Here is a 576,716-nt window from a genome sequence, read left to right as displayed (position 1 = left end):
TGCTTATTGTGTACAGAGCACTGTACTAAGTGCTTGGGAAGTACAAATCGGCAACATATAGATTGTCTCCCTACCCAACAATGGGAGACAATCTTTGGATGCAGTAAAATCAGCAAGAAACACATGTGGGGAAACAGAGGGAATATTTATGCAAACTCAAAATCAGTATCCTTCCCTGTCCCCAGCTCTGTTTTTTTTAATAGTATTTGTTAAGTACTTACTCTGTTCCAGGTACTGTAATAATAATAATAATGATGATGATGATGATGATGATGGCATTTATTAAGTGCTTACTATGTGCAAAGCACTGTTCTAAGCGCTGAAGAGGTTACAAGGTGATCAGGTTGTCCCACGGGGGGCTCACAGCCTTCATCCCCATTTTCCAGATTAGGGAACTGAGGCACAGAGGAGTGAAGTGATTTGCCCAAAGTCAAACAGCTGACAGTTGGGGGCGCCAGGATTTGAACCCATGATTTCTGACTCCAAAGCCCGTGCCCTTTCCACTGAGCCACGCTGCTTCTCTAAGCACTGGGTTGGTATAAGACAATCATGTCGGACACTATCCCTGTCCTACAGAGTGTTCACAGTCTTTATTCCCATTAAACAGATGGGGTAACTGAGACATGGAGAAGTGAAGTGACTTGCCCAAGGTCAGGCAGCGGACTAGTGGCAGAGGCAGGATTAGAACCCAGGACCTCTGACTCCTAGGTTCAAGTTCTTCCACGAGGCCAGGCTGCCTCTCCAACTGTTGCCCACCTCTTTCATCTCCTCCTGACTGGGCATGGAAAGCGCTGCTGCTGCCCTCACTGCCACCCACATGACCTTCACACAATGTCATATATCAATCAGTCGTATTTATTGAGCGCTTACTGTGTGCAGAGCACTATACTAAGCGCTTGGGAAGTACAAGTTGGCAACATATAGAGACAATCCTTACCCAACAGTGGGCTCACAGTCTAAAAGATGAGCTACTCTCGATTGGCTCACAACACAGAGGCCTTGTAAGGTTTCCATTGTCTCTCTTAAAGACAGAATACTGGGTGTTAAACCATGATTTGATGCCAGGATGACACTCTAAGCACTTAGCACGGTGCTCTGTGTGCAGTAAGTGTTCAATGAATACCACTTGTCAATTCTGCATTTTTCTGTTCTGTAACTCCGCAAGTTGGTCAGCGTCTTATCTGAGGCAACTTGGGTTTTTTGGCATTTTAGGAAGGAAAATATGTTCCTTTCGTTCCAGGCCAAAGCTATCATTTTCCTTGCCACAGGCCATTTCAAAAGGACAGTTCTATTTTTCTTGGTTAGGTACTCTAGAGGCAAGCCATCTGCTTCTCATTAATTCCAATGGAGCATGTCAAGCGGGTGCAGACACCGACTTCAGGTGGGCAGAACTCAATGCGATGACCAAGCCTGATTGTCTGTGGCTTGTCATGTAGCTGGGAGAAACCCCCACCCCCCAAAAAAAACCCCAGAAGAATGAAGGAGGAAAATGAAATGTGAAGTTGTGAGCATCCTATATACATCCAAAACAAGTCAACAGGAGGGTTTCATCATCTAGGCTTTGTTGTACTTCCCAAGCGCTTTGTACAGTGCTCTGCACACAGTAAGCACTCAATAAATACGATTGATTGATTGATTGAGGAACGAGGGAAAGGGAACGGAATAGAACATTCTTTCAGAGGCTGTCAGGCCTTGGGCAAATCACTGAACTTCTCTGTGCTTTGGCTTAATTCACCTGTAAAGTGGAGAGTAAGACCTTGAGCCCCATGTGGAACAGGGACTGAGTCCAACCTGATTATCTTGCACCTACCCTAGTGCTTAGTATGGTGCCTGGAACATAGTAAGCACATAACAATTTGATTATTATTAGCATAACGATGGCTTTTTTATCATTGTTTGCTATGAAAAAATTGTGCAGACTATTTTACGTGAATTTTATGCCTCAGAAAACGTAGTCTTAATGACGGTGTGCAACAGTATCATTAATGAAATATCCTTTGAGAAACCAAGTCGTTGTGAATCAGTTTATTGAATATATTATTTAAGGAGTGGGTAGTTTTATGATTTACAGTAGTTCCAACCTTCCAACCTTCATCTGTAAAATGGGGATGAAGACTGTGAGCCCCCTGTGGGACAAACTGTTCACCTTCTAACCTCCCCAGCGCTTAGAACAGTGCTCGGCACATAGTAAGCGCTTAATAAATGCCATTATTACTATTGTTATTATTTTATTAATTCGTTCATTCCTTCAATCATATTTATTGAGCATTTACTGTGTGCAGAGCACTGTACTAAGCGCTTGGGAAGTACAAGTCGGCAACATATGGAGACGGTCTCTACCCAACAACAGGCTCACAGTCTAGAAGGGGGAGACATACTAACAACTGTTAGCAGTTCATTAAATTATTAATGCTAGCTATACCATATAAAATTGATTCTTCAGTACATGCGGAACATATGCGTGCATCTCCTAAACTCAGTTAATAGTACATATTGGCCTAAACTCGAGAAGCAACGTGGCTCAGTGGAAAGAGCATGGGCTTGAGAGTCAGAGGTCATGGGTTCTAATTCCTTTATATCTTTATAAATTGGGGTACCAGCATGACATGCCAGGTTCCTTAAACTTCAAGGCTGATGGGCAGTGTACTAAGTGCTTGCAAGAGTGTAATACAACAATGTCACATTCACATTCCCTGACCATAATGGCTTGCAGTCTAGAGGGGGAATAATACATTAATACAAGTGAATAAATTACATATATATACATAAGTGCTGTGAGGCTGGGATGGAGGAAGAATAAAGGGAGCAAGTCAGGGCAAAGTAGAAGGGAGTTGAAGAAACGAAGAAGAGGGCTTAGTTAGGGGTGGCGTCTTGGAGGAGATGTGCCTTCCATAAGACTTTGAAGGGAGGGAGAGTAATTAAGTTATTTTCCACCAATTAAGTCTAAAGCTTGCTGCGTAGTTGGAATAATTTATCTAATTCCTGACTTGTCTGATAGAAAAGTAATCTAGGTGAGGGAATTCTTGCGTCATCTTCCTCAGTAAAGGATTAAGTCTGCCTTAACATCCAAAAAGTATCTTTTACTTCATAAAGTGGTCTCATCAAGCACCTATTTGGCCTGCTGCGTTTATGAGAGAACATATTTATAATGAGCTGGGACATCTCTGGTAAGGTGATTTACAAACACCTAATTTTCTGTTTGCACCTAGCCTGTTACTCCCGTTCTCTCTCAAGTAAGCGTCCCATAGCTCAGGGAGTTCTTTCATTCTACCTCCACTACATGGATACAATTTCACTGTCAAAGGCATTACCTTCTAACCCAAAGGACGGCTATACAAGACACTTGGAAAACATATAATAGAAGTAATGGACAAGTTCCTGCCTTCTAGGCTCTCTAGCCCTAGGCCTTTTCTTCAAGCTTCAAAATCAGGCTGTGTCTTGCCTTTAGACTTTTCCCATCCAGGTTTGAGGGCTAATTGCTGGCTGACAGTTCTCATCAAGAAATAAAGCCTTAAGCGGACACGATGCCCAGGCAGACGAGGTGAAGTGTGTTAAATTCATTTTAGGCTCTCTGTCTGAATTCCGTTAGGCCTGATCTAATTTCATTTAAGCAATGGGTCCAAGCTAATTTGCATGGCTGCATTATGAGCCCTTTGAAATGTTCCTAGTTAAATTTGCAGTGGACAAAACCAATAGCACAAAGAAGCTGCAGGGATTATATCTGCCCGTAATAAAAATATCCATGTGGCATTCCATCTGTGCATCGCTTTTAAAAGCTTTCAATCCAGGATTCGCTATTCTTCTTTGAACCACGTACATACCAAAGGCACCGTAGCTTAAAATGTAGTTATGCTCACGAAACAGCAGCTTTGAAAAATCACTTCTCAGAGTTACATAGTGATGTGTTATCAACGGTGCCAGTGTTCTCAGAAGCAAAGCTTAAAAAAGGAGCTCCAGTTTTCCTTCTTTCTTCCTTTCTTTTTCTTTCTTTCTTTCTTTCTTTCTTTCTTTCTTTCTCTCTTTCTTTCTCTCTCTCTTTCTTTCTTTCATTTTCTTTCTTTCTTTCTTTCTTTCTTTCTTTCTCTCTCTCTCGCTCTCTTTCTCTCTCTCTCTTTCTCTCTTTCTTTCTTTCTTTCTTTCTTCCTTTCTTTCTTTCTTTCTTTCTTTTTCTTTTTCTTTCTTTCTTTCTTTCTCTCTTTCTCTCTCTCTCTCTCTCTCTCTCTTTCTTTCTTTCTTTCTTTCTTTCTTTTTCTTTATTTCTTCCTCCAGAATTCAGAAGGACTTGGGTTCTAATCCCAGCTCTGCCACATGTGTGCTGTGTGACCTTAGCCAACTCACCTAACTTCTCTGTGCCTCAGTTTCCCCACATAAGTGGCAGATTACCCCAAGATAAGTGCTTGGATTAATAGTGGTAATTGAGATTATGAGCCCCATGTGGGACACGGACCATGTCCAATCTGAGTAACTTGTATCTACTGTAGGGCTTAGTACAGTGCCTGGCCCATAGTAAGCACTTAATGAATACCGTAAAAAGTAAGTGCTCAATAAATACCATGGAATGAATGATTTTGAATGAATATTTCATTGGAATGGAATCTGCTGAAAGAGTTCGTCTGATTCATCTGTTCATCTTCAGTTTCCTGGAGCAGTTACTTTTATCTACATGTTCAGTGGGAGGGCTGTTAGATTCATTCGAAGTCAAGAGAGAAAGTAATTCTAGGTCCTGAAGGATGACTCCAATATCACACTTTGGGTTGGGTGAACAGCTTGGCAACGTATTTTACAGTTCAAAAGTGGACTTTCCCTGATCCGGAACACAGAATAGTATTCATTGCTTCAGGAAATGATTTTGGAGTAATTTTTTGTTTCTCCATTCTGCTGGGTGGACCATCTAGGTTAGTTCGTATGTGGAGGGGGCGAGCTATTGTGATTTTGGAGAATGTATCAGTAAATTCTAACCCCAGAAAAGAGAACACTTCTACTAGTTTCATAGCAAGCTCCCATATCAGTGTGCTGCTAACAGGGTATTTCAGAATGATTGACCAATGTCAACACTTTCTGATTTAATTTTTTTTTAACTTGTAGCCTTGCGGGTTAATTTTGACATACTGGTTCATTTTAAAAACATCCCTGGACAAGGATCAAGGCTTCTGTGCTCCCGGCACTGATTGTGAAAAGACAAAAACTAAACTTACCCTCATAAATCTCTGAACCTATAAGAATTATGATTAATAGTAATCTGAAAAAATGTGTTTTTCAGTTAATTATTTCTGGTGTCAAATACAAATAAACAACTGAGGCTTTCTTTCCAAAATCCACTCTGAAGTTTTAGATTGCATTTTTTTTCCATGATGTCTTTTCATTACAACTCGGTATGGTAGTTAGAGAACTTCGTTCTGACAACATGAGCCTATCTTCATATTCATTCATTCATTCAATCATATTTATTGAGCGCTTGCTGTGTGCAGAGCACTGTACTAAGCGCTTGGGAAGTACAAGTTGGCAACATATAGAGACGGTCCCTACCCAACAGCTGGCTCACAATCTAGAAGGGGAAGACAGACAACAACACAAAACATATTAACAAAATAAAATAAATAGAATAGTAAATATGTACAAGCAAAATAAAGAGTAACAAATCTGTACAAATATATTTGTATAATGTATAATATAATCTATATATGATATAATATAATATAATCTGTATAAATCTGTATTTTTTCATAGAAAACAATGTAATGTCAGAAAAATATCTGTGTGCCTGGGTCCCTCAGTAGTCAGTTTCTTTATCACCAGCTGCAGCAAGAATGTATAATTTCAATATAGGAGAACCAAACATTGCTTTTTAAACTGTTTGGGTGCAGTGTTCAAAATAATTGATAACCCCAGTGCCTAGAATCAAATGTGTCATCTTAGATGGGGTGAATTTAAATTCTTCCCACACCAATAGGAACTACCCTCCTTCTGCCTTTTCTTCAGAAAAAAAACAGAAAGAAGCTGCTCTTCACCACTAATGCTGACCCTACTTCCAAAACTAACTCTAACCTCATTTCTAACCCCAACACTATTCCTAACCTAGTGAGGTAGGGAGGGCAGGAGAAAAATAACCATAGGCCTGGTTTGAAGTTAATCAGAGCTTTACAGTGACCCTGCTATGGGTCTGTATGTAATGTCTCATTACACGTGAGACATTTACATGCATTTACATTCTGTACATCCTTATCAGCGTGGCTCAGTGGAAGGAGCACGGGCTTTGGAGTCAGAGGTCATGGGTTCAAATCCCGGCTCCGCCACTTGTTAGCTGTGCGACTTTGGGCAAGTCGCTTCACTTCTCTGGGCCTCAGTTACCTCATCTGTAAAATGGGGATTAAGACTGTGAGCCCCATGTGGGACAACCTGATCACCTTGTAACCTCCCCAGCGCTTAGAACAGTGCTTTGCACATAGTAAGCGCTTAATAAATGCCATCATTATTATTATTATTATTATCAAACAAAAACTCCTTACCATCAGCTTTAAAGAGCTCACTCCCCTCGACTCCTCCTACCTCACCTCACTGTTCTATTACAACCCAAACCAGAGAGAAGCAGCGGGGCTCAGTGGAAAGAGCCCGGGCTTGGGAGTCGGAGGTCATGGGTTCAAATCCCGGCTCTGCCAATTGTCCGCTGTGTGACTTTGGGCAAGTCACTTACCTTCTCTGTGCCTCAGTTCCCTCATCTGTAAAATGGGGATGAAGACTGTGAGCCCCCCGTGGGACACCCTGATCACCTTGTAACCTCCCCAGTGCTTAGAACAGGGCTTTGCACATAGTAAGCGCTTAATAAATGCCATCATCATCATCAAACCACAAACCTCGCTCCTCTAATGCCAACCTACTCTCTCTATCTCGACCTCATCTATCTTGCCACTGACCTTTCACCCAAGCAGGGCTTAGGTCTGGGATGCCTTCTTTCTTCATATCTGACAGATATTTACTCTCTCCACTTTCAAAGCCTCATATTGATGGCACCTCTCCTCAGGAAACCTTCCCTACCCTTCATTTCCTCTTTTCCAATTTTCCTTCTGCATTACCCTGATTTGATCCCTTTATTCACCCCTCTCTCAGCCCCACAGCACTTCTGTACATACCCATAATTATTAATGTCTGTCTCCCTCTCTGGCTGTGAGCTCATTATGGGCAGGGAATAATAATAATAATAATTAATAATAATAATCATCATCATCATCATCATCATCATGGTATCTATTAAGCGCTTAATATGTGCAAAGCACTGTTCTAAGCGCTGGGCAGGTTACAAGGTAGTTAGCCGTTACTTTATCCGGCTTCATTGAAATATTTATTTCAAAAAGATTGTACTGAAATGTATTGTCTGTTAACCCAAGAAACTATTAAAAATATCTATGTTTTCCTTTTAATTTACAATTGACTGTTTTAGTAGACAAGAGGTCTTTGTCACACTAGAACGCACTTGAATAAGTCCGTCTGGACTAGCTGGAGAAGCAGCGTGGCTCAGTGGAAAGAGCCCAGGCTTTGGAGTCAGAGGTCATGGGTTCAAATCCCGGCTCTGCCAACTGTCAGCTGTGTGACTTTGGGCAAGTCACTTCACTTCTCTGTGCCTCAGTGACCTCATCTGGAAAATGGGGATTAAGACTGTGAGCCTCCCGTGGGACAACCTGGTCGCCTTGTACTTCCCCAGCGCTTAGAACAGTGCTTTGCACATAGTAAGCGCTTAATAAATGCCATCATTATTATTATTATTATTAGTGCCATGCACAAACATATTAGCAGTTCATCCAGAGAACACATTTTTGTCAGAGGAACATTTTCAAATTCTCGCAACCGTTCTTCCCAAAGATATGAGAGATCGGAGAACTGACAGAACTGGAGTTTCCTTTCCAGTTTTACTGAGCCAGTAATGTATCAGCAGTGCATCTTCTCAATTTATGTTTTCCTCAGTCTTTCTATCCATCCTCAGGGCATTTGGCTACCAACCGCCAGTTCTGTTTCTCAAACGCTACCTTCATTTTATTTGCCTTAACATTTTGAGGCAAACCTACTTTTTAAAAATTTAAGTAGATTCTGGCAATTTCTTTGGGTAAACGTTCCATTAATTTTGCAAGAAATTCTGACATCAACACAGAAGGAGGGGTTTTCGTCACGTAAATATTACTGGTTTGTCCTTGCCGCATTGTTGCATTTTACTGACATTTTATTTCTTCCTTGTAAAACATCATTAATATCAACTTTCAAAAATCCCAGCCTATAGTTCTTTTCCTTCTGCAAAACTAAGTCTTATTTCATACTTGCAGTATTTATTTAGGTCTTATTCTATGCTCAGCCCATTTCATAGGTGAAGGAACTAAAGCACGGAGAGGTTAAATGACTTGCCCAAGGTCAACCAGCTGGCCAGTAAGTCACTCACTGAATTCTCATTTTCTACAGTGCATCTCAATTGCTTTCAGAGATATTCCCTACTATGTCATTTTGTCATCCTTTTATTTTTGCAGCTCTGATGTTGCTTCCATTTCTCCGGTTATCATTCAATGGGTCAGTCAAACAATGGTGTTAATTGAGTGTTTCCTGTATGCAGAGCATGGTACTAAGCACTTGGGAGAGTACAAAACAAAAGAGTCCATAGAAACCTTCCCTGCCCTCAGTGAGCTCACAGTCTAGAGGGCAAGCCTTCTCTGCACATATTCCAAATTGAGAGAATTCCAAAATAATTCACATTGGGAGCACCTTCCCGGGACCAGAATATTTTCTTTAAGCAATATTTGTGTTTGGGGAGGGGGTGGAAGGATCTATTTGGAACCTAAATCTGCAAAGTGGCCCACCTAGGACTTATCAGTCTTTCCCTGCACATCCCACTAGACTTAAATAATACATAAGAACAATTCTCCAGGGCTCCAGTTAAAGGGAAAGAACATCTGTAGGATTACATAGTTCTTTTTCACAGGTTTAAAGGAGCAGAGAGACATTGGTAATGAAAAAAATGAGAAGAAAAATGGTTTTTAGGCTGAGGGAAGGAAATGGAGCGATGCAATCAGAGGCAGAGGGAAAGTAAAAGCATTTTGAATAGTTACAGAAATGGGAAATGGTATCGTTTTAACGAAAATTTAGGCAGTTGCAAGTTAATCATAGAAATGACAGCTCCCAAACCTAAACTGAGATCTGTCTGCTCTCCTCCTGTCCGATTCCAAGAAAAATTTCCAGTAGTTATGCTGAATGGCCTATTTGAAATCTTTTTTGTCACGGGGCGTAGCACTGTGCTTGGCATAGAGTAAGCACTTAACAAATGTCATTATTCTTATTAAGGATTGTCTTAGAGCCAATAATTCTCCATCACATCAAAATAACCATATACATCTTGCTTCTTGTCATCAAGATAGTCCCGACATGGACTTACAAGCAGTCTTTATCATACGAATGTTCTTCCAGATGGCGATGTCTGAAAAGACAATTCTCCCTGAAAGGGCGACCAGATTGTGGGGAGGGATAGAATAGATGGATGATAGATAAGCAGCAGAAGCCAGAGCCAGAGTTCAAAACAAAGCTGGTGGAAGTCAATCAATAGCATTGCTTTTCACTTCCAGGACTCTGGCCAACACTGCTGTAGAAAACGAGCAAAGACATCAGAAAACAAGAGGAAGCACAAAGTCAGCCGAGCATTATATTCAGGAGTATATTAATTTTTAAAAAATAATAATGAGAGAGAAGAGTAGAAGAATTAAGCAGTGGAGTTTTCCCTAAGATAGATAGTTTTAATAAAGGCAGCAAAGACGGAGGGCACACCATAAAGGAGAAAGTCTGTTGTGTAAGAGCCTAAGGCCACAAGCAATACTACTATGAGGTCAAACTAATGGTCCATCCATGTCGGTATTTTGTCTCCACGTGGCTGGAGAGTTGTGGAGATTCAGAATTGATTCTATAAAGAATTAGATTGCTTAACGCTTTCTCCTTCCTTTGTTGGTTGTCACGGAAAGCAACAGTTTACATTGTTCCTCTACACATCTGATTACCACTGAATCTCATTCTTGCAATTACCCAGAATATCCAACTTCACTCTTTTGCTCTAACGTGTCACTTAGTTCACCCAAGCTTTTGTTAAAATTTATTTTTTTCTAAAAGTTTCAAAGATCTTGACCCAAAATATTCCTAAATCTTATTACATTCTGTAACATGTGTCAGATGATAGGATAGAATATGATCTCCATGTAGGACAACGGACTGTTTCTGATTTGAAAATCTTATATCAACCCCAGGACTAAGCATAAAGCTTGGCGTTCAGGATGGGCTTATAACAAATAGGTATCTAGGTTTTGAATTGTAAATATAATTATAGTAGATAGCATTTAACAGATAGTTAAATAGCTAAATAGTAGCCAGAAAATAATTGTTTTAACTTAAAAATGTTTAATTTCTTTTAAGTAATTTATATCACTGTTTTGGAATTTGCACATAAGCTACGTTTGCGTGGTGGATTATAGCATAAATCTTTCTTTTACCTGTTCTCATGTAAATGGAATACAAATATCAACTATCAACTTTCAGAATCAGTGTCGATTGGCCCAATTTGTATGATCTAAAAACCTCCTCACTAGGTCATCATTTTGTATATAACTTCGGCCATCTCAATCAGGGTAAAGGATTTCCCAGCCGCCATAAATAATACATTCCAGTGTTTCGATCCTAATGCTCAGGAAACCTACCTGAATCTCTAACTTATGTCTCTCTTGATGCATCATTCTTTTCAGGTGATTTCCTAAGTTATACAGTCCTACATTCTAGCTGAAAACAGGGAGTCATTTTCCATGGGTAGACAAACAGGGTAAACCACTATCAAAAAAAGAGTGACTCCTTTAAACAAAGCTTCATAAGGACTGAGGGACTAGGAGACAAAAGAGAAAACAGCACCAGGTACTATGTAATAATAATAATAATAATTATAATAATGGCATTTGTTAAGCATTTACTATGTGCCAAGCACTGTTCTAAGTGCTGGTGGGGATACAAGGTAATGAGGTTGTCCCACATGGGGCTCACAGTCTTAATCCTCATTTTACAGATGAGGTAACTGAGGCCCAGAGAAGTTAAGTGACTTGCCCAGAGTCACGCAACAGACAAGTGGCGGAGCTGGGATTAGAACCCACAACCTCTGACTCTCAAGCCCGTGCTCTTTAGGGATAGTTTTTGTGTGTGTACAATATGGCAAGGACTGTGGGTCCCAAATTGATCTATTCAGTCACTCTTGAATGGATTTCACCATCAGTGGCATCGTCTTCCAATACAGAGGACAACGGTATAGATGTATTAACTCATGTGCTTGTAGATAATTAAGCCCTTTTCCAGGGAAAAGCATGGAAATTTCTTTGATCAGTTCTTTAAGATTCCATTCATACTGCACTCTAGCTTTCTCCCAGCTCTGCATATCTTTTGATATAGATTAACAGCATGGGTGCTGTTCAATAGCTGCCTGCTCAAAGTGAGAAAAGTGCTTCATGGTTCTATGTCATATTTCATTGTAAATACAAGTATCTTCCGGATCCAAACTCCTCACCTTAATTCTTCCAGAATTTAAAGCGAAGAGATTATCTTTTTATTCTCCAGTCCGGGAGTTTATGAAGGGTGCTTTCAAATTCAAATGGCTCCGCTTCTACCTCCCTGAATTCATATGCTTTTTTGTTCTCCATAAAGGAAAATTCCGAGGCAAAGAACAAAAGCATTAATAATTACAAAGTTGACACCAAAAAGAGCAAAGAAAATATGTGGTATGACTAAAATTGAATTAAAAAATCCATTACATAAGGGAATGCGTCCAGTTGTGTAAAAATATGCAAACATAATATAATGGTGAAACCACAAAATGGAGATTCAAAAACAATGGTAAGTAATTTATCAAAAATGACATGTTAAATTAAGTAAAGGGCAAGTACAAGTGCAGTAAAATATAGTTTTCTTCCCTGCCTTTTACTGAAATTCTATTCAAATGCTTTTTAAATGAACTATTTTCTTTCCCAAATGTGTTTCCATTACCTCATCTGTCTTCCATTTCTTCACTTTTATACTTCCAGGAGCATCGGTTAATGTTTGGGCTCCTTCCCACCCCAGAAACTGCGATGCATAACCCTTCTTTCACGAGCCTTCAATGAGTGATGGGCTTCTTTCTCTCCTGACCTTTGTCATTTGCTTTCCCCATTCTCATCGATTCTCTTCCTTTGTTCCTGGTTCATCCAATAGATCATTCAAAATTCAGAACCGGAGAGTCAAGCACCTCCTGGGTTGAGTCGTGGATGGTGCTGTGTCAATAGGGAAATCCTTCACATGAAGCAAAGGTGGCAGAGGGGGCAACAACATACCACTTGGATAACAGGGTTTCTGCCAACTGCTGGCTCAGATTCATTGGGTCTGGGGAGGGATGATGCCATCCAAAAATCGAATGGGTTAGCCCTCTCTCCCACAGTTAGAATATTCCAGAAATGTCCATTCTGATGAAATCATTAGGGATGCATGAAGTGTTCCATTGATGAGGATGATGTCAAGGAGAAGGAGGAGGTGGTGGACGAGAGGAAGACGAGGGAAAGAAGGGGAAGGAGAATGAGGAGGAGGGAGTCCCCTGTCATAAAAAATGCATTAACGTCAATCCAGTCAAAAGATTTAGGATTAAAGCATCGGAGGCCAGAGAAAAGAGCATCACCCTGGGTTGACTGAAGTGGACCCTAGTCTGTTGACCTGCTGTATGACCTTAAATTTTAAAAAGGGATGACCTACCGTTTACTTAAACCTCCTTGATCTTGACTTCCTCATCTGTTAACTACCTGCTCCCTCATCCCCTTTGATTGTCAGGCAGGGTTTGTGAATGATTGGATTATCATCTTGCACCCTACCCCTAACACAGGGTTTGACATGTAGGTACCAATAAAATAACCTTGCAAGAAAAAACTGATTATTTTTCTAGTAATTTGTGCAGCCCACTCATGCTTCATTCTGGGAGCTCTAACCCAGCCTCAACTTGAAGTTAGATTTTTTTTTAATGGTATCTGTTAAGCGTTTGCTATTTAATAATAATAATAATGGTATTTGTTAAGCACATGCTATGTGCAAAACACTGTACTAAATACTGGGATGGGTTCAGGTTAATCAGGTTAGACCCAGTCTATGTGGCATGTGGGGCTCACAGTCTCAATCCCCATCTTCCAGATAAGGGAAATGAGGCACAGAGAAGTAAAGTGACTTATCATTATTGCTAATTCTGATGAAAATTGTACTAAGCACTAAGAAAGAGCAATAGAGTTAGTAGAAATGATTCCTACACTCAAGGCTTTTTATTCTGGAGACACAAAAATAAATTACAGGTAGTAGGGAGCAATAAAGTGCGTAGATAAGTGCAGCAATATTCCTATCAATCAAGGCAATTATATAGCGTACCAAGTAGCAAGTACATAGTGTACTGAATAGTGTACTAAGGCCTTGGGAGACCACAGCAGAAGCAAGATCTCCCCTCAAGAAGCTGAAAATCTAATGGGAATGACATACAAACTACAATTATTTACAAATATTGGGAATAGGAGGAAGAGTAAGCACATATAATATGAATAGTTACAAATATGAAAGGATTAAAGAGCTGAATAAAGAAATTTATTGAACAAATATATATACACATGAAAAAAATATTCAATTGTACATAAGGGTTGAGGAGAGGAATAAAATACACGAATGCTAAAGAAAAGCCTTGAGTCGACATGACCTGGGGTATTGTGAAATAATCAGGGAAGGCTCCAATTCAGTTTATTTCTTCAGGCTATAGACAGTTGAGAAGATTATAAATTCAAAATATGACTTCTTTCAACTTCATGGAGGGAAATCAGAGGCAAAGCAAATATTCAATGCTCAACAATTATATATATATATATATATATATATATATATATATTTATACCATTAATACAAGACTGCAGAACCAGGATCCATTTACTTGACATACGGCATACATGACAGAAGCATAGGAATCATGGAGAAATATCTAGTTCAGAAAATAACTGAGGAAACTGGAATGATTGGTGTGCCAGGGTCATGAAGGATTAATTGGGAAAAACTTCAAGGAACAAGTGTATTTTATTGTTTTAACTGATTTCGCATATTCCATTTTTCTTGCCTTCAAATGTCTTCATTTCCGCTATAGATTCATTTCTTTTCAACTTTTAGATCAAGCTTGAAAATACAGTGCTCATTCACCTCCTCACCCAAAGCAAATCCATTTTGCTCAGTGAGTGGAAACTTCTGCTTTCATGCCTTTTATGGCTTGTATGTGATCTTGGGGAATTTTTGTTCTTATTTACAAGACCGCTTTATCTCTTCATGAAATTCTTCATTAAGCAAGATTGCATAATGCCTCCTCCTAGTATATTCTCTTTCATTTTTATAACCTAATCTTATTCAATTGTAATGCTTTCAGGGGTAGAGATATTGCCTCCCTATTCCACACTTAAGTCTTCTACTATTATGGCCCTGTACTATCCATTGTGATTAGAACTCGTTATTAATCTCCTAAAATGTGCCTTCCAAAGCTCAGTAGGTACAGTGTGAGGCCCTTCTTTCTGTGACAAGCTTAGGTATAAGACGCCAGAGCAAATTTTGCTAATTCCACTCATTTTATTTTTTTATTTTTATTCACTGGGTTTTAGCCCAGAATCTTGCATGATCACACTTTCTGTTTCACTTGCAATAACTGGAAACCCTTTCACACATACAGCCTCTTCACAAAAATGCTTCCGTTTCTATGTTGCCCACAAATGCTGTAGCTAACTAGATTCCCATTTCTCTTGTGACAATTTTTGAATTTCATTTGTAGAACTAGGTCACGACCTTTCTTTCCCTGAAATGGTTTCTGTGTTGCTTATTTAATTTCCACTTGCCTTTCGTTTGTGAGTTAAAAAAGCTAGGAATGAAAGCATTATGTCTAGAGAACTGAATTTATGCCCTGTATTATTGGCACGCTGGAAATGCATTTTGGATTGGGGAAGTTAAACGTGTTCACCTCCTCCATCTCCTTCCTGTCTAGTTCAAAATCAGCGTAACAAATTCCGTCCATTTTGAACCCAAGGGATGGCTGATCTATCTGCATAAATGTAGAGTATTTAATCCAGACAGAAGTCTCTCATCACAGGGTGCATGACCATCATTTTCCAGGAATCTTAAATCTTTCACTCGAAGCTACCGGCACAGTCATGGGTCAGTTTCCAGTCTATCCCTGGAGAGGACACAGATGTTTAAACATGTTCAAATGTAACTTCAACAAGAGGAGTTAAGACCTCCAAAGTAGAATACATTTGTCCTTGTGAATACATTTCCTGGGTAATAACATCATTAGACAGACATACTGTAGTCGTCTCGTTCTTTTAAAAGGATGGCTGTCCTCCCTCTGTACATTCCTTACAGTCTTCTAGACTGTGTTTGTTCTCTAGACTGCAGGCTCATTGTGGGCAGGAAAAAGTGCCTGCTAATTCTACCAATGCTCTGCATGTAGTAAGTGCTCAATAAATATATCTAGCTTTAATTCTATTTGTTCTGATGTCTTGACACCTGTCCACATGTTTAGTTTTGTTGTCTATCTCCCCCTTCTAGACTGTGAGCCCGTTGTTGGGTAGGGGCCGTCTCTATATGTTGCCAACTTGTACTTCCCAAGCGCTAAGTACAGTGCTCTGCACACAGTAAGCGCTCAAAAAATATGATTGAATGAATGGATTGATTTGTGTCAGTGAAATTGATTCCAATTGGCTAATTGTGGGCTAAACTGATGATTCGTAATAGCATTTTTGTGTGGAATTGTTCCCATGTTTAATTATGGGAAAAACAGAAATGAGGTCTGGTGGAATTCCTTTTAAAGTAATTACAGCTACCTGCTGGGTATGTCTACGTGGGTTAGAGTGTTATGTTCTAAAACAGTGTATATTTTGTGCCGTACAGAAACACTCATGATGATGTCTGTTTTCTGTAAAAGTGTATAGGATATCGTAGTTTCTCATCTATGGCACTGACCTAGGAGCAGTAAAACCCAGTGGAAAGAGCATAGGCCTGGGACTCAGGGGACCTGGGCTATAATCCCAATTCTGCCACTCGTCTACTGTGTGACCTTGGGAAAGTCACTTAGCTTCTCTGTGCCTCAGTTACCTAATCTGTAAAATGGGAATTGAGACTCATGTCCACAGCATCAACCTAATTATCTTGCACCTACCCCAATCAATCAATCAATCAATCGTATTTATTGAGTGCTTACTATGTGCAGAGCACTGTACCCCACTGCTTAGTACAGTGCTTGGCACATAGTAAGCCCTTAACAAATACCGTTAAAAAAGACACTAGGAAATATTTTGTGCCACTTTGATTTTATTTTCAGTTCTAATTTGATTTGTTGTGTATAGACTAGATTGTGAGATGTGTTCAGGGCTTGCTCACTATTGTCATTCATTCATTCATTCAATTGTATCTATTGAGCGCTTATTGTGTGCAGAGCACTGTACTAAGCGCTTGGGAAGTACAAGTTGGCGACATATAGAGACGGTCCCTACCCAACAACGGGCTCACAGTCTAGAAACAACAGGCTCACAGTCTAGAATTGAATAGACTGTCATAAGATTGAAGATTGTAAGCTCCTTGAGAGGAGGGATCATGTCTACCAACTCTATCATATAGTACTCTCCCAAGCATTTAGTACAGAGCTCTGCATAAAGTAAATGCTCAATAAATACCTTTGACTGATTGAATACAATGAAACACTTGGAAAATTCAATGTTTGATTGACTCTCTGTGTAAGTAGCAATATTCACCGGGCATGTAGCTTGAATGAACAGCCTTCTGCTGTCAGAGCACTGAATTTCATCCTTTTGAAAGGTTCCAACCATTGGCATAAGTTTATACTCTGGGCTCCTAACCAACTAGCTCGGAGGCCGTGTGTTCAAAGTAAGGGTGAAAATTAAAAGAAATCATTTAGGCATTGCCCACAAAACCCTCTTGTTTCTAGTTTTGCACAGGTTGCCCACAAAACCCTCTTGTTTCTAGTTTTGCACAGGTTGCTGTTCAGGTGGGTATGTTAAAAAAAGAATTCTGGGCAGGAGCAGTGTGGAGGGAAAGCCTGGTGGCGATTATTCTGGTGATGAAGATGATGATGGTAGAAGTGCTTATTTTGTGCCAAACACAGTGCTAATTCAGCCTTGGGATAGATACGAGGTAATCTGATCGAACATAATCCTAAATCCTAAATGAGTATCGCAGACTGAGAGTAAGCGAGAACAGGCATTTTATACTCATTTTACCAGTGAGGAAAAGAGGAACAGAGAAGTCAGGTAACTTGGTAAGTGACTTGGGCAAGTCACTTAACTTCTCTGTGCCTCAGTGACCTCATCTGTAAAATGGGGATTAAGACTGTGAGCCCCACCGTGGGACAACCTGATCACCCTATAACCTCCCCAGTGCTTAGAACAGTGCTTTGCACGTAGTAAGCGCTTAACAAATGCCATCATTATTATTATTGGTAATGGTCACAGTGTGGACAAAAGGCAAACTGGGCCGAGAACCTGGGTCTTCTGACTCCCATTCCCATACTCAATCCCAAGTGGAAGGCAGGGAAAAGGTAGGAAAGGGATAAAAGTGAAACGAGACCCCCTCATTCAGTATGATGGACTCTCATTTTGAATGCTTTTGGGTCCCAGTTTCTGACTGGGCTTGATTTCCCCTGCTAATTTGGGGTGGGTCTGTGTCGCTGACAGTGTAAGGAGTGTGTTGTAAGCACTTCCAGCCGCAGAAGATTTGAAACTACTGCCTGTGAGATAGGATCATCTTGAACCCTTACATATTTAAACACCAGTCCTATTTGCATTCTGCCGAGTGCCTCAGAATATCATGTTACAGATGTGAAATTAGACGGCCAAGCTTGGAGAAAATGAAAAATGACTACTTAAATAGAAAATGCATTTGAGAAGACCAAATCACCCCCTTTCCAAAGGACCAAATGAATGGATGCACACAAAAAGCAGTTGTCGGAATTGAGGTATTTAGATGACAAATGATGTGATTGATATGCTATTCATAGGTTTCCTAATCTGACATAAACTATAGAAGAAGCATTATCGAGAGGTTTGATAACATGACATTAAGTGTAGATTAACAGCAAAGGCTGTGAAAGAGGCTCCCCCTCTTAAATTTGCGGAGCAGTAGAACCGCTGTTCGCAGTGTGAAGCAACTACCACAGGTTGTCACCGAAGAAAACCGTTATCCTGATTTCCCCTCATTGACTGGAGCCTCTCAAATTTTGGAGAGTGTGCAAATTCTGCTACAAGTTGGTAAATAGGCTGAAGATATATCACTAGATTGATTATCTTAGTGTATGCTTGTTCTAGACCCTGAATGCACCCTTTGAACCCCTACATTTTGAGAAGGTATCAATCAATCAATCAATCAATCAATCGTATTTACTGAGCGCTTACTGTGTGCAGAGCACTGTACTAAGCGCTTGGGAAGTACAAGTTGGCAACATATAGAGACAGTCCCTACCCAACAGTGGGTATTTGATAAGATATTTTGATAAGCTCCTTCCTTCCTCTTCCCCCTCCCCATCCCCCCACCTTACCTCCTTCCCCTCCCCACAGCACATGTATATATGTTTGTACATATTTATTACTCTATTTATTTATTTTGCTTGTACATATTTATTCTATTTATTTTATTTTGTTAGTATGTTTTGTTTTGTTGTCTGTCTGTCTGTTGTCTGTCTCCCCCTTCTAGACTGTGAGCCTGCTGTTGGGTAGGGACCGTCTCTATATGTTGACGACTTGGACTTCCCAAGCGCTTAGTCCAGTGCTCTGCACACAGTAAGCGCTCAATAAATATGATTGAATGAATGAATGAAAGGTACAGACTGAGCACTGTCCCAAAAGCTAGGGAGAGTGCAATAGAATTGATTAGAAGACATGCTCTGTCCCCTCAAGAAACTTACAATCTAGAAAATGCATTATAAAATCAATAAGTATAGCTTCCATTATCGCCCTTTTGGGAAAGATCCTTCTTGATAGACTGGTATGCACCGAAGGGAGTAAAGAACATTTTGGTCAATTCCCCAGATCAGGAGGGTGGGCAGGTGAGAATGCTACTTCAGTTGGTAAATGTACCCTATTAATCCTGCCATTCGTTGCTGCCGTTCCTTCTTTCAAAATTGGTATTTGTTAAACACCTACTGTGTGCCAGACACTGTACTAAACACTGTCGTAGATACAAGCTAATCAAGTTGGACCCACCCAATGTCCAATATGGGGCTTACAGTCTTAATCCCCGTTTTACGGCTGAGGTAATGGAGGCCCAAAGAAGTGAAGTGAATTGCCCAAGGTCACACAACAGACAAGTGGCCGAGCTGGAATTAGAACCCAGGCCCATGCGCTATCCATTAGGCCGTGCCGCTTCTCCCTGCTAAGCAGTGTTTCTCTGCTTGACTGAGGGGAAGGCCTTCAGAAACCTAAGATGGGGAAGTCAGACTCAACTCTAATTGCATGTTTTCTCAATTATCCAGTCTTCTCTTTTCCCTCTTGTATGTGCTTGACATTGCAAAATATTTCCTTCAATGCTTTTCCCTTTCAATGTCCAAGCCTCTTCAAATGTTTGATCCTTCCAGTAAGCCACTACAGGAAGAAAGGTTGCAAATAGCCTTTGTGCCGTCTCAGTACTTTCTGGAGAAAACAGAAGATTTTTTTCTTCAACTTTCGATTCCAACACTTCTCAAAAGGTAGTGATAAGAGCTAAAATTTCCCAAGATACCAACCTTGTGCAAGGATGGTAAAGATGTCACCTCAACCTTGCCTGACCTTGATAAATCTTGCTTAAAGTTTGTGCACTGCAGAAACGGACAAAAGGACCAAATGCAGTTATTTATGCTTCACCTCATTTTCTACCCTGAAACCATTATGGGAACTAAAGAGTTATATACTGTGTGTGGAAGTGATGCATTTACATTCTTTCATTGCTAAAATGGGTTTCTCTCTTTGAAATGGAAACTGTTTCCTAACTTAAAGTAGGTAATTACACACACCATTAAACAAGTAATTAACAGATTACAATTTGGAAAAAAAAAAAACCCGAGAAAATGAGCAATTCAGATGCTGAACGTGAAGTGTACTGTTATAATTAGCATAATACTTTCTGAAATAGATTAACAATACACAATAAAAATGAAAAAAAAAGTATTTTTGCCATACAGATCATATGCAACAAACACTATTATACAAGGCATTCACTAACATCATTTTCAGAAGCTTTGTGTTTGGAATCACTGTTGAAATTACTCTCCTAAACAAAGAGATCAAACTTTACAAAGGGGCTTACAAGTGTTACTGGGTGTGAGGGAAAGTGAATTGAGAGATCTGAGGCAGAAACACCAAATAACTTTCAGCGCTGGTCTCCAGGATTGCTGCAGTGCTGATTAGGATGATTTCAATTGGCAATTTTCATTTGTAAAATGTGTACGCAGGGCTCCCTTCAAGCTGCACCACAGGATCCAGAGTGTGTCTATGTTCTTGCAGAACTCTAGAGATGTGGACAGGTGGGAGGTGTAGTGAATTTATTACTGTAGGAATTTATACCGGATGAAAATACCAGTATTTTCAAGAGGGACTTCTAGACTGTGAGCCCGTTGTTGGGTAGGGACCGTCTCTATATGTTGCCGACTTGTACTTCCCAAGTGCCTAGTACAGTGTTCTGCACACAGTAAGTGCTCAATAAATATGATTGAATGATTGAACTAGTTTCTGGTGGGTCATTTGAGGGAGAGTTCGCTTATGTAAAATGGAAATTAAAATCCACTGCCACTGTTCTGAAGTTCTCAACCTCAGTAATTTATTCGTCCCTCTTTCTCTACCTTTGTGTGTCACAGGTCCTGTTGGTTTTTCCTTCATAACCTTTCCAGGATCTGCTTCTTCCTCTCCATCTAAATGTCCTTCTCGCTGGTCTAGGCATATTCATTTGCCAACCTGAATCCTGATCCTCCCATCTCCAAACACTCCCTTAACTCCCTTCAGTCTGCTCCCCAAATCATTTTCCTTTCACACTCCACTCTTCAAAAACATTTGATGTTTACTGATTTCTCTTCCACGTCCGTTTCCCCCCGTAAATTGTAACCTCCTTGTGGGTGGGGATTGCATCAGTTGTACTGTACTTTTCCAAGCGCTTAGTGCCATGCTGTGCCTATAGTAGACTGACTGATTGATTCTTCGATCCAGTATAAGAAAAAGGCCAAGAATGGCTATTCTGGGGCCCCTCTTTCCTCTCCCTCCCCCACCCCCCTGGCCCTACCTCCTTCCCCTCCCCATAGCACCTTTATATATGTTTATACAGATTTTTGACTGCAATTATTTTACTTGTACATATTTACTATGCTATTTATTTTGTTAATGATGTGCATCTAGCTTTACTTCTATTTGTTCTGATGACTTGACGCCTGTCCACATGTTTTATTTTGTTGTCTATCATCTCCCCCTTCTGGATTGTGAGCCCGTTGTTGGGTAGGGACCGTCTGTATATATTGCCGACTTGGACTTCCCAAGCTCTTAGTACAGTGCTCTGCACACAGTAAGTGCTCAATAAATACGATTGAATGAATGAATGAATGGGGCATTGGCCGGGCTTGGGCTTGGGAGTCGGTGGTCATGGGTTCTAATCCCGGCTCCGCCACTTGTCAGCTGTGTGACTTCGGGCAAGTCACTTCACTTCTTTGTGCCTCAGTTATCTTATCTGTAAAATGGGGATTTAAACCATGAGCCCCGCGTGGGACAACGTGATTACCCTGTATCTACCCCGGCGCTTAGATCAGTGCTTGGCACATAGTAAGCGCTTCACAAATACCATCATCATTACTGGCTTCAAAGCCCCTTGCCCCCTCCTACCTGAGCTCGCTACTCTCCTACTGCAACCCAGCCCGCACACTTGGCTGCTCCAATGCCAACCTTCTCCCCGTATCTCGATCTCCTCTATCTCACCGCCAACCTCTCACCCACATCCTGGCTCTGGCCTAGAACACTCTCCCTTCTCATATCTGACAGACAATTCCTCTCCCCCTGTTCAGAGCCTTATTGAAGGCACAATTCCTCCAAGAGGCTTTCCCCAACTAAGTTCTCCTTTCCTCTTCTCCCACTCCTTTCTGCATCACCCTGATTTGCTTCCTTTATTCATCCCCCATCCTAGCCCCACAGCTCTTATGCACATATCCATAATAATGACTGTCTCCCCCTCTAGACTGTAAGCTCGTTGTGGGTAGAGAATATGTCTGTTTATTGCTGTATGGTCCTCTCCCAAGAGCTCAGTACAGTGCTCTGCACACAGTAAGTGCTCAATAAATATGGCTGACTGGCTGGCTGACTGACCCAGACTGAGCTCTCTTTTTCCTCTCCTCTTCCCCATCCCCCCCGCCTCCTTCCCCTCCCCACAGCACCTGTTTATATGTTTGTACAGATTTATTGCTCTGTTCATTTTACTTGTACATATTTACTATTCTATTTAGTCTGTTAATGATGTGCATTTAGCTTTAATTCTATTTGTTCTGATGACTTGACACCTGTCCACATGTTCTGTTTTGTTGTCTATCTCCCCCTTCTAGACTGTGAGCCCGTTGTTGGGTAGGGACCGTCCCCACATGTTGCCAACTTGTACTTCCCAAGCGCTTAGTACAGTGCCTTGCACACAGTAAGCACTCAATAAATACGATTGAATGAATGAGTGACACTGGGGAGCAGAGACATGTGTGTTATTCAAACCCCACTCACTGCTCCTGCAACCTGTCATCTTTTTCGTCACCAGCAACTGTAGCCCCTCCCCATCCATTTTACTCTTCCTCTAGCCCTGTCCTAAATGCCCTGAATCTTTTGTGGCTGACCACCCCATGCTCAACAGAAAGCAACTGTCCTAAATGTCCTGCATCTTCTTTAGTGGCTGGCCACCCATCCCCAACAGAAAGCATTCCCACCGTGGCAGCTGCAACAAAGAGGGTGGCAGTCATGACCCAATAGACTAGTACTCCAGTTCAGTTTTTATTATTATTATTTTTTTTACCTTCTGTACCACCTGCATCTCTTACCTAAACAACTGTTAATACAATGGAATAGAACTGTTAATAGTGTTCTGTTGGAGGATTTCAACCTGTCAGGACTGTACGGTTTTGGGCCAAATGCAAAGTGTTCTACCACAAATATTCATTCATCATCATCATCATCATCATCGTCATCGTCATTGTCTTGCTCATGTAATCTGGGGAAGCCAGTACTACAACTGGTAGGTATTCCTGTATGTGTGATCTGTTCAGAAAACAAAATTCTTGTTATGTCCTGTATCTCAGAAGACAACACTGATTCTGCCGTGTTCAGAAAGGAAAATGAAAACAAAATAGAAAGCACAGTTTAACCATTTTAGAAAACAATGATCCAACCCGTTGAATTACTGGCAAATAGGAAAAAAAAAAGTTGCTTCCATGAGTCCCTTTCTAAATGAATGTAAAAATTACAAATCTTCTGATATGAAAAACAGATGCTTCCAGATTTGGGGCTATTTGGAGGTCTGAGCTACACATAAATGATACAGTTTCCTTTATGTTCCTTCTGAATGACTTGGAAAATTGTATGTTGCGGGCACCGTTCCCAGAAGTATGTATTCTCCTTCAAAAATGAACAGATGTACTTCTGGGAATGAGGTGGCAGCACTAACTTAGTTAATATGTTGACAGTGTGCTATAATTCCTGGAAGCACTGCCTTCTGGAGATGTTACTTCCAAGAATCAAGGAAGTCAAATTGTCATCAGGGGTCCCGGGATGTAGGTCAATAACGGCAGATTCCAAAGCCGTGGTGTTAAGGAGGCTCCCAGCCACCTGAGATTCAGTCATTGCCTACCTTCCGGCACGAAGGGAATGGGATCTGGACACATTCTTCTTATTATTAGATGATTTAAAACCCCTTAAATGAATACGGTGGTGTGAGAGAAAACTAATAGGGGACTGCTCTAAGGAGTGTCCACTTAAACTATTTCAAATGAATGATGCCTCAGTGCTTTGAACGTGTTCAATTTTCTTACTTAGAGCTCAGAGAAGCAAGAAAGAAAACAAGGCCTTAATAGTTTTTTATCGGAATGATTCATTCTGTGTGGGTATGCTTCTCTCTGTGTTTGTGTGTGTGTGCGTGCATGTGTGTCCTTTAGCGCAAAGATGACACAGCCGATTGTTAGATTTGTATCAGTGCGGTTGTGTAGGCCTGCGAAGAGGAATACTTGAAGAAAATCCCTTCTGTATTGTATGCATATTCATTCATTCATTCAATCGTATTTATTGAGCGTTTACTGGGTGCAGAGCACTGGACTAAGTACTTGGGAGAGTACGGTACAACAATAAATACAGACACATTAGCTGCCCACAATGAGACTGTCTTCTTGTAGTTTGCATTTGGTACCCACCAGGGTCTTACTCCATTTTCCATCCCCTGGCTTGTGTCTTAATTTTCCCAAAGCCAGTTTCAAAGAGTCAGTCCATTTCTAATTGCTTTTCTGAATGATGTTTATGGATTTTTCACATCCCCCGACTCGCTAATGATAATAATAATAATAATAATAATGATAATAATGGTATTTGTTAAGCTTTACTGCACACCAGGCACTGTTCCTCTATTACTGTTACCTCCTTGTTTCCAGGTTTGCTTCCTAATGTCTTCAATGCATTTCCCCTATCCACCCTGTTTATTCATTCATTCAATCATATTTATTGATCGCTTACTGTGTGCAGAGAACTGTACTAAGCGCTTGGGAAGTACAAGTTGGCAACGTATAGAGACGGTCCCTACCCAACAACGGGCTCACAATCGAGAGAGGGGAATAATAATGATGGCATTTGTTAAGCTCTTACTATGTGCAAAGCACTGCTCTGAGTGCTGGGGAGGATACAGCATGATCAAAGTGATCATGTTGTCCCACGTGGGGCTCACAGTCTTAATCCCCATTTTACAGATGAGGTAACTGAGGCACAGAGAAGTTAAGCAACTTGCCCAAAGTCACACAGCTGACAAGCGGCAGAGCTGGGATTTGAACCCATGACTTCCGACTCCCAAGCCTGGGCTCTTTCCACTGAGCCATGTTGCTTCTCTATGTTTTATGGTCTCTTCAAGTCTGTTCTGACCCTTTAAAAGTGGGATGACCCAAGAATTGCTGTATGACCTTGGGCAAGTCACTTCACTTTTCTGTGCCTCAGTTCCCTCACCTGTAAAATGGGGATTAAGACTGGAGCTCCGTACGGGTCAGGGACGGTGTCCAGCCCCATTTGCTTGGATCTACCCCTGCGCTTAGTACAGTGCCCGGCACATAGTAAGCACTTAACAAATACTACGATTAACAGAGTGCGTAGACATGATCCCTGCCCTTGAGGAGCTTACCATGTTAGTCAGTACCAAGTGCTCTGATTGGCTTGGAAAGCAGATTTTCCAAGATGGTGATATTGGCCAGGATGACTGGACCTTTGCAGCAGGATCCAGAGTAGAAACTGGTGTAAGGTAATTGGGAAAAGGAGGTGAAAGGACACTGTGGAAATGGAGGAGGGAGCTGGAAAGTTAGGAGAACTAGGGGCCGAGACCCTAGAACCATCAACACTGCTGGATAGAAAAAAGTGGTAGAGCTAATCCCATGGGGAGAGATTAAATGGGCAAGTCACTTCACTTCTCTGTACCTCGGTTACCTCATCTGTAAAATGGGGATTTAAGTTGTGAGCCCTGTGTGGGACCGGGACTGTGTCCAATCCAATTACCTTGTATCTACCCCAGTGCTTAGTGTACAGTGCCTGGCACATAGTAAGCACTTTAATGAATACCACCGTTATAATAATAACAATAATAATAATAAAAAAGCCAGAGCACTGACAGGAGAGGGGACTGGGCAGCACTGAGGACAGCTGGAACAGAAAGACCATTTTCAGTTAATACAGACATAGATTTCTACTCTCTGCAAGAAAAGAAAGCAATTTTTCTTCATTCAGTACTTGCCCATATGCTGAAGGACTCCATGATGTATTACACTGGGTATGATTTATGGTTTATATTCTAAAGCTTTGTTCTTAAATCTCAACATCCTTAGTCAAAAGGCACGGCAAAAGAATGAGCTAACTTGGCATTGCAGTGACACCTGTGCCTTTCCCCCTCCATAATTGCCTTGTACGCACCCCATCCACCTGGCCACAAATAATTTAGCCCAAGAAATATATTTACAATATCAGTGTCATCATCAGATACAGAAGGTTGTGTCTTCAGTTTTCGTTACTTTAGAGAGAGAAGGCGGATATTTCATCTTTGCCAGGTTCAGTAGAGGTAAATACCCTTAAAATGTTCAGCTTCTCGATGTAAATGTTTTACAAAAAGTGGAAAATGTGTAAAGAATACAATACAATGTGAGAAAGAAAGTTAACCTTTTGGGGCATTAGATACACTCATTAGTAATATTCTGACAGCTTTCATTCCACTTTCCTCTTGCATTTAAAAAAAAAAAAATTCCCATCCAAAGAAATGCATTCAGCTATGTTTAATTAACTTAGCTGCCAAAAGATATTATATATCATCAGATGCTTACTGGCCTAAGGTAGTCGGAAAGTGTCAGTACTATTGTTCGATGTTTAATCAGGTCAAAGCAATGGCAACTTTAATTATAGTTATTGTCGAGACACGGCTTAAAGTCCGTAACAATAAACCTCGTCATGTGTCAACTCCCGGACTTTTCCTTTAGCCTTGCGGGGGAAAAATACTCACTTTGGGTCTCTGAATCGGAAAGCAGGGTCTTATAATAATTAGAGGTAGAACAGCTTGTAGAGTTTCCGCCATTTGGTGGAGAATGGCCAGGGACTGACCCACTGGCTTGTGGGAAAATAAATCAGAAATGAATAAAGAAACTTGGATTTATAGAGTGTGGATTTAATTGGGAATTAAAGGTACTTGGGAATTAAAGGTAATTGGGAAAAGGGTAATTGGGAGTCCCCTCAGTGGCTACAGCACAGTGTAGAGCTGTCCTGGAGGAAGGTTGGAGAGGGTAAGCGGTGGTGATCCTGGCTTTCTATTGCTGCTGAGAATTCCCTGGTGACACCTAGAAACTCTGGTTTATTAATAAAATGGTGGTATTTGTCAACCTCTTACTGTTTACCAGGCACTGTACTAAGCACTGGGGAAGGTTCCAGCTAATCAGGTGGGGCTCACAGTCTTAATCCCCATTTTACAGATGTGGTAACTGAAGCCCAGAGAAGTGAAGTGACTTGCCCAGGGTCACCCAGCAGACAAACGGTGGTGCTGGGATTAGAACTCAGGTCCTTCTGACCCCCATGCCCATGCTCTGTGGGAAATAATACTGTTGGTATTTGTTAACCGCTTAGTACGTGCCCAGCACTGTTCTAAGCGCTGAAAAAAATCATGGTACCTGTTAAGCAGCGTGGCTCAATGGAAAGAGCATTGGCTTAGGAGTCAGAGGGCATGGGTTTGAATCCCGACTCCACCACATGTCTGCTGTGTGACCTTGGGCAAGTCACTTCACTTCTCTGAGCCTCAGTTACCTCATCTGTAAAATGGGGATTAAGACTGTGAGCCCCTCGTGGGACAACTTAATCACCTTGTATCCCCCCCCCAGCGCTTAGAACAGTGCTGTGCACATAGTAAGCGCTTAACAAATGCCATCATTATTATTATCAAGCGCTTACTACGTGCAAAGCACTGCTGTAAGCGCTGGGGTAGATACAAGGTAATCAGGTTGTCCCACTTGGGTCTCATAACCTTAATCCCCATTTTACGGATCAGGGAACTGGGGCACAGAGAAGTTAAGTGGCTTGCCCAAGGTCACCCAGCAGACAAGTGGCAGAGGCGGGATTAGAACCCGTGTCCTCTGACTCTCAAGCCCGGGCTCTTGCCACTAAACCGAGCTGCTTCTCTCACTGCACCGCTGCAGTTTGGGGGAATGGTGAGGAGTCTCACTTAGAGAGTTCTTGCCCTTTCTTCCAGACTAGTGCTGGGAAGAAATGCTTCACAGCTGAGTTCCAGAGACTAAGGTGGTTCAGCGAGCAGGGAGAGGAGGAAAAAACAGGATATAGGTGGCAGGGAGCACAACGGAGACTAGGAGCTTGCATAATAACTTTTATAGCAACACAGTTCACATCCTTAGCTGCTCAGGAAATGTGCTTTCTTTTTCCAGAAAAAGCTCGGCTCTTCTAGATTCTGAATGCCGTATTCTGCTCCTGCACAACCAAGAAGAGCTGAAATTAGCCTTTCCTCGTGGCATTCCACAAGAATAGAAGTACAGCATTAAGATAGAACTCTGGATTGTCCAAAACGTGCAAACGAGGGCTAAAAATCAGTGGCAATTCTATTTTCTAACCATTCCCTTCTGTCAGATCAGTTTCAGAAAGGTAATTTGGAAAACTGACAGCATTTCTCAAAAGACGGTAATTGACTGTAATGATGACTTTGATTTATTCTGGGAAATATATTTGTAGTGGACATCAGTCATTAAACTGGCTCTAATAAACTATTTTCCGCACTTTGTACAGTGCTCTTCACACAGTAAGTGCTTGATAAATATGATTGAATGAGAAGCAGCATGGCTCAGTGGAAAGAGCACGGGCTTTGGAGTCAGAGGTCATGGGTTCGAATCCTGGCTCCGCCACATGTCTGCTGTGTGACCTTGGGCAAGTCACTTAACTTCTCTGAGCCTCAGTTACCTCATCTGTAAAATGGGGATTGACTGTGAGCCCCACGTGGGTCAACCCGATCACGTTGTATCCCCCCAGTGCTTAGAACAGTGCTTTGCACATAGTAAGCGCTTAACAAATGCCACCATTATTATTTATTATTATTGAATGAATGAATGAATGGTTCACTCATTTATTCCTTAAATTGATGAATCAATAGTATTTATTGAGCACTTACTATGTGCAGAGCGCTGTACTAAATGCTTGGGTGAGTACAACAGGGTTGGTAGACATTCCCTTTCAGTCCCTTTCAGTTAAGTATTATAGTGTTCCTTTTCTGATTTATTTCTATTTTGGAATTTAATCCACTTTAATTAGGAAATCACAGATATGTGTTCCTCTCTAGATTACTTCAATCTCATTTGAACACATACATATTGTCTATTTCATATTTTAGGAGTTGGCAGCATGTTTATCTTCAGGAAAATTCCATTAATGAAACCAAATTTGTCTCATTCTCTGTGGACAATTTGTTGTTTAAACTCTAAACAGTATTCATTAGCAGGCTGGGTGTTGATTTACACATAATATTTTTTTAATTTCCAAGAAATTAGAACATTTGTGGGAAAATTTCAGAATTTTAGGGCTACAACACATAAATTTTAGACTATTGTAACAGGAGAAACTCTGGAATTGGTATTTAAACATTGTGTCCCATGCAAGCTGACTGATTGCAGGAAGCCTAGGAAAGCTTGATCATCATCATCAATCGTATTTATTGAGCGCTTACTGTGTGCAGAGCACTGTACTGAGCGTTTATCTTACTGTATCTCTTGGTTAGAATAACATAGATCAGGATCCAATCCACCAAGTCCCCATGGCCCGTTGTTGGGTAGGGATTGTTTCTATCCGTCGCCGAATTGTACTTTCCAAGCACTTAGTACAGTGCTCTGCACACAGTAAGCACTCAATAAATATGACTGAACGAATGAATGCATAGTGCTCACATCACCTGGTAATGAGAGCTTAACAACTATCACAGTTCTTACTAAATAGAAACTGTTCTACTTAAATAAGAACACTAGCTAACCTCCTTCTCGAGTAGGTTTGAACAAAAATGTGCTATCCCGAAGAGACGGTTCTGTTTGGATCTTTTGTCGTTTCTTCGGCAAAAAGAGTTGGCCGTGGAGAACTCTCCGAGAGGTTGAATTCCCTTTTTTTTTTTCCATTGGAGATATGAGTGAAAGTGGGTTACGAGTGGTCTTTCAGTGTTGGCTAAATGTGCCAGGAAGCTGTAACATCAGGTATGGTAGTTTAAAGACACTAGACAACATTTTGCAGTCCACTGGGCAAGCCCTTTAAACTTTTCCGGGCCCCCGTCTATTCATCCGTAAAATGAGGATAAAATAGATTGTAATTTCCCCATGAGATAAGTACTGTGACACCTACCCCAGAACTTGGAATAGTGTTCGACATACAGTAAGCACTTAACAAAAACAATAATAATGATATATAAGAACTGTGTGTATGTGCTAAGGGAAGTTGTGCGCACACCAGTGCTTAGGTGGTGTGGAAGTGGTGAAATGGTGGGGGTACAAAATGCTGATCCTCAGCATCTGCAAATTATTTCTTCCTCCTACTTGTCAATTATTTTATGGCTGTCTCCCCCACTAGAATGTAAATGCCTTTTACATAGGGATAGCCTTCTTCTTCCGTTTGACTCTCCCAAGCCCTTAATGCAATGCTCTGCAGACAGTAGGGCTCGATAATTGCTATTAAGTGCTGACCCTTGTGTAGTGGAGTATTCATAGTGGCACACACAAATTGTCGAGTCCTTCACTAAAATCATTGTACTTAGAAATTGGAAGGTGAGATGTGGGTTAATTAAAGTTGTGGATAACACAAGTGTAGGGAGGAAGGGCAAAAGAAAGAAAGAAAGAAAAAAGGAAGGAAGGAAGGAAGGAAGAAAGAGAAAGAAAGAAAAGGAAAGTAATGAAAATTAGCAAAAGAAAAATCTGAGATCCCACACAAACTTTCCACGTTCTTAACTGTGAGGGGAAAAATACCCAGCGGCTACTTCCAAAAGTGTCTTATATCCCAAAAAACATCCTCTTCTTTGGCCAGTCTGTAGAAGAACATGGCTTCCTTGCTGTCTTCCCTCTGTCTGCCTGGGTCACTGTCCCCATTTCCATCCCTGACCCTTTCTTCACAATAACGTTCCCAAACAGCTGTTGGCAGTTAGCAGGCCTCCTCTTCGCATTATTTGAGATTTTACTTCAGCAGGTCCTTATAAGGTTTCTTCTCTTCACTTTGCTTGGAAGAAATAAACACTCACATAGTCCCAAAGGGAAGATGATTTTGTACTGAGCTCTCAGTTTAAGAACCACAGATTTCCTTTCCATGTACTTCTAAGTCAGAGTGATCAGATTTCCTTTCAAAGAATCAATGGCATTGTTCAAACAGTTATGAGGTTCAGTTTCCCCCCCTGTTTTAAAATACAACAGATATATCAACTCACATATAAAACTTTAGGAGCAAACTGGGGCAGATGGACAAAAAATAACCCTCACAACTCTTAAATACCATAGGAAGGAATCCCGTTAAATTTGAAGGCTCCACTGTAAACATGTGAAGAAAGGAATGGCTGTCTTAGAACAAAAGCTTCGTAAAAATAAGGCAGCAAAACAGCCCCAGGTGCTATAAATATTAGACATAGCATAACAAAGGATAGTTTTTTGTGTGTGTGAAATGGGACTAGGACTGTAACTCCCCCCATTAGCCTTTTCAACTCCCCCTAAACACATGCATGGGTGAATTTCTCCATCCCATCAATGGTGTGGAAGCAGTGTTTCCTATTTGAAGTCAGAAAACCTGGGTTCTAATCCCTGTTCCACCACTTACCTGCTCTGTGACTTTGTCAAGTCACTTAACTTCTATATGATCAGTTTCTTCATCTTCAAACAGAGATTAAATACCTGTCCTCCCTCTTCCTTAGACTGTGATCCCCATGTGGAATGGGGACTATTTCCAATCTGATTATCTTGTATCTACTCCAGTATTTCACACCTAGTAAGTATAAAAGAGAAATCTTACATGTATTAGCAGTCTCTTGCTTGAATACAAAGGACAGACAGACACACACACTATAACAAGAGTGAAAAAATGATAAAAACAAAAATCACCTTCGTAGCTCTCTTTTAAACAGTGATTTTGGCTATAAACTACCAAGTCTTGATGCAAAAATGATCTAGGTGCTGCATATTTGAAGGTCCGTGGTAAAATAGTGAATCAGCTATGCGAATGCACACGTTGGTATCTGCTTCTCAATCTGGTTGTCTGTCTTCCTGTGTCTCTGCTTTCAACTTTACCTATTTGTTGTTTGGACAACTGTTCTTTTAGTATTTGTCTCTTTCTGCATTGATGTCTCTGTTTACATTTGGTCTTTCAATTTGTGTGTTCATTCTCTCACTTTTTCTCCACCTCTGTATGTCTTTCTTTCTGTCTCTTGGTGATTATGACTAGTGTCTCTGCCACTCTCCGTCTGTAAGTGGCCCAGCGGGAAGACCCTGTGGCTGGGAATTAGGAGACCTGGGTTCTCAGTCCCAGATCTGTGATGCGAACACCACCTATATGACCTTAAGCAAGTCACTTAACTTCTCTGGGCCTCAGTTTCCTCATCTACATGACGGGATAAGATAGATAGATAGGTAGGTAGATAGATAGATAGATAGATAGATAGTCCTATGTGGGATAGGGGATGTGTCTGTTGTCAAAACTTTCTGTCTTTCCTTATTCTTAGAATGTTGCAAGCGCTTAAGAAATGCAAACATTGTTTAATTAGTCTCTGGGGAGACCACAGGAGAATGTCTTACAAGATAGAGTGTCTAAAATGACAAAAAGGTCTGCCCAAATCAAAAGAAAGGTCAGTAGTAAACTCTCCAGGTGTGACCCTGAGAGGGGATTAGTAAGGTGGCAGTCAAGTTATCTTAAAACGAGAAGTCAACAAAATGATAAAACTATTTGTTGATACTGCTAATGGAAGGGGCTCAGATTTGTGCAGTGGTAGTTTCTCTGTGCTTGCTAACAATTCCATGACAAACCAAATCAGAAAATTCAGACCTCCGCTTTCTTGTCCAATTATGTGTCACCTTAATAGTGTAAACATCCTGAAAGCATTCAATTGTGCCAACAAGCAGTGCTGTGGGGAGGGAGGGAGACACTGAATTCACCCATACAAGGCTGAAAAACCCCATCAGAATGTACAGGCACTAACTCAGGCTGATGAGTCCCCCGAGTTAGATTTGGTTTCATCGCTATGTTCGGTGGTTCAATACAACATTGATACCAACTAGAATGCTCTTTCTCTATTCCATCATTGGAAGAGGTGGAGAAAGTGGATTGAGGGTGGGGGGAGGACGATGACACCTAACAAGTCAATGGCCCTGTTGCTATGAGACAGCAACTCCGTCCCCGGCCTCTGGACCACCCTTGATAGTGCCCCAAGGGTCAGGGGAGAAATGTTCTCTGAAAAGTGCAGGAGGTGTGATAAACATTACCCCGCTCTGGGATGGGGTGTAGTCCTTGATTTTTTAGCCCTATAATGTAGAAAAGAAATGTCATCATGAAATCTATTCCTTCAATTAAGGCCCTTGATCGTTTCATTTTGCCACCTCAAAAAGTCCGAGCTCACTGGTTTGTAGAAATGTTGACACCATCAGAGAACGTATTCCTGGGTAAGAAGGATTTTCCAGGAATACGTTCCAGTTCCTAAAAAAGATAAATTCTGGGTTTTGGCACCACAGGGCCAGATTTTCCTCCAACACCACTCTTTCTGCTGTTGCTTCTGGGCAACACACACAGAATTCAAAACTTTGCCATCTCAAGTCTACGGTTACCACATGAGGGACAGTATAGTTTGCTGGAAGCAGATTACTCTCCTGTGAGAGTCATAGTTGTCGAGAAATAAGCAGCATTGGGTTGTATTCAAGGTTTTAGAAAATGGGACACTGCAAAGCGTATGGACTAAATTTTCAGGATTGGTTCAAAACTGTGGATATTTTGCTCCTCTGAGCAGAAGTAAACAGGGTTGTCAATAGTTTCGTACGTGTGTATGTTTGGGTTTTATACATCACAGAAACTGCTTAAGGCTACTACCCTTTTTTTTCTTGACAATTAGTACTCTATAGCAATGAGTACAAACCCCGCAAACCTCGAAAGCGTTATTGACAACACACCTTTATTCCTTTTTTTTTGTATATGAAACATTCTGACACTTCCGGGAATATAGAAACAATGGATGTGTTGCTATTCCTGAGGTACAACTAAATGTATTCCAGAGTACGCTAAGCCAATAAATTGTTAACAACTTTTTGGTACATGTTTCTGCGATTGTTTCCACCCTCCGGGATTTGCTTTTGAAGTGAGTTTGGAGAGCTTAACAATGAATGCAAAGCATTTACAATAAACTGCAAGCATTTTCACTTACTGGAACAGGGTTTAATTCTATTTCTCTAAGATTGGAAAGGCTGTTTAATTTTGTTGTTGCTGTTGTTATTGAATAATAAGTGTGGTATTTTGTGAATTCTTTACTATGTGCCAAGCACCATACTCAGTGCTGGGGACAGATGCGCAGGGATTGTTTCCATTTGTTGCTGAATTCTACTTCCCAAGCACTTAGTACAGTGCTCTGCACACAGTAAGCGCTAAATAAGTACGATTGAATGAATGAATGAATGAATGCGGTATAATCAGATCAGATAGAGACTCTCCCGCATGGGGTTCAGAGTTTAGGGGAATCAGTACCCTGTGACCAAAAATGCTTTATGTGGGGAGAATAATAATGATAATAATAACAATAATGATTATAATAATTGTTAAGCAACGCACACTGTACTAAGCACTGGGGTAGATAGAAATTAATTTAATCAAACACAGTTCCTGTCTGCCATGGGATTACAGTCTAAATAAGAGGAAAAACAGTTCATAGGAAAAACCTATGAACTTTTATAGGTTGGAATATGTGGTTTACATTATTTATGCAATCCCCATTTTGTGGATGAGGAAATTGCAGTAGAGAGAAACAAACTAACTTGTCCAGAGCCACACACAACAGGCAAGTGGCACAGCGGGAATTAAAATCCACTTCCTCCGACTCCTGGACCCATGGTCTTTCCTTTAGGCCAGGGCTGCTTCTAACTGGTGATAGCTACAGAGAAATCTTCAAATGACCAGGGCATTGATTACACAAATACCCTGAAAAATCACTCCCCCTAGTTATGTTTTGGCCCTTCACTGATGTGTCTAGCCCTTGGGATGCTATAGCTGGAGAGGTTACGAGAAAATCATAGATTACCAAAGAAGTAAATCCCCATCAGGTCAAGACCTACTGAAATCATTTTGGCAGGTTGGGTGGTTCTTCAACCGACAACCACATGTTAATAGTTCAATGATTCTCCTAATTATTCCACGTCTGCCCTTTAGAGTGACTTATCAACACTCCGTAGGTGAAAATAAACCTTTCCAACATTCAGATATTGTTAAAAAGAGGTAAAGAATGATCAGCAAATACTTAGTCGTCACAGAAAGGGCAAGACACAGGAGAGATACGATCCCTCTAACTCTAATGACAGAGAACAGATTAATTCCTTTCTCCGTCTTTCAAAAAATTTAAGTACTCATCAAATTTTTAAATACTGCTCATCTAATACTATCAACATAACTGTCAATGATATCTCACAGACCCTTTATCACTGATAAACCAAGCAATTTTTCTCAGTTCCTGGCAGAGTTCAGCATACTTCAAACCTCTTTCTTACTACTGAGACTCTGTGTGTCTCTGCTGCCATATTTTCAGCTTGCTTTCTGAAGCAGATGGTAATATAGTCCTTTATTCATTAACAGAGAGTTCATTTTTGAACAGTTCTGTTATTCAAATATTTTATTGCTATTTGCTTTCAGTTTACTATGAACTTTTATAGGTTGGAATATGTGGTTTACATTATTTGTTGGGGCTCTCAAATGGCCCTATCATGCATGCATCGTCAGAGTGATAGAACTAGAAAAGTACCTAACCTTGAGAATGTAGGGCTGTCCCTGAGCATTTTATTAAATGTTCTGTGGCCACGTTCCCGGGCTCCTGTGACACTATTCCCCTGTGAAGAGAAATTCTGTTTTTTTCAGCTCACACTAGTAGAAGTGATACAATTCCCCATCTCCCACTGCTGGATGTAGTGGTTTCAGGAACTAGATTTGTACATCAGAGGTTATTTTTGTTGAATGTCAGACACGAACTGATGTGTCCAGCCACACAGAGAAATCCTGTTACAATGAAGATAGGCCTTATCCCAGTGACATTTCAGGAAATGAAATTCAAATTTTCTAGCAGAGAGCTGTTCTCTTTGGAGATGGCTTCTTCCAAAATTGTCCTGCATCACATAAAAAGGTCAAGTCTTGGATACAACTAGATATAGATCATTTATCAAATTCCTCACTCATATAATCCCCTGATGTTTAACATAGTCAAGAGGTTTTCATTCTGAATCATTGGCCTCAATGTTTCAATGTTAAACATCCTGAAAATCACAAAGATAAATCTCCTCAAAACAGGGCTTATTGATCTTCCTTCCTTTAGTATCCTGTTTCGTGCAGCATGCTCCCTTACCTTACATTATATGTAGAGAAGAAACAAATGAGAAACAATCAATCAACTAGTTTTGTTAATTGAGAGCTTACGTGTGCAGCACTATACTCAGTGCTTGGGAGAACACAATATAACATAGTTACTTGCCCATGATGAGTTTACAGTCTACAGCGGGAGACAGACACTAATATAAATAAATAAAGTACAAATATATACACAAGTGCTGTGGTGTTGAGGGAGGGAGAATGAATAAAGGGAGCAAATCAGGGTGATGCAGAAGGGAGTTGGGAAAAGAGGAAATGAAGACTTAGGAAAGGCCTCTAGGAGAAGATGTACACTCAATGAGGCTTTGAAGGTGGGAAGATTAATAGTCTGTCAGATATGAAGAGAGAGGACATTCCAAGCCAGAGGCAGGATGTGGCTGAGAGGTTGGTGATGAGATAGACAGGATCAAAATCATTCATTCTTTCATTTAATTGTATTTATTGAGCGCTTACTGTGTGCGGAGCACTGTACCAAGCCCTTGGGAGAGTACAATACAGCAATAAGCAATCACATTCCCTGCCCCCAGTGGGCTTAAAATCTAGAGTAGGGGCCTGTTGCTGCACCCTTCCATCATCATTGTCATCATCGTCAGTAGCATCAGAAGCATCATCAGTGTGAGAAGCAGCATGGCTCAGTGGAAAGAGCGTGAGCTTGGGAGTCAGAGGTCATGGGTTCTAATCCCGGCTCTGCCACTTCTTAGCTGCTCCTGACCATTGGCTTTAAACCAGTACACCACTTTGACCTCTCCTACCTCACCTCACTTCTCACCTTACTCCTCTAGCGCTAACCTTCTCGCTGTGCTTCCATCTCTTCTGTCTCGTCGTCAGCCCGTAGCCCATGTCCTGCCTGTGACCTGGAATGCTCTCCCTCCTCAAATCCGACTGACAATTACTCTCCACCGCCTTCAAATCCTTACTGAAGGCCCATCTCCTCCAAGAGGCCTTCCTAGACTTAGCCCCACTTTTCTTCATCTCCCACTCCGTTCTGCGTCGCCCTGACTTGCTCCCTTTGTTCTTCCCCCCTTCCCAGCCGCACGGCACTTATGTTCATATCTGTAATTTTATTTATTGGTATTGATATCTGTCTCCCCCCTTTAGACTATGAGCTCGTCTTGGGCAGGGAATGGGACCATTTGTCGTTGTATATATGTTGAAAGAGTGTATTGCTTTGTACAGTGCTCTGCACACAGTAACCGCTCAATAAATACGACTGAATGAATGAATGAATGAGAATGCCTCAGTGATGAAAGAGACACTTGTAAGTAAGCAAACTAGGCGTCATCAACACCTTGGAGCTCCTAACAGCCCTACTGTACTTCACAAGCGCTTAGTACAGTGCTCTGCACACAGTAAGCGCTCAATAAATATGATTGAATGAATGAATGAATGAATGAAAGGATGCTCATCCTAATTTGCAATTTGCGTACCCTTGGAGGAAGTTGAGGAGCAGGTAGGATGAGTGGTGGGGACTTTATTATGGCTTTGAAAGCTCCCCACTAAACAGATAGAAAGAAAGAACAGAGGAAAGTAGTCTTCTGAACTGATAGCCGGAGATACATTTTATCAAAACTGAATAGAGTGCCTTTAGGTCACTTTAAATAAAAGAGGGGTAAAAACCTACATCGCTTTTCATTGCCGTCAGTTTAGAAAGACCTGAAAAGAAATTAGCATTTTTATTTAAAGCTCGATAGTAATGTGTTTCTAATGGCCACTTAAGAAAAGAGTATTCCAGAGTGATGTGGAAAAATTGCTGTCAATATATTTTAAATGCTCTAAAATACTTTATTCTTCTTGGACTATAATATCCTTACCACTCCCCTTTCAGATGTTCCATGAGGTGTTTCAAATTGGAAAAGGAGAAAACAAATCTCCACTTCCTCTCTCTGGCTGTTTTTTCTCCATCACTTCCTTGGTCTCTTTAGGCAAGCTGTTTTTCAATTTGCCATTACCCACCATTAGGGATCTCAAGATTCTGTTCTCGGTCAATCAATCAATCAATCATATTTATTGAGCGCTTACTGTGTGCAGAGCACTGTACTAAGCGCTTGGGAAGTACAAGTTGGCAACATATAGAGACGGTCCCTACCCAACAGCAGGCTGACAGTCTAGAAGGGGGAGACAGACAACAAAACAAAACGTATTAACAAAATAAAATAAATAGAATAGTAAATATGTACAAGTAAAATAGAGTAAGCACTTAATAAATGCCATCATTATTATTATTATTGTCAACCCACTCCTCAAAAAACCCCAGTAGTTTCCCATACACTGTCGCATCGAGCGCATAGTACAGTACTCTGTACTATGAAGGAGGATGTACTAGGATGTACTATGTACTAGGAGGATGTACTATGTACTAGGAAGCAGCGTGGCTCAGTGGAAGGAGCCCGGGCTTAGGAGTCAAAAGTCATGGGTTCAAATCCCAGCTCCGCCACCTGTCCGCTGTGTGACTTTGGGCAAGTCACTTAACTTCTCTGGGCCTCAGTTCCCGCATCTGGAAAATGGGGATGAAGACTGTGAGCCCCCCGTGGGACAACCTGATCAACTTGTAACCTCTCCAGCGCTTAGAACATTGCTTTGCACATAGTAAGCACTTAATAAATGCCATCATTATTATTATTACTCTGCACCCATTAAGCGCTCAATAAATATGATTGAATGAATGAATCAAACAAAAACTCTTCACCATGCACCTTGTAACTTCCCCAGCGCTTAGAACAGTGCTTTGCCCATAGTAAGCACTTAACCCCCTCCTTCCTCTCCCCCCCTCCTTCCTCTCCCCCTCCTCCCCATCTCCATCTCCTTCCCTTCCCCACAGCACCTGTATATATGTATATATGTTTGTACGAATTTATTACTCTATTTATTTATTTTACTTGTACATATCTATTCTATTTATTTTATTTTGTTAATATGTTTGGTTTTGTTCTCTGTCTCCCCCTTCTAGACTGTGAGCCCGCTGTTGGGTAGGGACCGTCCCTAGATGTTGCCAACTTGTACTTCCCAAGCGCTTAGTACAGTGCTCTGCACACAGTAAGCGCTCAGTAAATATGACTGATTGATTGATTGGTTAATAAATGCCATTATAATTATAATTATTATTATTATTGGCTTTAAAGCACTCCACCACCTTGCCCCATCCTACCTCACTTCACTTCTCTCCTTCTACAGTCCAGCCCACACACTTTGCTCCTCCAGTGCTAACCTTCTCGATATTCCTGCCTCTGGCCTGGAATGTCATCCCTCCTCAAATCGGACAGACAACGACTCTGTCCCCCTTCAAAACCTTATTGAAGGCACATCTCCTCCAAGAGACCTTCCCAGACAAAGCCCCACATTTCCTCATCTCCCATTCCCTTCTCCTTTGGCTCTTCTTCTCTCCCAGCCCCTCAGCAGTCATATACATAACTGTAATTTTATTTATTTCTATCGATGTCTGTCTCCCCCCCTTCTAGACTATAAGCTCGTTTTGGGCAAAGAATGTGACTGTTTCTTATTGTATTGTACACTCCCAAGCACTTAATAGAGTGCTGTCCACACGGTAAGTGCTCAATAAATATGAATGAATAAATGAACATCAAAAGTCATAAAGTTTCCTATTTCACCTCCAGAAACAGTGATCATACTGGCTCAGAACATCACTGGCTTGTGATGGTTTTAATCTCGGGGAATCTCTCTCATTTTCCCCCAGCCGTATATCCAAGCTCCACTTTAGTCAAAAACACACAGGAGTTCAGCTTTCCGAAAGTGAGATAAAAAAAAATTATAAAAGCAGCAGTGAACACCAGCTGAATGTAATGTGTTTTTGACTAAAATATCTGCACTGCAAGGTATGTTACAAACGAAGACCACCCATCATGAGAATGAGATTATTCAAACAAGCCCTCTCAAGGGGAAACATTAAAAATTTGGGTTTATAATGTGGTTTAGCGAGTCTCATGGTATGTATTACTCTTGAGAAAAAGTTAATATAAACCGTTGTGATAAGCAAACTAGAAATATTTAGCTGGAAAGGGATTTGGCAAGCGTAAATCTGTAGTCTTTATTTTCTGCATTAAACCGGGAAAGAAAAGCACTCACTTACCATACTGTGGGGTGTTTACTCGAAGCATCCCTCCAAATCTTGAGTTTGTAGATTTAGGTTTGATTAGGATTTTATATGACCTTTGCAATTAAATAAAAAGTAAAATAAAACACCAGGAAGAACCCTGCTGGTTCTAATGAGTTGATATTCAAGGGCAGCTTATACTCTGGCATTTGTGTGTTAGCTGATTCTTAAGTACCGTTAAGGCAGAGAACGCACCAACACTCTTAACCACTTTCAATTTTCCACTCCTCCGCCCTGACTTTTCACCCTCCATAATGTTCTCTACATGTTTTTTGATTTGCAGGGCTATTTAGAAATTGATCATAGTAGGAAAAAACACTGCCGTGAGAAGTTATTTCTGGCATATTTGGGGTATTTCCGAGAAACTCTCTCTAGATAATTCAGTGAGAATAATCCATAGTTGCTCCTGTCCACTTAATATAAAATAATGTTCACATAAGCTCAGGTAAATAACTTCATTTTCTTTTGTAGATTTATTGGCCAGAAGATCCAGAAGGGTTGGTATAGATCAGTTTCAACAGCATTTAGTGAACATGCCCAATTTGTACTTGGTGCTATTTGGATATTTCATTGCCTATATATGGCCAGTGTCTCTTAGAGCAATGTTGGGAAATATTGCATTATGATCATGACACAACTATTATTCATTCATTCAATCGTATGTATTGAGCGCTTACTGTGTGCAGAGCACTGTACTAAGCGCTTGGGAAGTACAAATTTTTTTAATGGCATTTATTAAGCGCTTACTAAGTGCAAAGCACTGTTCTAAGCGCTGGGGAGTTTACAAGGTGATCAGGTTGTCCCACGTGGGGCTTACAGTCTTAATCCCCATTTTACAGATGAGGGAACTGAGGCATGTAGAAGTGAAGTGACTTGCCCAAAGTCACACAGCTGACAAGTGGCAGAGCTGGGCTTTGAGCCGATGACCTCTGACTCCAAAGCCCGGGCTCTTTTCCACTGAGTCACGCTGCTTCGCAACATATAGAGACGGTCCCTACCCAACAATAGGCTCACAGTCTAGAAGGGATAATAATGGTATTTGTAAAGCACTTACTATGTGCTGGGCACTGTACTATTTGCTGAATTTGCGGAATTGAACTTTCCAAGAGCTTAGTACAGTGCTCTGCACACAGTAAGCGCTCAATGAATGTACTAAGCTGCGGGGTGGATACAAGCAAATTGGGTTGGACACAGTCCCTGTCCCACGTGGGCTCCCAGTTTCAATGCCCATTTTCCAGATAATAATAATAATAATAGCATTTATTAAGTGCTTACTATGTGCAAAGCACTGTTCTAAGCACTGAGGAGGTTACAAGGTGATCAGGTTGTCCCACGGGGGGGCTCACAGTCTTACTCCCCATTTTCCAGATGAGGTAACTGAGGCCCAGAGAAGTTAAGTGACTTGCCCAAAGTCACATAGCTGACAGCCCGCTGTTGGGTAGGGACCATCTCTATATGTTGCCAACTTGTACTTCCCAAGCGCTTAGTACAGTGCTCTGCACATAGTAAGCGCTCAATAAATACGATTGAATGAATGAATTGGCGGAGCAGGATTTGAACCCATGACCTCTGACTCCAAAGCCCAGGCTCTTTCCACTGAGCCATGCACGCTGCTGACATGAGTTCAGATACAGCAGTAGAGGTAGGAAAGCTGACTGCTCACCCGTTCACCTCCCAAGAGGTACGAGTGACGAACAGCCGAGGTAACTGAGGCCCAGAGAAGTGAAGTGACTTGGCTAAGGTCACACGGCAGGCAAATTAGAACCCATGACCTTCGGACTCTGAGGCCCGAGCTCTAGCCACTACACCACGCTGCACATGGAGCATTATTATAGGTAAAATCAGTTGGCATACAGTTCTGTTAATCACTTCATGTAAAATGTGCTGATAGACTCCCAGATGTCTATCCTGAAAATTGAAGATTTACTTCAGGTTTAATGGAGCTTACTTTACAAATTAATTTTCTGATGCTTGAATGCATTCATTATTAATAAATGCACATAGAAAAAATGTATATCCAAGCCCTGAGGTCCCAAAATGATTAAGCTCCCCCAATTTCTCCATGTCTATTTGTGTTTGTTCTAAGATCCTCTTGACATTTCTAGGTTTCCCATCAGGGCCCTCAGTGAAGTAGACAGAACCCTTTTAAAATTCCCAACCGATCCTCTTTAACCCTTACATCCTAAGTTCATTGAAAGTTTTTACCAGATGACTGGAGATGATTAAAAAAACTAGAGAAACATTTTTCACAGAATCTCCCCAGTGACCATTCATTTGTGGTACATTCATTTAACAAGAGCCTGCATTTGTTATTTGGGCTTCATGGCCTGCATTTGTTAACTCTGAAATATCAGCCCAAAATCATTAACATAATTTTTCCCTAATTAAGCCATTCCCCCTCTCCCCCAAAGGCATTAGAAAAGTATTAAGTGTTTGCAGGCATTAATTAGGTGAAATTTATCAGTACTTGAAATGACAGGAAAAAAGTGTCCTAATATTTCATCCCTTGTTATCCCTAGTTAAATTAAATGGGAAATGGTTCCATGATGACCAGTGTTCTTCCAGGCATATCATTATATTCTCTCCTTTAATTGTCTACTGGAAATCTCTCAGAGGTCAAAAAGGTCATATTGAAATGCAGACTTTAGAAATAAACTGCATCATTTGGCTTATTACCCTTCTATCTCTATACTTGCCATTTAGTTTCAGTCCAAACGTGAAAACCCAAATGGATGGGCCTTCTTTCTTTCCACATTATTCCTTGGATTTGATGGTACCACAGTCACCTTAACAATTTACAGAAGAATGAGAAGGAACAAAAGACCAATTCTGTTATCTAGGACCATTAGCAAGTAGATTCATTGTCCTAAAAAGCAGACTATAGCTGACAACAGTTTGGGTAAGGCCAGACTCTTTAGCTGGCTGCTTGAGAAGCAGAGTATTTGTGTGGCAGGGAATGAAAAGATGCCTTTTGGTTTGCTGCTATTACCTGACTTAAAAGACAATTGGTAGGCACATAAATAAAGTCAATTATTTGTTTCAGTGCAGCAAACAGACAGGATATTTTTTAAATGGTCAGAGTCGCCGACTTTTCAAATCTACAGTGGTAAAGGGTATCCTCCAAAAAGTGTTTCAGTAAATCATTTATATTATCTTTCGCTCATTCATTCAATTGTATTTATTAAGCGCTTACTGTGTGCAGAGCATTGCACTAAGTACTTGGGAGAGTAGAATACAATAATAAACAGACACATTGTCTGCCCAAAATGAGCTTACAGTCTAGAGACTGTACATGAGAAGCAGCATGGCTCAGTGTTAAGAGCCCGGACTTTGGAGTCAGAGGTCATGGGTTCAAATCCCAGCTCTGCCAACTGTCAGCTGTGTGACTTTGGGCGAGTCACTTCACTTCTCTGTGCCTCAGTTACCTCATTATAAGTGCTGTGATGCTGGTAGAGGGGGAGGAACAAAGGAAACAAGGCAGGGCAGTGAAGAAGGGAGTGGGAAGAGAGTAAAGAGGTACAAAGTCAAGGAAGGCCTCTTGGAGGAAATGAGCCTTCAATAAGGCTTTGAAGGGGCAGGGAGAGTAATTATCTGCAGAAGTTGAGGAGGGAGAGTGTTCCAGACCAGAGGCAGGACATGGGTGAGGGATTGGCGGTGAGACAGGCGAGTTTGAGACACAGTGAGAAGGTTAGCACTAGAGGAGAGAAGTCTGAGGGCTGGGTTGTAGGGGAGAAGTGAGGTGACATTCATTCATTCAATCGTATTTATTAATAATAACAACAATTTTGGTATTTGTCAAGCGCTTAGTATATGCAAAGTGTTGTTCTAAGTGCTGGGGAGGATACAAGGTGATCAAGTTGCCCCATGTGGGGCTCACAATCTTAATCCCCATTTTACAGATGAGGTCATTGAGGCACAGAGAAGTGAAGTGACTTGCCCAAAGTCACACAGCTGACAAGCGGCGGAGCCGGGATTTGAACCCATGACCTTTTGACTCCCAAGCCCGGGATCTTTCTACTGAGCCAAGATTTATTGAGCGCTTACTGTGTGCAGAGCACTGTACTAAGTGCTTGGGAAGTACAAGTCGGCAACATATAGAGACGGTCCCTACCCAACAATGGGCTTACAGTCTAGAAGGGGGAGACAGACAACAAAACAAAACATGTGGACAGGTGTCAAGTCGTCAGAACAAATAGAATTAAAGCTTAAATGCACATCATTAACAAAATGAATAGAATAGTAATATGTACAAGTAAAATAAATAGAGTAATAAATCTGTACAAGCATATGTATAGGTGTTGTGGGGAGGGGAAGGTGGTAGGGTGGGGAGTGGGGAGGGGGAGAGGAAAAAGGAGGCTCAGTGTGGGAAGGCCTCTTGGAGGAGGTGATCTCTCAGTAGGGCTTTGAAGGGAGGAAGAGAGCTAGTTTGGAGGATGTGTGGAGGGAGGGAGGGAGGACATAGGAGGGGGCAAAGTGATTGAGGATTTTCAAGTCAGTGTTGAGGAGTTTGGGTTTGATGTGGAGGTGGATGGGAAACCACTGGAGTTTTTTGAGGAGTGGGTAACATGTCCTGAATGTTTTTGTAGAAAAAATGTTCCGAGCAGCAGGGTGAAGTGTGGACCAGAGTGCGGAGATATAAGAGGCTGATGCAGTAATCCAGGAGGGGTAGGATGAGTGACTGTATTAACATGGTATCAGTTTGGATGGAGACGAAAGGTCAGATTTTAGCTGTGTCGCGAAGGTGGAACCCACAGGATTTAATGATGGATTGAATATGTGGATTGAATGAGAGAAAGCAGTCAAGGATAACACCAAGATTTTGGATTTGAGAGACAGGTAGGATGGCATTGTCCATTACAGTGATGGGAAAGTGAGAGGGAGGACAGGGGTTTGAGTGGGAAGATAAGAACTTCTGTTTTGGACATGGTTTGGACAAGTAGAGATGTCTTGAAGGCAAGAGGAAATGTGAGCCTGCAGAGAGGGAGAGATCAGGGCTGCAGATGCGTAGCATCTGCACAGAGGTGATAGTTGAAGCCAAGGGAGCAAATAAATTCTCCAAGGGAGTGGTTGAAGATGGACCCAGAATTGAACCTTGAGGGATCCCCAAATAGGGGTTGAGAGGCAGAGGAGGAGCCCATGAAGGAGATTGAGAATGAACTGCCAGAGAGATGAGGAGAATGAGTGGACCACAGAGTCAGTGAAGCCAAGATTGGATAATGCTTCCAGGAGAAGGGGCTAGTCCACAGTGTTGAAGCCAGCTAAAAGGACGAGGAGGATTAGGATGAAGTAGAGGCCATTGAATTTGGCAAGAAGGAGATCATTCCAGACCCCAAACAGTATTGTTTTAAATAACTGCAAGCAATGGCTCGTGGAAAAGTTGGTGATGCTTTATTTTTCTCAACGTCATAGCTGTTTTCTTAAGCAAAGGTGGTCCACTGGGTATTTTGATTTGAATGGGAAATATTTCTATAACTAACCATCACATTATTGGTACGAGGCACAGTTCATAAACTAGAAGTCCCATCATGTAGGCATGTATCATCTTACCTTTTTTTCTAGGCAAGTAATGATATATTGGAGGAAGGGAAATGTAAAGAGAAGTCCTTTTGAACTCTGAGGACATTCAGAACTTCCGCAAGAAATTTGAAATTCTAAATAGACAGTATAGCTTAAAACCTGATTCCTTCAAAGACCTGGCCTCTAATTCTGTCTCTAAAATATTATTCCAACCTCTATAAAATGGGGAAAATTGTGTTTATCTATTGGCAACTGTGGAAGAACTTATAATTTTAATGTGTTTTTCAAGTGAAAAATGATGACCAAATAAATTCAGTTATAAATCCCAAATTGGTAAATGCCACATTAACAAATGAGTGTGTTGGACCTCTTCTGTTCTTCTCAAGGGGTATAATAATAATAATGATGGTATTTGTTAAGTGCTTACTATGTGCAAAGCACTGTTCTAAGCACTGGGGGGATACAAGGTGATCAGGTTGTCCTACGTGGGGCTCACAGTCTTAATTCCCATTTTACAGATGAGGGAACTGAGGCCCAGAGAAATTAAATGACTTGCCCAAAGTCACACAGCTGACAATTGGCGGAGTGGCTTTTGAACCCATGACCTGTGACTCCAAAGCCCAGGCTTTTTCCACTGAGCCACACTGCTTCTCTGACCTAAGCATATCTTTTAACTTGTTCAGAGAAGTTAGTGTATTTTTAACAAATCTGTATTGGGAGGCAAGCAGTAAATTAGCAAAATTAGCAAAATTGAATGTTCTTAGGATTATAGCCAGAGAATGGACACTAACAAGCTAGCTACTCCCTCATAGACTACAGCTGTGGGAATAGCTGGGAAGGTGGCAGGGGCTGAAGCAGCTGATTACAATGAAGAAATCGGGGCAGAGAGCAAAATGGAATTTCCATATCCAACTTCCAGAAAGCCCCATCTAAAGGAAATGAGCCCCTCTACTTTGAAAATACACATTCTGCAAGCGGTAAGGTACAGCAGGTGACCCACACATTGGCTGAACTAGCTGTACTTAGAATGCTCCCCATTATTGGCATTAGATAAGGGGGAAACAACATGATTTTGGGAACGCAGCATGGTGTAGGGGGCAACCGCTGCTCTGAAAGCTGGAAGCTGGAGGACCCTTTTAGACTGTGAGCCCACTGTTGGGTAGGGACTGTCTCTATATGTTGCCAACTTGTACTTCCCAAGCGCTTAGTACAGTGCCTCTGCACACAGTAAGCATTCAATAAATACGATTGATGATGATTGTACTTCCCAAGCGGTTAGTACAGTGCTCTGCACACAGTAAGTGCTCAATAAATATGATTGATTGATTGACCCAATTTGATTTTGAACTCAGTGATACACCCGCCGTTTGACCGTGAAGAGTCAAACTGAGGTAACTGAGGCCCAGAGAAGTGAAGTGACTTGCCCAAAGTCACACAGCTGACAATTGGCAGAGCAGGAGATTTGAGCCCATGACCTCTCACTCCCAAGCCCATGCCCTTTCCACCGAGCCATGTTGCTTCTCTTGCATAGTGAGCACTTAACCAATTAGCACAGTTACATAGTAGGTGCAGTTTAAAGCATTGACAACCCTTTTTAAAGTCAGAAAATAAGAGGAAACTACATTTCCCAGGAAACAAAGGGGCTGGTTCTCATTCTCAGGACACAGGAAGGGATTGTCTTGGGTGGGGCCAAACACCTGAGTTCTCATAGTAGGGGTTGGTTGTTTAGCTCCCTGGTGCTCTCTTCTGCTGCTGGTCATCTGAGGAGGTTTTTCATTTATCTTGGCAGAGCTGGCTCCATGTGGGTAAGCCTACATTTCCTAATTAAGTTGAGGGGAAACTCGACAGGCCAGAAAAGTGGTGGTTCATGCAATTTTGAATTTTTCAGATGTGCAACTCAGTGTGTAGTTTAAATGTGGCTTCATTGCATTCTTTTCAGCTGCACCTCTGGTTAAAAGATCATTTGAAAAGACGTGGGTAATCAGTTTTATAGTTCTTCAGAATACTCCAGTAATGTTTCCTTTTGGATTCTACATTTTTCTTATACCCCTTGAATACCTGGGAAGGGCCTTTTTCATTCTAGGTATCTTAGGTGTCTTTTAACTAACAGATTTGGACCACTTCCATAACCTTACCAGAAACCAAACGTTGCTTCACGGGTCCCAGTCGTCTCCACGCTCTTCATATGTAACTGAATACTTGTGAGAAATAGGGTGTCTGCTGTATTTTCATTTGCAGTTCCATGTTTCTACTATCTTGTTACATGTTACTCTGCCCAATCTGCATTACTTTCAGATATAGAACAGTCCCTATATTAATCTGCCACCTTAGTTGTAAACATAGCACATTTAAAGAGTTTTTAATACTAGAATAATTAATAATCACTAAATCTGAGAGGAAAGTGGCCAAATTCACATTGAGAAGACTATATTCCTCTGGGTTCCTGGTCCATATGATTTTTCTCTTAAATGATGCATTGAAGGTGCTTCTCCTCTCTTTTCGGGGTTACTTTTTATTTTCTTCAAGGTGCTTTCCAAATCACAAAATGCCCAAGAAAGCAGGATTGACCAGAAAGACTGGTTTACGTTACTGTTTTAATTCAAACCTGCTGCTTTTTGTACCTTCCATGTGACTTCTCTCAAAGTTCCTATCTTATCCCTGTCTAGGGAAGACAAAACTCTCACTAACCCTAGTGAGATTAAAATTAACAGTAAAGACCTAACACTTCAAGGACATGGAGAGCTGGCAGGGCTGAAACTCACAGTTGGTTCAGGAGCCTGAGGCTCTCAGCTGGGCCTATCTCTAGGCTCAATCAATCAATTGTATTTATTGAGCGCCTACTGTGTGAAGAGTATTGTGCTAAACGCTTGGGAGAGTACAGCCACCCTTTTCCTGCTCCCGAGTTGACAGTCTGAAGACTCAGCTGTGAAAAATAGTGGAGAGAGTGTTTATGGAGTCAATGCTATATAAAATGCTTTTAGCCAATGTACAGTAGAGAAGCCGTGCGGCTCAGTGGAAAGAGCATGGGTTTGGGAGTCAGAGGTCATGGGTTCTAATCCCCCCTCCACCGCTTGTTAGCTGTTTGGCCAAGTCACTTAACTTCTCTGTGCCTCAGTTACCTCATCTGGAAAATGGGGATGAAGTCTGCGAACCCCTTGTGGGACAACCTGATCACCTTGTATCCCCCCCAGTGCTTAGAACAGTGCTTTGCACATTGTAAGCGCTTAACAAATGCCATCATTATTATTAGAGTCAGGAGGTAGAGGGGGCAGAAATAGAGCTAAACCCTCAATTCCTCCTCCCCACCATCTCCCCCACTCTCAAATATATGCATTCTTCAGTACAAATGTCCCAGGAGGGACAAGGACCATGTTTAATTCCCAGTTGTAGATTTTCTCCAAGCATTTAGTAGAGTGCTGTGCACACAGTAAGCAGTTACACGATTACTACTGCTACTACAAATCAGTCCTTGCTGACCACTGGGCATTCCTCCGTGTGGAGGTTTGGCTAAAGAAAAAGGTAGCAAAAAGTGGAAAATTGGGGGAAAAGCCTGGCAACTCAAATGCTAGCTGTCACATAAATATATTTATATGTGTGGCAGAAACATTTTTATGATTGCATTGACCCTCCAGGTATATAACCTGGAGGTTATAGCCTTCAGGTATAACTGTCTTTTGGATTTAATTGTGGGTTTAGGATTCCTGTAATTCCGGGTCACCATTGCAAGAACAGCTAATGGTTTTAGTTCAGTTATGGGATTTAAGTGCCAAACACAGTGCTAAGTGTTCTGGTCAGTACAAGATAATGAGATCAGACACAGTCTTCCTGTCTCTTACAATCTAATTTTAACGATCGCTCCTTGAGAAGTGCAAAGTTCATTTGTATACTCCTTTTCATTTAATACTCTTTCAAAATAAGACAGAGGATTCAATATTCATGTTACTCTTTGATTTGATATCCCTTTGTGCTTTCAATTACATTTATCAGAACGTTTCTATTAAGTGCTTGACTAGCTGTCAGTTTTCAAATACGATTTTTGTGGGACCTTTTCCGTGAGCGCCAGTATGGCTGAAATGTGTGACCGATACGGGGCTGAGGCTCCGGAATTATATTATTTTCAAGAAAAGATAAATATTCCTGATGGGTTTGGCCATGCAGAATCTGTCCGTTTTCAAGTTTGTGCCTTTGATATGCTGGGGTTCGCAAAAGTTTAAGGAGAACAGTCTCTCTTCAGCAGGCTGGTCTGTGTACTGCTGTGTTCTTCTAAAGGATAGTGCTGTGGGGTATTATTATTAGCGCTTAACAAATACCATTATTATTATTATTAATGTGATGTTCTAAATAAATACACTGACAGAAAAATCTAGTGCTCTAACATCACTTAGGCATCCATAATGGATTTTATATTAATATACATATTTAGTCACGTTAATGTCTGTCTCCCCATCTAGACAGAAAGCTCGTTGTGGGCAGGAAACTCTGTTATACTGTACCCTGCCAAGGGTACTGGGGTTACTCTAAGGGCTGAGGCAGGTTTGGCCCCAAGTCACCAAGGGGCCACTAAATGGGGTTTCCTAGGGGAACGCAAACCTGGCCATGTGGATTTGGAGGGAGTCGCTGAAGAAGAGAAGGGGGCAACTTGCAGCTATTCATTTATTGAGAACAGCTGGGATTTTTTAAATCCGATGGAGGGAGCCTGAATTGGTGCAGCTGCTTTGAATGAACGCATCCTTACCCAAAGTCTGGGACATTGTGGCAGCTCCTGCTACTGCTTCCAAACCGGGCTGTGGCCCTTTCTCTCCTGGGCTGGACCGAGGCTTGTAGTGGAGGCGAGGGGCAGATTGCCAGGTGGTCCTTGAGTGCTTACTTTGTGCAGAGCACTGTACCAAGCCCTTGGCAGGATACAGTATAACAGAGCTTCCTGCCCACACCGAGCTTTCTGTCTAGATAGGGAGACAGACATTAACGTGACTAAATATGTATATTAATATAAAATACATTATGGATGCATAAGTGATGTGAGAGCACTAGATTTTTCTGTCAGTGTATTTTAGAACACCACATTAATAATAATGGTATCTGTTAAGCACTTACTACTACTACTAATAATAATAATGGCATTTATTAAGCACTTACTACATGCAAAGCACTGTTCTAAGTGCTGGGGAGGTTACAAGGTGATCAGGTTTTCCCACATGAGGCTCACAGTCTTAATCCCCATTTTACAGATGAGGTAACTGAGGCACAGAGAAGTTAAGTGACTTGCCCAAAGTCACACAGCTGACAGTTGGTGGAGCTGAGATTCAAACCCATGACCTCTGGCTCCAAAGCCCGTGCTCTTTCCACCGAGCCATGCTGCTTCTCATGTGCAAAGCACTGTTCTAAGCACTGGAGGGATGCAAGATGATCAGGTTGTCCCATGGGGGGCTCACAGTCTTAATCCCCATTTTACAGATGAGGTAACTGAGGCACAGAGAAGTTAAGTGAATTGCCCAAAGTCACACAGCCAATAAGTGGTGGAGCCGGGATTAGAGCCCATGACCTCTGACTCCCAAGCCTGTGGTCTTTCCACTGAGCCACACTGCTTCTCATTTTATATCTGCCTCCCCTGTTCGAATGTGAGTCTTTAGTAAGCAGTGAATTTGTCTTGCTATTGTACTTTCTCAGGCACTTTATACAGTGTTTTGCACATAGTGGGAGCTTAGTAAAAACCTTTATTACTACTTCTGCTTTAGGCAATTCCCATCTTGCCAAACCAAATCCAAGATTTCATTGTGTGCTTTTTTGAGAAGCAAATTTTGTGGTACAAGAGCCATTTTTAAAGCCTAATACATAGTAACAGTAACACTCAGATCAAATATACTTCACGCTTTTTTTAGAAAATAGCATTAGGTATTATTTCAGTAAATTCAATGTTATTTTCCTTAGACCTCTTTGTACTACTCAAATGTTATCTAGCCACAAAACCACCTAAATATCCCACATGACTTTGAAGGTTCAGTGGCACACAGAGACTATAATTGTGTGAAACGATTATTGGGTAATTGTATGATTTTGGGTAATTCACTTCTCTTGCCTCGGTTTCCCCAACTGTAAAATGGGAATTTAATACCTGTCCTCCCTACTATTTCGACTGTTAGGCCCATATGGGGCAGGGGCTTTGCCTGGCCTGATTAATTTGTATCTACCCCAATGCTTAGAACAGTGCTTGCCACCTAGTAAGGGCTTAATAACCATTGCCATGATTATTATCCCATGGCAATATCAAATTTAGGCTAAAATTCTGAGTGCACATTAAATATTACCTCCCGGTTTGGGATGGAAACCCAAATATTTGATCAGCTCAGCATCTAATCTGAGATTTGAGTCTCCTGCCCCATGTCCTAGATGACAGAGTTGTCATTGATTCCTCTGTGGGTGGACTAAGAGTTCTCAGACTTTGTTGTGGAGATTTGTCAAACATGAGTCATTTTTTATTACCCTTTAGTGCTTCATATTATATTGTTCTACAGGTTCTTAGAAGCTTATAAACAGTGAGAAGCTTTAAATCTTAGTAATAAGACAGGACAGTGACCAATCCAAAAAGTGTCTGTTGGGTTTTGTGTTTTTAAAAATATCTCTAACCTTCACTCCTGTGCTCTTTACGCCATGCCACATGGCTTTTCTGGATGCCACTGGGTAGTGGCTACGATACAGAGAGAGTTCTTATAAAAGAAGGTCAAGCACTGCTAAAGGTGAAAGAATCATAGAAAAACATAATGGTTCGAAAAATTTTCTAATTACCCATAGAAGCCATTTATGTGGAGAGGGAGAGAAATAGACTGGTTAAATTCAACCTCCTAAGAAAAGTTATTTAACCTTAGGGCATGTGACTAGGATTTTAGAAATATTAGACTATTCACATGGAGGAGGTAGGTCATGAGACAAGAGCAAAAAGAGGAAGAGAATGAATTGAGGGAAGGAATGTGCAAGCCCCTGATTTCTTAGATATTTTTAATTAAGATACTGGTAAAACATAGGCAAAGGATAATCAGATCAAGAACTATCCCTGTCCTTCACAGGGATTGCAGTATAAGAAGAAGGAAGAGCTGGCATTTTGGCCCCATTGTACAGATGAGAAATCCAAGGCACAGAGAAGTTAAATGATTTACCTAAAGGACGACACAGAGCTAGTAAGCGATGGAGCTAGGACTAGAGCGTGTTTCTCCTCACATTTTCAATCCCAGACACCTATTTATTGACCATTTAACTCTGGGCTGACCACTAAATCAAGTGCATGGGAGAGTCAGAAGGACCTGGGTTCTAATTCTGACTGCCAGCTGTCTGCTGTGTGAACTTGGGCAAGTCACTTAACTTCTTTGTGCCTCAGTTACCTCAGTTGTAAAATGGGGATTAATACTGTGAGCCCATGTGGGACAGGGACTGTGTCCAACCTGATAAGCTTGTATCTACCGCAGCACTAAGTACCTAGTAAGTACTTGAAAAATAGCATTAAAAAAATGATATGGGCAGCAGAGTGAAGTAAAGACTGAAGTGGGGAGAGACAGGAGGCAGGGATGTCAGCAAGGAGGTTAATGTAATAATAATAATAATAATGGCATTTATTAAGCAGTTATGTGCAAAGCACTGTTCTAAGTGCTGGGGAGGTTACAAGGTGATCAGGTTGTCCCACTGGGGGCTCGCAGTCTTAATCCCCATTTTCCAGATGAGGGAACTGAGGCCCAGAGAAGTGAAGTGACTTGCCCAAAGTCACGCAGCTGACAATTGGCGGAGCCGGAATTTGAACCCATGACCTCAGACTCCAAAGCCTGTGTTCATTCTCTAGTCTTGGTGGAATAGGATAAGGACTCCAACTCTAGTATTGCACTCTACCAGGGCTTAGTACAGACCTCTGCACACAGTAAGCCCTCAATACCACTGACTGATTTCCTGTACAAAAATTCAGACCAGGATGTTCTAGCTGAAATAGGAACTGAAATCAAGATAATAGTCTGGGCCAAGTGATGAGAGAGACTATTGACAAAACTTATCATCCTGACTGTGGCTTTTCAAACCTTTTTAAGACTTCATCAGTCTACTCCTGAAGCGTGAGTCGAAACTTTTTCCTGTACGTTTAATGTCCTTGCTAAACTGGTCATTAACCTCCAGCAAGGACAGTGTCATATGCTTTATGCAATTCGTGACTTCACCTAGGTTACCGCCTTTGGTAAATGTCACTTCTTCAAAAGGCACGTTTGCAAGGAAAGGCTAAGTTAATCCTATTTGTTAAGGTAAAACTTCATTGACTGGTGGAAGGGATTGATTTGCTTTGTTTTGTGTAAACCCAAACACTCCCATGAGTAGGTGTAGCCATACTCAATTAGGTCTGTTCCCATTTTCTTCCCAGTAGTTTTAGAGATTGTCAGGAATTACATTTGAGAGATCTGTGGATCCGCTGGGTTAGAAATATTCCACTCAGACCCTTCAACCACCTGGTAGCATCGCCCAATTCACCACAACCTCTGAAGCGCAACTTGAGCTGTTTCTCTAATGGGTTCACTTTCCTTTCTCTATTTTGGGACTCAGTCATTTTAGGACTCTAAGATGCTTCCTTCAGAGCACTTACCTTGCAGGAGAGAGCTAATCAGAAAGGTCTAGACCCCAGCTGCTGTATTTTTTAAATTGCTTTAAAAGAGCAAAGAACTTTTATTTAATAACTTGTTTTTCAGCTCTAGGCCTCCCAGTTTGTACATTAACTCTTCCATTTGTTAACTCCTCTTCCCTTTTATATTTCTGTTCCGTTCTTTTGTCTCTTCATAGTTCCACTGGAGAGCTTGTCAGGAAAAGAAAAGAGGTATTAATAAGTTTGATATTAATTACTGGTTAGGTTCTTTGACAGAAGGCATTATGTGTATTTTTCTTTTATGGTATTTAAGCGCTTACTTTGTGCCAGGCACTATACTAAGTGCTGGGTTAGATACAAGCTAATCAAGTTGGACACTGTCCCTGTCCCACGTGGGGCTCACAGTCTTAATCCCCATTTTATAGATTAGGGTACTGAGACACACAGAAGATAGATGACTTGCCCAAGGTCACACAGCAGACAACTGAAGGAGACAGGATTAGAACCAGGTCCTTCCGACTCCCAGGCCTGTGGGAATTCGTCCGTCTTCTTAAACTGCAAACCTGATTACCCTATATGTACTCCAGCATTTAGAACAGTGCTTGACACATAGTGTTTAACAAATACCATAATCATTATTGGTAGTAGTATTTAAAACTTTCCCTACATTTCTGCAGGTCTCTCTTTCTTCAGCTTTCTTTGGAAGGGGCTGCTTACAACTGTGATGCATTTCGAATGAAAGGTTTTTATCGAAGGTTATTTATGACTGAATACAGTTCACATGACATTAGGGGGAAGCTGGTTACCATTTAGTTCGTGCAATGGAGTACTGTAATGTGATGAAAGAATCATCTTTTTGTGATGTGTTTATCTTGAATTGCTTCAGTATTTCTATTCTTGCCATACAGAATAGATGAAAATTGTGGTAATCTCAGGATGCTTAAAATGTCCATATGCCAGGAGATACTTCTTCAGACACCAAGTTGTGAAGGCATTGGGAAGAAGACTGTGAAGTAGAACTCCAGTTTTTCCCTTGGATAAGTTAAAGCTAGACTGGGACTAGATTGATTTTTAGAATCTCTGAAAGATAACTTGGTCCTCATTGGCTGAATCTCAGTGAATGACTTGAATAGCATGGACATTTACTTGGAAAATTTATATGAATAGAGTTGCTACAATAGAGCTAGCTGGTTCTTGGTGCAAAAAGTATCTTTAAAGAGATTTGGCCTGTCTCTAAAGAGCTATTGGGCTTTATAATATTTTATGATATATTATAAATATAGTTACAACCATAACATAGTAACTGTGGTATTTAACTGTTTACTATGGTTAGATACAAAATAATCATATCGGCCTAGTCCTCATCCTACATGGGGCTCAGTGTCAAAGTGGGAGGGAGAACATACTTAATCCCTATTTTACAGATGGGGAAACTGAGAAATTGAATGACTTTCCCAAACATTTAGTACTGTCCACACAATAAGTGTTCAAAGGATAGGACTGATTGATTGAGTCAGGGTCAGAAATATTGAGTATGTGTGGTCTGTTAAAGGATGTTTCCTGGAGACAGGATTAGGGGCATCTTTGCTCTTCAGAGATATATCTGATGAAGCATGGGGGTTGCTTTTGGAATAAATTGGTTGTTAGAATCAGGCCTTCCAAATCTGCCCAGAAGTAGGAGCAAATGTCTAGTGATGTTTCTCTGGCTTCAGAAATAACTGACTCTCTGCATATTTCCTGCTTTGATGCTCTCACTCTCTTCCAGTTCTAGTTTTATAGAGGATAACCTTGCAGCGTTTCTATTGACGGTGTTATCCTTTGCTTTGTTTTTGGTTATTTCTCTGGTTTTCAATCGGTAATATTTGTCGAGTGCCTACTCTGAGGAAAACATCCTAGTAAGGGCTTGGGAGAGTAATACAGTAGACTATACTACTGTTCTCCATGTCTCACAAGCCTGTAGCCTTGGCACTGTCCTTGACCCATCTCTCTCATTCCATCCACATATTCAGTTTGCCACCAAATCCTGTCAGTTCTACCCTCACAACATTGCTAAAATCCATCCTCTCCTCTCCTTCCAAACTGCTACCACACTAATCCAAGCACTTATCTTATCCCTTCCCTACTGTATCTCCCTCCTTGCTTACCACCCTGCCTCCTGTCTCTCCTCATTCCAGTCCCCACTTCACTCTGCTGTACGGATCAGTTTTTTTTAAAAAAAGTTCAGTCCATATTTCCCCACTCCTCGAGAACCTTCAATGGCTGCCCATCCACCGCCACAACAAACAGAAGCTCCTTACCATCAGCTTTAAAGCACTCAATAAATTCTCCCCATCCTATCTCTTCTCACTGATCTCCTCCTACAGCCCACCCACTTCACTCCTCTAGCACCAGTATTCTCTGTGCCCCAATCTTATATATCTTGCTGCCAACCTCTTTCCCACATCCTCGCCCCAGCCTGGAACTTCCATCCCCTCCGTATATATACCAAACTACCATTCTCCCCACCTTCAAAGTATGTTTAAGATCACAACGCCTGAAAGAGGCCTTCCCCAATTAAGCCCTCTTTTCCTTGCTTTTCTCTCCTTTCTGCATTGTCCATGCACTTGGTTCTGTGAGCTTTGGGTATTTGATAATCACCCCACCCTCAACCCTATAATACCTAAATGCATATCTTTGATTTATTACAAATTATTTATGTTAACCATCGTCTCCCCCTCTAGACTGTAAAGTTGTCGGCAGGGTGCGTGTCTGCTAACTCTGTTGTATTGTGCTCCCCCAGTCACTTAGTACAGTGGTCTGCAAATAAGAAACACTCAAATACCATTGAGTGATCGAACAGACTTAGTTGACATGATCTCTACCTTCAAGGAGTTTGTAGTCTAGTTTACAAGAAAGTGGACGAGTCCCTCATCCCCACCCCATCTCTCCAAAATCTTACTAAGGCACTCTGAGTATCACATTCAATGAAGGCTTTCTGTAACCTCATGTATAGTAAGGGCTCAGTGGTAGATCTCAGAGATTTACTGTCCTGTTATCACGGATTGCACCCATTCTCCCTAATAAGCATCTCTTAATGAATACTGCTGGGCCCAGGGGAACCAGGTAAGAGAGTGTGGATGGCTTATTGCAAACCTTCACCACTATTGTCATGTGATATGGATGGATTAGAGCAGAACGGGGCTATATGCAAGCCAGGAGAGCACAACACTTTAAAAAATAGATTTAGAAGCAGTGTGGCCTAATGGAAAGTGAATGGGCCTGGAAATCAGAGGACCGCTGTCCTTCGCCTGACTTTCCCAGCACTGTAGAGGGCACCACCATCCTTCCTGTCTCACGACCCCTTAACCTTGGTGTTATCGTTGACTCCTCCCTCTGTTTCAACCCACATATTTAATCCATCTCAACCTTCTTAAAATCCACCTTTTCCTCTCCATCCACGTTAACGTGCAACCACGTTAATCCCCAGTTATCCTAACCTGCCTTGCTGACCTCCCTGCATCCTGTCTCTCTCCACTCCAGTCCATACTTCACTCTGTCGCCTGGATCATTTTTCTACCAAAATGTTTATGCCATATTTCCCCACTCCTTAAGAACTTCCCTTGGTTGCTCTTCCAATTCTACGTCAAACAAAAACTCCTTACCATTGGGTTTAAAGCAGTCAGTCACTCTGCCCTCTCCTTCCTCACCTCTCTACTCTCTTGCTACAGCCAGCCTGCACACTTTGCTCCTCTACTGCCAATCTTCTCACTGCACCTCAATCTCTTCTATCTCACTGCTCACCTCTCACCCATGTCCTATCTCTTGACCTGCAACACTTCCCCCTCTTAATATCTGACAGACAATCATCCTCCCCCACCCTTAGACCCCCCCTTCAAAGCCTTATTGAAAACACATCTCTTCCGAGATGCCTTCCCTAAGCCCTCCTTTCCTCTTCTCTCACTACCTTCTTTGCCACCTTGACTTACTCCCCCATCCCAGCCCCACAACGTTCATGTACATATCAGTAATTTATTTCTTTATGTTAATGTTTGCTCCCACTCTAGGCTGTAAGTTTGTTGTGGACAGGGAATGTGTCTGAGCAGCGTGGCTCAGTGGAAAAGAGCATGGGCTTCGGAGTCAGAGGTCATGGGTTCAAATCCCGGCTCCTGCCAATTGTCAGCTGTGTGACTTTGGGCAAGTCACTTAACTTCTCTGTGCCTCAGTTCCCTCATCTGTAAAATGGAGATGAAGACTGTGAGCCCCCTGTGGGACAACCTGATCACCTTGTATCCTCCCCAGCGCTTAGAACAGTGCTTTGCATATAGTAAGCACTTAATAAATGCCATCATTATTATTATTATTATTGTTCTCTCCCCAGTGCTTAATGCAGTGCTCTGTACACAGTAAGCACTTAATAAATACAATTGACTGACCGGATTCTAATTCCAGCTCTGCCGATTAATTGTATGCTGTATGACCTTGGGCAAGTAGCTTCTCTTCTCTGTGCCTCGTTTCCTCCGAGAAGCAGCGTGGCTCAATGGAAAGAGCACGGGCTTGGGAGTCAGAGGTCATGGGTTCTAATCCAGGCTCTGCCAATTGTCAGCTGTGTGACCTTGGGCAAGTCACTTAACTTCTCTGTGCCTCAGTTCCCTCGTCTGTAAAATGGGGATTAAGTCTGTGAGTCCCACGTGGGACAACCTGATCACCTTGTATCCTCCCCAGCGCTTAGAACAGTGCTTTGCACATAGTAAGCGCTTAACAAATGCCATTATTATTATAATTATTATTACAGTGGGTATTCAATTCTTGCTGTCCCTCCTATTTAGACTGTGAGCACCATGTGAGACAGGAAATATGTCCAACCTGATTACCTTCGACCCATCCCGGTCCTTAGAGCAGTGCTTGGCACATAGGAAATGTTCAACAAATATCATTATCGTTATCATTGTTATACATCCTGGAGTACAGAACTGTTAGGAGAATACCTCAGAATAGAGACAGCCTGGAGGCCAGCGATAGAGAGGACTTCTTGTCTTTGAGAGATACACTGAAGAGGTCTTGAAGATAGCTAAATTTCCTGCAAGTGAACAAATAAATCATTACAAGAAACCACCGGTGTGTGTTCAACATGAGGAAAAGGTTGTCGCCACTTGGTCTTTTCAGCTATGCCTACAGGCAAGGATAGCATCTCACTATCAGTAGTGCGGACTTCAAAAACACCAAGTATGTGTGTGGATGTTGGAAGGGACTTCTGTTTTATTGTTAGTTATGGCAAGAGAAGGAAGAATTCCTAGCCAAATAATGTGTGGCATAATTGCCCAGGGAACCCTGGTCTGAACAAAAAGAGATGTAAGCATTCATATAAAACACTTTTCTCTTTGATGCAGGATGATTTTTAATGGGAGATCACCTCTCTCTCCTTCCAGCTCAAGCTCCAGTGATCTCGTTTATTCTTCCCTCTCTCCCTACTCCCTGTCTCCCCATCAGACTTCCCAGATTCAAATTTAGGGTAAAACACTGATTAGCAGTGTGCTTGCTATCCATTCAAGTTCTGTCACCAAAAAAAAAAAATTGTTTTTCAATATTGGCAGAGACAGTGAGCATGGAAGATTTCCACTTCAACCTAAAATGTAAATTTCCATAGCCAGAGGAGGAGGGATCCACAGGGCTTAGTGAATATCTGTTGTTGATGAGATCTGAAAATGTGTTGTTTTACGCAGACTGTTTGTTTCATTGTAAAAATGTGAAAGCATGTGGAAATATGTGCTGTACAAATAAGTGGGATTATCCTTATTATTCCCATCATGATGATCTCTTTCATTTTCTTTAGATTTTTTTTCTTTAACTTTCCCTCGCTCCCAGTCCCTCGGGTTCACAGCCTGCTAAATCTGTTAGACTTCTTAAAGCGAGTGGGCTTTTTGCCTGCAGTGGCAACCCCTTCCTCTAACTATAATTTCATGGTAAGGCAGACCATTTCTTGATGATAGTTTTCTCTTGAAAACTGGCAAAATAAGATAAAAAGTAAGTTTTCTAACAAGGAAAGAAAACCCCCAGTGCAACACTACAATGACAAATTGGTCCCTCAAAAGATAAGCTGGCATAAAGCAATTTGAGAGTGGTTTAGCATTGGGGAAGGATTAGTTTATGCAGAAACGGCCGTCTATTTCCATGGGTCAGTGCGTCACCCAGAGACAATAATGCCCTTTTATGGGAATGCCATCTCTTGGCTCTGGGAAGGAATTAAACAGAAATGTGGGTGGTCAGCTTTAAGAAGGATTTATTTCTGGTTGCTAAGTGATATTTTGGTCCAAGTGATATTGGACAAGAGACAGAAGGCTGATAATCCAAGGATTTGGACCACTGGTATACACTGCCTAAAGCACATGACAACAAGGCCATTAGGAATGCTTGCCTAGTTGTTACTGAGGAGAGGGCGTCTCAGAGAGTGAGAAATCAAGGGCATAGCTATGGGTTTATAGACTCCTCTTCCCTTGGCTAGAATTCCGAAGGAGGCACACTGATGTGTTTAGTAATGAAAAGCTCCTGAAGCAGGAGGGAAAATGGAAGAAGTGACTATTAGAAGTGAACTAGATCTTTTGTTAAAGGGAATTTCTCTGAAACTTGGAGATGTCATATGCCTCCCAGTAATCACCAAGATTCCAAATCTCTGTTGCTGCATAAAATGATCCACCTCATTGAAGCTTACTTTTGGCAATCACAAAAGCCAACCAAGATGTTGGTGTGATACCATATTTCAGAGACAAACCAATCAACGTCTAGGGAAACGAGTAAAGCGGTACACACGAATGAAAAATTCCCTCCGACTGAAGAATTTGGGCATCTGATAGATACGGTTAGAACTTCTTCGGTTTCCAGTTCCAGCTTTCCATGTTCAAACATGGAAATTTGAGTCTTATCTCCCTCAGCGTTCCTCGTCCAGAATCAGAGTTCAGTGGCATTTACTGCAGTTGGAAGAGTTCAACACTTTTGCAAACCTAAGGCATTTGTAAAATAGATGAGGATAACCTCTGAAAACAATCTCTAAATTAAACATTGAGGCAGAACTTCATAATGGGTTCAGTTGCCTTATCAAAATGATGCTGGTTGAATGCTTTTGAAGTAAACCTGTGAAACTGATATGGTCCAAGATAGCTGTTCTGTTTCCAAAGTATTGGCAACTTATATCTTTAGGGAGCTCCTAGAAACCTAGCACCTGAAAGTAACATGAAAAAGGGAGTCAACTCTCAAATTTTAGAAGCAAGTAGCAGAAATCAAATACCCAGAACTAATTTAATTTCCCCCATAGAAGTTTATGTTGCAGAGAGTTTGGGACTGGGATATCTGTATTCGTGCTGGGTGGCTCTATATTACTATACTGAGTTTTGCACAGTGTTTATTTCAAACACTGAATCATTCGTGATGTACGTTTGGTTCATTAGGAAGATTTTGATATTCTTTTTTGTCCACTGGCGTCTATTAATCAGTAGAATTTCTTGAGTGCTTACAGTGTGCAGAGCACTGTATTAACGACTCATGACTACCAACTCTGTTGTATTGTACTCTCTCAAGTGCTTAGTACAGCGTTTTGCACACAGTAAGCATTCAGTAAATGACACTGATAATGCTAGAGTTGTTAGAAACGATCCCTGACCACAGAAAAGCTATAGTCTAGAGGGGGAGACAGACATTAAAATGAATTACAGAAAGGGGAAATGGCAGAGTACAAGTGTATGTATTTTAAGTGTTGTGGGGCCAAGGGTGGGGAGAATATCAAGTGATTTAGGGGTACAGATCTGAGGACACAGAGGGGAGGGTGAGTAGGGGAAGGCCGGTTGTTAGTTTAGAAGGGACTGCTGTGTGACCTTGGGCAAGTCACTTACCTTCTCTTTGCCTCAGTTCTCTCATCTGGAAAATGGGGATTAAGGCTCTGAGCCCCACGTGGGACAACCTGATTACCTTGTATGTACCCCAGTGCTTAGAACAGTGCATGGCACGTAGTAAGCGCTTCATAAATGCCATCATCGTTTGAAGGTGAGGAGAGTGGTGGTCTGTCAGATATGGGGAAAAATTTTCAGGTCACACGGAGAATGGGCTCATGGGTTGGTGAGGTACCTAAGATTGAGGTGCTGTGAGTAGGTTGGCATAGGAGTGGATTCTGTGAGTTAGATTGTAGTAGGAGATCAGCAAGGTAAACTAGAGCCGAATGAGCTGATGGTAAGGAGTTTCTGGTTAATGAGGAGGTGGGCAGACCACCATTGGAGGTTTTTGAGGAGGTGGGAGATATGGATTGAATGATGTTTTAGAAAATTCTCCTTCTCCTTTTCCTTCTCCTCCTTCTCCTTCTCCTTCTCCTTCTCCTTCTCCTCCTTCTCCTCCTCCTCCTTCTTCTCCTTCTCCTTCTTCTCCTTCTCCTTCAGCAGCCTGCTAGAGAAGAACATGGCTCAGTGGAAAGAGCCCGGGCTTTGGAGTCAGAGGTCATGGGTTCAAATCCCGACTCCGCCACTTGTCAGCCGTGTGACTTTGGGCAAGTCACTTCACTTCTCTGGGCCTCAGTTACCTCATCTGTAAAATGGGGATTAAAACTGTGAGCCCCCCGTGGGACAACCTGATCACCTTGTAGCCTCCCCAGTGCTTAGAACAGTGCTTTGCACATAGTATGCACTTAATAAATGCCATTATTATTATTATTATTATTAAAATTAATCCAGGTAGCAGTTTGAAGTGTGGACTGGAGAGGGAAGTGCCTAGTGGCAGCGATGTCAGTGAGGAGGCTGATTGTCTTTAAATCAGCATGGTAGCAGTTTGGATGAAGAGGAAAGGGTAGGTTTTAGACATGTCACGGTAGAATGGCAGGATTTGATGACAGATTGGATATGTGGGTTAAATGAGAAAGATATGAGTCGAGGATAATACCACAGTTACAGGCTTGTGAGGGAGGATTGTGGTGTTGTCTACAGTGATGGAGAAAGTGAAGGAGAAGGACAGGATTTGGTGGAGAAGATATTATGTTTTGGGTATGTTAAGTCATGAGTCATATTCATTGAGCGCTTACTGTGTGCAGAGCACTATATAACAATAAACAGACACATTACCTCCCGACAATGAACTGATACTCTATAGGGGAAGACAGACCTTAATATAAATAAATAAATTACAGATTTGTACGCAGGTGTTGGCAGGAGAACCAGGCAGTGATGTCCTGGAGGTCAAAGGAAATGTGAGACCGCAGAGAACTGAGAGTTCTGGGCTGAGAGGTTCCTAAATTGAATTTAAATGCTTTGCGATGCATGCCATTCATTCATTCATGCAATCGTACTTATTGAGCGCTTACTGTGTGCAGAGCACTGTACTAAGTGCTTCGAGAATCAGCGTGGCTCGGTGGAAAGAGCACGGGCTTTGGAGTCAGAGGCCATGGGTTCAAATCCCGGCTTCACCATTCATTCATTCAATCGTATTTATTGAGCACTGACTGTGTGCAGAGCACTGTACTAAGCGCTTGGGAAGTACAAGTTGGCAACATGTAGAAACGGTCCCTACCCAACAGTGGGCTCACAGTCTAGAAGCAAGTGTCAGCTGTGTGACTTTGGGCAAGCCACTTAACTTCTCTGTGCCTCAGTTCCCTCATCTGCAAAAACGGGATGAAGACTGTGAGCCCCCAGTGGGACAACCTGATCACCTTGTAACTTCCCCAGCGCTTAGAACAGTGCTTTGCATATAGTAAGTGCTTAATAGATGCCATCATTATTATTATTGGGAAGTACAAGTTGGCAACATATAGAGACGGTCCCTACCCAACAACGGGCTCACAGTCTAGAATGGGGAGACAGACAGCAAAACAAAGCATATAGACAGGTGTCAAAGCTATATGCACATCATTAACAAAATAAATAGAATAGTAAATATGTACAAGTAAAAGAGTAATAAATCTGTACAAACATATATACAGGTGCTGTGGGGAGGGGAAGGAGGTAGGGCAGGGGGGATGGGGAGGAGGAGAGGAAAACGGGGGCTCAGTCTGGGAAGGCCTCTTGGAAGAGGTGAGCTCTCAGTAGGGCTTTGAAGGAAGGAAGAGAGCTAGCTTGGTGGTTGCGCGGAGACCAGGGGAAAGACTTAGGCCGGGGGTCGGCGGCAAGACAGGTGAGAAAGAGGCACAGTGAGGAGGTTATTGGCAGAGGAGCGGGGGGTGTGGGCTGGGCTGGAGAAGGAGAGAAGGGAGGTAAGGTAGGAGGGGGCGAGGTGATGTACAGCCTTGAAGCCAAGATTGAGGAGTTTTTGCTTGAATTTTCCAAGCAAATTTGTTTTTATCCCTTAACCATGGTTACCAGTCACCTTCTATCAGTGGGTTTGCCCATAATTCTGTTGTCTTGGCCATTTTTTTTCATAAAAACCCACTGCATGATTGTCCCTTTTTACAATGAAAGCCCCACCTCTCTAACCGGCCTCTAACCAGGGTTCTGTGTTCTCCAACCCCCAATCTGGTCACTCTACATAAAGACCATGCCCAGATAGAAACGGACAGAGCACTGAGTGAGCAATTAAAATGACAAGCTCTAGTCTCTAGATTGTTGTTGACAGTAGTGAAAGCATGGGCAAATATCCGATCTTTCAGTTTTCCTTACTGAATTTCAGTCTGTTCATTTTTTTTCTGGATTTGAGAACTGTTGTTTCAAATGAGGTAAGTAGAGCAGAGTTTTCTTCCCTGCGGGAAGAAAGTTAGCTGACAAACTAAGCCTCTCACCCAACTCTGTCCAGGAGTAATTTAATTTACCATGTTGCACAGCCAGCTCCCCTTTGAATTTTGATGTAGCCCCCATGACAAGCTTCCCTCATACTTTTTCTTTGTCTTAGTCCCCAAACTGTAAGGGAGAGAACCAGACAGATACCGTCTTTGAGGTTTGTGGGTTCCTATAAAAAAAGAAATTATTCTTTTGGTTTGGGCAACAGATGAATCTCGGTGAATGATTCCGTTCTAAGGCATCACGTGATAGATCCTGACAGGAAATTATTCTCTAATAGTCTGAAACAAAAGGAGAGACTTCCTGACTCATTCAATTCACAAGAGTAAAGTTTCCATTTCCTTCATAGGTGATACAGTGTGTGTATTGAAAACTCATTTTCGTCTAAATGTGATGTAAACGAGTCTCACTAGGATGTGAATATTTTTACTCAGACAACGCCGTAATCTTATCTGTCTGCCGAGACTCCCCAATATGATGGTAATCATGTTACTTATCTTTTAATTTTGGATACGGTTGATGTACATCGGAGGTGACATTCCATTGGGACTTTCACACGTAAAATTGATACTTTATCCCTTCACAATGTTTTTGCATCTAGAGCCACAGTTTCCGATGTGCCTTTCTAAATGACCCTGGGGTGAGCTTCAAGAAATGTAAATCACAGGCACCAAGTCAAGCTGTGAAATGACACTAGTGCCTATGAGATAATGCAATCCCATCAGTTAGAGTACAAAATGATTCTGATTTCCATTGTTTCTGTCATGGAGGCTTGGCTTTTTTTTTTTTTTCCACCTCTGGCAGATATCACAAAATATTTCATTGCCCTGCTAGGCAAGTTGGAAAATTCATGTATGCATAGATCCAATCATAATACCCAGGAGTATGCAAAGCGTGCAGTGCATTTAATGTATATACCTAATTTAATGTGTAAACCTCTCATTTCCCCCCTCCCCTCCTTCTAGGGGGAATTGTGCTTTCATTAATCCACAGGGAGACATCCTCCTCAGATTTATACCGGATGGGAGAAAAGGTCTCATTACATACATATCAGGGGAATTCTTTTCTCCACATAGTTATGTTGGCTGGGTCAGTCCCTCTCCACAAATGTATACAAATGCGACCAACCCAGAAAACCATCTAATAATATAAACTTAACAATGCCATTCAAAACACTTGATTTGGGATTTTTCTAATCTGTCCAGACCCTTCCATGGTGGTACCTGCTTGGAACTGAACCAATTCTTGCGATTTTTAGACTGATGCCTCAGCTCTGTTTTCAAACTCTTTCAAACTGTTGCCTTCAGTAGAGGCAACCATTCTTGCAATTATTTAATGCATTTAAGGATACTGGTCTGAAAACTCCTGTCTGTGGGTGTTGAGATTCCTTTTCCTACCTGCCACCATTATTTAAGAGAGGGATCTTACCCTCTCCCAAGTTCTAAGTGTATAGTGCTCTGGTCTTCGTAGAAGCAGCATGGCTCAGTGGAAAGAGCACGAGCTTTGAAGTCAGAGGTCATGGGTTCAAATCACAGCTCCGCCAACTGTCAGCTGTGTGACTTTGGGCAAGTCACTTAACTTCTTTGTGCCTCAGTTACCTCATCTGTGAAATGGGGATTAAGACTGTGAGCCCCCCATGGGACAACCTGATCACCTTGTAACCTCCCCAGCGCTTAGGACAGTGCTTTGCACATAGTAAACACTTAATAAATGCCATCATCATCATCATGCTCAATAAATACCATTCATTAACGGGTCAATTCTTCTACGACACCCAGCTTGCAGTCTTAAGACCTTTCCAGTTGTTCTTTGCACAAGACTTTCCCATCCCTAAACCATTATAGGTATCTCCCCTTCAAGTTCACCCATCCAAGTCCCTCACCATTTTCAAGACTTCCTCACCAGCTAAAGCCTACAGAAGGCAAATCTATAATTTAGCCTCATCATTCTGGCCCTGCCTCAGCAACATCATCCCATGTCTCGTGCACATTTTTTTTTTCTGCAGATTCAAATGAAAGAATACGAGAATCAGGAAATCAGAATTCTAGTCTCTGCAAGGAGGGAATACCTACAGGGTCTTTGTCAACAGAGGAGAAGGTTTCAGTCCACAGACACTTACAGGGCATTCAGTGAGGTAGACAGACCCAACAGGAATTCTGACCATTTGTATGGTATTTGTTAAGCATTTACTATGTGTCAAGCACTATTCTATGCCCTGGGGTAGATACCAGATAATAATAATAATAATAATAATAATGATAATAGCATTTGTTACACACTTACTATGTGCAAAGCACTGTTCTAAGCGCTGGGGGGAATACAAGGTGATCAGGTTGTCCCACGTGGGGCTCACAGTCAATCCCCATTTTACAGATGAGGGAACTGAGGCTCAGAGAAGTGAAGTGACTTGCCCAAGGTCACACAGCAGACATGTAGCGGAGCTGGGATTTGAACCCACGACCTCTGACTCCAAAGCCCGGGCTCGTTCCCACTGAGCCACACTGCTTCTCTACAGGTAACCAGATAACAGATAATCAGTTTGGATAAATTCCCTGTCTCACATGGGAATCATAATCTAAATCAGAAGGAGGAGGATTTAATCCCCATTTTTCCGATGGGTAACTGAGGCACAGAGAAGTTAATGACTTGCTCAAGGTCATTCAGCAACAAAATTTGTGTCAGGGATTAGAACCTGGGTCCTCTGACCTTCAGGCCTGTGTTCTTTCCACGGGGCCATACTGCTAATTGGCTAGTGTTGGCCATGATGACCACAGAGGCTACCAAGGCAACTATCTACTCGGTTAACACACTTATAGCAATGGTACTTTGCTGCAGCCATATGAGTAATAATAATAATAATGATTATGATTATGATAAAGTACCTGTTCTATCTCTTACTTAGACTGTATACCCCTTGTGGGACAGAGACTGGGTCCATCCTGATTATTCTTTATCCACCCCTGATCTTAGTGCTCAGTAAGTACCGTTGATTGAATACAACCATTTGACTGGCCAGCGTGGCTCAGTGGAAAGAGCACAGGCTTGGGAGCCAGAGGTCATGGGTTCTAATCCCAGCTCCGGCACTCGTCAGCTGTGTGACTTTAGAAAAGTCACTTAACTTCTCTGGGCCTCAGTTACCTCATCTGTAAAATGGGGATTAAGACTGTGAGCCCCACGTGGGACAACCTGATCACCTTGTATCCCCCCAACGCTTAGAACAGTGCTTCGCACACAGTAAGCGCTTAACAGATGCCATTATTATTATTATTGGCCAAGACTAGAGAGTGCTGGTGGTTCTGTATAAACCAGCATCATTGAAATTGAAATTATCAAGACACTCTGTCCTGATGTCTCTGCCCTGAGGCTTATCTACCATCCCTGACTGGGGACTCCATCATCATCTATGTAATGAATTACTTTTTTTATTTCCATTGCCTGCCCACTTTGTGCAGTGGCTTCATTTTTTTTTTTTTTTTTTTTTTTTTTTTTTTTTTTTGGTGTGTGAGTTGCTCATTGCTGAGTTGCTTTGGCCACTGGTGAGCAACAGCATCAGGCTGCTGAACCAGAAGCAGACTCAGGTAGGCTGCAGTACCAAGAATGTATTTTCCAAGGTGCCCAGTCCAACTAGAAGGAAACTGGGATTGAACAGTTCAGCGGAAAACATGTGCCGTTCACTTCAGCAACTTTAAAATTGCTTGAACTACTGCCAACTTTGCAAGTAACCCATAGGGTTTGGCGTCCCCCACGCCTCCCCCTACTCACACCCGACACCGTAGTATATATGCACATTATTGTTGGTAGTTGACAGAGAATACAGCTCCTGAGATATTACATGAGCATTCCTTTTGGATTAAAATCCACCAATTGAAATCCTAAACACCAATAAGGATGAATTATCGACTGCATTGTAAAGCTTTTTCAGGCTGAATCTGACCATCCTTTAGGTACCTCTGTTTAGTAACATGATAACGTCAACAGTTTTCACTAGTCTCCCCCTCTCCCCACAGAGATGCAAGCGTGCTTCATCTTTTCTTAAAATAAACCTAGCATCAAAAAAAATCTTCCCATTATAACAGGCTCTGAGGTGTTCTAAATAGCTCTGGAATGCATTGGGGTGTCTGACACCTACACCATATTTCCTTAAAATATCTCTGCACTTAACACATGCTGGTGATAAGGATTATGCCATTTTCAAAGTCACCTCTGTTCAAAATGTAGCGTGACTTTAGAATAAATGATTCGAAGGAGTTAATGTGAGCTCAGTGGCTCATTTTAATTAATAGTAATAATGATAATTATTGTGGTATTTGTTAAGCACTTACTATGTGCCAGAGATTGTACTAAGCACTGGGGCAGATGCAAGCAAATCAAATTGGACACAGTCCCTGTCCCACAGGGAGTTTACAGTCTTAATCCCTATCTCACAGGTGAGGAAACTAAGGCACAGAGAAGTTAAGTGACTTGCCCAAGGTCACACAGCGGACAAGTGGAAGAGCCCAAATTAGAACCCAGGTCTTTCTGACTCCCAGACGGATGCTGTATCCATTAGGCCATGCTCCTTCTCTTTTTAGAGCTGTTCGATCATCTTAGACCTGATTGGTGAATGGAAAACTTAATAACACCAGGAAAATCAGAGCCTTCAGAGCTGATTAAGAGTAGGACTTTGCTTTGAAGCTTAGATAACAGGAGAATGGGGGTGGATTAAACCAGTAACATTTTATTCGCCAATAGCAAATATTTGAACAATTGTATTTGCTGTTTGTTTAGCTGCCAACTCAAAGCCCTGTTCAGTACGGGAGATAAGGCACAGTGCGATTAAAGGTTTTGCTTGCATGTTGCTTCTCTGAAGTTCATCTGTCAGATAATGATATGAATAAACTAAAACATCATGTTCTGAAGCCAGTCATTGCGGGACATTTTGTGTTTGAAATAACATCTGGAAAGAATTGGACGTGGATGGAGATTCGTTTGTGAGCCCACTTTAAACTGGGGAAGGAAACAGGATCTCAGGAAATCAACGCACGAGGAGATTGATTGTCCAGTCTGGGCCGGGTAACAACCTGTACAGAGCACAGACTTAATGCAGCATCTCCCCGCAGGTTCAGCCAGATAACTCATGGCAGATAGTGTAACTGCAGCTATTTGTGCTCTGTTTTCTATCCTGCCTGTGGAGCTGCTGCTGCTAATAATAATAATAATAAAGATTATGGTATTTGTTAAGCGCTTACTCTGTGTCAAGCGGTGTTCTAAGCACTGGGGTAGATACAAGCTATTCAAGTTGGACACAGTTCCTGTCCCACTTGGGGCTCACGGTCTTAATCCCCATTTTCCAGATGAGGTAAGTGAGGCACAGAGAAGTGAAGTGACTTGCCCAAGGTCCCGCAGCAGACAAGTGGCAGAGCTGGGATTAGAAGCCAGGTCTTTCCGACTTCCAAGCCATGCTGCTGCCACGGTGCCTCTTCTTCCATCACAGTAGGAAAGATGCTTTGCAGAAGAGGGTCTGGAGAGGATTGCTGCGTAGATAGTGAATCTCTGCTCTGGGTTCGGCCCCAGTTGAGCCCAAAAATAAGGAGTGCACAGGGGGAGCTTTTGCCGAGCAAAATTTTCCGTCAATCAACAATTGTATTTATTGAGTGCTTATGTGTGCAGTGTATTGTAGGAAGTGCTTGGGAGAGTCCGATACACCACAGTTGGTATATGTGTTCCCTGGCCACAGCAAGTTTACTTGGCCTAGTGCCCCAAATTTCTAAGTTCAGCATCATAATGATAGTATTTGTTAAGTATTTATTAAGCACTTACTGTTTGTCAATCCACCCTGGGGTGGATAGAGAAGCAGTGTGGTTCAGTGGAAAGAGCACGGGCTTTGGTCGTAGGTTCAAATCCCGGCTCTGCCAATTCATTCATTCAGTCGTATTCATTGAACACTTACTGTGTGCAGAGCACTGTACTAAGAGCTTGGGAAGTACAGTTGTCAGCTGTGTGACTCTGGGCAAGTCACTTAACTTCTCAGTTACCTCATCTGTAAAATGGGGATTAAGACTGTGAGCCCCCTGTGGGACAACCTGATCACCTTGTAATCTCCCCAGCACTTAGAACAGTGTGTTGCACATAGTAAGCGCTTAATAAATGCCATCATTATTATTATTATAGATACAAGCTAATTAGGTTGGACACAGTCCCTGTCCCACTTGGGGCTCACAGTCTTAATCCCCATTTTACAAATGAGGTAACGGAGGCATGGAGAAGTGAAGTTACTTGCCCAAGGTCACACAGCAGACAAGTGGCTTAGCCAGTATTAGAACCCAGGTCCTTTTGATTCCCAGACCCATGTTCAATAATAATAATAATAATAGTAATAATAGTAATAGTAATAATAATAATAGTAATAATAATGGCATTTGTTAAGTGCTTACTATGTGCCAAGCACTGTTCTAAGCGCTGGGGCCCACTGTTGGGTAGGGACTGTCTCTATATGTTGCCAACTTGTACTTCCCAAGCACTTAGTACAGTGCTCTGCACACAGTAAGCGCTCAATAAATACAATTGATGATGATGATGATGGGGGGAATACAAGGTAATCAGGTTGTTCCACATGGGGTAACTGGTAACACATGGGGTTTCCAGTTGAGGTAACTGAGGCCCAGAGAAGTTAACTGACTTACCCAAAGTCACACAGCAGACGAGCGGCGGAGTCGGGATTAGAACCCATGACCTCTGACTCCTAAACCCGTACTCTTTCCACTAAGCCACACTGCCTTTCTATCAGGCTGCACTGTTTCTGGAAGGGAAAGTTGGGAAGACCTGATTGCAAAGGGCTTTTAGGTTGGGGAGAAGGTTTAAGAGGAGGGAAAGACATGACTGCCACTTGTGAGGGAGGAGGAGGGTAGAAATATGACCTGCAGGAAATGATTTAATCAGGGAGGAGGAGGAGGAGGAGGAGGGCTGAGGTCTCCGGGGGTTACAGTAGCTGTGGCAATATGACACTGAAACCTGGCACATGATTGGGATAAAGTCTTTCTGTATTTGTGTGCTTCCGTGAGGTGTCCATCTCTTTGTCCCCAGCCACAGGAACCCTCTCTTCTTTACGGACCTTCTGAAAAGTCCAGTATCCCAAGAGGACATATTTTTCAGCTCATGAGAACTATTGGGTTATTGGGTTTGAAATCCTCCACCTAAATGGGCAGTTTTTAAGAAGGACTACAGAGGTTCCTGGCCTAAGCAATAATACTTTTATTCTCACCACAAAGACTGCTTTTGCTCATGGCCACAGTGAAAGCAGCAGGGCTGGTCAAATGACTGAGATAACAGGAAGCTTTTTTAAAAAAATTAATGTCTTTTGTCTGGGATGTGATGTTGAACTGTTTTCACATAGCCTTTGGAAATCAGTGCGGAAAGACCCAGAACATTTTATAGAAGGGGAAAAAATGCATTTATTCTTGGAAAGGAACACACAAAGATAGGGAGTTCTGTTTAATTAATTAAACATTTTAGGTTTAATCATGTCACAACAATGAAGCCAGGTTAAATCACCCCTTTCCTTTCTCCACTGGCTAAATGTTATTCTTCTTCTACTTCAACAGTAACGGCAGCCTTTGGAGCCAGAAGCGTTCCTAAAGGACTTGCTGATGTGCAGTAAAAATATTTTAGTATAAAAAAAACTACTCCCCAGTGTACTTGTTTGCAAACTGCTGAATTTCAAGATAACTCTGACTAGGTTCGGAGGACTATTTCTGAGAGTGTAGATCTGGTGTTGAAATGCTTTGCTAAAAAACCAACACTTTTTTTCTGTCTATTCTCCCCCTGCCCCACAGAACATGTCTAATGCCAGTAGAAATACACTGATACTTGTATGGTGAAATTTCCTGAGAAATAATTTGTTGAATCACACCGTGACCGTCCATTTCATGATTACGAAGCAGTAAAAGCAGTTAAGGGAAATGCAAATTAATATAGTACTCAAATATCCTCCTTTACAGCTTTCAACTTTAGTCAACTCGTTGCCAAAAACAAATGTAAAACAAAGCTTGAATCCTGTAGTTCCTGCTATTTTATTCTATCCAGAAAAGCATGGCCATTGCCTAGAGACCATGAAGAATTCTTTCATTTTATCCAGAAATTTCTGTATAATTAAATCACTGTTCATTTCTGATTTATCATCACCCATTCTGGTTCACGTAAAAAGCAGCAACTAAGCAAATACCTTCCTTAATGGTCCTGTTGAGATCAACTTCTTGGTGAAGTCACTGAAATTACTGAGCTTCGAGCTGAACTTAAATGAAGTTAAAAATTCATTTGCCAATGTTTTCAATTTTTGGAAGTTGAATGAACTTTTCATTTTATGCAATAGGTATTTCACACCTAAGTACATGTTCCCATTTATGTTGAATAACCCTTTAACACCACAATGCTGGGTGATTTACTCTTTGGTCAGTCATTCAGCAGGTAACTGAGCATGGCCAGACAAAACAAAGAATTTGGGCTGATCGTTCAGAGGGCATCTGAGCAATACAGTCATTTTGAGGAAATTTTCCTGATTCCACGTCATTGGGCGGTCTTGGAGGGAAAAGAAATTGGATGGGCTTTGCCAAAATACTCACTCTAGGGCAGGGAAAGAGGTATAGAAAACTAAAAGTTCCATACAGAGTCAAGGGAAACCCCCCCTGAGGAGTAGCCCTAATTCAGAAAAGTAGTTTGGCCTCATGGAAAGCATGGGCTTAGGAGTCAGGGGACCTGATTTAATTATTGATGGTATTTGTTAAGCGCTTACTACATGCTAAGCACTGTTCTAAGTGCTGGGTTTTCTAATTCCAACTCTATTTCTTGCCTTAACTTCTCTGTAAAATGGGGATTAAACATTCATTTTCTCTCCCACTTAGACTGTAAGTTCCATGTTGGGACAGTGATTGTGTCCAATCTGATTATCTCATGTCAACCCCAGCACCAGGTGCAGTGCTTGGTACATAGTAAGCAGGTAACAAACATTGCTAGTATAATAATTATTATCGTTGTTTTTCAGGCAAAATGAAGGTAAGGGAAAGGGGATGTTCAGAATGAATTAGTGAGAAGCCTGAATTGTAGGTTTTATTTTGCACGTAGTGTAGCGACAGTTGTGTGGGGGCCTAGTTCCCTTGATTGGATCTGTCACCTTTAAGCACTTGATAGTCACCCCATCTTCAGCCCCACAGCAGTAGTGTACGTATCCACAATTGATTGTATCGTCTGTCTTACCCTCTAGTCTGTATGCTTCTTATGGTGAAGGAATGTGTCTACACTCTGTTGTTATGTGCTATCCCAAGGGCATAGTACAGTGCTGTGCACACAAGTACTCAAATATCATTTATTAATAATAATAATGATGATCATTGTGGTATTGGTTGTGTTTACTTTGTGCTAGAGTACTGTACTAAGTGCTGGGGTAGATATAAGATAATTGGGTTGGACACTGTCCCCGTCCCACATGGGGATCACAGTCTTAATCCCCATTCTACAGATGAGGAAACTGAGGCCCGGAGAAATTGAGGGGCTTGCCCAAGGTCACCCAGTAGACAAGTAGCAGAGCCAGGATTAGCACCCAAGTCATCTGAGTCCTAGACCCAAGAGAAGCAGCGTGGCTCAGTGGAAAGAGCCTAGGCTTGGGAGTCAAAGGTCATGGGTTCTAATCCCGGCTCCTCCATATGTCTGCTGTGTGACCGTGGACAAGTCACATAACTTCTCTGAGCCTCAGTTACCTCATCTGTAAAATGGGGATGAAGATTGTGAGCCCCACGTGGGACAACCTGATCACCTTGTATTCCCCCTCCAGCACTTAGAACAGCGCTTCACACATATTAAGCGCTTAACTAATGCCATCATTATTATTATTTCCACTAGGCCACACTGCTTCTGGAGTGCCTGCATAAATAACTCTGTGCCCGGATTAACTTCAAATTCAACGAGGAAACAGCAGCACAGAGAAGTGACGTGCCTTGATCCTCCGACTCAGGTCTGTGCTCTTCTCTTTCCTAGTTTATCTTTCCGTCTGCTCTACCAAGCGCTTAGTAGAGTGGCAATTTCTAGGGTGCACACTTTGCCACATTGTATATGTCTTCTGGATCAAGCTTCCACACACCATCAGAAGCTAGCCCAGTGATGACAGTTACGATAACAATGCATTCAGTCTTTTTCCCCTAGAACCGCCTCAGAATTAAGAGGAATTAAAATCTGGAGTTAAAAAAAGTCATTTATCCAGGATGGGCAGTAGTGGAAGTTGGAATTTATAATGATGGTATTTTTACCTTTAGCCCACCCTCATTGAGAAATGGCAGGACATTATGTTTAAAATGAGACCTCAGTGATCACTCGGTGGTATTTATTGAGTTCCAACTGTGTGCAGTGATTTCACCAATTGTTGAGCTGTGAACTAGGTGATGTTTTCTGGACGGTGACATTAATCAGTCAATGGTATCTGAGTGCATACTGTGTGAAAATGACTGCACTTAGCACTTGGGAGAGTAAATAAAGTAAATAGACCTTGAGGAGCATACAGCCTAGTGGGGTAGACAACAAAAATCAGTTACAGGTAGGTGAAGCAACCTAGTATAAAGATATGTATATGTGACGTTCTTGAGGGCAGGACTCATGTCTACCAACTCATATTCTCTGAAGGGGTATTTTTTTATGGACTTTGTTAAGCATTCACTATGTGCCAGGCACTGTACTAAGCATTGGTGTTGGTACAGGATAATCAGGTTGGACCCAGCTCATGTCCAACATGGGGCTCCACAATCTTAATCCCCATTTTATTTTACTTCTATTTATTCTGATGACTTGACACCTGTCCACAGGTTTTGTTTTGTTGTGTGTCTCCCCCTTCTAGACTGTGAGCCCCTTGTTGGGTAGGGACCGTCTCTATATGTTCCCAGCTTGTACTTCCCAAGCGCTTAGTACAGTGCTGTGCACACAGTAAGTGCTCAATAAATACAATTGAATGAATTTTATATGTCAGATAACTGAGACACAGAGAAGCTATTTGACTTGCTTCAAATGGTGGAGCTGAAATTAGAAACTAGGTCTTTCTGACTCCAAAGCCCACACTACTAGGGCATGCTGCGTCTTAGTATGGTGTTGTGCATGTGGTAAGCATTCAATAAATACTCGATTGACTTCCTTTTTGTGTTGGGGAAAGGGTAAGCACCTATGTACTTGGGAGGTATAGACTCAAACATAGCGGCGATACCTTAGGGAGGAAAAATGGGGTGCGGAGATATTAGGGAATGTTTTCTGAAGGAGATGTCATTTTAGTTGGAATGCAGTGGCTTCCCTCTCCCTCAGTCAACCCTTCCCACTCCCCTGGTCTGTGCTTTCTGTTAGTCAGGATCCCAAGCAACTCCTCCTCCTGTTCCCTCCCACCAAAACTGAGGCCAGTCATATTTTGGTACTGGCCTGGAACAGATCTACATTATCTGACAACAAGGGACACTTTGGGGTTGTGTCTACCAACTCTGTCATATTGTAACTTCCCCAAGCGCTTAATAGAGTGCTCTGCACATAGTAAGTGCTCAATAAATACCATTGAATGAATGAATGAATTTTATATGTCAGATAACTGAGACACAGAGAAGCTATTTGACTTATGCTCAATAAGTATCACTGATAATAATGATCCCCTCTAGACTCTTAAGGTTGTACCCTCTAGAATGTAAGCCTACTGTGGGCAGGGAATGTGTCTACTAACTCTGGCTCAATGGAAAGAGCACGGGCTTTGGAGTCAGGGGTCATGGGTTCAAATTCTGGCTCCGCCAATTGTCAGCTGTGTGACTTTGGGAAAGTCATTTCACTTCTCTATGCTTCGGTTACCTCATCTGTAAAATGGGGATGAAGACTGTGAGCCCTCCGTGGGACAACCTGATCACCTTGTAACCTCCCCAGTGCTTCTAACAGTGCTTTGCACATAGTAAGCGCTAAATAAATGCCATTCTTATTATACTTTCCCAAGCAATCAGTACGGTGCTCTGCTCATAGTTAAGTGTTCTGTAAATTTGATTGAACAATTATGATGATTCATCTGATTTGTGAATAGAGCTGTTTGTCTAGATCTCTCAGCTGACCCCTGCCAAAAGAACCCTCTCTGTAGACCTACAGACTGAAAGAACTAAAGACCCCCCGTCCCGTGCCCATGGTTTGGAAGAATACCACCCAGAGGGTGGAGAGATGTTGGTCATTTCCCTTCGCTCCTACAAGTGTACTGCAGAGGCTTAGGGTGCACTTGTAAGTAATGCAATGTTGGTTTGATCATTCAAATTAATCTCTATATAAAAATCATGATCTTTGCCACTGCACATGTTTGGTTACTACGGTGAGGCCTCAGGTCAACAGATAGGTGGCCACCACTATTCATTCATGCATTCAGTCGTATTTATTGAGCGCTTACTGTGTGCAGACCACTGTACTAAGCGCTTGGGAAGTACAAGTTGGTGACATATAGAGACGGTCCCTACCCAACAATGAGCTCACAGTCTAGAACGGGGAGACAGACAACAAAACAAAACACGTGGACGGGTGTCAAGTCATCAGAATAAATAGAATTAAAGCTAAATGCACATCATTAACAAAATAAATAGAATAGTAAATATGTACAAGTACGCATACATTGTGGCGGGGTTTCTCTTCAATTTCCAGTTGATGCCGGTGAGTCCCTGTGGGCATTGTCTTGAGGAATCCTCAGCTCTTATCAATAATGGTGATGCTAATAATGGTATTTCAGAAGTGCTTAGGTGCCAAGCACTGTACTAAGCATTGGGGTACAAATCAGAGCAGCATGTCCTAGTGGATGGGGCCTAAGCATGGGCCTGAGTTCTAATCCTGGCTCTACCACGAGTCTGCTGTGGGACCTTGGGCAAGTCACCTACCTTTTCCGTGCCTCAGTTACCTCCTCCCTAATAAGGGGATTGTGTGTGAGCGCTATGTGGGCCGGAGACTGTCTCCAACCTGATTACCTTGTGTCTACCCCAGTGCTTAGTATAGTACCTGGCACAAAGAAAGTGCTGAACAAATACTGTCAAAAAGCAATAAAATAAAATATAAGAATGAGGTTGGACATGGTCCCCATCCCACAAAGGGCTCACACAGTATAAATGGGAGAGAGAACAAGTATTGAATCCCCATTTTACAGATGTGGAAACTGAAGCTCAGAGAAGTTAAGTGACTTGCCTAAGGGCCTCTGTTTCCCTGACCACTGCACTTTCTGCTAGACTATATTCCTTCTGTGTACACACAATCCACTCTATTGTTGATGTCTTGTGGAACTGGTTCCCCTGAAAATGGGAAACACTTCCCACCCGCCGGCCCCCATCCAGGGGCATCAGTGGCAACCCTTCCCTTCCTTTCAGGCTGCCACATTTGAGGCATGCCACGTGCTCTTGGGAGGCACCTACTCATGAGATATGTAGAGAGGAAGATGCCAGAGAATCTGAATTTTGAGAGAAAAGCCTGCCAGACTACAGGCTGCTATTGTGTAATTATTCCAGAAGGTTTAATTCCGTCTCTTTTTCCACTTTGAGTAGGAGTTTAAGAATTCAGGGCCAGTCGAAGACAGAACACAGCCCCCGCTGCCGGCCTGCCGGACTATAAATTCTATCCCAGCCACTGATCCATATCCCTTTCTCTTTAAAAAGCTCTGGCCAGGAGCCAGGCCTCATGTTGTTCCGTTTGGGGGCTTAGAGCAGCCCTCGTGGCAGCAGACGAGCTGGACCACATCCTGAGGAAGAGGGAAATTCTCCCTCTCCAAAAGTTGAAGCACATAGTCCTCATTCCCCGAGTGCTTTTCCCACCTACCTTGGGGCTCGGAACTCCTGGATTATAGAAAGGAAACACTGTAGATTGAATGTGCAGGGTTGAGGGCTGCAGTGGAGATGTCATACCCCCTGGTCCGCGGGGGAAAAAATAGGATTTTTTTCCTAGAAAACTAAAGGAATCGGAGTCTGAAAGTGGAGATCAAATTAAAAAATCCAGACTACAGAGTGACAAAATTGGGCATGAAAAAGTTTTCAGGCAAAGCAAGTGAAAGGTGTATTAGCTTTAATCTGAGATGGTGTTTGTGGTAGATTTTAAATTGGATGCAGTGCTTCCCGGTATTTACAAACTTACTTCTTAGCAATTTCTAGGGTCTAGAATAAATAGCACTACATTTGCGCTCTTCAACATTTGTGCTCATCTCGCTAATATCTTTGGTGTCCGGATCTTTAGGAAAACAAAATATAGAGCTCCAAAAGAAGCCCGCTTTACAGGCTTGGATATTTGCTTCTTAAATTAAACACCACTTGAAACATTTTATTTCCTATAATATTTGCTCAGAGCGTACTATGTGCCAGGCACTGTACTAAGCACTGGAGTAGATACATGCTGATGGGGCTAAACACAATCCACGTCTCAGATGGGGCTCACCATCTTAAACTGCATTTTACAGATGAGGCAACAAAGCCACAGAAGTGAAATGACTTGTCCAAGATCACACAGCAGACAAGTGGCAGAGCTGGGAATGGAATCCAGGTAGTTCCGACTCCCATGCTCCATCACTAGGCCACGCTACTTGTCATTTTTGCAAGCATAAACCTTGCAGTACTAACCATGTCTATTCTGTTCCTCTCTTTCCTATATTCAGATGCATAAATGAAAATTTATTATATTTTAGCTGCGTGCTTAGTTGTCAGCACTTTTCTTATTCAAACCTTTACTCTCAGGGGTTTGAAAATCAGTTATATAAAGTTACCCCAAAGCAGAAATTTAGCATGGGTAGAGTGCAAGCATTCTAAACCAAATTTAAGGAATACACAAAGGTCCGTCATTTATAAACTCACAGTCTAAAAAAAAAAACAAAAAAACAAAACTGGTCCGAGGGGGAAAAAATAGGATTTTTTCCCTAGAAAACTAAAGGAATCGGGGTCTGGAAGTGGGGATCAAATTAAAAAATCCGGATAGGCAGAGAAGAGAAACACATTTATGTTCCTTAGCCTTCAGGGAATTGTATATGAATCACTCAGTCGTATTTATTGAGTACTTACTGTGTGCAGAGCACTGTATTAAGCACTTGGGAATGTACAGTATAACAATAAATGGGCACTGTTCCCTGCCCACAAAGATTTTACAGTCTAGAGTGAGAAACAGACATCAATAGAAGTAAATTGCAGTAGAGTGTCTTGCAAGTCAAGCAAAGGAAAGGAGTGTCGCATATCGAGAATAGCATTAACAGTGCACTTATTGGAAGATGACAGGAGGTCTGGGCTAAGAGGTGATGGAATTTTACAAATCAGTAAAACTCTGTTCCTTCAAAAGGTATTCCCTAGCTGATTACTGTTCATTTTTCTATTCAAATTGTTCAGTTAATCCACAGGATGGCTGAAGTAAAGTCCAGAGCAGAAACTAGTGAAAAAACTCCCAAGTGACACAAAATAGAAGAGAACTAAAGGGGGAAGGTCACTTTACAGCCTCCAAAAAGACGTCTCAAAGTAGCGTCCACTTCGTCAGAAGTAGTGATGCGTCTTCCCGAGGTGTCTAATAGATGAAGAGCGTATTTTGTGCACCTTTCCGTTCAGCGGGGACCCCAGACTCCAGGGAGGGGAGAGTGGAACCATTTCTCATCTGTGGAGCGTGATCCTTCCAAACAGCTCGAGGGGCAATCCTCGGGGGGCAATCCTCTTGGACACATGGAGTTTTGGGCTGTCAGTTCTTTATCAGCCTGCTCTCTCAACTGTCAGTGGTCCTCTGCAGGAGGCGGGCGATGACGCCGGGGCCAGGCTAGAACACAATTCTCCCCAAAAGTTAAATTTGGAGCAGATAGAGGAATAGTATAATTCATCAACAGGATTCATCAAGCACCTGCTATAGACAGAACTTGGGGAAGATAATCAATCAACCAATAGTGTTTATAGAGTATCGGCACTGAGCTGCGCCCTATTATAATGCTTAGCATAATCCCTGCCTTCAAGGAATTTATAATATGGCAGGGGACATAAACATAAGATAAATTACAGATAGGAGGAAGCAGAAAATGAACATATTCGCTCTGTGGAAAAACACTTGCTTAAATAGTAGGGCATGTAAGTCAATGGCTATGGTATATTGTACTCTCCCAAGTGCTTAGTACTGAGAAGCAGCGTGGCTCAGTGGAAAGACCCCGGGCTTTGGAGTTAGGGGTCATGAGTTCAAATCCTGGCTCCACCAATTGTCAGCTATGTGACTTTGGGCAAGTCACTTAACTTCCCTGGGCTTCATTACCTCATCTGTAAAATGGGGATTAAGCCTGTGAGCCCCCCGTGGGACAGCCCGATCAGCTTGTAACCTCCCCAGGGCTTAGAACAATGCTTTGCACATAGTAAGCGCTTAATAAATGCCATTATTATTATTATCATTACAGTGCTTTGCATGCAACAAGCTCTTGAACATGGTTGAATGAATGATTGTGGTGGTGCCAAAGCTATGAGATGGTGGTTGGGAGGATATGACTTAGAGAAGAAATATAAGAAGTGTAAGTATAGAGAAGAAGCATGGCTCAGTGGAAGGAGATGGGCTTTGGAGTCAGAGGTCACGGGTTCAAATCCCAGCACCACCAATTGTCAGCTGTGTGACTTTGGGTAAGTCACTTAACTTCTCTGTGCCTCAGTTCCCTCATCTGTAAAATGGGGATTAAGACTATGAGCCCCCGTGGGACAACCTGATCACCTTATAACCTCCTCAGCGGTTAGAACAGTGCTTTGCACGTAGTAAGCGCTTAATAAATGTCATTATTTATTATTATTATTATTATTATTATTATTATTATTATTATTATAATAAGATGGGATCTCTGCCTATGATGAGTAACTGGTACAGTCTGATAATAGTAGGATGGTCCATTTCTCACCCCTGTGAGCGTTGTGGTAGCTAGAACACGGACTACAAAAGGCGCCTAGGGAATCAGGAGATCAGCACGATGCAATTACAGACAAAGGTTTTGGATATTTAGGACTCATTTTCAGCCAAAATGACTGCAGCATAATAGAGTAATTGGGATATTCGTGAAGCGCTTACTACGTGCCAGACACTGCACTAAGCACTTGGGTGGATACACGCAAATTAGGTTGGATATAGTCCATATCCCACGTGGGGCTCACAATCTCAATCCCCATTTACAGCTGAGGGAACTGAGGTCAAGAGAAGTTAAGTGACTCGTCCAAGGTCACACAGCAGGCAAATGGCAGGGCTGGGATTAAAATCCATAGTGTCCCAGCAAGATTACCTTCATTGCAGCTATTGTCTTTGCCATCCAAGTTAGCCAGTTATTTTTCATGAGTCCCCCTTAGCCTGTCCACCTCATGGAATGTGCTAGTGAGCCCGTTGTTGGGTAGGGACCGTCTCTATATGTTGCCAAGTTGTACTTCCCAAGCTCTTAATATAGTGCTGTGCACACAGTAAGCGCTCAATAAATACGGTTGAATAAATGAATAAATCTCTTTTCTGGCACAGGCCCAGCAACTGGTCCCATATTTGCACCCGGGACTGCAGCTCATGTCCTGTGATTCCCAGGGTCATCAGTCAATCAGTCAGTCATATTTTGTACATAATTATTACTCTATTTTACTTGTACATATTTACTATTCTATTTATTTTATTTTGTTAGTATGTTTTGTTTTGTTGTCTATCTTCCCCTTCTAGACTGTGAGCCCGCTGTTGAGTAGGGACTGTCTCTGTATGTTGCCAACTTGTACTTCCCAAATGCTTAGTACAGTGCTCTGCACACAGTAAGTGCTGAATAAATACGATTGAATGAATGAATACAATATAATAGAATTCCCTGCCCACAGTGAGCTTACAGTCTACAGGACATTCTTTCTACTGCATCAATTGCAGGTGATGATGATAATAATAACAATAATAATAATAATACTAACGATGGCATTTGTTAAGTGCTTACTATGTGCAAAGCACTGTTCTTAGCGCTGGGGAGGTTACAAGGTGATCAGGTTGTCCCACAAGGGGCTCACAATCTTCATCCCCATTTTACAGTTAAGGTAACTGAGTCCCAGAGAAGTGAAGTGACTTGCCCAGAGTCACACAGCTGACAATTGGCAGAGCTGGGATTCGAACCCATGACCTCTGACTCCAAAGCCCATGCTCTTTCCACTGAGCCACGCTTGATAGTATCTATAGGCCTTGAAAGCAGCGAGATAGAGCATTTCATAATTCTTTGTGATTTGTCTGTTTATGGCTTTTCAGTGCTAAACCATGGCCATCTGCTTCATTGGTGCCAATGGCTCAAGTTCCTAAATCTTAATAGTATAGTTGAAAGAAATGTCTGAACTCTAAGTCCTCAGTGGGTTTACAGAACTCGGTATGGGGAAGGAGTTTATGTCTAGGAGTTGAGGGCCTGAGTCCTAGTCCCTGCTGTGTGGCTTTAGAAAAGCACCTAATTCCTCTGTGCCTCAGTTTCCTCATGTGCAAAATGGAGATAATGGTACCTGTGTTTTTGTCCCTCAACAGAGATGTTGTGAGAACAAGTATGACCTAAATAATGTGAAAGCACTTGGGGAATAAAATTGAGATACTCTATTGCACAAACCTTTTGAAGCAAAATTAAGTAGCCTATATAATTCTTGTGGCCCACTTCCACTATCTACTTCCACTTACAACTTAGCCTTTCACACTTTATGTGTCAATATATGGCCTGATTCTTTTATATTTTGATACATTTAAGGAGTAGTGACTAGCTGATCTACTTAATCACAGCATTTACTTTGTGCTTACTCTGTACAGAGCATTGTCTTAAGTATATGTTTAAGCTTGATTAAAAGCAGACCAGAGGAGGAGAAGATCAGACCAAGGTGGTGTAATAACTGCAGAAAGGGAAAGCAGCAGTCTTTATTTTCCTGACTCCCACAGTTTGTTCTCAATGAAAATTCCAGTAAAGAATCTGAAATGCTTCAGGTCAGCCTGACCTGTGACTTCTAATTTTTTTTTTCCAGTCTATGAACATATGAGTTGACATGGAGAGCAATAGTAGCCTCAGAGCTACTGATGCTAGCAATCTTCCAGCTGGGTTTTATGAAAATGCCTGCAGTAAGGGAAGCTGAGTCTTATAACTGTAGTGTGGGTTTCTTCCCTCATCACTGAGGAGAAATATCAGGATAGAAAACATCATCTCTGAAAATAAGAATATGGATTCTTTGAACATTATTATAACGTTGATCACAACAGTCATAAACATTGAAGCTTGTCTTTTCAGCAAGCTTTATCGGATGTCTTTTTGTGCATATCAATAATTGCACCTATAATTGAACTCTCAGGATAAAAGGCAAGATACTAATAACTCCCACCTGTAATGGTTGCACCTGTAATGCTCTGACCTTTGCAAAGCAGAACCCATAATTTTTTCATTCTGTGTGGTAGCTTGTAGTTAACCGTGTTATTTTTGTCTTGACTGGGTAAGGATGGGGCTTGATATTGGTGTTTGTTCATCCAGTGTGACTACAACAAGAAACCAGGATGTGCAATATTGAATTCACTGAGTCAGTCGTGATGGTATTGGCAGGCATCGAAACCACTTGCTCCAGGAAAAGGTCACTTATGGAATGAGAATAGTGAATTTTGAAACCTTAGGCTAGCTGACTTGCTGACCACCTTGTATCTGTCGAATGGAGTTCTGTTTTCAAAAACAGGCCTCAGAGATCTGTGTCTGGGCCCACTGATTCTTGTCCCAAGCTGGGTGGCCAGGAGAAAGGATTTTAAAACCTAGTGAAGCAAAGTCTCAAACAGTGTGTTATAGCAGTATATTGTTGAGAGATTCCTACGGTAAACAGACCTGCCTCCAATAATCAGTGGTTTGTATTAAGTGCTCACTATGTGCAGATTACTGTACTAAGTGCTTGGGAATACAACAGTACAACAGAGTTGGTTGACGTGAGCCCTGCCCACAAGGAACCTACATTTCAGTGGATCTACTTTTATGTGCATGGAACTTGGAAGAGAGGTTCCATTGTGATGATTATGTGATCAGCAGTATCATCTTTGAGGATGAAAAACACCTACACTGAGTAGGTGAAAAGTTCCTTATGTCATTTTAACGTGCCTCTCAGAAACAGAGAAGTACATCTTGAGTTTTCCCTTTCTATTTATTTTTTGAAAAGTGCCATCTAAGTTCAGATCCTGATGGGATAAAACAGTGTCAAACAGAAGAACCATTTAACCTGAAATGAAAATTAATCGTCAGAGTTGAATTAACTCCCTAAATATTTAATTAGGTAGAGGCATTAAAGGGAGCAGTCAGGATCAGAAAGCTAGCTCTTGATATTGCTCTCTTTGCCAGCTCCTTCTCTGCTTCAAAACTTCCGTTTTAAGGAACTGGGCTTGAGAAGGCTATTAAAAGAAGCTCTGACTCTTCTGGGAACTATTATCTTCCACGGCTCTTCTCAGTCAGGTTTTGGGCCTAGATTTGGGGAGACAGACAAAAAAAAAATAGCAAAAATCCAAACCCAGCACTGCTTTTCGGAGTCAGTAACACTTTATGATCTTAGTAACACCTCCTGATCTTTGGTAGGATAAAGGATTGGAAGAGAGGGCTCAATTCTGACACCCTTTCTGGTGCCTAAGGAAAAGATGTGAAGGAGCGAGAGGTGTTGGGAGAAATTTTTCCCTCAAATGCTGCTGCCAAAATTCATGGTTGAGAGGGGGAATCCTTTCATTCTTGTCACTGGAGTGTGCTACAGAAAGCAGTTGCTCTCATTATGCTAGGCATAGAAGGGGCCCCAGGTTTGGAAGCAGTTACAGAATAACACAGAGGAAAGCAAAGGGGAAAAGTTCATATAACCCATTTGGGCATCATATTTATGGCGGCATCAATATATGTTGTTTCTGTATGGGGTTGCATGAGTGGTAGAAGCATATATTGAATAACCACTTGGTGCCATGCACTGTACTGAGGGTAAAGCTCAGAATGATGAAGTGATGTTCTCCCAGGCCAAAAGGAGATGACGTTCCTGTGGGGAGAGTAAAGGAAGTTTTGAATCATCCCAAATTTTAGACGTTTCAGTGGTTCCTTGCTGGTCTCCTTTTACGTTGGCTCTGTTAGAGTTTAAGCCGTGTCTTTGCTGTTGTTGAGGTTTCACTGTTTTCATCGTTCCTTGTTTGTCTCCAAACTCCTTCCCGACTTATTCTTAGATTGTGAACTCCTTGAGGACCGTTGGTTTCATGTAAAACTATTCAGAAAATGGAACTGAAGGCAACACTAGGAACAAAGAGAATGAGGGAATGTGAGTTAGGAGGCTAAAATGGCCAGACAAAACACTTTACAAATATATCAGTAGGAAAACAAACCTACGATAAATAGAACCGTAAATTGATGATCAGTTTCTGTACCTGTTCTGGTCCTTTTTTTTTATTTTTAAACAAGAAAATGAGACTGCCCAGTGGTCTTTATTTTAGTCTTTTTACACAGTCATTCTTTACTTTCAAGTACGAACTCTTAATGGTTGGTATCAAATTGCAGTATCAATTTATTTAGTAATATTAGAGTACAATTTCTTTTCTTGTTCTATGCCATTTTGCCAAGTGGAGCAGCATTCATCTATGTTCTTACATTTCTACTCCCCAATTAATGCTAATCACAGTGATTATGCTAATATATGGGTTATACAGTAAACATAAAATAACAAGGAGACCCATTCTGGTCCACATAGGCAAAGCAAGGAACACTCTAGAAACATATACCCAAGTAGTAAACAGAATGACCAAGTTGTAGAGTAAATAGGGATTGCATCCTAAGTATTTGCAGAAATTGACTGAATTATATATGTCATATTCTAAGAGGCAGAATGGTGCACTCAGTGTCTGCGATGTCATATGTCGTCTCACTTCTGTGTGTACCACATTCTAAATAGAGGAGTGGAGTAACCTCATTAAACACTTAGTACAGTGCTCTGCACACGGTAAGCACTCGATAAATATGATTGAATGAATTAAAGTCATTGCACAAATAAGAATTTTTCTTGTAACCTTACTTATTTTCAGGTATTATAAAGAAAGACCAGGCTGAAATCCAGTCCCCTTGTCGAGAATACATCTGTTTACTCATGTACTATTTACGTGCCTTTTATTTAGAGTCTCGCAGTCCTAATACAACCGTTTAACCAATCCAATTGATATTGACACAAATCCCGAAGAAGTCAGGTAGTCAGTTCTCCAGGTGGTTGCAATATAGTAATAATTGTAATGTGAAGGTGCTTACCATGTGCCAAGCACTGGAGTAGATAATAAATAATCAGATGATCAGAGTCCTTGGGGCTCAGAGTCTAAGGGGGAAAATAGGTATTTCATCCCCATTTTATAGGTGAGGAAACTGAGGCACAGAGAGGTTTAGTGACTTGCCCAAGGTCATAGAGCAGACAAATACTGGTGCTGGAATTAGACCCCCAAGTGCCTGACTTCCAGTCCATGCTTTTTCCATTAGGCCATGTTGCTTCCCACAGTACAGATACAAATCTGTAACCAAGACATTTACATATATCTGTAAAATATGCGTGTATCGGGTCCATTATCTGTAAGATACACATACAAATCTATAACCAAGTCATTTATGTGTATGCATATAATATGCCTATATTGCATCCATTATCTATCTATTATAGATAAAGGACACAAATCAGTAAAACAGATTTTTCTTAGAAATATTACAGGGGACTAGACATATTAGGAAGAGTCAGAATTAACCTAAAATTAATTTTCTCCTGCTTTTTTGTACACAGCTTTAGACTTGATGATTTTCCGGGCTAAACTTCGTTAGTTTTACAGACAATTAAAAAATGATTTTTCTGGGATAATCTATGATATATAATAGATGAATCTAAAAAGTATCCTAATCTCTTTCAATTGAAGTATTATTCATAAAATATCAACCTTTTCCCTCATAATGGGGAGGAAATACAATCACTTTTTGTTCTTCTAGGAAATAGAAAAGTGCCATGATTGTTCTCAAATAATTTAGGTAGAAGATCTAATTAAAATGCTCATGCAATCTGGCTAATTAAAAATAGAAGATTACTTGGAAGACCAGGCAGCCACTGTATCTATATATACCCACTCCAGACAAAGAGCCTGGAACAGGGAGTGGCATATCATCTAAACTGTGGAGGTGTTAATTTCCTTTTCCCTCCACCCACTGCATTTTCCCAGCAAAACAGCTGATTTGAAGCAAGCTTTGCCCCGATCCGGCTTTTACAGTCTCTTTCGTGGTGCATTGCCTAATTCCAAGATCAAGGCTACCACCTTGAAATCTTTCCTGAGTGTCACAAACACAATTTAAGTCACACAGGTATGGCAAGGAAAGCTCAGTTAACTAGACTCACAGAAAGATGTTATTTGAGTCCTGGAAGAAATTTAAAAAAAAAAAATCAGCATAAGGAATAGAAAGACACATACCCAATAAAGAAAATATTGAAATCTGAACAAAACTTGAATAGCACAAGAGTCCTTGGCAGTTCACTTGAGGGAAAAGAATATTTAGTGGAAATGCGAAAGAACTCAAGTTATAACTGAAGATCCCAGGAGGAATCTCCTTCTCTCTTTAATAAGGAATCTATCGAATAAATCATTAGCAGCGAGCCCTTTCTGCTGTTAATTGTGCTGCTATGTTCATCATTCAGTTCCAGCCTCATGACCGAACTACACAGCCAAGCTCCCTGATCCCCCAGACAGTGATTTTAGAGCTGAGCATTGACTTCATAATAAGTTGTGAGGGAACATGCGAGAAGGCAGAATTAATATTTTAAAGACACTGAAGCACCGACTCCTATAGTGTGGTTTAGTAGTGTAGCATTAGTGCAAATTGCATCCAGACACCAGATGGTCCTCTGCCCTGGAATTAGGGTATCCAGGAGATTGAGATGCCAGTAACAGCTTGGAAACAGCCATTTGGTGCTACAAGAAAAGCACCAATGCTTCGTAGAAAGATTACGGTCCTGGACCTGGGTTCTAATCCTGTCTCTACCACTTACCTTCTGGGTGACCTCACTTTGCCTTCTATGAACCTCAGTTTTCTCGTCAGTAAAATGGGGATTCAATCCCTGTTCTCTCCCTTCCACTTTGACTCTCATCCCTGTGTGGAACAGGGACTAATTAAAGTGCCAGGGATAGATACAGGATTATCTTATATCTATCCCAGGGCTTCTTACAGTGTGTGGCACATAGTAGGCCCTAAACAAACACCAGAATTATTATGGTCATTATTATTACTATAATGTCAATCAATCTCATTTGAGTGCTTACTGGGTGAGAGCACTCTACTAACACTTGGGAGAGTACAGAATAGCAAAGTTGGCAGGCTTGTGCCCTGCTCACAATGAGTTTACAGTTTAGAGGGGGATACACACAATAGTATAAGTAGATTATGGATATGTACATAAGTACTTTGGGGCTGAAGGAGGGAACGAATAAAGAGTGCGAATCAAATGCAAGGGTGACACAGATGGGTGTGGGAGAAGAAGGATGAGGGCTTATTTGGGGAAGGCCTTTTGGAGGAAATGTGTTTTTAATAAGGCTTTGGAGGTGGAGAGGGTAATCCTCTGTCGGATATGAAGAGGAAGGATGTCCCATGCCAGAGGAGGCAGAGATGGGCAAAAGGTCAGCAGGAAACTAGGCGAGATCGATGGATAGTGAGTGAATTGGCATTGGAGGAGAGATGTCTGTGGGCAGGATTGTAGGAGGAAATCATGGAGACAAGGTAGGAGAAGGCAAGGTGATTGAGGGATTTAAAGTCTATGGTAAGGAGTTCCTGTTTGCAGAGGGGGATGGGCAATCACCACTTGGAGGAGTTCTTGAGGAGTGGGAAAAGATGGAATAAACAGTTTTGTAGAAAAATTATTTGGGCAACAGAGTGAAGTATGGACTGGAGTGGGGAGAGACAGGAGCCAGGGAAGTCAGGAAGGAGGCTGATGCAGTAATCGTGGGGGATAGGATAAGTGCTGGGTGGTGGCATTTCGGATGTAAGGAAAGTGCAAGATTGTAGCCATATTTGTGAAGGTTTGAACTAACGGGGTTCGGTGACAGATTGAATACATAGGTTGAATAAGGGAGACGAGTTGAGGATAATGCCAAGGTTATGGGCTTTTTTAAAAAAATGGCATTTATTAAGCGCTTACTATGTGCAAAGCACTGTTCTAAGCACTGGCTTGTGAGATGGAGGATGGTGGTTCCGTCTACAGTGATTGAAAGGTGGAGGACAGGCTTTGGATGGGAAGATAAGGAGGGGTGAGTCCAAGAAGAGACTGGAGATGAGAGTGAAGTCTGTTTGTCCTAACAAACCCCGAAAGGCAAGTTGCCAAGGACATAGCACATTTGAGATACCCCACCTGCTGACTCACTGTCTGCTCAGAATTTTGGCCTGATGAAAGAAGGTTATTCTGGTTCCAGATTTAGCTAGGGGTCAGTCACATAGCATAGCTTTCTACCATCCGGAGTCTCCCAGCCCCTCCAGCATAATCCCACTTTTTCTATTTAAAGCAGCATGTGCATTTTGCCATCCTTCTGCCTCAGGCTTTATGTCATTGCTTAGGGCAGTTTAAAACTTATCCAGGGAGGACTGAATGCCCAAACTGATCCACCCCATACAAGGTAAAATTCACAAAGGACACATGCACAGTAGCATGGGCTTTGAGGAAACCACAATCGTTTCAGTCACCTCTCTGCTATCAGATTTCAGCAAACTGTGAGCCAAGGGAAATAGCCTTAAAATATCACCTGGGTCAGTCAGCTTTGCCCGAACTTTGGAAGTATGGAACCCTGGGGATTGTTTGCTCTCTCAGCCGTTCTCAAGTTTCAGGAGGGAACAGTTCAAAAAGAGCGATCCCCTCTCCAGATTATTAGCGAGTCTTTGAGATGTCACGTTCGGTGTTTGATCTGTACAGTGCCTACTGGGTGTCTTAGATCCGGGAACTCTGATGGATGTACGTGAGGATAAAGGTCTTAGAGATGGAATCGTTGTCGCGGGAAGGGCCGGCTATGTTTGATGTAGCTTGTTTCCTGGTCACGTTTTAAAAAGTAGCCAGCCAAGGGTATCCCTGGACTATACCAAAGGGATAAAAGGGAGAATCTTCTTCTGCGTCCCTGCCCTTCCCTCTCTCCCTGCTCAGCACACTCCTTAGATGTGCTTGTCAGCATGTGGGGGTGGAAACTGACTTCTTACAAGGATGTTTCGCCCTTCTCCATAGAGTGGTCTTACTTTACCTAAACATTTTCTACAAAGGATCCTGCTCTAAAGTCACTTGAACAGCTCAGAGGTTTAGGGTCAAAAAAATCCAAGGTGCACCTTCTCTTTTATTACTGATAGCTTTGAGAACCGTTTTCAGATAGTTGGTTTCTCTCAAAGTTCACATGAAAGAAAGCCGAGTGGTTATGGGAATTGAGATGCCAATGAGGCTGAATGTCTTGGGTTTAATCAGAGGCACTTAAGCTGTCCATACTAGTCAAGTGTGACCTACATTTTCTTTTTGTAATGGGTAAAAGAAAATAAGGAAAATATTACCTATGCCCAGTGAAACTCTCTGTGCCTGAGGAATGTCATTTAAAGTGCAGTATGTTGCAGTGACACTTATAATCTCAATACCAGTATGCAAATGCATATTAAAGTCTGTGAGGTCTTAGGTAAGATACATAGAAAATGTGATCTGAAACTGAATAGACTATTACATTTTATGCAGAGCTACAGCCCTTCTAATCTCTATGTTCTTGCAAGGATGAAAAGTAATTTGTACATTAAAAAACGTAATTTAAATAATGATGTTTCTGAAGAGTCTAGATGTCTTCACTGGTCATATTAGACATGCCTTCACCAAAACAAATATGTGCAAGAAGAAAAGTTGGAAACAGTCTGTTTACCTCAAAATGAGGTTTAAGAGTAGATTCTGTTTAGACTCTAGTCACATGAAGAATGTGGGTCCTACGGTTTTGAGTGATTTCCTACAAATCATCTTTTTTCCACTCCATATTTATCATTTCTCAGGACTAAAATGACGTAGGGTGAGAGAGCAGTAATAATTCAGATCAAATGTCCTCTCCTAATTTATAGGTTAGGCTCACTCAATTAGCAGAGTTGCTTGGTGTCAGTTGCTTTGTCTCTGCTGCCTTCCTCTGTCTCTTTCCCCTCCCTCCTCGCCCCACCCACCACCAATAGTAATAGTAGTATTTACTGAGGCCCTCTGAGTGCAATGCACTGCACTAAAAACTTGGGAGGTACAAAACAAGATGACACCTTCTCTGCCCTCAAGATGCTTACAGTCTAGTGTGTTTGGAGAGGGGAAGGATAGAGACATATGAAAGTGCTTAGAACAGTCATAATTGAATATATATATATATATATATAGAGAGAGAGAGAGAGAGAGAGAGAGAACAGTGCTTTGCACATGGTAAGCGCTTAATAAATGCTTTATTATATACTTATATGATTATATGTATATATACACATATACAGATAGTTATAATCAGCGCTGAGTATAAGAAGTACCTTTGCATCTCTCCATTCATTCAATCGTAGTTATTGAGCACTTTCTGTGTGCAGAGCACTGTACTAAGCACTTAGAAAGTAGAATTCGGCAACAGAGACAATCCCTACCCAACAATGGGCTCACAGTCTAGAATGTCTGTTCATATTTGAGGATAGCACTACTGAAGTGAAATTCCACTAGCAATCGTTTATAGGTGGCTGAAGTGACCATTTCATGACTGACAGTCCCTTCCGTACTTCACATGTATAAGAAAGATGTTGAATGTGAGAGGAGGCAAACAACTCTTGGGGAACAATTTCTCATCTCTCTTCCCGGGGTGTCTGCCAGCAGAACTGCTTTCTCTTCAGCTCCCAAGGGCCTTCCCAGACTGAGCCCCTTCCTTCATCTCCCCCCAAATCCCCCCTGCCCTACATCCTTCCCCTCCCCACAGTGCCTGTATATATGTTTGTACTGATTTATTACTGTATTTGTTTTACTTGTACGTATTTACTATTCTATTTATTTTATTTTGTTAACGTTTTGTTGTCTGTCTCCCCCTTCTAGACTGTGAGCCCACTGTTGGGTAGGGACCGTCTCTAGATGTTGCCAACTTGTACTTCCCAAGCACTTAGTACAGTGCTCTGCCCACAGTAAGTGCTCAATAAATATGATTGAATGAATGAATGAATCCTGTACAGGACTTGTGCTTGTGATCGTTAAGGTGTGGCAAGAAGAATGGAGAAAGGGGTAAGGAAAGAGGGGGATCCTTCTGAGGGTAGAGCATGTATTGGATTTGAGTTTAGAAATGATGGGTAGCCTGAGCTATCCACACTTTCTTGGCTTATCCCCATGTAATTGAATCTTGACTCCTCATAGGCTTCCTGGAAGAGCAAGCATTTTGATCTCAAAGACAGTTTAAAGTATTGTCCTTCGAATTTGTAAAATTCTCAGAGAAGGGATATAATGAAGTACAAGTAACCTAGGTTACCATTTGTGCTGACATTACTTGATCAATCACATTTGAGTGCTTAGTGTGTGCATTCATTCAGTAAGGTGTATTTATTGAGCTCTTACAGTATACAAATGACTGTACTGAACATTGTACTAAGCACTTGGGAAAGTTCAGTGGAACAGAATCTGTAGAGCTGTTCCTTGCCCGCAGAAAACTCTTTCGAACTCAGTGATTTGGTTTAGGAAGTTTTGGCTGTGAAAATGAAAGTGTGGGAATCATCTCTGTTTATTGCTCACTTAATATGAACATCAGTGGTTTAAAGGGTTTTTCATCTATTTTCCTTCTCTTGAACTGTAGGGTTTCTCAATTTATGGAAATGTTTTGAGGCCAACCCCTTCTCTGACCCCCATTTTGAAAAAATGAGTTGGGGAGGGGTTTTCCTCATAGTCCTGTTCCCACCATTTCTTCCCCTAAGTGTCCTCGACCTTAAGAATGTACATCCTCCTACCAGAACGTGGTATTTGTTAACCACTTACTGTGTGCCAGGCACTGTACTAAGCGCTGGGGTGGATAAAGCAAATCAGGTTGGACACAGTCTCAATCCAGGTTGGACACAGTCTCAATCCACGTTTTACAGAAGAGGTAACTGAGGCCCAGTGAAGTGACTTGCCCAAGGTCACGCAGCAGACAAGTGGCAGAGCTGGGATTAGCACCAGTGGCCTTCTGATTCCCAGGCCTGTATATTGTGAATTATTTTAGGTCTCCCTTCCTCTCCGAAGTGATAGTTTATGAACCTCTGACCCTTCCTTGTTCACACAGGATGGTAGGTCTTGAGGACGGAATACAGGCTTGGGAGGCAAAGGACCCAAGTTCAAATTCTGCCTGCTCTGTGGCTTTGGGCAAGTACTTTACTTCTCTGTGCTTCCGTTTCCTCATCTGTAAAATGGGGATTCAATACCTATTCTCCCTCCTTCTTAGAGTGTAAGCCCTGTTGTGCGACAAAGACTGTGTCTGATCTGAAAACCTTCTTACTACCCTAGCATTTAGTACAGTGCTTGGCACATAGTGAGCTCTTAAATACAATTAGTATTGATGTGAACTGCCCATATTGTCAGGAGCAAAACAAGATAAGCCCTTAATAAATACCTATACTACTAGTAATATGAAAAGCCTTTAAATACTGAACTTATTCTACACCGTCAGAGTCTTGAACAGCCTTCTCAAGATAGGGTTGAAGAATGAAGAAAACTAACAGGCATCTTTATGGTTGTGTCACTTTTCGAAATCAATATGTCTGTCCTTCTTAAGCCTCATCCTAGGAACAGGAGTCTAAAGGGGAATTTTGGTCTCTCAGACCATCTCTCTTTTGTGCCGGCAGACTGACTCGCTTAGAAGTGTCCCAGCAGGAGAATGGAGAGTGAGATTTTGCCCCTTGATTCCTCAGCTCAAATGATTTTTAATTGCATAAGAAGAGTGATTAGACTGAAAACGCTTGGGAACAATATCTGGAAAGATGGCATTTTGAACAGAGAGTATTAAAAAGGCCTTAGACTTGGGAAGATTGCTGACTAAAGTTAATGGGAATTACACTTCAAAACTAACTTGTGAGTTTTGATTAAATTTTACAGTTGAAAAGCATATTTTCCATCCTGTCTTCAGGTTGCAAATAAACAGATCATGCCCCCTGGTTGACTAGCCAGATGCTAGGTCTCTTTGAAGAGCTAATGATATAAAAAAGACTCAATTGAAATGCCAGAGGAAAGCATATCTCTCAGTTGAACTCCAAATTTAAGATTTTGCTTCTTACCCCTGACTCTACCATTTTAATTTTCTGACTTAAATTTGTATCCAGTAGAGGACTTTTACAAAGATAGGTACTAAGTGCTACGAATAGGGAGGACTTAACAAATAAACCCACATCAGATTGTCTAATGATCTCTTCATTTTCACTTCATAAAAATGGGGAGCAGATGAAAGATGAGTCAAGAGGATTCTTTGAATTTAAAAATATCACCCAGCAAAAATAGGAATATCCTATCCTACCAATGTAGGTAGCTGAAGTATATACACAGTTTAGGGCCAAACAATTGAAATGATTGAGGCAGTTTTGACACAGCTTCCTTTGATTGATCTCACTTAACTTTTACTTTCTCAACAATAAAGCCACTTCCTTGGAGCAGTATGTTGGATGGTAACTAGCATCTAAATTGACTTGCTCACTTTAGTAATCCCGTGTGGATTGGTCTGAAAAATCTCCTGCAGGGTTTTCACTGTCCCAGATTATTTGCTCGAGTCTTTCAAAATATTTCTTGCCCTCTCCCAGGTTTCAGTAACTGAGGCTTTTGCCTCATACAGTTCCTTTCTCCTTTTAAGTTCCTTACAGTTGTGCTTAAATCTTGTTTTCCTGTATTACTCATATTGAGGACACTCATTTACCATGGTAACCAATCAGGGGCATTCATGGAGCTCTTACTATGTGGCAGACACCTCTTACTATGTGGCAAACACCATACTGTAATTTAGGAGAGTATAATACAATAAAGTTGATAGGCACAAGAAGCATATATCTATAGGGAGAGAAAGATATTAAAATTAATTACAGGCAGGGGAAATAGGAGAGTACAGGAATATATACATAAGTGTTTTAAGGCTGAGGGTGGAGTGAATATCAAGTATTTACCGGGTACAAATTCAAAAATTCTTCTAGACTGTGAGCCCGTTGTTGGGTAGGGACCGTCTCTATATGTTGCCAACTTGTACTTCCCAAGCGCTTAGTACAGTGCTGTGCACACAGTTAGCGCTCAATAAATACGACTGAATAAATGAAAGTCTGAATGATGCAGAAGGGAGAGGTAGTAGGGGAAATGAAGAATTAGTTAGGGAAGGCCTCTTGGAGTGGATGTGACTTTTAATGAGATTTTGGATGGGAGTAGAATGGTGTTACGTAGAATATGAAGTGGAGGGAGTTCCAGGCCAAAAGCAGGGTGTGGTCAAGGGCTCGGAGCAAAAATAGAGTAGATCAAGGTACAGTGGTTTTAGAGGAACCAAGGGAGCATGCTGGATTGTAGGAAATCAGCAAGGGAAATTGCGGGGGGGGGCGGGTGTCAAGGTGACCAAGTGTTTTAATCAATCAATCAATCATATTTATTGAGCGCTTACTGTGTGCAGAGCACTGTACTAAGTGCTTGGGAAGTACAAGTTGGCAACATATAGAGACGGTCCCTACCCAACAGTGGACTCACAGTCTAGAAGGGGGAAACAGAGAACAAAACAAAACATATTAACAAAATAAAGTAAATAGATATGTACAAGTAAAATAAATAAATAAATAGAGTAATAAATACATACAAACATATATACATATATACAGGTGCTCTGGGGAAGGGAAGGTGGTAAGGCCGGCGGGTGGAAAGGGGGAGGAGGGGGAGAGGAAGCAGGGGGCTCAGTCTGGCTCAGTTTTAAAGACAATGATGAGGAGTTTCTGTTTGCTGGACAACCACTGGAGGTTGTGGAGGAGTGGGGAAACAAGCGCCGAAAGTTTCTTTCGAAAAATGAACTGAGCATCAGAGTAAAGTGTAGTCTGGAGTGAGGAGAGACAGAAAGCAAGGAGGTTGTTGCAGTTGTCAACCTGGGATAGGATAAGTGCTTGGAACAGCGTGGTAGCAGTTGGGATTGAGAGGAAAGGGACGATGTTAGTGATGTAGTGAAGGTGTAATCACATCCGCCAAGCTAGCTCTCTTCCTCCCTTCAAAGCCCTACTGAGAGCTCACCTCCTCCAGGAGGCCTTCCCAGACTGAGCCCCCTTTTTCCTCTCCCCCTCCCCATCCCCCTGCCCTACCTCCTTCCCCTTCCCACAGCACCTGTATGTCTTTTTGTACAGATTTATTCCTCTATTTATTTTACTTGTACATATTTACTATTCTATTTATTTTGTTAATGATGTGCATCTAGCTTTATTTCTATTTATTCTGATGACTTGACACCTGACCACATGTTTTTGTTTTGTTGTCTGTCTCCCCCTTCTAGACTGTGAGCCCGTTGTTGGGTAGGGACCGTCTCTATATGTTGCCAACTTGTACTTCCCAAATGCTTAGTACAGTGCTCTGCACACAGTAAGCGCTCAATAAATACAATTGAATGAATGAATAACAGATTGAATATGTGATCAGTCGAGACCCCAGAGGGTCTCACGTAGCTGTTGTTCTCAAAACCACAGCGGGGCCAGCTTGGCTCCAGAGCCTCAGGGGGACTCAACCAGTGGTACTTATTGAACACTTACAGGATGCAGAGCACTGAAGTTAGTACTTGGGAGGGCACAGTACAGTAAAGTTGATAGGCATGATCCTTACCCACAACAATCTTACAAACTAGCGGGAAGCTTACAAACTGTGGAATTTAGGTTATTCTGAAAGCTGCAATTTCTGCAGAAATTCTGAGCTTACCTATCTATGCATTGGAAAAATTATTTATGTGACTTTATCTATCTTCAGTCCTGCTACTTCATTGGCTCTTTGAGACTGTTCAGACCCACACCTAGGCTTGAGTTCAGCTGTAAAGTCAAGACACACTCTGGAGAGCCCCCTCCTCAAGTTGGACTCTGCCACACCTCCTTAAGTGCCCAGAGACCAGTTCTTTTTTTTACCAATCCTTCTTACCTGGTAAGTTGGGTTCCTCCATGGCCTCCATAATCAACACCACGATAGAGTTCTGAGAAAAACGCTATTTTTCCTTTATATTTGGACGTCTGCTGGTAAAACTTGCTAACAATAATACTGAAAGCGAGGGTCCTTAATGGAGCTTTTATAACTTAAATTCCTATTTTGAGAACTTGTTTCTGAATTTTTACTATCCCTTTTTTCCTAATGGCATTAAATTCATCTTGAGATAGTCATGCTTATTCCTGCAGGTGAAATCATTCCTAATCCTGCACCATCAGTGCCCACAGGGACTTGTGTTTAAAAGCGGTAATTGGCAGAACTCGGCCGACTGTGCCCAGCATAGTTTACAGGCCAGCTCAGCACATCCAAAATGATTATTTAAACAGAAATAATCTGAAGTCACATAACTTGTCACAGAACTTTTGTTTTGTATTCTTGGTAGAGGAGTGTTGATTTAGATTATTTCATAAATACACAAACTATTTCCCTGTTTTTTGTTTTTTCCCCTATGGCTTTTTCTGGTAACCTACTATACATGTTTAACAACTTGAATGAGAAATTCTTGTTCTGATTTTGGGATATTCTCCCTCAAACGTCCCTCAGGAAAAGGGTGATTTGTATCCTGGCAAGTTTTACTAGAACTGATAAACTAATAAACCAGATCGAGCATAAAGTGTAATTTTTGTGTGGCTTCATCTGAGAGTCTGGGGGGGCACATTTATGAACTATTAAGCATCTTCAACAGACTCCCACAGGAAGCTCAATAGAGAGGGAAAATTACTTCTGCCTGGGTCACACATATTAAATTCAGTCACTGCATAAGATTTACATTTTCCTGCAAAGTAACACAGAGAAATGAAGTCAGGGTTAAAGGGGAGCATAAATTGTTAGCTTTCTCCATTTTGCATTCTCATCTCTCATCACTCCCTGCAGCTCAGAAAATTTATTTTATCTCGGTTTAATCACCTTCCTGGATGCATTTTATAAACAAATATTGGAGTGGAGTGAAGATAAAGAAAATAAACATAAGGTCATTGCCTGGGTACCATGTTTGGTGGGGTGAAAGTATGAGAATGAGATTGCATTGCTCATTAAAATGAGGTTGATGGAGGGGGTGTCCTGTGGGTTTTGGTTAGCTCGCTAAAGTGGGCACCTGGGAGAAGTCAGTTTTGGCCTTAGCCACACAGGGATGTGTATGCTTTAATCTATCTCCATAGTGCAACATTAAACAGATTTGACAGGATAAACAGTCAGTGCCCCCACTAAGCAGGGTATTTCAGAACGTGGTGGAGTCTTTGGTTTGATTGCAGTCAGTCAGTCAATCAGTGTTTTTTTTTGTTAATTATTGAGCACTAACTATGTGCAGAGCACTACACCGAGTGCTTCGGGAAGTACAACAGAATTAGCAGGTATATTCCCTTCCATAGTTTACAGTCTGGAGGCTGAGACAGAAATTAATATGAATAAAACATTTAGTGGGGTTTTTTGAGTTAAAAGGCCATTCCCCTGATTTCCAGTTCAAGTTGCTTGCAGAGTGAATTATGGAGAGTACATTTTCTTGAGAAGTGATGGGAGAAAGTCTTTGTGGGGCAAGAGGAAGGGGTAAATAAGCATTTTGTTCATTTAGCCTTTGAGGGGCATAGGTAAGCTAAACTTTGAGGAAGCACAGATTATCTAATGGATTTGGGTTGCTTGCAGAGTGAATTATGGAGAGTACATTTTCTTGAGAAGTGAAGGGAGAAAATCTTTGTGCTGCAAGAGGAAGGGGTAAATAAACATTTTGTTCATTTAGCCTTTGAGGTGCATAGGTAAGCTAAACTTTGAGGAAGCACAAATTATCTAATGGATTTGGGCAAGGTAGTTGTTAGTATTGCTTGTGTTCTCTAATCTCTCAATTCTCTTTTCTGATAATAATGGTATTTGTGAAGTACATACTATGCGTCAAATACTCTACTAAGTGCTGGCGTACCGAGAATATTATCAGCTTGGACATAGTCCCTGTCCCATGTGGGACATATTCTAAGTTGGAGGGTAGAGGACTGAATCCCCATTTTACAGATGATGTCCTTGAAGCACAGAGAAGTTGTGACTTGCCCTTGGTCACCCAGCAAACAGGGGGCAGATTAGAACCCAGCTCCTTTGATTCCCAGATCTGCACTCTTTCCACTAGGTCACATTGCTATATCCTGACCACAGTGGAGGGGTTCAATGAAGAAAAACAACTTAGGGTGTTCAGGTCCTTCAAGTCTCTGTGTGACATTCGATGTATCTTCACTATTTGTCAGGCACACACTATTCAGGTCTCCAGAGCAGAGAGCGAAGGGCATACTTTGGCAAATCCCTGTTGAATTTGAGCAATCTAGACAGTCAAACTGGGATAATGTAAGCCATCTTTTCCCTCTTCCAGCCATCCCTTCCTCCACTTCCTGGCCATTTGTTCTTCAATTAGCTGAGTAATCAGATTGGGATTTATCTAGAAAATCACAGCTGCTCATATCTGGCATTAGGGAGCAGCTTAAAACAAACCATTTGTGGAAATAGCTGGTGAAATACTATCTCTAATTTGATTTAGAAAATTGGCATTGAAAATTCAAACCCACACCAAGGAGATGTGTATTTGGTGTTTTGGCCAAAAAATGCTCTCCATAAAGCCAGCTTGCTAAGATTTGAATTAACTGTTTCAGTGACCAATTCTAGGGAGAGTCTTAGAAGATGACAAGGAAAGCTAATGAATATTCCTTGGAAAATTTGTGCTTGCTTTTCTCATCCCTCGGCTGTGACTTTCTTCCTTTCGGATATTCTTTATCATCTATTCCAGTTAGTCAGTGATCTTGTAAGCTGAAGGATGTGTGAATTCAGCCTCTCAGTTCCTGGACACCATAGAACAAATGCCCTCATATCCTGATATTCCCAAATTGTTAATTGTTCTGCAGCCAAGAAAGCCTTAGTAGCCTTTTCCAAAAATGATCCCAGTTTCAAGGTATTGTCCATACTAATCGTCTGCCCTGGAATCTCTTCTCTCCTCCTTCCTGTCTTGAAAACCCTATTGTTTGCCCAATAACATCCTCCATGAATCCATTTAGGCTTTACTGTAATCAATACATTCACCCCATATGTTCTCATGCTACACGTTTTTGATCGAGCCCCTCTGCGTGTTATGTATTTATAGTCTTATTCCCCTCATGTTTTATAATATGTGTGTTTTACTTGATAAATCTGTTCATTCTGCTTTTCTGGTTCAATAGTAAATTCTTCTATGTCAAGAGCTGACTCTTGTTCTCTCCTAAAGAAGTAAATAATTCTGCATAACTGAGTCTTTTGGTTTGTGTAGACAAATCACCAACTAGTAATCACTTTTAGGAATATTTATTACTCCTTTTATTAGTGCAGCACCCCTAATCCCCCAACCCTCTCTCCACCAAATAAATGTACCTGGTCATTAGTCTAAGGGAGAATTGACTCTGTTTTTCAGAATCCAAAAATGCATTACTGGTGAAAAAGTGAGCCATTTAGCAAATTCTGCATATGATGGTAAATTTAGCTCTACAGGGGAATCATAAGTAATATTTCATTTTATGTGCTGTGACATTCATTTGATAAGCTTTCACCATAAAGTTTTCATCACTTAGGATTTTTTATTGCCTGAGTAAAGCAGAAAGGTGGAAAAAAAATCAGTCTTCACTTCATCATCCAAGTTCAATTTGATGCAGGCACCATCTGCTTCCTCTCTGTTCTTTAGTCTGAGTTCTCTGGGGAAGGAAACACCTCTATCTGAAGCCATTTTTATAAACCTTTAATCTCGCATGGAGGACCTGGTGTTCGCACAATCTATGGCTCTGTGAAGCATCATCAAAATGAGTAGATGGTCATAAATACAAAGCAATTGGATCTTCAGGATCTTTTTAGCTGCTTTGATAGTGAAGTCCTATAACTCATCCATGTAACAGTACTGGCTAGGACACAAATTCTATGTATTCTACTTTCTAGAGTCTGACTTGTACTCTCCCAAGTGCTTCTTACAGTGCTCTGCACACAGTAAGCGCTGAATAAATATGATTGAATGTATGAGTGGTATGGCCGTGTCATCTAACCAGGAGAAAATGAGAGATGATGTTGATAGCACTTTCCCAAGCAATTAGTGTAGTGCTTGGCACACAATGATTTCAAATACCACTGATGTACTGGTAGATAAGGGAAAGAGATTTGGAAGTTTAAATTAAAAAAAAACAAAAAACGCATTTTAATTATTCAGTTAGTTCCTGTGAAGAGAAACAGTGGTTTACTAAGCCACCCTCCCTTTATTTCCTTTGTCCTGGATTAAGAATCGCAGATACTTCAAAGCGCTAAGTTTGGGCTTTTTTTTTAACCTTGAAAGATAAGTTTTCTAGATATTTTGGGAAAGGTCACTCTCTACATTGATAAACAAAAGTGATTCCATGTCCAGTACTTAATTTTCCCAGAACCTGCCCTCAGAATGTTTTTCATGAAAATGACTAATCCATGCTTTGTTTAATTAAAAGGTAAAGGATTGTGTCAGTTATGCATAGCAACGTCTTCTCTGCCTGATTTGAAATAGTTACAAATTGAACCACTTGGCATAAAACAGGTTTATAAATTTGTTCCCTTCTTGCCCAATCGTAGTCGAATTGCTTGTCAACAGAGAAGTACACTTACAAAAAGGAAACCATTTGAACATGTTATATTTTAATTTGCGGAGACAAAAATGACAAGCAATTTATTTACATAAAACTGTACAAAAGCAAATTAAATTATGTAAAATATTTCATAAATAGAGGTGGCCTAGCGTTTAATACATTTCGCCATGTTTAGCATAGTTGCGTGCATAGTGACTCTTAATAAACGATGATAAATTGTTCGCTGCTTCACTATCAACATCCAAGTTGCAGAACAATAGTCAATGATTAATTTTACAAACAGATCGTACCACACTGAATGCAAGTGCTTTAAAAGTTAGGAAAAGTTGTCTGAAAGTGTACCCCAGGTAGCTGGAAAACGATGCCTTCCTCCGGTTATTGTGCACCTCAGGAAGAGGCACAACTGAGACTCTTTGCTCTACTATTCTCTTTCTTTTGTGAAGGGCACACTGTATATTTATCACTGATTCAGTATAAGGAAAACAGTTTTGTTCCTCATGAGATTTTTTTTTAGTATGGCTGCGCTGTTTATGGTATTTCTTTGGCCCCACTCTGGTGTTGGCTGGTTTGTTTCCCTCCCTTCCCCCCAAATGACAACTTCCTAGCGTAGCCTTTCAGGCAAACCTTTATAATCCCATTTCTGTTCTTCCCCACATAAAAATACTGCCTCCCTTGTTTTCTGAAACTCAGGCAGCAGGCCAGTCAGAAACCATATTGAATAGATAAAGTGTATCTCGGAGTTCAGAATGAACGTTAATTGTTTTGATCGAAGTTACAGACAACTGTTAATACATATAACGTTATATAGTTATGCCTCAATCTATAAATGTGTCCTAATGTAAACGGCATGCAAAGTTTATCTGAGTTTCCTGTGTCTGGAAAAAAAAAAAATATGAGTCATATACTGTACAACCAAAAGAGACGGTAGTTAAAAGGAAGCAACGTAAAAAAAAGTGAAACAAAATATCCAGTTCCTCAATCTACCTGGTAGAATGGACTGATGATCCATTGGTGTATATTACTATTCCTAGATATGCACTAGCCATTTAGGCAGAGGGTTTCCTTTTGAAAAAACAGCCCAAATCATGCCACAATTGTATTTGAATAATGACAGATATTTAAGACTGGTCCATTATCTGAGTTTGGCAGAAGGCAAATTTTTAAATATAGCATTTATACTTTTTCAGAAAATAAACACGGATAAATATACAGATTCAAAAAAGTTGGGAATAGCCCGTTACCCCTCAGTGTCCGAACCCAACCACCATTTTACCATAACAACAGGTATAAAAGGCACAATTGCATATTTTGCATTCACGCTTTTAATTTTTTCTTTTTTCTTTTTTTTTTAATAAAAAGCACTCTATATATGGAGTGGCACCAGATTTAGCCTATTCAAAAAAAAAATACAAACACAAAATATATTTCTTGTGTCATGCCGGTCATAATAGTAATAAACAGGTTATGATGGCTAGCTCTACTAGAATTACTGTGAATACTTACAGTATACTGAATTTTATTCTTTCACACCCATTTTATTTTTAAGGGGCTTCTCACCAGTTAAATGACTTAATGACAATGCTGTTTTTTTATGTGGTTCAAAAGGTGGTGTGTGATTGCTGATCTGTTTTAGCTGAAGGTCCAATATGACCCATATTAGCCTTGTAGACAAAAGGGTTTAAAGGTAATATTGAAACAAGCTATCTAATGGTCTTCGAGGGTTTCTTCCAAGAAAAGTTTCTAGCAAAGAAAAAAAAACTTTGAAAATCTGTTATGCCATTGTGTATTCTGTTGAAACGTGCAAGAAAAATGTGTATACATTAATTACATAAGTATCTTTAGAAGCGTTTTTCTTAATAGGTACTTACAGATTATACAAGGCAGGACTGCTTTAATGCAGTCACCTAAAGTTCTAGAACTGCATCTCTCCTTAATTTAAATAATAATCCAACAAAAAAGTTCAATTAATATTTTAGTTTTTATATATTTCTCAAGTACATGTCCCCTTTCCTCATAACTACTATTCACAAACAGCAAAATGAAAACTCAATATATGAAGGAACCTAATGTATTAGCCCAGAAGTGCACCCCACAAAACAGAGGATTTTTTCAAAAGATAAATATCGGGATGAAGCCGTCCTGAATTATCAACCTATGCTCCCAGCTGCCTAACATTAGTGTCTAAGTAATTTCACAAGGCAAGGAAACTACCCAAAGCTACATTGTGACTACAGTTTACTAGAGAGCCCTCCGACTAATTCTAGCCTTTTGGGCTCATAAGAATCCAGAGATCTGAAAACTTGCTTTCTCCTCCAACTCCCACCCCCACCTTCCCTCCCACCGAAGTCTTGACCGATTGTCAGTTTCATCCGAATGTCCCCAGCTCAATATTTAACTGTATTGTATCCCCATCAACCGAACTGGCTCCGTGTTTGCACGTTCTGTTACTTTTTATTGCACAAAAGACCTGTAACATCATTCCCTATTTTCTTGAAGACGTGCTCCCTGTGTGAACTGTCACAGCCCAAAGAGCCCACCGCCTCCGCGTCCAGTCTGGATTCCTTTGCGAGTCATCTCGAACTACCGGGTGAGTAGCGTATCAGTGCTGAAGTCAATCAGGCGGGGTTGTCCACTTATTTCAATACTTCGAGCCTCAACATTATTTTGTATTGCACAGAACTTAGCTTTAATGCACTTGTGTTTCAAGACAACCTCCATCGTAATTTTTTGAGACAACAATTGGTAATCTACATCATCGTTGGCAAGGCCAGCAGGTGTTCCCTGGGCGCAGAGGAGATGACACCGGTTGTGACTTGCAATAAACTGGTACCAGCACAGTTTCCCCCTCAACCCTCCCCCCCCCACTACTCCCCCAACTTTTATGACTTTACAAAAATTCACTCTTCCCTGATAATAGAACCAGCACAGGGCTTCACTGTATTGCATCTCTTTATAATATCAGCAAACTTATCTGATCAGTTCCTTGGGGGCTTTCAACTAAAATCCACTTGGAAAACAGAAGCATGTCAGCTGAGCTTACAGACCGTGCGAAAAAGGAATGTTGGGCATATGTAATGGGCGTCCCGTTGCTTTTGAGGGCACGCTGGAGTTCTACATCAAGACCAAAAAGACTGAGCAATTCCCCTGATCCGTAGTATCATCTTTGGCCTTTTAGTCACTACAATCGTCCCAGCTAGGTGATAATGTTGGTCTTGTCCAAAACAAGGGAAAAAAAAAAGAAGAAGCAAGTTTTGACAGTCACTCATTAGTATGATTCAGGTGATACTAATTGCGTTATGTGTAACTGTGATTATGCTTAAACAGAGCTCATTCTATCTATGGATAAAACTGAACTTAGGAGTTCCTGATTTTAGAGAGAGTTATGCCACATTTTGGACTGCAGTCTCTGGCTGAATTTTTGTTTTGTGGCAACCAGCCTCGGGTGAGAATATTAAAGCTGCGATCTTCACAAAGTGCTTATTAATGAATCGCGGTTGATCGTTAATCAACGGTACCGAGTGTTTGTATGCTTTAGAAGGATCATCCCTGCCAGGGATCAGCAATTGTCTGATGTTGGGTTTAGAATACAGTTTTCCTGGCCTGTTATTCTCAACAAGCCAGATGACAATCAAACAAAATCGAAGTGGCTAAAATCATGCTTCAGCATAAGGTAACGACAGTGTGCTCTGTTCTTCTAATCAGGCTTGTTACCATGAAAGAAACTTGCAACCATCAATTTAGGAGGAAAAGAAAATCTCAGTGAGGGTATTAGACATGCAGGTAACAACAACGGTCTCTACATTGTACGTTAGTCAGGCAGACCTTATAGTTATGTGCCTGATAAGGAGGCAGAAGTGGCAGGCAAAGCTTGGTCTCTTTGGTGACCCCCTCTTTTTTGAGTTGAACTGTTTGGATTTCAAGGTTTTGCCCCTTTAATTTTTCCTTTCTCATACATGAGAGAATCTTGCTGTTGCTTCTGATAGCTTACAGGTAAACCTCTCTTCTAGTTAAAGTATTGACAGGAGATGGCTTGTATTCCCCCGTCTGTGTAAGGGGAATATCCTCTGGGTTGGCTTCCTCATTTTTGCTGAAATTAGCTGCGCTGAAGGTCTCATAGGATGAGGTCAACTTTTTGTTCAGGAGATTTCGGTTACGGTCACCCATGATGGAGGGGTCTCCATTCGCCAGCTTATCCTGGCTGCCTCGTTCATTGACAGGCATGAAAGTGGAGAGTTTTGGCTGGCTCTTCGGCTTCCTTTCGGGGGAAGTGCGAACGGGCATCCAGCACGAGTCTGAGTGACCATATTCATCGCACTCTCGTGTGCACTTCCCCGTCAGGGCTACATCTGGCAGAGGCCTTGAATCTAAAATCAAAAGAGAAAAGGCTCTTTAACGATGGGTGACATCCATCTCCCCAGTGTGACTAACTGAAGCCAAAAAAAAAAAAAAAATCTTGAGCCCAAACCCCCAACATGATCACGATGTGATTTCAACAGATATGGAACAGAAGGTTTTGCAATGGTGGTGGGCACATTTTATGATGAGAAGACTAATTTTGGTAAAGCAGTTACATCAAAATTTTAACTCAAATTGAAAGGCCCAAGCAACAATAATGATTCTGGAATTTGTGAAATATTTGCAGTGTGCCAAGCACTGCACAAGTGCTGGGTCGATTTAAGATAATCAAATGAGGCAGAATCCCCCGTCCCACATGGACATCGATAAATGGCCGTTGGTCTTCAGAATCTATTACCTTTAGCTGGGCTCGGCCCTTTGCCATTCGGATCTGAAAAGTGTTCAGTCAGAATAGGCAAAAAAAGCTTCAATTTGTATTATTTATCCCAGAAGTATGACACTTTCGCCTGCTGCCTTCCATCTTCTTTAATGCCCAATTATGAAAGAGGTTTCAGTGCAAAACCTTGTACTGACCATCATTGCAGTCCAACTCACAAGTGAACCATATGTGGTTAGTATCTCATTTTTGGAAAAATGAAAAGTGAAAAGAAGCAATACGAGCATATAAACAACATATTCAATTTCCGTTGATCTAATATGCATTGTAGGAAAGCCTTCTAAATGTGCACAAGGAAGCATGCTTGCTGGGGTGTTTGCTGAGTGAAGAATGTTTGTAAATGTACTGTGTTGTGTGGAATTCAGTCACATTCCTGATCTTTTGATGCTACACAGTGCATGAGTAATTAGTGATTGCACGCCATGAGCAGTGTGCACTGATCCTGCCTAGTTAAATCTTTTCAGAAAGAGATTTGAATATGTAATTATTTCATCTTATAATTGAATATATTTTAAAATTTTAATGTGGTTTGTGTCAGTGTCTTTAGGCTAGAGCTGTATCTTTTTCTTCCGTAATTCTACGTTGTGTAACCTCTTTTTTAAGTGAAACTCTTTGTGCCAAAGTCAGTCTAAACGAGGTCAAATCCCTGGATGTTATTTCATACACTTTAGAGTTTACTGAGTTAGACAAACAAAATTCCCCATATGACTAAACTCTAGTTTCTGTCAGACTGTTTGGTTTGGGAATATAATTGAAGCCAAACCCTCAGAATGTATTAACAGTGTGCTTAACCCAGAAGAGAACAGCTCCCTAGGTAGGGTGGGGAGTTTTTCTAAACTTCCAGAGAACTGTACTCACAGACTAGCTATAGTGTAACATTCCGTAGTCATTACATTAAACTCTTTGATTGGGACTCTTTTAAACTTTATTCCCTTAAGTATCTTGAATTCAGACAGTGCAACTGTTCCTGTCCGTTTTCTTCCTTGCGGAGGACATATTGACGTTTGACAGGATATCTGTTCATAAACATTGACGCTTGGGAATTCTGATGTATGTGGAGAATTCAAGACTGGTATGCCAAAATTCAGTGATGGTAAATCTAGAATTTCTCTTATTCTCTTTCTCTCTGTCAGTCAACCAGTCAATTGTATTTACTGAGCACTTACTGTGTGCAAAGCACACAGTACTAAGCACTTGGGGGAGTACAATAGCAAAGCACTGTACTAAGCACTTGGGGGAGTACAATATAACAATTGTGAGCCCCCCGTGGGACAACCTGATCACCTTGTAACCTCCCCAGTGCTTAGAACAGTGCTTTGCACATAGTAAGCGCTTAATAAATGCCATCATTATTATTATTAATAAACAGACACTTCCCTCCCTCCACCCCTCCCCCAGAGGTAGGAGGTGGAGACTAACTTTATTGCTTCACCATGCATGTGGGGCTGTGCTTTTTGAAGGGGTACATTCTCTTATTTTTGCCTCAAACTATTACCTCATTTTGACTTTAAAGTAGTCCCATGTTTGACTCTGCAGTAATTTTTTTCCCTCTTTCTTCACCTAAAATTATGGCATTGCATGCAGCGATTTTATTAGTTGCTTAGTGTATTGTTATTAGTGATGATTACCTAATTTGAATTCTGCTGAAGTGTTGCTTACATACTGTTTAATTCTTTCCCAAAACACTAATTAGCTGCCGTGCAGACATTGGCTAAGACTACAGCATATTAGTAGGCACTTTTCTGGTTCTTTGGCAACAGTTTTTATTGCCCTGTATATTTTATTAAGTTGGTTTAGACTCAGGACCTGCTTTCCTCTTATCCCTTTTCCTCCATCCCCCTCCGCATAACCAACTCTGTCCCTTTCTTCCCAGTTGAAAGCGTCAGAAAATGAAATGTGATCGAAAAAGAATTCAAAATAACCCTCCTTATCAGTTGCATTAAAATTCACTGTATAAACAGATCACGATGACTTAAATGACCTCCCGTATATGGATGAAGGTCAGTGGTTTGGTAAAAGATATGTATAGAGCAAAATATGACTTTTCACAGATGTTTTGACCAGTTTTCTTGTTTTCATTAATTCATTTAAATTTTAATTCCTAATCCGTTTCCCCTGCCTTTCTTTTATGTTGTACATTTGGAATATCACCTTACATTTTGTTTAACTTAGGCCCTTGAACTCCTTCACATCTCACAGGTAATTAAACCTTGTTACGTCGATTCATTACAGATTGAACCAGCAGTAAGATATACTGATGCTATTTTACTCTGTCTTTTCATAACACAGTACAACATGTTCCCAGGCAGACCAAAGAACACTGTCCTACTGAAGACAACTGCTTTATTCCTGTCCTATTCTTCCCAGCCCTCTCTATTTGGATCTGTCAGGAAGTAGTAGTAATGGTATTTATTAAGTATTTACTGTGTGCAGAATACTGTACTGAGTTCTGAGAAAGAATACATAGGTGGGAGTTACACACAGTCCCTGCCCCTCAGGTGAGTGTGTATGTCCCGAGGGGTGGGGGACACACTCGAGGAAAAGTTTTTAATACAGAGCTCTTTTCATTATTGAAGTTATACCCCTTGTTGGAAACCACTTCCGAAAGTTGACAAGTCCAGTAGGAAAAGATACCGTTGCTTTTGTCATCAAGATGGGCAATCAAGACAGGCTGCAAGAGAATCATCTCAGGCAGTTGTTGATCAGAACAGAGAGGACTCATCTGCAAAGTGACAGCCAATTATTAGGTAAGGAGGTTTGCTTTGCATTACTGATTTTCAAAGCAAGTGACGGGAAGGGACTCCAAGGGTACATAGAGTGTAATTAACTGATTATCCATAGCTGAACTATCTAATCATATCTTCCCATACAGTTTTTAAAAGAACCCAAATTTTCTCAAATTTGAAACTCCCCAGCTTCCTTTGATAACCCATCCCAATGTTTAACAACCAGTACTACCAAATCATGCCTTCATGTATTTTCTTCCCCCAAATATCACGTGACCATTTAAGCCACTTTGCACGTGTCCAATCCACAGAGGAAGATGGATAGCATTGAGGCCTCAACTTTTGTAGTCTTTTTATGTCCTCAAAGACTCCTTATTCTTGTCTTCTTTGGGGTGCATAATTGAAATTCTTTACTCTTGCCTTTGAGGTCTTATTTCCTAAACTATGCTTTGGTTTCACTATGCTGATTTTAACACCTGTGGGCCATGCTTAACATCAAGAAGCAAGACAGGATCACAAACAATGTCATCCTGGAATGCAGTCAGACCACCATCAATTTAGCTAGGCTTGTCTCATCACATATTCGCTGGATGGAATATACAATGAAAATGGACAACAGCAGGCTCCCCAAACCATGTTTTTGTGGGAAGTTGGTATGGGAATTTGGAAAACAGAAGAAATACTTTAATGACAAAAATGAAGCAAAACCTCAAATGCTATGGCGTAGCAGCAGACCCCTGGGAGATGAAAGTAGAAAACATATTAATGCAATCCAAAATGGGTTGACTACATCTTTCTGAAATGGCTACTTTAAAACAGTCTACAGAGAGCGAAATGAAAATGGTAACAGGCACCATGGGCAAAAAAAAAGAATAGTGTGGAGTCAGAGGTCATGGGTTCAAATCCCAGCTCTGCCAACTGTCAGTTGTGTGACTTTGGGCAAGTCACTTAACTTCTCTGTGCCTCAGTTACCCCACCTGTAAAAGGGGGATCAAGACTGTGAGCCTCCAGTGGGATAACCTGATCACCTTGTAACCTCCCCAGCGCTTAGAACAGTGCTTTGCGCATAAGTGCTTAACAAATACCATCAAAAAAAAAATAGTGCTGCCAGGACCAACCTTTTTCCTTGCTTAGGCTGAAGGGGTTATTAGATTGCACATTGAACACATCTGCCACATTTGCACATCCCAAGTAAATATCACTCACTGATGGTAGCACCTTCTTTTAACCTTTAGACTGTAAAGATGGTGTGGGCAGGGAATGGGTCTGCCATCTCGGTTTCACTGTACTCTCTCAAGCACTTAATACAGTAATCTGCACATAGTAAGTGCTCAATAAAACCATTAATTGACTAACCTGAGTGTATATATAAACACACTTTTCTATGTATGACTGTATTACAATATGTACAATGGGAGGATAGACTGACGAGATCTATATACTGTAAAGGTCTACGTACTGAACTATTTATATCAGCCACCTTTTTCCTACATTAAATGTTGGCACTCTGACGCTGACTCACATTTCTTTGATGCTTAGCTCTTTTTCAGCCATACCCACACATTGCCCTGATTTGCATTGTTTAGATTCTTTTATCACCAAAAAGCCCCCTGCACTGCCCCTGTTTATATTCAAATCAAATAGATTAGTTATACTTATTGTTTGCAGAGCACTGTACTAAGCACTTGGGAGATTATAACAATAATGATGGCATTTAAGTGCTTACTATGTACAAAGCACTGGTCTAAGCGCTGGGGAGGTTACAAGGTGATCAGGTTGTCCCACGGGGGGGCTCACAGTCTTAATTCCCATTTTACAGATGAGGTAGCTGAGGCACAGAGAAGTTAAGTGACTTGCCCAAAGTCACACAGCTGACACGTGTTAGACATGATGCCTACACTTGATCTAGGAGGTGAGACAGATACTAAAACCATTTAGAAAACGGAGAAAGAAAATGGTTACTTAGGTGAGTTAGTGCTTAAGTAATAGGATTTGTACAAAATAATTCCAGGTGGGCGTGAGCGCGTAAGATTCTGGTTGGCACAGAGTTTAACTCCCAACTGTTTATGAACTTTTAAACTCAATTATCTGGATTCATGCTGAGATCACTAGCTCCTTTTTTCTGCAAACTCTGGCATTCCAGTCTACACGGGAGAGCGAGTCTACAGTGACAGGTGAAGCATGGGAGGTGAAAACATGTGCTAACAGGTGATTCCCACCATAGTCACGTGTTCTTCAAAGTCTTTCCCCTCCATAAGGACACAGAAGTAGTTTTACAAATGTTTTCCCCAGAGGCCTTAAGTGTCGCCTTGAGAGAGTGTTGGATACCTGAAGCTTTTTGGAGAATAATAGTAAGCATGAGTGGCAGCTGTCTCATGAAAATGCTTGTAAAGAGCTTTTAGTCATTTTCCCTGGACTATGAGAAAATATCCATTTTGCCTCCAGCATTGAAACAAGTGTTCCAGTCAGTCAACAGCTATTTATTGAAGGCCCACGGGGTGCATGCCATTCTATTCTGGGAACCCGAAAATCACTGTTTTAAGACATCTGCTGGAAAAAACAAATGTTGATAAACAGAAGCTTAGGTTGTGAAGAACCTACACTAGCTTCCTCATTTAGGAAAGTATACATTTTTTTTTTGGATTGTAATTACCAAGGTAAATGGAGCCAAAAGATGTGCACCCCCTCCAAATCCTTGACATGATGACATGGTCTTTCTTGAACCAAATAAAGCTAGAATGTACCTCATTTGTATACCAAGGATCAGCGCAATCTTAAATTATTAAGATTAGAGACCTTGAGTACAGACAGGCCAAACAATTTGAAGGCCTGGAATATGGAATACAATGAACTAAAATGTCCCTGGTTTCTTGGACAGGTGACAGTGTGGCTGGAGGTTCCATGGTGATCACTAGGAAGAATGGTTTCAGTCACTAATGGGATTGATTCTCCAGTTTTATGTGCCAGTTTTATGGATGGCTTCTAATCCCGGCTCTGCCACTTGTCAGCTCTCTGACCTTGGGCAAGTCACTTAACTTCTCTGGGCCTCAGCTCCCTCATCTGTAAAATGGGGATGAGGACTGTGAACCTCATGTGGGACAACTTGATTACCTTGTATCTAGTCCAGCGCTTAGAACAGTGCTTGGCACATAGTAAGAGCTTAACAAATACCAATATTATAATTATTATTATTATTATAGACTATGACCCTTCCTAGTGACTCATTTGAATTCATTTTCAAATCAACATTTTTAAAAAATTTATATTTACAATTGTTTTTTTCAGGTCTCCCAATAGATAAGATTAAGACTGACCCCTGAAAAAAGTTGTTGAAAAAACAAGCTCTTGCTGTATTTTTAGGGGAAATGAAAATTCCAGTCAGAGGAGTGATTTTTTTTTTTTTCCCCTCCATCCAAATTTTCCCCTTTGAGCTCCAAGTTCTTCTCAGGAACTAAGCTTAGTGGAGGAAATGAAGGAGCACCAATTTTCTAACACCAGAATTGAGGTCAGTGCACCTGAGGTAGCTGGGTTTTTGCCCCCTGTTTAGAGTTACAGAGAAAACCCTGTATTATAGCATTAACTACCTCTTTCCAGAAACTCTCCATTTGAGGATTATGTCCTAAGAAATATGTTACCTATAAATGTTGAAGGTTGGCCCAGCTCTACTTCTTCCTCCTCCCATCCAGGAGAATCAGCCTTATAAGGTCTACATAATATTATAAAGTTGTGAGTATAACATCTTTTTCATACAACAAAACAAGGTCTTTAAAATTAACTGATGAATTCAAGACTGTCCACCCACCCATAATGGTAATACAAACAACCTAGGCCCCCAAATTCAGTTTGTCATCTGACATTTCACTGGCTGACAGGAGAGGCATAATTCAATGAGTCACAGATGTCACCTGGCCTGTAAAAAAATTGCCATCGCCTGGCTAGAGGTAATTTTACGTTTGGGACCAGGACTGAGGAAAAAGACAAGTTCTCAAAACACACATGTTCCCTGAAGATATACAGCATATTTTGTAGACCACAGACTTCAGAAAAGACTCCACACCCCAGGGAAAAGGGTTGTTTTGCTGCAGCAGAGACATGAAGCAGCATGGTCTAATGGAAAGGGGGCTGGCCTAAGCGTCATAATCAATCAATCAATCAATCGTATTTATTAAGCGCTTACTGTGTGCAGAGCACTGTACTAAGCGCTTGATCTTATCCAGGTCATAAGACCTGGATTCTAATACAACTCTGTGTCTTACCTGCTTTTTGACTTTGGGCAAGTTCTGTAGCATCTCTGCTCCTCAGTTTCCTCATCTGTAAAATAGGGACTCAGTACCTGATCTCCCTCCTAATTAGACTATGAGCCCCGTATAATAGTAAATAATGATGGCATTTGTTAAGCGCTTACTATGTGCCAAGCACTGTTCTAAGCACTGGGGAGATTACAAGGTGATCAGGTTGTCCCACGGGGGGCTCACAGTCTTCATCCCCATTTTACAGATGAGGTAACCGAAGCATAGAGAAGTGAAGTGACTTTCCCAAAGTCACACAGCTGACAAGCGGCGGAGCAGGGATTAGAACCCATGACTTCTGACTCCAAAGCCCGGGCTCTTTCCACTGAACCATGCTGCTTCCCATATGGGACAGGGACTGAGTCTGAGCTGATCATCTTGTATCTACCTCAGTGACACGTAGTAATAGATATGCATTATAAGAAGGCATGACTTAACACATAGTAATAAATATGCATTATAAGAAGGCATGACTTACTGGAAACTGGATAACTCTGAATGCTAATCCCTTTAGTTTCCTTGCTCTTTGTCATCTGCATCATATGACTAATAATAATAATAATAATAATAACAATAATTGTGGTATTGGCGTAGTGCGTAGAGCATGGACATAGGGTATTCTAATCCCAGCTTCTCCACTTGTCTGCTTTGTGGCCTTGGGCAAGTCACTTCACTTCTCTATGTCTGTTGCCTCATCTGTAAAATGGGGATTGAGACTGTGAGCCCCACGTGGGACAGTGACTGTGGCCAATCTGATTTGCTTGTATCCATCCCAGTGCTTAGTACAGTGCCTGGCACATAGCAAGCACTTAAATACCAGAAATCATTATTAATTATTATTATTAATAATCCAAGCTCTTATGACTATTTCATCGGCCTCTTTGGTGACCTTCCTGCCTCCTGCCTCTCCAGTGCATAATTCATTCTGGTATTCAAGTCATTTTGTAAAAAAAATAAATAAAATCACTCAGTGCTTATCTCCTCAAAGCCTCCAGTAACTACTCATCCATCACTGCATCTGACAAAACTCCTTAGCCATGGGCTTTAAGACATTGTCACTTCTCCCCTTCCTAACTTAACTCACTGATCTCTTACAATGACCCAGCCTGCACGTTTCACTCCTCTAATTCACTCCTCTACTTGCTGGACCTCAGCAAGTCCTCTTTCTTGCTACTTCCCTCTCCCTCTAGTCTGGAACTCATTCTCCCCACTGTCAAAACCCTTCTAAAATCACATTTCCTCCAAAAGGCCTTCCTTTACTAAGCCCTATTCTCCATCTTTTCTGCCTCACCTAGGCACTTCATTCACTCAGTTGTATTTATTGAGTACTTACTGTGTGTGGAGCACTGTACTAAGTCTGACCCCTTTAAGCACTTTGATATTCACCCTACTCCTTCAGCACTTACATATCCATTGGTAATTAATTTCAGTGCATGGCTCTTTCTAGAATCTGTAAACTCCTTTGGGGCAGAGAGCTTGCCTTGGAGAAGCAGCATGGCTCAGTGGAAAGAGCCCGGGCTTTGGAGTCAGTGGTCAGGGGTTCAAATCCCTGCTCCACCAATTGTCAGCTGTGTGACTTTGGGCAAGTCACTTCACTTCTCTGTGCTTCAGTTACATCATCTGGAAAATGGGGATTAAGATTGTGAGCCCCTCATGGGACAACCTGATCACCTTGTAACCACCCCAGCGCTTAGAACAGTGCTTTGCACATAGTAAGCGCTTAATAAATGCTATTATTATTATTATTATTACCTACTCTAGTGTATTGTACAGTGCTCTGCACACAGTAAGAACTCAATAGATGAGTTGACTGCCCACTGAATAGCTGCATTTCTGAGACATGCAAGCAGATAGCGGTAATATTGATGCCTCAAGAATTTTTGTCCAGTAATTGCTGGATTTCAGTGTTACACCCAGAAGTACTCCAGCCCAGACTGACATTCCAAGAAACTATTAAATTGCTTTAAACGTGTTTGAAGCCATCAGCACCTTCTTTCTCTGCACCTTAGGCTAAACACAGTTAAACAGCAGTTGAACGCATCTCAAGAAGCATTTACTGTCTTCATGCTTGAACCACTGTCATTGTGAATGTGGCATTACCGCATACTGGAGAGACAGTTGCTGCCATCCCTAATGTGGTCTTGCTGAATAAAGTCAAACACAGAGCTGCTGCTTTGCACATGCTAACCACACTAGTGGGGAAGAGGTATTTTAATGGCTTTAGAAAACTAATCCTTTATATAGAATCCTCACTTGGAAGTGATTCTTTCCTAATGTACACTGAATGCTCCTCTAGTAAAATGTAAATCAGATATTGAATGTTGTTTGATCAAGTGTGGTGTAATTCAGTCAAAAGGAAACTTTATATGCTGGCCAACTGTTAGAAAAATCAAAATTCTCAAAAAATCCCTTTCCCTAGGGCAGTGTTGCCTAGTGGAAAGAGTATAATAATAATAATAATGGTATTTGGTAAGCACTTACTATGTGCAAAGCACTCTTCTAAGGGCTGGGGGGATACAAGGTGATCAGGTTGTCCCACATGGGGCTCTCAGTCTTTTTCCCCATTTTACAGATGAGGTAACTGAGGCACAGAGAAGTTAAGTGGCTTGCCCAAGGTCATACAGCTGACAAGTGGCTGAGCTGGAATTCGAACCCATGTTCTCTGACTCCCAAGCCCGTGCTCTTTCCACTGAGCCACGTAGAGGCTTGGGAATCAGAAGATCTGTGATCTAATCCTGGTTCTGCCACTAGCCTTGTGTGACCTTGGATAAGTTACTTAAATTCTGTGTTGCTCATTTTCCTCACCTTTAAAATAGGAATGAAATATCTTGTTTCCCATAGGAGCCCCATGTGTAACAGGCACTGTTTCTAATCCAGTTATCACTTTAAGTCACTTAACCTATCTGTGCCTGGGTTTCCTCATCTTTAAATGGAAGTTCAATGCCTATTCTCCCTTTTATAATGGCATTTATTACGCGCTTACTATGTGCAAAGCACTGTTCTAAGCGCTGTCCTAGGAGCCCCATGTGGAACAGGGACCGTGTGTTTGACAATTAACTTGAATCTAAATTCAGCACTTAGAATAGTGCTGAACACACATCATCATCATCATCATCATCATCATCAATCATATTGAGCGCTTACTGTGTGCAGAGCACTGTACTAAGCGCTTGGGAAGTACAAGTTGGCAACATATAGAGACAGTCCCTACCCGACAGTGGGCTCACAGTCTAAAAGGGGGAGACAGAGAACAAAACCAAACATACTAACAAAATAAAATAAATAGAATAGCTATGTACAGTAAGCATTTCACAGATGCCAAAATAATCATTATCTTGTAACCATCCAGGCATTAGCACAGTGCTTGGCACTGTGCTTGGAGAAGCAGCGTGGCTCAGTGGAAAGAGCACGGGCTTTGGAGTCAGAGGTCAGGGGTTCAAATCCCGGCTCCACCAGTTGTCAGCTGTGTGACTTTGGGCAAATCACTTAACTTCTCTGGGCCTCAGTTACCTCATCTGTAAAATGGGGATGAAGACTGTGAGCCCCCCGTGGGACAACCTGATCACCTTGCAACCTCCCCAGCGCTTAGAACCGTGCTTTGCACATAGCACTTAATAAATGCCATTATTATTATTATAGAAAGTACTTAATACCACCATTATTATCAGTAACCTATAAAGTATGTTTCACACTTCATTAGAAAATGCTTAAGAAATTATTTAAACCCCCTTATCACTCTTGTACATATGCCTGCTCAATGTATTTCTTTTACCCACTGTAGTTGAAATTGGTGTGTTAATGCTTCAACAGGTGATGCAAAGTCCACGTGGGCAGAGAATATGTCCTTTCATTATTCTGAACTTCCCAAATGCTCAATACAGTAGACGGGACCTTGCGGACAGTCGATAAATCCTACGGCTACTCCTACTTCACTATTATTTTCAACTTCAACTTTTTTATTTACGTATTATTTTGCAGCATAACTGAGGCTTATATATTTCAGTTTTATTAATTCTAAATTAATACCCTCCTCAGTGATTACCTCAGGAAGACCACTGTGCATATTAAAGACATATTGAATTTACAATAATTTCCTAGATTTCAGTAGTCTGGAAAGATGCTGTTATTCCAGTTCTGTTATATCTTTTGGTAGTCTTTTCTTACTTCTGACAGTGAAATAACAACCAAGCATTTAGAATAGTAGGACTTAATGTTAGTTCTTGGAATCCTAGAGACATTAAGATGTGGTTCACATTTAAGCTCTCTAATTGTTCTGCCGGCCTAATGCTTAGGTATTAATCTGTCACAATGTCAAATTACATACGTTGAGAATTTTCAGTAAAACGTGTCTGTGCTTAACAAACTTGGTTTAAACAATCCATGGTGCAATTAGACTGTCATCACTCCTGAAGTTGACTTAAGGAAAGCATGAATCACAACTTAGCCGTCAACATGATGTTACAGATAATCGTGGTAAATTATGGGACTGCCACAGTGCGAAGAGGATACAGTCAGGCTAGGAGATGGTGATGAGTGGCAAATCATCCTGACCTTCTGTCATACCTGCACTTTATTTTTATCTTTCCTGCTTGCACATTTGGTATTGTCTTGCCAGACATGGGCCTTGTAGCGGAAAACCAAATTCCTTTCCCTTGTTCATTAAGGTTTACTTTCCATTCTGAAGTAGACTGTGACTGACTGTGAGCCCACTGTTGGGTAGGCACTGTCTCTATATGTTGCCAACTTGTACTTCCCAAGTGCTTAATACAGTGCTCTGCACACAGTAAGTGCTCAATAAATACGATTGATTGATTGATTGATTGAAGTAAAGGTGTCTCAAGCCATTAATTTCAGGGACCCTTAAGGATCTGCGCATTTTGACCACATCAGGGAGACAGGAGACAGTTTGTATCTGTAAGCTCATTGTGTGTGGTCAGGGGATGCGTCTACCAACTCTGTTGTACTTGTAGTCTGTGAGCGTTTAAGTACAGACTTTTGCACACAGTAAGCACTCAGTAATGATACTAATAATAATAATGATGGCATTTATTAAGCGCTTACTGTGTGCAAAGCACTGTTCTAAGCGCTGGGTAGGTTACAAGGTGATCAGGTTGTCCCACGGGGGGCTCACAGTCTTCATCCATATTTTACAGATAATAATAATAATAATAATAATACTGGCATTTATTAAGCGCTTACTGTGTGCAAAGCACTGTTCTACAGATGAGGTAACTGAGGCCCAGAGAAGTTAAGTGATTTGCCCAAAGTCACACAGCTGACAATTGGCAGAGCAGGGATTTGAACCCATGACCTCTGACTCCAAAGCCCGGGCTCTTTCCACTGAGCCAAGGATACTATGTGGGATCGGTTCTGTTGCTCATAAACCTTCCAGCCACCCCACACACATGGAGAAAATTCACCACTTGGAGTGCCTTTTTTCACTGTTAATGATAGCCGAGTGTGTTGGGGTGAATGTTACCCTATTGGCGTTGCCATTTGATTATTCTCTCCCCCATTAGAGTGTAGGCTGCACCACGTGGGTGCTCAGTAAATGCTGCTACAATTTAGCCAGTCCTAAACAGAGCCAAAAGGCTTTACTAGAAGTAAACCAATGCCAGTCATTCATTCATTCATTCATTCATTCAGTCGTATTTGTTGAGTGCTTACTGTGTGCAGAGCACTGGACTAAGCGCTTGGGAAGTACAAGTTGGTAACATATAGAGACGGTCCCTACCCAATAGCAGGCTCACAGTTGCCATCTATCAATCCACGGCTTCAAAAGCTTCCTGGCTAAAACTTATAATACACAGGGAGAACGTTAAAGTAATCAAAGTGAGTTTACTTGCCAAAGTTATAGGGGGGGTTCTTAATGCCTGCTACCCCAGGAGGTCTTCCTTTAGAGTATTCATTCAATCAATCAATCATATTTATTGAGTGTTTACTGTGTGCAGAGCACTGTACTAAGCGCTTGGGAAGTACAAGTCGGCAACACATATAGAGACAGACCCTACCCAACAGCGGGCTCACAGTCTAGAAAGGGGAGACGAACAACAAAACAAAACATGTGGACAGGTGTCAAGTCATCAGAATAAATAGAAGTAAAGCTAGATGCACATCATTAATAAAATAAATAGAATAGTAAATACGTACAAGTAAAATAAATAGTAACCAGATCTGGTTCTGCTTAGTTTCTGTGGTCAGATGAGATCAGGCACAGGGTGCAAACAGTCCGCCCCACAAGCCAACAAGTACCATAAGTCAGCCATTCTGAGTGTTGTTATAATAATAATAATAATAATAATGATGGCATTTATTAAGCGCTTACTATGTGCAAAGCACTGTTCTAAGCGCTGGGGGAGATACAAGGTAATCAGGTTGTCCCACGTGGGTCTCACAGTCTTCATCCCCATTTTACAGATGAGGGAACTGAGGCCCAGAGAAGTGAAGTGACTTGCCCAAAGTCACACAGTTAACAAGTGGTGGTGCCGGGATTTGAACCCATGACCGCTGACTCCAAAGCCCAGGCTCTTTCCACTAAGCCACTTAGAGAAGCAGCGTGGCTCAGTGGAAAGAGCCCGGGCTTCGGAGTCAGAGGTCATGGGTTCAAACCCCGGCTCTGCCAATTGTTAGCTGTGTGACTTTGGACAAGTCACTCAACTTCTCTGTGCCTCAGTTACTCCATCTGTAAAATGGGGATTAAGACTGTGAGCCTCACGTGGGGAAACCTGATCAACTTGTATCTACCCCAGCGCTTAGAACAGTGCTTTGCAGATAGTAAGCGCTTAACAAATACCAACATTATTATTTTTATTATTATTAAGCCACGCTGCTTCTCATTGTACTCAACAATGGCTTACGTACTGGACGAAGGACTAGGGGCTTGGGAGAGTGCAATGCAACAGAGTAGTGAAATCACTAGCCCTAAATAGGTCTACTGCTGCTGAGCTCTCAGAGATATCATTTCCTGTGACCACAGACGACACCAGTTTTCTTTGCCCAGTGTTTTGCCCCATGTGCTGCAAGACCCACGGGGACCAGAGCAGCTCGTAAACTCATTCAGCAGTGCCCGCTGTTCCTGCTGCCGTTGAAAGCACTGGAACAGCTATGCCCCCTGCCACAGCTTCTACCAGTAGGATGGCATGGTGGCACCAGGGTTGGCAACTGTACCTAAACGTACAGGCAGGCCTTAAAAATGAGGTAAAATCGGCTGATAATAATTTGATCTCCTTTAACTCCAGGCCTTCCGGAGTCAGCAGATACAGATAGAGCCGTGTGAGGGAATGGGTGCTAGTAACCTTCTGCGGGACTGGGTAGTGGTGATGGTGAACCTCCCATAACCGCCCAAACAAGTCAAGAACATGTCTTACTTCTACTAGGTCATAGATTTCCCCTCTTCATCATTCATCTTCATCAAGGCCCTACTGAGAGCTCACCTACTCCAGGAGGCCTTCCCAGACTGAGCCCCTTCCTTCCTCTCCCCCTCTCAATCCCCCCCACCTTACCTCCTTCCCTTCCCCACAGCACCTGTATATATGTATATATGTTTGTACATATTTATTACTCTATTTTACTTGTACATATCTTTTCTATTTATTTTATTTTGTTAATATGCTTGGTTTTGTTCTCTGTCTCCCCCTTTTAGACTGTGAGCCCGCTGTTGGGTAGGAACTGTCTCTATGTGTTGCCAACTTGTACTTCCCAAGCGCTTAGTACAGTGCTCTGCACACAGTAAGCGCTCAATAAATACAATTGATGATGATGATGATTGGGATTTGAGCATTGCCCCTACAGGAAGTTAGTGTCGCTAGAAGAGAACCGCTAAATTTTCATGTGAGAGGTGTGGAGGTAAGAGATTCTTACCAGTGGTGATTGTTGTAATGGCTTACTGATTGCCAAGCATTGTACTAAGCACAGGGATAGATGCAGTATAAGCAGATTGGACAAGTGCTTAGTACAGTGCTGTGCACACAGTAAGCGCTCAATAAATACCACTGAATGAAAATCACTGTCCCACATGAGACTCATAGTCTAAGGAGGGAGAAAAGGCCTCGAATCCCCATCTTACATATGGGGAAGCAGCGTGGCTCAGTGGGAAGAGCCCGGGCTTTAGGAGTCAGAGGTCATGGGTTCAAATCCCAGCTCTGCCACTTGTCAGCTGTGTGACTTTGGGCAAGTCACTTAACTTCTCTGGGCCTCAGTTACCTCATCTGTAAAATGAGGATTAAGACTGTGAGCCCCCCGTGGGACAACCTGATTACCTTGTAACCTCCCCAGCGCTTAGAACAGTACTTTGCACATAGTAAGTGGTTAACTAATACCATCATTATTATTATTATTCCCTTCCCACAGTGACCTCACTATAATATAGAGGGGGAGATTGACACTAGTTACAGGATGGGTAGCTGAAGGGGAAAGGACAGTGAGGAGGAACAATCCTCAAGAACTGAGTTCTGAAACTAAGAAACAGATGAAGCTACAATAGTTGTCCTGTTAGCAGCACTTGTCTACATAGTTCTGAATTATGTTTTTTACTCAGACTAAAATGTATGGGCTTGTTTTGGCAATTTGGGTATAATTTTATTTTTTGGGTATAATAACGGCTGAAATTATTAAGGCCAATAAAATTTTCTGAAATACTGTTTATCTTTTCTTTATCATTTACCTTTTCTTTAGCATGATGTTCTGTTTCACCCCTTTATTTTAATGCCTTAAATTGTATGAAGAAATCTGCCGAAGACAGCCGTACTTGAAAGTAAAATTTTAAAATGGCAAGCTAACTGTTTGATATATTTTCTGTCAGTGAAGTGAAAAAGAATTTGTTGAAAATGGCAATGCAGATTTTGCCAGTAAATTTTCAGGTTCATAAAATTAACAAAGTTTTAAATTTTATATTATGTCTGTCCCTTAGCAAACAGAATACCATGCTAAAAGAATTGAAATTGCCATTGCTTTTTTTCTCATGAAAGTTAAAAATAACAAACAAGTAGCAACACGCTCCCTTTTTCTTCCCAAGGCTATGTTTGTAAAATAATAATTTTGTCAGAATATACTATATTTTGTGATTACTACTTGATCAGAGTTAACCAAAATCAAGTGTATTGTAATTTAGAGACACGCACAATGATTAAAGAACCTATATAAACAATAATCAGTACTGTGCCACCTGTTGAACAAGGCATAATCTTTCATTTCCAGAGACAAAACACATATTCAATAATGACTGTTATGCATTAGATAATCCGTTTTTTGCACTCTCATTTTCTTTTCCCATGGGAGCACAAAAGAATGTAAAATTGGCAAATATTAACCAACAAGCTGTCCCTTCTCCTGAGAAGCCTGTCTCTCTTTTCTCTTGGGCGGACTTTGTAAGTGTATTCAAATTGTCTCCTTACAGCACAAAGCTTAGTCCCAGTGATCTTGAACAAAAACTGTAAAATGTGCTGAATCCTAGTTAATGTGTATTAAATTACCTTCAAATAGAGAGGAAAAAAAGTTAAGAAACTGCTCTCTGCTCTGCATATTAAGTCTCCTTTAAATAATGCAAGGTTCCAGTGTGAAAAGCCAGAGAAAACAAATATCTTGAGACGACTTGTCTTTTAAGTAACTGTCAAGGAAAAGTTACTTCAGTGAATAAAAACTAACCATGACTTATGGGATTCATTTAGCCTTTATGCTGTGTTAAGAAATGCCATTTAACCATTCGAAATATTGTCCACTGAAAAGGAAGCCTAATTATCTGTCCATGATATACGTAGGTGTCTCTCAGCAGTCCTCACAGGGATTTAATATGATTAGGATTACAGTCAGGTTTGGGGCAGAGCAGTTTTATCAGATAAACGGAAAAGTGCAACTTGTTATACATTATTCATAGCCTTATTATAAAACTCAGTAAAATAAAATGCCTTGTGGTAGGGAGAGACAAAGTAAAATAAATTCCAACCCTCAACATAATTTTTTAATTTGAGAAATAACCACTCCAAGAAACAAAGCCCTGGATATAAATAATTATTTTACTAAAAGTTTTTCCACCTCATAACAGAGAGGCTTAGGTTTAGCAAGAAGAAAATCATGAATCCGTACCTACTGGGCAAGATATAACTCAGTCCGTTATCTGGAAGGTACCTAAATGGCAGCATCGCCATTTCCTGCTGAAAAACTGGACTTATTTCAAAATGTGTGGCATCAACCTGAGTTGTCCCAATTTAAAACCCAATCGAGGCAACTTCCCAAAGTGACCAATATAAAATACACAGTTCTGTTCGGGAGATATGCCATGGAAGTATACACTCGTTCTGATTTTTAGTTCAGGAAGGTGCAGACAGTCCTAAAACAATTATAAAATCCTCACTATTGGAAAAATCACTAAAGTATGCCAAATGACTGCAGAATGTCGAATAGTTGGACAAGATAAAATTGAAAGAGGCCTTAAACGTCATGTGGTGTCCTCAAAAGGCCTTCATACAACACTCTACCTGTCTCTTCCTGCTTGTTCTTTGTGTTTCTGTTAGGAAAGTCAGAATAGGCCCCCTGTTTTTACTATTCCTTTATGGGAAAAAGTTGTCATTTCAAGTCCTCCTCTGTATTCAAAGATGGTGTCATCAACGGTAAGTTTTCCAGTTGGTTGCCAGTGTGGCTAAAAAAGCCCACATCGGTCCAACCGACCCTACTATAGTATGCGCTAAAACTGCCCTGCCAGATTTTTAGGTTCTTGAGGATAGAGATTGTGTGTACCAACTCTGTTGTATTCTCCCAAGCACTTAGTACAGTACTCTGCACACAGTAAGCCCTCAATAAATAACACCGATTGATTGGCCATGAGCAGGTATTCAGTGGCTGTTCTTGCTTTAGTCAATAACATTTTCAGGATGCTTGCTATCGTTCTCTCCTCTCGTTACAAATCAAGTCAAACTCTACATCTTTCTTCTCTGTTGGATTGGGGGTAAAAAAAAAATGTATTTCTTTCAATTGGATAATAACCTGCCGCCTCACTTCTAGGGGAAAACAACGCAGAAATGAAAGCCTTATTTGTGAAAAAAAATCCTTAATGTTCAGTACATTTGGTATGGCACATAACAATCTAGTAGTCAAAATAAGCAATCAGTGAGCCTACCATCTTGATTCAAATAATTCAGTGACAGGGAGGTAGAAGACAAGTACAGAGAGGATAAGTGGTCAGAGCAAGGTCATAGAAGTAGAGGTTAAGGTAAACTAATGGAGCTTTCTGAATTCTGCTCACCTCTGCACTAGACTCCACTGCTCACAGTAAACAGGTGGAAATGACTTCATAGATCTTAAAAAAATGGGTAAGTCAAATGGAGAAAGATAATGAATCTCTCAGCTTGATTTATGTCCCATGGAAGTTTTTTTTTTATTGATTTTCAGCTGGGTTGAAAGGATTACATGGTGTGGATTAATTACAAACATCAGCTCTGACTGGTTACAGACTTATGACAGATTCATGTGAGTGAGATCCATTAGTAGCTGAGTATTACACACAATATTCTCATTTGGTTTTACTTGTAGAGGCAGGCTGTGGCATAAAGGCTAATCCATAAAAATGACTCCAAAGGATATTAGCACAGCCGACATGAAAAATAGCAGAGAAAGAATAAGTGTATCAATCACTTCTCATCACGAAGAAAGTAAAAGATAGTCAGCCAAGAGGATGAACCCACAAAAAGAAAATGGCAGGAAAACTGTTGCAAAAATAGGGATAAAACAAAGAAGAAAAAGACTCTTGGCTCATTGTGGGCAGGGAATGTGCCTACCAACTGTATTATATTGTACTCTGCCCTATTATATTGTACTCTATATTGTACTCTATTATATTGTACTCTGAAAAGCAATGAGGCTCAGTGGAAAAGAGCACAGGCTTTGGAGTCAGAGGTCGTGGGTTCAAATCTTGGCTCTGCCAATTGTCAGCTGTGTGACTTTAGGCAAGTCACTTAATAATAATAATAACAATGGCATTTCTTAAGTGCTTACTATGTACAAAGTACTGTTCTAAGCGCTGGGAAAGATACAAGGTGATCAAGTTGTCCTGTGTGGGGCTCACAGTCTTAATCCCCATTTTACAGATGAGGTAACTGAGGCACAGAGAAGTCAAGTGACTTGCGTAAAGTCACACAGCTGACAATTGGCAGAGCTGGGATTTGAACCCATGACCTCCAACTCAGAAGCCCTTGCTCTTTCCACTGAGCCACTAAGCCATGCTGCTTCTCAACTTAACTTCTCTGTGCCTCAGTTACCTCATCTGGAAAATGGGGATTAAGACTGGGAGCCCCCTGTGGGAAAACCTGATCACCTTGTAACCTCCCCAGTGCTTAGAACAGTGCTTTGCACATAGTAAGTGCTTAATAAATGCCATTACTATTATTATTACTCCTCCAAACACTTAGTACAATGTTCTGCAAAGAGTAAGCCATGAATAAATATTGATTGAGGATAAATGGAGAGTAGTGTCAGTGAGATATCCCTAATTATCAATAATTGCAATGAGTGCTTACTGTGTGCAGGGCACTATACAAAGCGTTTGGGAAAGTTCAGTATAACAGAGTTGCTAGACACATGCTTAGCCCACAAGGATCGTACAGTTTTCACTTTAAATTGTAATGCTATTTTTACCATCATATTTTAGAGTGTCGAAAGTAAAAATATTTCCTAGCTTTCTCTACCCCCAGTAAGCGCTTAAAAATACCATTCTTTTTTCTATCAATATGAATAATTGTGAAATATAATCAGGTTAGGCACAGTACATACCCCACATGGGGTTCACAGAGTAAGAGAGAGGGATCCCTGTTTTTCTGATGAGGATACTGAGGCACAGAGAAGTTAAGTGACTTTTCCAAAGTCACGCAAGCCGGCAAGAACCCAAATTAGAACTCAAGTCCTTTGACTCTCAATCCCGGGCTCTTTCCACTAGGCCATGCTGCTTCTCTACTCTTAGGAAAGCAGGGTTATTGAGTACTCGGTTTGGCTCATAGTGTTTTGTATTTACCCCAGCTCTTAGTACATAATAAGTGCTTTAAAATGCAGTTGTTATTAATCAATCAGTCATATTTATTGAGCGCTGTGTGCAGAGCACTGTACTAAGCGCTTGGGAAGTACAAGTTGGCAAAATATAGAGACAGTCCCTGCCCAACAGTGGGCTCACAGTCTAAAAGGGGGAGACAGAGAACAAAACCAAACATACTAACAAAATAAAATAAATAGAATAAATATGTACAAGTAAAATAAATAAATAAAAATATGGGACGCTTCACAAATTTGCATGTCATCCTTGCGCATCCTTACTACTGTTATTATAGACCTTCTGCTTGGGAAGTTGACTTTAACAACATTTTTGATAGAAAACTGGGACATAATGGAGTGGTGGGGAGAACTAAGGGGTGAAGGTGTTCTCCTTATGGGAAAAATATATGTAATTGGTCCAAGATAGGAAAGTCAAGAACAAGGAACTGTTGGAACATAAGTTTGAAAATAGTAATGAGTGTTGGGGCTGCAAGAAAAGGAGGACACATAGATATCAGGCCGACTTGGTCTACTTCAGGTTTATCCTTGCATGCTTTAACTCTGCCCGGGAAAATTATTTCTCCATCCTTATTGACAGCCATGCCCATTGCCCTCACCAGATGTTGTTGAGGTTTAGTTCCTTCCTCAAACCCGTCTCCCTGCCTCCCCCAACCCTTGTCCCTCCCCCAACCCTGGCAAACTACTTTATTGAGAAAATTGACACTATCAGGTGTGATGTCCCTAAAATTTCCCATGCTCTTCCCCAGTCCCTCCCCCTCCTGCCCCTTCTTTAACTCTCCCATCTTTTCCCAGCAGTATCTCTAGAGGGGATCTCCTTTCTTCTCTCAAAATCCACCCCTTCCACCTGCGTATACAATCCCATTCCTTTGCATTTATCAAAACACTTGCCCTCTCTTTTCTTCCTTCCCTAACTGCCATCTTCAACTGTTCCCTCTCCAATGGCCTTTTCTACACTGCTTTCAAAAATGCCCATGTTACCCCGTTCTAAAAAAAATAAAACCCTCCCTCAATCCCATGACTCCTTCCAGTTTTCTCACATCTCCTCCTACCATACCTCTCCAAACTTCTTAAGCAAGTTGTCTATACCTGCTTTCTCAAGTTCCTCTCCTCCAAATCTCTCCTTGACCCCCTCCAATCTGGCTTCCATCCCCTTTTCTCTAAAGAAACCATTCCAGTTACTCTCCTGTAATTTAAAGCGTTATTCAAGGCACATCTCCCCCCAAAACGTTCCCTGACTAAGCTCTCTTTTCCTTTTCTTCAACTCCCTTCTGAATCCCCCTCACTTGCTCCCTTTATTCATCCCCCCTTCCCAGCTCTACAGCACTGATGTCCAGATCTGCCATTTATTCATTTATGTTAATGTCTGTCCCCTCCTCTAGACCGCAAGCTTGTTGTGGGCACAAAATGTCTATTTATTCTTGTATTACACTCTTCCAAGTGCTTAGTACATTGCTCTGCACACAATAAGCACCCAATAAATATGATTGACAGACATAGGTAAGGGGGAGTAAGCTAATGGAGATTTTTGTAGGCAATAGCAGGGAGTGTTTGTTTCATATGAGCATATAGCTAAACCTTTAATTGTGGAAAAGTTCCACAAGTATAAGTTGCCTGAGTATCCAGGATTTGTAGCCTTTTAAATCTTTCCAGATCATTGCCCTGCTTCCTGCTAACTCTGCCTTCAATTTTTTTAGACTTTTAGTCTTGCTTCCACCTGTATTTGAAAACCTAGGCTAGAGTTGTTGTCCCAAAGCAGGTTATTAAAGTATTTTGTCAGATTCACATACTGTTCTGCTACATTTTTAGGTGTTCCAATACCCAACTCAGAACTGAGTTATGTATCAGTAGAACCTAATGGGAGGCATTCTCCATGCACAAAGAAGAACAGCTAGGAACAGCTTTATCTTTTTGGACTGCATTGTCAAAGTGTAATCTATTTCCGTTTTCATACAAGTGTTGGGATAAGAGAGGAGAATGATTAATGAAGGATAATTAGTATTTAGAATGTATAAATTGAGTGACAAAGCTAAAAACTTCCCAATTGCTTCTGAATTTTATGAGTACTTGAGATTGTGAAATGTATTAAATTGTTGATCTTCAACTAATTTAGCAAGCACATGCATGCTTCTAACAATATGCTCGCATCAAATGTGATTAACCTCTCTCAGGATCACACCTGGAGAGTTTCCAGTACTCTACTGGCCTTGGCTATGGGAGGAAGAGTCAAGCAGAGGCCTTCCCATTCCATTCCTAGCTTGGGCAGTGGCTAGCAAATAGAAGGCAATTTGCTACAAGTCAAAACTGACATGTGCTAGACAGCGGTGGCATGGGAGAAAGTCGAGGGCACAGACTTATGTTTATCGTGTGTAAGAAGGCAATGGTAAACCCCTACTGTATTTTTACCAAGAAAACTCTATGGATTCACTACCAGAACAATTGTAGTTGGAGGTGGGGTGTTGTGGGAGAGATGTGTCCATGGATTCGCTATGGGTCGGAAACGACCCGTGTTATTAATCTTCAGAAAATATAACGGATGGCCCTTCGAGAATCAATCGATCAATGGTATTTGAATACTTACTGTGTGCGGAACACCGTACTAACTGCTTGGAGAAGTACAGTACAATAACAAGGAACGAGGAGCTTCCAGCCTACAGGACTGTGTATTTGGTAGGGTGATCCATTTGGGGACTAATTCTACACAGTGTATACCTCTCAGTAAACACTAACGCAACATCTGGCAAATCGTTTCGGAGTCACATCTCCACCTCTTAGAATCTGCCATCAACCAGTTCACCTGCTTTCAAACATGCCAACATTTAAGCATCTACAATCCTAAATGACAGTGGGGATGGGGAGAAGAATGAGGAAAGCAGAGAGATTCAAGGGAGATAAGCGCTTAGAACAGTGCTTTGCATTGTAGTAAGTGCTTAATAAATTCCATTATTATTATAATTATTATTATTAAATAGGCATGAAGACCATCTTCCATCAACAATGGAAGACCGTGTTATCCACTGCCCGGTCCGCACACTCCACCCTTCTTGAGCTTACTCACTGTGCCCTGCTCTCACCTATCTCTCCACTGACCCCTTTCCCACATAATAATAATAATAATAATAATAGTAATAATAATAGTAATAATAATGGTATTTAAGTGCTTATTATGTGCGCTTAGTACAGTGCTCTGCACACAGTAAGTGCTCAATAAATATGATGGAATGAATGAATGTGCAAAGTCCTGCAACTCCCTTCCCCTCCATATACACCAGACCACCAGTGTCTCCATCTTTGAAGCATTGTTAAGGTCACATTTTCTCCAAGAGGCATTCTCCAATTAAGCCCTCTTTTCCCCGACTCCATCTCCCTTCTGAGTCGTCTATTCACTTGGATCTATGACCTTTGACATCTGACATTTCTAGACTGTGAGCCCGTTGTTGGGTAGGGACCGTCTCTACATGTTGGCGACTTGTACTTCCCAAGCACTTAGTACAGTGCTCTGCACACAGTAAGTGCTCAATAAATATGATTGAATGAATGAATGAATATATTTAAATTATATAATAGAAATTATACTTTAGTTATATATTATGAATTACTTATTTAGTCATATTAATCTCTGTCTCCCCCTGTAGACTGTAAGCTCATTATGGGCAGGGAAAGTGTCTGCTAATTCTCTTGTACTGTATTCTAATAAGCATCTAGTACAGTGCTCTGCACATAGTAAGCACTCAAATACGATTGAGTGAGATCAGAAAGAGACAAAATGAAAGTTCTCAACAATGGTACGGTAAAAAGTTTTAGCATTGTCCTGCTTCTACTTCTGTTTTGGGATTTAGGCTGATTTGGAATAATCAGTCAATGGTATTTAGTGAGAGCTTACTATGTGCAGAGCACTGTATTAAGCGCTTTGGGGAGTACAATAGGATGAAGGTAGCAGACATATTCCCTGCCCACAGTGAGCTTACATAAGGGGGACTTTCAAATTAGGTAGATCTGCACAATACTTGAGTCATAATAGAATGTCTTTTAACCCAACTCAGAAGGCCTTCAGGACCGTGTCATACTGAGTTGCAATAAAAAGGACCACTATCAAATTTCCCAGCTATTATACTTACCTCAAAGGCCCATGCAGAGGACACTCATCTCTTCCATAATGCATGTTTTCATTCATGCTTTGAATGCATTTATTTGTATCTTCAATTATTTATTCAGCCATTTCATCCTGACATTTGTTCTACTCCCTGTTAAATCCTGATTCTTCATCCTAACACTCTCAATTTGTAATTTTTTTTTTCCTGTCTGGGTAGATTAGTAATCTCCTTTAAGGCAGGGAAAGTGTGTCTTCTGATGTCTTCAAAGTGTGCAGTACAGAGTTCTGTGCACACGACAGGCTTTCAGTCAATATCACTGTCTGATGGATTGATCGGATATGATTTTACTAGAAAATTAGGGAACGTTCTTCTCACAATGAGTGCCTGTTTGCGTACGTACATAAGCGCTCAATTAATATGATTGAATGAATGAATGAATTATCCACCTCCCCCTCAACAAATCAGTTGTCCCCTTCACCTGCAATTTGTTTTAGTGTCTGTCTTCCTCCCTAGATCGTAATCTTCTTCAGGGGAAAGAGCTCATCTACTAACATTATTGTATTCTCCCATGTGCTTAGTTGAGTGTTCTGTAAAGAATAGGAGCTCAATCAATACTATTGATTGACTACACTGTAATGTCATCAGGCACTGCCCCCTCTTTATTGTTCGATTGCAAACCCCTTGTGGGTCAGGGGCCCCATTTAATTCCTACCCTGTATTCTTTTCTCAGTGCTTAGTACAGTGGTTTGCACACAGACGATGCTTGAGAAATATTTTTTCCACTACTGCTATGGAGAAAGAGAAGCCGACAACTTCACTGAACAATAATTAAGAATATAAGAGGAGGCATACACAACAAACACAAGTGTATATATGTAGCATCAATGCACAAAATGGTTCCCAAAGGGTCTGAAAGGGCTTTTATTCTTCTCTAAGTATCTACTCTGTCTCCCACTCTAGACTGTGAGTCTGTTATGGGCAGGAAACGTATCTGCTAATGCTGTTATATTGTACCATCCCAAGTGCTTAGTACAGTGCTCTGTACATAGTAAGCACTCAATAAATATGATTGACTGATAGTGTATTACCATGGAGCCCAGTTTGGGTTCAGAAAGGATGCAGATTACTGGAAAATGCAAATATTTTCTCAAAAGATATTTTCATACTTAGAGTTTTTTGTTTGTTTCGAGAACACACACATTTAACATTAAAGCCTTTCACAATGGATCATTATTAACAGCACTATTCATAAACTGTGCCAGGATTCATTCATTCAATCATATTTATTGAGTGCTTACTGTGTGCAGACCAGGATCCATATTCAACATACGCAGCCTCTGTTTTCTCTACCACCATGACTTATCAGTCTCGTGTTTATTATTGCTTGTTTTAGGCTGTTACTAAAGTGTGCATGTTGCTTCTTTTTTCTGTTGGTAATTTCTAGTCCCCAAACATGGGGGAGGGAAGGAAAAGGGTCAGAATTGACAGCCTAAACTGAATCAGAGCATCGCGTGCCAATGAAGTAATGAAGAACAGCACTGTTCTTACAGCAGCAATAATGAATATAAATAGACAAAAGACTCTGAAAAGCTACTGGCAGAAAAAAAGAATGAGGCATACATTTCAAGAAAGAACCTTTTTCTGCCATCACTGATAGCTTTTGTGAACTCAATAAATTAGGATGCCTTTTAACAATTTTTAAAAGGCACTTTAAGAAAAGTGCCTGAAAGATAGATCACACATACTTCTCCTTTCAAGATCAGATCTAGTGAGAGGACTTAAGGTTTATTTTCCCCTTGTGCATTTCTTTTGTATGTCAATCATTACCACTCAAATCGGCTGACACACCCCTGAATACTCTGTGAACCTGAATATAGCTACCATGTGAAAAGACCACCAATCAAGTTTCCAGAAATGTAAGCATTTTGGCAGGAAACCTTAAAATCTAGATTTAGGTAGCTTTTAATCCACAATTTCTGTTACCAAAATCGAACCTTGCAGACAAATGCCAACCTCAAAGCGATTATCTCCTAGTCTGGTTTCATGTGTCCAAACTTGAGGAATACTGGTTCTGTCAATCAATCAATCAATCGTATTTATTGAGCGCTTACTGTGTGCAGAGCACTGTACTAAGCGATTGGGAAGTACAAGTTGGCAACATATAGAGACAGTCCCTGGAGATGCTACTAAATAAAACTCATCTGCTTATTAATTGCCTGTCCATCAGTACATTTTTCCTCCTCCTCTTTGCTAGCTTTCCACATACTGAATCCCCCTTACATTGTCAGGTACAGCAAATTGGAAACCATGGCTAAGGAGAGATTAATGAAAGAATAGTACTTGTCGTCGATGATTCTGTTCTAAAAACACTTAAGTTTAAAAGTCACTAAAAAGATAAACAACCAGAAAATGGCAACAGATTAAGAAGATTCTTTTCCTGTCACTAAGAGCTTATTTCATAGAATGAATTTTGTTCACAGCCATCTGTTCTAAATTCAATAGACAAAATACATATTCTATTTTTGAAAATGTTTTGAGGATGAATGCTTGTATCTTGTTAGAATAAAAAACAGCATTCCCTCAGGATTTTAGAACACTTTCTCGATGACTTAAATATCAGTCTCCTCTTTAATGTCTACAGCTTTAACTTTATAAGTGCAGTTTTCAAGCTTCTTTAATAATAATAATGATTATAATAACATTAATGTTATGTTAGATTCCAAGCACTAGGTAGATACAGGTTAATCAGATCAGACACAGTCCCTGTCCTCTAAAGGGGGCAGAGGAAATAACAGGTATGTTAGCCCCACTTTACAGATGGGGATACTGACGCATAGAAGTGTGCCCTGCCTGCAATGGAATTTTAACTCCATTAAAATCCTTTTTCATATTAGAAACAATTAAGTTTAATGTATTTCTACATCTGTTTCTAGACTTTCTTACATCACGCATCTTATTGATTATGAAGTTGGCTTCAGTTTTCTTCAGAAGAATTTCAACTCTTCGGAAAAAAAACCTGTCACTTCATTATGCCCCCTTCCTGAAAGGAGGAATCACTGATCTCCCCTGATTTCTAGGCTATTTGCATTATTCTACCTTAGAGAGTGTTTTTAAGGGACTAGCATATTTTTGGAGATTATTTTCTCCAAGAAAATTTGTCTTGTCTTATGGTGTTGAATCATGTCCAACCTATAGCGATTCCAAGGTGACATCTCTCCTAGAACACCCCTCATCCATTTGCAGTCATTCTGATCGTGTATCCATAGGATTTTCTTGGTAAAAATATGCAAGTGTTTTAACATTGCCTTCTTCCGCACAGTCAATTTGAGTCTCTACTCTCTATTATGCTTCCGCTGCCCAATGCAGGTGAATTTTGACTTGTAGCAGGTTGCTTTCGCCTTACTGGCCATTGCCCAAGCTAGGAATTGGAATGGGTATGCCTCTGCTTGAATCTCCCTCCCATAACCAAGACAGGTAGAGTATTGGAAACTCTCCAGATACAGTCCCGAGGGGAGACCAAGAAAATTTGGTTTTTGCTAAACATCTTGACCTGGCAAACACCTCTCTCACACTGTCTTGTCTGAGCTGGGCAGAAAAAAACAAAAAAATAAGCAATTCATGAATTCAGGAAGCCAGGTGACACCAAGTTCACCTGCTTCACTGAGAAGCAACGTGACCGAGTGGAAAGAGCCCAGGCTTGGGAGTCAGAGGTCATGGGTTCGAATTCCAGTTTCACCACTTGTCTGCAGTGTGACCTTGGGTAAGTCACTTAACTTCTCTGTGCTTCAGTTCCCTCATCTGTAAAATGGGGATTAAGACTGTGAGCCCCATGTGGGACAACCTCATTAGCTTGTATCTATCCCAGCACTTAAAACAGTGCTTGGTACATAATAAGTGTGTAAATACCGTCGTTATTATTAAGTTTCTAGGAAATTACTGAACATAGTTACAGCTGCTGAAAAAACCCAAAATTGTAAAAGCCTTAGAGTCTGAATGCAGGTGAGCTACCATCACAGGACAGCAGGCTACATAGAAAGAATAGCCAATAAAAAATGACAGTATAAGTAAGGAATTAGTAAGTGCTGGGAAGTAAGCATTGTAAAATATTAGTAAGTATAACAAAGTAGCATGGATGAATAAGAAAATAGGACCAGGAATAAGCTGACTGAGAGCAGGGATACTGTCTAGTAGCCATATTCTACTCTCCTGAGTATTTAGTACAGTGCTCTGCACAAATTAAGTACTCAATAAATGGCACTGATTGATTGATCTGGGCTCTAAACCTAGTTCATTCATTCATTCATTCATTGTCATATTTATTGAGCGCTTACTGTGTGCAGAGCACTGTACTAAGTGTTTGGGAAGTACAAGTTGGCAACATATAGAGACGGTCCCTACCCAACAGTGGGCTCACAGTTCTGATTTTCCTGCTGTGTGACCTTGGGGAAGTCATTTAATTTTTCTGTGCCTCAGTTTTTCTATTTGTAAAATGGGGATTTAAACATCTTTAGACTGAGTCCAGTGTGGGATAGGGCCTGTAGTCGGATCTGATAGTCTTGTATGCTTGGTGCTTGGCACAGAGTAAGCACTTAAATAACATAGTCATAATCAATGATTATACTCTTTCCCAAGTATCTATAAAGTACTAAATTTAGTAAGAAAAATTATCTATTCATTTTTCTTCCAGTGTAAACTTTCTGTCCTGCCCATGGATGTCCAATTAACTTTTAATTTCTCTATGTCCTAAAAAATGATGAACAGCAAAGGTCAAAATGAACATTAAAGAGCATTCTTGCTATAAAATTTGAGTTTCTTATTAAAAAAGAACATTACAGGGAATCTTAAAAGTAAATTGTCTTTAGCCTAAACAGGATCCCAGCAACTACAATGAAATTTATGTAGTGTTTGAATTGCAGTAAACCTATCACAAATAGTATAATTATCTTCTTTATATTTAATGTTCTGTTACTTTCAAAAGGCTAGGGAGACAGTCTGATTTTCTGTAGTTATTCAAATCCTAGCTAGAAAGAAAAGTATCAGTAATAACCATAGGTTAGTTTATTTCAAGAAAATATACCAGATGCAAATAATTCTGTTCTAGAAACTGATTTGAATTATGAGGTCATCTCAAGAGATTGAGGTCTACAAATGACTTTGCTGTTCCTTGTCATGCTTGTGACAGTCACAAAATATGCTTTACCGTCATTATTAGTATTATTATCATTATTATATTTGTTAAACACCTACTATGTGTCAAGAACTGTTCTAAATGCATGGGTAATAATAATAATAATAATAATAATAATAATAATAATAATAATAGCATTTGTTAAGCGCTCAGTATGTGCCAAGCACTGTTCTAAGTGCTGGGGGGGATACAAGGTAATCAGGTTGTTCCATGTGGGGCTCAAAGTCTTAATCCCCATTTCTTATAGATGAGGGAACTGAGGCACAGAGCAGTTAAGTGACTTGTCCAAGGTCACACAGCTGACACATGGCAGAGCCGAGATTAGAACCCACGACCTCTGACTCCCAAGCCCGGGCTCTTTCCACTGAGCCACACTGCTTCTCTAGATCAAGTTAATAAGGTTGGGTAGAGCCCCTGTCCCACATGCAGTTCACAGTCTAAGGAGGAGGGAGAGCAGATGCCTAATCCCCATTTTGCACTTGAGGAAACTGAGTCACAGAAAAATTAAATGCCTTGTCCAAAGCCACCCAACAAGTAATTGGTAGAGTCAAGATTCGAACCCAGGTCCTCTGATTCCCAGGCCTGCACTTTTTCCACGTGGCCACACTGCTTCTCTTTATGAAAATACAAATTACTTAATTGGGAAATAAGTTGATTGAACCAGAATTTCAACTCTGATAGAACTTGCTTGAAAGGAAGTGGGAAGCAGATCTAAGTTGGAACTCATGAAAATGCATTTTACATCTAACTCCACCTAGTTAGATAAAAGTCAGCAACAGACAGGAGGGATCTGGAAAAAAGATCACTCACTTTCAAGAGTGCCACTTATGACAAGGAGAATCAGTGATTTCTAATAATGTCTCAAATTTCCATTTAGCTCCCTAATCCAAATATAAGGATTTCTAAAACTGCTACAAAGTGAGATGCATTTGAAATATCTTGTTTACATATTTTCTGCTACTGCATTTTCAGAACATCAGACAAAGCAATGACAGATTGGTACATTATTTTTTTTTGCTGATTAAACTTCAGCCACAGCATTAGCACATTCATTCATTGATTACTTTTTAAGAGACAGGTACTGTCCATGCTGGTCCTATAATAAAACATGAAACTAAAATTCACCAATAATTTTCAATAGATCGTAGCACATTTAAATACTTGGAAATGCCTTTGATCCTTAATTGCTATAAATCAGTCTTTTAGTTTTCCTCTTATAAAAACTAGACCATGAAGTCAAAATTCATCAACTTCTATGTCAGAATAATCAATCAGTTTCATATTATGGCAAATACGAGTTGACAACTGATTTGAAATCTGACAGTGAGATCAGTAAGGCTCAACACTGCATTTCTGGTTGCATTTCAAATCTGCTAGCTTCTAAAACAGAGCAGATGATCGAGCCCTGCATTCTTTCATGATATTGCACTATATTGTGTGTATGAAAGATTGAAGGCAAGAAAGAAGATTGCCTATCGAAGTTGCAGGTGACACTATTGGCAGTAAAATTGTTTCTGTGCGTTTGACTGAATAATGCCACGTTTTGGAGAAACTCTAAATTCCATACCATGTGTACATTAAAAAAAAAAAAACTTTGTCCCATTGATATTCTTATAACATGTGGGTTCTGTTTCTGTTTTCAAATCTGTTTCCTGGTCTCTCAATTTTCTGAAGGTCGCCGCTCACAGAGAATAACCCCTTCCCTGATTTCCACATAGATGGGCTGCTCTTTCTTCAGCTCTTGTCTTTTAACAGTCTGACGCTGCATGTCCTTTGAGACACTACTTTACCATATGTCTAAAATGTTTGTTTTCTTTGAGTACTACTACTACTAATAATGACAGTGATGGTATTTGTTAAGCACTTATGTGCCGAGCACTGTTCAGAGCGCTGGGTCAGACACAAGGTAATCAGGTTGTCCCACATGGGGCTAACAGTCTTCACTCCCATTTAGTAGATGAGGTCACTGAGGCACAGACAAGTGAGGTGACTTGCCCAAAGTCACACACAAAGTCACAATTGGAATTAAAACACACAATTTCTGACCCCCAAGCCTGGGCTCTTTCCACTAAGCCACGCTGCTTCTCCCTTCTCCTTCTCTAGAGTAAACTGCTGCTCTCATTTCCTTCTGTAAGTTTTCTCTCCCATTAAGTTGTAATCAATCAGGGCTATTTATTGAGCATTTATTGTACACAGAACACTGTACTAAGTGCTTGGGAGAGGGCAATACCTAGAGTTGGTAGACACATTTCCTGCCCCTTAACTTGTCAAAGAACAGGCCTGGGGTTCTATTGTACTTCCCAAGTGCTTTAGAGCAGCTCACTGTGTTCAGTAATGGGAAGTAGCCTAGTGGGAAGAGCATGGACTTGGGAGACAGACCATTACCATTAATGTGGTAATGTCTTTGTGGTTTAAATTAGGTTAGTCACCAGCCTAGGGACAAGAGGGACAAACTGGGGAAGAGGGAGGGAGGGATGTTGAATGAGCCCGGCTCCTGTCTCTCCCAGAGAAGCCTCTCTTCCTCCCCTCCATCCCCATGTTGCTCTTGGAGGACATATGGGTTAGGGTGGCTGTGAGGCTTGCTGTGGTATGCTGCTGTGGCAGTAGATCCTGTCTGCAGAATTTTTTTTTAATGGCATTTATTAAGCGCTTACTATCTGTGCAAAGCACTTCAGTCAGAGGTTGCAGCTCATGGATGTGTCTAAAATCTACCCCCTCAACTGGGTAAGGGCACCAAGGGGCTCTCTACTGTGTGACCCTGAGCAAGTCATTTGAGAAGCAGCATGGCTCAGTGGAAAGAGCCCGGGCTTTGGAGTCATAGACCATGGGCTCAAATTCCGACTCCGCCACTTGGCAGCTGTGTGACTTTGGGCAAGTCATTTCACTTCTCTGGGCCTCAGTTACCTGATGCAGACTGTGAGCCCCACATAGGACAACCTGATCACCTTGTAACCTCCCCAGCGCTTAGAACAGTGCTTTGCACATAGTAAGCACTTAATAAGTCATCATCATCATCATTTAACTTCTCTGTGCCTCAGTTTCCTCATCTCTAAAATGGGGAGTCAATACTTGTCCTCTCTCCAATTTAGACTGTGATCCCAGTTAAGGACAGGGACTGTGTCCAACCTGATTTACATGTACCTACCCCATCAGTTAGGACAGTGCATGGCAATGATAACTACTTAGAAAATGCTATTATCATTATTAGATGCTCAACAGTTACTACTACTATTACTATCTTTAACTTTATAACCTTGCACAGAAGTAGCAAGACCAATATAACAATAATAATAATGGCATTTATTAAGCACTTGAGTACAGTGCTCTGCACACAGTAAGTGCTCAATAAATATGATTGAATGAATGTGCAAAGCACTATTCTAAGTGCTGGAGAGGTAACAAGGTGATCAGGTTGTCCAATGGGGGCGCGTACAGTCTTAATCCCCATTTTACAGATGAGGTAACTGAGGTACAGAGAAGTTAAGTGACTTAATATAATAATAATAATAATAATAATAATAATAATAATAATAACATTTATTAAGCACTTACTATGTGCAAAGCACTCTTCTAAGTGCTAGGGAGGTTACAAGGTGATCAGGTTGTCCCACGGTGGGGGCTCACAGTCTTAACCCCGATTTTACAGATGAGGTAACTGAGGCACAGAGAAGTTAAGCGACTTGCCCAAAGTCTCACACAGCTGACAATTGGCAGAGCCGGGATTTGAACCCATGACCTCTGACTCCAAAGCCCGTGTTCTTTCCACCGAGCCAAGCTGCTTCTCTGGCATATCAGGCATCTGACAGTATTTTTGTATTGTTTTAACTTCATTCTATCAGCTGTTCCTTGCTCAGAAGTGTCCTGTTTCTCTCCAACATTTAGCTATTCTTTTCTTGGGCAAATTATGCATTTCTTTTTCTCTGCTGCTCTTCCTCCTGTCCATCACACTATCTGTTCATCACTAGTCTCAAACACTAATCAATGCTTCAGTGACCAGCATCAAGGAAACCATGTTTCAAGGCAATTAGGAACATCCTGATTAATTTAATCTTAAAAGGACATTTCCCGTTAGTTATAAGAAAAAAAATAACTGTGTTTTCCTTTTAAATCTATAGATGCTAGATGTTATGAATAGACAATCAATGCTCACATCGTTAGTTTGCCATGATTTATATAACCACTGCAGTGTTGCCCTTTACCATTTTAATAACAGGTTATTATGTTCTCTAACATTGTTTCCGATAAACTGATGTGTTCACACTCATGTGAGCCTATACTGTGTCTCAGAGAGTTGTAGTAATAATAGGATTTATTAAGTGCTTACTGTGTGAAGAACACTGAACTAAGTACTTGGGAAAGTACCGTAGATTTAGTAGACGTGATCCCTACCCTCAAGTAGCTTTCAATGTAGCAGGGGAGGCAGACACTGAAAATGATTTTCAGTTATGAGAAAGAAGGAAAAAGGGATGTGGACATGGGTTAGTGTGTAAGTAATGAGGGATGTAAGTAGAGGTAATAATAGTATTTATTAAGTGCTTACTTTGTGCAGACCACTGTACTGAACACTGGGAAAAAAATAGGCAGGTAAGAATTAGATACAGTCCTGAAGAGTGGAATATTTGGAAATTATATATTCTTGAATCTGTGGTTTTGTGAAATACAGAGGAGATGGGGTGTTTATAAATCTGTTTAGAAGTTAAGTAGTTCACTGCTCTCATCTGCTTTTGTAATGGATTCTATCACTCTTCAGAGCATTAAAAGCAAAAAGGCAGGAAAAATAAGTCCAACAGGTTACACTTACATGGGTTGCAGGGCATTTTTGAATAATCTAAAATAATGGTAGGCTTCCAGTGTGTGAACTTGATTTAGGCATAAGAGTTCTTCCAATAAAATCCCTAAAATAAAACTTGGTTCTAACATCACCTCCAATTGCATCATCCAGGTTGTGACATGGGACAGCTTGGCCCCAGATGATCAAGACGTGTGTACAGTGTTTCCTTTGCACAAGATTTGACCCTACAATCATTCATGTATTAGTTCTAGAATGTTACTATAACAAGGTCAATCACTCAGTGGTATTTATTGAGCCCTTACTGTGTGCAGAGCACTGTACTAATTGCTTGGGAGAGTCCAGTACAACAGAGTGGTTAGACAGGTTCCCTGCCTATGAGAAGCCCTATTTTAGCTCTCATTTCATTTAAAGATTAACAGAAAAGCAAGATAAACTCTTCAGTCTTGAATAACCCCATAGGCAAGAATCATTTGGTAATTAAGTGAGAAACCTTTTAGAGAAGTCCATACATTGCTTATAATAAACTAGGCTATTAAGTCTGGTATTTCCTACTGTTGTCACACATCGAAACAACCGATTTTCTTGATTCTACTCATGTGCTTCTGCCCTCCCTAAAAAATAACTACGTACTCAGAATGGATTCATTTAAAGATGTTTGTGGTTGATTCAGTATCCCCAAAAGTCACTCCATTGTAACACCAAAGGTAAAACTAAGAAAAATGGAATCACCAACCTCGTGGTCACCTGATGGTATCTGGTTTTGATCAGTCCTATATTGGATTGACATCTCGTATCCCTGGGACTGAGGTTGATTTCAATCCCTGGAGCAAAGAATATCATCCCTCCAATGTCATCTAGTCTCTCTAAAACTTTTGCTTACTTTGTTCCTTCTAATTGTAGGAAAAAGAAAACATTTGCCTATTTTCATTATGCCTTTTGATTCTTCACCCAATTATTGTGTGTGAATGCACTGACCATTCTTTTCTTTCGGTTGTGGAAAAAAATTACAAAATGAAACTCAATTGCCATTTCACCTGCAATGCACATTGTATCATTCTTTTATTCCCCCATTGGATTCTGGCTATATTTACTTAAGAAGATGTGTTGTTCAGATAGTTTTAAGAGATAGGCAAGGATACATTGAAAATTCCGAGTCTAACTCTCTTAATGTCAGACTTCTCATCCTGGTTGGCTGATCAGACACTTTAGTACAGTGCAGCAACGTATGCACCAGTTATGTGTTAATACATTGAAGAGCCCTCTAATAACATGAAAGAGCTAATACTCCTCCTGAAGTGTTCAGCCCACTTCTAGAGAGTTAGCTTAGTAGTTACTTGGGAGTGTTGGGTTCTTCATTACTGAATAATTTCTCTTTGCTCCAAACAACTCGTTTGAATACAGCAATTCATGATATCAAACTGTCCTACTTCACTAATATTATCACCAGTGGTATTGGGTGCTTACTATGTGCAGAGCACTGTACTAAGCACTTGGGAGACTACAGACTTGGCAGAGACGCTCTCTGCCCACAAAAAGCTTGTGAATAAATACCAGCTCAAATGTTTCCCCAGGCTATACAACCTTAGGAAAATGAAATTTAAAATGTCCTCATTAGATGGGCAATTTAGCTTATTCCTTTGGGATGGATAGAATCTATTGAGGTGAAAAGGATGTTAGAAGGTCCAAGTTAGAATAGCAGGGGCATCAATCCCCATAATAATAATAATAATAATTATGGTATTTGTTAAATGCTTACTATGTGCCAAGCACTGTTCTAAGCACTAGGATAGATACAAGGTAATCAGGTCATCCCACATGGGGCTCACAGTCTTAATCCCCATTTTACAGGTGGAGTAACTGAGACACAGTGAAGTGATTTGCCCAAGGTCACACAGCAGGCAAGTGGCAGAGCTGGGATTAGAACCCATATCCTCTGACTGCCAAGCCCATTTTCTTGCCACTAGGCCAAGCTGCTTTAAGCAAATCAACATGATTTTGTTTAGCTATCAAGCCAACGTCTTAGAAATGTAGGCATCACAAGAGTGAAATTCATTTTACTTTGGTCATGTCCATGAAATAGTTTTATTCATTCATTCAGTCGTATTTATTGAGCGCTTACTGTGTGCAGAGCACTGTACTAAGTGCTTGGGAAGTACAAGTCGGTAACATCGAGAGACAGTCCCTACCCAACAACGGGCTCACAGTCTAGAAGTTTTAAGACTCAACTGTCTTTTGAAACTGACTGTACGTTCACTGTGGGCAGGAATTGTGTCTGTTTATTGTTATATTGTATTCTCCCAAGTTCTTAATACAGTTGGTTGCACATAGTAAGCGCTCATTAAATATGATTGATTGAATGAATGAATCATATTGCTATATGGGCAAATGGAAGTCCTGGCTCTCAATAGCTCGAGAGAAAAGGGAAACAATCTATTGTATGTCATTTTGGGAGTACCTATGTAGGTGGAAAGTTCATTCATTCATTCATTCAGTTGTATTTATTGAGCGCTTACTGTGTGAAGAGCACTGTACTAAGCATTTGGGAAATACAAATCGGCAACATATGGACGGTCCCTACCCAACAACAGGCTCACAGTCTAAAAGGGGGAGACAGACAACAAAACAAGTAGATAGGTGTCAGTACCATCAGAATAAATAGAATTATAGCTATATACACATCATTAATAAAACAAATATAGTAAATATGTACAAATAAAATAAAGTAATAATAAAATAATAGAGTAATGTACAAATATATACAAGTGCTGTGGGGAGGGGAAGGGGGTAGGGCAGAGGGAGGAGGGGTGATGGGAAGGGGAGGAAGAAGAGGGGAAAAGGGTGGGCTCAGTCAGGGAAGGCCTCCTGGAGGAGGTGAGCGTATTATATGGAAAATCCAAATGACTAGGAGATGACCATCACATGGATCTTCCAATATCCTTCTGTCTCTGGCAAAGGCTGCCCCATTTAGCTGGAATGAGTCTCTGGCCTGATTGAATAATGGCCTTATTAGTGGTCTTATGATTCTGATGAATTGCCTAATGTTTGGGGTTACTATAACCTAAAATCAAGCCTCTGACCCCAAAGAGTAAATGACGTCTGAGTTCTGTCTTTATATGAATCAGAGCACCTTTCTCTCCTCGTTTCTTCCAGCCCACTTTTGCATGCATCTTTCCTCAGGTTGGCATCCTGGTTGTTTGAGCTGGCACTAATTGATCGATACACATCTACTTCAGCTGTTCAAGCAGCAGCTAACCGGGCAGCCGCAACAAACAGAATTCTGGCAGCAACAGACGTGTGTTCCTGCCCGTTATTCAGTGAATGCCTGCAAATGCTTTATATGTCCACCACGTAGTTCTGCAAAAGTACGGTGTTGGGTTTTTAAACTGAAGGCTTAATAGGCGGAGAAGTCGTACCAGTGAAATCACAATAAATACCCGCTCAAAATAGTTTCAAAGACAGAACACATGGTAATTATATCTTTGTACACACAAACTAAAATATTCTTGGTAAAGAGTCCCGGTCGAGCGGATGGTAGCATTCGGAGGAAGAACTCTGGGCATCAGAGCAGTGGAGTAATGTGTCAAAGACCTAGGATTCTTCTGAGGGATTTTCTTCTTTTAAAAATATATAGGCCGTATGGAAGCAGAACAAAAACAGACAGCATGCAAGAGATAGAACCTAGTCTTTCCTTTCCCTTCCTTTATGGGAACACAATTCCCCAAACTTTACAGAACTAGGGTTTTCCGTACAGCCCCGGGAGAAGATGCTCTGCTCGTACTGCTCTAGCAGATGGTAAGTCTGGCCCATAGGAACTTGGAAGTGGGTCTGCCAAGTAGAGAAGGTTTTGTCTCTTGGCCTCTCTTTGTCTCTGTATTTCTCTCTCCGTGTCTCTGTTTCTCTCTGAGTCAGTCGATGGTTATGGTCCCAGATAACTAACTACAATTGTTAAGATGTTCCTTTTCTTTGTACAAGATTTGGCAGTAGATTTGGCAGATTCATTTACTGGTTTTAGAATGTAACTATAACATGGTCAGTCAATCAGTGGTATTTATTGAGTGCTTATTATGTGCAGATTACTGTACTCAGCACTTGGGAGAGTACAATATAACAGAGTTGATAGACACATTCCCTGCCCACAATGAGCTCTTTGTCTCTGTTTCTCTCTTTTTCTGTCTGTTTCTCTCTGTCTTTATCTTTCTGTCCTTCAGTCTCTGTTTTTTTCTCTCTCTCTTTGCCTCTGTTTCTCTCTTTCTTCATGGGCCCCACACTGCCTGCTCCAAGTGATAAGCTTGAAAGTACAGAGAATTTTCCCATAACACAGGGGTTGTGTTTGTGAAGAACCTCATGTTTTGAGAGGGTCACCTTACTTTAACCATTGATTCAATGAGAATTAATGACATAAGAGGAAGTTAGCTCAAAGATGCCACCTTGAATTATATTTTACAACATAAATTTGTATATTGTCACTATGAATACCGCTAGTACAAGTCTTTGCCACTCAATCTTTTACTGGGATGAAAATACTATAAGGTTGCAAAAACACAAAGCAACAAAAAGTTCTGTGTGGTACTGTAAAGTGAGCCCTAAGCAGAGGCTGGGAAGTGTGGTAGAAACATGGGCTAATGGAAAGATCGCCGGCCTGGGAGCCAGAGGGCCTGGGTTCTAATCCTGGCTCTGCTATTTGTCTGCAGTGTGACCTTGTATCTCAGTTACCACACCTGTAAAGTAGGGATTAAAACTATGAACCCCAAGAGAGACATAGACTATGTCCAACATGATCATCTTATATCTCCCCCAGTGCTTAGTTCAGTGACTGGCACATAGTAAGCGCTTAACAAATATCAAAAAAAAAGGTAGCAGCATTATACTTTGACTGTCACCACACACATGTGTACCATCTTACCAAATCTGTATGTCACAACATAGATCCTGTTCTACCATTTAAAAAAAACTATTCAGTCCACAATTCCAGCGGGTGCCTACCTACCATTGCATCGAACAGAAACATCCTTAATCATCCTTAAACCACCCCATCAGCTCGCCCCTTCCTCCTTACCTCACCAATTTCCTACCATAAATCAGTCCAAACGCTTTGCTCCTCTAACAGCAAGTTACTCACTGTACCCTGATCTCATCTATTTCACAGTCATCCCCTGCCCACTGCCTTCCTCTGAGCTGGAGCTCCTTTGCCCTCTATAATAATAATAATGGTATTTTTTAAGCACTTACTATGTGCAAAGCACCGTTCTAAGCGCTGACGAGGTTACAAGGTAATCAGGTTGTCCCACAGGGGCTCACAGTTTTAATCCCCATTTTACAGATGAGGTCACTGAGGCACAGAGAAGTGAAGTGACTTGCCCAAAGTCACACAGCTGACAGTTGGCGGAGCTGGGATTTGAACCCATGACCTCTGACTCCAAAGCCTGTGCTCTTTCCACTGAGCCACGCTGCTTCTCTTTATGACAGACCAACACTCTCCCTATCATCAAAGCCTTATTAAAATAATATCTTCTTCAAGTGGCCTTCCTCGGTTAAACTCTCCTTTCCATGTGACCTATGCATTTCGATCTGCACTTGATATTCACCCACCCATCATCAATCGTATTTACTGAGCGCTTACTATGTGCAGAGCACTGTACCCAGAGCACTTAGGTACATTCACCCCTTCTAGACTGTAAGCTCCTTGTCGGGGAACACGTCTACTAATTCTATCGTAGTGATACACTCCCAAGCACTTAGTACAGTGCTCTGCACACCATAAATGCTAAATACCTTTAATCAATTCAGAGCAGAATGGATTTGTGTTGTCCTTAATTCTTATGTCACCTGACATCCAAATTGTGTAATGAAAACATGTGTTGCTGCAGGATGAGGTGAACTTAAGTTCAAGTCCACATGCTCAGGCCAAAAACGCTTAACTGCAACAACCGCAGAGAAACTAGGGAGGGGTGAAGAATTAGTAATTTACTGAGCAGCTTGTAATGTGGGTTTTTGGAGACAGCAAATTGCCTCAAGATCAGGGAACTGGGATTCTTATCTCTCACTAAAGAAAACCTAATACTGTGGTTTGAATGTTGGAAACAAATTCACCTTTTCTCTTTCCCTCTTTGTACACTGAAATAGAATCCCATTGTCTGTAACTTCTGGATGTCATTTGAGAAGCAGCATGGCCTAATGGCTATAGCATAGGCCTGGGGCGTCAAAAGGATCTGGGTTCTAATCCCTGCTCCGCCTCATGTCTGCTCTGTGACCTTTGGCAAGTCACTTCCCTTCTCCGGGCCTCAGTGACATCAACTGGAAAATAGGAATTAAGAGTGTGAGCCCCATGTGGGACAGGGAATGTATCCAGCATGATTGACTACCCCAGCACTTAGGACAAAGCTTAGCACATTGTAAGTGCTAACAAGTACAACAATAATAATAATAACAATAATAATAATTTGAAAGTTTGGGGGAATCAATCAATCAATGGTACTAAGCATAACAGAGTTGGTAGACACATTCCCTGCCCACAAGGAGTTAACAGTCTAGAGCGTTGCCCTGCTGTGCATCATTTTAAATGGCTAAACTTCTTTACAAACTCACTTGAATGGTAGCCATATTATCCTACTCTGGGGAACCTTGTTCTAGGTATTCATTTGAAAAAATGCAAATCATAACCACAACTACTCTTTAAATTTACTTTTTATACGCTCAGAAAAAAAAAATCATGACAAATGCACACATTTCTCCTCTTGTCAGTCACAGTGAGTATGTCAGAAAAGAGGCAATTGAAGTCATACAGTTGGCTCAGTTGGGACATCTTGCCCTAACAATCGGTTTATTTTATCTTGGAGAAACTCACTGTGCATTTAGGACTGTGTAAACATTTCCAAATTGTTATTTAGTGCTTGTATTCAGTAATGCCACATGGCATTTCCCCTCAGAATAAAGGCACCTTGGTCCCTTCTTAAGTCAGAGCAAACTCACCTCTTTGTTTACTTGAACTGTTGCCTCCTTCTGCAAAAGACAACACAAGTCAACAGAGAGATGTGATTTAGCTCTGATTTGAGTTCTACACGTGAAACCTTGCTCAACACTTTAGAGGAAAACCCAAGAGTACTTTAATGGCTATTAGAGGCCATCAACTCATGGCCTTTGCTCAGTTCTTAGCACCCCTGATACCTGTCTTCAACCCAGCTGAGATAGGCATTGCTATTATGATCTCTTATCTGTAGAAACTAGAACACCAAGTTACAATAATCCATTTGTAGCTCAGATTCCCTATTCCTGACTGTTATCCTTATGCTTCCTGCCTTCAACTAGTCAAATGAATCTGCATTCTTGTTCTTTTAAGATGTTGTGGCCCCACTGTGTAAATTTCAAAGGGAATCTATGTCACCATAAACCTTGGTGCCTATGATGAAGTGACTGAGCTACTCTCTAATACATCATTCCAGTTGTAAGCATGGAATAGTCCTTGATTGGAGGGGCAGAGTTGTCCTTTTAGTTCAAAGATGGGGCTGCTGAAATGTCATTTATGAGTGTGAATGTCTTTGAGAGAGAACCTCTTACGCACTTTGTCCTTAAAAAATACAGTAGTGTGTCTCTTGGGGCCTTCTGTCATATGCGTAAATGTTGCTTCAGAGACTGGTGTTAAGAAGGGAAAGGTGTAGTCTTCTGTAACTGGGAATAAATTGTTTTTGCAGTAGTGTTGATTCCCAGAGGTACACACTGTAAGATGGAGAGGAGGGAGAATAGGTGCAGTCTCTAGTCACGGAACAGAGTATCTCCAACACCTTAATACCTACACAACCCACTGTTCTAATTCTTATTCAGTCGTATTTATTGAGCACTTACTGTGTGCAGAGCACTGTACTAAGAGTTTGGGAAGTATAAGTTGGCAACATATAGAGACGGTCCCTACCCAACAGCAGGCTTGCAGTCTAGAAGGGGGAGACAGCCAACAAAACAAAATGTGTGGACAGGTGTCGTCATCAGAACAAATAGATTTAAAGCTAAATGCACAGTTGATCATTTGATCGCCTTCTTGCAAAATCTAATGATCTTGACTCCATCCTAATTCTGCTTGACCCCTCAGCTTCCTTTGACACTGTCGACCATCCCCTTCTCCAGGAAACATCATAAGACATTTCTACTTGACTGTCCCGCTGTCACTTCAAAGTTAACCCGTCTAAAACAGAACACATCTTCCCACCCAAACCCTGTCCTTCTCCTGACTTTCCCATCATTGCAAACAACAGCACCGTACTTCCTCACAAGCCCGTAACCTTGGCGTTATCCTTGACTCCCCTCTCTCATTCAACCCACCTATTCAATCCATCACTAAATCCTGTCGGTTCGACCTTCAAAACATCGCTAAAATCCGCCCTTTCCTCTGTGTACAAATAATGATAATAAGTGTGGTATTTGTTAAGCGATTACAGTGTGCAGAACCAGTACTAAGCAGTGGGGTAGATTCAAGGTAATTGGATAGGGCATAGTCCCTGTCCCGTATTCGGCTCACAGTTTTCATCCTCATTTTGCAGATGAGGTAATTTGCCCAAGGTTACACAACAGACAAGTGGTGGAGCCAGGATACTCCTACCACGTTAATCCAAGCGCTTATCCAAGCTCTTCTAGACTGTGAGCCCCACTGTTGGGTAGGGACCGTCTCTATATGTTGCCAACTTGTACTTCCCAAGTGCTTAGTACAGTGCTCTGCACACAGTAAGCGCTCAATAAATACGATTGAATGAATGAATGAATCCTGTCCTCCTTGATTTCTGCATCAGCCTCCTTGCTGACTTCCCAGCCTCCTGTCTCCCCCTACTCCAGGCAATACTTGGTTCTGCTGCCCAGATCATTTTTGTAGAAAAAACATTCAGGCCATGTTTCCTCACTCTTCCAGAACCTCCAGTGATTGTCCACTCACCTCTGCATCAAACAGAAACTCCTTACCATTGGCTTTAAAGCACTCAATCATCTTGCCCCCACACCTCACTCCTCAATTGCTAACCTTCTCACTGTACCTCAATCTCCTCTACCTCACTGCCGACTCCTCTCCCACATCTTGCTTCTGGCCTGGAATGCCATCCCTCCTCAAATTGGACAACTACTCTCCCCTACTTCAAAGCCTTATTGAAGGCAATTCTCCTCTAAGAGGGCTTCCCTCATTAAGCCGTTTTCCTTTTCTTCCTTTCTTGCATCACCCTGAATTACTGCCTTTACTCGTCCCCTCTACCAGCCCCATAGCTTGTGTGTTCATATCTTGTACTTCCCAAGCACTTAGTACAGTGCTCTGCACACAGTAAGCGCTCAATAAATATGATTGAATGAATGAATGAATCCATCATTTTATTTACTTACCTTCGTGTCTGTCTCCCCCTCTAGCCTAAGCTCACTGTGGGCAAGGAATGTGTCCATTATATTTTTATAATGTACTCTCCGAAGCAGTTAGTACAGTGCTCTGAACATGGTAAGTGCTCAATAAATGTGACTGACTGCTCTATGTAGAAGTGCTTAATACCATGATTATTATTGATAGTCAAGAGAAAAAGACCAAAGGAAGAGGGGGTGTTGGCTAATCGGCTTGCTATCCCACCCCGGGTATCTATCTGGAAGGTACCACATGCTATCAACATTTCTGGGGATTGCATGAAATACAGAGATCAGGAGACCATAATAATAATAATAATAATAATAATAATGTTGGTATTTGTTAAGCACTTACTATGTGCTGAGCACTATTCTAAGTGCTGGGATAGATACAAGGTAATCAGGTTGTCCCACGTGGGGCTCACAGTCTTCATCCCCATTTGACGGATGAGGGAACTGAGGCCCAGAGAAGTGAAGTGACTTGCCCAAAGTCACCCAGCTGACAAGTGGCGGAGCCGGGATTTGAACCCATGACCTCTGACTCCAAAGCCCATGCTCTTTCCACTGAGCCACACTGCTTCCCTAGTAAACAGTGCATTAATTAGACCTTTAGAGGTTACCTCTGAGCACCAGTAGACAATCAGAGCACTTTCACCAGAACTCATCTACGTTTGACTATTTTTGCTGGAATTCTCAGACTCTATTCATCTATGAATTATTTTATAGTAAACATTAAGTAGACAAGTTTTAATTCACATTAGTAATGTACCTTATGAGCACCAGCACCATGTGGTATTTTATTCAGGAAAAGCAAGTAATTACAAAAGGACATTTTTCCCATCATCTCCTTCCATTCAAAAAGTAAAATTATATTTCCCCTAATACCGATATGATGATGGGAGAACAAATTAACATGTACAATGAAATATTTCTTTTGGATGAACCTTACTAGCTTCAAAAAAGAAAATAAATCATTGTCTTTAATGCTTAAAGGGTAATTTTCTCATTTGTAATCCCTCTCCCTGGGTTCTGAACACTTGAATGGTATTGTATAGGGACTATACAAAAACCGTGATTAAATACCTAAGTTTTTTAGGAGTCCCTAATTGTGAGACTCCAAATGAAATTCTTCAACCTGCCGATCTCTCTGAGAAGATGGGGGAACTATTACATCTTAAACGCTGCAGAAAACCTCAACTTGTTAACAGATTGCACCTTCTCCAAAGTGATGCTTGTGAACGCTCGCTTTAAAAAATTCCTTTTTACATTGCTTTGGAGATAGCAATTCAAGAGCCAGTACATAATTAAATACATATGATGGATTTTGCTGAGTGGTTAATGTGTGTAAAATTTCCTTTGACAATTCAAATTTAAACTCACTTTAGTCCTTATAAATCTTGCAGGAGTGTAATTGACTTAACTTTTTTTTTAAATACAGCTGATACATTACTTTCGTTTCTATCTGGATTTTCACACAGATGGGAAGTAGGAATGAAAAAAGAAATTGCCACCTGATAGTCAACTGTGAACCATCTTGGGAAACCTATTTTTTGTCTTCCCTCCATGGCAAACTTAATACATTTTGAATGATTTAGAATATCATTCATTATAGCCAACTTAGAAAATAGGTAAAATTAATTTTACTGTGGAAAACATTCTGATCGCGATCAGCCTGAAGAAGAAATTCTGCAGAAATTAACTTATTTTTATCTGGATAATAATAGACCAATTTTCTTTCTTTAAAATTTGTCTCTAGAAATAACTGTGGAAAGCCATTTTTTCTAGGTCTCCAAATAAAATATTCCATTCCATTTCACCCAGTTAATGGTTTTATTTCCTTGCTTTCCTTATTGGGTGACTACTATAGAAACTAAGAAGTTGATTACATCCCAGATTATTTTTGATGTTCTTTGTAGTGACTGAGGTCATCACCACCATTTCCTTTCATGCAATTCACAGGGCAAAGCAAACATTTTAGAGGCCCTTGAGGCAAAGTCTCTCCCAGTGTGTCATAGCTGTGGACAGCTATGGACACAATGCATAGAGCTGCTGTCGGAGGCATCAGCAGAGAACAGATCAGCCTGTAGTGTAGCAGTTAGAAAAAAGAAATCTCTCTTGGATCAGATTCTTTATAAAAATCATTGCAACAAGGGGAAAAATGTTTGGTACTGGGAAGGGTGAGGAGAAATGGGGTACACAGTAGGTAATAATAATAATAATAATCACGGCATTTAAGCGCTTACTATGTGCCAAGCACTGTTCTAAGCACTGGGGGTGGGATACAAGGTAATCAGGTTGTCCCACACGGGGCTCACAATCTTGATCCCTCACAGAGAAGTTGTGACTTGCCCAAAGTCACACAGCTGACAAGTGGCGGAGTCAGGATTGGAACCCATGACCTCTGACTCTCAAGCCCGGGCTCTTTCCACTGAGCCAGGTATGTGCCCCGCTAATCTCGGACTCCCATGATAAATTCCGGGAAAGCTTTGTTGTTCAGATTCCTCCCCCAGGCAGGATCCGATTGGTATATGAATCTTCCCTTCGAGTGTTTACCATGACCTGACTGGCAGGAAAATTATCATCATCATCATCAATCGTATTTATTGAGCGCTTACTATGTGCAGAGCACTGTACTAAGCACTTGGGAAGTACAAATTGGCAACATATAGAGACAGTCCCTACCCAACAGTGGGCTCACAGTCTAAAAGGGGGAGACAGAGAACAAAACCAAACATACTAACAAAATAAAATAAATAAAATAGATATGTACAAGTAAACTAAATAAATAAATAGAGTAATAAATATGTACAAACATATATACATATATACAGGTGCCAGTTGAATCCTTCCATCCTGTGAAGAGGGAGGCAACAAGGGAGTTTGACAGTTTAGAAGGGGCTAGGGAGGTGTGGTCTTTTTAAGACTATTATTTTTTTTTTCCATTGAGAAACAATTCACCTGTATTTTAGCATGCTGAAATGTGGATGTTCAGGTCTATATAGATGATATTCTGTTTCCAAGAAGATTCTATTGTCACGTATACACATTGGCCATGCTTTCTTGTGTGTAGAACCAGGAGGCCAGAAAAATTGGTACCAGGAAGAATCCTTAGAAACAATTCATATATAGGGAAGCAGCATGGCTCTTGGGAGTCAGAGGTCATGGGTTCTAATCCCGGCTCCGCCGCTTGTCAGCTGTGTGACTTTGGGCAAGTCACTTCACTTCTCTGAGCCTCAGTTACCTCATCTGTAAAATGGGGATTAAGACTGTGAGCCCCATGTGGGACAACCTGATCACCTGGCATCCTCCCCAGCGCTTTGAACAGTGATTTGCACGTAGTAGGTGCTTAACAAATGCCATCATATAATCATCTGCGTATTCTCATTTAGGTTTAACTCTAATTCATGCATGATATCAGGTTGACACCAGGTAAGTGAGTGTTTCCTCAGTGTGGTTTTCATGGGATGTTTTGATTTGGCCCTGATGCCACCTGGGGTGATGAACACCCGCTATAGGGTACAAACAATGAACCTGAATTGCATGCAAACGGTTTCATTGATTCTCCCTCTGAGCCTGCCCTGAGGACCCTGGCATCAGTCCAGCAACTTGTTTGTCAGAGAGCTGCTCAGTTTTTCCCATCCCTTTGGTCCTGCCAGGGTAGGCCTTATGTCAGGGTCTCTGAGTGCAGGTGGATAGTCAGGAAGATGGGGATTAAAGTGGGACCACTTATATGTCTTATATGTCAATAAATTATATGCTGTAGCCAATCGAAAGACAGCGCGGGGAAACGACGCTACGGATTTATCTCCACTCTCCTACTCTGGGTGAATCAAGCTCAATGAAACTAACAACCGATCCTACCTCCTTGAATTATTACACTAAATATAAGCCTGGAAACACAACTGCTCTTGAAGAGCAAGAAGGATCACCTTTGATTCTTTTACTTTTTTTTATTTTTGCAAACTACTTGTCCGCTCTCCCACTATAGAAAATATATATAAGAATAAACATGACTAATTATTTAGTCCATTTAGAGATCCTCACTTGTCTGCTTCTACTCCTCATTAAAATCCCTCTCTTCTCTTCCACCTCTTCCTTTATAATAATAATAATGATGGCATTAATTAAGCGCTTACTACTGTTCTAAACACTGGGGAGGTTACAAGGTGATGAGGTTGTCCCACAGGGGGCTCACAGTCTTCATCCCCATTTTCCAGATGAGGGAACTGAGGCCCAGAGAAGTGAAGTGACTTGCCCAAAGTCACACAGCTGACAGTGTGCGGAGCCGGGATTTGAACTCATGACCTCCGACTCCAAAGCCCGTGCTCTTTCAACTGAGCCATGCTGCTTCTCAGCCACGCTGCTTCTCTCATTTGTTTCCCTGTGGTTCTGTCGCACATGGCCATCTTTTGTGCATGTCATTTTTACCTATGGTGCCGGTACTCCCCAAAACATTGTCTAGTGGTGAGGAAGTACTGTGAGATTTTCAGCAGGAAATAAGAAAAAAATGAAAATGACAAGCATCAATGCCTGCCTCCACATGGAAATTAGATCATTATCTCTTTAGCTGTTGGCTTATCTTTATTATAGTATCATATTATATAATGCACTATATCATTCCATATTATTAAATTAATATATGATTATGTGTTTGGTATGCTTTTTAAAGGGTGAGTGAGAGATAGTGAGAGAGATAGTAGGTAGGTAAGTAGAAAAATAGGATGTATCCCACAGTAAGAGTAGTCCCTATATTGCACATGGCAAAAAGACAATGAAGAAGGAAATTCAATATATCTCTCCCAAAGTATGGTACTTTTGTAGACACGTTTGGGATTTACCTATGGGTTAAGGAACATAACAAAATGATCATATGGACTCAGGGGAAATTTTAAACATTCAATAATATCTGCCTTCATTTGAGCAAAGAGACTGGCTTTAAAAATAGCTTTCTATCATTCACAATGACATGTGCGTATTCTAATTTTAAAATCCAAATTGTCTGAAGATAAATATAACTTTTCATTTTTTTCAGACTTCACTTTAGGTGGGGGTTTTTATTAGCATATTCACAATTACACAAGTATTTCTAGCAATGTATGATTTAATCGTTTGGGGAGGAGGACTTGAAAAGAACGTTGTTTTCTTAGAAATGCAATTTTGCAGATTAGTGGAGCACCAGATGAGGAGTGTTTTTTTTACAAGAAATGTTTAGTTTCCAGAGTGGACTTGGGGGAAAACAAGAGATAGATGAAAGTCCCTTCCCCACCATCTCCCCTCTTTCATGCCCAGTATTCATTTCCCTCATCACAGGATGTTATGACATAGCAACAAAGAATTTGGAGCAGCTAATATTGGCATCCTGGATTCATTCTTTTTACGATGACAGTTACCTGGGGCTTTGGGGCAATTTTGCTCTGCTGAAGGGGAAGCCATTCTGAATCCATCTAGCCTCCTTAAGCCCTGAAGCCTGAGATTTGATTACCCCAAACAGCCCTAGAGCCTTTCTAGTTAATAATGCTGTTTGTGGTCATGAAATTATCATTCCTTTAACTTGGGCCATGGTATTTGACTCAGCTTCCTGGGGCACTGAATTCCACAGGTTAATTATGCGCTGTAAAAAGGAGTCCTGATTCCTTCTCATGCAGAATGGACCGCCCTTTCATTGAATTTTGCCCACTTTGAATTGGGAAGGATGAGGGAAGGATGCTTCCTCCTTGCCCTTTTATATATTTCAGTTTCAGTCGAACATAAATATTTCCTCCCCTGCTTCCTCCCTCCGGGTAAATCCAATCACCATTCAAACATCAGTTAAAAAAGAAAGTGTAAAGTTGATTCACTTGTAATTTCAAGTATGCAACAACATCTTCTTAAGGGGCAATCCTAGTGACTAATTCCGACTATTCAAGAAAGAAATTATGTTCCATGAAATTTAAAACTTCTTTTATGAGCATTTTGTGCATTTTACAAGGGTATACCCGAGGCTGATTTTTGTTTGCTTTTTTTTATGACATGAGGCATTTGCATTATCCTTGGAATTAAAATAGATAGCCAGTTATCACTTTTGAAAAATCGGAAACTGACAAGTAAAGCCAAATTCTACAATTAGATGGTAATTTATATTTGCATGCTGGCGCTAATGGATAAGTAATTCACACACCCAAAATATATTTTCAAATAAAATATCCATATTCTTAAGACAAAACTTTTTGGGGGGCTTTTCCCCCTAGGGTATATAGGTAAGTACTTCATTCAGCTCACATAACACAGACTAGGCCTCAGACCCAGAAAAATATCACTGTCCACTCTTAAGGTGAGAGTGGCTTGGAAGTTAAGCTTTCCTTGGAAGATATATCTTAATAATAATAATGATTATTTCTGGTATTTCTTAAGCACTTGCTTTAAATGTAATAAACAATGGAGTACATTCAAGACAATCAGATCGGTCAAAGTTTCTGCCCCACACAAGGCTCACAGTCTAAGGGGGAGGGAGAACTAGTACTGAATCCCCAATTTGCAGATGAAGATACAGAGGCACAGAGAACTTAAGTGTCTTGCCCAAGATCACAGAGCGGGTACGTGCTGAACTGGGATTAGAAACCAGGTCCCCTGATTCCCAGACCCGTGTTCCTTTCACTAGGCCATGCTGTTTCTCATGGTTCTCCTCCTAGTTAGAGGAGGGGCAGGGACTGGTTCCAACCTAATTGATGTATATTTACCCCAGCATGTGCTTGACACATAGTTCGCACTTAAGAATGATCATAATTCATTTCATTTATTTGGTTCTTCAATGTGCCAGCCTGCCATTACAAACCTAACAAAAGTTCCAGAGCCACATAGGCAGAATAAATGTGGAGGAGCCCTGATGTTAACATTGTTGGACAATAATTTCATGAAAATAATTATTTGGGAAGGTGATGGGGATATATTCAACAGCTTCACAAGTCGCATTCCCAGCCTTGTACCCTGACCAGGCTACTTCCAGGTGGGAACTCAAAAAAGAGACTCATTAAAGGGATCAAGGTGGGACACAATTCATTCATTCATTCATTCGTATTTATTGAGAGCTTACTGTGTGCAGAGCACTGTACTAAGCGCTTGGGCAGTACAAGTTGGCAACATATAGAGACGGTTCCTACCCAACAGCGGGCTCACAGTCTAGAAGGGGGACACAGACAACAAGACAAAACATATTAACAAAATAAAATAAATAGAATAGTAACTATGTACAAGTAAAATAGAGTAATAAACCTGTACAAACATATATACAGGTGCTGTGGGGAGGGGAAGGAGGTAGGGCAGGAGGGAAATAATAATGATGGCATTTATTAAGGGCTTACTATGTGCAAATCACTGCTCTAAGCCCTGGGGAGGTAACAAGGTAATCAGGTTTTCCCACGTGGGGCTCACAGTCTTAATCCCCATTTTACAGATGAGGTCACTGGGGCCCAGAGAAGTTAAGTGACTTGCCCAAAGTCACACAGCTGACAATTGGCGGAGCCGGGATTTGAACCCCTGACCTCTGACTCCAAAGCCCAGGCTCTTTCCACTGTACCACGCTGCTTCAATCATCATCAATTGTATTTATTGAGCACTTACTGTGTGCAGAGCACTGTACTAAGCGCTTGGGAAGTACAAGTTGGCAACATATAGAGACAGTCCCTACCCAACAGTGGGCTCACAAAAGGGGGAGACAGAGAACAAAACCAAACATACTAACAAAATAAAAGAAATAGAATAGATATGTACAAGTAAAATAAATCAGATAACACCAACAGAGCAGCACTTATAGCCTGTCTCCACAAACCCAATCCACCATCTACAAATGAGCAAAGGTGAACTATGACCAAAGCATTAGTCACCAAGTCTCCTTACATCAATCAATAGCATTTATTCAGCACTTGCAGTATTCAGAGTACTTTACTAACTGTTCGGGAGAGTACAATAGTACACAAGATCCCTATGCTTTCATTGCGTTGAAAACAAGGGTGGGGACAGTGATGTCCCTAGGATACAGGCAGGCAGTCATGCAGATGCATGAGTTGGCTTATGAAACATTAAAATGAATGTAATCCCTTTCAGGTTTAAGCATAGCCAGTGCCATGAGGCAAATTAAATTCTTGGAGCAAATATCAGGCAACTCTCTGAGTATAATATATTGTTTGATAAAAAAGCAAAGATGCCCACTCAAACCACAACCTTTAGTTCTTTAGTCGAGGGGGTAAATGTACGGTTTAATAACCAGCTTTCACCACTCATTTTGATGACAAATTTACAAATGGAAAAGTGAGGTAAGGAGGGAAGAGAAGTCTTAATTCAGAAACTTGCCAATGTCATTAATTAGGCCAGGGAAAATGGACTCCAGAAATCTGACTACGAATGTGTTAACCCAACAGCATAAATTATATTACTTGCTAATGAGGATGAAGGATAACAAGGGGAAATAAATCCAAGATGCTATATCTCTATTAATTTCCCAAAATGGAAATCCACTGATTATATCTTTTATTTGATATTTCTATTTCATAGAAACCCTTTATTGAACCTACCATCAATCTTTCGATAGCAGCTGATACCTGTGGCGTCTTGTCATTTTGAGACCTCAGTTGGGCACATTCCCAAGGCCAGTTGGCACTTGACACTAACACTGGCATTGCTACATCCTGTGTCGGGTGGTATTGCTCTTCCGACACTTCACCCTTACCCATAGTGTGTTCCCCCATTTAAGCCAGAAGCTGTGATTGCTTATAGGTCATATTCCGGAGTAGCAGTCTTCAGCTACTGAGCTGTGGAATATGTCCCTCCTGCCTCCTTAGTATTCCCTCATCGATGCTAAACCAGAGGCATGATGATTAATTCTTTCTCTGACTAATACATTTTTGCCACTAAAAGAGGCCATGAAACTGCTTCTAGAACTACTTGGGGGCTGTTGTCTACCTCTTGCTCATATCCTCCCTCCTCCCTAGAACTCCCCTGTCCTATCTGATAGACCACCAATCTCCCTATTTTCAGATCCACTGCCAAAATCAGATCTCTTCCAAGAAGGCTTTCCTGATTAACCTCTCATCTCCCTACTCTATTCTCCTCCCTTCTGCATCACCTATACACTTGGATCTGTACCTCTTAAACACTTTAATACTCATTCTATCCCTACAGCACTTACGTACGTGTCCTCGTATTTTGAGTCCCCTACCTGTAACTGATTTTAATGTCTGTCTCTCCCACTAGATTGTAAACTCTTTGAAGGCAGGGATCACATCTACCGATGTCATTGTATTGAACTCTTCCAAGAACTTAGAACATTGCTCTGCACACAGTATATCGTCAATGAGTGCGGGCTTTGGAGTCAGAGGTCACGGGTTCAAATCCCGCCTCTGCCAGTTGTCAGCTGTGTGACTCTGGGCAAGTCACTTCACTTCTCTGTGCCTCAGTTCCCTCATCTGTAAAATGGGGGATGAAGACTGTGAGCCCCACATGGGACAATCTGATCACCTTGTATCCTCCCCAGCGCTTAGAACAGTGCTGTGCACATAGTAAGCACTTAATAAATGCCATTATTATTAGTAGTAGTAGTATTATGGCATTAAGCACATTACTAAGCGCCAATCACTGACGTAAGCGCTGGAATAGGTACAGGATAATCATGTCAGACACAGGGCTCACAATCTAAGGAGGAGGGAGGATAGATACTGAATCCCCATTTTACAGAGGAGGAAATTGAGGCACAAAGAAGGTAAGTGACTTGCCCAAAGTCACACAGCAGACAGACAACAAAATGTTAGGTGTGCATGGCCTGTGCTAGGGAATTGCGGTAGCGTTATTTCTAGAGAAATATCATTCTTAAGTGCCTTTTGGGGGATCTGAGCCTAATTGAGGATTTTGTAATAGTCCTTTCACAAGCTTTAACTCCTCCCACCATTACAGACATTCTAACTCCCCGTCCTTAAATCACTACCTCTCCTGGCCTCTAAGCACTTGTGGATTCCAGGAGAGTTAGGGCCATTCCTTCCCTTTTTAGGCCACTTAGAAAACAATGAATTCCACTCTCTCTACAGCAATTATATCGAACACTCCAGTGACCAGAACACTGTAGATTTTGTAGATTCAAAGAAAATTACTTATGTCCCATTTTCTGTGGCTACTTCACCATATTGAATGATACTGCATCGACATCACCCAGTCTGGTGGCCAGAACCCTTGGGAGGCAGTGTGGTCTAGTGAACAGAGCCCAGGACAGAGAGTCAGGAGATCCAGGTTCTAGTTCTGGCTCCACCACTGTGTCACGGTCACCGCATGACCTGGGGAAAGTTACTTAATCTCTCTGTGCCTCAGTTTCGTCCACTGTAAAATGGGGTTAAAAGACCGTGTCCCCCTCCCTCGTATACTGCGAGTCCTGTGTGGGATAGACGCTATGTCTTATCTGATCAGCTCCAAGCCATACCAGTGCTTTAGCACAGTGCTTGGCTTAGAGGAAGCACTTCATAGATATCATCATTATTAATACGTCTAGAGAGCTGTCAAACCTTTATCCCAGTTGCGTTAGTGAACCGCCATATTTCCTCAGAGAACCACTCAGAGATAACAGACAGAGGTGAAGGGGTGGGTGGTGGGGAGGCTGTAACTTGCCTTCCCTTGTAGCTCCACGTGGATTTCCCTTCCATAAGAGAGAATTGTGATATCGCTTTTGACTGTCCGTCATGGTGAGGGTGAGAAACCTCAGCATTGTGGTTTCTGTCACCGATGGTCACCTGAAACTAGCACCTCTTATCAACTTCTTGAACTCTCCTCTCAGCCCTCCTCTAGCTCAACAATGTCTGCGGTATTTATAGCTCTCCAAACACTCTTGAATCTGCAGGTACACAATTATCCCTCGTGGTTTAAAAGAAGTCAGATAATAACTGAGGGAATTCAGAATGCTGAGCGATGTGCCGGTTACTAGGGAGAAGGTTTGCAACACATTTTATTTTGGCAGATAGATGCAGAGACCAGGAAGAGCTTCCATTGGTAATTAAAGAAAAGTTTGTACTGTCTTCTTAATTATTTTCTTAAAAAAAGATGCAAGTAACTATAATTGTCTAATTTCAGGAACTGCTCCTACATATTTTCACACGATTGTTGAATATGAAATGTCACCTCATGAGAAAAAACAACTGTTTCCATGTTTCCAGCTCCATCCAGCAGATTGATGAGAGCCACTAGAATGTAAGTTCCTTGAGGACAGAGATCATGTCTACCAAATAGATTGTACTCTACCAAGCACTTAGTACACTGCTCTGCATACTAAACATTCAATAAATTCCACTGACTGACTAATAGAACCATACCAGGGCTTCAGGACCATGGAGTGCTTAGTACAGTGCTCTGCACACAGGAAGCGCTCAATAAATAAGATTGAATGAATGAATGAGCTAAAGACACGTTATGTTTACTAGCATCAGAGCACATTCGATCCAAATACTGATAAAATAAAGCCTGTGCTTTCCTTAAACATTAAAAAACATTACTCTAATTTGATTATAATAGGACTCTTATTCTTACTTAATTTGCATTCCAGCTGATAATTATAGTATAACTTATTTTGCCAAAAAAACTGATTGATTTGCCTTTATAATTACATTCCTAACAAAGAAAAAAGGTATCATAGTATTTTGTCTTCCTCAGCTTTGTTTTAAATCTTTGACTAATGAAAATGATTTTTGATTTCTGAGCGTTGTAAAGCATCACGAGCGTCATTTTTAGTATTCAGTTTTGCACAGTTGGGCTATTCAAACTGAAGAAACTTTGAATAGTTTTGATCTCTAGTAGCTGAGAGACATTTCCTCCCTCAGGGTCGCACCTGGAGAGTTTCAGGTCCTCTACCAGTCTCCACAATGGGAGGGAGGTTCAAGCAGAGGCACAGCCATTCCATTCCTAGTTTGGGCAGTGGCTAGCAAGTGGAACACAATCTGCTACAATTCAAATCAATCAATCGTGTTTACTGAGCGCTTACTGTGTGCAGAGCACTGTACTAAGCGCTTAAAACTCCCCTGTGCTGGGCAACAGCAGCACAGGAGAGAGTGGAGGGTGGAGACTCAAGTTTACTGCATGGAAGTAGGCAATGGTAAGCCACTTCTGTATTTTTACCAAGAAAACTATGGATACACTACCAGAAGGATCGCAGATCGGGAGTGGGGCGTTCAGGGGCGTCGCTACAGGTCGGAGACAACTCGACAAGCTAGACATTTACAAACTAAAGCATTCAAAATGACATTGCTTTGCAGTGAGCAGGCACAAAATCAAACTGATCCATAAACTGAAAGAAGAGCCCGTAATAAGAACAAAGACCGGCTGCATGTTAAGGTGGATTTACCTTACCTTTCCTCCCCCTCTCCATCACCCCAGCCTTACCTCCTTCCCTTCCCCACAGCACCTGTATATATGTATATATGTTTGTACATATTTATTACTCCATTTATTTATTTTACTTGTACATATCTATTCTATTTATTTTATTTTGTTAATATGTTTTGTTTTGTTCTCTATCTCCCCCTTCTAGACTGTGAGTCCACTGTTGGGTAGAGACCGTCTCTATATGTTGCCAACTTGTACTTCCCAAGCGCTTAGTACTGTGCTCTGCACACAGTAAGCACTCAATAAATACGATTGATTGATTGATTGATTACCAACTGTCTTGTAGTTACTGAGGTAAATGTGTGCTGCCAGACGTGGGATTTCAGAAGCTGGAGGGTAAAAAGATCTAGTTGAAGTGATGTTAGATTAACTCACGCGTAGGCAGGATGACCATATATTCCAGAGAGGTTGGATTGTCCATAGTCTTAGTATCGTGCCCTTTACACAGTAAATGCTTAATAAATGCCATTGATAGATTGATTTTTGTGGGCTGATTTAGGCCATTTCACAAAAATGTTAAACACGATCTAGAATTTGGACAGTCCTTGCAGAACTAGTCAATTTCCCAGATGCCCCAGCTTCAATTTCTCAGTTTAAATGGTTGGGATGAGTTGGGGTGCATTTTGCATCAGATGTGCTTGGTTGGCTTATGAATGTGACTCAGCATCCTATTAATTATGTCATCCCCGAGGCGAAAGGGTTGAATACTCTCCAAGGTGGCACCGCCTCCCACTGCCAGTCGGATGATAATAATAACAATGATGGCGTTTTTTAAGCGCTTAGTATGTGTGAAGCGCTATTCTAAGCGCTGGGGGGTATACTAAAATCTGATGCCAGCCTGGTGCCCGCCTCCTAAGCGTGGCCTTGCTGGGTCAGATAGACACTGCAGTGCTCCTTGGGCTGGGCGTCGCATGGGCATCAGATTGCTTCTGGCTCCGGGGATTTATTTTTGTCATTTTTTTTTGTAAATATCAAGAAAACAAACATGAGGTCTCATCTCCCACCCTAGGACTGGAGCCAGAGAGTGTAAGGTCTAGTGAGGAAGCCAGGGCTGACAAGGTGGGAGACTTATGTACACTGTGGGGAGGAATGTGTCTACCAGCTGTTATATTGTACTTTCCCAAGTGCTTAGAACAGTGATCTGCACACAAAGTGCTCAAAAACTATGATTGATTGAGCCTCAGGCATCACAAATCATCTCAAATACAAACATTGGAAGCAAGAGAGCCCACCAACCTATGAGTTTTATACATAAGGTAAATATAGGTAAGAAAATGGGCTGGGTGTATAACAGCAATGAGATGTGTTAATTGTAATAGATGGATTTTTAGGATAATCATCACATGAAATGGACATCTTTATTTTCATTCCAATGTCTTATTTTCATTCGTTTAGCCCCTAATTGAGCTCTTACTGTATGCAGAGTACTGTACTAAGTGCTTTGGAGAATACAGTACCAACAGAGTTGGTAGACACATCCCCTGACCACAACAAACTTATAAGTTATCTCCTTACAGATAAGGAGGATTACTTGGATACTTTTGAAAAAAAAGCATCACTTTTTGTTAATGGTACTTTGTGTCCATTTTTTTGATGTAGCTTGTTCATGAAACATGATATAAAAATTATAAAAATTTAATTAGTGGCCTGAAAAATCATTGTAATTCAGGATGCTAAAGCAGCATATCATAATATCATGCATAATTTATTTTTCTGCGTTCTGTTTTTATTCCGATTTAAAGTCTGGTATTTACATGGATTGTAGCTTCCTCTTGTCTTTGGTCAAACTTCTAAGGAAAGGGAAGGAAGTGAAATCTACTGGCCAAAGAGTCAGTCAGAGAGATGCCACCTTTTAAGGTTGGACATCAACACAAATATAGTTTTCTTCCTTTAAGGAAACATTTTAAGTGATGCATTAGGCATTGTCAGTTGGTTATTGTAAAATGTTTGGGCTCATATCCTTCATGCAAATGTGCCCTAACCCATCAGTAGACACTGAAGAATGCCCACTCCTCTCAGTGATATGATGTAGAGAGGTTAAGGCATCTGTGTGATAAGAAAGGGAAATTTTAGTGCCCTGTGTCTCAGGAGGCTAGAATAGAAAGCTTCAAGACAAATTCTCTGGAGAACAAGATCCTAAATGAATGTTCTGAAACCAAGACTTGCATAAACAAATACAAACCAAAATCATCCCCTACAAATATTCCCCTCTCAAGTGTCCAGTTCACTCAAGTCATCTTTACTGTGGTCATCAAAGGTGATGGACTTGTTTTAAAAATGTTATGAATTGTGGCTTCTTGTGGGGATTTTCATGGGATGAGGATTTTGGGGAATAGGGAGCTATGGACAGGAACAGATTTAAAGATTATTGTCTGGGGGAAAAGGTATTTTTCTAAACTGTTCAGAATTTATAGAGAAATGTCAGCTCCCTGCCCCCTTAGAACACTGCAGGGAGAAATAGCTTCTTGGTTTTTTTGATGCATGAAGTTGGTATTTCTTCAGCATTTCTACAACTAGAACTATTCATACTGGTTGGAATTACTTTCCATCCAACTTGCTGAAATGTTTGCCTTGACCTGCAGGGATTATTCCATAAATTTAGAATTCTTTGCAGAAGGAAGAAATTTCAAGTATCATGCTATATAGCTCTCTAGTTTTGCCTCTAGTTCCCTCACTGATGTGAGAAAGGGTAGCAGGGAAAATTTTCCCTCTGTATTAAGATGCTCAATCCCTGCTCATTGGCTAAGAGACAGTGAAGATGTGACAATTAGAAAAACATTGGAACAAAGTTTTTCTCCAACAAATCTTTGGGGTCCGTAAAAGAGAAGCCTCACGTAGTTTGTGGAAACCTAAGATTTCTTCCAAGTAATCAATCAACAATATCTGTAGAGTACTTACTCTATACAGAGCATTGCACTATGCCCTTGGGAGAATATAATACAATTGGTAATCATAATCCCTACCATGATGGAGTTTTCAATATGGCAAGAGAGGCCTGGGATTCAGAGGACCTAAATTCCTATTTTGGCCCTGTCACTTGCCTGCTTTGTGAATCTTCGGCAACTCACAATGTTTCACTGCCCTGGTTTCCGCATCTGTAAAGTGGGGATTAAATACCTGTCCTCTTTCCTACATAGTCCCATGCAGGACAGGGATTGTTTCTGACCTAATTATCTTGGCTGTAATCCAGCAATTATTACTATTAATAATAATAATAATAATAATAATAATAATTGTTAAGCAGTTACTATGTTCGAACCACTGGTTTAGAGCTAAGATAATCTGGTCAAACACAGTCTCTCACTCGCATGGGATTCAGAGTATAGGTAGGAGGAAGAACAGGTATTTTATCCCCATTTCACTGAAAAAAATATTGAGACACAGAGAAGTTTGGTACTTGCACTACGTAACACAGCGGGTGAGTGGTAAAGCCAGGGTTCGATCCCAAGTCCTCTGGCTCCCATCCAGAGCTCTTTCCATGAGGTTACACTGTTTTTCATTGCTTGGTACATAGTGAGGACGTAAATGTGACAGTTGCTATTGTAAATTACATGTAGGAGGTGAAAAAAGAGTCATCCCCATGAAGATGGTAGTAGAAAGCATGGAAACAAACGAGCCCCGCAAGGGAGTCGGCATGAAGTGAGAAGGGAACCCAGGACTGAGCCTTGAGGGGCATCCACAGTTAAATGGAGGGAGATGGAGAAAAGAGACTGAAAAGGACTGGCCAAAGAAGAGGAACACCAGGAGAGAACTGTGCTAGTAATGCCAGGATTAGCGTATGTATCCAGGAGAAATGAGTGGCCCCCAGCATTGAAGGCAGAGGAGATGTTGAGAGAATCTGGATAAAGTGGAATCTGAGAGAGTTTATATAGCAAGTAAAAGGGTAGAAACCAGCCATATATTTGAAATTTCATTACAAACACCATATGTAAGACATCATTATCTGTTTCCATATAGTGATTCATTATTTATGCATATATAGTCATTTTTTTTTTCCTTGGATTGCATTTGAAAATCACTTAGAAGTTACACCGTTTCTTGGCATTTTATGTTCTAGTAAAATTGAAGAAAAATACTTGATTACTTTTTTGGAAATACGGAGTTGGCCTTTAAAATTAAGGCAAACTATTTTTTTTTGTATTCATTCTATAACAAATTCTTTTCTCTTAATGAAGTGAAACAGAAGAAGGCACACATATTTGTCTATTAGGAAAGAATATTAGGGATAAAGAAGTATTCTAAATAGATGAGACTTTCATCTATGTTTTCAGCAATAAAATACAATGCTAGGGGTGGATTTCTAGTGTAGAGGGTCGGTAAATGATCTGGGATTTACTTATCAGAAGTGAACAAGTGGTGTCCATGGCAGTGTTTTGAATGAGTCAGGGCTTCAAGATAATGTGCCTGAAATAGTTCACAACTGTTCTGAAAAAGCACCTTAAAAGGAAGAAAAAATCCATGCCAAAAGACTAACACAGTCAAGTTTGTGTATGTGCAATATGTTATTCCCATTCACATTACATTATCCCACTGTCAAACAGACCATGTCTTTTTCATTGAAGAAAATCAAAGGGCTTAAACATTTATTGCTGAATCCAAATAGTACCTCAATGAGGTAGACAGACAGGATTAACCTGAGGTTAGAGAAAAGGTATGGATCTCTTGCCCAACAAAAAGTATAATTAATTAAGAATAGGGATTGGGATTAGAATCCAAAAGAACTACCTGCCAGCCTTCTTCAATTACTTAAATTCAATTACGGTAGAGTTAACAGTACACTGTGCCCTGTCACTATAGTCATTTTTCCACTATATGTCAAAAATTTTTATCTCCATTCCTTACTCAATATACTGTTAGCCTCTTGAAAGTAGAGAGCAAGTGTTTTGCTACTGTTGTTTTTGTGTTCCTAAAACGTTAGTTAGTATCATGCTTTACACTCAGTAGGTGTTTGATAAATATTGTTCCTCAACTGATTGGTACTAAGATCTTGCGGTGTTCTGTTACAACATATTTGCTTTCTGCCTAATTACTAATCGGTTTGTTCTACACGGCAGGAGGTTTATAAGGTCCTACAGACAAGATGTTTCTTGATCAGAAGAATCGGTCAAATTTTAATGAAATGATCCATGGATGGGGCAGTTCTTCCCGGGAACACAAATGAACCGTGATCAGGAAAGGTCCAAAAAGAGTAAGCTGACTTTCTCTGTCAGTGGAACTAGCATTATCCAGTTTCACTGTGTAACCTCACTTTATTTTTCTATTGTATCCTTCTGTACTAGACAGTCTTTCATTCCATCTCAAATCTATGACTGGGCTGTTCCATACAAGGTAAAGAGAGTAGAAAAGAACTTTAATTTCTTAAATGCTCTACGTTCACACTACTGAAAAGGACAGGAAAAAAAAACTCATGATGATAGTGGTTTTTTAAAATCAATTGTAGTTATTGAGTGCATACTTCAAGCAGAGCCCTGTACTCAGAGCTTGGGACAGTACAAGATAATTGAGCTGGTAGACACATTCCTTGCCCACAAGGTGCTTCCAGTCTACATGGGACAGTTAAGCACTTACATGCCGAGCTATGTCTACAGAAATGTTCAGGCCAAGGTACCCCACTCCTCAAGATCCCCCACTTCAGCCATTTCCACGTCAAACAATAACCATTGACTTTAAGATACCCAATCACCTTGCTCCGTCCTACCTCGCTTCGCTACTCGCCTACTGCAAGCCAGCCCACACACTTTGCTCCCTAAAGGCTAACCTTCTCACTGTACCTCGATTTCATCCATCTCACTGCTCAGCTCTTTCCCTGCCTCTGGCCTGGAACAGCCTCCCTCCTCATATTCGACAAATAATTTCTCTCCCCGCCCCCTTCAAAGCCTTATAGAAGATGCATCTCCTCCAAGAGGCCTTTCCTGACTAAGTCCTCTTTTCCTTTCCTCCAACTCCCTTCTGCATCTCCCTGACTTGCTGCCTTTATTCATCCCCCTTCCCAGCCCCTCAGTACTTACGTATGTCTGTAATTAATTTAATATTTCATCTCCCCCTCTTTATTGTAAGCTTGCTGTGGGCATGGAATGTATGTTGCACTCTCCCAAGTGCTTAGTATAGTGCTCTGCACATAGTAAATGCTCAATAAATAAGATTGACAATGTTTTCAGCATTATAGTTGATACAGTATATGCAGATTGGACAAAGCCCCATTACAAATTAGACCATGCATGCTCTCTTGTGGCACTGTCAGTGACAAAGGTGAAGATAGTTGCCTTTTGGACAATCCACCTCCAGGTTGAAAAATTAAACTGTCCCCCCTTCGGACCTTGCAGTTCCAAGCAGTTGAAGGTTATGTGGTCTCCAACTCTAGCTCATCCACTTAATGTGCTGTTACTCATTCACTGCTCTTCTGCCATTCAACTCCTCCATGTTTTACTCTGTTGAGTTGGCATATTAGGAAGTTGTATCAATAGCCATTTCTCATTTGACACAAACCATGCTGTGAGATTCTAGCTTAGCTCAGCCAAAGTAGGACCAACTCCAGCATGTTACAATAACCAAGAGTATTATTATTTGCAAAGCCAATTTTTTTTCTTTAGTGAGAAGAGCTACTAGGGCTGTTAAACCCGTGATAAAGGGTGGACAGAGGAAAAGAGAGGAACATTTTCTCCTAGAAAAGGAAAGGCATCTTTGAGAGCCTTCAGCAAAACACCTCTAGATGTAGCTAAGACATAATAAACAAATCCATCCTGTCGAGTTTCCTTCACAATTTTTCTAACCTTTATAAGAAGAAAGGGATGAAAGGAGACCTTGAGAGGAAGGGGCTGAACTAGGCAAAAGGTATTTCTTAGCTTGAATTATTCAGATAGTTTTCCAGCTTAGATCTGTGCCAGATATCGGGATTGAGTGCAGAAAAAGAAAATATCATCCATGAAGTTTAAATCATCATGATCCATTGAGGGCTTGTATAATGCTCATCCCTTTAGAGATTATTAGCATGCAGGGAAGATATGTTTGAATTGTATTTACTCCTCCTGACCTACACCATCCCAAATAATTAGTCATGATCCAAATCAAATTGTCTTCTTTCTACAAGACAGCAACCAGCTATGTGCCTCGCTCTGAATTGATGCTTCTGCAATTTTGTTTCCAGAAAGACTGCTGCTTTGGGAAATGTATCTGTAATGTCTTGATCCAAGCATTTCATATTCAACAGATGGCATTCTTGGCTGTCTATTCACTCTGGTCTCTCTGAGCATAACCTGAGTGATTCATATTGCTTGCTCTCTGCCAATCATCTCTTAGCCTATAAGGGAATTTGGTCAAATGTGTATTATTTCTTGTGTTGTCTTTCTAAACTTCTCTAGTTTTAGATGCAGGATACAGTTTGAAGGTAATGTGCAGGTTGCAGGACATTTCAAAACCAGAGAGGGAAGTTTGTTAACCATGTATAAATGGCGTGCATAAGTCAATCAATCAACTATATTTACTGAGCTGTTACTTTGTGCGTAGCACTATACAAAGTACTTCGGCACGTACCATACAATAGACTGATAGACAAGGAGCTTGTAATCTAGAGGGGAAGACAGACATTAAAATAAATTATGCATATGTACATAAGTGCTATGGGGCCGAGGGTGAGGTTAATAAAAAGTACAAATCTAAGTGCAAGGACGATGAAGAAGGGAAAGGGAGTGGGGAAAATGAGGGATTAGTTAGGGAAGCCCTCTTGGAGAAGAATGGATTTTAATAAGGCTTTGAAGGTGGAGAGAAAGCTTTGAAGATGGAGGTGGTCTGTTAGAAGCAGCCTGGGTCAATGGAAAGAGCATGGGCTTTGGAGTCAGAGGTCATGGGTTCAAATCCCGGCTCCATAGGGTGCATTTAAAAAAAAAAAAACAAAAGCATCTTCTTTTAAGGCAGTCCTTTCATTCAATAGCAGTAGATTAGATCACTTTGTTGACATGATGATTTGAAGGTAAAATATGTAAGTGTTTGGAGGATGGAAAGGTTGAAGAGTAAAAAAAGAAAATGATATTAACTCATGAGACAAAAACTTCTCTGGTCAACTGAACCCCCCAGCCCCAGTTGCTGAATTACAATTCCTGATGAGAAGTGCCCTTCCTACTTGAGATGACACTCCACGATTATATTTAATTACAATTCTTGCTGCTCTGAACAATAAGGCATGCAAGCTATAATCACATCTCATTTCACCTCTCAGCCCATTAAAGCAGACAAATTAAATTCCTACAATGACCACGTCTTTCTTTTCTACCCTTAAGTCTTCTATTGTAGTTCCTCAGTATTCATCACTGATGACCCAAATGAAGATTTCTTTTCAACATCTACTGAATCCACACCATGTGTCTTCATCAGTATAGTAGCAACTGAAATGGTGTAGTTTCTTCTTGATGTTTTTGCTCTATTGTCTGTCTCCCTTCATAAAGAAGCAGCGTGGCTCGATGAAAGGAGCCCGGACTTAGGAGTCAGAGGTCATGGGTTCTAATCCCAGCTCCACCACTCATCAGCTGTGTGACTTTGGGCAAGTCACACAACTTCTCTGAGCCTCAGTTCCTTCATCTGTAAAATGGGAATTAAGACTGTGAGCCCCATGTGGGACAACCTGACCACCTTGTATCCCCCCAGCGCTTAGAAGAGTGCTTGACAGATAGTAAGCGCTTAAAAAATACCATTATTATTATTATTATTATAGATTGTAAGCTCCTGGTGAGCAGGGATCATTTCTACAAATTCTGTTGTATTGTAATTTCCCAAGCACTTGGTACAGTGCTCTGCACGCAGTAAGTGTTCAGTAAATACCAGTGATTTAATACACTCTTTAAATAAAAGTATGAAATAATTTCCAAACATATATTTGTCAGATATGTTGGGTCACAGTTTCTTTTCAATCACGTGATTTGCTCCACCATGAAATTAATCCAAGCCCTAAATTTAATGGCTATAGTGGATGAGGAAATTTTGTTAGCCTGCAAGCTCCATGAGGGCAGGGGACAGATAACTTCTTTGTTATACTTTTCCAAGTGTTTAGTATAGTGCTCTGCACCTAGACATTGGCTCAATAAATACAAATTGCTATTATGTAGCCAGACAGTTTAAACTTTCACATTATTCATCTGGCATTGCTTAATGAATTATGGGTAGACAAACTTGGATAAAGCTGTCTTTGTGGATAACTCGGGCTCTGACTTGGATAATTCCCCACCACTGGGAAAGGAGCATATTGAAGACAGGTTGGAGGGCTCTTAGAAACTCTGCAGTCTTTCCCCTTAATCCTGCTGGAACATTTACAGCATCACAGGATGTCTCCTTTGAATGTCAAGATTAAGAACGTAATCCTCTAAAATTTGGCTCACACACAAATGAGTGAAGTTATGCTTTACCTCGTTTTTCCTGAGGCACAAAGATCCTGCCATTTCATTCCTTAGTCTCTAAGAGTACCCATAAAAAATATGCCAAAGTTGAAGCTAGAGAAATGTATTTCTGTTCTGACTAGGTTTCTCCTTTCCATGACAGGGACGTTTTTCAAAAATCATCCGTACTGGGCAGCAGCGGCTTGGCCAAGATTCGAGGGCGGAGACTCAAGTTTACTGCGCGGAAGGCAATGGTAAATCACGTCTGTATTTTTACCAAGAAAACTGTCTGGATACACTTCCAGAACGATTGCAGATGGAGGTGGGGCGTTTTGGGAGAGATGTATCCATGGAGTGTCTATGGGTTGGAAATGACTCGCCAGCATAAGACAAAACAAACTAAGTTCCAGACCCCCAAAACTGTCCAGGAATGCCATCTAGACTGCAGTCACAGCATGGTCAGGTTCAAAAATGGAACTGCCACCCATGGGATTGTATCCATGAACGTGACTCTTGTCAAGAGAGAATCCACGTGTCCATCTGTCCATGAAAACACAGTAATGCACCCTTTTGGGCCTCCTTGCCATTTGGGGTGACCACTGATGATAAAGAAGGGCAAGCTTTAAAAACAGCAGGATTTGATCTTGGGTTGTGTTTGAAGTAGGAGTAATGGTATGTGCTGAGCCATCCACATTCTCCGCTCTGTGGCATGGGCTGGTAGCCGCAGCCTGTGGTCATGTAATACCAACTGCGTATAAACTCTACCATATCACAAAGCTGAGTGAAGCAAAATACATTTGTATCTTCCCTGTGTCTGTATACACAAACCATGCTTGGCTTGTTTTTAGAAGGCATGTAAGGGATGGCATTGGAGAGACATGGAAGTGGTAGGTTTGAAAGCAAGCAAGAGCTCTTCTCTTGAGAGTTGGCGGAGTCGGATGAGAGAGTGGATGAAGGAGTAGATTGGGAAAGCTCGGGAGGGAGTTGGGGGAAGCTCGCTACTAATTGTGAGTTGTTCTGACGTGATATGATTCTTACTACAATTAGCAACAATCAGGAATCCTACTTCATTCACCACAAAGCTCCCTTCTGCTCGCTCCTTGAGCAGGGGGCCAAAATGCTCCCTGCGTCAATCGGTTTTCTTGTCGAATGGGCAAGGAAGAAGGGATAGAGGGCAGTGAACTGGACTATACCCTCTTCCCCTCCAAATCCAAATGCCACACTGATATAATAATAATAATAGTTGAGGTATTTGTTAGGCACTTACAGTGTGCCAGGCACTGTACTAAGCGCTGGGGTAGATACAAGCAAATCAGGTTGACCCAGTCCCTCTTCCACAAGGTGCTCACAGTCTCCATCCCCATTTTATAGATGAGGTAACTGAGCTATGGGGAAATGAAGTGACTTGCCCAACGTCACACAGCAGACCAGTGATGGAGCCGGAATTAGAACCCACAACCTTCTGGATCCCAGGCCGGTACTCTATCCACTATTCCAGGCTGCTTAGGCAAGCCTTTCCACTCCTCTCTCACTGAAGCCATCATTTCCCAGAAGAAGCATGGCCCAGTGGAAAGAGCCCGGGTTTGGGAGTCAGAGGTCATGGGTTCTAATTCCGGCTCCGTCAGTTGTCAGCTGTGTGACCTTGGGCAAGTCACTTCACTTCTCTGCGCCTCAGTTCCCTCACCTGTAAAATGGGGATTTAGACGGTGAGCCCCATGTGGGACATTACCTTATATCCCCCTATCGCTTAGAACAGTGGTTGGCACGTAGTAAGCGCTTAACAAATACCAACAAATGCCAGAAGGGTGGGTGGAGTTAAAAGCCCGGGCTTTGGAGTCAGAGGTCATGGGTTCAAATCCCAGCTCTGCCAATTGTCAGCTATGTGACTTTGGGCAAGTCACTTAACTTCTCTAAACCTCAGTTACCTCATCTGTAAAATGGGGATTAAAGGCTGTGAGCCACCCCCCCTACCCCCCCGTGGGACAATCTGATCACCTTGTAACCTCCCCAGCATTTAGAACAGTGCTTTGCACATAGTAAGTGCTTATTAAATGCCATCATTATTGCTATCCTTATTATAATTATTATTAAAAGGGGATGTGATTGAGCCACAATCCCACAGGGTACAAACCCTAGCAAAAAGTCTCAACTGTCACTTCCCATAATCCGAGTTTTCAGTCCTTGGATATGCTTTAATTTGTTTGATTACTTTCACTAATTACCTGTCCACATTCTGCCGTGGTGTGTGCACAGGGTTTTTTTACCTAATTGTGGAACAATGAGAAAAACAGCTATCTGCTTAAAGGGAGATTAAAGGTGATGACCACAGACAACCTTGATCTTTTTGCAATATACTAAGTCCTGAACACCAGGTTTTCCCATCAGGTTCTGGATGGGAGTTGTGAACAGCCAATAACACACATACTGAGGTAAATACATCTCCACATTTTCTGAGTGAACAGAAAGATTTTCCAATTAATGTTTCCAAGATTGAAACATTCGTTATTCATTCATTCATTCAATCGTATTTATTGAGCACTTACTGTGTGCAGAGCACACAGTTACCGATAAAAAATGATTTTGGTTGAAACAAACTGAATCCTTCTGTGACAGGCTCATTTAGGGGAAATAATAAGTGCACCAGATGCCCTAGTTCACCCTGAAATTCATTAAATAAAGCCTCATTATAGTCTAGGTTATTCCCTATTAATAATAATAATAAGTAATGATGGCATTTATTAAGTGCTTACTATGTGCAAAGCACTGTTCTAAGCACTGGGGAGGTTACAAGGTGATCAGGTTGTCCCATGGAGGGCTCACAGTCTTAATCCCCATTTTACAGATGAGGTAACTGAGGGCCAGAAAAGTGAAGTGACTTGCCCAAAGTCACACAGCTGACAATTGGTGGAGCCGGGATTTGAACCCATGCCCTCTGACTCCAAAGCCCGGGCTCCACTGAGCCACACTGCTTCTATTACTACTAGTTCTGTATTTCATTTTGGCAAAACTGCTTAAGATGAAAAAAGGTTGTTCAAAGGAAAACAGGCTTAAAAAAGGGTAGTGTAACTTTTGAATAGCATAATAGTTCAACATACTGAAATGGTGAGACAATCAAAATAAAGACTTTTTGAGAAATCAAAAAGCACCAAATATTGTGTTTCTCCAGTCTTATTGTTTGTATGAATGTTTCACCATTTGAACAAACCTCTCCACATCTTTCCAAGTGAAAAGGTTCTAAAGATAGGCATATACACCTAGATGAGGAAATCATCAGTACAAATCTATGTAATTGAAATAGTAGCATAACCTTAAATGAAAGTATTTAGATTTCTGGGCTATAAAGGTTGCTATGTATATTCTCAAAACACGCATCTAAGTACAGTTTTCTTCTTTAATCATGTAACGTGCAGTTTGATTTTCTCACTTGGTTTAAACAAACAACCCCATGAAAGCCACGTGAATAAGGGATAACAGTACTATCTTTGGAGAGATGATTTTCCCACAGGAAGTTAACCGCCGATGTTCAAACACAAAGTCAATTAACAAATTGGCCACCTATCCAGGGAATCAGCAACACACGTTCATTAACACATGCAGCAAACCCATCTCAGGACATCAAAAAATAGAGGTAGTCCAAGTTTCACAGTCAATCAACGTACATTTTACAGTTTTACTATAGACATGAGAACCTGAGCCGAATCATCACTGGGCTAGACTAAAGGCTCAGGAAATCTAGCATCCATCTTTGTCAGTGATATCGGTGGATACTTGTACAAACGATGCTTTAATTGTCCACCTGACACCTGTTTAGGAGTGTACCGCCTCTCTCAGTTTTCCACTGCGTCTCTACAGAATGCTCTTCGCTTTGTGCTCATAAAGAAAATATCCAGGAACATCATACAATGCACCAAGCAACTCAAAATCTGTTCAGATTCTATTTTGATGAAGTCTTTGATAAGGCAATTGAAACAAATTCTACATAGAACAAAAGAAAGATTACCAATATATCTGATCTGTTTCTCTGTAAGGCATAGTCCCTTAGAAATCAAAACGTTCCCAAAGAGTTAAAAACCTTCATTTGAATGAACACTTCTACACCCACACCTACATTTGCTTATCTGGGAATAACTGGAATATGTAACCATCCTTCTAAATTAAAACACTGTAAGAAATTTGAAGTTGTTTTGTCACTAGAAGACAAATGCAAATTTGTGACAGAAAATGGAGTCGATAAGGGTGAGACCCAAAAGGTGAGGAAAAAAAACTGGTTAGAGATAATCAAGAAACTAAAAAGTGGTAACGTTTCTAATTTAGGAGAAAGCAGATACTAATTTCAGTGCTCTTCACAATACACATTTTCAGTTAAATATCATCAAGGGGCTAGAGATTTAATTCCTCCAGGAGAGACCACCAAATCTCATTTCATCATTTTCACTCACAATGGGCATCCTAGCCCATTTATAGATTTAATTTTTCTTCTCCCCTCTTGTCATGTCATGTCCTCTTAACTCACATACGTGCACTTCATTTTTTACCTCTCTAAATGTAAATATGTGAGTCTCCCTCACTGGAGTATAATCTCCTTGGTGTCCCTTCGTTATTATATATTTCCCAAACTAGTAGAAAAGTACACTGCACCAAGTAGGCCCTCAATAAAGGCTACTACTTCTTCTATTAATTCTAACACTCCTGTCACCCCAGGACTTCTGCATTACCTTAGAATTTTTGAACTATTTTAGCACTTTTGCACTCACTACTTCTTGCTACACTTTTGTCAAAACCATTTTATATATTATATCATTTGAATATTGCAAAGTATTTTACGTTTGCCTCCCCAGCTAGACTGTACACTCCTTATGGGCAGTGATTCTGTATTCTTCTTTTATTGTACCCTCACAAACACCTAGCAGAGTGTGCAGACTACACCTTGTGCTCAATAAATACTATCGATTGAATGGATTGGCATGCTGTTTTTAGTAATAATAATAAAAATGACGGTATTTGTTAAGCGCTTACTATGTGCAAAGCACTGTTCTAAGCGCTGGGGAGGATACAAGGTGATCAGGTTGTCCCATGTGGGGCTCACAGTCTTAATCCCCATTTTACAGGTGAGGTAACTGAGACTCAGAGAAGTTAAGTGACTTTCCCAAGGTCACACAACAGACATGTGGCAGAGCCAGAATTCGAACCCATGAACTCTGACTCCAAAGCCCATGTTCTTTCCACTGAGCCACGCTGATATTTAATTACAGTGTTCTTAATCTTCCCATTTAGGATTTTTTTGTAATCAACACTCTACTACTTATCCAGTTTTGTAGGTTGGTTAGTTACCTTCAAGGGTGTTAGTCATTTTGCCACTGAAATGGGAAAAAAACGTATATTCATCCACACTTTATATTGACTCATAACACTCTAGTCTATTGTGTGCTGTCTGTGTTTAATTTGCATGACTTACAAAGTCACAGGTTAGCACATACAAACTCTAAGAAAGCTGGGACTCTGTTCACTTAACCTAAACAGCGGCTCATATAAAAATAGAGTGAGAGGGTTGATTTGGAAAAATAAACAAAGCTATAACCAGCAATTTTCCACCTCCAAATCAAAGACAAAAGCACAGACAAGAAGAGAGCACTAGAGAAAACAGCATGCCTACCCCTATGATCAAATAGCCAAAGTCCAGATTAGCAAAATCCTGCACACAGCAAGCTAAGAACAGCGTCTTATTCTATATCCACATTCCCAAATCAGAAACCAGGACCAACCACTTTATTTCTCATTGACAATCAGGGAAACAGAAAAATCCACTTGCCAGAAGGTTCGTCCCTACTTTTTTCCCACATAGTTTGGGCAAAAGGAAGATATTCTTAAGGAAGTCCTTGGACACAAACAAAATCATGGACAAAGATCTTCACGAAGTTTTACTACTACATCCTAGCTTCTTGAAAGATTGAATCAAGTGGCTATTTAAAATTGCCTGAGCAATCTTCTTCTTTCCTGGCAGTACTGAACAAATGATTTAAATGGTTTGAAACTCCAGATGTGGTGTAAGCACCCAATAAAACACCCTGGTAACATTTGGAAATCTGTGGTCCAACCAAATCGTCTAAACCAGCCATCGCCAAATTAAATTGAGATTGTGGTCACATAGCCATTAAAGTGGGTATCTATCGGGGTTTAGCCTAGAATACTTTCCGTATAGCAGTGTTTTAGTACCTATCCAATTGAGTATTTTCCAAGGTAGAAAATCCAAGCTTTACAAGTAAAAAGTTAACTTTAAGCAGGAGGTAAAAGCACTGCCCTGTCTCCCCCTTTTAGACTGTGAGCCCACTGTTGGGTAGGGACTGTCTCAATATGTTGCCAATTTGTACTCCCCAAGTGCTTAGTACAGTGCTCTGCACATAGTAAGCGCTCAATAAATACTATTGATGATGATGATGATGCCCTCAGCTCGTTGTGGGCAGGGAATGTGTCTGTTACATTGTTGTGTTGTATTCTCCCAAGAACTTAGTAATAATAATAATTAATAATTATGGTGTTAAGCACTTACTATGTGCCAGGCACTGTGCTAGGTGCCGGGGTGGATACAAGCATATTGGGTTGGAGAACTAATAATAATAATAATGATAATAATAATAATAATAACAATAATGATGGTATTTGTTAAGTGCTTACTATGTGCCAAGCACTGTTCTAAGCTGCTGAGTTGAGGGTGGGGGGGGATAATAAGGTCCTCAGGTTGTTCCACGTGGGGCTCACAGTCTTCATCCCCACTTTACAGATGAGGGAACTGAGGCACAGAGAAGTGAAGTGACTTGCCCAAAGTCACACAGCTGACAAGTGGTGGAATCAGAATTAGAACTCATGACCTCTGACTCCCAAGCCCGGGCTCTTTCCACTGAGTCACGCTGCAACTAAGATTGTGAGCCCCATGTGGGACAACCTGATAACCTTGTATCTACCCCAGCGCTTAGAACAGTGCTTGGCACATAGTAAGCACTTAACAAATACCATCATTATTATTATAATAAGTGCCTAGTTCAGTGCTGTCCACAGTAAGCGCTCGGTGAATACGACTGAATGAATGAATGACAGTCTCTGTCTCACATGGGTCTCACAGTCTCAATCCCCGTTTTACAGATGAGGTAACTGAGGCTCAGAGAAGTGAAATGACGTGCCCAAGGTCACACAGCAGACAAGTGGCAGAGCTGGGATTAGAACCTAGGACTCCCTAGGCCTGTGCTCTGTCCACTGTACTATGTTGCTTCTCCTGCAGTGCCCTGCACTCAGTAAATGCTGGAGAAGCACCGTGGCTCAGAGGAAAGCGCCTGGGCTTGGGAGTCGGAGGTCATGGGTTCTAATCCCAGCTCCACCACTTATCAGCTGTGTGACTTTGGGCAAGTCACTTCACTTCTCTGTGCCTCAGTTCCCTCATCTGTAAAGTGGGGATGAAGACTGTGAGCCCCACGTGGGACAACCTGAGGACCTTGTCATCCCTCCCCAGCACTTAGAACAGTGCTTGGCACATAGTAAGCACTTAACAGATGTCGTCATCATCATCAAATGCTCAATAAATTTGACTGACTGATTAATCACTGAACCAGCCTGTTAAGATCTAAACAAAGACAGCTACACATAGATGCTTCAGTGACACCCTGTTAAACTGCAGTTCCAAAGAGATGACAGTTCTCTTGATATGTTGGCTAAATAGTGAGTTAATGCTATACACTTTCTGTATTTGCTTTGCCTGTCAGGGATGTATTTTTGTAAAGAATCTATTAACGACTATCCTACCTATGAATGGCCTTTGAATCACTTTAGCTTCTGTCAAAGGCCATTCATCAACATGACAGTGAAGTCTCTAAAAGCCTATAAGGGCACAGAAGGTCTGTGCTCTCTTCCGTTGCCCAAATTAAACTTCTCTTTCAGAAAGGGAAGGCGGGCTGGAGACAGCTGTAGATTATCTTACTAAAGCAGCTAAGCATTATGAAGCATCTTCATTTCATTCTCTTAATACATGCTTGGGATTTTACCTATTCTCCAAATGCAGAGTTACATCCAGTAAAGCTCCTTTGCTGTGGAGTCTGTGTCATAAAGCCATGCATTTACAAGATTTAGGAAAGTGAATTTGCATATGTCCTTGTAAATGATGTTGACGGACTTTCTGTAAAGATGCGTCAGATGGTACTCTAACAGACCCTTAGAAGATCTGATTCATTCCCAGTGAAAAAAGTCGAGTCAAAATTTCCCATTAGCCTGGCCTTACCTCCTACATATTTATAGGATCGTTGACACAGGCACACACAAGTATATACGCGTTCAACTTCCAAACATAAGTGTTAGAATTTTGTAACCTAATGGCCTTCAAAATCCCTCTTGAAAATATCTCAGCGAAACTTAAACAATTCCTATCTCCAGTTGGAGCAGAACAATCTCTAGTGGCTTCTAATTTTAAACAGAAAATGTAGTCTGCACCTGTATATATGTATATATGTTTGTACATATTTATTACTCTATTTATTTATTTATTTTACTTGTACCTATCTATTCTATTTATTTTATTTTGTTAGTATGTTTGGTTTTGTTCTCTGTCTCCCCCTTCTAGACTGTGAGCCCACTGTTGGGTAGGGACTGTCGCTATATGTTGCCAGCTTGTACTTCCCAAGCGCTTAGTACAGTGCTCTGCACACAGTAAGTGCTCAATAAATAAGATTGATGGATTGATTGGATCTGTCTGGATCAATGAATGCTGTACACATTTAACAACTCGTATGAAAACCGTCCATCCTTAAGAGTCTGTCTAAATACTGGAGATGCAGCGTGGCTCTGTGGAAGGAGCACGGGCTTTGGAGTCAGAGGTCACGGGTTCATATCCTGGCTCTGCCAATTGTCAGCTGTGTGACTTTGGGAAAGTCACTTCACTTCTCTGGGCCTCAGTTCCCTCCTCTGGAAAATGGGGATGAAGACTGTGAGCCCCCCGTGGGACAACCTGATCACCTTGTAACCTCCCCAGCACTTGGAACAGTGCTTTGCACATAGTAAGTGCTTAATAAATGCCATCATTATTATTATTATTATTATTATTATTATTTACTTAAATGAGACTATTCAGATATTATAGTGGTGGGTAGGTGGGTGGGAGGGTGGCAATTCTGGGAGAATCAGCATGGCCTAGTGGCAACAGCATGGACTGGGAGTCAGAGGATATGGGTTCTAATCCCTGCTCCGCCACTTATCTGCTGTGTGACCTTGGGCAAGTCACTTAACCTCTCTGTGCCTCAGTTACCTCATCTATAAAAGGGGGATTAAGACTGTGAGCCCCACGTGGGACAACCTGATTACCTTGTATCTAACCCTGTGCTTAGAACAGTGCTTGGCATATAATAAGCACTTAAATACTGTAATTATTATTATATATCATCTTGCTGGCCAAAGGAACATTAAAAAATCCTGGAACTAGCAGTGGCCCTAATTTACAGCAGATTCATGTGCACACTCTTGAACATACCAATTTTACATGTAAGGGAAAGAGAAAATCATTGTTCCGTCAGATTTCTCCTTTAAATTATGTATCATTTCCATATCCATGTCATTAGGTCACTGGACGTCAACTGTTATTAAAGATTTCTTATCGATTTCCTGCAAAATTATTGTGATCAATTAGTATTATTTGTTGAGGGTTGATGTGTGGCAATGCTAGTTTCCATACAATGAGAGTCAATATACCCAGATCCTGGCTTCAGGGAGCAAACATCAGAATGTCCACATGTGCAGTCTTTCTCTCCCTCTCTTCACAGCCTATTTTCTAGGCACAGCATGGAGAATGAATTGAAACCTGGCAGAATCGAATTGAGGCAACCTCCTGTCCAGAATTAATTATTTTCTCTGAGGGATTCTGCATTCTTAGCTAGAACATTTTCTGGAAGTGACGGTAAATGGCAATGCCCTGTCTCCAGGCAGAAGAAAGGACAGGTTTGCCAACAATAGTATTAAAAACAAATTTGGAAAAACTGGAGTCCTCCAGGTGGTCGTTTGTTTAGGGCCCCAAACCCTGCACTTGCTCAAGTGTTGTCGTGAGATTAAGAAACTGTAAAGTGACATTCGACTTCCAATTTCATCTTCCTTGTACTCTTTTTGTAAGAGTGTATTCATTAAGCATTTACTGGGTTTTAAACCATGGGCTTAGGACTGGGGCAGATACAACAATTAAATCAGACACAGTCCCTGTACCACACAGAGTTCACAATCAAAAAAATTGATAGGGATCCTGCTGATATTTTACGAATTAGGAAACTGAGACCCAACGAGTTTAAATGACTTGACCAAGGTCATTCAGCAGGCCAGCATCAAAGAAGGAACTGGAGCCTGGGTCTCCTGGTTCTCAATCCTCTGTTCTTTTCTCTGAGGCTCCACCTGCATCTTTTTCCAGGTCCTGGGATTAGATTATTCAAGGCCCTTTAAATACCATCATTATTATTCAATGAAAAATCACTTTGTAGGAAGAAGATGTCATCAGGTTGGAGAGGTTAAAGGCAAGCCTGTGAGTTTCTTTGGGCTCTTAAACCAGCTTCCATGTCAGGTGGCTCTTGACGACCCAGTCGTGGGTAATGTCACTTGTGTTACACCAGGCACACAAATGAACATAACGTCATTTGCACCGTTCCACCTGATCCTAGGGCAATTCTCCTGGGATACCCCTGGGCCCTCTCAATTGCTCTACAGCCTTTGTGTTCTTTACTGAACATGTCTGCGTCTTGGAACTCAGACACAGAAACCAAGGCGGAAGGAAGCCGGATGCTTAATATTAAAAAGAAAAAGGCACAAAGGTTCTTCGGACTCTTTCACTACCAGTAGGGAAACAGATCAGCTGAAAACCTGCCTTGCCTGTATATAACCAGGCAAATGGCCACCTAACAATAATAATAATTAAAATTGTGGTATTTGTTAAGTACTTCCCCTGTGTTAGGCACTGTACTAAGCACTGGGGTGAATACAAGCAAATCAGGTTAGACACAGTCCCTGTCCCATGTGGAGCTGTCTCAATACCCATTTTGTAGATGTAACTGATTCCCAGAGAGGCAAAGTGACTTGTCAAGGTCACACAGTAGGCGAGAGGCAGAGCCGGGATTAGAACCCATGACCTCCTGACTCCCAGACGTGTGTTCTATCCACTATATCATGCTGCTTCTCACCTGATTCGACATTACATGGAAGACTTTTTATGGGAACAAATAATAATAATAATAATGGTATTTGTGAAGCACTTACTATGTGCGAAAAACTGTTCTAAGCACTGGGGGGGATACAAGGTGATCAGGTGGTCCCACGTGGGGCTCACAGTCTTAATCCCCATTTTACAGATGAGGTAACTGAGGCACAGAGAAGCTAAGTGACTTGCCCAGAGTCACAAATCTAATCAGAAGAAAGCAGGATCAGCATGACTACCGCCTGCTTTCTATTTGTCCTAATTGCTCCTCCCCTAGCTGAGGTATGGCCCAGGGAATCATTCAGAAAGACCAGAGATTCTTCTCACTGAGCCATCAATCAGGATAATAGCTAAAAGTTCCAGCTGATCCAAAAATTAGCAGATGTGGTCGGGAGCAGAAATGGAGCCAGATGATTTAATTTACGAAAATCGCTCAGCCCGGATTAAAAATAAAAAATTCTTCCCTCCTCTCCAAATTCCGTCATTTCCATCTTGGGTAAAAATCAATGGTGCCAGCGGGGCCAAACTGAGGATGCACTATGTGGCTCCCTGAGCCGGGCTGGCAGACGACCTTGCCTCTCATCAGCCGGTTGCGCGGCTTGCTCAGTTGAGTACCCTAACTCATTCATTCGTTCATACAACAAAGCAGCATGGCTCAGTGGAAAGAGCCCGGACTTTGGAGTCAGAGGTCATGGGTTCAAATCCCGGCTCCACCACTTGTCAGCTGTGTGACTTTGGGCAAGTCACTTCACTTCTCTGAGCCTCAGTTACCTCATCTGGAAAATGGGGATTAAAACTGTGAGCCCTCTGTGGGACAACCTGATCTCCTTGTAACCTCCCCAGCACTTAGAACAGTGCTTTGTACATAGTAAGCACTTAATAAATGCCATTATTGTTATTATTATTATTATTATTATTCTCTGGGCCTCAGTTACCTCATCTGTAAAATGGGGATGAAGACTGTGAGCCCCACGTGGGACACCCTGATCACCTTGTAACCTCCCCAGTGCTTAGAACAGTGCTTTGCATATAGTAAGCGCTTAATAAATGCCATCACTATTATCATTATTTATTGAGCGCTTACTGTGTGCAGAGCACTGTAATAACTGCTTGGGAAGTACAAATCGGCCACATATAGAGACGGTCCCTACCCAACAACGGGCTCACATCCCCACCATGCATATAGCTCAGCCGTCCAGGGGAAATCTCATCTTCCAGATGTGCTGAATGGGATTATGGAAGCTCTGACTGCTGCTGCTCATCATGATTGGTAGATTACAAAAAGCAGATTAAAAGTAGATTAACACCCGGCTTCCTTCCGCCTTGGTTTCTGTGTCTGAGTGGCACCCATGTTCAGTGAAGAACACAAAGACTACCCTACCTCCTTCCCCTCCCCACAGCACCTGTATATATGTTTGTACAGATTTATTATTCTATTTATTTTACTTGTACATATTTACTATTCTATTTATTTTGTTGATTATGTGCATCTAGCTTTATTTCTATTTATTCTGATGACTTGACACCTGTCTACATGTTTTGGTTTGTTGTCTGTCTCCCCCTTCTAGACTGTGAGCCCATTGTTGGGTAGGGACCGTCTCTAAATGTTGCCAACTTGTACTTCCCAAGCGCTTAGTACAGTGCTCTGCACATAGTAAGCGCTCAATAAATATGATTGAATGAATGAATGTGGGACAGGGATTGTGTCCAAACTGATTGTTTTGTATCTATCCCAGTGCGTAGTACAGTATTTGACACATAGTAAGTGCTTAACAAATACCATTGTTATCATTATATCTCCCTCCTGTTATAACAGCCTGCAAAACCTGCCCAGAGATTAACCTGTCAATGAAAGGGACATTTATTCTAAAACATTCCCCACAGAATCTTGAAAATATCATGTTATATATGTTTTTTTCTCTTCGTGGTGTCAAGGAAATCGGCTTCTAACTTATCGTGCCGATTGCCTTGCACTAGGGAATATAAGATCTCTGGTTTAGTAGTTCTAATAGCGCCTGAAAATATTGGTTTTATGACTGATGGGAATATTTCTTTGGTATGAGACATGTAGTTTTTTTTTTTTTTTAGGAAACCCTGAAAGGGAATGCATTTATTTCTTTTAAAAAATGATGAATACGAATTGCAAAAATAATGCATTGTCCTGTGGATGTGTCAGAGATGCAGCCACAAAATAGACAAAAGAATAATTTGCACGTTTGCCCTCAAAGCTCACTACATTTTGGCACATGTTATATCACTTTAGGTCCTTAACAATTTCCAGATCTGTATTTATTCAGCATTCATAATTGTAGCCATTTTCTTAATAACAGCTACAGTCTCTTCCAGGACAAACAGATGAAAGTATATTAACTACCTCTGGTGGGGAGGTACAATGTATGTTTTACATAAAGCTCACTTTTTAACCTACATTCCACTAGCACATTGTTTCTCTTGCATCATTTGTGGTGGGATAAATGTGAATTTCATGCAGTGCCCAATTAGTCTGCAAAGAGTAAGTCTGAATGCATTAATCACAGGTTCCACTCAGCAACATAAGAGAACATTCCAGTAAAATGAAAACTCCATTTTCTCACTCTTATGAAGGCTCAGCACCGAGAACTCTTTATTAAGGTGACGTTTATTCAATCAAACAGTAGGATAGCTTGTCTATAGGTTATGGTGATTAGTAACTAAGTACACTAGACTGAAGCAGTATGGCATAGTGGACAGAGCACGGGCTTGGGAGTTAGAAGGTCAAGGGTTCTAATTCTGGCTCCACCACTTGTCTGTGGAGTTACCTTGGGCAAGTCACTTGACTTCTCTGTGCCTCAGTTACCTCATCTGTAAAAAGGGGACTGCGTCTGTGTGACCTTGGGCAAATCACCTTACTTCTCTGTGCCCCATGTGGGCAGGGACGGTCTCCAACCTGATTTGCTTGTATCCACCCCAGCGCTTAGTACAGTGCCTGGCACATAGTAAGTGCTTAACAAATACTGCAATTGTTCTTATGATTTATTATTACTTTTTTTTATAATAGGCAGGAGTTGCACTGACAGATTTGGGTCCAGGACAGAATCTTCATTTTCAGAGGAGTTCTAACAAAATAATAATAATAATAATGGTATTTGTTAAATGCCTATAGTGTGTTTCATACTGTCCTAAGCCCTGGGGTAGATACAGGGTAATCAGTTGAGCAGAGTCCCTGTCCCACATGGGGCTTGCACTCTTAATCCCCATTTTAAAGATGAGGTAAGCACAGAGAAATTAAGTGAGTTGCCCGAGGTCACACAGAAGACAAGTGGCTGAGCTGGGATTAGAACCCATGTCCTCTGACTCCCAAGCTCATGCTCTATCCACTAGACCATGTTTTCCAAGTGACCATGACAACGTCCCAGAGTGGCCAGTAGATGAGACATATCATTATCTACCTTTTTCTCCAAAGTGTACTTAGACTGCCGCAAAGGAGAGCAAATGTCACAAAGGAGTGATACCCTGAAACCTTCTGACTTGTCTTGATTTGGCACAGGATATCATTAATAATATAATAATAATAATAATTATGGCATTTATTAAGTGTTTACTGTGTGCAAAGTGCTGTTCTAAGCGCTGGGGAGGTTACAGGGTGATCAGGTTGTCCCATGGGGGGCTCACAGTCTTAATCCCCATTTTACAGATGAGGTAACTGAGGCACAGAGAATTGAAGTGACTTGCCCAAATTCACACAGCTGACAGTTGGCGGAGCTGGGATTTGAACCCATGCCCTCTGACTCCAAAGCCCGGGCTTTTTCCACTGAGCCACGCATTATCAACCGTTTTCTCTAAAGTGTACTTAAACGTCCACAAAGGAGAGCAAATGTCACAAAGGAGTGTTACCCTGAGACCTTCGGACTTGTCTTGATATGGCACAGGATAAAATGCAACATTCTTTCTTTTATCCATTTGTATTGTCCAAATAGGTCTCCAGTTTCCTCCAAAGCTCTGAGATTGCCCTTTAAGTAAAACGAGTGCCAAGGAGTTAAGTCCCTAGGGCCTGCATTGGGGGAATATAGATTGGGGGAAAAAAAAATCCAGCCTATCCATACAACCATACAGTTGGTATCAGGAGGCAGTGTTTAATTCAGAAGTTCTAGGGAGCCTAAGACCGCCCCATCTCCACCTCACCCTGAAGAAATGTCCTCAAGCTGCGAAACTGGAGAGGGAGATATTAATCTATCTACTTTTAGGACTGACTGCTTCAGTACCAGACTGTGCCTCTCACCTGGAGACATTGTAGCTTAGTGGAATGAGCACGGAACTGGTGGGAATTAGCACGGCCTAGTGAATAAATAGTGTCTCCCCCTTCTAGACTGTGAGCCCGTTGTTGGGTAGGGACCGTCTCTATATGCTGCCAACTTGTACTTCCCAAGCGCTTAGTAAAGTGCTCTGCACACAGTAAGCGCTCAATAAATACGATTGAATGAATGAATAAAGCCTGGGCTTGGAAGTCAGAAGGTCCTGGGTTCTAATCCTGCCCCCACCACTTTTCTGCTGGGTGACCTTGGACGAGTTACTTCACTTCTCTGTGCCTCAGCTACCTCATCTGTAAAATGGATATTAAGACTGTGAGCCCCGTGTTAATCCCACCTGATTCATTCATTCATTCAGTTGTATTTATTGAGTGCTTACTGTGTGCAGAGCACTGGACTAAGCGCTTGGGAAGTACAAGTTGGCAACATATAGAGACGGTCCCTACCCAACAGTGGGTTCACAGTCTAGAAGGGGGAGACAGGCAACAAAACAAAACATATTAACAAAAAAAAAAAATAAAGAGAATAAATATGTACAAGTAAAATAGAGTAATAAATATGTACAAACATATATACATATATATGATTAATGAATATGTATATATGATGGCATTTGTTAAGCACTTAGCCAAGCACTGTTCTAAGCACTGATATCTACTCCAGGTCTCAATTCAGTGCCTGGCACATAGTAAGCACTTAAAGTCATAAAAAAATAATTTAAAAAAAAATTAGAAGTCAGGAGACCTGGGTTCAAATCATGTCTAGGCCACTTGCCTCCTGTGTGACTTTAGGCAGTTACTTAATTCATTCAATCGTATTTATTGAGTGCTTACTGTGTGCAGAGCACTGTACTAAGCGCTTGGGAAGTACAAGTTGGCAACATATACAGACGTTCCCTACCCAACAGCGGGCTCACAGTCTAGAGGGGGGAGATAGACAACAAAACAAAACATATTAACAAAATAAAATAAATAGAATAGTAAATATGTACAAGTAAAATAGAGTAATAAAACTGTACAAACATATGTACAGGTGCTGTGGGGAGGGGAAGGAGGTAGGGCGGGGGGATGGGGAGGGGGAGAGGAAGGAGGGGGCTCAGTGTGGGAAGGCCTCCTGGAGGAGGTGAGATCTCAGTAGGACTTCGAAGGGAGGAAGAGAGCTAGTTTGGCAGGTGACTTCTTCATGCCTCAGTTTACTCATCTATAAAATAGGGACTGTGAACTCTGTGTGGGAGGGCCTGGGTCTGATCTGACAATCTGGTTTCTAGCTCAGTACTTGGTGTTTAATAAATACTTTAAGAAAAAAAGAGCAAAGCCGAGCAGAGTCATTAGAGAAAAACGCCTTCTAATAATTACCAGAGCGAACAGGTTGGGATTGCTGTGTTCCCTTCTTCGGTCAATTGTACCTTCGAGATCTCAGGATTTTGCCTAAGGGGTTGACACTCCAGCACGGGTCCCAGGGCTCTGACCACAGATCCCAGAGTGCTGCCCCTGCCAGCCCCAGCACAAATTAAGCTTTGCCTCGAGGTTTCCAGTGGCCTAAAGTGGCCACTAAATTCCCTGGGTGGGAGCAATTACCAGCATCAGCTTGCTTTACGTTGAGATATTGGCTTTGAGTCTAATGCTTTTCCAGAGGGCTGTTCAGGAGGACGGGAAGGATACATGCACACTTCCCAAATTTCCTTGTTGGATCTGGACAACCAATCACAGACCACTTTTGCATCCAATCAAAACCCAGAGGTAGCAATCCATTTGTGTAATATAGCAATGCTCAAGCAGGGATTTGTGTAGCACGAAGGCCACACATAGCAAGAAGATTTGAAGCCAACCTTTTATTGTTCTTTGGTGGAGTCACAACTCTTATGGAAATATTAACTAATGATGCTAATTTTTTAAATGGCCTTTAAGAAACTACGTAGACACAAACAACAGAAAGAAAAAATCATTGAATGTAACATTTAATCTCAGTCTTCTAAATCAGTTTTAAAACACCATTTAAGATGCAAACACCTTGCTGATCACTATATTCAGAGACTTTTGACTCTTCTAATTTCACCCACTTCTCAGCCTTCTTTCCTCCTGGTTTTATAGGTTTGAGTACATCTAGTTCTCCTGTGAGGGTTTCATTCTTGCCATTCTCACACTGAGAATAACTGGCACCATAATATCCTAATTGTCCCCAAATCCCACACTTTTAGTATTATCCTAGGTTATTTTCTTTCTCTCATTTTACATTCAAAAAATGTCCTGGATCTACCTTTCTGTATATCAGTCTGGTCGAAGCTCTCATCGTGTCCTCTAGACTTTAAGCTCCTTGGGGGAAGGAAACATATCTATCAACTCTGTTGTATTGCACTCTTGCTACCCTGTGGAGATGATTGTATAAGTTTCACTGGTCTCCCTACCACCCCCCTCTTCCCATCTTCAGTTGTTACTTCCCACAGCATTTTTCTGAAACACGATTTTACACACATTTCTCAAGTCTTCTAAAACCTCTGTGGTTGCCCATTCCTCTCAATGAAGCAGAAACTCTTGATTACTGGTTTTCACAATGCACTATCAGCTCTCTCCCTCTTATTCACTCTCTCTCTAGTCTCACTAAACACTATTTATCATTCTCTTCATTTCTCCCAAGCTCACTTTCTTTCTGTGCCACATGGTCGCCTCGTGGACGACTCTCCCACCTCCGAACCTGTCTTTCCACCCATCTTCTTTCCTGGAACTCCCTCCACCTTCAAATATGCCAGACCGCAACAATTCTCACTATCTTCAAAGCCCTCTGAACTCCCACCTCCAGGAGGTTTTCTGTGAATACTTTTTCTTCTCCCTAGGTCAGAGCCTCCCAACTACCAACTCAATACTTTTGTGCCGTCCTAGCACTTATTCACTCACAATCAACCCCAGCATTGTAGTACTCATCAATTTTTGCATTCTGTTTTTAAGCACCTACTCATCCATTCTTTTCTTCCTCCCATCTGTAAATTATTTAGTTTAAGCTCATTATGAGTCGGAATCATTTATTCTACTTTTTGAAGCCCTTAGTACAGTGTTCTGCACACAGTAAGTACTCAATAAAAACCATTTTTCCTGTTGTACTTTTCCAAGCACTTAATGCTATGTTCTCCACACAGTAGGTACTCAGTAAATACCAGTGAACAATGGATGTTTTGCTCACTCTCACACACACACATACGCACACCACCTTATGGTTCAACCAAATGGGCTCTTGTTGTTGGCCACACATTTCCACATTTCCTACTGTCCTAACAATGGTTCAGCAACAAATGCACATTGAAACCTGTATTTTGGTTGAATTGAGTGTGTTTTGAGGGCTGGGTTTTCACCTCAAAAATGAAGTGAGGGAATGTGATACGTATTCAGAGTAAACTCATTGCGGACAGGGAACGGGTCTACCACTGTGTTACACTGTACTCTCCCGAGCACTCATTACGGTGCTTTGCAGTCAGTAAGTGCTCAATAAATACCCTTGATTGATAAACAGGGACTTGGAGTTTACCTGTACCTTTGTATCTATAAACCTCACTGTATCTTGAGATGTTCTTTAAGGAAGTTCTTCATATAAAATCTACTGAACCAATACATCCAAGAATCTGGACACACTTTCCTGTATTGCTTATTAAGGTGAATCTTTAACTTATTGTAACAATATATAGCTAATGAATCAATCATTTATATTTATTGAACACTTACTGTGCAGAGCACTGTATTGAACATTTGGGAGAGTACGATACAACAAAGTTGGTAGACCTATTCAGTGCCCCAAAGGAACTTACAGTCTAAAGGGGGAAACAGACACCAAGGGACAGGGACTGATATGTCCTGATTAAAGGTGCATCTTCCCCAGCACTTAGAACAGTACTTGACATCTAAGCACTTAATAAGAACTATTATTATCACTGTTGTTATAGATGGATTGTGAATATGTCCGTAAGTATTGTTGGGCTGAAGGTGGGATGACTGTCGAGTGCTAAAAGGGAACAGATATAAAGTGCATCGGTAGATGCAGAAAATAGGGGAATAGAGAAAAAGAGAGCTTGCTCAGGAAAACTAATGATTTCAGCAATCCCTTTAAACATTCCTAAATGTGAAGATTGTTACAAAATCACACCGTACACTAATCAAAAGTACAAACAGGAAAGTAGGCTTTAAGGGATACTGGGAGATCTTTGCTGCCACACACCCTCATTGCATTTTGAAGATCTTCTGGTATTATGACAAAAGGCTCTTGAAAAATCACATGGGTAAGACTTTAAGAGGATCATGAATGTAGATGGAAATTGTTCCTATTGATTTTCATTGGCAGTGTTCGGTAAGACTAAATGTATAAAAAAACAGAGATGACTGTGCCTTCAGAATCCAGAAGAGGTAAGTCTTCTGTGTGCTTCACAGTGACGATTTCCTAAACTCAATTTTGATGAGCTCAAAATGATAATTTGGAATTGTTTTTCTAGGAAAGTAACTATTTTTAGTGAGAAAGAAAATTATTATTATTATTGCTAAAAGGGAAATTTTCAATTCTTGGAACCTTCAATTATTATTTTTTTTATGTGTTCCTTAATTTGATTTCTTGCTTATTGGCTGCTACTGGACTGGAACAACAACATTTTGATTTTGAAACCCATGGGCAAAACACGATAAGGCTTGTGTGTTCCACTCTACCAGACTGCATTCGTTGTCTGGAGTACTGGAGACAGGTTGGTGGACTCAAATTTTTAAAGAAGTGATGAAAATGATTCTGGTATAATAAATTATTATTATTCTATTGGTCATTGCTTTCATTCAATCATATTTATTGAGTGCTTACAGAGCACTGTACTAAGCGCTTTTGTTTCCATCTAACTGAATTCTACAGATACTCAATTCTCAAATACCAACTTTAGCCTAAAAAATGGATTTGGTAATCTGAGCTATGTGAGAAATTGAAGCTATTTAATAATAATGGCATTTATTAAGTGCTTACTATGTGCAAAGCACTGTTCTAAGTCCTGGGGAGGTTACAAGATGATCAGGTTGTCCCACGGCGGGCTCACAGTCTTAATCCCCATTTTACAGATGAGGTAACTGAGGCACAGAGAAGTTAAGTGACTTGCCCAAAGTCACACAGCTGACAATTGGCGGAGCTGGGATTTGAACCCCTGACCTCTGACTCCAAAGCCCGGGCTCTTTCCACTGAGCCACGCTGCTTCCCGATAAGAAATGAGAATCCTTTATTTGGAAGTTACATAGTTATATGATTTCCAGTCTGTCTTCCCTCTTGTAGAATTCTACCATTTTTGCTCGCTCTTGTAATTATTATATATGGTCTTAGAGTTGGCACCTGTTATATGAAAATGAGGAAGGAAACCATTCTAATCTACTTAAACTAAAAGGATCCTACATGCATAGGCACATCAAAATTATTCAGTCAATACTGTTTTCATTGATTCTTCACAGTTTGCACTATATGAATTGGGGTGCATAGATAATAAAATATATGTTCATTTAACTCAAGGACTTATGTCTCCTCACAGCTGTTATTCTTGTCATTAATAAGTGAATATAATTAAACTAGACTCACTGGGAATCTAAGCTACTCCTTGGAAGCTACATCCAAATAATCAGGCCAGTAGTAAAACTTATCAATGTACTAACAGACACAGGCCATATTAAATAATCCCTGTAGCTCATATCCATGGTAAGGAGCCTACAATCATCCCCGAGAGGGGGAAAAAACTAACAAAAGAAAACCACTGAAGCATCTAATGGAGCATTTAAAGACTCAGGTTAAAAACAAAGTAGGAGTTTGTCACCTTTCAAGATGTATCCCTTGGGAAAATAATGCCTCACTATTCCGATATTGCATCATTACCTAACACCATAAACATCCCAAAGAACTGACGTTTTCAGGGCTGATGCAATGTTAAGTCACTAGCTCTGCAATCTACTCAAAGTAGGTCTATTTTTATGCTGTATTTGATCACTTATGCTCCGTAGTCAGAAATGAAAAGTCAATTTGACAGTGGATTAATGTGTAAGACACCTGAAACTATGTTCTGAAATCTTAGCTGGAATCTCTGGCTCAGGGTATAAGAAATGTTTTTACAAGAGAATGTTCCAAATTGCACTTGTCCCAAACCATATTTTGGTCTCAACCCATAATGTAGTGATTTGGTAAATACCTTGAAATTTGGCCAGTCAAATTGAACAAATAAACCTATAATTTCTCTCAAGCCCCAAATCCAATTGTTCATTCATTCAATCATATTTGTTGAGCACTGTACTAAGCACTTAGAAGTACAATACAGCAGTAGAGAATCCCTGCTCACCTGCACTGTTCAGATTATCCAAAAAAAAAAAAAATCAAAACTCTACCTCACTTTATGCTGTCTGTATAGCTATCCTTTGCCTTTGAAGAAAATGCTAAATGTGATATCCTATCCATGTGGGCACGTGAGGCTGAAAACACTAATACAGGGCTGAAACCCTACACTTTTTGGAACTAATGATAAATCCTTGCAATGCTAATGGATTTGTTCCATACAGGGTTTACCTCTGCTTTCTAATCTGCAGATTGCTCTCAGGACATCCGGAAATCCTGCGTACTCAAGGACATCAATCCCTTTTCCAGTTGCTGCATACCAGGCTGGTATGTCCATTCAAATGGTCTTCCAAAAGTCCCCTACTGTATCAGATTGCTTAACACTGCAGTTTATTGTGTCTTTAAATCATTTTCCTGCACCCTTCCAGCACATGTATATCCCTCACTGTGGGCAGGGAACGTGTCTACAACTCTGTTATATTGTACTCTCCAAAGCACTTAGTACAGTACTCTGCACACAGTAAGTGCTTAATACATAGGATTGATAGATTTCAGTTCACCTCACAGCAGCCCTTCAGATATCCTGCTGATATCCATTCTCCTTAGATGTCCTGCCCAGTGGAACTATGTTCCTGTGAACCTGAACGGAGTAGAAATGGGTGAAGGACATTTTCCACTTTCACTTTTACCAAACATTTGTTGTTGTTGGCTTGACCTAAGTGATTCCTTGGATAACAATTATTTTGTAACAATAAATTGCCATTTTGTCTGTTCCAGACAGAAATAGATGGAAGGCTTTAAAAACTAGGGGAGACTTTGGGAAGTGGGAGAATGGGTAAGGTGGAAAGTTGGAGCAAGGAAAGTAAAAAATAGGGAAAGAAAAAAGAAGGAGAATAGCTGGTCTGATCAGCAGGTCTGTTAAAGTAGCTTTTGTGTACATGGTCCGTTCACCAATGGATAAAACAGGACTTTTCCTTTGGAGACTTGGAGGCAGTGTTAGTTAGTTGCTACTGAGGAGATTTTTTTCTCTATGTTACACTTATGCCCACGTAGCCACACATCCCAAGCTTGGGAAAGGATGGAAATGAAATGTAGAATCATAAAAATGACAAAATGAAACAGTAACATTGTTTGAATTTGGTCCAAATGAGTCAGGTATATTCCCTTTCCCAAGAAAGTCACTTATGTGAAACCATCAGAGGCTCATTGAAAGCTTATGCAGATACACACTGCAAAAGTATGAATGAAAAGAGAGCAAATTTGACAGTGTTTAAAAGGAGAGAAGGAATGCTTGTCCTAAAATGTGAGTATTAATGAAGATGCGGTTATCGACATCACATGGTTTTCTGCAAAGTGGTTGCCTGATTTCTTAAAGCATTTTATTTCAAAATTCTTCCCTCAAACATAAGGAATAAGTCTGTATTCTTTAAGGATAATCCACTAAATATTTGCTTATTTCTATTATACTTCATTCTCTCTCTGTATCTACACAAAAGTTCTTTGGGACTCTAAGGTTGAACTGAGGTTGTGTAACATTGTATGTGGATGTGACTGTCCAAGGGAAGCAGATAATTCTATTGGAAGCATCTGTTAGAGCACAGGCCTGGAAATCAGGGGACCTCGATTCAATTCTTGGCTCCTCAAACTGCCTGCTCTTTGACCTTGGGCATGTCACAACATCTCTGTGACTTAGTTCTTTCATCTGTAAAATGGGTACTTAATACCTGTTCTTCCTTCTACCTTAGGCTGTGAGGCTCATGTGGACTGTGTCTGGCCTGATTATTTTGTATCTACCCCAGCGCTTTGTAGAATGCCTGGCACATGGTAAGGGCATAACAAATACCACAATAATTATTTACACACCATGTGAACATGTAGAATTTTCTTTACATATGCTACCCACAGCGCCTGACACCATTTTCGAATCTGTATCCTGATATATAGCCTTCTCAAAGTCTTATCCAAAGAGAGTGACCCCTCTTAAATACCGGGATTATTTATCTACTGCGAAATGCTCTCAGCTCTCCCTGGCTGTACTATGCAGATTTGACTGTGACAACCTTGGTCAAATTCAGAGCTGCTTGATTAAATGCAAGCTGGTATGTAGTCTCAATCTTTGTCGGGCTACTTGTCAGTCCAGAGCACTTGGCTCATTCTGAAAAGCGTTTCAAAATCATTTCCATGTCTCCTTGCATGAGTGCTTCTAGAGAACACTCATCCAGATATAGCAGCCCAATTGTGAGTGATTCAAGGACCTTTGGTGATGCCTTTAGCCAGTGGAGTAGGGATGAGTTTTCCAAGAAACTGAAATTGTATTCTAACACCAACAGCTAGCTGTCTTATCATATATTCAAGCACTCCAATATGAGATCGGACTGAACCTAATATATGACCCTGCTCTCTATTCTATTCAATAGTATTTATTTATTCAGTCGTATTTGAGTGCTTACTGTGTGCAGAGCACTGTACTAAGCGCTTGGGAAGTACAAGTTGTCAACAATTTATTCAGTACTTACTATGTGAAGAGCACTGTACTAAGCACTTATACTGCTACTAATAATAATAACAATAATAATAATAATGGCATTTATTAAGTGCTTGCTATGTGCAAAGCACTGTTCTAAGCGCTGGGGAGGTTACAAGGTGATCAGGTTGTCCCACGGGGGACTAACAGTCTTAATCCCCATTTTCCAGAGGAGGGAACTGAGGCCCAGAGAAGTTAAGTGACATGCCCAAAGTCACACAGCTGACAAGTGGCGGAGCTGGGATTTGAACCCATGACCTCTGACTCCAAAGCCCGGGCTCTTGTCACTGAGCCACGCTGCTTCTGCAGGTATGGGGCAAAACACAGGTACTGTATAATCATCCTGGTTGTTAATCTGGAGTTGAGAATTCGAGAGCCTTTTTTTTTTAAACAGAATTATTTTCATTAAAAAACAACAGGTCCCTGAAGTATAAGAAACAAGTGTGGTGTTCAGAGGGGTGACTTCTCACAGGCTCAGAAAAGTTTAAGGTGATTTTCTTCTTCTTGACAGAATAATAACAATAATATCTATAGTATTTGTGAATGCTTACTAAGCACCAGCCCTGTGCTAAGGTAGATACAATCAGATCACAGATAGATCCTGTCGAGTCTCAGGGCTCTTACAGGAACTAGCTTGGTTGGGAGCAGTAGAAGGGGCTGATATCAACGTTTTTTATATTGTTGCAGTTCAACAGAGAAGCAGTTTAAGCAATGTCCATCTGTACAGAGAAGTACTGAAATTGGATTTGTATATGGGTGTGATTTCATTCATTCATTCAATCGTCTTTATTGAGCGCTTACTGTGTGCAGAGCACTGTACTAAGCACTTGGGAAGTACAAGCCAGCAACAGGCTCACAGTCTAGAAGGGGGAGACGGACGACAAAACAAAACATGTGGACAGGTGTCAAAATCATCAGAATAAATAGAATTATACCTATATGCACATCATTAACAAAATAGAGTAGTAAATATGTACAAGAAAAATAGAGTAATAAATCTGTACAAATATATATGAGTGCTGTGGGGAGGGAAAGGAGGTAGGGCAGAGGTGGGGATGGGGAGGATGAGAGGAAAAAGGGGGCTCAGTCTGAGAAGGTCTCCTGGAGGAGGCGACTTGTGATCTACATGTTTTGTTTCGGTGTCTGTCTCCCCCTTCTAGACTGTGAGCCCGTTGCTGGGTAGGGACCGTCTCTATATGTTGCCAGCTTGTACTTCCCAAGCGCTTAGTACAGTGCTCTGCACACAGTAAGTGCTCAATAAATACGATTGAACGAATGAATGAATCAATGAATCATCCTGCTGCGAGTCTCCTAGATCGCTAGCAACAGCCCAGCTCATCTGTGCTCTTTCCCTCACTGCATCACTAACATGAAGGGTCATTAGGGATTGCTCCAAAATCACAAAAGGGAGCAGTACCTAGGAGGTGGGTTTGAGATGAAATGGTCTGAAAACCTACCAGTCATTGAGCCACGTTGCTGACCCAGAATTCTGTCAATCAAGAGTACTGATTAATCACTTACAGTGTCCCCAGCACTGTGCAAAGCCCTTGAGAGAATATAATAGAGTGGGTAGACATGATCCCCGGTCTCCTAGAGCTTTCAATCAAGTGGCTGAGACAAACACTAAAATAAATTTCAGTGAGGCAGAGACAACAGAGTATAAAAATACGTCCATAAATACCGTGGGGAGATGTGATTAACCAAGAGCTAGGATGACAAGGAAATGCTTAAGGGTGGGGAGTTGAGGGGGAGGAGATAGGATGAGAGATTAATCAGGGAAAGTCTTTTGGAAGAGATGTAATTTCAGAAAGGCTTTCCTGATGGGGAAGGCAGTAGTCTGCCATATGTAACGGGGGAGGACATTCCAGACAGAAGGGAGGGGATGAGCAAGAGTTGGCAGAGGGAGAGAGGAATATGAGGCAAAGTGGAAAAGTAGGTTGGTTTAGGAGGAAAGAAGTATGCGAACTTGGTGGGGGTAGAAAATAAAGAGGATTAGTACAGGGAAGAGTGCTGACTTAGTGATGGTTAGGGGTTCCTGCTTGATGCAAAGAGACATGGGCAGTGATTTGAGGCTTCTGAAATGTGGGAAACTTGATTATTTTAAAATGAATGCAGCCATGACATTTAGGTCTGCGATCCCATCCATGGTATCAAGATTGCCCTGTAAATAACCTCCCATTTCTGGGCCTGGCTAATTCTTAGGATTCTTTTATAATTCCCCTCTCACATGACTGTCTATAGACTATCCTGTTAAATGCTCTGCTGTTAGCTGAAGGAATTTAACTAGGCTCCGGAACCTTAGTTCCTATATAGGACTGCCTTAAAATCAAATTAATTTTCTAACAACTTCTAAAAATATCACATAGCACCTAGATGATAAGGGTCCTGTATTTCTTCAAGGTAAAGTCCTCTGCTCATTTACACTTAAGGCATTCATTCTAAAAAGAAAACAGTGCTTGGTTTTATTCACAATGATGTGCAGTGTGGCTTTCATGTAATCTGATGTGCATATCATTTTTTTGATATTACAGTTTGTTACTTTTAGGTTTCTGAAAAATAATTGAATTTCATCCTTTATAGGTTGTCCTACGGCCATGGATTGAAAATCCTATGCATTAGAACTACTGAAACCATTGACCCTGCTCAAAGTGTGAAATTTACAATTTACAGATCCATCAGTGAAATTCTGGCTGGTTTTAATTCTGTCTTCTCTGACTGAACTTTATTCTTTCATTTTTATTCTATTTTGGGGTTCTCTTTTACAAGGCTGTCTATCACCTCGCCCCCTCCTACCTAACCTCCCTTCTCTCCTTCTCCAGCCCAGCCTGCACCCTCCGCTCCTCTGCTGCTAATCTCCTCACTGTACCTCGTTCTCGCCTGTCCCGCCATCAATCCCCGGCCCACGTCCTCCCCGTGGCCTGGAGTGTCCTCCCTCCGCACATCCGCCAAGCTAGCTCTCTTCCTCCCTTCAAAGCCCTACTGAGAGCTCACCTCCTCCAGGAGGCCTTCCCAGTCTGAGCCCCCTTTTTCCTCTCCTCCTCCCCATCCCCTCCACCCTATCTCCTTCCCATCCCCACAACACCTGTATATATGTTTGTACAGATTTATTACTCTATTTATTTTACTTGTACATACTTACTATTCTATTTATTTTGTTAATGATGTGCATTTAGCCTTAATTCTATTTGTTCTGACGACTTGACACTGTCCACATGTTTTGTTTTGCTGTCTGTCTCCCCCTTCTAGACTGTGAGCCCATTGTTGGGTAGGGACCGTCTCTATATGTTGCCAACTTGTACTTCCCAAGCGCTTAGTAGTGCTCTGCACACAGTAAGCGCTCAATAAATGCGATTGAATGCATGAAGTATATTTCCTTATATCTTTGGAATGGATTCAGGTAACAGTCTAGCGTGTTTTTAATTTCCCCCTTATTTTGTTGTTAAAGCTTTCAGCACTTTTTTTCTGTGGTCTTTTAGGATTCTGTTTTCTTTTTTCGAGCAGTAGGGTGCAGATCAGCTCAAACTGGGCAGGATTTCATAACTGTCATTGATTGCCATGGGGATTGGGAAGGCAGAAAATGGTGTCCTAGCTAGCATAGTGAGAAAGGAATGCAGGAAGTACCTTCGATTGAATAGGATTGTGTTTCAACAAAAGGTAAAATAAAAATGTAAGCTACAAATTGTAGAGATGGTTCATAAGTATCGGCCTGTTTACTAGTTATCTTGGGAGAAATAGTGTGGCCTTGTGGACAGAGCCTGAGCCTTGGAGTCAGAGATTAGAGTTGTAATCCCAGCTCTGCCATTTGCCTATTGTGAGACCTTGTATAAGTCACTTAACTTCTCTGTGCCTCAGTTTCCCCACCTGTAAAATGGGGATCCATTTACTGTTCCCCCTTCTACTTAGACTGAGAACCCCATGTAAGACAGGAACCCGTATCTAACCTGATTCTCATGTATCTATCCCAGTGCTTAATTCAGTGCTTGGCTACACTGTATATGCTTAACAGATACCACTTTTATTAAATCATATTTACTGAGCGCTTACTGTGTGCAGAGCACTGCACTAAGTGCTTGGGAAGTACGTCAGAACTTTTAGTATTATTATCATCATTATTAGTAATATTCTCCCATGAGAAAGTTCAGTGGCTGAATGAAATTACTTTCTGTTAACCGCAGCAGCACATGGAGGCTTCATTTTCATATTGAATCCAAATATGCTAAAATTCAATAATTATTGTCCTGCATTAAAATCCTGTTACTTGATGTGCTTCTTCAAGCCGGGGAACCTAATTAATTAGTAAACTGGGGCTTGAGATTTACTCTTTAATTGTAAAACCAGGATTTCTATTCAGAGATAGTAGTACGGTACTAAATATCCATTGGGCATATTGCTATTTACAAAACTTGGAATGAAGATTGATTTTTTTTTCTTTTTCAAAAAAAATCAAGGTTGGGCTCTGTACTTGCAGTAATTCTAGGGGTGTAGCACTAATTATATTTCACACACACACACAAAAAATAAATTGCATAAATAAAACTAGGTAAAACCATTTTACATAGGATACCTTACAGAATACATGAATAGAGAAGCAGCATGGCTTAGTGAAAAGAGCCCGGGCTTGGGAATCAGAGGACATGGGTTCTAATTCTGGCTCCGCCACTTGCCTGCTGTGTGACCTTGGGCAAGCCACCTAACTTCTCTATGCCTCAGTTACCTCATCTGTAAAATGGGGATTAAGACTGTGAGCCCCACGGGAACAAGCTAATGATCTTGTATCTACCCCAATGCTTAGAACAGTGCTTGGCACATAATGCTTAATAAATACCATTACTGTTATTATGCACTCTGAATTCCATATACACATTAGACATCTGAATCTTTTAAATAAGAAGGGATCATAGAAGGGGCAAAATGGGCAGCAAACTGCTTCACAGGAAATTGTTGAAGACCCGAAGAGGCCGTATGAATGGTAATCTTTAGGACGTGACAAGCCAGTAGATCTTTATAAAAGGAAGACGTGAGTCATCGTACACCATGTCATGAAAGGATGTTTGGCCGCCTCCCTCACTGATGTATCAGTGAATCATCCTTGGCTTCAGATTCCCTTATTCCCATGGTATCTTTTGTCTTGATACTTCTTTTACCTTGACTTCTAAGCCTCTTTTGACTCCCCCTTTCCCTGCTGGAACTCCAACTTATCTCTTACCGAACTCCTTTCCACTCCCCACAGGCTCAACCAACTCCAACTTGCCAAGGCAGATGATGGCAAGATGTGAGACATTTACTTTTCAAGTACTTCCCAAGCGCTTAGTACAGTGCTCTGCACACAGTAAGCACTCAATAAATACGATTGATGATGATGAACTGTGAGGCAGGGAATGCCTAACAATTTGTTGACAAGGAAGTGCTACTGCCATGTCCGACTAAATTAGCTTGGGGTAGAAATTGGAGCAAAGAAATGGATTTGTAGGACTAATGAAGCAGTGTGGAAAGAGCACATGCCTGGGAGTCGGAAGACCTGGGTTCTAATTCCGCTCTACCACTTGCCTTCTCTGTGACCCTGGGCAAGTCACAACTTCTCTGTGTGTCAGTTCTACCACATCTGAAAAAATGACTGTGAGCCCCATAGGGGACAGGGACTGTGTCCAACCTGATTATCTTGTATCTACTCCAGCACTTAGTACAGTGCCTGGGCAATCAATCAGTCATATTTATTGAGCATTTACCATGTGCAGAACACTGTACTAAGCGCTTAGGAGAGGATAATAGAGTCGGCAGACACATTCCCTGCTCACAGCTAGCCAGCACACAGTAAACACTTAATAAATTTAAAAATATGAATAAAGGGAAGTTGGGTTTTCTCCTCATTTACCAAACCTTGGGAAAATCACCAAGAAGCAACATTCACTTCACCAAAGGCTCATGAAAAGTTACTCTTCAGCTCAGATCATTTAACCCACCCCACCCCCATTTGCCTTTGCCTGAAGCAGAACTTTAACAGTCTCTCTGAAAGAAACTGTTTCCCCTTTTAGAAAATGTCTGATTATGGTTTCCCTCTTCTACAAGTTTCTAGTATTTATCTGGATCTTGCCTTTGCTGAATTGTTTTACCTCTCTTCCGGGGCCTTCATTTCCATCATTGTAATGCATATAGCAAGGAACTTGTTAAAAAAAACTTTCTGATTTAATATTCTAGCTGCAGTCTTTGGAAGGGAAGCTCTCCTTGAGGATGATGCTTTGCATTTCCGTTGTGGAACTATGTAATGCCTTCACTTTCTGAAGTAAGCTTTCTGACTTGTAAGAGCACAGGTGTGATCCTTTTTCCTAAATGAGCGAACGATATGTGGAAGAAACATCAGCTATGCTGCTGACAACTTTTGTTGAACTCACCTTCCTTTTCATATAGAGTAAATGATTTGGAATGAAGAGATCTGCCTTTGAATAAGCGAACAAGCATTCTGACAAAGTAATTCCCTGATAATCACAGCAAATTAGTCTCAGTGTCTAGTGACATGGAAGACATCTTACTGGCATCAAGTTAGAAGACAGGAAATTCACCTTTTTTTTTTTTCTAATGGAAAATGCTTCTAGTTAGTGTCACTGGTAAATATGCCTTTTCATCGAGGCATGCAGTGCTTTCATCTTTCCTAATTTGGGGCATAGAACAGTGTGACAAATACTTGGGCTTGCTAGCTGTGTAGAGAGTGACTGTTCATACAGGTTTAGCCAGGATAATCCTGGACTTTTGTAGGTTAATCTGGGTAATTTTAGAAAAAATATACACATGTTTAAAATTAATTCTGTAAGGCCAAACTGGTGAGGTATTTTGCATCAACCCTCATTTGCTCTTGCTGTTTAAAAATATTTTCAATGCCCATTCAAGTAGGCTCACTACAATGATCTGGTTAATAATGCAGCGTTCTGGGATTTGTAGCTCACACATCCTGGAATGCGGAGGGACCCCATTCTTCTCCCTTCCTACTCTGGCCTCCTGGACAAGAGGGAAAAGGCAAGGCAACCAAGCTTGTGAATATATCTTCGTTTTCAACAAAAATGATATGATCATTTGCTCCTCTGTTCTCTTAAAATGATTGAACTACTTAGAACATGTATTGTTCAGTGCCATATTTATTTATGACTGCTTGGGAATAATAATAATAATAATGACTTTTATTAAGCACTTACTATGTGCAAAACACTGTTCTAAGCTCTGGGGAGGTTACAAGGTGATCAAGTTGTCCCATGGGGGGCTTACAGTCTTTAATCCCCCATTTTACAAATGAGGTAACTGAGGCTTAGAGAAGTGAAGTGACTTGCCCAAAGTCACACAGCTGACAGTTGGTGGAGTCGGGATTTGAACCCATGACCTCTGACTCCAAAGCCCGGGTTTCTTCCACGGAGCCACGCTGCTTCTCCAATCAATCAATCAATCAATCATATTTATTGAGCGCTTACTGTGTGCAGAGCACTGTACTAAGTGCTTGGGAAGTACAAATTGGCAACATATAGAGACGGTCCCTACCCAACAATGGGCTCACAGTCTAAAAACTAGAACTAGAATTATAGTATGTGTCATGATGAGGTTTATACTGTGGTGCTGAAGTTAGTGAACTGAACAGCTCTAACTGAATTTCCTCCGCTTGGAAATGAATGACTGATTTTGCAGTGTCTGGGAGGTCAGTGCAGAGGGCAGACACAAAAAGGAGCTGTTTCTGAATGTCTGAGCCATTTGACCCTGAAATAATTAGAGGCATCCAACAAGACAAGCTCCCTCAGGAAACAGCATCCACCCTCAAAATGCAGGAACAATGATATCGTAACGAAAATCTTGAAAGGAGACTGTAAAAGTGTTCTGTAGACCATAAACTTGCTGTGGGCAGGGAATGTGTCTACCATCTCTGTTGTAATTAGTACAGTGCTCTGCACACTATAAGCGCTCAGTAAATACCACTTAATTGGTTGATTGAGAACACAGGAAGAAAGGATTTTAACCTGGCTAACACTGCTGTGTCGTACTCTCCAAGCACTTAATGCAGTTCAATCGTACTTATTGAGCACTTTCTAAGTGTAAAGCAGTGTACTTGCTCTGCACATCAGAAGGATTCAATTAAACACCTTTGACTGATTGAATGACTGACAGAAAAAGATTGAAAAACAAAGGAATACCAGAATTCACAGTGGGGCTGGAGAGTGTGTGGATTCAGTAGCTGGAGAAGTGGCTTTTCATTCATTCAGTCATATTTATTGAGCGCTTACTGTGTGCAGAGCACTATACTAAGCGCTTGGAAAGTACAACTCGGCCACAGGTAGAGACAATCCCTACCCAACAACGGGCTCACAGTCTAGAAGGGGGAGACAGACCACAAAACAAAACAACTAGGCAGGCATCAATAGCATCAAAATAGGTAAATAGAATTATAGATATATACACATCATCAATAAAATGAATAGAATAATAAATATGTACAAATATGCACAAGTACTGGGGGGCGGGGAAGGGGGTAGAGCAGAGAGAGGGAGTACAGGTGATGGGGAGGGGAGGAAAAACAGAGGAACGGGGGGACTCAGTCTGGGAAGGCCTCCTGGAGGAGGTGAGCTCTCAGTAGGGCTTTGAAGGGGGGAAGAGAGCTAGTTTGGCAGATTTGAGGAGGGAAGGCATTCCAGGCCAGAGGTAGGACGTGGGCTGGGGGTCGGCGACTGCGGGACAGGTGAGAACGAGGCCCAGTTAGGAGGTTAGTGGCAGAGGAGTGGACTATCGGGGCTGGGCTGCAGAAGGAGAGAAGGGAGGTGAGGTAGGAGGCGGCAAGGTGATGGAGAGCTTTGAAGTCAAATTTTTAGATCCTCTCCAAAAACAAGGCACACCATACTGCCCTCCAAAGCAACATGAGATATTCCATAGACGCAGAATTCCCTAGCCATGAAACTAAATATGCTTGTCTTGCTCATTCAGTTTCCTTAGAAGATGATGGGACAAAACTTGGAAATAGTAGACCTATCAAATGGTCATCAGTTCAATGGTATTAACCAAGGACGTACTAGAGTGCTGTACTGGGGTAAGGAATATTCGGAAGTATAAAATACGTTGTGCTAGAGGAAAGTACAGAGCAGCAGAAATGATTAGTTTAAAAAAAAATGCGATCCAAATGAGTTATATGAAGGAATCCATCCAAAAGAAATCTGAAAGTGGGGGGTTATTTCTTTAGTTTCTTCTCCGAGGAACCTAACATTTCATCGTACTACTAAGTCATATATCACTGCTACTTTGGTCCTGGCCAAGGCATGGAGTAGAGATGAAGTTTCTAAGATGCTTATGGATAGTTTCAAATGAATTCAATTTATAAAAATAAGTGGAATTAAAAGTGTTTGAACTGAACTAAGTGAAACTGATTAAGAAAACAATAGTATCCTTTCAATGAACAGAAAGCAAGCTTCTAGCAAGATGACAATTAAGAAAATAATCAGTTGCACATGTCTGTACTCCACAGTGCTTACTGTAGTGGAACATAAACATTCGACATGTTATAACTATTTCTAGTGTAAATTATATCTCTTAGGATCTCAAGAAGTGGAAATATTAATCCATTTACTTTAAGTAAGCTATAGATTTTAAGTGAGAAAATTAACTATTGGAAATGTTAGTTTACATTTGTCTCACATATTTAAGATTTTTTTAAAGCTTTTTAGGAAAAGGCATCGTTAGACAATTAACATATATGCTGCAGTTTGCACTTACATGTGAACTTATAGATTTATTCACAAATTATTAACTTCCCAACCTGTATTTGGGCGATACAAGCACTGCTATCCTCACTTCACAGATCAGAAAGCTGATGGCCCTTAAGGCTTCACTTAATTTCCCAAAGGAAACATACTGACTGGATCAGTGTTATTTAGATAATAGAGTTTATGAACCCTGCTCCAAAGCTAGAGTTTAAAAAACAACTATTGATTGTGTCTAGCTACTTCCATTAATAGGGGCTGTAAACTGAGCTATAGCTGAACGTCTTAGGACTCTAGTTTTAGAAGGAAAATATTAAGCACATGAATACCTTTTTGCTTTTTAAGGGAGCCAAACACAAAGTATCAGTCAAGTTGATTGTCAGTAAAAGCCAGGTGCAGGGCTACCGACTTCTGTGGAAAATGGGTGGAAATTTCCAGCAATCTTAACAGGTTCACGCTTGCTATGACAAACTTGCTGTGTCCCTTTCGATAAAAAAGTAATTGCTGTAAGTTTTTCTGAGTAATGTACTAAATGCAGCTGCTTCTCTAGTACCTGGCAGAGTGGATATGCACTAAGCCATTTAGGTCAGGTAGAGACTGAACATTTTAGTCTAAAAATACCCTTTATTTTTTAAATACTGGATGGATAGGGATGACAAATAGAGGCGGATAAACTATATAAATGATAAAATAGTTGGCAGTGCCATCTTGAGGAAGTTATAGAAATCTGACACCAGGTACAAGCCTCCCTAGGTAACAATCGGCATCCTTCTTTCATTCCTAAAAGCACCAGCTTCTTAAATTTTCTTAATTCCTTAATTTCCCGAATTCTCTAGTCTTTTGAAAGCAATGATTCCACAGCCTGTCTCCTAAACTTCCTCTCCCAAACACACATACACCCCCTCTCCAAAAACAGACTATCTACCACCCTACCAAGAGAGTTGCATTTTCAACTATCTGCCACGTTTTAAATACTGTACACGCAACTTTTGATTAAGAAGCTACTTTTCTACAGATCTACTTCCAGTCTCCTGTTCCTCCTTTCTGGAATTAGTTGTATCCCATAGCCTGCTAAATAATCAGCTCCATGACAGGAACAATCTAGGGCTCTCTCAAACACATAGTGAATAGGTGGTTCAGTATAGGCTATTGTTTGATTTACTGATCGATTTCCTGTGGGGAAATTCCAATATTTGAATTTGTTTACCCTAATTTGGAGAAAATCTCTGTACTGGTTGTTTATTGATTGACTCATTGATTCGGTCGTACTTATTGAGTGCTTACTGTGTGCAGAACGCTGTACCAAGCTGCATACTGCAGACTGTAAGCGCCTTGTGAGGACGGATCTCGTCTACCAGCAGCGTGAAGCAGCGTGGCTCAGTGGAAAGAGCATGGGCTTGGGAGTCAGAGGTCATGGGTTCTAATCATGGCTCTGCCACTTGTTGGCTGTGTGACTTTGGGCAAGTCATTTCACTTCTCTGGGCCTCAGTTACCTCATCTGTAAAATGGGGATTAAGGTTGTGAGCCCGTGGGACAACCTTGTATCCCCCCAGCGCTTAGAACAGTGCTTTGCACATAGTAAACGCTTAACAAATACCATCATTATTACTACCAACTATTACAGTGTACTTTCCCAAGTGCTTAGTACAATGCTCTGCACACAATAAGCACTCATTAAATACCACTGATTGACTGAAATGTAAATTTTACTGGCTATCACTGAAAACTAATTCAATCACATATTAGCAGGTAGCTGTTTGCCTTTCCTCAGCACCAAAGACAAATTAATATGTTTTGAGAAGAAAATTGGCCTCTGCCAGTCATCTTTCACACGTGCCAGGTGCCTTTCTTGTATTTCCTTTAGGAGAAAAACAGAGTAGATCTTTGTCCCAGAAGTAAGGCCAAAGATCTCAAAGTCTATCTGTACGTCAAATGAAGATACAAAAATAGAGGGGGAAACCACGTGGCTTCAGATCCTCCAAATACAAATGGAAGAGGGGTAGTTTAGGGAAAACTAAAAGTGGAGCAGTTAACATATAAGTGTAAAATTGGGTCAGTCAGCCTTTAGTGCGAACATTCTGTCAAATGAAGTCCTTTGTTTGTTTGTTTGTTTGTTTAAAATAGCAAAACAAACCCGGCATGGCCTAGTGGATAGAGTGTGGGGCTGGGAGTGAGAAGGACCTGGATTCTAATCCCAGCTCCTCCATTTATCTGCTGTGTGACCTTGGGCAAGTCACTTAACATCCCTGTGCCTCAGTTACCTCATCTGTAAAATGGGAATTAACACTGTGAGCTCTCTGTGGGACATGGACTGTGTCCAACCTGATTAGCTTGTATCTACCCCAGCACTTAGAACAATGTCTGGCACATAAAAAGCACTAAACAAATACCGTGAAAAAACCCCTAATAAACTCCCATCCCAAACTCAGCTTCCAGTTCTAACATGCATCCAGGGGTATTTTTGAAGTACTTGCAGTGTGCAGAAGATAGTACTAAGTACTCAAGAGAGTGCAGTGCAAATAAAAGGCCTAGAACCTGCTCTGAAGGAGCTTACCAGTTGAGATATGAAAGAAAGCTCAGACTTCATCTTTTTAACTATCATTGTCAAGTGTTTTATGCTTGGCAATGTCCCCTTCCCGACTGATGAAACAGATTTGCAATTGAAGGTCATTTGTGTGGTGCAGTTATTACTCCAAAGCTAATCAAGCCATCACTTTGCGGTCCAGAATAGGGATGGAGAAACATGAGAGAAAAATGCATGTGAAAGATCATCACTACTTCAAGAGAAAGAGAAGATAGTAGAGGGATTGTAGGAATACACAAAGACGAAAGAACAAGTTAACTATATCAGTTGCTCATTTCTACTTTGCTTTAGGAAGAAAGGAGTCATGTACAAGCAAATGGAAAAATGAATGCATGCACTCACAGTGACTGATGATTTTTTTCCCCATAGCAACTGCTGAATCTGAACCTCAATAATACCCTTAAATACCATATACCATACCATATATAAATTCCATATTTGTTCATATATAGTTATGCCAATTTCCATCACTGACAATATTGAGCAGTCTTTAGATCTATAACATGGTCTTTTGATCTTTCTATCTACCCTCACTTAGACTGTGCATCTCCTGTGATAACTGTTTATCGCATATTTGCCTGGATGCTTAGGACATAATACATTATACACTAAGCGCTTAGTAGATAACAAGTCTACTACTCCCTCTTTTCACTTGGAGGTAATAATACCAAATTAATTTATCATCTCGTAAATCATGAGAAAGGGCAGTTTAACCTAGTGTAAGTAACATCGGAGTACCAGAAGAGCTAGGTTCAAATCCCAGTTCTGCCACTGACCTGCCGGGTGACCTTGAGAAACCTGTCTGTGTTTTTGTTTCCCCCTTTGTTAAGTGGAGACAGGAACCATGGAAAGCAGCATGGCCTAGTGATAATCCCTGACCCATCATTTGCCTGCTGTGTGATACTGGGTAAGTCACTTCACTTTTCTGTGCCTCAGTTTCCTCAACTGCAAAATGGGGATTCAGTACCCGTTCTCCCTCCTACTTAGACTGTGAGTCCCGTGTGGGACAGGGATTGTGTCCAACCTGATATTAACTTGTGTCTATCCCAGTGCTTGGAACAGTGCTTGACACATAGTAAGCGCGTAATGAATACCATTAAAAAAAGTCTGATTATATTGCATCTACTCCAGCTCTTGCTTAATAAATGTCATCATCATTACAATTAATGAATAATAATAGTAATAGTAATGATAATGAACTAGTTTCACAGTATTCACAGATCCCAGCTAGATCCATCTGTTTTACTTCTGTGTCACTTCTCACTAGATTAGCCACAGGGGAAACAGCTACAATATCAGTAAGCAGTCCCCAGGAGGATTCAGTAAACATTAAGCAATTAGAATAATAATGTCCTAATGATAATTTCAGCCTTTGTATTATATTTTCCACTACCCGTATCATTAAAACAAAGAAAACACTCTAGAATGATCCCCATATCTCCTGCTACTGCATTTGATACATGGTCCACACTAAGAAAACATTCCAAGGGATATTCCTTCCCATTATTATATCTGCAAATTCATGCCTTCAGGCCAATATGTTGTAGAATGTAATTGTGACAAAAATTCACTTTTCTTCCGCCATTGTGGCTTCAGATAATGAGGTTTCACACAAGAGTAGACAGGACTTTCCCTGAGCAGCCTCAAATTTTACCCCAAGCAGCCTGCGCTTAGGCCTCTATGAAATTCATTCATTCATTCAATCGTATTTATTGAGTGCTTACTGTGTGCAGAGCACTGTACTAAGCACTTGGGAAGTACAAGTTGGCAACATATAGAAACGGTCCCTACTCAACAATGGGCTCACAGTCTAGAAAGGGGAGATGGACAACAAAACATGTGGACACGTGCTAAACATGTTAGAGAAAGAGCATGGCTCAGTGGAAAGTGCCCGGGCTTTGGAATGAGAGGTCATGGGTTCAAATCCCGGCTCCGCCAATTTTCAGCTATGTGACTTTGGGCAAGTCACTTCACTTCTCTGGGCCTCAGTTACCTTATCTGGAAAATGGGGATGAAGACTGTGAGCCCCACGTGGGACAACCTGATGACCTTGTATTCCCCCCCAGCACTTAGAACAGTGCTTTGCACATAGCAAGCGCTTAATAAACGCCATTATTATTATTATTATGTGGACAGGTGTCAAGTCGTCAGAACAAATAGAAATAAAGATGGATGCACATCATTAATAAAATAAATAGAATGATAAACATGTACAAGTAAAATAGAGTAGTAAATCTGTATAAACATATATACAGGTGCTGTGGGGAAGGGAAGGAGGTAGGGCGGGGAGGATGCCGAGGAGGAGAGGAAAAATCATCTGAATAGTTTTCATTTCTTCCCAGCTTTTCGGGAACTTCATAAAGTTAAGGCAGTTGGGGGAGTCTTTAAAAAAGATCTTGTCTGTAACACAGGGCATGGGAGAACAGATTCCTGTCAAAATGGATGAAATGACTCAATCTTAACATCGTAACATGAAAAAGGTCTACAACCTTAAGTAGACTGCATCAAAGGCAGACAAAATGCTTAGGCTTTAAACTAAAGTGTCTTGTCTTATGCTGTCGAGTCGTCTCCAACCCATAGCAACTCCATGGATACATCTCTCCCAGAACGCCCCACCTCCATCTGCAGTCGTTCTGATAGTGTATCCATAGAGCTTTCTTGGTAAAAATAGAGTGGTTTAACATTGCCTTCTTCCGTGCACTAGACTTGAGTCTGCACCCTCGATTCTCTCCGATGCCGCTGCTGCCCAGCACAGGGGAGTTTTGACTTGTAGCAGATTGCCTTCCACTTCCTAGCAACTGCCCAAGCTAGGAAGGAAATGGGTATATTTTTGCTTGACTCTCCCTCCTGCAGTCAAGACTGGTAGAGTAATGGAAACTGTCCAGGTGCTATCCTGAGATGGGAAAACTAAGGTGTGGTCAATCCTTATAACAAGCAACAACAACAAAATGGTTCTTTCTGTATTTGTTCTGTTGACTTGGGGAATTATCAAATAAATGATCTGCTTGAAATGCTAATCCCTGCCTCACCTCTGCCAAAAACTGCCTGGCTTTTGGAAACTAAGTCCAGTGAGATTTCAGAGGGGCTCAGAGTGAGGCTGCTTTCACAGTGCCCTGTGGCTGGGAGTTATTCTGTTGACCAGGAAAACTAGTGTCCTCCCACAGAGAGAACCTAGCATGTTTGCACATGATTTGCTTTCTGATTAACTTTTTCTCATCCTTCTACTGGATCACGGCTTCCTAGTTGAGCCTCTCCTCTCTTTCACGCTCTCTTTTTCATGAATGGAAGGGTTTTCACGCCTCGTCCCCCATTAGATATTCATGTATTCTTGCCACAGAAAGAGGTTTCAGTTCAAATGGATTTTTTTTTAAAAAAGGGCCGCATTATCTTTCTTTTTTAAAAAATCTAAAATCTCAGCTCGACGTTTCTACATCTTCTCAAACATGACTGAGCATCTTGATTAGTCACAAACGATACCTAAGTAAATATTAGCAGCTTATTTGAGGGGGTTGTGCCGAGATCTCCACAACAAACCAAGCAAATGCAAACTGAAATGACAGCTGACTTCAGGGCTATTACTTTATTTGGGAATCTGCTTTATTCAAGTTATGAGATGATTTAACTTGCCCTGTGCTCCTTCAGCATAGATGGATTCTGCATTGCACCAGTTTGTAGCACCCAAGAGAGACTGTGGTTTGATTTCCACTTGTCAAGCTGGAAATTGCAACCACAGTAATTAGTGGTGACTGAATTTCGACATGCTAAACAAGGAGCGTGCTCTTTAAACTGCTCTGAGTAGGAAACCTCTGAGTGAAGAAAAATGAAATGGTACCTTCCTAAGCTTATCTGCTGAATTCTTCCTATCAATATTGTGAACCATTCAAATAATATTATAATCAGGTTGGAAGAATCCAATGGGAGCTGGACAATTTGATTGTGATTCTCTTCTCAGGTGAAGATTATCAGAGCTCTCTCCCTCTTTCCCCCCCTCTCAAAAACAGAAATGTGAAACTGATCCAATATCTAATGCCTGCAAAACGTACTGACTGCCAGCCTTAACAAAAACTTTCTTCTCAGCTCTGTGAACATCATTTGGAGAATGTGTCATATCGGTTAATATAGTATGATGGGGAGAATATGTTATTTTAAACAATAAGTAAAGTTCCTCTGTGAAGAAATACTTCTGACATGTCATAGTTTTTGTTCAAGAAGAGAAATAGGTGATGGATGAAAATGCCATCAACATTATCATCATCATCATGAGCGCCTACCCACTGCACAGCCCTGAACTAAGCACTTGGAGGCGGGGGAATATAATATCGAGAAGCAGTGTGGCTCAGTGGAAAGAGCAAAGGCTTTGGAGTCAGAGGTCATGGATTCAAATCCCAGCTCCGCCAACTGTCAGCTGTGTGATTTTGGGCAAGTGACTTCACTTCTCTGGGCCTCAGTTCCCTCATCTGTAAAATGGGGATTAAAACTGTGAGCCTCCCGTGGGACAACCTGATCACCTTGTAACCTCCCCAGCACTTAGAACAGAGCTTTGCACATAGTAAGTGCTTAACAAACACCATCATTATATCATAGAATTAGACATTATTCTTGCCCCCAAGGTGCTAATGATCGAGTGGGGAAGATAGGTACTAAAATGAAATGGAGTTGGGGGAGCAATAGAGTTTAAATAAATATATAGGAATACTACAGGGGTTGGGTGAATAACCAAATACGTGACAAAGAAAATCATTTAAGCACTTTGATACTCCAGCATCACAATCCTTATGCAAATATTCTTATGTTCTACAATTTCCCTTATCCTTAACTTATTTTAATGGCTGTGTCTCCCAAATACTGTAAGCTGATTGAAGGAAGGGAATGCATCTATCAACTCTGTTGTATATTGTATTTTCCCAAGCACTTTAATCAGTCTTCTGCACACAGGAAGGGCTCAACTATCACTGATTTATTCATTCATTCATTCAATCGTATTTATTGAGCGCTTACTGTGTGCAGAGCACTGTACTAAGCACTTGGGAAGTACAAGTCGGCAACATATAGAGAACGCTCCCTACCCAACAACGGGCCCACAGTCTAGAAGGGATTGATTGGTTGAAGATGCCAAAGTGTCAGTTGGAAGAGATCTGGTGGGAAGATGAGAGAGTAATCAAGTAAGATCTGCTGCTGGGTCTGTACCCTTAAATACTTTGATATTCACCCCAGGCCCGCGGCATTTATATAAATATCCTTGTATCTGCCATCTATAATTTATGTTTAATAGCTGTCTCCCCCTCTAGACTGTAAGCTCCTTGTGGGAAGGGAATGTGTTTACCATCTTTACTGCATTGTACTCACCCAGTTGTCCATCTACCCCACAACAAACAGAAACTCCTTACCATAAACTTTAAAGCACTCAATCACTTGAGCCATCCTACCTTATCTCCCTGACTTCTTACTACAACCCGGCCCGCGTAACAATAATAGTGATGGCATTTATTAAGCGCTTACTATGTGCAAAGCACTGTTCTAAGCGCTGAGGAGGTTACAAGGTGATCAGGTTGTCCCAGGTGGGGCTCACAGTCTTAATCCCCATTTTACAGATGAGGGAACTGAGGCGTGCTATCCTCTTCTAATGCCAACCTACTTGCTCTACCTCCATCTCATCTAACTCACTGCCGACCCCAACCCATGTCCTCCCTCTGGCCTGGAAAACCCTCCTTTTTCATATCCGACAGATGATCACTTTCCCCACCTTCAAAGACTTATTAAAGGAACATTATCTCCAAAAGGCCATTCCCAACTAAACCCTCATTTCCTCTTCTCCCACTCCTTTCTGTGTCACCCTTGCACTTATAATAATAATAATGATGACATTTATTAAGCACTTACTATGTGCAAAGCATTGTTGTAAGCGCTGGGGAGGTTACAAGGTGATAAGAAGAATGGGATTTATTAAGCACTTACTATGTGCAAAGCACTGTTCTAAGCACTGGGGAGGTTACAAGGTGATCAGGTTGTCCCATGGGGGGGCTCACAGTCTTAATCCCCATTTTACAGATGAGGTAACTGAGGCCCAGAGAAGTGAAGTGACTTGCCCAAAGTCACACAGCTGGCAATTGGCGGAGCCGGGATTTGAACCCATGACCTCTGACTCCAAAGCCCGGGCTCTTTCCACTGAGCCACGCTACTTCTCTGTGATTCGCGCTCTTTATTCACCCTTCCCTCAGCTCCACATCACTTATGTACATATCATAATTATTATTTGTATTATTTGTTTGTTTGTATTAATGTCAATGTCCCCCTCTAGATTGTAGAGCTCACTGTGGGCAAGGAACGTTTCCACCAACTCTGTTATATCGTCCTCTCCCAAACCCATAGTATAGTGCTCTGCACACAGTAAGCACTCAATAAATGTGATTGATTGCTTGATTGCACACAGTGATTGATTGATCGACTGAAAGCAGTGATCTGCCAGATATGAAGTTCCAGGCAAAGTGCTGGGTGTGAGCATTGGTTCAACACTGAGTGAGAAGAAAATGAGTGACAAAAAGTTGATTGTAGAGGAATGAAGCCACAAGCTGGGGTGTAGAGAGAGAGAAGCGAGGATAATAATAATAATAATAATAATAGCATTTATTAAGCGCTTACTATGTGCAAAGCACTGTTCTAAGGGCTGGGGAGGTTACAAGGTGATCAGGTTGTCCCATGGAGGGCTCACAGTTTTAATCCCCATTTTACAGATGAGGGAACTGAGGGCCAGAGAAGTTAAGTGACTTGCCCAAAGTCACACGGCTGACAAGTGGCGGAGCCAGGATTTGAACCCATGATCTGTGACTCCAAAGCCCGGGCTCTTTCCACTGAGCCACACTGGGGATGAGTAGTAGGGGCAGAATTGAGTGCCTTTATCCTATTTTCTCCGCGTTGTTTAGAGTGCTGCTTACCTCCCTAGTTTATCACACTCCTGATCTTCTGCTTGCTATTTGTTTTCTTTTTTCTCTAAGATCATCAATCTTGCTTATTTATCTTGTTCCATTGTTACTTTCCTTTTCCAACAGTCAAGTTTTCTCTTTTCCTAAATGTCTATGTTTTTCCCTCCTTGTTTTCTTTCCCGACAACCATAACAAATACTCTGTCCACCCTGAAAGCTATTCAACATCCTTTTATGCTACACCCAATGTGTCCTTGACTTCCTCTCCTCATCTTGGACCACTATTACAAGAAAATTTTAAGTAACTTATTCTGTGGGTATCAGCGCTCTACCAAACCAACAGGTTATGAATGGTTACTTTCAAAATGAATTGTTCTTAAATTTTATGACAGTGACCACACAGACAGGCTAATCACTGGGACTGTTTACAAAACCATAGTGGTTCTTATAATGGGTGATCAATGAATTCAAAAAGCTGGGATACGTTGACCTAAACACAGGTTGGCTGAAACAATCAGTTTAGGGTTTTTTTTGTTTGTTTTTGTTTGGTATTTGTTAAACAGTTATTAGAGAAGCAGCATGGCTCAGTGGAAAGAGCACGGGCTCTGGAGTCAGAGGTCATGGGTTCGAATCCCAGCTCCACCGCATGTCTGCTGTGTGACCTTGGGCAAGTCACAACTTCTCTGAGCCTCAGTTACCTCATCTGTAAAATGGGGATTAAGACTGTGAGCCCCACATGGGACAACCTGATCACCTTGTATTCCGCCAGCATTTAGAACAGTGCTTTGCACATAATAAGCTCTTAACAAATGCTATTATTATTATTATTATTATTATTATTATTATTATTATTATTATTATTATTATTATTATTATTGTGTGCCAGGTTCTCTTTTGAGCACTGGGGTAATCAGGTTGGACGCAGTCCTTGTCCCACATGGGGCCCGTGGTCTAAGTAGCAGGGAAAGCAGGTACTGGATCCCCATTTTACAGATGAGGAAGCTGAGGCACAGAGAAGTTAAATAATAATAATAATAATAATGATGATGATGGCATTTATTAAGCGCTTACTATGTGCAAAGCACTGTTTTAAGCGGTGATTCGGCCAAGTTCACACAGCAGACAAGTAGCAGATGCAGGATTAGATCCCAGGTCCACTGATTCCCCAGACTAGCTAACGTGACTCGTAAAGACCACAGCGGCTACCTAGTAACCACCTACTGGGTCACTGCCCTGTGAAGCAGCATCGGTCATCTTAGCTAAAAATGGATCAATGAATCAGTCACATTTTTTAAATAGCAGCAGTAGTAGCAGTACAGAAGCAGCTTGGCTCAAGGGAAAGAGCACAGGCTTTGGAGTCAGAGGTCATGGGTTCAAATCCCGGCTCCACCAATTGTCAGCTGTCTGACTTGGGGCAAGTCGCTTAACTTCTCTGCGCCTCAGTTACCCCATCTGTAAAATGGGGATGAAGACTGGGAGCCCCCCATGGGACAATCTGATCACCTTGTACCTCCCTAGCACTTAGAACGGTGTTTGGCACATAGTAAGCGCTTAATAAATGCCATCATTATTATTATTACTAAGCACCTGGGAGAACACAACAGAGTTGGTAGACACATTCCCTGCCCACAGCTAGCTTACAGTCTAGAGGGGGAGACAGATGTTAATATAAATAAATAAATTACAGACATGTACGTACGTGCTGTAAAGGGGGAAAATCCAAGTACATGGACCATGCAGAAGGAAGTGGAAGAGGAGGAAATGAAGGCTTAGTCAGGGAAGGCCTCTTGGAGGAAATGTGCTTTCAGTAATATGCTTTGGATCCAATCCCTCACAACACGCTGCACCCCTGCCCACGTACTCACTCATTGCACACTGTGCCTCAGTGGCAACATGGCCAATGAGAATGAGTGAGTGTTAGTGGTGCTTTCATCATCGCTATCATTTATTCATCTGCGTAGGTTCTCCATACTGATGCCTCAGGGCTGATGTTCATCTGTCGTTCTCGATGGAAAACACCGTCATAATGATGAAAATGTTCTCTTTTGGTCAGCAATGAAGGAGTGTGACAAAGAGCAAAGAACCCAGCCCTTGGCGTCAGAGGATCTGGGTTCTAGTCCCGGCTCTGCTATTTGTCTCCCGTGTGACCTTGGGCCCGGCATTTGCCTACTCTGTAAGTCAGTTTCTTCATCTTTAAAATGGGGATTCAATGCCTATTCACCTTCCTAGAGTGTGATTCTAATGAGCGACAGGGACTGCTCTCAACCTCATTAACGTGTATCTACCCCAGTGCTTAGAATCAATCAATCAATCAATCGTATTTATTGAGCGCTTACTGTGTGCAGAGCACTGTGCTAAGCACTTGGGAAGTTCAAGTTGGCAACATAAAGAGACAGTCCCTACCCAACAGTGGGCTCACAGTCTATAAAGGGGAGACAGAGAACAAAACCAAACATACTAACAAAATAAAATAAATAGAATAGATATGTACAAGTAAAATAAATAAATAGAGTAATAAATATGTACAAACATATATACAGGGGCTGTGGGGAAGGGAAGGAGGTAAGATGGGGGGATGTAGAGGGGGACGAGGGGGAGAGGAAGGAAGGGGCTCAGTCTGGGAAGGCCTCCTGGAGGAGGTGAGCTCTCAGTAGGGCCTTGAAGGGAGGAAGAGAGCTAGAACAGTGCTTGGCACATAGTAAGTGCTTAACATATATCATAATTAATCAATTAACAGTGGGCTTCCCACCCACTTTCCAGGCCTTTGAAAAACCAAAGGATGATTTCAGACCTGTTCCATTGTAGAGACTGAGCCCACAGGGCTGTTGGTAGAAACCATTTGCGGTGTATTTTGAAGATGAACTATGTTAATAGCTTTTTATTTAAAACTATAATTTGCTAACCACCTCTGCTTAATGAACAAATGGTAAGTGTAATAGCTATAACAATATTAATTAAAGTAGTACATTAATGAATGCAGTAATCACAATAACAAAGTATATTTAGCAATGCAAATGCTTTAGAAGGTTTGGACACTTTCTGATGGTTTCAAAGGAAACAAAATATAGAAATGGAATATAAAGGATGAAGCACACAGCAGTTTCCATAGCATGATACTTACATTTTGGCTGTGTTGCAGAGTAAATTACAAGTCTAAAGTCCACTTACTACTCTTACAAATATCTGAGGAAGGCTGCCAAAACCCACTTATCACTATCATAAACACTCTGTGAAACCTGCCAAAAATAATTACACACAAACAGGCTGAAATCATTTAAATGCCAACAGAAGCCTTCAACCCCCTCAAAGAACTAAAAGAAATGACTTAAAATAATAACCGCCACATTTTCCTCCTATTAAATGATTATCTGATGTCAGATATTTGTCATTTAGCTGTAGCTTAATTATACAGTTGAAACATGGCTTCTAGAATCAGATTCTAATGCAATATTTTCCTAAGAGCAGCTGCAAAAATAATTTGTATGTCACCTGCTCTTGGATAAAGTTTGCAACATCCGTCATGCCACAAGATTGGGGAATAAAAGTAGGATCCAAACTTACACAAGACTAAAGTGACAGACTTGTCATGGCTGTACGGGTCCGGCATCTATTGGGAAGTAATGCTTTTCAGGAGAAAATCTGGTGAGGAAATTAATGTCTCCTGTCTAAAACTAAATATTGACACTAAAATACATGCAAGGCAAGGACTGTATCAATGACAGCAGTGGACATACACCACTAGCCCGACCTCTCCCCACGGAATAATCCTAATGGAGCCATGCTACTGAGAAAGAAGTTTTGGAAATCTTCCACCCAGGCTCTTTTCCTCTATCCTTTTTTTTATCTCTAAGGATGTGATGGGAATATTTTTGGAGTCTAAGCAGGCTGAAAGGGAACGGGGAAGCTCAAAGCCACCAGGAACCTAGGATGAGTACCGTCAATCAAGTGAATGCCTCAGCCAATTAGGAGAAACCTAGGAGAATTCACTCACATAATAATAATAATAATAATGGCATTTGTTAAGCACTTACTAAGTGCGAAGCACTGTTCTAAGCACCGGGGGGATTCAAGGTGATCAGGTTGACCCATGTGGGGCTCACAGTCTTAATCCCCATTTTACAGTTGAGGGAACTGAGGCTCAGAGAAGTTGAGTAACTTGCCCAAGGTCACACAGCAATGTGGCGGAGTCAGAATTCAAACCCATGACCCGTGACTCCCAAACCCGAGCTCTTTCCACTGAGTCACGCTATGACCGAAAAAGTCTATCAATATACGCTCCAATTGATGGCTTTCAGGAGCAGTATGGCCTCGTGGTTAAAGCATGGACCTGGGAGTTGAAAGGACCAGGGTTCTAAACTCTGCTCTGACACTTGTCTGCTGTGTGACCTTGAGCAAGTCACTTAACTTCTCTGTACCTTTTAGACTGTGAGCCCACTGTTGGGTAGGGACTGTCTCTATATGTTGCCAACTTGTACTTCCCAAGCGCTTACAGTGCTGTACACAGTACTGTACTGTACAGCGCTCTGCTCACAGTAAGCGCTCAGTAAATATGATTGATTGTACCTCAATTACCTCATCTGTAAAACGGGCAGTAACAGTGAGCCCCATGTGGGACATGGACTGTGTCCAACCTGATTACCTTGATTCTACCCTATGCTTAGAACAATACCTGGCACATAGCAAGTGCTTTAAAAATACCATTAAAACTTATAATTAAAAAACATCTCTTTTACTTCATAGCTTTTGAGAAGCAGCGTGGCCTGCTGGAAAGAGCAGGGGCTTGGAAGTCAGGCCAATTGCCTGTCGTGTGACCTTGGTTAAGTCGGTTAATTTCTCTGTACCTCAGTTACCTCAACTGGAAAGTGGGGATTCAATGCTTATTCTCCCCACTACTTAGACTCTGAATCCCATGTGGGACCTGATTATCTTGCATCTGCCTCAGTGCTTAGTAAAGTGCTCAATACATAGTTGGCACCTAAATACCACAATTATCAGTATTATTAATATTAAGAAATATTTGGATTTAGGACTGTTGTTTCTTCAAGAGAAAATTGACTCGGTCCTATGCAGTGAACTAAGAAAGGAAAAACAAACAAAAAAACCTCTCCTGGAGAGAATTCAGCCACATACATCCTATTTGGATGTGGAAATTTCAATTTCCCCAGGGGACCTATCCATCATCCTGGAATATGTGCCCTGAATTCTAATTCTGTTCCCCCAAAAGCAGGTTAGAAAAGCTGCTTAGACTCGGGGCCTCCATCTCTTCATCAGCAAAATGAATACACATCACTGGGGTGTTGTGCGCAATTAATTCTGTGTATGCTTTTCTAGGCCTGTGGATGAAAGGTAACAGGTGCAGGGTATCATTCGAATGCGTGATTCATGTCACCACAACTAACTGCTGACTAGGGAGGTGAGATCAACTGCATTTGAAGACCTATTATTTCTTAAATGCTGACAGGGACTCTGCAGTTACATACAAGCGGTGCACAGGCAAGATAGAAGCTCTGCCCTTTGGGCTCATTGCTTCCATTCAGCAGATGATGCAATTATGCACATACCTTATATGCGAGGAGTGAGGTGATAGCTATAATGAGTGTTAACCATAATCATCATCAATCGTATTTATTGAGCGCTTACTGTGTGCAGAGCACTGTACTAAGCGCTTGGGAAGTACAAATTGGCAACATATAGAGACAGTCCCTACCCAACAGTGGACTCACAGTCTAAAAGGGGGAGACAAAACCAAACATACTATAAAATAGAATAGAATAGATATGTACAAGTAAAATAAATAAATAGAGTAATAAATATGTACAAACATATATACATATATACAGGTGGGATCCGAAAGCTTGGAAACCCAGACACCAAGGTGGGAACAAAAATAGAGGAAAGAGAAATGGTCTACACCTTCATGTAGATTTGATGAGAGCCAACGAAGCTTTGGCCCTTGGTTTCCCTCTCTCTAATACAGCACTATCAAATTGTGTACGATAAGGCATTAGGTTTCACAAAACATTTTCCAGCAAGCTAATATATTAATTTTTATAAACAATAATTAAGAATCTGATGGCAATTGGGAAGCAATAATTAGTATAATTGCACAATTAATACTAATGATTGATTCCCTTCCCTTTTAAAAATGTTACCATGGTGGCCTAGTCCTGACAAAAAACAAACGTGCATAAACGTACACACCTTTCCACATTTTGTTCTTTGGTGTGAGGATGATATTGAAAAAATATTTGTACCTTTCCGAATAATAATAATAATGGCATTTATTAAGCGCTTACTATGTGCAAAGCACTGTTCTAAGTGCTGGGGAGGTTACAGGGTGATCAGGTTGTCCCATGGGGGGCTTGCTGTCTTAATCCCCGTTTTGCAGATGAGGTAACTGAGGCACAGAGAAGCCCAAAGTCACGCAGCTGACAAGTGGTGGAACCAGGATTTGAACCCATGACCTCCAAAGCCCATGCTCTTTCCACTGAGCCATGCTGCTTCTCTTTCCAATCTCTTTCTCTTTTAAGTGTGTACCAGAGGATTTGTTTAATCCAGTGCACTCCCTGAAACAGTGTCATAGTGAGGGTCAAGAAGGAGGAAGGCACAGAAGTCCCTTATAGTTGCCTTAGCTATATACAGTGTGGCTTTGGAGTCAGAGGTCATGGGTTCAAATCCCGGCTCTGCCACTTGTCAGCTGTGTGACTTGGAGCAAGTCACTTAGCTTCTCTGTGCCTCAGTTACCTCATCTGTCAAATGGGGATTAAGACTGTGAGCCCACCGTGGGACAACCTGAACGCCTTGTAACCTCCCCAGCACTTAGAACAGTGCTTTGCACATAGTAAGTGCTTAATAAATGCCATTATTATTATTATATACTCTCCCAATCACTTAGCACAGTGCTTTGTGCACCATAAGTGCTCAATAAATATGACAATGAAAATGTCAGTGGGAAAATTGTCAGTGAATGCAGCGTCCGGGATGAAGAAGGAACAGAAGAAGTTAAAATGGCACGTGGGGGAGAGTGAAAGGTGGAAGATGAGAAGGAGAGGGGAAGGGACAAGGAGGTAGAAAGGCGAAGATGTGAAATCCCAAGAGAGAAATGTTAACAGGCTCTCCGAGCGAGTAAGGATTGGGAGTTAAAGGTAAGACCTAAACTCTAGGAGATGGAAATGAAGGGCTGAAATTTTGAAAGAAGTCATGTTATGAAAAATTTCTTGGCTGATGCATTAAAAAAACAGTCATCATGCTGATGCCTAGAACTGACAATTTATTGGATTTTGAAGATTTAAAACAATTACCATGGCAACACTCTAAATCTTTCCCATTGTACTTCAGAAATGTCATGCATTCTACAGCAGACATTTTAATTTTGAATATTACTTTAGAATCCCTGTACAATTTGCATTGTGCCATTTTAACAGGAAGACATATCTGGTTTATGTGGTTTTTTTTAAGGTAATGCTCTCCCAGGTAAACTACATACATATTTTTAAGTGGTGAGAAGGAAACTGGGCCTCTGATGCCTCCATAATATCCTTTAATATATGTAAACGTCTTTACACATTGTAATTATAGGCTACAATCACAAGGAAGGTGTGTATCCTATAGGATTCCTCTGATCTTTTTAGATTATTTAGCATAAATTGACACATCCAGTTAACTGTAAACAAATGACATTAGTAAGTTTGATATATTCAGGAATTCACAGAGGAAGGTGGTGTAGCTAGTTTGAAATTTTATCCTGACTTTTGGAGTAAGGGAAAGAAGCACGGTTCAAATCTGTTCATCAATCCTGTCCAGCTCCTGTGGTTCAAAAACGCTCTCAGACAACCGGTACCCGTAACATCATTCCATGTTGAACAGAGAACACAGCCTCACAGGTTTTCATAAATGGCTCTGTAAATTCATTCAATTAATTGGAGGAAAATAATAAAGTGAGTGACTCAGAAAGAGAAGTAGTGATATAACCTGATTGTTGGAAGTATTATTTGTTACCTACTTTCTTTTACCAGTTTTCCTTAGGAATTTGGTAGTACGTTGTCCGGTTTGCAGCATATCGGTCCCTTTCCTGGTACTAATATAGTACCAGACCCTTTTATATGTTCAGTATTTTTACTTTAAATGCCCTGCCACCCACCATCTCATCTCCTGCCACCAAATTCTGCAGCGTGGAAATAGACCCTGTATTTATAGAGATTTGGGAGGAGAACTAAGTGTCTGCAGAGCAGGGGGAGGAGTCAGAATCCCCCCCCCACGCCCCCCAGAAAGATGCTTCTGATTCTGTGGAGTTCCAGAAGCAGTTCCTATGACATCATTATGGTAATAATAATAATAATAATAATAATAATAATAATAATGGCATTTATTAAGCACTTACTATGTGCAAAGCACTGTTCTAAACGCTGGAGAGGTTACAAGGTGATCAGGTTGTCCCACGGGGGGCTCACAGTCTTAATCCCCATTTTACAGATGAGGTAACTGAGGCCCAGAGAAGTTAAGTGACTTGCCCAAAGTCACACAGCTGACAATTGGCGGAGCTGGGATTTGAACTGATGACCTCTGACTCCCAAGCTCGGGCTCTTTCCACTGAGCCACGCTGCTTCTCCTTTGCAGACCCTGCATGACGCACACAATCTAACAGAACACAAACTCCATCTGAAGCAGAGACTGTGCTTGATATGATTATCATATATAAAAGTAATAATAATGGCATTTATTAAGCGCTTACTATGTGCAAAGCACTGTTCTAAGCACTGGGGAGGTTACAAGGTGATCAGATTGGCCCACAGGGGGATCGCAGTCTTAATCCCCGTTTTACAGATGAGGGAACTGAGGCACAGAGAAGTTAAGTGACTTAATAATAATAATGATGGCATTTGTTAAGCGCTTACTATGTGTAAAGTACTGTTCTAAGTGCTGGGGAGGATACAAGGTGATCAGGTTGCCCCACGTGGGGCTCACGGTCTTCATCCCCACTTGAGAGATGAGGTAACTGAGGCCCAGAGAAGTGAAGTGACTTGCCCAAAGTCACACAGCTGACAATTGGTGGAGCCAGGATTTGAACCCATGACCACTGACTCCAAAGCCCATGCTCTTTCCACTGAGCCACACTGCTTCTGCTCCAGCAGTTAGTACAGTGCTTGGTACATAGTAAAAGTTCAACAATCATTATTATTATCATTATTATTAGTAGTATCTGTTATTTTTGAGCTAGCAAAGAGTGCCCAGCACTCTCCGGTACTCTCAGTAGCCACCCTAGTGTCATGTAAGAAGTAATTTTTGTCACATGGCCAGTGTATCTAAATTTCAACCTAACCGTCCTGATTTACTTGAGCACAATTTTCTTCTTCCAGTAGAAAGTAAACTCTTCCACTAGACTATAAAATCCTTGAAGACAAGGAGTGTGTCTGCATACAATATTTCAGTCTTCCAAACTCTATCGTACTCTCCTAAGCACTTAATACAGTGCCCTGCACATAGTAAGCGCGCTATAAATACCATTGATTGATTGACCTTAAGTGCTTAGTACAGTGCTCGATACATAATACTGATGGATTATTGAGCAGAATTTCTGACCTATTTTTCTTGCTAAGAATGCAATGGGAGGCACAATTCCCTAATATGAAAATCAACAAATTGGGCCTAAAACTCGAAATTGCTACATGTATGCAACCGTATCTCTTAATTTGATAATAGCATATTCATTCATTCGTATTTATTGAGCGCTTACTGTGTGCAGAGCACTGTACTAAGCGCTTAGGAAGTACAAATCGGCAACATATAGAGACGTTCTCTACCCAACAATGGGCTCACAGTCTAGAAGGGAGCCCCACCCAACCTTATATTGAAAAACAAGTCCTGGGGTTGAATACTTAATGAGTATGTAGTCTCCTTTAGTTGCAGATGAAGTTCATTAGTAAATGAATTAGTTTTTTTCAATTACTAATGAAAAGGCACAAGCGTTTGGAATCAACTGAAACATTCACAATCTTTTCTAAATTGCTTTTATCCAAGTCAGTCATTTAGAAGAAACAGAAATTACAAGAAAGTTTAAAACAATGCACGTCATGGCTAACCACCATTAAAAGCAGAACTTGTGTTTGAATATCAGGAATAATTTTCTTTTTACTTAGGAATCATGCCGGACTACTCTGCTGATGGAAAACTTAGGTTTAGCATATTAAATAATCAATCAATCAATCATATTTATTGAGCGCTTACTATGTGCAGAGCACTGTACTAAGCGCTTGGGAAGTACAAATTGGCAACATATAGAGACAGTCCCTACCCAACTGAAAGTAGTGTTAGTACAAGTGAGAAGCAGCATGGCTCAGTGGAAAGAGCACGGACTTGGGAGTCCGAGATCGTGGGTTCGAATCCCACCTCCGCCACTTGTCTGCTGTGTGACTTTGGGCAAGTCACTTCACTTCTCTGTGCCTCAGTTACCTGATCTGTAAAATGGGGATTAAGACTGTGAGCCCCATGTGGGACAACCTGATTACCTTGTATCTACCCCAGCGCTGAGAACAGTGTGTGGCACGTAGTAAGCACTTAACAAATACCACCATTATTATTATTAGTGTTCTTACTAGTGAATCTATGATTTGAGTGATAGAAATGTTATCCCTCAAAATCTCGAGGAAACTGGGAATTCAGTATTCCAAACCAACTATCCAACAAAAGCATTATGTGTTTCTGCCCATCAAAGAGGCCCCCACCCACCTATCTCCCTGGCATAAGACATTCAACACTGGTGCCCACCTTAAATTTTTGTCATGATTTCATGGCCACTGAAAATGTCTCTTTTGCTTACCTTCACCTAGGTAGGGTGTTACATATGCCACACTCCAAGATCTTACCTGTGGTTTTAACTGGCCTTTGACATGTACAGAACAGGTAACCGTTGCTTCACACGATACCAATCAGCAATGAGCAGAACAGGAATGGGCCGAAGGAACTGCCCTTACTCCCCATGAGTTACCCAAATAGAGCTTTGATTCCTCCTCTGAAATAAGACTTCCCATAGAAGTCCACAAAGATGGAGCCTCCCTTCAGGAGAGATGTTTCCTTTTCAGAGCAATAGATTTCAGCCTGTAAGTTCCAGGAGGGCAGGGATCAAGTCTACTAAATCCATCCTGTTATACTCTCCCAGGTTCTTAATACAGTGCACTGCTCAGTACAGTGCTCTGCACAGAGTAAGCGCTCAATAAATATGATTGAATAAATGAATGAATGATAGAAAAATGTAACTGATGCCCGGAAAAATCCGAGGATGTGGTTTCTAATCCCAAATCCACCATCTGCCTCCCGTGTGAGCTCGGCCAATTCACTTCACATTTCTGTGCATCAGTTTTGTCATCTACAAAATGGGGATTCAGTAACTGTTCTCTCTGTTACTTGTGAACCCCACGTGGGACCTGATTTTCTTATGTCTACTATAGTGCTTGGCACAGAGTAAGTGTTTAACAAATACCACATTATCATTATTATTATTAAATGTCATCAAATGATCAGAAGTATTATCAGAGATTCTTGTCTCAGGATCCTAGAAATCTGATAGGCAGGGTTAGTGATCAGCTCAATACCCTCAGCCCCATTATTGTTTCAACACATCAGAAGAGGGGATTGCAATAGGACCAAATTCCAGAATTGGCAAGGATACTGAAGAAAGAAGAAATGTTTCTGAGCCCTCGTCTGTCCTCTCAGCCACATACAAGTGAACAGCATCACAGGTGAAAATGTTGTCTTCCAGTGGGTCAGTGATGCATTCAATAGTGTTTATTAAGCGCTTACTGTGTGCAGAGCACTGTACTAAGCACTTGCTAGCCACGTGTATCCATATATGGTAGAGTAGCTATGTATCCTGGAATTTTGTACACAGTTCTAGACCAATTTAGAAAAAATTAACAAATGGCATTTCGTTGGGATAGCCTTGCCTAAACTGATCAGCATACCCTACACTGACTGTGGCCACTTTTGCTCACTTCAAATATTTGGATTCCCATAACTGGGATAGTGGATGCTTGGTATAGAGTTGATGGGAGTCTCAGAGCTATCTGGGAGTTGACGTAGGATATGCCGGACTAGTTAGGGTCCCCTGCTCCATGCCCTCCCCCCTTTACATTGGCAAGAAGGAAATCCCCTAATCCCTCAATTTCCACTAAATGACAGTCAGCCTAATAATAATAATAATAATAACAATGATGGCATTTATTAAGCACTTACTATGTGCAAAGCACTGTCTTAAGCACTGGGGAGGTTACAAGGTGATCAGGTTGTCCCATGGGGGGCTCACAATCTTAATCCCCATTTTACAGATGAGGTAACAGGGCCAGAGAAGGGAAGTGACTTGCCCAGGTCACACAGCTGACGGTTGGCGGAGCCGGGATTTGAACCCATGCCCTCTGACTCCAAAGCCCGGGCTCTTTCCACTGAGCCATGCTGCTTCTCTAATATAATATATAAGAACAATGATATCAACACCCTCACATACATTCAAATGAGACCGTATTTCAATCCTAAGTGATTTCTGCCTAGTGAGTAGGATTCTTCAATTAGTCTAATGTGTAAAGTAAAAAAATTGAGATGCTTCAGGTTTTAAGTCCCTGCTGTGCAAATGTATGTTAATATCATTAGCGTTTAAAAGTCGGAAAAACAAAGGCGTTAAACGTTGTCAGAGCTGGCCCCTTTTAAAAGAAATAGAAAGGGCTTGCAGCTCATTAAGCTACCTATGGAAATTATTAGCACCTGTGACAAATTACAAAACTTCTGCCACCCTGCTTAATTAGCTGTTCTGGGCCGAGGCAATCATAAAAGTAAATTAAATCCACAAGAGAATGCTTCAGACTGGGAACCCGCCATGGGGCCGGTTATGCAGGTGACAAGGATTTGTTCAATTTTCTTTACATCTGTTCAACCCCTGACATCTTCAGATTACCACAGAATAAACCGTATTATATTTACTTCTGAAAAGATTAGCATAGATCTCAAAAATTGAATATAAATGATATTGCTTTGCAACTTGAATGAGGCTTATGGAGAATTGTTTTAGTCTGTGACACCTAAATCCCTGTTAGATAAGGTGGTGACGGTGATCCTACTTTAATAATGGTTTTGGAATTACAAATTCAGCATCTGCCTCCATAATTTGGATTTCAATAGAATATCCTCTGGAAAAAATGCCTGTTATTTTGTTATTCACTAAATGCTATGTGCAAAGAACTGTGGTAGATCAGACACAGACCCTTCCCAATACAGGGCTCACATTTAGTGACATAGGGAGAGCAGGTATTTTATCCCCAATTGGCAAATACATAGGGAGATTAAAATCACCCAGTGGGCCATTGGTAGAACTGGAACTTTAATCCGAGTTTCATTCATTCAGTAGTATTTATCGAACACTTACTGTGTGCAGAGCACTGTACTAAGCACTTGGGACTACAGTACAACAATAAACAGACACACTCCCTGCCCACAACGAGCTTACTACCTGTGGCTTTATACAGTAGAGATTCTGTTTCCACTAGAACAAGCCAAGGGCACTTTGCCAATAAGGATGGCAGAATACACACTGAAGTACTATTGGCATTTACTGGTGTTTATGAATAAAGCAGTGATTTTAAGGCTTCCACATGCATGCCCCTTTAAAGTGATTGATTTGTAAAGCATCTTCTACTAATCATCCAGAACTACTTATCAAAGATCCAATTATAATACCTAATGCATCACACAGGAAACAAGTGGCAAAGTGGGAATTAGAACTCAGGTCCTTCTGACTCCCAGCCTCATGCTCTCTCGACTAGGCCGTTCTGCTTCTCAGCTGCTCCCATTAATCAATCAGTGGTTTTTACTGAGCATTAACTGTGTACTGAGCACTGACCTAAGAGCTTGGAAGAGTACAATACAAGAGTTGGTATGCCTGCCCACAAGGAGTTTGCATGATTTCTAGGGCTGGCACCTTAAGAATCACTGCATTCCCATAGTTTCCCGGGAGAAGTGGCCAACTACGGTGCCACCCGTCCCTCACAAATCTGGGAAGTAAGGATCTCCTGGTTAAGGAAACGTGCTAAAATATTACCCACTTTTCAAATTTAAATCTCTGAAAATCAAATTTTATCCAATTAAAAAGAGAAAATAAAACCCATAATTTTGCCCTTATCTCATTTTAGTCCATAAATTTCCAAAGCTGTACTTACATAATCTAAGATTAAATAATAATAATGGCATTTATTAAGCACTTACTATGTGCAAAGCACTGTTCTAAATGCTGAGGAGGTTACAAGATGATCAGGTTGTCCCACGGGGGGCTCACAGTCTTAATCCCCATTTTACAGATGAGGTAACAGACACAGAGAAGTGAAGTGACTTGCCCAAAGTCACAAAGCTGACAATTGGCGGAGCCAGGATTTGAACCCCTGACCTCTGACTCCAAAGCCCATGCTCTTTCCACTGAGCCATGCTGCTTCCTCAATTTAATTTAATGTTCGATTTAATGAAATTGAACATCTCCTAGTAAAGGATGACAAACTAAACTCATATAATCCCATGTTTATTTAAATATTTCAGCCCATTCCACCACTGAGATTCTGACTGTAATTTTCTTAGGGAACTATTAGGTGAAATTTCAAAAGCACTGTTCCTGATTATCTTCCTATCAGCATGCAGTCAGATTAGAAATTTTCAAGGAACAAGAAAAAAAGCCCATCCCAATACCCGATAGTATTTTTGCATCAGAGACCAAGTGGCCACCCAAAGATCCCTAAACGAATATGAATTCAGGCATTGCCTCAAATGTAGGCAAATGAACCGGGATGGGAAACTACATGAAACTTAGTTTAAATCACGCAAAAGTATTTGTTGAATGCTTGTCAGCATCATCATCAGTGGTATTTATTGAGCACTGTGTGCAGAGCACTGTACTGAGCTCTTGGAAGAGTACAGTACAACAGAGTTCATAGGATCCCTGCCCACAATGATCTTACAGTCTAGTTTAAATTGCTCTGATGAATAGCTGGAGCTAGAAAGGGTGCCAGCCCAGAGAAAATATGGATGACGAGACCTGGCAATTCACTTACTGGAGTTGGGTAAAAGCTTTTTAAAATCCCAGTGGGTAGGGTCTCACTTTCCAGTTTTATTTTACTAAAGGTACAGTAAGCATTTGAGATACAGAAAATAACAAATGACTCCCAAAAGCCAAGCAAAAGGTAAATTAATCAGGGGCAACAAGATTTGCTATCCATTCAATGCAATCAAAATAATCATTTTTGCATTGGGTGTGGTTGACCATTTTTAGGGAATGCAGGTTAATTATATAAATAACTATTCTACCTCACTTCCTTTTGATATCAACTGTTTTTTAAGGAAACACAGGGGAAAACACTGATCCAAAGAAGTCATTATGCGTGCATATGAAGCTGAAAGATACAAATTGGGACCCATAGTTCCAAACACAGCGGGTACACATGCACACATACACATACGCAATTAATGGTATTTATTGAGTGATCCGGAGCACTTTAGAGAGGAAAATGAAACAGATTTGTACTTCCCAAGCTCTTAGTACAGTGCTCTGCACACAGCAAGCTCTCAATAAATACGATTGAATGAATGAATAAATTTGGTAGAACACACACATACACATACAGTTTCTTCTGTTACTGGTTGTTATTTTGTTTTTGATTTTGCCATTTAGTCTCCCAGTCCTCTTGCAGCTATTCAAAAAGAGCTGCCCTCTTGATTGCGCTTTGCCATACTGGTGTGTCTGCCACAGATGCTTCCCAGTTTCCAGGTGAGATGCAGGATTATCTAAGGTTTGGTTCTATATTAAGTCCTAAAACACTTCCTCTCTCCGCCTTGTTTGCAGTTGCTCAATTCCAGCTGCCTCTACAGCACCTATTTCACTATCCTATGGTCATACTATTAATAGCATCTTGGTTTTTTTACAGCACTTTTATTTCCAAAACAGTCTTGCATTACTTCATTTTTGCCCTCACACAACCTTCTGAGGTAAACAGGATCCCAGAGAGGTGAAGCGAGTTGCCCACAGTCACACAGTAGGCCCATGGCCAGGTTTTTGGTCTGTCTTGAAGCCTGACACTTTTCCATTATACTACATTCCTTCCTCTAATCCATTTTCCCCATACCCTCTTGTAAAGTGGCGGCTTAAAAGAAGAGGTTCACAGCATAAGCAATAGTATGCATAAATTGTTACCAAATGTCAGAAGGGACCATCCCAATCTGTAATTTGTTTTAATATATGTTCCCTCTGTAGACTGTAAACCCCTTGTGCACAGGGATCGTGTCTTCCAACTCTGTTATATTGTACTTTCCCAAGTGCTTTAGTACAGTGTTCTGCACATAGAAAGTGTTCAATAAATATCACTGGTCAACTGAAAAAGAGCTGGGCTGTGGGAAAGGGATGAAACGATTAACAGTCTTGTTTAGACACACACCCTTGCAGTTTCAAGGGAAATCCATGAAAGTTCTGCCACGGATAAATCCCTTCATTCAGTTTCATTGTAGCATCTGTCAGTTCCGTGATTCATTTGCCAATTTGGGTAGGCACGCCTTAACAGTATGCTTATTTTGATAAACTGACTGCTGTTATCTCAGCTGCCTAGGCTGTTGGCTTCATTGTTGTCTCCCAAGTGATAGATCAAAGTTGTTCTGTTGCTCCTCTACTATATCAAAATGAGACCAGTCAGGTCTCTTATGTGAAAGATGAAGGTGTCATTCTGAAACTCATCAAACGGTGCCAAATTAAACAGCAATGACAGTTAGAGAAGGTGATTCAAATGAAGCAAAGGACATGGATCATTGGTGATTTCTACTAGATTTGGAAAAAGTTAGCAACAGTCAAAGCTAATCTGTTTAAGGTTTGTTACTGTTCTCCGTTGACTGTAAGAAATTCACCCAAGGGGGAGGAAAAAAGAAACTCCCTTTTGATGGTTACAAAAGTATGCTCATTTCTAATGGATTGAACACATTATTCAATATGAACTCTACAAAAAATAAAAACTGCTTAAAAGCAATTTAGTACTATTTGGGTTTCTGTAAACGCTGTTGTCACACTACGAGACTCCCAAACCCCAATAATAATGATAAAAATAATGATAACAGTATTTGATAAGCACTTCTAGGTGCCAAGCTCTGTCTTAACCATTAGAATAACCTCAGCATCGCTCAGTGGAAAGAGTCTGGGCTTTGGAGTCAGAGGTCATGGGTTCAAATCCCGGCTCCGCCACTTGTCAGCTGTGTGACTTTGGGCAAGTCACTTAACTTCTCTGGGCCTCAGTTCCCTCATCTGTAAAATGGGGATCAAGACTGTGAACCCCCCGTGGGTCAACCTGATCACCTTGTTAACCTCCCCAGCACTTAGAACAGTGCTTTGCACATAGTAAGTGCTTAATAAATGCTATCATTATTATTCCCTTCTAGACTGTGAGCCCGCTGTTGGGTAGGGACCATTTCTATATGTTGCCAACTTGTACTTCCCAAGCGCTTAGTACAGTGCTCTGCACACAGTAAGCACTCAATAAATACGATTGAATGAATGGATGAATGAATAAAAAATAATCAGACTGGACCCAATCCCTTTCGTGCATGGGGATCACAGTTTAAATAGGATGTTATAACAGGTATTAAATCCCCAATTAGTTGAGGAAACGGAGGCCCAGAGAAGTTAAGTGACTTGCCCGAAGTCACACGGCAGGCAGATGGCAGAACCAGGATTATATCCCGGACCTTATGACACCCCAAGCCTTTGCTCTTACCACTAGGAAATAGTGCTTCTCAATGCAACTTAAAATAGTTAAGTACATGATTACTGCTACCACGTTAATACAATCACTCATCCTACCCCGCCTGGATTACTGCATCAGCCTCCTTGCTGACCTCCCAGCCTCCTGACTCTCCCCATTCCAGTCCATACTTCACTTTGCTGCCCAGATCACTTTCCTACAAAAAAGGTTTTGGCCACATCACCCCACTCCTCAAAAAACTGCAGTGATTGCCCATCCAGTTCCATATCAAACAAAAACTTCTCTCCATTGGCTTTAAAGGACTCAATCACCTTGCCCTCTCCTACCTCACCTCGCTTCTCTCCTTCTACAACCCAGCCTTACACGCTTCGCTCCTCTAATTTTAACCTTCTCACTGTGCCTCGACTTCACCTGTCTTGCCATCGACCCCTAGGTCACATCATTCATTCATTCAATCGTGTTTATTGAGGGCTTACTGTGTGCGGAGCACTGTATTAAGTGCTTGGGAAGTTGGCAACATCCTGCCTCTGGCCTGGAATGCTCTCCCTCCTCTATTCCGACAGACAACTACTCTCCCCCGCTTCAAAGCCATATTGAAGGCACACCTCCAACAGGCCTTCCCAGTCTAAGCCCCACTTTTCCTCATCTCCCACTCCCTTCTGCATTGCCATGACTTGCTTCCTTTGCTCTTCCCCCCTCCCAACCCCAAAGCACTTATGTTCAGATATGTAATGTTATTCATCCCTTGCTGTCCCCCTTCCAAGTCCCAAAGCACTTATGTACATATCTTTAATTTTGTTTATTTGTATTGATGTCTGTCTCATCCACACTAGACTCTTAGCTCCTTGTGGGCAGGGAATGTCACTGTTTATTGCTGTATTGTAATAATAATAATAATTATGGTATTTGTTCTTACTATGTGCCAAGCACTGTTCTAAGTGCTGAAGTAGATACAAGGTAATGAGATTGCCCCACGTGAGGCTTATAGTCTTAATCCCCATTTTACAGCTGAGGTAACAGAAGCACAGAGAAGTTAAGTGACTTGCCCAAAGTTACACAGCTGACAAGTGGCAGAGCTGGGATTCGAACCCACGACCTCTGACTCCCAAGCCCTTGCTCTTTCCACTAAGCTACACTGCTTCTCCATGTACTTTCCCAAGTGCTTAGTACAATGCTCTGCATAGAGTAAGGGCTTGATATATACAATTGAATGAATGAATGCATATTAATAGTTACCCCCAACTAATACTCAGTTCTGAATTGAACAGCTTCAACAAACATCAATTAAACCACTAATGGAAGAGGAAATTGTGAGGCAAGATTCTTTTTTTCTTGAACAAGCATTCTACATTGTCTGACTATATTATTTTATCTGGAGATTATGGCATGGCCTAGTGGAAAGAACACAGGACCAGAAGTCAGGAGACAGATTCCAATAATCCTGGCTGTGACACTTACCTGTTGAGCCACCTTGGGTAAGTCACTTAAATTTCCTGTGCCTCAATATTGTGGGACATTCACAGCAAGTCCCAGAATTTGAGCAGGTTCTAACCTAACCATGGATCAATCTATCAATCAATCGTATTTATTGAGCGCTTACTGTATGCAGAGCTCTGTACTAAGCACTTGGGAAGTACAAGTTGGCAACACATAGAGACGGTCCCTACCCAACAGTGGGCTCACAGTCTAGAAGGGGGAGACAGAGAACAAAACAAAACATATTAAAAAAATAAAATAAATAGAATAGATATGTACAAGTAAAATAGAGTAATAAATACGTACAAACTATATACATACATACAGGTGCTGTGGGGAAGGATGGATGGATGTGTTAGCACTTTCAGTGAGGATGAGAAATGGGTGGGTGGGTAGCCCATAGTTGCCTGACTGCTTTAGCAGGATAGACTGATTCTCTGATATTTATTTAATTTTCTAAAATTGCCAGGGACCACCTAAGAAATCAGGGCCATATGGACAATTTACCTTTAAAGACGGCAGTGTAAATCATGCTTTTCAGAATCTGAATCTTGCTTTTAAAATCCTTTGAAATTGGAAGCCAGAAATAAAAGATGAGTAAAACATTTATTTGGCGAGGGGAATCAGAAAAAGAGATTTATTTTTCAGAGTAGAGGAGGAGGAAAGAGAAAAATCTGACGTTCCTATTTACCAAGAGGCATACTGAATGTTTTATATCATCTCTCACATGCAAGTAGTCATTTCTGATAGTAGATTACCATCTTAAGGCTATTTTACTACATTTTTTGATAAGCAAGAACAGAACCCAGATTCCCAGTTGACTGGCTCTCAGGCATTTCAGCAGAAAAGTCTTCAAATGCCTGTGATCTTCTTTTGGGTTTGGATTCCTTCCAACACTTCCTAGAGCTGCATTAAGAAACAAGCCACTCTCCCAACACTGTTTGTACACTAATAGCCATTTTGTCTAGCATTTGAGAGTTGAAAATTAAAAACAAAATCCTTCGCAAGATGCTAAGTGCAAATATGGCCTACATGTGAATCCACATCTTAGAACACTCTGTGATTGTTGATATTAACCTTACAATCTCTAGCTCCTGAATACCACTTCAGAGAAAAATGACTTGAAATCACAAATTGCATTACGTTAGCCAAGAAATTAATGAATGTCACCATTGTTATACAGGGGATTACCATTTCTTAAGAGAACATCTTTTGTTAAATTTTTCCAGAAAATGCTTGAAATAAAGAATACCAGGTAACAAAATTAGCTGCTAGCCTTCATTTAAAAGATGCTGTAAGAAATGACGCTGCATCCTGCTAAGGTGATAACTCCACATCAATCAAATTTATTGAGTGCTTGCTAAGTGCGGAGCACTGTAGTAAGCGAGTGGGAAAGTACAATGCAACAGAATTAGCAGACATATTCCTGCCCAGAATGCATTTATATCCAGAAGGAATAAACCTTATCAACAGGCCAGAGCTTCATACAGTCACAAGGGCATTTCTCAATTGATGTATCCCTATTCCAGTCTGGACCACTTAAAATCTAGTTCCACCTCAGCACCTCTTTGTCTCAAGTTCTGGTGTTCTTCGGAAAAATGAAATATGGCAAAGTATGTATGTCTTCTCTAGTATACCTGTCCGTTTTAGAAGGTAATGCTACCAAGTGATACATCCACGGATGAGATGCTGAGAAATTAATCTCTCATTTTCATTTAGTCCCATATTTTGCAGCTTACAATATCATCTTCCCTATCCTGTCTGTCGTTTGGGCCTGCCTAGGTTCTGATTGGCCAAGTCACTTCACTTTTCTCTGCCTCAGTTCCCTCATCTGTAAAATGGGGATTGAAACTGTGAGCCCCACGTTGGGCAGGGACTGTGTCCAACCTGATTTGCTTATATTCATCCCAGTGCTTAGTACAATGCCTGGCACATGGTAAGTGCTTAACAAATATGATTAAGAGTAACCTTCTTCTCAGCCACCTCACCTCCAAAATCACTCCTCTTCAATATTCGTCAATCAATCCAGAACTCCCAGTTTAAAGTCATCTATGCCTGGAGCTTTCGTTTCACCTTCTCCTGCCTCTTTTGTATTCTCCAACGTTTCAAACCTTTGTAGGGACTTGCCCTCAAGGTCAAGGCTAAACTCCTCAATTTCACTCTCATGGTGGTATTGTGGACTCTGCTGTCTCTTGTCCCCCTCTCCTCCACTCACTACTCCCTTTAGCAGTCAGCCTCTTCTCATTGAACTACTTCCTGTACCACTTTAAATCCTGTCTGCTCCCTGCCCCCAATCTCATCTCCATGAAAATACTCTCTAGGTCTTATCAATTCCAGGAAGGTTTCTTGAGGCTCAGGCTGTAGAGTGGCAATTCTAGCCCTAATTTTCACTGTATTTGACATGAATATTTTACTTTCCAAAAAGCACTGGGCATGATGTCTGTATCTAATGTCATTATTGAATTTGATTTACGGAACCCGTGCTTGTATCGCCTACTTCTGTGTCTGGATGCTTGTCTCGATGAGGAAATAGGACAAAAGCAAGGGTTTCTGCAGCACAAGGAAAAAGAGCTGGGGTAATCTTCGTTTTAGTTTGGGTTGGAACTAGATGTGTCACTGAAAATTTCCTGTCCTGTCCAGTGTCCAGATGGTAAAAAATTATTGGATACTTATGGTGGTCTACCTTTGATTGAAGACTCTCAAAGGACAAGGGCTGCTCTATACTGTAAAATTCTTGTGAGAATGGGGTATGCCTTTCAAATCTATGAGTTCAAGTGTTTAGCATAGTGCTGTGCATTCAGTTAGCACTCAAATGTGATTCATCGGTTCACAACATCTGTTTAGCTTGGTTTGTATAACATCATTAGGGTATTAATTTTGAGTGAAGGCTTTATTTTGGATGATAATAATTATAATAATAATAATGACAGTTTTTGTTAAGCACTTACTATGTGCCGAGCACTGTTCTCAGTGCTGGGGTAGAGACAAGGTTAACAGGTTGTCCCACATGGGTCTCACAGTCTCAATCCCCACTTTACAGATGAGGGAACTGAGGCCCAGAGAAATGACTTGCCCAGAGTCACACAGCTGACAAGTGGCAGAGGTGGGATTCGATCCCATGACTCCCAAGCCCGGGCTCTTTTCCACTAAGCCATGCTGCTTCCCTAAGCCATGCTGCGTCCACCTCCAACTTCCACCTCTGTGCCTCTTTCCCTCAAGTTCTGGTGTTCTTTGGACAAATGAAATATAGCAAATTAAGAATATACATCTCTCTAGTAAACTCATCACCTCTAGAGGCTAGGGCTACCAATTGGTCCAACTGAAGATTAGGCTGGGGGCCCACAGCTTTCTGGATTTCTTTCTCTAGCAGTACTTTCTCTGAACCACAGTCTGCCTTTACATTAGAGCCCTTTCATTCCTTGTGAAACAGTGTGGTCTAATGGAAAGAGAAGCTGGTCCAGGAGTCAGATCATTTGGGTTCTGTTCCAGTTTTACCCCTAGCTTACTGTGTTACTTGGGGCCAGTCACTTAACCTCTCTGTGCTGCCCCAGTTTCCACATCTGTAAATTGGAAGTAATATTTCCTTTCTCTACCAACTTATGGAGATGTTGTGAGGCTCAAGTGAGACCATGATGGAAAATATAAACACTATACCAATTCCACGTATCATTATCACTGGTCCCATCTATTCAGGGTACGTGAAACTTTTGGAAGAATAGTGCTGGGCAAAGCTAAATTTCAATGACAGAAAAAAGGTCTTTTTTAAAGAAAACAAAACTCAAAGTGTGGCAAAGAAATACAGGCCTTTAATGCTTTTCAAGCTATAACCATGAGGTTTGGTCTCCTCATTTTGCAATGAATTATCAGGCAATCTTAGTGTGTTTAAAAATATATGGACCTCTCTGAAACATTCAAACATGAGGAATCCAATAGGATGCCAATGGAAAAACAAACTAACCCAGGGAAATCAATTTGGAGAGGAACCTTTGCCCATGATCAGAGGCTAGAAATCAATTTAAATCCTTTTATGAATCCCACATGCATTTCACAGTAGGAGATTTACAGGCCTGCATTGCTCAAACAACGGGCCAGTGAGTGGGAAAATGATCGTGTCTCCTGGATTGCTTTTTTATTAAAGCAGTCAGGTTCCCTCTGCTCATTTACTAACTCAAGACCAGCTGGCCGTTCCAGGGAGTAGACCCCCAAACGGGACACCACCTCAGCTTTTGATTGGCAGCTCCGCACCTGGAGATAGCTGGGAGGCTCTGGACTCTAAGACAGCTACCTTAACTCTGCTGTGAGAAACAGCCATCAGCTCGGGGGAGATGCGGGGAACAAGGGGAAGGAGGAGCTGAGGATCTAAACAATCTGCAGTAACATTTCCAAAGTCCCATGTTCGGTCGTTATTATTAAATGCTTGAAATTAAGGAGGGTTTTCTGTTGTTTCTGATTAGAGGCTGCTGCAAGATCCTTCATATCAAGAAGATACGAAGTCATTTAAGCCTCTGCCATTACACAAGCACAGAGGATCATCAAAACACCAGTAAAGGAGTACCTCCTGGCAACATAGCAGTGCTGAGTGGCTGTTTTCTTAAGAATCAATTCAGACGCAACCCAAGGTGAGGTCAAACTGTTATTTGGCACTGTCTCTTTCATCGAATGCCAGCCCACAATTGGTTTTTACAATTACTGAAATTAACATGAGGCAGAAGTGGCTCTGTGGATTAGAAATTAGGCAATTTCTTTTGGTTTCCACAGAGAGGGCTGGATCATTATTTCTATTTCTCCCTTCTGCATAGATGGGCTTATGTCTTAACAATACATTGTACAACAGGGCACAGACATGTAACTTGTTGGTCTGAATGCCAGTCTGGTTCACTTTTTTAACCATGGTTTCACCTAAATGGTAGAAACCAAGCAAAGAGTAACTTCGGGGCTTTAAAAGGGAGACTTGGCTCAACCTCCCTGACGCACCTTGAAAACTCAGAATGACTTCCCAAATATCCAGAGAAGGAGGGGAAACCATTCCCTCAGGTTTATAGACTGGAAGCAATTGTTCAAACATCAGTATTGGCTAAGATAGCAGAGGCCCGTGGTTTCTCAGTAAATTTAGAGCCACTTGAAACTGAGTCTGAATGGACAGGAAATGCCAGCAATTCTCTTTTTTTCCTCTTTTAAATGGTATTTGTTAAGCACTTACTATGTTCCAAGCACTGTACTAGGCGCAGGGGAGCATACAAGGAAATCAGGTCAGACAAGGTCCATGTCCCACATAGGGCTCACAAATTTTCATCCCCATTTTAAAGATGAGGGAACTGAGGCCCAGAGAAGTGAACTGCCTTGTCAAAGGTCACACAACTGACAAGTGGCAGAGCCAGCATTAGAACCCAGGTCCTTCTAACTCTATCCTTTAGGCAACGCTGCATCTCTGGGTCTCACTCATTCCCAGGCATGTCAATTCACCAAGCAACAATTTTGTCCCCTGACCAGAAGGCAACATGCAAATCTCATCTTTCAAGGACTAAATCTCAGCCAAGAGGTCAAAGAGAAGGCAGCAGGGAGATGTGCAGGGGACTGGATTTAGGTTAGGGAGAACTCTGAAATTTCTCCTGGTAGTGTTGAGAGAGAAAGAACCAAGGAACAGGAGGAAGAGCGACAAAGAATGTGTAAAGAACAAAGGCAAGCGCTTTCTTAGGAGTGGGCATTCATATATACACAGAACAGATCCTGAAACAGAGTCAAGAAAGGTGATTTGGAGTGCACATATGATGAAAAATGTACGGAGCAGATTAATACTCCTCTAAGTTTCTTGCTTGGTTCAAGAATTCTAAGTAACTTCAGTGAGCATGTTCCTTCAACAGTTCCAGGAAATATAATGTAATATTTGAATAACTAGTGTTAGAAGAAGAAGCCTAAAGTAGCTAAATATATCAGTGTTTGCCACAAAAGTTTTCAGTAACCTGCCAATCACTACAGGTTGATAATCTTTTCCATTTGCTTCGTGAAGTTAATTAGGATTTCCAAATTTTCAGAGAGATGAAAACTGCTGAAGGTCGAAAATATGAAGTTTTATGATTGGGTGTAATAAACATTGGAATAATAAAACTACCTAATGTAGTTAAGGAAAGTGCTGCTCTAAAATCGATGGAAAGCTTCATTGCAACTATTTTTGATACAGGAAATAATTTCTACCTACCAAAATGAGTCAGACGCAGCATAACCGATCCATGGGCTAAAGTATTGATTTTCTTTATTAGGACACAAAAACCTTCTATTCCATTAATAAAATGTCACCCTCTTGTGGTGAAAAACTATTAGCAGTCTTGAAAAACCACCTGGGCAGAATCATTCACCTCTCTCCTGTGAGCTTTCCATTTGGTATCCTTCAAAAATAGTTTCAGCCTCCCCCTTGAAAACTCAGCCTACAGAATTGAAGTGGTGCCCTGGGACAATAGAGAAGACTCTAGAATGATTGCTGCCGCACTACGAAAAAAATCCCCAGATCTTCTCAAAACCCAAAAGAATAACCGGCATGTACTAGGGCAATTCCATTTCTTCTACCACTAGAAAACCCTCAATCAATCAGTCAGTATCAATTTACCAACAGAATGTATTGAGCCCTTACTGTGTGCAGAGCACTATACAAACCTTGGGAGAGTACGGTAGAGTAAATAGACATGATCCCTGTCCTCAAGGAGTGTATAATATAGTTGGGGGGAAATACATTACAATATATTATCAGTATAAAAACAAATGGACATAATATTTGTTTCTTCATCTGCCTCATTCTAGCATCTGATGTAGCTAGAAGACCTGTTGCAAGGGGGTTGAGCCATGAGGCATTTAACCCCACCACTAATGTGTCACATGTGGAATCTCAGTTCTTCAAGGTCTTCAATGGCTCAAGAAAAGATGTAGTTCTCTTCTGAACTTTCCTATCTTTGCTTCCTAAAATCATGTGCACTATTCTTTGAATATAAGAAAAGATAAATATTAAATTCCACAATTTATGGTTTTCTTCTTGTAGTTTTGGTCAAAAGTTCCAAGCCAGACCAACAGCAAATTTTGGATACATCCAGGCCTGCTATGAGCCCTAGTCGTGCCATTTTCCTCACAATTCATAATAATAATAATAATGGCATTTACTAAGCTCTTACTATATGCAAAGCACTGTTCTAAGCCCAGGGGAGGTTACAAGGTGATCAGGTTGTCCCACAGGGGGCTCACAGTCCTAATCCCCATTTTACAGATGAGGTAACTGAGGCCCAGAGAAGTTAAGTGACTTGCCCAAAGTCACACAGCCGGGATTTGAACCATGACCTCTGACTCCAAAGCCCGTGCTCTTTCCACTGAGCCACACTGGAATTCATCTGAAATGTCTCCTTTGAAACCCCTCTTTAGGTGTCTAAACTAAATTTAAGTGACCACCTGTAACAAATGCTTCAAATTTGAGAAACCAATGTCCAGTTTTACATGGTATTATTTACACCTCAGATAGCTTTTCCACAATCAGCTTTTGCTTGTTTTCATTCAATCAGTCGTACTTTTTGAGTGCTTACTGTGTGCAGAACACTGTACTGAGCACTTGGGGGAATACAGTACAACAGAGTCGGTAGATATGTTCCCTGCTCACAGTGAGCTTCAGGAATGCAGACCTCCCTAAATCATTATCCATATTCTTTGCCTTACAGAAAAAAGGAGCATGTCATTGATGCTTTCAGATACTAAAACAACTTTGGAAACAATACACCTAAGTGAGGCACGTATTATTGGCATATTTAAAAATTGGTTTCTTTTATCCTGCCACAACTCTACAGTGTACATTGAATCATAGAATCTCAAGCCTCCCATTGTTGTGACCATAGTAAGCATTTAATAAGCATTATAACTACCACCACTTGTTAAATGCTCTACCACTGACTTATTTTGGATGATACAACAAATACTATTTATCAAATATTCTCTTTCACCCATTCCCAGCTATGATCCTTCCTCTCAGGTCTTTGCTAAAAATGAACAGAGTCTCATATTTCTCCTGACTCATTTGAAAACAAATAGATATTCTTCTGAATCTTTGCTGAAATGTCATTAAAGCAGTAATGATTCCACCAACAGATCCTTTGTTCTATCTCTCTAATGATAATCATGCCAGGGACTCATATTCCCCTACCTTCCCCAGGGGCCTTTCTACTAAATTAAAGTTCTGGTGTTCTGCCATTCAAATCTGCATCACCTAATTCATCATACTTACAAGTGTCTCATTCTTTTCTTATCTTGGGAAATCCCAATATTCCCCGAATTCATTTTCTAAAGGGGAATTATTCAAAAGCAACATGTGGAATTTAAAGGATGTACTTCTCTCAAACTGCGTATAAAGACTTTTAGGAGACCCCAACACACATACAATCCAATATTACAGTATGTAAACATGTTATCACCAACACAGGCAAACATTTGCTTTACAATAATTTACTCATGTAATATTCACGAGCAAAGGAAACTTTGTTCATTCTAAGGCAACTGATGAATACTGTTTGCCGCCAGGGTGGCTTTAAATCTCACGAACAAGTATAGAGTTCAGTATTTCATTCTAAAAGAAACCAGTAGAGTTTGGCCCTGGATAATCTGGAATTGTTTATAGGACAATGGCATGCATTTCACAACACACCAAATTCTCATTTATTCCTCTTGGAAAGACCAGTCCTGTGGTATTTGACATTATTAATCTAACCAGGAAAAAATATTAAATCATATGATTAATAGAAAGACACTGAACTGAGCCTGTGGTTCTGTAATAAATTCACATATTGCTTGTTCTCTGTTCCTAGAGATCTGTTCTTTTGTTTATTGAGCTTTAACTTTCTTTTGCATAAATATTTACATGACAATTCGTGATGGATAGGAACAAAGTATTACATGCCTCATTTTATGTGTTTCCATATATCCATTTGACAGGGATATCTTTACTTATTATGTCAATAAAAGGCATAAAAACACCATGGAAATCCTCACCCGGGTGTTCGCACCACAGACTGTGAGGTTATATTATACAACTGTCATAGTCTTGGTGTTTCATTATGAAGTTCAGTCTAGAATCCAGAATAGCTAGACTTTATTTGCACAGGAAAGCAACTGGTAGGCTGCTGAGTTTATGCATTCTGATTTTCTGACAGAAGAGACAAGGGCCTAATACTTCATGAGGAAAGGATAAGAGGATAGAAAAAAAAAACAAATGAGAAAGAAAGAAGTCTATGTAAGTCAGGTCAATCAACAATGTGCACTCAGACATACCAGTTGCTCTCTAGTGACAAATAGCCAAGGTCACTTATATCATGGCAAGCAGTTTTGGGCCAGGACAGATAAAGGGAGACAAAACTAGTTTTGGAGACTCATTCCTTTCAGATAACCAATCTTCCTCTAATATCATTTAAGCTATCTACAGCACTCTCTCCCTAATGAATCCATGGCACGTTCCAAGTTGAAAAGCTCTTTGTAACTCATTAGGAAATCAGAGAATTAAATTTATTCTCATTTGGGTTTTTAGCCATAAAGCCTTTGCTTTGGAGATAAAAATCAATGTTTAATGGCAGACGCTTCAACTAGCTAATGTGGAACTCCTTTTCTTAATGCTAAAAACCACTGAGTTTCTTACAAGTTGCTTCACCATATAAAGGCTGAAGAATGACTCATTTTAAAATTCTTTCTGCCATTATTCATTCAGTCATTCAATTGTATTTATTGAGCGCTTATTGTGTGCAGAGCAGTGTACTAAGCGCTTGGGAAGTACAAGTTGGCAACATATAGAGACAGTCCCTACCCAACAACGGACTCACATTAGCTTTCTTGTAGTTAAGCATCCAGCACTCTGAATTACAGCCAAATAAATGTCATTATTAAATGTCTTTTTTCTTCATTTTCAGGTTAACAACCCTCACACCAATGTTGATCTTTAACAGCAACATTCCAGACATTCTCTTTGCATTGTTCTTTCTTTCTCCACATGTTGCTATCTCTGACAATTCCCATTGTCATTTCAAAAGGACACTGTCTATTCTTGGGCAGCATCATACAACTCTGCCAAGAAATGATACTTAAATGTGCAGAATCCCAGAGAGCCCCAGTGTTGCTTGTGCTGAAAAATTGATTAAACCCAGTCAAACTGGTGGACATCAGATTGGTGCTGAGGTGAACTTTGAATTATCTGCAACTTTGTTCCGATGTGAGCTCCCAGCATTGGCCCCCAGAGGAAAAAAAAAAAAAAGATTTCCAAAATCGAAGTTTCAACTGGCAAAGCCCAAGGGAAGAAACCATGGTCTCAAGGTGGGATATAGCACAAATGCTGTTGGATCACAATAGAATGTGATTTGAAAACTAAAATCATGCTTTCTCCTGCTTCATAAAATGCTGAAGGTTGTTTCTTTTCTCCTGTTGACTAGGTCCCCACCTTAAATAGTACCTTTGACAGTTGTAAAACATCTGGCCAACATCTGGACTTAGTGGGCGGAATTGCTCAGATGCGTTTGCTGCATACGCTTTTTTATTGTCTCCCAGAGTGGCAGTAGAAGAGCAAAAGAAAGCTAACAGGCATTTTCTGAAGGCAACAAGGAGGCTTTGCAGCTATAATTTGCCTTTTATTCCTCTCTCTGCTCATATCTGCATGCAGCAAACCAGATTCCCAGGTTGAAAAGAGTGTGTGAAATCTGCCTCTTTTTTCATGCTGCTAATGGCGCCGGTTCCCTTCACTAGCAAAAAGGAAACAGGCTTTCCTGTGTCACAGTACAAGCCTTGTGGGGTAAATATGTTAGGTTGGGCATGAATCATATTTGGTAAGGTCTGCAGTTGGATAGGCAGTTCATATGGACTCTCTGAATGGCTGAGAAATCCCCCAATTCACAGGTGCTACCAGGAGGCAGCCAGCAATTAAATCCAAAAACTCTACTGAGGGCTGCAGTGGACAGAGGAGATGTAGGGTGTAAAAGGATAATATTCACTGTTAATTGGGTGAATCTATAGACATCAATCAGTGTGCCTGATGCAGGTTTGAATTCTGTACTACTAGTGATTATAATTTGTTTCATTTAATATCAGTCGATTTACTACGTGCTTACCATCATTGAGAAGCAGCGTGGCTCAGTGGAAAGAGCATGGGCTTTGGAGTCAGAGGTCATGGGTTCAAATCTCTGCTCTGCCAACTGTCAGCTGTGTGACTTTGGGCAAGTCACTTAACTTCTCTGGGCCTCAGTTGCCTCATCTGTCAAATGGGGATGAAGACTGTGAGCCCCCCGTGGGACAACCTGATCACCCTGTAACCTCCCCAGCGCTTAGAACAGTGCTTTGCACATAGTAAGTGCTTAATAAATGCCATTATTATTACCATATGCAGAGTCCTAAATGTACTAAATGCTTGGAAGCGTACAACAGAGGTGGTAGCCACATTCCCTGCTCACAGGGAGCTTACAGTCTAGAGGGGGAGACAGACATCAAAATAAATTACATATATGCATATAAATGCCAACTTGTACTTCCCAAGTGCTTAGTACAGTGCTCTGCACACAGTAAGTGCTCAATAAATATGATTGATTGATTGATTGATTGATAAATGCTGTGGGGACAAGTGCCCAGGTGATACAGAAGGTAGGAGAAGAAGAATAAGTGAGGGCCTAGTCTGGGATGGCCTCTTGGAGGTGATGTGATTTGAATTTGGTTTTGAAGGTGGGGAGAGTTCAGTCATAACCTTCCCCTTACAAATTTGGGCCTAAAAGCATACTTCTCTCAAATATTAGACTCTAAAATACTTCCTGTACTTCAAATCAAGTTAAATTTTATATTACTAAAACTTTTCAGAACAAGTTCTACAGAACTGGAAAAGCCCTCCCAACAAGCATGAGGAGATAAAGTCACAGAGGATTTAGGAGGGAGAAGGATACACTCACCCTGCAGAAATACATTATGTATACCAGTAGTCAAATTGAAAGCAGTCCATCTGATAAGACAAGTGCTATGCATACCTCCTTAATCTCCAACAGCTATGTTCTAATTCAAGAATTTATCAACCAGTGACAACAAAGCTGGCCGTGCTATCTCCATTCTAGCTAGTTCTACCTGGAAATGCCAGACCTCCAGATTGGCTGGGTATTTATGGCTTTGAGTTTCAAGTTCTCAGGGAGAACGAAATCAGGAGGTGGGAGAGCACTTCCAAAACTCATTTCCCAGCAGCAGAGATAGGCAGAAATAAAATTTCATAAACAAGACACCTGCAAATGCTATTATATTCTGTTTCTAGACATATCTATCTTGATTTAAATCTTTCCGATAAGCCTACAAACAGAAGGATTGTCTCAGCCACAGTGACCTGTTTCTACTTTTGTGTTTTTTTTATGAGTTCAACACTTAACATTTCAGTTTAATTTTATGTTTGTTGGTTCCTCCTTACCACTGCAAAATTCCTCAGGGGGAGAGATCACATCTCAGCAATCACTCTTGTTTCATAGGAGGGGAGAACTCTCTGCTTAATAAATAATGATGATGATGATGGTGATTCATGATTCACTAAAAAGCTTGTTATTAAAATACTTATCCAAAGGAGAGAGTCTATTTCCCATTTGAATTGATGTAAGTACTACAGCTTGGAGAATGGAAACTAAAAATTGTTACTTTACCATAGCATCTTGAAATTAGATAACATGTCCCCTCTACATTTATTTCATTTTAGTCTCACAACCTCCCTAGATAGAAGGGAGAGGCCAAATTATATCTCCATTTGAAAAAGAGGAAACAGGTAAAGGGAGGTTTAGTCACTTTTCTTATGTCACATTATGCCAGTGGCAGAACTGGGACTGAAACTGAGATCTATAAATTCTATGTCCACTAGGACTATGCTGCTGCATGAACAATTTGCTTTATCAATAAGAATGATTTCACCATAAAACATCAATGGATATGATGATCTCAGACTGGGGTATATTAATGAACATTTGAAGGAATAAGGAATAGTTTCAGCTTGATTATTGAGCTCTAAAATCCACATGCAATTTATGTGAATAGCTTAGCTCTTTCAGGATGTGTTGACCTGGGTTATGCTGATATGTAATTGTTGAAAGGCGAATGAAGGGTTACAGCAAGTTGCATTTCATTAGTCTTTGTTGGTTTCAGATTGTTCTTTCAGAGCAGGAGTGCCATTCCCCCAGTGGCTATCATCCCATCAAACTTTCTCCAGAATGTTGGACCCATGCTAATTTACCCTATGGGGGGGCTAAGAAAATAACTTTCATTAGGAAAAAAAAGGATAAAATGAAGGAAGGATACTGTTTAAAAATATCTTTGGTGAACATTGTAGCCCAAGGTATTTTTCTAATTGTTTGCATTACAGGGCTTCTTGTGGTCAGGGAACCTACCAACTCTACTGTATTGTCTCCCAAATGCTAGTGTAGTGTACACCATAAGTGCTCCATAAATACTGCTGATTGAATGAGGAAGAAGAGTCAAAATATCAGAATTCAGGTACTCAGCTTGAAATGAACTACCTAATCAGCATCCAAGAACAGTGCTTAGGGTTCCTGATTTGCAAATACTGGTATGTCAAAATACCAGGTCACCTCGGGATACGTAGAACTGATAGGACACCAAGGCAAATTTGTAAGCCAACCAAACACTTTTTTTGCAAATCACACCCTTGTCATGGACCCTCTCTCATATCCACAAATATCTCCAGGGTTCTCGCTCTGTAAATGTGGGCTTAATGCCATATTAAGATTTACACTGGGGACACTTTGGCTTAAAAATGGATATTGCTGCTGGGAAAATCCACTCAAAAATCTGCTTGCCCTGGGCACTTATATCAGTTCCTGGACTAGTAATATAAGTAAAAGCTCAGTAATCTACCTCTTAAAATTCTATCCCAGTCCATGCTTTGTTCAATATAGTGTGAATTTAAAAAAGGGAAAAATCAAATAAGAAATGAAAACATTCAAAAATGCATTACTCCAAGGACCTAAGGGAAAATGTATTTAAAGAACAACTTGTTTTTGATTTGACTATTGGTTCCTTCGATAGAACAAGCTTTGACTTACCACTGCATTAACTGTTGCTGCCTAAAGTTTTCGGAAGAACATGTAAACTCTTTCACTCCGTGCTACTTTAAAGAAAGGAGCTGACTTTCTTGTAGACAAAATAACTTTGTGCTCCAAGGTTTGTTATTGCCACAGTGCAATCATGAGTTCTAATTATAATTTCACTGGTGCAGTGCTATAGAAGGGCAAGTTGCTTTCTGGTTATATTTTCCTGGAGGGAGGATGTTACCGAGCATTTAGATTCTTCCACTCATGTTTCACAAGGGTTCGTGCTCAGATCACTGAGCGGGTAAAATCCTATGGTTGGAGGTCTCCAAAGATGTTTTTCTCCCTAAATAACCCCTTGACAGAAATGTCAAGATTTCCTGGCAAACTACAGAGGTTAAAAGCAAAGAAACACTCTATAGCCACTCTAAAACAAAATTTGCATTCAACTGAATCTGCCTAGAGCTTTATTTATAATGCTGCATTGAAGAAGTGTATCGTCACTGGTCTCAAAGGATGTGGACTTTTACTATTGACATGGGAAGGTTTGCGGAAAAATAAATCTACTTGGAAACATCTGAAAATAAAATTGAGTAAAAAGACAAATATGAATTACGTTTGTCCTGATCACAAAAGGACAACCCAGGTAGCCATTCACACCACGATCTCTTCGGGAGCTGTGTGGTTATATATGGGACATAACTTCACATATTCCAGGAACACGTATGTCAAAACATTTGGGGGATGTAGCTATTGACAGAAGAAGCACAGTAGACAAAAACACAGTCCTATCCCTTGATTTTTCTATTAAGCTTTACAAAGAATACATCAAGGAATAATTATTCCGTGCCAAAATTCCCAATAAGAGCTGCATTAATTACTGAATGAATAATTTTACTGAGAGAAATATCCTGCATCTGTGAAATTAATTATTGGCATAATGGTGTATTTTCAAGTACCTCTTGGGCCCTCTTTCTCTTCCTTCTTTACTCCACTTATCAAAAATTAATTTCAACACTATTAGCTCACTGAAGTGTGCCTTTCTCGTACGAGTGCCCTCCGGGAGAACTTACGCCTCTGTGCCCATTTACTTGAAGGGTGTATTGAGAGACTGATGCAGCAGAAATGCTGGGCTAACAAGTACTTTTGAATCGTGAACATTACACCCACCAGGAACAGCAGGTCCAACATGAAACCGAGCGTAACGGCGGGGAGACGCAGGTTGGGTCACAATCAATTCAATCCATTTCAACGGGTGGAAACACACACCCTATAAAACTTGGGTTGAACCCAGGCCCATTTCTTTTGTTAACCATTTTATTGACTCCCCATACCTTTTTTTTTTTCCTACTTGAAGGTCATATGTTTAGAGAAGCAAAACACAGGCTCCTACAGCATAGGCTTCAGAGAGACTCTAGCCAAAGTAGAGGAGAGGTGTCGCCCAGCGGATAAAGCACAAGCCTGGGAATGACAAGGACCAGGGTTTTAATCCCTGCTCTGCCATTTGTATGCTGTGTGACCTGGGGCAAGTCACTTCACTTCTCTGTGCTTCAGTTACCTATTCTGTAAAATGGGGATTAAAACTGTGAACTCCATATGAGACAGGGACTGTGTCCAACCTGATTAGTTTATATCTACCTTAGTGCTTAGTACAATGCCTGGCATGTAGTAAGCACTTAAATACAAATATTATTTATGTAATAATAAAAAAGTAGCTGGTTTGAAAACCCATCAGGGGCCATAGATAGCCGCAATAGCATTGCTGGCAAAGATGGGTAGTTTTCCACACACCATGGTGTGGAATGGATATCCATGGCACATAGATTTTCATGGATATGATCTCTCCAGCCTCTTCTACTAAAGCATTGCAGTAAAGAATAGTTTATTTTTATATTGTACTCTCCCCCAAGCACTTAGTATAGTGCTCTGCACATAGTAAATACTCAACAATTATGATTGACTGACTGACTAATTGATTTTCCTAATGTGATGGATTATTTTAATCAATCAGTGGTATTTATTGAGCCCTTAGTGTGTGCATAGCACTTCTAGCAAGTGTTTGGGAGAGTACAATACAATAGTGTTGGAAGACAAATTCCCTGCCCACTAGGGACTTAACTGTCTAGAGGGGAAGACAGACATTGAAATAACTGTTACACACATGTACATGAGTGCGGTGAGGGTGAAATGAATATCAAGTGCTTAAAGTGTATGGATCCAAGTGCACAGGTGACACAGAAATAAGGGCCAGAAAAGAAAAAAACAAAACAAAACCAAAAAGCACAGGCATTATTATAACTACCCACTGACCAGATTTTCTCAATGTGAAATTAGGCAGAAGGAAAATCTAGCTGATTTTCATAATAGTTCTGTAAACTATGTAACCATGCCCACTTCTGCCTTCTCGATTGCCACATCTGGTCCAGATGGGACCATGAAATTTTGCGGCAAGTTCTACAGTACATAATTTAGTTCAATAAAGTTATTATGCCACACACAGCTGTATTATGCCTTATAAATGCACACATGTGCAATAGAATTCTTGTATTATACATTTTATAAGACTGAAATTGAGATTATACAGCCATACACAATAATTTATTTCAAACATCAACATGTGCGTGTCTCTAGGGTTATATGAATAGTGCCATTTCATTTGCAAGAGAGAAGTTTTGCCATTTAATATTCAGTATTAGCACGAATGTTTTCCTCAGAATTACAATTTAAATTAGGTGCTTTAAAATGCATCAATATATCATTAACTTCTTACGTTAACTTATTAGATCTATAACAGAATCAATTCTCTCTAACAATGGCGAGAGAACCTAATCACTGTCTAAATTTACTTTTAATTAGCATCATCTACATTAACTGATGATGCTGATAGCAAAACATTTACAGTACATTTATATTTTATCTTTTGAAATCTACTCTATCTTTTCGCTATTCTGCCTCTTCAAAGGTACATCACTGCATTCTTTGGTGTGGTATATATTTGAGGAAACTTAATAAAAAGATAATTTTGTATAAAATAATGAAATGAGTCACCTGTGGCTCATCCTCTCTTCCAAAGACAGGAAGAACTTGCTCAGACCCTCCCTCTGGCCTGGAGCTCCTTACTGCTAACAATAACAATAATAATAATAATAATAATAGTATTTGTTAAGCACTTACTATGTGCAAAGCACTGTTCTAAGCACCGAATATCTGACAGGCCACTTTTTTCTTCATCTTCAAAGCCTTGCTAAAATCACATCTCCCCGAGGAGCCTCTCCCTGACTAATTTATCAACTCCCCACCTTATTTTCCCTCATTTTTGCATCACCTATATGCTTAGTTCCCCTCACTCCCACAGCATTTATGTACATATAGTAATAATGAGTAATAATAATGGGCAGGTAACATGTCTACCAACCCTTTGTACTGTACTCCCCCAAGTGTCTAGTACAGTGCTCACAGTAAATGCTCAATAAACATGATGGATTTCTTTGTAATAATGATGATAATAATTGCATTCATTGAGCACTTCCTTTGTGTCAAGCACTTTCTGTGTGCCGCAGCTGATTCAGTGACTCACATTGGACACAGTCCCTGTTCCACATAGGATTCACAGTCACATATGTCTACCTTACCTGTAGTTTATTTTAATTTTTGTTTCCCATAATGTCCTTGAGGGCAGAGACTGTGACTACTTACACAGTTACACTTTTCTAATGTGCTTAATACAGTGCTCTGTACATGGTAAGTTCCTAATAAATACCCCTGATTGACTGATGAACCTTGGGGAGTTGGTGTCCATCTCCCCTTCCCCCCTTGCTGCTACTTGGCTTTTTCCTGAGTTGCTGAGAGCTCCCTAGTCAGGGTGTCTGGCAAGAAACACCACAGTGGTGACAGTTGCCATAATGATGACTTTCCTTATGATGTGGTCAAGTATCCTGGGGACTTGTAATTCTAGTTTAAATCCTCTCACCCTCAATTTTATAAACAAAGTGTCAGTTTTGTATTCTTCAGAGATTTTTTTTTTCTGTTTTTCAGGGCATTTATCCTAATGATTGCAATGTTCCTGAAACACGTGGAGGTTGCATACTTACATTCTCCTCCTAGTAAGAAAAACAGTTTAAAACTCAACCCTTTTCCTACACAATGCACATACACCAAATCATCTTTTCCTATACCGCACTGTATCCAGACACATGTTACTGGATGAATGTTCTCGACTTTAGCCATCATGTTCTACACAAAATTGGTGGTAAACATGAGGCAGAACATAGTGTATTGCAACTCTTTGTGCAGAAACACTCTGGGCATGTTACTCCCCTCCTCAAAAATCTCCAGTCAACCTATGCATCAAGCAAAAACTCCTCACTCTCGACTTCAAGGCTCTCTAAAACCTCGCTCCCTCCTACCTCACCTCCCTTCTCTCTTTCTCCAGCCCAGCCCGCACCCTCCGCTCCTCTGCCACTAAGCTCCTCACTGTACCTCGTTCTTGCCTGTCCAGCTGTCGACCCCCAGCCCATGTCCTCCCCCTGTGTTGAAATACCCTCCCTCCGCACATCCGCCAAGCTAGCTCTCTTCCTCCCTTCAAAGTCCTACTGAGAGCTCACCTCCTCCAGGAGGCCTTCCCAGACTGAGCCCCCTTTTTCCTCTCCTCCTCCCCATCCCCCCTGCCTTACCTCCTTCCCCTCCCCACAGTACCTGTATATATGTTTGTACAGATTTATTACTCTATTTATCTTACTTGTACGTATTTACTATTCTATTTATTTTGCGAATGATATGCATCTAGCTTTACTTGTATTTATTCTGATGACTTCACACCTGTCCACATGTTTTGTTGTCTGTCTCCCCCTTCTAGACTGTGAGCCCGTTGTTAGGTAGGGACCATCTCTATATGTTGCCAACTTTTACTTCCCAAGCGCTGTTGGGTAGGGACTGTCTCTATATGTTGCCAACTTGTACTTCCCAAGCGCTTAGTACAGTGCTCTGCACACAGTAAGCGCTCAATAAATATGATTGATTGATTGATTAGTACAGTGCTCTGCACACAGTAAGCGTGCAATACAATTGAACGAATGAATGAATGACTGGATCTAGAGGCAGAAAGTGAAAGGGAGAACTAGCAATTATCCAATGAAATTAGATGATGGAAACAGGCCACACAGGCAGGTAAAGTCGGTTGTTCAAACCCAAAAACACTCTGGGAGCCTAAACTAATTAGGGGGCAGATTGGCTGCCCATCTCCATTGATTTAATTCATTAGGTAATTATCTGCTTCAATGGCAAATGCTCCTTTTACTAGTGAATATTCCACCATTATCATCATCATCGTCAAGTTGTTAAATGGCCCACAGTACGAAGGCCAATGAATACAGCAGCAGCAGACCTAAAATATTTCAGATTTAGAAAAAAGGAGGTCACTGATGACCTTAGAGAGAGAGGTTTCAGTAGAGAGGGGGGTGGGGGTGGAAGCTGGATTTCAGTGGGTTAAGGAGTAAAGTTAGAGGGTATCAGTGGAAGTAGTAATAGAAACTGCATATTCAAGTAGTTTGGACAAAAGGGTAGAAGGGAGGTGGGGTGATAAGTGAAAAGTGCAGTGGTGTCAAGAGAGAAGGCAAAAATCTGGTGACCAGGCCAACCTCGACCACTTCATACACATACCCAACTCTGCCCTCTTCCATAGTCAGCAATGCTACTGTAATTGTATTTATTTTATTGATGTCTGTCTCCCCCTCTCTAGACTGTGAGCTCTTTGTGAACAGGGATTGTCACCATTTTCTGTTGCATCGTTCTTTCCCAAGTGCTTAGTACAGTGCTCTGCACACAGTAAGCACTTAATAAATATGATTGAATGAATGAATGACTCCTATAACTACTGTCCAGACAAAAAATTCCAGACTCCAAAATTCCAAAACTTTCGCTTGATAACCCCAGGGCCCCACCTCCCTCTTCTCTAATCCATGATGATTTTGCCAATTACTTTGTTAAATTGAAAACATTAGTCATGAACCCTTATAAATCACCCCACTACTCCCACTTACCTCCCAATCCACTTATTCATGGACATGTCAAGAGGAACTATCTTGTGAGCTTTCAAAATCTACACCCACTATCTGCATCTCCAGCGTTTTCCCTTCCCTTATTCCAAGAATTCTCGTTTCCACTCTTCTTACCTCCTGTCATCTTCAACAGCCCACTAATTGGTAAGCATTAACAGAAATTACTCCCCTTCAGAAATGAGGTTACTTTTAACCATATTACTAGTCACAAAGAAACATAAATATCATACTGGTATTTAAGCCATTTAGAGATCACTAATTTGATTGCTACTGTTGTCTCTGCCAATTAGTAACCAATTTAGTTTTGTCTAGCGTATATAAGTAATTTAACTTCTTTCAGTGGCAGTTTAAATCAGTTTCATAACTAAATTTTTAAAAATTACTTAAACTGTTAGATTAAGAAAAAGACCATTATGTGAATGTCAAATCTAAACTGGATTTGATCTTGGAGAGTCCTCTATTCACCCAGCCACATTAAAAAAACATTTTTTAGAGAGAGTCAAGAGGGTGCATTTTTTCAGCCCTTCAGGTGGGATTTCTAAAAGTACATTGCCTACAATAAAGTACTGAACTTTGTCACTTCCACAAGTTTCTGTTTTCAAACTTATTGGTGGGAAGTCACTTTAATTGTAATTCTCCATTTCAAAGGATCAGGGAAAATATTTTATAGCTGTCCTTTCTTGCTCCTTCAGTAAATGCTTCTTGTATTTTCTCTATAGCTTATATTACCAGCATTTGACACGAGAAACAACATGAAATAAAGTGTCTCCAGGCCTCTGTACAGTTCCCAGGGAATTATTTCTGGAATGGAAGAAAATGTCTCAAGACAGCCTCTAATGCTCTGAGAAAGAATGGTAAATTAAAGTGTATGTTGCAGGGGGGAAGGTGAGTTTATCGTGCCTCAAATTCATTTTTCTTAGTCCAGATTCTACCAACACCAGCTGTCCTGGAAGTTAAGGTACACATACAGGGTTTCACATTATTTTGCTACCAGTAAGAATGCCCTCTGGATTAATCCTCATTATGTTTGGCGGATTACAAAAAAGGTGGTTCCCTGAGCAAAATCTCCTGGATCCTTCCCTTCCTTCCACCCAAACTACTGCCACCCAGGGCCCTTCCCTAGAGTATTAAATTAGATTCCTTGCTGGTCTGTAAACTTCTAACCTCTCCCCTCTCCAATCCATAAAACAGGCTCAGCTCACCTCTCTTCTTTTGAAACCCCTCCACTGAAACCCACATCTCTTCACATAAAAAACCCAAAACAAAACAACATTAAAAAAATCCTGCTCATCAAATTGCGTCACAAGCAACGATGTCAGAAAGTGATGAAAACACTGAAACTATCCTCATTTCTCCTCCTCTAGACTGTGAGCTCCTTGCGGGCAGGGAACATGTCTACTAAATCTGTTATATTGTACTCTCCCAAGCACTGAGTACAGTGCTCTGCACTCAGTAGCACTCAATAAATATGATTGATTGATTGACCTCACTTTATTGTGTGTTGGGACATGTGAGGAGTAGGGATGAACTAAATGGCTATTACCATGGTGGACTGAAACTGGGAAACAAAGTAAGGAGGATGGAGAAAATGTTTTAAGGGTTCAGTAAAATGAATGCGTTCCCTGAAATTTAGAAACGAGTGACTCTTTTCTAGTAGAAAGTCTGTAAATATTGTGAGACAAGGAGACAAAACTGAAACCAGCAGTAGGTGTTGCAGACTAACATAATAAAAAGATAAGGGACTTTCTCATGTGTGCACAGTGTTTGTCGAGTCTTTGTCTGGTATTTGTATATTTTACAAGTAATGTTCCCTTAGGTAAAATTTCACTGCCAGTAGAATCTTCTTTGAATATAAAAGATAAATATTCATTCAATTGTATTTATTGAGCACTTACTGTGTGCAGAGCACTGTACTAAGCCTTGGGAAGTACAAGTTGGCAACATATAGGGATGGTCCCTACCCAACAGTGGACTCACAGCCTAGAATATCTAGCTAGCTAGCTACATACATAGATACGTACAAATATGCTAATGATGATAAAATTAACGGTATTAAATATATAATCATCTGACTTGTAAAATGATACAAGATTAATTTGAGGATTTAAATTATCTCATGGTTTGTTAGGCAGGTAAAATAAATTGATCAACCAATTGTATTTATTGATGACTTACTACATACAGAGCACTGCACCAAGCACTTGGGAGGGTACAATTTAACAGAGTTGGTAGGCATATTCCCTGCCTCCAAAGAGCTCACAGTCTAGAGGGGAAGACAGCCATTAATATAAATAAATTACAGATATGTACATAAGTGCTGTGGGGCTGAGGAGGGGTGAATAAATGGAGCGAATTGGGGTGATGCAGAATAAAGGGAGAAGGGGGAAAAGAGGGCTTAGTCAGAGAAGGCCTCTTGGAAGAGTTATGCCTGAACACTTAGCTCCTCTAATGCTAATCTTTTCACTGGGCCTCAGTCTGGCCCTAACCTCTAGCCCACGTATTGTCTGGTCTGGAATGCCTTTCCTCCTCAAATCTGACAGACAATTACTGTCCCACCTTCAAAGCCTTATTGAAGGCACATCTCTTCCAAGAGGCTTTCCCAGACTAAGCCCCACTTTTCCTCATCTCTCTCTGTGTCACCCTGACTTTCTCATTTTACTCTTCCTCCCTTCCCATATCTGTAATTTTATTATTTGCATTGATACCTGTCTCCCCACCTCTAGACTGTAAATTTGCTGTGGGCAGGGAATGTCACTGTTTATTGTTGTGTTTTACTTTCCCAAGCCTTTAGTGCAAGCAGTAAGCACTCAATAAATATGACTGCATGACATAAGGCTCTGAAGGTGGAGTGAGTAATTACCTGTCAGATATGAAGAGGGAGAGCATTCCAGGCCAGAGGCAGGACTTGGACGAGACTTTGACTGTGAGGTAGATGAGGTCAAGTTACATCTAGTAGGTTCATTCATTCAGTAATATTTATTGAGCACTTACTGTGTTCAGAACATTGTACTAGGTTGCCAGAGGAGCAAAACGTGTAGTCTGGGTTGTAAAAGGGGAAGGAGTGACATGAGGAAGGAAGAGGGCAGTGTGATTGAGGGCTTTAAAGCGAGTGGGAAGGATTTTCTGTTGATGCAGAGATGGATGGGCAACCACTGGAGCTTCTTGAGGAGTTGAGAAACATGAATAAACATTTCGGTAGAAAAATGATCAGGGTAGAAGAGTGAAGTATGGACTAGGATGGGGAGACACAGGAGGCAAGGAGGTCAGCAGGGAGTCTGATACAGTAATCAAGGTGGGGAAAGATAAGTGCTTGGATTAATATTGTAGCAGATTGAATGGAGAGGAGAGGTGGATCTTAGTAATGTTGTGAAGGCTGAACAGACAGGATTTAGTGATTGATTGAATACGTGGGTTGAATGAGAGAGATGAGTCAAGGATAACATGAAAGACAAAGACATATTGCCTTGTTTTTCTGGGCTGTCCTAAGGACTTTGGTTCAGATTTGCGTTAGGTCAAAGGGGCAAGTGTATTTGCTACTCTCAACCTATTTCCTCGTGGCTGTTTATTCATTTTCACTACAAACCCACCACATCGTTTGTCATGGTTCACAGTTCCTGCTCAGAGCCAAAGAACTGAAATAGCGAGACTGTTGCAGGTGAGAATTGAGGTATATTTCAGCATCTGTTCCCATGCCTGTTTCTCTTTTGTGTTTCAACTTGTAGTAACATATATCCAAAGAAGCTTGCAGAAAGTTTATATATATATATATATATATATATATATATATTTAAAAGTCCTGTAAATTGCCATTAACTGTAAACTATAGTGCTGGACAATCCTCCTCTTAGGTTTTGAGCCTCTTGCATTTCCATTATACCTGGCAGATCTGAAGCTGCTCTCATTGAGCAAAGTCTTTGGGAAAATTGGAGGGCAAAGAAACAGATTGGAAAACAAAAATAATTGCCAGAAAATGACGAATAGTACTCAGAGGACAATTTTCCCCACGCACAAGGTGTGGAATAGATAGTCATTCAGTCATTAACCTTTTCAAGCCTCACCTGTTGGCTCAATGTCAGATGTGTCACTTCCAAATCTGAAGAATAGCTCTATTACCCTGGTCATGCAGAGTTCCTCTGTAAAAGGTCCTAATCTACTTCATAAGTATCCATGGTATCATTGTTTACATTAAATCTCCTCATAATTTTTTCAAAGATATTTCTAAGTTTTCAAGTCACCTTTCTATTAAATATTCACCATCTTACATTTATTTTTAAATTTCAAGGTGCTGCACCACTTGGTGTACTCAAACTATAGTAATAGTAATAATGGTATTTGTTAAGTGCTTACCATGTGCCAAGGACTGTTCAAAGTGCTAGAGGAGTTACAAGGTTATCAGGTTGACCCACGTGGGGCTCACAGTCTTAATCCCCATTTTACAGATGAGGTAACTGAGGCACAGAGAAGTTAAGTGACTTGCCTGGAGTTACACAGATGACAAGTGGCAGAGCTGGGATTAGAACCCACGACCTCTGACTCCCAACTCCATGTTCTTTACACACACACACACACACACACGTGTTGTCCCCATGTGGGACAACCTGATCACCTTGTATCCCCCCAGCGCTTAGAACAGTGCTTCACACATAGTAAGTGCTTAACAAATACCATCATTATTATTAGTATTATGGAAGGAGCGGGGCAGGAAGTAACTGTGAGCTCACTGTTGGGTAGGGACCATCTCTGTATGTTGCCAACTTGTACTTCCCAAGAGCTTAGTACAGTGCTCTGCACACAGTAAGTGCTCAATAAATACGATTGAATGAATGAATGAATGAATGAACTGGAACTGCAAGTATATATGGGTTATATTTGGACCTCCTTGCTCCCCTCATCCTCCCTGCCCACCCTTACCAGCAAGAAAACTGGTCTCTGAGGAGGAGATTGGGCAGAATTGTACCTTCCTCCTGTTAACTTCTGGAAAGTTCTTCCTTTTTAGAGCAGGGACAGCCCCATTTGGACTGATAGAGCAGGGATATCCCCATTTGGACATCTTGCAGTGATGTAATGTTGCTAATCTTGATGTTCCTTTTGACTGAAGGTAGCATAAAAGACCACATATTTTTTTTTCTGTAAGAAATGCCATGTTTACTGCCTGCTGTGTGCTTTTCTATTCTTGGAGCCTATCACCCACAAGCTTTGATGGTTGCCCCCTCCTCCTGCTAATATGGGACTTCGTGAATACGAACTCCTCCTTTCTCTCTGTCCGTGTCCCTCATGGTTTAGGAACATAAATCAAGTCCCATCTCACCTTTTGTGATTCCAAAATGAAACCTAATATTTTCAGTCTATTCTCATATAATTACTATGTTCCTGATGACAATTTATGATAAAATCTTCAAATCCTTAGTTCACTCAATTCTCTCTTAAGGCAGGGTTGTATTCATAGAAAACTAGCAATGTAAGTAGTCTTGTTCCATTGCCTGCACTCAAACCATTTCTTCCAAAATAGTAGTGTACTGAACCTAAATAGGTTCACAGTGTCAGATCTAAGTACCTTAAAGCCTAATGATAGTCTATTCCAAATGTAAAGTGTAAACAACTGTCTTGGCAGATTTGAGTCTACAACACACCATTCCCAACTCATTTCTAAAAAGTACTATGAGGTAATTATGATCTCAGATCCTCTCCTGCACCTGAAATTATTACATTTATGATCATGGTATTTGTTGCCCTCAACCCAAACTCTTCACTGCCAGTTTCTAAACGCCATTATCTGCACTATATGCTAAGAAAATATTTTCCCTGCTGGGGTCATTATTTTGCATCTATCTGAATTAAATCTCAGACTATTTAATTTGTCCTCGTCCCTAGAAAATCCTATCATGTTGACAGTTCTCTCTTTACTTTTATCTTTCTAATTTTCTTTTTAATTTCTGCTTTGAGACACCAAAGAAAAACCCCAGCTGAAAGAAGCACAAATTGCTTAACCTTCAAAAAGAGTCAGAAACATATGTCTGTTTTCTGACATCCTGTGAGGTAGATCAAATCCCCTCTGAAAATTTACAGTGTGTTAAGATGGAAGCCTTCCGGATAGAAGCCCTAGCAAAGAGAAGCTTGAGGGCAAATGTAATTCCACTCACCAATGTGTTGAGTGGAATGTGTTTAACTGTTCCTTTATGCTGGGCAGAAATGTATATGGCTGGAAATCTATGAAGAAGAACCCTTAAGTTATCTTATTGGATGAACAATAGAGAGAAGGTCATTTTCTCTATGGTAGCTGCTCAGATATTTTCTGCATAAAAAACCCATATTTGGGCCATCTCAAGAATTAGACTTTGGCCGAAGGCATGTTTCCTATCTTAACAAAGATATTTGACAGCCTGTCTTAGTCCTGAACCCTAAATACTTAAACCATTTCCATTCAGTGAGGGGACTCAATTCAATTAAAAATTAAAAAATGGATCATGATTTCTGAGCCAGGAGTATACGTACAGTATACTCAGGTTAAGGAAGAACAGAGATCCCAGTCAAGATCTTTTCCCTCAACTTGTTTTCAAGAGAACCTCAGAGCCTTGGGCAAGTCACTTAACGTCTCTGGGCCTCAGTTACCTCATCTGTAAAATGGGGATTAAGATTGTGAGCCCCACATGGGGCAACCTGATCATCTTGTATCTCCCCAGTGCTTAGAACAGTGCTTAGCACATAGTAAGCGCTTAACAAATACCATTACTATTATTATTAAATGGACACTCTTCCCCTTCCCCACCCTTCTGTGGAATTGAAGCAGAGATCTTGACTAGTGGAAAGCAAGATTTAAGATGGGTCAACCTGCTGAGGCTACAGCAGTGGCAGGTTCAGTCACACGTACCTCTCATCCTTGTAAACGCTCAGTCAGATCCCTCTTCTACCCCTCCTCCCGGCCCCCCAATCCAACTGCTGCATTGTGCAAGCAGCTGGGTTCCTTTAGATTTTCACTTCAGCATGAGAAGCAGAATAAAGAAGACTGTAGTCCACCTGTTCAAGTGAAAACCCCGCCAGGAAATGGTGGGTAATGGCCACCCTGCAGAGGGGACCTGTAGTTTTCTTTCAAAATATGGCAGGAGGCCCTTCTCGTACTGCCTAATGTCAAGGCTCTTAACAACCCAGCAGTGGTGGGGTGAGTGGCCCCCAGGTCATAACGTGGAGGAAAAGAAATGTCTGAAAAGGTCTGGCTTGAACCATCCTGTACTGGTGGTTAAATAGGTAGCCAGGAACTCGGCAAACAACCCTATGCTTTGATGATCTTTGAGGTTGATGTCTGTGCAATTTAGACTCATGGCTACTGAAAATTTGTGCTCTCTTGTTTGTTTACTTCCTTTTCCTGTTGTCATCCATTTTTTTTAAACAATGAATTAGTGAATTACTGTCATTTTCCACCTATTATGGCAAAATGATGATGGCTCAATGATAAAGCAAGTGATTTAGAAGATAAGATGACCTCTGAAAGGGGAGGTGGGGCAAGATGTCAGTTTAGATGGTGCTCCTGTGGGGCAGATCGGGTGGGTGTCCAACAATCCTTGGTACTCAGTCCCTCACATGTGGTCTGCAAATGGTTACTGTTTGCATAATTACTGTCATTAGTCTCATCATCATTAATAGCGGTAATGACAGTAATAATTACCCTGGCACTCCCTTCAAAAACAACTCAGGGGAAGGCTGGACCTGGTGGGGGGCTCAATTGCTTTACCTCCTTTTGAGCTTTGCCCTGGGAATGCTGGGAACACCTTCTATGAACTTTATTTCATATTCAAATACTCGATCCTGCAGTTCCCTGATATAACTATTAGAAAAGTCTTTTTCTACCTTGGAAGACTGATTTGAAGAGGCGGCAGGAAGGAAAAAAAAATAGGCTCAGCATCTTTTCCTTCCCCTTCATGCATGGTTGCTGGAGCTGAGGAAGCTTCAGGGGAGACAGGTGGGGCCCTTGAGAAGAATTTCTTTGCTACCACAGTTGTCCATCATGCTTTTGACACTATGATGGCTGCAATGCAACATACTCCACTTCCCTGTGGTATTTTTTTCTTATTCTATATTATTCTGTGCGCTGAGAGGTTTATAGGAAAGATCTTTTAAATATGATTTTTTTCCCTTGTTTCTCACTTTATTTACATGAAACCGGACTGCAATTACACAAAACTTACCAACAGAGTCACTCAGGCAGACTTTGTGGGTCTTAAACTATATTGTAATTACTTTTTGTTTATGGTCTGTCAGCCAGTTTTGTCCACACGCTGAGGTATTCTAAACCTGACAGCTTCATTCCCCTTTCTCTATAATTTTTTCATGAAAGATGCTTCAGAACTCTTATTAAATGCCAGATGGATGAAACCTGTTTGGGAGATGCTTTGCAGAAAAATTTTAGTTTGATAATTAAGCTTACGAAGATTGAACCATTCATGGAGTAGTCACGTTCTACTTGTGATCTACTTACAATCCTTCTGGCAAAGTTCAAAACAGAATAATATTGTTTTAAATGAATATAATGGAGATTGTTCCCACTTATTCAATAATTAGCCACTCTGTTGGGCATGTAGACCCCTTTAATCATCTGCTCAGAGAATGCTAAGGGATTGAAGAAATGCAGGATGAGAATTATTTATAGTTCAGAATGTGCCCATACAAGTACCACACATTCTTTTCAATACCTGCAGTTCTTGGCATGATGTAATGTCTGTAGAAGGTTAATGAGTATATAGGCTTTAAGGCACATTGTAAATGAAAGACAGAAACCACACATACATTTCTTGTATAAAACAGACAAGACAAAGGTTCTTGCAGGCACACTTCAAATGACTGTAGTTACTGCCCTCATTAGAAGAGAAGGCCAAGAATGTTTTCACTGTTTTTACATAAACCGATAATCGAAGGAAACTAAAAGAACTTTTTTTTCTGGGGGGGGGGGGGGGGGGAGCAACTAGAAAGAAGGAATAAAATACCTATTTAATGATTTTAAGTGTACCCTTCTTGACTTCATTTGCTTACTGATATTTAAATAGTTGTCATCAAATATCAAAAGGCTGTATTTCAAGTCCAATAAGGGCTTCTTGACTCAAAACAAAGAACGATGTTCTCTTTGCTCCACATTAAGACTCCAGTTCACTTCTATCAGTGCTTAATAAGTAAAATGTTAACATTTTGTGAATTCACATTTCATGCACCTGATCCCCAACTACACAAATACCTTTCCAACCCAAATAATTTTGCTTCTAAAACATAAATGCTTGAACAGCAACTTCATCTGTACACCATGCATTCATAAAGTGAAAACTAATTAGTAAAACAGAGAACAAAAAAATTGAACAATTCACATATTCAAATTGTGCCAATTCAAGAAAAAGACCTTTTTAAGTGATCATAATTTGCCCGCATTGTTTTCTGAGTAGCATCAAGACACATGCATTAATAGTACCATTTTGTAGAGAGCCTTTAGATCAAAGAGTTCTTCCATTCCCAGTTTGACTGTTCATTTCATCTTTTGATCCCAAAGTTTTGTCCAAACTAATCACTAATACAATTGACATCAATTCAACATTATTAGTGGTTAGTATTACAAAACCTTTATTCTTATCACCAGTAGATTAACATTCAACCTAAAAAATAAAATAATTTGACATCATTGTTAAGCCAAATAGTTAAAATTTGGGTTACCAAATAAGTGATTTATATATTGGCCTTTTGATGTGCAAACAGGCCGAATAAACGTAACAGATATTTTGACACCAAATAAGAAATGTACGATAAATTTGGAAAGACAGAAATTTGGTGTTTGCTCTTTTAAAAAGCCAACATTCCAATGCCTGGAACATCAGATACCTGTTAATGAAATATGATTCTAGCAAAGGGATGGAATATGGCAGCGCATATGGAAAATGTTGGGTTTCTCATTTTCTAGATGCTCTGTTTGTTTGATTGTTGAAAAACTATTGATCGCTTGAAATTCAGAGGGAATCAAGAAATTGTGAGTGTCCTAAATGTTGTGCAGGCTAGGGAAAGGGGGTGGCTTCCATGAAGTCACATCCCTTTCTGAATATTTTAAAAGTGTTATCAGTCATGTTCTCCAAACACTATGCCAAAACAACCATGCATGATTTTCATAGTGCATGGATGATGACAGAATTCCCATTTCTTGCCACACAGTAATTGAGGGCCTGTCACTTTGGGTTGTTTTTTTTTTTTTTTGTATTTCCCAAGTGCTTAGTACAGTGCACTGTACCAAGGGAATGTTCAGTAAGTGAAACGAATACTCCTTCCATTACTAATGCAACTACTAGTATTTATGGTCTCTCATACTAATGTTAATTATGATATTTAATAAACACTAACCACATGCTAAGCACTGTGATAGATATAATGTTATCATTACTTTAAAAATACATAATCTACCTGAATGGACTTTGGTTGACTCAGATCACCTCAGCTCTGTTGTGTGTATATGCATGTCAATGCGTTAATGTTCTAACTGAAGGAACTCTGTTTCCAGGACTGAAAGTCTGGTCTCTATCAAATAGCCAGAGATGAACGATCAGTTCACCTGGATTTACCATGATGGGAATTTATTGAAAAAAAAGCAGCAAGCTTTAATTGGCTACAATCTCTAGAACAGAAAATACCTATGTATCGATTTTTGGATGTAGCTAGACCATTAAGCTGTGTTTTATACCATAAGGACCATTCTAAAATATTCTAGAAACAATTGCAGCATTTGAGTCATTCTAAATCTGGTTTTATATGTCTTAATATTGCAAAGCTTTCAAATGTATACCCTTTAAGTTAAAAAAACTCCTTACATGTCTCAAGACATTTTCAAGAAATGTGAGTTTTATTTACTCACACTTCAATTTTTTGAGGTTTGTCCTACCGATATTTTAAAAAGTAAACTGAAATATTAGTATTCACCAACCATGTTTCATGTTGTTAATATCCGTGATTTAAGAATAACTGCTTATTGAACCAAATCAATATTCCTCATGGTCACTTTCACAAGAGGCACCGCCTCTTGAACTTAGGTTGAGTTCTGCCCTTTCATTGTTGTGTGGCTGAAGGGTTTGAGTGGTTTCATTAGAACTGTGTATGTGGTAGAATATGCAGGATTAGGAAATGGCACCTTACTTTGCAGTCATAGGGGCATGGGAATAAGGAAAAACATCTTGAGAAGAACATCTAAGTTTCTTTCACTGGTCTTTCTTGGATGTCTGCCTCATATGAGCACAGAATGCCAACTAATATGGACATACTGTTTGCGTCAAATGATGGTCACTGAAATGAGTGTCTGGTAAAATTAGTATTGGTCTTGGTTTATTAATAGACCTTATTATTTTTTCCAGATAACTGAAAAGGAGATGTAGTTGTAATGTTATTATTAATGCATTTTTTCTCTTATGATTTCACTTTGGATTGGGAGAGGAAAAGTCACAATTTTTAAAATCTCATATTGGTGTTGTAATCTCAGGGTTTATAGCTACTGGGGACTTTAGTTTTCCTGTGAATGCTGATTCTTGCACATCTTTGGATTTCATGAACTCTCTATGTTTTGTGGGGATTTTCCACAAAGATAATGGTTCTACACAGAATTTCTCTTATTTTTCATTTTCAAATTGGATATGCGGTTATAAGAATAAACACCTTTGTCATTGGCCAACCATTTCTTCTTCAAATTGAAAGCAGAGGCCCATTCTGGTCCCACACTGAAGATTTGATGGACCGATCAAATTGTATCAAAACTCCGAGGAACTTCATTGTGCAAAATACACTGTACTCAATCAGTAGGTTGTTATGCCATTTTAAATATTTATTTTTGAGACTGTGGCTAAAAATGTTTTGTAAATTTATACATACCATCAAATATCAGCAGCTAGTCTAATGCCATTCATCTATGGATAGGCAACAGTCACTTGAAGATGACTTTCATAGGTCTTTGTAGTCCTATCAATGCCACAGTATGAGAGCAAGCTAAAATGAAATGGAAGCTGATGGCTTATAAATTTGAATTAGGTGCTGTGAGGTCAGTATTGCAATTCGTTGCAAATATTGGTGATTGATTTAACAATGTCTCCATTATTTTAGCAGCTAAGGCTAGGGTTAGTCCCTCTAGACTCTAAGCTTATTATGGGCAGGGAGAATGTCTGCTAATTCTGTTGCATTTTACTCTCCCAAGCACTTAGTACTGTGCTTTGCATATAGTAAGCCCTCAATAAATACCATCGATTGATTGATTGGGCAACTGGATGCTTATGTTATCACACTGAAAGCTAAGAGTTTTGGTGATGGGAGAAATTGACTATCAATAAATCTAAATTTTGATGGCCTAACCCCATCAATGGATCACAGAGATAAGTGGCATTGGGTTAATGTAGAATACCAAGTTGAAGCGTCAAACATGGGATAATAACAACAGTATTTTTTAAGTGCTTACTTTGTACCAGGCACTGTACTAAGCGCTGAGGTGGATACAAGCAAATCTGGTTGGACACAGTCCTTTTCCGCATGGAGCTCACAGTCTCAATCCCCATTTTGAGATTGGGATAAGGTAACTGAGGCAGAGGGTAGTGAAGTGAAGGCCAAGGTCACCCAGAGACAAGTGGCGGAGGTGGGAAGATACATTTTGAGACATACATCAAAGCAGCCAATTGCTCTAAGAGTATTTATTAAGTGCTTACTGTGTGCAAAGCACTATATTAAGTGCTAGGAAAAATTAGACATTAGAACATGGTTTCTGTCCCTTGAGAGGGTTCACAATCTGTACCACTTCTCTGAGATATGGTGGATTTCTTTCCCTCAGGTGTGAGGTTGGGTCCATAATCCTGACTTTGCCACTCCTCTCTGAATTGAGCATTACCATTAAAGTCAACTGATAATAAAAGTAATAATAATGATGGCATATTAACCCCTTTCTGGGTGACCCAGAAAGGCGTTATGCATTGGGATACTCCAAGACACAAGCTACTTAGATCAGACAAAGTCCCACACAGGACTCTCACACAGTCTCCAAGAGAGTGAGAGAACAGGAATTTTACCCCCATTTCACAGATCAGAAAACAAAGACCCAGATAAATTAAATGGTTTGTCTAAAGTGACACAGCAGATAAGCAGCGAAACTACGACTAGAGCCCAAATCTCCTGACTCCTGTTCCCCCATTCTTCCTCCTAAGGTATGCCTTCCTTTCCACCTGAAGTAGGATCAAAATATCAATCAATCAATGGTATTTATTGATCACTTACTATATGCAGAGTACTGAACTAAATGAGAAAGTGCAATACAAGAGACTTGGAGAGCATGATCCCTACCCAAAAAGGTGCTTATAGGAGTTTGGGGGGAATCCCAAAAGGAGCCTATTAAACAATTTCTCTGGAAGTCAAGTCAACATCCAATTTGCTTCCAAGTACAACTGAAAAGAGCCTTATATAGATCCTAAATATTATTTGGAGTGATAATATTGAAGACACTGATCCCCAAATGAACCATTAAGATAAACTGATTTGGACCTTTGACAGTGGAGGGTTTCTATCTCAGGGCCCCATCTCTGATCGGATGGTTTCACTTGGAGGCCAGGTTTCCTGATTTATAAGAACAATATGAAATATTGATCTGCATCTTTTGTGAGGTAGCAGGGAAGGTTTGCTTTATTGGGATCCATTCTGCCTCTTCAATCTTCTGGCTCTTAAAAATAATGAGCAGACTGTCCCTGACAAATTAGTCAATCCGTTAATCAATCAATCTGTGCTGTAGAAGCCAGTAATGGAAATGATTAAAATGAAACTTTAAGATGTTCCTTAACAATATAGCAAGGGACATGATTTGCTAATCAAGTAAGACTTTCTGGTGTGGGCACTTACACCCACATACTGTAGCCACGGACAGATGGAAATACATTGGTAGCTGCTATTATTAGTATTTAGAAGAGCACCTCCATGCTTGATAAATGAATCCACATTAATTGGTTTCAAGATCTTATTCACACTATGGCATATCCACTAGCACTTCTGAATATGCAATTAAAATATTTCAAAATGTCACTTGTAATTCCACATGGAATGCATACTGATTATGGCAAATTGATTTTCCTAGACAATGTACATTACTAAACAAAATCATATTATTCTGTTGGAGGTTATGAACTTCAGGCACAACTTATAGCAATATTTGATGTAAAGGAAAAGTACCAATTACCACATGAAGAAAAATGCCCCTTATTTATCTGTGCAAGAAACATTTATTTCTAAATAAACTTATTAGAACTCTGTGCATCAGAAGATTTCATTAGCTTTACCTCTGAGAAAGGGAAATAATATTAGAATTATTGCTAAATCAGTGAAAGCAAATTTTAGAATCCATTTGGCATTAAAACTTAAATCTAATGAATGGTATTTCTGCTGCAGTCTTGAAAGGTGAAGACTGACATGTAAGTTAAAGTGGCTTTAATAGAGAAATGATCTTTTTCCACTATACTAGCTGTTGAAAATTCCATGTGTAGCCTTTTGCAAAGGTAAATAATAATAATAATAATAATGGCATTGGTTAAGCACTTACTATGTGCAAAGCACTGTTCTAAGTGCTGGGGAGGATACAAGGTGATTAGGTTGCCCCACATGGGGCTCACAGTCAATCCCCATTTTACAGATGAGGTAACTGAGGCACAGAGAATTTAAGTGACTTGCCCAGTCACACAGCTGACAATTGGCAGAGCCAGGATTTGAACCCATGACCTCTGACTCCAAAGCCTGTGCTCTTTCCACTGAGCCACGCTGCTTCTCACAAAGAGAAATATCCCCTAGCACTTATGAATATGCAATTAAAATAAACAGAAGTCTCTTCTTTCAGGTCGAGACAAGTTTTAAAAGCAGAAGTAAGGCAGACAAATTTAAAGATCTACCTAATTTTCCTTAACAAAAAAAAAAAAAGAAAATTTGGGTCCAATTCAAATTCAATTTTAGCTGATAGTTTCTAGCTTCAATTCTACCCAAACTGTTTTTCATTCCAGAAGGTGCTACCATTTGCAATCCTCTCCCCAAACGACTTGGCCAATATGTCTCCCAGCGTGACTTTCTGCGTGACGGCAGTCAGGAACAACTCAAATCGCAACACCTGTTCTGGTAGTTGCTGCTCTGATCCTGCAATCAGTTGAGGATCTGATGCAGTGTTGGAAGTGAGGACTAGCTGTTAATTCACGAGTGATGATATGTTTTGTCTTGTCACAAGAAAGTACCAGATGCCTCACTGAAGATTGATGGGAATACGACTGAAGTTTCCTGGTAGGTATGTGAAATGCCTCAGAAAGTGAACTATACCTCCTCTTAAAAAAAGCTCTTGTCTGAACTGAGTGAAATGACCAGGGGTACATTATGCAGTTCTCCTGAGCTCTACCACCTATTTTCTAAATCCCACAGCAAAGGCATTTTGAATTTTCCTAAATTATCTGGTTCACTGAGTTACCATCAGCATAAAAATTGGGCCATGACTAGGACCAAAATGGCCCATTGGGACATGGGTTAATTCTTGGGCTGGCAACCGGGGCAGATACTCCAGGGTTCCCTAGGCCATGTGAGGCTTTATTTGGGGTTTTTTTAAATAGCATTTGTTAAGTGCTTACTTTGTGCTAGTTGCTGTTCTGAGTGCTGGAGTAGACACAAGTTAATCAGTTTGGACACAGTCCCTGTTGCTTATAGGGCTCACAGTTTTAATCCCCATTTTTCACTGTCTGTATCTGTTATTTTGTATTACCCTTCCCAAGCGCTTAGCACAGTACTACACACAGAAGGCGCTCAAATACCCTTGATTGATTGATCAATTAATTGAAGAGGCTCCCACTGAACCTTGCCTCTGTTGTCAGTAGGCACTCTGTTTCCCATATGTGCTGTGCTGACTCCCAGGATTCATGAGAGTTTGGGATGGAAGAGAGGGAGGTTTTTTTTTACCTTTTACATGCCTGGTGGAATACTAAAATCTTTTGAAGTCCAATTATAACTGGCAAACAAATGGGAGAGAAAGCAGAAAATATTTTTCACTGCAGCTTTTCTCCTGCTTCCTCACTAAGCTCTTGATGATCCCTATTTGTCCCTCCTCCCTGCTCCAAATCCTGGTGCTAGAACTTTGAAAAGGAACAGTGATTTTGTAAAAACCCCCTTCTAAATGGTAAAACTATGGAGAATTTGCCAACCATGAGGCTCACAGTCCATAAAATCAGATTGGCTTCATGGTAACAGCATGGCCTCGTGGAACAGACAAGGACCTGGGATTTAGGACCTGAGTTCTAATCGTGCCTCCACCACTTGCCTGTGTGTGATCTTGGGCAAGTCACTTAACTTCTCTGTGCCTAAGTTCTCTCTTCTGCAAAATGGTATTCTAGTACCCATTCTCCATTCAATTTAGACTGTGAACCCCATATGAACTGGATTATCTTGTACCTATTCCAGCTCTTGGGACAGTGCTTAGCAGTTAACAAGTGTCACAATTATTATTACTATAATAAACGTCTGAAGTAGTCTAAAATATATTCAAGGCATCAGCAGGGATATGTTGATGTCAGGAAGATTTGGTTATTTTTCTGACTAGAGTACAAATACAGATGGGCATGAAAATTGCAGCTTCTGAATAATATGATGAATCAAGCACTTTTGTATCGTATAGCCAATTGCAAACGAATGCTTAAAAATGAAGAACCAAGTTAAAAAGGGTTTACTATTGCATTGAAGATTTGAACTATTTGAAGATATAAATTGAGGCATCCTTTTTTATTTTCAAAGAGATATTGTATTTAGTCGTGAAGTGCTTTTTTTCTGAATAATGATGTAACGTAAACCATTTGCCTAGACCTTGACCTCTAGGAGTGCAGATTATGAGTAAATCCATAGTATTTACTGTGGACTTCTAATGTGCAGAGTAATGTACTAAAATCTTGGGAGAATGAATACAACAGAGTTGGTTAGCTATGATCCCTGCCCTCAAGGAGTTTACAATCTAGAGGAGACAGATACCGAAATAAATTACAGATAGGGAAAGCAGCAGAGTATAACTATATGTGCTTAAGTGTTGTGAGGTTGGGTTGAGATCGTTGAAGTATTAAAGTGCTTAAGGGTGACATTTTTGCTGGGAGGAGAAGTGAACCAATTGCAGAGGTGATGCAGAAGGGAGGGTTAATAGTTGGGTGATAATTCCGTGAGACCATTTCATTACCAAAAAAAATGTCGAGGTTTTAAAAATGATCAAAATGTTATATTTTGTTCATCATACTCAATTTTCATGAAATAAATGCTCCAAATTCCTCATCTTTGTAGAATAATCAAGAAGCAGTGTAGCCTAGCGCGAAGCGACGTGGCCTAGTAAGAAGTAGTGTGGTCTAATGGATAGACCATGCCCTCGAAGTCTGAATAAACTGGTTTCTAGAACTGGGTCTGCCACGTGTCTGCTGTGTGACCTTGGGCAAGTCACTTTACTTCTCTGTGCCTCAGTTACCCCATCTGAAAAAGGGGATTAAGGCGATTAAGATTGTGAGTCCCATGTGGGACATGAACTGTATCCAGTCAGATTAGCTTGTATCACTCCAGCAGTTAGTTCAGTGCTTGCCTGGAACACAGAAAGCACATAACCAATTCCATAAAAAAAAAAACTGCCCTCTTTAGGAATGTCAGTTATTGATAATGATTATAATTACATAGCTTAATTAATCAATCCATTTAGTCTGAGGACCCTTGTTTCCTAACTAGTTGGACAGTGGATAATTGCACAATCATTATTACTAACCCATTTTGCAGATAGAAAACTGCATTGTAGAGGTGTGAAATACTTTGCCCAAAACTCACCAGCTTTTATATCTCTTTCTACATGTTTCCATCTTACTCTTCTTCGGAAATCAAGTGCCACAATTTAAAACTCTTCATCTGTCTTTTATGCAAAATTCACTGTCTTCCATTTTATTCTCTGAAAGTATTAATTTTGCAGCATCTGTTGTATATACGTGTGAAAAACCCAAACAAATGTTCTTTAACACTGTTTTTTTTATTTTGACAGTGAAGGCATCACTTGCACCTGGGCAAGTCAGATACTACAAACATTCTGTATTTTATTTGAAGGCCTTCCATCTTTTTTTCCCCTCAGAACTCATGATTGGAAAGAACATGCTTATGCTGCTGTAAAATGTGCTGTTGATATTTATGCTTGTGATGCTTTGTGCCTGATAGAATCTGCTGCCACCTTTACTAAATTATGTTGAGAGAATGAAGGAATGGTCATACATCTCCCTCTTATGCCAGCTGGATATGACCTTCATAAAAAAAGGATGGGTTAGTCCTAGCAGTTCAGTTGAGATTTTGGGCCAGGGTGGTCCTTTTAGTGAGCAAACGCCAGATTACGGAACAATTCCATGACAGAGTAATAAGCGAGACACATATGCAACCTGACGTTCTTAGAAGTGCGTATTATATTCTTAGAAGGAGGATGCCCAGATAAGTATTTGTGGACACTGAGCTTTCACCTCTCCCAGAGTTAAAACAGCCATGCTGTCATGGATTACCCAAATTGGCTCCTGGGCATCAGATATCCCTTACAGTAGTTTCTATAATAGTAGTTATTTAAATCCTACTGTGGGCAAAGCACTATACTAATGCTGGAAAGGAATATGCAGTTAGGAATTGGAAATGGTCTCTGGCCCCAAAGGGCTCATCATCTAAGAATAAAGTGGAGAAAAGGAGATTGCCAACAGACACGTAAAGATGAAGCAATAAAACCTCCTAACAATATAGAAGATTGTGATAAATACTAAAAATAAAAAAAAAGAGAGATGGGTACTTATAGCTAAAAGCTTGAAATTTCAGGTTTCTGGGGGCTCAGTGCCCAAAAATTACAGCTGTAGCCTCAGTCATTTCTATAGCTCCAGTAACTTCCAAAAGCCTTCCCAATCTTCTAAATCTCATGGAAATTCACTGTCTTTATTTTATCCTTGTATCTTAGAATCTTGCATTGAAGAAGATGGCTTACTGGTGAAATCAACAGCAGATTGGCCTGAGATGGCAAGGATAATATGCATTGCCCCTACTTTCTACTTATTTTGGGAACTGACCCATCTATATGTAACCTCAAGAGAAGTCTACCATACTGAATTTTGAGAACACTAAGTGCACTTAGAACACTGAGAATGAGATAAATGTCTTGGATAAATGCTGAGTAGCATAAAAGACATTCCACAGGGAGTGGAGGAAGTTTGAGAAAATTCTGCTTTCCACACCCTTACCTCAGAGGACATTGAGGAAAAGTTTCCTTCTGGATCTACTAGCAGATGCTGACATTTCTGAATGAGCCTTTTCTGAATATCTAAAAAGGCATGTATCAAAGGTTTGTAGTTAGCTTTAGACTGTCCAGGAAAATAATGAAAAGAAAGTTTTATAAAAATGATCAGACCATCAATAACTTCTCTAAATTATTAATTATGTTTTAAAATGCATGCTGTAGATAATTATTACACCTTAAAACTGGTTACCACTTACTTCACTGATGGCTTCCCCCAGGTTGTATTACATTTCCAGAGTTTCTTTTTCCCCCTCACATGAGAAAAATGAGTGAACTCTTGATACCCTGATTTATAGACTTCGAGCTACTAGAGTGGATTCAAATTATTGATCAGCTTACATCCCTGATGAGGGTGCAATTAGAATCAAGGACACATAAGATGCAGTTGTAATTTTCACTTTCAGGTGAAACAGCTTTCCACATAAACCATTTCTTTAGCTTCGAGGACAATATATGAAATGCATTCCTGCACCTCAGAGTCCCTTTATTTATTCTATGAGATTTAATGCAGTATGGACAAAACACTCACATCATACTTTGTTGTGTTATTCAGGGAGTTCCTAATTGTATTTAGGTAGTAATAATAATGATGGCATTTGTTAAGTGCTTACTATGTGTCAAGCACTGTTCTCAGTGCTTGGTGAGTTGGCCATAGCAAACTGGGACATCAAGATCCTTTTCCAAACTCATGCATTCTCCTTTCCTCTTGATGACATTGCAGAGGATGGGGAATACTGGTTAAAATCTTCCAATATTCTGTTATGTCTACACACTGTTATGTCCCCCCCAGCGCTTAGAACAGTGCTTTGCACATAGTAAGTGCTTAACAAATGCCATTATTATTATTATTATTATTATTAACAAATACCATTATTATTACACCACAAGTTCCAGAATGCTGTGCTACACACATGCTCTGCACATAGAAAGCACTCAGTAAATACCGGTGATTGACTGATTACACCCTAGGCTGGATACAGACATTTGAGCTTAGAACAGTGCTTTGCACATAGTAAGCACTTAATAAATGCCATCATTACTATTATTATTATTTGAGGTATCAAAACAAGCAAGAGAAGACAGGGGTTAGCAGTAGGCAGGGGCCAAATAATTATATTTTGTACCATTCTATTTTTTTTCTATTTTTCCACAACTGTCCAGGATGGTCGTGTAAAAATCGAGCCTAAAGTTGGGCAAATAGTCTATATAATGTAAGTACATATATGCAGAGGCATTATTTCAAAATCCAACACATGGTATTCAAATATTTGGAAGACGAAAATCAATTAATGGTATTTATTGAGCACTTGCTACGTACCGAGTTCTGTACTAAGTGCTTAAGACAGCATAATACAATATCATCAGTCCCCGTAGACTATAAACTCATTGTGGGCAGGAAACATAACTACCAAATCTCTTGTGTTGTACTCTCCCAAGCATTAAATACATTGCTCTGGGAGCTGTATGGACTCAATAATACAATTGATTGATTGGACTCATTCTCTCCTCATGGTCCGGATTAACTAACAGTATCAGAAAACCCACACCAAAGAGCATATGCTATTCTCATCTTTATTTAAAGGTATTATATTATCACTTTCATTAGAAGTTTGACTCTTTCACCAATCTCTAACTAAGGTAGAATTACAGTTATTCACAGGATATTGCTAGGAGCACAACTGGAGATGGGATTAGAAGAGACCTCAAACCAAAGATTTTTTTAATGGCATTTATTAAGCGCTTACTATGTGCAAAGCACTGTTCTAAGCGCTGAGAAGGTTACAAGGTGATCAGGTTGTCCCACGGGAGGCTCACAGTCTTAATCCCCATTTTACAGATGAGGGAACTGAGGCCCAGAGAAGTGAAGTGACTTGCCCAAAGTCGCACAGCTGACAATTGGCGGAGCTGGGACTTGAACCCATGACCTCTGACTCCAAAGCCCGTGCTCTTTCCACTGAGCCATGCTGCTTCTCTGATTTAAGAACCCCCTGTGATTCTTGACATAATTTTCTTCAGAATTACTCCTTCCACTGGCAGTGCCAGTGAACTCAGAGAAGCTCTAGTAGTGATAACTTTAAAAAAAAACAACAACAAAAAATATACACTCAAAAACCAAAGAAAATCGACGACTATACCACTGGAAGAAAGTCATGCCTAAACTATTCCCAGACAGCAGGATCAGAACAAGAGATAAAAGTATAAAGAAACAGGCAACCCATGATAATAGTGGAATGAACTAACTTTACAGACAGACTTGGTGAGAGATAACATTTGTTTGAAGAGTATTATCATAAAAAGCTCATCTTTTCTTTTCAAACCAGATAGTCCTTGGTCAGAGGAATGTCTTAAAACATCAAACGGTGCAAAAATGACCAGATGATGTTATTGTTAAGAAGAGTTTGATCTACATGTTTTTAACCTTTAATTATCTTATATTGGTGGAAGAGAATCTGGCCAACTCTGTTTCTTCTTTATCAGTGATATTATTCTTTCCTAATAATGGCTCTGCAGGGAAGATTCTTTACTCTATTACTACTAACTGAGAAGATCCCTTTGGAGTGAGTGAAAGTCTTTTTTGAGCTCCACATTCTACCGAGAGAGGATTTTCCAGGGGTTGTGGCTTTGGTACTCTAGTGGACTGAAATGTGAGTGAAGTTGCTGTGGACAGCTGGCCACATTTCTCTAAAATTAAAAAATCTAAAGCCTCCATGGAAATACATATGTACTTCATTTTTCTACCTTGGAGGACCTGGATTTGTAAATTACCATCCATTTTAACTGTGGGTGGGCTGCCCCACGAAGTTGCCTGCTGGCTGCCCAAATGACAACTAAAACCTGAGAAAACTGAGTGTCAGATTAAAAGATTATTCTCACAACACCCTGCAACCCATTTGCTTAATTTACATGGGAAGGAGAGGCAGTCTACAAGGAAAATAAAATCAAATTATGTGATTAATCAAATTCCCACCACTTCCTCTCCTTTTCTCAAGTTTTATTTTTCTCTCCCTTTTATGATTATCTGTTGAACTGCATTAGTGAGGCAATTTTGGAATAATTATTTATTCAACAACTAATGTATACCAGGCCTTAGTGATGACAGAGTAGGGTTAAGCTTTCTACCCAAGATCAGAGAATACCACCTCACAAACTTAAATTATCTTGGCAACCCTGGACATTTTGGGTGATTAGAACAAATTTGCTTGAGGGCAGCCTTAATCCTTTCTCTATATAGCAAGCACCCAACTGACATTTCACTTCAGTCCCATAGTAACTGCTGGTGATTCTTGTCAGAGGGAAAAAAAAAACCAAATCTACTGACATATTAGGTATATCCTGTAGGTTTTAACCTCCTTGGTTATCCAGATTTCTTGATACTGCACCTGGGTTTTAAATATAAAGGACAGTGAATGAATAAGATTCCAAATTGAGACTACGAAGTATTGTGCCCTTGTGCCTTGGAGTTTATCAAAACAACTCCAAGCATCACATCCAGTGCCCAGAGAGAGCTATTTAATATGGCCACATCAGGAGTAATGAGAAAATAGAAACTGATGTGATCAGATTTAATTTACCTGGGACAAACCTGGAGGTGTAGATTGGGTAAGAGAGAAATGGAACTAGTTATTTCCTTTCAAGTCCAATTTTGCCACAAGTTGAAGGAACAAGCAATGAGATACAAAATCTATTTAAAGCTTTCCCTTCTCCTTTCCCCAGTATCTAAACCATAGGCTATCTCCCATCAGTCAATCAATCAACACTGAGTGTTTTCTGTGTGCAGAGCACTGTACTAAGAGCTTGGGAGAGTACGTGAGTAAATACACAAAATCCCTTTCAAAGATATTTGTTGAGCATTTACTGTGTGCAGAACACTCTACTAAGCAATCGGGAGAATACGGTAAAAGTTGGTAGATAATCCCTTCCCACAAAGAGATTACAGTCTACAGGGAGACTATTAAGGAGCCCTTAATTAAGTCTAAGTCATAGCGATGTGTTTGGAAATTACTTTCCAAAAGAAGATAAAATAGTTTTGAATCTTGTGATGAAATTTAAAATACATGCAGAATTTGTACACGTTTGGGCCAGGGATCGGGTCTGAATTATTATACCCGTTCCTTTTCCTAGCACAGAATAGAGTGCTAAGTGCAAAGAGCTAAACTGGTGCAATCAATCAATTAGTCATTCAATGCCATTTATTGAGCATTTACTTTGTCCAGAACACTGTACTGAGCACTTGGGAGAGGCCACTATACTAGAGTTGGCAGAGATGTTCCCTGCCCAAAATGAGTTTACAGTCTAGAGTCTAGCGGCAATTAATAGCAATGACAATATTCCTTTGGACTCTGGACTGTGCCAGGAGTACTAAACCCCAAAAGGTGACCTAGGTAAGTTATTCTACATTATTCCAGTGATGAGCCACCAGCCCACCTCATAGGGAACAAAATCTCCTCTATCAGAGAGGACCCTGGCACTCCTCTCTCCCCCAATTCACCTAGATAAATAGTTCATGAGATCTTTTTGCTCCATCTGATGGATCCAGAGGCAGAAAAATATTAGAACCATTGATGAAGAAGGAGCAGAACCTGGGAAATTCACAAAATTCAAGGGGGTTACTACCTAAGGAGTACTTACCGATGATTTAAGTCATCTCAGTTACTCCTCCTATTTAAAACAATGTAGCTTTTTCTTTATCTTCCTCTCTCATCACAGATTCTCTGGATTTCTAATCTCCTCACCTCCTTGGCACCCAGATGTCCTCCCCAGTCTGGAAACAGTGTGTAAAGCAATACTCCATGCAAGTAAGTCAGAGAGTCAGGGAAGAGCGGAGGGTGAGGGTTGGGAGGATGCATATCAGTCAAGTTGTGCAGCCTCGGGATTTTTGATACAGTGTGAATCTCTGGGTGTCAGCTATTTTCTGGGTGGGCGAAATGAATTTTGAAAACCGTTTACAAACTTCACTGAGAAATATTCTATTAATAATGTAAAATGGCGGTTCATTTGATCACTTCTTAACTCAGCTTCCCTTACGCTTAAGTGTTAAATGGAAGTCACAAACTACAGTATTTTTTCTTACCACTGCAATTTATCTCCTCTATTGTCTTGTTTAATAATAAGCCACAGGCCCGATTCAGTAAACACACAGGTAATTTTCGTGTGAAATCTCCCATATCCCACCAAATATAAGTAACCATCTGGCTGACCCACTAGTGAGTGGAAGCACTATATTAAAGACTTCAGGGCCTAAAAATGCCTAAATCTGCAATTTACGTATTGTGCCAAACTTAAAGAAAGGCTTAATATTTTAATTTCCAAAATAAGAACCCTGGTGATTAAGGAGAAAATTATTCTGGGTTAGAAAGAAAGGGAAAGAAAAAGAAGGAATTACACTTCTCTCTCTGAAAAAACAAGATGGTGTCTACTTTTTTTCCTGTCTCCACACAGCCTGAGGTAATCCAAAATGTCACATAAAATAAAAATATAACGTATTAAGTAGAACTATTGAAACCTACATGGAGCGTCAACAATTTTGCAACAAAGCTGTTTTCAATATTCTACTTACCCAGCTAGGATAATTAATTTGCTGGCCCCTTCAGGTGTGCACTAATCAAAATGAAAGGCTTAAGCCTTTACACTATCTTATCCATGAAGGCTAGAATTTCATCTTTATAATAGCTCTGGACATTAGTTTATACATTAAGTTCCCCAGAGGTCTGTTTCAAACACTGTCCTAAATTAAAATTTGAAAATGGCTTGAACTACCCCTAGAAGTTCTTTCCTGCCAAAGAAAATGTGGCTGCTGGCATAGCTGTAACTGACTCCCCTAAGTCAAATATCCACTTCATTCATCAACTCCATTCATTTCTCTTCGAGAGTTACTACTGTAGCTGAGTTAGTCAAAGTCAGATCTCACTTACAGTACATTAAATAGGAAAAAAGAGATTTAGGTCACACTGTACACTGCAGTTAGTCCCCCAAGATATTTTCAAGCTGGATGTGTTGCCAGCGGTACATGATAACTGTGTATAAACAGTTAAGGTGAAGTGGAATTAATTTGGGAAATGGATTTTGTTGCCTTAATTATCCAGACAGGCTGTTGGGATATCCCATCATGTGCAGAATGATTGCATAATCTTCCCCATCATCTCTGGCAGCACTGTTACGGGCTCAAGGAATAAAGATTTACATTGATTTCCATCACTTTCCTTTTTAGAGAAAAGCTTTGAGGACTTCCCCAAGCAATTTCCTTGGTCAGATCAGCCTGCAAGGGCACAGAATAGGATGTAGAGTGACCTATGGATTTGGGTTAATACTGGAATGGGAGCTGGTAGTTCTGAGGAGAGATTAGCCAATAATAAACTCTGTTACTCATTTGTCTTCCTACATCTATGCTGGAACAGCTTGATTGAAGTCACAAGGAAAACTGCCTCAATGTTGGCGTTACTTTCTCCTGGCCACCAACACCTACATCATTTTCCCCCTTAGACAGTGAGGCCCAGGTGGGTTGGGGACTGTGTCTGTCCTAATTATCTTGAATCTACCCCCTGGTTGGCATTAAGTGCTCAACAAATACAACAATTAATAATCATTGACAGTAATCAGTATATTACATCATACAATGTATTGGTGTATTACATTAGTTAATTATATAACTATAATAATATTCTAGTAATGATAGCTGACCCCTGGTTTGAACTCAACATGGCTATCAGGGAACCTGAGTTCTAATCCCAGCCCCACATTTTGCCTTCTATGTGACCCTGGGGGAAGTTGCTAAGTTTTTCTGTGCCTCCGTTTTCTCATACATAAAATGTGGATAATAATAATAATAATGGTATTTGTTAAGCGCTTACTATGTGCAAAGCACTGTTCTAAGCACTTGGGGAGGTTACAAGGTGATCAGGTTGTCCCATGGGGGGCTCACGGTTTTAATCCCCATTTTACAGATGAGGTAACTGAGGCACAGAGATGTTAAGTGACTTGCCCAAAGTCACACAGCTGACAGTTGGCAGAGCCAGGATTTGAACCCATGACCTCTGAGTCCAAAGCCCGTGCTCTTTCCACTGAGCCACTGATAGCTGTTGTACTGTGAGCCCCATGAAGGACGAGACTGTGTCCAATTTTCTTATATTGCAACTACCCCAGTGCTTGGCATATACAGTGAACACTAAATAACACAATTATTATCATTTTTATCATCTTTCTAACAATTTTCCCTACTACACATTTTCTTTCCCCCTCACTTAGTAAAATCAGTCAGTAATAATTATTGATTACCTAATGTGTGCAGAGCAATTCCCTTTGGAAGAATACTATAGTCAGATATAGTCCTCACCCTCACGGAGCTCAAGTTTTTATGATTAGTCTTAGCCAAGACAACTCAGATGTTTGGAGTATATATTGCACAATTTTAGAAAAATACACTAGTCCCTGGTCAGCTACCTGGGACCTCATGTCCACCTTACTACTCCAAATAAATGCCCAGCTAGAGTAATAATACCAATAATAAATAATGGTATTTGTTAAGCGCTTATTGTATGCCAAGCACTGTTCTAAGCACTGGGGTAGATACAGGGTAATCAGGTTGTCTCCCGTGGGTCTCACAGTCTTTATCCCCATTTTCCAGATGAGGTAACTGAGGCACAGAAAAGTTAAGTGGCTTGCCCAAGGTCACACAGCAGACAAGTGGCAGAGCCGGGATTCGAACCCACATCCTCTGACGCCCGAGCCTGGGCTCTTTCCACTAAGCCAAGCTGCTTCTCTAAAAGTGGAACTGAAGTGGTCACTTCTCTGCCAGAATAAGTACTTAATAAGTACCATAAATATTATTAATTATGAATTGCACGGTCTCAGTTGCCAGAATGTGAACAATGCCAGCAACATTCCTTTTTTTAAAAAGGATACTTGTTATACACTTACCGTGGGCCCATCGTTGGGTAGGGACCGTCTCTATATGTTGCCAACTTGTCCTTCACAAGCGCTTAGTACAGTGCTCTGCGCACAGTAAGCGCTCAATAAATACGATTGAATGAATGAATGGGCCAGGCACTGTACCAATTTCCAGAGTAAACACAAGCTAATCAGGTTGGACACAGCCCATGTCCCACATGGGGCTCACAGTCTTAATCCCCATTTTACAGATGAGGTAACTGAGGACCAGAGAAGTGACTTGCCCAAAATCACACAGCAGACAATTGGCTGAACCCCAACTAGAATCCAGGTTTTCTGACTCCTAAGTATGTTTTCTATCCACTAGGTCATGATTCTTCTTGCTTTGGACACTAGAGAAGGGAACACTGCTTCACGAATTTTGGGTCAAATAAAAAAATCTTGTCAATGGCTTTTGGGACTTAAGATGTGCCTAATACTCAGGCATATTAACTCAGTCATGCAATTATTCAAGGATGCTTCATTTTTATGTTGCATCAGATTCCAAAAACAGCATGGAAGTATTATTTTGGCAATTTTCAAATTTAGAAGAGTTTACAATAAAATCTTCCGTATAGACATACGCTTGTGGCAGCTTTCAGGATGCTCAGATTCAATAACCAATTGATTACTTATCCAAACCAGAGAAAGAGTACATTGAGTTTGCTACAGTAAGTACCATTGAGAAATAAACTACCTCGAAATTCAGGATTAGAAAAGAAATTGCCTCAATAATGGTTTTCATCTCTGCTCTTTTCCTGTAAATCTTCCTAAGTTTAGGGATTTCAATACACTGAAGGCAGGAACCTTCCAACAAGCACAGTGGACATTTATACAAATACAGGGTAAATTCAGAAGGCCGATATGAGTTATTTTGTTCCCTAAAATGCCTGGTTTCACTGGCTATTCCTAAACTCTCTTGCATTTTGGCTGTGTAGGCGTAATCCACAAAATGCCTTCTCACAAACTTGTCTGCCTTTGGAGGAGCTGAGATCTATCTGAGAAACCATGACAGACGAAAGAAAGGGAAATGTCTGGCCTCTGCTTTGAACCCTGCCCACACCCACAGCAGATTGTCTTCAGGAGAATGTACTCAAGGGTGTATTTCCAGGGACTGTGGGGGTGGGAAAGGAATGCCTGTTTCTGAGACTGAGGCAGGTTGAAGGAATAGGGAAGAAGTTGCTGAGATACACACCCTGCTGAAATACATACCAATCAATCCCCAGAGGCATCATGCAAGCTCTGTATTATGAGAGTTGAACCTCAACATGTGCATGGCCACCCCTTTCAGTTGGCTTAGTCATATTTTAACATCCTAAGTAATACTTATATCCAGAGGAGGTTAATGGCAGCTCACATAGCCCAGTTTGAAGTGGCATTATAGCAGAACATCAAGCGCATAGTATATTTAACAGGAAATATGCAAAGAAGTTGTACTGAGCCCAAAGTTGGAATATTTGGCCATTAGCTTTTTCTGTAATAACCTTCACAGGTCACTCCACAATTACAGTTCAAGCAAACAGAGCCCTGAGGGAGACAAATCTGTTATATTTATGATTTATTGACAATTTTTGCAATGCCCGAGACCCTGCTCTCCCTCATAGTAAGGCCACATTCTCCTTGGCCTTGATGATGTCTGTTGCAATTATAATTGACTGAAAAAGCGGGAAGTCTCAAAAAGGTAAACTTTAAATGAGACCTGTAAAGGAGTCTTCTTCCTTGGAAGTAATATTTTGTTCAAATTGGCTAGAAGGTTCAGAAAGAAATACCCCCATGTAGAACATGAATGGTGTTCAGAGCTTGGTGTGAGTAGGAGATTCCCTTGACTCATCCAGAGATTTGCCCCACACAGAAGTGGTACTGCTTAGGAAGTGACCACTGAGATTTTCAGTCTCTTCTCCAATATAGGGGATGCACATCTACACAAGCGCACATATATGCACACCATCAAACCACTAGCTTGCTGCAGTCCTGTGTGACAGAAGTTGAAGGGGAAAGAAGATATGACATATGAATTTATAGTATGCACTAACTTTCAGAGAGTAGGAAAACACATCATTCAATCACTAAAAAAATCCCATGAATATCCCACTCGGTATTGATATATATAACCAACAGGAGGAAGCTATTTATTTTACTTTTCGTTAGTGGCAATGAAGTCATGCAACCGGAATGGATGGAATGGAATGATGGAATCAACACTCAAAGAAGCACAAAAAAACCTCTTACATGACCTTATCCAAAAAATCCACAAATTATTGATGAAGATAGTACTAGTTTTGGGCTTGGCCCTTATGTGACAAGAGAAAGATCTAATGTAATGCTAATCTATTTTGGGCATTCCCAAATGCTAATTTGTGCTATGTTATAATTTAAATAGAAAGGATGATCACTAGTAGGAGGACCAGGTTTTGCATTGACTTCTAGAGTTTTTAAAAACCCTAAACACTAAAGCAGAGTATATTCAGGTATATGGAGGGAATATTCTTTCATTCTGGATTCCTTTATGTATAAAAATCTGAAAGAAGCCAATACAAATGTCCTGGTGGAGTGGTTCTTTTAAAGCAAGATTAATACAGGATAAAAAATGAGCCCAAAATGAATTTCAGCAAATGACAAGAAGAGGTAGAGGTACTCTTCTGAATACTTCTGTGAGGAAATACCCCAAAATCTTGTTACCATTCGATGATTTTCTTGCAATGGCATTAGAACTTGTTAGAACTTGTCAAGATTGTTTTTTGTTAACACAGACTAATCTTGCTCATTTGGGGATCTTTTAGTGTTTCTTCCCTCCTTTGATTATTTAGAGGAAGAAGGTGTTGAAGCGTGGTGAGAGAAGGGTAAAATGTTTAACATGATTATCTCCAACTGGCAAGTGTTGCCAGTTTGCTTTTTTCTTTAGGTGCTAGTGTAAAATGAGAAGACACTTTCATTTGCATATGAGGATTCATCAGCTAACATCTCTCTTGCGGGAAAGGTGCTTGGAATGTTAAAAAACTTTGTGCTATGTATGTATGATGAGTGAGATGTGATTCACTGTTTTATCATACGATCTATAGAGGGAAGAGCTTCAGGGAAAATTGGGGGCTGATAAAATATTCCAAACAGTATTAAATCCAATGTTTTCAATAAAATCTGTTCTTATTCCTTTTTATTTTTCCTTTCGAAGGAGCATAAAATTAAATTATAACAAAGAAATGCTGACCTATATCATCTAAAATCTATCTCATGTTAATAGGTACTCATGATGCAGTATGGTTGGCTCAAACTGTCTGCCAGGGGATAGTATTTTTTGAACACTTCCTATGTGAGAAGCACTGTTCTAAGCAATTGGGAGAGTATGATACAACAGAATTAGTAGGCACAGCTTCTGCTATAAAAGAACTTACAATCTACTGGGAGAGACAGAAACTAAAATAAATTCTAGGTTGGAGAAGGAACAGAGTTTTAAAGGTAAGTATTACTGAGGAGAGAGAAGAGGAGGGAAAGGGTAAGTACTCAAGTGCTTAGGGGATGAGAACTCAAGTCAATCAAGAAATCAAACTGATTTCCTTTTCCTTTTCTATTCCCTCTACTTCTCAGTTCCCATTTGTGACAGCAACAAGGAATCTAGTAGTGCGTCGGGGAGGGGAAACACTGTTAATATTCTCCATCCCAGGATGCTTTCATGAAACTTGTAATACCCAATCCTGTGTGGAGAAAAATCTATCATACCAATGTGAATCATCCTATATTCTCTCATTCAAGGTCAAGTAAATAATTGCATGGTACATAAAAATCTCCTTAAATCTAAAAGCAGAGATATCAGATACCTCAAGAGACTAAAGGGCTTGGAATTGAAAAGCAACTGGAGGTAAGCTATTTCTTGTTTAAATAGTGTAAGAAATAACAATTATAGAGATTTAATATGCCATTTTTGCAAATGTTTCTTTTTCTCTTATTCCTTTTGAGTTAAAACAAGGAATGAGTTCTCTTCACTTCCTTTCAAATCCCTGTGTTCCTTAAATAGCCCAAACTCTTTAAAACTCAATTACTATGTGGCACAAATATTTTGTACTACAAAGAACAACAAAGAACAAAATAAATCAACTTCTGGTTGGGTTAGAATTGCTTGGACATGGAGAACCTTCTTGGTAGAATCTATTATTTGGCTGGCCCAGTGCTCCCACTTTTGATGTACAAAGGTCTGCTGCTGTAATTCCTTGCTGGATTTTTCTGCACACTCTAGAGAGGAATCCTAAGAGCTGCTCTCCAGATTCTTATATGCAAAGATATGAGAAGTGAAATGCAGTAATCTCTAAAATAAATAGAACTCGCAGCTGAAGAGCAATACACACTGGCAATTCCCCTATGGCACAATAGTTTTGAATGAAATGTTCCCAGAAGAAAATATATTCAGAGCAGAGCAGAGCAGAGCACGATTGTCTCCACATCATCATTTCCCCAACATAATGTGCAGGCAAGTCAATGGTAATAAAAAAATTGATTTTTTTAATACGCAAAGAAAATAGAGTTATTGGAGCAGTAACTAGATATAAAGGCAAGATCAGGATCCCTGATATGTAAGAAAAATACCCAAATCACTGCTACTGTGCAATCTTAAAATGACACTTGCACCTTATAAGAATTGAGCCTTATCTATTGAAAAGATGGAATGCCCTACCTCCACACATCTGCCAAACTAGCCCTCTTCCTCCTTTCAAAGCCCTACTGAGAGCTCACCTCCTCCAGAAGGCCTTCCCAGACTGAGTCCCCTTTTTCCTCTCTTCTTCTCCATCCCCCCATCCAATCTCTTTCCCCTCCCCACAGCACTTGTATATATTTGTACAGATTTATTACTCTATTTTACTTGTACATATTTACAACTATTTTGTTAATGACGTGCATATTGCTATAATTCTATTTATTCTGATGGCCGACTTGTACTTCCCAAGTGCTTAGTACAGTGCTCTGCGCGCTTAGTACAATGCTCTGCACACAGTAAGCACTCAATAAATACGATTGAATGAATGAATGAATGACGGTTTTGACACCTGTCTACGTGTTTTGTTTTGTGGTCTGTCTCCCCCTCCTAGACTGTGAGCCCGTTGTTGGGTAGGGACCGTCTCTATATGTTGCCAACTTGTTCTTCCCAAGTGCTTAGTACAGTGCTCTGCACAGAGTAAGCGCTCAACAAATATGACTGAGTGAATGAATATCGGGTCTGGGTGTTCGTTCTGGTCCTGCTCTTCCACTGGCTTGCTGTTGACCGTGATCGAGTCACTTTATCTTTCCAAGCCTCAGTTTTCGTATCTGTAAAATCAGAATAACAACTGTTTCCTCCGAGGTTTTGGTGAAGGCAAAATAAGGTAACATGATAGTGCCATAGAAAAATAACATGCACAACAAATTCAGGGTAATATTGGAAACCCATAGATGCTGATGCTACAAGTTATATGGGAAATACCATGATCTGAGTTGAAAGCCAAGGTACAGCAGGCCTCTGTCAATTGCTTAAAATTATTTTTCAGAGATGTAGCTTACTGAATATATATTTTTTTCATTTGGCTCGTTCTCAGGTACTTAGCAGAGCTCATAAAATCCAAAATGGTTGTACTGTGTACGCACACATGCAGACACACACACAGTCGCACACAGACATATATACATACATATATATGTCCCAAGATATGTCCCACTATATCTTGATTTGAAAGATATCAAATGAGAAATAAAAGTAAAGGGGATATTATAAAATGGACTCAATTTCTATAATCTACCTGACAAATTACTGTGTGCAGATATAACAGATATGAATTTCAACAGTTTTCAGGATACATAAAATATTGCCAAACAATTTCTGGACTACGCACACAGGGAACACACTAACAGTGTCTTTAGAAAAAAGGAAAAGAAAAAGAAAAAAGGAGCTTGCCTGATTGAACAAGGAATATAAGATCTCTAATGGCATCTAGCCTCCTACAACAAGGTTAGTCAACATCTGGTGTGATGTTTGACACTGAGAAGACATAGTCTTGACTGACTGGATTTTGGCCAAAAGCCAGAGGAAGCCATGAGTCACTTCTCATCAAACTGATTATGGTTACATCAGCAGAAGTTTTAATTTTCCTAAGGAGCTTGTTTTGAAATTGCTTATCCCAAACTGCGGTTTGAACTGCGCTAATGAAACCAGATTCTTCTCTCGCTTTCAACCTTTCTTCCATGGTAATGCACCTGAACCATTAAGAAATAAAATCTTCAATTAAAATAGCTTTCATTAAAAATACTGCCACATGAAAACCTTAATGAAAAAATATGTTATTACAGTTTAGCACTGGGAACCTCTATGAGTTCTGTCTCCTCAATGACAAAGGTGAAACAGCAGATACCAAAAATACGGAGCACCATCTGACTCTTTTTATATCTTCCCAAACTATCATTTGAAATAATAGACCATGAAAGACATGGCAGTGTTCAGTATTCAAAAACATTATAAACACTATCTCTTTGAACACCTTGAATAACTTGTGGATGTATTTTTATTTTTTTTATGGTATTTTTAAGCACTTTCTATGTGTCAAGCACTATTCTAAGCACTGGGGTAGATACAAGCTAATCAGGTCGAACACAGTCTCTGTCCCAGATGGGGCTTACAGTCTAAGTAGAAGGGAAAGCATGTATTTAAATCCCTTGGTGCAGTGGAGGAAAATGAAACACAGAGAAAATAAGTAACCTGTTCATAGTCACACAACAAGCAAGTGGTGGAGCTGGGCTTAGAAATTCGGCCCTTTGATTCCCAGAGCCGTGCACTTTCCACTAGGTTACACTGCTTCCCCTACTAATTAGCATGTAATACTGTCACGTTACTTGCAAAAGAGCAGCAAATTGCATTCCATGGTCCTGGACACTGGCAGAATCTCAGAGATCTTCAGGTTTCTATGAGTGCTTTTGTCATGTTAAAATGGTCTCTTGGAAATTTCCCCACAGAAATATCCATTTGGGGAATATTCCAAGTAATCAATCAATCAATCATATTTATTGAGCACTTACTGTGTGCAGAGCACTGTACTAAGCGCTTGGGAAGTACAAGTTGGCAACATATAGAGACAGTCCCTACCCAACAGTGGGCTCACAGTCTAGAAGGGGGAGACAGAGAACAAAACCAAACATATTAACATAATAAAACAAATACAACAGATAAGCACAAGCAAAATAAATAAATAAACAGAGCAACAAATATGCACAAACATATATACATATATACAGGTATATATATACAGGCAGATGGGATTTGAACCCATGACCTCTGACTCCAAAGCCCGGGCTTTTTCTACTGAGCCATGCTGCTTCTCTAAACTCTAAACTCAATGTGGTCAGGAAAAGTGTCTGTCAGCTCTGTTGGATTGTACTCAGCTTTATAAAAAATGAAGGTACAGAAGATATTTCCCCCTCCCTGCTCTCTTCAATACCCGTTACCAGTAGTAACACCAAAAGTCAGTAGAATTCAGACTACCAGCTCCTAGACAATGAACGGTTTCAGCCCAAGAAGAATCAGGCTTTGCTAAGAGCATTACATGAACAACCACCTCACAAGAATTCATCTATTTGGAATAGAATGGGTTTCTTTTAAAATTCCATTCTGCCCTCTTTCTGTAAGAAGAGATCTGCTGCGGAAGAATCTAGCCTCAGTTCAAATCCAAATATACATAATTGGATGTCCATACCCTAACCAAAAGTGTCTTATCTTATCCAAACGATTCAATACTTTGCTCACGCATCCATGTCTATTTTTCAAGCTAGCAAAGTAAATAACGTGATCCTGTCAGTCTCAACTTCTAGATTGTGAGCTCCTAGTGGGCAGGCATCATGTTTACCAACCCTATTGTACTCTTCCAAGTGCTTTAGCTCACAATAAGAGCACAATAAATACCACTGTTTAATGGACAGCATGAGTTTCTGTTGCCGTGCTCCTTATTGAGACTCATCAGTCTGGTGTTGATACTGACATTTCAAGTAAGGATACTGGTGTCCATATCCTGAGAAACAAAACAATGGATGCTCAGGTTTAGCCTTTCACTGACACACTTACAAAAGATACCATGAATACAAGATCCAGATACCAAGAATTAAAAGATCCAAGATTCAGAGGCTTCTGACATTCGTAGCATTATTGCAAGACAATGGGATTGAGGTAGATAATGCTGTCATCAATCAATGTTATTTAATTCATTCATTCATTCACTCAGTCATATTTATTGAGTTCTTACTGTGGGCAGAGCATTGTATTAACTGCTTGGGACTGTATCATACAATACAGTTTGACGACATGGTCCCTGTCCACAATGAGCTTACTTAGTATGGGGATCTCAGTCATGTGGTGGAAAACTGTAAGAGTTAGAAAATCCATCAGTAACTGTTGGTGATTCCATGCCCGCTACAACAGTAACTGAACATCAAAAAGCTGGATGAAACCTAGACATCTCAGATTTCTGTCTAGATTTGAGGGAAGGCGATCATTTCAGGATAACAGAGATTGCAACCACTGTCAAGAAGAAACACATCAAATGTAGAGACTGTGAAACCCATCACAAGTTTATATAGTTCTCAAGTTCTAGATGCTGGCTTAGCAGCCAGAATTCTGAATATCGGTGTTGGGGAAAGGAATATATACCTCTGGAGTTAATGAAGTAAATAAGGACTCAGTTGTTATTGGCTTTGATTCCATTTTAGGCAGGCAGAAATCACTTCTGCCACAGCAGGGGAGGAGTGGGACCTAGAAGAAGGGGTACAGCCTCATTGGAGAAGATTCAAGGCTCTTTTCCACCTTCCCCACCCTCTTCTTCCTCCACCACTCCTGCCTCCATCTGCTCATTCTCCATCTGGCTGTGGTCCAGCCCTGACTTTGCGAGGAAACAGAGGTAGGCAGAGGTAAGGAGAGGCCATAACAGTAAGCGGTGAGAAGCAAATGGAAACGAGGCTGTAAGTTCCTTGAGGACGGATTGTGTCTACAAACTCTATTGTATTGTACTCTTCCAAGTGCCCAGTACTGTGTGCATAAAGCATTCAATTGCCATTAACTGATTTTAAGACCAGATTTGGAGAAAAGGTGTCGGGGAGGACAGGTTTGGGGGACAGGGGGAGGTACCCAAAATCCAATAGCCACAAAAAAAAAACAATGGCTAAGGGGGACATGCAAATTCACAGGAGAGGGGTAGTGTGTATAAATTCTGAAGAACTTAGGAGGACAAAATTGGCTATTCTGAGGGGTGATGTTTTCTGAAGAATGATGCCCCCAGACACTCTGTTTTAGTAGTGAAGAAACTACATATTTGAATATTCTGAGAATTTAATATTTCAAGATGTCAGTAAGGATTTATACTCACATTTTTTTTCTCATGTGCCTGCCTTCCTCCAATTAGTCTAGGGCCTCCCTGTGGGCTAGGGTGGACTTGTCACAATTTGTAATTGTCCCAAAGCTTACTACAGTGCTCTGCATAGTTTGTACACAATAAATGTGAAGCAATCAATGATAATGAAAATAATGATAATAATAATCATAATATAATAAGAAGTAATATTCTTGTGCCATCAGATTGTCAGTAAGGATGTTTTCCCCTTCTAGACTGTGACCTCACTGTGGGCAGGGAATGAGTCTGTTGTTGTATTGTACTCTCCCAAGCACTTAATACAGTACTTTGCACACAGAATGTGCTCAATAAATATGACTGAATGAATGAATGTTTTAATATCTAGTAATAATAATGATGGCATTTGTTAGCACTTACTATGTGCAAATATGTTCATTCATTCATTCAATCGTATTTATTGAGCGCTTACTGTGTGCAAAGCACTGTACTAAGCTCTTGGGAAGTACAAGTTGGCAGCACATAGTAAGCACTTTACAAGTTCTATATATGCACTTTCCAGAATTTACTATCTAGTGGGAGAGAAACACAATAAAATTAGTTACAGAGAGTAGGAAGAAGGGAAAGGGGAAGTGTATTTCACTTTGTGATTAAGTAACAGGATATAATAATAATAATAATGGAACTTATTAAGCGCTATGTGCAAAGCACTGTTCTAAGCACTGGGGAGGATACAAGGTGATCAGGTTGTCCCACGTGGGGCTCAGTCAATCCCCATTTTACAGATGAGGTCACTGAGGCACAGAGAAGTTAAATAAGTTGCCCAAAGTCACACAGCTAACAAGCGGTGGAGCCGGGATTAGAACCCATGACCTCTGACTCCCAAGCCCAGGCTCTTTCCACTGAGCCACGCTGCTTCCCTGCCATGCTGCATGAGTGAGGGAACAGGATACAGCTGATTATCATTTTACAAGTGAGGAGACAGAGGATGAGAGTGCTTAAGTGGGGATTCCAGTGCTGCTTTGGGTCACATAATCAATTCTGGAGCCAGAATGATCATTCACAAGCTTTTAAGTTGCAGGCCAGGCCCTATTGATCACACACAATTACTTTCTCATTTTGGACTTGCATCACATGAAACGGAAGACTTCAATGATTAATTTGTGGAAAATGAGATAAATTAAAAAACCCTGAAATAAAGATACATAATCACAAATTCTGAAATAGGACAAGTAAAATGATAACTTCTAGCTGAGGTTTATGCTTATAAATATCTATCAACTTCTTAACCCATAGCTTTCTAAAAATGGATTTCTAAAGTTAAGCATTATCAACATGTTTACTAGTACATACACTATCCAAGAAACAACTTGGCCTAATGGGAGGAGCACAGGCTGGGAGTCAGGGGACCTGGGTTCCGATCCCAGCTCCACCACTTGTTGCTGTGTGACTTTGAGCAAAATGTATTCCATAAGAATCTGAGTACTTATGTTTTTGAACTATTCCCTTTTATGCTTAAAAACAAAGAGATAGAAAAACAAAAATCATGTATCTTCATGGTATTACATTACATTAGCACCCAGAGAATGCAGAGTCATGCTAACTACTAACAGGGCCATATATCACTCTTTTCCTAATAGCAGCCATTTTGAAGTCTTGCAGATACTTATAATAAAAACCATCTTTAGAAAAGAAATGTCATAATGTCAAAGTTATCGCATTTATTTTGTGCTTTACTTTGCATTACCAGCACAACCGTGGTGCCCAGCTAAGAAATAAAGGAAACAAACTGTTTCAGAAGTAGCCATTTCATATACATAGCCACTTGAAAGTCTTCATTTCTGAGATGTTTGTGATCAAAAGTCAGTGTTCTAATGGGCTAAATCAATTTGCCTGATGAATGTCTCACTCATTTCATGAATCTTTTGACAGACTGTCCAGACGTACATCAGTCCAGTAAAACTAATCCACAAATTTATAAAGCCACGGTCACATAGAGCATTTAAGATGTTCCTCTGCTCTGAGACATTTACTAAATGCTGAAGATTGCTGCTTGAACTAAAGTGAATTGTTCTAAATGGGTATTGTTCTAAATGGGTAACATGAGAAAATTTGGTTTGGGTCTAAAGGAAAAGTTTATCAGGGGCTGAGTCATAGTATGATGGTGGCATAAATGGGAATATAGCTGTAGTAAATTTAATGAGACAAAACTTTCTTGGCCAATTAAACAATGAAAATATACTGACTGTTCACTCATATCTCTTATTGGCTTCAGCATATAGTAGTGTCAGATAGCCATTTCCTATAGAAGCAGTTTTCCAGAAACAAAAATTGCCGAGTAGCTACATTTGCCCAAGAAACAACCATGGGAATTCATATGCCAGAAGCAAAGATGGTCACCCCAAGGAACTAAAGCTGCCAGAAACTACTGTGAATGTCCCAAAAGTATAGCCAATTAGGACTTTGAATAGGATAGGGATTCAGCTAAACAGATTGTCCCCAAATCATGGATTTTTAGGGCTTCATCTTTTCCTTGGCTCTGTAAAATTCAACTATTCTGACTAGTCTGGGGTTCACTGAGGTGTGATGGGAGGCTTCCTAATTATGCTAAATGAGAGAAACTGAGATGCTGCAAGTGAGAATAAAGAATCACCTGTCAGTATGCACCCCAGAATCACTAATCACATCAATACTATTTAGGTTATTTTTCCTTTGAACAAAACCAATAATGTTTCAAAGCATTGTCCAATTACAGTTTAGATATTTGACTACAAGGCTGTAAACACTCAAGTATCTGTCATATTCCAGATTGCTATTTTGGATTTACATCTGAGGTACAGCCTCTTAAACCAATTTGTAAGGCGGGAAGCTGGCTTCTTAATCTAAATTGTTCAATTTTAAAATGAATTTTTCATCATATCAAAGTATCCACCTGTACTTCTCCAAGGAAGAAAACAGTGGCCTAGATTGCATGTGCACTGTTGACATATTAAAATCACCAGTCCTTTCAAATTTCAGTGACGGCCCTATGTAACACCTGAGCTCTGAAGCCAAAGATCTTCATATGCTGATACTCTGAACTGTAACTAATGGATTCAACAGCTTCCACACTCAAAGCTCTAAGATTTTTTTTGTTGGCTCAATAATGCATTTTTTAATTTCCTCATGAGTCTAGTGGACTAAAACAGCGTTCTTATACCTCTAAAAGATTTTGTTTGATCAACGACAATATTCAAGTAAACATACCTGCTCTACGTTTTGTGGCATTAGGTTTAGGTAGTTTTGCTTTTCAGACCCAAATTCCTTTGGTATAATTGGCATTGCTTCAAATAGCGCTAGGTGAGGCACAGGCATTGAGATTTTATGGTTTATGATATACTGATGTCTTAAATAGTCTCAGAGAAAAGCCACAAGACTTAAGAAACATTCTCTGCCAACTAATCTACTAAACTGGGCAGTGCAATAGGAGCCTACTGATTCTTCCGAGGTGCTCTCTGATATGGCAAGGCATCTGATATCTCTCTATAGCACAGTCTTATTATACTGAGACTAAGTAAAGCAAGGAGATCTGCAAGAACTTCCCACAGAGAAACGGCAGGTTTCAGTTTCCTGTAATATTTATCGTTCTATCTCCCACCTCATTTTGCCAGATCCAGAGTCATCATTCTTCACATCAAATTTTGCTCGCATATCTTATTTAACATTGGGTTATAAAGTTAGTCATATGATTTATAGCTTCGCACATCTGTATTGCATCTTCCTTTTTCATTCCATTTTGCTGTGTATTTTCTGAGAATCAGATAAATATGCAGGTACATTTGGTAGGTTCCTGCCTAAATTCAATTGAACAGGATTCACAGGAACACTCCTTTGCACTCTGATTCTGAGCTAGAATGCTGCCCCTTCAAATAGATCTACCTGGGATCTGGAGAGATTCACCCTATTAGCGGGGCATTAAGGTGATTTCCTGTACTTTTGATCCAGTCCTGGGTGCTTTCCAGAATGTTCAAGATTGAGGATAATAAAATCCCCCAAACCAACCAAATTACTTCAATTAAATAGCAAAACCTCTTGACCCAAGATCTTACTGTAGCCTATCCTGTAGGCAACAACAATCCCTTGAGAAATGGAAAGCAAGAGAGAAAGAGACTTCAACTGAGGAAAAAATAATATAGAGAAGTAGGAGAAGCAGAATTACCCCTGGTTTTGCATTTAGTCAACATAAATCTCACAACCCTCTCCCATTAGTCCACCTTGAAAATGCATTTAAGGAAACTGAGGAGAACCTTCGAAATCACCTAACAAAAGTTAGTGAAAATTGGCCTAAATTCAGCCATTCTCTCAGGCTTCTCTGAATCAACATGGACATAGAATAAAATATTTCACTGTAGAAAATTATCCTTCAAAATATAACTAGATACTCTTTTTGTTAGAAGAAATACCATGTAAAGACTCTCTTGCCATGCCAAGACAGATTCACTTTTAACTCAGAGATTACAGACACACAAATGATCCCACCCTTTCAGACACAAGCAGTGTGGTTTATGAAACAAAAAAAGAATGGCAAAAAGTTTCCATGTAGCAGCTAATTCAGATTTAGTGAATTATAGTTTTAATAGGTTTAACTTGTGATGTTGGAGAAATTTAGTTGTTTTTCTTTCAAACTGCCCTAGATAACAACAACCAAAATAAGTATGTTCCTAAAACCAATCGGGAAATTCCTTGATTTTTAAAAATATTTTAGATTAAGAACACTAAAAAAAGACTTCATTTCTAAGAGCCAGTGAAATTTCAACCTCATTCTAGTGATTGCTACATATTTCATTTTCCAAATATTTTAATTTTAAATTTAAAAAATTTCCATTTAAATTTGCTTGCTATAGGGTACACAAATACAAACCAAATAGTTTCAGAACTACTAACTTGAAATATTTTCATGAAGACGTTGATATCATGAAACATATCATCAGTCCACCCTTCAATCCCTTAAATATAGCAAAGGAATGTGGTCAAAAATAATGATGTTTGTAGGACAGAATGTATCAAAAGTAAATTATGCAAAACCAGTATGTATTATTAGAGCAACACTAATCCCACATATATGTCAAATGTTGAAAAGGCAGAGATGGGGAATGTGTGACTGTGATTCTAAATTTACAAGCCCAATTACACAGCTTCTAGTCTTCCAAGTACCAAGAATAATCGAAGAGCTAAACTGTAGACCATTAATGTCAAAAAGGTATATTTCCTCAACACTTCTATGAAGTGCAGAAGTCATCTGTGGAGAACGTGTTTATGAGAGAATGGCCCTTGCATTGTGCATTCAGAAATGGATTATAATCAGAATCTGAAACAGGTCCAGAACAATCAGTTATGCAGCGACCCACTCTGTCACTCCCAAATGATTCTGAAATACAAATGGTTGCAGAGGGCCTAGTCTTGGAACAGTCAGAAATGGGCAGCTGTGCGGCTACCTGAGACCCATCATACCTGTTGGTTAATGGAGAGGCCTTAACAGCACTTTTCTTCCAAGCGTCTTGCCATGAGGAAAGGGGAGGAAGGGAAAGGTTGTGATGGCCGCAACACCTGGGGAAGGGAGATGGGGAAATATGTAAAGGGAAAGTCAGCAGCCTTTAAAATGGTGTCCACAGACCTGGCCCAAACTTTTTTTTTTTTTTAAATAATTGATGAGTTAAAGCACGAACACATAGCTGGTTCGTTTCTTCGATTTAAGCCCCTCATAAAGCTGTCTCCAGGGAAGTGTTTTAAGAGGTACTGGTGTGAAACTATTGGAACCTGAAAGCCTGTAGTTTTAGGACAATTGCTCTGGATGTGTTCCCACAGTACACACTGTTCAACAAACCTGCTTACACGGGGTTCATTTTTAGCACGGAGTAATCTCAACTCACCAATAGGACAATTATTAAAGCCTTCTTATCGGGGGGAAAAAACAAAACCAACAAACAAGTCACTTTATATACTTTTGAGGTTGTCTTTTGGCTTTTTTCATAAATTACGGAATATAAAGGGAGTGCTACTCCGAATGAAGGCATAAGGGAAACCTTTGTCTCCTGAATGTGAAAGCTCAATCTTAGTGATATTTTAATGCAATATTGGTGTTTATTATTTCTACAATGTATTCAGCATTTGATTGATTCAAGGCCTGGAAAATAGCATATAATAGAGAATCAGGTCAATAACCATTAGTTATTTTAAAAAATAGGGGAATGGTATTCCTCCCTATATGCATATTTGCATGCTCTAGACTGGAAGTTCTCTGTAGGTAGGGATCATGTCTACGAATTCTATTGACTCTTCCAAATACTTAGTACAGTACTCTGCACACAGTAATTGCTCATGCAATATCGTTGATTGATAAACTTCATTCTGCCATCATTTGTATCTTCACTGGCATTCTTAGAACAGTGCTTCACACATAGTAAGCGCTTAATAAATACCATCATTATTATTATTTTGGCTAGAACATTGTTAGGGAATTTGGGGGGCATCATTCATCCAATAACATCATCCTTTTTGGATGCAATCCATCACAGGGCTAGAAGAAACGACTCGTGTGCGTACATATAATGTCAAAATGGGAAGTTTATAGCGTGAGTTTGCCTTAATAGAGAAGGAGCGTGGCTCAGTGGAAAGAGCAGGGGCTTTGGAGTCAGAGGTCGTGGGTTCAAAAGCCCCCTCTGCCACTTGTCAGCTGTGTGACTTTGAGCAAGTCACTTCACTTCTCTGGGCCTCAGTTCCCTCATCTATAAAATGGGGATGAAGACTGTGAGCCCACTGTGCGACAACCTGATCACCTTGTAACTTCCCCAGCGCTTAGAACAGTGCTTTGCACATAGTAAGTGCTTAATAAATTCCACTATTATTATTAATAGGAGATTTTGCAAGAGCACACCCTGCATTAAAAAAACTGGATATGTAGAACATGCGTACTGAAAGCTTTGATAATGAGGATATTAAATAATGAATCTATACTTGAGGTTTCCTACTGTATTGCAGAGGGCCTAGTCTTGGGACTAAAAATAAAAAGGATTGCCAGAATTCTAAATAATATCTCAACTGGCAAGTAGAATTGCTTTATGGCTTCATTCAAAATCATATTTACTTTTAAAGTGAGTCTTTGCAGCCAGTAAATATCTTACTATAAAAAATAGAAAACTATCAAATATTTAGACAGTAAAGGGGGTGAATTTTTGCTCATCGAATGATAGCCAATTCTACTTAAAGTTTCATGAAAAAATTAATGCATTTATCTTCCATGAAACAATTGCTAATATAGTTTTTTTAAAAAAATCTACGCATAGTTTTTAATGAAGATATAGATTATCTGGTTGCACATTTTCTCAAATTCTAGTTGTTGCGAATCTATAAGTCCATTCCTATTCCTGATTGGTTCTGTCCTTTAACCCAAGTACTGACAGGAAAAAAAAAACAAAACCTAATCACTCAGTTCTTTATGGGGCTTTGGCATGCTATGGGCTTTTCTTAGTCCTGTTTGGATAAGGAGATCTCAGATTCCGATTTCATATTGTCTTCCATGGTTTACACATTATGTACTAGTAGTTATTCTCATCTCTGTCTGGGAGAGTATGACCCAACTGAAGTTTAAGCCTTATAGTTCTCAGACCTGGAGTTGAGAAATCTCAGAACTAATGATTTACCATAATAGGCTTGTATTTGTATTATTGTACTATAGAGTATCATTTGTATCATTGTACTGTATTTTGCTCTCCCAACGACTTAGTAAAGTGCTTTGAACTTAGTAAGTTCACAATAAATACAATCAATTGACTGATTTGAGGACTTTCAAGATGCATCCAGTGCTTCTAAAGGTAGTCTGGCCTTTAAATCTGTTCAAATCTATTTCTCTGGAACATGCAATTATATTCTGATAGTGAAATATATTTTTTGAGGATCTTTTGCTATAACTGTATCGCACTGTGATTTTTTTCAAGGAAAACTACTCATTGAATGCCTAAAAGCTACAAAAGAAAAAAAATCAACATTTGGCACATAGTAAAAGAATTAGGGTCAAAAAATTTAAAGGAACCACACAAACCAAAATGTAAGTAAAAATAACAAAAAGACCCTATTTTCTAAGATTTGTGGGAATTGATTTCAAAGGCTACAGGAAAATGCAAAGCAGATATGTATAACTGTGACCACCGGTGTGTGTTGAAGGCATTTTTGAAGTTATAAAATTTAGCCTGTGTATTAACTGAAAATAATGAAACTGCACTACAAAAATGACACATTTGCTTGTGCAGTACCTAATTTAGCATCATGTACATCCCACTGGATGTCGATAATGATGTCAGTTTTTTCGAATAGATACTCTACAACTTAGGGATCAAGGCCCCAGGATACCTGTTGGTCCTGTCTCTGTTTTTAGACTGTGAGCCCACTGTTGGGTAGGGACTGTCTCTATATGTTGCCAATTTGTACTTCCCAAGCGCTTAGTACAGTGCTCTGCACATAGTAAGCGCTCAATACGATTGATGATGATGATGATGTTCGTTGGGATATTATGAAGCTATCCCTCTTCTCTCAGTCTACAAACTCCACCTTTCTTGTTGTTAGTCTTTCTGATGTCTGGAAGAAACTGTCTCCAAGTTCTCTTCTCTCACTATGAGTTTAATTCCAAGCCTCTCTTCCTTATTTCAAAGAAAGCTACCTGATCTATAAAACAATTTTCCTAGAGCTGAGATTCTAAGTGATCTCAGTTTTAGGATTTTAGACCTGTAGGTAACTAAGAATTCCAAATGTTCTTTTTTTACAAATCTGGGTAGCATGAGATTTTTCTAATTTAATTGTGGAGATGAAACAGATATTATTTAACTTCATGTCAGTCCAGAGAGCTAACTTACTCAGAGATAGCTCACTATTTCTCTGAAAACATTGCTTGCCACGCTTTTCTATCTCTGCCAGGCAAAGTGCCTGTAAGATGATGGTGGTATTTGGCTGAAATGTGCTTTGCTGAGATTTTGCCCTTTACGACGTTCCAAAAAGCAAGCTGTGTGGTTTTATTTCTTTAAAACATCACTGGGTTGAGAAGCAGCGTGGCTCAGTGGAAAGAGCACGGGCTTTGGAGTCAGAGGAATCCCGGCTCTGTCAATTGTAAGCTGTGTGACTTTGGGCAAGTCACTTACCTTCTCTGGGCCTCAGTTACCTCATCTGTAAAATGGGGATGAAGACTGTGAGCCCACTGTGGGACAACCTGATCACCTTGTAACCTCCCCAGCACTTAGAACAGTGCTTTGCACACAGTAAGTGCTTAATAAATGCCATCATTATTTGGAGAAGCAGCGTGGCTCAGTGGAAAGAGCACAGGCTTTGGAGCCAGAGGTCATGGGTTTAAATCTCGGCTCTGCCAACTGTCAGCTGTGTGACTTTGGGTGAGTCACTTAACTTCTCTGCGCCTCATTTACCTCATCTGTAAAATGGGGATTACAACTGTGAGCCACCCCTGGGACAACCTGATGACTTTGTAACCTCCCCAGCGCTTAGAACAGTGCTCTGTGCATAGTAAGTACTTAACAAATACCATTATTATTATTATTAACAAGTTCTTATCAGATGAACAAACAACAAAAGAAACCAAAATATCCCACCGATGGTACTGCATGACTTGTTCTGAGCTATGGTAAAGGGGATGTGGTTTTCAAGTCGTTAAAAAGCAAACAAGACTAAGCACATTTTCTTTTTCTAGCAGGACACAGGATGGATCAATAACCACTGGGGATGCACAGTTTCAAAATGATATCTCTTCGAATTCCTAGTGCACTGAGGGCACTTTGAGTTAGTGAGTGTGTTCTAGGCATCTAATGTTATATTTCTGGTCGATTACCATTGTTAAATGTCCTTATTTCAACTGTTGAAAGTTCTCAACTTTAATAAAATGTTTGGACATTGAACCAATTACTGAACTTTTAAAAAATGTGTTATGTTGTAATTTTTAGCTCCTGTAACTGAACTTAACCTTAAATTGGTTTTAGCACATAAATAATTGAATATGCTAGATTTATGACACTTAACAATGACATTTTAAAAATTGTCAAGGATAATTATAGTATAAATATAAAATGTCCCATTCCTTTTCTTTATCTTAAGATGTTCATTTATTGTAATTAATGCTGCAAAGTTTCTTTTGTTTAAATCATTTTCACAGTTGTAATTACACTGTTGTCATATAATTATCTGTAGTCCTCGCAGTAATTTCTTTTATTTCATATGACAATTGAGAAAAAATGATTCAAACTGCTGGTGCTGCATTTATTAATGCTGTGGAGAGGTCTGCAGAAGCTCTGAAGATTTGGGTTTTGATTCATCTACAATTCTATTTTAAAAAAATATTGAAGTTATACACACAGGATCATAAAATGCAACCTGTTCATTTACAACTTTTCTAAGCACTGGGGGAGATACAAGGTCATCAGGTTGTCCCACGTGGGGCTCACATTCTTAATCCCCATTTTACAGATGAGGTAACTGAGGCCCAGAGAGGTGAAGTGGCTTCCCCAAAGTCACACAGCTGACAAGTACCAGGGCCGGAATTAGAACCCACAACCTCTGACTCCCAAGCCTGTGCTCTTCCCACTGAGCCACACTGCTATACTATGCATTGGAATAGGTACAAGATTATCTGGTTGGACTCAGTCCCTGCCCAACATGGTGTTCACAGTCTAAACAAGAGGGAGGACAGGTACTGAATCTCCCCTTTTAACAGTTGACAAAACTGAGTCACCGTTCTTGCCCAAGTACTGCAGACAATACCAGAGCTGAGATTAAAACCCAGGTTTCCCTGAATCCTAGCCCTGTGCTGTTTCCACCGGGCTAGGCTGAGAGATTAATATTCCACTACCTAAACAGGTGGTTAATCAGAGATTAATTTATTTATCAATGTTTTTCTTAGAGTTTTAATTCAAGTAGAACTGTATTCAATAGCTGAATTAATGTTCCAAATTATTCTCTCTCAAAAAATGAGGTTTCACATACGAATTACATTTTATTTTTCCATGAATCAGAGGGCTTTTCCCCACATGTTATTTTGCTGCAGGGGAATGAGAATGGAGTTGAAAGTGGTGAAGTCATCCTGAAAGGGAGCATAGCCCCTCTAATAAAGAAAGCACTGAGGCATAGGAAGCTGTCCTTGTCCATTCTCCCTCGTATTAGGAGTATAGAGGTCAGACATTTGGTTTTGCAGGAGACAGTCTAGTTTCATGCTGCTCTGTCTCCTGCCTAATATGAATGCTGTGTTGTAGCCCTTTTTAAAAATTTCAGCAGCCACACTGCTTCTCCCACTGAGGTCCACAGCTCAAATCGGACAGTGGAGTCCACTCAGACCTGGGAGGGAAACACAGAAGTTCAGGAGCAAGCAGGAAATGGCTTGACCTCCTGGAAAGAGCACAGATGGGGAGTCAGAGGATATGGGTTCCAATCCCGGCTCCACCACTTGCTGGATATGTGATCTCGGACTAGTCATAACTTCTTTGTGCCTCAGTTTCCTCATCTTTAAAATGGGTAATAAGTACCTGTTCTCCCTTCCCCTTAGACTGTGAGCCCGGCAGGAGACGGGGACTGTGTATAACAATTATCTTGTAACTATCCTATTGCTTAGTACAGTGCTTGGAACATAGCCCTTAAATACCACAATTAAGTCGGGGGCCCAGGAGTCACCTCAAAGAAATGTTCTAAGATTATGTGGAATCAGTGCACGTCCAGAAATTGGCACATTAGGTTGTAAATCCAATGAGGTACATGCGATGTGACGTGAATCTGCCCTGTCTGATAGTCATGAGAGCCATCATCAGTGTCCTCTCTGTCTGGAGGGGAAAGAACATAATTGAGTTTTGGGGAACCCGGGAAAATGAAATATATCCTAGAGTGCTTTAGAAGATTGCACAGGAAGATAGAAAATATCTACAAAATAGCACTACATCTTAGGAAGTTTTTGCAAATGAGCATCTTTCCCTCTCCCTTACTCTTTCTTTATGAGTATTTGTTTATCTCCAGCTGCTCCCGAAATCCCAGATAATAGTGGAGGCCCCAGTGCCTTTGTTGGCAGAGAAGATGAAACTTCTGATCCAACTGTTATTACTTTTCAAATAAACTACTTCGGGAAGGTCCACCTGAGGCTATTTTTAAAGACCGTTAATATATGTCATCTTGTGCAGAAAGGAGAAGCCTTTCTCATTAAGGTGTGGTGCTCTGAATACTGGATGCTTACCCTCTAGACCAGGTAATTAAAAAGGTGCGAGATTTAGGATGTGGGCTTGGGTCTTTGAAGTCCCTAATGAGGCTTTTGAAAAATGAAATACACTTGTGGGCTTGTCTTTGCAGATGAGGCAGTTGGGAAAAATAGAGGCAATTTTAGTACATTTCCTCTCTCCACTGGAGGCCCACCCAAGCTTGGTTGGTGAGTTCGCCACTCAGATGCAGCTTCCGGCTCTAACACAAACTGCAGCAAGTCACCAGGGTAGTCATCAATCTATGGAAATCTCTCACATGGTTTGACATTCCTAAATCAGTTGGTATTTTCGACAATGGACTTTGCCATCTGTTTTTGCTACTGTCACCCCCAAAACATCTCAACAGGTAGGTCTCTTCTAGTATCTTCCCATTTTATGGACGAACACAAAGAACCCTTGGGAATCAGTTCACTGACTGTGACTGACCTTGAAGATTTATGTAATAGATGCTCCAAGTCAGGCACAGCCAAAACATTTAAACAGGACAGATTTTTTTTTAAATACATCATGGTTAAAAATCAGTAACTCATAAAAAATAAATCTGACTTCAAGTATTCTTACATTGACAAGGTTTGAATGTCCCCAGTGAAAAAGTACAGTACCTTCCCATGTGATGTAACTCTAGGGTTCTCATGCCGAGATTTTCCAATGAAAATCAGGCAACTCTGATCAGTGAAAGGAAGTACTGTATCACCACAGTTTACTGATGCCTCAAGTACTTTTCTCTCTTTTCCTATGTTGTTTTTTTTTTTTCAAACGGAGCATTCTATGTGTGGTTCTCCATTGTCACATTTCCATTTAAACATCAACCTTTCTGCTTTTAAAATGCCTCCTGGGGAAGACTGAGGAGAAATCCCTGCTCAATATACCGCCTCCTAACTGGAACGCTTATGACCCCACATTCAGAGTCACCCTGAATACAGACCGCAATGGTCATTCAGGTTGAACTATGAACTCTCCTCCCTAGGTCCTTGAAACCCTTTTTCATAATAACCCTGCTCTCAGAGACTCAAGGCACCATACTACCACCCTTCCAGGACTAAAAGAGTCTCCAATTGTGATTCAGTTTAAACTCCATAAATACAGGATATTATATGAAGGGTCTCTCCCTCCTACTGGTGCTGAGGAAATGTTCTTTTGTTCAAGCTTCTTCACCCTTATTTAAAAATAACAGAAGAAAAGCAAACCCCTTTTTTACCCTTCCTAAAAGAAAGTGAAAATAAAATGGCCTATTTCCTTTACAAAGGGCGAATAACTGCAGTGTGCTATTTGTAATTTAAAAGCTCCAGGAAAGGCTATTCATAGAAGCCCAGGAGTGAGAGGAAAGTAAAATAGTCTGTGTCCATTACATCCTTCCTCTAAAGACTGCTTTGATTCAACATTCATTTTATTTTTATTTATAAAATATGAGGCATTCACTGCCTGTAATGTATCTCAAACAGAGTCAGCGTGCCTTACCAGAGGATAGGCGTTTTGCTTTAAACCTTACAGGAATTCCACTTGTGCTCTGGGTATTAATGGAATAGCATTTAGACACACAGTAAGTCAGAATTCAGCTATCAGGTAAAACATCCATTAAAGACTTTGTAACCTAAATTAAGTCTGTGTGAGGTTCTTTCTTAGGAGATGATGCATCATATGATGGTTCTTTTGTCATGGGATACTCCAAGTATATATTTGTAAAGTTTTTATTTGAAACAAATAAAATCTGAACTTCTCCTGGGAAACTTGACAGATGATAAAACTGCAGGAGGATGGTTTATGTGTGCGCATCTTAGTAATGAACCAAAATTGCTAATTTCTTTCATTTTAATCAGATGCCTGGATTGGTGGAATTCAGTCAGATTTAACAAACAGCATATGGAACTGTTAATGAAACAGGAGAACCTGTTATACATTTTTCACAATAATGGTCTGTTGCATTTATTCTTAAAAAAGTCAAGTCCTCTAATGATTCCACTCCCCTTTGTTTCAACAATAAACACATTGATTTTGGAAAGAGAGTCCAATAAAAGCAAACACAGAAGATGTTTCCGAATAATAGCCATTGCTGAAGTTTTGGTATGCTGCCCAAGTTCTAATTCCCTGCTGCCAAATGTTTAACCCCTGGCATACAATGTGCTTCTTAGAAAATCTCCTACACTGAATTCAGTCCCTTAGGGCCAATTTCAATTCTCAAATCACGAGGCTGCCAAGAAGGGGATAAACAGGTAATAATGGCAAGAGAGCGAAGGCTGGGACCTACTAAGCCATAAGGATGGAGATGCTGCTGGATCTTTATCCGTCGGCCACGGGTCAGTAATGAGATCTGGCTGCATATAAGAGTCCATGTAGAGGTTCTTGGGGACACTCCGGCAATAATGGCACCTGCCACAAGATGACTTCATTAGGAGGAAAGGTTCCCAACCCAATTCCTGGAAACTTGGTTCAGTTCGTTGCGAAGATTCGGAATTGAGAAAATATATTTTATATCCATATTAAGACAGATCTAAAGTACGTACGTGAGTTTGTCATTCCTATAATCTAATTTAAAGATGCCATTTGGGGAACCAAGATGATCTGTCATTAAGATGCTGTCTGATCTTACTGACTTGGTTTGGAGGAAATCACATCCATTCTTTCCACCTTAAGGTGCGGAATGGCATGATGCTCTGATACTCTGAAATAAAATGTCTTGGTAGTTTGCTATAATAATAATAAATAATAATGGCGGTATTTGTTAAGCGCTTACTATGTGCAAAGCACTGTTCTAAGCACTGGGAAGGATACAAGGTGACCAGGTTGTCCCACGTGGGACTCACAGTCTTAATCCCCATTTTACAGATGAGGGAACTGAGGCCCAGAGAAGTGAAGTGACTTGCCCAAAGTCACACAGCTGACAAGTGGCATAGCTGGGATCTGAACTCATGACCTCTGACTCCCAAGCCCGTGTTTTTTCCATTGAGCCACGCTGCTTCTCTTTGCTATCTGCAACCCAAACTTTCCCTGGCTAATGAATGCACTTATCTATACTGGTCTAGCATTCCCATTATTAATAATAATAATGGCAGCATTTATTACGTGCTTACTATGTGCAAAGCACTGTTCTAAGCGCTGGAATAATGTTGGCATTTATTAAGCACTTACTATGTGCAAAGCACTGTTCTTAGCGCTGGGGAGGTTACAAGGTGACCCATATGGGGCTCCCAGTCTTAATCCCCATTTTACAGATGAGGTAACTGCAGCCCAGAGAAGTTAAGTGACTTGCCCAAAGTCACACAGCTGACAATCAGCAGAGCCAGGATTTGAACCCATGACCTCTGACTCCAAAGCCCGGGCTCTTTCCACCGAGCTACGCTGCTTCATTGCCATAGACTCAACAGGCCTTCCCTAGTCTAGATCTTGGCCTGATCCCTAGTTCCAGAGATCATCATCATCAATCGTATTTATTGAGCGCTTACTGTGTGCAGAGCACTGTACTAAACGCTTGGGAAGTACAAGTTGGCAACATATAGAGACAGTCCCTTCCCAACAGTGAGCTCACAGTCTCACAGAGATGCAGTCTGGAAGGCAATGGAGTGCATATAGAGGACTGAGAGTGGCAAGACTGGCTCAGAATTCACTTGTGAATGCTACAGGGGTGTCTATCAGCATGATTCAGTTGCAATTACCCAAAGTGTCTGAGGCTCTGATGACACAAACTAACCAATGCTACACTTAGGACAACACCCTCCTCCACTCACCCTCAATAGTCAACCAGTTTAGACAGGAATACTTGAGACACTCTCAAACCAGAAGTGAGCCACGGCAAGACAATTGCAAATCCAGGGCAGTGGCCTTGAAAATGAATTCCAGGTCATTTCTAGTTTGATGCTGTAATTGGCCAAGCCAGATGCAGGTCCAGGCAGTGACTTCTGCGGGCCAGGTCTGAACTGGTGTGGATTTTTGACTTGTGCAAGGTTTCCCGTTCCAGGTACCCTGAGGGGCAAAATGCTTTAATGATCTAGCGCAACCATTAGGGGTTACCTTTAGCCCTGAACTGTGGTAACACCACCATAACCGGTTATCAAACCTCCCTATTGCCTACTCAGTTAGTGAGACCCAGGATCAGGAGCTGTTTCTGCATGGATGTCGGTTCAGTTGGAGACACAAGCCCTCGCAGAGACCATAAAAAAAAATAGTTTTCACCCATTTCTCCTCCTTAACTTCAGGCACAGTCCTTGAAGTGAGGTGATGCAGGCTTAAAAATGTTGAAGACTTGCCTTTTTGATGATTCATGCTTTTAGAAAGTTTTCCGAATTGCAACAGAGTTTCATTTTTAAGTAGAAGTCACTGGGTTGTCCTCCAGTGTGTACATGATATTTCTTTATGGCAATAGTCATGTGCAAACTTGAGAGAAGAGACAAGCCCTTAGTTTAATAACTCACCAACTGTGTAAATACCAGCCTTGCATTTATTTTCCCGGGTATTTTATAGGTAATTTTATCTGTTGGAGCAGAGAAACCATTTACTATAAAAAAAAAGACCCAAGTACATACAAAACCTGAGGATCATTCAACCAGAAACCTTTTTAACTTTCCTAAGGGGCAAGAAAAATCTAGTGAGAAATAAAACCTGCAGGTGTTTAGAAACAAGAATAACTATTACCAATGTTTGATCAGCCTTTCTTTATGAGAGGCATTTGAATCATCACCTTTTGGATGGGGTTTCTAGTTGGAACCTGCATTTGTGAGTTAGTCATGCCAACCCAATGTGCCTTAAGGTGTTTAGAGATTTATGTCTTCCAAAATGCTTCCCTTACAGGGCAACCTTGGCTGACAGTAGCAAGGCCATTCTGGACCTGAAGGTTTTAAGCAGATGAGTAATAAATTTTTAGACAACAGTTTAAAAAATTACAAGTTTGATAGCCAAGAAACTATTTTCATTGAGACGGAGGTCTCTACATCTCTTTGTAAAAAAAAAAAAAAAGACAGTGCTCTTATTAAAAAGCAACACATAATTTTGTCCTTAATTTCTTCAAAAGACAGTGGTGTTTAGCTTTTAAAAGCAGAGTACCTTGAATGAAATGAGCTTCACTTTAAAGAAACCCCACGAAATGGAAAGAAGCAGGTGAGAATTGACTGGAACCACCTCACACAGGTTTAATCGATCAACCAGTGGTGTTTACTGAGTGCTTACTTTGTATAGACAGCTGTACTAAGCCTTTGGGAGAGCATGATACAATAATGGGAGTAGACACAATCCGTGCCCATAGGAGATTTAACATTTTAAAGTCAAAAGCTATCATGGAAATAAAATCCAGAGTTCAGGTTTCTGTGAAGTTCAAGCCAGCTTTCTCCAGGAAGGGGTGAATGGGGTGGAGGGAATCCGGAGCACTTCCCGGTACATCACAGGAGCCAGGACATGGAAATCCAGCCACTGTGCAAGTTGTTACATGAGAAATACATGGAGTTTCCACTACTGGAGGAATCTATGTCAAGTAGGAGATACTGAGCCCTGGGCTTACAAAGTTCCAGCTAAGAAAAGAGATGGCCTAACAAGATGAAAAGGCAAATGTGCACAGTGGATTTCATGGTCCTTTTAAATAAGTGAGAAGAATGCTTGTAAGGTCAAGCAGCGTGGCTCAGTGGAAAGAGCACGGGCTTTGGAGTCAGAGGTCATGGGTTCAAATCCGGGCTCCGCCAATTCATTCATTCAATCGTATTTATTGAGCACTTACTGTGTGCAGAGCATTGTACAAAGCGCTTGGGAAGTACAAGTTGGCAACATATAAAGACGGTACCTACCCAACAGCGGGCTCACAATTGTCAGTTGTGTGATTTTGGGCAAGTCACTTCACTAATCTGTGCCTCAATTCCCTCATCTGTAAATGGGGATTAAGACTGTGAGCCCTCCGTGGGATAACCTGATCACCTTGTAACCTCCTCAGCGCTTAAAAGCTTGCTTTGCACATAGTAAACACTTAATAAATGCCATTAAAAAAAAGTTTGCCTTCTTCCCAGAGTATAAGTGTGTCTGTACATGTGTGTCCATTTTCTTGGTGTTGCCAGTGACATTTTGGTGCATTACAGTACTCACAAAGAAGGAAAGAGCAAAGAGATGGACCCCGTTAAACCTAACCCCAGGATGGGCACCCTGTGTCCTCTTCCTCTCTTGCTATAAAAGGGCCCTCCTGAGGAAGTAGACCTGGGACAATTACCCACCCTCCTCCTCCAGCTGTTCAATATAGCAGCCCCATAGGTAGGCACATATGATCCAGGATGTCAATTTTAAAATTACAACAGAATAAACTGCAGCAGGTATCCTCTAACTCACTGGAATAAAATGACTTTTGGAGGGGAAAAAGGTATGAAAGTACCTAAATCTCATAGAGCTGCTGCATAAGGTATGGGTTTTTTTTTTTTTTTACCAATAGAAATAAGGTCTATTATTGCAAGTCCCTTTCATTATACCGTTGAACAGGTAGAGTCCTGAATGGGCTGGAAATCTAGTGCGTGGATCAACCTGAATGAGCGGCAATCCTACGTATTACTGCGCGCTTCAAGCTCTCAATAAATATCATTGATTGATTGATGTTAATTTATCACTTGACTGAGCTCAAACCAAGTTCCTCAGACCATAGGTCCTGGTACAGGGATTAAAGCATGCCCAGGCAGTTTCCTGAGGACTGTGCCCATCCCTATTGGGATGTGAGCAATAGGGTGGCCAGGCTAGTCTAATACTAGATTGTAGGCTCCTTGAGGCCAAGGATCACATTTACTAACTCTAATTGTATCTCCCAAGTGCTTTCTCTTAAATGTTCAGTAAATACTACTGAGTGTTTTCCAGCTGGTCTATTCCCTGTTTTGTTTTACATGTTTTGTTTTGTTGTCAGTCTCCCCCTTCTAGACTGTGAGCCCATTGTTGGGTAGGGACCGTCTCTATATGCTGCCAATTTGTACTTCCCAAGCGCTTAGTACAGTGCTCTGCACACAGTAAGCACCCAATAAATACGATTGAATGAATGAATGAATGTCTGGTTCCATATTGGAATTTGTCTGGTTTTGTGTCTCTGGGTATAGATTAATCACTGACCACTCCAGAGTTCATTCATTCATTCAAATTTATTGAACACTTACTGTGTGCAAAGCACTGTATTAAGCGCTTAAAAGTTGTAAGGATCAGACACAAATTCAGCCTTCTTTCTGACTAGGAAGGGAATGCAAGAGCTCAAGAGCACTGAATCAATCAGCCAGTGTTATTTATTGAGCACTTACTGCGTGCAGAGCACTGAACTAAATTTTTGGGAGAGTACATTACAACAGAATTGGGTGATAAACTCCCTGCCCAAGAGGCAGCTTACTGTTTAGAGTGGAGCTTATAGTTTAAGGGTGTCCCTGAGAGAAACACTGTTAAGAATCCATCAGCTGTATTTACTGAGCACTTACTACATACAGAGTACTGTACTAAGCACTTGGAGAGTACAGTACAATCGAGTTGGTTAGATGTGATCCCTGCCCACCAAGAGTTTGCAGCCTAGAGGGGATCATGTGAACTCTACATACTCTGGGATATTGGACCTTGTGACCCCATCACGCTATGCTACCTGTAATGGCTGCAAAGTCACATGCATCTCCTTCTCCCAGACACAGAAGAACCATCAGTGCCTAGCTTAGGAGGGACCCAGGATAAATTATCTGGGTCAGGGATGACAGTGGGATGGGTGAGGAGAGGATTTAAAGATCAGAACCATTTGTCAGGACAATCATTCTGCTCCTGCTCTCCCAAAGAATGAGTCCCTGGATTTATTAGTTCTGTGGCTAATTTGGTTCCACCCTGACTGGCTCCGTTGTTGCCAGAGCACTAGGTCTCAGTCAGTTGTCCTGCTTCTCTCTGTACCAGTTGAGGGACCACGTGAGGCTTCCTCTCTGTAGATCAGTTGTCCACAAATGTACAAACTCATCATGTATCTCTTCCTAAAATATGTCACTGAAAAGATTATCTTTGGCACTTCCAACTTTGAAATGAACAACTCCTATTCTTTTCCAAGCATTGTTTTGATTAATACAAAGAACACGATCCTTCATAGCCTGAGAGCTGTGGAAAGTGAGATGATAATGTGAACTGAAAATACTTTTTGTTTCTAAACTGGGTCACAATGTGCAATCTACCTTGTCCAAGTTAGTGATCTTGATATTTTTGTTTTAACTTGTTTCTCCTGTATCTAAAGAACAAATCAGCCCTGAAGAACCCTTCAGGAACTAATGTTCTTAAGTTGTATTGCACAATTGTAATTATTTAGATAAGTGGAAAATTGAAATCACAAAGAATAGTTTCAAATTCAAAGCATGAAAGCTGAACTGGGTAGTACCTAAACTGTTTTCCTTCCCCCGTGGGAATAACACATTAGCTAGAATTCTTTAATTGAAGCAATCATCTTTCATATTTGTTTCTTTAGCTTCTGAGCCAGGTCTGCGTCCGCAATTAAAGAACAAACAACTACTACACGGAAAACAAACATTTTTTGATCTCCTCTAAATTGTAATCCTTAGAAAGTACAGCAAGCCGCATGGCTCAGTGGAGAGAACATGGGCCTGGGAATAAGGAGGACCTGGGTTCTAATCCTGACTCCTCCACTTGTCCTTTGTGTGACGTTGGGCATATCACTTCACTTCTTTGTGTCTCAGTGATCTCCTCGGGACTCTTTCCAACCACTAACTCTATCTACCCTGGCACTTAGTCCAATGCCTGGCACATAATTAGAGCTTCACAAATACCTTAAAAAAGGAGGCAGAGCTCAACTGGGTTAAAACTGAATTCCTTGAGGGGAGGGCTTAAGGGGTTTGGTTATTTTTGTTATTTTGAAACTATGTCCCAGTATAGTGGTGATTAGACATGAACTAAATAAATTGTTTAAAAGTCTGTTAAATTTTCCAGCTCAAGGTAGTATACTTGTGTGATTACAGAATTAATTGCCAGCACCCTCCAACTTGATTGGGACCTGTGTGCAAAACAACTGTGGAATTAAACCCAAAGTGAGGTATCCTCCTCACCACATAAGCAACTAAATCCCACGGACTAAAGAGAATTCCCCATGTAGTCAGAGCAGAATGACATTTTTCTAAACACCACATGTCAATTCTACATTCATGTTGGACTTGGGCATGCATCTTTCACTATTGATTTTACTCCCTGGGGCACAACTTTTTCAAGTCTCTTAATTAGAGACTTCTAATGTTACCAAACCAAGTCCTTACCCTATTGAGGAAAAAAAAAAGATTACAGGTTGGAAATCTGCTTGAGCTTCTGTTCATGGGCTAATTTAAGGAGAGGAGAAATTTATTATTCCTCTGACCCAGGCACACAGAAGTTGGGGCAGAAATGGAAAATGAGCCTCCGGAACTAATTTGCTCCTCAATGAGAGTCCCCTGAACTGAGAATTATTTTAGGACAGGTTGGAGTGAGTCCACTGTGGGGTGGTTATGTGCACAAGAGGCATACAAATTTGTGAGGGCTGCCTATGAATCCTAACAATCTTGAGGTGAAGGGGCTGAACTACAATCCAACACGGAACTCCAGCCCACGCACCCAAGCCCACCCCAGCCATTTGATGCAATCTTGTTGCCATCCCGGTAGGTGCCCTTTACAGGCATCCCTTCTGGACCGAGCAGTGACCGCTGGCCACCCCAATCTGCAGTTGGCCCTGCTTCACATCTTTTCTGGCCCTAGAGGATTTTTTTTCCTTTTCAAATAGAAATAAAACAAACCCAAGCCTTCTCATTTCGTCTTCTCTGTCCGCCCTGTGGGGAGAGGGACCTAAGGCAGCATGAACCCTGAGGTCTCCATGCCCTGCCAGGAAAGCCCAGCCTGGCTCCCTGCCCTCCTGCAGTCCTGTGCACATCTGTAGGGGCAGGGTGGTAGAAGCAGCGTGGCTCAGTGGAAAGAGCCCGGGCTTTGGAGTCAGGGGTCATGGGTTCTAATCCTGGCTCTGCCAATTGTCAGCTGTGTGACTTTGGACAAGTCACTTAACTTCTCTGTACCTCAGTTCCCTCATCTGTAAAATGGGGATTAAGACTGTGAGCCCCCCGTGGGACAACCTGATCTCCTTGTAACCTACCCAGTGCTTAGAACAGTGCTTTGCACATAGTAAGCACTTAATAAATGCCATCATTGTCATTATTGTTATTATTAAAATGGCAAAGGAAAGCAGAGGGTAATGCTTTCCCCACTGCAGCTACAGCTTCGGAAACCCAGAAAAATGAGCCAGGATAGGAGAAGAAACTGGGTTTTCCTGCTTCCTCATCTCTGGAGAATGGGAAAATGAGCTGGGACAGTGGACAAAAATTTGTTTCCCACTTCCCCACTCCAGAGCCTGGAAAAATAAGCCAGGACATTGAAGGAAAATGTGTGTACTGTTGGCCTGAGTTCCTTCATCTAGAGCTTCACAGAAAGTCTCACCTCCCTCTTCCCCAGCACGACCCACCGTTGCTTAGAATGTCAGGTGTCCTACTCATTTGAACGATGAGAAGATCAATCATTGGCCATTAAAAAGCAAGGGATTCTCATATCATCTTGAAGATTGTAACTGAGTAGAACAAAATGCTCCAACCCCATTGTGGAACTGCTGGAAACTCCACAAGTGGCTTCATTCTGGAGACTACTTTGCTGCCCAAACCTCTGGAGAACATGGAAGCTCTTAATAGGCAGGGATCATGTCTACCAAAACTAGAGCACTCTACACCAAGCACATAGTGCAGTGCTCTGCACACAGTAAGTGCCCTGATTGACTGAGCTCAAAGAGCGGTATTGTTAAACACATAGCATTTTGGCCAGCTGATAATCTGGGGAAAGAAGGTTAGGCACTACTCTTTCACAGAGGACAAGGACTGTTCCTGATCTTATATTGTATTTATCTAAGTTCATAGTACAGTACTTGGCACATAGTAAATGCTTAAATACCACAATTATTATATGTGAAGTTCAAAGCCTCTAAACGCTTACATTGCTTGCATCTCCAATCTTCTACTAAAAACTAGCCTGTTGGGAGAATGAGTGGGAAATATTTAAAGATTAGAACAACTGGAAGATGAACTTCCCTCTTACTTATCCTTCTGACCCTGCAGTCCCAGGGATGACCTTGGCAAAATCTAATATTCCTAAAACTTGGTATGGAAAGAGAGTGTCGACTTTCTCTATGCCACACTTGGAGATTTACTTCAGTGTTCCCAGAATCCACTTAGAGGGAAAATTGGCATAGCAATGACGAGACTCTAGATCATATGGGAGGTTAGTTGCTCCATTTGTAATTGCTTCACTTATGCTCTCTGTTATTTTATCATCACACCAAAAAATAGTCATATACATTGGAAGTGATGTATATCATAAATCAATTTTATTTTTTGAGCACTTTCTGTGTACAGAGCACTGTACTAAGTGCCTGGGAGAGTATAATAGAATTGGAAGACATGATCCTTTCCCACAAGGACCACAAACATCATGTACATGCAGTAAGTATGGAGTTAAACGTGGGAACATATTTTCCATCTAAAGACTTCATTTAAGGATTTTCTGATCAATCATTTCACCATCAATGTTTAGCACAGTGCTCTGCACACAGTAAGCATTCATCAAATCCCATTAATTGATCTGTATTACCAAGTTCCTTTCTTATACAATGTCTTGACTGGGCACTTGTGAGCATTCACTAGAAGCCAAAGACAGCCTCTGCCCTTGAGAAGTTTACAATCTAATGTCTATTTGTAGTTTCTCGGACTTCATGTCATGAGTAAAAACTTCTTTTAGCAGACAGACTTTTTCTGATGACTTCTGAATATACGTGATGTTTGTCACCCTCAAACTGAGCCCGTTTCATCTATTTGAATATTTTAATTTTATATTGGTGTCTTGAGGGGATCATGAAAAAAATTTTAAAAGTATAATCAAGGCACATGATTTCTTCCTTGTCTAATCCTGCTCCTGGCTCTCACAATAATGATGTGACCGTGTTCTCCAGAATAACATGCAAATCGAGTAACTTTAATAGACTTATGGACCTTTTTAGAGGCAACAGCTACACATGGCTGCACATTTTGCTTAATTGGTAAATGTTTTAAGGCAATTGCTAAATAATGTCCTTTTTTCTAAGGAGCTGATGGCTTTAAAGAAATGAGTTTTCTTTCCCTCACCATTCTGCGCAGAACCTCAGCTCACTGGCACGGAAACTACCGAATTACAGAAAGGTTGGCGGGTCACAGTGCTAAATGCTCTAATTTCAAGAAAACGATCCAGAACTATTACGTACCTACTCACCTATTTGCAAATGAATAGTAATAATACAAATAACTCAGGTATCTGTTAAGCTCTTACTGTGTGTCAAGCACTGCACTAATGCTTGGGTAGACACAAGATAATCGGGTCAGAAATGGGCCCTGCCTCTTGTGAGATTCACAATCAAAAAGGAAGGGAAGAGGAGGTATTTTACTCCCATTTTACAGTTGAGAAGAAAGCTAAGGCACCAAGAAGTTAAGTGACTTGCTCCAAATCATCCAGCTGGCAAGTAGTGGAGCCAGGATCAGCATTCAGCTTCTCTGAGTTTCAGAGTGCTTTTACCACTAGACTGCAAGTGGGTGAGTTACGAGGGATTTCTCCAGTATCCACCTGCATGTCAGCATTAAATAGAAGTAGTAATAACAGCGACAACTGTGAGTTTTTCAGTTGTATTAATATCACCAAAGGGATTTCAAAGACGTGCTGTGGAGATGACACTAGCGATGACTTTTTCAACTTAAAGGCCATAACTGCATCAGACTAGTTTTGAAAAGAAACCATCTTCTTTTTTATCCAATTCAAACGAGGCCTAATGCAAAGGGAGGCAGAAAGCAAATATTAGAAAAAGGTTACACCAGACAGCTGTGTGATTGAACCTTTTCAGAATCCTGCCTCCAAGCCTACCATGGGAAACCAGTCAAAAGCATGGCTTACTGGAAAGACCACAGGACTAAGTTATCAGCTCCCATTCGTCTATAACATCCCTGTGGGAAGTGATCATGTCCAACTCTACTGTCCTCTCTATACAGGAGGCATTCAATAAATATCATTGATAGACTGAAAGGACTGGAATTCAGGAGTCACAGATTCAAGGCCCAGGTCAGGATCATGGGAGAGCCATTTAGCCTCACTGAGCTTCAGTTTCCCCATCTTTAAAATGGGAGTAAGATTGTGAGTCCTGCCCAGTACTGGGGACAGAGTCTGACCTCATAGCTTTATATCTACTCTGGACTGATGCATATATCTACTTATATCTACTGAGGATTCAAAGCAAGCACTGAATGCCACTATCATTGTCATTCTTTTTATCATTGTTAAGAGGACATCTGCATAACTGGCAGCCTGTTTTGAGGTCTTCCAGTTTCCCTTTCATATCCAACTTTCTTCATAGTAAGCACTCAACAAAGAGCAGAAATAAGGCTAAGAATAAAATGATGACTAAGATCTGTGGGACTCAAGATTTTTTTTTTTTAAAAAGCCCAAAACAACAAACTATTCGCCAAGCTGGTTTCGCTTGGTGATATGAAGTCAGAGCATTGGAAGGAAGCCCGAGAGTATTAGCCAAAGAAAAATGTCAAAATTCAGTGAAGGCATGTTAAAACAAATCTTCCAAGACATCCAGTACCCACGATATGAGCAGGGAACAGAGTGATGAGCAAACATGTCTTCCACAATGAAAACCTCCCAAGAATGAGTGACCGGTGACAGGGATAAAATCTCTCTACCTGGGAGTCAATAAAAATAGAAGTAACTCAGTGGGTTACAATGGTTTTGATGGAATTTTGCCCCGAAGCTCTAGAGACTGGGCTTCACCATTGCCTGTTCCTTTTCACCTACATTTTTATTATCACTGATATCTATTAAGAGAGTGGGTAAATAATAGGAGATTAGAGAGTCCTCCCTTAAACAGTTGAGAAAGCTAACTCTACAGCTCTCTAGCAAAGTGCAAATCCCCCTCCTGAGCAAGCAGAAACACACACCCCCTAGTCAAGGAGCGAGAAGATATGTTCTTTTTTTCAGTAGGAAAATGACAGATAAGGACAGAACCTTATTAGAACTTCTGCACTTTGTATATTCTAATTAAAACTACTTGCACATGAAATATTTAAATGCAAATCAACCTGCCTGCAGGCAATTGATATGATTAACTTAATAGGCTCCTGATGTTGGAGTGATACCGTGGGCACAGCTAAGATCCCTACATGGGCAGGAATTGAACACTCAAGGGGTTTTCTTTTAGGAAAAATAAGAAAGACCACTTTGTGGAGAAATGTTTAAAAACAATATTTAAACCTGTACTACCTGGAATAATAGAGATGAGCTAGAAGATCCAGTGATGGTCAGAACTACTCTGTTGGTATTTGAGAAGAGAGGGTGAAGGCTGATAGTGATTAGCATTCTGAATTTAATTCAAAGAAAGCTCTGAAACCCAGCCCCAGTATAAGGGTGAGGGGAGGCCCCTTAAAACTACTCCTTTATCAGGAGATTTTTTTGGTGAATAATTGGATAGATTTGAGCTTGTATTTTGACATAGCCCCTTGATGCAGGCCTCTGGCAGGGACAGCACAGTGTATTTATTTGTGAACAGCTACCCTGTCCTCAGGGTCCACAAAGAACAAACAAGCAAATAATTCATGTGCTTTTATGCCCTCACCATGAAAAGAACCACGGTTACATTCTCGAGCAAACACTTTCTAGTCTTACCTGTCCCTGCAAGTTTCTCTGGCCTCAGCTAGCTTCCAGAAACCTCTATGGAAAGGTTTATGTCCCTTTTCCAGCTTTATATTTGTTCCAGTGGCTGTCCTATGGCTTCAAGGGAATGGAATTTTCCTATTATCCTGAGCTTGACACTCCTGTATGTTGGCATAACTGGGGAAACGCCATCTTCCTGACCTCTGGAATTATCCAAGAAGTGAAGCATTTGAGAAGAAAATGTAATATATGCAAACAAAAATGTCCCCTCATCCGATCCTAACATAACGTGATAATGTGACTGGGGAAAAGTTACACTTGGAGCGAGATGCGTTCCTTCCCTTCATCTGAGTCACTAAGTGGACTGCACATTTCTAGATGTGCTGAGCTGCTGACAAAACACATTCTATTTCTGAATGAGATGTAAGTCTGAATCGGGCCGAATTGGGCAGCCAATGAATCCCTCATCCTTCAACCCAGAAAGACCTTTTGTCCCGTTTTTATTAATGTGTTAGCTCTGAGGACTGCTGAGATCCAATGAACAGGCAGAGCTGAGTGCAATTTCAAATGAAATCTGGGGTGAACTTTTCTTTAGTCTCTTACTGGAGCAATAGGATCTATAAAAGAAATTACATTACTCTCAGTCCTTCAAGCACAAAAATGATTCACCGAGGGATATCCCTGCTTATGGATGCATCAGTGCCTTGTACCACCCAATCATCGACTCTGTGAAGTACTACAGAGAGAAAGCTTACAAGGGAAGCGATGGTTCTTATCCTTTCAAATTAGGTGGGTATTTTTGTTTGAGTTCAGTTTTCCCAGCACTACAAATTGCTGCATTAGTTTATTTGATTCCATATGCACTTATCAGAGTACAACACATTCAATCTTAGCTGATGAGGACAATGCAGATTTGTTCATGCCTATCTAGTTTCTCTATTATTGTCATTGGTAGGGCTCTCCTCAATAAGATTGAGGCTTTCTGACCAAAAGAGGAAAGCAAAAATACTGTGGCCTTTGCCTGGCTGATTGATCAACAAATTGAAATAACCTTGATTTGTTCCCGTGTTTCTCTCTTGCTGCCCATTACCAATATGTCCCTTACACATTTCCTCCACTTTCTACTTCAGCCCATTTAACATGCTCACCGCCCCCACCCTCAGTCTTCTTGCCTTAGGCAAACTGCTCACATAAACCCCCTTTTGTTCTAAATCTGTCTCAGGATTTTTGTCTATTCTCATGCTCTATCTTTCCCATTAGAACATAAATCATTTGAGGACAGGGATCTTGCCTTGCCTTTTCCTTTATAAATCCCCACAATGTCCACGCTCTAAACCCTGGGGGCTGTGGGAGGGTTCAGTGCCTATTAGAAGTAGCATGGCCTCCTGGACAGACCACAGGCCTGCTGGAGTCAGAGGACCTGGGTTCTAATCCCAGCTCTCCCAATTATGTACTGTCTGACCTTGGGCAAGTCATACAGTAAGCATACAGAAAATCATGAGTGAGCACTTAATAATAATAATAATGATATTTGTTAAGCACTTACGATGTGCAAAGCACTGTTCTAAGCACTGGGGGGATACAAGGTGATCAGGTTGTCACACGTGGGGCCAACAGTCTTCATCCCCATTTTACAGATGAGGGAACTGAGGCACAGAGAAGTTAAGTGATTTGCCCAAAATCACACAGTTGACAATTGGTAGAGCTGGGATTTGAACCCATGACCTCTGACTCAAAAGCCTGTGCTCTTTCCACTGAGCCACGCTGCTTCTCATGCTTACCAAATACCATCATTATTATTGTCACATCACTTCTCTGTACCTCAGTTTCTTCATCTGTAAATAGGGGATTAAATACTTCACACTGAGATTGTGATCCCTGTGTGGATTAGGAAGTGTGTGTGATCTAATAATAATAATAATAATGATGGCATTTGTTAAGCACTTACTATGTGCGAAGCACTGTTCTAAGTGCTGGGGAGGATACAAGGAGATCACGGTGTCCCACGTGGGGCTAACAGTCTTAATCTCCATTTTACAGATAAGGGAACTGAGGCTCAGAGAAGTTAACAGACTTGCCCAAGGTCACACAGCAGACCTTGTGGGGGAGTCCAGGGTTAGAACCCATGATCTCTGACTCCCAAGCCTGTGCTATTTCCACTGAGCCACGCAAGATCTGATTATTTTGTTTCTACCCAGCCCTTGTTACAAAGCTTAGCACATAATAAGTGCTTAACAAATACTACAAGTATTATTACTGCTGAATGAACTGGAGCCTGGGCCTTCTGTTAGGGTTTTCAGCCACTTAAAGAGTCCTGGTTTATCCATCCACAGCACAGGAAAAAGTTCAGAAAATTTGAGTGTTGTTAACAATCAGGAGGGATCATGGTGGATGGATATTGATATTTTGGGTTCACTAATACCAGTTGTGGTAGAGAGGGTATCCCAGGGAACTAGAAGCACTGTTGATAGGCAGCATGGCCTTGTGGAACCAGCAAGGGCCTGAGACTCAGAGGATCTGGGTTCTAATCCTATCTCTGCCATCTGAGAAGCAGGGTGGCTTAGTGGAAAGAGCACAGGCTTGGGAGTCAGAGGTCGTGGGTTCAAATCCGGCCTCCGCCACTTGTCAGCTATGTGACTTTGGGCAAGTCACTTCACTTCTCTGTGCTTCAGTTACTTCATCTGTAAAATGGGAATTAAGACTGTGAGCCCCACATGGAACAACCTGATGACCTTGTATCTACCCCAGTGCTTAGAACAGTGCTTGGCACATAGCAAGTGCTTAACAAATACCATCATTATTATTATGTGTCTACTGTGACACCTTGGGCTAGCCCCTAAACTTCTCTGTGCTTCAGTTGCCTCAGATTGTGCCCAACATGATTATCTTGCATCCCACCCCAGGCCTTAGAACAGTGCTTGGCACATAGTAAGTGCTTAGCAATTTCTTGCATCAACAAACCCAATCAGGAGAGTCCAGCCTGCAAGACAACTTCCTTTGCATCTTGAATGAGAAGCATGTTTAATTTGGTTTCCTGACTCTTTGAAATAATTGCTTAGCTACCACTACTCTGACTTTTCAACATTGGTCTGAAAGTTACCCAGGTTTTGAATCAATTTGAGGATGGCAGGTTCTCCGTTACTCAAGCAAAGGTATGAAGTGAAGGAAGGAAACTAGCACAGTGTCTCTGTGCATTCATTTGTGTCTCAGACGGAATATCGAGTGAGGCGGATCACTGGTCTGACCTGGCAACGTCACTGCGGATGATCTTATGGTCTTAGATAAGTTCTTCAAAACCAAGCGTGTCTTGGACATTTTCCTGTGAGAACATTTTGAACTGTACCTGTACATGAGAAAATATCCCAAAATATCCATCTCTTAACAACATGCAATTCTCCTGCACCCCCAAACTATGAACATGGAAAAATCTCCACATATAAAAAAATTAAGTAAAATTTGAAAGCTGAACAAAACACCTTAAAATAATGTTGCAACAGCTGTGCACTTCCTCAGCTATCCTATTTTTCCTCATAAAGTGGCATGCCTCTAACCACAGAATACACTCAAACATGCCAATAACACAATTGACTTCCTTTGGATTTCCCACATCAGTGAAAGTCTATTTTAAAATGTCATTTAGGGTGCCATGATAACTTCCAATCATTTGAGAGTTAACTCAGTCACTAGCTATGGCTTTACTAATGTCACACAGATGCTTGGGCTATGGCATGACATGTCATGGACACAGAACTAAGCAGCAAAACAGATGGTGATCAGCGTAGAATTATGAGCAACTCAGCACATGTATCCCCCACAGAATCTGAAAAACCAGCATTTGCTAACTGCCCTCAGTGTTTGTTAACTAATTGTCTGCCCATAGCTATTAAGGATGTATGGAGATTTGGGACTGAAAAAGAGATAGAATCCAACACCAGCAACAGTAGTTACAGAGTTGGGACAGCAGACAAACCTGGGTAGAGGAAAGAAAAGACCTGCATTCCATCGGTCAATCAATCAGTAGTATTTATTGAGTGCTGGCTGTGCGCTGAACATTGCACTAAGTTCTTAGTTGAATATAATTGATATTTGCAGACAGTATGAAAATAATAGTAAAATTAGTAGAATTACTAGATCTGATACTTGCTCTTATGGAATTTACAATCTAGCTGGGGAGCCAGACATCACCATCAATTAATGACACAACTTCTCCCGGTCATCAAGAACCCCAAAGATAATTAAATTAGCTAAGATGCAAGCTATGGGTCTGCTCAGGAAAAAAAAATGAAGATTTAATATTCCAAGAGGAAATGGGATGGTACAGTGGTTTTGAGGTAGGTAGGGAGGGCATAGAGGATGAGCTCAAATGAAATGAGAGACAATTAAGGACACTGAAAGAAGAGGAGAAGGAAATAAAGACAACAATAATAATAATGATAATAGGATTTATTAAGTGCTTCTATGTGTCAAGCACTGTTCTAAGCACTGGGGTAGATTCAAGTTAATCGATTTGGACTGGACACAATCCTTATCCCAAATGGGGCTCAGAGTCTAAGTAGGAGGGAGAAAAGACATTTAATCTCCATTTTAAGATAAACTGGGACATAGAGAAATTAGGTGACTTGCCCAAGGTCACACAACAAGAAACTGGCAGAGTCAGGATTAGAACCCAAGTCTTCTGACTCCCAGGCACATGCTCTTTCCAATAGGCCAAACTGCTTCTTAAGAATGGAAGAACAGGATAAAGAAAAAACCTTCTGTCTCTAGCTCTCTGCCTATGTATCTCTTGCATATTGCTTGCCCTTCTTTGTCTCAGTCACATCTATTTCTTTTCTTCCACTGGCTCTGTACCCTTGCATTCATTTTTGAACTCTCCCTTCCTTATTCTTTGGTTTATCTTGCTCTTTTGACTTTTTCTTCCCCTGACAAGTTGGGTGGGGAGGCTCCAGGAACTGTGATTTTAAAAAAGGATCAGCCAACAAAATGTAAGTGGGGTGGGGAAGCCAGTAAATACACGACCATGAAAATTTTTTGTTTGAAAAATAGCTGTTCTAGACCCCCTAATATGAAGTGAGCATTAAGCTAGCAGGCGGTATGTATTCATTGAGTAATTATCCTATGAAGATAATTGAGTTATACCGTATGAAGAAATAAGTTGTAGTACTCTAGGGATGGGTCCTGGTTTCTGTATTATTCAATATTGTCATCAATGACCTGGAAAAACAGAATGTATTGGTAATACTTTGATGTGGCAGAGATGACAGGGAGAAACGGGCATATTTGGAGCTAGGACCAAGTTTTATATTCCTCAGAGTAAATCAGAAAAATAATGGTCAAGAGGTTGACAAACACTGATTCTCAATCTTTTCTGAAGGCTGAACAACTTGAAATCAGCTTAACTTGTAGCATGAGGAAGGTAGGTAGGTTATGAGAGAATAATTCTTTGATCATGAAAAATAAGATATGGAACTTGAGTTCCTGCTTTGCAGCTTCATTAAACTGCAAAATGCTTTGTTTTCACTTCTAAAAAAATACTAAGTAATGCTACGGTCAGAGAGTGGAGTCTGTGGGTTAGAGGGGATTTGAGAGTCATGAAGCAGTAGAATGACTTTCACCACAAGAGATGTGAATTTGGATAAAATGGTTTCTAGTTCAGTAGATGCTTGACTGATCCCTTGGGTTAATATTGTTAACCATAGTTTAAATTAACAAGTCAGTCTAATAATCTGGTATATCAGAACCACACAGTGTGAGACAGATTGTAGTGTTTGAGAGGAATTCAATAGACCGAAGTGTTTAGACATAAATTAAAAGTGCATAGGCTGTAAAGCCAGAAAACTAAGTATATAAAATATGGCAAATATGGCAGATTATGGCCAAGGGAGAATCATTTCTTCCCAGGTGAAGTAGTTAAACATTGTAAAGGGGAATTGAGGGAGGGTTTATATCCTGAAAAATATAGGTAACTTTGTTTGCGATGGAATCATTCCTTGCCAAAGTGGCAGAGAACTGGTTTAGCCAGAGGACACAGGTTCAAGTCCAAGCTCTGCCGCTAACCTGCTGTGTGATCCTGGGTGAGTCATTTAACTCCTCTGTACCTCAGTTTCCTCATCTTTAAATGGGGAAAATAATTCATGCTCTCTCTACCTATCGTCACAAGGTTATTATGAGAGCTGAAATGAATGAATTACTATGAGAGTGCTTGGAGAATAAAAAGTGCTGCAGAAGATGAAGATATTGAGAAGAAGTACCTAGTGGATACAGCACAGGCTTGGGAGTCCGAAGTACCAGGTTTTTTAATCCTGGCTCGGCCTCTTGTCTACTGTGTGATCTTGGGTGAGTCACAACTTCTCTGGGCCTCGATTACCTCATCTTTAAAACCGGGATTCAGAGTGGGAGCCCCCTGCGGGATATGGACTGTTTCCAACTTGATTAGTTTATATCTAGTAGAGTACCTGGCGCACAGTAAAGTGCTTAAATACCATGTTATAACCAAAAAATTAAAGATTAAAAATTCGTGATTCTAGGTCACTAATGGAAGCATCAAAATGGATTGCTGCTGTAGTTTCTCTGAAAGCCATAAAATTAAAATAAAATTGGGGTAGTTAAATACGTTAGTGATAGGACTTTGATAAACAATAGGAAACCAGGTGGAAATGATGAACTAACAGAATCCATTGCTCATTCTCTCCCAGCCTTATTCAAATCGCTTAGGCAGACTTCAGAGAAGGAGTAATGAAAATGGCATGAAAGATCTGAGGTGACTTTACTATACGTTATGTCTAGAGTCAGCCACTTCCTCAGACCGCGAGTCTCCCGAAGGACACGGACTGACGATTATGTTGTACCTAACCCTGCACTTAGTACAGTGCTTGGCTCATAGTAAGCACTTTAAAATACTACAATTAATAATGAAAAATAATCATAAAATGGTCATTATTATCAATAAATTATGGAGAAAATCAAAGCATGTTTATTCACTGGGACCTTGCTAAGACAAGATATATGCAGGGAGACTCACATGCATACAGACACAATGAAGATAGATGAAATGTTTAAAAATATCTACAAATACAAGAAGGATTTGAGGTTCTCATAAGTGACAGTGTGAAAATATTATATTGGTAAACAAAAAATCTCCAAATATTGAGACATACAAAACTGATGTCTTTGCAGTAGCTAAGTTTCTGAACTTATTTGTCTCATTTTGAAAATTTTGCCCTTAATTAATGGAGAAAAATGGGAACCAAAATGAATGAAGACCTAAAAATGATCAAGTCCAAAAAGATAAATCAACCACCTTATCTATCACTGTGATTATATAAGTATAATTTAGCTCCTTTCCTTTTCTGATATGATTGGCTAAATTTACAAAGAACTTTTGAATATCAAAATTTTCAAAATCTTAGATTCCCAAAGTTTCTTTTTTAATTAGTAAAACTGTACCAACGATAAGGAAAATATCTTAACCTTTTGTCTTCTTCATTATGAATGAGCCTCACTACAAAGACCCAAAGCAAATACTGTATGCATTTGTATACATAAAAATCAACAGTGAGATTATTTAGCAATCAATCCCTTTGTGATATATAGCATTAAAAGAATATTACATTCTATAAAACATCTGGACAGCTGACCAACCGCATTAGATACATGCATGATTACTGTGTTTTGGGATAGTTTTATCAAATAATGATGCTTTTCAAATTGATTTTTGTAATTAAAAAACTTGTCTTTTCATGTCTTCAGCACTGTTTTTACAGCATCGCTAGATGAATGCAATTGAATTCTACATCAAATTTCTCAGGTGGCTTGGAAATGCAGGTTGATAATGTAGAGTATATAGTGTGTTCAATTTGCCATAAGAAGAACCATCCTAGTGACTCTAATGGTTTGGTTTTTTGAATGTGATTAAATATGAGAAGACAGGAAAAGGTCATCTACCTGAAACAGAGTGAGATGTATTTCATTTCCTATTTGCTGCTCCTGCATCAGATTTCAGGCATTTGCACTTGCTGTCACATTTAAGACAACTTGTTTTCATTAAATGTCTCCACTTGCACACAGTATGCACCGGAGGCATTGAGAGACTCTTATGTTACTGAGTTGAAAATGATCTTTTCATACTTTAAAATCAAAGTAAATCCAAAGCAATTAGTTTTCACTGCATTGTTTCACACTGGTTGAAATGAAATGGTAAATATTTGAGGTAATAACAATTAGGAACTAAGAGAGTACGCAAAATGCTGTTTTCATGGAAGATCCAAATGAAACCAGTACAAATCCTGATTGAAACCTAACCAAGCAAAACACAGTAGATTACCAAGGTTTCTATTAAAAGTGACATACGGCTACTTGGCAGGTTTCAATTCCAATTCTACTTATGTAAGAATGATCCATTAATATTAAGACCAAGTTACCAGAATCCAAGCAATGCGATTGGACTTCCCAACTAGGCAAGTGGTTTGAAAACTTGGTTCTAACAGAAATCTCACTCAAATGTCAACTGCAAAGAGAAGACCAAAATGACATTACATGTCTTGCTGTCGTTGTTTCTATATGAGTGATAACACAAATTGTAGCTAGCAGTTGTCATGCCACTATATAAATCCCAAATTTCAAAAGTGACAGAAAAATCCAAATGCCAAAAAAAATCATTTTAATCATGCATTCTCCTCCTTTGGCAGAATTCAAAATAAGAGTTGACAAACAAGAAAGAAACTTCAATGGGATTTTTTAAAAAATCAAATAGTTGATTCATTTTCCTAATGATCCTGTGATGTATACATGGACGATCAACATTTATTGAGACTCATTGTGTGCAAAGCACTGTAATGAATGTTGTTGTCCCACCCTAAACAAATCTATAAAGAGGTTTTTATACATCATTAGTTTACTTTTTTCTTTCCATTCCAAAAAAAATTGGCAGGTCCTCCATAAGCCTAAAATAACCTTCTGGTAACTATGATAAAATGCAAAATTACCAAGTACATCAGGACATGATCTCTTAAGTCCCATTTACTCTTATGTTCTTCAAATGTCTTGCCTGGATGAATTAGCACAGGACACAAGTTATGGTTATCAGAGTGCGGGTCGTGTTCCACTAAAGATGTATTAATGTTATTGATTCTCAGTTAACCAGGTTACCTAAACTTTTTCCAGTGGATGAAATGGTTATCTATTATCTCCCTGAGAAGCTTTTTCCAGAGAGTGAAGGGGCATGTATTCCATTCCTTTCACCTCTTAGTTGAAGAGGGAAAATACTGTAACTGTTGTGGCTAAAATTTTGAAAAGGCTGTTTAAACTAATGAAAAGCTAGAGCAATCATCAGATGTCTTATCTGCTCCTATCATATATTCTCATCCACCCAATAAATATCTGAACTTGGTCTCTAAATTTCGTATTCTTTGGAAGAACAAAGTGACCTTATCCAAGGAAACTTCTATGATGAGTGCCTCAATTACAGACTCATTAGTGATGTCAGGCACTCATTTTCTTCTCAAATACATGTTGTAATTAAAATCAAAACACAATTGAAAAGTCCATTAAGACACTGCAAATTTTATATCAACTTTGAAAAATCACTTCATGCCCACACATGTTCACAGCTAGTCATGCCTCTAAATACGCCTGTGTGGGCACAAGCAGCCACTGGGCAAATGCCAATTTGAGTTCCATGAAGGAAGGCAGTCACACCCAAAAAGTCTAAGGCTCAAATGATATGGCTCATCTTATCCCTAGCCTAAATGAAGAATGAGGTTGAAAAATAATCGTTTAACCTTTAAGTTTAGTAATAAATGGACTTTGGATCAATTCTACCTCATCACTTATTCTGCCAGATTTCGGCATAGGCTTATATTGATGGATAGAGGCCAAGCAAATTCGGACTTGGAAATTCCAACTCATTAGTATGCATCATGTGTATGTTTCCTGGTTGTAGAATGGGCTGTGTGCTATATTGGGCCAATATACCTCCTTGCACTTGATGATGGAGGTGAAGGGAGGGACAGTCAATAGCTTTTACCTGAACAAAGCAAAAGTCCAGAGGAATGGGAACTCACTGTAATCAAAGCACTGGAGGGTGCCCCTTATTCGATTCAGACACATCCACATAAATAAAATTATGGTAAGGATTCCAATTCTCCAAGGGCTCAAGGTTATTCACTGATAATGTTAAGGCCTGTAGGAGGAGCATTAATCCTTTAGGCCACAAAAACATCCACTCCTACTTAAGTAATGTAAGGTATGCAGTGGTTTACCAAACAGTCCCTGAAAGACAGAAAGCTCCACCCAAAGTGCCAGACATATTGCCAGAGAATAGGAAGTGATTTTATGTGCTAAGAGAATTGGATTTAATGAAGTTAATCACATCCATTGCATTAATTGTCAACAATCTACTCTCTAGGGCATGCGCTAAATACAACTGAAGACCTGAAAGACTAGAACAATCAGTTTAATGTCCTGTAGAACACATACAAACACAAAGAGCTTTATGTGCACAACCCCTGCCCCCGAAATTGAGACCCTATAGAAAGCTGTGATTGATTATTGATGGCAATTACTCATTTCTGGTAATAATTTAAAGACTCTTTTGCCTCACATAATGGAAAAAATGGTTTCTTTTCTCCCCCTTCATAAATGAATGTGAAGAAGCCCAGGTTCATATACGAAAGACTACAAAGAGTTTTCAAAGTAAACTGGAGAAAACAAAAAAATATTCTCCTGCTGGGATAACTTCAGCATGTATCTGTTACTGAGAATAATTTTGAAAACACCTTTCTCATACTGAGGGGAAATGTGGGAGTAGAAGAAGGTGTTCCCATTTGTATTTTCTTTCATCGTGATGGGACAATTGAAATTGAAGAAATAGTTGCATGACAAAAATGAGTATAAGAAAGCAAGCGCATAGGCCTTTATCAGTTTCTATTGAATTTGATTTCCTTCACACCAGCAACTACACTGATATTTTTAAAAGCAAATTTACTGTTTCCGAAGAGTCATTTTAAAATAATAGAACCATTTTCAGCTCATTTTATTTCTATAGTTATATTCCATTATTGGGTATCCCTGCAATTTTGGCAAGCCTTACCAGTTCAAATAAAATAGTTTTAGTTTAAGCTATTTTATTTTATTTTTAGACTGACCTTTTCACAAGACTACTTATTAATGGCTCTCTAGTGTGATTGTGTGTGTGAATGTTGTGTTGGTCCCTACCATTTTCCATATGCTCTGCCTCACCAACACTGCCATCCGGCGTTGTCCTTTCATAGTTGTCCTCTGGGAGTGGAAGGGCACCCAGCCTTGGCCCTGATGAACTCTTACTGCTTGGTGTTTCTGACTCCTCCAGACCGCTGTCATAGCAACTCTGCAATGACCCCTGATGTGGGTCTTGAGGCTGACTCACAACAGAAAACGTCACTCTACGAAATGGCTGCAAAAGAAAAGATTCTGAATGTCACTAGGGTGTTATACCTCGGAGTAATAGATTAAAAAAAAGACATGAAATAAATACAGTCAAACCTAGTTCTTACTATTTAAAAGCAAGCACTTTATACAGTGCTTTATGCACAGTAAGCATTCAAAATATACGGTTGAATGAATAAAAGCAATAAGGTCAAGTCATTTCAAGTTCTATTTCAGTACACCATGGTTTGCTGCTTGCTATGGTTAAGACTTAGAGTTCTAACACCAAAGATGGGCTTCGACTTCTTTCAGAACAATCCTGAGAAACAGCAAAATTACCAAAGAATAAATACAGCAAATCCTAATCGATCACTTGGCATATCAATCCTTAACTACTGCACAGTATGTCACTTCTGATGACACTAACACTTATAGAACTTCTGTAAAATCAATGTCTGCCCGTGATTTTGAAAGCCAGTTCACGTAGGAGGATTATATAAAAAGAAATGTTCAGTCTGTTAGAGCTTCGGCCATAACATTTAATGCTTGAAGATTGGGTAGGTTGCCAGAGGACTTGATAAAACCTTGACAGTAACTAAAGGCACAGCTGACACTGCACATGTCTATGGGAACCACAGAAATATTGATTATTATGGATTTGTATTCATCTAAAATGGCATGTGTAAAAATATGTAGGTATAAATTTCTACCTATTGAATTTGGGTATGCCAAATGAATATGCATTGAGAAAATAGATAAAGTTTTAACAGGTAAGTTTTGCTTCTCCCAGTAAGGAAACTATAAACAATTTAATATGCATTTACAGTGTGCACTTAGACTAGGACAATTCCAGAAATAGCACACAGGATGTTTAAAGTAATACTTATATTATTCAATAGGTAATCAACAAAAACAAAATATGCACCAAAAGAATTACTAAAAGAAATATATTTATCCAAGCTATCCCAATGCGAACGTGAACTGCCTTTACAAAATCGGTTCTTTCTCAATAGAGCACTTACATCTTTTAAGAAGAAATATATTAAAGGCATAGTGACAAAAATGAAACTAATTTTTATTAACCATTACTAAACTATAAGTTATTTCTAATTATTTAAAAGACCTCTGGTAGAGGGAGAACAGGGAAGACACGGGGAAAGAGAGAAAAAAACATTAATTTCTATTATACATGTAACAGTGAAATTGCTTCTTAGGGATTTTTCCCATAGATTTTTCTGCAGGAAACAATCTTGAAAATAAACTCTTTCACCCTTGCAAAAAATGGAAAGTCATTCTCTCACTTTTTCTTCCCTGGTCACCCCACTTCCCAAGCCCAATCATCAAAACTGTGAGTTAACCCGTTCAAGGAGTGTGGAACTCACTACAGAGCAAGTGAGGTATATGATATGCTAGTGAAGTTCACTGTCTTCATTGTGCTGGCATTCATTCACTCATTCATTCATTCGATTGTATTTATTGAGCACTTACTGTGTGCAGAGCACTGTACTAAGCACTTGGGAAGTACAAGTAGGCAACGTATAGAGACGGTCCCTACCCAACAGTGGGCTCACAGTCTAGAAGGGGGAGGCAGAGAACAAAACAAAACATATTAACAAAATAAAATAAATAGAATAAATATGTACTAATAAAATAGAGTAATAAATACATCTCAAGACAATAGAGTAATAAATACATCTCAAGGCAATTTCTGTAGTCATGGCATCACTAAAAGATATTTGCTTACATCACTCTCAAACGATAAGTGGAATGTGTTTTTATGGATCCACATTTTACACTGAATGTTGCAGCTGTATCCCAGATGTACAGGAGAACAAGAGCAATACCACTGCAAGACCAGAACAATGGGCTGTCCAATTTAGCAGTCTGTCTCCGACAGTGGTAACAGGACTCTTGGATGAATTGTAAGATGTCTGCCCTCTTTGACACATTTAGAGGTGAATCATCTAACCTGCCCAACCTTTTCCTAACTTTCCCATCTAGTCACTTACTACTCATCCTGAATGTATCTGAACCCCTTCTGCATTGACTGATATTTTCGACTCATCTTTCTATTGGAATTCATTCCCTAAGCCTGCCACTGAGTGAAGATGTGTTTCCTTTATCTGGATTTGAACCTATCACCTGCAAGCTTCAGTAGTTTCCTTCTGGTCCTGTGCTGTGGGATTTGGAGAAAAATTCTGTGTTTGTTCTGTCCACATCTGCACATTATTTTAGATTTCAATCATCTCCCCTCTCAGTTTGCTGTTAAACATCTTAATATTTGCTATATAATCTCAAAAGGAAGCTTCTCCAATCTCATTATAATCAAACTTCTCCATATGCATTTTTTTCATGATAAATTAAAAATATCCTCAAAGCTGGCTTCCATGAAATGCAGATTAACTTCTAAAAAGATATGACATATTTAAATTCATATATTTTGTCCCCGACTGGAAAACCGTCTGCATGTCTAAGGCTCAGTTTATGCTACAAACTCATATTTTATTTGATATTCATTCATTCAACTTGGTTCTGATTCTGTCCACCCTGCCCATGCATTTGAGAAACCTGATTGAAATTACATGATGTAACTATTTGAGAGTTGGGCTTTTAAGGCATAAAAGTACACATTCTTGTGGTACAGAAACTGCCAAAAATCTAGATATCATTCAGCATAGTGGGTGTCTTCTAATTGTGCCTAACCTCCCCAGTTAGCATAACAGCTTTTGGATTCTCCTCAATGTAAGAGATCTTTAGCCTGAACGTCTAGGGTGATTAGCCCCTATCTGTCAGACAGACATTGTTTCAAAACATATTTCTGGGGACTACATGGTATGAACAGAGGTGGAAAAAAGAAATTTAGTGTTTAACATTTTACCAATCTTTTAGCTCACACCTTGAACATCTCAAGGAGAGCCCTCTATACAAAAGAATTGCCCCTCAGGAGCATTGCTATAGTCTGTCTCAAAGACGGAATCTTTCTCTTTAGACCAGGAAAACACTTCAGAGATATTGTCTGTAGAGAACACAATACAACCATTTTAAAATCAAATGGAGAACTGGTGGAAGAATTGCACTAAGGGAACATTAAACAGCCACTCAAATGGTGGTACCACTCGGTATCTCATGGTAGCTTCAGCAGATTTAAAATTGGATAGATTTCCTAAAGGGAAATGACAGAAACCAAATCCTGGTATTTCTATCTGAATTCTAAGTAGCACAAAAATATTCGAAACTGAAGCCACTTAAGACCGCCTTGTGTCAGTTTGACTCATGCCAGAATAGATTTTTCAATCTGATATTCTTATTTAGAATACTTGCAGCCTATTTAACTCTTTCATTATATTTTTAAATCTAATTAACTCTACTTATCTATGAATCTAACTGACAAATTCTCTCTATAAAGTGTGAAATAGACTAATGGGGAGAGTCATGGTTGTTTTCTTTTTTTTTTTGCACTAAGTGAAATGTCCAATAAGAACATACACTTGCATTTTTCTAATTAGTGGTCATCCCTTATTTCACTGTTGAAATCATATTCATTCATTCAGTGATATTTATTGAGCACTTACTGTGTGCAGAGTACTGTGCTAAGCATTTGGGAGAGTACAACAATAAATGGACACATTCCCTGTCCACAATTAGCTTATGAAATTGAATGCACAGTAGCATAATTATTATCCCATGATCAATGTCCTTAAACCACCCCAACAGTCAATCCAAACCAAATAAAATGTTTTTGGTATCTCAATAAAAAACCTAATTATAACTGAAGTAAACCAGTCTTTGTCCCTCAAACCTCAGGTTATTAAGAGAAGTAGTGTGGCTCAGTGGAACGAGCACGGGCTTGGGAGTCAGGGGTCATGAGTTCTAATCCTGGCTCCGCCACATGTCTGCTGGGTGACCTTGGGCAAGTCACTTAACTTCTCTGAGCCTCAGGTACCTCCTCTGTAAATGGGGATTAAAGACTGTGTCCCCCACGTGGGACAACCTGATTAGTTTGTATCCCCCCCAGCACTCAGAACAGTGCTTTGCACACAGTAAGCACTTAACAAATACCATAATCATTATTATTATTATTAAAGGACATATATTATATATATATATATATATATATATATATATATTTGTGGGGGTGTATACATATGTGTGTGCATATGTGTGCCTGTATAAATCTAAATTGTTTTGATTAGTATTTTTTGGTTTGCTTCACAATTGCATATTCCTCCCTTAAAGTCATGCCTCTAAATTTAAGCCGAGAAGAGGAGATACAATGGATCACTTAAAAGCACCTGCACAGAGCTCCAGCACTTAGAACAGTGCTCGGCACATAATAAGTGTTTAACAAATGCCATCATTATTATTTACTCTAAACCCATCATATTTCAATAGCTCACTAAGAATATTGCAACAGAATAGTAATTCAGGATAACAGAGTACCTGTCCATCTGAATGACTAAAAAAATGGCATCTCCTTTGCAAGTGACTTAGTCTCCATTAGGATAGAGATGTCAGAACATCATTCCTCCCCTAAATTCACAGTTTCTTGTATGGGTCTCCCTCCAGTCAACTGAATAGTAGATGCTTGGATATCCTTCTTGAGTAACTCCACTCTTACTCCAGACAGTGAAGTTATGGTCATTCAATTTGGGTGAGCAGACAGTATTCTGGTATCATGCTGTGGGTCATTGTGTCTCACCATTTAAATTTAAGTGTGATCTGAAGGGAATGTTAGTGAAACTACCGGAGAAGGAGGATATATTTTCTGTACTAGATCTATGTCTCACAGATAAGTAAATGGTTGGCTACCACTATAGTTTCACAGAAATTCAATTTAGTTTAAAGCTGGAAGTCCCACTGCCTCCAAATTATGTTTGCCAATCCCCCAAAAGTGCATGCTGTCTTTTTTGATTTGCTTTATAGTTCTTCGTGCGGCTTCACTTCATTGAACTGTGCATTTCTGAGGTGGCAGAATATGGCAGTAGCATTAGATTCTTTGTGGAGTCTGAACATTCTGTTCATGTTTAGGAGTGCCTGATGGCCTAGTGGAATAGAGCATAAGACTGGGACCTTGGATAAGGCATTTAATAATAATGATGGCATTTATTAAGCGCTTACTATGTGCAAAGCACTGTTCTAAGCGCTGGGGAAGTTACAAGGTTATCAGGTTATCCCACAGGGGGCTCACAGTCTTAATCCCCATTTTCCAGATGAGGGAACTGAGGCCCAGAGAAGTGAAGTGACTTGCCCAAAGTCACACAGCTGACAACTGGCGGAGCTGGGATTTGAATCCATGACCTCTGACTCCAAAGCCCGGGCTCTTTCTATTGAGCCATGCCGCTCTGTGCCTCAGTTTCTTTATCTATATAATAGGTATTATACCCTTTTGATTCCTTTCAGACAGTAGACCCCACATGGGACAGGGCCTTTGTGAGATCTGATTTTATTGTGTCTTCCTTAGGGTTTACCATATGTAAATACTTAATAAATACAACATTTTTTTTTTAAATCAAATCAGTTTTCTTCAGGATTATTATCAGTCCATAGCACTGTGCTGAGGCCACAAAATGGCTTATAGGAACTACTGGGCATATAGAAATCCTGTAAACTACCAGGAGCTCACCTCCAGAAAGCACATGGTAGTCTTCTAAAAATATAGATTCATCCACCCATTCTTTCACTTATTCTATCTCAATTGTACTTTCCAAGCACTTAGTACAGTGACCTGCACATAGTAAGTGCTCAAAAACTACATTTGAATGAATGAATTGTGAACATTCTCATGTACTCTCCCTTTTACCTAGAAAAGGGTTCTGCCAAGGGTAAGTATTCAATAAATACCTTGAATCAATGGATTTATTGAGAACCTACTTTGTGTGAGAAGCACTGTACTAAGGGGTGGAAAAAAATATAAGGATGAGTCACACATTTGGGAGGTCACACTCCAAAAATAAGGGCACGAGAGGAATCAGCAAAAAGTCACCTTTTAAACAATTATTTAATTTAAACTATAAATAGCAACAAAGCAGCTTAGGAATAACATGAACAACCCTTAAAATAATTAGAGCTAGAATACAAATTGGGCTTAAGGGACAGGCAGGCTGATGTACAATCAAATAGCGACAAACCAACCCAATGGTCTAAATGTTTTTTTATCGTATACTGTCACTGTAGTTTGATTCTGATCCACTCTGGAGAGATGGCCTTGGATTCATGTGAGTGGGATGACAGGATCTTAGAGCAACTGCAATTTAGTGAAGCTTGGGGCTCAGCAGGAGGTGGCTTGGGGCTCCGTTGGAAGTGCAGCATGAACAGCTGCTGCAGATTCCTTCTGTCCCATCCCAGGAGGCTGGTTTAGTTACTGTGCTTCTCTCCTCCCACCCCCCACACATGCACGTAGAGCAGGGGGAATGGCCGAAGTCTGGCCAAACTTCATAACCACTGCCCTCTCCCATTTTCTAGTCACCCCTTAAGAATGTTTTTGGGTTGTTTTTTTTTTTTAAATCATTGAGGCAAAAACTCTAGATACAAAGACTAAATAAAAACAGCCTCCTGATAGAGTTGGAGCAGAATCATTCCACTTTGAGGAACAACATAATCCAGGGAGTCCTCCTCTTTGGATTCTCACAATGTCAACGTGTTTTGTCAATAGAGACAAAACAGGAATAGAAGTAGCAAAGTAAATCCTGAATTACCTATTCCCCCTGGAAACATCTGAAGACGTTATTTCATGTCCTGCCTATTTCAGATAAGCCTTATTTTAGCCACGCAAGAACACAAATATAGCCTGAATTGATGAGATGCTGCTGCACATGTTGTTGATGAATTTTTAAATTACATATCCCATAGGTTCTGCCCACTAATTCAGTGTTTTTCTGGTGAAATGTTTACCCTCTCAATTAAATTACTAATTATTATTATTGCAGTATTTGTTAAGCATTTACTATGTGCTAAGCATTGTACTAAGCAATGGGATAGATATAATATAATCAAAATGGACACAATCTGAGTGCCACAAGCCATTCACCATCTAAGAAGAAGGAGAATAGGCACTGAATAGCAATTTTATGAATGGAGAAACTGAGGCACAGACAAGTAAAGAGACTTGCCCAAGATCAATAATAATAATAATAATGTCATTTATTAAGTGCTTACTATGTGCAAAGCACTGTTCTAAGTGCTGGGGAGGTTACAAGGTGATCAGGTTGTCCCACGGGGGGCCTCACAGTCTTAATCCCCTTTTTACAGATGAGGGAACTGAGACACAGAGAAGTTAGGTGACTTGCCCAAAGTCACACAGCTGACAATTGGCAGAGTCAGGATTCGAACCCCTGACCTCTAACTCCAAAGCCCGTGCTCTTTCCGCTGAGCCATGCTGCTTCTCAATGACAGGCAAGTGGTGGAGCCGTGGTAAAACTCAGATCCTCTGACTCTCTGAGGACATCTCCCACTCTAGTCTGTAAGCACCTTGTCAACAGGGAACACTTCTACCAACTCTTTTAGATTGTATTCTCCCAAGGCTTAGTACAGTGTTTTGCACATAATAATAATAATAATAATAATAATAATGGCATTTATTAAGCACTTACTATATGCAAAGCACTGCTCTAAGCACTGGGGAGGTAACAAGATAATCAGGTTGTCCCACGGGGGCTAGCAGTCTTCATCCCCATTTTACAGATGAGGGAACTGAGGCACAGAGAAGTTAAGGGGCTTGCCCAAAATCACACAGCTGACAACTGACAGAGTCGGGATTTGAACCCGTGACCTCTGACTACAAAGCCCGGGCTCTTTCCATGGAGCCACGCTCTGAAGCCTCCTCAGGGTGACATGGGTGAAGGGATGCATTGGGACATTGAAAAGCACAACTGTTCTTTCTCATTCAGGCAGGCTGACATTCGATTGCTGGAATTTATTCATCTCATCTGCCTGGGACAGTCCTAACCTACCTTGGTTCTGATAATTATGTTCGACCCAGGGAGGCTCAGGTCAGGTCAAAATATTTTTCACTGAAAGATTTCTTTCCAAAGTAAATCGGGCTCCATGAAAACTGGGCTTCAATCAATCAATGATATTTATTGAGGGCTTACTGTGTGCAAAACACTTTACAAAATATTTGAGAGAGCACTTTACAATAATAATAATAATGATGGCATTTGTTAAGCACTTACTATGTGCAAAGCACTGCTGTAAGCGCTGGAGAGGATACAAGGTGATCAGGTTGTCCCACGTGGGGGTCACAGTCTTAATCCCCATTTTACAGATGAGATAACTAAGGCACAGAGAAGTGAAGTGACTTGCCCAAAGTCACAGATCTGACAAGTGATGGAGCCAGGATTAGAACCCATGACCTCTGACTCCCAAGCCCGGGCTCTTTTCCACTGAGCCATGCCGCTTCTCTACAAGAGTTAATAGACACAAACCCTGTCCTCAAGGAGCTTGCAGTCCAGTTGAGCAGACGTTAAAATAAATTACAGGTAGGGGAAATGTCAGAGTATAAACATATGAACATAAACTCTGTGAGAGTGGGGTGAAGTGAGTATCAGAGTGCTTACAGAGTACAGAACAAAGAACAGAGGTAATACAGACGGGAGGTGGAATGGGATGAAAAAATGAGGGGTTATTCGGAGAAGGCCTCTTGGAGAAGATGTGATTTTATAAAGACTTTGAAAATGGGCAACTGGTTGGTCTGTTAAATTCATTCATTCATTCAATTGTATTTATTGAGCGCTTACTGTGTGCAGAGCACTGTACTAAGTGCTTGGGAAGTTCAATGAAGGGGGAAGTAGGATGAGGGCAAAGTGTTGGTAGTGAAACAGATGAGACTGAGGTACAGTGAGTAGTTTGGCACTAGAGGATTGGAGTGGGAGGGTTAGGTAGAAGTGGGAGATAAGACAAGAAAGAAAGGAGAGAAGCAACGTGGCTGAGTGGAGAGAGCCAGGGCTTTGGAGTCAGAGGTCATGGGTTCAAACACTGGCTCCGCCAATTGTCAGCTGTGTGACTTTGGGTAAGACACTTCACTTCTCTGGGCCTCAGATACTGCATCTGTAAAATGAGGATTAAGACTGTGAGCCCCCCATGAGACAACCTGATCACCTTGTAACTTCCCCAGTGCTTAGAACAGTGCTTTGCATATATTTACCTACATTAATGCCAACTGTAATGATTTTTTGTTTGATATGGCGATGGATGGGCAACCACCAGAAGTTTTTGAGGAGTAGAGAGATGTAGTCTGAGCATTTTATTCAAAAAATGATCCAGGCAGCAGAGTGAAGTGGAGTGGGGAGTGACTGAAGGCAAGGAGGTTGGCAAGGAGGCTGATGCCAAAGGTGAAGAGGGATATGCAAGGGCCTGCATCAGTACTTGCCTCACAGCTCTTCACCCACAGTTCTTTTTTTTCCTTGTTCTGTTTTTCATTTAATTCACAAACTAAGCTCTTTTCTTGGGTCGCACTTCATTCACTTTTCTGTGCTTAGAAACCTCCAAATTTAAGTTTCAGTGATAGTTTACACTTTAGATGACTTTCTTTGCTTTAAGTGAAAAGCCTACACTCAAAACAAACAACCTTGATGCATCTGTTCTTCTTACTCATGGAAAAAAAAAAACTGAAAATGTCTCTCTGTTTTTCTTTAAACTCCCCGTGGGCAGGAAATGTGTCACTCCTTTATTCTGTACTTCCCAAGAATCTAGTACATTGCACTTTACTGGGCTCCATAAATGCTATTCCTACGACTTCCATATTATGCTTCTGGATATGTGTTCTTGGGAAGAGGAGTTATTTTAATCAAATCATTTTCATATGGACTAAACTTAAGCAACAAAATTCAACCTGAGTGTAATTATCAGAATGAATATTTTAAAAGAGATTCATGTATTTTTTTTTATTTTTCCCAGATCTCACTGGCAATTAAACATGAATACGAATTTTCAGACTGAAAATTAACACAGAAAATTCTGTTCACCACAGCCAATTAACCTACTTCATTGAAGTGAAATGAGCGTACTTCAATAATTCAAAAATTATTTTGTTCTTTCAAAAACAATTGTATGTGTGTTCTACTGTTATGCATCATTTAGTAACCTTGTTCCAACACTCAACACCCTAATTCTCAGGTTCTACAGTCCAAGATACAAGAAGGATAAAACCACATCAGTGATATTGGCCAAAATCTGTGAGATAAGTAGATGCATTGGGTCCACTGCAACTACACTTTTATGATATTTGATAAGTGCTTACTATGTGCCAAGCACCGTAATAGGCACTCGGGTAGATTTCTTAAGCACTAACTCACTAAGCACTCATCCTACCCTATATTTAATTGTTTTAATGTATGATTTCCCTAGTAATAGCAGGATTGATTTAGTTCTTACTACGTACAGATCACCATACTAAATGCTTGGAATTAGACATAATCCCTGTACTGGGCTCACAGTAGAGAATAAAAAGGGGGCGAGGGGACTGACGACAGACGCACATATCTCTTCTCTGTCCTAAGCTGTGAGCTTCCTGTGGGGAAGAGTTTACATCCAACCTGATTAACTTCTATCAATCAATCAATCGTATTTATTGAGCACTTACTGTGTGCAGAGCACTGTACTAAGCGCTTGGGAAGTACAAGTTGGCAACATATAGAGACAGTCCCTACCCAACAGTGGGCTCACAGTCTAAAAGGGGGAGACAGAGAACAAAACCAAACATACTAACAAAATAAAATAAATAGAATAGATATGTACAAGTAAAATAAGTAAATAAATAGAGTAATAAATATGTACAAACATATATACATACATACAGGTGCTGTGGGGAAGGGAAGGAGGTAAGATGGGGAGGATGGAGAGGAGGACGAGGGGGAGAGGAAGGAAGGGGCTCAGTCTGGGAAGGCCTCCTGGAGGAGGTGAGCTCTCAGTAGGGTCTTGAAGGGAGGAAGAGAGCTAGCTTGGTGGATGGGCAGAGGGAGGGAGGGCATTCCAGGCCCGGGAAATGACGTGGGCCGGGGGTCGATGGTGGGACAGGCGAGAACGAGGCACCCTGAGGAGATTAGCGGCAGAGGAGCGGAGGGTGCGGGATGGGCTGTAGAAGGAGAGAAGGGAGGTGAGGTAGGAGGGGGCAAGGTGATGGAGAGCCTTATAGCCGAGGGTGAGGAGTTTCTGCCTGATGCACATCTGTGATTGATTGGTAGCCACTGGAGATTTTTGAGGAGGGGAGTAACATGCCCAGAGCGTTTCTGGACAAAGACAATCCAGGCAGCAGCATGAAGTATGGACTGAAGTGGGGAGAGACATGAGGATGGGAGATCAGAGAGAAGGCTGATACAGTAGTCCAGACAGGATAGGATGAGAGCTTGAACAAGTAGGGTAGCAGTTTGGATGGAGAGGAAAGGGCGGATCTTGGCAATGTTGTGGAGCTGAGACCGGCAGGTTTTGGTGACAGCTTGGATGTGAGGGGTGAATGAGAGAGCGGAGTCGAGCACGACACCAAGTTTGCGGGCTTGTGAGACGGGAAGGATGGTAGTGCCATCAACAGAGATGGGAAAGTCAAGGAGAGGGCAAGGTTTGGGAGGGAAGACAAGGAGTTCAGTCTCGGACATGTTGAGTTTTAGGTGGCGGGCAGACATCCAGATGGAGATGTCCTGAAGGCAGGAGGAGATGCGAGCCTGGAGAGAGGGGGAGAGAGCAGGGGCAGAGATGTAGATCTGGGTGTCATCAGCGTAGAGATGATAGTTGAAGCCATGGGAGTGAATGAGGTCACCAAGGGAGTGAGTGTAGATCGAGAACAGAAGGGGACCAAGCACTGAACCTTGGGGAACCCCCACAGTAGAAAAGTGCTTGACATATATAATGCACTTAAATATCCTACTACTACTACTACTAATAATAATAATAATAATAATGAGAGATGAAACAAAGCACTAAGGCCGCATAAAAACTAAAACAAAGATCAGTTGGGTAGTGTGGGTAGAGGTACAGAAATGCAGGTTCCCTATAGCTCAGAGTCCTCGGTCACAACTGTGTTTATAGCAGAACAGCAGCTGCTGCATCTTCCCAAAATGTTTTGGAGGTGGAGTCAAGTTGTGGCTGTTGGACAGTAAGCCCCTGTGGGCAGAGATAACACCTACCAACTCTTTTGTACTTTCCCAAGGGCCTAGTAGAGTGCTCTACACACTGTAAGCACTCAATAAATACAACTGATTGATGGAGGGTAGAAATCTCTCCCACACTTTCCCAAGTGCTAAGTATTCGATTCTGCCATTCGTAGCAATTATTGAGAACCTACTAATTGAGAATACCCCAAATCATGTCTTCCTATGCCAATTAGCTGTTTTAAGTCTGTCACTACCAAGTCCCTTCCCACTTGCTCACCCCTCAATAACCTGAATGAAGTATGAAAATCGAAGTGCAAAGACAATGCAGAAGGGAGTGGGTGAAAAGGAAATGAGGATTTGGCTTTCACCAACTAAGTCCTCATTTCTTCTTCTTCCATTCCCTTCTGTGTCACTCCTGCACTTGGATTTGCATCCTTTATTCACCCCTCCCTCAGCCCCAAGGATTTATGTGCATATTCACAATTTATTTATATTAATGTCTATTTCCCCTTCTAGCCCAAAAGCTCACTGTAGTCAGGGAACATGTCTTCCAACTCTGTTATGTTGTACTCTCCCAAGTGCTTAGTACAGTGCTCTGCACATGCAGTAAGAACCCAATAAATAAGACTGATGTATTGAATAACCTCCACCGTTCTGAGTCCTGCACCCAAATGACTAAGCTCAACCATACAGCTAATACATCTGAAAACCATATCATAATTTTCATTTCTTATAAAGACCTTAAGGAAGGTGAAAGCACTGAATTGCACATCTGCAAGGTATTCCTTGTGTAGCCCAAGTTTTTTGACAAGATGCATGATTATCTTTCCTTCTTGATTCTTAATTTCTGGCAGCTTGGCTTAACAATAACACATTTTGGATTAATGAGCTGTTACCATACTGCATGAACAGACAGCCTACAAGATCCTCATGTTGACAATTCTATGTTTGATATAGCTGCCAAATTAAGGAGGCATTGTTTTCTTAGAGAAGGCAGTTGTCCCTTGAGAAAAGCAGGAAGAAACAAGAGTAGAATGTAAGAAATGGGGGGACAGATATTACTAAAAAAGGGAAGATATACTTAAACTTTTTCTTCTATTTCAGGGCCCAGGGCCATTGACTTTATGGGTGTAGTATTTGCCCAAATATGGGATTCTAACAGAAAATACGCTTTAGAAGAGAAGTTGCATAACCGTATGTTTCCTTATTGAATACTACTCTGTGACTCATTGACAACTTTATTTGTCACTTCCAACCCGCACCTTCCCTTTTAGCTTCAGTGGTTTCTCAATAAATTGTCTTCTTATCTGAAACTCACATGCAGCCGTCTCAAGCGCATCAATTCTTCCTGAATGACTTGGAAGACTTTTTCAATTCAATTCATAGTATCCCTCACACGGGCTACTAATGACTCCCGTTTTCAATTATAAAGTAGCAAAACAGCATCCTGCAGCCTGGAAACTGGAAAGTGTAGTCTTATAAAGTAGCTTACCACTCCCCCACTCCCCCCTCCAACTCTTCTGGCTGAAGAACCAACTTATGTTGCAGTCATTTGTCCTGTTTTACACAAGTCTGGCTTCTAGCTAGGCTGTTCCCTGACTGGTTTTGATGGTCCTCGGATATCTTTAATGAATCAGTGGTATTTATTGAGCAATTACTGTGTGCAGAGCCCTGTACTTCGCTCCTCTAATGCTAACCTTCTCACAAGTAGATAATCAATATTATTTATGGACACAAACCATGTGCAGAACACTGTACTAATTACTCAATAATAATAATAATAATGGCATTTATTAAGTGCTTACTATGTGCAAAGCACTGTTCTAAGTGCTGGGGAGGTTACAAGGTGATCAGGTTGTCCCATGGGGGCCTCACAGTCTTAATCCCCATTTAACAGATGAGGTAACTGAGGCACAGAGAAGTTAAGTGACTTGCCCAAAGTCACACAGCTGACAATTGGAGGAGCTGGGATTTGAACCCATGACCTCTGACTCCAAAGCCCGTGCTCTTTCTACTGAGCCATGCTGCTTCTCTAAAGTACAATTAAAGTATAGCACAGTACAATTCAATGGAGTGGGCGGATACAGTCCCTCTCACAAGGAACTTCTAGCATACAAGGAAAGAGAGACAGTAAAACAGTGCTCTGCACACAGTAAGCACTCAATAAATATGACAATGAATGAATTAAAAATAATTATTTACAGGAGAAATAATAGAGCATAAGGATTTGTACATAAGTGCTGTAGGACTGGGGCTGCATATCAAAGTGCTTTAGGGATATACAGCCACATGCATAGGTGTCACAGAGAGAAGGGTAGGCAAGGCACAATGAATTTCTATTTATTCCAAATGGTCACAAATGGTATTTGAAAGTAGCATCAATAAGACCCCATTAATCATATGTGAATGAGCTAAGCATTATTTCATTAATTAGCAATCATTTGCAGTCAAAACCAGGTCTGTTGGAAAACATTTTTAACCTAACTAGCTAAATCTCTTGTATGCAATTTCAAATAACTTATGAGGAAACTGAGGCATGAGAAGTTACTTGCCCAGAGTCACACAGTAGTCAAATGGTGGAGCCAGGTTTAGAACCCAGGCCTCCTGACTCTCAGGCCCAAGCTCTTTCCACTGGGCCATGCTGCATTTCTTGATATTTTGCCCTTCAAAAATCAATAATACCAATAATAATAATGGCATTCAAGTGCTAACTATATGCCAAGTACTGGCATAGATACAATATAAGTTGAGCAGAATCAGGCCCTGTCCCACATGGGGCTCACAATTTAAGCAGAAGGGAGAACAGGTGAGATAATATTGGGAGCAGTTCATAACACTAATTCAGGGAGAGGCTTAGAGGAAATCACATTATAAAATATGGTATTTAGCATGCATGTACTTCATACACTTAGAAGAGGCAACATCTTAACTAGATTAGTTGATCCAATGATGATGATGATGGTATTTCTTAAGTGCTTACTGTCAGTGCTTAGAACAGTGCTTGGCACATAGTAAGCACTTAAATACCATCATTATGTGCTGAGCACTGTTCTAAGCACTGAGATAGATACAAGGTTATCGGGTTATCCCACGTGGGGCTCACGCTCAATCCCCAATCCCCATTTTTCAGATGAGGTAACTGAGGCACAGAGAAGTGAAGTGACTTGCCCAAAGTCACACAGCTGACAAATGGTGGAGCCGGGATTAGAACCCATGACCTCTGACTCCCAAGCCCATGCTCTTTCCACTAAGCCATGCTGCTTCTAACTTGCAAGGGACTAGCTTGCAAGGGACTTTAATAATTCCAAAATGATCCTTTCAGGAAATCTTCCTAAATATATAACAAAGAAATGGACATCAAAAAGAAAACTTATGGTACAACAGACTGAAGGAATTGTCCTATCATGAAATATTCAAGGTCCACCTAGTCTGGATTTCTATCTCTGACAATGAACAATGCCAGACACTTCAGAGGAAAATACAAAACCAAAAATAATTCAGTAAGGCCCTTCTCTGGAAGTAAATGTCTTCCGGAAGGTTGCTAGTGAATACCTTGCATCCTAAATAACAAAGATGAATGGCTTCTGTGTTGTCTACAAAAGCCTGGCAGATTGCAGGCATTTTTTTCAGAAGTCGATTAACAAATCTAATCAGCCAGCTAAGACTTAAAGCATAGAGTGAAAGGAGGCAAATGAAAGCTATATGAATCATTCAATCAATTGTATTTGTTGAATGCTTACCAGTTGCAGAGCAAAAATGGGTACGGGCTGCAATACAGGGAAATTCTGGAGAGTTGAGAAGGAGGTAGAACTGGCTAACTGATGGTTCAAGAGTTTACCAGAGCTACTGTGAACTTCAGAGTATCACATCATTTGCCTGTCTGCCTATCAATTGATGATATTTATTGAGAGCTTCTTGTATGCAGAACACTGTACTAAACACTTGGGAAAGTACGATACAACAGAGTTGGTAGACACATTCCCTGCCCACAAGGAGCTTACCACAGTCTAGACGGGGAGAGAAACAGAGTGCGGATATGTACATAAATGCTCTGGGGCTGAAGGTGAGGTGACTATCAACTGTTTAAAGGATGCAGATCTTAAAACCTCCATATACTGTCTGTTAACTGAACAGTTTGCTACTACCTATCGAAGCATCCACTGGAGCTTACCCTTGATGATTTGGGGTCCCTTTTTCCTGTTTTGTGGTTATCAAGACTGTGAGCCCGCTGTTGGTTAGGGACCGTCTCTATATGTTGCCACCTTGTAGTTCCCAAGCGCTTAGTACAATGCTCTGCAAACAGTAAGCGCTCAATAAATACAATTGAATGAATGAATGAATTGAGGATCTAATCTTCCACTCCACTGTCTTTTGATCCCTTCACTTCTTATTTGCAAGTCCCTAAAGTAAGGAACTGAAGGAAGACACAAACCGGTCAATTACTCCACTCTCTCAAAGAACTTGGTCCAAGTTAGGCTGGAGAAATGGCAGAGATAATGGATTTTTTTTTTAATCTGTGACTTCAATTATCCATGCTATCATCCTTGTTCACTTCTATGGAAAACCTAGCATTGACTCTTCTTCATTACTTTCTCATTAATGCAGAATATATTACTATACATATTTTGCAGCTAGCAAAATGCCTCCCATATAGGGCCCTGGCTTCAAAAGGAATTTTGTTGGGGCTAGTACTGTTATAAGGAACCCCCTTCCCAGGATATACAGACATTCCTCTCTGTGTAACCAAGCCAAGTTCAATTTCACATTCTGCCCCTTTTCCTATTCACTAGGGAACTACTTAATAAAACTACTGACATTACAAAGTATAAATTTGCTGCTAAAAAATAACCAATTTACTGGAAGGGTAGGAAATGTGACTGATGTTCACTTTCTATGAAGGTCAGAATGTCTTTAGGTTAACAATACAGAAATACTGATCATCAGTACTTCACAAGTAATTCTGCATACCAATGAAAGCAGAGTTAATCAAGCCTGTTGAGATAAACCTCAGGAAATCCAAAGGAATTCTAGACGGTTATTTCTGTGGAAATAAATATGGTTTAATTGTATAACAAACTCAAAGTCACTTCAGGATAGTGAGGAGTCTTCTGCATTGTGATTGTTATCAAGAGAACAAGAACTTTGCTCACATCTCTTAGGGCTCCATAGAGATTTTTGAGCAACTCATGTGTAAAATAATTGACCCAGGGAGTCCAGGAGAGAGTAGGGCACAAATAGGACTGAAAATCTTCCTTCTCCTGAGATATGTTAGCAGCATTAACCTAAGTATATGTTAGTCATCAAGAGGGTTTTGATTTCCAAATAATATCAAAATCTCATCTTAAAATAATTAAATTAATTTTATAGGATGATAGGGTGTTATTAGAGTTCACTTAAATGCATCCATTTCTAAATTGCATACCTTTTTCTAAATTTCATATCCTTAATCAGTGCTGCTTTAAATATCCTGAATGACATATGTTTCTGATCCTGGGATTTACAAATTCACGATAAAACTGGGTTGATGACAGCAAGGGAAACACTGTTGCTAAATATGCAAATGATTGCTATTTTTGCCCCTTCTTTTTCCTCCTTCAGTTTCCAATTCCCTTTATTTCCTATTTAGAGTCTTTAATAAATATTGTTAGGGGAGTAGTTCTCTTTACGGCACCTATAGCTCTTCATCAGAACGGATTTGGATACAGACGATAAACAAGAAAACTCATCACAGAATTTCAAGCTCCTTAGATAAATGAAAATGTTAACAGACACAACTAGCAACAGAGCCTCACAGAAATTCCCATTTAGAAATTCAGTGCCTGCTTCTTTGGAGTTCAACTTTAAACATTCATTTGGGGACTTAACCAAAGTTATCAGATATAAACCATGGATTATTTGGACATTAACGCCAAGGGAACATCTTATCTTACTGGCTATCTCCTTGAGAAAGGCACTGTATTTATGGGCCGCTCTAGATTTGGACTTATCAAGCATGACAAACAGGAAAATAAATACGATAGTTAGGAGATTAGACACAAATACTTGACTCCCTCTAATACTTAGCTTTCTGCACATGCTTGCATTTCATATTTTGCAGTATATCTGGAAACTGTGACTAAAGGGGAATATTTTTATTCCTTCTGATTCCTTAGGTCTCTTTCATCTTGTCTCACCCCTTTTTTTTAAAAAAAAAAAACCCACCCTGTACATGCAGACAATTTCTGCTATTTGTCCTAAAGGTCACCTTTCATTCCAGAAGGTCTACATGGTCTGCTTTAGAGACCTGTTTGACACCTATGATATGGTGACTTTCTCTCCCTATTCTTATGAAAAAGGAAATAAAATCAGTAGCCCTTTGTTCCCATAAAAAACCTTAAATGTGTATGGGAAGGGGGAAGCGGTATTTAACCCCCATTTTACATGTGAGGAAACAGACACAGAGAACTGAAGTGATCTGGCTAATGTCATAAAGCAGGTTAAGTGGTGAAGCTGAGTTTAGAACTCAGGTTCCCTGATTCCTAAACCTTTGTTCTTGCAAATAGGCCATGCTATTTCTCCAGGCATATCCTTCTGACATAGGAAGAGGAAGGTATCTCCTCTTTACACATGAAAAACTGTGTGTCAGGTTACTTACAATAGTAATAAGAATTGTGGTTTGTGGTTAAGCACTTACTATATGTAAAACACTATACTAAGTGCAGGGGTAGACTTCAGACATTCAGGTTGGAAGCAGTCCTTGTGGCACCTGGGGCTCACAGTCCAAGAAGGAGGGAGAACAGGTAGTGAATCCCAATTTTACAGATGAGGGAACTGAAATACAGAGAAGTTAAGTAGCTTTCCCAAAGTCACACAGCAGACAGTTGGTGGAGTCAGGATCAGAACCTGGTTCCTCTGATTCCTGGGCCTGTGATTCATTCAATCGTATTTGAGCGCTTACTGTGTGCAGAGCACACTTTCCACTAAGCTTAGCTAAATCCATTCAGCAAGTCAGTAGCAGAACTGGGCCTACAGTCCACATCTCCTGACTCCCAGCTCTGTTCCCTCCATTGGCTTTACTGCCTCCTGACTCATATGCTTTCCCATTTAAAAATGATAGCATTGATGAATAAGATTCCGCTAGTTATAGCTGATGAGTAAATTGATTGATGTAGGGGAAACATCCATTCTTTAAAATGCTATAATTTTACTAATTGCCCAGATGTTGAAAAAACATATTTAACAAATCCAGCCTATTATTAATGAGCCAACTGTGGGCAGCTTCATTTGCAGTCAAGCAAGAAGGGCCTGGTAAAGATAGTGAACCCTAAAAGACTGGTCAAATCTTCTTTGTTGCTAAGGTTTTGTTGCCTTTTTCATATTAAAAACAATCAGGAACATTTAAGGCCAATATAACAGCAAAGAGGAGACAAAATAAGATGTCAAACAACGTAATATTCCACTTTAATAAAGACAATCTGGATTTGAAGTAATTAATCCAATCCCCTGCAGCAGAAAAAAAAATGGCACCCTTTTCTGGGAAATTCTTTGATGTTGAGAAGCCATGTTGGGATGGCACCAGGAGCCTGTGTATGATGCCAACCTAACGTCTACTGAAGAAGCTCAAAATCTGAAGTGAAGTTGCAGAGAGCTATTCCTGGATTCTCTGTTTCAATTTTTCTGCTGTTCTGAAATTTGTTCTTCATTAAAGGATGATGCAGTGAGGGTTTCTAAGGTGACTGCTAGATTTGTACTTTAAATAATAAATCCACTGTGATAGACATAACTGCTCCCAATCTATCTGGACTCTGGGGATTGCTCTTAAATCACCAAGAACAGTGTTGGGTAATGGAAACCAACTTATTGATCTAGCTGCTGACCTTTTTCCCAAATCATTCATTCATTCAATTGTATTTATTGAGCGCTTACTGTGTGCAGAACACTGTACTAAGCACTTGGGAAGTACAATTCATTAATAGAGACAATCCCTGCCCATACTGGGCTGCCTCTGTCCTGGAATGCCCTCCCTCCTCTTATCCAACAGAAAATTACTCTCCCTCCCCTCAAAGCCTTATTAAGGCTCCTCCAAGAGGCCTTCCCTGATTAAGTCCTCCTTTCCTCTTTTCTTACACCCTTCTGCCTCACCCTGACTTTCTCCCTTTATTCATTCCCCCCTCCCAGCTCCACAGCAGTTTTGTACATATTTGTAATTTATGCATTTATATTAAAATCTGTCTCCCTTTCTCGACTGTAAGCTTGTTGTGGGCAGGGAATGTGTCTGTTTATTGTTATACTGTACTTTTTTAAGTGCTTAGTACAGTGCTGTTCATGCAGAGTGCTCAATAAGTACAACTGACTGACTGAAATACTAATATATAATATATATATTATAATATATGCAGATTATATAACAAATTATGCTTTCCTGTTTCAAACACTAGCATGTGCCTCAACTCCATCAGGGATTCATTCATTCATTCAATCATATTTATTGAGCACTTACTGTGTGCAGAGAACTGTACTAAGCACTTGGTAAGTACAATTTAGCAACATATAGAAACGATCCCTACCCAAAGGCCTCATAGTCTAGAAGAGGGAAACAGACAACAAAACAAAACATGTACACAGGTGTCTAGAAAGATTGATGAAATATATATATATGTGTGTGTGTATATATATATGTATACACACACACATATACGTGTATATATACATACACACAGAGAGAGAAAGATTTCCCTTGGTTTGATACTAGCCTTTTTTAAATCTATGCTTTAACTTGAAAGTAACTTCAGCTCAGCTTTACAAATAGTTTCAAAACAGTATTAGTCAGTCTGCAAAATAGTATGTGCTGTACCCATATGTACCAATATCACCTGTTTTGTATGGTATTGGTTTAGCGTTTACTATGTGGCAGGCACCATACTAGATAGAAGATAACCATGTTGGACACAGTCCTTGTCCCATATAGGACTCATAGCCTTAAGCCCCATTTTACAGACTTGCCCAAGGTCACACAGCAGACAGGTGGCAGAGCAGGGATTAGAACCCAGGTCCTTAGACTCCCAGGCTCTTGCTTCTAATTCTTCTGGGCCTGATCTCCCAAGTTTAGGTACTGAGAACACAAGCCTCTGCCTACAAAACCTACATCTTGCTTTCTTTTTTAACTCCAATTCCTTGAAGACCAAACACACAGGGGATGGATAAGAGAGACTATTCTGTTTCTCATTAGGCATCCATTCTATGTTTGTTGAATAATAGACACTAGGGCACAGTAGGACTGGGGCTTGTTTCCATGATACATTAGTCTCAGCTCTTAAGGGTTTACTGTAGATTTCTTCGGGAGGGATATATATCATGAGTTTTAGAATTTCCTCTGAGTCCATTTAACTTGCAATATTACATTGGTCTTAACAGACACGGACAGAGGTGATATTAAACCGAAGCTCATCTTTCTTCTTGGCAGAAGTAGGGATGTCACCTTGCTTATATTTTGATTTGTCAACATAGCCCTCCCCTTTGTCAGAAACATGGCTACAGTCTTTTATTTATACGTTCCAACTCTGCCTATTATGTTAGTTTAAATTACACGGTAGGGATGGTTCTAATTTTAAACCGACTACTCTTTATCAGTATGTGTTCGGGGGGAAAAAAGGCTGCTTTTCTTAGAAATAAAGTACGATATCAGAAATGTATTGTAACAGAAGAAAACACTTTTACTGAAAATCCTTAGAATCTTTGTTAGCACCGAAATTATAGTGGTGCTTACCAACTGGCATAAGAATGATCAAAATGCAATCAAAACACATAAGTAATACATTTCTGGTAAATGAAACACATATCCAAATAGGAGATAATGCTGGGGAATTGACTGCCTATTTATCTCTAAGAAATGAAGTTTAACTCTTTTTGGTATTGATGTCATTCATCCAACTCTCATATTCAGTCTATTGCTATGTACTGCTGATTTTTCCTTCACAATATTTCTAGGATATATCTGCCCTTGCGTCTTCATACAAACTGCCACTACTCTGATTCAGGCACTTGTCATCGCCTAACTTGACTACTAAATCAATCTCCTCACTGATTTCCCTGCCTCTGGTCTCTCCTCTCTCCAGTCCATACTTCACTCCTCTGAATGGATCATTTTTCTAAAACATTGTTCTGCACATGTCTCCTGTTCGTATTCACTGTGAAATCTTCTCTTCCGTTAAGCTCCCTCGCTCATACCTATCCTCCTGGTTGGAACACGATCCCCATCACAGCAATCCTTATCTTTAAAGCTCTTCGAAAATCAAATCTCCAGGCCTTCTCTGATTAATTTTTCATCTCCCTAGGTGATACTCCCTTCCCCACCCAAGCTCAGCACTTCGGTGACTGATTATGTACTCCCCCCAACCTATAGCCTAACAGTACACATTATCAATCGATGGCATTTATTGATCATTTACTGTGTGTAGAGCTCAGTACCAAGCACTTAATAAAGTACAATTCGATAGACATGACAAGCATTTGCCCATCTGCATAGCAATTTTGCTTTTCTCAATCAAAATTTAGGAAATTAAAACAAAATAGAGTTTCTAGACATGTTCCCTGCCTACAAGGAGCTTCCAATGGACAAGTCGTCTATGTAGTAAATGATTTTGTGTCTAACTACCCTGCTAGACTGTCAACTCCTTTAGGGCAGGTTTTTGCTCTCACATCTCTTCTCATGGTACTCCCCCAAATGTTTAGAACAGTGCACACAGTAGGTGCACAGTACATCCTATTGATTATTGCTCAAATAATTTATTCCTTCAATTCTTTTGAGGGCATTAGACTGTACATTCCTTGCGAGAAGCGCTGTCTATTTACCCCCCAAAACTTTCTCGAATGTCTAGTACAGTGCTGAGCGCACAGTAGATCCTCAATGAAATGCTATTTACTAATCAGTTAACAGCAACCATGTCTTTGTTATAATTTTGAGAGTCAAGTGTCCTTCTTTAGATCTCTAACCAAAGATGAAAATCTCCCTTGCAGCATTAAGCTTTTCCCCCTCTTCTTTGGTTCTCTGTGGACTTGGAAAACCACTGGTCTAGGATCCTTGCAGAAACTCTTCCTAGCCTATGAAGTAAGCTGTTTTGCCCCTTACCCTCTACTCCTTACACCACCCTTCTTCCTTTATCTTCCATTAACAGTCATTTCCCAACTCACTAGGCAGTTTGTTCTCTTCTCAGGGCTTTCACCAACTTTCCACCTTCTTAAAATGCAGTGACCTAAACAGGGTGGAAAGAGGATTATTGTCTAGCCTTGTGTGACACATTCTTGCCTGATTATTCCAGAACTAGGCTGGCTTTTTTATTATCAGCAATACACTGCTGGCTTGATTTCAGATGGAAGTAATTACACTCTGACCCCTAGGTCTTTCACAGCTGCTTTGTGCTTAGCTCGATTTTTCTTGAGATTTGTAGTCATAAGAGTCTCTTGGGTCTCAACAAATATAAAATGATGATCATGATGACGATGGCGATGATGTATTTTGTATTTCTGCAAACACTGCCTCCATCACTGCTCTACTCCCTTCAAGAGAAATTTATTGACTCACAGGAAAAACACAAGACTTCAGAAATGCCTGAGCACCCCTCAAAAAACAAAACATCTCCCTGTTCTGTAGCATGTCTAACTTCAGACAAGAATGAAAAGTCTGTTGTTGTTTTTTTTGAAAAAACAAAATCAAATAACTTGGACATGGTTTTAAACTGCTGTTTTCCTGTGCTTGTTTAGTTTAACCAGCACAAAGTTTAAATAAATGGCAGTCCTCTAGTCTGTGAGTTTGTTGTGGGCAGGAAATATGTCCATTTGTTGTTACATTGTATTCTCCCAAGCTCTTAGTACAGTGCTTTGCACACAGTAAGCACTCAATAAATACGACAATGAATGAATGAATGCAAGAACAGCATCCTCTTGGGCTAGTCTTGTGACTGACGGGTTCATTAAACCCAAAGGCATACATCCTCCTTTCAATACACCAGGTATCTAGCACAGAGTCTTTTATTTCAGATGTTCAAATTCAAGCATACATTTAAATATATTACTGTAACAAAAGAGAGAGGATATTTCAAAGACTGTGAAGGTTATAACTTCAAAGTAAAGCTTTCTTTGGAAGGAGTGATAGAATAAATGGGGATAAAATTTTCCAATTATTTCCATTGTTATTTACATATGAAAAATACTTGCTAAAACAGCATATTCACTACTAATTTGACCTCTGGTAGCTGGAATCCAGGATATATAGGAATTCAAATTTGTTCTGCAATTACTGTGATCGTGGAGTTTCCTGCTGATCTGTATGGTTATACCTCAGTCCTGAGATTTTAGGACAGCACCCTCTGTAAGAGAACTGATTATGGTGATAGTGGTTTGTGCTGGGGCCCAAAGTGCAACATGAAAGTAGAAAGTCAGGGTGCATCCCATTGGAAAATTTACATAAAGGCTTTTTACCTACAGGAACATTTATGGCTGAAGTGACCATAGCATAATGCCTATGCTGGGTTATAGCTTCTAGTTGACTGGCTGCTGTCTACCCTTACCTTCTCAGGTATTGACTTTTTTTTAAAAAAAAAAAGAAGTTACGCTCACACAGATTCCTGGAATCTCTACCGAAAAATGAATGCAACCTGTACTTGGAGAGACAATCTTGTTCAACTAGGGGAATTGTTAATTAGTTCAGCTCACCTAATTATTATCATCATCATCACCATCCACATCCAAAAGTAGTTATCCCCTCGCACCCAATTGTGCAGGTATTGTTTGAAATCAGTAAAGTGGATACCACCTTCTCTCAGAAATTTCCAAGCAGCCAATTGGGTTTCTGTAGGTTGTTATTTTTCACTGCAGTAAATCAAATACGTTTGAAGTATTTCTCTCCATTCTGAAGATTGAAATGGCTCCACCAGAAAACCCTAGTTTTGTTTACTCCTAGCCAAGACCCCAGTCAGCTAATATAAGGAGACCTAGAAAGATGAACAGGGGAAGGATGAACAGGAGAATGAGTGAAGCAGAAAAGAGGGGAGGATTGTACAATGATAATCCTTGTTTTGGGGTTGTTTTTTTTTAGGCAATTGCACATCATTGAGAGACTCATATGTCTTCATTTTCCCATCTGTGAAATATAGGCATTTGGTACAAGGACTGAATAGTTTCTATAGAAAGCTTGGGACCTATGAAAGAATGAGTCTATTAAAAATATACTGTTGTTTCTTCTCTCATCACTGGGGAACATAGAACAAGAAACAAAGTGTTTAAATAAAGCAAGTTGTTAAATACTGTGCAGTCATTTCATATGAAAAAAATCTCAAATCAGCAAAGCTAATTAAGCTATATTGGAAGGGATAAAAAAATCAACAAATAACACTGTAAACCATTTTATATCCCATTTAGCATGGTATTTCACAGCACGTATTTAGTGCTTTTTTAAAACTACACAGCTAAAGTGCAAAACAAATGCTTGTCAGATGTAGAAAGTATAGCCAGGAAGTGACCTGAAATCCTTTAAAATAGAAACATTTTGTTTCAACATGCTTATCACAAGGAAGAGAAGAAATTAGAATTCTGTCATGGGAACAACATTAGAATTATGTGATGAAGTGCAGGAAGAGGTAATGACCTGTGTAACCTATCTTCTGCATAATGAAAATCATTCTTGCTGCTAAGATTAGATGAAACCCTCTGAATCCCCTTGCCATCAAAACCACACAGTTCTACGTAGGATACATTAGATGAACTAGAAAAAGGAGCGTATCAATATAGATTTGAATTATTGATATGTTCATTACAACAAAACAAGCCTTTGGCCATATATCTTCTACTCTACATCTACCCCTTCACCTTCAATGAGTTTGTTCCTGCTTTGTAAAAAGTTGTGGTGTAGATCTAGGGGTGTGGGGGAAGAACATACTAGAGGAAGACTATCATGAAGGCTTTTTACCTTACTAATTCCACTATTCTCACCACCACTGCCAAGAACCATGCCACTCTGCTTGAGCTGGGTAGAGATGGGCGTTTTGTCACCTGTCTACTTCCTTGGTTTTGTTGTCTCTCTCCCCCTTCTAGACTGTGAGCCCATTGTTGAGTAGGGACCTGTCCCTATTTGTTGCCGATTTGTGCTTCCCAAGTGCTTAGTACAGTGCTCTGCACACAGTAAGCACTCAATAGATATGATTGATTGAATGAATGAATGCCACCAGGAGATAAAAATCTGCTCACCTTCGCAAGGTGGCCTAGGTGGGAGCCTTCCACAACCCCGGGTGTTACATTGGCTTGGCTGAGCCCTGCTACACCTTACTACAGACAAGATCATCACTGATTTCTGGAATCCAACATCCTGGGATTTTCCATGTACATAATAATAAAAAAAGAAAACCTTAGAATCTTTTTTTTGAAAAAACAAAAATGGATACATCCAGCATTACCGTTATTTTTCTAACTTTTTCATCACTGGGTTGCTGTGAGCACATTCAATGTTTTGCCTTGGGCAGATTCCATGAATTCTAAATATCTCCTTTCTTTACTAGAACTAGAAAAAAAGGATTCTTCCTTTACATATATGTTCCCTGCACATGGGTGTTGAGACGTGTTTCAGTTTTCATCAGTGGTATTTATCAAGCATGGACTAAATTGTGATGCACTGTACTAAGTTCATGATTCATGAGAGAGCAGAATAGAAGCAAGATCCATGATCAAAAGTGTACAATCAAATTTGGAGTTCACTGATGATAAATTTATGTTAAAGGTCACACAACAGATCTTCATAAACCAAATAGCCAAATGACCATGCTTGAAAAAATAATTGCCTATTATTCCACTATCAAATCAAATCAGAGAAGCAGCAGCTCAGTAGAAAGAGCACGGGTTTGGGAGTCAGAGGTCATGGGTTCGAATTCCTGCTCTGCCACTTATCAGCTGTGTGACTTTGGACAAGTCACTTAACTTCTCTGTGTCTCAGTTACCCCATCTGTAAAATGGAGATTAAGACTGTGAGTCCTGCGTGGGACAACCTGATTACCCTGTATCTATCCCAGGGCTAAGAACAGTGCTTGGCACATAGTAAGCACTTAAATACCATTATTATTATTATTATTATTATTATCATTAAATCCATCAAATGGATTGTGAAGGATTGTGGCCTAGTGGATAAAGCATGGGCCTTGGAGTTAGAAGCTCCACCACTTTTCTGCTGCGTGATTGGGCGATTCACAACTTCTCTGTGCCTCAGAAAAGTAAAGATGGGGATCAAGACTGTGAGCCCCATGTTGAATATGGACTGTGGGCTGCCTGATTGAATTGTATCTATGCCAGTGCTTAGTACAGTCCCTGTCATGTAGTAAGAGCTTAGCAAATATCATTAAAAAAATTACAATCATTGGCAAAAACAATTATCAAGCTTAACTCCTAATCTCTTCATTCATACACTAAATTGTGACTCTAACTATACCCCTAAACCTAACCCATGCCCTAATCCTAAACTTGGCTCCAACCCTAACCTTGGCTCAGTGTGAAATCCAGCTCCAGTCCTAGCCTAGCCTCAAAGATAATGAAATACCTTGACAACTGAGTTTTCTGGAGGATTGATATTGATTTCCAGAAATGCTCAAATTCTTCTATGACAGACCCCAGGCTCATTGTTTGCAATTTGCAACTCCCCTGCTTTAAATTCAGAAGTTCACACTCAGGGATAGCTTCTGGATTCATACTCCCTAAGGGACTGTAGATTCAGAAACCAAGAAATTGCATTCATTAGTAAGTAGTTTTCTAACCTGCCAGAGAGGGCATCCAGAATATTCTTCATTTAATAAATAATGCAATTTAACATGAGAAAAATGAGCTATATTCTACAACATTTACACAAGACAAAGAACACTTGCTTGGGTCCCACTCTTATGCTGCACATAAAAAATACACTTGTTGGAGGTTTCTTCCCTCTTTCCAACTAAGAAAATCCTATCTTGTTAATAATAGGTTCTAATCCCAGCTCTATCATTTACCTCCTGGGTGATCCTGGGCAAGTCACTTAACTTCTCTATGCTCCAGTTTCCTCATCTGTAAAATGGGGATTCATTCATTCAATCGTGTTTATTAAGCACTTACTCTGTGCAGAGCACTGATTCAATTCCTGTTCTGTTGTTCAGCCTTGTAAACTGCAGAAGAGCATTATCACCAGAGAGTTTTCAGTTAGAAATACTATGGTGGTATTGCTTTGCACATAGTAAGTGCTTAATAAATGCTAAATGCTATCATTATAAATTCTTCCAGAGAATTGGCAGACTGTGAGCCCCATGTGGGACAGGGACTGCATCAGGGGCCCCGGTGCATAGAACAGTGCTTGAAACCTACCATTAACACAAAAAAAGCGTGACTGGGCAGGCTCTTATGTGAAAGTCAATATCGACTCTCCAAACTGTACAGCCAAACCCGGGCTCAGATTCCTCCCCCAAGGCTGATTTCCACAGAATATTATTCCATGTGAAATATCCTGCTCATTTCAAATCAAGTCACCTCACCATATAGACTACAAAACCCTACCTTCCCAGAGAGATGATTTGAAGCACAAACTTCAATCACCTTGTGCTCCATCTCTACCCCAAAATTCATTCAATCATATTTATTGAGCGCTTACTGTGTGCAGAGAAAAGTACTAAATGCTGGGGAAGTAGAAGTCGGGCAACATACAGAGACGGTCCCTACCCAACAACGGGCTCACAGTCTAGAAGGGGGAGACAAACAAAACATGTAGACAGGTGTCAAAATCATCAGAACAAATAGAATTATAGCTATATGCACATCATTAACAAAATAAATAGAATAGTAAATATGTACAAGTAAAATAAATACAGTAATAAATCTGTACAAATATATACAAGTGCTACATAAATATATACAAAACGTCAGAGAGAATCCTGTGTTGGATGGACCATAGGTCTGACCAGTAATGCCATTTCATGTGTTTGTTGGGTCTGATTAAATTCTGCCTCAGAAACCATAAATTCAGTGTGGTAGTAAGGGGGAGTCCAAGAAGTTGGGATGGGGAGATTGGGGAATAGTATAGAAAAAATGAAACTATCGCCTTTTTGAATGTCGATAAAGGCTGTAATGCAGGAAAACCTTGGGGGCAGTATGTTGATATTCAGGTGATTCAACCCTCTAAGCCAATTATAGCTCTTTGACGGCAGGGATCTTGTCTACTTATTCTATTGTACTTTACCAATTGCTTACTACAGGGCACCACAATCAGTAGGTGCTTAATACTACTGATTGATTTATGACTGGGCTTTGTCCAAAACAACTTATTCAAAATAGAAGTGGGTTTACCACATTGAGGGTTCTGCTTACAGAAGGAATGGATATAATTTTCATTCATTCATTCAATCGCATTTATTGAGCACTTACTGTGTGCAGAGCACTGTACTAAGTGCTTGGGAAGTACAAGTCGGCAACATATAGAGACAGTCATGGCTTAGTAACAACAGCCCGGGCTTGGGAGTCAGAGGTCTTGGGTTCTAATCCCAGCTCCGCTACTTGTCAGCTGTGTGACCTTGGTCAAACCACTTCCCTTCTCTGTGCCTCAGTTACCTCATCTGTAAAATGGGGATTAAAAGTGTGACCCCCCACGTGGGACAACCTGATAACCCTGTATTTAGAACAGTGCTTGGCACATAGTAAATGCTTAACAAATGCCACAGTTACTATTATACATTTTTTTTTTCAATTTAGGATACAATCTTCTAGAGTACAATAAATGCATGGGTCATTTTCCTATGCATGGGTAAGATTCAATCAATACACAAATAACTTGGAATATTCTAGTCAATCATATTTATTTAGTGCTTACTGTGTGCAAAGTGCTGTACTAAAGGCTTGGGAGAGTACAACACAACAATATAACAGACACATTCCCTGCCCACAGTGAGCTTACAGTCTCTTCACAGTTTCATTCCTGCCTCAAGGCCTCTATGAGCCACGCTTGGAATTTTGCATAGACCGGTAACCTGTGTAGTACTGGGGCGATGTTTGACCTGATTATCTCATTTCTCCCAGTGCTTAGCACAGTGTTTGGAATAGACTAAGTGCTTAACAAGTACTACATTATTATTATTATTATCATTTTCAATTCACCCAGTTATTTTTCCTGTCAATTAATTACTTAGTCCTACTGATAATCAGTGAAGACCAGATCTCACAATTTCACAATTCAGACTTTTTGGAAGTGCCATTTGGATAACCAATTTTGCCTTTGTCTAGCCTAAATGTATTAACTGTGAGCCCGTTGTTGGGTAGGGACCGTCTCTATATGTTGCTGATTTGTACTTCCCAAGTGCTTGGTACAGTGCTCTGCACATAGTAAGCACTCAATAAATACAATTGAATGAATGAACAACACCCCCACTAGTCAGCTGGTCCTTCTACAGCTCCATTGATCACTGGAGCACCAAGCAACCAGTGATTTCCCCCAACAACGGATTCCCCCAAATGCCCAATAAAAGGGGAATTCATATTAGGGAACAAAGATTATATTCAGTTCAAATGCAGCCCATTCCTGCTATTATTAACCCTGATTTCTGACTCTGCAAATGTGGTTTAGGTCTTTTAGGATTACAGGAGCCTATAAAAAGTTATGGATACTGGATGGAAATGGATGGCTAAGGATATTGGCGTACAATATCATCTCTCTGTCTTTTCTTCCCTTTCTACATTACTGACCACATTCAGTGTTCACATGTTGTGGAAGAATCCTTCTAAAACATTTAATTCATAATCACTAGGTCATGATCTCTGTCAGTGAGTAACATATTTATCCTCTCTTCCCTGCTAAAATATTCAGACTTGTGCCATTTGTTCAAAAACATTAATATATTCCACTTTGCTGGATTTTGGCAAAGCATCTCTATTTTCTTTTTCATTATTCCAGTTGGAAACACATGTTGGTTGTCTTTAAGTAACTGAAATCCCCCTTTTTCTTCTTTCCCATCCAGCTTGCTTGGCCAGCACAGTGTGTAGAGTCATAAATTTGAAATCGAATGGAGGGGCTGACATTGGACCAAATATCTGGGTGTGACCTCCTCCATGGTTTTAAGTTAAGTATTTTTTGGAATCTGCTCTAACTTTTGGTCCTCCAGGATATCTTCTAGTGCACAGAGGCAGAAATGAGTTCAATACAACTGCAAAGATGAGGCAACCTTCTGAAGTGCATATATAGCTGCCTCGCCCTTAACCACACAGCACTTACATAAGCACATTCACGTTATATATCATAAATTAATTATTTATATTAACGTCTCTCTCCCCCACTAGACTGTAAGCTCTCTGTGGGCATCTCTCCCCTTCTAGACTGTAAGCTCTCTATCGGCAAGGGACATTCAGCTAACACTGTTGTATCGCACATGCCCAAGTGCTTAGTACAGTGCTCAGCACGTCATAAGCACTTGATAAATATTATTGATTGGTGGATTGATTAAAGTGTCAGATGTGTTCCCTGGGCATTGAGGACCAACTAAACAAATCTGACCACAGTTTCCTTTGACTTGTCCTTCATTCTTATGTGTATTACATAAATATAATAGAGTCTCCCTGAGATCTTGCTAATGTTTTGAGCAGTGTCACTCACACTCTCTTGTCCCTGCGAGTCATGTTCCCATTTAGGTACAGGGTGCAATGGCTGAAGAGGTGGGCAGGAATATATCACACTCTCAAGTTCATGTCTGGTCTTCACCCATGTTAATCAGATACATTCACAAGTAGGACATGAATCCAGGTCTCCTGATTCCCAGAGCAGTGCTCTTTTCACTGGCTCAGGAAACTATCATCATCATCAATCGTATTTATTGAGTGCTTACTGTGTACAGAGCACTGTACTAAGTGCTTGGGAAGTACAAGTTGGCAACATATAGAGACAGTCCCTACCCAACAGTGGGCTCACAGTCTAAAAGGGGGAGACAGAGAACAAATCCAAACATACTAACAAAATAAAATAAATAGAATAGATATGTACAAGTAAAATAGAGTAACAAATATGTACAAACATATATACATATATACAGGTGCAGTGGGGAAGGGAAGGAGGTAAGATGGGGGGGATGGAGAGGGGGACGAGGGGGAGAGGAAGGAAGGGGCTCAGTCTGGGAAGGCCTCCTGGAGTAGGTGAGCTCTCAGTAGGGCCACTATAGGATTATAATGATGGAAAGGACCTATAATCATCAACCTTCTAGACTGTGAGCCCGCTGTTGGGTAGGGACTGTCTCTATATGTTGCCAACTTGTACTTCCCAAGCGCTTAGTACAGTGCTCTGCACACGGTAAGTACTCAATAAATACAATTGAATGAATGAATCAATCACTATTACTGAGCACTAGCAGTATGGCTTAGTAGATAGAGCATGGGCCTGGGAGTCAGAAGGACCTGGGTTCTAATCCTGCTCCACCACATGTCTGCTGTGTGACCCTGTGCAAGTTATTTAACTTCTCTGGGCCTGAGTTACCTCATCTGTAAAATGGGGATTCGTAATAATGAAGATGGCATTTATTAAGTGCTTACTATGTGCAAAGCACTGTTCTAAGCGCTGGAGGGGATACAAGGTGATCAGGTTTTCCCACGTGGGGCTCACAATCTTCATCCCTATTTTACAGATGAGGGAACTGAGGCTCAGAGAAGTGAATTGACTTGACCAAAGTCACACAGCTGACATTTGGTGGAGCCAGGATTCGAACCCATGCCCTCTGACTGCAAAGCCCGTGCTCTTTCCACTGAGCTAAGCTGATTAAGAGTGTGAGCCCCATGTAGGACAGTGACTGCGTCCAATCCGATTAACTTGTATAGACTCCGGCGCTTAGACCAGTGCTTGACACAGAATAAGCACTTGACAGTACCCCTTTTTTTTTCTAGGACTAATATGTTCTAGGCATTAGGAGCATATATTACAAGTAGGAGACATGATCACTGCCTTTGGGGGCTTACCTCTGAACAAACACTCCTTAGGCAAAGAGAACAAAGTAATGATAGAAGAGAAGATAGGTAGAATAATGGACAGCTTTACTATTGACTTGTCCTTCCATCAGAAAGTGGTTTATGGCTTGCTTCTAAGGCTATAAGTGTTCAAGGGAGTTGCCTGTGCTAATTAAACTCCAAACTGTTTAACAAGGATTCCACAGATTGAAATAGTTACAGTTGATTCCATTAGGGTCCCATTATGCCTGAACTTTGTCAACATTTCTGCTCCTCAACAACTGAGGAAGAACTTAGTCAACTGACTTAAAAGGTAATGTGGCCTGTTAAAGCATTTCCCATCAGTCATGCTACATCAACCACCTTAAATCTATCTTCTTCCTGAGAAATCCACCCGAGAGTGTATTTCCCTCCCTTTGACCTTGGAAGTGATTCAACTGAACTGTTGTTTGGAACTTGATGAATATGCATTAAACTTTATGAACTTCCCCTCAAAGGTTTCTCAAATCTCTTCATGAATAAAGTCACAATGTGTTTATGATCAAAATATTTATTACACTTGATTCACACTGATGCCTCAATTTATGATCAAAATATAGCATATGATATATACATACATGGAAATGTATATATCATCTATTTATATAATGGAACTTTATATGTATATAATATATATTTAAATGGTGGAAATTATATTATAATATATGATATCAATGTTATATATTATATGTTTATATTTTTATAATGGAAATTTGTTCAATGGATGCATAAAACAAAGAACATCATAAATCCTTATCTTTGGTGCATACATCATTTTTGTTAATGATGTGCATCTAGATTTACTTCTATTTGTTCTGATGACTTGTTACCTGTCCACATGTTTGGTTTTGTTGTCTGTCTCCCCCTTCTAGACTGTGAGCCCGTTGTTGGGGAGGGACCATCTCTATATGGTCCCTCCTCCCCATGTCATCCCCCGCCTTACCTCCTTCCCTTCCCCACAGCACCTGTATAGATGTATATATGTTTGTATGTATTTATTACTCTATTTATTTATTAATTTTACTTGTATATATTTATTCTATTTATTTTATTTTGTTAATATGTTTTGTTCTCTGTCTCCCCCTTCTAGACTGTGAGCCCACTGTTGGGTAGGGACCATCTCTACATGTTGCCAACTTGTACTTCTCAAGAGCTTAGTACAGTGCTGTGCACACAGTAAGCACTCAATAAATACGATTGAATGAATGGATGAATATATGTTGCCAACTTGTATTTCCCAAGCACTTAGTACAGTGCTCTGCACACAGTAAGCGTTCAATAAATACAACTGAATGAATGAATTTATGTTAGGCATGAAAATTAAAGTATACTAAACCTGAAGGAAATTTTATAGTCCCTCCTAAAAATTATCCAAATGACTCAGAGTAAAAAAATCAGAACAAATCAAAAAGGTGGTGAGTTATGTTCATTTGTATGTGACATTCACATTATTCATTCATTCATTCAATCGTATTTATTGAGCACTTACTGTGTGCAGAGCACTGTACTAAGCGCTTGGGAAATACAAGTTATACAAACTATCATCTTAAAAGTGTGTATCTGAGTAGCTAACAAATATTAGCCTTCCTCTATATTTTAAGGCTTCTCCTTATACATCATTTTATTCTAAGACTGACTCTACTGTTAGAGCTTATGTCATAAATCCCTATGTGGAGGGATTTATGGGGAGTACATTCCTTTATAGGAAAAACCACTTTGAGAAATCAGTAGTGTGACAAATATTGTTACCAAAAGTATTTCCTGCATATGTACAGAATATGAACACTTATAAGCTGAATATACTTTACTGGCTGTTATATATGCATTTTCTAATTATAAAGGTCCATGTACCAGAGCTCTTTATCTAAATATTTATCTTTAGATTCATTCCCAAAAACTATATTCCATGCTGTTCACTATTAAATCCTCCTTAAATCTATGTTTAAATAGTTGTAAAAGAAAGTAGCAGTTGTATACCCTGAAGAATCAACACCACCAAAATTCTTATTGGAATTACATGCTCAATTACTTTACTTTTTGACAGCTCTTCAAACACTCAATTACCTTTTAATCCTACCTTAAAATTAGGTCCAAAAATATACTTATAACTTACCAAGTGCTAAGCATAATATTGTATGCATCTCTCGCTCTCTCTCTCTCTATATATATACTCTCTATACCCACTCTTATATACACTAAAATAACTTTAATAATGTTTTCACAATAAGGATTATCTTTCTTTTGTTATACAGCACAGCTCTCTAATTTCACATATGACATGTACAACAGTAAATTTATATCATAGCACTAGATTGTGGCTGAAAAGTCTGTGTGACTTACAGTCTCTTCCCCATCATTCATTCATTTAATAGTATTTATTGAGCGCTTACTGTGTGCAGAGCACTGTACTAAGTGCTTGGGAAGTACAAGTTGGCAGCACATAGAGATGGTCTCTACCCAACTGTGGGCTCACAGTCTAGAAGGGGGAGATGGAGAACAAAACAAAACATATTAACAAAATAAAATAAATAGAATAAATATGTACAAATAAAATAAATAAATTTTATTTATTCATGTGAACATAAAGATTATTCCTGGCTGTACTAATGTATTTGTTCAGAAACAACTTGATTATCTTGAATCTACCAATGACCTGGCCCATAAAGGTATTCCTCTCCTTGCAGAGCTGGGACATTTCCTGATTCCCACATCATCAATCATATTTATTGAGCGCTTACTGTGTGCAGAGCACTGTACTAAGGCGCTTGGGAAGTACACATGGGACAGTGAAGGAACATACGAAGTGAATTAACTATTTGCAAAATTCAGAGTCCTGTATGGTATACAGAAGCTGCATGATTGTGTTATCTTGAATCTAGCACTAGGTAAGTCTACAGTGCTCAGTAGACAGTGCATTAATTTTAGAGCCTAGATTCTATTATTTTATATTTCAATGCCTCTGTTATGAAAAAAGTCAATTTTGAAATTAAGCTTTCTATGAATTAAGATCATGAAACTATACATACCAATGTTATTATTATGGAATTTGTTGGACACTTACTATATGTCCAGCACTGTTCTAAGCACAGGAGTAGAAACACGTTAACCAGGTTAGACCCAATCTTGTCCCACTCAGGGCTTCAGAGTATAAGTAGGAAGGAGAACTGGCATTAAATTTCTGCTTTGCAGATGAGGAAACAGACTCAGAGATGTTAAGTGATTTGCCCAAGATCACACAGCAGATCCAGTATTAGAACCCATGTCCTCTGATTCCCATGCCCGTGTTATTTCCACTAGTATATTATCTCTGCCTTTCTGAGTTCACAGGAATGAGGCGCCTCATGAACCCTTCTAAAAATGACTGATTCCTTTTTGCCTTGGTTTTAATGCCAATAAACCTCCACAGTTATTGCTTATGCTGTATTCCAGCAGAAAGCCAATTGGCATTGTCAAGCTTAGACAGGCCTAACCCCAATTTATATGTTCAATTCACTCAGTGCCTTCACCCCTCAGATTCTCCCACCCGTAGATGGTGGGATACATTTCCAATGGGTGGATATAGTTAAAATTTTAAGTGCCTCCACCCTGCCATTCCTCCATAATGCCACAGCCATCACCTGTTGGGTCCTGCCCCTCCTGGTGGACCGAAAATCAGCCTTAGGATCAATGACTTCAGGTGACAGGCCTGGAGTAATGGGGGTAAGCAGTTTAAGGACAGAATTACTGTACCAGCCAAGAGTTCAGCTGTTGGAAGATAGCACGGCCTAGTGGAAAAAGCACTGCCTGGGAGTCAGAGGGCTTGAGTTTTAATCTCAGGTCAGCTACTTGTCTGCAGTGTGACTATGGCCAGGTCATTTCACTTCTCTGTATCTGTTTCCTCATCTGTATAAAGGGGATTCAATCCTATTCCCTCCTAAATAGACCATGAGCCCCGTGTGGGACAGGGACTGAGTTCAACTTGATTATCTTGTATCTACACCAATGCTTAGTACATGGTAAGCACTTAAGTACAATTATAATAATGATATAATAATTCATTCATTCATTCAATCGTATTTATTGAGTGCTTCCTGTGTACAGAGCACTGTACTAAATGCTTGGGAAGTACAAGTTGACAACATTCAAACCCATTATTGCCTGCTTTACTCGCACATTCTACCATCTGGACTAGCAACTCCCTGTTGACAGTCTCGTCTCCAGTCTCCTCCAAAACCCAGAGATGGCCTTAATTCTAGGTTTCTAACTGAGCTAAATTCACCATTGTCCTTCAGGAAGCTGAAACAATTCTCTCAGCCCACTAATATTACTGAGAGTGCCTTTCTATATTTATTATACTACGTGTTCTGCTAGTGGCCTTAAAGAGTTAATGTACTTTGCAGAAGTATCTAATGTCCTCCCAAGGAGCAGGCTAGGCATGAGGAGATAGGTGCTCAATTAAAACTATTTAATAATAGCAATCCCAGAAGCTGAGTTGGCATATCAATTAAAGTTAATGTGACTTAGGTTTTTCCTCAGTAAAGTGGAGATACTTTCTCCCTATACACCTCAAGGGAAATTGAGTAGATTATATGAAAATCTGTGAAATGAGTTGCAGCAAGTGCATTTAAGAAGGGATATTCTATTAATATCTAGTTAATAATTTGGATGGGCAATATATTTCCTTCATTTACATCTCTGTCCAGTTGAAATGAATCAGGTTTTAGAGTTTCTCTGGCTCCTGCCCAAGACTTTCGTCTACATTATAAAAATAAGGGAAAAAATTATTCTACCAAGTTGGGATACTTGGATGATAATAATAATAATAGTATTTGTTAAGCACTTACTATGTGCCAGCACTGTTCCAAGCACTGATAGAGTGTAGGTGATTTTTACTAGCTCGTAGAACAAACATTTTTCAAACAATTCAGATGTAGTAATGGCCCTTTTGGTGTTGCAATTTTTTTTGGACATTCTGCTATAATTCATTTGCCTCACACATCCTTCCCAGTGAGGGTGAGATGTAGCATTGTTTCAGTGAGATCTCTTCCATTACAAACTTTTTCTTTTCCCACAATTTCCCTTTCCATCCTTGTTCTCCTCCAACTCCTCACCCACTTCTCCAACACCTGTTCTTGAGATGGACCAACTCAGTGATGAGAAACCAGATCTCACATGTAGTTCTGTTGGACAACTTCAGAATGTAAGTGGGGATCCAAAGGAAGAGAATAGGAAAGCAATTAATGGAAAAGAGAAGAAAACGCTAGAAGACATCTAATCAGTTTTGTTATGACTCTAAATGAATGACACAAATCGGATCACAAGTTTCTTCGATATAGAATCCAGCTGGATTCTGGATGTAAGGGCCTCTAAATTAAGCCCCAGGGGTATAATTTCATAGTTTTGATTCAATCAAGCCTGATGCCTACATTTTTCTTTGAAACTGTACCAACAGACTTAGGTATGTTTTTAATTTCATTATTTTCAAATCGGCGCCTGCATCCATCCTGCCTGAAGAGTTTCCCAATGAGCCCCAAATGCACATTTTAAAGACTTTTTTATGTGCCCATTATGGATGATAATGACCTCTACAAGCCTCTAAAGGAACAATATCCAGTGCCTTTTTTAGTGCCTCCTTTCTCTCTACCAGTTACATTTCCTGCTTTATTTTCACACTTTCAGAATTTGTATTTCATCAGTACACTATAATAATATAATAATAATGACATTTATTAAGCACTTGCTATGTGCAAAGCACTGTTCTAAGCACTGGGGATGTTACAAGGTGATCAGCTTGTCCCACGGGGGGCTCACAGTCTTAATCCCCATTTTACAGATGCCCAGAGAAGTTAAGTGACTTACCCAAAGTCACACAGCTGACAGTTGGCGGAGCCGAGATTTGAACCCATGACCTCTGACTCCAAAGACTGGGCTCTTTCCACTGAGCCATGCTGCTTCACCTCCAAGCACAGAAGGTCTTAAAATCTGTGCATGATGAACTGTGGGAGTCAATATTACCCTATTACAGTAGAGATCAGTGGAGGGACTGTAGCATTCTTCAGATCAAGAGACCAGCAAATTGTAGTGTATTCAGCAAATTTCAGGCTCCACCTTGGTTAATTATCTAATTAAACAGAAGAATGTCTAGTGAAAACCATTTGTCTACCATGTGACCTTGAACAAGTCAATTATCTTCTCTGTGCCTGTTACTTCATCTGTAAAAGAGGCATTAAGACTGTGAGCTTTATGTGGGACAGGAGCTGTGTCCAACCTGATTAACTTGTATCTACCCCTGCACTTAGTACAGTGACTGGCACATATTAAGTGCTTAACAATGCCATAAAAAATGCTAAGACTGTAAAACCTTAATATTGCACCAATCTTCCTAATCCTACAGAATTAAAACAACACTTCCCTGTTTAGTCGCTTCTAGCTCACTTAAACCAAGCATGAACTGAGTGCAATAAGTCTCCGAGATACCCCATTACATGATAACTCAGCAACGATACCCTTCTACATTAGTGGAAAATTTTCATCTTCACGTGTAACAGGAATATTGGGATACATTTCCTGCTACTCTATGTTCTAAAAAGGATCTTGAAAATCTTTCCACGATCATACACTGAACTCTAGAAACTTCATAGTCTCATTTTAATCCCCTGTTATAACAATAATTATGGTATTTTTTAGGTACTAACTCTGCATCAAAAATTGAAAATACAAGATAATCAGGAAGCACACTGTCCCTGTCCCCAGTGGGGCTTCTAGTGTAAATGTTCTTTCTCTAATCGTGAAGTTAATCTAATCTAAATGTGAAGCAGTGTGGCTCAGTGGAAAGAGCCCGGGCTTTGGAGTCAGAGGTCATGGGTTCAAATCCCAGCTCCAAATCCTGGCTCTGCCAACTGTCAGCTGTGTGACTTTGGGCAAGTCACTTAACTTCTCTGGGCCTCAGTTCCCTCATCTGTAAAATGGGGATTAAAACTGTGAGCCACCTTTGGGACAACCTGATCACCTTGTAACCTCCTCAGTGCTTAGAACAGTACTTCCATCCTCTTCTTACTGAGAAGTTAGTCCCCCCCACATCCCCATCTTCAGATTACATCGATTCCTCCAGGTAGCACCATTTTCTGGGCATGAATTCATATTCACAGGTAGGTCCCTTAGAATGGAGTCCTCTGGAGGATTTCTGTAAGGACCAGGGCATCCATACTGAGAGAAGCCCAAGGACATCTCTTGTGGTTCACTTTGGTCCCCAGGTCCAGTAAATTCCTAGGTATCTGATTTTCCCAAGAATCCTACCCCTGAAGCATTTAGTTTGCCATCCCCCACATCATCTATATCCACTTCCTTATCCTCTGTTGCTTCCTTTACCTGAAATTTATTTTCAAGTCTGTCTCCCCTGCTCAACTGTAAACTCCTTTAGGGCAGGGATCATGTCTACCACCTGTATTTTACTCTCCCAAATTTTTCATACAGTGCTCTGCACAAATTGAACTCTCAATAAATGCCAATGATTGATTGGAGCTCTTTAATCAACCCAAAGTGATTTTAGAGGAGTTCTAGTTCACATTCCTTGATTTCTTTCTGAACCAAGAGGATTCTTTCTGAACCAAGAGCTCAGGTGGGGCTCTTAAATCCATCCACAACTCCAGGCAGCCCCAGAGATGCCCTGAGTAGAGCTGATGGGAGGGATGTGGGGAGGAAGATCTCTTTTCCAAACAAACGAGACACAGGATGTGCTTCCTACCAAACTCCTGGGAGAACTGGCATTTTGTAGTTATTCCTATCCACCCCAACATAATCATTCTTTCCAAGACATATGAGCACATGTATATGAGCCTGCAACAATATACAATGAATTTGCCCACTGACAAATTCACTGCCCATGAAATTCCTCAAACAAGCAAAACCCCCCAAAAAACAGGGCACTGGGGAAGGCATGATACATCATGGAAAATAATAGCAGTATTTCAAGATGAATTCTAATGAAGAAAAGAGCTAAAGTGAAGAGAAGCAAAGGGCAAAGATGGAGGTAAGATCCAGTTCATATATAGACATTTAATTCCTTTTACCTGGGCCTAAAGTGTTTAAGGCCAGATGCAGAAGCTAATTTGGTAGGCTGTCAAAGAATTTGCTTTCTCTCACAGCTATGTCTTCATAACTTTCATCTCCTTCACCGGTCAATACCTCGGTCCTAGCTGTTAAAATCCCTTTCTTTTGAACTCAAATGATTCTATGCCCCTTTTGAAATGGTTTTCCTCCGGAATATCTGCTATCCCCACATTGAGAGTCCTTACCCTCACAGCTGTGCTCAGTCACATGGCATAAACTGAAGCATTCTCTGCCTGTCAGGTCGATGTGTTGACATTTGGATTTCTGAGTGGATTAGAAGAGAGCCACAGCGTAGCGTGATAGGATTGTTGTATTCTTTGACACACACTAAAATTCACAGGACACAAAGGATTGGGCTGGCCCAATTGAGATTTGGGGTTATTAAGGTCTTCAAAATCAAATCACCTCATATTAATGTTCTCAAGCTATTGCTCATCCAAAATGTTTACAACTCTGGGAAAAGATGGAATGTTGCCCAATACATTCACATCCCCTATAATGTGAGTGCTATGCTCCTACAGTTGGAGAAACTGGAGAAGTAGCTTGGCTTAATGGACAGAGAACAGATCTTGGAGTCAGATCATGGGTTTGAATCCCAGCTCTGCCATATGTCTGCTGTGTGACCTTGGTCAAATCATGTCACTTCTCTGGGTCTCCGTTACCTTATCTGTAAAATGGGAATTAAGTGTGTGAGCCTCATGTGAGGGACTATGTCCAACCTAACTTGAATCTACCCCAGTGCTTGGCTCACAGCAAGCACTTAACAAGTACCATAATAATAATAATTATTATTTTACAGTTAAGCAAAACTCACATTATAGTAATCGCCCAGGGTTCGGTATCCAGACACACACTGTGAGAAGAATGCTTCCTAATTCTGCCATCACATTCTATTCAAAACTCAGAAGCGACGGAGTATATTTAACAGTAATCTGTTACATTCCTCTTTGGTGTATTTAGCATATGTAATCATGTGGTGGACAGCCTGAGGAAGAGGGTGGGATTAGGACAGAAAAGACTGCTAATCAAATCCCATATTAGAGTTGCATTCCCTGCCTTAATCTGTTTTGTTAACTATGATTATCATTTCTTAAACATAACCCATTTTGATCCAGGGGAAAAAAGGTAAGTTGGGAACAGTTGTTTTAATTTCTCACATCTTGTGAATTTGATGCCTAAAATACACATCCACTTGATATGCAGTATTTGTGACATATGCTTCCAGAAACTTTCCCTAAAAATAATTACTCTGCTGATAAGTTTCTATTTTTACTGGACTGTCAGTATCACATATGAATAGTCCTCTTTGGTAGGTACCTTAGACAAAGGATACATGACAGTTTTGGTAGAATGTGACTGATTTAGCCTATATTTTTACTACAAGAAATGTCACCAATAACTTAGGAACTGGAAAAAAAAATTCTAAATAAGCTAATCTCTCTCCAGACCTCCAGAGTCTTGCATTGATATGCATACAGAGAGCATTTTCTTATAGAAGCCAAATGACATCTCCCTCCACCAACCAGAAAATCAATGTTCTGGGAATTCCGAGAAGTTAATGGTAGCTCTTAGTATAGATGAATCTCTCATGGATGGAAACTGAGTTCTAGTCTTCAATACAATCATCAATCCCAAGTAACTCTATGCATACTATGGCAAATATTAATCTTCTGACCAGCCAGGCACTGAAGAAAGACAAGTTGCCTAGCATTTCAAATTCACCATTTGGGAAGTGAAATGTTTCATGAAGGCCTCAAAGAAATCTAGTCCCCTTAGACAGCACAGGAGTGTGTCTTCTAAAAGATAGGGACCAGAACAGTGGACACAGAAGGTAGACGGAGAAGTAGAATGAGGAAGATGTAGCAAGGTGAAAAGGGTGAAGAAGTAATAAAGAGAGAGGGAAATAAGTAACAAAGAAGAGAGCTTAAAATTATGCAGAGGGAGATAAGAGAAACGGTAAAATGTGGAGAGGAAAACAGAGGTAAAGAGAGGAGATGAAATGGAACAAATCACCCAGATCACGGATGATGATGTTATCTGGTGCCCCTAGTGCATGCCAGTGCTGAGAGTACTGGCAAGGAGCTCTGGGGAAGTTAGTCAATTCCAAACCTGGTCTCTACTGAAAAAGCCAAGTGAAAATGGTGGCAAAAAAAAAATAAAATAAAATAATAATAATAATAATAATAATAATAAATGACAAACCAACCTACCACCAGCAACAATGTCACACCAAGAGAAACTGCCATCACCCGAATACCAGACTGATCCAAATATCTTTTAAATACTGTACTAAGCACTTAGAAGAGTACACTACAGTAGAATTGGTAGACATGCTCTCTTCCCTCAAGGAGTTTATAATCTAGTGGTAATAAATGTTCAGAAAATAGTTTTGGTTGATATTGTCTTCTCTCCTTTCACCAGGCCATAGCTCAGTGATGTCTCTCAGGTGATCCCCTTAGTCATCACGGTATTTTCATCAAGCAAATATTATGCTTTAGTATAATATGAATTTAACAGCTCTGCATGCTGCATCTTAATTTGGATGATCTATGTTCTGGAAAATAAAATATTAATGAAACAAAAAATCTTCTTTAAAAATCCCCAGAAAATCTGATTACCTAGTATTAAAGACAAAGGCATATGTCAGCAGATAAATATGTAACATTCTGTGGCAGTCTTTTTAACTTAATGGTTTGCATTAGATTGATTTTTAAATGGAGGAAAGCATAGTTTGAGGCTTTAACTGGGTTGCAATAACCTAAATATTAACAGCATGAGAGTTGTTCATGAAGCCTAAGAATCCTGACTCTCAACCTCTATTATTTGGGATTTTGTTTTGCATGTGAGTATCACGAGGCAGATGGAATGGAGAGGAAATAGAGAGGTAGATAGGGTGAATAGCGTTCAGGAAACGTTTAGTTGAGCCTTGCAATCCTACTGGCAACAGCAAAGGATGTATTGAGGGTACCCTTGTATACATGTAATGATGATGATGGTATTAAGCACTTACTATGTGCCAGGCACTGTTCTAAGCACTGTGGTAAACCCAAGGTAATCAGGTTGTCCCATGTGGGGCTCACAGTCTTCATCCCCATTTGACAGATGAGGTAACTGAGGCACAGAGAAGTGAAGTGACTTGCCCAAAGTCACACAGCTGATAAGTGGCGGAGCTGGGATTAGAACCCACGACCTCTGACTCCCAAGCCCATGCTCTTTCCATTAAGCCACGCTGCATGTGGCGAAGCAAGGAGGGAGATAAAAGAGAAGGATGTGCGTTCCACAACAGGTCACTTTAACACTCTCTTTGAGGCAAGATCAGACAGTTTATTTGCTTTAGGGACCAGATGAGAGGGTGGAGAGGGAAGAGGTGGGAACCCAAGTCAACAGTTCCCTTAAATTACTTTTAAGAGTGAATATTCATGAACTCTGGGATCATCATCTGAGGCCCCAAATTTCAGAGCATGAATTTTTGTTTTATAATCTCTGTCAGATCACATTTCTGACAGCATTACTGAAAATGATGGATTTTTTTATGTTGAATAATGATGGATAATCACTATTAATAATAACTAATATGGCTTCAAATTTGAGCTCTTCTAAGAGAAGCATTCCAATGACATACCTTTAAAGGAACCCCGGCATGATTGACAGACCTAGATCTTTACCCTACATTAAAAATAGTGTGCTGCTTTTAAACAGCTCTTCTAATCCACACCTAGAGATTAGTTCCTCATCCTGAAAATTTCTCTCTGAACTGAACTGATCCCGCCGAAACAGGAAACTATAACAAAACTGATGCTCCTTATGGACGGGGATCATCTAAACCTATTCTTTAGTATTGTATTCTCCCAAGAGCTCAGTACAGTTCTCTTCGCAAGTGCTCAGTAAATGCCACTGATTGAAATATGGATGTTTCTTCAACCTCAGCAAATAAATCCTCTATAACTATATGTTCATTTCACTTCTCTTTTCTGAGAAAAGACTGTAACTGGGTGGTTACTCTAGGTTTCAGCAACTCCAAGGATCTCCCCTGCCCACTACCATTAGAAAACAAGCCTTATTCTCCCCTTTAAGCAATGGCCTCTCCCGGTATAATAATAATAGCAATAATAATAATGGCATTTGTTAAGCGCTATGTGCAAAGCACTGTTCTAAGCACTGGGGGTGATACAAGGTGATCAGGTTGTCCCACGTGGGGTTCACAGTCTTAATCCCCATTTTACAGATGAGGTAACAGGCTCAGAGAAGTTAAGTGACTTGCCCAAGGTCACACAGCAGACATGTGACAGAGCTGGGATTAGAACCCATGACCTCTGACTCCCAAGCCCGTGCTCTTTCCACTGAGCCATGCTTCTTCCCAAGAATTGGGATCCTTGGTATTCCCAAGGATCACTAGAGAATGACTCAATCACCTCTGCTTTTACCCTTCCTGCTACAGGAATTCTACTGGATTTCCTGGGATGTATTCTGAAGGTGGTTTGGAATTTAGAAAACCATGCCTGCACTCTTTTATGCAAATAAGGCGAGTGAGACTAGTCATTTGTGGGGCTGTTCCATCGAAAAGGGGTGGTTTTCTTTGAGTAAAAGCTTTGTATTGGAAGAGAGGCACAGTGGCAAACACCAGGCACTGAAAACATTAAATCCACCAGCACAATAAAGGACAAACCTGTGTGCCCAAAGCATACAGAACTGTGAATCCTCAATTGGCCTTGTCAGCCACACATCGTGAACTTCATTGCCTTCTCCAAGAATGATGGACAGCTGTGTATCAACTAGACTGCAGATAAAAATGTTTTTTTCCTATTTTTACGCGCTGTGCTTACCTTGTGATAAAGTACAGTACCTTGGTAACCAGTACTACAGAAAGGAATTTACGCAGCAGCACCCTAAAATATAGGGCCTTATTTTTTCCCAGTGCATAATCTATCTCGGCTGTTCCCAAGAAAGGAAATTCCAGCTCTAACATACCTAATTTTAATGGACTCCTGTTTATTGTGCAATAAACTGCTTTGATAGCATCCCTTTAAGTTCTCTGCATGACCTGAAGCACATTTAGTGCTCACTGTTTTAGGATGAAGCAAATTCTTAAGCCTTGCTGTTTTCCAACGAATAAACTAGATGCATTCCCTGAACAGCAACAGTTTGAAACATTCCTTATTTTTTTTTTAAATAGCAGTCTATGATTCCCTGTGCCAAGCTGAAAAATAGCTCCACTTGGTAACTAGTTATAAACTGTAACAAAGTATTGAGAATGCATTTTAAATAATAATGAAAATGATAATAATTAGAAGAATGAGATTTGTTAAGCACTTTTACTATGTGTGCCAAGTGCAAGACCAGATACAATGCATTCAGATGAAACACAGTCCCTGTTCCACATGGGGCTAAATGGGGAAGAAGAACAGGTATTTAAACCCTATTTTACAGATGAGAAAACTGTGGCACATAGAAGTTATGGGGTTTCCCCAGGGTTACACAGAAGGCAAATAATAATAATAATAATGGTATTTGTTAAGTGCTTACTACGTGCAAAGCACTGTTCTAAGCACTGGGGGGGATACAAGGTGATCAGGTTGTCTCACGGAGGGCTCACAGTCTTAATCCCCATTTTACAAATGAGGTAACAGGCACAGAGATGTTAAGTGACTTGCCCAAAGTCACACAGCAGACATATGGGGAGCCGGAATTAGAACCCATGACCTCTGGCTCCCAAGCCTGTGCTCTTCCATCGAGCCATGCTGCTGGAGCCAGGATTAGAATCCAGGTTTCCTAACTTTTGGTTCCATGTTCTTTCCATGATGTCATGCTGTTTCACCTAGCAAAAACTTGGTAAAACTTTATTCAACTTTATTAATCATTGCTAATACGTCATCTACCTTCACTATGATTAGGCCAGGGTTTCTCTGGGCTTATGGGATAGCTCCAATAAGGTCATGGAGTCAAGGTATCACGGTAAATAGATGTTTGGTAAGAAGAGCAAAATCCAGGCTGAATTTACAGATGGAAAAAAGCTTCTTCAATATCTTGGTCTCCCTTTGATTCTTTCTTCCCCTCAGCCTTTAATATTTGCAGTAATGCCAAGGAGGAGACAAACTGGAAAGGTGTGAGTTGGATCAAGGGATGTTGAAGAATTCTTTGGGGAAAATTGTGGGATAAAAAATGTTTGGAATCAAAGAGAAAATCATAGATCCACTTAGATCACTGTGTCCACAACATTCAAGTGCTCTAGCTGGATCTCATCCCAACAACATTTTAGCATGTAGGGAATATCAAGTTAAAGAAACTGCTGGAAATCTAGTCTTTTTTGGTATAGATTTTTCAAGCAGTTGACAAGAACAAAATAGTTCCTTAAAAACAAGCTGTTTTGTTTCTTCATAAAATTTTCACCCTGATTTATGCCTCACTTCTTTGGCACTTCTTAAGCATAAAAGGGTTTTCTTACCATACAAGATTACAGAAGGTGGTTTACTGTATTTGCTTACATATGGGATTTTTATACAAATGCTCCAGACAGATTACCAAAATCTGTAACTGAAGATCTGTTCCATATACCAAAATGTACAGAGACAAGACCTGGCTAGATGGAATGGGAAAGAAAGATAAAGTGGAACTGCAAACCTTCAATTATTTCTGTTTTTGCTTCTGCCCCATTTTATTTCATCTAGTCAGGTCTGGAAGTTTGAAGAACAGGGTTTGAATCCCAGCTCCACCACCTACCTGCTGCGTGACCTTAGACAAGTCATTTAACTTCACTGTTCCTCAGTTCTCTCATCTGCAAAATGGGGATTCAATGCCTGTGTTCCTCCTATTTAGAATGTGAACCCCATAAGGGCCCAGATAGCTTGTATCTAGGTTAGCACAATGCTTCACACATAGTAAATGCTTAACAGATACCACAATTATTATTACTATTATTAAGACTTTATCCTTAGAGAAGTATGGCAACTCTTTCTGCTCAAGAAGATCTATTTGAAGTACAATCATTGGCAGTATACTAATATGGTCTCCAAGTTCACTTACACCTATACTACTACTAATAATAATGGTATTTGTTAAGTGCTTACTATGTGCAAAGCACTGTTCTAAGCACTGGGGAGATACAGGGGGATCAGGTTGTCCCACATGGGGCTCACAGTCTTAATCCCCATTTTACAGATGAGGGAACTGAGGCACAGAGAAGTTAAGTGACTTGCCCAAAGTCACACAGCTGACAAGTGGTGGAGCCAGGATTTGAACCCACGATCTCTGACTCCAGAGTCCATGTTCTTTCCACTGAGCCAGGGAAAAACAGTACTATTATTTCTAATGATAGCCAAAATAATAATACTTAGGAAGGAACACCATTCAGTCATAGGCAGGACAGGATGGCACCTACCCAGGGGTATGTGAGCGGAAAAATCCATCCTCCTGACATGATCCCTGAGACAAGCAGTTCCACCACCATCTCCCTTCTCATCAGCACCACCTTTCCTACAACTGGGTCTGAGATCCCATTTTGAAAAACATGCCCAAGGCAAAATTCAACTTGGGCAAGACATTCATTAAGCAATGAAGCTCACCCCCGATCCAGAGTTAGGGTGGGGCAGGAAGGGCCTGGGTTGGGCACAGCAGATAAAATTTGTCTAGAAATATCCTGAGACCTCAGTGTTCATTAAAAAGTTGAATATCATTTACCAGTTAAAAACAATTAATACACTCTGTGCCTGTAAAAGAGTAATTATCTAAGGTGTGTGTAGGCTGGTATTTTCCTCAGTTTCTATCCAGCTACTTCCTCCTGTATTTGTCATTCACAGAGCCCAATGTACACCACAGTGAACCTGCATTTTTGCTTTAAAAACTAATGTAAAGCATCAATACTCTGGGCGGGTAAATACTGGCCACATGTAGCTCCCTATGTCTAAGTAGATCAGACATGACCTTAGGCAGGCTTCAGCCTGAGTAGTCTGTACATCTTGACATCATGCCAAGTACATATTATTCACTTTATGTTGTTTTAACACGTACACGTACCCAGAGGTTATGGTGATGAATGTCTCCCAAACTCAAAAGAAGTTAGTGTGAATTGACTCTAAAGCATTTGGGTCTCAGATGTGGGTCTGATCTGCGTGTACCTACCGGAGCTTTCATGTGCATGCACACAACACAGACACATATATACACACTCATAGCTCATAACCTGTTTGGACAGAAAAGGGGGTTTCACTCAAAAGACACCGGATGCTGATGTCTTTTCAAATAGTCATCTTTTAACGCACCCTTTAGCAAAATAAAACTGACTAATTATGCATGATCTATGGCTGTTTTAGTCAAGCCATTTTTAAGGGTTTTGTGTTTTTTCTTTTATAAGAAAACCCCAATGCTTCTCTGAATTTACCTTAATTTTAATTAACATCCTGTCGATTGAACCACACAGGTATTTCACAACCCACATTCCTCAGAGTCCTAAGTAACCCTGAAATACACACATCCGTATTTCACTCTTTGCTGAATTCTCGACTCGAGTGATAGTTAACTTCTGGCTTTTTTCTCCTTCTGGGCTGAACTGCATCAAAAGAATCAAATTCTATCACTGGCACCTTTAAGGCAAAGAGGGAAATACACTTTGAAATGTATTTTCATTTGTCCTGAATGACTGTGGTCGCGATGTATGACCAAACAGGTTTTCCAACCTAGAATCCTGTCCAAGTGCCTGGGTTTTTCCCTTTCTCATCTGCTGGACACAATGGTCACTGGCATACAGAAGCCTCTTCTGACCTCCACTGCATTAGGGTCCTTCTGCCTCATTAGGAAGCACAACAGCAGCTTCTTCTTTGACCCTTCTAGACTGTGAGCCCATTGTTGCCGACTTGTACTTCCCAAGCGCTTAGTACAATGCTCAGCACACAGTAAGCATTCAATAAATACGATTGAATGAATGACATTATCCTCCTCTGCCATTCACAAGGAGCAATCCTCACCCTCTCTCCTCTGCCTACATAGGAGAGGTCAAAGATCAGCTCCATAGCCACAGGTTTCCTCATCCCTCCAACTCAGCAACTTGTCATCTGCATCCTGAGGAGCTAAATCATTCTGGCTTTCACATCCCTTCTTCTAATTACTCCTTCTCTTCCTGTAGCTGGGACCCTTAAAGATACAGGACTCTTCCTCCACCCTTCACAAGGGACAAAAAGCAACAAGAATAGCACAGCCTTCTGGAATTCACTTGCTGAAAACATTCAGATCTTTTGGCTGCATGTCCATGAGTTAACATGATTTTTCACAACCACAAAATAAGACAAATATACTTTAATATCTTGTGCCTTTATTGCTCTTTGGGTCTCTGGATCTATTAACTCCCACGCAAGGTAACAATGTTCTGTAGAGAAAATAACTAGACCACAGTCACAACTATACGCTCGCAGTAACACAGAACCATACAGTCATTCAAAAGAGGAAGAATTCCCCCGTAGAATCGGTGTGTTCCATTCCCTGTTCACCTGCAGAGCCCTTCCCTACCTTACTGTTATTAAGGTCAGGTTAAAGGTGAAAGGCTATCTCTAGTCAAGTGACCTCCCTATTTCCTACCAAGGAGGGGGCTGGTTTTGAGAGTCGATAGGTCTGATCAGCTAAATCACCCTCAAAATGTCGCATTCCAACAGGGCGGGTGGAATTGCAAAGCAGAATGGGTCTTTTTTCATTATGTTTCTTTCACTAGGGGTGTGGGGCAAGGCTCATCAGTTCTGGACAAAGATGAAAAACTATTGAGTCACAGCAGTCAGGCTATGAGGCAGAGTCAAGGGACTTTGTCCAAAAGCAGCATTCACTCAGTAAATGAGGGATAGAAAGATCACACACACCCAAGCCTCCCTCAATTAGAGAAATGGGGTAAATGGTTAATTAAAGCATATTGCCTAGGGCCAAAGATGAACCTTTAGGAGACACTCATCCATTGCCCATGTCCATCCTGAGATGTACCAGACCAGCAATCAGATATAATAATAATAATGATGGCATTTATTAAGCCCTGAACTATGTGCAAAGCACTGTTCTAAGTGCTGGTGAGGTTACAGGATGATGAGGTTGGTCCACGGGGGACTCACAGTCTTAATCCCCATTTTGCAAATGAGGTAACTGAGGCACAGAGAAGTTAAGTGACTTGCCCAAAGTCACGCAGCTGACAATTGGTGGAGCCAGGATTTGAACCCATGACCTCTGACTCCAAAGCCCGGGCTCTTTCCAATGAGCCACGCTGCTTCTCCAGCGTGCTTCATGCTGCTGTTAGTGCATAGCTCCAAGTGCTAACTGCTTGGGAGAACAAATGATCCTGACCTCAAGGAGCTTACAGTCTCGTGGACCAAACACTCCCCATATACACGTGTGAATAAAGTCTTACTGAAAGCTGCATCATCTCTGAAGCCAAAAAATAGATGAGTATGTGTGTACTGTTATTGTCGTTGCTTTGTCTCACAGCTGCATCCTTCCTATTACGCCCAGCAATGGAAATCAGATTTCCTTTTAAATGCAAAATGGTTTATACTGGATTCTAACCTTCTATTCTCATCCATCTGTTATTTCAAACTGAAGGGCACACCCAGCATTGGGTTGATATACATCCATTTGGTCAAACTGGAAAGAAAGAAAAGGTTCCTTAGAGAAAGCCCTCCCTACAGATTGAAGCTCTAGGATCACCCTCTGGAGGCCATAGCCCATCCACACTGTGGAGAAGATGGATTTCCCAAAAGTGAGTAAGACTAATTCTAAAACCATTCAGACTTGCTCCAGTAGCCATTAAGAGTGGTGGTAAATTTGAAGATACTAAGCCAAAGCAGATTCCCCAATAACAAAGTTAAGTCCAAAAAACCGCACCCCTTACAGAAAATAGGGGGCAATTTTCATGAACAAATGGATTGTTTGAAGAGTGAAGGATGATTTCCCCACGTCACGCTCAATGATGATGCTAATGATTTGATGAAAACAACATCCAGACCGTCTGAAAGGGTTTGGTTTCCACAGCCCAGATGATCTGAAGCAGACAGTAAAATTAGATTTCTAAACTCTGCCTATTAAATGAAGGGGCTCATAAAACACACCCTAGAAGGCACATCAATGTTAAAAGCAGCAATGTCACCAAGAAGACTGAGATGCAGTTGAAAGAAGTCTTATTCTGATGGGTTGAAAAGACTTTGGTTCAAACTTTGCTCTTTACCTTGTTTGAATTGCATTAGCCTCTCAATCTTAACCTTCCTGTTTGCTCAACCCCACCTATGTCCCCTACTGATTGGAAAGCCTGCAGAACTGGAATTACCTGAAGATTTTTAATGAGGTTTTTCCTTTTTCATCCACTGAGATAAATCATTCTGAAAGATGGATTTAATTTGAGATCTAGTGATACAGAATGAGATTTCATCTTGAACACGACAAAGCTCAAAATCTGAAGCCCTTTTCCTTTCACTAATTTTAAGAACCTGCACGAAGATGCAGCTCTGTTTACAGGTTGTGGTGCAACAGTTTGTAAGAATGATTAGTGGGGATGAAGATATGAGTTGCTGACTCATAGCACAATATCATTCAATCCTGAAATTTCCAATTTTGATGAGGCTTGCTAGTTGTCAGTGTTTCCTAGTATATAGTTCAGAGTCGAGGAAGAAAAATAAATCTTGAGAGAAAAATCATATCTGGATGCAACCTATTTTTGTGGGTGTTAGCAGTACTATATGTTCCCAGTTGATAATGTCTGTCTAACAGGTGCTGGCAGTGTTTTATAATTTGAATACCAAATGTGTATTTTCCTCAGCAAAAAGGTTAAAAGTTGACCTATATATTCCTTCCCTGTGTCCTTTGAATTCACAAGCTACACTGAAAGAAGAAAGTTCTTTTTTTTATAGGAAAATTTGATTCCAAAATTGCTAGAGTAATTCTACTTCCATATGCATGTGTGTGTATAAATCTACAGAAAGGGGAAAAAGCTTCTGTGAGAAAATATTATTTAACCTCCCAAGGATGATGATGAATGGCAGTTTTCCAAAGAAAAAGGTTGTTTTTTTTAAAAAAAAAACAAAGTTCCTTATCTTTTTCTGCACTTATTCCCCAAATTTAAATAAAGACCTGTTTGGTAATGCAGAAATGGTAGGTTAAAAAACTACACTTTTAAAATGGCAGCCTCAAAAAAAGTTTCCATCGTGCATGACTTCAGGGAGTGACTACCCTAAAACAAATCTAGGAGGCTCAGTATTCACTTGGCTCGCAAACCAAATTACTCATCACTGTTTTCAGCTGTTGATCACTGAAACTGTGCCCCTCCATTAACAACACTGACAGATCAGACATGTTACTGATGGCAGTGGTTGTCTGGCAGATTACAGCACAATGTAGATTTTATCTCCCCAATGTCTTGATAGTCTCAAATGAGAGATTCGCAAGTTTCATGGTTCTGACCAATACTGGATGAACAGAGGATAATAAATTACCTCTTTCCTAGTGATTTAACAAGAAAGGTACCAGGATTAAGCTATCCCTGAGCTCACTCCGATGCATAACCAAGTTTGCCAACATAATCCATACACCACAGAGCTAAATCTCTCTGCATTTAGGGGATTAAAAGCAATTAAAATGCTTTAATATACAGGCCTATCATATGCCAGCATGATGCTGCGGAAGCAGCAGGTTTTAGAGGCCCTGATATGCAGCAAAGGTGCATTTGCCAGGTGATTAAAGAATCTAAGAGTGTTCTCTCTTTAAGGACAATGAGCGGGTCACTGCACACAGTCTCCCTCCCAACTGGTCAGTGGGAACATTCATCCTGGGACAGGGTGCTCATGACTGACTGATCTCTGCCTCCAGGCCAGGAAGAGATGGACAACGTGGCATTTTGAAAAGGAAGGTGATAAACAAGGGAGGAAATAAATGAGGTTTAGGTCTGACCATGACAAATCAAAAATCTCTGGGAAGCATTATAAATACAATACACTCTGATTTATGTTGTACTTATACTAAGACAGGCTGATTAAATTAGAATTTCCATTATCTTGTGATACTGCTGTACATGCACTGGCAGTTTACCAACACAGTGCGGTGGTACATAGGGAAGCAGCAAGGTTTAGTGGAGCAGGGGCCGGAGAGTCATAAGGACCTGGGTTCTAATCCTGTCTCTACCATGTATCTGCTGTGTGACCTTAGGCAAGTCACTTAACTTCTTTGGGCCTCATTTACCTCATCTGTAAAAATAGGGATGAGTGTGAGCCCCACGTGGGACACATCTCCCCCCTCCGCCCCTCCCCATCCCCCCTGCCTTACCTCCTTCCCCTCCCCACAGCACCTGTATATATGTATATGTTTGTATGTATTTATTACTCTATTTCATCTGTACATATTTATTCTATTTATTTTATTTTGTTAATATGTTTTGTTTTGTTGTCTGTCTCCCCCTTCTAGACTGTGAGCCCACTGTTGGGTAGGGACCGTCTGCATATGTTGCCAACTTGTACTTCCCAAGCACTTAGTACAATGCTCTGCACACAGTAAGTGCTCAATAAATACGATTGAATGAATGAATGAATGAATGACAGGAACTGTATCCGAACTAATTAACTTGTATCTATTCCAGCTCTTAGATAATAGCAATAATTATTATTATGGTACTTGTTAAGTGCTTTCTATGTACTAAGGACTGTTTTAAATGCCGGGATAGATTCAAGTTAGGCTGGACACAGTCTCTGTCCCACATAGGGCTCATATTCTTAATCTCCATTTTACAAATAAGGTAACAGGCTCAGAGAAGTAAAGTGACTTGCCCAAGGTCACACTGCAGACATGTAGTATAGCTGGACTTAGAACCCATTAATTAATTAATTGATTGTGGTATTTGTTAAGCGCTTACTATGTGCCAAGAACTGTTCCAAGTGCTGGGGTAGATACAAGGTAATCAGGTTGTCCTACAAGGGGCTTACAGTCTTAATCCCCATTTTACAGATGAGGTAACAGGCACAGAGACGTTAAATGGCTTGCCCCAGGTCATACAGCAGGTAAATGGCAGAGCCGGGATTCTAACCACATTCTCTGACTCCGAAGCCCGTGTTCTTTCCACTAAGCCATGCTGCTTCTCCACACCTTTTGACTCCCAGGACCATGCTCTATCCACTCACTAAGCCATGAAGCTCTTAACCAAGTACCATCATTAACACAAGACGAGTACACCCAGAAAGTCCAAAATGGCAGACTCTAAGGACTGTTCTCATTATTAAGTCTTTCACTGCAGTTGGGATATACATGCAAATGGCACTTTGAGGTAGTCCAACACTTCCACCTCCCAGTTTCTGCCCTCGGCCACAGTCGTGTTCAGAATATACCATGAAAGGGTAAGCTTTCAATCCTGCATGGAATAGTTATTTACTATGATCACATTTCCTTTTACCTTGAAATGTTAATTACCATAGCGCTGAGCTGCATGGTTGATTTAAATTCACCGTTGCTTTTGAAATGTAATTAATCTAGTATCTTAGGGATGTTTTCTTCCACGGCAGCACAGAAGTCTCTGCCAGTGTAGAAGTGGGCTCTCCCCTTCACGAAGGAGAAGGGTGCCATTTCACCCTTCTGGATTAGATGGGACAAAAACTTCCCTCTTTGCTTCAACTAAACAAAGCTTTCTGAAGAGATGGCTGTACCCTTTATATAAAGTTCTCCTTCGGGTTCAAAGAAAACAACACTGACAGTGAGGTTCACCTATGGGAAGCAGCATGGCCTAGTGGGAAAGAACCTAGAACTCGTAGTCAGAGGATCTGGGCTCTAATCCCAGTTCTGCCACTTAGGTGCTGTGTGACCTGGGCAAGTGACTTTCTGGGCCTCAGTTCCCTCGTCTGCAAAGTGGGGATTCAATACCTGTGTTCCCTCCTACTTAAAATGTGAGCCCCGGGTGGGATCTGATGATCTTATAGCTATCACAGGGGTTAGTACAGTGCTTAGCACACAGTAAGTGCTTAACACGTGGCTCAATGGAAAGAGCATGGGCTTTGGAGTCAGAGGTCATGGGTTCAAATCCCGGCTCCACCACTTGTCAGCTGTGTGATTTGGGCAAGTCACTTAGCTTCTCTGGGCCTCAGTTCCCTCATCTGTAAAATGGAGATGAAGACTGTCAGCCCCACGTGGGACAACCTGATTACCTTGTATCTACCTCAGCACTTAGAACAATGCTTGGCACATAGTAAGCGCTTAACAAATACCAACATCATTATTATTATTGTTAACAAATACCAAAATCATTATCATTATTATTATGTGTCATGCAGGATCTACAGTTTTAGCCACATTAGATATAAAAAATGTTGTCCCCTTTTGGGATGTTGCACTAGGCTTCCTTTAATATTAAAGGCAAACAATAGCACTTTTTTAGTATCTACCATGTTTGGGCAAATCTCTCTGACTCACTAAGGCTTTAATCAATTGGTAGAATTAAAATGAATGATCCCGTTCCTCAGTGAGCTTACAATCAAACAGGGGAGACAACAGTGCAATCAATTACAAATAGGAGGAGGTAATAGAGAGTATTACCCAGAAGACCCAGAATTGAGCCTCGAGGGACATTCAGAGTTAAAGGGGGCAGAAGCAGAGCCAGCCAAAGACACTGAGAAGGATCAGCCAAAGAAGAAGAGAATCAAGAGAGACCTGTTTCCAAAAAAAATTAGATAGTGTTGCCAGGAGGAGGAATGATCCACAGAGTTGAGACAAGAAAGGATTCTAATTTTTATGCAAGCGGCTTAATGCAGCATAAGCGAACTGCAGATTAATGGTGTCAGATTGAATACCTGTTGGAAAATATGCCTTGACTTTGTAAAAGTATTATTATCACTGTAAATATATTTGCTTTGCATGATTGGGGTACCATGCTCTAACAGTCCCTTGTCTGGGAGTCTAAGTAAATTAAGCTGACGAGTCAGCAAGAGCTGTCCAAGCTGTTTGTCTTCTGAAAATAGCTCTGAAGGAGGGCTTCACTGACAATGGTGAGCAAAATAGAGGACATTGTTTATGTCTCAGAACAAATCCTTTTATCGCTGATCTCTTACTGTAGGGAAAGTATACTGGTGGATATGACCATCAACACAGAGCACCTAAGAAACTGATGTGTTTCTAGCCACCCAGCCAATGGAATCAACCTGACTCACTTAGAGTCCTGACACAATGATGACTGCGGTATTTTGATAAATTAGGCCAGCTTTTCTCTGAAATGGGCCTACATCGTTCCTGATTGTATGAAACTGAATTGCTGGTGGCCACATTTTCTCAGGTCTGAACTACTGTATTTTGGGCTCTTTACTCCCCTGATTTGGAAGGAACATTCTCCCACTCCTTCCATTTCCTGGCTGCTTCCCATTCCCTTGGCTTCTGATTTCCACACGATCATTAACAAGCCAAAACCTTCTACCTGAAGTGACTCCAAAAGTTAAAATGTTTCCTTGCGCTCCTACCCTCCAGAGAATTGTCAGAACCTCTTGAATTTTTTATGGCATCCAAATGGCCTGTGAGATGCCTTACTCAAAAGCCAACAAAAGATGCTTACATCACCAGTTCACTTTAGATAGCAACAAGCTATTTTTAGCTCATTTCTTAAAACAAACAAAACGGCCTGGTGTATGAAATAACAGTTAATGACTACTTTATAACCCAAGGAGTATGTTTTGAGGTTTCTGGATAAAATATAAACAAATATCTTTTCTCACTCAGACTGTAAGCCTGAGACCTTATTATTAGAAATAAATATTAGTTCTTCCTACTCTGGGGAAGCCATGAGTGAGAATCGTCTTTTCTACGTACCCACCCCTGATCTCCAAGTTATGTTCAATTTCAGCCACAGTAAAGTTCTTCTTCAACAGAAGGTCAAGTATTTCACCAATGATGGGCTAAAGAGAGTATATCCTCATAGTGGCAATATTCATCTCGTTGCCATGGAAGAAATGCACAACAAGCATCAGTGAAAAAGGTAAAACAATTCTACTTTCATTCACAAAATAGAATAGAGAAACTGCAGTTCTACATGCTGATGTTTTTCCTCAATTTAAGTGGTGCTGTGGTCCTGAGTGGTTGGGGCAACTCCAAAATTTCACTTGCTGGGCATCTCATGTGGATTTCTGCATTCCTTTATGGAACAAGTTTTTCTGGAAGTTTTCAAGGACTAGATTCCAATAGGTTCATAGTATTTGACATTTATCTCGATTCCTGGGGCTACAATTCCCCAAAACCAAGTGCAGGATTTCTTCCCAAATAGCTCTGCCATTTACCTGCTGTGTGACCTTGGGCAAGTCACTTAACTTCTCTGTGCCTCTATTTTCTCATCTTTAAAGTGAGCATTAAATATCTGTTCTCCATCCTATGTAGACTGTGATCCCAATATGGGTCAGGGACTATGTCCTCCCTGATTGTATCCTGATGTAATAACACTCAATGCTTAGTATAGAGTTTGCCATATCCAATAAGTCTCCAGTTCGGGTCTCCTACCCTGCTCTCAAGTGGTTCAGAAAAGAATACCCCCAAAGGTATACATCATGATGAGAAGGAGATATAAGTTCAAGTCAAATGACCCAGTTCGTACTGCCGAGTTTGGGGTTATCCTATACTAAATAATGCCCAGCCCGCTACCTGGCAGGACAATGAATGATAACAATGAACAGAATGAAGTGGTTAATGGGTAAGGGTAAACATGGAAGGATGGATGGGGGGATTAAAGGAAGAGAGAGAGATGGGAAGAAGAATGGCCTAGTGGAAAGAGTGTTAGAGAACCTAGGTTCTAATTCGCAACTCTGCCATGTGCCTTCTGTGTCATCTTGGACAAGTCACTTTACTTATCTGTGCCTCAGTTTCTTCATCTTCAAAATGGGGGATCAATACCTTTTCTGCCCACTTTATAGACTGTGAGCCCAATTAGGGACAGGGACTGTTTCTGTCTGACTGTGAGCTCACTGTGGGCAGGGATGTTCTCTCTTCATTGTTGTATTGTACTTTCCCAAGTGCTTAGTACAGTACTCTGCACACAGTAAGCACTCAATAAATATGACAATGAATTATTTTGTTTACCCCACATTTAATACAGTATTACATAAGTACTTGCTGGAGATAAAATGTCTCGGACACCTAAGCGCTTTAAGTCCTATCCTTCTGGAAGGAATAATATTCACAATACTGGTAAGTACTTCAGATTTGACAGTTTGGGAGGTTACCATCACCAGAACCAGCCAACAAATTTTATGGCCAATTTAAGAGAAAACTTCTTTTAGAAACTGATAGGAAAAAAAATCCTTAAAATCGCAATCCCTAAAATCCTTTAGTCTCATTTCCTGCCATTAGGTCCACATGTTTTGTCACCTGTCCACATGTTTCGTTGTCTGTCTCCCCCCTTCTAGACTGTGAGGCCGTTGTTGGGTAGGGACCGTCTCTATATGTTGCCAACTTGTACTTCCCAAGTGCCTGGTACAGTGCTCTGTGCACAGTAAGCGCTTTATAAATACGATTGAATGAATGAATGAATGCATTTGCCCATTTTTGAAGACGTCTTTTCAACCTTTTGCAGCCATTGAATGCCTAGTCCATGGGACAGTGGGGACTGATTTCAAAATTTGTTTGTTAATCCTCCTTCTTTGAAGAAATCTGAGAGTTTCCAGCTGGGGCTAAGAAACACCAAAATGAATTCTGGCCTGTTATTTTTGGAAAACAATCCCCACCCAGTCTTCAAACCCAATTTAAAGCCTCCACTTCTTTTTCACTTCAACACTCAAAATTGAAATGTTGGCATCTCTGATTCAAGTTACCCATACTAGTGTTTAAAAATCCCAGTTGTCTGGAAATTCTTCTGTAAAATGGGGATTGAGACTGTGAGGGCTACATGGGACAAGAGACTGTGTCCAAACTGATCTGCTTGTATCCACACCATTGCTTAGTACAGTGCCTGACACATAGTAAGCACTTAAATATCATAATTATTATTATTAGCTCAAAATTTTCCTCTTTTTTATCCTCATTGATATAGAATAATGCAATTGCATTATTTTTTCCTGGCAAAGCAGTATAATAGAATTTTTAAAAACAGTATGCTATTTTTACACAAATTTATTCCTTCTACAAATCTTTTGAATGTTTCCAAAGCTGCACTCTAAAATCCTTAAGGAATTTATGCTATTCCCGTTTACAAATTTTACTTTGACAATTTAATATAAAGAGACAAGGGGCCATATTTAATTTCTACATGTGTATTCCTTCCCAGAGCACAGTAGCAATAATAATAATATTAATAATGATGATGGCATTATTCAGCAACTTACTGCGTGCCAAGCACTGTTCTAAGCCCAGGGGTAGATACAAGGTAATCAGGTTGTCCCACATGGGGCTCACAGTCTTAATCCCTATTTTGCAGAGGAGGGAACAGGCACAGAGAAATGGCTTGCCCAAGGTCGCAAAGCAAGCAAGTGGCAGAATTGGGATTAGAACCCACATCCTCTGATTTCCAAGCTCTTACCATTAAAGCCACACTGCTTCTCTGTACTCTACACACAGGAAGCTCTTAAGAAGTACTATTATAGTACTATTATTAGTAGAAAAGGAGTCAACCTAGACTGCAAGCTCCTCGTAGGAGGGGCCAAGTCTACCAATTCCATTTACATTGTACTTCCCCAAGTGCTTAGTATAGTGCTCTGCACATAGTAAGCGTGCAATAAAAACACTTAATTTGGGGAGGAAAAGTATCATGCCTGAAATGCACGGGTCAGTAAATTTCTCATTTTGTTAGGCTATTATAGTTTTAATTGCATATTTATGTCACTGGATATAAACAATGATGGACTTTTGCCAGGAAGCAACTTAAAATCCATAAGGACAATGTTAAGAGTGGAGTTATAAATGGAAATGCTGAAGAGATTTGTCTTCCTTGAATAATGCCATTGGAATATGAACTGAACTTTGTCTCACTGCAACTCTGAATGGAAAGGCCACTGAACTAACGCATTCATTTTCAATTGTACTGAAAGCCAGCACTTGTGTGCATGCCAGGCTAATTTGGCTAAAAATTAAAAGTATTCTTGCAGGCGCATGGCTCTAATTGCATCTGTCCTCACCTAAACAGAGGGGAAAAAATAATTGTGATGACATAATTGTAGATTTCTAGAGAATATTATCAAATGGAAACTTGACACCAAATACACATTAGCGAAGGTAAAGAAATAGTCTCTTGATTTACTTTTAAGTGCGTTTTGTTTGTGGATTTTTGTTTACCCAACTGAGGACTGCCCCCAAAGAGGTGGCAGGCAAAAGAAGTGTGGGCCTCAGGTTAAACAGAAAGACATAATAATAATGATAATAATAATAATAATAATAATAATTGTGGTGTTTATTAGTGCTTACTGTATTCCAAGCACTCTGGGTTATTTACAAAATAATCTGATAGGACACAGTCCCTGCACCACAAATTTCAACCTGTAAAGACCTGACTCTTCTGCCCCCAGAATGTGGAGAGGAGATCTGATATCCTAGAGCAATTTATTGATGAAATCAACACACAAAGGAGCTTATTGTCCATAAAGAATTTAAGATTCTTTAGTCCAAAACTCCATAAATGAAGACTGGATGGAGGATAAGTGGTATGGTATGTGTTGGCTGATTCTCTGCTTTGGATAAGTTGCTTCTAAGGATCGTTTCCTGTTTCAAGGCAAGCAAAAAGGTATTCTTCGGGGTGGGGAGGTGGAGGGGCAGAAAGCATTTGAAACTGTCATTAAAGAAATAGCAAGCCTATGTCAAGATGAAGAATGTTTAATTATGGAGAGTAAAGTGGAAACTTACTATATACTTTTTAGCTAAAAAATTCTAAAATTGATTCCTTCCTTCCCTTCTTTGGCCTCAATCCTGCATCCTTAATATTCCCCTTCCTCCAACTGAAAGTAGAGCTGCAGCAGAGAGATTACAGACACAAGAGTGACACAAACTAGGAAAGAATGAGAAAACAAAGGCACACACAATTAAGGGTTCAAGCCAGTGTATGCTTTCAGATATAATTAGAGGCATCTGAACCATTTGTTGATGCGACTGCTTTGCATTATTTGAGATTCCACGGGAGATTAATTTAGAATTCCTATTTTGAGCAAGTAACATAAGATTTCTATTCTTTGTTAAAAATGTGCTTTTCTAAGATACACATCTGTCATGTTTAGGGAGAAATAAATAGAAGCAAAATGGAAAGACTATGCACAACGTTCAATAGGTGAGTTAGAGAAGCATGCATTGGCGGAGAGAGCACTAAAAGGAAACCTATACTATTCAAGTTCTACTGTACTGTCTACAAGGAAACAACCCAACTATTCTGAAAGGAGCAAAACAGTATATCCAGGTTGACAGTTTCTTAGGGACAAAGCCAGATAAAATGTGTTAATGAAACATTTTCTTTGAACTCATCTGTTCTGGTGCATTTAGGGGAAGTCCCAGCCCAAACAGTTGATTATAGCACCTGAACCAAACAGCCTTCACAGTCAGGATTTGCTTGAGGTTCTGCTTCAGGACTGGGGATTGAGTTAGCCTGGCTGATGGCTGTGAATCGACAAGTGACCTCATGGTGCTAGTGGATAAATAACAATAGAAATTCAGGCACCAACCCAGACTGTCAGCTTGAATATTTTATATTGATAAAGAGATCAGAATAGCCTACAGAGTCATTGAGAATGAGACAAGCTGTCATCATAGCTTGGTGACCCTCCCTCAACATTCACTTGAAACTATATTAAAAAGAAAGTGTTTAAACTTTTATTTGTCCCTTTTTTATGGAATTGGTTAAGCACTTACAATGTGCCATGCACTGTGCTAAGTGCTGGGTTAGATACAAGCTAATCAGGTTGGTCATCAGGTTGGTTATAGTCCATGTCTCACGTGGAGCTCACAAGTCTTAATCCCTATTTTCCAGATGAGGAAACTGAGGCATAGAAAAGTTAAGTGACTTACCCAAGGTCACATGGCAGACAAGTGGCAGATAATCATTAGAGCCCAGGTCCTTCTAAATCCCAGGCCTGCGTCTGATCCACTAGTAAACACTACTTCCTCTCCTGTGTCTTAAAAATCACTGACTTAATACTCTGTCTTTAACCATTCTTACAGTCTCATCAGAGGGTCCATACGACAGTATAGTAAAGGTATTAATTTAAGTGCTTACTTTCTGCCAAGCACTGTGGTAGATACAAGATAATCAGGTCAGACACAGTCTCTGTCCTTCATCGGGTTTACAGTCTAAGATGGAGTGCAAGTATCTAACGTTTTTTCTTTTAACGAACTCCCTTTATAAGTTAAAATTTCTCCATCCCATCACTCATGCTGTCCCACCAGACTGGAGCCCAATTCCCTCGCTAATCCATCAATCCACAGTTCATCCCACCTTCAAAGCCCTTCTAAAATCCCATTTCATCCAAAAACCTTCCCTGATAAAATCTGCACCCCAAGTCACATAAACCCTTCAACCACCTCTAACACTTGGATGTTTATTTATATCCTCCCTTACCATTTATGCATATATATATATGGATGCTTGATTGCACAGTGAATGTCTTTATTCCAATTATCCCATTTGTAATAATAATAATAATAATTTGTTTAATTTCTCTCTCCCCTGTTAGAATATTAAGTTTTGTGGTCAGGGAATGTGCCTCATACTTCTATTGCACTTCCCCAAGTGCTTAGTACAGTGGATTTTACTTCGTGGGTGCTCAATAAATATCTTCATTACTTCTCCTATTGTTGATGCTGCTACTCACACACTAGTTTAAACTCAGGAGGGAAGTGATTTGTTTTAGGTGTTTCTCATTCTCACTGGATTGTACAGTGCTCTTGGACACAATAGGTGCCCGGGAATTGCTATAGATTGATTGACTGAGCACCATATCCACTGACATCATAGCTACTGGGGAGGCAGCAGTATCATCACATATCATCACATATCAGTTAGAAAAGCCATCCCCAGAGGGGCTTGGGGTTTGGGGTTTGGGGGTATGAACCTAACCTGGGTATATACAAACAATAAAATAAATTGAAATGACCACAAGAAAATATAATCTCATGACTTCTCCCATAACAGTCACCATTTCTTATTCACCATCTGTCACCATTTACTTTACCAAGAGGTTTTGCAAAACGGAAAAGTGACAGAAATGAATAGAGAATTATATAAACACCACTCCACTGATAGAAATTCACCATAATTGGGGATAGTTAGTAATGAAAGGAAGGGCTTTCAGTTATCACAACAGCATATCAATGGTATTTATTGAGTACTTACTGTGCAAGAGTTTGGAAGGTGGTTGGCAAACACTAGCTCCTTCCTTTCAGTCCCATAGCAAATCTCTTTTTTCATTCCACTTGTGAAAATGGTGAGATTGAGCCAAATTAAAAAAAATTAAAATGGCAATCTTTCTCATCCCACAGATTACTCAGGTTGAAGGTGAACAGGATAGGTTTTGTGCAGTGTCGAAGCTGCCTTTGACACTGTGGACCACCTCCTTCTCCTGGAAGCATTATCCAACCTTGGCTTTATTGAATATGTCCTCTCCTGGTTCTTATTTCTCTGACCATTCACTTTCAGTCTCCTTTGCAGGCTCCTCCTCTGCCTCCCACCTCCTAACTGTGGGGAGCCCTCAAGGTTCAGTTCTCAGTCCCCTTCTGTTCTCCATCTACACTCATTTCCTTGGAGAACTCATTCGCTCCCACAGCTTCAACTACTATCTCTATGCAGATGATATCTAAATCTACAGCTTTTCTCCTGATCTCTCTCTCACTCTCTCTCCAGGCTTGCATTTCCTCCCGCCTTCAAGACATCTCTACTTGGATCTCCTCCTGTCACCTCAAACTAAACATGTATAAAACAGAGCTCCTTATCTTTCCACCCAAACTCTGGCCTCTCCTGGACTTTCCCGTCACTGCAGACGGCACCACTATCCTTCCCATCTCACAAGCCTGTAACCTGGGCATTATCCTTGACTCCTCTCTCTCACTCAACCCACATATTCAATCTGTCACCAAATCCTGTAGGTCCCACTTTCATGACCTTGCTAAAGTCCACCCTTTCCTCTCCATCCAAACTGTTACCATGTTAATACAATCACTCATCCTATCCCACCTAAATCACTACCTCACCCTCCTTTCTGACATTCCCAACATCCTGCCTCTCCCCACTTCAGTCCATACTTCACTCTGCTGCCAGGATCAACTTTCTTCAGAAACGTTCAAGACATGTGTCGCCCCACCCATCAAAAATCTTCAGTGGTTGCCTATCCACCTCTGCATCAAACAAAAACTCCTCACCATTGAGTTTAAAGCACTTCATCATCTTGCCCCTTCCCACCTCTACTTGATTCTCTCCTTCTACAACTCAACCCTCCCACTTTGCTCGTCTGGTGTTAACCTTCTCACTGTGCCTCCATCTCACCTGTCTTGCTGCTGACCCTGGCCCACATCCTACCTCTAGCCTGGAATGCCTCCTTCCTCAAATCTTCCTCTTTAAAACCTTACTGAAGGCACATCTCCTCCAAGAGGGCTTCCCAGACTAAGCCCCAATTTTCCTCATCTCCTACTCCCTTCTGGATCACCTTGACTTGCTCCCTTTGTTTTTCCCTCCTCTCCCCACCCCACAGCACTTATGTATTTATCTGTAATTTTGTTTATTTATATTTATGTCTGTTCATTTGTATTGATGTCTTTCTCTCCCCGCCTCCCAGACTGTGAGCTCGTTTTGGGCAGGGATAGTCACTCTTTATTGTACTTTCCCAAGCGCTCAGTACAGTGCTTTGCACACAGTAAGCACTTAATAAATGCAATTAAATGAATGAATGAATAATTTGAAAGATACCATTCCGTGCTGAAACAAGCACCTTGCATTACTGAAAATGGATGAGAACAGGAGCTCTATCAGGATGAGAACAGGAGCGTTATCTGGAAACATTTGTAGTGCCATTTCAGGAACAGAAAACCTTGTTGAACAAGATTTCACCTTATAACTCCAATATGGAAGGAAAAAAAACCTCTAATGAAACCAACCTCATTTTATGTTAACTAAAATAATAGCACAAACAGAGAGGGGGATAGAATGCACTAATCGTGAATTTGTGTTGAATCATTTGTACTTCATAGGTCCATTAGAGACTCCTCCTAAAAGAGTAAAGGGAAGACTGTAGCATTGCTTATAGGCCCTGGTGGAAATGGCAAAGTCTCCAGAACACAATCAAGTTGCCATTCAGATAAATCAGCTAATACAAATTTATGATTTAAATACAGGCACCCAGTTCTTTCACAATGCTTACTTTCACTACATAGTTAGGGAATTAGGTGGCATTCTCCTGACAACATGTGTTTATCTGGATAGAATGCAATACGATTTTGGAAGAAATTGTGCACATGTGTATGGGGTTCCATGACACATTAGCATACTGGGCACTACAGCAGTTTAAAGGGACTGTCTCTATATGTTGCCAACTTGTACTTCCCAAACACTTAGTACAGTGCTCTGCACACAGTAAGCTCTCAATAAATATGATTGATTGATTATCCAATAAATAAGTTGTTTAGAGTGGCTCCTGATCAGCTGTCTTTATAGTTTAAATACAAGGTTCCCAGATGTTCAGATTGGGTTTGGTGTGGGGGAAGAGGGAGGTGGGACTTTCCGTGAAGCTCAGGAGGAAAATGGAATCCAGACCAACCAAGAGCACACATATCAGGGGATGTGGACTGTCCATAAGGGACGCTTGACCTGGGGAAGGGCACAAAATGAGCAGCCCTGACCTGGTTCCTCTGGAGGAATCGTGCCATCCCTCCGGGGGACAGAGAAGCCTCTCTGTCAGGGGCAGGGAAAATGGATATCTGTCTCCCCACTAGTCAAGCCCAGGTTCCAGGGTGGCAGCTGGAGTATGGAAGCCCTTGTTTTCCCTCCCCTCAAAGCAGGAAAGCACCTGAAGCTCCTCTACAGACCCCAGACCCTCTGACCCCGGCTCCAGGGCAGGCAGAGGAGATAGAGGAGTTTAGTACACCCACCCCCAACCTTTTGGTGTAGACTGGGACTACATCCCAACGAGGGTCAAAACGAGAAGCCCTGTGTCTGTTTCCTTTTTATTTAATAAAGTTTACAAAAAATAAGCCTCCCAGGGCTAGCAGTGGGCATGGATAGGGGCAACCCCCCCTGTTTGGGAGCATTATGGCAATTGGTGGCCCAGCACGAGGGGTGCCCTGTTCTTCCATCCCGACTGGCCTCGGGTGCCTCCATATCCAGCCAGAACTCATTCTATCAAGGGCTGGCCTGTGTCTCTAGGCCTGGCAGCACTGGCAATGACTTTAATTCCCACACAAGGCCCATGCCAGTGCCTCCATCGCAGCTGCACAGATGTGTGCGGGAAATAGTGCCAGACCAGCAACAGATTGTCATATGTCAATCATAGAGAAAGTGGTGCCATTTTGGGTCATACTCATACTAGGGATTTGATCGATTTGCTAGGATGCCCAGAGGGTCATAATCCAAACAAATGCTTCTTATGCAAATCACCCCCCGTTGATCCTCCACGTGTTTCAGTCAGGATAAACATACTATAAGGTGAGTTTTCCTTAATGTGGAGTTTGCCAAGAATGCAACCCTCACATTAGAAAAGAACAGACTGTGGAGGTATTTATGCATGACACTTTATCACCTCACAAGTCAATCACTAGATCATAAGTAGCTCAAAGGAACTACATGTCTTCTACTTACACTGTAAATCTCCAAAGCTCTTACTAAAGTGCTATGAATGTACCTGAATATATTTTAATGTCTGTCTCCCTCTGAAGACTGTAAACTCCTTGTGGGCAGTGATCATATCTATCAACTCTGTTGTACTGTACCTTCTTGAGCATTTAGTAAAGTGCTCAATAAATTCCATTAATTGATAGCAAGTACTTAAATATTACTGACTGAATGATCAATAATAATGAATTAATCAAGAGTGCTTAATTTATTTTTTCTTCCACAAGACACGGGAATTATTCAATGTGGTTCTGACCGATACAAGCCTTAACTTCCAGCAAATAGAACTGTTCACATACTTCCCTTTATCATTCATCTTTTTTTTTTAACCACATCCTTTGCAATTCCCAAGTTAAGATATCATTTTCCCCATACATTTCCTTTATTCTTAGTTTCTGGAATTCATAGCTACCTTTTTCTCTAACATCTTTCCCAGTGATCTGATGCCCATTAGAAAGGATTAGATGAGTTACCAAGAAGACAGTTAACTTGCCCTGAAAGAATTATAATATGAACACAAGCAATCAGGGTCATCAGTGAAATATAAAAGAACCTACAATACTAAGAGTAAATGCTCAGCACCCTATCATTGAAAACTAGGTTACCAAGTGAATGCTTAAAAACTGTATCTACCAATCTAGAGAGGTGAGAAAATGAGAAATCTGGAAAATATCCCAGACATTTCTCTTTTGATAGCTCCCAAGATGGCATTTTTTTAGATAGGCACCAAACTACTTAAAGTGTCACCTTGTTGGATGGGTTGGGCTTTTTACAGGATGCTGTAGCTGTTCACTAGAGGCTTCTTAATGTTAATGATGTAGCCATTGCCCTTTCTGACTCCATTCTTTACTATTGCAAGGGTCAGAAATGAAGCTTGATGAATCCAGGATGCAGAAAAATAGAGAAGTCTGGTAGTTGATACCTCCAAACTGCGAGGGTGTCTGCACTGCCTGACAGATTCTCTCGTATCCAGACATTCTCTTCTTTCCAGAAGAGAAAAAAAAAATTAATCGGGCTGTGAAACAGTCCAGGCTCACATTAGTTCAGGTCATTTCTAAAGGAAATAGAATTCAACTGCCAAGACCACGTTATTCTTTCCTGGGATACTGTGCTTTCTTTCATCGCAGAGAGTCACCAGGAAACCATTTGTTGGAGATTCCTTCTGGAGGATTTGAAAGGCCTTACAGTAGGAGGGGCTTGTGAGGAGTAGGCCCCCTGTGGCTAGAAGAAAACATCAATGGAGTTTCAAGGATCCTTGCTGTGGTAAGAGGCCTAATCCAGACAAAAACATTCACGAAGGCCCTAGCCCAGATCTTAGATATAAATTGTTACGGACTGCTCTGTGGAAAAGCAGCACACTCATTCCTTTGATTGTGAATCCCAACAGGTCCCAGGGAGCTAGTCCCTACTCTGGTGTCTCTGACCACATTATCCTGCTCCACGGCAAGTATAGTTAACCCATTTTGATCAGCGACATCCAGAGCCTAAAAAGCTAATCAATCAAGCAATGAATGCTTGAATGCTTACTGTGTGCAGAACACTGTAGTAAGCATCAAGATGCTCACAAAAACAGGCCCAGCTCCAAACCAGGGGATCTAAATGGTTTTCATCCTTTGGTCTCCCCAGTCCACCTCCTTTGAGAGACACTATTCTCCTACCCTCACACCCACCCCCCTCTCCAAGTCCACACTATAGCCCATCAGCTACAACATTCAGCCTAAGAGCACCAAGCCCAACCAGGCAATTTAACCAGATGCAAAGCCAGCCAGATTTATTGAAGCTGTCCCATGAAACTGGGACAGAATGTTTATTGAAGGTGTGCTCTGCAAGCAGCTAAAATGCAGCTCCCACTGAGAAGAGGAAGCCTCATTTTTATGTCTCAAAATATAAAATTTCTTTGCTTATTAATTCCATCAGATATAAGCAGACTCTAGACTGCAAGGTCATTATGGGCAGGGAACGGTCCTGATAGTTCGGCAGTATCATATTCTGTCCAGTGCTTAGTACAGGGCTCTGTACATAGTAAGTGCTCAATAAATGCCATTGAATGACGAATGTATAAATATGTGTGCATATTTATGTGTACATATGTGTATATTTATGTGTACATATATATGTATGTGTATATGTATGCCCACATATATGTAGAAGCAGTGTGGCTCAGTGGAAAAGAGCATGGGCTTTGGAGTCAGAGGTCATGGGTTCAAATCCCAGCTCCGCCAATTGTCAGCTGTGTGACTTTGGGCAAGTCACTGAACTTCTCTGGGCCTCAGTTACCTCATCTGTAAAATGGGGATTAAGACTGTGAGCCCTCCATGGGACAACCTGATCAACTTGTAACCCCCCCAGCGCGTAGACCAGTGCTTTGCACATATTAAGTGCTTAATAAATGTCATCATTATTATTATTATTATGTATATGTATGCACACATGGAAAAGCTTTTTTTTAGTTGTTTCCTATTTGATGATGATGGTGTGTCTAGTTGGAACAGCAGATGCCTCAGTCTGAGACTTTGGTGATGGAAAAGATGGAGCTTCAGTAGCAGTCCAACACAATATTTAAATTTCATCCTTTCTGGGCATCCGACCATGACCCTGGGAAATATAGTAGAGTCTTTTTTTTTTTTTTTCCTCTGTGCATGTTTAATTCTCAGAGCTGAGCTAGGTGAGCTCTGTGTATATGCTGGAGAAATAGCTAAATATAATTTCTTTCTGGAAGTCAAAGTCCGAGAAGGATTAAGTCCAGACAACATGTTATACAGAGCTGGAAAGAAAGTTGTGGTATTTAAGTAGAAAGATAACTGCGGCGGGGGGTGGGGGGGGCGGGGTGATGTATCCCAAGGAAGGTGGAAGCAAAAGTGTTTATTTTGATGAAACAGGCTGCTCTCCAAAACACAAATTAATTTTCTTGGATTCATGGCTACTTCATCAGCTACTGGGAGTTTTTCTAAGGATGGAGGAGGCTTTCAAGCATTTCCCTCCTCCTTCCCCGACATCTCTCCCTCAGGAATAAAGCAGGGGTCCCTACCAGACACACATACTTAGAACCTCATTTACAACCGTGATCCAGTTGTAGAGCACAACACTGAAATGTCATTGCTTCTTCTACTGTCAATCTTGCATAATGTTTGACTTTAGCTTTTGTGAAGAACAAATGGTTCAGTTATTACAATTTTCTGTTCAACTGAGTGGTCTCTTTCTCTGCACAATATGCTGTGTCTACCTAAAGTACTGAGAGTGCAATGTAGTACATTTTTAGCAAAGAAAGATTTGCATAGATCCAGCAAAGGAGTCCATTGTAAATAGTTAATAAAATTTCACCCTCATTATTTATTGCTTTTCATCTCTGAGCATTCATAATTCTTAGAATTCACATTCTTTTCAGAACACATTTTTGAATTGTTATATATGCCATGTATGGCATTGACATGCAATAGATGCAATTTGGAGACTGTACATTGGGAAGTATTTGAGCTCCCGGAATGATAGAGCTTCAGGGACATGCTTGATCCGTGAGCACTTCACAATTCTTGGTTTCTAGGGAAAGAGGTCAACTGAGTAGCCACTACGTGTAGACCATTATACTTACTGCTTAGGGGACATAGAAAAGAAGAAAAAAAAGTAGACATTTGCCTTCGAAGACCTTAGAATCTAATGATGCTTCTACATACTATTCAATCTCTTTTTGCTATTCATCATTGACTTGAACCATCCCACTGCTCTTAAATTAAATCAAAGTGTTCTGTGATCTACAGACAGAGGATGGAATCTACATTAAGAAGATTTATGTGATGACTTTCTACATTTTCCATTTTTAACAATTCCAAAGGAGATTTCAAGAATGGGAGCTCACTCAAAATGGATCTGTTCTCCTTGATCCAGTGGAAAATACAGAACATTGAGATTCCTTGCCACACTCCTGAAATTGAAAAATCCACCTGATCTCCTGGGGGGTGAGTTTCTTTCTCATTTTAGTCATTTTCTTGTTTAACACATTTCATGTTAGTTGAAGTATCCTGAGGAGTAGAGAAGGGGTGAAAGGTAGGACAGAGAGAGGGAGAGAGGGAAAAAAAGGCCCCATAGAAGCCACAGGAAAGAAAGTATCCCCATAATAATAATAATGGCATTTGTTAAGTGCTATGAGCCAAGCACTGTTCTAAGTGCTAGAAGGGGATACAAGGTGACCAGGTTGTCCCATGTGGGGCTCACAGTCAATCTTCATTTTACAGATGAGGTAGCTGAGGCTCAGAGAAGTTAAGTGATTTGCCCAAGGTCACACAGCTGACAATTGGCAGAGCCGTAATTTGAACCCATGACCTCTGACTCCCAAGCCCAGGCTCTTTCCGCTGAGCCACATCAGAGAAAGGAAGGAAATCAGCCACCTAGGTAAGCAGGTTTGAGATTATAGTGTTGGCAATATGTTCAATGTTAAGTGCCAGGACTGAAAATCACACACACACATACACCACCCCGCCCCCCAGAAGAATTAGAGTAGCATGCCAGAAATGCAGGCAGAGCACCAAGAGTCAAGTAGAAATGTTAATACGGCAGTTCTGTCTCTTTGTCTGCCTCTCCACTGTCTTAAAAGCACAAAAAGTTCTGATAGAGGTAGCCATTTATTTATTTTTTAAACTTTGAAATGGTACTCCCATCAGCATTCCATAAGCACTTCAGCAGTGATCATTTGCTTAGCTAATCATGATATTCCTTTCTCAGTAATAGGATCCTAAGGGCTTTGCTAATTCTTAAGTATTGGTGTTTTGCTGAACTATACTCAGAACCTCCAGTATAATTCTTAATCCAGCATGGGTGAGTCAGCGATGTATATACTTTCCAGGCACTGTGTTAAGGCTTTATAAATAACATTTCAAGAAGACTGAGTTGGGAGATGGCTTTAAGGGCAAATTCCATTCTTGGTCATTTCAATTGTATTACTCTTGCTATTTGAGAAGCTGCGTGGCTCAGTGGGAAGAGCCCGGGCTTTGGAGTCAGAGGTCATGGGTTCAAACCCCAGCTCTGCCAATTGTCAGCTGTGTGACTTTGAGCAAGTCACCTAACTTCTCTGTGCCTCAGTTACCTCATCTGTAAAATGAGGATTAAGACTGTAAGCCCCGTGTGGGACAACCTGATCACCTTGTAACCTCCCCAGCACTTAGAACAGTGCTTTGCACACAGTAAGTGCTTAATAAATGCCATTATTATTATTATTATTTGATGATGACCTTGGCTGGTTTGTTGGACTAACTTTATGGCCCCATGGACCTCATTTGATTCCAGAAGCTGGAAGTTTGAGATCAAATGGCAGCTTGGACTGGCAGAAAGACACTGGGTATACTGTCCACCCTCCCACTTCCCTCCCTCCCCCCCCACCCCCCGACTATTGGCTCGTTGTGGGCAGGGAATGTGTCTGTTTATTGTTATGTTGTATTCTCCCAAACACTCAGTACAGTGCCCTGCGCACATTAAGCACTCAATAAATACAATTGAATGAAGTATATCATTACCCTTTTGGAGTCTTTGTTTCTATAGCAAGAAATTAGACCTCAATATTGATGTCCACCAGTGTCACATTGTGGGGATGGTTCCAGGATGCTCCATCTGTAATAATGACTTCTACTCCAGGGCAGTTGCTAGGGTAACATTTACTGCTTTGGGCATGGATGGTTCTTAGTGGCCCGAGGAATTAAGGCAGCTTCCAAAAGTGTTGAACTTGCGGCCAGAGAGTAGTTTATTCCTAGGGAGGCTCCAAGTCATCATTAATGGAACAATGGAGGCTGGATGGCTAAACCCAAATTAATGACTATTTCTAAATCAAAATTGCTTAATGTAAGAGTCTAGTGCAAAGGGATTAACTTCCTGTCCTCTCAACACACGCACACATCCCTCCTTCAGTAATTCAGACCCTCCCACTAGTCCAGAATTTCAAGATAATTTTTCCATCTTCTCTATTGGCTGTTGCCAATAGGCAAATTTTGATCTAAATAAAAAGCTATTGATGCACATTGTGATTAACAGAGCTCAGTAAACTAAAAGCAAAAGGAAATGCAGAGCTGTGAGAGAATCAACAAGGCAAGACATACAATACTTCTACCAACCAGCTGCTGTAGTGACAGAGCTATTAACATAGATAGTCCAGTAGAGGTAAGTCACTAGGCACACCAAGAAGGTTAGATTACTAACCTCAGCATTTACTCAGAGACAGTCTGTGTATAATAATAATGATGGTATTTGTTAAGCGCTTACTATGTGCAAAGCACTGTTCTAAGCGCTGGGGGGGTTACAAGATGATCAGGTTGTCCCATGTGGGGCACACAGTCTTCATCCCCATTTTACAGATGAGGGAACTGAGGCACAGAGAAGTTAAGTGACTTGCCCAAAGTCACACAGCTGACAACTGGTGGAGCCGGGATTTGAACCCATGACCTCTGACTCCAAAGTCCGGGCTCAGTGTATCTGACTCGCTCTCCCTCTCTCTCTCTCACACACACACACACACACACACACACCCAACACATTGTAGTAGAACTGTACTGAAAAAGATTTTTTTTTATTCATTCATACTGGAATTTTTGCCACACCCTGGTGATCTGAATTTATTAGATTTTTTTCTGTATATTTAAATAAATGTTTGATATTAAATCAACAAATGATCTTCACAACATTTGCTATTTGGTTTTCCTGAACAGAGATGCAATTTAAATTTTGCTCATATTGAGCTGGGGGAATTTTTATGAATTTTTGAAAACTAATTTGAGTGCAGACATTAGAGGGAATGAACCCAGACTGACTTGAATGTATCACAGCACTTCAACCAAAAACAAAACAAACCCGCAATACTCAGATTTCTGGTTGGAATGATTGCACAAATATGTCTCTGCTTACATTTCAGAGTGAAATGAAACAAATGAGCTTTCCTCCTTTTAAGGAGTAGAAATGTTACAATAGAATATTATGTTAAAGAGCTAAACACATTTGGAATTGCTAGCTACACCTGATTTTTTTTTCCATCAGAGCTAGAAGTGCTTCCATTCAAAGGTGAACTGAGTCAGAGAGAGTGTATCTGTGACTGTGAGAATCATCAATAGAGAACCCCTTACCCTGGACTAATGAAAATTCAGTGTGGCAATTTTCAGATCTCTTGTTTATCAGGACAAGCATTGCTCAAACCCCAGAGATATCCTGAGGTATCCTGGGGTGGCTTAATAGAAAGAGCATGGGCTTTGGAGTCAGAGGTCATGGGTTCAAATCCTGACTCCACCTATTGTCAGCTGTGTGACAGCTTTTGGCAAGTCACTGAGGTACAGAGAAGTTAAGTGACCTCATCTGTAAAATGGGGATTAAGACTGTGAGCCCCTCGTGGGACAACCTGATCACCTTGTAATCTTCCCAGTGCTTAGAACAGTGCTTTGCACATAGTAAGCACTTAATAAATGCCATTATTATTATTATCCTGTTCTGCGACCAATATTTTTTCCACTATTAGCTATCTTGCCATTGCACATAAGGTGACCAGTTGTGGGAGTGTGGATGGCAGGAGAAGCAGCATGACCTATTGGAACACAGGGCTGAGAGTCAAAAGACATGGCCTTTAATCCTGGCTCTGCCAGTTACTGGTTGTATGACCTTGGGTAGGTCACAACTTCTCCATGCCTCAGTTTTCTCAACTGCAAAATGGGGATTAAATCTTACTCCCTCCCACTTAGATTGCGAGCCTCAGGTGAGACAGGGACTGTGTACAACCTAACTTGTATCTACCCTAGTGCTTGGCACCTAGGAAATGCTTAACAATAATATGTATAAGATAGATGTTGAATGTGAGAGGAGGCAAACAACTCTTGGGGAACAATTTCTCATCTCTCTTCCCGGAGTGTCTGCCAGCAGAACTGCTTTCTCTTCAACTCCCAAAGGCCTTCCCAGACTGAGCCCCCTCCTTCCTCTCCCCGCAGATCCCCCCCGCCCTACATCCTTCCCCTTCCCACAGCACCTGTATATATGTTTGTACAGATTTATTACTGTATTTGTTTTACTTGTACACATTTACTATTCTATTTATTTTATTTTGTTAATGTTTTGTTTCTGTTGTCTGTTTCCCTCTTCTAGACTGTGAGCCCGCTGTTGGGTAGGGACCGTCTCTATATGTTGCCAACTTGTACTTCCCAAGTGCTTAGTACAGTGTTCTGCACACAGTCAGCGCTCAATAAATACAATTGAATTAATGAATGAATGAATAACAACAACAAGACTACTAATAATAGGGGATATGGTTTGAACTTAGCCGATCAAGGTCTTGCTTAGCTAAGAGGCTTGCTTGGTAAGAGCACTGGTAGGGATTATGAGTGCAGTCTATGTTCATGCCACAGAGAATCTCTGAGGCCTCAGGACAGCAGTTATCACTGTGCCTTCATTCTGTATGATCCTCAGGTGGCTTTGTAAAAATGTGAAGATCTTTTCCATTGTACTGAAAAAAGCTGGGAAAAAGTTATCAAGCCAAAGGGTGACAAAGGAAAAAATATATGGTTGTATTTCACACACCTAATGCACTGGAACCAGAATACCATAATGGTGGTCTTCATTAAGCACTCACTATGTGTCAAGCAATGTTGGAGATAAAAGATAATCAGGCCAAATACAGCCCCTGCCCCACAAAGGGCTTATGGCTAAAGAGGGGGAGAGAACAGGTATTTTATCCCCAGTTTACAGATATGAAGACTGAGGCACAAGGAAGTGACTTGACCAAGGTCACTCAACATGCGAGGAGGGAACTGGTAATAGGAAACCAAGACTCCTCATCCCAAATCCTATGCTCTTTTCTACTAGGCACAGTGCATCCCCAAATATTGGGAGTAGGCCTGTTATGTCACGGAGCAGCCCAGATTTAGACCAACAATCATTTCTACCCCTGGATGGAACTGACTTGTACTACTCGAGGCACTTGTTCCTCTTATTTGATTTTCACTTTTTTCCACTTTGTTTACCCTCTAGACTGTAAGCTTGGTTTGGGCCAGGGAGTGTCTGCCAACTCTGTTGTATTGTACCTTCCCAAGGGCTTAGTGCCATGCTCTGCACATAGCAAGGATGCAATCAATAAATACCATTGGTTAACTGATTGTTATATGTATGTTTCTCCCCCACTTAGATTGTGAGCCCCTTGAAAGTCAGGGACCGTGCTCATTTAATCATTTTGTATTTGCCTTAGTACTTACTTTGCATGTAGCCAGAGCTTATTATTATGAATACTATTACTACAGCTACTACTCTACTCTTCCCTGCCCCACGGCACTTGTGTATATTTGTACATATTTATTACTTTATTTTATTAATTGTGTGTACATAGCTAATTCTAATTATTCTGATGGTATTGACACCTGTCTAGTTGTTTTTTCTTGTCTGTCTCCCCCTTCTAGATTGTGACCCCGTTGTTGGGTAGGAACCGCCTGTATATGTTGCCGATTTGTACTTCCCAAGTGCTTAGTACAGTGCTCTGCACACAGTAAGTGCTCAATAAATACGATCGAATCAATTAATGTTTGCACCAGAAATATGTCTGCATTGGAAGAACATGGAAAAAGATTCTCTTGCCTTGTTCCTCAGGGGGAAGAACGGGTTTGCAGAATTTCTAAAAGATTCACTTCGTGCCTTCCCAATTCTATCAAGTTTAGAGTCTGAGACAGTCTTTGAAACTTCATTGGTCCTATCTGTCTGACGCAGGAAAGCTTTAAATCTCAGCAGAACCTCAGCCTCCAACACTCAAGCATATTTGCAGAATCCCCCCAGGACGTCAAAAGCTTGGCTGCCAGTGGAAAAGAGGACATATGGAAAACCCGGGCATTCTGTTCACAGATGACAGAGATGGTTCCCCGTACAGTATAGCAAACGGAATATTTGGCTGGGTGATTGTGGTTCACAGTTGCCAGCTTTGAAAGCTGGCCTCAGATAAGCCCGTGACAGAACAAAACACAGAGATGGGTATTTCAAGAGACATTGAAAATTGGTGTCTTTGGCTTTTAAATCATTCCATTACCATGTTCTCAGAACAAATAGACTGCAGAGAAACCTCAGATTTACCAGCACACTATAATAAAAAAAAATACGGCATTGGGAGTTTCTCTCAGTTATGCTTAGAACCCAAATTGGAAAGAGAAGATTAGGGAAGACTCTGAGAATGTGGGGGATGGGAAAAATGAGAAACGTTTTGGCAAATAGGGTTCATTTTTCCTGGATTCCAGGCATCAGTCACACACCTTTATCTTCACATCTCCTGGGATGCCTGGTTTAGTTTCACTTTGCCTCCACACTTTCAGCTTTACAACTTAATAATTGTTTAAATAAATCTTGGTAAAATCAGGTGAAAAGTAGACAATCACCTCCAAAATCTGTTGCGCACCAGAGAAAAGCATTTTTTAAAAGCCTTCGTCTGGTTTCAAAGGACTTACATTAATCACTATCTCCCTCTCTGCGTGCCTGTCTCATCTTAGCAGTGTCCAATGTCAAGTCAGACTGTCCATGCAGTACCCTTGAGAGAAGTCAAAAGGGCATTACTTTACTCTGCAGGTGGCCAGTGAATACAAAGCACTTGCTACCTCAGTAATTTAAATTACTTTCTGGACCGATCTAATCAAACTCCTTTTGGAATTTCCATCCCTGGCATCTCTGTTACATTTCTTTATCATGCAATTGCCTTTTTCACTTAAAAGAAAATTCTGAGCCCTTCTTGTGTTCAAAACTACACTGGATCTCTTTGTCTACCTGTCTGTCTTATGTTCTGATTATATGCAACAGTAAACGCCAGTGTCCTTGTTGAATGTTTTCTGTGTATAACGAGGAGTCGTCAAAAATGTCCAACTGAGCTCAGGCAAATATAGCATGTCTTAAAGGTGTCAGCTGCAATCAGCTCCAAGAAACACTCAGCTCGGCTACTGAAGTTAAATACGGAGCCCTTCTGAGGCTGATTCAAAGTCATTACATTAAAAAGGGACATATTAATCAGTTTGACTTTATCAGTGATGGTGAAACTTGAAGATCATTCTGTCTTTAAATAATGTGAATGTGCTATAACCAAGTGATTTACTTCTATCCTCAAAACTGCACATATTGCCAGTGCAATCCCTACAGTCTTAATACTTAAATCTCCTAGCACCATATTCCTCCCAATTGCTATTACTACAGAGCCAGGAGAACAGAAAAACATAAACATATTTTCTACGAGAGCAAAATTCCACAAAAGTTACTTCTGAAAGGTTACCAACAGCCTACTCTGAAGGATTCCAATAACCTTTTCTTATACTGATCTTGAATCTAGTTCATCCACATTCTCATTATCTTTAGATACTGATCAGCAGCTCACTGTGGGCTGGGAGCATGTCTACCAACTTCATTGTATTGTACTCTCTCAAGTGCTTTGTACAGTGCTCTGCACAGTATGCACTCAAATGCTACCGATGATGATGATTAGGGTGACATCTACCTTAAACCAAATAATACACTTTCAGATAGACCAACAATATTTAAAATGAGTCACTGTTACCAGTCATATTTATTTCATGCAGGGCACTGTACTAAGCATTTGGGAGAGCACCCAAGTAGTCCTGATTGATTTATTAAACCTCTTTACAAACTAAGTCACCTTCTGACTGCTACCTGTCCTCTGCTGCCTCTCCCAGAGATCACTGGAGAATGTGCTCAAATTTTACTTCATTGGTTGTTTATGATATTTCATTGCATGTTTAAAATATTTCTTCTGTCTTTCTTCAACTACTTAGGCTTCTTGTCCTCCATTATCTTCTAAGTTGTGCTGTGACACTGAGAAAGAACTAGTCAAATGCAAGTGTGGTGTGTAGGAAAGTGATCCAGACCTACAAATAACTGTGAATTAACAATGTGTTAAAATGGCCAACCTTGTAAATTTATTGCAAAGTGTGTATGATCAGTCACTCAATAGTATTTATTGAGCATTTACTCTGTGCAGAACACTGTACAAACTGAGTGCTTTGGTGAGTGCAATCAATAGACATGATTGATCCCTGCCCTTAAGAAGCTCACAATCTGTCTGGATAGACAGACATTAAAATAAATTACAGATTGGGGAAGCAATATGGTGTCACCTTTCTTTACACAGAATCCATCAGCCATTTTTGAAGAGAACTGTGTCAAATTTAGTGCTTTACAACTCGAAGAAAAGGGGCAATTTTAGAGTCCAGAGAAAGAAAGAAAATGTCATGTGATGAAAGATAAGATCAATGAGAATAGACTAGAGAACTAGATTTCCCCAGATAAGGGAAGACAGACACTGTCATACCTCAAAGAGGAATAGAGGTTGGGAATAATTTGATGATTAACAACAGTTGTGAGATCCTGGAAAATATAAGCAAAGAAATCTACGGAACTGATTTATAGGGAGATGCAGAAGAAAACTATAAAGAACTATTTCTGGAAAGGTTAAGCTAGGGCCCAGCCTGGAGGAAGAGTGTTGTAGTAAATGACCTTCCCAGATCCCTTCCTGATCTAAGATTCTCTGCTACTGTTGAGATTATCACTCTAACAGCACTACGCAGCAGGAAAGAGGGTAGAAAACATTTCTATAAATAAGAACTAGGTCTCCAAGGTCTTGAAGAAATAAAAACCAAACACAAAAGGGAAGAAAACACACCCATGGCTAGTGATAAAAAAAAATTAACCCAAACAAGTAGACATGTTATTTTATTTAGAACTTTAAATCAAGGGAGTGAAATAGCTCCAGAAATCCACAAAACCCTGACTTCAACCAATGTCAGTCAGTGGTATTTGAGTGCTTACCATGTGAAGAACACTATATTAAGCACTTGGGAGAGTACAAAATAGAAGAAGTCGATATGTTCCCTAACCACAAGGAGCTTACCATATAGAAGGGGAGACAGAAATTTATATGTTAAAAAAAATTACAGATATGTACATAGGTTCTGCGGGGCAGAAGCTGGAGTGAATAACAGGTGCTTAAAGAGTTTAGACCCAAATGCATAGATGATGCAGAAGAGAGAGTAGGGAAAAAGAGGGCTTAATGAAGGAAGACCTCTTCGAGAAGAAGTAATTTTAATAAGGCTTTGAAGGTGAGGAGAGAGGTGGTCTGTCATATATGGAGTGGTAGGGAGTTCCAGGTCAGAGGGAGGTCATGGGCAAGGGCTTGGTGGTGAAATAGATGAGATCAAGGTACAGGGTACAGTGAGTAAGTTGGTGTTAGAGCTGCAAAATTTTGACTGGGTTGTAGTGGGAAATCAGCAAGGTATGGTAGGAGGGGGACCAGGTGATCAAGTGCTTTAAAACACTGTAAACCTCAAGAAGCTTAAAAATGGTATTTCCCCTATTGCTCAGTTGGCTTTATGCCATGCCATTATTAGTCTTAATTGCTCGGCATAGAGCCAACTTCGCAATAGAGTAGACACATGACTGTCCTATGGCGTGGGGGTAAATTTAACAATACTTCCTCATTTCCCATTTACCTATTTTAACAAGCCTACATTTCAAATATGGAGAATTCATATAGTTTCATGCAGTCACACAACAGTATTCGAGACATATTTATATTTAATTCAAATAATGAAGGCTGTTTTACTTGTGTTTGATTTTGACCTAAGGTCCTCTTTTCAGACCCACTGTAGTGGTACCCTAAGTGTAAAAGGAAAGTCAAGAGAAAGGATGACAGAAAGTGCACGAGAGACAGAGGTCGATAGCATTGAAGGATTTCACATAAGGAGAGTGGATTCTGGTTGGCTAAATGGGTTAGAATGATTTACAAACCTGTTTACTCGGCTATTTAATAAATAGCAGAGTCAGTGGAGCAACTGTTCTGTCATAAAGTATGCAGGCAATAAAGAAGTCCACATGCCAATATTTCATACTCACTTTTCCATTTTCTCCTTTATTTTGAAGGAAATAAAAGGAATAAGAACATGGAGGTGTCTGCGCTTTAGAGGTGATATTTTTACAAACTGTTGATCTAGCAATAATCCCTAGTCCATATTTTTTCTTTAAAGGCAAATGAAATCTTAGACTGGAATAATAATCATTTTATGGTCCTTTCTTTTATTAAACACAATGTGATTTCCATTTAGGGATGCAGTGTGAGATAGCCAATTGACACCATAGCTAAAGACAAATGGCCTAGTGGAAAGATCCTTGGCCTGAGCCTCAGAAAACCTGCCATTCTAATCCTCCACTTGCATGTTTTGTGACCTTGGATAAGTCACTTACCTTCTCCGTGCCTCAGTTTCCTCACCTGTAAAATGGGGATGAAATATCTGTTGCTCCTCCTACTTTGACTCTCAGCCCCATATGGGGCAGGGACCATGTCCGATATACTTACCTTGTATCTCCTTCAGCATTTAGAACATTGCATGGCACACGGAAAGAGCTTATTAAATATCACAATTACCATTGCTAATCCCTAGTAACATCTTTCCATGATTGGCATTCACTGATTTGTCTGCTCAGGATTACTGCCCTAAGAGATAGATTCCCCCCAATAACTATGCTCCCTCCAGATAGGATAAGCAAAATTGAAGTGAGTATTTAAGGACCCACAACAAGTCAAAATTAAAGCTTCAAGACACCTACATCCAAACTCTTCTTACAGAGATGGTGTCTACCAACTCTTATATTGTACTCATCCAATTGCTATCAGTGCTCTGCACAGAGTAAGTGCTCAATACATACAATTAATTAATAAACTCCAATGAAACCCCCACATATCGACTCCAGTTCTTGGGCTTCTGATGGATATGGTTAATGCCCAGAGATAAGAACATTCCCATTCATGCAAATATGCCCTTCTGGGTTTGGCCTGAAGGGTAAGTAGCATCCCTGGTGGCTTCATGATTAGCAGTCTCTGCTCTCAGAGACCTCAGGTCAGGGTTCAATTCCCAGTCAGGGAGTTGCTTGATGAGAGGCTGCCTGTCATAGTGAAATGAATCAGGAAACCCACATTCCTGTCCCCACTCTGTCACCTGCCTTGGCCAAGTCACTTGAACTCTCGTTGCCTCAGTTGCCTGATCTGTAAAATGTGGATGAAATACTTGTTCTCCCTCTCGCTTTGACTGTGAGCCCCATGTGGAACAGAGACCGCCTTTGATGTAATTAATGCATATCTACATAGGGGCTCTACAAGTGCTTAACATATACAATAAATGATAAGCACCAGGTTGGAATAACTCCATAGTAAGAGCCTTTTAACCTGACTTGATTGACTCGTTTTTCATTCAGTGGAGAGGCAAAGTGGCCCCCTGTTTCCAACTGAATCCAAGCGAGGAAAAAGTGGTCTAGTCAGAACACTTGGGGAAACCTGACTTCTTGTTAACAAGAGGGAAGAAAGCAAACTTGATTCTTGTCCATTAAGTAACTGCTATAAAACACACCAAAATGATTAAGTACGAATGAGTCAGAAATATATTGATTAAATGTCTCTTAAAACACACTTGGATTTCTAAATTATGGGGGGGAAGTACTAGCAAACTGCACTTTTGCCTTGTAGAAACCAACTAAACCTTTGATAAATGGAGGTAGACAATGAGCATGTCTCATTCACCCTTCCACAGAAATAAGGGCTTGTTTTCCTGAGAGAAAAACAAAACCTCAGATCATAAAGAAATATGTACACCAAGCTTCCCAATCTGCTATATTAGATTAGAATGGCTGTGGGTTGGTTTTTCAAAGTGCCAGGGATTTATGACTAATCAATAACCAGGGTGAAGTGAGACAGTTGGGGGTTAGGGGAGGTTGAGGTGGGGGACAGTGAAAGACTCAACCATCTGAATGCACCTTCTCTGCTGACTCCACACCCATCCAACCCACTTGCCTCAACTGTCCCATATTTCCATCCAGGCAGCTACCACCAGTGCTGACTCTGGGTCTCAGTTTCTTAATCTGTAAAATGGGGAAGAAATAGGTGTACTCCCATCCTCTAAGAGTGTGATCCCCAGAACAGGGAGTTTGTCCAATCTTATTGCCTTGCTTCTGCTTCTGCCTAGCACAAGACTTGGCCCATTGTAAGCCTCTCACAAATGTCATTGTTATTTTGTGTACCACCCAACAGTAGTCTCATGATCATCATTTCTGACCTTGTCATCAAGGATGTCACAAAGAACAGAATACAAAGCCTTAATGAACTATACATACACAGCAAGAAGAGTAGATGACTATTGATTCTGTTTTGCCATCCACTCTATAATTCTGACCAGTGAGATGTCATAAGAGGAAATTAAACTTTCCTCTTAAAACTCCACCATGCTGTTTTAATAATTCTGTTAAGACTCCTTTGTGAAGCACCTTTAGGCAGCAAGGTCTCAGGCCTGCCAGAGGGATAACCACCAGGATCGACCTGTACCTAGAACAGTGTTTGTACATAGTAAATGCTTAAATACCATTAAAAAACAAAAACATCCTGGGAGCTCCCAGCATCATTTGGAGCATTCTGAGAAGAGGAGGTTCCCTTTTAAGGTAGTGGGAAACCTTAGAGAACTAGGCTCTGCTGGGGGTAGAACCAGTTTGCCTGAGGCAAAGAAAGTTAGAAGTTGGGAGTTTCCTGTTGGTTGTGAGGTTTGGCCCACTTGCTTCCCCTGAGACCAGCCAGAACTCTTCTGTGATAAATTTATTACTACCTAATCTACACCTCTGGTAAAAAGAGACACTTCAGCAGGTTAATTTAATAATTAACAAATGGGCAACTTTAGACTGACTTTACAACCATTTTCCCAAGCAAATCTCTCAGTAAACTCCCCTGCTAGATTGTACTCTCTCAAGAGCTTAATACAGTGCTCTGAATGTGGTAAGCCTTCAATAAATACCACTGATTGATTGCTTGTCTAACACGTGGCATATGGCATCTGACTTCTGTTAAAGACAGCTTTGAATCACAGTGGTATAATTATTACCTTGTAAAGCTTGATTTTATTGTTTTCATTATTAACTCTAATTTGTGGAGCATATTAAATCGCATCTTTGATCTTGTCTTGTTTGGAAATCTGTTTCAGCCAAAGTCACTAGGACCCACCCAGATCTAGCCCCTGGATACTGGATCACAGTTGTATTTGCCTATCTTTCTTCGATGCCCCTAAATACATGATGGCTAACGTCCGTCTTGTTTTGGGGTTACATAACTCAGTGGTCCAAATTTCAATCTTCTGAGGAAAAAAACATGGTAGAGTTTTACAATATCCTACCTACAGTTTTTCCAGCTTCATCAGCTTAAAGCAGACCTACATCTCAAAGGGTTTCAAAGACAACACAAGCTGCTTATTAAACCCATCTTCATTTGGGATTGTTCTGCTTGGCTTCCTGAAATGGGGTAGGCAACCGGCGTACAATTTATCTAAGAGCTGTTTGGATTGCAAATGTAATGTAATGTAATGTAATAATGGCATTTGTTAAGCGCTTACTATGTGCAAAGCACTGTTCTAAGCGCTGGGGGGATACAAGGTGATCAGGTTGTCCCACGTGGGGCTCACAGTCTTAATCCCCATTTTACAGATGAGGGAACTGAGGCTCAGAGAAGTTAAGTGACTTGCCCAAGGTCACACAGCAGACATGTGGCAGAGCCGGGATTCGAACCCATGACCTCTGACTCCCAAGCCCGGGCTCTTTCCAATGAGCCACGCTGCTTCTCTATGTGTGGGTATCCTATCATTTCTACCAATCTCTAATAGAAGGGAATGAATTATGACCCAATACGGTGCTGCATCCCTTTTGATTGACAGCTGCCAATCATGATGCAATCTAATGCCAGTCTAGTGCAGGATAGCACTTGTAAAGACACTATCCCATTCCCGCCCCTACCAGAGTGGTCTTTCTGCCCCTCTTCATCCACACAGTCCTCCAAGAGCTCCCCTCCACCTCTTCTCTTTCTCAGAGTGGCAGCAGGCCTGGGGGCTGGTAGATATGGAATGGATTGCCCAGGGTGGGCACAATGCTTCCTGAAGAACCAGGACAGAGATACTTTGGCTTTTCCTTCTCTTCCTCTCTCTTATTTGTTTTGTTTTAATCATTCACTCATGTTTCATTCATTCAATTGTATTTACTGAGCACTTACTATGTGCAGAGCATGAACTCAGGGCTTGGAAGAGTACAGTATAACAATATTCCCAGCCCACAGTGCACTTACATTCTAGAGGGGGAGGCAGACTTTAATATAAATAAATTATGGATGCGTACATAAGTGTTGTGAGCCTCGGTGGGGGGAATGAATTAAGGGAGCTAATCAGGGAGATGCAGGAGGGAGTGGGAGAAGAGGGAACGGGGTCTTTGGGAAGGCCAAGTGCCTATTATGTATCAAACACTGTTCTAAGTGCTGGGGTAGGTATAAGTCAATTAGGTCAGAAAAGTCCCTGTCCAGCATGGGGCTCACAATCTTAAGTAGGATGGAGAACAAATATTGAATCCCATTTTACAGTTGAGGAAACTAAGGCACAGGGAAGTTAAGAGACTTATCCAAGATCACACAGCAAGCAATTGGCAGAGCCAGGATCAGAACCCTCAGGTCCTCTGGCTCCCACGCCTATGCTCTTTTCATTAGGTCACGGGTGGTTGTGCCAACCCAGGCAGGGGGATTGTGATCTGAGTGCAGCAATAGTGGCAGTAGCAGCAGCAGCTCATTGTGTCAGTCAGGGAGAGGCTCAACTCTCATCCTTCTCACCAAACCCTCTCCATCTCCCTCCACAGCTTTGTTCTCCAAAGAACCTGGGAGGTTGAGGCTCTGTTTTCCCATCCTGTTCCTTCTCTCTGTCTGGGGTGGCTACAATGCCCAGACATGGTCAGCTCTGGGGAAAATTGTGCAGCAGAGACTCGTGTCTCTGCTGCCCCTGCCACAGGAATCAGCTCCCTGGAAGAGGTCTCATAGCTCTTTCCCCAGCTCCATGCCCCATCACAAGTTGTGACTTTTAAATTTGAACTCCATGCCCCACCACATGTGACTTTTAAATTTGAACTATGAAGACAATCGACCAGGAGCCAATACAAACCAATGGTCTATTGGATCAACCTGAAAGATTTAGCCTGCTTAACATGTCATAGGGCAAAATGCGCCAACCTGCCATGGAATCAACACCTCACATGACATTTGCCATCCTTTTAGAACACATTCAGAACCCAATAGCCCTTCTTGGGATAAGATAAAGGACTCCAAATTTAGTTTAAAACAACAGAAACAGAAGGCTTATCAGTCGATACCAAGACAGGAGCAAGAGAATTTGCAGAAGATTTTCATAGACACATCAATCAGATTAGATAGTCTTCCTACACCCGACAGCTGCTTCCTCCCACCAAATTGGAACTGTTGATTCTAAGGGCAAGCAATTATCCTTGCTGGCACTGTTGAATGTTTGAACTTAACTGTCTTGCTAGTTCTTTGTTAGTTATCACTTTCTCACTATGGATCTTTTCAGGAGTTATTCCGGTTTGTCTTTAATTTCCTTTCTTGGTTATTAATAGCATTTGCTTCCATTTTCTTATTCTACTGCCAAGTTAGAATTTTTCTTATTCTATTACATGCTTGACTGTTTGTGTCCACATTTTCCCCTTCAGAGTGCAAGTGTCAGAGGGCAGGGATTGCTTTTTTCATTCTACTGGATGTTCCCAAGAGCCCAGTAGAAGACTCTTTGCCTAGAGAGACTCAATTCTACTAGTGATAATAGTGCTGATGATCACGGTAACAATAATGACTACAATTGTGTTGATTAACCATTCATCCAAAATCCAGTCAGTTCTTGGAAGAGTTTGATTAATCTAAATTGGGGAAGAAAGTGAAAGGGGAAAAACATAATGATAGTGTTTAAGTATTTACTATGTGTCAAGCACTGTTCTATGTCCTGGAGTAAACAAGAGTAGATACATGGGGCTCACAGTCTAAGTAGGGAGACAGGTATTCAATCCCCATTTTATGGATGAAGGAACTGAGGCAAAGAGAAGGTTAGTGGCTTGCCCAAGGTCATATAACAGGCAGGTGGCAGAGATGGGATTAGAACCCAGTCCCCTGATGTGAGGCCCAAGCTCTTTCCTTCAGGCCATGCTGATTCACAAGAAACTATCTGAAATGTATTTGAAATGATCCGAGAAATTGTGTCCTATTCATTTCTAACATTTTCGACTTTTAAGAGAGAGACCCTTGGGAAGTTTCATTCCATCTTTCGCCTTACCAAGGTATTCTCTGTGTTTTGATGGTGCAACATCCACTTGAGAACCAAAGAACAAGAAAGCTACCAAAGGAGCATTTACTTCAAGAGCAACAACAACAAATTTGACTTCTCTTTTGCCCTTTGGCTTGCTGACAATCTTCTATAAATGAAGCATGTAGCTTCTATGAAGCAGCTCTCAAATTTTAATGTGCCATTGATCTACCTTAGGATTCTTGAAGGTTCATGGACAAAACACGGCAAAAAAAAAATATAACAGCTAGAAGCTAGAGGTGAAACTCCATGAAAGCTTTAGAAATGTAAAATAAACTCTGAAATATAGATTGGAAATTGTACAGAGTTGCAGCAGTGAATGTAATTGTAGGTCCCATTGTTCAAATGGGCTATTTTCAAAATCCCGACACAAAAGGATACCATCTCAAAATTATTTCTCATCCCTCACACGTGGAATAATTAATTGAAACAGAACCAAATGGGGTGTGTGGTATATGGCCTGAGAAAGGGAGTACTGAATTGGTAAAGCTAAAGACATACTCTCATCTTTACTGAAAAAGAGCTATGTGGTTGTCTTCCCTCTGCTTGGCAGTTAATTCATCAAGATTTTAAGGAAACACATTTGTGTTTGAGCTCCTCTAGCAATCTGTCAGAAATGCACCGCAGGCAGATTTAAAATCCAAACCTGGCCAGCTTGGAAGACTTACTCAGCTCTGTGATCCCAATGGTGCTTTATGCCTCTTGGACCACTGCTCAGAATAGAAATGTGAGACTTATGTGACTACAGCCACCACCTCCCCACTCCCCTGGCTTCCTGACAGAGCAAGGTGGGGCTTCAAAAGCTGTGAGGAAGATAAAGCAGGAAGAAGTCCCAGAGGAGACAGATTGTACACAGAGGAAAAAAGCTTCCCTTGATTACCCGATTATCAAACTGAGAAGTATCCAAAAAGGATATGCTTTCAAACCTCTACTGTGAATAATCATCCCCCATACACACACACACACACACACACACACACACCAACCAATCCAACTTGCTTGCCCAGCTGGATTTTAGTCTAATTTTTAAGTGACTTTAAGAAGAAGAGGAGAGTGGTGACTAGGAGAAAGGTGGAAAAGCACCTACTTATTAAGCTAATTTGGCATGTAATTCAAAATACAATATTAAATGGAGAAGATTCAGAATTTTTCTATGGGTCAGTGTGCTCCATTTTGCCTAAATCCCCCTTCTATATGTGGTCCTGGCAATCACTGCAACATTCTATGGCAATGCTACCGCTCAAAGTTTTCCACCTATCTAAATTCTTCAATCGAGGTTTCTTCCGCTATAATTTCTAGGAGTCTTTATCATAGCCTGCTCTTTGAAAGATTTTTCTTTAACCGTTTATCACGATCACAGACAGTGTAGCCAGGTAGCTTTTGTTTAAATTGGCTGGAATTTGAGTGTAATCTCAGCAGTATCTGGCTGTCAGCTAGACGGTGGCATAATGGACGGGAATCATTTTGCACTGAATAAGGATAGGTCGAGCAGAAAATGTTTAATTCTAGGTGATGGCTCCTGCAGAGTCAGGAAAGGGCACATGCTAATAAGGAAACTGCAGAAAGACACTGATGACGACATGTTCACCAGAAACAGCAAGCTCAGCAGATACGCTACAGCTAATAGAACCATTACTGCCGGTCTTGGAGCTTTGAAAAATACCAAAAGACAGAAGCATCAGAGGGCAGGGAAAACTGAAAAGACCACATGATGGTTGGCAAATAACCGGGGCTGCAATACTGCTACCAATGGAACCCTGTTGGGTTAACAATGCCTTCAAATCCATGAATAAAAAGGGGTCAAAGAAGCTTGCTTTGTATAAATACTAATTTCTCCTTTTTAATTCATGGCAAACACCAAGCAATGCTGTCACACTTTTTGTTCTATTCATTTTCAGCTTAAATCCACATTGATTCAGATGTGCGCTGCCATCCGTGGATGGGTTTTGAGGTTTTCTTCCGATACTTGTCCTCTAAATTTTTTATTAAGCCCATGAGGAAAAATGCAGAGCATAGCAAATGAAGTTGACCAAAGATGAGAACAACAAAAAAATCCCACTGCTTTTAATAGAGAATTAATGCTTCACACTCTGACTAAAGGCTTCTGTTATGACTGGAAAATTGAGGGTCAACCTGGCTCCTTTTCAAGCTGGGAGTCGATCCAAGAAAACTAGGAATTCCTAATCTCCCCTGCAGGTTTCTGCCACGACCACTGCATTTCCCCTGGCTGCAGTTAGGTCAGATGGGGAGTCCTTTTGTTAGGTGAATACAAAGCATTTACACTCTTTAAAAAGTACTGCGCCTGGAAACCTCTCCTTGGAAGCATAAATATTTTAAGGGGAGTGAGAAGGGTGGAATGAGTAAAGTGAATCAGTAAGTAGTCGGAGAGGTTCCTAAAAGCATTCCCAGTATCCTGCAGCTATTGACAGCACCCAGGACAATTTCTTAAGATAACAAATTCTTGCCCCATCAACCACCATCATCCTTGGTGTTTACTGAGTGCCTATTGTGGGCAGAGTACCGTACTAAGTGTTTGGAAGAGAACACTTTAACAGAGTTGGTAGACACATTCCCTATGATGGGCTTACAGTTAGAGGTGGCACAGACATTAATATCAACTTATAATGTGCAATTGATAGATATGGACATAAGTGCTGTGGAGTTCAGGGTGTGTTTGGAGGGGAATATCAAATACCCAAAGGTCACAGATCCAGCACACCCCCAACCCAAATCACACACACATACATATATTATATCACCCAAGTGCCAGAGGGTTTCCAAACACAGCAGGTGGCATTTTAAATTCCACATTCTTTGCCTTGCCCCACCTAAGCACTTTCAACTCTGAATCTCAATATGCCAGGTTTTGAATTTACTCATTACTTTAAGTAAAAATGAAATTAAGCAATATAAGACCTCTCCACCCTCAATGTACAACCCAGTGCTCTCTGAAAATGAATTACTGATGGTGGTATGGCACCTCTCTGGCCTCTATCTCGAGGGATTTCATTAATCAGAACTGGGAGCAAGGAGAGTAAGCTGCTGAGCCTCAGAACCAGGCTTGGCTTCCCTCAGGCAACTGTGGCAGACCTCTCCTAACTGGCAGATATCTTGGTGTGCCAGCCTCTCTCCATCGCTGGAAGGTGCTGTGATTTGTCTAATTCAGTTTATCTATTTCTTAATTTTATGTAAGTAAACAAAACTGAGCTCAGGAAATCTCATTCAGAATACTAAGAAAAACACTGCACATTCTACCCGCCCCACAACTTCTACCGTTGTTTCATCAGGGATGCAATAAATAGTCCCGTGGAAAATTCCTTGACAGAAAAATATCAGATAGAAATGGTTTACTCCTTTGTTGTCTTTTGGGTTTTTTTTTTATTTCACCTGTTCACCCACCTAACTCCAGTATACAGAAATTGCTGACTGTGAATAGGAAGTATTTATTACAAAAATTTCAAAATGGCAATAGAACATGCAATAGTGAAGTTTCATTCTTAATTCCCAGTAAAAGATTTTCTGAGATGAATGAAAGGGTCAACAATTTCCATGTTTGAATATTTGCCATTCCCCAATACACTGATTTTTACCCCTGCTCATATATTCATCACTGGGGATTGCATATTTCCATAGACTAAGAAATGGAAAGAAAAAAAAAACTCATTCCCTAGAGACTCTTAAAGAAGACTGTTAGAAAAACATTATGGTCTAGTGTACAGTACTCAGGACTCGGAGTCAGGAAACACGGGTTCTAATCCTGGCTCTGCCTTGCCTCCTGTGTGACCTTGGGCAAATCACTTAATTTATCTATACTTCAGTTCTCCTATTTGTTAAATGGGAATTAAGTATCCATTCTCTCAGGCTTTGAGTCTTATGTGGGACAAATACTGTGTTTGATATGATTGTTTTGAACCCACCATAGTGTTTGGCCCATAATAAATGCTGACCAAATAGCACAAACATCAACATTCCTTCAACCTTTTCCCCATCAATCATTCCTCCCTGTGGAATACTCTTCCATTTGGTATTTATCAAGTGCTTACTATGTGCCAAGTACTGTGTTAGGGCAGGAGTAGAGTACAGTCCCTGTTCCATATGGAGCTTATAAACTAAAAGACGATTAGAGCAAAGTGGAGTATTAATAAATAAATGTATGCACTGCAGGACTAGCGTGCCTTGTTGTCTTAAGCATGTAAGGAAAAGTTCACAGAATGCCACCAAGACCTGTACTGCTCATTCATAGACATTTCAAAAATCACCTGATACCATCAGTTAAACTAGGATCTGGCTCCTGCTAAATTGAACACCTCTGTGTGGGTTCATAAAGTCCCTGAGGCTATTCAATAAAGGTATCAAAGGTTGGATTTGAGATGGCAATACCTTGTGTGCCTCCTCTTCCATCAACAAGTGAGATTGTGTAACAGGTGGATCATATTCAACAGTCTATATTCTTTCAAAGGAACCTGACAGCAAGTACCTACAAGCTGGTATACTTCCTTAATTCTGGGAAACATCTCACCGGAGCAGTCGTATCCTACCTGAGTTCTCTAAAGCAACTGCTACTGGTTACCTACAAAACCAAAGGGCAATGATTACGTGTGTACAGGACAGAACTGGTGGTAGATAGTTTGAAGTCATGAGTTCTCAATGTAATTGTTTCCTATGTGTCAGAGGGCTAGGAATAAACATACTCCAGTAAGGAGTGATTAGACACTGTTGCTCTCCCAACAGGAATCTACCTAATCACATCAGCTACAAAGCAAACCTTCATTCATCTACAAATGGTTTATCACCAAATTTTCCATAAGCATATACTGCATTATGGACTTGCCCCAATTTACAGCTACTTTTGATAGCCTGTTGGCCTTCCTCACTGCCCCATCTCAAATATCTGGGAGTAAGTGATGGATGAGATCAGACTAATTAAAGCCAACTGAGGCTCTTTGGAATTACAGCATCATTTTGCTTAGAAGGAATTTACTATTAGCACATTTGGTCCTAATTCCAAAGCTGGTACTTTCAACTCATTGCCTTCTCAGTCAGTAACATTCAGTGAATGTCTGAACCTGTGGATCCTGCCATTCTGAATGCAATTATTACCCAAACATCATCTACAATATGGTATAAACTGCCTGTCTCAAACAACCCAGCACATGTCATCTCCCCTGTCGGTGTAAAGCTCCTCATGGAGTTTTATTATTCTGTACTTCCCAAGCACCTAGTGCAGTCCTCCATACCAAGTGGGAACTCGAATATTACTATTAATAAATCAGCAGTATTAATTGCACATTTTCAGTGTCCAGAGTAATAATAATAATAATGGCATTTATTAAGCACATACTATGTGCAAAGCACTGTTCTAAGCACTGGGGGGGATACGAAGTGATCAGGTTGTCCCATGTGGGGCTCACAGTCTTCATCCCCATTTTACAGATGAGGTAACAGGCTCCTAGAAGTTAAGTGACTTGCCCAAGGTCACACAGCAGACGTGGCGGAGCTGGAATTCGAACCCATGACTTCTGACTCCAAAGCCCATGCTCTTCCCACTGAGCCATGCTGCTTCTCTTACTGTGCTAAGTACTTGGGAAACTACAATACAGTGTTGCTTACCCAACAGTACTGCTGCTGCTAGTACTCTTAATGCCTACAATTAAAGCCCAGGTGAATTCTGTTTCACAATTTCTGGGAAGATCTGATATCAAAAAATTCAAAAAGAGTCATCGCTATGAACCCTGGGCATCGAGGACTGACTCTACTTACCTCAGTTTTTCAATCTGGATTCAGATTTAAAAAAATTAAAATAAAACTGTTTAAACTGTTCTGTTAATCCATTTCTTGAGTACTTCTTTCTTGAGAAGTACAGTATTTCTTGAGTACTTACTAGGTCTACAGCAATGTGCAATGTACAGTCACTTAAGAGAATACAATATAAAAATACAAGAGCCCTGCCAATAAAAAGTTTAGTCTAAGCTCTGTCCTCATCAATGACTCCTTACCATGAACACCTTTCTTGCCCAAGACGTTTTTTAAAACAATTGGAAGACTACCCTGATTTCTTTACATTTTCCAATTTAACACCAATTCTCTCCATCTACATTTTTCCCCCTTTTCAAGGTTATTTGTGCTTTTGAAGTTTTTCTAGCTGCAAATTTGAATTTTTGACACTTCAAACACAACCAAGCCTGCATTCTTGGACTGTTTCCTCTGTATTAGGATTGGCAGGCTGACCTTTCAGATGAGACTGTGAGGCTTTCAGTTGGAAGTACCCACATTCTCATATCCACCTGAGTATGAGCACTGGCTTGCTGCCAGCGTAATTCTGCCTGTCAAGAAGAGAGTATTGATCTCATACAATATCTTGCTCACTCTCTATGCAGATAAGAAATGGGAAAGTCCTAGGAAAAGTACTGATATCTGTGTATGCCCTTTTGTCAAAAGTTGTGCGCTCACAAACAGCAACAGTCTCCTACATCATCTGGGATACTTCAGATACTTTCCTGAATGTATTAATGAGAAGGGACAATTACAACCCAGGCTGAAATTCAAAAAAATCATTAAACAGTGGTGACACAAGACAAATACTTTTAGTCTGAATCTCCATGTATGCTTGATGTAAACACTTGTGTCTGTAACTATGATTCTGATACCATTTGGTTTTGAACGCACAGTCATTTTCCATCGTGAAGTTGTCCAAAGTAATTCATTCAATCATATTTATTGAGCACTTATTGTTGCAGAGCACTGTACTAAATGCTCAGAAAGTACAATTCAGCAGTAGAGACAAACCCTGCCCACACTGGGCTTACAGTCTAGAGTGGGGGACACAGACATCAAAACGAGTAAACAGGCATCAATATAAATAATTATAGATATATGCATATATACATAAGTGCTGTGGAGGCTGGGGGGAAGGGGGAAGAGCAAAGGGAGAGAATGTAGGTGACACAGAAGGGAGGGGGAGCTGAGGAAAAGGGGGGATTAGTCTGGGAAGTCCTCTTGGAGGAGGTGCTCCCTCAGTAGGGCTTTGAAAGAGGGAGAAGAGTGATTGGCAGATTTGAGGAAGGAGGGCGTTCCAGGCCTGAGGTAGGATGTGGGCCAAGGGTCGGCGGTGAAACAGGTGAGAATGAGGCACAGTGAGAAGGTTAGCACCAGAGGAGCAGAGTGTGTGGGCTGGGAAGTAGAAGGAGAGAAGGGAGGTGAGGTAAGAAGGGGCAAAGAGATGGAGAACTTTGAAGCCAACAGTGAGGAGTTTTTGTTTTATATGGAGGTTGATAGGCAACCACGGGAGATTTTTGAGGAGTGAAGTGACGTGCCCGGAAAGTTTCTGGAGAGAGATAGTCCAGGCAGCAGACTGAAGTATGGACTGAAGTGGAGGGAGACAGGAGGTCGGGAGGCCAGAAAGGAGGCTGATACAATAATCCAGTCGGTAGATAAGTGATTGTACTAAAGTGGTAGCGGTTTGGATGGAGAGAAAAGGTTGGATCTTGGAGATGTTGTAAAGGTGATACTGGAAGAATTTGGTGACAGATTGGATATGTGGGGTAAATGAGAGAACAGAGTCAAGGATGACACCAAGGTAGCAGGCTTGTGAGATGGGAAGGATGGTTGTGCCATCCACAGTTACAGGAAAGTTTGGGAGAGGACAGGGTTTGGGAGGGAAGATAAGGAGCTCTGTCTTGGACATATTGAGTTTTAGGAGGACATGCAAGTAGAAAAGTTGTAAAGGGAGGAGGAGATGTGAGCTGACAGAGAACAGGGGAGGAGTTATGGATTTGGGTGTCATCCTTGTAGAGATGACAGTTGAAGCTGAGGGAGCGAATGACTTCTCCAAGGGAGTGAATGTAATAATAATAATAATAATAATAATAATGGTATTTGTTAAGCGCTTACTATGTGCAAAGCACTGTTCTAAGCTATGGGGAGATACAAGGGGATCAGGTTGTCCCACAGGGACAAGACAACAGTCTTAATCCCCATTTTACAGATGAGGGAACTGAGGCCCAGAGATGTTAAGTGACTTGCCCAAAGTCACACAGCTGACAAGTGGCGGAGCTGGGATTTGAACCCATGACCTCTGACTCTAAAGCCCGTGCTCCTTCCACTGAGCCACGCTGCTTCCCTAGTAGTTGGAGAAAACAGCAGTAGTCTGTTTCATTAGAACCCTTGGTTTCTGAATCATCTTTCAAACTTTTAAACACAAGACATACACAGGATACCATAAAATCATTTAGGTAAAATGATCTTTACTTTTTTTTTTTTTAAGGTAAATACTTTTGTCCTGCTAAAGTCTAAATCTTTCCATTAATTCTAATGTCTTGCCAGAGGAAAGTTCTAGATGTTGAAAGTTTTCTGAGCAATGTTCCCCAAACAAATAATTTCATAATCAACATGAGCTTGATTATCCCAGGACCTATCATAACAGAACACCCTCATCAATATAAGGGAAGGGGAGACAATTTGAAGATGAATCATTTAACTTGTCCTTAGAAAGTAGCAAAGGATTCTATTTTTACTTTATTCAATTTTCCTTAACAATGTAAAATTCTTGTACAAGCACAAAGCCATCTGTACATAATCTCACAATCCACCCAAACATTATCAGATCCCAGGGGAGCTCAAAAAACACATTGCTGAATACAGTTTTCAAGTACTAACAAATCAGAACAATTCCACAGTCCTAAACAGAGCATCTTAGTGGTCCAACTGATGGGAATCCCAAGTGTGCTCTAATATCTATAATAATAATAATATTGGTATTTGCTAAGTACTTACTATGTGTCAGGCACCACACTAAACACTGTTGTGAATATGAGCAAATCGGGTAGAACACAGTCCAAAGCAAATGGGGTTGGACAAGTCCTTTGTCCCATGTGGGGCTCACAGTCTCATTCTCCATTTTACAGATGAGGCAACTGAGGTGCAGAGAAGTAAAGTGACTTGTCCAGGGTCACACAGCAGCCAAGTGGCAGAGATGGGTTTAGAACCTATGACCTTCTGACTCCCAAACCCATGCTCTATCCTCTATGCCATGCTACTTTGGACTCCGTTTAATCCATTCCAGACTTGGACAGGACCAGCCCCAGAACCTTTGGATATAGAGTCCTGCAACCTTAAGATAAAAATTGACCCAAAAATGTAAAGAAATTCTAGTCGACCCTCTTCCGTAATCACTATAACAGGCCAATAGCATATTAAACAAGTCGGCTTCACTCCATCTGGATTCCAAGTCTGAATCCACTGCACTGACCCAGAAATTAGAGGAGTTTCAGTTTCTCAATCCACTTCTTCCTCCACTAATATTTTGGTCAGAAATACTTCATTAGGGCGGTACCTTGGAAAGATTTGCACCTTGATCCTGTTCCCAGATAAGTTACGCTTTGGCAGAAGGCCTTCCACACTGAAGATGTTTTTCATGATTCAAGGGTTATTAGGTGAGAAGCAAATCAGCAAATTTCCTATACAATCAAAATATTTGAATGGAAAACCTATACTTTATATATTTTGTCCAGTGCCATGTGCTGAGTATTTAATAATAATAATGGCATTTATTAAGTGCTTCTATCTCCCCAACTAAACTGTGAACTCTTGGGGTGTAGGGATTATTTCTTACTCTTTTGTATTTTAGTACAGAGAGCTAGTACAGTACAAGAGAAGCAACGTGGCTCAGTGGAAAGAGCTCGGGCTTTGGAGTCAGAGGTCATGGGTTCAAATCCCTACTCTGCCAGTTGTCAGCTGTGTGACTCTGGGCAAGTCACTTAACTTCTCTGTGCCTCAGTTCCCTCATCTGTAAAATGGGGATGAAGACTGTGAGCCCCATGTGGGACAACCTGATCGCTTTGTATCCCCCCAGAGCTTAGAACAGTGCTTTGCACATAGTAAGCACTTAAATACCATTATCATTATTATTATTATTACAGTTCTCTGCACATAGTTGGTGCTCAACAAGTGCTACTGAATGATTGATTGGGATAATTTATCCTGTGCTTGGAGGAGTGAAGAGGAGTTCCCCTATGATTTACCTCCATCTCGTACCTGACTTGATAACAAAGATGCAGAGCTTCTGCTTTAACCGTGTCACCCTCGCAACAGCGGAAAGGGATTGCTTGTCTTTGAACCCCCTTTTAATATCCAAACCTCATGCCCGAGGAAAAAAAAATTAAGGACCATCATCCTCTTTTGTCTTCAAAATGCCCCTCAGTACTAAGGGCAAACAGATATCTCCATTTTATAGATGAATAAACTGAGGTCAGAAAAGATTAAGTGGCTCCCCCAGGGTGAAGGAGAAGACATAGGAAAACTTGTGAAAGAAGTGAGCAGAGTAAAATGATGATCAGCATTAAATATGGAAACCAAAAATGAATTTTATTTTTCCAGGATCTTCCAGAGAAATTTCTTTGATTATCCTAGACAGGCTTAGAACCAATTAATGGTATTTATCTTTCAATCAGTGGTATTGGAGAGTTTACTGTGTGCAGAGCTCTGTACTAGGCACATAGGAGAGAATAACTGAGTTGGTAGGCACATTCCCTGCCAACAAGGCATTTATAGTCTTAATGAGCTCTTACTGTGTGCAGAACACTGTATTAAACACTTGGGAAGGAACGGTATAATAGAGTTGGTAGGCTTAAAGGAGCAATACAGAGAAATGAGGTGAATTTGCATCTAGAAATAAAATGGCCTAGTTTTTCAATCTAGTTTTCAAATGTTTTCTTCCTTTCGTGGCTTCCTTGCCTTACTTTGAAATCATGAGAATCTCCGTTCATAGAACAGATTACTGAGATTGAGCAGAAACATCTTGACCCAAGTATTAAAATATATTATTTGTATTCATTTAATGCCTTTTTTAATGACTGATCCACACCACTAGGATACCTTAAAATATTAGAAGTTGCAAATCATTGAATCATTTTTCAAATACTGAAAATCACAAACAAAATAGCGAAGGATGGATGTTCAGGACTTAAAGGATGATGAAAATCTTCATGTTTTTGCTAATTAATTTGAAAAATAAACTTTACTCTCCTCATGGATTTTTATTGGAAGCAGAAGTGGATCTGTTTCCTTTGCTTTTATTTCTCTCTGACCAGATCATGATTAAGTAACCATGTTTCTATTTCTCTGAATTGCCTTTCTCTCAGAACATTCCTTTTGGCACTGGTCTATTTCTCCTGATTATACAAGAATACATTTATGTTCCACTGTTGCTCCAGTTTAAAAGGGAAATTGGCACTTTGTTTCCTGAAGGAAAAACAACACTTGCAAGACTTCAGAGCTGTAGGCCTTCACTTGCTCTTCGGGGCCGGGGCTCCCCTGTTCTAAGTCTCTGGGGTCCCTTGCTTGGGTTTCCTGTCACCTTTATCTGAGGTGACAGGCTAATACTTGTTTGGGACAAAAATGGATGGGGAATTTGAGGAGGATTAGGAGAAATCGAGGAGAAGGAAACACACCTATTAAATGAGTGGTTCCCTTCCTGAGACCTGCACCCTTATAGGCTGTTAGGTTAGAGGAGTAATACTTGCATTTGAAGGCTTATTTATGTGTGTCACACTTTACTAAGGACTAGGGTAGATACACGATTACGTCAGACACAGTCACTGTCCCTCATAGGGCTTACTGTCTATGCAGGAGTGCAGGAAGGAGAACAGGTATTTAATTCCCATTTTACAGAAGAGTAAATCAGGGCCCAGAGGATTTAAGTGACTAGCAGGCACGTGGCAAAGCCAGGATTAGAACCCAGGTCACATTACTTTCAGAACCATGCTCTTTCCACTATCACGTTGCTTTTCAATCAATCAACTAATGGGATTTTTTGGAGTGCTTGCTATGTGTACAGCACTGTACTAAATGCTTGTGAGAGTATACAACAGTTGGCAGATACGCTCAATGATTACTTATCAAAATGGGGAATAAGCATTTTTCTTGTACATTACAGAATTACTACCAGGAAGTCAGTCTCTCCTGGCCGATTCCTACTTATTTCTTAAAAAAAAAATCATGAGGGATAAATGAGAAATGAGGAGCTAGAGGAAAGAAGGCAGATTATAAATAAGTCTGTGTATCCATTCAATGTTTAAAGATCCTACAACATTTTCATTTTAGATCTAAGATGGATACTATTAAACACTCCTGCTTCCTAATACAATTTCTAGGAGGGAAATAAATATCAAATTGCACTTTTTTAAATAGGAAAAAGCGTCTCACAACATAATGGATTAATGAGAACATTTTAAAGGAAGATTCACTGTTACACATTCTAAAAGGTCATTGTCAAAATTTGACAAACTAAAATGTGTTTTCAATTGTAGCTTTTACAGTAAACGTTCCTTTAAAATGCCTTCCCCAAATCAAGCACTGCAGGAGAATAGTACCCAAGATTTTTGATTTGATACTGTATAAAAGTGATTTTAAAAAACACAATATGTCAACAGCAACAATTTACAGTAACTACAAGCAGGAAATGACACAGTTTGAAAGTATTTCTTGGGAAGACATCATGCAATTAATTGACAACAACTGAAATAACACAATAGCTTTCCAAATGATTGATATTCAAAGTAGAAATCTGTTTTCTTTTTAAGAGGGTGTTCCCATTTCTTATTGTGATTCTCAGTATGCGGGATATATGTATAAACATCCCTGGAGCCTGAATCCAAAGCAGAAGTACTTTCATTATGGCTTTATAGCCATTGAATCATTAGGATTATGTATGGGGCACAAGGTGGATATTCTGCTTTGTGTTGTTTTTTGGATGCTTGCTCTATTTTATTCTTTTAGACCTCCTAAAAAGGCACTCATAATAATCAAAAGAAGGTTGACAGCCATGAGTAAGGCAAAAGCAGTGCATGAAATTTTATCTTCCATTCAACTTTCTCTATAAAATATTGTAGTCATTTTGCTACGGCTGAAACAGGTTGCGGAAAGCCACGACACACTGTGGGGAACACCCCAAGGTAATAATAATAATATAATAATAGTTAAGCATTTACTATATGCCAAACATACTAAACTAAGCACAGGAGTAGATACAAGATAACAAGGTTGGACATGGACCACGGTCCATGGTGGGAAGAGAACAAATATTTAATCTCCATTTTTACAAGCGAGGAAACAGGAATATACCATCTGGAAACGCCCTCCACCCTGAGATTCATTCATTCATTCAATCGTATTTATTGATCGCTTACTGTGTGCAGAGCACTATACTAAGCGCTTGGGAAGTACAAGTTGGCAACATATAGAGACTGTCCCTATCCAGCAACGGGCTCACATTCTAGAAGGGGGAGACAGACAACAAAACAAAACATGTGGACAGGTGTCAAGTCAAGGATGAGAGTTCTTAGAAAAATCTGAAAACCACCTGGGAAAGGCAACTTTGCCTGTAGTAGCCCTGAAAATGCACCTTTAGCTACACTGGTTAACATATAAAGCCTTGAGGTCCTAGGCCAACAAAGAATTCAGGCTGGGGAAGTGGTAGGGCACTGTTTGAACAGTAGAGAAGTTTCCTCAAATCATCAATCGTATTTATTAAGCGCTTACTATGTGCAGAGCACTGTACTAAGTGCTTAGGAAGTACAAGTCGGCAACATATAGAGACGGTCCCCACCCAACAATGGGCTCACAGTCTAGAAGGGGGAGACAGACAACAAAACAAGTAGACAGTGTTATGAATCCTCAGAATAGATGAAACCTGGAGGAAAGGGGAGAAGGCAATGTTTCTCACAGAGAGAACTCCCACAATGTCATCAAGGCAGTGCCAGCTCTGTTCTCCATGGCTGCTCATCCTTGTTACTGAACTGGGGACAAAATTCGGACCCCATTATTGACTTCCAATCCTGGCCATTCACTGTAGCAGTAGAAATAACAGTGGTGATTGAAAATGTGCAATTTTCACCCTACGTGTCTCTCTCCCTAGAATCCCTTCACTTGCTGGTTTGTCAGTAACCACATGGCCTGTATATGGGTAGCCAATCAAGTTAGACTTTCATTTGATGGGAAAATCGTGATGATTCATGTCAAAACTCAATGATCTAATTTACTGCTTTTCCAGATAACACGTTATGGAAATCAATAAATAAGTGTACTCGCTATGGCAGAATTTACCATGTAAATAATGTGAATGGTGAATGCTTTCCCTGTTACCCTCTAACCTGAAAAATCACAATGGCTTGCTTTAATCGAAAACATTTGAAAATAAGGCTATGCAAGCGGCCGCTCACAATCTGATCTACATTCATTTAAAATTCCTATAATTGCAGGATTGGTGCAGAGTGCAATGAGAATCAGGCCACTGATTTATTCAGATACCTGATTAAATGTATTGAATATAAATATTACACACCCTTGTTAATTTTTAATACTAGCCACAGAGGATGGCAGGGATATGCTGAATTTATGAGACAGCAGCCTTTCTACCCATTTGGCCAAGTTCACCAGGCTGCAACAGACTGTGACAACCGCCAAATTAGCATCAGACCGGCAAAGATGATTAAAGGGAAGATTACAATAAACAAACCCAAAAGATTCCCTTACTTCAGAGAGCAGCATCCTGGGAAGAATGTGAATATTCCATTGAAAATCCAAGACAAGAAAAGGAGTGTGTCTTAAGTGGGCAGGAGGTAGAGTAACAACTATTTCAGAACAAGAAGGAGAAAAATCAAATCAATAGAACTGGGGCTCCAGGTCATAAGCCAACACAGGAGACAAAAATATAAAGATCAAAGCCTAAGACAAAGCTACAGTCCAGCTGAAAACTGGAAGTTAATTGCTAAAGCTAGACCAGCATAGCACATTATCATCAAGAAAGGAATGGCTGTCTTTCAGTGAACACTTCATAAGGAATGAAAGGCAAGGAGACAAAAAGAGAAAACAAAACCAGGCACTGAAAACATTAACCTTGACAACTCAACATGGGCAGCCTTTTTTTTTTCCCTCCACACACAGTGGATGATATAGTGGGTCCCATATTGACCTTCTGAGGCTAATATATCTGGACCTATAATTATATCTTTTTACGGTGTTATCTATGAAAATATCTATTGAGGAGTCCAAGGTCATGGGTTCAAATCCCGGCTCACCAGTTCATTCATTCAATCGTATTTATTGAGCACTTACTGTGTGCAGAGCACTGTACTAAGCGCTCTGGAAGTATAAGTTGGCAACATATAGAGACGGTCCCTACCCAACAACTGGCTCACAGTCTAGAAGGGGGAGACAGACAACAAACACATGTGGACAGGTGTCGAGTCAGAATAAATAGAAATAAAGCTAGATGCCAGTTGTCAGCTGTGTGACTTTGGGCAAGTCACCTAAATTCTCTGGGCCTCAGTTCCCTCATCTGTAAAATGGGGATTAAGACTGTGAGCCCCACGTGGGGCAACCTGATCACCTTGTATCCTCCCCAGCGCTTTGAACAGTGCTTTGCACATAGTAAGTGCTTAACAAGTACCATCATTATTATAATTATATACCATGAAAAGATGACTTCACTGCAACTTTTCATGTTTTCATGAACATCAATCATCATATTGATATTAGGAGAGAAGGGAAATTGAAATGGTGGAAGATTCATCTGAGGATGAGTACAATTTAACAAAATGAATATCAATACGTACAGAAATATTTGCAGAACAAGTGCAATTTACTTTTTCCAAACAATTCTGTAGACAGGGATAGTCCCAGGAGAGTCACTGAAAGTTAACTATTCTCCCTTCTCCCTCCTGCTTGGTGCAGTTGAGTATCAGACTGTTGGAAAAAGACTGATCCCAGAAACATTTCAGTGCCTTCCCCACCTCCAAGAATAATATCCTAACGAATCTCCTTCACTGCTGGTCATGTCATCCCAAAAGCTACTTCAGTGCTTAGGGGCTCAAAGCCAACTGTAGCATTTATGTACATGTTGATTTCCAAATTCTATTTATTCATTTTATTCATCTAGCATCTTCCCTTTTATAACAAGTTATATCCCTGTTTTTCCACCTAATTCTAAATAATGTGGGTTTAGAGTGTATGCTTCTTGAGGACAGGGATTGGATCTTTTTCCCCCCAATCAATCAATGGTATGTATCAAGTGCTTATCGGGTATAGGCCACAGTAGTAAGCACAGGGGAGAATACAAAATAGGGTATAGATATGATCCCTGCCCTCAGGGAGAATATATTCTAGCAATATTGTACTCCACTGTACTCTTCCAAGCATTTAGTGTTCTGCAAACAGTAGGCACTCAGTCAGTAGGGTTATTTAATTGCCTCCAGCCCCATTTCAGAGCACTAGACTGTGGAGTGCCTCTGCCTGAAGAGCAGTGGCAAAGCTAACAGAATCAGCGGTAATTATTGAAGGGAACTCACTATTAAGTTACTTTTGTGACATACGTTAAATGTTAAAGGATAAAGAAAGGGGCTTCAGGAGAGCTCTCTTCCTCCCTTCAAAGCCCTACTGAGAGGTCACCTCCTCCAGGAGGCCTTCCCACACTGAGCCCCCTTTTTCCTCTCCTCCTCCCCATCTCCCCCCACCCTACCTCCTACCCCTCCCCACAGCACTTGTATATATTTGTACAGATTTATTACTCTATTTTACTTGTACATATTTACTATTCTATTTATTTTGTTAATGACATGCATATATCTTTAATTCTATTTGTTCTGATGATCTTGACACCTGTCTACAGGTTTTGTTTTGTTGTCTGTCTCCCCCTTCTAGACTGTGAGCCCGTTGTTGGGTAGGGACCGTCTCTGTAGGTTGCCGACTTGTACTTCCCAAGCGCTTAGTACAGTGCTCTGCACACAGTACGCACTCAAATACGACTGAATGAATGAATTGAGACAAATGCAAAAGGGTAAATGAGAAGGACAACAAAATAATCGGTGGGTTGATGGAGAGGATGAAGGTGGAAGGGCAGCATGGCTTTAAGTGAGGAACCTGGGCCAGGAAAGTCATTCACTCATTCAGAGTGCTTACTGTGTGCAGAGCACTGTACTAAGTGCTTGGAAAGGATGATTCAGCAATAAAAAGAGACAATCCCTGCCCACACTGGGTTCACAGTCTAGAAAGAGTATCCATTTCCACTTCTGCCTGTGGTGTGAACTTGGGCAATATAGGCCTTTGTCAAGTCACTTATGCCTCAATGTAAAATGGGGATTCAATACCTGTTCTCGCTTCTCATAGGAATGGGGTTTGCAATGTAGCCCTAGTTCAGAAAACCCTGAACCTGCTTGCCCAAAGCATTCCCTAGCCCAGTAGGGCTGAAAAAATAACAATAACAGGAGGTACAACAGACCCAGAAATTGTGGAACTGTCCCACCTAAATCCAGACAACTGGTCACCTCTTCTGCTTATGCTAATACTACTACAACCAGTAACAATACTGGCATGTGTTAAGTTACATGCCAAGTGCTTCACTAAGCACTGGGTAGATACAATAATCTCTTGGTCACAGTCACTATTCCTCAAGGGACTCACAATCTCAATAGGATGGAGAACAAGTACTTAATCTCCATTTTACAGATAAGGAAACTGAGGTACTGAGAAGTTAAGTGACTTATCCAAGGTCTCAAAGCAAGCAATTGTCAAAGCTGGGATGGTAGTGTTCTATTTCACTGTTAAATGTAATCCTGCTCCCTATTTGGTGTTAAATACCTTTCTCAAATGAAAACAATGAAAAATGATTTGCTTTTTCCCCAGTAAGTTAGATTTTTTTTTCCCCCAGGGTCCACACTGCATTGCTGTAGTTTCATACCAAATGGTCCCCTACTGTTCTGAAAGATTTACTTTACGTCTCCATGTGCCTAACTATCAAGGAGGGACTGGGGCACTGGAGAGCAGGAAGCAGAAAGAAATCTTCATTATGTCGATGTTATTTTGCTACTGGGTTTTCATTTATTTTTTAATTAAATGTGTAACTATACAAAAATTATGCAGTGAGCATATGTATTTCCCAATAAAAGAAAAAGCTCATTTGATCACCTATAACTCAGAAGAGACTTTACAAAAAAGTAGTCATTAGTCAATGCTTAAGGTTAAGTTCTTGCCCTGATAGGTGGGTAAAGTTCCCCTCAGATTGAATGGACAAAAAAAAAATTTCTACATGAGATGTCGTGACCAGGACAAAGTGTTCTGGAAAAGAGAAACAGACTTCCCCCTCTAGAATAAGCACCAGCTTGAACTGCTGATTCTGCATAAAAGCTTTTTTTAAAATAATATGGTATTTGTTAAACATTTGTTACATAGGCACTGTATTAAGTGAAGGGGTACTTACTAGCTAAATCACATTGGACACAATCTATGTCCTGCTTTGGGCTCACAGTCAATCCCCATTTTAGACATGAGGAAACAGATGGAGGGGCTGGGATTAGAACCCAGATCCTTCTGACTCCCAGGACCATTCTTGGGTTCTAAGCTTTCGCTTCTCAAGCATTCATGGTGTCAGCGATATCCCTCAGTAATTAATTTCTCTTCCTTCTTCCAGGTCGAGAGAAGTAGAGGGGTCAAGTGGAATGAGCTTTGAAATCAGGGGACCTAAATTCTAATACTGGCCCTGCCATCTGCCTTTTTCATGATGCTAGGCAACTCAGTTTAACTGAGTAAATAGATTGTTTAACAGACATGTTTAAGTATCACAAGACTAAGCCTGCTCCCCCAAATAAATGGATGAGTGGTCTGCATAGCCAGTCACACCTTCTCAATCCCTGTCAGCTGTGTTTCTTTCCTTTTGAGAGACAGAGGTGCAATATCCTGAGATATGCACGCAAAGGACTTATTCTGTGTTTTTTTACATGCAGGATACATGCAGAGTGCTCATACCATGCCTTAATGCCCAAATCCAGCAGAGATGGCTTGGTAGCCAGCTATTTTTCTAGGATTCAAAATTCCTACTGGGCCTGCCCCTCTTACATAAAGTCCTAAATGGTTCTTCAGTATAGCGGCACAAATGGGTTTTAAAGTTTTGATTGTGCAGTGTGAATGTAAAATGCTTAAAGCTTTCAGGTATCACCCACATAGTTTAATTTAAGGCTCTTCATACTCAAAATAACCTAAATTTGATATTCATAATATCTTGCTACACAATGAAGCCCAACATCTGCTATATGACCTCAACAGTAGCTAACTCGGTTTTGCATCTTGATAAATGTTTCACTGGGAGAAGAAAGCTAAAGATATAAAACAAAATCCTTCTCAACAACCAAAATCAGCTCATGCTAAGTGATTTCAATAGCTTACCCCACTTTGGGCTTAAAAAACTGTTTCACTGGGAGAAGACATGTAGTTGAAGAAGTCAGAGTTCTCTTACCTCACAAAAAGTATCTGGAATCAAGTTCTGGATCAAAAAAAAAGCCAAAACCCAAAAAACAATCCAAAGAAAGTCTTTGATCAACATAACAGAGAACATGAAATATTTTCAAATTGTCCTTCGTATTCGAGGACAATACTGTTGGTAGAGAGATCCATCCATTTAAGCAAGGCAGGATGGATGAGCTATGCCATACTGTGTCCATAAAAATTGCCCTTTGTCATGTTCCAACTGTCTCTTGCATTACCTGTCAGTATTTTGTAATCTGCAGCTTGATCTCTTGATCTTTTCAAAGCCTCTGCTCAAGGATAGCAACTCCAGGCCTGCTTATCATCTGCCAGCTGGTTTGTCTACCGCACTTGCCCCAGAGTAGCCTACTGCTAAGCACTGCACCAATCAATCAAATGTATTGAGCTCGTTGTATGCAGAGCATTGTACTAAGCACTAAGAATATAACGAAGTTGTTAGAAACGTTCCCTGCCCCAAACAAGCTTACAGTTTAGAGGGGGAGGCAGATATTAAAGTATATTTTGGATATAAAAGTGCTGTGGGGCTAAGGGTGGAGAGAATAAATGGTACAAACCCAAGTGCAAGGGTAACATGGAAGGAAGTAGGGATAAGGGAAATGAAGATTTAGTCAGGGAAGTCCTCTTGGAGGAGTTGTGATTTTAATAAGACTGTGAAGTTGGGGAGTGATCATCTGTTAGATATGAAGGGGGAGGGAATAACAGGTCAGAGGAAGGATGTAGATGAGGGGTTAGCAGAGGACTAGATGAGGTTGTTGTTATAGGACTTAAGTGAGTGTGCTCGGTTGTAATAGGAAATCAGTGAGCTAAGGTAGGAGGGGGCAAGGTGATAGAGGGCTTTAAAGCCTAGGGTAAACAGTTTCTGTTCAATGTGGAAGTGGATGGGTAGCAACTGGACGTTCGTGAGGAGTGGGGAAAACATGATTTGAACTTTTCTTAGAAAATAAATACATTGTTCTAGACACTAACTGTTTTGTGCTTTGTTCTTCCTACCCATCTGTGTGTATCCCATTCAGTTCACGAAATAGTAGTACATTGGCTATCCTTCAGTCACCCAATCTTCTCACATTTCCCTCTGGGAAGTTTGTGAGGTGAACTGAATTCTAGGACCTCATGACTGGTAGTATGGCATTAAACACTTACTATATGTTCAGTACTAGAGTAGGTAAAAAATAATCAGACCAGGCCTCTGTCCTCCATGAGGCTCTCAGTCTGAGGTATCTTATTCCCATTTTATTGCTGAGACAACTGAGGATCAGAAAGGATAAATAACTTGCTCAAATACACAGAAAACATACAGCAGACCTGGGACGGGAATACGGGTCTTCTGACCCCAGCACCAAGCCATTTCCATGAGGCCACACTGCTTCTCTTCTCTCTGACTATTAGGAAAAGAAAGTTACCACCTTCCTGAGACCAAAGGAATAATTGAGTCTGATAGAGTCCAACTGTATAGCATTGATAGAGGTCTATAAATTTGTTTCACAGCAGGAGCAGGGGAGAAAAGGTGGGAGGGATGGAGAGGAGTGTGAAATTTCTCAATTTTCCCCATAAAAATCTGCTACATTCCATGCTAGTCATGGGAACATTTTCTAATTACATATTTTATTTCTGGGACCAGTAGCCATTTTTAAGCAAAACTGTTAATTCTATTACCAGATGGGTGCTTCCTATGATTTTAAAAGTGGGAGATGAATAGTACCAATTAATCATTGAGGAAGACCTCTAGTCAAGAGGTTCTTCATAATTCAACACCAAGATCATTTTTGTACCATCTGCAAAACAATAGAACAAAAAAACTTGAGAGCAACATATGTTTTGACAGTTTTCTAATTATTCGTATGTAAAAAGGCACAATCTTTCCTACGCAGCCTGGAAAGTTTCACATGAACCCCTTCCACACTGAAGCCGACAGCAGGTTACTAGAAATGATGATGTTTGAAGGAATTACCTTCATTTTCAGCAGATTCTGCCCAATTAGAGTGAGTTCTTTTTTTTTTCCTCCCAGTAATAAGAGCTAGCCCCTTCCACTGAGAAGAAAAGTGAGAGGGAGGGGGTGTTAAACTGAAAGCTTAATTTATTCAGAAGTGATCGCGAAAACTGGATCCACACTCCTCTGTGAAAATAACAGAGGAAGAAGCCAGATGGAAATCAGCCAAATATTTTCTTTTAGGAATTGTGCCTGGGTTAGGTGGAAGAAAACACACACACAGAGACACACACACACACACAAAATAACAACTCAGAAGCAGACAGTGGGATACTCTAAAGAGATTTCAGGTTTCGTACTCCGATAAGGAGGCAGGAAATACTTCATTCTGAGAAATTGTCAATTGTGACACCAAATTCAAGAACAAATAGAAAAATTTTTATTAGGAATCCTGAGGTTAGGCATTTTCTCTCTGATCCATGATTTCTAGTTGTTATTCCTGAAAGTCTAATGCCTGGTTCCAAATCCTTTGAAGCTGTTTCCTTTCTATTTGAATAATGCAATGGGTGAGTTTAAAATGCATGTTGTTATGCACTTTTTCACAAGTTCAGAGTGCAAAGGTTCCCATTTACCCATTATGACATCATCACTGGGGAAGCAGGGTGGATTACTAGATGGAGCACTGCACTGGCATCAGGAAATTTCCATTTTAGTTCCAGTCCACCACTGGCCTACCATGTACCTTTGGGCAAATCATTTATGCTTTTAGGGCCCCACTTTCCTCATCTGTGGAATGGGGATAAAATAGGCTGACAATTATGTCTGATCTAACTGTGTATCTGCCTCAATGCTTAGCACACAGTAAGCACCTAATAACTGCTCCAGTAAAAATAATAGTCATTCATTGATGATTTTCCAGGTGTTCATAAAGCAGCATCCTTGGAAAATTAGTTTCTCCAGATATCTTTACCCAACAGATCAATATTGCCAGGTACAATTATGTCAGATATCAAATCAGAGACTGGCTATGATTGCATGGGTAGTTTGAAATAATTAAAAAGAGTCCACAGAATCATCTAGGGAGATACGCTTATAATTCAGTATGGAAGAATCGAAATCCATTAGGCTGAGGTTATACTCTATTCTCTTCTACACCACCAACCAGCCTGAGGCTCTGGAGCTGCTATGTGGTACCCCAGGGTACCACTGGGATGAGGGTGAGGGTGATATCATTGGTCAATCTGGAGGATATGCTGACATCAGAGTTCCTAGGTAGGCCACGAAGCGTAACAAGTGACCCGTGGCACTGGTCTTGCCGGGGTGAGACAATCCCAGTAAACGTTAGCTTGGTGTTTTCTGTTAGGTTTGCTCTGCATTCAGACTAAAACAGAAACAAAAAGGAAAAGGCCTGGCAGGGGAAGGCATTGCCTAGAAATTGGAGCTTGATCAGAAAAAGTTTTAGGCTTCGTAAGATGATTAAATAATCAGCAAATGCCCAATGACAAAATCAGATGTGCTGAACTGACTAAAATCAGCATGGTCAGGGGAAAGCTAGAGGCTTATTTGGTATCACTCTCCTAGAATACCTTTGAGAAAGAGAGAGCGTTTTATTGGGCAGGGAGAAAAGTCTTGAGAAAAGATCAATTTCAGAAAATATTTAACTTTTATTCATTAATGCTTATTATCCACATCGTCCAAAGCCTAGCTGTCTAAATAGTTCAGTTGTTCCTGGAATTCAGGAATACATGCCCTACTTATTTTGGAACCCAGAAAGTGTGGGTCAAATTATGAAAGATCCATCTGCTTTCCATGTTTTGGTTGGATAATTCTCCTTGAGAAAGGCAGTGTTGGTGGAGCCAGTGTGGTGTTAAGTATTTGGATCTCTATTGAAAACACAATCATAACCAAAGGAGGAAAACTGTCAGCTCACTGTGGTCAGGGAATACATCTACCAACTCTGTTATGTTGAATTGGTTCAAGTGCTTAGTTCAGTGCTATGCATGCAGTAAACGCTCAGTACAATTGATTGTTGGAAGCCATTCAGATAATCCCAGCTCCACCTCTTGCCAGCTGTGTGACCTTGGACAAGTCACTTCACTTCTGTGTGTCTCAGTTACCTCTTCTGTAAAATGGGGATTGAGACTGGGAGTGCCATATGGGAAAGGGACGGTCTCCAATGCCATTTGCTTGTATCCTCCACCCTAGAACTTAATTAATACTGTCTCTGGCACTTAAATACCACAGTTATTATTATTATTATAACCCTCTCATCTAGATGCTGAATGATGACGATCCTCTGGGAGACTGGAACCTCTGAAAAGAGGAGGGTCTTGATAGGAGTGTGGGAGGAGCTTAGCCAATCAATATTCTAGGCAGGGATTTTAAAATCTAAGTGAGCCCTCTTCCTGCTTGCCATGGTATGCTGCTGTGTCTTCTCCACATGGCTGAACTCTGAGAATTTAGGCTCAAGGAATCTTGTTTAATTATTGAAGTGAAAGAAATTGGATTTAGCTTCTCTCAGTCCAGTTTGCCCCCTGTATGGATTAAATCTAAATTCCTGAAATATAACTTCTCTGAGTAATTTAAAAGTGTCTGGGGCACCTATGAATCTTCCTATGATTCTCCCCACTATTAGCAGTATATGACCTTATTTGCCAAATGATCATTTGAATTGTAGTCCCTGGAGGTGAAGGAACTGTAAGCTTTTAAAGGACACCAAATCTAAATTGGCAGATATAGATATTCTAACATGTCATCTAAGGTTGCATAAATTCTTGGATTGCCAGATTTTCAATTTTAGGATGAGGGACTACCTTTTTTCCTCCCACCCTCTCTCACTCCCTCACCCCCATCTCCTCTTGAAAAGAGCTGTGGCTTGTGTCACTCAAATGTAGGACAATTGTGTGCTTCCTCCCACTAGAGCTATCAGGGAAAATGATCAAAGCAACAAAATAAGGGACAGTCCTTGTGTAAGTCACCTAGTAAGACAGTCTGAAATTAAGGTTAAGGGGGGGGGGGGGTGATTAGAACAAATAATGATCAGAGGCTAGGGATCGCAAAAGTCTAATTAACAAGTGTAAAAATCCACTTTTCTTTTTCCACATTAGCTCATGGTCAAAAAGAACAGAGGGCTTTTTTTGCATCCCGTGAAAACATTCAGTTGCAGGGGCCTGTAAATTTATCAAAATATCATACACCATCAGTCAAGCGCACATGAATTCATTATTGGCTAAATACAAATCAAGATTCCATCCTTGGGAATAGCTGGTGAAAAACTTTACATCAATCAAATATTCAATTAAAAAATTCTCACTGTGCATTAAAATACTGCCAGAGAGATTATTTTGGGTGCAGACGAGAATATTTAATCACCCACTATGGTGATCTTAAATGTGAAAAGAGATTATTTAAAATATATATAAAACATTTCTCTGAAGCAAGTGACTGCCTGAAATTAAAAAGGCATTTCGGCACATCTTTATCTCTCTCTCCCTCTGTCAGGTGCTTTTCTTTTTTTTTTTTTTTTTCCTATAAAAGCAAGGTCCTCCAACTGTCAGCTTTCAGATTTGCTTGGGGAGAAACTGAAGCAGGGGAAATTTTAACCACTATTTGGTTGAGGGTAGGGTAGGGTCAAGGAGATAGAAATTTTCATCCTCCTCTTGAGATGCACCATCGCCTAGTGGGAAGGGTCCAAGAGAGTCAGAGAACTGGGTTCTAATCCTGTTCTGCCACTTGGGTGCTGTTGACTTAGGTCAAGTCACATAACCTCATCTGTAAAATGGGAATTAAATACCTGCTCTCCCCCAAGGGGTCGGGGGGGAGGGGAAAAGCAGCAGCAAAGATGATGTCTGATCTGATTTTATCTACCCCAGCTTGTGGCTCATAGTAAGCACTTACTATTATTACTTCCTACATTTACCTAGCCTAGATATTTGCTTTCCTGCTATAACTATGTGTCAGTTATTAAATACAGCTGGTTTAATGCACTTAATCATTCCTCCCCACCCCAAAACATTTATTTGCTGTTTGGACACATGTAGTGAGGCTCCCATGGGGGTAATTCCTCAGGGACTGGCAGGATAAATTCTATTTCCCTTGGAGTCTGCGTAAAAAGAAAAGAAGGCCTAAAGTTGTTTCACCACTGAACCAACTATGACCTCACATTTGTGAGATATTCTGTAAATGCACTTAATGATAATGATATTTATGGTATTTATCAAACACTTTCTACTTGGCAAAGCAGTTTGGAAAGCACATGAGAAAATACAGATAATCAGATCGAACACAGTCCCTGGTCAATCGATCAACTTTATTGAGTGCTTACTGTGTGTACACAGTGTGCTAAACACTTGGGAGAGTACAATATGATAGAGTTGGTAGCCATGTTCCCTGCTCACAACGAGCTCACAGTCCAGAGGGGGAGACAGACATTAATATAAATGAATTACTGATATGTACCTACGTGCTGAGGGAAGGCTGAATAAAAGGAGCAAATCTAAGTGCAAGGATGATGTAGAAGGGAGTGGAAGAAGAGGAAATAAGGGCTTAGTCAGGGAAGGCCTCTTGGAGGAGATATGCCTTCAATACGGCTTTGAAGGTGGGGAGAATGACTGTGGGATATGAAGAGGGAGGGTGCTTTTAGACTGTGAGCCCACTGTTGGGTAGGGACTGTCTCTATATGTTGCCAACATGTACTTCCCAAGCGCTTAGTACAGTGCTGTGCACACAGTAAGCGCTCAATAAATACAACTGATTGATTGATTGCTCCATAGAGACAGAGGCAGGACACGGGCCAGAGATCAGTGGCGAGATTGAGGTACAGTGAGTAGATTGGCTATGAGTGGGCTGGGTCATAATAGGACAGCAGTGAGGTAAGGTAGAGAAGCAGCATGGCCTAATGGGCACAACACACAACTTGCGAGTCAGAAGGACCTGGGTTCTAATCTCATCTCTGCCACTTGTCTGCTTTGTGACTTTGGGAAAGTCACAACTTCTCTGTGCCTTGGTTCCCTCATCTGTAAAATGGGGACTAAGACAGTTTCATATGGTACATGGACTGTGCCCATTCTGATTATCGTGCACCTACCTCAGCACTTAGTACAGTGCCTGAAACACAGTAGGGGCTTAAATACTATTTAGAAAATGGTGATTCAGGGCTTTAAAGCTGACGGTAAGGAGTTTCTGTTGGCTGCGCAGGTGGATGGGCAATCGCGGGAGGTTTTCGAGGAGCGGGGAAATATGGACTGAACGTTTTTGTAGAAAAATGATCCAGGCAACAGAGTGAAGTATGGACTGCTACAGGGAGAGAGGAGGCAGGGAGGGCAGCAAGGAGACTGATACAATAATCTAGGTGGGATAGGGTAAATGCTTGGATTAACATGGCAACAGCTTGGACAGAGAGGAAAGGGTGGATTTTAGAAATGTTCTGAAGGATGAATTGACAGGATTTAGTGGCAGACTGAAAATGTGGGTTGAATAATAATAATGGCATTTATTAAGTGCTTACTTTGTGCAAAGCACTGTTCTAAGCTCTGGGCGGGTTACAAGGTGATCAGGTTGTCCATGGGGGGCTCACAGTCTTAATCACCATTTTACAAATGAGGGAACTGAGGCACAGAGAAGTTAAGTGACTTGCCCAAAGTCACACAGCTGACAACTGGCAGAGCTGGGATTTGAACCCATGACCTTGGACTCCAAAGCCCGTACTCTTTCCAGGGAGCCACACTTCTTCTCTGAATGATAGAGAGGAGTCGAGGTTAACAGATTGTGGCTCCACAACTTGCCTGCTGTATAACCTGAGGCAAGTCACTTGACTTCTCTGTGCCTCAATTTCCTCATCAATACCTATTCTCCCTCCCCTTTAGACTGCGAGCCCCATTAGGACATGGACTAAATCTGATCTGTTTCTAGCCTGGTGTTTAAATACAGTGCTTGACATAAGGTAAATGCTTAACAAATACCACAATTACAGTGACTGACTCCCTTATTATTAGATGCATACGCATGTTAAATCACATGCATTACACTGGGAACACAGCATGTGCTCATATCTATGTGTCATACTTGTCTTGGAACTTCACCAAGGTCACCCAACCCTAAAATATTATTTCTGGAGAGACCCCCGATTACTCCACCCTTTCTCTAGACCTATAAGTTCCCCTCTCATGCCTGTGTGAACATGGCTGCTGCTATCAATCCATGGAACTCAGTGACAGGGAGGGAAGGCACTGAAAATGAAAATACCAGAAGTAATGGCACTCGTTGCCCTATCTGTAACAGACAGGGGACAGATACCTGAAAAATCAAGTTGTCCACCATAAAAATGGATGACTGGCTACCTTACCAAAATGGCCAACATGCATAATAATACCTCCCTGGAGCCAGCTGTCCTTGACCTACATGTCGGTCCATACCTATCAGTAGCTTTATCATCATCAATCGTATTTATTGAGCGCTTACTGTGTGCAGAGCACTGTACTAAGCGCTTGGGAAGTACAAGTTGGCACATATAGAGACAGTCCCTACCCGACAGTGGGCTCACAGTTTAAAAGCTTTAGTCTTCCTTTAGGCAGGCCTGCACCAGGAACGAACAGGACACGCTGGCCTAGGCGTGGCCACCTCTAAGAGCTGCGTTAGGGCCACTCTGAAACAATGAAAACAGACATCTTTTTTAATGGAGAGTTTAGCTTAGAATTCACCAGTCGTCAGGCAAATGACCACTAGTGGAACTTAGCTAGTCACAGCCTTCCACAGTGACTCCAATAGCATAGCGTCCTTCACGATCCATACAATCCAGTGTGATCTAGTGAAAAGATTGTGGGCCTGGGAGACAGAGGACCTGGGTTCTAATTCTGACACTGCTACTTGTCTGCTCTGTGACCTAGGGCAAGTCACTTAACTTCTTGGGCCTCAGTTACCTCATCTGTAAAACGGGGATTAGGACCGTGGGCCCCACGTGGGACAGGGACTGTATCCAAGCTGTTGTACTGTGAGTTCATTGTGGGAAGGGAATGTACCTGTTTATTGTTGTTTTGTACTCTCCCTGTATAGTGCTCTGCACACAATAAGCGCTCAATAAGCACAACTGAATGAATGAGTTTAGCTTGTATCTTGAATCAGCACTTACTACAATGCCAGAGCCCGTTGTTGGGTAGGGACCGTCTCTGTTGCCGACTTGTAATTCCCAAGCGCTTAGTACAGTGCTCTGCACACAGTAAGTGCTCAATAAATATGATTGAATGAATGAATGTCAGGCATATTGGTAGTGCTTAAATACCATAAAAAAAATAAAAAAAAATAAAAATCAGAGAACACATTTCTCTCCCCTTTACTGCAGATCACTCCTCAACTCCCACCACTCTCCACTTCCAATGGATGACCTCAGAAGAGGGCAGGTGTAATAGCTACAATAGCTGCCACCAACATTTCACCGCCAACTTGAGATCAAAACATCAGGCTATTCAGCACAGATCTGATGGTGTTTCCTCGTGAACTATTAGAAAATGTTTCTCTAAGGCATTTGGAATTTCGTCCCCAAGATTTTATTTCCTTGTTCACTCCAATCAAAGACTGTTCAAAAGTAATGTAACCATTTGAAATCTCAATAATCAATCTCATTGGGAATTTCAGTTACGATTAAAGACCTAAACCAATAAGGGCCTTGGTCCTAAAGGTGGATAGAGAAAATGGAAAACAATGGAGTATTAGAATATCACAATTATCAAAAATCACCCATCATAAATAGCAAATGACCCCAAAATTCACATGCTAATTCTCTCATTCTGCTCCTAAAGACTTACAAACCCCAAACAGGGCTTTCTGAATTGCGTGAATGGGAGTTTGACAAGCGTAAAGGACCAGCAAAAAATTTAAACAGACTCTCCCTCATTAGTTTTTACACAAGAGTGACTTCAGAAAGCTATGAATGCACAGTACTATGAATAATAAAACATCTGTGAATTACATAATGACTCTGAGTTAAATTCCAAATGGCATCCATACATTAACCCCTGATACAGGCTGGGACGCATTTAATAAAGAATGAGTCAAAATATAATGGTGCTTCTGAGAGAGTTCGGCAAGTTAGGAGAAGTCTAGTGCTACACAAATTGCACATCCTTCAAAGGAAACTAATGGGATTATTACCCATAATGAAAGTGGTAAAATCAGCATCTTCAAATGACACTGACAGGAAATGCACAGCCCTTAGCAAAGTATTTCAAGACCTGTGGTTTCTTTTGCATATTTGAACTGCCAGTGGTATAAATCAGAGAAAGGAAAAGAACAGTGCTCTGTACCCACTAAATGCCCAATAAATACAACTGATTTATCTATCTAGTCCAAGATTTTCCTAGTGTCACCATTCTTTCCGTGATTATGAAAAGACAGACTGCACTGACTGTCAGATGACTGCAGTAAAGAAAACTGCATCCAGTTTAAATGAAACTGAATAGTCCTCTTCAGATAAAATTAAATAAAAATGATTTGAGGATCAGCTTTCTACTGCATTGTTGACGCCTCTTTTTAGAACTCCACATGCACAACTTTGTAAGTAATTTACACTGGTCTTCATGGACCAGTATTCTAAATTATGATTACCTTAATGCTAGTCTACTATCTTGATTTTGTGATAACAATGAGTGGTTCTCTTATCGAAATCTCTGCAGACACGAATATGAGGTCACTTTAGATTTGAATGATTTCTCTTCAAGTATATAGTACCTTTACAACTAATAGTTTCAAACTAATAGAAATGCTGCTCCATTTTTAATTCACAGAATTCAGTCACGTTTTCAAATTTATGGGTTGGAAGCAACATTTGGGAAAAGATTTTCTAGCATATTTCAAAAATCTTAAAAGAGATTTATTCAGGTAGATGTCCCTGGACATTTTGAAGAAGAACATGAGATCAAACCTTGAAACCATTTGATGTCATGTGGTTACGAACAAATCCAAACATGAATTAGTTTTATACTTTAATCATAAACATCACCTCACTCAGCCACACAGCACTTACATGTATTCCTGCAATTTATTTATATTACTGTCCGCCTCCTCTTCTAGTCTAAGCTCGTTGGGGTCAGGGAATGCTATATTGCATTCTCCCAAGCACTTAGTACATGCTCAACACACAGTGGTCAATAAATACAGCGTCCTCTCTGATCTCCCATCCTCCTGTCTCTCCCCACTTCAATCTATACTTCACGCTGCTGCCCGGATCATCTTTGTGCAGAAACACTCTGGGCATGTTACTCCCCTCCTCAAAAATCTCCAGTGGTTACCAATCAATCTACGCATCAGGCAAAAACTCCTCACTCTCGGCTTCAAGGCTGTCCATCCCCTCGCCCCCTCCTACCTCACCTCCCTTCTCTCCTTCTACAACCCAGCCCGCACCCTCCTTTCTTCTGCTGCTAACCTTCTAACTGGGCCTCGTTCTTGCCTGTCCTGCCATTGACCCCTGGCCCACGTCATCCCCCTGGCCTGCAATGCCCTCCCTCCGCACATCCACCAAGCTAGCTCTCTTCCTCCCTTCAAAGACCTACTGAGAGCTCACCTCTTCCAGGAGGCCTTCCCAGACTGAGCCACCTCCTTCCTCTCCCCCTCCTCCCCCTCCCCATCCCCTCCACCTTACCTCCTTCCCCTCCCCACAGCACCTGTTATATGTATATATGTATTTTTGTACATATTTATTACTCTATTTTACTTGTACATATTTATTCTATTTTGCTAATATGTTTTGTTTTGTTGTCTGTCTCCCCCTTCTAGACTGTGAACCCACTGTTGGGTAGGGACCGTCTCTATATGTTGCCAACTTGTACTTCCCAAGTGCTTAGTACAGTGCTCTGCACACAGTGAGCGCTCAATAAATACAATTGAATGAATGAGTGAATGAAATACAATTGATTGATTGGGTGTTTTCTGTTTCAATAGGAGCATAAAGTTGAGAGCTAATTAAACAGCACCAGGAATACAACACACCAGATGAATTATTTCTTAAAAAAAAAAAAATTGGGTACATGTCCAAGTACAAGTCATTTCTTTTAAAAGCTTTGGGTTTTTTACATTATAATTCTGATTATAGAAATTACAAATTGAACAGATGGTCGGAGACAGTGTTACTTAATCTGATTATTAATCTTAGATTTAAACAAATTCTGATTAAGCCTATCACTAAACCTCAGGTATATTGCTGGTCACTGCCAAAATGTAATTGAAAGCTCATCCTCTGGGTTACCATATGGATAGTATTTCTTTCTCATATTAAGAATAGATTATTGAAGGACTAAAGCTATTTATGATTGCAGGCTCACAAGTACTAATTTGAATTAAATCATAGTTAAGGCAAAGCTGATTGGCAGTCATCCCAAACAAACTACAAAACTTCTCAACTGAATTTCAATACCTTTTAAAGTTGATTATTTTTTTCAAACATTTTTCATAAAAAGATTCAGGGTTGAATTAATCTGCATTTTTAAACACATCAAGATTGTTGCTGTGAACGTGAATCACCCCTCTTTTTCAATTACCTCAAGTTTGCAATTTTGACTCTTCTTCAAAGCCTAAAATTAAGTATTGTGACAACAGAAGGCATGAAAATGCTTCATGTGCATGGGGGAATTTTAAGGCATTTACCTGAATTAAATTGCTGACCTGATGAAAGTTGCCCAACATATGTCCATAAGGGATTCAATATAGAGACCAGTTGGTAGCTCTCTTCCTGAGAATCATCATTCCAATTTTAATAATTTCTTGGTTCATACAATAACAACAGCAGCAGCAATGGCATGTTAAGTGCTTACTATGTGCCAAGCACTGTACTAAATGTTAGGGTAGATACATGATGTCCAACAGTCCCTTGTCCCTAAAGGGGTTCACAATCCAAGTAGTAGAATGCAGTATTTAATCCCCATTTTACAGACCAGAAATCTGAGGCCCGGAGAATTTAAGTAACTTGCCCAAGGTCACAGCAGGCTAGTAGACATAGCTGTAACTAAGAAAGAATCTCTAACAAGCCTTTGATAGTCAGAAGCCTGGTTCGTGAGGAAAATGGAGTGATGTAAGTCTTTCCCATCCAATGCCCAGGCTAAATTTTCCCAAGACTACACTGTGGTAAGCAAAACAGATGAGGGACCAAATGAACAGCTAACCCTTAAAATCAAGATTTGTGTCACTTCGAAATAGGCAAAGCCAATTTTTGTTAGCTTTCACCCTTTGCTGCTTGCCTTCTTTTATGACAGAAGACTACAGTGGTATTACTTTTTTATTCTGAAACTCTTTCACACTTCATTAGAAACATCTCATCTCGTGAAATCTCTCGCTCCATCCCTTCTCCCCTCCTTAACTTCCATCTTCAACCGCTCACTCTCCACTGGTTCCTTCCCCTCTGCCTTCAAACATGTCCATGTCTCTCCCATCCTAAAAAAAACCCTCTCTTGACCCCACCTCACCTTCTAGTTATCGCCCCATATCCCTCCTACTGTTCCTTTCCAAACTCCTTGAACGAGTTGTCTACATGCGCTGCCTAGAATTCCCCGACAACAACTCTCTCCTCGACCCTCTCCAGTCTGGCTTCCGTCCCCTACATTCCACGGAAACTGCCCTCTCAAAGGTCACCAATGACCTCCTGCTTGCCAAATCCAACGGCTCATGCTCTGTCCTAATCCTCCTCGACCTCTCAGCTGCCTTTGACACTGTGGACCACCCCCTTCTCCTCAACACGCTATCTGACCTTGGCTTCACAGACTCCGTCCTCTCCTGGTTCTCCTCTTATCTCTCCGGTTGTTCTTTCTCAGTCTCTTTTGCAGGCTCCTCCTCCCCCTCCCATCCTCTTACTGTGGGGGTTCCCCAAGGTTCAGTGCTTGGTCCCCTTCTGTTCTCAATCTACACTCACTCCCTTGGTGACCTCATTCACTCCCACGGCTTCAACTATCATCTCTACGCTGATGACACCCAGATCTACGTCTCTGCCCCTGCTCTCTCCCCCTCTCTCCAGGCTCGCATCTCCTCCTGCCTTCAGGACATCTCCATCTGGATGTCTGCCCGCCACCTAAAGCTCAACATGTCAAAGACTGAACTCCTTGTTTTCCCTCCCAAACCTTGCCCTCTCCCTGACTTTCCCATCTGTTGACGACACTACCATCCTTCCCATCTCACAAGCCCGCAACCTTGGTGTCATCCTCAACTCCGCTCTCTCATTCACCCCTCACATCCAAGCCGTCACAAAAACCTGCCGGTCTCAGCTCCGCAACATTGCCAAGATTCGCCCTTTCCTCTCCATCCATACCGCTACCCTCCTCATTCAAGCTCTCATCCTATCCCGTCTGGACTACTGCATCAGCCTTCTCTCTGATCTCCCATCCTCGTGTCTCTCTCCACTTCAATCCATACTTCATGCTGCTGCCCGGATTATCTTTGTCCAGAAACGCTCTGGGCATATTACTCCCCTCCTCAAAAATCTCCAGTGGCTACCAATCAATCTGTGCATCAGGCAGAAACTCCTCACCCTGGGCTTCAAGGCTGTCCATCACCTCGCCCCCTCCTACCTCACCTCCCTTCTCTCCTTCTACAGCCCAGCCCGCACCCTCTGCTCCTCCGCTGCTAATCTCTCTCCTCACCGTACCTCGTTCTCGCCTGTCCCGCCATCGACCCCCGGCCCACGTCATCCCCCGGGCCTGGAATGCCCTCCCTTTGCCCATCCGCCAAGCTCGCTCTCTTCCTCCCTTCAAGGCCCTGCTGAGAGCTCACCTCCTCCAAGAGGCCTTCCCAGACTGAGCCCCTTCCTTCCTCTCCCCCTCTCCTCCTCTTCTCCATCCCCCCATCTTATCTCCTTCCCTTCCCCACAGCACCTGTATATATGTATATATGTTTGTACATATTTATTACTCTGTTTATTTATTTTACTTGTACATATCTATTCTATTTATTTTACTTTGTTAGTATGTTTGGTTTTGTTCTCTGTCTCCCCCTTTTAGACTGTGAGCCCACTGTTGGGTAGGGACTGTCTCTGTATGTTGCCAATTTGTACTTCCTAAGTGCTTAGTACAGTGCTCTGCACGTAGTAAGTGCTCAATAAATGCGATTGATTGATAGTACAGTACTGAAGTTATAACTATTATTCAACATTTATCACTAAGCAAGTGTCCTCAGACTCTTTACCCACACACAGGGTTGAAAGCCTGATGAAACCCATGACCGGAAAAGCTGTATTTGTTCTATCACTCCTTCAGTGGACAATGATTGAATGAAATATTCCTTGGATAGAATAGAATATTTATTCTGGGCACTGAGCAATAGTTTCAAGATCTCGTGAGGGATTGGCAGAATTTGGGCAATTTTGAGTTGTTTCTTCCCCCGAGCCCCCCACCCACTTCCCCACATCTCTTCTCTGCCCCTCCAATATGTTATGAAGGAATTTGGGAACGTTAAACTATTACAAGCAAAGTAGAGTGATAAAATGGCATCAAAAGTCCACATAGCTATAGAACTATCCAACTTTCTTTATGGTTGTGAATCCTGGACCCAACGCAAATGCTTCATCTCACTCCTTAATTCATCCCACTGATTCATTCATTCAATCATATTTATTGAGCGCTTACTGTGTGCAGCACTGTACTAAGCGCTTGGGAAGTACAAGTTGGCAACATATACAGTCGGTCCCTACCCAACAGTGGGCTCACTGATGGTACCTAGGAGCCCTGCTGAGTATCAACTGACAAGACAGGATCACAAACAAGAAATCCTGAGGCAAAGTCAGTTGGCTAGCTCCAAAGCTATGCTCCCCACCTCTCCCCAAAAAGCACCACTGGGTGGTGGGGGAAGCACATGTGAGGACAATGGATGACATACGTGAGGAGGATGGATGGCAGTAAGATACCCAATCACCTACTTTATGTTGAGCATATACTGAGCAACCAAAAATGACAGAAAAAAATGCTTTAATGGACCTAGTAAAGTGAATCCTCTGACAATATGACAGCATAGGTAAAACCTAAGAGATTACAATCAAGGAAGGAGCAACTCTCTGCGTAGAAGCTTGTAGATGATAGTGAGACAAAAAGGCAAAGACAAAATAGAGCCTGGAATTAAACGAACATGACAACCTAAGACAAACTTTGTGCAGGCACATCAGATTCAGGACTGTGGTTCCAACATTGGCTGTTTTGATCACACAGAGACATATAGGGAACTTTATCAATAGTCCTATCTTCTAGATCCCAGACATCCAGACAACTTAATAAGGCAACTACGTGCCTCTTATGCAAATCACACAGGCATCTCCTCTCTCTTCTAGTTATATGGGAATGGTTAAGACATTTTTCTACAGGTTTAGGATGCACTACATTCTTTTCTTGCTTCCTGGTTTTCATTCTTATGAGCATTTTTAAGAGAAAGGAAAATAAATGCTGATTGTTGAAACAGGAAGCTATTGGCGGGGGTAGAGAAGAAAAAGATGAAAAAAGAAGAGGAGATGCAGGAAAAAATGATGAAGGGAGCCAAAGATAGACAGGCAGTAGGTTAATGAGACATTTATCAGTTTTATTTCCAGTCTAGTTTCTCCTTAGTCCCATGATACTGTGTTTGTTGAGAAACTCTTTGGACAGGTCCCAGAGAAAGAGCTGCCTGAATCATGTTTCATGCCTGAATAAGTTTTGTTCATCCTAGTATAAGTCACATGATAAATAAAAATACTTGCTATCAGACTATTCATTACAAGGTATAGTTTTTTGTTTGTTTATATAATAATAGTAATAATAATAACGATATTTGTAAGCACTTACTATGTGCCAGGAACTGTACTTAGCGCTTGGATAGATAGATACAAGGTAATTGGATTGAACACAGTCCCTATCCCACATAGGGTTCACAGTCAATCCCCATTTTCCAGATGAGTTAACAGGCACAGAAAAGTTACATTACTTGTCCAAGGTTACACAGCAGACAAGTGGCAAAGCCAGGATTAGAACCCAGGTCCTTCTGATGCCCAAACCCATGCTTTATCCACTAGACTGTGCTGCTTTTGTTTTTAATGGCGTTTGTTAATCACTTACTTTGTGCCAGATACAGTATTAAATGCTGGAACATATATAAATTATCAGGTTGGCCACAGTCCATATCATAGTCTTAATCCCTATTTTACAGATGAGATAACTGCAGCACAGAAAAGTTAAGACAATTGCCCAAGATCACACAGCAGACAAGTGGGAGAGCTAGGATTAGAACCCATGACCTGCGGCTCCCAAGGCCGGGCTTTTTCCACTAAGCTATGCCGCTTATAGTTCACAAACATATAGGTAATAGGACCAGAAACCAAAAATATGAAGAGGAACCTTAGCATGATTTAGTTCAGGATGAGTAATTGATCAAAATACATTTTCTTTATTTCTGATGTTTTCCCCAGCTTGGTGACATTTGTTTGTTTTCAGGGAACAGTTATTCTGTCTCTTTTGCTGTACACCAATAGATTTAGATACCAAGGTGAACTCTGGAAAGAAAAAAAAAATCTTCTAATAAAAGTCCCATTTTTCTAGCCCTCAAGGTGACATGAAAACACTACTCTTGAAAAGAGAATCAGCTGAACCAGACAGAGGAAAGCTGACCTGGAAGAGTCCCAGGGCCACTGTTTTGATTCTGAAACTGACACTGTTTTGCAAGTCAGTGGCTTAGCAAGAAAAAAAAACCTCTCTCATTTTGCCTCCTACTGTTTTTCTGACCTTTCCCTGCTGGAGCAATAGCAGGGAACTAAAATAACAGTAGTTTTATTTTGTGTGGGGTGCTTGGCTACCAAACATTAATCGTAAAATTATAACAGTGGCAGGGCTCTGCTGCCAGTTGTTGCTTCTGAGCTGAAAAGGATTCTTGGATGAAACAGCACAACAGCAATCAACATCCTGATCTGGTTGCTTACTCAGCTCTAGACCCCAGCAGAGATGATCCAAGCTCAGAAATGTCTCTGAAGTCACCAAGCCCTCCACTGTTAGATCACTCCTGCAGGGGTGAAGGTGAAAGACGAAAACCTGCTCCAAAGGCTTTAATATTCTACCAGGGAATCTATTCAAGCTCTCCTCAGAATAAAAAGGTTTTCACAGTCACAAATTGATTTGTGCTTGGTGCTGTTTGAATCAATTAAGTTGGTAGGACCTACTGATCGAGTAACATGATTATGTATACTACAATATTTTGTCCCACAGACTAAGCAGAGGGCAGAGTAATAGCCATAATTGCAGAATTTTCTTTTGGGAGTGAGAAAAATATATTTGGTGCTTAGTATATGTTGAATTTTAGGCCCCTTACTACCAAAAGGAATATGCTCTTTTTAGGGGTTCAATTTGGTAATTTTCCTGAAATTAGGTTTCTAAAGCGGTGGAAATACAACCAATTAATCCATTGTATTTACCGAGTGTTTACTTTGTGCAAAGCACTGAACTAAATGGGCAGAGTTCAATTCAACAGAGTTGGTGGACAAGTTACCTGAGGACATACTACAATTGGAAATGGACTGACTCTGCTTTCAGGGGGTAGAGGCTTCCAGAAGTTTGAAACTCCAAGAAGCAGAAATGAAAATAGTTCCAGGGCCTATAATAGCCAATATATAGCCCTCCTTTGTTTTTGCAGGTAAGGCTATTGGTAAGGAGTGGCTATTAATTCATTCAATTGTATTTATTGAGCACTTATGAGTGCAAGTGTGACTGTAAACGACCAATGTAAGGCTGACACTCCTTCCTGCCCTGATTGAATAAAAAAGCTATACACTTGTTGCCTGACCCTTGGTGTCCTGATCTTTGTGAAACCTTTTCTCAAAGATAGTCAACACTCTCCTGATGCCTATGAACTAGGCGGATTACTGCAGTGATGGCTTAACAGATAACAATAATAATAATAACTGTGGTATTTGTAAAGTGCTTATTATGTGCCAAGCACTGTATTAAGTCGTGGGACTTTTACTCAATTCTGCAGTTTCTTTGAACATGTATTTGTATTCTCTTCTCCCAGCTTGAGAACATCTCCTTTCAATTCACCATTCAACAGCCCCTGGGGTGTTTAGTATATAATAATTAATAACAATAAAGTGCTCATTAACATATATGCCAAACATTGTAGTAACCAGTGGGGCAGACACAAGATAATAAGATCAGAGACAGTTCCTGTCCCACATGAGGCTAACAGTCTAAGGAGCAGGAAGTGCAGGTATTTAATCCCCATTTTACCAAAGAAGATACTGAGTCACAGAGAAGTAACTTGCCAATATCACACAGCAGGTAAGTAGTGCAGCCAAGATTAGACCCCAGGTCCTCCAACTTCCAGGCCTATTGTCTTTAAAGTAATACCACTGATTGACTGGGTGTTCTGCTTACACTCACTCTCCTCACAAGCCCCTCTCAGGAGAGCTGTATTACTGTGAGTGTTGCTTCAATAATAGGGATGACCGTGTTCCAGGAGTTTGTTGGTGGTCATTTGTCCTGCCATTCAATGTTGTGTATGATGCATAAGTGGTCCTGATGAAACTGCTCCCAAAACTGGCTGTGTTTTGCTCCAGGTTTCACCACCACATAATAGGACACCATAATAGTCTGATAAGTTAAACCTGATGTAATCAATGGTATTTGAGACTTACGGTGTGCAGAACACTACATTGTGTGCTTGGGAATACAATATAATAGAGTTGGTAAATGTTATCTCTGCCCAAAAGGAGCTTACAGTCTACAGGAGACAGACAGTAAAATATATTACAGATAGGAAAAATGGCATAGTATAAGGAGGCACTATTACCGCACATCACCACCAGGTCTACAGCACAGAAGGGATGTTTTCAATAGGTATGTGAAGGGAAACACAACGTCTTGTAACCTCCCCAGCTCTTAGAACAGTGCTTTGTACATAGTAGGTGCTTAATAAATGACATTATTATTATTATTATCCTTCTATCAGTCACATTTAAAATGTATTGATCAAATCTCTTTTTTACATCCTGTTCAAAGCCCTGAAATACATCAGCACTTAGAACCACACTTTGCACATAGTAAGCGCTTAATAAATGCCATTATTATCCTCTCTCTCTCTACCTCCCTTACATTTTCTCTACTATCTCCCTTCTTTCCCCTCCTCTACGCCTATCTTTCTCCTTCTTGACCTCTTCTTCCCCACCTCTTTCTTTCCCTTGCTTGCTTATCCTCTCTCTCTCTCTGTAACTAGACTCCAAAATGTTAATAAGCATTGTTATTTCAATAGCATCTGAAAAGAATTTCAAGGAAAAATAGTTTAACTGAGGAACACTCTAGACTTTGTGCTCTCCCCACTGTCAAGATAATCTCCAGGGCCTCATTGAGTGACAGGTGTAAGTGCCACAGTTATCTAGTTTCCCGGTGAAGGGACTGGATCCAGAGGGCTGGCATGAGCTGCCTGACTTGCACTTAAATTTTTCTAGGCATAAACAGTAAAACTTCTTTCACTTCAAATCTACAGTCTGGACCCAATTTGCACTTTGGGGGAACGTGAACAGAGCTTCTCATACTTTGTGGATTGGGAATCCACAACTTGAAGTTTCACAGAATATCAATGTGCTGCTTTGTTTTTTGTTTGTCCCATCATTTGTTGATTTTGTAGCAGATGGGAAGCATATGGAATGTGTAACCTGAAGAAGCCAAACAGGCCAAAATGGGTTTTAGGAAATGCGTAGGTCTTGGAAAGGGGCTGGAGATTGGATAACCACCCCCATTCATTTGCTAACTGCCATTACCAGGGAGAAGAACATTTCAATGGATGCTTCCTTGCCCAAGCAAGGGCAAATCTTCCCACTGTTAGCCTTGGGGACCCAGGCCAGTTTGGATTGGAACGGTGAAGAGACCAGAAGTCATTCCCACCATTAGGGATGGATTACTGATTTTAACTATTTTTTGTGAATTGTTGCTTCCTGTACTGAATTTTTCCAGTTATCTTGCAGGCAGACCTTTCCCCGGGCTTGGATTGTAAGATCTGTGTGGGTCAAGGATTGTGACTCATTCAATAGCTTTACACCCTTTTCTTAGACTTTGTGTAGACCTCAATACAAAATGCCAAACATAATAAAAGACACATGACCCATAGTGAGTACCTGGAGGGAATTTTGCAAGGGTAACGGGGAAATGCTAGATCCATTTTATGATCCATCCCTAAAAACGAGGTTGGTTAACTCAAAGGGCAACCATGGCATAGATCCTGCAAGCATCCACCTCCTCCAGGAGGCCTCCCCAGACTGAGCCACTTCCTTCCTCTCCCCCTCCTCTCCACCTTACCTCCTTCCCCTCCCCACAGCACCTGTATATATGTATGTTTGTATGTATTTATTACTCTATTTTATTTGTACATATTTATTCTATTTATTTTATTTTGTTAATATGTTTTGTTTTGTTCTCTGTCTCCCCCTTCTAGACTGTGAGCCCACTGTTGGGTAGGGACTGTCTCTATATGTTGCCAACTTGTACTTCCCAAGCACATAGTACAGGGCTCTGCACACAGTAAGCACTCAGTAAATACGATTGAATGAATGAATGAATGAAATCCAATTGCCACAGTTGGAGACCCAATACATGAAAGGACGGACCATGAGATTATTTCCCAAATGGCTTTGCTATTAGTCTTTTACCTTCCTATTTCTCTCACCAATCCTTTTCCTCTTGACTGGTGAAAGGGGACTGAAGATATTTGTAAATTCATGGTCCAGCCTGAAGGAATTAAGACTGAACTTTGCTGAGTCTTCAGAACTCTAAGGAAAGAGGCTGAAGCATCAGCTGGCCTGTCTGTATGAATGAGAATCTTGTCTTCCAGACTGAAGCCTGAGTTGAGTTCAGCTGAATTCATCTGCATTCTTTGGAGCCACCACAAATCCCATCATTTTTTTTTCCTTCAAAACACAACGCCTCATGACATGAACTTGAAATGAAAGTATGTAAATTGTAACTGGCCCCTGAGAGCCAGTGCAAATGTAAAGAGACTTGCCCATACATAGATTTTTTTCCACATTTGTCCTAAGTTTCATGATCATCTCTGCTGCAAGAAAAATAAGGAAACAGTTTTAAGTTCAAGCAGTTTCTATTTTGATCCGGTTATGGGAATTGGGGGAGAAAGCAATCCTGTGTTTTCTTTGAGGAGAATAATTTCTAAAATCCCCTTTCCTCTTAGAGGAGTAGTTTATGATCCTACCTTTGTTTTCCTGTGGTGGTATGGTTTCTTTTTCTTATCTAATTCAGGTGTGCTCAATTGATTTTTAAGGATTCAGCCCTGAGAAATGTTTCTACTTTCTTTGTTAACCTAGAATTTGTTATGTTTTATATAGAGCACTTGGTCCAAGCACTGCAAGTCAACTCTAATCCATACTCATCTATCAGTTGTTAATAATATGGAAATGTCTAAGCATCAATTCTTTACTGAACTCAGTGCTACAGTAAAGAAGACATATCTCCTATCCTCCACTTATACTTCCTGGTATTTCTCAGAACATTACACACTCATCTTTGGACAGGGATTGTCTCTTTTTGTTTGTCTATTGCACGTTCCAAGTGCTTAGTACAGAGCTCTGCACACAGTAAGCACTCAATACAAATGAATGAATGAATGATCCTATTTCTCCATAATTGCACAAGCCAGTTTTCAAGTTAATTTCCCTCACTACTCTGCAATGAGTACTTTAATTCTTGCTTGTGGATTTTTTCCAAGATAAAATAGTGCTTTCATCATTCCCCCAAAAAACTTCATTTTAATCACCCTGTCTCTGAGGCCCTGATTTCTTAATACAGCTGCATAGCTCCAGTCTTTAGAGTGCCCAACATATATTAGAGATGGAGATTTATAAATACTTTACTTCCACACACAGATTCATTCTGTACATTTTTTCCAAGTGATCAGGGGCTATACAGGCTACATAGTGTATACTTATTAAAATTCAAAAAATAGCTATCTGTTTTTCCAGGAAGGGAGCAGAGTTTAGCTATCCTCCCCTCTCACTTGCATTATATACGTTGCCAGATGGAATCTCCTTAAAGTCCATATCTATTTCAGAAGCTAATGAGGCATTAATTTTACACTGGAGTCTCTTTCCAAAACATAGATGTTAGTAGAGAACAAAGAACACTGCAATTACTTGGATTAGTCCATTGGTATATACTTTTATATCCATCTCCTCCATCGGAGAGTAAGCTCTTCGTGAGCAGGGATGTATCACTTTTGTTTTGTGCATTCTAAGAGCACTGAACCCAGTGAGTGAACAAATAATATTATAAATTTCCACTGAACCAAGTGGCAGGTTTATAAAGAAATGGAGGTGTACCCTCTAATTGTCCTGTGAATGTGCAAATCATACTACATCTGTAAGTCACATGATGTCTCAGCCTTAGTTTGCTCAGTATAATGGCCATATTGATAACTCTCTCTGCCTACCCAGAGAAATGATAAAAATGAAATAAGTGATGAAAGCACTTTGGCATTTTTCAATAGTTTATATGAAGGCAAGGACTGATTATTAAGTGAAGAAAGACACTACATAATTGCAGGTATTTTCAGGAGAAGAATACCAACTGGGAACTTCCCTCCAACCCCCAAAACTCAATTATCACTAGGCACAATTCTGTAATTTACCTAACTCCCACGATACAGTACAGTATGAATTATTAAAGAGTTACAGAAACATTTTCTTGAACCATCCCTGCCAACTATTTGTGCTTAGGAACAATGGCAGACAAGAAGGTGGCTTAATATATAAGCTGATATATTAGCAGTTAATGAATAGGACAACTGTCTCAGTGATATATTTCACTCTGCAGGATACATTCACTGGTTAGAGGACTGCTCTGATAGAGCTAAATGAAAACAAGCTTTGTGCATATTACTGCTGAATAAGAATAGTAATAATACAATGATATTTAAGCATTTACTATGTGCTAAACACTGCACCAGTCAGTCAGTCATTCAATCATATTTATTGAGCGTTTACTGTGTGCAGAGCACTGTACCAAGTGCTTAAGCCAGTCGTATATTGAGTGCCTACTGTGTTCAGAGTACTGTATGAAGGGCTTTGCAGAGTTCAATATAACAATAAACAGGCATTCCCCGTCCACACCATTCATTCATTCAATCGTATTTATTGAGCACTTACTGTGTGCAGAGCACTGTACTAAGCACTTGGGAAATACAAGAGAAGCAGCGTGGCTCAGTGGAAAGAGCATGGGCTTTGGTGTCTGAGGTCATGGGTTCAAATCCTGAGTCCACCACTTGTCATCTGTGTGACTTTAGGCAAGTCACTTCACTTCTCTGTGCCTCAGTTATCTCATCTGTAAAATGGGGATTAAGGCTGTGAGCCCCCCGTGGGACAACCTGATCACCTTGTAACCTCCCCAGCACTTAGAACAGTGCTTTGCACATAGTAAATGCTTAATAAATGCCATTATTATTACTATTACTACAAGTCAGCAACACATAGTATATGTTTCCAATTTGTACTTCCCAAGCGCTTAGTACAGTGCTCTGCATATAGTAAGCACTCAATAAATACGATTGATGATGATGACGACATACAGACTGTCCCTACCCAACAACCGGCTCACAGTCTAGAAGGGGGAGACAGACAACAAAACATGTGGACAGGTGTCAAGTCGTCAGAACAAATAGAATTAAAGCTAGATGCACATCGTTAACAAAATAAATAGAATAGTAATTATGTACAAGTAAAATAGAGTAAAATCTGTACAAACATATATACAGGTGCAGTGGGGAGGGGAAGGAGGTAGGGTGGGGGGATGGGGAGGAGGAGATTTACAGTCTTACAGATTTACACACCAAATTTACAGTCTAGCACTGGATTATATGCAAGATATTCACGTTGGACATAGTCCCTGTCCCTCATTGGCTAAGAAGAGGGGAGAACAGGGTTTTAATCCCCATTTTACAGATGAAGAGACTGGGGCACCAAAAAGTTAAGTGACTTGCCAAAGTCATATAGTTGGAAGACGGGTGGCAGAGTATGGTTCAGAACTCATGTCCTCTAACTCCTAGGCCTGTGCTCTTTTTACCAATCCATGCTGCTTCCCAAATAGTGATTGCTGCCTCCCCCCAGCCCACCCCATTAGACAAGAAACTACTCAAGAACAAGATGAGTCTACTGCATGCTCCCCAGGTTCTAGTACAAATGCTCTTCACAGAGTGGGTGCTCAATAAATGCTGATGGAGGGAAAAGATCAATTTAAAATCAGTATATATTCATCCAGTGTTTAGAACAATGCTTGCACATAGTAAGCGCTTAAATACCATCATCATTATAAGATACTCTCCCTGTTCCATAACAATTTGTCGCTTATTTTAGCTTTTCTAATCTCTAAGTACAGTTATCAATTTAATGAGTTAATTTTTATCCTGGAATTAAGGTGGTTTTTTTTTTTTTTTAAACTAAGTGGGGTCTGGAGCTCAAAATTGACACAGCAGTCCTTTAAAAAAGTCAGCCCCTCACTGCTTAGCATTCTTCCTAGACTTAGTGTTTGCTCTTTTTCAGACTGTTGACCTTTGAGCAGTTGCATAAACATTTATGTTCTTCAACGACTATGAGGTTTTATGAATGTGAGCAGATGAGACTGATCATATATGACTGACAGTCTTTTCTGCCTCACTGCATAGAACGCATGCAAATGCCCTGCTAGATTGTAAGATCTTTGAAGGCAGGGATCATGACATCCCATCCTATTATACTCTCCCAAGCGCCTAGTACAAATGCTCAATAATTATTACTGATCAGTTTTCACTACACTACCTGATGTTTTCATTTCTTCCACCTCATAACACAGTCTTCCCAAAGTTTCTGCTCTGAGATTTCAGGTTGCTGCATGCCAGGTTTACTGGAGATGTATCTTTTCTCAGCATGCCTCAGGATAAAGATATATCTATAGTCAGTGAAGTGACCAGGATGGGTGAAATTGATAGTAGGCTGGAAATAGTCCAGCAATTATCACAGAATAGAGTGAAAAGCTTAAGAGCTTTAATTGTGAGTTGTAAATCCTTTTATGGAAGCTTACTCCTGGCTCAGGAGTATCTGGTTACACCAAAACCATGAGTGTTCATTTTGCACACAGAGTTAATTCTATATTTCAGTGTTTTCATTTCTTCTCTCCCTTTGCAGCTAAAGTTGATGGTGCTATTTCTTTTAGCAAATTAATTGGCTGATGTTCAAGTACTTGGTTTTGCTCAGCATTTCGGGCTCTGTTTTCCTTCTCTCCCTTTCCTGCCCTCATGATCTTTGACAGTTTTCCCACTCTTGTCCCTTTCCCTCAGTAACCCTCCGGCTTCTCACCTTCTCTCCAATTTGGGTTATAATTTAAAGTCAGAAGTAAAGATTGTCTTCCCCATCTCTGGGGAAATATGTTACTCTCTTTGCACCACCTAGACTGCAAAAGCGGAAACCCTAAATCAAAGAGAAGGTTGGAGGGGGCTGTACAAAGAGAAGCATTTGGGCCAACAAGATTCCTTCTAATCCAAAGACAATAGAATAATAAAACCAGTGTGTGGTATTTGTTACTTGCTTGGGGGGAATGGTAGAGAGAAGCAGCATGGCATAGGGGATAGAGCTCGCGTCTGGGAGTTGGGTCATGGGTTCTAATCCCACTCTACCACTTGTCTGCTGTGTGGCCTTAGGCAAGTCACTTCACTTCTCTGTGCCTTGGTTACCTCATCTGTAAAATGGAGATGAAGACTGCAAGTCCTATGCAGGACATGGACTGTGTCCAACCCAATTTGCTAGTACCACCCCAGCTCTTAGTACAGTGGCTAGCACATAGTAAGTGCTTAACAAATACCAAAAAAAAAAAAAAAGACCCAAAACACTGTATTAAGTATTGAGGTAAATACGATGTAAGCCCATTGGACATAGTCCATGTTCTGTATGGGGTTCACATATCATCTAAAAGCAAAACAGGTCCTACAAACCTGTCCCCAGAACTGTGACTGTTGCAATGCATTTGGAAATGTAGCGCAGAACAATAGCTTCAGGCAGGGTAAGGTTTTTGGCAGCAGGAAAGTATTTATTCCTATTTTCTAATCATACATAATGGCACCTTTCTGATGCCTGTAGGTTTGACTGGGCATTTTGTATAGGTTGCTTAATGTCAAATGCTAGAACAGCAGGTGAGAAGGGAAACATGTAGTTACCAACCTCTGAAATTTGTAGGCGGGGAATTCGTTAGTGAGGAAGCAGGGATGTGGAGAATTAGCGATTCTGTGACCATTGATTCTCACATGCCTGTTGCTCGAGCGACTGCCTGGGATCCTCTCCTCCCATGCCACCACACACCTCCAGTGGAATACCGAGGCCACTAGGAGCATAGTCTAGTGGGAAGACCACAGGCCTGGGAGGCAAGGATGTGGGTTCTAATGTCAGCTCTGCCACATGATCCTGGGCAAGTCATCTCAATCTTCTGGGCCTCTGTTACCTCATCTGTAAAACGGGCATTAAGACTGTGAACCTGATGTGGGACAGGGACTGTGTCCAACCCAATTTGCTGTATCTACCCCAGAACTAAGTAAAGTGCAAGCGCTTAACAAATGTCATAATTATTATTATTAAATGTTCATTGCTGCACTTGGTAATCTAGAAGTGTGACCCCAGGGGTCATCAGTCATAATAATAGTAATAATAATGGCATTTATTAAGCACTTACTATGTGCAAAGCTCTGTTCTAAGTGCTGGGGAGGTTACAAGGTGATCAGGTTGTCCCATGGGGGGCTCACAGTCTTAATCCCCATTTTACAGATGAGTTAACTGAGGCCCAGAGAAGTTAAGTGACTTTCCCAAAGTCACACAGCTGACAAGTGGCAGAGCTTGGATTTGAACCCATGACCTCTGACTCCAAAGCCCGGGCTCTTTCCACTGAGCCATGCTGCTTCATGCCCACAAATCATATATGAAGCAACAATGTGGCCGGTAAGCATGACAGCAGAGACTCTGAGGGTCATGCGAGTGACCTCCTGGAGAATGGCCAAAGCCTGAGTTTCTAGCCCCGGTCCCCAGTTCTGCAAAAGCCCTCAGTTGCACACCCCTTCTCTCCCCCGCTCCCTTTCTCTCCTGAAATCAAATGCTAAATTGATGATTCATAAAGCAGTAGGAGTCTCTCTCCTAGACTGCACAGGAAAATTGAAACATGGACATATCAAGATAATCGCTGAACACTATATTTTTCTGTGTCATTTCCCCCCTTTCTATAGGCTTAAAAAATGGACAAAACCATGAATCAGGTAAGCTGTGCTACTCAACAGGCCATCTTTATTCCTCAGGCAAGGTTCAGTCGTGACCCTTATGCTTATTTAAATTGCTGCAGAAAAATTTGAGAGCCTGTGGTGTGGTTTCATGTATAAATTTGTGGCATGAGAAACGGCATCAGGAGCCCACAGACTTTCCCTCTGGTCTGGTACCAGAGAATAACAGTTCTAAGATGCAACAGTAAATACATACCACTCTTCTGATTGTGACTAGATTCTGCAATTGGTAAATGTATCATCACAAGCTTCTGGCACAGCTAAAATTCCTTAAACAAGCAAGCCCTTGGACTATAAACACATCCCCAAAAGGATTTGAATTGGCACACATTCCCAACAGAGAGAAATCCATTCAGGTGTCTACAGGTGGGAAAAGATGGGGAGAAACGTCACATTTCAGAAACTTCACTCTCATTGTTTCCTCCCCATGATTTGTAAATGGCAAATTCAGCTTCTTTCCAGCCAGTCAGCCAGGAAGAACACGGGGAAAAAAAAAAAATTAGTACTAAAGGCCAGGATGATTAATGCTCCAGCCTCACCGCATCACCAAAGGAAAAGTCAAATACTTGACATTCAGTTTCCCAAAATGTGAAAGTGAGTTTTATTTGGCGGAATGAGAGCATGGGAATCCGGTGATCCCAGAACCTCTAACAGATGGAGCTCTCCTGGCAGAGAACAGGTTAACAACTTCACGAGGCCCCTCAAGCAGTGATGGATAAAAGGAATGAATAAGTGTGTTTCCCACCAACCCAGCCAGGGGAGTGTTACTTCTATGTGTGGAGGGAGGTTTCAGCTAGGCTGGATGTCAAAGCTGCTGCCACCCACTTCTCGCTTTGAGCCAGAGACCTGCCAGCTCAAGGGAGAAATCTCACAGGCCAGGCAGCATCACGATGCCATCTGTTCAGGGAGAGAGAAAGCGGTGGGCAGATATGCCCTCCCCTTATCACGCTTCTCATCTTCCTGTCTCTGGTCTGGGAACAGACTGAATCTGCTAACCCAAGGGAGCTTCTGTTTGACAGAAACATTCTTGGGATATCCCTGAGCTGTTTGGGAGATTGGACTCAAGACAAGATTCCCAGATTTTTCCTCGACTGAAAATCTACCAACTGCAACCATGAACGTTCAGATTGCCCCATGGTCACGATTCAGAATTGTTTCCATGCTATCACCACAGATAATAGTAACAATAATAATAATAATAGCATTTCTTAAGATGTGGAAAGTGCTGAAGTTTTCCTGGCACTTTTCTGTGGTCCCGCTTCTTACACAACTACATCTCCATGTCTCCTATTTTTCTTTAGGAATAAGATGAGTTTTACTGTGAAGCGGAAACCCCACCTCTGCACTGTTAAAGGAACAGCGTAGAGAATGGATCATTCTAATACCCCTTCTCTTTGGCGAAAGATGTTATGGAAATGGAAATGTCAAGTCTTAATCCATTCTCATTTCTAGAACCCGCAATAAGAATGAAAAATGCCTCAAACTTAACCCATCTTCGTTATTCGTCTCCGACTACAATCTTGCGGTCCCATTTGGAAACTAAAGGGATCTCAGCCAGAATTCAGACGCCAAAGAAATACGATGCCTGGGAGAAACAAGGGCTACATCTTAATGAGATGGTGTAATGAATAGGAAATTCTCATGTCCTTAAATGCCACTGCAATTGCAAGCGTCTTCTTCAAGGGCTTGGAACTGCCGAGAAAGCCACACTGTATTAGGAAGGTGAGAAATATAAGGTTGATGTACCTCTAGGTGAAAGTCCTGCCTTATCAGAAGGTGAACAAAGTCAGGGTCAAAAGACATATAAACGTGATAGAAAAAGACACTCAGTGAGGCTGAAACAGGAAAATGTGCTGGGAAATCAGATTACAAATTCAAGGTAACTCCTCCTCCCCCTCCCAAGAGGGAAGCTAAGCAGTACCCATATTTAAAAGCCGGACTGGAGCTGCCAAAACATCAGTGTGCCCATTTTTTCCAGATAAATTAAGAAGGATGTAGTTAATAGTAGACTGATTTCAAAACTGCCAATATAATTTGTGGTTGACCAATGGCTTTCCCTATGTTCTCAAGGTCATCAGATAAAATGATAGAGAAGTGGTTTGACTCAGAAACATGATTTATGGTCCAAAAGGTTTTGTAAATGGATTTAGATATTGTCTGGGAGTAAATTGGTACTACGCAGAAAAAAAATTATTTGTTACTCCTGGATGATTTTAAATCAGAGTATTTTTTCCTCAAAAGGGCACAGAGTGGATGAGGGGGGTGGTGGGCAGGGCAATTTCAACACTGGAAAAAAAGAACATATCTTTCTCCTCCTTGTTTGTTCCACAAAGGTTGGAAGTGTGTGGCTTAATGAAAAGAGCACAAGACTGGGAGCCAGGTTGTAATTCTGGCTCTTTCACTTTGCCTGCTGTGTGACCTTGGGTAAGTCACTTAATTTCTCTGTGCCTCAGTTTCCTCATCTATAAAATGGGGATTGAAGTTACCTGTTCTCCCTCTCAGTCTAAGAGCCCCATGTGAGAAAGTGAAAGTGTCTGATCTGGTTGTATCATGTCTAATGATTACTCCCTAGTAAAAGCATAACAAATATCACAATCATTATTATAATTAAGAGCCTAGAAAGAGGAGGTAATGCTTTGAATTTGCTGGCACCTATCACCTTATATCAATATGAACTCCCTCACTCTGAAAAAAGAGGTCAAGGACAATAAACAGTCCTAGAAAACAGGGAATTAAAATTAGTATTCTTTCTATAGATTAAGAGATCCTCAGATGGGCCAACACTGGAGATTCTCCATTCCTTCCTAGTGTTGAAAAAAAAATTACCAAAAAATGATGACAAATATCACTTTAACCAAGTTTTGTGTTTATTAGTTTTTGTTTTCTCTAAAAGACTATTCATTGCTTGACTTGAAAAGTGTTTTTTAGTGGAAAAGAACTGTAAATCTTGTGCTTTCAAATGTTGCAACTTTTGAAGTACTTAATCAAAAAGCAATATGGGTTTTCTTAACAAAAAGGATTATTTGATTCTCCTTTGTCTTTTAAACACAGTGTGATGTATTGGCTTAATTAAAGTCAGCAAATTATCATAAGGATTTTATGTGCTGCAAATAATTGGCTTTTTGTTCTCCACTCCCTTTTTGTTAATGGAAGCAGAGCGTTTTTTTATGATACTTGAGTTAGAGAAAAACTCAAGTAGGAAAGAGGAAACATAATGGCTAATGCCTTGACTTGTGACATCTTGGACATGCTATAAAATTAAGTCACTACTAATGGGATTAAAAAGAAGCTGATCCTATCTGCCTACTGAGAACATAGATGAATATAGAGAATATAGACAGTGACTCTTCCTCTCGCCTGATGTGGGACCTAGGGCAATAAACAACTTCTCTCTGCCTCACTTTCCTCTTCTGTAAAACAGGGATTAAATTCTACTCCCTCCTACTTAGGCTGTGAGCCCCCGGGGTGAAAGGGACTATACTCCATCTGATCATCTTCTACCCACCCCATTTCTTAATACAGTAGTTGGCATGTAGTTAGTGCTTAAAAAGCATAATAAAATAAAATAATAAATAATGTTGGGTCTCAAACCACACATACCACTAGTCCCCCCCTGCTTTTCAATGATGACATTATCGATTTAGTTTATTGATCATAAATCCTGAGCAAAGGAAACTTCCTAAATTCAATAGATCCAAAGTTTGAATGTTCCATTTCTAAAGATGATGAACATAACTGTTCTTATTGGAAATGGCAGATGATACCAAGTTAAGCAGCCACCATTACCCAAAACATCTTTAGTCAGCAAATAGGATAGGCTGGCCTAGTAGAAATAAGACTAGTCTAGGAGTTAGGAGATCAAATCCCAGATCTGCCAGTGGCCTGCTGTGTGACCTTGGGCTTGTTACTTAACCTCTCTGGGCTCCTGTTCCCCCATTTGTAAATGTAGATACAATACGTGCCCCTGCATCCAACAAAAACTCTTCACCATTGACTTTAAGACACTCAATCACCTTGCCCCCTCCTACCTCACCCTGCTACTCTTCTACTACAATGGAGCCCGCACATTTCGCACCTCTGGTGCTAACCTTCTCGCTATACCTCGATCTTTCCTAACTTGCCACCGACCTCTTGCCAACATCCTCACAACACCTATGTACACATCTGTAATTTATTTCAATTGTCTGTCTCCCCCACTAGTCTGTAAGTTTGTTGTGGGCAGGGAATGTGTCTATTTATTGTTATATTGTACTCTCCCAAAACTTAGTACAGTGCTCTGAACGTAGTAAACATGGCACAGAGCACTAAATGCAGTGCTTGAAGGAGGTCAAATGAGGGAAACGGCATGATCCCTGCACTCAAACCCATCTAATGTCACCTCTATCCATTCATAATTATCTGGCATTTAAAGGGTGCTGACATTTTAATTTCACCTCAAATCAATTTTTTTTTTTTATTGATCACCTTTGTGCTAAGCTCTGTACCAAGGGCTTGGGGCAGTTCAACAGAAGATATACATTCACGATGCTCAGGGGGTTTACAATCTATTTGGGCGAGAGATCAATCAGTGGTGTTTACTGAGCACTGTACCCAGGGCATAGTGCTTAGTACAGTGCTTTGCGTGCAGTAGGTACTCAGTAAATGATTGAATGCATGAATGAAGGGCTCAGGAGTGAGCAGTACAACTGAGTTGTTAGATAATAATAATAATAATAATAATAATAATGGTATTAAGTGTTACTATGTGCAAAACACTGTTCTAAGCTCTGGGGGCGGGGGGGTTACAAAGTGATCAGGTTGTCCCACAGGGGGCCCACAGTGTTAATCCCCATTATACAGATAAGGTAACTTGAGGCACAGAGAAGTCAAGTGACTTGCCCAAAGTCACACAGCTGACAATTGGCGGAGCCGGGAATTGAACCCATGGCCTCTGACTCCAAAGCCCATGCTCTTTCCACTGAGCCATGCTGCTTCTACTACAATCCCTGACCACAAGGACCTTACAATACAGTGAATTTTATCTATAATCGAGGCAAATATGATTTACAAATGTCAGGAACTGGAGGAAGAACAAGGATTTAGTAGGAAGAACACACATATCAGAGCACATACATAGAGAGCAGGGTGGCCTAGTGGGATAAGCACAGGCCTAGGTGTCAGAAGAACTGGGTATCTAATCCTGGCTCTGTCTCTTGCCTGCTGTGTGACTTTGTGCAAGTCACAATTTATCTGTGTCTCAGTTTCCTGAACTGTAAAATGGGGATTGAATAGACTGTGAGCCCCACGTGGAACAGGGACTGTGTCCAACCTAATTAACTTCTACTGATCTCAGTGTTTTGAACAATGGTTGACACACAGTAAGCACTTAAATACCATTGAAAAAGAACTGAGTAATTGGGTTTTCCTATAAATGAACAAAAATAAGCAAATATATTCATGCTGAATATCCACATGTGTACCTACTCTGAAAAGTAGATACATAAAATGGAAGCCAAGCTCGCTAGTTTTCAGCCTACTTTATCGTGAAGTACCTGTGATTTCCCTATGGTACAGATCATGGCTGAGAACCCACTCTAAGATAAAACAACATAGGAAAGCAGTCCATAACTACTTATGTTCATGCTCATTATCGAAAACCCAGGAATAAACTGTCAGGAGAAAATGGATGTTCTCTGAGTTCAGAAAGAAATATAATATTTTTCTCATTCTATGAAATAGGATGCCTAAAATGTTTGAGCTCTGCCTCTGCTTTTCTGCTTGGCACCTAGTAAGCGCTCAAATGCCATTATTATTATCATTATTATTACTACTACAATAAAATCTTGCATGTTAAATTGGTAGATGATGGTTTGTGTTGTACCTGTTTATGAACATGACTATTGTCTACTGGTCTAGACACCATACCTTATCTGGAGACGTTATGGACTTTAGAATTCTACAGATTTTCAATTAAATCTCTCATTTTTAAAAAAAAGATAAAAATGTTTTATAAAAAAATTTATACAAATCACTTAATTTTCAATTTAAAAAATCAAAATTCAATGAAGAACATGAATCTGGTCTCCAAGTGCGAAAAAATGAATCAGGTTTCCAAAGAGAAAGTCAGCCACAGACAGCTTTAAAATTAACTGGATTTTCTACATCCCTTTCATACTCCTTGATGATCCTTATGTGTTGAGCTAATAATTGGCCCAAGAAAATTATATTTTCCACAGTGTATTTTACATCTTTTGAGGAAACCTCTGATGCTCTCAGGAGAAAATACTGCAACTTGTACTCCTTCCTTGACTGTACACAGATATTTTAACACAGATCTACTTGATTTACTCAATTTGTTTTAAGCCAGAGAGTGAAAAGAAGTCTTTGACAAAACTGTCATCTTTAAAATATGGTTATATTTCATTTCCCCCTTCTGCACTACTTAGATTGCCTGAAACCAAAATGCTTCCAGCAGCCTCTGTGCCCAATTTTTCAAAGCTGTCACTTTCTAGCAAATCTACTTAAGCAAAATACTTATGTTGTTAGAAAACAGAGAAAACATATATTATAAAATGCACCGTCTACCCCTTCATAGGTCATAGTCTTATCTATGCACCTGAACTAGTAAGTTCTGTAACACACAGAAATAAATTAAAAGCTGACTATGACCGATTGGTTGAAATTAATGAATCCGAAGCACCTATGATTAGTTTCTGAAGATACACTTGGACTTAACTCTGTATATTTGGCCACACAATCATCATATAATCAAAGCATTATCTTCCATTTAACTAGTGAAAGTCGTTAAATGGGAAAAGAACTTCTCAAAAAAAGAGGCAATGACAGATGAGTACAGTTCCTCTTCCTCAAAGTCCAAAGTTGTTATTATTCCAAACCTGTCAACAGTGGATGTCCTGAAAGGTAACACAAAACTGCTAAAGCATTACAGTTGTAAACCTTTGGCCATTTTGGGTTGGAGGCATCATAATTCAAATTCTGCAGTCTGAATGAGAGAACATCCCACTGAAGCAAAATGTAGTGAACACAGTATGTTGAAGTGAACAGAATAAATATCTTCAAACACCATTAAAACACAGTACATTGAACTGAAAAGAAATATCCTTGCATAATGCCAAGCACCTTTCACATGAACAGACAGAAGCATAATTGAAAATTTAACCGCACAGCAATTCAAAAAATGGCAACCTCGCTCATAAATATTTCATACATAAGAGTGAACTTTTAGGGTTTAATGTAAAAAATAGTTTTTGACTTTTACATGTTTTTCAAATCATTCGGCACCATTTCTCTGCCCATGCATGACTACTCAGAATCTGGTTTAAATTACTCTTTCTTGAGTTTACACACAAGAAATCAACCAAGACTACAATTACTTCCACTGCTTTAGCTAGCCTGTCACATTGCAGCAAAGCCAAGTCTGCATATGGTATCTGTTTTGAAACCCAGTTCTCAGCTGGTTCATAAACACCAACTCTGTCACCTTTTATCACCACAAAAAAAAGAAAAAAAAAAATCAATACACCAGAGTGCCACAGTCCTCTGATGACCCAAGAACAATCTGTGTGCATTTATTAGGCAAAGATTTGATATTACTTTAGAGAAGCATGCCAACTTAAAATTCATTTGAAGTATGTTGCTAGCCACTTGAGGGGTTTAGGTAAGCAAAGGATATGATTCAATTCAAGCTCAGTAAAGCACAGGGTCTAAAGAAAAGGTCACAATTGTGCAGCAGTCTGTCGATTTAAAACACTTCACAATCTACATTTTGCCTTTTTTTTCCGTTCGAAACATAAAACACTGTAGTAGCTGAAAGACGAAGGGTGACAGGCATGATCTGTGTAAGTTTTATTGACAAGGCCTAATAAGTGGAATGTTGAGACATGCAATTATGGATTACTTTTCTTCAACTTAACAATAGCAGACATTCCTTGGACCCTCAAAATTGGCACTTTAATAGTCTGGTGCTCTGGTAGGGAAACCAGCTCAATTTGTATGGGGTCATCCCCCATGGCACTGGAAACCAGTCACTCTTCTACCAGTGAGGAAACAATCCCACTGGGAGAGCCGGGAAAAGCTCGAAGAGCAACAGCATGAAGAGTAAACATTACGTTACCACTACCCACTGTGCCACTCTTCCCTATTCCTTCAGGCTCTAGCGACTCTACCACTCCTGACAAACTCAAAGAGCACTCCTCCCATTATCTCCAGTGGCTCTTCACCGAAAAAAGAAAAGCCAGGGAAAAAATCCCCAAAATGTCCTGGCACAGATTAAGCACTGGAGGAAAATCATCAATTTTATGCTCACTTGTTAATGTGCCAGGAGCTTCTGTGAGGATGTGGGCAGGGTTTCTAAACTGCCCATAAATATGTTACTTACCAAGGGTAAATGAATCTGTAGAACAGACTGTGGATGGGCCCCTACAGGAACATAAGGCCCAAATTCACCCATAATTTAAGGTGTCCTGAAATATGAGCAGGATGTGGAGAACATGGCTGTGGTCCAGTGTAAGATTGTTAAAAGGCTGGAAACCCCCATGAGGAAAAGCTAGAGGAATTCAGGTTTCTGAGTCTGCTGAAGAGAAAGCTGAGTCAGCAAGAGTGGGATGGTTGCTGGGGAATAAGAATGGGACAGAGGAGAGAGTTTGCTTACGAAGTCAACATATTGGCCCCTATTATTGTCCTCCTATTCTCCCACCCCTCTGTCCTTCTATTCCCCTGCTCATCCCTTGCTGAGATCAGTGCTCAGATGAAGGAAGGCCCAGCTGGGTGGAACTGTGAAGAGTCTGGAAAGCTTTTAGCAAGAAGGAAGGGGAACCTGATTCCCTACCCCCTCACCAAGCATGCAAATCGGAGAGAAGTTGAGTGAGGGAACAAGGAAAAAAAAAAAAATCAGGTCCATACAATGGATGTAAAAATGGCTTACCCAGTGCAAGTTATAGCCTTGGAGGGTTCCAATGGGACTTATTTGAAATGAGACTAAGCAATCATTCTCAATTGCGACTCAGGACAATACAAGAGAGAATGAGCTCCTCCAGCAGGGATTTTAGATGAGGAAAATTCCTGACTACAAGATGGTGAGAGTGGAACAGATTGCCATGAAAGGTTGTGGAATCTCTTTCTCTGTAAATAGTCAAGCGTAGATAGGTTAGTCCGATATTTTCCTGAGATTGCACAAGCAGAGGTTGGATTGAGTTGCTTAGAGCAATACAAAATGAGATTTTGAGTTTCTTTGTTTGAAACATAAAGTGATCCCGGTGATTATTTCTTAGTCATAAACCAGAACAATCATTCCTCTCAGGATCTGCTTCCTAACATGGAAGAAAATGAACTGGAGGATGGGTGTATTTCTGTCGCATGACCACAACCATCTTTCAGAATCCAGATATATTTCCCCTGGATCTCTCAACACAAAAAGTCAGAGAAAAGCCCAGCCTGCAGCTACTTTCTTAATATTCTTTCTACATCCAGTTTTTCACGTTAGTCTCCCGAGAATGGCAGGAAAGTGCAAGAAGTTAAAGAATGCCTTTAGCAGCCTGGAAGGAGAATATTGGGAGAATTTCATAAGCTTTAAGCTTCCAGACTTCACAACTCAAGTTGGCTCTGCTGAGAGGACCTCGTTTCAGAATTGTGGGGCAAAACAGTGGGTTCTTGAAGGGGAAAAAGAGTTAGGTATCTATTAACACTACTGGATCAAAGCCCAGAACCCAAGTCAGTGTGATAATGAAGAAAGGCTCCTGGATTGCCCTGCCTTTCTGCCATGGCAATGGTCATTTTGCAGAGAAAATGGTAAAGGCTAAACAAGTCAAGTTTACCTACCTAGAAAGGGAAACTTGGTAATCAAGGCCAGTTCTTCCCTTCTCATTATTGGTATTCTACTGGAAAGGAAACTTCGGCAGTCCTAAGTGTCAGGTACATGACCCAAGCAGAATGACGTTTCCATCTCTTTGCTACAAACAGATCAAATGTGACAAGCTGAGCCTTTAAGAAGCTAGAGTCCAAAGGAAAGCTATTAAGGTCTTCTGAATTGCCTATCCCTAAAGTAAACATCCACGTGCCTTATTTTCAGTGTGAAACTCCAGTCATCTACCTCATTTCATCTCTGTTGTTGACAAAAAGCAGGCTGGAAACAACCTGTTCTACTCCAGCTTTTCCAAATGATTCAAGTCTCTGGTCATAATCAAAGTATTTATTGAGTGCTTATTGTGTGCAGAGAGCTGCTTCAGTCTTCAGTTGGGATAAGGTCTGTGATCTCTCTAACTCACCCTCAAATCAATGGTATTTATTGGAAAAGTACAATACTAGAGTCAGAAAACACATACCCACAAGGAGTTTACAGCCTAAAGGGGGAGACAGAAAATAATGTAAATAAAATATGAATCTGTATAGAAGTGCAGTGGGGCTGAGGGTGGGGAACTCAGAGCTCATAATCGGAGGGAAAAGATCTGAATATAAGTCTGAATGATTACCATGCCAGTACAGAAAGCATACCATTACCACTGTCTGAGGGATCTGTATTGCATTTTTATCTTTTTTTTTTTTAAAAAAAAAGGTATTTTTAAGCACTTATTATGAGCCAAGCACTATACTATATGCTGGGGTAGATTCAAGCTAATCAGGTAGACGCAGTCTATGTCTCACATGGGACTCACAGTCTTCATCACCATTTTACATTGAGGTAACAGGCACAGAGAAGAAGTGATTTGTCCAAGGTCACAGGGAAGAAAAGTGTCGGAGTCGGAATTAGAACGTGGGTCCTCTAATTCCTAAACCCGTGGTCTTTCAATTAGGCCATGGTACTTTTCATAATAATTAGTACCTTTGCCTTCCTCTATGCTCCACTGGAATCAACTGTATGTTTGCCAGTGTCCAGCCTACTGGTGAGTCCTTAAATGGCTTGGCTTGTATTGGTGCGATCAGGCAGAAGTGGACACCTGCTCATTATTGCTGAGTGGCAGACTATAGCAGAAGCTGCTGGCTCTGCTGATCTGCCACCTGGAGGAGAATGAGCCAGAATCCAGTATCCCAGCTTTGGCCTCATCCACTATTCCCTGTTGCCATCTCTACATTTAGGGTGCCCTCTCTCAGCAGCCCAGGACAACCAGGGAGCTTTTCAGATAGACCCTGCATGACATTACTAAAGGAAAAGTGAAAATGGCATGTTTATCGGCCGCCAACCTAAACAGTCTCATTGCAAGGATGATGGCTTTCAGTTTACTCTCTATCTTCGCATCTCCTTCCCTATTTAGCGAGTCCTGGGGTCTCTGTTTATCCTGTTTCTGCCTCAGTCTTGCAACATGCATTTAGTACAATGCCTGACACATAGTAAGTTCTTAATTGCCATTAAAAAAAGGACACAAAAATAGTGCTATGACTTTTAGGATGGCACAGCTGAAAACTGTGGGACTTGGACTTGTACATATGTACTGTTCTATTTATTTTATTTTGTTAACATGTTTTGTTTTGTTGTCTGTCTCCCCCTTCTAGACTGTTAGCCCGCTGTTGGGTAGGGACCATCTCTATATGTTGCCAATTTGTACTTTCCAAGCGCTTAGTACAGTGCTCTGCACACAGTAAGCGCTCAATAAATACAATTGAATGAATGAATGAATGGAGAAAACCTCCTGGAGGAGGTGGATTTCAGGAAAATACATAGTCCTGAAGCCATCTCTGGAAGAAGCACCCTATTTTGGGGCATGAGAAGGTTATAAGCTTTAAGCAATCCTTGGGATCAGAAGCATAAAGTCATTCTAAATGGCAGTCCCATAACTAAGGAAATCTGCCAAAAAACATTAAAGTAATAGTAATCTGTTGCCTGAAATTGCTAGAACAAGCTATATGTTGCCAACTTGTACTTCCCAAGCGCTTAGTACAGTGCTCTGCATACAGTAAGCACGATTGAATGAATGAACAAATGCAAGCTAATGGAGTACAATTGAGGAATGAAACTAAAACCCATTCGAGCTATATCTAGAGACTGCTTTTAGAGATGGGTTGGCTTGTTTGGAAACAGAGCATAAGATGTTGCCACTCTACACGCAAAGGATACTGCTTGTGGGTGTGTAATCAAAGCCCAGGATACTTGAATCATCCATTTTTTTCATTTTTTAACTCAAGCTCTCCTCTGAGCCTGATACTATAGCCACTGCGTGGGTTATCATTCAGTGAATTCAGTGAGTGCTTTCTAAGTACAAAGACTGCAAGATTGGACATTTCAGGATAAATTTTAGTCGCATAATCAGGAACTTAGCTCCAAGCTCCAATTAATGAAGCGGAACACAGAGAAACATTAAATTCAGAGATGGAAGAAGTATCACGCATACACTCTATTCCATTGACAGTGAGGAAGTTAGTCATGAATGGACATAATGAGCTTCATCCAACCACATCCCACTGGACAAAACAGAATATTAAACATTGATCCCTTCATTTAGGAAAATGATTTTGATTTAGGAAGAAGGAAAAAGCACATCTCCTCCGAGTGGTCTTCCCTAACTCATTTCCTCTTCTCCCACTTCCTTCTATGCTGCCCTGGGACCTTGAATTTGAACCCTTTATTCATTCATCCCCTAGCCCCTCAGCACTTATAGAGAAGCAGTGTGGCTCAGTGGAAAGAGCATGGGCTTTGGAGTCAGAGGTCATGGGTTCAAATCTAGGCTCCGCTAATTGTCAGCTGTGTGACTTTGGGCAAGTCACTTAACTTCTCTGAGCCTCAGTTACCTCATCTGTAAAATGGGGATTAAGACTGTGAGCCCCCCGTGGGACAACCTGATCACCTTGTAAGCTCCCCAGCGCTTAAAACGGTGCTTAGCACATAGTAAGAGCTTAATAAATGCCACCATTATTACTATTATTATGTGCATATCCATAATTTATATTAGTGTCTGCATCCCCCTCTACACTCTAAGCTCATCGTGGGCAGTGAACACATCTACCAACTCTGTCATATTGTACTCTCCCAAATGCTTAGTACATGCTTTGTTCACAGTAAGTGTTCAATAAATACAATTGATTTCCTAATGTTCCAATGTATATAGAATTCCAGCCCCAGAGAACACCCCATTGTGGCCTAGCATGAATGAAATGACCATGGATGGAGTGGAATGCACTGCAAACTGTAAAGGGACCAAACTTTCAAATATGCCTAGTCTCCATCATAGACCTCATTCATTCAGTCATATTTATGGAACCCTTGCTGCATGCAGAGCACTGTACTGTGCACTTGGAAAGCACCAGTCAGTAATAAAGAGAGACAATCCCTTCCCACACCGGGCTTACAGTCTAGAAGGGGGGAGACAGATATCAAAACAAATAAACAGGCACAAGTATTAATAAATAGAATTATAGATCTATATACACATAAACACAAGTGTTGTTGGGTGGGGGGTAGAGTAAAGGGAATGAGTCAGGGCACTAATGGAGGGGGAGCTGAGGAAAATGGGTCAGTCTGGGTAGGCCTTTCAGAGGAGGTGAGCCTTCAGAAGGGATTTTAAGGAAGGACGTGTGATTTGTGGATTTGAGGAGGAAGGGCGTTCCAGGCCAGAGGTAGGACGTGGACCAGGGGTTGACAGCGGGACAGACGAGAACATGGCACAGTGAGAAGATTAACACCAGAGGAGCGGAGTGTGTGGGATGGGCTGTAGAAGGAGAGAACAGAGGTGAGGTAGGAGGGGGAAAGGTGATGGAGAGCTTTGAAGCCAACAGTGGGAAGTTTTTGTTTGATATGGAGGTTTATAGGCAACCACTAGAGGTTTTGGAGGAGGGGGGTGACATGACCAGAACATTTCTGTAGAAAGATAAACTGGGCCGAAGAGTGAAGTATGGACTGAAGTGGGGAGAGTATTTTGAAAACAAAGTTCCCACAGCTGTTACAAGACTGTTGCCAGCCTAGTGAGAGGATTGGGGCCCAGAAGTCCGAGAGCCTGGGTTCAAATCCAGAGTTTGCCATTTCATTCAGTCAATCGTATTTATTGAGCACTTACTGTGTGCAGAGCAGGGCAGCATTTATAGGTGTGTACTGTAGACTGAAAATTTGTATAAATAATTACCTTGCAATTTTTAAATTATTATTATTATTATTATTTATTTTTTTTTTTTTTACAGAGCATCCCTTGAAGCTTGGTCACTTTAAAATCCTAATGTAACCTAGTCAACTTAACAAGTGAGTTTAAACTGGTGTTTATATTTGAAGGGTTCCACATTGTAATTCTTGTGGCACAGCTAATGCTATTACAAACTCAGTCACTCAGTAATTGTAATTAAAAGACAACACTCACCAAAAGGGGTTTTCAACAGTCTGAGATACTCAGGATATAATTAAGAGGAGAGGTTAGAAGAAGTAAATGCTAAACCACAGTTAGGGGAGAAAATACAGAATTAAGTCTGAGGTCTAGTGTGAAGACCGATAACAAAGTAGGTAATATTTAGAAGAGACATTAACTGTGCCTCTTAAAATATTACCATAGAGTTACTCATTTCAGAATGATTTCTTGAGTCTGATTACTCAATTCTTGGAAATCATCTTCCAGTCTGTCTAACCACATCCCATGGGACAGATTCAATGGAAGCAGTGAATATTATACCATAGAAATCCCTGCCTCGAGATCTCCAAAGGGTGGCTTCTTTCCTTCACTGCTCTGCATATGGGGATCCCCAGAAATTAATTCACATAAGAGGAAATTTGGCTGGTTGGTAAATTTCAAATACTCTAAGGGAATCTATTCACTGACCTGTGGCTGTAAGCAGGGCACTGCAGAGCATTTCAGAGAGAATAATAGAAGTAAAAAAAACTCATTTCCACCCACAAGGATCTAATGGGAAAATTATCCTGGGATCATATCTACTAACACTGTCATACTCCCCCAAAGGCTTAGTACAGTGCTCTGCTCAGGGTAAGTGCTTGATAAATACTATTTATTGTAATTCATTGTATTTATTTCAACTCCTCTTCACTAATTTTTCCTAAAACCATAGCAAGGAACATCCAAAGCTAAATTTTTATCTGAATGATGGAGTTAAAAGGATATTTGTTAGACTATACATTCCTCACAATCTTAATAATGATAAATTCTTAGTATGGGCTAGCAGCATACTCATTGCTGGGGTAGCTATAATGATATTCCATGCCTTCATGACACTGCTTTAAACAACTGCAACACAACTATACCAGCAAAGAAGCTCATTCAAACATGTCAAAGGTTGTCATAATATGGGACACATAATATGGGTAGTTCTACAGTAACTACCACCATTACTGTCGTACTCCACAAAAGGAAAAAGAGAAATGTGGGGTTGGGAGAGAAGTTTGCTAAACTCATCTTGTGCCAGATACTGTAATAGATGCAGGTGTCTTGGAAGGGAAGTGGAAAAAACATTTCACTATTTCAAAAAGAGTTTGTTTATATAACCAGATTCTCAGCTTCAGCCCTCTAGACTGTAAGCTCGGTATGGGCAGGGAACATGTCTACAACATGGTTGTATTGTTCTATCCTAAATGCTTAATACAGTGCTCTTTACACAGTTAGTGCTCAATAAATACCATTCATTGACTGAATTGGGGGGAACCTGAAGCCTGAACACCACATTTCTTTGATGGGATGTTTCCAGAAGCTGAGTTCCCCTCATCATCCCCAAAGACCCTCTTTCTCTTTCCTGCCACCTTCCTAGAGGAGGTTGGATCCAAGCTTGACAAACCAGTTCCAGATCAGTAACTGGATCCAAAAAGAGGAAACCTTCACCTGGATTGGGATTTTCACATTCACGGCTCCAGTTACCACCCCTGCCTTGTTCAAAAATGTACCTTGGGCTTTTCAATATACACAAACATTCAAGGCTTCAAAAAAAAAAAAAGCCTCATCTGTCCTCCCAACACTCTGTTGGAGAGTTACCACCTGGTACTCTCTCTCAGAGACTTGAATGCCATATGAGGAATCATTACCAGCACTTCCTATAACACCCAGTGTTCCCTCTGGGGTTCTTCCTAACCAAGTACTAATCACCTTTACTCCTGTTAAGCTTGTGAAATATGATCAGATCATTCCTTTAAGGTGGAATGGTGCAGATTGCTCATCCATTATGAACCATAGATTAAACAAGACTCGTATCTTAGGGCAATAACTTCTAGCACCTAAATTTTTCTTCCTCCTTGGCAGTTCCAACCATTTATACCATCTCATAAGATACCAAACTATATTGTGCTTCTCTGTACACTGAGACGACTTCATCAGTAACAGAGAGAAGATTTGGGGAATTACGTACAGCCTGCCAGGGAACATATCTGCTAATTCTGTTGAATTGAAGTGTCCCAAGAGCTTAGTAGGACTGATTGATTGAGGAAGCCAGGGAAAAGAGGGCTTAATTGGAGAAGGCCTCTTGTAAGAGATCTGACTTTAATATGGCTTTGAAGGTGGAAAGAGTGGTGGTCTGATGTATTTGGAAGGGAGGGAATTACAGGCTAGAGGGAGGATGAGAAAATGTGTTGAGGGTGAGATAGACTTGTTATGGGCAAGGGACGTGTCTATTAATTCGGTTATATTGTATTCTCCCAAGTAGTTAGTACAGTGTTCTGCATGTAGTAAGTGCTCAATACATACCAATGATTGATAGATAGATAAGATCTGGGTAGAGAGAGCAAGCCATTGCTACAGGAACCAAGTGTGTGGGCGGGCTGTAGTAAGAGATCAGTGGTGTTAGGATGTAAAAACTCAGAAAGCTACATTTTCATGTAAAGCAATCATTTAGTATGATGATAATAATCCAGCGTTTAGAACAGTGCTTTGCACATAGGAAGTGCTTAACAAATGCCATCATTATTGTTATTATTAAGCTCTTACTATATGTCAAGCACTGTACTTAGTGTGGGCACAGATACAAGCTAATCAGGTCAGAGGACACAGTCCCTATCCGATATGTCCTCCTACTTAGATTATGAGCCACAACAGATACTGAATTCTCATTTTCCAGTTGAGGAAACTGAGGCACAGAGAGGTTAAGTAACTTGTCCAAAGTCACACTGCAAGCAAGGGGCAGAGAGGAATTTGAACCTGAATCTCCTGACTCCAGGCCCGTGCTCTTTCCACTAGGCCATGCTAAAACTCCTTCTAAAGTTTGAAATAGTTTTAAACATTTAAAAGCATTGTATAAAATTCATGAAGGGGTTGATTTTTCCACATTAGTTAGCTCTACTGCTCAAATTATTCCAAATATATTTGCAGTATGTTAGATACCTGAGGGAATTTATAAAGAAATTACAGTAACTGTAAAAGGTAAAGGTGCACAGATGTTTACTTAACAGTAGGTAACTTTAAAAGCAGAACCAAGGGAAGGACTGGGAGTGACAGTTACAGAAAAATTGCAGTTGGAAGGAATCAATAATATAGTAATAAAGTTGAAAGTTGAAACACTTCTGTCATGTAAAGATTCATAAACTTAAATTACTTATAAATGTTTACCTTCTGAGCACCATTTAATATGGTTGTGCTTAGAGTAGTACCTGTCATATGCCTAAATTTTCAATATTGATCAATCGTATTTATTGAGCACTTACTGTGTGCAGAGCACTGTACTAAGCTCTTGGGAAGTACACGTTGGCAACATATAGAGACAGTCCCTACCCAACAGTGGGCTGATATATCAAGGAAGGAAGCAATGTGACTTTTTGGAAAGAACATGGGTCTGGGAATCAGAGGACCTGGGTTCTAATCCTATCTCGGCCACTTGTCTACTCTGAAACCTTGAACAAGTCATTTCAGTCATCTGTGACTCAGTTTACTCAGCCCTCATCCTACTGTGAGCCCCTCGTGGGACTGACTGTGTGTTTGATATGATTATTGGGTATCTACCTCAGCATTTAGCAACATGTTTAGCACACATTAAGAACTTAACAAGTGCCATCATTAATAGCACTGCATCCAGTGAAATTTTAACTTCTGTCTCATTTTCTAAATGAGATGGATTACAAACCTGGTCCTTTGTTACATATATTCAAGCAATTTTCAATTGATAGCTTTAAGCTCTTACTGTGTGCAGGACTGTACTAAGTGCTCAGGTACAAGATAATCGGGTCATTCACAATCCCTATCCCACATAAGGAACATAATCTAAAGAAGAGGGAGAACAGGCATTTAATCCACACTTTACAGATGAAGAAACTAAGGAACAGGAATTTAAATGACTTGCCCAAGGTCATCCAGCAGGCAAGTTGGGGAGATGGTAATACAACATTTACTGACTCCTAGGCCCATCTCTTTCCACTGGTTGTGAATGAATCTCCAACATAATCAGGAAATACGAGTTCTGGTTGCCTATTTTATAATCTTCAGACTGCAAGCATACAGAGACTCTATTTCTTGTCCCATTCTTTCCCATTCCCAACTTAACTGGGAAGGCTGATCTTGGGTTTGTACTATCTGAAAGATATGAAAACTGTCAGGGACAAGTGTGTTACATCTTCCCCACAGGATTCCTACTGCTGCTGCTTCCTTGAGACATTGCTAATTTCAGTGACGTCTCTTCCCATACTACCAGTGTGACTGAACAAGCGTCATTCTAAATCTCAGGGGGAGAATAAATTATTTTTTCCCCAATTATATGCAAGCTGGTTAATTAAACCACCTTTTTATTGATTGCCTGACCCAACCCCAATACAAAGCCCTCCCAGAAAACCACACTGAAGGGAAAGGAAGTCCAAATTAACCACCCTGAATTTCTGAACAGATTGCTACCAAAAATATCCAAAGGATACTTCGAAATCAAAATTAGTAATGTTGGCTTTTTGGACAAAAAGGATTTAAAAAACAAAAACAAAAAACATTCATTCCAAAGAATCTTAAGTATGTTGTGAACCCCTGCAAAAAGTTGATTCAAGTCTGTGCGATCTACAAGTAAATATGTGTACAGAGATGTTTATGTGCGTATCTTATCTTCCTATATTCAAACCCCTAGAGTAGAGTGCTCTGCATAGAATAAGTGCTCAATAAATACCATTGATTGATTGATTCTAGACACTGGAGAGGAATGAGGGAGGTGAGCAGGACACTCAGAGAGAAACTAAGACCCAATTCCCCCTCTTTCTTCCACTTTCTTCTTCTCCTCCACCTCCAACCCTCTCATTCTGATAAAACCACAAATCTGGAAGTTGTGGTAGCAGAACTTTCTAACCAAGAGGAGAAAAGTTATTTTTTCCTATAGAGAGGCAGGGGTGTCATGTAAATTTGAGAGCAGGTGAGTTTGCAGCAGTGTACACAAGTATTGTGGGGCTGGGATAAGTATCAAAGTGCCTGGAGTAAAAGTTTGAACACAAAGACGACCGTTGTCTGAATCAGACAAGGGATGCACCATTTGAAAAATCATAGGTGAGACTAGTGGTCCATCCTATCAGCAGAAAATAAATAATATTAGTATTAACAATAATAATAATAATAATAATTGTATTTGTTAAGCACCATTCTACGTGCTGGGGTGAATACAAGCAAATTGGTTTGGACACAGTCCTTGTCCCATTTGGGGCTCAGTCAGTCCCCATTATACAGATGAAGTAAATGAGGCACAGAGAAGTTAAGTGATTTGCCCAAGGTCACACAGCAGACACGTAGCAGAGACGTAATTAGAACCCCCTCTCTAGACTGTAAGCTTGTCGTGAGCAGAGACTGTCGCTGTTTATTGTTGTATTGTACTTTCCCCAGTGCTTAGTACAGTGCTCAGCACACAGTAAGCACTCAATAAATATGATTGAATGAGTGAATGAACCTAAATCCTTTTGATCTTCAGGCCAATGCTTTTTAATAATAATAATGATAATAATAATAACATTTATTAAGCGCTTCCTATGTGCAAAGCACTATTCTAAGTGCTAGGGAGGTTACAAGATGATCAGGTTGTCCAACGGGGGGCTCACAGTCTCAATCCCCATTTTACAGATGAGGTAACTGAGGCCCAGACAAGTTAAGTGACTTGCCCAAAGTCACACAGCTGACAATTGGCGGAGCTGGGATTTGAACCCATGACTTCTGACTCCAAAGCCTGTGCTCCTTCCACTAAGCCACGCTGCTGCTCTATCTACTAGGCCACAATAGATGACTCCCTCCTAGCCCACCAATTCATACTGTGGCTGTACCTTGTCTCACCTTTTAATTTCAATACAAAAGAAAAATCCCCATACCCTTACCACTTGGCAACAACAGCATATACCAGTTAATGCAATGCTCCAAAAAATGCTGCCAACTTTTGGAGTTGACAGTTTTTTAAAAAAATGACACTTGTTAAGTGCTTACTATGTGCCATGCGTTGCTTTAAGTGCTGGGGTAGATACAGGTTAATCATGTTGAACACAGTCCTTGTCTCACATGGGGCTCACAGCATTAATCCCCATTTTCCAGATGAGGGAACTGAGGCACAGAGAAGCTGACTTACCCAACATCACACAACAAACAAGTGGCATATCTGCAATTAGAACCTAGATCCTTCTGTTTCCCGGGCCTGCGCTGTATCCACTAGACCATCTCGCTTCTCTGGAAAATCCATCCCAGAATTTCCATTCATCCATTTATTCACTCAATTGTATTTATTGAGCGCTTACTGTGTGCAGAGCACTGTACTAAGCGCTTGGGAAGTACAAGTTGGCAACATATAGAGACGGTCCCTACCCAACAGTGGGCTCACAGTCTAGAAGTTCAGAATCTGGTGACCCCATGAACACACAAAGGCTGACCCCAAATGATAAAATCAGACTTCCAACTGCTGCAAATTACCATCCTAACCTCTTTCTTTTCTCAAATGCCACAATTAGAATACAATATTGAATCCCATTTCATCACCAGCAAAGAGGGCTTTGGGAGATGTCAGGATCAAAAACAAAACTGATCCTGAAATCCCAAAGCTAACAAATTGCTCTGGGATTGCATTTCCTAATACTGACGAGACAGTTGTACTCATGAGATATGAGCTGTACCTAGGGAAGCTTGTAACAACCAAAAATGCACTTTTAGTGCTGATGACTGTTCGGGAACATGCATGGAAACTCACTTGTTATTGATTATAATGTCAAGGTTTGCACAATCTTCACTTTTCCTAGATTTGTAAGGTGTTATGTTTCTATGACCAACCATCATATAATCCTGACCTTTAAATTACTACAATATAATTTTGTGAACCACAATCATGGGAAGCTTATAAATCCACACTCAATGATTCTCATGAAGAAAATTTCTGAATGTATTTTTCCTTCATTGTTATTTTACAACTAAGTTTCAGTTTCCAACAAAATAAATGGCCTTAAATTCTTAATCTCTAACAATATATGGAGAGCAATAAGACAAAGCTAATATTGTTTGCTAATTTTTTTTTGGGGGGGGTGGGGATTTTGAAGGGCCTCTAGGGATAAACTATTTTAATTTAATGGTTTCAATTGATTTCAAATATTCTACTGCATTAAAAGCAAAGGGTTTTTTTTTCAATCAACTGGAATGAAAATAAAACAAATCAATAGAGCTGATCACATCTTGACAACACACTCAGGAAGACAAAAATAGTAAATGCCTTTTTAAAAATGACATTTTGAGGAAATGGGATATACACTAATAGCTTTACCCTGTGAAAACAAAATGGTAATTCTCTTGATTTAGAGTATGTTATGCCCAGGTTGTCTAGTGGATTGAGTATGGGCCTGGGAGAAGGACCTGGGTTCTAATCTCTGCGCTTCTACCTCTCTGCTGTGTGACCTTGGGAAAATCACTTCACTTCTCTGTAGCTCAGTTATCTCATCTACAAAATGGGGATTAAGACTATGAGCCCCATATGGGACATGGACTGCTTCAAAATTGATTAACTTCTATTGATTAACTTGTCTGTCCAAAGTTTTCAAGGTGTATTTGATAACTACTTGTCTCATTTTTAAGAACAACCCACTTTACTCATCATTTAAAGGATTTTTTTCAGAAATAATGATTTCAGAAAAAAAAGAACCACTGAATCCAATAGGGAATTAAAAAAACTATTGAATAGAATATTTATCCTTATGTAACATGCTTCATATCACAAAAATCAACTTTAAACAATTTCAAGAGGGTGTCTCATTTCATTCAGTCAATAGTATTTATTGAGCACTTAGTGTGTGCAGAGCACTGTACTAAGAGCTTGGAAAATACAATTCAGCGACAGATGGAGACAACCCCTACCCAAAAATGGGCTCACAGTCTAGAAGGGGGCAGACAGAGCACAAAACAAGTAGGTAGGCATCAATACCGTCAAAATAGATATATAGAATTATAGATATCTCATTCAACTCCCACTCTCCAGGAAGGTGAATGTCTAAAACATGAAGGTCAGATGTGATGTATGTTCATTCTTTCTTAAACATATCTAGAGACAGAGACTTCAGAACTTCTGGGTAGTTCTTCCAGTGTTTTACTATCCTGGCAATCAAGGTTCACTTCCTTATATCCAACCCAATTCACTCCTGCTGCAAAAGATATTTCCTTTTATCCAAGCTTTAAAAGACACAGAGAATAAATTGGTTGGCATCCTCCCCTTAGCCCTTTCATCTCCTTGAAAACAATAATAGTAATAATAATAATTATGGCACTTGTTAAGCACTTGCTCTGCACAAGCACTGTTCTAAGTACTGGAGTAGATACAAGTTAATTAGGTTAGACACAGTCCCCATTCCACATAGGTCCACACTCATCCCCATTTTACAAGTAAGGTAACTGAGACCCAGAGAAGTTAAGTGACTTGCCCTGCACTCTTATCCCCATTTTACAGGTAAGGTAACCGAGGCCCAGAGAAGTGACTTGCCCAAGATGATGATGATGATCCAGTGCTTAGAACAGTGCTTTGCACATAGTAAGTGCTTAACAAATGCCATTATTATTTATTATGGTATGTGTTAAGCACTTGCTATGTGCCAAGCACTGTTCTAAGCACTCAAATAGATACAAGGTAATCAGGTTGTCCCACTTGGGGCTCCCTGTCTTAATCCCCATTTTCCAGAGGAGGTAACTGAGGCACAAAGAAGAGAAGTGACTTGCCCAAAGTCACACAGCTGACAAGTGGCAGAGCCAGGATTAGAACCCATGAACTCTGACTCCCAAGCCTGTGCTCTTTCCACTAAGCCACACTGCTTCTCACACAGCAAACATGTGGCAGAGCTGAGATTAGAACATAGGTCCTTTTGACTCTCAGGCTCACACTCTCAAATCCCCATCTGACTCTCAGTTCCCTCAGAGCTCCTCCATGGGAGTGAATCCCAAGACTAGCCGGGACAATCCATTTTTCCACTATTCCAAGCCCTGTGAGAGGATTACAAGAAGCTAAGAGAAAGGAAAAGGTGAAAGGAATGAACTTGCCTTCTCTACCAAGCCACAAAATGCTGAAATTTTTACCCATGCAATTTAACAAGGTAGCACTAAAGGACAATTTTGTTTTTCTTAAATGCTACTGCCTAGAAATACAGAATGATACATACCAGATCATCTATTAGGATGACCAAATCAAAAACCATGGTGTGTAATTTTCTTTGTGTCAGTAAGACCATTATGACACAAAGACCGAATTAGTCAATCGTATTGAGTGCAGAGTACTCTACTAAGTGCATGGGAGAGTGTAATAGAGTTCTGCCCTCAAGAATCTTACAGTGTATAAAGGAGTTCACCCAATGATATGAAACTGTCTAATATTAACTCTATGGTCAACACCTGGAGAGTTTCCAGTACTTTACCAGTCTCGGCTATGGGAAGGAGAGTCAAGCAGTGGCTAGCAAATGGAAGGCAATCTGCTACGAGTCAAAACTCACCCATGCTGGGCAGCAGCATCGAAAAGAGTTGAGGGCAGAGACTCAAGTTTACTGTGCGGAAGGAGGCAATGGTAAACCACTTTCGTATTTTTACCAAGAAAACTCTGTGGATACACTACTGGAACGATTGCAGATGGAGAGAGGGGGCATTTTGGGAGAGATGTGTCTGTGGTGTTACTACGGGTTGGAAACAACTCGATGGCATAAGACAAGACACTTGTTATGATACATGAGACTTGGAGGAATGTTTCCGATTGAGTATGTCCCAATCCAATAGTTCTCTAGTGCTGTTTAGTTGCCTAAAGCATCTAATATCACATGCAAAAGTGTTGTCACCTAGGACATAAAAAAAAAAAAAACCAAAACATAACAAGCCTCCTGTTTCAAATTCCATTCAATGAAAATTAGTCTATCATGTCTGAGGGCTTACTATGTGTAGAGCTCTTAACTTAATGCTTGAGAGAGTACCATGTAATAGACACCTTCCCTGCCCATAATGAGCTTACAGTCTAGAGGAGGAGACAGACATTAATACAAATAAATTACAGATATGTACATAAGTGCTGTGGGGCTGGGAGGGGGTATTAATGCAGATATGTGGAGACATCATACAGTTTGGTACTAATATTACATTTATAGCTTTATAAATATACTAGTCAAATGATATGCTTGTCAAAGCCATTTGGAATGGAATTTTACCTACTTGGTCCAACATTCCCAATCTAGTCAGAGAAAATAGGCTTGGCCTTCCTGCCTTCTATGTTCTATACTCTAGTACTTCATGAAATCATTTCACATCTTTTTCAGTTGGATTAAGGACAATTGATTTACAGTAAAGCAAGAATCCTGAAAAAAAAATTATGTGATGTTTTCACTAGGATGAATCCTTTCAAATATCTCTCATATTTGCCTGGATGTACCTTGTGACTTCCATTTTTTTTTTTACAGTTACAGAGTACCTTGAACCTGTTTCATGTTCATTTATGTTTCAAATGAATAGTTCCTTCCCTAGGAGTGAATTTAAATCATATTAAAAAGACTACTATTTAGGACTTTTAATTCACAGCTTTAAAAATATAAAACACCTCAGACCCCAAACAATTTCAAGTGAAGTCAATATATCATATTTGCTATTGAGAATGAAGTGATACATTTCTGCACATATCACCCCTGCTTTTAGAATAGGAGAGTCACTCGCTGTCATTTGATAATGACATATGAATGTTCCACTGTGTGATTCAAATGAAACTAAACCCACTTCAGTTCTCGTTCTAATGAGCCATGTAAAAGGCAAATAGTAACTCATATTTGATGCTTTTGTTTCAAGCTTTGATGTTTTGCTCAATCTTCAGTAGTTTGAATAAGTTATAAAGACAGTGATACCTTTCAAATTTAAATCTTGGTTAAACACTGATTTAGGAATATAACTTTAGCCATATCAAACAACACTGGTATAGAAGAACTTTTAGAGCCTCTTTTTAAATAACTCTATATGTACTTTAGGAGGTTTGCAAATTGCTGTATGTTCCCAGTAACATAAGATGGGCTTTTTATGCTTTTTCCTACTACTAACGTTTCTAATATTTATAATTTCCAGGGTATCATTTCATTCTTATCATATGGTCCTTGCTTAAATCAGATAATTTATATTTAATGATTTCCCTATTCTACTGAAACAACCAGAGAAAGAACCAATAAAAGAGCAGATCTGGAATATTATTACTTTTGCTTAAATTTAGGAGTCATTTCATCATCAACATTCTCAAAGAGGGGGATCTTTACCATTAAACTTTTCATCATAATCACACTTTTTGCAGGAAGATTATATACTATTAGGTGATTAAGGAATATGTTAAAAAAAAATGCTATAATCCCTGCCCTTAAGAGTTTACAATCTAACACAGGCATGAGATAAGCACAAGTCTGGTTCCCTGCTACTGTGAATTATTTAAGAACCTAAGAAAAAAACTTAGCAAAACACACACCTCATCTTTAGCTATTGATACAAATTTTATTGAAATATTTGATGACATTTTCCTTGATTCAACTAATTTATCATTAATTTTCATTAAAGTGGAAATACCAAACTCCCCACAGTGAAGACATTAAAGGGAAAATGGTCTGCTTCAGAAGACAGAATGTGTTCAGACCTCCTCTCCCACACATTTTAGTATAGAGAGGTGTGAAACATGCATGTTGGGGCTATGTCATCAACAGTGAAAGGTTTCCAACTAAAGCAATAGTTAAGACCTCTCACCAACTGGACAGTCTCAATAGAATCATGAAACTGACTGGCAGATGGGTGGGGGGAGGGAAAAGATGACAGTGACTATGAATCAATGGCATTTATTAAGCACTTTGTGCAAAGCCCTGTACCTAGAATTTGAGAGAGTAAATACAGTTGGTAAACATTTCCTGCCTTCAAGGAACTTACAGTCAAGCATGAAAATAACTGGTTCAAGTGGGCAGCAAAGACTGTAATGGCAAGTGAGGAGGTTGTTCTGACAACCACCTGCTAATCAGTAATGCAGCAGCCAACATCAGCTTTACTCTGTGGTCACTTGTGTCCCAAATAGCCTTCGTTCATTAACTTGGTGGGTGCAATTCAGTGTGCAGGATCTCTGTCCCCCTACTTACTTCTTGTATCCACTGTCCCTGAAGGAACATGTCTGGCAGGGACAAGAGAGTGTATATTGCCCTGTAAAAACCATTATAATCAAGTCCTTCACCTAGATTCTCAGTGCCAGATCTTTATGGCTTGACTAAGGCCTTTCTGACGCTCCATGAAAGGGTAAAACACTGTTTTCGATTTTGTCTCATGCCACCATTTCTTGTAATGGATTTAGGACTTGCACGCAGAATGTTTACAGATACAGTATAATGTTCTAATAGTTACCACGGGACAATTTTGAACTCACGAAATTACCATAGCATTACCTGAAATCTTCAGACCACAAGCCGGGCCCAACGAGAATAAAAGTAAAAGGCATTTTCTAGCAGTTTGGTCTGAGGAAAATGGAATTATGCAACTGTCCACGAACTGCAATAAACTCCTCACATAATAATAGTAAGCATAATAAGAAAATGTGGTCTTTACTTTGTGCCAAGCATTGCACTAAGTACTGGGATAGATACAAGATAATTAAGTTGGACACAGAACCAGTCCCATAAAAGGAGTTGCTGAAATAAGACCAAATAAAAAATCTGATGAACTCATCACTCCAATCTTTTACTCAAGCTGCAGAGCTTGTACACACATTAAATCTGTGTGGCCTATATTTAAAATTTCCATCCTGAAGAAAGCTTTCAACAATGTACAAAAAAAATTGTTAATTTCAAAAGTAAAGATGGTACAGCTACTTTCATTGAAATGCTTCTTAAGGCTCAATGTTTCCAAACTTGCATGCAGAAACAATATGGGGATTTTTTTTTTACTCCCTCTTGAGAATGTAAAAACTATTAATTAATCAGAAGTCAAAGAAGGAGAGAGAGATTCTTCTCCTCAAAATATTTAAGAAACCCTTGGTGCAGTAGAGTTTGTAATCATAGGAGCCCAGCAAATGGCATGGATTAAGAGGCATCAAAGACCATTTTTGTGCATAGAGTGGCTCTGTGATCTCTTCACTATATTAGGCTCACACAGCAATAACTGTCTCTGCAAGAGATGAAGTTCAGAGTATAATATTGAAAGACTTTAATGTGTGGGCAAAAATACAGACACGAGATAGCAGAACAGTTGGAAGCTTTACGGAATGAAATCAGTTCAGATAGGCATGTAATCGAAAAGGTCAGCCACAAACTAGCCTTTCTTCAATGCCACAAATACCAGAAGAGAAATTAGGAAGAAAAATTGTTTAGGGAAGAAAAAAAGAAACTTCCAATCCAGTCAGCCTGTATCACTTGCAAGTAAGCCTTTTTCCTGGATTCTTTTTTCCATGATTTTTCTTTCTTCCTGAATTTCTCAACTTGGTGATCAAACCGTTACCTTAATCTACACCCACTTGAGTCTAAGTGTGAACATCACTACTGGCCAGACACTAGAGGCAACACTTATGTCCGATAAGTTTCAAGAGAGAAGTCCAGGGTAGAATCCTAGTCTGGAAAGATTCACAGAGAAGGCATTAAGGAAAGGAAAAAGGGCTTGCTTTAGACTGGCCAAGGGCACACAAGGAAAAAGTGTGAAAGACCACAACTAGAAACCCCCACGTCATCTGCACTCTGCAAGGGACTTTCAGCTTTCCAGTTAAGGCTTCCCCCTCCCACAAAGAACTGTAGGAACAAACCCACCTTGTTTCACTATACTAACCTCAACATTTAGTCTATTGTCCTGCAGAACAAAAAAATGCTTAAATGTTGTAGAGTTGGGTCAGTAGACACACTAGATCTTAAGCTCCTTGAGACCTGGAACCATGCCTCCCAACTCTACTGTATTATACTCTCCAAAGTGCATAGTACAATGCTCTGCACAGTGAGTACCTAATAAACACCACTGATTGGTAGCCAGATTCCTGTCCTATAGCTTCAATCCCAGCTTTTTTCTTAAAAAGGGATCCTTGAAGTATTTTCAAAAACCTGAAGTACCTTCAGAGTGACATGAAAGCTGTAAGGATATTATGGGAGGATAAGGAACAGGAAGATGGTTATAGGGTACAAGTTTCATCTCTGCTATAATTCCACATCTCCAAGAGGCATCACAGCTACTTAATAATAATAATAATAATAATAATAATAATGGAATTTATTAAGCACTTACAGCATGCAAAGCACTGTTCTAAGCGCTGAGGAGGTTACAAGGTGAACAGGTTGTCCCACGGGGGGCTCACAGTCTTAATCCCCATTTTTCCAGATGAGGTAACTGAGGCCCAGAGAAGTTAAGTGACTTGCTCAAAGTTACACAGCTGGCAATTGGCAGTCAGGATTTGAACCCACAACCTCTGACTCCAAAGCCTGGGCTCTTTTCACTGAGCCATGCTGCTTCTCTAGTCTACGTGAGATTGGACATCAACTACCCAAAGTCTGTGTCTCCTTGGTTTCCCCAATCAGGGTTTTATGGGCTGTAATTTAATCATGTCGCTTAGTTTTATTATTTTTTTAATGGATTCAGTTTTGTGGTGCCACTGACCTGATTCAACTGTTTAACTGTCAAATTCTAATCTAAATTGAGGAGGGCCACTGGAGGGGTGGGGAGAAGGGCATTGCAATGTGTTTCAGCCACCACTGCGGTACATACTACAGGTCAACCTGTGTGCTAATCTGGTAAACACTGGCCAGCCTTCAAATGACCCAGTCCCATTAAGAAGTATTGTGGCCGAGCTGAAAGGAGCACAGGTCTTGGAATCAGGAAACCTGGGTTCTAATCCTGCCTCTGCTACTTGTGACCTTGGGCAAGTCATTTAACCTCTCTGTGTTTCAGTTTCTTCACTCGTAAAATGAGGCCAAAATACCTGTGCTCCCTCCCCCTTATACTAGATCCCCACGTGGGATAGGGACTCTATCTGATCTGCTTGCAGTTTATTTAATCAATAATATTTGAGTGTTTACTGTCTGCAGAACACTGTACTAAGTACTTGGGAGAGTACAATACAAAACAGCTGATAGACACGTTCCCTGCCCGTAACGGTCTATCATGATACTTGACACAAGTGCTCAACAAGTATATGAATTGTTATCCTTCTAGACTGTAAGCTCCTCTTCTAGACTGAAATTTCCTCAAGGGCAGGGAATATGTCTACCAACTCTGATATATTGCATGCTCCCAAGAGCTAAATTGCTCTGCACATGGTAAATGCCCAATAAATGACTGATCACTCAAAAATATGATGTTCTTCTAGGTTACGACTAATCCTGTAACAGTTTATGCCTGAGTGGGAAAGGCCCTCTAGAAGACAAAACTTCTGTTTGGTCTGACAAGTTCTGAACTAACATACTTCAGGCTGAAAGGCCCCATTATGCTTATTAGGGAGAGTGGTTAGAGCTGGGATTCAGCTTAACCCTTCAATCCATCCCCAAATACTCCTACCCACAAGCAGCACCATAGTTTCAGAGTACAAACTTCAACTCCCAGGGTTGAAGTGAACTGTGACCCACCCAGAAGCTGAATGACTAGAGTTGGGAGAGGAGTTGGGGGGACAGAATGTCCCAGTCTGATGTTTACCTTGGGTCTGACAGTGTCCCCACCTCATAGAGGGCCTTTCAATCTGGCCCCAGCCATCCTGGTACTTACTGCTGAGTGGCTTTCACCAGACCACTCTTAGGCCTCTTGGTGTCAATCAATCATATTTAAGCACCCACTGTGGTACAAAGTGTTTAGCATAGTATTAATGATTGGAAGCAAATCAAACATGATCCTTTTTAAAAGTGATATTTTTAAGCACTTACTATGTTCAAGGCACTGTACTAAGTGCTGCCATATATACAGGTTAATCAAGTTGAACACAGTCCCTGTCACAGTCAATCTCCATTTCAGAGGTGAGGTAACTGAGGCACAGATAAAGTGACTTAGCCAAGGTCACACAGCAGACAAGTGACAGAGCTGAGATTAGAACCCTGGTTATCTGATTCCCAGGTCCATGCTCTTTCCACTAGGCCACACTGCTTTCAGGTTAACCCAAAAGGTAAAGAGCGGGTTCCTCTGTGTGAACCCTGTGCCATCACACAGAATATTTCATAACTATCCAGTTCCCCACCCATAGATTTTTTGGTGCGCTATAATACTTTATCCCACCAGAATTCCTGACAGAGTATAGCTTTCCCCCAACTATACCAAGGGCTAGCTTGGAAATCTCTTCAGTAAAAATAATAATACTAATAATAATAACTATAGTGCTGTTAAGCCCCCTCTCAGGATTGCACCTGGAGAGTTTTCAGTACCCTGTCAGTCTTGGCTATGGGAGGGAGAGTCAAGTAGAGGCATATCCATTCCCTTCCTAGCTTGGGCAGTGGGTAGCGAATGGAAGGCAAACTGCTACAAATTGAAACTCACCTGTGCTGAACTGCAGCGGCATGGGAGACAGTGGTGGAAACCAAGTTTATCGTGCAGAAGGTGGCAATGGGAAAACACTTCTGCTTTTTTTACTAAGGAAATACTATGGATACACTACCAGCATGATTGCAGATGGAGGTGGCATTCTGTGAAAGATATATTCCTGGAGTTGCTATGGGTCAGAGATGACTTGACAGCATAAGATGAAGCTAGACTTCTTAAGTGTTTACTATGTGCCACGCACTGTTCCAAGCACTTGGATAGATCCAAGTTAATCTGGCTGGCTATAGTCTCTGTCCCACATGGGCCTACCAGTCAATCTACATTTTAAAGATGAGCCCCAAGGTCATACAGCAGACATGTGGTGGAGCCAGGATTAGAACCCAGGTCCTCCTGACTCCTAGGCTTGTGCTCTATATCCTAAGCCATGCTGCTTCCCTAAGTAATGCTCATAAGACTTCCCAGGAAAGAAGAGAAAACATTCATTGGAGATCATGGTTAATTCATTTTTTTACAGAATGTCAAAAGCAAAATTAAACAGAAACCCCCCACTCTTCAGCATCTAATACCCACTCTATAAATGCTTATAAAATGTTAAGTACTTTCAGCTGAACTAGAGAAAATTAAGTCAGGGTCTCATTAAAATCAAACTCCCCAGTAGGTACAGCATTAGTTGGAGAAACATGTGATCTCTTGCACTCAAATTTCTCTTCAGTAATACTGGTTTTCCATATTTTACATTTATAGCTGCCCTAATTATTATGAGAAAATGCGGTAGGTACTCCATAGCAGCAGATGTTTCCATAACATTCCATGCCTTATGAGGTTCCAAGTATCCAAGACATACTTTAAGGTAAAAAATCGAGAACTCCATTAGTCCCACTGTTTTAAAATCACTATTTGAAGCCCAAGCTTATTTTCCCTAATGTTCTTGATACAATATGGAAAATCTCCTAATAAATCACCTTCATGACCTGACCTTATTAATCCCCAACACCGATTTTGAAATAGTGTCCCGTAACAGCTCTAACAGGGGAAAAAAAAATATACATATAGTCCAAGTCTGCAAGGTCTCCCCCATTTTGTCAAAAGCAAACCTATGGTGTGGAGAAACATTAAAAATTATTATGATGCTGCCATATTTACAGGCCAGATAAAGGGAAAGGAAAGGTAAAGTAGGGAAGAAGTAGTTGAATTTAGGAATTTTGAACATGGATACCCTCTGGGCCTAGAAAGTGAGACCTGGGTTTCAGTGGAATCCATCTTCTCCTACGCAGTGAGGGGCATATAGGAAGGGATATAATAATAATAATGACATTTATTAAGTGCTTACTATGTGCAAAACACTGTTCTAAACACTGGGGAGGTTACAAGGTGATCAGGTTGTCCCACAGGGGGCTCACAGTCTTAATCCCCATTTTACAGATGAGGTAACTGAGGCACAGAGTAGTAAAGTGACTATTTTGTCCAAAGTCACACAGCTGACAACTGGCAGAGCTGGGATTTGAACACATGACCTCTGACTTCAAAGCCCGTGCTCTTTTCACTGAGCCAAGCTGCTTCAAGGGCTTTCTGCAGCCCTTGAGTAAGCACTCAAATTCACCTGATAGTGCTCTGGGGTTGTAAAGAGAAGAGTATTTTGACACTTCCCACCTCTCCATTTCTGCATTCTTGATTTTCCCAGGATAAGGCAAGAGTGTGCTGATTTTTTCAGGAAGCCACATTCTGCAGTACCTAGAGGTGGCCAAGCAACATCAGTCCTATTTATTGAGTTCTTACTGGGTACAAAGCATTATACTTAGTGCTTGGGAGACTCAGTATAAGAGAAGTGATAGACATGTTCCCTGCCCACAGAGCGTTTACAATGCAAAAGGAGAAAGACATTAATATAAATAAATGACATATATACTAAAGTGCCATGGGCCTGGGCTGGGGGGGGATGGATAAAGGGGGCAAATCAGGGTGATGCAGAAGGGAGTGGGAGAAAAGAAAATGAGGGCTTAATCAGGGAAGTCCTCTTGAAGAAGTAGCTTTATTAAGACTTTGAATGGAGGGAGAATAATGTCTGTTTGACAGGAAGGGGTAAGACTTTCCTGCCCAAGAGGCAGGACGTGGATGAGAGGTCAGCAGCGAGATAGATGAGATCCAAGTACAGTGAGTAGGTTGGCATCAGAGGAGTGACCCAATGCCAGATTAAGTCAGGTGGCAATCCCACCTTGAACAAAACAAAGCTCATAACTTTCCAGGTCCCACCTTGCCCATATCCTCCTTTCCTCCTCTTCCCCTAGGCCCCATTTCCACACCTTTTCTTGGGACTCTGCATGGAGGGGACTTCATATACTGCAAGTCTGAATACAGCACTAGAGCACAACACCCTGATAAAGGAATTTACCCCTCCCACCTCCCCATCATGCACAAAAAGGTAGCCTGACTAGGATGTCTCTCCCAAAAGAGACTGTAGAATCAGAATGAATGTTCTTTAGGAAAGGCCAAGAATTAGGGGACTGTACAGAAAAAGAAATATCTGACTTACTAACCTGCATGAGTAATATTTTAGGGGCTGAAGAGTTAGAATATCAGTTCCTTTTTGGAACCGTTTCTATACCCAGGAGACAAGAGGAAACTTCAATCAACGCAAGCTGTTTGTAAGATGAACTTTAGCATTATCTATATTGATCATTTTAAACCGTGTTCCTCCCTTAGCTGGTTATGAAATTGGTTCTTTAGCCCAGACTTCTTAAAAAAAAAATTAGCAACCATTTAAAGACCTTCTGAACTGCCTCTCTGGGAACATTTCAAGGATCCATTGAAATTCATAAAATGTAGAGAAAACATAAGGTACCTTATTCCAAAGATGAATTGCACTGATGTAGTCTGCTCTCAGGAAGAATTTGCCATTCTACCAATTACACCAACATTCTATATAACACTGTGGAAAATGGGACAGCTTTCTGAAGTCCCAGGTGACCCGTACATCATTCATATCTCTTCATTTTGCTGACCTGGCAGTTCAAGTGAACTGAGTCATTCCTGCTTCCAGCCTCTCAATGTTCAGAAAGACTGCCTGGTCTGCAAATTCATATGTGGCCCCATGAGAACCTGGGTTCTAACCCTGGCTCTGCCACTTGTCTGCCATGTGAACTGGCGCAAGTCACTTCCCTGTACCTTAGTTTTCTCATCTTTAAAATGAGGATTAAATAACTGTTCTCCTTCCTACTAAGACTGTGAACCCCATGTAAGACAGGGACTCTGTTCAATCTGATTACCTTATACCTTCCCCAGCACTCATGCTGTTTGGTACATAGTAAGAGCTTAGTAAATATCATTTTTATTATGACATCCTTTTTAATTTTCATCATGACAGGTCACCATGTCAAGATAAGATGGTGGCTTTTTGTTGGTTCAGTTGACTCCTTTGTTCCCAGGGTTATCATGTCTAAAGAAATTATCCAGCTAACATCTTAAATGAAAAGAGCCCTCCCAAACCATGGAAGATAGACACTATCATTTTTAGGCTGTTTGTGTGTAGACTGTGTGGGGTAAGGAAAGGTTACCAGAATCAATCATTTATTTAGCTCTCTTACTGTGTCCAAAGCATCCATACTAAACACTTGGGAGAATACAACAGCATTGGTAGATAAGTTCCCTGTCCACAAGGAGTTTACCAGAAACAACTGTAATCTAAAACAGTGTTGGGATGTGGCAAAATAAGCATTTTTCTTGGAAAAATAAAAATCACAAAATGCATATGTTCCTTAATGACTGAAACAGCCTTGTTTTCGTTCAAGAAAAGGAAAGTTTGCAGCTAAAGTATTTTGCCACAACATCACAAGTGGCTGATGTCAGTTTGGCTGAGTCCTTCAGAGAGTGAATTTCTAAATGTGACATCTGATTAACGCATGCTCGATTAGAAGCTTCTTTCTGGAACTTTTGGATCTTTGCCGTTATCACTTAAGGATCATTTGTCATTTGTAAAGATTTGGAATTTTGATTTTTGCTCTCTATCAGCCTCCAGGAGGAAATAAGAGAAACACTTAAAACAGTTCTTACTACAACCCTTGATAGTTTCTACGAAGGGAGAAATCACAAACAACTGCAGCCTTTAGAATTATGATGTTCTGTCCAGTCTCTCTCTATTGAGGCAAACTCCCCTAACCCTCTTCTCCCCGCACACCTACACACACCCATAATCAGCCTGTATTCTAACAAACCCTGGAAGACCACTGAAATGGCCGTAAATGGGAATGGGGTAGAAGAGAAATCTGAAATGCAATTTGTCAATTGTCCAGACATGACTTCAGGGTCTGGGAAGCAGGTTCTGAGGTGGGAATTTTCCAAAACACTGGTTTGAAAAATGTCCATGAAATATTTCATGTCTCTCCCCCCAACTGGACTCTAAGATCCTTGAAGACAAGGATCAGGTTAACTTTCTTATACTTCCCCAGCCATTTGATTCAGTGCTCCCCGCACACAGCAGATACACAAGTACTACTGATTGATCAGTTGATTGGGGTCCTATAAGGCATAACCCAAAACCAAAGTAGTTAAATTATCTTTGTGTTCCTCGTCTTTTTCTTAGTTTCCTGAACGATGAAGAAATTTCAGAGTAAGCTCATAGAAAACAAAGGAAATTACTCCACATCTGCTAGTCTCTTGTGTTTGCCTCAAACCGAGAGAAGGAAGTTTGAAAAATATTCAAGGTTCAAAACAGTCTTCTTCCTCACACAGCTGCATAGGCCTCTCCATGACAATTTGACTCCTGAAGAGATTGAGACACTAGAACCCAAAGGAAGGATCGTCTAGGTTGTCTTGAATGAAAGCGAAGTAAAACTCTGACTGTACCAGACAACTCTTGATGAGGACAATGATTAGGTTTCTTCAACAGTTGTGGAAACACAATATGGATCCTCGCACTGCAACAGCCAAACATGAAATCTCAACTTTAGCAAAGATAACAGGAAAAAAAAACACCTTCAGTACAAAAATTCCTGGGAAACTGCTTTGATTTTTCAGCCCTTGAAACAGCTTTCCAAAAATCCCAATGCTCCCAATATTCCAGTGCTCACCAGACAGATTTATTCAGACCTGTTATGTTTAAAGAAAGGGAATGGTGACAGATAAACCTCTTAATGCTATAGATTCCATGGGAGACATTTTAGTTTAATATTTTATTCTTTGATTTGTCCTTCAAAGCTTACTACTGATTTTTTTCAAAGTTTCTCCAAATATAAACTGACAAAACCTCAGGAAATAATAGACATGTAAAAAAGATACAACTTTCCTATCTATATTCCCTTGACTCTATCCCAACCTGATTTTTTTAAAATTATTTAAATAAAAGGGGCAGCAAGAAGCCAGAATTCTTGAAAGGGAAGGGAAAGGCATCTTGTTGAATTCTGAACCAGATTCTAGATTTCCCTTCTGCAAATCAAGGCTCCACCTTGATGACTGGAGAACGTATTTTCTATTTGATTTACTGATTCAACCTAGGTCAGCACAACACAGTCACATAAAAAAGAACGTAAGTATTGGTCTCAATAATTCAGTTAATCCTTTACTTCAAGCTGGTGTCAGTGATCAAATTACATTCTGTAGAGGAATGTTCCTAACAACCTCATTTCTCTTTTTCTGAGGAGACCTCTTTTTTATCTTCAGTTTTGGAAGAAAATAATTAGATCTGGCTTCTAGCCTTGTCCCGTTTAATTTTAGAAACACTAAGTGCTTAAAAAAAACTAAACAGAATGCCAGAGGGGAATAGAAGGGGACAGAGGGGAAGGAGGGAAGCGCTGCATTGGTGAGTGGACTTTCATAGGAGAAACCACCAGGACTTTCCCTGTCACCTCAGAACAGCCATTCTGGGATTTTTTTTTTTTATTCCAGAGGCAGGTTCCATCCAATTCTGGCTTATTTCCAGACTAGTGTGTCTCCAAAATATCTACCAAGTAGTGTGGCTTAGTGAAAAGAACATCGTCCAGCTCCACAACTTGCCTGGTTATGTGACCTTGGCCAAGTCACTTAACTTTCCTCTGTCTCCATTTCCTCACCTGTAAAATAGGGGATCTATATCTGTCATTCCTTTTAGATTGTGAGCCTCATGTGGAACAGGGACCGTGTCTGACCAGATTTCCACTGAAGAGGAATCCTGCTGTTGAAATCAAGTGCCTTTTGCTTCATCTGTCTATGGTGAATATTTTTATTTCCACTCTCATATTGACTTACTTCATTCCTCCTCCCTGTTAGTTACCAATGTTCATGACCCCATGAAGAAGATGGAGAAATTGGATACAGAAAAGGTAAATTCACCCGGCAGAGAGAAATGTGCAAGCAAAGTTTAAACACCCACAAACCCTTCAAGTTGTTCATGGTCATATGCATTTATTCAATCATATTTATTGAGCACTTGCTGTGTTCAGAGCACTGTACTAAGTGCTTGGGAAAGTATAATGCAACAATAAACAGACATTATCTGCCTACAACGAGCTTACAGCCTAAAGGAGGGGAGACTGACTAACACAAATTACAGATATGTACATTAGCGCTGTGGGGCTTAGTCAGGGCCACCCAGAGTTCAGCACAGAAAAGAAATTTATCAAAAATTATCTCGCTGTTCTAAATGTAGTGATTTGATCATTGTTCTGATATTCAAGAGGAAGGATGCTGAATAAAATCAAAATAGATTCATAGTGAAAATGAATTCATGGGAAAGGTTTCCTTCTTTGCAAATGTGAGAATCACAAAGGTCAGGATATCAAGATACTGACTTAAAACCAGGAACAGGTTCTGTATGGACAGATAAATCAGTACAGAAACTAATCTATGCATACCAATCCATCTGATATTTGTTGAGCACCATGCAGAAGGAAGTGTTACTTAGGCTTCCATATTCTTTCTTTTTCTTCTCTCTCTCTCTCTCTCTCTCTCTCACACACACACACACACACACACACACACCTGTTTTCACTGTCATTTCAGTCATCAATGCATGTGAAGGGCTTCTAGATATAGCACAGTGCCTATAATGGGTATAGCTTTGCAATGTGTGTCTAAATTGGGTGCCTAATCTGCACAACGTGGCCAAACTACATAATGTGTCTGTATATAGTAGATAGCAACCTACTGACCCATTGTCTAGAAGACGTATCCACCCACATACTTAACAGCCAATGATATTCTAGGGCTTCAGTCTCTCCCAGTACACATATGTGGTCCTATTAACTTTAAAGGAAGTCATGTACAGGGAGTAGTGCAGGAAAAATTCCTCCAAAAAATGTTTTTATCTATTTTTGCTATCAGGATTATGTACATTATGAACAAAACATAAGCAGGGAGTAAAGGTGAGATAATTTGAGAGATATCCATCATAGGGAGTTGCTTTTCAGATGGAATATGCCAAGTCCATAATGATAAACGTTTGTTGTCATAAGCTTTAAACACCCACAGTGCTCTAAGCAGCAGCTCCTCCTGTTAAACAGAGCTACAATCAAACAGTTCAAAATTAATAGCTGTGAATTCCCCAGGCCTCAGAAGCATGTGTTTTTATTACTTGCTTACCATGCAGATTGGGTATTCATAACATTTATTACCGATGACAGAGAGCAATTCCCACTTGTTTGAGTGAACGAGTACTCATATAGTTTAGGATGGATTAGTTTGCAACAAATACAAATCAGAACAACCCTCTCCACAACACCCCCACCCAATTATCTAAAAGAAAAAGCAGAAGTTCTCAGCACACACTTGCTTTCTTGTCTTTTCTCTTCTCTCCATCTGTTCTTGTCGTGTCATCCCTTGGCACCTTATAAAAAACACTTGCCCCTTCCTTTTTCCCTAACTGCTATCATCAACTGCTCACTCTCCAATGGCTCCTTCCCCACTTCTTTCAAACATGTTCATGACCTCTATCCTGAATATGCCCTTCCTTGACTTCATTAACACCCCATCTCCCTTCTACTATTCCTTTCCAAACTCCTCCAGTGAGTGTTTACACTTGCTCCTTCCCCTTCTCCAATTCTCTCCTTGACTCCTTGCAACCCACTCCCATTCTGCATAAACTGCCCTCTCTAATGTCACCAATGACCTCCTTCTGGACAAATGCAATGGTCTCTACTCCATCCTAATCCTTCTTGATATCTCATCTTTAAATCCATCAAACCATGTCTCCTCCAAGAGGCCTCCCTAACTTCCCCTTTTAGGCCTCCTTTATGTGTTATCGATGCACTTGGTTCTGAACTTCTAAAGCACTTTGATAGTCACCCCACATCTAGCCTCAAAGCACTTAAGCACATATCCATCTATAATTTATTTTAATGCCTGGCTCAATTAATTATCTCACCTTCTAACCTATAAGCTCTTTGTGGGCAGAGATCATGTCTATCGGTTCTATTTATTATACTCCCCCGAGTGCTTAGTATAGTGCTCTGAACACATTATGCACTCAGTAAATATACCATTGATTGAAATTCACCACGAACAAAACTCAAAATCAAACTGAGCATGCTGACCAGCTGTCCCACTTAGTGAAAGGTTCAAACATTATGGCTTTCCTTCCTCCAGTGGGACCCCCAGGGTGGGTGGGGGAAGAGGAAGGGATCACATGCTGAGAATAGCAGTGGTGCAATCAAAGTGTGAAAGAAGAGGTCAAACAGTACCTTCCTCCTACTTCACTGGGGCCCCTAAAAATTGAATAACTACTTCCTGACATTTTCTGGGGCTTTATTGCCACAACAAAAACCTCCAAGAATCAAATGGCAGCAGCCAGCAGGGGGGTCCCTGCAGCTATGGCTCCGACAACCCCACCAACTTCTGCCAGCACTGCATCCGTGTATCTCTACATTTGCAACCCTTACTTGATGTGCACTTGGATCTGTGAACTTCGGGTATTTGATATTTGCCCCATCCTCAGTCCCACAGCACTTATGTACATATCTATTAGTTATTTATAGTGTAGAGGGGGGAGCCAGATGTAAGGACAGGTGTCTACCAACTCTGTTCTATTGGACTCTCCACAGCACTTAGTACCTGTTCTGAACAAAGTAAGCGATTAATAGTGATTGATGATAATCCTCTCAAAATTAGCACCCTCCCCAGTTGTCTCCTAGCCTCCAGCTTCTCCTCCCTTCAGGCTATACTACCCACATCTTCTTAAAATGTCACTCAGTACATTTCTTTCCCCTCCTCAAAAACCTCCAACTGCTAACCATCATTTTTTATGTCATTGACTTCAAGCCCCTCTACTTGCTGTTATATATTGGCTCTTTTCTTCCATTTCACCCTAGCATGCCCTCTTTGTTCTTCCCAAAGTCACCTAACTACTTCTACTGCCAGCAATTGCTTGTCACACTGTTTCCCTGGCCCTTCTTCAAACCTGCAGACCACAATTCTCCTCATCTTCAAAGTCCCACCATCTCCAGGAGGCCTTCCCTGATTAAATCCCATCACCCCAAGGTGTTTCAACTTGGCAGCTAGCCTTGGAATTTGGGTTCTTCCTTATATTTGTGTATACACTCAGTTTTTCTATAATGGGAATGGTGGTCAGTGCTCCTAAAAAACCTCATGTTAATAAGAACTCAAAATCTAATACAACTCCACCCAAAACTGTTTCTTTCAACATTGCATCCCATCCTATTAAAAAAAAAAATCTGACTAACCTTCCCTCTTTTTTCAATAGCATTAGGAGAAGCAATGTTGCTTAGTGGATAGAGCAGGAGACAGGGAGTCAAAAGGACCCGAGTTCCAATTCCAGCTCTGCCACTTGACTGCTGTACAACCTTGGTAAGTCACTTCACTTCTCTGTGCCTTAGTTACCTCACCTGGAAAAAGGGGATTAAGACTGTGAGCCCCTTGTGGGACAATGGACTGTGTCCAACCTGATTACTTTGTATCTACGGCAGCTCTTAGAGTAGTGCCTGGAATCTAGTAAGTGTATAACAAATGCCATTTTAAAAATAACATTATATCCAAAAAGCATAGTGTAACATGTTATAGGAAAACTGCCTCCATGTGGCTCTATAGACTGGTGGCTGATATGCATGCCACACATTTATTCATTTATACAGCCATTTTGACATCTTCAGCATTCCTCCTCTAGTAATCCTGTTCTTCATCCTGCCACTACAATTTATAAATAATTTTAGTCTCTTGGATCTCCCTGAGTAGACTGTAAGGTCCTCAGGGGTGGGAAGCACGTGATACTTCTGTTATACCCTTCCAAGTATGTTCTAGCATACTATGTACATAGTAGATAATAAATAGCACCGTGGATCGTGTTTATCTGTCAGTGGTACTTAAGCACTTACTATGTACAACATGAGTTGCTAGATACATTCCCTGCCCACAAGCTTACAGTGTAGAGGTGACTGTATATATCTCTATATGATGATGATGATGATGATGATTGTATTTGTTAAGCACTTACTATGTGCAAAGTACTGTTCTAAGCATTGGGGAGGTTACAGGGTGATCAGGTTGTTCCATGGAGGGCTCACAGTTTTAATCCCCATATTACAGATGAGGTAACAGGCACAGAGAAGTTAAATGACTTGCCCAAAGTCACACAGCTGTATGAATCTGAATCTATGTATACCTATGTGGATGCCCCTGCCCCTTGGCTCAGTGGAAAGAGCACGGGCTTTGGAGTCAGAGGTCATGGGTTCAAATCCAGTCTCCGCCAATTGTCAGCTGTGTGACTTTGGGCAAGTCACTTAACTTCTCTGGGCCTCAGTTACCTCATCTGTAAAATGGGGATTAAGACTGTGAACCCCCAGTGGAACAACCTGATCACCTTGTAACCTCCCCAGCACTTAGAACAGTGCTTTGCACATAGTAAGCGCTTCATAAATTCCATTTTTATTATTATTATTATTTCCAATTCCCTTTATCCTCCAACCTCTCCATCTTCCTCTTTCCCCTTCTCTCCACCTTTATGAGTGGAGAGAACATTCTGAGTTCTTGAACAGCCTTGTAATTACCATGATGGTCTAACGTCTTATAGGGAATATATGTATGTCGTATGGAGTTCAGTAAAAGTTGGTCTACCGGGGTTGAAGAAGGAAGAATTAGAAGCTCATCATAATTACACATCTTAATAATTTAGGCACCAAGACTAAGTTTAAGGCCTCAAGGAAACAAATGTGGGAAAGTCAGACCAGACCCAAATGCTTGCCTTTCACTAATTATAAAAGATTTAACATGTATTCAAACTTTCAGAAATCCACCAGCAACTGCCATTACTAGTAAACAAAGTTCTCTAGATAAGAGGTTTTTTTAGTATCTAACCATATGTATTTACAATTCACCATGTGGAGCAGGACATCCAAAGAAGCTCTTCAGTTGGAAGAGAGCAGCTGAATTATCTTGCTTCCTGAATTTAAAAGCTCTCCTTTGCTTGCTGAGAGAGTTTTGTTTCCAGAACAGTTGGGGAAAAGTAGTTCCCAAGCAGCAGGGATAACTTTTCTACTTTTCCTACAGTCTTTTTTTTGACAAGCTCCAGTTGGAGTTATTTCTATCAGCCCAGTCTCTTCCATCTCCCAACATTATACTGTTACATTGTCTCCATCTATCTTTGGTTACTTTCTCATTCCTACTATTTAAGTCGTGCCCTTTGGAGACCTGGGCCACTCTAAACTCACTAAATTCTGGTACCCTTATATTAACTGAGCCATAAATGGCTTTTTTTTTAATTTAAAGAACTGGAATGACCCAGAATGCATTCCTCCCTGCTCTGAGTCCATTGATAATTCCTCTATCCCTCATCCTGTTTTGGCCAGGTGGATGTAGCCATGGTAGAATTCATATTTGACTCTGGAAGGCAGAGAGAGTCCCTGAAGGTCATGGATGTGATATGCTGCCTTCCTCGGAAACTTTGGGTTGAAATACTCAATCTCATAGATTGGTTTCAGGGATCTTTTGCATTCCAAAAGCTGAGAATTCATTTTGCTATCATCTTCGGAGAAGATTTATCTCATAGATTTAAATCTTGCTGGTCCAACAAAATAAAGCTTAACATGAACTACATTGTAATATGAATTTTTCCACTAAGAAATCTAACTAAAACTAACCATAGAAAGAAATCTATTCCATCAAGACTAAAAAGCACTGATTTGCTCTTGATAATACTATCAAGTCATAATTTGCAGACCAAAAACATCAGTTTTAGACCTTCTCTTTCACCTTTTAATCTGTCCTAGGAAAATGGCAAACAATATATCTTTGGATGAAAGTTATTTATTTAGCTTCTGAAAACTTGCTTGGACAGAAGGGCAGAGAAACCATAATGCCAAATTCCATACAAAATGATGTATGTCATCTTAATTGGGATGTTTATTGAAGAGCACAGAATTATAAAATGAAGTCAGAGGAATTTCAAGAGAAGCTTTTATAGGAATATCATTTTCCTTTAGTTGAAAAGAAAACTTTTGTGAATGCTAAAAAGATATCTTCCCTGTCAATTACTATAAATCCATCAGTGTATGAATCCCTACTTCTTAATGCTAAATCTGTTAAATCCTTAGACATTTCATTTATTTTTTTCCTTTGATAGATGGATTTTCTTTGATCCTTAGTAATTTGCATCAATAGTGGATCATGGAGTCTTACAAAAACAGAAAGCTTTTTAGAAACACTTAATAGATGGAAGCTTCACCCTGAGTTTTTATAGTTTTGTAAATGTAATTCTCTAGGAAGGTAACTATTTAATTGGGATAGTTCAGACATTAAATATAGAACTTTTTTTAGAGTTTACATCCACTCAAAATGTATGGTGCTATACAATGCATTTTGCCCTCTCAGGGTCACACCTGGAGAGTTTCTGGTACTCTACCAGTCTCTACTATAGGAGGGAGAGTCAAGCAGAGGCAGAACCATTCCATTCCTAGCTTGAACAGTGGCTAGCAAGTGGAAGACAACCTGCTACAAGTCAAAACTCACCTGTGCTAGGCAGCAGCAGCAGCATGGGAGAGAGTCTAGGAAGGATGCTATAGTTTGCTGTACGGAAGGAGGCAATAGTAAACCACTTCCGTATTTTTACCAAGAAAACTCTAAGGATACACTACCGAACCATTGCAGCTGAAGGAGGGGTTTTCTGAAAGAGATGGGTCCATGGCATTGCTATGGGTCAGACATGATTTGACAACACGAGACAAGACAATGCATTTTATATTTCATTGTACTGCAAAATTTATGTTGCAGTACAATGCCCAAAAATATGAATCGTCAATTCTATGGTGTTTCCAGTGACAATATATGGACCTAGAAACTGAACGGTGAAAAAACAGGATAGAAGGAGCATGATTCTTTTGAAATGTGCTGTTGGAAAAGGCTTTTGCAAATACCATGGACTGCCTGAAAAACAAATGGGTTTTGCTGCAAATTAAGCCAAAGTGGTCTTTGGAAGGCCAAATGACTTGACAGATTAGTGTATTTTGGACATATCATCAGGATGAGTAATTCTCTGGAGAAGACGCTAATGTTAGGAAAAGTCCAGGGAAAACGTGGAAGAAGGAGACCAGCAGCTCAATGGATAGAAACCATAACAACGATAACGGAAGAACTGCTAGCAAGTTTATGGATAATGGCAGAAGACAGGATGTTCTGGATAAAATATATCCATAGAGTCGCTATGAATTGGAAGTGACTTGATAGCACTTGATAACAACAATGCATTTGATCATCTGTGCTGAAACATTCAAGATTTTTATCAGTTTATTCAAAAACTGCATTAGGAAAGAAAGCAGAAATGAATCTCTCAAATGGTATGCAAGTCAAAAATCAATTTTGCAGCATCTTCAATAAAAACAGCAAGTTAATTTGGTCAATCTAATAGAAAAATATCAGAATGTGCTTCCTCCTTAGCTTCAGGGAAAAAAAAGTGCAACAGCCTATCTTTTCCTAAGAACACACTTTCAAATCAGGTAAATATATGGCCTTTAGCAATAGTAGCTACATGAAAACATTTAACTATTTTAAATGACTTACTAATTTTACATAAGGCATCATCCATCTGGTCATAAATTCAGAAAATCAAAGATCACAAAATATTTGAAAAACTAAACAAGCGTGGCTCAGAGGAAAGAGCACGGGCTTGGGAGTCAGAGGTCATGGGTTCTAATCCCAACTCTGCCACCTGTGTGAATTTGGGCAAGTCACAACTTCTCTGTGCCTCAGTTCTCTCATCTGAAAAATGGGGATTAAGACTGTGAGCCCCATGTGGGACAACCTGATTATCTTGTATCCCACCAGTGCTTAGAACAGTGCTTGGCACATAGTAAGTGCTTAACAAATGCCATTATTATTATAAGCTCACAAAGTTACCATATCAAAGTTACTATGTGGCATAATGTAAATTCTCAAATAAAAAAAATGAGGATACCTCTAAATATTAAACACCCTAAATTATTCATATACTATCACAATCCAGATTTTTTTCAGGGCTTTTTTTTCCCTGTATCTGTTGATCCACAAAAGCTCTGCTTCATAAATCACATTTAGCATTACACTACAAAGTTTCTGATTTTTTTTACCTCTTTTTCTTATTTCACTGTGTGATGAAGTGTATTAACGAATTGGTTGTAATAGCCATATGAAAAGAAACAAAACATACAGGTTGGGATGGAGGGGGATAAGATAGAATAGAATAGGGCTTCACGTAGCAAATGTGGCTTCATGCCTCGGGAAGCCAGATGTCTGTTGTCTACTGACTCTTATATTGTACACACCCAAGCACTTAATACAGTGCTCTGCACAGAGTAAATGACCAATAAATACAACTGCTTGATACTTTAGAAGAGTATATGGCTAGGCTATGGGATAAAATATGATACAGGATATGGGAAGAAACAAGATAGGATCAAAATGATAGAGTAGATGGCACAAATTAAGTAATTCTGACTACAGATTTGACTACAGATTCTGTAGAAACAAATACAAATACACACATACAGTAATTCTGACTACAGATTTCAGTTACCTCATCTGTAAAATGGAGATTAAGACTGTGAGCCCCCCATGGGACAACCTAATCACCTTGTAACCTCCCCAGCACTTGGAATGCTTTGCACATAGTAAGTGCTTAATAAATGCCATTATTATTTATTATTATTATCATAATTACAGCAGCCCACAAAAATCACCTGATTAGGAAAAAAAATCTTGTATGCTTTATTGTGTTGAACACTATTACAAACTTTGAAAGCTGAGATTGAAAGTACATGTAATTACAGAAGCAGCGTGGCTTAGTGGAAAGAGCCTTGGCTAGGGAGTCAGAGGTAGTGGGTTGTTCTAATCCCTCTCTGCCACTTGTCAGCTGTGTGATCTTGGGCAAGTCACTGAACTTCTCTGTGCCTCAGTTACCTCATCTGTAAAATGGGGATGAAGACTGTGAGCCCCACGTGGGATAACTTGATTACCTTGTATCAACCCCAGTTCTTAGAACAGTGCTTGGCACATAGTAAGCACTTAAATACCAATATTATTATATTATTATTATTTTATATTGTATGTTCCCAGGCATCTAGTGCAGTCCACTGCACACAGTAGGAACTCAGTAAGTCCTAATGAATGAAATACCAAATGCTTAGGATCACTGGAGCTGTAAGATGATGCTGCATTTGCTAAAATAGCAGGCATTAAAATAAGATTATTTTTAATGAAGTTGGTTTTCTAAATATAACAAAGCATGGACACAGAGTCCAAATTAAGAGCACTCAGTCAAAAGGGATCTCCATAGTGAGGCAAAATGGGTTTCTGCTGACCTGGACTACTTTTAGACTGCAGTTAAGAAACCTCAAAACTTCAACTTTGCCATCCCACTGGACAAGTGTCACTCTGAACCTGCTCGCTGCTAGACCTGGGCCCATTGAGGCAACATTCAGGAAGTAACTCCAGGGTCAGAAAACTTTCTTATTGGAGTTATCTCCATCTCCAGTAACATCTTCATTTCAAGAAGTCAGATTTACTTTTATTAAATTTGCAGGTCAAATGCAAAATAATTGTGCCAGTCCATAATTTAAAATAAAAGTTGTATTCATATCAAATGGAGAGGACTAAAATACTTTACTGCTGTCAAGGCAGGCAATTGTACTCCAGCAAAGGACCTAGCAATAAGTGTGGTGTATAATTCTAACACTATGGAGTGCTACATAGTGCAACATAAAATAGGTCTTCCTTTATCTCCAAATAGTGACTGTGGCAGAATGAATCAGTTCAACAGATTCACTGGTGATCATTTGCAGAGAAACTACTGATTAAAGACACTTTCCAGGCAACCCTCTCTATTTTCCTGCTTACCTCCTTCCAGGAGCATCACGAATCCTGTTGTTTGCCCAGTAACACATAGGCAGCACATGAAGATGGGATGAGGATAGATTGTTATTGTGTGCCATGCCATGACAGCAGGGGAAGAACTGAGGTTGAATTAAAACAACTCTGATTTTCCAAGATCACTAGACTTACTGGTGGTTGGCCAAATCCTCCTTTTAGTGTGTGATCACTAGCAGGGGCATTTTCTTTTAATTTACAGGTAAAACTTTCCCTTTTTTAAAGTTCCCAGGTTATTTCTTGAATCGATCAATTGTATTTATTAAACACTTACTATGTGCAGAACATTGAGAAGCAGTGTGGCTCAGTGGAAAGAGCACAGGCTTGGGCGTCAGAGGTCATGGGTTTGAATCCCAGCTCTGTCATATGTCTGCTGTGTGACCTTGGGCAAGTTATTTAACTTCTCTGAGCCTCAGTTACCTCATCTGTAAAATGGGGATTAACGCTGCTCGTGGGACAACCTGATCACTTTATATTCCCCGCCCCCCCCCCCTCCCCCAGCAATTAGAACACTGATTTGCACATAGTAAGCACTTAAATGTCATTAGCGTGGCTCAGTGGGAACAGCATGGGCTTGGGAGAGGTCATGGGTTCAAATTCCAATCCATGACTTGTCGGCTGTGTGACCTTGGGCAAGCCACTTAACTTCTCTGGGCCTCAGTTCCCTCATCTGTAAAATGGGGATTAACATTGTGAGCCCCACGTGGGGCAACCTGATTACTTTGTATCCCCCAAGCTCTCAGAGCAGTGCTTTGCACATAGTGCTTAACAAATACCATTATTATTATTGTTATTACTTGGGAGAGCACAATATAAAGAGTTGGTTGACACAGTCCCCGCTCACAGAGTATACAGTCTAGATGGGAAGTCCACATCTGGCTTTGGGGCATTCTTAGTAGTCTTTCTGGGAGGCCTTCTACACTTACTGATAACAGTATTAAGTGCTTACTGCCTTAAGCGCTTGGCTTTTTCTCCCCCCATCCAGCCCCACCCACCTTTTTAATACAGTGCAAAGCTATGCCAAAACCAAGGAGTTACATATATCACTGATCACTGTAGCACCTCTGAGAAGTGAACATGATTCCAGACTCCTCCCAGACGAGGAGGGATTCCTGAAGAGATGGCAATAACATTTCATTATGTGCCACTAAATACATTTTTCCCTTGAAAATAAGGATCTACAAGAGGATATGGGTAGTCATTCCGACAACCCCATGTATCTCCTTTGTGACCATGGGCAAATCACTTCATTTTGCCTCAGTTACCTCATATGTAAAATGGGGATTCAGAGTCTGTTTTCCCTCTTACATATGCTGTGTTCCCTATGTGAGAGAAGGCCTGTGTCTGATCCTTTTGGTACGTAGAAAGCGCTGAACAAATACCACAGCTATTATTAGAGAAGCAGCGTGGCTTTGTGACAAGAGCACAGGCTTGGGAGCCAGAGGTCATGGGTTCTAATCACAGTTCTGCCACTTACCAGCTGTGTGACTTTGGGCAACTCACAACTTCTCTGTGCCTCAGTTACCTCATCTGTAAAATGAGGGTTAAAACTGTGAGCCAATGCTGGGCACATAGTAAGTGCTTAACAAATACCATCATCATCATCATCGCCATCTTCATCATTAAGGTCTGGGGTAGATAAAATACAATTAGATAATAATAATGATGGTATTTGTTAAGCACTTATGTGCCAAGCACTGTTCTAAGCACTGGGGTAGGTACAGGGTAATCAGGTTGTCCCATGTGAGGCTCACAGTCTCAATTCCCATTTTACAGATAAGGTAACAGGCACAGAGAAGTTAAGTGACTTGCCCAAGATCACACAGCTGACTAGTGGAGCCGGGATTAGAACCCATGACCTCTGACTTCAAAGCCCGGGCTCTTTCCACTAAATCACACTGCCTTTCCTTATATTTTACATAATCCCTGCCCCACATGCAGGTCACAGTCTAAGAGGGAGAGGAAATGGGTATTTAATTCCCATTTTTACCAAAGAAGAAATTGAGGCACAGAAAATTTAAGTGACTCATCTAAGGCTACCAGCAAGTAAGTGGTAAGGCCAGGATTAGAACCCAGGTCCCCTGTGCTCTTTCAATCCTTACACACTTGCCCCGTGTGATCTCTTTAATGGAGCATATGATGATGATGATGGTATTTGTTAAGCACTTACTATGTGCAAAGCACTGTTCTAAGCACTGGGGAGGTTACAAGGTTATCAGGTTGTCCCACGTGGGGCTCACAGTTTTAATCCCCATTTTACAGGTAACAGGCACAGAAAAGTGAAGTGACATGCCTAAAGTCACACAGCTGACAGTTGGCAGAGCCGGGATTTGAACCCATGACCTCTGACTCCAAAGCCTGGGCTCTTTCCATTGAGCCACGCTGCTTCTCTGAGCCTGGCCTTCACTTTTGTGGAAAAATTTGGTTTCAGTGTAAGACATCATCTCCTAAAACAGAGGAAGCTGACACTGAAATCTTTGGCTGCTCTCAGCAGTAAAGAGGCCAGTTTAGGATCGGTGGCCACCTAAAGATCTAGGTCTAGCCCTTGAAATATGAAATACTTGGTGACCAAGTTTATAGAACTGTCGCAACTCAAATAATTTAGGTAAATGCTCCTGTTTTTGCTTCGATTGCTGTATTATTTCAGGCATTTTTTTTTCCCTTATTACCTAGACAGTTGTGTAAAACCTTCTTGCTATATTTCAGTGTCTTTGGACTGTTCTTAGGCAGAATAATCACATTAAATGCAAACATTTTCACAGACATGAGTGCTTTCCAGGTCAAGTATGAAATTTCAGCACTCTGACATGAGATCTGTATTAGCACCTAGGTCCCCACTCCAGAAGGTACATTACTGTCAGAGCAGTAAGTCTGGCCCTATGACTTGGTCACAAGACCAAGTGTTATTTCTGTAGCCAGAATCACTGGTTCTATGTTTCAGTATGGTGGAGAATTCCATTCTTTTGATTTCATTTTGGACATGATATTCACCTTGGCTGAAGCCCTTATGCTTTCCATTAGTAGCTAATGTTGAAATACAAATTTAAACAAGACAAAACAGAAAAAGAGGCATTCAAAAACACAGGAACATTACTATAGCCTGCAATAAAAGGCTTAAAAATAATCTTTAAAAAATCATAATGCTATGCTTTTCTTGCTATATCCACAGAGAGAGATGGTTCACTTTAAAGATCCAAAAGATTATCTGGAGGCCTTTTCTTTGCAAGCCTAATATGAACCCTTTCAGATAAGAGGGACTGGGATACCTGTTTTTGTGTGTGCATATTCACATGCATGTGTGCCCACACACACACACAAACTCATTTCTTAAGTGAATGCTTAATTTGCTGGGGATTGGAAATATTTACAAAGTTACTTAGCTCCCTACCTCCTGAGAATTGGGAAAGGACATACGAGTGGATGCCCAGTTCTCCCTCCCCCACAAATCAGTTAGAACATCTGTTTCAAATTTGGTGTGCATATTCACAGGTTATCACAGAGTTCTACAGCAATCAAAGAAAAATGCCGATTTCCCATCAATCCTAAGACTATCTAACCATGTCCAGGGAGTCTTTCAGAGACCACCCGGTGATAAAATGATTCTTTTTCAATGGAAAGTGCATTGTTGCATCCCACGTGCAGGTTAGACATGGTGATGAGCTCCTGGGAGAAGATTTTTACATACACAGCTTTAGCTCAGACGCGGAGCAGGTGATACCAAAACTAGCTGAGATTCCTTGGGCAGGAAACTGAAACAGTTTCCAGTTAATAATAATGATGGCATTTGTTAAGCACTTACTATGTGCAAAGCACTGTTCTAAGCGCTGGGGTAGCTAAAAAGCAATCAGGGTATCCCATGCAGGGCTCACAGACTTCATCCCCATTTTACAGATGAGGGAACTGAGGCCCAGAGAAGTTAAGTGACTTGCCCAAAGTCACACAGCTGACAAGTGTTTCCAACTTGTACTTCCCAAGCGCTTAGTACAGTGCTCTGCACACAGTAAGCGCTCAATAAATACAATTGAATGAATGAAAGTGGCAGAAGCGGGATTAGAACCCATAACCTCTGACTCCCAAGCCCGGGCTCTTTCCACTAAGCCACACTGCTTCTCCCAATAGAAATTTAAACTGTATTCTGGCAATTTGAAAAAAAAATCCAAATCCCTCTGTTCTTGCTCCATTTGATCAACTGGATATTTATTTTCTGACGGTTACCTAGGAAAATTTTACAGTAGGATTATGCTTTTATGACGTTTAAGATGAGGCCTATTTTTGTGTGGAAAACTGATTTGAAAATTGCCTTTTAAAGGCAAAAAAATATTTCCTTATGTTTTAAGGGTCTACAAGGAGTTAGAACTAAGTGGATATTGAAGGTGGCTCAAGTAAGGCAGGGATACAAGGGAAAGAAAGGTAGATCTAGAGTGCAGGAAGACTTGAAAAAAATATTGGACAAAATGTATGAATAGAATCAAAACAAGGCACATTATCAGACACGTTAGGGACAAGGCAAGGGAGGTTTAGGAATCAGGGGCAGGGGTGAGACCGGAGACCAACAATAAGTCAATAGCTCTTAAGTGCTTACTGTGTGCAGAACACTGTTATAGGCAGTTGGGAGAATGCACAAAAGAGTTGGCATGCACATTCCTTACCAAAAGGAGCCCACGGTCCAGAGGGGGAATGAAGAAAAATTAACAAGAAGAATAAGGATTCAAGAGAAGTGGGGAGAGAGTGACAGAAAGAAAGACCCAAACGTTTTGGGCAGTGCTCTAAAATAAATACCACTGAGACAGAAAGAGAGGGAGGGAGTAAATGACAAGAGTAAGAAATAGGTATCCTACATCTAAACTGCATTTCAAATAAAATGATTCCTTTCATATGCAAAGGAAGTTAGGAATGGGTTTACACATGTAAATTAGTTTCGCAGGTCACTAAGGAAAATTCACTCTGTCACTAAACGGCAATTGGCCATTAAACTTTTTCATATTTAAACTAAGTAGTACAGGCCCCTTATGTTGTGAGTCTCATGAATTAAAATATGCAGAAGAAACCAAAGTGACGAAAAATTTTGGAATAGGAATACTGATTGAAACCAATTCCTTCCTAACACCAAGCTAAGCTAAGGTCAAAAATGCACAGAGGTCTTTTAGAACATCCTCAATAGGAAGTTGCATAAAACACGAAACACAGGCCAAGAATTCATAAACATCAGCCCACCCCTCCACATCTTTAAACGATATGGTTACACTGAAGATTCTTGCCTGCTCTACTTTTTGTGTTCCTTTCTCACCAGGTTGGGTTGTATGCAGCGCTTAGAACAGGGCTCGACACATAGTAAGCGCTTAACAAATACCATTAGTATTATTCAAAATGCTTTCTTACGTTTGGTTAAGGAACAGGACTCCTCCTCAGTTCCAAGACAAAGTACTCCATTTCGAGACATGATAGAGGTTGGCGTGATGAAACAATCTAATGTGTTACCTTAGGGTCTGTGGGGTGATCTCTGCCATATTATCCTTACCTTTGGACAGGGTTGGGGCGGGGGAAGGAAACACTCTTTCTAGGTGCAGGAGAACTGTCTGACCACCTTTGGGGTTCAGCCTTAGTAGAGCTAGCAAATGTAAATTAGGCTTTCCCTTCCCTTAAGTGGAGACATTAGGAACCCCCAGATCCAGTACAGACTACTGAGTTTGTGGACATATACCTTACTGACCCCTAGAAAAGACCCTCCACCCATATTCAGTCAATTCCCAGTTCAGCCATCTAAAAAAAGATTTTCAACCGTACTCAGAAACTTTAGTCCATCACCTCCAAAGTGCCATCCACTTTCTCTCTCTTCCCACTCTTACACATCACTAGCAGACATTCAGAAACCCCCCCCCCCCCCCCCAAAACAATTGCCACTTACGAAAGCAGGGCCAAGGAAGAAGAGCAGCAGCAGCAGCTAGAACAGGTGAAAAGAAAACCTGCTTCTCCTGTCCTCCTACCACCGTCATCGACTCCCGGATTGTGCCTTCAGAATCACGAGGATGCTTCTTTCAGAGCTTCCCACGTGCACTTCTGGGATTTAGCAGCAACGCCTCCCGCAGAGAGAGCCGTTTCTCTCCTCACCTGTTCCAGCTGCTTTTTGTCAGGTGCCACCCCAGCCAATCCCACTTCATCAGGAGCTACAGCTGCTGATACTGCCATAATCGACTGCTTCATTGTGAAATCTTTTCTTTAAAGTACCTCTGAGGGCTGTTCTAGACCACATTCCCTCAGTTTTCCCACGAGAATGGGATGGGAGACATGTCACATATCTTAAAAAATAATAAAATCAATATTTTATTAAATATATCACCCTTTCTATCAGGCCCACCTCTGTGATGAGAGAATATCAATTGGAGAACTAATGAATTCACAAACTTATGCTGTCCTCAAATCTTGCACAAACCAAGCAGTTGTAAGACTCTTTGTAGATCTGGGAATCAAGCTGATGAAGAGTATTTGTTTAGATTTGTTTCAATCGGTGATATTTGAGTGCTTATTCTGTGCAGAGCACTGTACTAAGTAATTGGGGGAGTTTAACAGAGTAGGAAGACACTACCTATCAGAAGTGTTTGTAAACAAAATAGTTTACTAAAGTGCTTGACTCAAGACTTTTTTCCCCATGGAAATACATTCAGAATTTCAATTACTCTTGCCAAAACAGGAGCTGACTATTTTTTTTAAAAAAAAGGTTCACTACTATTATCTAGTGAAATGAAAACCTTTCACAGGTGATGGCTTTAAATGAGCAAATGTTGGCACTCACCCCTGCTTGTCTTGAGCTTCAAATATTTACTTACTGAATGGTAATTGTAATTACAATAAGAATGTCCAATAAACAGTTTTTTAAAGGTTAAGCCTGAAGCAGGGAGAAAAAGTTAAATGTTGAGAGAAAACAAAAACATCTAAATGTTACTGCTTCCTTCCCTACCTTACATTACAGAGTGAAAATACAGTCATCTACAACAGCCATAGATTTTGGGAAACAGAGGAAGCTGAAATTCAATGACTGTGTCCCCAGCTAGAATGTGAGTTCCCTGTGGGTAGAGAATGTGTCTACCAATTCTGTTGTATTGTACTCTCCCAAGGACTTGGTACAGTGCTCTGTACAGTGCTCTGCACATAGTAAGTGCTCAATAAATACGATTGGTGATGAATAAATACAATCGATTGATTGGTATATTAAAGCCCAACGAAGAAAGGGGGGAATTAGGATCCCACAGTTTTGTCAGTCAATCGTATTTATTCATTAATTCATGCTTATTACTTCGTGCGTGCATGCATTCATTCATTCAACCATATTGATTAAGTGCTTGGGAGAGTACAATGTAACATTAAGCAGACACATTCCCTGCCCACAAGGAGCTTATAGTCTAGAGGGGGAGACAGACATTACTGTGTGCAGAGCACTGTACTAAGCACTTGAGAGAGTACAATTTCATGTGATTGTCCAATAATGTGTTAGGCGGATTGGATCTGGGCCAGAACTAAGGTAATTTTGACATGAGTTGTGCAAGGGAATGGTTTTCCAGCAGCACCTATGTACAGGAGACACAGACTTTTTTTGGTGGGATGCTGTGTGGGAGAAAGTAGTTTGGCCAGGGATTTGAGCTGTACCAGAAGGCTACCACTGCAAATACATGGTGTAAAAACTAAATGTTTCTGTCCTTTCACCCTGTGGGAAAATCAAGAGTCTGTGCTATTATATTCTGTGAGTCACAAAAGATCAAGGCCCGTGATTGAAGGTCAATGAATGATGAGCATCAACTTTACCAAACAAATCACCTTCTTAGACTTTCTCACATGGGTCCTAGTAAAGGAGCCAAAAATTTTCCAGATACCTGTCCGCAGAATCCTGAAGAGTATTGAATAAGCTTACTGATCAGTTGAGAGTCAGAAAAATGCATTTGCTAAGGTGATGGGGGTAGCTTTAACTCAAAAACATGAAGACACATTTCCAATTCTACATTTCCGTGGCATTATTTTGTCAGCTTTTGAAACACCTGAACATGATTTCAAATATGGATCTCTGCTGGTGTGGCCCTAGACCACTTTCCAAGTTCAGCCTAGATGATAGGAGGCTATTCCCAGGCTGAAGGCTATCACTTCCTAGTACGCCAGTATAATAATGTCATTTTATTTCTAGGCTCAAGTTAAAAATAACAACACAAATGCTTAAAAACCAAACCAAACAGAAAGAATGATATGTCTCAAGTGCTTACTATGTTCCAAGCACTGGAGTGGATACAGTACAATTGGATAGTCTCCATCCCACGTGGGGTTCACAGTCTAGAGGGTGAACAGGCATTTAACCCCCATTTGGCAGATGAAGAAACTCAGGTGTAGAGAGGTTAAGCAACTTGCCCAAGATCATAGAGCAGTCAGGTGGCAGAGCCAGAATTAGAAACAGGTCTCCTGACTTCCACGCCTGTGCATTTTTCCCAATAGGCCTGCTGCTTCTCCAAGTATGGCCTAGTGGATAGAGCCTGGGAATCAGAAGGATCTGAGTTTAATCCCGGCTCTGCCACTTGTCTGCTGTGTTACCTTGGGCAAGTCACTTCACTTCTCTGGGCCTCAGCTACCTCAGCTGTAAAATGGGGATTAAGACTGTGAGCCTTCTGTGGGACAGGGACTGTGTCCAACCTGATTAGCTTGTATCTACCCCAGTGTTTAGAACGGTGCTTGACACATAGCCAGCATTTAACAAATACCATCATTATTACTACCATCATCATTATTATTACTAACAACAAACACCACAAGTAAAGCAAGTCATGATTGGCAGGTTTCTTCCTCCCATCTCAAATTACAGCCAGCTTCAGCAGAGGGAGGTCCATCCTGAGTCACAGGTTGCCAGATCGAAAAGAAGGTTGCGGAGTCCATCTGGGTCTTCATTGTGCTAACAGGTCCTGACACTTCATTCAGCTAACAAAAGGGAGATTTGCCCCTTTGGTTATGATTCAGCACCGCAGGGTTGGAAAATGAGAGGTTGGGTCTGTGCCGACAGACGTTTGGTCCAAGTACTGTGGTGCGGTCCGTACCGCCTGGATAGACCGCGTCTCTGCCTGACTGAAAGCTGTTGCCAAGAGGTGTTACTGGTCTGCAGTACCACCCCCTGTCCCTACATCAGCCCCCTCTGACAGGACTTTGGCCCTTAAGGGAGCAGTGCAGTCTAATGGAAAGAGCACAAGCATTGGAGCCAGGAGTCCTGGTTATAGATTTGGCTCTACCACTTGGCTGTTGTATGACCTCGAGAGATTCACCTAGCTTCACTTCATCCCTCGAGACCGATCGTTTGCCCAGGCCCTTCCTCTGGTCTGGAACTCTCTCCCTCCTTGAATCTGACAGACCACCGGTCTAGCCACTTTCTAATCTTATTCAGATCACATCTCCTCCAAGAGGCCTTTCCTGATTCAGCCCTCATTTCCCCCACTTGCTCTCCCTTCTGCATCACCTATGCACTTGGATCGGTACCCCTTAAACACTTGTTATTAATAACAATGATGGCATTTGTTAAGTGCTTACTATGTGCCAAAGGCTGTTCTAAGCGCTGAAAGTAATGATGGCATTTGCTAAGTGCTTACTGTGAGCAAGGCACTGTTCTAAGCGCTGGAAGGATACAAGGTTATCAGGTTACCCCACGTGGGGCTCAGAGTCTTAATCCCCATTTTACAGATGAGGTAACTGAGGCACAGAGAAGTTAAGTGACTTGCCCAAAGTCACACAGCTGATAAGTAGCGGAGCTGGGATTTGAATCCATGACCTCTGACTCCCAAGCCCGTGCTCTTTCCACTGAGCCATCCTGTTTCTCGCTGCTGGAGTGTTACTCACTCCGGCAGCCTCTCAACACTTACTTATGTACATCTCTTTATCCTCTCCAGTTTTCCCTCTCCAATATTTTTTAATGTCTGTCTCCCGCTTTAGTCTCCTTGTGGGGTGGCTCCTGTCCACCAACTCTATTGTATTGTACTTTCCCAAGGCCTCAGCACAGAACTCGGCACCCAGTAAGTGCTCAGGAAGCACCACTGATTGTTTGTTCTCTGTGACTCCATTTACTCATCTGCAAACAGTGATGAGAGATCCATTCTTCTCCCTCCCCCTTAGGCTGTGAGCCCCATGGGAGGCAGGGACTGTGTCCAGTGTGATTATCCTGTCTATACCTCAGAGCTGAGGTAGGCACTTAAAAAAGAGTATTTAGATCCCTGGGATGTCAGTCAGATTGGCAGATGGTACCGGGGGCCTCCATGCTGTCCATCAGGAGGATGTACTGATGTCAGCATCCTGAAGTGGCTTTGTAAGAGGGGGCCTTGTGGAACCCATCTGTCAAAGCACTAGGATTGGCTTGTGTGATGCAATCCCTAGTCAGCACTAGGTTGGCAGAGTGAGGACCCAAGTGGAATTTTTTTCCCGAGAAAAATGATCTTCAAAAACCACGCTTGACCCAGGTGGATGTGTCCAGAAAGCTTCATAATGAGGTGCCAATATTGGAGACGGCAGTCTGCCAGACACCGTGATGGATGAATATAATGGACGAATCTAGGTGCGAATCGGAGGGAAGAACAACAGAGATGGATTTAGGAAATGAAAATGGCGCTTACTTCTTTACCTTACCTCCTGGTGAGCCCCATGTGGACCGTCATGCTAAAGTTATGCAGTTAAGCTTTTTCTTTTCTATTTGCAAATCATGTGTTGTAAATAATCGACGTCCTCAGATTTAAAAAAAAAGTTAACTTGTCAAACAGATGCTACTTGGAAGCTTTACTAGTTTTTGTTGTTTGTTTATAGCCTCTGAGTTCCCTATAAACATCACTAAACTCAGGAAAATAAGGCTTTATTTTGCTTTTAGAACATTAATTCACCGGAAGTGATAATTAAGATTAGTTTTAATGGCTTCAGCTTAATTCTTTTTGGGAAAGCAGCTTTGAGTACAACGCTAATGATAAATAAAGCATTCCGCATGCTAGTACAAAGGAGGTTCCTGCTTGGGGAAAGAGACTAAAGCATCCAGAAAAGATGATCTTTTCTGTTATGATAGGAGACATTAAAAAGAGATAAAAAGAACTTGCCATTTAAGTTACTCGGCAACACATTATATGGAACTCGGTGATGAATGGGAATTCATTTTATTGTTTTGAACAAGTACTGAAAACAGAAATATAAAACACCCAGCTAAATAATCAGCTGTTTTCTTAAATACACAAGATATCCATTTACTTCAAATGCACCCTAAAGAGCTATAAAATGTCAAACTGAACCAAAGAAAGTAGTAAAACTTGACGTTTTAGGTATAGAATTTGGAGTTCCAATTATCGTCATTGTTACAACTGATGTATCCGACGATCCCAGGTTCCCCATTACCTAAATTCAGGTTTTGATTGGCTCTATTCTTTAATTGCCAAGTGGTGAAATAGTCAAGGTTAGATCATCAAGTGAATGGAAAATAAAATGTCAGTGATGTGGACTGTCCAAACTCTTAGCTGGAGAGAAGTTTGACTCTTCTCCCGGAGGACAGAATCCACTGAGGTCCAGGAGCTGGAATGTTGAATGAGCAGAAATACAGCAAGCACATTGCAACCAAAATCCCAAATGGAAAAGCATGCGGATTGTCACTATCCCAAGGCTCACATCCCACTTTCTGAATGCCAACATGGACACAATAATTTTTGTTTGTTTGTTTGCCAGGGTGTTGCTTGGTGTGATGTAAATCATCCACCACTTGTCAGCTGTGTGACTTTGGGTGAGTCACTTAACTTCTCTGTACCTCAGTTCCCTCATCTGTAAAATGATGATTAAAACTGTGAGCCCCCCATGGAACAATCTGATCACTTTGTAACCTCCCCTGCGCTTAGAACAGTGCTTTGCACATAGTAACCACTTAACAAGTACCATCATTATTATTATTATCCAGATGATAATTTGCCTGCTGCCTAGATTTTCTAGACTGCCTTTCCACCCATGAGACCACAGGGACGTTGGGATTTTAACAGAGAATCCCCAAACGGCGTCCTTTTAACAAACGGCCGTATCTTTGAAGCTATCACTTTCCCTTCTCCAAAGTCCTACATATTGTGATTTGAGTAGAACAACAAGGAGAAAGCATTAGGTTCGAGCAATTTCTTAAGGACAGAACCTAGTGGTAGTAGTAATAGTATTTATTCAGTGCTCGTTGTGTGCAGACCACTGCACCAGCATCTGGGAAAGTGTACGCAGGTGGGAATTAGACAGAGACCTTGGCTTCAGGGGGCTCGAGATGACATTCTCACCCTCCACTCGCATGGAACAGTCCCTGGAACTCCATGTCAGCCACTCTTTGTGTCACCCTGGAGCGCCCATCCTAATCAGCCTGGCACCACCCTGGCAGGAAGAACATTAGCAGCCATAGAAAGAGGCTTCCCCAAATTCACTCATTCATTCAATAGTATTTATTGAGCACTTACTGTGGGCAGATCACTGTACTAAGCGCTCAGAAAGTACAATTCAGCAAGAGAGACAATCCCTGCCCACAATGGGCTTACAGTCTAGAAAGTCTTTGGAAAGTCTATGGTGACTAGTGCTGGAACAGTCACTGTGGCCACAGTTGTGAATTTGGACTCTGAAAGTCTGCAAATCTTCTCCTCTAGCCTCAATATTCTCTCTCTCTCTGTGTGTGTGTGTGTGTGTGTGTGTGTGTGTGTATGTCCTTTGCCTTTTATATTGTTCGTGTTTTATTTCATCTCTCCTCCTATGTTTGTCTCTAGTCCCTCTCCCCGCCTAATATTCTTAGACAAGTGAACCCCTTTGGGGCCAGTGACTGTTTCTAATTCCTAACCATTGATTCTTTTCCAATTTTTAGTACAGCACCCTACACAAATGTGCTCAATGAATACTGTGATTACTTCTCATCCTCCTCCTCTTCTTCCTATTCTAAAATCAGTTCTGCCACCTGCTTGCTGTAACACCTTGGGCGAGTCACTTAACTTCTCTGTGTCCGTATCCTCATCAGTAAAATGGAAATTCCTGTTCTCCTTCTCCCTTAGACGGTGAGTCCTATTCATTCAATGGTATTTATTGAGCACTTACTGTGTGCAGAGCACTGTCCTAAGGCACTCTGTCCGACTTGCTTATATTGCATGTACCCTAGCACTTAGTACACTGTTTGGCAAATAGTAAGTGCTTAACAAATAGCACAGTTATCAATATTGTTGTTGTTACTAGTATTATTATTACTATTTATTTCCAAGAATAATTCCTGTACAGCAGTAGGAAGGGCTGAGATTTTTGCTAGTTCTTGTCCTTTGTCTGATTGAGTCATCACTGGTGAATCTAACTCATTTTTTGGATTAACCTCTAATCCACCATTAATGGGATCTACTGTGAATGCCAAGGTGTTCTAGGTGGCATACTCCCACAGTAACACAAATGCACAAATCCAGAAGACAATTAATTCCTAAATGCACCAACTTTGAATACATAATCCAATCGGGACTTGTCTTGTGTGACATAGTTCCCGTTCCAAGTTATTTTCTTTAAGAACTGTTTAACATTATTTAGGACAAAGCAAGAAATTCTCATCACCATGATTGGTGATAGGAGAGCTTTTCTGATCTATGTCATAAAAAACCATGGAGCTGCTTTACACTTCTTATAAATGTGTTCAGTTACCAAGTGCTCTATCCCTACCGAGCTCCACAGCTAAATGAGCAGCACATCTCAGATGGGCCGGAGGTCAGCCTCATCAGCAAGAGAGCCAATAACTTGCACCATCTGCTTGGATTGGACTTTAGTTTAAGGGTAAAATGGTGGTGGAATCCTCTGGTCAAGTAGGATTAAGTACTTCAGCTGTTTCTTTTTGAAGTGGCGGTGATGGTTTACACAGACCCATCCACACTCTCTCACCTGTGGCCCTGTCATCAGCGGGAAATACCGTGAGACGGCCATTTGGGGTTAAGGATAGGGTTTATGACTATAGGTCAAGGGCATCTCTGTCTGTCTTTGGCAGCAACAGACACTGCTGAGCCCAAATGGAGGAGGGTCTGTAAAACCTACCCGGAACATTGCTCACCTCACCAAACTCCAAACTGGCTCACTAGAGGATCTTCCCTGGCCAACCATTTTCTTGGGGTGCAGTGACCAAGAGAAAACCGGTGACAGCAATCTGGAGCAGGTTTGCCTCCCCGAACAAAGATAAGGAGGCCAAGTGTCCCGCTTGAAAACAGAGACAGGCCCTGTATGCAGCAAGGTTCTACCCTTAAGTACAAACACGGTGGGTCACGCATGGGGCTTTGGAGCCAAACTCGCATCGGTGACTACGATCCTACTTTTAAAAACGTCTCTTTGAAAATGAAAATATCAATAGAGATACGCTGGTTTACAAGCAAGAGTACATCAGTTTAGATGGATCTATGTTATACGTATCTCTGTTAAATCCGCATGCAATGTGGAAAAAGATAATTTATGGTAGGCTCTGTGAAATTTCTCAGATATGTGAAGTGACCATACACGCAGACACACAGACACACACACAAACACACACTTTTCTCTCCCTCAATTGGCATGCAACTGAAAGTACTTGGAGCTCAGATTTACAGCATTCAAACTGCTTCCACAGTCCAAGAAATCGGTCTGTGTTCTGACCATATTTGGTGCTGATTATTCAGGACTGAGTGTTCTGTGTATAATTTGATCACTTAAAGAGCCTGTTTTACGGACTCCTATGCTCAAGGCAAAACAGTTATTAATGGCAAAATGGAGGGTGGTGGGGGTGCGGTTTCCCTTCTGAGTCGTCATTTCAGAATCAATTACCAATTAATTTTTCAAATTAATGACTGCGCAATTTGGACCGTCATAAGATGTTTTCTTACAGAAGATAACTTGGCAGGTTATCTCGACACAGACTATTTCCTAAACTGCTACACCACAGAGGCCGCCTAAGTTGGAATCTTAGGTGGAATGGAAAGGTAAACTTGCAGAAGGCTGTACAGCTGCCCTTAGAGAATTTCCTACCAATCATCTGGATTGTGACCTATTCTGTAGTGGGGAAGCAGATACAGAAAGATCTGCCTGATGATGAAAATCGGGGCCCACACTGAAACCACGAAACCCTTAAAATCCAGGTCTACACATTCCACTTTTAGGAAGTCTGGGGCGGGGGTGGAGGGGAATCTGCCTAATTCAGCCGACAGTCACCTTGATGATCTGGGTATCTTAGGTTAAAGCAAGTTTTGTTTGGATTCATTACTCGTTTGTTTACTAGAAATATGCAGCTGTGAAGATCTGAACTAAGTCAAACCTGCTATTCAAGCAACTCCTTTGAAGAAATATTGCATGCAACTCCTTCTCTTAGCCTATCAGAGTGATGAGCCCTAATATGCTCCTGAAAAGGATTGCCCATGTGGACTGATTTTCTCTATGCATGATACGTGTGTGTGTGTGTGTGTGTGTGTGTGTTTGTGTGTGTGTATTTTGGTGGGGGGGGGGGAGTAGGGGAAGAGTAGAAAGAGGAATACAGCACAAACTAGCAGCTGAGATGGCAAACGATCCAGCACTCCAATACAAACAGTGTTGGAGTGAACAGACATTCTTCACTGAAACTATTAACCGAACCATCATAGATGATATTTGAGGGCAACTCAAATTTAATTAAGGGAAGGCCTTCAATTCAGTTCATCAAAGCCCCAAGAGAAAGGGAAGGTCAGATGTCAATCATAAGTCTAGAAATCTCTTTGATCCCACTTTTAAAATGACAAAGTACATAGCTTAGACTCTAAAATGAACACCCGAAAAAAAAGAAAATAATTTATATTCTGTTTTTATTTTTGCAGGTTTAATAGAAGAAAATACATCTCAGGAGTTCTGAAAAAAATCGAATCAAAGTATCCAAAAATAGAAAATCATCTAAGTACAGTACAGATGCAGGTTCGGGAACAAAAAAAAAAAGGGTTTGCAGATTACAACAGATGCCCCCACCAAATGCAATCCTCTGACTAGCCCCCACCCCCACCCCATCTTCTCCCCAAGAACAGTTTGGGCAAGAAGATAGATTAATAAATAATGCTAGATCTATTCAAGGTAATTAATATCTTCATTCGTGGGCGCTTTACGGTAGGTACTGTCTTAGTGATCTATTTATCTTTAAAAAATGTTCTAGTTCCCTACTATTTAAAGGCACGCAAGATTCCACTGATCACGTTTGGCAACCTGCGGGGATACATTCATTTAGCTTTAGATGTATTTGGGTTCTAATCTGGGTTCTAATCGCTTTTTGTTTTTTTAATATGGGTGGGCGGGACAGGGAGGATTGGTGTATGAGCGTCTTTGGTGAGAAGCAGCGTGGCTGAGTGACAAGAGCACGGGCTGGTCGTGGGTTCTAATCCCGACCCCGCCATTTGTCAGCTGGGTGACTTTGGGCCAGTCACTTCACTTTTCTGTGCCTCGGTTACCCCATCTGTAAAATGGGGATGAAGACTGTGAGCCCCACGTGGGACAACCTGATGACCCTGTATCTACCCCACCGCTTAGAACGGTGCTTGGCACGTTAGTAAGCGCTTAACAAATACCGTAATGATTGATTACGTCCAGTTAGGACAGTGGCACCTGGTTCAACAGTGCTCTGCACACAGTAAGCGCTCAATAAATACGATTGACAGATTTATAAAGGGCGTCACCTGGCTGTTGTGTAAACAAGAGGCCAAACGTGTTGAAGCATGCAGGTTTATTCAGCCACCCGGCCCGCCAACCCTTTGATAAACCAGATGATGGTGAAGTGTTACTAAAGAGTTGGCATGAAATGTACTCAAGTTTGGCAACTGATACATCCACCCCTAAGCATAAAAATGACACATTTGAGAAGGCAAACGGACTATAGGTCCAGTGACCTGTCGACTATATCAGCTAGCAGTCAGTACGGCATTCTCCTTTCCAGACTGTTTGTTCTTGATCCTTTAACTGCTTTCTAGCTAAATACCTGCTGCACTTAATTTACATCGGGGTTGTTAGAAGGGCTCTGCCGAACCCTTCCAGGACTCTAACATTACGATGTATTTGAAAGGGGCCGAACACAAAGGGGAACCAGAGCAGTCTGGGCACTATAAACTTTTTAAAAAAACGTGCCAAGAAACTGAACAGAATGGGTGGGGGTGGAAACTCATCTCGTTTTACGCTTTGGACTTTAGAAAATCAAATCTCAGTGTCCAAACTGGGTAAGTGTGAATCCCGAGTCTCTTTTTCGCCTATTTTGACCCTTTAATTGGAAATGGTCCCTCCCCCTTCCCTCCCCAGACTTCTTTTGAGGGCCGGATATGACCGATCCTGTGATGATTCTGTTTTCATCGCCAAGGATACATCGCCAAGTGCTTATCTGTCCCCAAGATTTCCTAGTGAAATCGTTTTAATAATTTAGCGAATGAGACAGAATCAGTAACCTCGTTGTGAAGTATCCCCAACGAAGTCCGTAATGGCCTAAGAACTTGTGTTTTTAGCCTACGGCGGTCTCGGCTTCCACACTTCACACGCAAATCACCTTTTAACAGGAAAAAAAAAGTATATGACTTAACAAGTTTAAATCTCTATGTGGGGGTGGGTTCTGATAGCATGGGATATTTGGTATTTTATTAGCCCGGGCCGCTGTAAACGCCGTCATGGTCCGCGCTTAAAGCAGTGCTTGGCACATAGAAAGCGCTCAACAAATACCACCATCATCATCCCTCAAGTTTTTTTTTTTTTTTTTCCCCAATCCTTCTGGGTGCTTAAGAAACTTTGGTGGCTAAAAGGCTGTAAACTTTCTGGATACTATCTATCACACAGGCAACGCTTCCAGAGCTAAACAGAATGATGACCTCCGGACATACACATCGCAACATTTCTGCAGTTCCCCAAAAAACAAATCTGTCCACAAGGTTATAAAGCATTGATCCTCTCAGGAAGGCATCAAATTTGCTTGCAAACAGCGCATCAATCAGAAAACTTTGTGTGTGTGCGTGTGTGTGTGTGTGTAGCTCAGCTGAAATACTAGATTGGCTCAGGCCATTTGGCTCTACTTTTAAAGTTTTAATACCGCACATGCAGAATGCAAATGCCGGTTGCAGATCTTACAAGTGTAATGTTGGAAAAAAAAGAGGAGTCTTGTCGCGCGTTGGCATACTAATAAAGAGCCAAGAAAGCATTTTTGTCCAACCGGAGGAATGTGGGGTGCTTCACCCTTGGCACTGCCTCCGCATGGATCAGCATCTGTTTATCTGCCAAATCTGGACTAATGGGCTAATGTGGTTAAAACTTCAAGGGTGCCCAATTTGCCTTGACTGGAGTGGTATTTTCTTTTCGCGTCTCTATCCACCGTCACTCATCTCATCCACGTGGTGGCCTAGAGAAGACAGTCTCGCAAAGCTAAACGTACAGACGTATCTACCTTCGTCCCTTAGTGCGGGGGGCGGGAGGTGGGGGGAGGGAAGAGTCTAAAACAAAGCAAGATGAATGGAAACTGCCATCTGTCCTATCAAGTGCCAACACCCTGGCGGTCCTCGGCATCCCTCGAGTGACTTTCTGAATCTGGCTGGTAACTTTCAACACGGGATGATGCGCGTTGCTTCTAGGTCCTAGTCTTGGCGAATGGTGTTTTTAATTAGGCTCAAGTTCCTGTGTGGCATCCCCGTCTGATAAAGAGGAGGGGGTGGGGGTTGTCAACCAGCGTGGGGGAGGGGGGCAGACCCAGCCAGGCGCGCAAACGCCCACATCCCCACTCACACCCACACCCACACAACCGCCCCTTCTCTCCCCCCCCCCCCCCCAGGTACATACCCCCACACACGCATCCCCAACCCACCCACCCCACACACTTACACAACCTTCCCGTCCCTTCCCCCATCCCCCCACCCACAGTCACCCAGAGCCACAGACAGAGCCACAGAGAGCCACACACAGACAGCCACCCTGAGCCACACACAGACAGAGCCACAGAGAGCCACATACAGCCAGCCACCCAGTGCCACCGAGGGCCACACACAGACAGCCACATACAGCCAGCCACCCAGTGCCACCGAGGGCCACACACAGACAGCCACACCAAGCCACAGAGGGCAACAGACAGCCAGTCACAGAGAGCCACAGTGGGCCACACACAGCCAGAGACAGCCACCCGGAGCTACAGACAGACATACAGAGCCACACACAGACAGCCACCCAGTGCCACCGAGGGCCACACACAGACAGCCACACAAAGCCACAGAGGACAACAGACAGCCAGTCACAGAGAGCCACAGTGGGCCACACACAGCCAGACAGCCACCCAGAGCTACAGAGGGCCACAGACAGACAGCCACCAAGAGCCACGGACGGCCATACACAGACAGCTACTCAGAGCTACAAACAGACATACAGAGCCACACATAGACGGCCACCCAGAGCTACAGAGGGCCACCAACAGACAGCCACCGAGAGCCACGGGTGGCCACACACAGACAGCCACCCAGAACCACAGAGGGCCACAGACATACAGAGCCACAGAAAGACATACAGATCCACGCACCGACAGCCACCCAGAGTCACAGAGGGCCACAGACAGACAGCCACCGAGAGCCACGGACGGCCACACACAGACAGCCACCCAGAACCACAGAGGGCCACAGACATACAGAGTCACAGAGGGCCGCAGAAAGACATACAGAGCCACACACAGCCACACACAGCCACCCAGAGCCATGGACGGCCACACACGGACAGCCACCCAGAACCACAGAGGGCCACAGACATACAGAGCCACAGAGGGCCACAGAAAGGCATACAGAGCCACGCACCGACAGCCACCCAGAGTCACAGAGGGCCACAGACAGACAGCCACCGAGAGCCACGGACGGCCACACACAGACAGCCACCCAGAACCACAGAGGGCCACAGACATACAGAGTCACAGAGGGCCGCAGAAAGACATACAGAGCCACAGAAAGACATACAGAGCCACACACAGACAGCCACCCAGAGCCACGGACGGCCACACACGGACAGCCACCCAGAACCACAGAGGGCCACAGAAAGACATACAGAGCCACACGCAGACAGCCACCCAGAGCCACGGACGGCCACACACGGACAGCCACCCAGAACCACAGAGGGCCACAGACATACAGAGTCACAGAGGGCCACAGAAAGACATACAGAGCCACACACGGACAGCCACCCAGAGCCATGGACGGCCACACACGGACAGCCACCCAGAACCACAGAGGGCCACAGACATACCGAGCCACAGAGGGCCACAGAAAGACATCCAAAGCCACACACAGACAGCCACCCAGAGCCACGGACGGCCACACACGGACAGCCACCCAGAACCACAGAGGGCCACAGAAAGACATACAGAGCCACACACGGACAGCCACCCAGAGCCACGGACGGCCACACACGGACAGCCACCCAGAACCACAGAGGGCCACAGACATACAGAGTCACAGAGGGCCACAGAAAGACATACAGAGCCACACACAGACAGCCACCCAGAGCCACGGACGGCCTCGCGCGGACGGCCACCCAGAGCTACAGACAGCCACCCAGAGCCACAGAGGGCCGCAGACGGACATGCAGGGCCCCAGCCAGACATACAGGGCCCCGGAGGGCCACAGACAGAAAGACGGTCAGACGGCGCCAAGGAGGAGGGCCGCGGAGAGAGACAGAGCCAGCCACCACGTCCCCCCCGGATCCCATCCCTTCCCCGCCCGTGCCGGGCCGTGGCGGGGTCCCGCTCTCACCTGCTTGCCGTACTTGTTGGCCTGACAGCCGTAGTCGGAGCAGTGGTCGGAGCCGATGGAGACGTCGTCGCCGGCGCCGACGAAGGTGTTGGCGGGGGGCAGGTCCTGGACGGCCTGGTGCTTGGCGCCGGCGGTGGGGGAGTGCGGGTGCAGCTGGACGGTGGGCAGCGGGGAGCTGGACTTGTAGTGGCGGGCGAGGTCCGGGCTGGCGGGGCCGCCGTTGACGGAGCGGTAGCGGCCGGTCGCGCCGTCGACCAGGCCGCCGTCGGCCCTCCGCGGGTCGGGGCGGCCGCCCCCGCCGCCGCCGCCCCCGTCCCCCCCGTCGTCGTCGTCGTCGTCCTCGTGGCGGCGGCGGGGGCGGTCGCCGTGGGGGTCCCGCGGGTGGTGGAGGAAGGCGCGGCCGGCCGCCGGCTTGGGCGCCTCGACGGTGACGATGCTGCTGTAGAGCGGGCGCGGGGCCTTGCCGGGCTTCTTGTCCCGCTTGGCGGGCTTCTTGGGCTTGTCGTGGGGCGGCGCGGGGCCGAAGAAGTCGTCGCGGTCCTTCTTGCCGGGCTCGTAGCCGCGGGGGCCCCGGCCCCCGGCCCCCGGCCCCCGGCCGCGCCGGTGGCGGCGGCGGCAGTAGCGGGCCAGCCCGGCGGCCAGCAGCAGCAGCAGCACGGCGGCGGCGCCGGCCACCGCCCCGACGGCCACGCTGAGCCGCTGGCGGCCGGGCTCCAGGGCCGGGTCGCCGGCCACGTCCTGGGCCAGCGGCGTGCGCAGGCTGCGGGCCACCTGGGCCTCGACGGCCGAGCCGTTGGCCAGGCTCTCGTTGACGAACACGTGGACCAGGGCGGTGGTGGAGCGCGGCGGGCGGCCGCCGTCGGCCACGCGGACCACCAGCCGGTGCAGGCCGCGGTGGCGGGGCCCCAGCGGGGCCTCCAGGGTCACGGCGCCGCTGGCCGCGTCCACGGCGAACAGGCCGAAGGGGTTGCCGCCCACCAGGCCGAAGCGCAGCTCCGCGTTGGCGCCCGCGTCGCCGTCGGAGGCCCGCACGGTGGCCACCACGGTGCGGGCGGCGCTGGCCGGCGGCAGCAGGGCCACCGACCCGTTGGCCGGGGCCCACACGGCGGGCGCGTTGTCGTTCTCGTCCATCACCAGGAGGGACACGGTGGCCGTGGCGGAGCGCGGCGGCTCGCCGCCGTCCACGGCGCGGACGGCGAACGTGTAGGCGGCCCGGCGCTCGCGGTCGAAGGCCAGGGCCGAGTAGATGGTGCCCGTCCGGTTGTCGATGGAGAACAGGGAGGAGGCGCCCTGGACGGCGGCTGTCCCGCCCTGGACGGCGGTTCTCCCGCCCTGGACGGCGGTTCTCCCTCCCTGGACGGCGGTTCTCCCTCCCTGGACGGCGGCTCCCCCTCCCTGGACGGCGGTTCTCCCTCCCTGGACGGCGGCTCCCCCTCCCTGGACGGCGGCTCCCCCTCCCTGGACGGCGGCTCCCCCTCCCTGATGGACGGCTCCCCCTCCCTGGACGGCGGCTCCCCCTCCCCGGTCGACGGCTCCCCCCTCGACGGCCCCCTCCTCGTCGACGGCGGCCCCCCTCTCCCCCCCGACGGCCCCCCCCTCCTCCTCCTCCTCCTCCTCCTCCTCCTCCTCCTCCTCCTCCTCCTCCTCCTCCTCCTCCATGTCGTCGTCGACGACGGCCAGGCTGAGCTCGGCGTTGCGGCCCTGGTCGGCGTCCACGACGGTGACCATGCCCACGGGGCTGTCGGGGGGCAGGTTCTCCTTGACGTAGAAGGTGAAGACGTCCTGCAGGAAGCGCGGGGCGTTGTCGTTGCGGTCGGCCACCCGCACCAGCACGGTGGCCGTGGCCCGCAGCGGCGGGCTGCCCTTGTCGCGGGCCGTGACCCTGAGCTGGTAGCGGGCCGTGCGCTCGCGGTCCAGCGCCACGCGGGCCACGATGTCGCCGGTGTCCGGGTCGACGGCGAAGGGGCCCCCGGCCGGCTCCAGCGAGTAGGCCAGCTCGGCGTTGCGGCCGCTGTCGGCGTCGGTGGCGGCCACGGTGGCCACCCGCTCGCCCGGGGCGTTGTTCTCCGGGACGGTGACCTCGGCCAGCGGGCGGGCGAAGACGGGCGGGTTGTCGTTGGCGTCGGCCACCCGCACCAGCAGCGAGTTGTTGGCCGCCAGGCTGGGGCTGCCCGCGTCCACGGCCACGATGACCACGCGGTGCTCGCGGGCCGCCTCGAAGTCCAGCGGGGCGGCGGTGTGCAGGAAGTACTTGCGCCGGCCGGGCTCGCCCTCGGGCTCGCCGCCGCCGGCCGGCTTCAGCTGGAAGGGCACGTCGCCCACCACGGTGCAGGTGACGGCCCCGTTCTCGCCCTGGTCGCGGTCCGACACCTGCACCAGGGCCACGGGCGTGTCGACCAGCGCGTCCTCCCCGACGGTGGCCACGCCGTCGCGCAGCGGGATGCGGCCGATCTTGCGGATGTCGATGGCCGGCACGTTGTCGTTCTCGTCGCGGACGGCCAGCACCACGGTGGCCCGGTCGGCGCGGGCCGGCTGGCCGCGGTCGCGGGCCGTGACCCCGAAGCGCAGCTGGCTGACCTCCTCGCGGTCCAGGCGGTGCAGCACGCTCAGCCAGCCGGACGCCTCGTCGAGGCGCAGCAGCCGCCGCACGGCCTCGGTGGCGGCGCCGAACCCGTACTCGATCTGCCCGTTGACGCCCGCGTCCAGGTCGGAGGCCCGCAGCTGCAGGATGGGCGTGCCGGGGCTGCTGTTCTCCGCCAGCTCCGCCTCGTAGACGGCGCGCTCGAAGCGCGGGCTGTTGTCGTTCACGTCGGTGATGAGCACCCGCAGCAGGGCCTGCGAGCCCCGCGCCGGGGACCCGCCGTCCCGCACCCGCAGCGACAGCTCGTAGCTGTCGCGCCGCTCGCGGTCCAGCGGGCCCTTGACGATCAGCTGCGGCTGCTTGTCGCCGTCGGGGGTGTCGGCCACCTGCAGCTCGAACGGGCCGGGGCCCGGCTCGGCCCCCGACGGCGGGACCCCCGACGGCGGGCCGCCCTCGGCCTCGCCCGACGGGGACGCGGGGGAGGACGACGGGGGCGACGACCACGGGGACGACGACGACGGGGACCCCCCCCGACGGCCCTCCCCGCCCCCCTCCTGCAGCAGCTCGTACCGCTCGATGCCGTTGCGGCCGAAGTCGCGGTCCGTGGCCGTGGGCAGCAGGTAGAGCGTGCCCACCGGCCGGTTCTCCTCCACCGTCAGCGTCAGCACCGGCGACGGGAAGGTGGGCGTGTTGTCGTTGATGTCCAGCACCACCACCCGGCCCTCGAACAGGTCCACCCAGCTCTGCGACGGCCCGATGACGCTCACCTCGAAGTCCAGGAAGCACTCGTTCTCGTCGAAGATGTTCTGGCACTGGGGCAGCTTCTCGCGGTCCAGGCGCCGCTCGCCCGTGCTCAGCTCGCCCGTCACGTTGTCGATCTTCAGGTACTCGCCGCCGGACTCCAGGCTGAAGGTCACCTCGCCGGTCCCCGTCACGATGCCCAGGTCCGACGCCACGTTGCCGATGCGCACGTCGGGGGGCCCTTCCTCCGACAGCCGGTAGCGGAGCAGCTGCTTGGCCCCCGCCGGCCACGGCCACAGAAACCACAGGCAGCACAGCCACCACCACGGACGCGGGACCCGTCGACAACGCCACCGCCGCCCGCCCGCCCGGACCCCCGCACCCATTTTCGGCTCCTTCCCCCCGTCCCTTCTCTCTCTCTCTCTCTCTGCGTCCCCCCTTCCTCTCCCCTCCCTCCCGGAGACCCCCTCGGCGACCGGGCTAGGAGGGAGGGCCGGACAGAAGAGACAAGAGGCGGCCGGCTAGAGATCCTCTTTTCCCGGCTCCTTCCTCCCCGAGTTACCGCTCCGTCTTGGCGCGGCCCCCGCCCCGTCGGATCGGCGCCGCCCGCTGGACGGTTGCGCCTCGGAGGAGGCTAACTTGGGCCGCTCTCTTCCCTTCCTCCTTGCCTCGCTTCCTCTATTTCATTTTCTTTTTCCTTCCTCTTTCTGGGTTCAGAGATTCATCCCGAGCGCTCAGGAAGGGAGCTGTCCTGCCCCGCACGCCTCTCTCTCTCTCTCTCTCTCTCTCTCTCTGTCCTTCGCCCTCTCAGTCAATCGGAATCGCTTTGGCAGCTAGCGACGCGGCGGGGGGCCCCCCCAGGGCGATGTGGCACGGCCCCCCTCCTCGCCCCTTAAGTCCCCTCCCTCTCCGCCGCCCCCTCCTCCTCCTCCTCCTCCTCCTCCTCTTCTCCTCCTCTATTCCACTTCAGGGCGATTCACTCTCACGTCCAAGCGTTCTTTACTACAGGAAGCGTCCTCCGGCTCCCCCCTGGTTCACAGGCAGCAAAAATGTGAATCGCTTCATTCACTAGAGCTCTAATGTTCTGCAGTCCCACCAAAAAAAAAAAAAAGAAAGCCAACCAAAAACCCAACGCTCCGCTCCAAATCCTCTGGGCGAGGAGCAAAGCAAAAATCAAATCAAAAATCAGCACCACCCCTAACCCCCTTGAAAAAAGCAATCCCCACGGCGTCGGTTAGTGGTTGGGGCAGAGAAAGAGCCCCCTCCCCCGCCGACCCCCGGCCACCCAGCCCGGTCTCACAGTCCGGTCCTCCGCAAAGCCCCTTTGGCCCGGGGGAAAGCGGCCAAATCCATCTCCGGTAGCCGGGTTGAAAGGCTCGGCAGTTCCTGCTCGGGAGAGGTTTTCGACTGGTCGCTCCCTTCTTTTCCCTTTCCCTCAACTCTGCGCAAGGTCATCGGTCCCGAAGCGCCCATCCGAAACTGCGGAGAGCCGTTGTGGCCGGAGGAAAGGCGGGCGTCCGTCCGTCCGTCCTGCCCGGTTCTCTCCTCCAAGTTTGGGGCTCCGGGCGTCCGCAGCCTCTCTGCCTCACCTGCATCTGAGCTGCATGGCTGAGAGAGACAGACAGAGAGAGAGAGGGAGGAGAGAGAGAGAGGAGAGAGAGAGAGAGAGCGCCGGGGCTCTGCACCACTGCCGGCGATTCAGAAATGAGATTGCAGTCCCTCTGCGCGCGCGCTCGCTCTCGCTCTCTCTCTCTATTCCTCTCTCTTTTCCCCCTCTCCCTCTGTCCCCCCCCCGCCCCGTCTGTCCGTCTGTCTGTGCCTGTGTGTCCGCCCCTCCTCCTCAGCCCCTCCCCGCCTTCCTCCCCGTCCCGATGCAGGTAAGCAGAGCTGACCAAGGGCCCCTTCGGCTCAAAGGTGAGCGGCCGGGCAGAGGTGGGCAGGGGGTGGGGGGGCGGAGGAGGGGGGCAGAAAGGGGGGCAGAGCCTCAATTCCCGCCCATTCCCACCTGGCCTCCCGGCTGCCCCAACAGCCTGCCCCAAGCCGGGGGGCGGGGACAGAGGGGGGCAGCCACGGAGACGAGGGAATGCCCACCGGCCTGGTGGCCTAGGGGAAGGAGCGAGTGTGTGTGTGTGTGTGTGTGTGTGTGTGTGTGTGTGTGTGTGTGTGTGTGTGTGTGTGTGTGTGTGTGTGTGTGCTTGGAGGTCGGGGGTGGGGATGCCCTGCAAACGGTGCCTGTGAATCATCGCCCGGCCCCGGTGGGAGAAATCCCGCAGTTGCCCCCAGCCCCGTTGCAGGGTGCTGCCTGCCAGGAGGCCGGTGGGCGCAGCGTCCTGCGGAGACCTCCCTCCTCCCTCCTCCCTCCTCCCTCCTCCTTCCTCCCTCCCCCCCCCCCCAGAGTAGGTCCGAGGTGGTGTCGGGGTTGGGGAGAGGTCGGGGCGGGCAATGCCCAATGCCGGGGTCCCTCCGGACCGACTCCCCCGACCCCCGTCATCTCGGCCGTCACTGCCCCGGCACCTCCCCGGGACGGACGGACGGACGGAGGGAGGGAGGGGATCCCCCCCCCCCCCGCTCCCCACCTGAGGTCTGTCCGTCCGTCTGTCTGTGTGTCTCTCGTGTGTGGGAGTGTGTGTGTTTGTGTGTGTGTGTGTGTGAGAGAGAGAGAGTCCCAACGTTGGCTGTGGCTCCGGCAGGAACCCGCAGCCTCCGGGGCTGGGGACCAGGTAGCATCACCTGCCTGCGTGAAAGGGAAACCGAGTCGGATGGCTAGGGCCGCAGCGAAGAAAGAAAAGAAGAGAGAAAGAAAAAACACCCAAATCCAACCAAAACCCACCGAAACCCCCTCCCCTCCCCTCCCCAGGGCCCCCGGGGCGCCCCCGACCTGCCCTGCCCTGCCCTGCCCTGCCCTGCCCTGTCCTGCCCTGCGCTGTCACCGCTAACCCGGGTAGGGGGTCGGGGGGTCCGGTCCGGGGGCCCCCCCCCGGTGGGGGCCGGGGGTCCCGGCGGCTCTTTGGTGCCCCGGGGGCACCCTCCGAGGGGCGGACGGAGGGAGGCAGGGCACCGGGGGGGGCACCAGGGAGGGCACCAGGGAGGGAGGGAGGGCAGCCCCCGGAGGGCACCAGCCCGCGCTCCTCTCCGCCACGGCCCAAGTCCAGGGACCGGATTGATTGATTGTGTGTGTGTGTGTGTGTGTGTCTGTGTGTGTGTATGTGTGTGTGTGTGTGTGTATGTGCGTGCGTGTCCCTAAGTGTGCATCTGTACACGGTGGGAGCAGCCTCTGTGTCTGTGCGCCCTTGCGTCCGGGGAAGCCCGGGTTTGCGGGGTGGGGGGGGGGCGATGGCTGGCTGGCTGTGTGTGTGTGTGTGTGTGTGTGTGTGTCTCTGTGTGTGTCTGTGTGTGTGTGTGTGTGATTGGTGTGAGCGGGGCCTCCCCGCTCCGTCCCCACTTGTGCAGGCTCTGTGTCCAGGGTGGCCGATGGATGGATGTGTGTGTGTGTGTGTGTCTCTCTCTCTCTCTCTCTGTGTGTCTGTGTGTGATTGGTGTGAGCGGGGCCTCCCCGCTCCGTCCCCACTTGTGCAGGCTCTGTGTCCGGGGTGGCCGATGGATGGATGGGTGTGTGTGTGTGTGTGTGTCTCTCTCTGTGTGTGTCTGTGTGTGATTGGTGTGAGCGGGGCCTCCCCGCTCCGTCCCCACTTGTGCAGGCTCTGTGTCCGGGGTGGCCGATGGATGGATGTGTGTGTGTGTGTGTGTGTGTGTGTGTGTGTGTGTCTCTCTGTGTGTGTCTGTGTGTGATTGGTGTGAGCGGGGCCTCCCCGCTCCGTCCCCACTTGTGCAGGCTCTGTGTCCGGGGTGGCCGATGGATGGATGGGGGTGTGTGTGTGTGTGTGTGATTGGTGTGAGCGGAACCTCCCCGCTCCGTCCCCACTTGTGCAGGCTCTGTGTCCGTGCGCCCTTGGGTCCGGGGAAGCCCGGGGTGGGGGGGGGCCGATGGATGGGTGGATGGATGGATTGTGTGTGTGTGTGTGTGTGTGTGTGTGTGTGTGTGCGCGCCCCGCTCCGTCCCCACTTGTGTCGGCTTCAGGGACCGGAGCCGGGTCTGTCTGTCTATCTGTCCGTCCGTCCGTCTGTCCGTCCGTCCGGGGCCGGGGGCCGATGGCCGGACCTCCCCCCCCATCCCCCGCTTCGTGCACCCCGGACAGCCCCCGGAGCGGAGCGTGCCGCGCAACCTCACTGCAGCGCCGCAATCCCGGACTGGGGGCGGGTGGGAGGGGATCCGTGCGGCTGCTCGCCCCGGGGGGCGGGGGGCCACACACACACACAACACACACAACCCACACACAGCGCCCTTCCCGACGCTCTCCTGCTGCAAACTTCCCCAAGGGGAGGGGCCGGGGCGCTCGTGTGTGTGTCTTTGTGTCTGTGTGTGTGTCTGTGTGTGTCTTTGTATGTATGTGTGTGTGTCTTTGTATGTGTGTGTGTGTGTGTGTGTGTGTGTGTGTGTGTAAGGATGGGGGGGGTCTCCCCCGGTCTTCCCTCTCCCCCCGACGGCCCCCGACGGCCGGGCCAGCGGGTTCCCCGGGCCCGCAGGCGGTCGGAGGGGAAGCCCGGGGAGGGGACGAGGCGAGGGGACGAGCTTCAGGTTGGCGCCCTGGCCCCCCACCCCCCATTCATTCATCCATTCAATCGTATTTATTGAGCGCTTACTGTGTGCAGAGCACTGGACTAAGCGCTTGGGAAGTCCAAGTCGGCAACATACAGAGACGGTCCCTACCCAACAGCGGGCTCACAGTCTAGAAGGGGGAGACAGACAACGGAACAAAACATATTAACCAAATAAAATAAATAGAATAAATATGTACAAGTAAAATCAATCGAGTAATAAATCTGTACAAACATATATCCATATATACAGGTGCTGTGGGGAGGGGAAGGAGGTAAGGTGGGGAGGATGAGGAGGGGGAGAGGAAGGAGGGGGCTCAGTGTGGGAAGGCCTCCTGGAGGAGGTGAGCTCTCAGTAGGGCTTTGAAGGGGGGACGGGACGGGACGGCCCAGCCACTGCCGCAGCTCCTGCGCGACCCGAGCGAGGGGGTCCCCGGGACACCCGGGACAATCATGATGATGATGATGATGATGATTACGGTGGGCGTTAAGCGCTTACTAGGTGCCAGTCCCGGAGCACCGGGAGCCCAAAGGCCAACGGGCAGCGGGGGGCTGCCCCCTCTTCTAGACTGTGAGCCCACTGTTGGGTAGGGACCGTCTCTAGATGTTGCCAACTTGGACTTCCCAAGCGCTTAGTACAGTGCTCTGCACACAGTATCATCATCAATCGTATTTATTGAGCGCTTACTGTGTGCAGAGCACTGTACCAAGCGCTTGGGAAGTACAAGTTGGCAACATATAGAGACAGTCCCTACCCAACAGTGGGCTCACGGTCTGAAAGGTGGGCTCACAGTCTAAAAGAGTAAGCGCTCAATAAGTATGATTGATTGATTGATTGAATGAATGAATGAATGACCCCCGGCCCTCCGCGGGCCTCGGCGGGCACCACGTGCAGGTCCTCATTTCGAAGCCCACAGAAGCAGTGGAAAGAGCCCGGGCTTGGGAGTCGGCGGCCATGGGTTCGAATCCCGCCTCCGCCACTTACATTCAGTCATTCTATCGTATTTATTGAGCGCTTACTGTGTGCAGTGCACTGTACTGAGCGCTTGGGAAGTCCAAGTTGGCAACATATAGAGACAGTCCCTTCCCAATAGTGGGCTCACAGTCTAGAAGGGGGAGACAGACAACAAAGCAAAACATATTAACAAAATAAAATAAATAGAATAAATATGTACAAATAAAATAAATACATAGAGTAATAAATACGTACAAACATATATACATACATACAGGTGCTGTGGGGAGGGGAGGGAAGTAAGGCGGGGGGGATGGGGAGGGGAAGGAGGGGGAGAGGAAGGAGGGGGAGAGGAAGGAGGGGGCTCAGTCGGGGAAGGCCTCCTGGAGGAGGTAAACTCTCAGTAGGGCTTTGTCAGCTGTGTGACCTTGGGCAAGCCACTTAACTTCTCTGGGCCTCAGTTCCCTCATCCGTAAAATGGGGATTAAGACTGAGAGCCCCACGTGGGACCATCTGATTACTTTGTATCCCCCAAGAATGGGGATTAAGACTGTGAGCCCCACGTGGGACCATCTGATTGCTTTGTATCCCCCAAGCGTTTAGAACAGTGCTTTGCACATAGTAAGCGCTTAACAAATACTATTATTATTATTATTATTATTATTATTATTATTATTATTATTATTATTTCCCGCGCTGCCCCCTCCCGCGCCTCTCCGCTGAACACAGCCTGGTTTGCCGTTAAGACATTTTCAGGGAGCGAGCTGGAAAACGGCAGCCGCCGTGACTCCTCTAAGCCCCCAGAAAGGAAGGAAGAGGAACAGCACAGACACCAAAAAACAGAAACAGAGAGAGAGAGAGAGAGAGACAGAGAGACAGAGAGAGAGACAGAGAGAGAGAGAGAGAGAGAGAGAGAGAGAGAGAGAGAGAGAAGTTCACAGTCCGGAATACAAAAGAGTAGGTGCTGAAGACGCGATCCCAGGTGGGCTTTCACTTATAATAGACGTTGTAGTCACAATAATACAAGGAAAAGGTTAAATACAGTAAACACGATAGCCAGTTCGGGGAAGAAATAAAAAGCAGATTTGAGAGAGAGCAAGATGGAAAGCGACTCAAGAGCTCCACCAAGGGACCAACGGCGGGAACAACCACCGCAACGGCTCCCAATCGGGGGACCTTTCTGCTTTTTAACAAGGGGCCTGGCGGATTTTCAGCCTTTTTCGGTTGTTGTTGTTGTTGTTATTCATTCATTCACTCGTTCAATCGTATTTATCGAGCGCTTACTGCGGGCAGAGCACTGCACTAAGCGCCTGGGAAGTACAGGAGAAGCAGCGTGGCTCAGTGGAAAGAGCACGGGCTTTGGAGTTAGAGGTCATGGGTTCAAATCCCGGCCCCACCGGTTGTCAGCCGTGTGACTTTGGGCAAGTCACTTCACTACTCTGGGCCTCAGTGACCTCATCTGGAAAATGGGGATGGAGACTGTGAGCCCCCCGTGGGACAACCTGATCACCTTGTAACCTCCCCAACTAGGCACACAGTAAGCGCTTAATAAATGACATTTTTATTAGTATTACAAGTCGGCAACAGATAGAGACGGTCCATACCCCACAATGGGCTCACAGTCTAGAAGGGGGCTCATTCTTCTACTGTGGACGACACTCTGCCCTGATACCCCCGAAACCTGCGCTCCTTTCTCTACGTGTTCCAGCGAAGGAAGCAGCGTGGCTCAGTGGAAAGAGCCCGGGCTTTGGAGTCAGAGGTCATGGGTTCTAATCCCGCTCCGCCAATTGGCAGCTGTGTGACTTTGGGCAAGTCACTTCACTTCTCTGGACCTCAGTTCCCTCATCTGGAAAATGGGGATGAAGACTGTGAGCCCCCCGTGGGACAATCTGATCACTTTGTAACCTCCCCAACGCTTAGAACAGTGCTTTGTACATAGTGAGCGCTTAATAAACGCCATCATCATTTAAGGTTACCTGCTTTGATTTTTCAAAACAAAAATACCCATACGCGGAGTAACTGCTCCGTTAGGAAAAAAAAAATATATAGTTCTGGTCCTGACATCTGAAGGTGTTGGAAGGTTCCTTTTATTGCCTTGAAACCGTGCTTGTAGCCTGGTAATAGGTGGCAGACTGAAGTGGCTAAATTATTCATTGCGATAACAGCCTTTCTGATGGACATTAAGACTCGGTAGTTTAAATAAGGAAACCACAGATTTCCTTTTAAGCAGGTAGTAACTGCTTCCATCAGTGGTTATTCATTTGGGTCCCGGCCAGGCGGGAGAACCCGTTCCCCTGTTTAAAGCCTGCAAGTCATTACGTTTGGCCCAAACCATACTTTGCCGTGTGGTCTATCCATTTCAGAAAATGAGAATTTGAATGACAAGACCGTCCCTGACAACATCCTTGCCAATAGCCAAGTGTTGCTGGAGAAAAGAAAAGGAAAAGGACGGGTTCAATTCGACATGTACATCCGTGGGACAAAATTTGAATTTCCCCATTAAAAATAATAAAATATGGTTCTTTTCTCCAAGGATGATATCATCCCCCTTTCTGAATTATAGATTTATAGAGAATAATGGATTTTTTTAACCTACACTTAGTAAAAGACATTCTCAATTTGCTTCTTTTTAGCAAGGTTTCAGAGTGGGGTTTTTTTTAACCCCCCTTAAGAATTGTAGCTGTTTCCTTTAAAAAAGCTAAATATATGAGAAACTTGACACGATTTGTAACAATGCAAACTATGAAGAGACTCTAGGAATCACCCAGTGATTGAAAATGCAACATCTCTTCTTTTGTCGAGGACGTGAACTATTTCAGGTAGTTCTTTTTAGGAGGCCTTATCTCCTTCCCTACTTTCCCTATGCCTAGCCGGGAACAAAGCTTTTGGTCTTAGTTTTGACGGGAGAAAATGAAATCTTCAAGTGTCAAGGAGAGTTGTAGGAAAATAGCTTCTGAGAGGACAAAGCGGTGTCTGTCTTCTCTTCCCTTCCTGTGTCTCCAGCCAAGCCAGAAAATCATTCCACTCTCTTTGGAGTATTGTGCCCCCGCCCTGGTTGACTAGTCATTGAGAAGCAGTGTGGCTTAATGAAAAGAGCCCGGGCTTGGGAGTCAGAGGTCATGGGTTCTAATCCCGGCTCCGCCACTTGTCAGCTGTGCGACTTTGGGCAAGTTACTTAACTTCTCTGGTTAAGTAACTGGTAACTTCTCTGGTAACTTCAAGTTACCTCATCTGTAAAATGGGGATGAAGACTGTGAGCCCCACGTGGGACAACCTGATTACCTCGTATCTATCCCAATGCTTAGAACAGTGCTTGGCACATAGTAAGTGCTTAACAAATGCCATCATCATCATCATCATCATCATCATCATCGAGTTTAGCCTGCAGTGGCGTGGTGTATTAAATGCTGCCATTAGTGGCTCAGTTGAAAGAGCCCTAGCTTGGGAGTCAGAGGTCAATTCAATTCAATTCAATTGTATTTATTGAGTGCTTACTGTGTGCAGAGCACTGTACTAAGCGCTTGGGAAGTACAAGTTGGCAACATATAGAGACGGTCCCTACGCAACAGCGGGCTCACAGTCTAGAAGGGGGAGACAAACAAAACAAAACATTAACAAAATAAAATAAATAGAATAAATATGTACAAATAAAATAGAGTAATAAGCACGTACAAACATTTATACATGCATACAGGAGATGTGGAGGGGGAGGAAGAGTAATCCTGGCCCGGCCGCTTGTCAGCTGTGTGACTTTGGGCAAGTCACTTAACTTCTCTGTGCCTCAGTTACCTCATCTCTAAAATGGGGATTAAGACTGTGAGCCCCATGTGGGGCAGCCTGATCACCTTGTATCCCCCCAGCGCTTAGAACAGTGCTTTGCACATAGTAATCACTTAACAAATACCATAAAAAACCAACTGCAAGAAGATGAAAGGATATTTATTTGTTTAGTATTCCATAAGAAAAATTGACATGAATTCTACAACCCAGGAAGCAACCTTACCTGCATTCAGGATGTTTGGTTTGAAATGATGAGATGAATTTTCTTGGTTAACCCCTTTTGATGCAGTCGGGGATACGAGTCTCCCTGTTCTTAATTATCACACTACACGATGCACGGTGTATTTTTCCAATAATTTACTCTCACGCCTAAAACTGGAAGGTAACTTGATGGGGCTTCCTGGCCAAGTCTCTGTCTCTGGTGAGAGCATTGGAAATTTCCCTCCAAGATATTCATTCCCTGATCCTCGGTGAAAATCACCTGGGAAAGGAGCACATCAGAGCATGTCACATCAGACCACCGGGTTCACATATCATAATGTTTCCTGACTTTTGCCTGTAAGGATCCTTTACATTCAGGGACATCTTCTCTCTGCTCTAAATAAAGTCTTCTCCTACAATTCAGGGTCCTTTCCCTGGGGTAGCATTAGTAACTAGTAGCAGCAACATCACTGGTAGTAGCCATAGTAGCGATAGTATTCAGTGAATGCTCCCTGGGTTCAATGCACTAAACACTGGGGAAAGTACAACACAAAGAGAAATATTGCCTGCATGCAAAAAGTGTAATCAATCAATCAATAGTATTTCTTGAGTGCTTTCTCAGCCCAGAACACCATATTCAGCTCTTGGGAGAGTGAATATTCATTCATTCAGTTGTATTATTTATTATTATTAATAATAATAATGACATTTATTAGGCGCTTACTATGTGCAAAGCACTATTCCAAGCGCTGGGGAGGTTACAAGGTGATCAGACTGTCCCACGGGAGGCTCACAGTCTTAATCCCCATTTTACAGATGAGGGAACTGAGGCACAGAGAAGTTAAATGACCTGCCCAAAGTCACACAGCTGACAATTGGTGGAGTCGGGATTTGAACCCATGACCTCTGGCTCCAAAGCCCCTGCTTTTTCCACTGAACCACGCTGCTTCTCTAAGGGCTTGTTGTATGCAGAGCACTGTACTAAGCGCTTGGGAAAGTACAATGCAGCAATAAAGAGAGACAGTCCCTGGCCGCAACGAGCTCACAGCCGGGGGTGGGGCAGGGGCAGACACCAATACAAGTAAAAAGACAACAATATAAATAAATAAAATTGTGGTTATATACATAAGTGCTGTGGGGCGAGAGGGGGAAAGAGCAAGGGCTGTGAGTCAGAGTGACAAGGAAGGGAGTGGGCAATGAGGAAAAGTGGGGCTTAGTCTGGGAAGGCCTCTTGGAGGAGATGGGTCTTCAGTAAGATTTCGAAGAAGGGGAGAGTCATTGTCAGGTGGATTAGAGAAGCAGTGTGGCTCATTGGAAAGAGCCCGAGCTTTGGAGTCAGAGGTCATGGGTTCAAATCCCGGCTCTGCCAATTGTCAGCTGTGTGACTTTGGGCAAGTCACTTAACTTCTCTGGGCCTCAGTTAACTCATCTGTAAAATGGTGATTAAGACTGTGAGCCCTCTGTGGGACAACCTGATCATCTTGTAACCTCCGCAGCGCTTAGAACAGTGCTTTGCATATAGTAACCGCTTAATAAATGCTATTATTATTATTATTATTATTATTATTATTCGAGGAGGGAGGTCGCTCCAGGCCAGAGGTAGGATGTGGGCTAGGGGTCGGCGACGAGACAGGAGATGGAGGCACAGTGGAAAAGGTTAGCACCAGAGGAGCGGAGTGTATGGGCTGGGATGTAAAAGGAGACAAGTGGGGTGAGGTCAGAGCGGGCAAGGTGATGGAGAGCTTTAAAGCCAATGGTGAGGAGTTTTTGTTTGTTACAGAGGTGGAGGGGCAACCACTGGAGATTTTGGGGGAGGGTGACATGCTCTGAACGTTTCTTTAGAAAGATAACTGTCAGCTGTGTGACTTTGGGCAAATCACTTAACTTCTCTGTGCCTCAGTTCCCTCACTTGTAAAATGGGGATTAAGATTGTGAGCCCTCCGTTGGACAACCTGATGACCTTGTAACCTCCCCAGCACTTAGAACAGTGCTTTGCACATAGTAAGTGCTTAATAAATGCTATTATTATTATTATATTATTATAATCCGGGCAGCGGAATGAAGTATGGACTGAAGTGGGGAGAGGCAGGAGGTTGAGAGGTCAGCAAGGAGGCTGTTACAGTAATCTAGGCGGGAAAAGATGAGTGGTACTACTACTAATAATAATATAACAATGATGACATTTGTTAAGCTCTTACTATGCGCAAAGCACTGTTCTAAGCGCTGGGGAGGTTACAAGGTGATCAGGTTGTCCCACGGGGGGCTCACAGTTTTAATCCCCATTTTTCAGATGAGGTAACTAAGGCACAGAGAAGTGAAGTGACTTGCCCAAAGTCACACAGCTGACATTTGGCGGAGTCAGGATCTGAACCCATGATCTCTGGCTCCAAAGCCCGGGCTCTTTCCACTGAGCCACGCTGCTTCTCATCCTAACGTGGTAACACTTTGGATGGAGAAGAAAGGGCGGATCTTGGCGACGTTGTGAAGGTGAGACTGACAGGATTTGGTGATGGATTAAGGAAGCAGCGTGGCTCAATGGAAAAGAGCACGGGCTTTGGAGTCAGAGGTCATGGGTTCAAATTCCGGCTCTGCCACTTGTCAGCTGTGTGACTTTGGGCAAGTTACTTCACTTCTCTGCGCCTCAGTTACCTCATCTGTAAAATGGGGATGAAGACTGTGAGCCCCCCTTGGGACAACCGGATCACCTTATAACCTCCCCAGCTCTTAGAACAGTGCTTTGCACATAGTAAGCGCTTAATAAATGCCATTATTATTATTATTATTATTATTATTATTATATGTGGGTTGAATGAGAGAGCAGAGTCAAGGATAATGCCAAGGTTGTGGGCTTGTGAGATGGGAAGGATGGTTCTGCCATCCATAATAATGCGAAAGTGCAGGAGAGATCAGGGTTTGGGAGGGAATAATAATAATAATAATAATAATAATAATAATAATAATAATAATAATAATAATAAGCACTTATACAGTGCTCTGCACACAGTAAGTGCTCAATAAATACAATTGAATAAATGAGTAATAATAATAATAATAATAATAATAATAATAATGTTGGTATTTGTTAAGCGCTTACTATGTGCCAAGCACTGTTCTAAGCACTGGGATAGATATAAGATAATCAGATGGTCCCACGTGGGACTCACAGTCCTCATCCCCATTTTACAGATGAGGTAACTGAGGCACAGAGAAGTTAAGTGACTTGCCCAAGGTCACACAGCTAACGAGTGGCAGAGCAGGGATTAGAACCCACAACCTCTGACTCCCAAGCCAGTAGTCTTTCCACTAAGCCATGCTGGGAAGATAAGGAACTCTGTTTTAAACATGTTACGTTTGAGGTGAAGGATGGACATCCAAATCGAGAGGCTTTGAAGGCAGGAGGAGATGCGAGCCTGGAGAGAGGGCGCAGCGTGGCTCAGTTGAAAGAGCATGGGCTTTGGAGTCAGAGGTCATGGGTTCAAATCCCGGCTCCACCTATTGTCAGCTGTGTGACTTTGGGTGAGTCACTTAACTTCTCTGTGCCTCAGTTACCTCATCTGACAAATGGGGATTAAGAATGTGAGCCCCACGTGGGACAACCTGATCACCCTGTAATAATAATAATAATAATAATAATGCTGCCATTTATTAAGCGCTTACTATGTGCAAAGCACTGTTCTAAGCGCTGGGGAGGTTACAAGGTGATCAGGTTGTCCCATGGGGGCTCACAGTCTTCATCCCCATTTTACAGATGAGGGAACTGAGGCCCAGAGAAGTGAAGTGACTTGCCCAAAGTCACACAGCTGACAAGTGATGGAGGTGGGATTTGAACCCATGACCTCTGACTCCAAAGCCCGGGCTCTTTCCACTGAGCCACGCTGCTTCTGTATCCTCCCCCAGAGTTTAGAACAGTGCTTTACGCACAGTAAGCGCTTAACAAGTGCCATTATTATTATTATTAGGTGGGAATTAGAAATGGTCGCTGTTGCTTAAGGGGGCTCACGATCTTAAAAACTCTTAGCAAGGAAAACAGACAAAGAGCAGAGAGCAAAATAAATAATTAACTGCATCATTAAAAGACTCATAGCCGGGGAAGAACAATGGGCATGGCCTTTAGAAATGTTTGGATTGGCAGTTCATTATTATCCAGGACAGATAAATTCCCTCTGTATAAGGCTCCTAAGGGATTGAGTCAGGCTGGCCTAAGTGGGAAGATTACTACCGGCCATATATTCTGATTTATATGACTCAGTATGATACTTGCTTGTAACGGGCGCTAGTCTATTGAGTCCTTCAGCTTTCTCTCTCCCACCTTCACTCCCCTCCCACTATCACCCAGCCCACTGCTTTGCTCTCTGACACCCATCAATTATTCATTGCGACTCAATCTAGTTTTTCTCACTGTTGATCCCTTGCTCCCTCCTTCCATCAGTGGTATTTACTGAGTGCTTAGTGTGTGCAGAGAACTGTAATAAGCACTGTGGAGAGTGCACTAGAACAGAGTTGTTACATACGTTCCCTGCCCACAAGGACCTTGCAGTCTGTACCCCTCTAGACTGTGAGCTCGTTGTGGGCAGGGAATGCATCTTCTTATTGTTATATTGTAATAATAATTATGGCATTTGTTTGTGTGCCAACCACTGTACTAAGCGCTGGGCTGGATACCAGTACATTGGTTTGGACACAGTCCCTGTCCCACGTGGAGCTCACAGTCTCACTCCCCATTTTCCAGATGAAGTAACTGAGACACAGAGAAGTGAAGCAACTTGCCCAAGATCACACAGCAAACGAGTGGCAGAGCCGGGATTAGAACCCATGGCCTTCTGAATCCCAGGCCCGTGCTTTATCCACTACGTCATGATGCTTCTGTATATTGTACTTTCCCAAGCACTTAGTGCCCTGCACACGGCGCTCAATAAATACAAATGAATGAATGAATCAATGAATGACAGGGAATGGGTCCGTTAGATTGTTGTGTTGTACTCTCCCAAGTTCTTAATACAGCAACCCTACACACAGTACACACTCAGTCAATATGATTGATTGATTGATTGATTGATAGAGGGGGTCAGAGATGGCCTGGGCATATCAGCTACAGAGTATGGGCCAAGATTCTTGGGGTCTAAAGGAAGATCAGTGCATGCGTGTAGCTACCCTTCATTTTCAAAGATGACACTCTCCTCTCCTTCCTTCTTCGCTTCTCAGTCCACCGCTGTTCCCATTTTGAAAGTCCTAGTAAAATGAAATCTCCTCCAAGAAGTCTGCCCTAACTAACCCCTCCCCACCTTATTTTTCCTCCCTTCTCTGTCACCTTTGCACTTGGGTACATACCCTCTATGCACTTTAATACTCACCCCCCAACACACCCAAAGCACTTACTTACATATCCTTGTACTGTACGGCATCCCCCATCTGTAATTTATTTTAAGATTTATCTCCCCCACAAGACTGTAAGTTTCTTGTAGACAGGGATCATGTTTACCAACACTACTGTAGTTTCCCACATTCTTTTTTAGTACAGTGCTCTACACACAGTAAGTGCTCCGTAAATACTATTGTTAATTGATTGCATACAGCTTGAGATCCACTCTGAATTCTCAAATCTTTTCCCTTCCTTCCTTCCTTCCTTCCTTCCTTCCTTCCTTCCTTCCTTCCTTCCTTCCTTCCTTCCTTCCTTCCTTCCTTCCTTCCTTCCTTCCTTCCTTCCTTCCTCCCTCCCTCCCTCCCTTGCTTCCTTCCTTCCTTTCTTCCTTTTCCTCCTGGGGTTGTTGGGCTTTCTACCCTGCCCCTCTTGTGCTGTTTTCACTTTTAGATCTTAAGTCCACCAGGAACACAGACCACATCTATTTCCCATCTGTGTCTTTTTCTCCAGTTCTTAGGACAGTGCTTTGCACACAATAAGTGATTAATAAGTACAGTTACTACTGCTTTGGCTCAATAAATATGATTGACTATCTGATTTGCCTGGACACTGGGAGGTTGGCTGGAGGTTTCTTCAAAGGGGATAGCGGCATAGAGAGATGGGGCGGAAGGATAGAATGCTAATGTATTATATGTCAGTAAGGTAGATCAATTAATCAATCAGGCTATCATTATGAATCACCCACTGTGAGCATAGCAGTGGCCTAAGCATGTGGAAGACAACAGTAATGATAATAATAATAGTAATTATGGTATTTGTTAAGCACTTACTGTGTGCCAGGCACTGTTCTAAGCACTGACGTAGATACATGGTAATCCAGTTGTCCCATGAGGGGCTCACAGTCTTAACCCCCATTTTACAGATGAGGTAACTGAAGCACAGAGAAGTTAAGCGGCTTGCCCAAGGTCACACAGCAGTCAAGTGGCAGATCCAGGATTGGAACCCACATCTTCTGACTCTCAAGCCTGTGCTCTTTTCCACTGAACCATGCTACTTCCCCGGCAGAAGCGATTCCTGCCTTCAAAGAGCTCACAGTCTAGTGGGTGTGCTGAATCCAGTCCCTAGATAGGTGGAAGTAGTTTATAGGGCTTAGAAACAGGGGTCAAATTATCTTGGAAAACCCCCTCTTAATAGTGAAATTACTCTTTTGCAGATTTACTTCCAATTTTCTACAATTTCTTCCCCTATGTATTGGGTAGGTGTAAGTAGTGTGTCGGGTTTAGAAACATGGGTCAAATTACCTTGGGAAAAAATGCTTTTAATTCTAAAATTAACCTTTTGCAGATTTAGTTCCAATTTTCTACAATAAATTCCATCCCCCTATATATTGCTTTGGTCCACAGAGACGTGGCCAAAAAAGAAAATTGGTCTGTTTGGCAGGATTTTAAGTTCACCCAGTCACATTAAATTTGTAGTTTTATAGTGGCATACAAAGTGACTGACTCATTAAATAATCATTTTATTTTTTCATGTACAGAAAGCATTTTTCATAAATGATTTTATTTGCCCACGTTCAGCTTTGCATTCCTGATATTTTTCAAGAACATTTGCTTGAAATAATAATAATAATAATAATGATGGCATTTGTTAAGTGCTTACTATGTGCAAAGCACGGTTCTAAGTGCTGGGGTAGATACAAGGTGATCAAGTTGTCCCACGTGGGGCTCACAATCTTAATCCCCATTTTACAGATGGGTAACTAAGGCCCAGAGAAGTTAAGTGACTTGCCCAAAGTCACACAGCTGACAAGTAGTGGCGGAGCTGGGATAGAACCCATGACCTCTGACTCCCAAACCCGGGATCTTTCCACTGAGCCATGGCACACCAACAGATTTGAATTCATCCAACGTGGGAATTAATGTTGCCTAGTGGAAAGAAAGAACAGGGGCCTTGGAGGTAGAGAAGCAGCGTGGTTCAGTGGAAGAGCACGGGCTTTGGAGTCAGAGGTCATGGGTTCAAATCCCGGCTCTGCCAATTCTCAGCTGTGTGACTTTGGGCAAGTCACTTCACTTCTCTGTGCCTCAGTTGCCTCATCTGTAAAATGGGGATTAAAACTGTGAGACCCCCATGGGACAACCTGATCACCTTGTAACCTCCCCAGCATTTAGAACAGTGCTTTGCACATAGTAAGTGCTTAACAAATGCCTTTATTATTTGGAAACTTGGGTTCTAATCTCGGTTTCTTCACCCATCCGCCGTGTGATCTGTGTTAGCAAATCACTTGACTGCTCTCTGCCTCAGTTTCTACAACTGTTAAGTGGGTATTAAATGCCTATTGTCTTTCCTCCTTAGACTGTGAGCTCCGTATTGGGGAGGGACTGTGTGTTACTTTATTATCCTGTATCTACCTCAGCGTCCTGTCCACTGCCTGGCATAGAGTAAGCACTGAACGAATGCCATGATTATTAAGCATCTTAACCAGATCTTGCTTACATACTCTTCTTATGCCCCTCTCTATCTCTGATAACAGACTACAATTCACCTTTGGCGAAACAACAAGGTATTACCATCTGACACAGAAATCTGGGGAAGGAGAATGGGAACGTTTTCCCCAGCTTTTCACTCAGGTGGCTATCTGCCCACTTGTTGCAACATGCACACAGAAACCCAATTTTAGGCCACTGCATAAACTCAGATACAGTTGAAAATCTGGGAGGATTAAAACTTAAAAGGAAATCCACACGGTCCTAATTATAATGTTTTAAGCTTATATTATGTATTCTGTTTTCAGTCTATGCTCTCTGGGTGGTTTTGTTTTTGTTCTAAAAAATCATCTCTCTCTCTCTGCCTTCCGAATCACAACACTATAAAATCATTTCTTTAGAAAAGTTTTTTTCCAAGATTTTCCAGTACGGTCTTCAAAGATGTGTGGTGTACTAGGTATTTGAAACATTTCAAATGTACTGGTAGATTATATTTAGAAATACAAATGTAAAATCAAAATTAGAAAACAAACAAAACAGTTGATGACATTCAGACTGTGGTTTCGTGGTATAAACGAACTGACAATGAATAGTCAACCATTGTGTCTGGGTTTTAGCAGCACGTATACCATCTGACCTGTTAGTCTGCTAACGAAGGGATTTGCTGCTAATACATCTTGTCACTATTCAAGACAGCGGGTCTAAACAATGTTAGCAGTTCGTGTTGACACTATTTTTTTCTGACATTTCATCCCCACATTTGCGTCCTAATTGGTCCAGAAGACTTCTCGATTGATGGCCTCTGTCCAAGGCAGTGGTAGCTATGGGAAATTTATGGGTTGAGTGGGTTAGGAGCAGGGGGATTGGCAGTGCTGGGTGGGTGGGACTAGAAATCCTGGATTGGTGCCTGTCAGCCAGACATCCAAACAAGTGAAACGAATTTAAAAGCAGTTCTGGTCACCTTCAAAGTTCAAAGGCAGGACTAACTACACCAGGGGAGCACAAACAACATTCTCCTTACTGCATGAAACAATTCCTGCTGAAGTTAAGGTGGTGTTTATTGCTATCTGTACTCCAGACACACGTGTAGCAGCCTACCCTGTGCAAAGCACTGTGCTAAATACTGGGATAAAATACCCAGGTGAGAATTACCCAGAGAAGCAGCGTGGCTCAATGGAAAGAGCACAAGCTTGGGAGTCAGAGGTCATGGTTTCAAATCCCGGCACTACCAATTGTCAGCTGTGTGACCTTGGGCAAGTCACTTCACTTCTCTAGGCCTCAGTTCCCTCATCTGTAAACTGGGGATTAAGGCTGTGAGTCCCCTGTGGGACAATCTGATCACCTTGTATCCTCCCCAGTGCTAAGAACAGTGCTTTGCACATAGTCAGCACTTAATAAATGCCATTATTATTATTATTATTATTATTAATTAGACACGGTCCCTGATTCCTGAAAGGGCTCACAATCTAAGAATAAAGGGGGGGGGGCGAATAATAAAGGATTGGCGACCAATATTTGATGAAAGAAGAAACAGTAAAATATAAAATTGCATAAAAAACCATCGTGACTACAAAGATGATGATGAATGAATGTTTGAAAATGAATAGAAACAAAAAAGCAGTAGGTACTTTGGCCAGTTGAGCAGTTTCATGGCTGAGAGCCGAACAGTCACAACCACAGTCCATTCATTGTGCGACAGCTACTGCAGTTGCCACGGCCTTCCCAACATTTTAATTCCTGTGGAAACCCCATGCTGTTAATTAATCAAACAATCAGTAAATCAATAGTATTTATTGAGCACTTATTGTGTGCAAAGCATTATACTAAGCACTTGGGAGAGTACAATAGAGTAGGTTGACCTGATCTATGCCGACAAGGAATTGACAATCTAGAGGGTGAGTCAGGCATTAAAATAAATTACAGTTAGGGGAAACAACTGAGAATAAGAATATTCACATGAATGGTCTGGGAGTAGGAGATGAAGTGAGTATCAAAATACTTAGTGGGCGTGGATGCAAGTGGAGAGGCAATGTAAGAGGGATAAGGAGATGAGGTTAGTCAGGGCAGACTGGGAGTGAGGCTCCAGGAAGGCACAGAGGGTAGGTGGTGGGTGTTACCTGCATTGTAGCTCGGTGATCTGGTTAGTTAAAAGGCCAAAGCAGCTTGAATACCCCTGCCCCTGCCCATCCTGGGGGCACAGGGCAGGATAGGAGCGAGACCATAGGTTGGTACAAAGGGTGACTGCAGTTATTACCTAGCATATCACTTTAGTGGCCCAGTGGTTGAGAAGTTGAAGTTGAACTCTGCTGCCACTTCAGTTTAATGGCAGCTGTGTGGTTGATGGATTTGTGGATTTTTTTTTCCAAATTTAAAATTATTGTGGGGAAGACTTTCCACATCAGCCTTATCTCCTCTATTTTATCCCCTTCCCTCAAAATCATCCCTCAACCACCCAATTCTCTACCTGACCCAATTAAGCATCTGAAGCCCTCTATTTTTCAATGGTGTCTAAGCATATATAACATTATTCTAGGAACTGTGGTAGGTACACGTTAATTAGGTCAAAAACTGTCCTTGTCCTGCTTGTCCCTATTTTACAGTTGAGGAAACTGAGGTTCAGAGAAGTTAAATGACTTGTGCCAGGTCACTCAGCCAGCAATTGGCAAAGTCTCTAACTTCCAGGCCTGTGCTATTTCCATGAGTCCTTGCTGCTTCTCCCTGGTCCAACTCTGCCACCACTGAGCAATCATGATGAGCAATAATAATGGCATTTATTAAGCACTTATTCTATGCCAAGATAGTCAGGTCAGACACAGTTCCTATACTATGTGGAACTCACAGTCTAAGTAGGAGGGCAACAGATTTGAAGCCCCATTTTACAGCTGAGGAAACTGGGGCACAGAAAAGCTAAGTGACTTGCCCAAGGTCACAAAGCAGGTTAGTGGCAGATCTGGCATCAGAACCCAGGTCCTTTCACTCCCAGCCCATGCTCTTTCCACTTAGCCACACTGCAGTTTACTGATCTCTAAACAAAGATTATCATAAACCTTGCTAAAAACTGCTTTAATCCAAATTTAGGATGTTCATTTGCTTTTTTAATTGAATGCAAAAGGCCACATGCATACCAATAATGAAACAGTAGTAAGCAAAATATGTACAATTGCATAATGTTAATAGAAACATTATGAGTTAGGTATAAAACATGTAAATTTAAAAGCATGGATTTGGGGAGGTAGAAGTACACGCATTTAACATTTAAAATAGCTATTGACGGAATCTCCCACTGAGAATGACCGATGAGTTTTGGTATAGTCAAGTAGACAAAACATCCTTACTGAAGAAAATGTAAATGCAGGAAATGTACGCAAGAAATGTTGGTTAGAATATGATTCTGTCTCAGTCAGGACGTCATGAAGATGAGAGGAGATCTTGTCTCTATGCAGTGAAAGGCAAAGCTAGTTAGAGTCCCGTGTTTATTAGTGCTCCTTCCAAAGACCTGGATAAGTATGTTATGCAAAGGATGCACTTATACCCCACTGCTGCTGCCCAAGGCAGATGGCGGGAAGGCTAAAGGGAAGAATTCAACTGGGTTTAAAGTGGAGAATCAATGCTTAAGCAGAATAATCGTCATCTGAATGGATCAACTTTCTATTCTATCACATTCCTGTCAGCGACAGGACTGGCTCATTCAGTAAGTTCCCTCTGCTCCTACATTCCTATTTCCATGTTCATTCACCTCCTGCCAATGATTTGACAAAGTCTGGAACATCCTTTACAAAATTGTACATTGCTTTTAGACTTCAGAAAATACAAGGATAGCCCCATTTCTTAGTGCCAGCACTATATCCAGGGTAAAAGAGACACTTAGGTGATGTCTCCACCTTTCTCATCTGCTAGAAGCCCAGCTTATCTTCAGATCTATCCATCTTGTAAGATAATTAAGACCTTCCTCTCAACAGTCAAGGACACTGGCTGGAAAATAAAATAAAATTTTGTTCATTAAAGAGAACATTCAGTTACCAAAAATAATACCTCCCAACTCAGATGGCCTGTTGCTTTAAGAAATGAGGTAAAGTACATTTGCTAACGGGATCAAAAATGCCAGTGATTGAATTGTGAGATCATGAGAAGGGTTTGTGTAATACATAAGGCGATGGGGATTGTAAGATGAGTGGAAGAAGATTCCTAGGGATCGATTATCAGAGTGTATTAACAAAATGAAAGTAGCATGAAACCTCCCCTACTTCGATTGAATGGACTAGTTGATGTGCTATGTTTGCTCCACATGTCCCTATACCTGTGTGACGCAGTGCTATGAAACTAACTCCTGGGGTTCCAGGAATCTCCCCATTCCTCTCTTAAAAGCAGTGTGGCAGGCACACTGCTCAAGTTCAGTGTATTGGAACTTATTCCTGTTCAGAATGTATATTGGTAATGCTGAGGTGCCCGCTTAGACAGATTGGGGCAGGACTGGCCTGAAGAAAGTCCTTGGCACAAGAAAGCTAAAAGTAGCTCAGAATAGGTCTTCTCCATCCACTTTGGTGTGAAGACGACAGTGAGTTTCTAATTTTCAGTTTGTGTGTGTGTATAGGGGCATGTTTATAGGTGAGGGTCTCGGTCAGTGGCAGGGTATCCACCTGACGCCCCTGCTTGGGTGTTTACTTCTTTCTTTGCCGTCTTTTTCTGTCTGTCTTTTTCAGCCTACTGTCTTCTTCTGAATGTCTCCGTGTGGGCCATTGTCATTCTCACTCTCTCTCTCTTTCTGTCTTTAACAGCGTTTTTCACCTCCACTATTCTTAACCCCCCCGGCCCCTCCTGCTCGAAGCTCACACCTCTCCTCCCCTCCTTCGAACGCTCACAAATTTGTCCACTTGAGTCAGAGTTGATGATGATGATTATGGCATTTGTTATTTGCTTACTATGTGCCAGGCACTGTTCTAAGCACTGGAGCACTGTTCTGAGCACTGGAAAAATGGTATTTGTTAAGTACTTACTATGTGCCAAGCACTGTTCTAAACGCTGGGGGAGATACAAGGTAATCAGATTGTCCCACGTGGGGCTCACAGTCTTAACCCTCATTTTACAGTTGTGGCGACTGAGGCACCAAGAGGTGAAGTGACTTGCCCGAAGTCACCCAGCTGGCAAGTGGTGGAGGTGGGATTTGAACTCATGACTCCTAACTCCCAAGCCTGTGCTCTTTCCACTAAGCCATGCTGCAGAGTTCTGCCAGTGGGGAATTAGCTGTGTGGGTTGATAGCCCCATTATGGATAGCTCTGCTCAGAATTTCTTTATCTCCTAGAGATACAATGTCAAGGGCAGGTTTGGGTCAGGAGAACTCACCACTGCCATAAAGAGTTCAGGGATGGTGACTGGATAGTCATAGTAAACTTTTCTGGGTGGCTTTGGTGGGCTCTTCCTGATAGCCACGAGGCTCAGGGAACCCTCAGAGGGTAGTATAGAGTATAGCTTTTTAAGTTCCTTATGGGCAGGAAACATATCTACCAACTCTGTTTTATTATACTCCCTCAAGGACTCCCCTCCTTTCTCTCCCTTTCCTCCCCCTGTACATCCCTCCCACCTTACCTCCTTCCCTTCCCCACAGCACCTGTATATATGTATATATGTTTGCACATATTTATTACCCTATTTATTGATTTACTTTACTTGTACATATTTATTCTATTTATTTTATTCTGTTAATATGTTTTGTTTTGTTCTCTGTCTCCCCCTTCTAGACTGTGAGCCCACTGTTGGGTAGGGACCATCTCTATATGTTGCCAACTTGTACTTCCAAAGCGCTTAGTACAGTGCTCTGCACACAGTAAGCGCTCAATAAATACGAATGAATGAATGAATGAATGAATGAAGGACTTACTACAATGCTCTGCATACAGTAAGTGCTCAATAAATATGATCGATCTATTGATTGATAGTGAACTGCTCCATTCAGGCCCTACCTTCTCCCCTGGAGGAGCAGCATGGACCTAGTGGAAAGAGCTTGGGAGCTTGGGCTTGAGCTTGGGCTTGGGGGTCAGAAGACCTCGTTTCTAATCCTGACTCCATCACTTGTGTGCTCTGTGACCTTGGACGAGTCACAAAACTTCTCTGTGCTTTCGTTCCCTCATCTGTAAAATGGGGATTAAGACTGTGGGACAGAGACTGTGCAATACAATATTAACTTGTATTTACCCCAGCACTTAATACAGTGCCCGGCACATAATAAATGCTTAACAAATACCATAAAAACAATCCAGTGTTCCCCCTTATTAGCTCTTCACTGCCAAACTCCTCTACCAACCCCCTCTTTCCTCAGGGGATAAGAAACAAGCAGCTCTGGAGACAAGTTAGATAAAAGGCTCCAAATACTTAATTTAAGGTGGTGGGAAATCATGGAGAGTAAAGGACTTCAGAAATTATTGGAAACAAGACTCCTTGTCTCAGTAAGAGTGGCTGTAAAATTCAGTACTAATTAGCCCGTATCTTTTCACCCCTGCACACCTGAGCCCAAATCCTTGCTGGTTCAAGTTCCTTCATTTCCCCTAATTGCCCCTATTTGTTAAACATCACAGCCTTCCACACAGCTCATTTTGGGATCATTTGTGGTGCAGGAAACTCTTGTTTGGAGGAGCTGGAATGTGAAAGTTAAAGGTCAAAGCGTGGGCTACACTTTATAGGACTGGCATCTCTACACTGGGCCAAAAGACCCACTGGCTGTTCCTTTCTAACTTTCAGGAACACTAAATGTAGCCACAAATTGGTTGGAAGAGTAGATTTAATGCAAGAATCTTCATTCCCAGTGGTAAAACCCACCTCGTGTCTGCCACTATTTCAGAGAAATTAGGTATATTTAGAAAGTAATTATTAGTTCTGTTCAGCTTAGGTGTTAGAATCCAAGAACCTCTCACCCTTTACTGTACATTTCCTTCCTTGTGGTTTGTTTTTTTCTGTCACAACTGTAGTGTTATTTAATTATGCAATGTAATTAGTTGCTTTTACTTATGTAACACTGTTCTTTATATTAAAAGAGAAAAAAAAATAAACCAAAAAACAAACACAGGATGTCAGTTTGGAAATGGAAAATTCTGCTCTTTAAAATCGGCTTCAGTTGCTGGCCAGTTGATCACCATGTTCACAGAGGAAGAAACAACAGGGTATTTGCTTAAATTGCAACAATAAAGAGGTCAGTTAGACATATGGCAGAACTTTTTGACTCATCTGGGGTAACACTTCTTTTGATTGGTCTTAAAATTCTGAGCCCGTTTGGCAAAAACAAATATTTCTCCTGGAAAAAATAAATCCTCTTTAAAAAAGCAAGCACCCCACCTGTGCATTCAGTGATCTATGGTGCTTCCCAGGGGTTGATCCTCAGCTTCACCCTTGAATGAGCCAAATCTGGGAATCAGAGAACCTGGATTTTATTCTACCACTTGCCTGCTGTGAGACCTTGGGTAAGTCACTTAGCTTCTTTGTGCCTCAGTTTTCTCATCTGTTAAATGGGAACAAAATATCTGTTCTCCCACCTATTTAGATTGTGATCTCCTTGAGGGATTGTGTCTAATCTGATTAGTTTGAATTCAATCACAGTCCTTAGTACAGTTTTTGGTGCTTAAACATCACAATGATTATTAGAATGTCTCCCGGTATGGCACTGTGGAGTAGTTTCGGAGTTAGCAGTGGCTTAATCTCCAAAGACAAGTACAATTTTGGATAGTCATAATAATAATAATAAAAAAACCCAAATGAATCTCATTCTCTTAATGGACAAGTTCTCTCTGTCGGTCTCCTGTCCCACTGTTCTCTGCCTTAGTCCTGCCATTCCTAATGACTGGAAGAAATGGATGGTTAGATTTAATCAGACAGACTCTTAAGGGGCTGGTGAAGCCCAATATTGGGGGCACATGGATACCACTGAAGGAGATGAGAGGAAATCCAGTCTGCACATTGTCAGAACCATGGCTTTCAGCAACTGTAAAAATCAGAAAAATAACAAAGTGCAAATTGGATTGAAAACAGTGCTGCTTCCATTTGTGCTGTTACCAAACATGGGTTTGAGATTAAAAGGAAACCCTGAAATGAGCAATAGTTTTGACCAGTTCAGAATCCATATCTCCCTTCTTTGTCAGACCAATATAAAACCATAAAAAATGTCAGATTGGGTCATACCAGTATAATCTCGTCCAGGATTCTGTCACATTACCAGAGACAGCATTTATTTAATGTGTTATCACATTACCATTTATTCTCTGTGTTACTTTCCCCACACAGCTCCAGACCCATCCTAGATTGAGAAATGTTTCTGGTTGACATTTAGAGGTAAAGTCAATTAATTATGAATGTTAATGTTTTTCACAAAAGCATAAGAACTTCTTCAATTTGTTGTATCAATGAGCACAAGGCTATAGAAGTTAAAACCTTCTAATGGGAAACTTTTGATGCTATTAAATATACTCGACAAAGAAATTTCAGGATAATCAGGTTGATCGACAGTACGGACTAGAACACCCCACCTGTGACTTCCAAATCCCTTAATGGGCTCTGATGATTTTCTACACAAAATGCTTTGCCCTTTGTCAATCGTAGAGAAAATGATGATCACATGTTTTTGGCAGACAAACCCTCCAGATGTTTGGCTTTTAATACGTAGACTAGTTGTAACCTTCTGATGGAATCTAAATGGGGGCTAACCATTGCTAATTTATAAATAAGAAAAAACCTAAAACGTCTGTATGTACTTTGCATACTGTTTCACTTAAGCACTAACTCATTTATTTTAGCTCATTTTTGTTCCTTTTTATGGTATTTGTTAAGTGCTTATTATGTGCCAGGCACTGGGGTAGATTATGGTAATCAGGTTGGACACAGTCCATGTTCCATATGGGGTTCACAATCATAATCCCCATTTTACAGGTGAGGTAACTGAAGCACAGAGAAGTTAAGAGACTTACCCAAAGTCACACAGCAGACAAGTGGCTGCGCTGGGACTAGAACTCAGTCCCTTCTGACTTCCAGACATGTGCTCTATCCACTAAGCCATGCTTAACTGTCTTTCTCTGTCACTACAAATGTAAGCTCCTTTAGAGCAGGGTCCATGTTCACTAAACTGTGGTGTTCTCTCTGAAGAACAAACTATGCTGCTATCTGCACACAGTAGGCACTCAGTAAATACTATTGATTGACAGGTTGTTTCAGTCCACAAATGAGTCTCTTTATTTCACAAAAAGGAGATTTGCGATTCGTTTTTGTGTCATCTCTTCATGGGTCAGCTGAATAGTGCTTGTTCCAAGAGGTGAAAGCCAGATTTTGGTTCCTTTAAATTTTGTTTTTTTGATGGTACTTGTTAAGCACTTACTATGTATCAAACACATCATAAGTGCTGGGGAAGATACAAGTTAATTAGGTTGGACAGTCTCTGTCCTGCATGGGGCTCACAGTCTAAATAGGAGGGAGAGCAGGAGAAATGAGGCACAGAGAAATTAAGCAACTTACCCAAGGTCACACAGCAAGAATTTAGCAGAAGCAGGGTTAGAACTCAGGTCTTCCTCACAGCATCTGTATATATGTATATATGTTTGTACATATTTTTTTACTCTATTTATTTATTTTATTTGTACATATCTATTCTATTTATTTTATTTTGTTAGTATGTTTGGTTTTGTTCTCTGTCTCCCCCTTTTAGACTGTGAGCCCACTGTTGGGTAGGGACTGTCTCTATATGTTGCCAATTTGTACTTCCCAAGCGCTTAGTGCAGTGCTTTGCACATAGTAAGCGCTCAATAAATATGATTGATGATGATGATGATGATGGACTGTGCTCTTTTCACTAAGCCATGTTGCTTTCTAATTTTCTGCCACGCTGCTTCTTATTTTCCCAGTATGCCTCTGGACTGCCATTAGGATCCCAATTCATTCATTCATTCATTCATTCAATTATATTTATTGAATGCTTCCTGTGTGCAGAGCACTGTGCCAAGTGCTTGGAAAGTACAAATCGGCAACATATAGAGACGGTCCCTGCCCAACAACGGGCTCACAGTCTAGAAGAGGGAGACAGACAACAAAACAAAACAAGTAGACAGGTGTCAATACCAACAGAATAGGTAAATAGAATTATAGCTATATGCACATCATTAATAAAATAGAGTAATAACCTCCTTGCTGACCTCCCTGCCTCCTCTCTCTCCGCACTCCAGTCTATACTTCACTCTGCTGTCCGGATCATTTTTCTACAAAAATGTTATGGGTGGAGGATGCGTGGAACCGTATTAAAATTGCTCTTACTGGGAATTGTTAAGGCAGAATATAAGGTTACATACAAGAGTAGCTTGGCTAAATTGTGGATCAGTGTTCTGTAGTGGATTTTTAGAGGAAATGCTGAACTATTAGAATGCTCATCTCTAGCCATTAAGATACATATACGTGTCTGCTAGGTTTATTGCATTGTACTCTCCGAAGCATTTAGGACCATGCACATAGTAAGCACTCCATTCATTCATTCATTCATTCAATTGTATTTATTGAGTGCTTACTGTGTGCAGAGCACTGTACTAAGCGCTTGGGAAGTACAAGTTGGCAACATATAGAAATGGTCCCTACCCAACAGTGGGCTCAATAAATACCACTGGTTGATTGATATAAAGGATAGCAACCTTCACACTGTTCCTTCAAGGATCCTATAGTCACTGTTGGAGACAGAAACCTGAAGTGAGTGGACCATTGGTCAAAACTTGCAATGATATCACTTAGGGTTTTATGAGATTGTCAGCCTGCTGCAGACATCCAGGAAATCCTTTTAGGATTCTTATCCACTCTTATTTCTGTTATGCTACTGTACTAATGAAACCTTATCTACAGCTACTTATCTATTGGGATCAATCAGGGAGAGAAGCCTTTCTTGACCAACATTTAGCTCCTCCCACCTCACTCTTGCTGTTTTAATAGGCAGGCAATCAAAATTCTCCATCATAACAAAACCTTATCTACAGCTACTTATCTTTTGGGATCAATCAGGGAGAGAAGCCTTTCTTGACCAACATTTAGCTCCTCCCACCTCACTCTTGCTGTTTTAATAGGCAGGCAATCAAAATTCTCCATCATAACAAAACCTTATCTACAGCTACTTATCTTTTGGGATCAATCAGGGAGAGAAGCCTTTCTTGACCAACATTTAGCTCCTCCCACCTCACTCTTGCTGTTTTAATAGGCAGGCAATCAGAATTCTCCATCATAACAAAGTCGTGCGTAAGCAGCTCTTCCTGGAACTCTATCTGGGAGTGTTATCTATTAGATGGGCCCTTTATGTTCCTTCTTCCATCTTCTCAGGGGATAATAGCCAGGCATGCAGTCTGTTAGCTGAGGTTCTGGGACGAGCATTGAGGCAGGAAGAGTCATTCTTGCTTCCAAGAACATTAACTTTTTCTACCCAGGAAATCTTAAGTTTGTGTCATACAGATTCTGGTCAATAATAGATTTGTCCACCAGAAAAGTTCTCTCAAATCCTTTACCCTGTGCAGACCTTGCTTATGTTATTGCTATAGGAACAGAAAAAACAGAAAACAGTGTGCCGAGAAATGGAATGAAATCAAAGATAGAAGGTGGAGTGAATAATGTTAAAACATAAAAGAGGCATTGATGTTTTTAGGAAAAAAATGCCAATTTTAATTATAGGACAGGCTGTACATCATCAATCCACTTTTCATTATCAGAGCAGCACTTCAGCAAAAAAAATATCAAGCTACAGGGAATGTTTTCATGCAAATATCCTTCAAAGAGAAATGAGAGAAGAAAAAAAATGGAACAAAAGACATATATTAGGATTGCATGCAACTACTTAGAATGTTTTACAGCATTTTCTCAGCTGCAGGAGCCAAGTACAAGCACACAAGTGTCTCATGGTTCACTCAAACCCAGGAGAAGCAGATCTCTGCTGTGTTCAGGGTTCTGAGTCACTTTATTTGTGATACTTTACAGGTAAGTGTGCTTTTTTAAAATATATTTATATTTTATTTTCAGTCAGAAGGAATAGTATTTATAGGAAAGTCCCCTAAACTTTTCACTGATAGAATCTGATAATGAGAAGTCAGTTGCCTGATCTCACTACAGACTCTTCTAGAGACATAGTCCCAAGTTTAGCACAAAAAACAGCTTTGCCAATTCCTGGACCAAAGGGTATCCCATTGGAGTGGCTCTTGCATGTGGTTTACTTTTACTTCAAAAGACAATTATTCTTCTGTTCATCAGTATTTTCACTGGAGCAGGGTGTAGTGTCTCTTAAAGCAGCATGGCTCAGTGGAAAGAGCACGGGCTTTGGAGTCAGAGGTCATGGGTTCAAGTTCTGGCTTTGCCAATTGTCAGCTGCATGACTTTGGGTAAGTCACTTATCTGTGTCTCATTTACCTCATCTGTAAAATGGGAACTAAGACTGTGAGCCCCCCATGGGACAACCTGATCACCTTGTAATCTCCCCAGCACTTAAAACAGTGCTTTGCACATAGTAAGCACTTAATAAATGCCATTATTATTATTATTTTCAGGTCCTTCACTGTTATATCTTCATTATCAACTAACTGGTGAAGTGGCCCTATCATTGGCAGACATATTTGTGAGATTTTTAAGATGTTCATACACTCATTGAGACTTCATTCTTTAATGATGATTTATGATCCTTAGTTTCCTTGATTGTCCACTCTGTTGAAAATCCACTGGAAATGCCTAATGGGGAATGACCATGGGGGTTAATTTGGAGGGAAAAACTGGCATTATTGTCATCATCATCATCATCCCGAGAAACTTGCATCTTTTCTCAAGGATAGGAAAAAGACACCATATCACAGAGACAGAGGTTTTAGTGATGGTCGAAAGAGCAGAACTAAGGGAGGAAAGGGTAGAGTTGTGGGGTAGAAGTCAGATAGGACTCTTCTGTCGAGAAACTTATCACATCTACTGAAAGAAGAAAATGCCATTTTGATTCCTGATTATTAAGTGAATAAAGAGAACAGGTTCTGTGGATTGAAACTTCCCTGAACGATTTTCTAAGGTTGGGTTCTAAGTTTTGAGACTTCTTCTGTATGACCGCGACTCTCTGCCTTTGTGTCCCTTTTTGTGTGTTCATAGTATGTGTCTACATATGTTTGTGTCCTTCTGGGTATGTCTGCATCCCTATTTGTATACCTCTGTGTCTATAACCCCTGAGTGTTCATGTATGTTAAGGGGTGTTGTGCCTTTGAATGTGCATGGGTATGTATAATTTTGGATATATGCCCTGTATGTATGTATGTGCTCTGAGAGTGAATGGAATTGTCTTTTGCCTGAAAGAGAGAGCGAGTGTTTGTGTGTAGGTATTTTAAAGTATCTTTCCTGCGTAGGTTTTGGGTGATGTTATCTCCATGTAAACCGTGTGTGTGTGTGTGTGTGTGTGTGCATGAGAGATAATTTGGAGGTTGACATTTTTAGCCACGTTAGGATAATAGTTCAGTGCTTCTCTCTTCCCTCTGCTACTCTGTCTGAGGTCCTAGGACTGACTCACTGTAGCTAAATTTAGCCCCCACAGAAGTGTCCTAATCTGAGGGGTGATTCCCAGAATTTCATTAGCATCCCCACCAGATTTCTGAGGTTCACAAAGAAATAGGTGGCTCATCCATCATCTCTCTGACTTTAGTCCAGTGGGGGCTGGGGGCAGAAACAGTGACAGCTAAGACAGTGACAGGGTCTCCAGTCTCTCCTGCTTCTCTGACCTCTTCTGTGTTGAAGCCAGATAGCAGATATCCTATGTGCTATCACAGTGCGGCCCCTTATCTCATCACCTCCCCCATCTCCTGGACTGAGGGACTCACCATAATCATGGATTTGGGTAGCACTATCCCCTTCTCTCTATGGAAATGGAAGGAGGTGAAGCCATACTACTTCCTACATCTCAAATTCTCCAAACTGAAATATGACATCCTTGGAGTTTGGCTTGTGTGTTCCACAGTAGAGCGGCTGACTTTCATTTCACTGAAAGCACAGAAGTGTTGTATCCTCTCTGGCTTCAGCTTCCCCCTCCCTGTTCCCCTCATTTAAACTTTTATTTCGATATTTTTTTTTTTGTCTCTCCACAACTCCTTACGTTCGCCCCTCCCATGGTTGGTCCCTTCTTCAACTGCAGACCAGGGATTGAATCCCCTTGGTTTAGTTGATAGAGCATCAGCCTGGGAATCAGAAGGACCTGAGTTGTAACCCTTGCTCTGCCACTTGTCTGCTGTGTAGCCTGGGCAAGTTACTTCTCATCTTTATGCCTCAGTTGCTTCATCTATAAAATACTGTGAGCCCCCTGTCAGACATGGACTGTATCCAACCTGATTAGCTTGCATCTCCCCTAGTGCTTAATAAAGATTTAACAAATATAATAATAATAATAATAATAATAATAATAATAATAATAATAATAATAATAATAATCCCAGCCATTTGGGCCCAACCTGGCTGGAATAAGATGGGGTCTCTCTCATTATACTCTGGCCTGGCAGGATCTCTGTAGCTGTGGTGCTTCTGGTAGTTGCAACTATGGATGGGGCTGACCTGGACATGAGACAGGTGACAATAAAATAGAATGTGGTAGTAAATGGGGTGCAAGAACGGGGTTATGTTTTTGTGTGCATATGGATAAACATGTGATGTGTGATTGTGTGCATGTGTGCAAATGAGTTTGATAAGGTGGTGAGGGGGTATTCCAATGATTCTTTCAGTCCCTGAGCCATAAAATGGATGTCAGTGGCCATTCTGCAGGCAGAAATATCAGGTAGTAATGGCAGAGTCTACAAATGAAGCAACCAGGAACTGGTCTTCCATGCATATGTGGTTCACATCAATCTGTGGCTAAGGATACCAGGCAGAAAGGATTTGAGGAAAATGCACAAAAGTTGCAGAGAACAGCCCTAAGGAGGAAGTTTCCACCTGGGATAACTGTCTGTAAATAGAGCTGCCAGGGAAAAAGGAGAACAGTTGGGGCTTAATGAACAAAATCAAAGCCATTGTGTGGAAAGCAACAGTTGTTATTCTTTAGGAAAATTGGCAACAACAAAAATACATACTGAGCACAATTAAAGCTGCATGAAAAATGTCGCTGTTTCCATTCAATTGCCACTGAGCCCAAGAAACCCAGTGCAATATCAAAACCCGTTTAAGTACCTCATTTCACATAGCACATTGCGGTTTTAAAATGGCAGCCCTGTAGCCAATTTTAGTTTCTGATTCGCAGTCATTGTTAATTAATTACTCAGATTGTGATAGAAATGAAGCCATTTGGATTTAACTTCAGATGCTGGGGTTTGGGCAGGCTGCTGAGTAGATGTAATTTCTTCAACTGAGTCCCTCACTTTATCCCCATTGATTCCATAACTCAGGCTCTTTGGATTTGCTTGGCACAAAATGATCATCCAAAAGGTGAGATACATGATGTTAACAGAGAAAAACAACCCCGAACATTAGATTGAATTTTGTTTTCTTTTCAGTTGATTTTCTTGGGCACCAAGTATTATACTACCTGCGACAAATGGAAGGAGATTCGAATCAATAGCAGTTTTAAATGAAAACAGGGCATCGAGTAAATCTTATTGAATCTTATTCTCTCTCAGTGTGTAAAAAGACTGTAAGATCATTAGGGACCGTCTCTATATGTTGCCGATTTGCACTTCCCAAGCGCTTAGTACAGTGCTCTGTACACAGGAAGCGCTCAATAAATACGATTGAATGGATGAATGAATGAGTGAATGAATCAGCAGCATGGAGGTGGGGAGATGGATGTCATGAATAGGAAATTTGCCACCCAAATTCACTGAAAGCTTTACTCACCAAATGAAAAGAAGGCTATTTAATAATAATAATGATGGCATTTGTTAAGTGCTTACTATATGCAAAGCACTGTTCTAAGTGCTGGGGTGGATACAAGGTGATCAGGCTGTCCCAAGTCGGGCTCACAGCCTTAATCTCCATTTTACAGATGAGGTAACTGAGGCACCAAGAAGTGAAGTGACTTGCCCAAAGTCACACAGCTGACAAGCAGCAGAGCCGGGATTAGAACCCATGACATCTGACTCCCAAGCCTGGGCTCTTTCTACTGCTAGGACTAACCCAAATATGATTGTACACAGAGTTTATTAAGTGCTCACTAAGCACCAAATGTTGGGGTTAATACAGGGTTTTCAGATTGAACAGTGTCCCCATCCCACCCGGAGCTCACAATCTTTCTTATCTCTATTTTGCAGATGAGCAACTGATGCCCAGAGAGATAAAATGACTTGCCCAAAGTCACCCAGCAGGCAAGTGACAGATTTGGAACTAAAGCACAGGTCATCTGACTCCCAATTGTATCTACTTTTCACAGGCCATGCTGCCTCCATGTCATCGTGATTAATGTATTAAGCTGAGAGCATCCCCATTATCAATTCCAATCAGTCAATAGTATTTATTGGTTGGTTGAGCATGGCACTAAACCCTTAAACAAGTTCAGTAGAAATAAAAAGTATGGTCCCTGTCCTTACTGAGCACTGTTCTGTGTGCAGAGCAATGTACTAAGTGCTGGGGAGAATACAATATACCAATGTAACAGCCACACTCTCTGCCCACAATGAGCTTATGGTTTAGAAGGGTACGTCTGTTTGGAACATCTGTTAATGATGAAGGATAGTAGTAGGATAATTTTTAAAAGTAGGTATTTCCATTTTTACACCTCAGGTACTAACAGAACAACTTACTGAATCCACATACAGTATGTAGTTCCAAAACTGGCGATAGATTTTTTATTGTTTGATATTCTCTGTAAATGGAATTCTAAATTTAGCATTGATACAATTTAACTCTGTTCTCTTCTTCTAAAAATCAAGGGGGAGATGCTATTTTTTCCACAGAGAATTTCAAACATTTTTTCTTTTCTCTTTTGTTTAACTTTCAAACCATTACTTAGCAATATAAACAAAAAGTGTTTATTAATGAAACTCCCAGATTAGGGATATCCTAATTATAAACACTTACTGGTATTTTGTTGGTGGAAATTAAGACACAAATGAACGGAGATAGACTGTACATATAATGTTTTTTGCTCAGACTTGCATGTTTGTCAATTTATAGTCATCAAACAATCAGTGGTATTTATTTAGCACTTTGTGCAAAGCACTGCAGGGTAGTCTTCATTTTAACAAAGGACCAAATTAATCATATTTTTAGGGGTTTTCACCCTTCTTTTACCTTTTTTTTGACATTTGGGACTCTTTAATAAACATTATTGCTGGTTTGGTGAGATGATCTTCCTTAGATATGTATCTTAAAGCAAATGGAAGGCAGCTTCAAATTGAGGTGTGAACACCCCAGCCCTCCCTCCTTTCTCACACAATAATCTCTCTTTTCTTGATGGTTTCTTCTTTTTAGATGCTGTCAAGTCATTTCTGATTCATAGCGACTCCGCTGACACATTCTCTCCAGAATATCTCTTGATATGCAGACCTCCTTATCAGAAATCAACGTTTAGTTGAACCAGAGAGAATCAAGAGATATGGACAGATCTAGAGTAGGTGACCCTCAGTGAGTTCTGTGGGGAGAAACATTGCTGACCAGCAACACACAAGGCATTCATTCAATCGTATTTATTGAGCACTTACTGTGTGCAGAGCACTGTACTAAGCGCTTAGCACTGTACTAAGCACTTAGCACCCTATTAAAGTGGGATTGGACCCAAATCAGTGTGACCCAGAATCCCTTTAAAACCACGAGCTCTAGTGTCCACAAGGCCAACCAGTGACCGAACCGCTTCTTGGAGGAGTGAAGATCTTGGGCACACCTTGATCGAGTGCTACTTCGGCTACTAATTTTTTTAATGTTAGTTTAGACTGTTGTATTTGTAACATGTTGTTGTGGGGCGGGAATCAAGTCCACACTGTTTATCTTGTATTAATCTTGGTGTTTAGCATAGGGCGTAGCACTAAGTGATTAATTAATTTCAGGATTCATTTGCCTTTGGCCTGGAATTTGCTCCCCCTTCATCCAACAGACAATCACTCTCCCCACCTTTAAAGTCTTATTAAAAGCACATCTCATCCAAGAGGCCTTCCCCAATTAAGTCCTCCTTTTCATATATTTTAATTGGATGTTTTTCTGGTATTTGTGAAGTGTTTCCTAGGTGCCAGGCACGGTACTAAGCACTGGGGTAAATTCAAGCTAATCAGGATGGACACAGTTCACGTCCCACATGAGGCTCGCAGTCTTAACTCTCATTTCTTAATCCCCAATTTACAGATGAGGTAACTGAGGCACAGAGAAGTGAAGTGTTCAAGGTCACACAGAGGACATGTGGAGGAGCTGGGAGTATAACCCAAATCCTTCTGACTCGGAGGCCCTTGCTCTATTCACTTGGACACACACCAGAAATGTGCACGACCTTGAATAAGGCAAACAGTCAAAGTACACTGGATAAATTTATGACAATTGGCCCCCATCTTCCCATGCCCTTCCTGGTGAACAAAATGATTCAAAAGTACACTTTCAGGATGTTTTGGAAAGTACACTATTAGCTTACAGTGATACAGTTGAACTTGGAGCATGCAGAATTGGTTATGTCTTTTTCAAAACACTTAATTCAAATATCAAAAAATCATATGTATTCACCTCAGTGCTTAACTACTTACTATTTAGCAGCAAAGCATATACTTTTTTGCAGTAGGCATATCTTTCTTATAAGTGGTATCAGGAAAATGGAGTAAACTTTCATTTAAGTGGATCTCTAAATATATTTAATCAATCTTAGGAATGGTTTTAGCCCCTATCTCGCAAACTGTAAGGGAGATGATGTAAATCTTCGTGACTTAAGCATAGAAACTGCTTCTCCAACAATTCTTTAAATGTAGTACTGAATGCCTGTGGAAATAGTCACGTAAGCCTGCTTTTTTGATGTCATTTTTTTCCATTTCCACTTTCCATAGCTTGCTCTTCACAATATTTAATGCTAGTATATTCTCCCAACATATCTTTTATATAAAGTTCATGTTTGGGGGCAACAGAAAGCTTCTTTGTTTCCAAAAATACAATTTATTTCCTATTCTTAAAAAAAAGGACTTTAAGTTTGAGAAACTTTCCTTCCAAAGGCCAAAATGTCTTCCTTAATTTTTAGAGCAAAAATTCCAGGCTTGGAAATAAGGTCTATAGGTGTGTTTCAAGCACTATAGGCTGCAGTCAAGCACAGTTTCTGAAAATAAAAAAAAATCATTCACCTTTAATCAAATTCCTATTGGTTCAAATATTCATTGGCACATTATAATCCTTCTCTAAAGAACATTTTGCATGTGTTTCAGAACTAGCATGCTTAATGATCAACCAGAAGCATAGGATAGTTTGGTTGCTCAGATTGGACTCTTCAGGAAATGGTTTTAAATATCAGCTAATTCATGAATATTTAACTTCAAGAAATGTCAAATAAAATGTTTGTTCTTGTTTATTTTTGAGAATTCTCGAGAAATATCACCTAAAATGAGATCATCCTTGGGGCCAATCTCAACTGTCTTAAAAGGCCCTGTTTTGCATATTTTGTGGGCTGTTGATAGTCATTTCTACTTTTTTTAACGGTATTTGTTGAGTACTTACTATGTGCCAGGCACTGCACTAAATGCTGAAGTAGATACTAACTAATCATCCCCATTTTACAGATGAGATAACTATGACATAGAAAAATTAAGTGACTTGCCCAAGATCACACAGCAGACAAGTGACAGAGGTGGAATTAGAACCCAGGTCCTTCTGACTCTTTCCACTTGGCAATACTCCTTTTCAGTGTGGCCTAGTTCTTCCACAATGTGAATCTGTTCTTGACAGAGTAAGAACTACAAGTTGACCAACTAGATTCTACCTTACTGCACTGCATCCTACTGTATTTTGTATTTCTTGGTGTTTTGCACAGCATTCTGTACAATAAAGGAACAATAAGTGGAAAGGCCATACATCATTTTAATAGCAGTGGACAGAACAATAATATAGGTATTTGAACCAGTCAGATGAACCAGTCATCTTCAAACCATCCGCCTCCTTAGCCCATTGTCTCTTAGGTAACTCATGTGTTTTTTCCCATAACAGAAAGTTCTTCAAGAGCTCAACTATTGCATTATAGCCAAAATGGCTGACAAATGTTAAAATTTTAATTCAACTTTTGGGATCACCCTGAAAAGGAAGCTTTTGATTTTAGCTGACCAACAATTTTATTATGTGAGATTATATAGCTCTTCTGGGTTCTACAGTGGAGATTTTCCCTGCCAATCACAACTTTGCCAACAACCTTTAGTTTTCTCTATCCTATTCTGCTGAATGGTGTCTATGAATTATCTACTGGTGGAGTGAGTACAGTTCTGTGGGGAGGCATTTTGGTGTGAATGAGTCCACTGGGATACTGATTAAGAAAAAAAAAATAAAGACCATCCACTAAAATGTCTGAATCCACAGAGAGCCACCTATCCGCACTGTTCCACAATCCTTTAGTCTTTTCCAACTATGGTTTGCCAACCACAGGGATTTTTAGATGCTAACTTCAGGTGGTTGGTGAGGGAAAGCTGTATATATTTTTATAAGGCTATTGAGGATACCTCTAAGTAACATATAGCACTCCTAACCAATCACTGTCCCCTTTGTCACCTCAACTCCCTCTGTCACTCCAGCACCAAGTTCTCTAGGTGCCTCTAGTTTTATTCCTTCTCTCTCCTTCCCTCTTTCCTTTCCTCCATTTTTCCTTCCCTCCCTCTCTCTTCTCTTCCACATTTCCCTCTTCCTCTCCATCCCTCTTTCATTTCCAGTAATCATCAGCAGCATCAGTTCAACCTTCTCTTGAACTGGCCACTTGACCCCCCTTGCCTCTTCTTCCTCCCAGCAGATCCAGCTACTCTCTATACCCTGAGTCCTGGCCAAGGTGGGCACAAGAGGACCAGAGTGGAGGATTCCTCCGGCCTGGGGAAACCCCCCAAACACTTGCCGGATTCAATGGCCTTCTGGAGAAACTGGGCTGATCGATGGAGGCAGAAGTAGGAAGGAGCGCCAGTCCAGTTAGTATGCTCAAAAGAGGCAACACAAGTGTAGCTCTGTCCTTTAAAGGGAAACATGCCCTATTTTAAACAAAAAGTGGCATACAGAGGATCTGAATCCCTAATTCATCTCCTGTTCCTCAGAGAGCGGAAATAACTGTAGACTAGTGGCATAAATTACACTGAACAGTCCAGAAATGGACTATGTAACTTCAATGGTGGTGGTCACAATCACTGGACAAAATCCACCATGAATACTGCATGGATAGAATGTAGAGAATTGAGATTCTACTATAATACTCATTATTATTATATTATTATTATAGTATATAATTATATACTATATAATACTATATTATATACTATATACTACATATATACTATAATACTATACTATATACTATTATTATAGTTATTATTATAGTATAATAATACTATAATACCTCTAGACTGTGAGCCCACTGTTGGGTAGGGACCGTCTCTCTATGTTGCCAACTTGTTCTTCCCAAGCACTTAGTATAGTGCTCTGCACACAGTAAGCACTCAATAAATACGATCAAATGAATGAATGAATAATACTCCA

The 576,716-nt window shown here is 41.2% G+C and overlaps 1 protein-coding gene, 1 long non-coding RNA gene and 2 other non-coding genes across 4 annotated transcripts; 3 read left to right on the top strand and 1 right to left on the bottom strand.

Moving 5' to 3' along the window:
* Nucleotides 1–105,949: 105,949 nt before the first annotated feature.
* Nucleotides 105,950–538,061, bottom strand: PCDH7 (protocadherin 7). The gene is made up of 5 exons (XM_038751946.1): nt 536,025–538,061; nt 534,733–535,643; nt 534,354–534,624; nt 330,785–330,977; nt 105,950–107,448 (listed from the first exon to the last, which is right to left on the bottom strand). The coding sequence occupies exons 1-5, from the start codon at nt 538,059–538,061 to the stop codon at nt 107,069–107,071; spliced, it is 3,792 nt and encodes a 1,263-aa protein (XP_038607874.1). The 3' UTR covers nt 105,950–107,068.
* On the top strand, nt 130,082–130,219 carry LOC119933861. Its single transcript, XR_005452731.1, has one exon. It is a non-coding gene; the product is annotated as a small nucleolar RNA SNORA7 (small nucleolar RNA).
* LOC119933051 lies at nt 287,027–302,518 on the top strand. Its single transcript, XR_005452526.1, has 3 exons — nt 287,027–287,095; nt 300,560–300,669; nt 302,314–302,518. It is a non-coding gene; the product is annotated as an uncharacterized LOC119933051 (long non-coding RNA).
* On the top strand, nt 510,081–510,218 carry LOC119933806. Its single transcript, XR_005452677.1, has one exon. It is a non-coding gene; the product is annotated as a small nucleolar RNA SNORA7 (small nucleolar RNA).
* Nucleotides 538,062–576,716: the final 38,655 nt, after the last annotated feature.

This window comes from Tachyglossus aculeatus, chromosome 10, assembly GCF_015852505.1.
Source record: "Tachyglossus aculeatus isolate mTacAcu1 chromosome 10, mTacAcu1.pri, whole genome shotgun sequence".
Classification (NCBI taxonomy): Eukaryota; Metazoa; Chordata; class Mammalia; order Monotremata; family Tachyglossidae; genus Tachyglossus; species Tachyglossus aculeatus.
Note: the sequence above shows the minus strand (reverse complement) of the source record. Positions and strands in the feature narration are given on the sequence as shown.

What these genes read in the sequence shown, in the direction of transcription:
- PCDH7 (XM_038751946.1), bottom strand. Translation starts at nt 538,061, where the DNA reads ATGGGTGCGGGGGTCCGGGCGGGCGGGCGGCGGTGGCGTTGTCGACGG. An exon ending in CGCGCCTTCCTCCACCACCC is followed by an intron (nt 534,625 to 534,732) that starts GCGGGACCCCCA and finishes CGACCCGCGGAG; the next exon opens with GGCCGACGGCGGCCTGGTCG. An exon ending in CCAACAAGTACGGCAAGCAG is followed by an intron (nt 330,978 to 534,353) that starts GTGAGAGCGGGA and finishes TTTCTTTTGCAG; the next exon opens with CCATTTCGTAGAGTGACGTT.